The sequence below is a fragment of the Mchenga conophoros genome, linkage group LG13, assembly GCF_057382185.1.
Source record: "Mchenga conophoros isolate Kocher_MC1m ecotype Shallow Benthic linkage group LG13, M_conophoros_male_GT1.1, whole genome shotgun sequence".
Lineage (NCBI taxonomy): Eukaryota > Metazoa > Chordata > Actinopteri > Cichliformes > Cichlidae > Mchenga > Mchenga conophoros.
In genome coordinates, this window is record NC_140538.1 from 4234542 (window position 1) to 4739167 (window position 504626).

Consider the following 504626-nt stretch of genomic DNA (forward strand, 5'->3'; position numbering starts at 1 on the left):
TTTTAAGACCTCTAAATCATCACTGTGCCCCCAAAATAAATAATAATAATACATTCTTAAGCAATAAATTACACAAATATTTAAATGTTGCAGAAATGACACATATTAAAATTCAATATGGCAATATCAATATCTTTTTTAACCAGAAACTACCCAAATGCACAAGTTATTTTATTTTAACTTATTTTATTGTTTTTTAATAGTTTTCATTGCTGGATACAGTAGGTGTTTCAAAATGCTGTTTGTCTTACATAAAAACATACATTACATTTCATGTTTCCATATATCCTCCATAAATGGCCAAAGTTTAAGATTTCTTTAGCCTGAAAACATTTCATGCTGTCTTAAAATAACAGATAGATGTAATATCTACTGTGTATGCAAACCGCCCGCCGCCCCACTAATTCCCTTAAGTAATGCAAAAAAGGACCTTGGTGTCCTTTACAGCTATGATCCTGCGCCCATTAATAATTTATATGCCAGCTCAAAATTTCCGGAGGAAAAACAAAAAGATCGCTCAGTACCAGCCCCGGTTCGTTGTCTGAGCTGTATTTTGTTACTACAACAGCTCTCTACAATAGGTGTTGAATATATACAATATTTACCTTTGGATTTTGGTATCTTTCACCACTCCTGGAATGAAATCTGACTGCTCAGAGTGTTTGTTTATACCAAATGCAAAGAACGTCAGAGAAGGAAATCTCATTCAGGTGGTTTCATATTGTTTGTGCGGAGATAAGAAGAGATTTCATACAAAATAATTCCTGTGGAAATCCAGATTTTTCTGCTTTATCGCATCCCTTTCTGCCTGGTTTAAGTCTCTGAGTCAATATCGCAGTAGACTGTGCAGTGTCGATGTAATCTCTGTGTGTATCTGTGTGTCTGTGTGTGTAAAAGTGTGGGAGTTGTAGTCCTGTCAGACAAGAGAAAAGCCCCGATTACTTTGTAGATAAAACCTAATCCAGGGAGCGAGAACGATAGAGAGATGGCCAAAGACAGGGGAGAGAAATAATCCTCTAATCCCTGCTGCCTGCCAATGGAAGCCCCATCACACGCTCACTTTGATAATCATAATGATCGTCATTGGTTGTAAGTGCTGCACAAGCGTTATAATTTCTTCATTGATCCTGCTGCCGGGAATTCCCTCAAAGCCGAAACACAATTTGTAGACTCGAGAGCTGAAGAGAAGGCAAGCGAGTTTCTTTTTGGTTTGTGAAGATGTTTCCTCTCATCCAAAAAGCTTCTTCAGTTCGAAAACAACCCAGAGAGAGTCCCAGGTTTTTAACCCCTGATTGTCATTGACCCAGTATTGATCACGTGAGTGTGAAACCAGTGTAAGATATCGCCATCATTGTGTGAACTATTGAGAGTGGGCGTTTAAACACCCGGGAAGGGATCTCAAGACTGCATTGTAGATGGCTGATAACTGGTGTCATAAACCTCAACCTCTGTTCAACGTCGGTCATTCGCAGTGGATTCCCAGCTGTTGAGGTGGCTCTCTTGTGTTGTGGGCTGATTGGTTTTTCCTGGGTAAACGCTCCAAGCACTCATCACTGCACTGCATAACATACATGTTGGTCTTTAGTTTGTGTTTGGGTGTTTTGTCCTTGGGATGAACGAGTTTTTGCCCGAGGTGCACAGGGACGTTAGGTTTCTCAGTCTGCCATGTAGGAGATTTTGTTTCCCCCGGCTGCTGTCTAAGGTTCTTTCCTGTACATCTTCACCAATTTAATGAAAGCCCAGTTAGGATAACCACATGTTTAAGGTGCTTTCTTAATTTCTGTCCCATTCTTGTCAGACAGAGGATTCTAGCTGCCCAACAGTCCTTGTTCTTCTTTGTTGTATTTTTCTTTTCATGATGTGTCAAATATTTTCAAATGATCACAGGTCTGGAGTACAGGCAGGCCAGTTCAGAGCCATGCTGTTATAATAGCTGCTGCCTGCAGTTTAGCATTGTCCTGCTGAAATATTCAAGGTCTTCCCTGAAAAAGATCCAAATGGGAGCATATTTTACTCTAAGACCCAACTATACCTTTCAGTGTTGCTGGCACTGGTGATGCCTTTCCAGATGTGCAAGCTGTCAGTGCCACTGGCATTAATGCACCTCTGTCCCATCAGAAATGCAGACTTTTTAACAGCAGGATGAAAACAAGCCTTTTTACATTTTTTAGTCTGGAGGACCCAGGCTCTTGTTTTCCCAAAAGTATTTCCACGATTGATTCGTTTTACTTCAGAACTATTTTCTACTTTGTCTCGGGCCATTTTCAGCCTTTTCCCTCGCACACGGAGAGTCCCTTAGAGTCTCTGAACCTTTTGATAATGTTAGGTACTATATACATGATAAGATATTCAAGTCTTTGCAATTTTACATGGAGAAACAAAATTCTGATATTGTTCCACAATGTGTAGACATAGTTTTTGCAGACAAATGAATGTGTGAGATGTTTTTTGAATTTCTAACCAATCACAGTACTGATCTGTTGCCAGTTAACCAAATTAATTGTAAAATGTTCCTCCGGATGTTTCTTTTTAGTACTGGTTACTTTTCCAGGCTTTCGTTGCCTCTGTTCAAACGTTTTTGAGGCATGTTGATGACTTCAAATTCAGAATGAGCTAATACTTTTCATGAAATAGTAAAATGTCTCAGTTTAAACATTTTACATGTTTTTTGTGAATTAAACAAAACAGCTTTATGGGAGTCGCTAATCATTTGATTATATTTTTGTTTACATTTTACACAGTGCTCCAACTTTTTTGAAACTGGGGTTGTAAATGCAAAAAAAGAGAAATGTGCACAGAAATGTGAATGAGGCACAGCTGAATATAATCAGGTTGATGACGGGGAAGAAATAAAAATCCAAGTAGGAACAAGAAACTTTCAAACTAGAACAGAGAAATGAAAACTCCTGAAGACTCAGGAGTGATTATAAAAAGGTCATAATATTGCAAAACTAAAATGAGTCACAATAATAATAATAAAATCAACACAGGCACCCAAAGTAAAAACACAAGAATCCAGAACTCAAAACTGAAGAATCAAAGAAAGCAGAAACACAAACTGAAATATATTTCTTACTAAAAAAAAAAGACCAATCCCAGGGGATCATGACGACCGTATTTAAAAACAAGCAAACACATCCCCCAAACAACAACAACAATAACAACCATATTTAGCATTATTTTGTTTTTTACTTGACAGATTGGGGTAAATTGATTCAGATTGTATTACACTCCCTCTGTCACAGCTTTGATTTGAACTCCCATGTTTCATGTCTCTGTGCAGCAGTGCTCTCCAGGAGAGAATGAGGAAGAAACTCACTTAAACTTAAACTTAAAAAGTCTTAAAAAACTTAAAAAATGTCACCATGGAGACCAACATAACAGCAGCCCGACGTTCTCCTTTGAGCAACACATTACAGTGGGGTTCAAAGGTTTGACACCAAATCAAAAATCTGTCATGAACCTAGAAATAATCCATAAAATATGCACAATGAACAGAAACTATTTTAAGTTAAGTTTCTGCACCTCGATCAGGGATCAGATTTAAGCCAGTTTGGTTCTTTTGTGTGAGACATTTTCTTTGATCCTTCAACTGAAGCAGCATTCAGATGACAGCCAGGCTGACGTGATCACCTCATCAGGGTTGTACTTGTACAAATAAATACGGCTGTGCCTCAATTTTCCAGCAGACCATTACTAAGTACCACTGCGGATAAGCAAGTAGTAAAAGCATCAGAAGACAGACTCTGAAGTAGGGAAACTTAGATCCAAATCATCATTAGAGTGAAGATGGATAAGGAGTGTTGACTCTCACATTTAATTTATAGTCTAGAGCACATTTAAACATCAGAAGATGACCAAAAGCATTTTAGAGAAACAAATCTCCCCAAAACACGAAAAGCTGGTGTTTTGTTGAATATATATAAATATTTAGATTATTTGATTATTAAAATGTGTCTAGAATTCACAAATTTATGATGATTCATCTTATAAAGCATGACACACTGCTCTTATAAGCTGCCAGTATAGTATTTATATTGGTATTGGCATCAGTAATATTAGCCCTGTATTTACTTGATATTGAATCGATACCAACATTTGCAGCATTGCACAGAATGAATAGAAAATCTAAATAAACAAGATAAAAATAGCTGTAAACAAAACACAGCCAGGCAGAGTGAAGGAGACCACCATCAACAGCTGGAACCTTAACCAGTTATATGATTAATTTATGAAATAGTTAATCTATTAAATATAAATCAATTAAGAAAACATGAAATAAATTAATTAAATAATGTGAAATGACCTTATCTTGATGATAGCTAACTAGACTAATCTAACCTGGAGCTCCCAGCATGTCATCATGGTTTTTAATTCTGTCTTCATTTATAAGTTAGTGCACTAGCATGTAGAAAACAATTCTACAAATGCAGCAGTGAAAACAGGTTTAGAGCACTGGACACTATTTTACTCCATGTCCCAGTTGTGTAGAAAAGATGCACTGAAACAGATAAAAAGGACAGAAATATGAGAGTAAGATGTATATGTGAATGGATGTCTGTCTCTCTGCAGGTATAAATAATATATAAAATAATAAATACATCAGATTTATGAAATATTAAATAATAATCTGACATTCTGTCAGTGTAAATTACATATCTGTCGTGCTTCCTCCTGACAAAGTAAATTTAGCCATGTCACATGATGCCTAAGTCTCCTGAGCTGCACAAAAAATACATTGCTCTACATTTACTGTACTTTACGATGGTTTAACATTATTAAACAGCTGACATGTCAATTCAAACAAACACTAATTGTTTAATTTAATTATTATTTGTACACTGCAGGGACCTGCGCATAGGGACTACACATGACATACAGCTTTTAACCATATATCTGGTACAGTATATTTATATTATTTATAAGATTTTACCTGCAAAATGAAATTAAACAAAATTAAATGAATAATGCACAATTTTCTGTCCCTCATGTGCCATCAAATGTCAAAAGTCATCCTTGAATCATTTCCCAGTAATTTGTGTGTTATTCATAATCAAATCAAATCAAAATTTATTTATATAGCACATTTTAAAGATCGAAGTACACCAAAGTGCTTTCCAGTAAAATCATGATACAGATAAAAAAATATCACAATATAAAATATAAATTACAGATATAAATAAAATAAATAAAATATAAAATAATTACATAATCTAAATGCAGAGCCAGATGTAAATTACCCTAATTAGCCTTGAATGCCAGGTTAAACAAATAAGTTTTTAGACGTGATTTAAAAGACTGAATGGAATCTGATGCGCGAATATGAAGAGGAAGAGTATTCCATAACCTGGGTGCAGCAACGGCAAAGGCACGGTCTCCTCTGGTCTTCAGCCGAGACCTAGGTTGCACTAAGAGCAGTTGGCCCGATGATCTTAGTGCTCTCTGAGGGCTATACAGACAGAGGAGATCAGCTAGGTAGTCAGGTGCCATATTGTTGAGGATTTTATAAGTAAACAATAAAATTTTAAAATCAATTCGGTATTTAATAGGAAGCCAGTGTAAGTTGGCCAGAACAGGGGTGATAGAGTCAAACTTTCTAGTGCCGGTCAAGAGACGTGCTGCGGCATTTTGGACCAGCTGCAATCGCTGAAGAAGAGAAGATTGGAGGCCCAGAGAGAATTACAATAATCCAGTCTTGAAGTGATGAAAGCATGAATGAGTTTCTCCAGATCTTTGTGTGGTATATAAGGTTTAGCCTTAGAAATTAGGCGTAGTTGGTGAAAGCTGGTTTTTACCACAGCAGAAACCTGTTTATCTAGTTTGAAGGAACTATCCATGAAAACTCCAAGATTCCTAACAGCATCAGTGAGGTGGTTAGCAACAGGCCCGAGTGTGCCAGCCAGTTGTCCCAGAGGCATATTTCTATCAAAAACGATAATTTCTGTCTTCTTTTCATTTAAAGTAAGAAAGTTACGTGATAACCAGTCTTTGACATCCCTCAGACAATCAAACAGAGGATGTAGTGAAGATGAAACATCCCCAGTCAGGTGGAGGTAGATTTGAATATCATCAGAATAGCAGTGAAAAGAGACATTATGTTTTTCAAAAATGGAGCCCAAGGGCAGCATGTACAGGTAAAACAATACAGGACCCAATACCGAGCCCTGGAGCACACCACAGCGAAAAAGGGCAGAAGAAGAGGAATATTTTCCCATCATGACAGAGAATCAATACATCCTTAATGATACGAGAAGGAATAATGTCATGCAGAGAATTTGAGCTTCTCAGGTTATTAATTATTTCCTTTAAAGTCGAGAATGACACAGGTTCCAACTGTTGAAAAACTGTTGAACATTCGGAAACTGGGGCTTGATTTACTACCGGAGAATGTGGGGCCCTTAACACTGAGATTTTATCTATAAAATAATTAAGAAATTTTTCGCAGAGGGCCGGGGAGGCACCCATCGAAACATCAGAGCAGGGATTAACCACTGAGTTAAAGATTTTGAACAGAACTCGACGATTATGACTATTAGTTGCAATAATGTTTGACAAAAAAGAAGTTTTTGCCATTTTGGCAGCCTTCTGAAATTTAGATCGGCTCATATGCAGGATGTCAACGGACACCTGAAGTTGATCTTTTTTCCATCTCCTCTCAGCTTGACGACATTCACGTCTAAGAGCGAGGGTGGATTCATTTAGCCAGAGTTGGCGAGAGGTTTTATGGCATTTAGTCTTTACTGGAGCCACAGTGTCCAAAATAGAAGAACATGTAGAAATAAAAGAGTTGACTACGCCATCAACCGAGAGAGGTGCATTACTGATGTCATCATAACAGACAGAGGCCGCAGAGAAAAGGGCAACAGCCTCAGAATTAATCAGACGCGATAGGCTCAGTGGACCCTCAGAGTTCAGTTCCATATTGCATAACTGAACATCAAACATAACTGGGAAATGGTCCGAAATCCCAGCATCATTAATGTCCGTGATGCAAATATCCAGTCCATACGACAATACCAAGTCCAGCATATGGTCTTTAGTGTGGGTTGATTTTCTCACCCACTGAGTGATATTAAAAGAGTCAATAAGGGCAAGAAAGTCCTTAGCCAATAGGTCCACCTCACAGCATATATGAATGTTAAAATCACCACAAATAAGAACACAATCATAATTTAAAAAGATAAATCCTAAAAGATCAGCAAATTCACGGATAAAATCCTTGTTGCGCTTCGGAGGTCGATACACCACCACACAGAGGCTCCGGGGGAACCGGACAGCTCCAGTAGTTGTACTTCGAAGCTGGAATACGAGGCAGGAGGCAGTTGTCGCACTCGGAATTTACTTCTAAAAACCGAGCCTAGACCTCCACTCCTAACTCTCCTAGGAGAGTTAAAGAAAGCACAATCCAGTGGAAGAAGTTCCGAAAAGGAAGAGGACTCACCGGGGCGAATCCAGGTCTCCGTTAGAAACAGGACGTCCAGTGACGCGAGAAAAAAGTCGTTTACAACGAAGGACTTGTTCACCAGTGACCTAGTGTTTAGCAGAGCCATTCGGAGCGTAGCCACGTTGACGCTACTAGGAGCACGTCCCAGCCGGCGAAGATTGCTGTGATCCACACCTCCTCCAGAGACCCGCTTCCAGCTCCATACACGTGGGCACTCAACTGGTAGGACCGAGTGGGCTTGCTGGCCAGCATAGCAAATCCATCGATGGCGACACAGTCTGAAAGTATACTGGGAGGGCCGCAAGATGTTTATGATGGAGCGGTAATTAATCACTTCATGTGCTTTTAAATAGGCTTTAATACGAACGCGAAAACCACTCCGTTTACCCCGTTTCCTATGTCGTTTATTGTGTGGTGGAAAAAAAGGCAGGTAGTATGTGCAGGCAGAAGTATCCGTTCGAGACTGGGAAAAATTCCCTAAGTTCCAATATAGATCCGGCTTTTGATGATTCAAGGGTCGAAGATTTAAAAGAGTTTGTCGATCATAGGCAATTAGAGCAGTAACATCCGGAAAGCGTATAGAAAATAGTAAGGAAAGAGTAAACAACACTCAGGAAGACGGATCCAGAGACGGCTCGCCGTACACACTGGCGCCATCTTGTTTGTGCTCATAAGGCAATATTAGGATTATATTGTTGGAGTTCAGTATAATACAAAAATCATCTCCCTACATCACACTCGTGTTGTTTTAAGTCTTTAATATATGAAACAGCTCATGGACTGTTTGATTGTTTGCCTTATGAAAAAAGGCTGCAGGGCATCTGAGCCAAAATCCATTTGTAGGCAAGTTATTAATATTTACAACAACAAAATGAATGGATTTCTAGGACAATTCTTTATGAATATTTTATTACCTTCAGCTGCATTTGACTTTCTGACTTTTGCTGATGGTGTGTAAGAAAATGAGACAATGATCTAACTGCTTAATAATATTTCACAGGTAGTAAAGTTATTAGTCTCTGAAATGAATGAATGCCTGTAATAAATCAGAGGGCGGCTCCTCGTGAAGGCACAAACTTGTCACGAGTCTTGATCAGTGAATACAAAATGACGCCCAGTGGTTGCACCGACTCTAGTGATAATCTTTTCGCAGCCCGTTGTTGTTTTCTTGTGATCACTTCTTGTGAGGACACTGGCAGAAAAACCGCAGGACTATTTTACACTTAAACTTCTCAGGACTTTCTAAATGTTTCCTCATTTAATTGACACTTCTGCTGCTTATAGTTTGGGAATATTTAGGGCAGGATACACCCTCCGGCATCCTGCTTCTCCTTATTCAGAGGTCAGTTCCACCTCTCAACCGGATGAGCTAAATGAATCCTTCGCTCACTTTGAGGGACAGAATGACACCCCTCACAGAAGACTCCACCCACCCCAAAGACCAGGTGGTGCACACTGGATGATCTGATATCGTCGTGTTGGTGTTGTTCCCAGATCATCATGAAAATGTTGTTCCAGGTTCAGCATTGCAAGTGACCAATCACATTGTTGTGACGTTATTATTTTGGGCGCCAAGCCATTCGTGCATTTATTAAATTCCAACGTTGCAAGGACAATATCAATTCTGCTTACTGTTTATTAAAGGGTTACGGTTAGGGTCAGGGTCCATTGATCGGCGGACAGAGGTGGTTTCTCGCAGCTTAAGTACAGTTTTTTGTTTTACGGCAGTTTTTCCCGAAGTCGCAAAAGTATGACGTCACAACATTCTGATTGGTCACTTGCAATGTTGATCCTGGAACAACATTTAGTATGATGATCTGGGAACAACACCAACACGACGATATCAGATCGTGCGGTGACACTATCCCCAGAGTGTGTAAAGGGGTGACCGTGGTTCAGGGGGTTCAAGGTTGCCGGTTCGATCCCCAGCTCTGTCTGTCTTGGTCGTTGTGTCCTTGGGCAAGACACTTCACCTGCCGCCTACTGGTGATGGCCAGAGGGGCCGATGGTGCGATATGGCAGCCTCGCTTCTGTCAGCCTGCCCCAGGGCAGCGGTGGCTACAACTGTAGCTGCCTCCACCAGTGTGTGAATGTGAGAGTGAATGAATTGTAAAGCACTTTGAGGGCCTCGAAAAGCAGTATATAAAGCAATCCATTATTATTATTATCAATACACGCAAAGCCCCCGGTCCTGATAACATCCCTCATGGATCCATTTCAGTTCGCATACCGACCAATCCGCTCGACCGATGATGCCCTTCACTCTTCCTCACACATCTAGAAACTAGAGACTCATATGTTAGAATGTTGTTCATAGACTTCAGTCCAGCATTCAACAAGATTGTTCCCCAGCAATCGTGCAGACAGTACGGGTCGGCAGCAACACCTCCAGCACAAGAACACTGACTATGGGGGCTCCCCAAGGATGTGTGTTGAGCCACCTGCTCTTCACTCTTCACTCTGCTGACTCACGACTGCACACCATCACACAGCTCCAACACTTTCATCAAGTTTGCAGACGACACAACTGTGGTCTGTCACATCAGCAACAATGATGAGATCTACTACATGAGTGAAGTTAACCATCTGGTCGAGTGGTGCAGCAACAACAACCTGTCCATGGATGTGGAGAAGACTAAGGAGATCATCACAGACTTCAGGACGACTCACACCCTGCACACCCCACTAACCATCAATGGTGCTGCTGTGGAGAGGGTAAGCAGCACCAAGTTCCTGCACGTCTTTGCACGTCTCAGAAGATCTCTCCTGGTCAAAAACACTGCATCACTGGTCAGTAAAGCCCAACAGCAACTCTACTTCCTCTATAAACTGAGGAGAGCGAGAGCCTCAACCCCATTTGAGCACCTTCTACAGAGGCACTGTTGAGAGTAGTCACCAGCTGCATCACTGTGTGGTATGGCTCCTGCTGGAAAAAGCTACAATGAGCAGTGAGAGCAGCTGAGAGTATCGTGGGTGTTTCTTTCCCTCCCTCCAGGACATCTACTGCACCCGCCTCACCCTAAAAGCCCTCTGCAGTTCAGGTGACTCCACTCATCCGTCCAACAGCTTTTTGAGTTTGCTGCCATCGGGGAAGGAGACTGAAGAGCCTCGGGGTGAAAACCAGCAGACTGAGAGACAGCTTCGTCCATCAGGCTGTCAGGATGCTGAATCCTCTCCCTGCTCTGTCCTGACTCTCACACACACACGAAGACCTTCATTCACCTCTTCCCTCTGCACCACCTACACACACACATACACAGACGGACATAAAAAACTCTGACCCTCCACCATCACCCTTCACTGATTCAGCCACCCTACTTGCACATGAACTCTTGCCGATGCAGATTTATAATAAAGTGCCAGAAAAAAAAAAAAAAAAAAACATGGCTCGTTATTATCATTGTTGTTTCCCTGAGTTGCTGATGACCAAATCATTTTACTGTGGCCACTTACTTTTACCAGTTGATTATAGAGACCTGACTCCTGTTTTGTAGCTCTCGTATATAATTAGCTTTTTATATGATACTCGCAAATCTGTAAAGGTTGCTGAAGCAATGACCTTTATCATCAATTAAAAGGAATGAGATAACTCCAATTTAAATGGGTGACTCAAATATGTCTGTGCAGCTATAGAGATGTGGTTACTCCCAGACAAACACTGGATGCAACTGCAGTCATATGAGTATGGGTATCTCCATAATGGTCTTCATTATGTGAATTGGCTAGAGTTGGCTCTGAAGAGGCTGCCTCTTGACTCTGACCCTGGTGTCAGGCTGATGAATATTATGTGAAGAGCTCAGGAGCTCTGAAAGCCAGCAAAGCTTCTGGGTGCATGTATTGTTTCAGTTAAATAAAAACAGTCAGTACTGTGCCACAAAGCAAGAAGGTCCTGGACGGCTGGAGCATCTATGTGCAGAGTTCATGTGTTCTCCCTGCACTGGTGTGGTTATCCAGCAGATACTCCAGCTTCCTCCCACAATCTAAAGCATGTTTGTTCAGCTTAAAATCATTTATAACCTTTTGTACTTTTGATAAACTGAAAAACTTGAGTTGATTGCACACACATCTCAACACCTATGAGTAATGAGCTGGGCTGACAAAGGCAAACCTCACAAAACTGTCACAGATCTGCTTTATATTAGAAGTCAGAGGTCAAATTTCCTCTTTCTCTCCTCTCTCAGGTGGAGAGGTGGGCCGGCCTGCTGGTGGCGTCTGCTGTCGCACCTGTTTTCTATCTCCTCATCAGCCTGCAGTCTTTAATGACCAGCTTGTGCTCCACTCTCTGCTGGAGACACTTTCACCTTCCCTGCTGAAAGGGTGACTGAAAAGCTCTACTGCTGATCCCGGTGCTCCTTTGGGAAACTTATCTCAAGCTTGCTGCTTTACTCACTTCCACAAGCTGGTCCTCTACCTGCAAAAGAAAATAGCTCACATATTACTCACTTGCCTCCCCTCTAACTATCTGCTGAAAGATTAAAAACCCAAATCTTGGACTCTAATTCCTCTTAATTATCAGAAAGCTCTGATAACACTTAACTCTGACTGGGGCAACTTGTCTCCTCTGCTCCCAGAGCTCCCTGCCTTGTTCCTGTAGAAAGTCTGCCGTTAAAGTTCTTTAAACTGCCTGTAAATCATGACAGACCGCCATTTTTTTGTCATTAGTTATTTTAATTTAAACTCAAAATATTCTGACCAGTGCTACATTTGGCCCGTTTCTCTTAGCAGAGCAGCAGTAAAGTCAGAGCCTGTGACATTGTTTCACAGTCCATGAACTTTCACTCATGCGTCCTCTGGGACAGTCTATATCAAGACATTAGCAGCTACTCTTAATTTGTGCACAGTTATGTGCTCTTGCGTTGTTTTATCTTTCACCAAAGAGTTTTTAGACTTAGATTTTTCAGCCACTGTACCGAGCTTCATTTGCTGCCCTTTGTTGGGAGAGACAGTGACAAACAAGGCAGCTTTATAATACATGGATTTTACTCCAAAGAGCTGCATTTTGAGCATAGAATGAAGTGCTGTGTGAATCTGTGTGGGAAAACAAGAGGCCAGTTTTTTCCATGACTTTATCATAGCCTATTCCCTCGTTTTCAGTTTTTATAATGCTGCTGCAGGACTCGCATGATGGAACATGTGATGCTTTTATCCAACAATGATGAAGCTTTTTAACTTTGGTTTAAACTTTGGTCTCTGCCTTCTTGGGGCCTATAATAACGAAACCTTTCTGTCTTTTGAACCAAAGCAAAAATAATTTCACAGTTTATAACAAGAATTGTTTGGACACCAGTTTCCAGAATCATTGATTTCACTTCCAGAAAAATAAATGAAAGACCGTCAGTTGAAAAGTTTTGACCGCAGCATGTCTGCTGGATGAGCGGATAAGGACTGATCGATACTGAAGTGTTGGGAGGAAATGTACTGCCACAGCAATCATCCATAAAACCACAATTTAGTTTTTACACTTTGTATATGAGGGAAAATATATATATATATATCATTACCTAGGAGATTCAGTCTTTGTTGTTAGGTTATGCTAACTTGCCTGCATCATTTTTTAAGATTTGGGTGTGAGAGTTGGCAATAATCTAGCCAGAGAACCAGCTTAGGTATCCTGCCATCTTTCTCAAAGCTTCACCAAAGAGCCTTCAATATCTAAAAGATTCACCACCTCACATGTGTCTCTCAGATGGTTAATTTGGGTGCTGAAGTTAGATCTTTTTCTTTACTCCCTCCACTTTTCTCTTTTTCAAAAGAAAGTGGAGGCTTTGGAGCCCAACCTTTGATTCCCCACTCCCTTTCAGACTGACACAAAGCCCCCAAACCCGTTAACACTGAACACAGCCTTACATCCACTGCTTCCTGCGTTTATACGCCCCACCTAATGCATCTTTCACATGAACCTGTAGCTCAGTGATAAAGATCTAGCAACAACAGTTAAACCACAACAAATGAATTGACCTGAGTCAGAGAGCATCTTTCAGATCGCAGCTGCACTCAGTGAACAAAGGTTTTCTCTTCTAAAGATTAGCAGAAATAAAAAATATATAGGGAATATGTTTTGGAAATATAATTTATTCTGTCAGACAATTAACAAAGTAACTGCAAACAAAAACCCGTCAAAATAGAACAAAGGAGCAATACAAAAGGAGTCATACTTGTATAAAGACATTGGGGTGCTGACCCCAGTGGATGATAATCACACTGGATTGGTTTGCAGCTGAGTATGGAGTGACGTGGATGAGAATCAGGACCTCCGTAGCTCTCAGCAGGAAAAGGGTGTAGTGCCCAGAAATACTTCTCCCAGCCTGGGCTCTCTCCCTTAGCCAAATACATGCTCAACCGAGAGGGTCTCAGAATAGAGCTGCTGCCTCTCCAAAAGTTGAGGTGGTTCAGGCATCTGACTAGGATGCCTCCCAGGTGAGGTCTCTTGAGCTTACCCAACTGTGAGATCCAGAACATGCTGGAGAGATCATGTCTCTCGCCTGGCTTGGGAATGCTTCTGTGTCCCAGCAGAGGAGTTAGGGGTGGTAGCTGGAGAGATGGAGGTCTGAGTAGCTCCACTGAGACTGCTTCCCCTGCAAGCCCAGACCTAGATCATGGCATAAGATTGATGAATGAAAGAGGGTTCAAATCCCCCCACTTAAATGTATGTAAGTGTTATTTAACAAAATTTTAAAGATGTTCATGCATCCAGGATATTGATAAAATAAATTATAACACTGGCAAAAGTTCCAGTATTAGCCAATCGTGATTTTACGATAAAAAAAAAAAAAAACACATCAATTTATAAGCGTGTGAAGAACAAAAGATGCAAGGATCTACTTCAGTTTAAAGATGATTTGTCTAGAAAAGCACCAACAAAGCAGTTGTTGAATGCATGACCTGCTTAAATACATGCCTGATTAACTGGAATAGTTATGACTCTGAAAAATGATGCTGAAAAAATCCAGCATTCTCAGCTTTAGATAGAAAAATGCTGGATTTTGCTGGAACAGAGGCCCATCATTATGTCAGGTCTTTTATTAATAATGCTTCTGTTTCCACTGTAGCTCCCTGCACAGTTTAAAATACGAATTATAGATACCACTGTGACAGATTTGACATCACTATCGTTGGAGTTCACGCTGCATACCATTAGATGTCAGTAAAGCAGCGTATCGCGCCTCTGCAGGATTCTGCTCATGAAAGATACCTGTGCTGCATTTTAATATGCTGCAGCTGGTGTCTCCACATGATCCTCTGCTTACTCCAGTCTGTCTTGCTGTTAACTGGAGTCAAATTTTGCTAAATAAAAACCGACATTTCTCATGCAGTAACCCTGCACACGAGTCTAAACCTCAGGTGTTTGTTCTTGAATGACCTTCAGGGGAACGTGGCGTCCTCACCAGGATGGAAATGTAGGATTGGAGTCATTTTAGTTCAGTTGCCATTTGGAGGTATATTTTTTGCTGCATGGTTCATTTTTGAATTTAGCTCATGCTAGGTTAAAGCTAAGGGTTAGTGATTAAATGTCAGATTAAATGCCATGTTTAAATGTCAGGGAAGAAATTCGAGCCCTGAAATGCAAGACAACAAAGTTAACCTTGTTTTTATGCCATTTTGTCCCCACTGCTCTAAAACAAATGCACATGGAAGCAGTTTTCTCCCTTTCTCTGCTCTCGTGCAGGAGCATAAACATAACATCAAAGTCAGTAGCTGCTGCATGGGGGGGAGGTTTATGTTGAACCAAAATGATCTGTCAGCTCGACAAGAAGACTGTGTCCACCCCAGAGACCTGTCCTCACAGGACCTGCTTCTTATTCTCCTGCTTTGTAATGGAAAGGACAGCGTGCTGACATCAGATAGAGCGGAGCATCTTTTGAGCCCTGAGATGTAGAAGCGAAAAAAATTACAACATCAGCAGGGGATACTCTTCTGTGTAAAACACACAGCAGGGAGCTGGCTTTTAGAGCACAAGATGTTTGAACACGACTGAGGCTGTGGGGGAAATGCCACAACCTAGTGGACGAACCAAAGAATTACATGTTTATTTGAATATTGCATAAAGCAGCTGTATTAGTAGATGTGTGTAAATAGCGACACTTTTATAACAGCACTACAGCATCTTAGTGGTGCTTTTCTACATCATGTGACTTTCACTGTTACATATAACAATAATTAATATAAAAGGCTGTGTTTGGTTTAGTTTGAATTGAAAGTGATGGCACACAATGAAATTTTACTTATTTTGATACACTGGCAATGTCATTATAGTTCTGAAAGGCAAATTCTTACACTTGTGTTTTTACAACGATAATTTTTATTATTATTTGTTTTGTTCCATGTTTATTAGCTGCCATTCATCTCAAAAGATGAAGGCAGTCTAAGTTTGCATGCAAAGCAGGACATCTGTGGAGTTCTTTTATTATTAGAATTGATAATTTCATGCACCCACAGCTTTATTAAAGGTGACATTTTGCCTCTGGCCATGTCGCTTCTTTGTCACTGCTGTGACAGATTCTGTCTAAGATTAAATTTGTCTTCTGAAAAAACAACAGCAAAACACTCGCGCTGGCAATGTTTTTAAACCTGAACAACTTTTATTTATTGTTTAAAACAAATGTGCAAATGCCCTAAGATGCAGGTGTTGGTTTTATCAGTATTGTTTTCTATAATAATATAGAAATGAGATAGATATCTATCTATATACACTACTGCTAGTAATAATTATAATAAATAAATGTTTTGTGAAAGATGCCCTCTGCAGTCTTTTAGCTCTAGGAACACTTCCACATCAATGGGTATCTCCATTATATATATATATATATATATATATATATATTCATTCTATATTCTTGTCATCCTCATACTGACCATCTTCCCCCCCTCACTCTTTTGTGCCCCTGGTAGCATTAAAAACACACTACACTACCTAGAGCAACAAGATGTCATCAGTCTCGGTCAAAACCAAGGCAAAAGCTGTGTGGCTGAGCCGCAGCATAAAAGTGCAGTTCCTCGAATGGCCACTTGAGGCTGTCCCCGCAGACTCATGTGACAGTACCCAGTTTTACAGCAGGAACATATGTGTCTGTGTGCTTTATTGATTCATTTTTACATTTTTATAGTGGTAAGACTACACAGTGGTAAGACTGGCGGGAGTCGCCAGTTCGATTCCCGCCTGGGGGTGGTATCAGTAAGGGTCCTGGCTAGACCCCCCCCCCCCATACTAAACCAAGCCCTGAGATCCTGCGTCCACGTCTGCAGCCTGTCTGCTGGGACACAAGCATTTCACTGCATGCTGTACTGTGCATGACTGTGTATGTGACGAATAAAATTTGAATGTAAACCGGACCTCTCAGCCGTGTTTGTGATGCATTGTCAATGCAGAACACAACACGGCTCCCAGGTTAAATGTTATTTTCAGTTAGCAGTTATCGTGTGGCAGTGTTGCAGGTACAGATGGATGCAGCTTTCTAACTGAGCTTACAGGCTTTAACTGATTACTTGACTGCATGCCCTCTCCTCCAAATGTGTTCTGCTGTTGCTTAAAATGGGTTGGTTGTGGTGGCTTTATAAATGTAGTAAATGTTAGGTGTGGCTGTGTGCAGGCAGGAATAGGACCCAAGGTGCAGACTCCAGAGACAGATGTAAACTCAAAAACCGTTTTAATGTTAAACTAATACCGGAGGACAGACAGAACACACAGCTTGGTAAACGGTAGATCGCAACACGGACACAGAGAAACACAGGGCTTAAATACACAGAGGGAGCAATCAGGGAATGAGTAACAGGAGGGAAACACAGCTGGGACAAATCAGAACTGACGAGACCAAAGAAGCGTAAACTGAACACACTGAGAAAAGACAGAGACCTTCAAAGTAAAACAGGAAACACATAACACAGACTGAACAAAGACACAGACTCACATGCAGGTACTACAGAGGGAACAGAGACGTGGGAACAGGGCAGACACAAACACTGACTGAACACGGGGATATAGGAACTTAAGATACACATAGACGCGAACTAGACAAGGGGATGCAGGTGATAGGGGAGACAGAGCAACTAAAGAAGACAGAGACATAAGCCATAAGACAGAACTCAAAGAAACCAAAAACTAGACAGTATAAATAATATTGTAAACTCAAAAACCCTGGGTCAACGACCCAGGCATCCTAACAGTAAATTACAACAGTACATTTTGAGGACACTGGGACTTTACAGATTTATGCAAAGTGACGGTCAAACAGAATATGGCTCTGGAAGAAAATCAAAGTTTACAAGCATAAATGTATGTTTACATTTGTTTTTTTCATTTACTGGTCAGAACAGGTTAACCACTGAAACTCAGCTTTTTATTGGTTCTTGTTCAGCACAGTTAAATTTCTACATTTTAGTGTTAGATTTTACTTTTATTACAACACCGAGGGCATTTTTTTTCAGGGAATAGATTTAAGAAGTTCAGAATGGGTAAACAAACACAACTTTATGAAGGCGTTTCTGTCACGCTCACGTACACATTGGTCTCAAGAAACATGAAACTCAAGAAGCTCCTCAGGGTTGACAAATTTAAATAATATGAAAAAAACTACAGACATCCTCTACATTATCTTGGTTCACTTTCCAAGCCATTAAAGATTAAATTTTATTTCTAAACAGTTTTTTCCCTTTTAGCAGAGCTTTAATTAATTTTGCTACAAGTTTTTCGTCATTGATTTTGTTTTGTCTTCTTTGATTTGTAGTGCATGTTATAGAAAAACAGCTAAATGACACCTCTGGGGATTTGTGTGATTGTGTTGATCCTACCTGATGAAGATTAAATTGCGATTCATCAGGATCTGATCAGCACAGTGATAATAGCCACAACTCATGAATATAAACAATGTCAGTCATAATTGGAGTTTTTTTTTATGGATTTCAGTTCCAGTTTGGGATTAGGTGGACCTGATAAGTACAAAATCAAGCATTGCCAAACAGTCACACCCATCGAGCCATGTCAAAAACTGTGAAACAGTTCACTTTGTAAGCTTAGACACAGATTACAGATCACACAAATTTCTCAGCGCTGCTCGTTTCTCTGAGGTGGTGATGGAGCTACGTGGTAGCCGGGGGGCGGCCACAGCCTCCACAAACTGTGGCCGGCCCGATGCTTGACTGCACACGCAGATAGTGACAGCTGTGGACATCATGGAAACATGTGTATGATCCTATTTTATTCATTTCTATTAGCCTGGAGTACGCTTGGAGGGTTTGTTTCAATTTGTTTGAGGAGTTTGAGCAGAAAATCTAATTTCATTGACATTATCACTGCTGGAAAGTTGAAGTCTCTGTCCTGGTGTATCGCAAAGCTGGAGAGCCAGCTCGGGAGGGAAGCAATTGGGAACCCAAACATTACAGCCTGCTGCACCTCTTCTTCTTCCAGTTCTGAGGCAATAACGGACCTCTTCACACATCCTCTCATCAAATCCAGCATCCATTGCGATGCCTTTGAGGCGCTGTGGTTCTACAAATGTCTGCACAAAGCCTTGCATTCACCCCCTGATGACAACACATGACCCTTACACATTTACAGATGTGGAAACTAGAATGCAAGCAATTGTAAGGCCAGTTCGGGCTAAGCACACACAGTCACGGAACTGGAATTGCATGCAAGAGCTACTTTTCTGGGAGAATGTATTTGCAGACACACTTATCTGCATTTGTTCACACACAGTGGGACAAAATGTTCCATTAAATTGTAAGACCCAGTACAAGTGTCCACCCTAATATAAATACTCCAAGACTGACATGACCACACCTGTTTGCACTGCAGTAGTGCTCCGGTGTGAGTTCATAAGGCTCAGAATGATGGGAATAGAAACGTGACGGCTGGTCAACCTTTGGAGCTCCTGCTGCAATGTTTTCATACAGTAACAATTAAAAGTTAATGAGGAGAAAGTCTGGGAGAAACAGAGATAACTACAAGTGACACTTTTTATTAAATATTAAAGTAAAGTTCTTAAAACAGGGGCCAGATAAGGACAGAACAGATACCAAACAGGCTTCCTGCAAGTCTTTAAAAATCAATAATCACAAACACACACACAAACCCTCCCCCAAACAACAAACACTCCCCTTGTAAAAGAGGGTAAAAGCCACCAGGCTTCATTCACTATAATAGTGCACACAAACAGCCTGAATGCTTCCCAAATGGCCCACTGGCTTCTAGCAGCACTTCCTTCTTCAGCTTTTGTTGCCCGGGCCTGATGAACAGGTGGGAACACCTGCGTCCGATCACCTGCTGCAGAAGGGGGAAGGGCAGTACACAAAACACACACATGCAGCTCTGCAGCGCACAAATGCACATATTTTCATGTATTATTAAATGTGCACGTTTTATCAAACACCATTATGTCGGTTGAGTGTATTATCAGCAGGAACACTTCCTCTCAGGGCCTGAAAAACCTATTACAGTGTGAATTCAGGGCAGAGGCTTTCATCTGTTGACGACTCTATTTCTGGGCTTGTGAGAGATTTTGAAGTGAGTCTCAGGCTGGGAACTTCTTCCCCACATAAAGTGAGTTTTTTTTAGGTGACCTGACTAGAACATTGGTTTGGATACTCAATAACATATTTAACTGATACTAAACAGTACATTTTTCCAAGCCCATCAAACATGTTTAAAATGAAATATATGTTCATGTATATTTCGAGAGGACTGAAAATGTTGTTAAACTGCTCTGCAGAGCAAAACATCAAAGTGCCATCCTCCCTTACTTGGTGTTTTAAACTTGGACCTGATCTTGGCTGTGACTGTGGAGCTAATCAGATATCACTGTTGGTAGGCATTCTTTCAAAATGTGCCTGTGTTTTGAAAGGGGTAATAAGATGCCTGGGGGAGAAATCATACTGAGATGAGAGGGTGACTGATCAAGCAGCAATTTAAAAAATGATACTCCTCACCTCTTAGGAGTTTTGAGTTAAAAATATAACTTTATGAATTAATATAACACAAATAAAATCTGCACATATTGTTCCAGGGTTTCTGTGAGCAGTTGTACCGTACGTTATCTGTTTAGACATTTAATTGCTTGGGAGTTATTTGCAATTAGCCTCCTCTAACGCCTGAGGAGAAATTCTGCGACCCCTTGAGAATCTGAAAAGTGAAAAATGGTAATTAAAGACTAAACAATTTCCATTACAACATACTGCGACTACTTGTGATGTCCAGCGTCCTCGATGTTTGCCGCTGTGGTTAAATACATTTGTGACTTGCACCCATGTGTAATTTTTTTTTTGCCTGTCCCGTTTGGTTCTTTTGCCATCAGAATTATTGTCTAAATGCAAAGAAAGATGCCCAACGGATTTACTTTACCAAACGGACCATCCCAGCCTTGCCGTATTGGTCTATTTGATTCACCTTTGCTTTTATTGTTTATTTTATTTTCATTTGCTGAACACGGGACAGACTTGACTGGGGAAAAGAAACGGGAGAAAGAAAGAGGGAAAGAAAAAGAGCGAGGAAGAGGGACGGTGATAAAGGGCAAAAACCAAAAACCAACAAAACAAACAGACAAAAAATACATTTATCAATCACCTGGATCACCTGTTGAGAAAGAAAAAAGAGAAAACAAGCAAAAAGCATGAAGCAGGCATGGAGGAGATCCAGGCTCCAGACATCCAGAGGCCCCAAGAGCCTCAGAACCAAATTAACTCTGATGGAGTAAACTTAGAAACACTTGTGGTATGTTTTCCACACTTCAGTGAACACTGATGACTTTGCTAAAAAAGCAGACAAAACTGTTTTGGAGATTACCACGGTCGAGTTCTGGCTCACACGCCTCATATGGTTTGGGGACGATTATGCTGAGTCGCATGTCTCAGCGGCGCAACGTGTAGCTGACACCTCACACTGTCAAGACGCATCCTTGGGGCCACAGTGTCCTAATGGAAGAAAACATCTGCCTGTGTTATGTGGTGTATTATGGCTGAACCTTATAAATTTCCCCCCCTCCCACTGAGATCTCTTTTGCACTGCCCTGCTCTTTGTGAAATATAGCTACAAAGCAGGAAAAACCTAAACATCAAGTAGCAGGAGGAAAAAATAAGATAAATGGCCACGACAGAGAACTGGATAAAATACATGAGCGACAAAAAAGAGGGGCAATCTCAATTTCAATTTATATTCAGGGATTAAAATGGACAGGAATGATAGAGAACTGAGATCTTCACCAGCAATTATTTGCAAGATTGCTGTTGCTGTTAGCCGCCCCCCAATTACCTGCTTGCATTTGCCTCCTTGGAAGTGCACTCGTCAGCTACCTGTGGAAAACTCCAGCCAAGGTTGGATTCACCAGCCTGCCTCCTCTCTGCCCACAGACCATCTCCTCGACTCCATTCTCCAACAATACAAGTAAGACTGACACAGTTTATCAGACACATCTCTGTCAGTAATAGCTCTTTCTGGATGTCCTCTCTGCCGGAGCTTCGCATGCGAAACAACTGAACTCCCACCTCTTATCCATTAGTTCTTTAAAATTCACCAGTTGTCAATAAACACCTTATATTTGCCAGCTGTTGCTTGAGTCTGCTCTCTGGGTCTGTTGTTAGCCACATGATGACAGGAATAGCTTCCAGCTCACAAATGCTTTCTTAGCGCTAAGAAAATGTCATCCCTTCACCTGCTTACACCTTCAGCACGCCATTTTTTGCAGACGGTAAAGCTGTGGTCAAAACTTAAGTGTCTAGCTGAAGGTGCAGGCTAGCACTACAGAACTCTATAACATTAAAACTTATTCATTCATAATAATATTTAGAACTGGCAGGTATGCTCACTCTCAAAGATGTCAAAAGAGAGGAAGAGATATTAGGTTAGGTCAGTTTAAATTTAGCTAAATTGAGTTTGTAGTCCAGCCAGTAGGTCACAGCTTCTGAGATCCACGCTTGTCATCCAGATATGTTCATAAGACGTTTCAAAAGTAGCATCAACAAACCAATCAGTGATACCACAGCAGCTATGTCAATCTTTTATATAGTCTGCTGGTTTAGTTTGTGGTTGAATAAGTCATGTTTTCCTGACCTTGGATAGATCCATCATATTCTATGGAAAATGCCATGAGGCTAACACAGGCTCTCAGAAAGATTGTGTGAAGGAGAGCAGGTACCCAGAGCCTAAAAATGCTTTGTGAACTGCTTATCCTCTTCATGGTCATAGGATGGCAAGAGCCCGGTATCACAGGGGAAGTAACTGGCAGTCTGTCCAGGCTGTACCTCCCCTGTCACAAATGCTATAAGATCTAATTTTCAGAATGTTGAATTGCTCATTTAAACAGAGAAGAGGAAAAAAGCAGCATTTGTTTGCTCTAATGCAACCCAGGTATCATCTGAAATTGTTGTTTCTGCCTTCTTAATTTCTTTACTGATGCCTTTTGTCGGTCTTGATTGCAGCAATACTGTTTAAAATTTGATCATTTAGCATTCCACAAACCATAATCAGACATAAATTGAATCTCATCTTAAAGAAAGTAAACAAGTGGAAGTCTGATACAATTAAAAATATCAGATGCTGACACCCTGCGGATACCAGGCTCGCCTTGTTTTTTCCACACGAAACATTATCTCATATGAATAATTTCAAGGACACTTTCATTACACATTAGAGGCTCTAACTGCACAACAATACACTGCAAATGCCTCCATTACATCTGCATCAAATAAAAGTAAATATGAAACATTAAATAATGCGCCAAGTAAGATGCATAATTTTGCAATTATCTTCATAGATCCAGCCTATACCACTTCGTAGTAAACGAGGCAGAATTCTATAGTAGATTAGTCAGGCAGTGTCTCATTTAGCTGACGATGATGGGCAGAAAATTACCCGTTTCACATACCTCCACTATTTATTTAGGCTGCTATTTCCACTCTGAAGAGCTTGATGATAGAAAAAGAAGATGAGTGAGTGTCTGCCATGCAGATAGTTGAGACGTGCTTTTATGCAAAGCTCCCTTTAGCCCACAGCTCTGACACACAGCCAGCATCTCACCTGGAAACTAGAAGCTCTGTGAGCGAGTTCAGCTTTAAAAGGGCTTTGCAATAATTTTTCTCCTGCTCCAGGTCCAAAAACTTTCTAATAAGATGTTGTATTTAAAAATAAAATACACAGTTTTAGGTTAAATGTCAGCTGTATGTGTTTCTAATATGTAATTTCTTTATTTACACAGATTGTTTGTTTATACGTTGTTATATCTGGAGAGATGTTGAGCATTGGGCAGCAGAAGAGAGCTGCTGCAATTTCTTTCAGGAATTGGGTCAGTTCCATTGAAGTCTTCAGTTAATTGTCAGATCAAGAATACTCTGTGGAGAAAAGCATCAGACTGGAGAGAGATTGTCGGCTCTCATTACAGTGCAACTAGGTCAATGGCAGTCAAGGAGCGTTAGTGAGGGATTGTACTGACTGCTGATGACCTCCACTGGGGGACTTAGACCAAACATGATATACTAATATGAAGATGAACAATGCCTGCACTCCTGCAAGGGCATCAGAGTTCCTGCAGTGGATGTGCGCACACACATGTTTAATGAGTCCGATGCAAGATTCATGTTGTCAGAGGAAATTGGAAAAAAAAGTTCAGCGTGCTGATGATGCTCTTTGATCAAAGTCAGAAAATACATGTGGGGCAACATGTCTTATCTAACAGTTTCCTCCCATGGCTACTCCAATTTTCTTAAGTAATGTGTAAAACCTCTGGGATGGGGTTAAAAGGTAAACTTGCAGAGGCAACTAATCAGTGGTCCGACTAAAACTGGGCTCTCAGGTGGTTCAGTGGGAATTTAATCATTTTAAATAAATTCCACCATTTGTCAAACATATTAAACACACAATCAAAAAGTCATATAAATTTTAATTGAAGGAGAATCCCCTGTTTCCACAGCCAGGAAATGGGGCTGAAGAGCTTTTGTGGTGTTGAATATCCATTTCAGATTTGACAGTGATTTCTGTAAAGGTCCATAAAGAAGCCTCCGGCTTTCACATGTATTGATTTTTATTTAATTTTAGAGAGTTAAAGTTCTCCTGAAGCCTGGTTTGAAAGAATTAAAGGTGAGAAAAATATCGACTTCTTAGATTTCACCCACCTTTGGTTAAGGGGAATAATATAATCTTTGGACGCACAGTTTTTAAAAGACCACCCAATAGATGTGACACTCTTTCATACAAGGTTAAAATAAACATTGCTGAACATATTTTTCTGCATTATTAGAAGTGTGTACATGTACCTGTGTGCATCCAGAGAGGCCAAATGTTTTGACACATACTTGTCATCCTTCTGTTCAAAATGTCCACAGCCCTCAGGAGAAAAGCTTTTCATATCAAACACCTATCTGGGACAAATGTATGTAGTTTCATACATTTGAAATGATTTATGATTTATGTCCACGAAATGGACATAAATCATCCTTTTATCCATATCAATCCAAATGACTTTGAAACCAATCTAAGCATGTTTTTCATGCCACCTTAAAACCAAGAAATCTGAAGTTTGAAACAACCAAGAATCAGTTTGTTTTTCAGGTGAAAGACACATGAAACATGGAGGTAGACAACATGATGCCAACTAGGGCTGGGCTGTATCATACTGTTCACGGTAAAACCGGTATAATGTTGGGCAATGATAAGAACATGAAATATCGCGATAGAATATGGGTAAAACGCGCATGTGCAGTGTCTTTGTTTTCATACACACATGGCAGAAAAAGCATGGTGGCGACACAGAATGAGAAGGGCGAAAGCGGATCGTTGAATGAAACGGATGAACCAGAACTGGTTTGTAAAAATGCTGCAACTTCAGTGGTGTGGAACTGGTTTAGCTTTCGTCCGTCAGATACACAACAAAGCACAATTTTTGGTAGAGCATGCTAGCGGGCCGTCGTTATTACCGTGTTTTTCTGAAAATAAGGCACACTTAAAATCAATCCTTTGATTTTCTGAAAAATCAACAGAGCCCCTTATAATCTGGTGCACCTTATGCATGAATTCTGGTTGTGCTTACTGACCTCGAACCGATTTTATGTCGTACACGGCGCTCAAAGATCTGTCAAAAAATGTTTTAGTACAACTTTGCTAAGCTACGAAGCCGCACCGCTTGATGGATTGTCGGAGCATTACGGCTATCGTAGGCAGGAGCCTTGCGGAGTGATACGTACTGTACTTCAACATAATATTACCGTATTGTGTGCGTATAACCTCTTTTTAAGTTTTGTGGATATTATACTTGGTTATGCTGAGGATATGTTGGCCAGTTTCCACTGGAAATGCCTTTTGGTTAAACTGTCAGTGAGAAATTAGCATTTGCACTGTTAAATGTTTAAAATAACTTTAATGCACATAAAAAAACAGCTGCTTGTTTAAGTGAAAATAAATTGATAGAGTTTTTTTTTTTTGCACTAATAAAGTTGTGGAGTTGTAAAGTATTTTGTCTCGTGTCAATTATATCATCAGTTATATCATTATCGCAAATTTTCAAATATATATCATGATAAATATTTTTGGCCATGCCCTGCCCTAATGCCAACCACAGGTTAGAAAAGCCTTTTTGAGAAGCTTCACCATTAGTTTTCTGGCCACCATCATGGTTTTCTGAAATGATTTGGAGTGTTAAGTTTAAAGTGGTTAGCAAGCATTCATAAGGGCCTTTCTCACACAGTGCAGAACCCTCTGCCCTCTGAAACCCTCCCTTTCTACATCTAAGATTTGTTTAACATGTGACATGTTTGTGGACTAATACAAACAGACTGGCAAATATAAAATCCATGAGTGGCTGTAAAAAAACATGAGATGGTACATGTGGGACACAGTGGCCAGCAAAAAGCCGATTCTGGGCCTGTCAGAGAACCAAGTGGTCAGTGCTGTGCAAGCTGCTTTTTATAGATTGTATGGATGCAATGCTGAAACACCGATAGCAGCTCTGCAGGTTCTCGGTGATACCAGCCTGCAGGGCTGTTTTGTTGCTCATTTAAAGGGGAGAACTACAATTTGTGACTATGGTCATGAGTGAATTGATCATAATTCATGAACTGCTGTGAGACTGCATGAGATGCTCCAAGAAGATCTATTTTCAGTTAATCTGTTTCTATTTCATGTAGTTTCAGTGACACTGGGACTATTGAGTGATGATTGGTTTGCACTTTAGGGCTGAGAGTTGCTGTCAGAACAATTTATCATCAGATCTAGGTGAATGGAGGACACGGGCAACTTATTGCTAACAGCCTGCATCTCTTTGTGTGGTCTCATTTCCCTCCTGGTCATCGGTGTTATTTGATATTCCAGGTGTAAAATAATCCCAGATTCAGTCGCTGGAAGGAAAATCAGCAGCGCTCTGAATCCTGACCACCAGGATCAATGCTCACTAATGTATATTATTTCTCTGCACACGCGCGCACACACACACACACACACACACACACACACACACACACACACACACACACACACACACACACACACACACACACACAGACAGACAGACAGACAGACAGACAGACAGACAGACAGACAGAGACACACACACACGGTTGGCGTATTATACTTGTCAGGAGCATACACATGGTTTAGATCATAACCGGCTGCATTTATTCCCCCCTGCTACTAATCTTTAATTACTCAGTGTCACATCATACCCTAATCTAAATGTAATCCTAATTAAACTTTAAGGACTACTCTGGTGGTTTTAGCCCATTAATTATAAACCAGATACATTTAACATTGTGGCAAATTAAGTCTAGGCGGCCATTTGTTTCTACTGGTGTCAGGGCAGAGTAAAATCAACTTTCAGACCTGAAACTTGCAAGCGCAGCTGTTACATTTTAAAACATAGCTCATTCTTGAAGTTGGGTAGAGTATATGTGGAAAAATAATGTGAACCCCAAGGTCTAGTTACTAGTTTCTTCAGAGTATTTTGATGATGCACTGGAGAGAACTACAGATGAGAGTCAGTGCACCTGAAGATCCATCACCGGCCTATGTACAAGACAGAAACTGAAGACTCTTAATGGACCACTACGACCTGTGAGGCCAGGATTATACATGATTGTGAACATGCACGTTGCTGTTCACAATCTGAACAATTTGTCTGTTGGTTCATGGCCGTTTTGTTTTGACAGTTTTTTCTGACAGTGAAAAGGACATGTCACCCTGCAAACCAGAAAATTGATGCTTTAACCCAAACCATGATTTTTTTTTCTAAACCTAAAACATTAGTTTTATTGCCTAACCCTGATCTAGTGGGTTTTAATGATCATTAATAACAAAATTAAAGTAACACAACCAATCTGTCCCTGGGGTCTGACAAAGAAAAATAATGTAATAGATTAAGGGTCCTGTCTGTTTCACAAATACACCCTTGCTGTAGGGACACATGTAGATGTTACATCAGAAGACCTAATATTGACATACTGACTAACTCATTACATTTACATTTATTTGTAATACTACGTTACTAGTTTTGTTCAGCTGTGTTTTAAATAAATGGTAAAAGTCAGCAACAAGTTAACTTAGCTTAAACTTTGGTTACTTTAACAGCTTGAGATTTTTTTTTTTTTTTTTTGCAAAAACAATGTTGGGGGTGTCAACCCTTCACTCCATGGACTGTATCTGCTGACCGCAAACACTGACTGAGCCCAGCTGGAACAGACTATCAGTGGTCACGATCATTATCAGCCTGACAGTCGTTATGTGTGTGGTCAGCTTAAGTGTACCGTAATAATCAACGTGCTGACGGCATGTATGTTTGAAATCCACGACAAAGCTAGCAGTAACCAAAACACTAAGACAGTGCAAGACAGCTTTGTCTGTCATCAGTCATATATGACAGAGATTCATGGTAAATGGTAAATGGCCTGCATGTGTATAGCGCTTTACTCAGTCCCTAAGGACCCCAAAGCGCTTTACACTACATTCAGTCATTCACCCATTCACACACACATTCACACACTGGTGATGGCAAGCTACGTTGTAGCCACAGCTGCCCTGGGGCGCACTGACAGAGGCGAGGCTGCCGGACACTGGCGCCACCGGGCCCTCTGACCATTCATATGCTGTAGACCTTCTGTATTATTGTGATAGTAATAAAAGTGACATGACAAATATGTAATGTCAGACTCACAGTTGCCCCATACGGGCACCAAAAGGACATGTTAGCTGGGAAACTGTCCTACACAGAGAGCTTATCATAGAATTAATTTACACAGATGATTCCTGGAGTCTATAGATGAAAAAACAGAGTGATTAAAAAACTGATTGTGACCTTTTGGTCTGTCATTCATTCCCCAAGAGAATTGTTGACGTTACACATGAAAATGAGTTGGTTAGTCTACAGCAAAATATCAGCTGTAATGCACAGTTCAATTCAGTTCAATTTTCAATCCAGTTTTATTTATATAATGCCAAAACACAACAACGATCACCACAAGACACTTAATACTGTAAGGTAAAGACCCTACAATAGCACAGAGAAACTCCAGCAATCATATGGGCCCCTTTGAGAAAGCACTTTGGCAACAGTGGGAAGAAAAACAAACAAACTCCCTTTTAACAGGAAGAAACCTCCAACTGAACAAGGCTCAGGGAAGGGCGGGGCCATCTGCTGCAACTGGTTGGGGGTGAGGGGAGGAAGATGCCACCCACCAAGTATCTGGCTTTTAGGGCCAAGTACAATAACCTCAGTGTTAGCTGAATTTAGAAGCAGGAAGTTTGAGGTCATTCAGGTCTTTATGTCTTTAAGATATTCCCGGTGTTTATCTAATTGGTGTGTGTTATCTGGCTTCATGGATAGATAAAGTTGTGTGTCATCTGCATAGCAGTGAAAATGTTTGCTATGGCTTCTACTAGGATATTTATAATTAGAGCCATTTGTATTTCTTATAGCTAATTTGTTATATTTTGTAACCTTGTAATATATTGTTATTGCTCTTGCCTGGGACGAGCATGTATGATGTAAACAAAACTGCATCTAGCACAGAACCCTGTGGAACACCTCATTAACATGAATAAGTTGGAGTCTATCAGATAGACATGAGCCACTTTAATACCTGCAAAATTCTCTAATCTCTAATAAAATAGTGTAGTCGGTAGTATCAAATGCTGCACTGAGGGCTAAAGCATGTACAGCACTGCTGTTTCATATCAAGACAATCAAATGCAAGTTCAAACTTATTGTTGGTTTCATGTTGACAGATTTGAGAGAGTTCACAGACCACCTGTTTATCAGATCATCGTCATATTTCCTGAAGGTTTGTTGGAGCGTAATAGAAACAGCTACAACTTGGCTATGAATCTGGTGATAGTGCATAAAATTAGCCCTGGGATTTTGGATAATGTCAACTAAAATATTTTGTTATGCTTGTGTTTCGATCATTGACAGTATAAACACTGACATAGCTGATTTGAACAGTTAGGTTTGAATAACTTTTCATTGACTGAACTCTCATTAAAAGGCCACAACAGAGCGACGGCTGTTGTCGCTTAAAGATTTCTAGTGCTACAGAAGTTTACTGTAAAACAGCCAACTGCCCTGCACAGACCTCTGTAAATACTTTCCTCCTTTTGGTATCACTTGCTCATTTCAGGTCATACTGATTAAGTCAATTTTTTACATTTTGGTCATTGTAAATTTCATAAAGGATGATAGCAGGGATATCCTCAATAAACATCTGATTTTACAGTCAGATTTGGCACTCGCTGATCACATCTAGTTTCAAAGCACCAAGAGGCTTCAAAATGGGACTTCACAAATCAATGGGGTCCATCTTTCGTCTTATATACAAATCTCAAAATTGCATATCTCTTGAAAATGCTCCTGTTCTGTAAAAATGTAAACAGAACCCTTTAAGACAGTTTCATCAACATCATTGTCTGGAAAAAATTCAGAAGCTGGATTACTATGATAATACAGTAGACAATAAACTGAGTCAAATATTCAGTTTTTAATAAACAGTGTAATGGTAGTGACTTGAGCTTGAACTGAAGTTTGTACTTTTTAATGCTGCTTTGCGACGCTGACTAAATAGATAAATTGGATGTAAGAAAAATCTCAGTTATTTCATCAGCAATTATTTATATAACCAAGGACATACAGACATCAGACAGCAATTCACTGAAAGTCACGATCGCATATCTTTTAGTACTTGGAGCACACACCCACATTCACACAGTCTGACTCGTATTAAAAAAACCTCCCTCTACAGTGGTAGTCTTCCCACGGTCTTCATACTTCAGTTCAGACACAGAGGAGCTTGATTTAATAAGAAATAGACAAAAGTGACGACTAATGATCTGGAAGATCTCATATGGGGTAACAGGTCTAATTTACTGCATATCAAACAGACCGCAGATCTGCCTTTTCCAAAGATCCTCGCTCTTGTAATGCCATAAGAACATTCACTTACTGCCCCGCTTTGGGAGGGTACATCAGGGTTAGGATGTGCTGAGGAAATGAAGTGCGGTGAGCTTCAGAATATATCTTTCAATACTGCAGGAATCATCCCGTGCCAGAAGGGAAGAAAGTAAAGTCAAAGCTCAGTCAAAAATAACATCGAAATGACATTTAGAAATGATTACTGGTTGTTTAAAAATTAATGAACAGAGAAGTTGACTCTGTAGCTTACAAGCAGGCAGTGGGTTGTTTGCAGTGGAAAATAAGGACCACACCAGCATCTAAAATGAACCAAATAACCTTTTCAGCTTTGCTTATGTGCTGTTTAATGGGTTGCAGCTAAAAATTCAAGGCCAGGTGCACAACAAAATGTTTGCTGATGTTTCCACATTAGATAAAAAGGCAACTTTAGCAGGAAAGCTAAAGTGTTTTTTCTTCTTCTTCTTTGGGCTTTGTAGCTGGCTGCTGTCTGGCTCAAATTGGCTGTTTTCCAAAGATGGAACAAACATGTCCAACAGGAAGCTGAAATTTGAGTCTTGTCAAGGACCATTTTTAAGGTTTGCTTTCACTCGCTGAACATTGGTCTGCACCAAGCACACAAACTACTCATTCGGGGTTAAGAAAACCTTGTGAAAACGCGCCCTTTTGCAGCATTAAACATGTGAGAAAGTTCAGTTTTCAAGGTTGTTGTGCTGCCATGTTTGCCACATCTAAAGATGAAAACACCAGCCCTCATTTTAGATGATGTTGTTAATACTACTGCTGCTGTCTCCAAGCTTGAAAACAGAACTAAAGTGTTAATAACGGCTCGCACAAACTGCCTATTGAGTCATTTTCTCGGGGAAGACTGTTTCAGTAGAGCAGTGACCTTATCGCTTTGGCAAATATGGTTTAGAATAAAGTCAACATCTTCAAGAAACTCAGAGGTTCAGTTGCTTTTCTTTTCTACATACATGAAGAGAGAGAGAGTATGCATAGTATGCAAACGGCTACCAAACAGCCATCATAATTCGCCATACAATGAGAACAGGACAAATAAAGAATTGACAATGACTAATTAATATTGTGCTGAACACACGCTCTTTTCTGGAATATTCTCACTAATTTATTTATTTATAATCACCTCTGTTAATCCTTGATATTTATAATTGAGTGATCTGTATATATTAGTGCTATTTCTTAAATGTGTAAAATCTGTAACATAAGGTATTGTTTGGAGTTTAGTCTGTTACTGTTACTATTTTTACCATTTCTTCTTGGAGCAACTGTAACGCACATAGTTTCTTTAGGGATTAATAAAGTATTCTGATTCTGATTGTTTCAGGATGACCTGCCATGATCCAATGATACATCTGCTTACTTGCATCTTTTGCTTGTTTCTCTTCCTCTTCTCGGGCGACCGAGGCTCAGGGGGTTGGGAAGCGCATCTGCAACCGGAAGGTCGCCAGGCTCTCTGTCCTGGTTGTTGTGTCCTTGGGCAAGACACTTTCCCCTACGCCTACTGGTGTTGGCCAGAGGGGCCGAAGGCGCGATATGGCAGCCTCACTTCTGTCAGTCTGCCCCAGGGCAGCTGTGGCTACAATCGTAGCTTGCCTCCACCAGTGTATGAATGCGAGAGTGAATGAATAGTGGCATTGTAAAGCGCTTTGGGTGCCTTGAAAAGCGCTATATAAATCCAATCCATTATTATTATTAACTGAGCACCTGATGGCTTTGAACTTTTCTTGTCCATCTTCCATTGGTTTTAATTTTGCACTCCAGTATGAACACCCACCCTACATCACCACAACATAACCTAATAGACCTACACCTTAGTTCACAGATTTGCTTTGTCTAGGGTGCATTTCTGGGATTTCGCACAACCCAGGGTTCAAATCATGAATACATAATGGGCTTGGATTTACAACATTATGAATGAAATGTGCTCTATTTGGAAGCAGCCGGTCCTCTTTCGACGGGTTGTGTGTGAGACTTTAAATCATCAAACTCTAAATTATAAATTTTAAATTGTTATTGATCCCTTTACCTCTAGTCCTAAAGTGTATATTTATTTTATTACTCTTCTTATATTTATTGTTTGTTTACTTGCACTACTGTACTGTAGGTAGCGGAGATGACAATAAAGTTTACTTTGACTTCAGCAGCGTGCAGGCGCACCGAGGGCTCTCGCGCTCACTTTTCGTGTATAGAATTTTGAAAAAAACATTGGTGCAAATTATAAGTCTGTATCACAATGTCTGGTGTTTTCACGTTTGTTGGTAATTTTGTTTTATTTTGCGAGTTGGTTATTAGATGCTGCTCCAGCCAGCCAGAGAATCCCCCGCCGCCCCGCCCTCTCCTCTCTGTGCAGCAAGCAGCAGGCGCACCTCGCAAACGGAGGGCGCCCTTACTCCCAACAAACCCAATCGGTGCCTACGACATTCCCGATATGCGCTGGCATGATGTCGGGGCAGCATGAGTACGAGTATTTATTTATTTATTTTTTTGCCGATGCCCGTGATGCCGCCCCGGGCAACCGCCCGTGTCGCCCATATGAAAAAACGCTACTGACTTGGAGCATCATACTCAAAAAATGTGTGGCTGTAATTGCAAAAGTGCTTCACTGCACTACGCAAAGGCTGTGAATATTCATGCAGATTAAAAAAAATGTTTTTTTTAAATAAATTTGCAAGAATTTCAAAAATAATTTCATCTCTTTTAGAATAATGCGGTAACATGAAAAATGCAGAACAAGTGAAGCTCTGTGGATACTTTGTGGACTGACTATAAAATGTGCGCATTCTGCTAATGCACGCTTACTAATCGGTTAAAGATTTATGAAATATTCCCCAACGGCATGCATTAGTTAGTTAGTTAGCAGGTGGTTTGGGCGATTGAAGTGGACACAATCAGGAGGTCAGAAGCTGACAGATATTCTCTGCTGCTGCTCACTTCATGGCTGAAATAATAAAAATGGTGGTGGTTGGCGCTGTGATTTTCTTAATATTCACAAAAGGGTGTCGTACTGTAGTACAGTGAAAACTAATTCAAAAATATAATATGTGGAAATGTATTTGTTTCGATCCCTTTGATCAAATGAAAAATATTTTCTTATATGAAATGTTCATACTAGAAAATGTAGATCCACAGGATATCATTCATTCTGGGCTACGTTGCGAGTAGGGATGGGTATTGATAAGATTTTCACGATTCCGATTCCATTTTCGATTCTGTTTAACGATTCGATTCTTTATCGATTCTTTTTAAAAGAGGAGAACACTAAGGTCGATTAGCTTAGAACTTTGTTTTATATCTTCTCTTTGAACAAGATAGAAATTTAGGAGTAACATGGCCTTACAAACCCAGCAGTGAGATCTTAAGAGATCCACAGCCTACGGCTCTTTAATGGGGTGTCACAGGGTCCCCAGGAAAAAAAATGTAAATGTAAAATAATAAAATAAATATTCTTCTGTAGCAAAGTATAACATAAATTATTCTGTAGCAGTTACACAAGAATATCCAGTAATGTCCCTGCCTACAATTAAACACATTCACTTATCGAAAATTGGGGGCATCTGCTGTGGCAAATGGGTGCAAGCCTTTGACCACAAACTTAGTCACTGCTCGGTGACATTCGTCTATCCTGGCCTGAAAGGAGACGCTACCGGTAGACTGCAGCGAGAAGTGCCAGCATCTGAGCCAGACTCTGTCTGTCTCTCTCATCATGGTCGCCTAAATGCACAGTAATAGCAGGTTTTGTAATAAGACAGATCGCGCTAACATAATATGCACTGTTAGTTGATTATTTACCTGCTGCATTAACGGGAGAGGACGTGCAAACGTTACCGCTGCTGCTGGGACGAGATTCACGAGTCTGGAGCGGAATTAAAAACACGACATTCATTTAAGGTCATTGCGTGTTTTGTGAGCAAATGCTTTTGCATATTCGTAGTGTTTCCTCCCTTGAAACGAAATATCTACTTTGCAAGTTGCCCTGTTGTCATCCGTTCTCGTAAAGTATAACCAAACTTTTGAGCGTTTGAGCCGCTTAGGTGCTGTGTTTCCTGCCAGGTAAATGACGCTCCGCAATGTGGTGACATCATTCGGGGTGACGGGAACCGATAAGGGAATCGTTTGCAAAAGTGGCAAACAATTCCAAGGAATCGAAACAGTGGGAACCGGTTTTCAACAAGAACTGGGTTTCGATACCCATCCCTACTTGCGAGTCAGTCCTATGAAAGCAGAAGAATAGCATCTCTTATATCAATTGGATGCTAGAGGTACTGCCTTAAGAGCTATCATTCTTTCCTGTAATGACTGCTGTGGGCTGCTCTTCTTCTTCATGGAATATCATTGTTTAAAATCACAAATAGCAATATGAGTTGTTGTCGTAGTTTTCTCCTACTGAAAGATCAATAAAGTACACGAACAGCACAGCATGGGGGAAGTTAAAGTTAAAAATGCAATTTTGCTTTGCTACTCGTGAGGCTGAGCAGCCAACGCATCAACACAAACCCTGACTGCTGCATTTAGAAATCAAACCTTAAAAATCTGAGGAAGTGAAAACACGTTTGCAGCATCAGCTGACTCGGAGGTCTTACCTCCTGTCCACAGATGCTTCCACAGCTATAGCTTGACCCCAGCTCAGGTGGATCTCCAGGGATCTCTTTGGCTGTCACATCTCATCTCATCACAGCCTGGTTGGCCCATATGTTCCTGTGGCTGGTGTCCTCCTCTCTGTCACCTTTGTGTCCCACGCTGCCCCTCTGAAACTGGAAACCAGAGTGTATTCCATACGGGACGCATGTAACCAGCAGAGGCAGTGGCTATTTTAAGGACTGGTCATATTTGGAAAGAAAAATAATCAATTTCTGTTTATTTAAGCACATTTGTGGGACAGAAACGTTTCTGTTAGCTTGCTGAGACTGGACTGGGTGACAAAAAAACCAAAAAAAACCAAAACATATCTCATAAATAATCCATTCATAATTGAACACCCCAAATTTGATAATTTCTTACTTTATATTTAATTCATCTGTACAAAAAGGTTTTGGATGTTTATTTGAATTCAAAAATGAAAGCAGTGCTGACACATTTCAAGCTTTGGAACAAGGGTTGCACATCACGATGCCGTAAGTCTGCAGAGTACAGCGAATCTCAACCACCAAATCCATTTATCTTCTATTGCTTTTCACGTTGTGTCGGATGCAAGTTGTATTTCCATGCCTCCTTGGCATCTTTCCTCCTGCTTCTGTTTGTGCTCTTGCCTTTGGCTGATGGATTGAAAGGCTGGTGAGGCCTGAGCCAAATAGATTTCTGTTCTGGACTGAGATGGTTTATTGAGTGGATTTTTCTACCTGCTGGGAAGCTGTCAATATGCCAAAATCTGAAAGACTTCCTTTTGATTTGTTACTCTATTCCATTCAACCTGTTAGAGGACAAAAGGTCACGTGTGTGTAGTTTGTCAGCGTTGATATACACATGCGGATGTAATGTTTTTGGTGCAGCAGTTGCGAACAGGGGGAAAAGCAGTTCCATTTTAATCTATAATACACTGTTTTGGCAACAGTAAAGCAAAAGAATGCTGAAGGGTTTGGCCTGGCGAATGAATAACTGAATATTAAGATGCTAATTAATTATTCTCCTTTTGAAATAAAGTCCAATGTTTCACTTTAAAAGGAAAGTCCAAACAGACAATATAATTGCAAAACTGCTTTGCGTCTTGGCATTTCGAGAGGCCAAAGGTTAAGGCAGAAGTTAAAGAAGGATTTTTTTTTCGAGTCTAGACGTGATAGATATTGATTATCCATGTGTGCCATTTAAGGTGGAAATTGTAAGGACAAAAGATTTAGAGGCCTATGGCAGCAGTGGAGCCTTGTTGGTTCATGTCGCGGGTATCCCTGTATTTAGTTTTTGTTTTAGATGCAGGAGTGCCATTTTCAAATGCCAAGTGAAAACTTTTCGGTTGCACATTTTCTAAACAATGTTGCTTCATCTTCATTACGTTTGAGACAAAGTAACCAGCTGAGATCTTTCACAGCGACTTTAGCGCATCTTTCCCTCGTAGACTTGAGAATTTTGATCTTATCGAAAGCCTGGATTCCCAAACCTAACCTTTTTTTTCCTCCACTGTCACTTTTAAGTTGAAAGTTTTGCTCTCATATTTTGGCACTTCAGTCTTTCATTTAAAGCGTTATGAATACCCCAGCTGTGCTCTTCATACAATGTTTTGCTTCTTTCCACAAATCCGAGGCCGTACACTGTAAGCGTAATAATGGAGCAACACCCAAAGGACACCCAAAAACTAAATCCAAACAGAATAAAAATGGCCCAGAAAGTCCAAAAAACCTCCTGGTTGATTAGAAAAAGAGAAAATGGAACTGATGGCATTGATCCTAAGGTCAGTTTCTGTGATGCAGCAGAAAACAGTGAAGTGTGAATCCTTCTTGATTTGAAACATTGCCTGCTCTAATGATTCGTGGCTGCTGTTATCTCACACTGATGAGAACACTGGAGAAATGGGTTCACACAGAATAATGCTTTGAGGCTTTCTTAATCAGAGTAGGAGATATTTTTTAAAGTCTCTTTGCCCAGCAAGAAAACAGAAAGCGTAGCCAAATGCATGACTTGCGAATAAAAAAAAAAAAAAAAGTTAAATAATAATTTAAAAAGGTCATAAAGTTACTCCAGGGCAGTAGGATCAGGTTTGAAATAGACGAGTCGAGCTTGTTCATCCAATCCAAACAGACCCAGACAGAGAGAGCTCCAACCCTGGATGCCTGTCAGCGCCGTGTTGCTCTGCCAGTTAATGAGCAACCGTGGTTCAAAATAGCAGCAATCATTTTTCACTTATTTTTTTCTGCACATCACAGTTTCCACTCTGTGTCAGCTCCAAAAACCCAATTTGCTCTTGTGACATATCACATGATCAGAGCTGTCAGGTAGACATTTATTTACAGAAACACGCACACCTCCCCTCCACAGACCTGTGGCGATACAACCAGACTCGGTATAATTTAAGTCTGGGTGTAGGTTTAGCTGCGACTTACCACAAACTAAATTAAACTTTAGCTGATTTTAACAGGTTCACTCTGTATTCTTTTGGTAAAACATCAGCAGCACAGCTTTAGGCCCCATGTAATAACTTTCCCTATCTTTCTAAAGACTGAGAAAAACAATAGTCAGTTAAAACTGCGCTGTTAATTCTGGGCTTTTCATTTCATCTCATGGATTAACTAAAGAGAGGATCCAAATGCAGGACACTGGAGTGAGATAAACCAAAATCTAGCTCAGAGGTAGGCAACTCCAGGCCTTGACTGTCGGTGTCCTGCAGGTCTTAGATGTGTCCTTGATCCAACACAGCTGATTCAAATGGCTTAATGACCTCCTCAACATGTCTTGAAGTTCTCCAGAGACCTGGGAATAAACAACATAAGCATTTGATTTAGTGTGTTGACACTAAAACCTACAGGACACTGGCACTCGAGGCCTGGAGCTGCCTACCTCTGATCTAGCTGATAGAAAATGAAAGAAAAAATCTTAAAATCAAAAGTCCCGTTCGAAATAAAACAGGAATGTAAAAGGGGCACAGGAAAACAAACAAAAAAGTCAAACTATACACGCCGTATTTACCCAGGGCATCAATTAGCAGAGGCTCCACTTGCCACCAGACAAGGCAGGCAGCTGCAAGGAGCCCCAGGCCAGTGGGAGCCCCCCGAGTGCTGAGAAACTTTAAGCTACAGCAGTGGCAATGTGCAAAGTTTGCAGTAAGAGTTGGAGAGGCCCGACCTCCCTAAGGTGGCTCCACCTGACGCCACTAACTGCCATCGTGGCGAGCGGTATTAATAATTCTGTTTAAACAAACCTAATGACTGATGGCAGTGAATGAAAATGAAGTGGAGTTATCCCCCCAAGAAAAGAGGAAGATGAGTGAAGCAGATAATAACAATGAAATAAATATACAGCTAAGCTGCTAGAGCAACATAGCTCCCAGCGGTATCATATTATTTATTTTACTTTCACATTCAGAGCAGCCTGGTGTGTCCATCTCTGCTGGATGTCATGAAAAAACAAACAAACATCCACTCTAGAAAATAAACTCAATTGAACTGAAACAGAAAAAATGTCAAATTAAAACAGCTAAAAACACAAAACTGACTGAATGGAATAATTTGTGTTTCTTTACCTTGGTCCTCATCAAAGGATGAATGCTGGCACTAAAGGACATACTCCTCTCTCCTCCAGACTTTATCCTTAAAAGCCAGGACTGACTGGGCAAAAGTCTAATCGCACTGCTCAGCGGATCCCCAGATCTGTTTTTGTGCTGAGGTTGAGTTTTGAAGGGATTAATCAATAGGAACCTGTTTGAGGATGGAACATTTACAAATAGATCTAATCATAGATCTATTCATCTAGACACCATATATGTAAACACTGCACACATAAAGGCATAAACATGTGAAGCAGACCACTTAAAGCATGTACAGGAACCAAGAACACCACAAATAAAATCATTTGACTCCAAGTTTGTTAGTGTGGAGGATAAATTCTGCATTAATGAAATCAGTCATCAAATGACCCTCATATCTTGGAACCACAGTGTTTACAGTTTGATAAGTCAGTACTCTTTATGCAGCCATTTCCTGACTGCACAACCATGTTTTCAGTCATCTTTGTAGATTGTCTTCTTTGCTGTGTTTTGCAATACTGTAAAACCGTGGTAATGTGGGAGCAGGCAAACAAACAGAAAGACGGAAAGGCATATCATCCTGCTTCTATGTCGGCATCTCTGCAGCTGTAGTGATGGCGTATGCTCACTGTAAGAGGCTAGAACTCAATTTTTTCATGCTCAGTAATAGATTTTAGAGGGCTGAGGAATCAAAACCATTTGTCATCGTCGACAGTTGTGCCAGTACTAAAAGCAAGAAACCTCCTGACACACTGGACTGACTTATGAGCTTGTGGGTCTTTTGGGGAAGACAAAAAAACTCATTTCTCCAGCTCATTCTCTGAATCTTTGGTTGCTGTTTTTAACCTCTTAGTCCTCAGACATCTAGAGTTAAAACTCGGCAGAGCAAATGAATGTTGCAGTTATCTCTGGAAAGCTGTTCTTTCCCTCATGTCCAGATTTACTGCAGAAGCACGGCACCCTTTTCTTTTACTCAGTTCAAATGTAAAACCCATTTTTTAAGTTTTCCAAGTCCTATTTTCTTTTCTTTTATATTAATATTCTTTTGTTTTTGGCACAGTATGATTACCCTAACCCAGTGGGCCGATCAACCAGAGGCTCTAAACACCAAATTTCTGCTGGTTTCTGGTTAATACTATTGGAAATATGTAAAAAAGGAAAGATCTTCAAAAGTATTCCTTCCTTTTTTGGGCACAAATGTAAATAGGTATACTGAACTATAATGTAGCTCATTAGATTGATGATTTTCTTTCTAATAATTTCGGCATTTCGACGGCCATCACGTGGTGTTTGTGGAGCCAGCAGACTTGGTTTGGTTAAAACGCAGACACACATCTGCTCATAAATTATTTCACATTTCACTCTCCAAATCTGAAGCACGGACCTCTTGGATGATACCACACAGCAGACTAGACAAAAATGCTCCAAAGGCACTAACAGCACACACGCAGTGAACAAGTCCAGGTTAATGACTTGAAGCAGCAGAGGTGAGGCCTAACCGACACCTATCGGCTCCACCTGCCTCTGCTGGGACGCCTGTCAATCAACTCTAGTATCCAGAAAAATTATTCAGTTTTTTGGCACTTCCGTGTTAGCTTCTGAGGAAAAATAAGATAAAATGAAGATGGACGGATCAAAGTACATTTATCTGTGAGGCATTTGGTGTCATTTCGTTCGAGACCCTAGAAGACATCACGTTAAAAGGTTTGGAAGTTTGCCTTCGTTTTCGCTTCTCCTTCAGTTTTAGTTGTATAACGGCAGTTCACAAACACACACAGAAACAGACAGAAAGAGAGTGAAGAGCAACCTGGAGCTGTTAGAAAACAGTCTTCTCAAAGCACTTTCAAATGTCACGTAAAGACCCTGCAATATTAAAGACAGAACTCAACAAAAGAGAGCTTTTGTTTCCTCAAATATGTCATTTAAAGGAAAGAACCATAACAAGAAAAAATAAAAGAGAACTAGAGGAAGCAGATCAAAAGTGAAATAAAGATTAATTAAAACTGAATAAATAAGGTAATAAAAAAACGACCATGAATAAGGTATTTAAAAAAATATTTAAAGCCAGTATTTTTTCCTCTTATAAGTGCTTTCAGCATTGAAGTATAGATATATACCGATGATTAAATGTGGCCTATTAAAACACACTCACACTGATACATGGTCTTAAATGTTTGGTGCAGGTGCCAGTGAGCAAGCACAGGAACACACCTGGAGTGAAACTAAAGCAGAATGTACCAGAACCTGCCAAACAAATGCAGGTGTAACCAGTCACACCACTGTCAGCAGGCCTGCATTACAATAATTGGATCGCATTAGTTCCCCACGTGGGAATGCTAGCATTTCTAACTGGGTGGTCAGAGAATATTTGGGTAGAGACTTTTAGGTGGAGTGCTGTGGGAACAGAAAGAGATTATTTAAATGCTGTGAGAATGGCTTAATGAATACCTGGCGACCAGTGTCTTTAATGAAAGCAGCAGGAAATTACAGAGGTGAAGGAAGAAAAGCCAAATAAGTAGCTGGAAACCCGGTGCCACAAAAAGCAACAGTAGGAAGCTGCTAAATTGAGGTGGCTTTGGCCCGAGTTACAAACTGGAAATTGTGAGAAAACACTGAAGTAACACACTGTGGAGAATGAGAGCGAACCAGTGTGTCTACCTAGACTTCACTTTTAAATTAGCTTCATTACTTTAGCTTAAAATGTTGAATCTTTTTTAAACCCACAGGTCAAATTTCCATGTGCCGCTGCAAAGCTCGAACTGGCCAATATGTTGGTGCACTTAATGGGACACTGTGTACATACAGAGGGAGGTAATGGGGTTTGAGCAGGGGCCCAGGGTCCATTTTTCCTCTCAGGTCTTCTGGAGTTAATACAGTAATGTGTGTTATAAAGAGCTGGCACATTGTAGTTTCCAGGCAACAAGAGTAAGTGTTTCCTCCTCTCAATGCGCTTCTTTAGAAATCTCTGTGTCAAGGTTATCATTACCTGCATAGCTCTCCTCTCCTGCTTTGCCAGAGGAGATGTGTTGTGTTTCTAGAATATTTCTCAAAGTGCAATTTCACCTGTTTGCAGTCATGAAAAAAAGCACCTGAGTGCTGCGGTGACAGCTGATCCCGCAGGCTGCCCGAATCAAAGATTAACGGCTGTTGAACTTCCATGGAGGAGTTGTAGTCTGAAAAGTGAAAGTTTACTGCTTTAAAATGTTGATTGCTTGAAAGTCAGTCATTTGCAACACCTCTGTATATGGTATAATAAACCATGATATTAAATGTGCCGTCCTCTGCTCCTACATACCGTACCTCAGAGAAACAGGAATGATCCCTTTTATCGGGTCGGCAAGTGTTGGTATATTCAAAGAGACTTAAAGACTGGAAACAAGAAAAAAAATAATTCTCATGCTGCTGCCTGGGTTTTGCGCCTAGTAACAAGTTGCTTTAAATATAGGAGAATGATTGTGATCATTAGTATGTGCAGAAAGCATCTTGGCAACAAGAAAGCTGGAAGAAAAATGTGTGGTCCACCTGCCACTTCACAGCTGCATGGAATGACTGCATGGAAAATGACTGTTTAATCATTCAATGCAATGCCTCACAAAACACGTGGCTTTCTTTTGTGTAGCCTGGCATTGTCTCACAGAAGCACTGTGTGGGATGGTGTCTTCAATATCTACAACTAATTTGAAAAAGGATACATTTTTTTAATGCTTTCATTATGAAAATGTCAGCAGTTAACTGATCTTGAAACACATTAGTTACATGTTTGCTTGCAACAAATTGAATTTATTTAGCTCAAAAATCTAAACTATACATTAAAATCATCCACATCATCAATAGACTCCTTTGTTTTTGTCTTTTACTGAGCGATGGTATTTATCCTCTGAAACTCTCTATTTTAGCTCGTCTTGGTTGGCTCCCTCTCACCTGCCTCTCAGATTCAGAACTTACTGCTTCTGAGCACAGCTTCCCCGTTTTGCAAGTGCCAGAATTAAACTTCAGGCCGAGCGAGTAACACAATTTCTTGGTCTCGATTGGAATGGTAATTTCTCTAATCCATCTGGACATGTTGGATCCAGAATAGCAGACAACACAAACATCGGCAGCTACAACAGGAGCAGTCTGAGAATGAAGGACCGAAAATGTCTTTCACACCACGCACGAACTGAGTCCCCGGATCCAGAATATTTCCATATGCATTACTTTGCGAAAGATAATATCTCCCTGTCTTTCTTTGTTAAGTTTCATGTGCATTTGTGAAGCTGTGATGCTCTGTGGGATAGATTAGGGAGCAAGGGAACGTTTGGTCCTCAAAGTTGATGTTAGAAGCAGGAAAAATGGGCAAGTTTAAGGATTTGATTGAGTTTGACAAAAAGCCAACTGTGAAGGCTACAGGACTGGGTCAGAGCATCTCCAAAACTGCAGGTCTTATAGAGTGTTTCCGCTCTGCGGGATTCAGTATGTCTTAAAAGTGGTCCAAGGAAGAAATGGTGGTGAACCCTGTCTCGGGTGTCCAAGAATCACTGATGCCTGTGGGGACTGAAGGCTGGCCCCTGTGGTCTGATCCAGCAGTTGAGTTACTGCAGCTCACTTTGCTGTAAAACGTAATGTTGGGTCTGATAGAAAGTTATCAGAAAACACAATGCATCATAGCTCGTTGTGTATGAGGCTGCATAGCCACAGACCTGTCAGAGTGCCCATGCTGACCCCTGTTCACTGCCGAAAATGCCAACAATGGGCACGTGAGCATCAGAACTGGACCACAGAGCACCAGTGGCCTGGTTTAATTAACATCTAATTTACATGGATGCATGTGCATCGCTTACCTGGGGAACACTTGACACCAAGATACACTATGGAAAGAATTCAAGCGGGCGAGAGGCAGTATGATGGTTTGGGCAATGTTCTGCTGCGAAACCATGAACCCTGCTATGTTACATACCGCCTATCCTAAGCATTGTTGCAGGTGATGCACATTCTCTGTGGGTTGTTGCCTCTTCCACCAGGATAATGCACACTGCCACAGAGAAAAATGGTTCAGGAATGGTTTAAGAAGCACAGCAATGGCTTTGAGGTGCTGACTTGACCTCCAAATTCCAAGAATCTCAATCCAGCATCTGTGGGATGTGCTAGACAAACAAGTCTGTCACCTTGCAACTTAGGGGACTTACAGGATCTGCTGCTAACATTCGGTGCCAGACACCACAGCACCTTCAGGGGTCTTGTGGAGTTCATGCCTTGATGGGTCGCAGCTGTTTTGTCAGCAAAAGAGAGACCGACACAATATTATACCAGATCAGTGTATATGACAGAAAATAAGAAATCATAACAGGTACTCTTTAACCCTCATCTTAGAAGCCTGCAGTCTATATATAACATTATGGAGTGATTCTTTTTCAAGTACAAGATGGCATTTCTGTGAATTAAAGAAAAAACCCATTTATGACCATCATCCAGTCAGATGATACAGAAATCTTCATGGAAACAAACATTTACACTCATGAACACTGAGAATGACCTCTTCATGGGAGTAGCATTTATTACTACTTGTTATGAAGAATAAAGATGAGCAGACTGACTGAACAGAACTATAGTCAACCACTTACCTCATCGACTTCCTTTCAGACGAGGGAACAAAGTGAGATCACACATCGCAGGCCATCTCTCAATGCATAAAGAGCGGCCGGCCCGGCCTCGAGGCTTCCTCATACAAAAATACGAAACGCCCGAGACACCCAGAGGTCAGGTCATCACACTCCAAAAGGCCTACAGCGAGCATGACCTTCCAGACCTCATAATGCAAAAATCCATAGCAGGAAAAAAAATTAAATGTAGCTCATATATTATACATAGGTATAGTTGGGCTGCACGAAAAATTCTGATCCAGGGAAGACACTGCAGTGAATATCGATTCAAGACAGAGAAGAATTTAATAACTTTGATTTAATAACACATTATTGTTGTATGACAGTTGTGTTACAGCATTTTAATTACAACATTCAAATTATGCATCAAGTTTATATATTTTACATTAAAATACAAGAAGTGATGAAACAACTGTTCTGTATAATGTGGACTTTCATCATTTTTCTCCTTTTTTCATAGATTTTCTACGACTAGTGAATATGTCTGGAACTCTTTAACCATCTAAGATAAGATAGAACTTTATTAATCCCTCGGGTGGGTTCCTCTGGGAAATTCGACTGGTTCCTCTGGGAAATTCGACTGTGATCAGATCATGAACACATTATGGTTTAAAGAGACATAATCAGTGAGGCCAAGTGTCATAGTTAGAGTGCTCCTTTTGTTGGCTAATTTTACATTTTTTCAAGTCAGTTCTTATGTGATTATAGATTAATATAAAGTTAAAGAAAGAGCTGTGAAAATGTGGTAACTTTGTTGGATTAAACCATGAAATCTCAGGGAAAAAAGCCCCAAGACATCCTACAGCTAAATTTATGGCGGGTATTTGGCTGACTGGTGAATCTCGTTATTAAACGAAGGGCTGTTATTCTATTTTTGGCTCTGCGGGGAAAGAAAAAAAATCCAATTACAGCAGCAAGATATTGTGATGATATATTTTGTTGCTTTTTATTAAGACTATTAAGAATGTGAAATCGATTGCAATACTGACTTCATGTTTCTGCATTTTATTGCTCTATTTAAAAAAAATGAACTTTTAAATGCTTTCTGGTTCAAGGACACTCGATTGAGAGATGGCTTTATTTGCAGGGGGATGCTGTATGTTTCAAAACAATGTCTTAAAATGTGCCACTGTTTTGCTGTAGATTCAATAAGAATTAGATTCAATTTGCAATGAGTCTTGCAAATGTATTCCTATTAAATATATGCATAGTGTATTTTGTTGTGTACAATAGCTTAAAAGTTGAAAAAGCCATCACATCAGTGCGCAGTTGAAATGATTGTGTGATCTCATGAAGCCCGGTTTAAACCTGTCACGCTGTGATGCCGACATGATGTCACACTGCTGATTCAGACGATGGCACTAGTCTTTACTACGCCGTCTGATGAGGCCTCCTGGGCAGTGAGAGTCATCTTCTTTAAAGTAGACATCCCCTGTCGCCTGTCCGGCGTGCTGACAGAGTGGTTCTCCGGCATGTTTACGCCACGGGAGCTGTTGGCATCGCAAAGCTGTCACTGACATCTCTGCCTCTTCCTACGTCTCCTGCTTCTGTTGGGACTTAATGATGTGGCAAAAGGAAAAAAAAAGGAGAGGGCAGAGGCAGATGGAAAACAAAGTCCTCACAGCAGAGAACTGTCTAGCAGTGCTTACTACACATCCTGTGAGCTGATCCAAACCATTGTGTCTGCACTTGTGCCGACACTGTCATTTGTCTTATTGTTGAAAGCAGCAAGACTGTTTGGAAAACAGTGAAGTGAGTAAAGATGTTTCTCTCCAATGATCTTTGCTTAGTTTAAGCAGAAAATTACACTTCTAAAAATACCCCAATGAGGCTGTGTAGGTATGATGACAAGTACTATAGACCATCAAATACGTGGGTTCATATATTTGTAACATATGCTCCAAAATGACACACACCGAGTGTGTTTAGATGGGACACCTGGAGCTCCTTTCTTAATTTTTCTTTCTTTTAGAGCAATAAGTTAGTGTTTGGATGAAAGCTAGTTTGTTATTTGCGTCCATAAACCAGTCACCTCCTTTAAACTGAAGCACAAACTTACCATACAGCAATCCAAACCAACGATACAGAGAAAGTGGACACATCCAGTTTGATTTAAAAGTGTGATGGTGAGGCCTAGAAGATGCTGATTGGCCCTAGCAAGCTTGGTGCGAACAGCTGTCAGTCAAAGAAGCCACATTCTTCCCAGGTCCAACCAGGTGAACCAGTTTGAGAAAAATTAACCCTCCTTAGCATTATTATGAAAAGAGAAACTATCCACAGAGGCCAAATCTATTCATCTTTAAATTTTACACTAGGTTGTAATCATGCTGCTTTATGCTGCAATATTTTTTAACATGGAAGTCTCTGGGGATTTATTCACTTTTGTCTCAAGTGGGCACTGGAGAAACTGTAGTTTTTGTACTTCATTTGCAGCTTGACCCTTGGGTCATAAGTAATGGGTTAGAAGTGAGACCAGTCCAAGCCATGCTGTGCACCAAGGCAACGATGCCTGAGGAAATCTAGGGCATACCTCTGACATATCGGGCGCTTTGACAAAACACTAGAGAATAAAGATTGGATAAAGCACCCTACATGAACAGGGCAACCCTAACTGCATGGTGTACACCTGACATTTGGTAGTCCTTGTTCTATGAGGTCCACTTGAACTTTGAAGGGTCTCCCCAAACACAACGAGTAACAAGTAGGGGAATAATTTATGTGCTGCAGCACCAAGACTGCAGAAAAGAAGGCTGCCTGTAATGACAGAGCTTTGCTTTCTTGATCAATCTAACTACCCCAGCCTTCTGTGTACCTCTATATCACACTTGTTACCTCTTTGCATGCGTTATAAGTACCATGGCCCCTAGATGGTGCCCAAACATGCATTCTGTCATTTTGGGGCATTTGCTTAAATAGCTGATGCTGTCTAACAAAGTCAGAGAGAAAACAATACACTGCTTGCATAAATTACTTTTGTGGTTGTCAGTGTTTTGCGAGGACAGCCTCCATTATTAGATGAAAGCAGAAAACTAAAATGTTCTTGCTGTCCTTTAGAATTCTTTGGGTGTTTCTAGCAATGTAGGCTTCTTGTAGCATTATGTAGTTAGCTTTCTGATAAATGAACCAGTCTTGTCTCCAGTTTAGGAATCGGCCACAGGGAATGAATCCGCTGCAGGCCCATCATCACCATCTTCTCACATTACTGAGGATGTCACACAAGCTGAGCCCATAAAGCAGAAACCAGAAGTAATTTCAGGCAGTCATTTGCAGCAGTTCACACTGAAACGTCAGCTGAAAGGAGAGATTTCCATTACAGGTATTATGCAGTTTTGTTACTGAATATTTGGAATGATGAGGGCTTGGATACAAAAGTAGATTGCTGCAGTAAAATGTTAAATACCAAGCAATAACTTTTAAAGCCTAATCAGTTTGATCAGTGGTTTTGATCAGTTTTTTATTGTGTCCACTACTATTATAGATTCCCATAATCCTTCAGGCTTCAGGGTCATTTCATCCACCTGGATACTGCAGTTATGGAAGCGGCCAATTAGAATCAGCCAACTGGCTGACTACAGATGCCTGAATAGGCACTAACTAACTTAGTCGTTAAAATAGACCTCTCCACTATGTTATCCTATATCTTGTAATATGGTAAATGGCCTGTATTTATATAGCGCTTTACTAGTCCCTAAGGACCCCAAAGCGCTTTACATATCCAGTCATCCACCCATTCACACACACATTCACATGGATTATACGGTGGTCTTTTCCTGTTTCATATGTTAGGCTATCCCCTTTGGAAAAAACATCTTGGTAATTCCTCGCATTGCCGGAAACCCAAACGAAACACGCAATAAGAGGCTCTAATGTAAGCGTCCTGTTAATGTTGGTAGCGTCAGTTATGCAACGGACCTGGAGCCAGCACAACAGAGCCAGCAGTGCTTGGAAATTCCGACACCTCTTCACATCTGACCGTGCAATGCAGACTCTGTTTGCCAGCAGCCAAGCTGCTCTCAGCATCGAAAGACTCCATCCTAAAGGAACACCTGGCAGTAAGTTCTTTTTAAAAAACTAATGTTAGCCTACAGCAACCACCTTGTCTCAGTTGTGGTAGCTGGCTGGGTCATTTGCCACTTCAGTAGCTTTGATGTACTATTGCTGTGTGATTTATTACTATTAATGAAGGCTGTGTTACAACCTGCTACCTGCAAATAAACGTGCATTTCTGAAAACAGACAGAAAGAAAACATATTAGAAACAGTTTATATTAGAAATAGTTTTCTATATGACAACAATGCAAAAAGTGCAGCCTTACCTAATGTCCAGCCTACTTTACTCAGTTTATATTAAGATTTAAAAATCTAGTTGTTGTTGCTTTTAGAACTGCACATGATTATTGGCAGCTAGCAGGCTGTCAATGCTATCCATGAAGTCTATTAGTCTGCGGTCGATGAACTAACCTCAGCTAACGCCAGCTAACAATGTTAGCTCACAGCAATAGTACATTAGATAGTTGTAAAAAGGATAACAATATATTAAGTAATCCAAAGTATTCAGAATACGTGTACTGACATTTAGTAACTTAACAGAATATGTTACAAACTACATTTTGGGCCATGTATTCTGTAATCTGTAGTGGAATACATTTTAAAAGTAACTTTCCCAACACTGCCTGTGAATAGATGCTACTTGCTGACTAAGTTTGCTAATGTTAGATGAAAACGCTCCACCCACTTGTCTAAATATGGCAACTTCTTACTCCAAAAACCCCTAACATGGCATCAATGAAACTGATAACACTGAGACTTTAAAATGCAGATCCTAAAACCAGTAGGTCATGACAAGGAGGCTAGAGTGGTCTGTATGTATTACGATCGGGTCTGCCATGGACCAGAGGAACATTTTAGTGGCTGTATCTGTATAAAGGGAACTTTTTTAGGTTTTATTTTGCTACTTTGTGTTTGCTAGAGTCTGGAAAAGGATTACTGTGTGACTGTGCTTCATGAAAAAAAAAAGAAGCAAGAAGACCCAAAAATGTTTCATGCGATTGTAAATCCTATAACTGGAAAGTATCTGACAGCGATTATGTTGAGCGGGAAAAAAAGGTGTGAGATGTAAAAACCAAATCCTTTTTAATCTTCTACCCAAAACCAACCATTTATTATGTGGAGCGTGCTGGCACTGCCTAATGGCATTGGCAATACAAAAAATTCTTGATGTGAGGACTTAGTTGTAGTGAAAAGCACCAATTATAAAATCTTGATATTGGTGCGAGCTGCTGTCTGCTTTTAAAAATGCTTTGGTTGTGATCATAACATTAAAAACCTGCACTCTGTTTATTTTAATGCCCAATATTTGAACCTGAAGAAATATTCTTTTAGCTACAGTATATAAGCATTAAGCAAGTTTCATCTTGTTCGTGCTAAGAATGAAATGATAAAAAAAAACATATTTAATGGACGAAAAGCTACACAGACCAGCAGCTACCAAAAGAAATATCTACTGTAAAAAATGTACTGCTGAAATGCACATATTTCTTTCTGTAATGGAATAAACATAATGAATGTTAGTTTTTTTTCTAACATTCCCATTTTTTTTAGATGTCTTGCTCTTTTATATATATAAGTACAATTGACTGCAAGGTTAAAAAAGGACATTGCATTTTTAGTAAAAGCTGCTGCAAATGAAATCAGATTTTTTCATATTTATTTTACATCTGACTGTTTACTTTTCTTGGATGTCCCTTTTAGCCTGAGCGTCGTATTATTTTATTATTTTTTCAGGCATATCTGCCAAACATGCTAATGAATTGGTTTGGTGGCAAAGCTGCAAGACCAAATGTGCTTTTTGTTAGCAAAGAGCATGAACAGCATTGTAGTTGATATTGACGTGCTTCTTTCGAGTTTTTAATTCACTTCTAAACACTGTGTAAGAGTTGTACATGGCTAAACATTGAGTTTTTTTTCTCTGACCATCATGTTTTGCCTCTTGGCGCAAATTACATCTCTTCAACCAGCAATGTAATATTAAGCATTGATTCCCCCCCTCTATGCCCCATCAACCATCAAGTTTCCTGCGATGATTTAGGATTTCCCAGCTTTCTTTTGAACTTCCAGGCCTATAACAAAATGCCTTCAGATCGTTATTAGCCTGGTGATCCTGCATTTTCAAATTCTGCCTGTGGCTGCTTCAGCAATTGAAACCACATCTTCTTTTTCTTATGAGAAATGGTGTTTTATGTGATTTTACAAGCTGCAGGGAAGCTACCTACTCCCTGAGCATGTGGCAATACATGGAGGAGAAGAAGAGGCGAGGGAAATTTCCAGGCGAGGTGATCAGAGGACATGAGGGAGCATGAAGAGCACCGGGGACATGAATGGAGGATGTGGAGAGCAGACAGCGGGAGGGGGCGAGTGAGGAGAACGCAAGAAAAGAGATCGATGAGCTTTGAGGAGGAAGGAAATGCGAGCAGAGGAAAGGAGGAATCAAAGACACACAAGAGGTCGTGATGCTAATCCAATAAGATCCCTGGAGACTCCTGCCAATGTCACCGTCAGAGCACTTGAGGAGGACAGAGGCCTCATGTGCAGCAGTAAAGGGGAAACAAAATGGTGGGGAAGACAAAGCTTCAGCACTGACAACCACTAACAGAAGAACTACTTTAAAGCAATTACTATTAGTTTTGTGCAAGAAAAACATTCACGTTGTTATTTGAAATGAAAAAAAAAAAGAGTGTATAAAGTGGAGTAGACACATAATTTATAAAGAAAAGAGAAAAAAGTCTTCCTTAATCACTCAGCTTCATGAAAACCAAAAAACAAATCCCAATAAATCAGGATGCACTTTCTCCAGGGTCAAAAGCATCTTTGCACTTGAATCACTTTTGATGCATTGCTTTATTATGAAGTTTGTCCCAAACACAAACAGAGTCTGTTAAACTGAGAAACTTAAATGAAACCCCTTAAGGAGGGACCAGTGATAGATTAGCTAATCGCAATGATCCATCAGTCCTGACAAGCTTTTGCCGATAAAAACAAAGAGAGAGAATATTGTTAGAAGTGATTCAAACATCTTTCCCCCTTAGCTTTACTTCTGGAAAATCCTGCTATCCTCTGATTTGCTCAGCACTCATACTGTCATATTTATACTCTAGTATTCTGACTGCACTGGGTATTGTGTTTTTATTATTATTATTACAAAGCTGTTTATGCCAATTGGTTGGAACATCTGGGGATGTCATGCGTTGCCGGTGCCTGGCACTGGGACACTGCAGCAGGTCCTTTGGGTCCAGAGGGTTGCTGGTTGTGTCCTGGTATGGCTGATGAATGACGGTCACAAAATTTGTCAATATTGTTGCTTGAATTTCCAATCAACAGTATTTTTGTCCCATTTGGATTAAAATTTCATAAATGAGCAAAAGAGGAGAATTTGCAACCTGCAAAGAACCATTCTAGTTAAAAGACTGACTGACAGTCTTCTCAGTGGCAGAAATGTAATTAAGAGGACCACAGTCTTCAGATGCGTTGAGCTTAAAGGTTAGCAATTTAGCGCAAACGTGCTAATATTCAATCAAGCCACACTAACGATCAGGAAGCGCCGTGTGGCTGGCAGGCTTTGGACCCAGTATGCAGGAGTCAAGAGGCAAAATGTGACTGAATCACAGAGATATGAGACACTTGGAAACTAGGCAAAATCACATAACATGGAGAAAGGAACACACGACAATGACGGAAGGACGTGACATGGGACAGTGGGAAACCAACGCAATAAATACACAGCAGGTGATGTGACAAAGGGAGAACCAATGGGAAACACGGCAGGGAAAAATCAGGGGTAACGAGACAGGGGAAGCAAACAGAACATAATACAGAGGGATTATCATAACAGAACACTGGGATGAGGACTACAACACACTATTTTGACAAAGACACAAAGACAGGCCTAAGTTAACACAGGGGAGTTGAGAACACTGGGTTAGAACTGAACTATAAAGCAATAAGGGACTAAATACACTACAGGAATGACTAAAGGACCTGTGTTATTAGTAAGGTTATAAAACAATAGTGAATGAATGAAACCTGTCAGTGAGCCAGTAATTTCTCTTCTGTCTCTTAAGTGTCAGACTGTTGAACCAGCATCCACTGGCACCTCCCCTCAGCTCATTAGCAGTCCTTTTATCTTACATCCAGATGTTCAGCATCACTCTTCACCTCTGCTCCTCCACCAGTGTTGACTGCATCGAGGGATATTCCTGTGTAGCTCATAGTGAATGAAAAATACTGTGTGACAGTACAGACAGATATGGACTCAACTGTTTTTCCTTCAGGGTTTCCTTTTTTCTCAAACGATTCGGGTCCTGTTAGCTAAATAGCTAAATCACTCCCCTCCAAGATGAGGCAGTGGCACAGTCATTTGATTATCTTTTGGGTATATATCCATTGATCTGTGGCTGGACCTCCTTTTCTTCAGTCTACTCCTGCTCAAGCTTGTCAGGGTGGTCTCAAGGCTGCAAGGAGGCAAACGCGCTCCATTGTGGAGTGGTTATGTCCCAGCTGACTCATTTTAATAAGGAGCACTAGCTCTCATCTGAGCTCCTCCCAAAAGACTGCTCTCTTCACCCCATCTCCAAGCCAGAACCCAAACACCCTTATGAGGAAGCTCATTTTGCCAGTTTTCTTAGTCTTATTCTTTTGGTCACTACCAACAGTTTGTGGCCTCATGTGAGGACCGTGATGTAGAATGACGTGTTAACTGCCTTAAAAAGCCCTCTTTGCCACAATGGAAATGTTCTTATCGCTGCAAACACCACTTTTTAAAAAGATGACACATCGATGAAAAGACGTGTGAATGAATCATCACTGAGCTTGCAGCATTAAAGCCATTAAACTCTCAAAAAAGAATTTTAGAGGAGTGTGTGAAATTCACCACAGACAAATTACATGGTGAGGAAAGATGTGCATGATTTTTGGTTAAACAAAACAAAATGTCCCAAAGAGAGAGAGAGAGAGAAAAATGTATCAAATGTAGAGAGACTTCAGAGAGCTGCAGACGGTACAGAGATGCGAGCAGGTTTGTGGGCTTGTAAATTTTAAATGTAATACTTTGTATTTGACTGGCTAAAGCGGTGCATCACAGGGCTCTGAAATATGACCAAACGCCCCCTGTGGCAGGAGGAGCCTCTTCTGCAGGAAAGTAGTGCTCTCATTAAAATGAATGAGAAGAAGAAAATGACAAAGAGGAGATGAAAAAGTGGGGAGAGAAGGCGTGCTTAGCTCTAATCTTAAAGCCCAGCAGACTCCTGATCTAAGGGCAGGACATAAGTCTCCTCTGGGTTTTAAAATAGAGGAGAGAGGCTCTGACTGAGACTGGTATTTTGTGCGAGGGAGACTGTGTGTGTGTGTACAGTGTGTTTAAACGCATGCATCGAGCTGCACTTCATGTGTATCTGCAGAGCTGCTTTAATTTCACTGTGACTCTTCTGTGCTTTTTAGCTATTGAGAACAGTGAATGTTTCACTTAAAGCTGCGCACTTCAAAATGAATCCGTTTCACCAGCCTAAAATGCAGGGCTGTGTTAGAATATCACACCACGCTTGGATACTGCTATTTCCTTTTTTAAGACACACAACTCGCTAGTTTCGTTTTTGTCATTTTCTGTTCTGTGCCGAATGTGACTTCATTATCTTCAGCCACGAAGAAGACTTCAACCGGGCGGCTGTCGTACTACCAAATCGATTAGTGCATTAATCCACATCACATTACTGTTGTCTGGTCATACACAACTTTGAAATGGAGAACAGCAGGAGTTTTGTCTCTTCTGCTGTAAACAAACTGCCTCATTACCACTGATGTATACATCCAGAGCCATCTGTCTGGGTGCATTCATGGTAACATAAAAGGCATGGGGGATACACATAGGTATAGGAATGTGAAAAACAATGTTTTCACAGATACAATAAGTGCACCCTTACTTAGCAAGAGTCACCATCTCTGTTAAAGCAGATAATTTGGCGGCTTCCTGGTTGGGAACATTAAAAACAGGAGCGAATAACAATCCATCCTAAAGTCCAACAGTGCAATGCTCGGAAAAAAGGCACAAATTCCAACAGCTGCAGCTAAGATTCTGTAGATTTCAGTTAGCACGTTAATTACATCAACATAGTAAAATCAGAAGACGACTGAACAAGTATGGTGTCTCTGGAAGCATTTCGAGAACCCCCCCCCCCCCCCCCCATTTTCTCTTAAAAAAAGTTAGATTTGCAAAATTGCAGCTCATACCAATCGTCAGCATGCTGGTGAGAGGCTGAGGAGTTGGGCTTGTTTTGGAGCCAAACGACCTGCCACCATGCACCTCAGTAGGAATTCAATGTTTAGTTGCTTGATCGAAGTGAACTTTTCATTTTGTATAGCTTTGTTTCAACCGCAGGGACAGCTCCATAGCAACCTTTGAAACATTTGAGAAAAAGTTGGTGTATTGATGATATTTCTGAACTGAATGGTTCATAGCAAAAAAAAAGTGAACATTTCTGCTAGAATAAAACCCAGTGGGTGCCATTTGAAGTCAGTTAATTAGTTGAGGTAGCCTCTCAGATTGTTTTGCACCCCAAAAGTTCCTGCACGGGAATTCGTAATGTTGCTAACTGGTCAGTCAGTACTTTTATGGTTAGGGTAGTGATAAGCTGCCATGTGCTACTTCCAAATGTGATGCTGGCTTCTTTGGTTCCCACTGCAGCTGGATTCCATTCTGGTTTTCATCTGCATTTAAATGTATGAATATTTTTAAAAGAAGATTTTGTCAGTTGTGCTTTAAAACTACAGAAGAAATTTTACCATTGCTGAATTGTTAGAAAAGTCCATCTTGAGACAACGGCTTTAGTGCTGTAGAAATACAGATAAAAATCAGAAGCCATCTTTACTTATAGGCAGCACCATTGTAGTTCCTTTTCTTCTTGCTTTGGTCATGCATCCAGAGTCTTCTGTTTGTCTAATTCGGGGTTGTGGTGGGGGGCTGGAGCCTGTTCTAGCTGCCATAGGGTGAGAGGCAGGGGGCACCATGGCTATTTTGCAAGTCTGTCAGCCCAGTTGGTGCTGACAATCTTTTGATTTCAAAAATAACTACAAGTTTTGCAAATAAAATAATTACCAAGTGATTAATTTCTCTGAGTAACTTCACAGCAGCACAATTATTCATTTGGGAATGTGATAAACTAAATAAATCCAGTGAGAACGACTCTGTGGGCAGAAGCCAAGTTGTTCACAAAAGAAGTGAGAGAACAATGGTACAAACGAGCACAACTCATTTCATTATGCATTTTTATATTTTTCACTGTGTGTTAAAAATCATAAATGATGTGTTAACTCCCAGAATAAGTGCCTTGAGCACCGATTAAAATTCATGCTGCAGTACAAGCTGTTTACTCTCGTTAATGAATTGCGGTTCAAATGGAGGATTTAACCACCATGAGACTGTGTGGAGTCTGCAGACATGTTCGTGGTTTTAAAGTTCACGATTTTGTCCCGATGCCAAGGCTTTAGGTTTTCTCGTGGAGCTTTAAATAAGCGGCGATGCCTTTGTGTCACTTTCTAAAGTTCTGCTCTGAAGTTTCTGCTCGTTCACAGCTGAGATTAGAAGAAATCCAGGTGATACACTTTGCTTTAACTTTCCAAGCTTGAGTCTGAGATTCTTAAACTGCCATCATCAAGGATTACCCAGAAAGAGACGCTAATATGGATTTATTCCCGAGCCTTTTTTGTGTGAATGATATTGGAATAGCAATTGGTTACTTGATTGTTTGCACAAAAAACTCTGTTATCGCTGCATGTATATAAGAAAACCTTCAGGAAAGTTGATTAAGTCATTTTCTTTGTGGTAGCACACAACAGCGCTGGCTGCCCGAAGGTGTCTGCTAGGTGATGGGATTCACTCGCCCAAGAATATTATTATTGATTTTGATTTTGAGCTACGGCCTACTGAATGCACCAACTTGTTTTTTCAACAGCAAACAGCAGTAGTGGGAGCTATCGTTCAGCTCTAATGACATCATTTGGCAGGGATGCCTTCTCTCCCTTGAACGGGTGGTGTAAATATATTTATTTATCTCTTTCATAGGCAAGTTCGAGAGGGGAGAGGAGATTACCTGTCGAGATTATGCCTGATGATTAATGTTTGTTTGGGCGCTGCAAGATAATGCGCATTTGATTTAATGACTAAAATGAATCGCTTCTTTGCAGCTTGCAACTTCAAATAGCTGTTTGGGAAGCAAGGGAGTTTATGGAGGAATAAAATGTCTGAATTTCTAAACAGCAGAAAGATTAAAAGACAGAAATTCACTAAATAGCCTTATGCTTCATGTATTATTGACAGTAATGTCTTCTTTATGGTCATGAAAAAATATAAATGATTAATGACAATGAGAAAAAATATGCTTGAATAATGTATGCTATTAAGTGTACAATTAGAAGGCTTTTGTACAACTGGGAAATGTTAGGTTGATGTCTGTAGTGAGTTCATGTATGTCTTGGCGAATAACGAATAATATTTTCATGTTTAAAATTCCCCTCGAGGCAAACTGAGCGTGTTATTGATTTCACCTTTTAAACCATAAACAATTCAAACAATCTTATAGTAAAACGATGGCGTCCAGTGTTCTAGTGTATCCAAAGAACAACCATTAGCTGTGCACATTTGCCTTCTTCTTCTTTTTTTTTGTTTTTGCCATTTTCTTCAATAAAAAAAAAAAAAAAGAAGTTCCTGAAATCAAATATTTGTTGGATTTAAATGTAGTTCAACAAATGCACCACACGGAAGACCCGCTGCTTAAAATGTGGATCGCACCTGAAGAAGGGTGCCATAAAATAAAAGGGAGGTAAGGGGTAACTTCTCATACAAATATGAAACGCATCACCTCATGTTAGTTCCAGCAGCAGAGCCTGAAGCTAGTTCCCATCAGTGTTCCCATGTTCTTATGACTATTCCCTCTGTGGTGTGTTTGTGCCACATTAGTGACATTTATATTAAGTGAGCTGCAGTTAGCGCAGAATACCAGAAATGATGGACCACAGCCCTGCATCGGGCCTCCAGTTATCCCCCATCCTCCTCTTGTGAGAGGCAAACTACTAATAAATGAATCACTCCAGCTGTTTTATTTCATGGTGACTGTGCAGCAGTGAGCTGAAGAGCTTTCACCATAGCAACACAAACAAATCTGATATCAGTGACATGCGTTCAGGATGTGCGTTTTCAGAAAAACAAAATCTCATCATTGCAGTTAATACTTTTCCATCAAGACCACCGTGATAAAAAAAAAATGTGTATCTTGTATATAGAAATGAAACATTGATGTAAAGCAACAGAGTTACATACAACTGTCACCTGCTGCACAGAGAATCATTTTGGTGAACACCCCTGAGATGAAGGAAACTGTGTGCACCAACTTAAACTGTGGGTCTGTTACCCGGATAACAGACTCTGAAACTCACCTGAGCCCTGGGGTATATCGCCATGGTAACCTATGCTGCAGATCAGCAGGTTTGTAATCACTGCCTATTGGCCAATCATCCATCCGTTCTCTTCCGCTTATCCCTTTCAGGGTCGCGGGGGACGGAGCCTATCCCAGCTGTCTGTCCCAGTGGGGATAGATTACCTGGAAACTTTGAATTGCCCGTGGGTGTGAATGTGAGTGCGAATGGTTGTCTGTGTCTATGTGTTAGCCCAGCGACAGACTGGCGACCTGTCCAGGGTGTACCCTTCCTCTTGCCCCAAGACAGCTGGGATAGGCTCCAGCACCCCCACGACCCAGTCGACCAATCAGTTATGCAGAAATAGCATCACTAGTTCTCTAACATCCCTCAGAACTCTGTGTGGATGCGAGGAGGGTCTTTGTGCTTCCATGAAGAGCATCAGTATTAAATATGGACTCCTATTCTTTGATTGATTGATTTATTTTTTGGTTGCAAAAAGTTTTACTATCATTTTATCGCATTGATGCTGATATAGGATTGATATATGATTCTATAACAGGACACACAATTGTTCATGTGGATTTCGCTTTTTCTCGTAGAGTAAGCCTACATTTGAATTTTGTGTTGAATTCATTCTTTATACTCAGACTGTGTTTTAATGATAGTCTGTTTACTCACACAGTCTGCAGTTTTTGCTGGCGTTCTTTCCTGGTTTTAATTCACGCTGCTGCTTTATCTTTGGCAGCGTTCTTGCTTTCATCCTGTATTATATGTTTAGCCTTTTTATATTTTTCTGATGATATAGTTTCCTTTTCTTTTAAGAAACAAAATAAGCTTTGTTGTTATCAGCGCACTTATCAATAATAGTGATTGATCAGATGCAAATGCGCAGGGGAAACTCTTGGTTGACATCAGCTTTGTATGACTACCATGAATGCTGATGTTAGGTCAATTCTGACAGTGCAAAGATATCCCAGGTTATGTTCAACAGGTTTTGTAGTACAGGGCCCTGGTGGCTGGCAGTGTTCCTCCAACAAAATGATTTTCTCTGTGACTCCTCCCCTCCTCCTGCAGCTGAAGCAGCTGTCTGAGACTTTCTTTCCTCACTGCAAGTTATTCAGCAGACATTTACATCTTTACAAATGAATAAACATTTATCAAGTTGTGATCGGTCACACTGATGGAAAAATGCTGGTGTCTTGTTAGAGGTGATGTGAATACCTGAGTAAAGATGAAACTTAAACAACTTTAAGATTCAGAAACTGGACTACATTTAGTTTTTTAAAATCCAGGCTGCAGACGGCCTGCATTTTTTACGACTGCATTTCATATTCACCCACTGAAACTGTCATGGAGCAAGGGTTGTTGTGTTGTTGTATTTTTGAGAACACACACAATCCTTCTGTTGTGAAACCTCCATGGGAAATGCAAAGAACAGCTGTATTTGTTGTCATCTTTCGTCCACCTGCCCTTATTCAGTATCTCTGATTTCTTTCAGAATTTTTTCTTCATTGAAGCCACAGTTCAGATAGAATAATTACAGCATGTGATTCTAACATTCACATGTAGATGTTGAGAAGGACAGCCTTAACGATGTATTTGAGTTATAATTGGAATAAACTGGCTTCTCTCAAAATACAAATATACTGGACACTGTGGTTCCTCTGAAAAAGCGACCAATCAGTGATGTTTGACTCCTTGCTATTGCATCCCACGATTCATAAGCTAATTTAGATGACCTTCATTTTGGCCTAGAAAAATAGTTTGTTGCCCTATAAAAAAAAATCGATAAAGTTTGAACATTTTATTGTTTGTCACTGAGAGGAAAACAAGAACGACCCCGGGTTTCTTTTTGGCATTGTGTCCAGGCTCATAAAGAGTCAGAGCTCTGTTCAGCTGAGTATTCCTCTAACTTTAACAAGCAATGACTTTTAAAATTTTCCTTACAAATACAATTTAACCATTAAAAAAATCACAGAAATCCAACAGATGTCTCATTAAGAACAGCAACTTTAATAACTGAAGATATTTATTTAGACTCTCTCCTTTCCTTCCTCTTAGCTTCAACATGTTCTTTAGACTTTTTTGCTAGAAGACTATTAAACTTACTGTTAATACCACAATTTTAAATATGATTGATTTGTCACTATTAACAGGATACATAGCAGAGAATATCAAGTTAGCTGTAATTAAACCGCTACACTTGCTCGATCCAGCTGTCTTGAGGAAGTATACACAGATTTCTTAGCTTCATTATATTTGAAAAATTGTTTTCACAACTCGGTGACCATTTTCAGAGGAATGGTTTATTCTACGGGTGTCAGTAAAGATTTAGAGGGCCCTGACAGTGGACTCATCAGAGCAGCATTCAGTACTCAGTGTGCCAGTGGGGAGACTTCTTCTTGCACAGAGGTCAGTTATGGTTCTGTGCTAAGATCAGTACTTTTTATACATGCTTCCTTTTGGTTGAATATAAATACTCTATTTTCACTGCAGATGATACACAGTTTTATGTATATATGATATATCTTAAAGACACAAATGACCTGGATGATCTGTCATTTTGTTCTCTTATATTCATACAAAGCTGAGGATATTTTATTTGGCTATAAATATCTCAAAAACATGTAGTCTAACCTGTAATTTACTCTGGGTAATGTTACCTTAGCCTCCAACAACACAGGATATCCTTCAGTCTATACATTAAACAAACATGTACCGTTTTCTTTCATTTGAAAATGATCTCTAGGCAGGACTCTCGTCATTCATTTTTATCTGGTAATTAAAAAAAATTGCTTAAAAAACCTTCAGTTAATTCAGAATTCTGCAGTGAGACTACTGATGTGAAAGAGGCCATATCTCACCCATACTGGCTTCCCCACATGAGCTCCCTGTTAAATCATATGTGAATTTAAAACCCTTCCCCTCACATATAGTCTTAAATAATCACACCCCATTAGAAATGACTGAAAGATTTATTAGGCTGTGTTATATGAATGAACCAGAATTGCATTCCAGCCATGTGTTTATATAGAAGGCGAAAGACTCGTATGTACATCCTTGGTCACAGGTCCTTACCTGTCCACTTGCAAGCCTCCTCTCTACGCCACATGCATTTTAGGAAATTGGCATCCTGAGACTGATTTCTGGGTCACAGACAGAAGGACGGGGCACAGAGGAGGCACAAATTAGTGAAATGAGAAAAGCATTTGGTCTCACAGCTTCCTTGATGATGGCTTTCTTTCACTTATGTGTACACGCACGATTAACTCTAGCCAGCTTCTCTGGAACATAAATTAATTAACAGAGGTTTAGACTGAGTTTGTTAAACCTGCCTTCTGGAATAAGGCACCAGTCCAACAGCATTAAATGCTTTGCAAAGCTTTAAGTAGCGTCAGGTGGATAAAATAACCTTAAATAGACCTTATAACACCTTTTGCGTCATGCACAGCGTGGAGCTTCATCAGTGCATTTGTGACTCATGACAAGTAAAGTGAGTCAGGACCAGAAAAAGACAGATGCATGAATTGGTCAAAACACAGAATAAAGTCAGAAAATCCAAGGTTTAATAAACAAACTATAGCTACTAGTTCTGAAACAAACAGAATAAAACAGTTCCAAACAAAAAACAGCTCATGTAGAAGACTTAAAGGGGTTGACAAAAAGCAAGGAAAGCTGAGAATGCTCAGCAAGAGAGTACAAAGATGTACTACAAAGACAAGCTACAGGGGATATGTATATACTGTAAGACTAATTCATGCTAGTTGCTGCAGGTAAGTGATGAAGCTCTAACTGCACATTTGCATTTCATCTCTTAATGCTTAAAACACTTGTCAGCTGTAGAACGCTTGATTGTAAGTCTGACTTTAGCACAATATTCCCAAACTAGTTGAGATACATAATAAATGGTTCCACATTTCTCCAAAAGCATGTTGAATGAGGAGGTTCAGGCTTGTATCATGTGTGCATATTGTACATCTTTCATTTTTATATGAAAAGTACAAAATTGCACATTCACACCTAGTGACAATTTGGATTATCCAATTAACCTATCCCCACAAGCTGCATGTCTTTGGATGGTGGGAGGAAGCCGGAGTACCCGGAGGGAACCCACGCAAACACGGGGAGAACATGCAAACTCCACACAGAAAGACCCCGGCCTGATGTTGGAATTGAACTCAGGACCTTCTTGCTGTGCGGCAACAGTGCTAACCACCGTGCCACCGTGCTGCCCATAGGTTAATTGGATAATCCAAATTGTCACCAGGTGTGAATGTGCGAGTGAATGTGAGTGCGAATGGTTGTCTGTCCCTGTGTGTTGGCCCTGCGACAGACTGGCGACCTGTCCAGGGTGTACCCCGCCTCTCGCCCTATGACAGCTGGGATAGGCTCCAGCGCCCCCCGCGACCCTGAAAAGGACAAGCGGAAGCGAATGGATGGAAGTACAAAATTGTGGTTTTGTTGTTAAAAATGTATAAAAATGTATACTGATACTTTAGGATTATAGATTATTATCCTTTTCATTACATTCTATCAAGATTTCTTTTAAATGCTCTTTCTTAGTTATATTGTCATGATAACTGGCAAAGAGACAAATGACTACATGCACACAGAGAGGAGCTAATAATTGGAGTGGAACCCCCCGAAAGTAAACCAACTGAGGCACATAAGAAAAGCTTACCAAAGGTAGATGGTGACAAGTAGTGACACTGATCTTACTGAAAACAGTAGCAAATATAGAGGAGAACAGAAGGCAGAAATAGCTGGAAATACCCCCAAACTCAGACATATTACACAGCAAATACTTTACAAAAACCCTGAACCATCATATGAGACAGAAACATGAGACACGGGCAAGAGGTAAACATTAAACTGACTGCAGACGCGATCCGACAGCGTTACATAAGTTTTTTTCTGCCATCTCCACTTCTTCCTACACTTTATTATTAGCTTTTTTCTTTTACCATCAGTAGGGATTTATATGTCATCTCCAGTCAGTACTTTACATCTGCTACACTAATGTTTTACCTCAAGAAGTCTGTAAGCTTCATTTCCACCACCTCGCACTATGTATGTGGATAAATGAACGTTAGCACTTCACAAATCCTGAGAGCCACACTCTCTAAAAAAAGACTTTGTGCAGGTGGAGTGATAGCACGTGCTGAGCCTGCACTGTAGAAACGTTCCCGTTCCTCCTCTACACTGCATTTGAAAGACACTATCAGCCTAATTACAAAGTTTAATAGTCAGTCCTGCCTGTGTGAATTAGCAAAATTTGTTAAATGAGATCATTTGCTGCTCTTGGGGAGCCATTGGTGTATTTTATTGCCATGCAGAAGTTGGCAGAATTTGGAAAAATCATGAGAATCTGAGTGCACCCGAGAGCACATGAGCTCATTACGTCAATTGTATTAAGGCTGTCCTTTAAAATGTCTTTAAAAATGTATAAATTCCACCATTTCTAGTTTTGCACAAACTCTTAATAACAGAGAAGAGGATCTTAAGGCGTCAGGTTATCTTTCTAAAATCACCAAATATCACAGATTTCAATAAGTAAAAGTGAACAACCTTTAACATTGCCTGCTTCTCCTTTGTAACCAGTATTTTCTATTTTTAATTAAAACATGCAAATATCCTAATACCTCAAACATTCAACACCGAAACTAAAGAAAGAAGGTTGTTGTCATTAAGTCAGCACCGCCACAAACAGATCCGCTGTACAGACATTAGCGTTTCAATATTCTTTAAGGAATTATTTTTTGGCATTATTCTGCATTTCTAATCCCTGCACAGCAACTAATCATATGTATCTGGAGCATGTGAGGCTTCCACAGCTGCATTGTAGATCCAAAGTCCTGACTCCAATTCTTCTCTCCAACCTCTCCTTATCCAAAGAACACTTTGCTGTTTCCCAGCAAAACACAACACTGCTCACTGCTCAATACATTTACACAAGATCACTTGGGAACAAAAGAGTACAATCCAAGGTCTTTTACCGCTGGCCTCTAAAAAGCTGTTGAAGGATAAATGCAATTTCCCCTTTGCACTTTCAGTTTTTCAAGGTGTTTGAAGCTCAGTTTGAGTTTTATTTAGTAGCAAAAGTTCAAAAAACAGCATCAGAATAACAAAGAACAAGGGGTGCATGGACAAGAAAAATTCCAAGAAAGGCTCATTTATCGCCTGGGCCTAAGAAACAATATCAAAGAAAGGGAGATGCATGGACTGCATTGCAGCACAGTGCTAATTGAAAGCAAACAAATCTTGATTTTTACAACCACAGCCTGAAGAAGAAAACAGTCACTTTAGACACAGAGCCTCTATTTCTCTTTTCTTTTGATCAGCCCAACCTGACGAGTCAGGTGGCTTCCTTACCAGGTAGCCACCAGGTTCTCCATGAGTTTAACCTCTCTGCTTTCACCAAGTTAGGCGTTCATGGCTCCAAAAACGAGTAAAGGAAACCTCTGTATTTATATTTTTGCAATATACTGGGATATTTACCTGACCATTAACAGCAATTATTATTAATTAATACATTATGAAGGATTAAAATTTAGGGAAAAAAAACAGGCAGCTGTAGCTGTCTGCTGAGTGTTGTTTGTTCCTTTTGGAGCATTAATATGTCAAATATGACTTTTAATTTGCATGTTAATTAGGACTAATTGGTAAGTGTCTGTCCATCGCTTAGATGGTGTATGGGTGCAGTTTGCTAAACAATGTAGTGTTAGGTGTTAAATTGGTGCTATATCATCTCATCCAATCATGTTTTCTTCTGGCTCAAAAACCAGCACCAGCTGCAAAAATCCTCAAATTTAAGCTTAAAAAGGAGCACTTCACGCACACACTCCATCCAGCTTTTATATGCAGTCTCTGGGCTCTACCTTAAACTATTGATTTATATCTATTGATCTATCTATCTATCTATTGATTTAGATGAAGATAGTGAGGTTTTCATTAATGCCTCTGAAACCTGTAAATCTGTATAGTTTAGGCTGTTGCCTCTCCCTATCCCTGCATGGGTTTACCTGCCTTCCTCCCACAGTGCAAAGAGGGAAATGTTTGGTTGTTTTGGAGATTATAACAGGCCATAAGTGAGCGGTAGATAAAGTGTAAAGAATAAAACACTGTCTGGATGTATGGTTAAATGGGCCCTGTAATCTAAAGTGCTTTGAGTGGTCAGTAAAACTAGAAAAGTGTAATATTTATGCCAGTTCATTTTGTCTTTGGGCTCTTAGCTCTGATAAAATAAATACGGCATCATAATAAGTAAATCTGTCATTGATGCAAAATATGTGTAGCAACAGAAATGATCAGCAGCTCATGCTGGTCAAGTTCAGATTGCAACATAATTACTTAATCATTATAGGAAAGAAATACTAGAAGGGAAATCTAAATTGTTTTATTTGTGGCCACACACACAAACTTGTTTTCATATCTTAATGAGAACATCTCATTGACATACATCATTCCCAAGCTGCTTACCCTAACCCTAACTATCAGAAATGAATGCCTAACCCTAACACTCAGACTAAACCTAGCCATAACCTAATTGTAACCCTGATACTAAAACCACAGTTTGAGCCTCAAACATGCCTTCAAACTTGTGGGGACTGACATTTTGTCCCCAGAAGGGCTATTGGTCCCCACAAGTATAGTAGCCAATTTACTGTCCTCACAAAGATGTCTAAACATGTACACACACACACACACACACACACACACACACACACACACACACACACACACACACACACACACACACACACACACACACACACAATGAAGTCAATGAAAGAAAAATGTGGCAACACGCCGAGTTCTTCTATATTTAATTAGAAACTCAGGAAAAAGACAAATGTGGAAACTGGAGCACTTTAGTGAGGCTGGACTTGTGGCGTCTTACATTCTCTGCATATTTTAATTGGCTTTAATCAAGACTCTCAGTGTTTTGAGGTGCATAGACAAATGCACGTATCACTGCAGCACCACCATATTCAAAATCCCAATTTTGTCAGCCCCATTTATTTATTCTGCTGATCTGTAAAAATGAAAGCGTCTTTGAATTATTGAACCAAAAAGGTGGAGAAAATCATGTTTTACTGTATATTTCCGCTACCAGCTGTCACGCTTTGCTGAGCCGTTTTAAAGCATCTACTCTTCTGAAAGAAAACCGAATCTCCAATGGAAATCTTGCCTAGCCCTCTGGATGTTATTGCAATTAAACACCAAAAAACAGCTCACAGGAACAGATGGTCAAAAAGTATGCAATCAATCATTAATCATCACTTGGCTTCTGATTTGTCTTATTTTGAATACGAGATTCCTAAAGCTCTCAAAAAAGGAGAAAAAAGGATTATCAAAAAGGATTTGCCCCCAGCAGTCAAGTCTATCTCCAAATTTCTTATTTATTATTAAGTTTTTCCTGTCAACATCGATGTTTTATTAACAAAAAACACAACTTTGAGAAATTTGAGTCAGGTTTTGGAGCACTGCACCAGGACTGAAACATTTTTCTCCTCCTTACTGCTGCCGCTCTAATACTTTTAGTCTCAGGGCGCCATTTTAAACCGTAGACCGTGGAATTCGACTTAATATCCCGAACGGTGATTTGTTACCACAGACTCTGGTCTCAAATGGTCCAGATCCCACCTTGCTGTTAGGCAACTTTTTGTTGTTCCAGGGACTCCATCATCCTCTGCAGTCTGAGTGTGTGGTTTCCCCTGTGGGCTCTTCCCTACATTCATAATGGAAACAGGACAACACTTGTGCTTTACACTCTGTTACTTCTTGAAAGGCAAAATAACTGCTGGCAGTTTTGCTTTGTAATTATACATCATGAACTTTGGCATAAAATGTATAGAAATGTTTTAAAAGAATAATCTAAAAATAAGGACAGAATATTACTGCAATTAAACACATTACAAAAAATGTCATTCTGTTGGTTAATTGCTAGATTAATGCAATTAAATTAAATTTCAATTAAACGTAACATCTAGGTGACGTTTGAACCCGAGTTGTTTCTTCACATCTTATAGACAACAAACATTTTAATGAGCAGAAGATTGAATCCTAATGAATTATTGTCCTTCTGTTGCATCACAGACAGCTATATAATTCTAATTACAATCATAATTGTTCAATTTGACCTAAAAATATTATTTTAAAAAGCTTTTTTTCTACCACCATCTTTGCTGCTGCGTAATTCTGTGATCAGACAGTTACTGAACTCCACTTAAACAAAACACAGCTTCCAGCACACCTGCTGTTTTTATATTGCTTCTTGAAAACCCCATTCTGACCATTTGCATTACAGCATTTGTGATGTGTGTTTCAACTCATTTCCTCCTAAAGAGACCCTGCAAGTTCAAGTTCACTCTGGGAAAAGCACCCACCACATCCAGAACATATTCACAGCGCTTCACTTGTTCCACATTTTGTCATGTTGCAGCCTTATTTCAAAATGGAGAAAAGTCATTTTTGCCTCCAGATTCTACACATAAAACCGACAATGAGTGGAAAGTGAAAAACTTTCTGAACTTCTTAGAAATGTATTGTATAAAAAGTATCCAAACAAGACTGTAGCCTGGGAAACGAGACGCAAGTTGGGATCAGATGCAGCTGGAAAAAGCTAAGGCGAGGCAGTCAGGAAATACAACCACATTAACATGGAAACATTAAGATGGAGAAAGAAAGCAAAGAAGACAGGAGGAAGCTTTAAAGGTGGAATCATAGAGTGACAACAAAACCAAGAGATATAATGACCGTATGACTTTCAGGGAACAGCAGTTCATCCTGAGCAGAATTGCAAGCTAGAGAGAGAACTAGGGGTGGGTTTAAAAAAATCAGTTTCCCGATTCAAATCAATTTTAATTTGAATACTGTGATATTGATTTATTAAATCCTGGGATCAATTTTTAAATACAAAAGTTTTTGTAAGAACAGCTAAAACAGCAAACGATTAAAGAGCAGGTAAATAAATTAAATTAATTTAAATTAAATATTTTTAATCTACAAGGTTTAGAGGGTTCTTTCAACAGTACATATCTGGGATAAATTATCATAATTATAATATTTCTGACTGGCGGATTCAAAATCGAATCGAATGAGGGATTGAATCAAATCGAACCTTGTGAATCAGCTGTAGAGATCAATGAGGGTACCCAGCCTTAAAGAGAAGTGTGGTTTTTATTTGTTACTGGAAGAGCTAAAAGCTTTTTGTTTGCACCTCTTACATCGGAACATTGATATCACTTTTTTAACTTTCGGAAACTTGGCTTCTTACTTCTCCCACTCCTGTCTGTTGCTGTGTTAGCTCATCCCAGAGGTGCAGGCAAGCAAGATGAAATACAGGTGTGCTTATTACCTCACCGAGTGAGTATTAACATCTAAGATGGGGAAAAAAGAAATAAAAAAAAAAAGAGAAATAAATAAAAGAAATAAATACATTTAAAAAAATCAAAAAATAATTCAAAAATGTTTTTCTTCTTTTTTTAAGAATCCTCTCTCACTGTCCCTCCTCCCCTATGTCTTTCTTTCTTTCTTTCTTTCTTTCTTTCTTTCTTTCTTTCTTTCTTTCTTTCTTTCTTTCTTTCCTATCCCCCAGTCATGTCTGCCTCGTCGAGCCCCCGCCTGTAACAACTTAAAATAAAATATATAAATAATAATAACAAAGGTCAGTCAAATGAACCAGCATGGCAAGGTTATGATGATCCACTTGGTAAAGTAAATCCGTTGGGCATCTTTCTTGGCTTTCAGACAAAGAAAAGAACCAAACGGCACAGGCAAAAAGAAAAAACAAATCTACGATTAGGCTGATTTTCAGTTCACCCCAGAAAACACTGCTTAAACAGAAAAGAGGGCTCGCTGCCTGTGTGCTTCCTTGTAATTATTGTGCATTTGCAAATGACTTACTGGTGCTGTGGAAGATAGTAATTACATAACAGTATCTGTGTGAGCAGTGGAGACAAGCAGGGTAGTGTTGCAGCTAACTGGACTGATGAATGGTGGGGATTATTAATTTGCTCTCATTTGGATAAGAGAGAAATTTTAGGACTACTTGATTGGATGCTGTGAACCAGAAGAGAGATGCCTCTTGGATTTTAAATTTAAAGGTTAACAGAGAGAAGCGGGAGAAGAAATGAACGGACAGGAGCAAAGGGGTGTGGCATCGAGGGCATAATGAATGAAGGAATAGAGGAGCAATAATAAAGCGGTCCTCCTGATTAAACTCTGGCTAAGCGCCATTAATTTGTAATATTGCGGAGACACAGAATATATATGATCATAAAAACAGCAGTGCTGGCAGCTGAATTGATTTAAACGGATGCTTTAAGGATACAGAAAGACAGATTCAGCTTGAAGCAGAGAAGTGTATCTTATTTGTTTTCTTCAGACTAACAAAACACAAATACTGTTTCCTTCAGCACAACCTGGAAACCTTGAAACTTGGATTTTTAAAAAAGATTTTAGTTATGATGCTTTAGTTTGGTTATATGTATGCATAAAAAACAAACCGGTCAGCCACAACATTCCAGTGAGTGAAGTAAAAGTAACCTAAACATTACTGTAGACGAGTGGTTCCCCAACTTTTTTTGCTAGGCCCCCCTTTGTTTTACAAGGCCTCCCCCCACCACAAACACATCCTCCAACCACACACACCCATATTTTGTTTTCAAACTCCACTGCTGTTTATTCCACACCTCAAACCTTTTGTAAACAATTAAACAAATAAAAGTAAACTGCAATAAGTTACAGGTTGCAATAAAATAGGCCACTAAAAAAAAAACATCTTTATGGTGTAATTATTTTACATATAGTTGTTTTGTTGTTGTTGTTGTTGTTGTTGTTGTTGTTGTTGTTGTTGTTGTTGTTTTTACTGTGTAATAATATTCAACATTGCTATCAATACATTTTTCAAAAAATGCCTCTGTGCAAAAACATAAACAACTGTGGGATCCTGTTTGTCTGTGATTTGAACCGGGGGAACAAATTGTGGCAGGATCAGCCTGATGTTATTTGTATCTCACTGTAACTTTAATGTATAAAGAGCCAAAATTTCATCATAAGAGTTTGTGAACTAAAAATCAGGAATGTGGGATACTGTTTGTCCGTGATCTGGACAGCCCAGAGTGTGCTCCAGATGCAGGGGAAACTAATTCTGCTTGGCACTGCTGTTGTGCAGGTGAAACCAAAGGCAAGATATGCTTCATCATATGTTCTAGACTTTGGCTTGAAAGGAAGTTAGTTTGGAAACATATTTGGTGATGCTTCATCTCATCAGAATCAGAATCAGAAACTTTATTGTCATTGTCATGAGAACAACGAAATTAAGAATGGTCCCCGATCATTGCATCATCCCTAGCAATATCAAAATATAAATAAAACAATAAAATTCAATAAATAAAATAGATAGAATACTTAAAATACTAATAAGATATAACAGTAAAACATTCACATACATTCCCACACACATGCTTCAGACCGTGCATAGATTAACACAAGAGTGGCGTGATGGACATTTTTTGCTGTACATTTTAATTTTTTTTAACACTGGTGAGCCAGACGATGCACCTTTAATGCAGCGTTGAACCATCATTAGTTTCTGGAACTTCAAAGATTTCCTCTGTCCAAGCAGAATTCTGATTAACTTTAATTCAATAATGTATAACACACATCCCAATTCTTTGTTTACGGATAGGAGGGCATATGTTTTATATGCAAAAGATGTACCATCTGTTATGCAGCATGTACTTTCATAATGCCAGACAGAGTAAAATAAAACATAAATCTGTACTTTTGATTATTTTATTGCCGAATATCTTAAAATAGTCCTGAACAAGAAAAAAGATAAATTAAACAGGATTTAGATTTGAAATGAGTTACTAGCTATTGAAAAAAAAGAGTTGAGAGTAGAATTTGTTCTTTTTATTCATAAACCTTAAGAGGTAAAAATGATGCTGTATTTTGTTCTTTTGTTAAAATGTGTTACTTCTAAAATGTAGATTCATATTGTTTGTTCTCTTTTTCCTTCTTGAATGAATATAACAGGCTGCGGCAAACTTGTTTGATCTGGATTTATGTCTAAATGCCACCAGGGTTTCAAGAAATTGATCCTATTCATATGACATCCTGCACTTTTAATCTAATATATGGATCTGAGTTTCTGTAATAATAAAGTAGATCTTTAAAAGAGTTTCCAGCACCTGCATCTGCTTAGCAGCTTTCCTGCTCATCAGGAGGAATTGAGCGCTCACTGCTTGAGATGTGCAAGGCTTTGCTTTTCATTTGTGATGTTTTTCAAACTGAGAATTTAAAAGTATTTTGCTCAAACAAATTAACTTGGATGGCGGCACCGCATCGACAAATAAAGCAAGAAAAAAGAAAAAACACAGGTACGCTGTAATTCATATGAAATATTGAAAGTGAATACGCTGAAACACTTAACATGTTGCCTCACACTACGTACTGAGATGCTGTGATTGCCGTACCACAAACACTGTCATTTAGGCATTATGCAAGCGTGCTTTACTGTATCTGCCCTGCAAGCACTCATTATAGGCTGCTATGTTCCTGAAACCATGTGAAGATTAGTTGATCTGCACATGCAAATGGATTTGCTCCTGGTTGGTCCTGACACCAGAAAATGGAGCTGGCAAATTAAAGTAAAATTCTGCATAGTCTGTCTTGAATGACGGGCTAATCTTAGCTCTCTGTGCACATTTGTGGGTGTTGGAATATGATCTTTCTTTTTCCAGATATGCTTAGATGATTGTTTTTTTTAATCCTACCACATTTTCAAATAAACGAATTGAAATCAATTTAATTTTTTAATTTAAACTGGAAAAAGGTAAAGGCCGCAGATTATTAATTATTAGTAACATGTGTTATGAAATTATTGGTGGACTCCATCTTTCAAGGGTAAGAACAGCCAAGAGGCTTGAAAGAAACAAACTGCAACAACTGGGGCTGAAATACTTAGCTAAAGTGGAAGTGCCAGAAACTGCACTCCTCTGGCTCCAAAAGTCTCTTCAGACTTCCATGTTAAAAAGCTCAACTTTAGATCAGCTATAACAGGTATCTATCCATTCATTGTCTGCCGCTTATCCTTTTCAGGTTGCGGGGAGGGGCTGGAGCCTATCCCAGCTGTCTTGGGGCCAAGAGGCCCAGGTCGCCAGTCTGAATGTGAGTGCAAAGACATTCGCATTCACATTCACACCTATGGGCAATTTAGAGTTTCCAGTTAACCTATCCCCATTGCACAACTCCCACCACTGCATGTCTTTGGAGGAAGCCCAGGGAGAATATCCAAACTCCACACAGAAAGACCGCGACCTGATGGTGGAATTGAACTCGGCACCTTCTTCAGTGCTAACCACGGTGCCACCGTGCTGCCATATAACAGGTAAAAACAGGTTAAAAAAAGTGTGGTGGTCTCTGTAGGTAGTTTGGTCCTTCATGAGAGGGTCACTTCTTTTATAACTCACCAGCTAAATTTCAAACATGAGGAATGTTTTGCTATTCTTGTCTGCTGGAGCAGTTGTTCTCAAACATTTCACAATGAGTACCACCTCATAAAATATATGGCCAGTACCACCCTTATGACCGACATTAAAGTACAGTAGTATAGGCCTATTTAACACAATATACAGTTTACACAAGACAATTTTAAATCTGACATGATGTTTTTTATTTTAACTGTCATAAACAGGATGTGACAAGTGGTGGTAATAACAACCGTAGTGCATTAAAACATTCACAGCAGGTGGGATATCTGGTCTTTAAGTGATGAACCATGCTTTCGGGTCCAAAATACTCTGCGTTTGTTAAGGCTGTTGTGTTTTTAACATGTTTCAATGCTTGTTCTACTGAATCTAAACAAGCCCCTTGAAAAAAAAGAAAAGAAACGCAGCACATCATTATATGCTAAGCTAGCCCAACTTCAGTAAGATGTAAGAACGTCACTGCTGGTTAGTTTTCTGTCTTCATTTATATTTATGTTGTATATTTATAAATGAATGTTGTATATGTTGTATATTTACATTTATGTTGGAAGTGATAGCAGAGCTGTACATTTTAATTTTTCTGAAATTCCTCAGTCAGATCATGGTATATTATTTAGTCGCATTAAAGAAAAACAACTTCCCGCATGCCACTAGAGGGAGCTCATGCACCTCCAGTGGTACACGTACCGCAGTTTCGGAATGAGTGTGCTAGAGGATTCTAGCTGCTCACAAAGTCCTGGTCTTCATATCTTTGGTTTCATGATGCTCCAAACGGTCTCAGTCGGTGAAAGGTCAGGACTTCAGGCAGGTCATTTCAGCACCTGGACTTTTCGAAGTCAGGTTGTTACAATAAAGTCAGATGTGGTTTCTGAAATATGAAAGGCCTTCCCTGAAAAAGGCATAGAATCGGAGATGATGTTGCTCTTAAACCTTTATATACCTTTCTGTACTGGAGGCACTTTTCCAGATGTTGTTCCAGATTGGCAAGCTGCCAATTCCAAAGCCATTATTGTTCCTTGCATCCAGAGATTTCTACAGATTCTCTGACACGTTTGGTAACATTGTGTACTCGGGGCCTCTGGATGTCTGGAGTTTTGATCTCCTCCATACCTGCTTCATGCCCTGGAGGACGGGGCTGTGGCCCCCCCACACCCTCTAGCAGATTATTACATGAAGGAACCTTTAAAAAAAACAAAAAACAAGCGCGTCCATGCTCACAGGTGTACACACGGGTGATCACACCCACAAACTACACCCTTTTTGGCTCCTACCTCAAAGCACACTGTGTTCTGTTGATCTTATGTGCTGCACAATAATGTTTAATATTTAGTATTTACTGTCATATTCCCATATATCATTGTGATGTTGTTTATTCTATTACTCTTGTTCTCTTCTGCTTGTTTTCTTTTTTCTTTCTCAACAGGTGATCCAGGTGATCGATATATGCATTTTTTTTACTCTGCTCATTCTGTTGGTTTTTGTTTTTTGCCCTTCTCCCCCGTCCCTCTTCTCAGCTGTTTCTCTTTCCCTCTTTCTTTCTCCCCTTCTTTCCCCCAGTCAAGTCTGTCCCGTATTCAGTAAGTGAAAATAAAATAAACAATAAAAGGTGAATCAAATGGACCATTACGGCAAGGCTGGGATGGTCAGTTTGGTAAAGTAAATCCGTTGGGCATCTTTCTTTGCCTTTAGACAACAATTCTGATGGCAAAAGAGCCAAACGGGACAGGCAAAAAAAAACAACCCCCCCCCCCCCCCAAAAAAAAAAAAAAAAACCAAACAAACCATTGTGTACTGTGGATGAGGAGATGTTCAAAGTCATTATTTTCCATTAAGAAACACTATTATGACATTTTTTGCAATTTATAAATGCAGGTTTGTTGCAGATTGGAGAACCCCTGCCCATCTTTACTTCTGACAAACTGTGTCTCTCTAAGATGCTCTTTTTATACCCATCATGTTACTGACCTGTTAATTAACCTTATTAGATGCAAAATGTTCATCCTGCTCTTTCGTTTTAACACTGGTTACTTTTTCAGCCTTTTGTTGCCAACATCTATCATATGTGTTGCTGGCATAGAATTTAAAATGAGCTAATATTTTACAGAAAATAGTACATCAGTTTAAACATTTGATATGTTTTCTATGTTCTGTTGTGAATACAGAAATCATTTCATTCTGTTTTTCTTTTACATAGTGTTCCAACTTTTTTTGGAATTGCGATTGTACATATTAGGAAAGGCACTGACACACACACATACACTCTTTCCTATAGTGATTACCCAGCCCACAGCCCACTGTCGCTATAAGGATTAGCTCTTCTGTCACCATCCAGGATCTTGTGCTTTAAAGAGGGAAACAGCCTGAATTACAGCCAAGCTGACAGTATGCACTTCATAGCTCCTATTTCACTGTCTCAGACTCTCTGTATATATCTCTGACTTGATCCAGTTCAAACCACCTTCGGGAGCAAAGTCTCATTGCTCTATATTTAAGTGTGCTTGTTATCTAGATGTGTAGCTATCCATGCTGCAGGAGTTTGTGTAAGGATAGGAGGGCATATGGCTGGAAGAGTAAAGAAAGAGATGTTGACACGCAAGCATTTAAAACACACACACACACACACACACACACACACACACACACACACACACACACACACACACACACACTCACACTATCTATCCATAAAAATGCAAACAAACACTGTCAGTGAACTGGCATGCAGTTCAGATGAGGTCTGATGGGCTTGGCTGGGCTGGCAGTCGAGTGCTTTGGGAGGATCAAACTATAGCTCTTATCTCTCTGGCCTGATGGTCTAACCTCTATTCCCTGCCATCAGTCGCACACATACACACTCAGGCACACACACATACACACTCAGGCACACACTCAAACACACTCTCAGGCACACACACACAAACAGGCACTGTACTGATTGTGTTAACTACCTCACTTTTAGCCACCTGACTGAATACAGCTGAAGTAGCTAAACTGCAGCAGAGAGCATAAATCTGTGCATCTGTTAAGGGAAAAGAGACGTCTTTCTGCAGGCACTCGTAGGCAGTTTCTGTGTTAGAAACAAAAAAACTGCACCCCGCCTGCATAGGTGTCCGGCTTGTAGCATGAAGAGGAATTGTATTCCAATAAATCATCTGCTTAAACTCAGACTTTGAATCATAAATGATTTTATGGATTCATTAAAAACAAATGTAGTTATACTGTATATAAAAGCAGTGCTATGAGTAATTGCTCTTACAAAGTCTGATTCTGCGAGCCTTGGGTATTAGTGATTCATGTGCCTTAGGACATGCAGTACTGAAATGATCAGCTAATGCTTGCAAGCTTGATCATAAACCTCGTAAATAAGAGGTCCATATCACCACCATCTCCCCATGTACTCTGGCATCACTGTTTGAAGACATGCATGTGTGACTGACACAGAAACAACAATTCTTCAATTCCTGGACTCCACGTGCTCTATCTCCAGCCTCGGTGGTGCTCGTCTCATATTGTGAGAGTGCACCTTGTACAGTTCTGTCTCTCTGTTATAGGATCCACAGTGGATCCTACTACATGACAATATCTCCCCCCGAGCTGTTGTCCTGGCTCTTCCTTGCCATAGCATGTGTGTGTATATATAGTATATATTGCATATATTATATATAATGTTCCCCCCCCCCCCCCCCACACCATCTTCGTTGAGGAGCATGTCAGGTTACATTTCACTGTGTGTTATACTTTGCATGTGACGAATACAGAACCTTGAACCTTAGCTGTGAAACGTTTAAGATTTTGGAGTTAAAGATTTTGATGGCATATGGTGAACAAGGCATTGTTGCCAAAGAAAAATAAAGAGAAATATGAATTCTTTACAGCACATGGTTAAATGTAGTCTTTGCATACACCTAATTAAACTTTAAATGCATTTTGACTCTAATGAAGAGAGGTGATAAACTCTCTAAATCTTTGAGTAATAAAAAGAAAGTCAATCAAGTTTTTCTAATCAAATAAACGCCCTCATTTCTATTACTTTGCTGCTTCTCATGACTAGCACAATGTGAAGTTATGCAGCAAGCGACCTTCAGTTGCTAGGAAAACCATTTAAAGATGTTCAGAGAGGAGCAGAGACGTCTCCATTAAATTAGTTTTTCCCTCTCTTCTGTTGTATAATTGCTTATGCTCAGATGTACATTGTGCTGAAGTACCTGCATGCCAAAAGTAATTACAGTTTTCTCAAGGTGCAGTAATAACTCTTATAGAAGTGTCAGTTAAATGGAAATGCCTGTTTGTCATCAGGCCATGACTTACTGCTCTTTGAACCTCCAAAGCTTTGCCGTTTTTTTTTTAAATTTTGAAACATTTCATAAATGTTGTAAAAACTGGTATTTGATGCAGAGTCCAGTTGCATGGCTCCGATAAGAACTCAAATTTACACAGTGCTGTCAGACTTTAACCTGATAACAGCTCACAGTGAAGCTAGCAATCAGACAAATGAAGAAATCCACGTTTTTTTTCTGCCTCCACATTCCAAGCCATTAGCACTTTCTATGGGTAAAGAAATTATAGTTGGACATTCGTGTCAAACAGCCAAAACTTCAGAGAAAAATAGAAAAGAACCTTTTTGAGGGTTTAGTTGGAACATAAGCCTTCAAATAAACAAAAGGAACAAAGAATTAAAGCAAGCTGGATATAGACAATTTTTTTCTATGTGTGAATTAGATTTAGCCATGCCATTCAGGCATTTATTAAAAGAAAAAATGGAAAAGGATCCCCATTGTGAGAAATTTGAAAAGTGCACGCTGAAAGAGTTCAAATTTCTTTGAATTTAGTCTAATGAATCAGACCTCTCAGGAGCGCTGGTCATGTGTACGGGAAAGTGTCGTGGAGAGACACGAGGCTAACAAAAAATACTGCATGTTTGGTTGTCGTTAACATTGTTAAGGGTTTTCATGTTGAGTGTTTTCATGCGTGTTGTCCGAGCTCAGGCTCAAAGCAGCCTGTGAAACAGTCATGAAAAGGTGCTGTGCTGACTGTCATGCAAAAAAGCGACTTTATAAGTAAATTTATTTTTAGAATAGTTATAAACAGAAGTAAGTTTTATGTTGGGAGCACATAGACAAAGCAGGGATGCATCACCATGGCAACCAAAAAACAGTGCTTGAAAAGAATTGGAGTTATTGTAGTTTTAAGTAGACCTAACCCAGTAGTTTTAAAACAGCTACATCTTACTCCCTAATGCAGTTTGAATTAATAACACAATAAAAAAGAAACACAAACGATGTGTGAAAATCTTTGAAGTGTGTGACTTGAACTGTTAAACTGGAGTCTCTGCTGCAAACTGCAAAATGATTTCCACCAACAACAAAACCACCAAATGTGGATTCCCCCCCCCCCTTTTTAGAATGTGGGAAATATGTCAGTGTGATTCATACACATGAGAATCTGTGTCTGGAAACACAAAGTAATAGATTACAGGTCATGGTCGGTTCATATGTACTACAGTTAGACTAGCAAAACTCTAAAAGCAGGTCATCATTTCCTTGATTTAGAGATTCTGATGGCTTTAAAGCCACGTTGAAGAAGAAGATGTGTATCTTACTTCTTCTGTGCAAAGTTCAAGATTTAGTTCACTTTAATAATTAAGTTGCATTTATTCCTGAGTCTGATATACTTTATTTAAAATGGGTTTGATATTAAATTTTCGATTCTATTTCATTTTGGTAGGTTTTATATAAGTTTGCAGTTGTGTCACACGAATTTGAATGAATCCCGACACATTCCCATCCACATGGCGCTTTTCTCCGCCTGAAAAACAAATTCCTGTGCTTTCCCACAGTGGTGAACATTTTTCTGAGGGTTGTTGGCTTAATTTATAAAAATGGCTGTAGCTGTCCATCTACAGCCAGGAAACGGCACTGCATTTTAAAACATTTTGGTATTCAGTGCACAGAAAACCAGGAGCTCCACAAAATAAAGTGCTTCATGAATGCTGATCCCAGATGTCTTCAAGCTGGTGAAGTTGTGAAAAGGTCAAAAGTAACACTGCCAGTGTAAACCCTCAGAGTGATGTTATCCAGCATGCATCTACGGGCAGGTTGCTGTCTTTCAAGCAATCAATCAAAACAACAGTTATTTTGGAAAAGTCTTTACCAGAATTGCAACCATTGTTTTTATACTTTGTGACACCAGAGACATTTGGCTGTAACTTCATACAGAGATTCAAAAGCTTCCAATTCATAGGATACAACATAGAGACATTTATTTCTTGTTTCAATACCAAAACCATGTGGTTGTCCCTCCCATCAGCCCCAGAAAGCAGCATTGTTCATTAATAACCAAAAAAATGGAAAACAAAACAAACATCCACTCCCGTAGAGCCCCGTAGCCCACTGTCCTTCTCAGTCCTTCTGTTCATTCGTTCAAGCAACCAAATAATAATTCACAGGCGAGCGTGTGTGCATATGAGTGTGAAAATATAATTTGTAATAAAAACAAAAATAATCTAGACTGGTTTCCAACACTGGCCAAACTGGAGTCAGTATCTCCACAATCTGCCCTCCCAAATCCGAGTGGCTCCAAATGAAACCCTAGTTTTTCCTTGTCTCGTCCCTCGTGGCTTCCCAGCACAGACACACACACGCGCACACACAAAGCTGGGGAGTTTTTGTTTTGCGTCGTAAATCCTCAAAGTGTTTTTGATTACCACAGACGGCTGCGTTGTAATTCTTGGCTGGGTAACAGTTTTTCAAAAGGCAAAGGGGGGTGAAATTGGTGTGGTGGCTCCTTTTTCTCGTTGGTCGTTTTTGATTCCACGCAGGCTCGCAGAATCCGATTCACGACTCGCGGACGTGCGGCGGGACATTAATGGAGTTCTTCATCGAGCCAGAACCAAAATGTGAGAATACAAAACCAAGAGAACGAAAAAAACAAACAAAAATAGTTACATCATTCCTGTGTTCTTCAACTTTACTTGGTCACTTTTGAATTCCATATATTTATAACCATATATATTTATATATATATATTTATATATTCTTTTTACAATTAAAAACACCATGGATCTGACAGACTATTTGGTTTCTTTTTGTCTAAGTAGAAGTGTTTCTCTTGTTTGGTAAATAAATGCATGTGAATATTTTTTTTTCTTTTTCCATACTGTCAGTCGGTGTAAAGGCGGCCACTCGAGAAGTGTTTGTATGCTCGTGTACATACAGTATGCATATCATCAGCACATTTCGGATTATCCATGATATTACATTTTTCTTTTTTGTTTTTTAATTCAGCATTTTCATTCTCATCCCACAGATGCAGAACACCAGAGTCTGTCAAACAGTGTAAAACAGTAAGTGAATGTCCTAAATCGTGCCCTCTCATTGGCCGGTTTGGCCCAGGTCTCTGTGTGATAGGCTGGGGCTGAGTAGCTGGGTCTGCGTGGGTCCGTTACAGCTCAGCGCCCCGGCACTTCCTCCGTTAACGTTCAGGAAGCAAACAGTTTCTCTGGCTTCCACCAGTGCAACCGTTGAGGTGCCGGTGAAGACTCCGCCCCCCTCCTGCTTCCTGTGAGCCAGCGCCAACGCCCTGAGTTGCTCCTGTGCCTCTTCGAGCAGCAGGGCCACCTCATCCTGCTGCCGTCCAATGGCAGACGAGCAGGAAGATGAAAACAACGGGGCGTGCGCTGCCTTTTCATTCTTCTCCTCCTTGCAAGGCATGGCCCCACAGGTGACTGACATCATTGTGGTCGCTGGGGTGGTTTGCATGCAAGACACCTCATTGTCATGGTGACACTGCACAGATGGAATGATGGGAATAGAGCAGGAGCGGAACGGGGGAGGTGGGGAGTGGCTTTGACGGCGTCCCGGCCTTCTCAGGCTGCGAGTGGTGGGATTGGGTTCAGATGGAGGACACAGATGTGCGCGTACCTCCACGCAGCCGCTCCAAGGCGATGGCGACAATGCCTGCATCGCAGGAGCTTGCATATGTAGGAAGGTGTCATCACACTGGTTCTCTCCCTGCACTTGGACACTAGAGAAGAAGGAAAATGGGGAATGAAGACAAACAAGACAGAGACAAAAAAGGAAAAGGAAAGGAGTGAAGGTTATTCAGCTGGATAAAAACTTCCACACTTCACTTGGAGAAGTCATCGTGTCTCGGGTGTGTTTTCAACTCAATCGCTTTTTCAAACTCCCACGTTGAAGCCCTGACAGAATACACACAGGCGCAGCTCTCCGCCCTCTGCCATCTCACAGGCTAACCACGGATGCGGAGGGGGAAGAAGATGAGTCTGACATTTTTCTTTCATCTCTTTATATCCAAGTCTGCACACACGCACTCAAAAAAACCCTCAACTCCTTTACATAAGTAAGGAGGTAACAGAGAGTTCATTTTTTAATTATTGATTTTAATGACTGTGTTTGTGTCGGAGAGTGTGTGTTTAAGGTGGCGAGCTTTTCTCAAGGACAACTGAGGCAGTCACATCATGTGTGCTAATTTTTCCTCCTTAAAAAAAGCAGAAAGTGGTTTTCGGTCAAGATCGTTCACTTTGAAAAGCTTTTGTGCACATAAAGTGCAAAACAGCACTCACGTTTTTAAATCAGCACCATAATACTCAGTGCCTGCTTCTCCTTCCTCACCCCTCAGATTTGAATGTTTTCACAAATCTGACTTGTGCTGCTTTACCTGTCAACATCCCGTGTATAGTACTGTATGTTCAAATGGCGCTGCTGGGTAAATCAGTATTTCAGTCCATTTCCATTTCTGTGCTCTACTGATTTAGTCTGTCTGTTCCCGTTAGCCTTAGCTTGTTTGTCCTCGTGCTCAGCCTAGCCAAATTATACCTTTCATTGTGTGCCCGCTACTCTTTCACAATCAGTGGCGGCATTTACATGAACACAAGAAACCAGGTTACAGGCAGAGATCGGCTCACGGAGTAAAAAACACTGCTGTCTGGAGTGTTATTTATTTATTTGTTGTCAGAGCATTCAAAGTAAAAGGTGCGGTGAGACAGCAACGTAACAGGAGCCACTGCTTTTACCTTCCTCACAGTGAGAATACAGAACAGTTTTAACTTTGGGGTGTGAAAGCTGACTGCCAAAAGAGACCGAAACCATCAGTATTTGTGTCATTTTCAAGTCTGGCTTGATGCAAAGATGCACTGCTGTCACTTATCCTGTTGCACTGCTCCAACAGCAATACTGATGAACATTTGCTAATACACAGACATATAAAAGGCTCATTGCATTTTCATATTCATGTGAAGCAGGTTCGATGCAAGGTTATAGATGCGTGAGACGTTTTTGGAAGAGAGGGAAAGGAAGACGGAGATACCACTGTCGTTTGGAGTGCCCCAAAATTTGGTTGCTGCAAAGACAAAGTTGATATTGGGCTGATACAACTCTTGGTAATAGTTAGGAAAGGCTTATGATTGAAGATATTAAAATAAAATCATGATTATTTGTGATAATTGTGATTTGTGATTCACCTGTGATTGCTAACTGAAGCTCTGGCACAGAACTCACAGAGATCAGTCCACAAACATGACTTACACCCTTATATGTTTGTAAATGCTGGCACTGGGTGGAAATCATGAACTTTGAAGTAGAAACCGATTGCTAGCTTACAGTTACATGGTGAAAAAATGAAACCTAACTAATATTTAGTCAGCAATAAGGTGCAAAAAGATGGATCTAAGCACCAGAGAATGTTGGACGTCTTTGAAGGTGTAAGTTTGACACTTTGGCTGTCACCCTGTCCATATGCTAATGCACATACCTGCTATAGTTGGTAAATAACTCTATACATTACAAGGCAAAACATCCTGCTGTAAAAGCTAATACTTGGGTGTAATAACTAAGAGCATAAACATGTTAGCAAAATATTTACTGACACCACAAATCGAGTAAGAAGTAGGGTCATTTTCTCACAGACTTGTACGCAATCTTTTTGCAATCAGAGGATTTGTTTGTCTTCTTTATATAGACATAAAAATCTCGCTTATGCAGAAAGCGGGCACTAACCAAGTTTTGTTTTTTGTTTTGTGTATTTTTTATGTTCAATATAGGTATTTGTTGTGCCTGAAAATGAATAAATAAATGAATGAAAAAAATGAATGAAAATGAACCTGCCTGTATCAGCTCAATAAAGGCAATAACTGCTTATTAAACCACTACTGTTATTCCATACTTTTATCTCCATTGTAACTTTAGCCTCTACTTTCTTTGTGTCAATTATGGCGAGCGTCTGTATGGAAAATGAATAAAAGTGTGGAGAAGTCAGATTTTTTGTGCAACAGTATAGGCACTTGGGTCTTGTTATTCTGTCTTTCTTGAACATAAACGCTTTCGTCCTCTTTCCAGGACTGACCATTCCCCTCAGCATTATCAGTGTTTAAATTCAGCTGTAATCAAGAGCAGAGCTTCATTATCTTTGTGTAATAATTCATAATCCTTTGCCAAGCCAAGCCTTTATTGCCATGTTCAGATTAAACTTGGGGTCCCTCTTCCTTATGATACCCTCATCACACACGCTTCTGCTCTCCATCAAAGTGTGCAAAAATAGCGGTGGGTGGAGAAGGTGCCTTTTCAGACTCAAAGGAAATCGCATCCTTGTTTTATCTCCGCAGTGTTTTTCCGAGACATGAAAACCTCTCCGAAAACGACAGCGGAGGTTTAGTGGGCCCACAGAGAGGATCCTGCAAGCGATAAGAGAGGATGATGCGAGGGTGCTAATTCCCAAGATAACATTCACAGACAAATCTCTCTTTTGATGGGCTGAAACACAATCAGATTGCAAAAGTCTATGAAGCACAGTTCAAATATAGACCCCGGAGCGAAGCGGCAGCAGCTACGGGGGAATTACAGAGAGATTGTGTGCAAGTGAGGTGAGATAAGTGACCAGCCTTTTATCTTTAATGGGAGCTCATTACATGTACAAGTGTTAACAGTCATTTTCATTAATCTATTGCCCTACAGATCATTTCTTAATATATCCCTTGTTTCTGTTGATAAATTCAGAATACGATCCCTTTTGTTAAACGACGCAGTCATCTTACAACACTGAGAAACGTACAAAGAAGGAGCATGCGTGCATTTTATTTGCAGGTAGGTGTGCACGCCTACTCATCAAGACTTAAAAAAGCAGTGTTTTCTCTAATTGAAGGTTGTGCATATACGACAAATCGAGAGGAGGGGAAATCCAGCATGTCCCACAGAAAAAGAAAACAAATAAATTCATGCAACTTCTCTCCGTCATCCATTTTGTTGAGATAACACTAGGTTTCCCAGAGAGGTGTGAAAAGAAACGAGCAGCCTTTCTTTAAAACATTTCCAAACTGTCACGTTGTCTTCTCTTTCATGACTTTTTACTTCTTTGCTGCCGTTTTCTTAAAGGTTACTGCATTAAAAAAAAACAAACTACTTGTATCCCGAAGCTTATGCCTCTCTATCTCACTCAGACTCTATGCAGCAATGGCCAAATGTCTCCATGGCAACCCAGACAACCGTATTATGGGAGAGCGATGCTGCTGTCTGTCGGTCCACCTGCTCTTATGTGAAATCTTACATTAGGTGGCGAGTAAGCGAGTAGGTGAGCGAGTGCGTGCAGGTCAGTGACTCAGTCTGAATACATGCGTTTGAGCATGTGAGTACTAAGTGTGAGACTGAGTAAGCGAGTAAGCATGACCTCCTGTATATTTTGCACAACCTGCTCACGTGTTCGTACCCGAACTATGTGGGATTTTCATGCAGCATCTGTGAAAGCATGCATGAGTGTGCGTTTCCATGACAGGGAGTTGGAATGCAGTGCAGTGGAGCGCACGGATATTCTCTGGACAAGGGCAGAGAATATGGAGAATATGGAGCCAAGTTTGAGCACCAAAGGGTACGTAAGCTCTTAGTTTGTTTTTCTGCACATGAACATTGGACTACTTCGAAAAAATCAACCCAGGATATTTCCCCAGTTATCCTTTCCTCATGACCAGAGATGGGCAGTTCCTGTAATCCGATTACTTTTTTCAAGTAACGAGTAAAGTAAGGGATTACTATTGCAAAAACGGTAATTAGATTACCGTTACTTTCCTGTAGGAACGCTGCGTTACTGCGTTACTCAAACCGTGATTTTTTTGCGAGAATGTCTCACGACAGTGACGTAAACGAGTGTGACGTTCGTGACAACAGCTGTGTGCAGATCAACAATGGATAATATATCGAGTGCAGGAGTGCGCTACCACGTAATGGGAAACTCACAGAGAAACTCGCGGACTCTTCCACTGACTGCTGCGGCTCACCTGCACCAGGGTAAACCTCCGCCTGCCCCACTCCTGCTTTACAGGTGAAAATAGAGCAAAAGGACCGCTAGTCTTTGACTTTATTTATTTTCTGCTGTGTTTTACTTGCATCTATTTGAAAGACTGAGTGTAAAAACAAAAAAATATTTTATTTATGTGCTGGAATGTGCAGAAAATAGGTTTAAATGTTAAACTAATTTCTTCCAGTCAGAGAATGTTGCACATAATGTAATTTTTGCTTGATGCATAAAGTTAAAAGATTAAAACTAATAAAACAAGTTAAAAAAAGAGACTTTTCCATTTGATTACATTTTGTATGATGGATTATGCAGAAAAAGTAGAATTGGGCTGAAAGATCTATCGCTTTATCACCTCTTCAGGTTGTAAATCGTGTTTTTAAAAAGTAACTCAGTAACTAAGTAACCGATTACTTTTGAAAATAAGTAATCAGTAAAGTAATGGGATTACTTTTGGGGGGGAAGTAATCAGTAATTAGTTACTGATTACTTTTTTCAAGTAACTTGACCAACACTGCTCATGACACTACAGTAAGTACTTTGTGTGATTTAGGTGATGAACTGCCTGCAAAGAGCATGCAGGAGACACATAAATGGCAAATGTAGATTGGCTGGTATCAGTGGATTCAGACATTATGTGGGCTTTGTCTTTAACCTGCCAGTACTATTGTACACACTAACATATATATGAAAGGGAGAGCTACAGCATCTTCTATATGTGCAGCAAATGCACTCGGATTCTTCTTCTTTCAGCTCCTCTGGCTCTATCTCACCTTATCCCCTAGCATCCTCTTCTGGTCCTCCTTCCCCATTCAAATATTATGCCCCATACTCTGATGTTGGCCCGCCTAAACTAATGCTTTACTCAATTTAAGCTTAAACGTAGATCCAGCAGAATGCACATCACAACCAGTGGGAGCCCTTTGATAACCAAGATAAACTTGAAGCTGATGAAATTTGGACCAATCCAAGTCTGGTTTGCCAGGGTTTGTTTCTCACAGACTGCTTGGGCTAAAAAGAGGAATTATTTGGCCCAATCAGAGAGTCCTTACCAGGCTTACCAGAGCTACCACAGAAGCCTTGAGCTAACATATGAGCTGATTGGTTTGTGATCAGAGAACACTTGAGCTCATGTGGGCACTTTTGTTCTGACCAGACAGTTACTTCACTTTAAATCTAGGACGCCACTGATTAATCTGCTGACTGAGCACGTAATGGTTAATTTTAAAGGGGATTCCAGTACAGCCATATCCAGGCTGAGAGCTCTTACTGTGTTATCTGTTGTTGTTGAAGAATGTAGATAATTTTAAAAAACGGTAATAAAAATGGTTTAAGATTGCACTTCAGCAAATGCAATGGCTCTCTAGCATGCATCAACAGTCTCTTCAAACGTGTTCGGTTATTAAGACCTGGACTATAAATCTTGGTCCTTGCATATTGTTTATAAAGCTGAATTCTCTGTAAAATATCCTGTTACAAGTTTCTGGTTATGTAGCAGATCTGTACAATTTGTTTAAAGTCATCTTGTAAGTTCGGAAAATGTTGAACACAATAAAGGAAAACTGGTTGTAAAATGAAGACTTCATAGCCTAACCAAACTGGGTCAGTTGTCTTGTTTTAGCCATCAGTATATCAATCCACAGCTAGCTGAAATAGTTCTGGTGGTTATTACGGTGGGTTTGCTGCATTCCTTCAATTAAACAACTGAATTCTATAAGAATAACTATGATTATTTACATTAATTTAACAAAAAAGTAACTGATTCCGTTAAATTCGTGTTTGACATTTTCATTTCTGGTGGTGGACTTTAGGATTTGCAGGAAACACTTGAGTTGACCCGAGAGCCATTTGAATGGGACATTTGATTAAGGACACACTTATGCAGCTCAACAGTCGCTCTTTAGCGATGTTCATGCAAATGATGTGTAAATAAAGCTTCAGGAGCAGGGGGAGCTCACCTCCAATGCACATCACTGAATTTTTATACGCTGTTATATGAGTGAGAGCTTTTTGTCCAGCTGTGTCCATCTCCTCTGCCTCTTTATTTTAGTATGCATGTAGGTCATGCAGAGATTAATCCTGAGCTGGGACTGTTGGGACCTGAATGCCTGAAGTGAAGCTTGCCAGTCCAGGTGGGTAAAGCAGTGACTCATGATTCCCCCCTCAAAAAAAATGCGTCAGAGCACAGCATCTTTCACACCGAATAAATTTCTGCTAATCATTCGCTCTGGCTGCTAAGCACATACAGTTTCATCTGAGACATGTAACACAGGAGGGTTACATTTGAAATCTGTGATTTACCTGACAGAGTACGACAAGATGCAGATGTCCAGTCTGAATCTAGTCCTTAAAAGCACGGACCAGGTGAAATGTTTCCCTTGAACTTGTGCCACATTGCTGCAGACCACGACATAATGTGATCTCGTTTTTATCTTTTCTCAGCAGAGTGGAAACAAAATGGATGAAGGGGAGAAAAGTACAAAAAAGAAAGAAAATGCTGGCTTTTAAAAATATAAAAACAGAATTGACTTTGAAATATTCGCTCTTGAAAACTGTCTGTCTGTAGCACGGCTGCATTTTTCAGTTAATGATTTTTTTATTGAAATGACTCAGCATTTGGAAGATACAGAATGAAAGAAATCTAAAAAAAAAACCTCCAAACAAACCCAAGAATGAGGTGTCAATAAAATCTCCAGCCATCCTCGATCTTGAAGCAATCCTTACACCTAAAACCTGTCATACTCTACAGGCCTCAGTTCATGACGGTACAATTAGAAGACAAGTGAACATGCTTGTTTTAAAGGGCTGACAGGAGAAACCTCTCTCTAAAGAACACAGCAGCACATGTGTGTCTGAACTAACCGCAAGACTCGTGGAACAATGTCCTTTGGAAAGATGGGACTAAAGTGGAAATGTCTGGCCATAGTGCACTGTGCATCGTCTGGAGAAAACTAAACACAGTTTAACTCAAAACATCTTTTATATTTTAGATTCTTCAAAAAAGCCACGCTTTGCTTTGATTACTGCTTTGCACACTCTTGGCATTCTCTCGATGAGCTTCAAGGATTTTCCAGAGATGCTGAGCACTTGGCCCTTTTGCCTTCACTCTGCTCATCCCAAACCATCTCCACTGGGTTTAGGTCAGGTGACTGTGCAGGCCAGGCCTTCTGGTGTAGTACTCCATCACTCTCCTTCATTGTCCTGTTGAAGAATAAACGATGGTCCAACTAAGCAGGATGGGATGGCATGTTGCTGCAGGATGCTGTGGTAGCCATGCTGGTTCAGTGCGTCTTCAAGTTTTGAATAAATCCCCAAGAGTGTCACCAGCAAAGCATCCCCACAAGATCACACCTCCCCCTCCATGCTTCACGGTAGGAACCATGCATGCAGAGACTATCCCTTCACCTTTTCTGCACTGCGAAAAGACATGGCGGGTGGAATCAGAGATCTCAAATTTGGACTCATCAGACCAAAGCACAGATTTCCACTGGTTTAATGTCCATTCTTTCTGTTTCTTGGCCCAGACTAATCTCTTCTGTTTGTTGCTTTTCCTTAGTAGTGGTTTCCTGCAGCTATCTGACCATAAAGCTGTATTTGTGCAGTTTCCTCTGAACAGTTGATGTAGAGATGTGTCTGGATCTCTGTTTGGCATTATCTGTAATTTCTGACGCTGGTGACTCGGATTAATTTATCTTCAGCAGCAGAGGTGACTCTTGGTCTTCCTTTCCTGGGGCGTCCTCGTGTGAGCCAGTTTTGTCATAGCGCTTGATGGTTTTTGTGACTGCACTTGGGGAATTTACTGTAGTTTAGTTCAGTTCTCATAGTAATGATGGACTGCTGTCGTTTCTCTTTACTTAGCTGATTGGCTCTTGCCATAACAGTTGTCAAATAGGGCTGTCAGCTGTGTACCAACCTGACTTGTGACAACACAACTGCTGGTCCCAACCCCATTTAGAAGGCAATAATTTTCACAAATGAACCCTGACAAGGCACACCTGTGATGTGAAACGATTTCAGGTGACATCATCATGAAGCTCACTGAGAGAAGGCCAAAGCTGGCCAGTGCTACTTTGAAGAATATAAATTATAAAACATATATGGAGTTATCATTTTTTTCTTTGCTACATAACTCCATATATCTTGCATATATTTGATGTCTTCAGTATGTACCTCCAACTTTTAGTAATAAAATTAAAGAAAAACCATTAAATGTGAAGGTGTGTTCAAACGTTTGACTGGTAGTGTCTATATATATATTTATTCTTTTATGTGGATTAACATTTTTCATTTGCAGGTATCTACCTTCAGTAAATTCTTACCCTCTTTGTGCTTCTGCTTCCTTCTCAGATGAATCCACTTCCTGAAGGTGCTGGTAGGCGGGGCCAGAATACTTGGAAACTCCAATTGGGTTTAATCTTCCTTTGGGTATGGGTGGAGTCCGGCGAGGAGCTGACCAATGGGCTGCCCGCATTCTCTGGTCAGGGCTGTGAGACAGGGAACTGCTTCTGAGGAAGATAAAAGAAGTTAAATTAATTTAAAAAGAGTATTTGTGCTGTTTAATTAGATTTTTGCAGTTACGTGTGCTGGCATGTTACTCTGTAATGTTATGCTAGCAGTGCACATTGATTCTTACAGCTCTGTTTTGATCACGGCTCATTTTAAATTTGCTTCTTTCAGCTGGCGTGTTGCTAATGCTCATTTCCAGCTCTAGTTGCTAAATTGGTAACCCTAGAGTTTATTTATTTACTAGCTGCTCATATGTCAGTCAACTCTCATTTGCCATTGCTTTAAGTACTTGTCTTGAACTTGGGAAAAGTTTAACTTAAAACTTGCCTACTTCAGCTTACTAGCAGCGAGTTCATCCATTGGTCCTAGCAGAACATCCATGTACAGTATTGCTTTGCAGCAAGCTCTTGCTCTTCTGGCCCAGAAACACCTTTCTATGTTTCTTGCTCTCTCTTGTTCACCTCATAAGTGAAAAAGCCAGGACACGTTCTCTTGCTTCTAACAGTCTTTCTGAGCACATTCATCATCTTTAACTTCATGTATATGCTGATTATGTCATGTGGCTCCACCCCCATTTGCTGGCTGAACCTTTAAATATTCACTGTTGATCACTACCAAAGCGCCGATCTTTATAGTTGTGTGATGAAAGTGTGAAAAGTGAGAATTAAAAATTGATAAAAAAAGCTCCCTGTGCTGAAGTTCCAGGGTCTCCAAAATGATTACAGAAGGTCATGTAGCAGAAAAAGGATATGTGCTCGGAGTTTCATCAGAAGAAAAAAGAGGAAAAAAACACCTTTGAAGAAACTTGCTTTACTCAAGAAGCAAATTCCCTCTTCATGCTGCTCTTGTATTTTGAGTTTAGCTTTAAAGTTTTTTTCTTTTTTTTGTCCAAACACCATTTCAAGCTTTCATTCATAAAACGCTGCAGTTTTAAAGGCTAGATTTTCCTCTAAAAATGGGCTTCTTGGCTGTAACAACTGGAAGCTTACAGTCAGACTTTTAATAGTGCTGGCAGAGTTTTCTATAAAGGCTTTTATGTGAGATAAATCCTGCAACACTGAATTAGTCTTGGGCTGTTTTTTTCCCAGCTATTTTAGACTGTGGTGTCCCAGAACACTCTGGGATCCCGACAATAGCCTCTAACTCTCTCCCTGAGCTGATGAGGTTGCAAAAAACAAACCCTGATTGGTTTCTAATAAAATCATTTGTGGTAAGAGGAACCAAGTAATGTTTTTCTTCACAGAGAACAACCACATATAGAGAAAAAGGAGGGAGGAAAGTCTTGCAGGAGTTTAGCCAAAAGGTTAGACAGGTGGACTTTGTGGTTGGAAGGTTGTCTGATCCTATTTCTGGTTTGTCTGGGAAAATCTCATCTCAACTACTGCTTGAATCCACTTGAAGAAAGGAGATTAACCCCCAGCTGCTCCTGGAGTTGCTTAGCAGTAACAGGTAGAAATCCATGTGTGCACTGACAGGCGGATGCCTTTAACTGAACTGCCATAGTGAAGAGAAGGCCAAAAATAAAAGCATTACACATGATGTTTGACGATTTCCAACTGGGTCAGTGTTTAAAAGGGGTTGAGTTTAGATTTAATGATAAATTGAAAGTCTTTTTCACACACATGCTGACATGAAATCTGCTATTAAATCAGTGCTTCGTTTACCGAAATTCCCTTGAACTGTGAAATCAAAATACCGGCAAATGGTCTAATGTATAAACTCAATCTGCAGGAGCTCCCTGCAAAGTGCTGTGAATGTGTTTGCTCGTGTGTACTGTAACAGAAAAAAACAGCTTTGGCAAGGATTTGAATGTGAACTCTCAGAAGCAGACACTCCTGTGTGCATGTTTGAGTGTATTCCTGCTGACGAACATGCCAAAATCCCAGGCAGCTCTGACACACCGCTGAACGCTGTGAGGAAAGACCGACTGGGATATACACGTCTGCGCTGGCTTGTGTTCTTCTGATTTTATCTCTGTCTCATCTCCTCTGTGTTCATGACTGTTATGGATATGCTTATTAATGTGTTTATAGCTATAATTATAATTACTATCATTCTTCTATAAATCAGCAATTAGCTTTGTCTGCACTGTAATGTGGATAATTCAATTTCTCTCTTCACTGAGTCTATGCTGATTACAGGAAAGGACATTGAAGTTGCCCATTGTTGCTATATTCTGCATTATTACCGTTTCCTGCAGTGAACAGAGGGGGAGTACAACATAAAGCCTGGATGTCTCTGCATGTGCAATTAAATGTCATACCTGTGATGTTTTACTGTGCCTCTGGAGCTTCTGGGTGGCGCAGTCGTGATGCTGCAGTGTGAAAAGCTGGACTCGCAGACGTTTCCCTGGCGAGACTGGGATGGCCGTTTGCAGCACTGGGGAAACAGAAGAGAAAAAGCAAAATAAATGCAACATATTAGGACGAATCCTTCACATGCATTTTAACATATGATGTTAAAGTTTGCTCAGACTGAATCTGCTCCTTTCTAATCATAATATATTTAGATTTTTTTAGACGAGGAGTGTCTTCTGCCTCGATTGTGGGGGCTGATCGTGAAAGAGTCAATTTATGCTGTTTCCGTCTTCTCCCACCTTTCACAACACAGTTCTTTCCTGACTGAGGTGTATTGTGCTGTGTGGAGAACAGAGGGAGGTTGCTGCTATCTTGGTGAATTCAAGAGCACAAAGGCATCTGGTTGTGCCACAGCTCTTCAAGCAACAATGAACTGTGTCACAGATACCCTTGATTTCTGAATATTTTATGTTGCAACAAGGCAAAAAAGATAAAAAAAAATAAGGCAAGATGGATTGCTGCATTGTGATTGTATGCATAACTAAGATGATTCAGGGTCTCGGGGTTATCCCTTAGTTATGCTGCTGTGGACTCCTGCAGGATTTCATGTCATACACTGAGCACTTCTTCTCCACTCACCTCTCCTCCCTCCCAACATGTTTATATACCCCTGCAGCATGTGCAGGGATCATAGGAGATCGTAGTATTTTGAGGCCTTTACTTCACATTATAAAAAGCCTGAATTGACTTTAAGTGAATATTATAGGTAAAAGGCAGAAATTCTAATAACTTTATTTTTTATTTAATCACTAGTTTATCTTCTGTGCATTTATAACCTAGGGTACAGTCACACTAGTTTAAAGAGTGGTCGAATACTGAGGCATGACCGAAATTATTGCTACCATGTGATCTCCCTGCTTTGGGAAGCGCGATCAGGTCTGAAACCACTTGCAGTCAGCTGCTGTGTTCAAACCAGCTGTGCTGAGGCAGCAACAGAACGGCAATAAGATCGAGTGTGTCTACTACCAGTTCTTGATTGAAATAGGTCAAGTTGTCACACACATGCAATCTTTTTGCAATAAGACAGTAAATAACTGATAATCTGTTGTCATCTCCATCAGATGTGTAGAGCGAAGCTTTCAGGAGCCACACATCAGGTATCAGCCTAGACTGAGTTTTACACATTTTTTTCTCTTTGAAAATAGTGTGACAGTTCAGATAAATCAGAGGAGGCCAAAAAAGAATCGGTATGTAGTATGTTTATGATTCAGGGGTGTTAGAAATTTAAATTGTTATAAACTATTCCTCCATGTAAACCTGACATCTAGTTTTAGAAGCCAACATAATGTATGTGGAAGAACATTGGCATTATTTACTGTAAGGTTCCGAGTTGTTGGTGTGTTGGTGCGGTTACTGTGCCACATGTATAAATGCATACATCGTTCCATGTTTTTCTGCAGTGTGTGAAACTGCGATTTGGAATTATGCACCAGCGCAGCATTTCTGCAGAAACGATATGCGCACAGTTTGTTGGCTTTGCAACTGATGGCGCAGCTCCTGCAATGGGCCGATGGACAGGAACAGCCAGATTCTTGGGTGAAAAGGTCAACCCAACCTTGACAGTCATTCACTGCCATTGAGAGTTAGAACTTGCAGTTTTACATCATGTAAAATGAAAGAGAAAGTTTCAGAGCTGAATCATGTTTGTTAACTCTCAAAAGTCCAAATTACTCCTAAAAGTCAGCTGCTGTTCTCAGAAAAGCTCCATCCTTGTATGGAGATTTAGAAACGTGAGCTTAAAAAAGAAGAAGAAAAAGAAAAAATAGCGATGTCTGCAGAAAAAGATAAAAAAATCATCTGTGGAATGTTTCCTTAGGATTCTGCTATAAAGAAATAAACAAAATTGCACTAAACTGACAGCACAAAGCATTTTTACATCATTTCATATTAAAAATTGAAGTTAAGTGGCACAGCTGGTCAAATGCCGCCACTTGAATGGGGGATTTAATTCTGGCATGTTAAACCATTTGTACTATTGTGTTTGATTGAGAGTGTCTGAAGAAGAAAGTGTGAGGCTGGGAATACTGCACAATATTACGAACCCAGAAATTATGAGTTATTCAGATGCGATACACTAACACAGTCCCATAGCTGCAAACATGACAAATGTGTTATATAATGGTGCATATGTATTTAGTATTTAGTATTTATTTATTTATTGTCATTGTCAAGAACAATGAAATTGCGTTTGGGGCTTCCATACAACCCAAAAAAAGAAGAAAATAATAAATACCCCCTAAAACCCAAGTGTACATATTTAACCCAGTGTGACTCCAATGCAATAAGACAATCCTTAGCAATAATGTTCGTAGAAATTCAGACAAAGACCTGAGAAACATGACAAAATACAACAATGCAACCCATTCAATATTATTGTACTGTGAGATATGATATCAGATATGATAGGGAAGTAATAGAAAAACAGGGATGTTGCTCCGTGTATGCACACTGCTGAGAAAAGACATGGATGGGAAAAAAAACAAGGAAATCATGGATCTGAGGTACAATATCCAACTCTTGGTCCTGGGGGGAGCAGGAGAGCATCCTAGCTGTCATGAATGAGAGGTGGGGTACACCCTGTACAGTTGGACTGTCCATCACAGGACTAATACAGATAGACCACAACTCACAGCTACACCTACGGCTAATTTAAAAACCACCAGACCAGATCTCGGGTATGTGGGAGGAAATGCGCACAGGGAGAAGATTCAAACTCGACAGTGACTCCAATGCAAAGAGGAGATTTGTACGCAAAACCTTGATGACATGAGCCCACTGTGTTACCCACTGAAAGCACTGATGTCTAAACAATATATTCAAATTATACACTGAGGCGATATAGACAATTTGTTCCTGTATTTAGTGTAATTCAGGCATTTGCAATTACAATAATTCATCTCTCATCATTAATAAGGTAATAAGCTGAACACACAATCAGCTGCCCATCACCTTAGTACAGTGTTTACAGTACTGTAAAGGATTTTACATTTACTAACAGGTGAGTGTGTACATTTTCCTTTGTGGTTTTCTTTGTGAGACAAAAGAAAATCCCTGGCTAGCTTTTAGTTCAGATTGTTACTCCAGGGGAAATTAATAAGCTTGTTGTTGGCATGCAATGAAATAAAATCCATACACTCAGAAATAAATGTACTCTAGGGCAAGCAACTCCTGGACAATGTAGTCAGTGTACTCAAGCTAATGGCAAAGAGGTGTTTTCAGTAACATAGAAGTACTTGGAGTTACTTTTCTCAGTAGGCAACATTATTGACTTACTTCCAGTGTGTCTGCACTGTCGGGTGTGTGTATCGTTCTGTTCTGTCTGGTGTTGCACTGTCTTTGTTTTATTTTTTTGTAATTTTTGCACATTTATGTAACCCTGTGTTGATGTTATATGTCATATGTAGCACCATGGTCTTAGAGGAACGTTGTCTCACTTCACTGTGTACTAAACCACTGCACATGGTTGGAATGGCAATACAGCCACTTTACTTGACTTAACATTACTTTTTACAACATTAAGACTCAATGATTCCACTATTCATATAAATAATTACACTCATGGAGAGATGGACAGTGGGCAACACACTGCCCAATATAAGACGTTGAAGACGTTTCACCTCTCATCCGAGGAGCTTCTTCAGTTCTAAGAGCATTTGGTGACAAAGGTCACTCTTTCGAGGATGCCAATGTTCTCATCTTGGACAGAGAAGACAGACGGTTTGAAAGAGGAGTGAAAGAAGCCATCTATGTCCAGTGTGAATGACCATCTTTGAACAGAGGCGGGGGTTTATGTCACCCACTGCCTGCCATCTATAATCCAGTTTTGAGTTCCCTTCTCAGACGCCTTAACGCCCACTCACACCCTGGGCCATCTGACCTCAGGAAATTACATGATGGGGGGGGGCTCACTGTGGTTCACACCTTGACTCATGTGATTAGGTAGAGGATCAATAGGGGGTCCATGACCGTCTTGGGGGGACACTCCCATAGGGCTTAAAATCTGGGACTCTCCACCAATTGCTCTTAGAACTGAAGAAGCTTCTCAGATGAAACGTCTTCAAGAAACGTAAAGAAGTCCAGAAGCTTTTTTTCCAAGCAAATAACTGCAAAGTAATGTTTAATAAAGGTAATACAAAATTAACTTAAAATATGGGTGGCTGTAGCTCAGGTGGTAGAGCAGGTCATCTACTGATCGGAAGGTTGGTGGTTCGATTCCCGGCTTCCCCTAGTCTGCATGCCAAATATCCTTGGGCAAGATGCTAACCCGAAATTGCTCTCCGATGCATTCATCGGAGTATGAATGTGTGTGAATGTCAGTTGTGCTGGTGTGAATGGGTGAATGCACAAGTTGTGTAAAGCACTTTGAGTGCTCAGAAGAGTGGAAAAGCGCTATATAAGAACCAGTCCATTTACAAAATTAACTTAAAATATTATTTTTCTCAGTAGCACTGAAGCAAAATTGTTTCTTTTTAAAGTACATTAATATTCTAATGTAAAATGTTATTTTTAAAAGTAATGTTAGCCATCACTGGTCTGCTCTTTGTGCTATTTGCCATTTTTTTGTTGGCTTAGTGAAGAAGTCGTCTTGGTGGTATTTGACCAAATTTACCACGTCCTTCAGTTTGTCCACTATCCATTCGTCCTGCGTAACTCCAACACATCTCTCAGTTTACTGCTTTCTCTTTCTTTTGCTTTCTCATCCACATTGATCCCTTATCCCCTCTTTCTATCTTGCAGCCTTCATGGCAGGATGTCTAAATTAGCTCTATCACTGTACTATGTGGGTCTCAGGTTCTTTCTTTTAACTCTCCTTCTGCTCGTTCCACCTCTGGAGGGACAGATATGCAATAAAACAAAGCAGTTCTTTGATTCGACACTTCACAATGCGCTTGACAAAGCAAACTCAGTCAGCTACATGGCAGCTGCGAACTCCTGAAAAGAACACAGGACAGCACAAGAAAGTGCTTTGAGCTTTAAACTTTAAAAGGCTTAAAGATGCAAGAGGACTGCTGATTTGATTTCTTATCTATAACACATACGTATCAGTGGTTTGGATCTATCTGGTGGTGACAGTTTTCTCTCCTCAGCATTATCTCGCCATCGTCTAGACAGTAACTTCCACACTTTTGTAACTTAAGTAAGCGAGACCTACTTTTGTGCAATTCTTTCCCCCAACTTACTTTTATGTCTTCTACAGTTTGATGTCTGACTAACAAGACTGTCACAGACACAGTCCCTTTAGTGGACCCTCTCCAGGACACCAGTCTCGTTAGCATCACAGATGCTGCCATGGTGATGTGACCATGCAGACAGTGGAAAACCTCATTTGTACCTCAAAAGCCACGACACACTTTCTATAATTATTGAAGTCGTGTCATACTTTATATAGGCTACCATCTGAACTAAAGTGGGCGCATCAGATGATCAGAGTATGTTCAGTGAATATTATCAAAATGTATTTGCAAACAATTTAAACTTTTATCACTGGGCTACACTTACTACCATAAAATAATGCAGAAAATCAGAGTGCTCGCTTGATTCATGGCCTCTGTAAAAGGAGGATATTTCTTAGGGCATTGCTACCTTAAGCTAGACAATATATATTGACCATATAGGCTCGTGAACACAGAACCGTGGTATCTGATGTTTGGGTTCCAAAATAATAATAATGGATACTTTATTGATCCCCATGGGGAAATTACTTGTTTTTCTCTGCATTTGACCCATTCACTCAGTGAAGCAGTGGGCAGCCCACTAAGCAGGAGCCCGGGGAGCAGTGTGTAGGGACGGTACCTTGCTCAGGGGTACCTCAGGGTAGCCGTTAAGTGGATTCGAACCGCCGACCTTCCGATCATGGGGCGACCACTTTACCTACTGAGCTATCCCTGCCCCTAAAAGCTAAGAATGTCACAGAAAAATGGCTTCAAAATGGGACTTCACAAACCAGCGGGTAATATGTCCATCTTTTATATGCAGTGGCATGCTCCAGGGTTTGTCAAGCTTCATAAAATCATGTTTCGGCCTCTGCTACTTTGATTGGTTTGCTGTAAATCTTTAAACAATCTGCAACTGCGATAGTAAATCAAAGGACTTCCCCTGTGTTTTGCCCTCATGGAATGAAATAAAAAAATGAAACGATTTCTAAGAAACGATGAGTTAAAACCAAATCGTCATGTAGCTGTATCACAGGCTCTGCTCTCGTTTTGACACCGTGTACATCCGAGTCGCTAATTGATGCAGAAACTACCAGTGAGAAATTATTCTTTCCCCGGCCACTTAAATCAGGAAATCAGATCATTTAAGAGTGGGGAAATCGCACCAGTGACCTGTTAATTAATTCAGTGGATGAAACTGTATCCACCTGTGCTAGTCATAACTAAAGGAATGCCCAAGGTAAGTCATAGGAAATGCTTTACTTTTCCAGTAACACACAAAGTATTGCGTTAAATGAATTTACCCGTTCGCTGCCTAGCAGCTCAAAGAGAGGAAAGTGCCTTCGATCTGTTAATGCCGACTCTGCGAGGTTCAGCAGCCACTTTTTTTCAGTCTGAAAATAGATTTAAGCTTAAGAAAGATCGCCTGAGGAAAAACTGGAAACTGTGTGCATGCGTCATCCAGCAATACTGACTGTTTATAGAGGTCATCAATATAAATGTAATATTTTTTTGCACAGCTGCAGGCAAAGAAACTCTTTAGCTCCACAAACGTGAGCAGATACAACCAGCAAAAGTAATCATGGCTTTGACAGTGACTGCGCCCAGTCTGGACGCTCGTGGTGCGTGGAGCACATAAAACAGCTACGTGTGTGCGTGAGCGAGCGCACATGTACTTTAATAGATGTTTTAATCTCTAAGATAGGCACTATATGCCTCTAGAATTTTTCTTTTCATCTTTTTGAACACTGACAAACTATGTGGACTGAACCAGAGATGGTTTTATGATTCGCGCAGCCATCATGGAGTCTTTAACTGTTTCACAGCTAAACACATGCACTCCAGTCTCAGAAATACGCTTAGCATAGCGGGCTCAGTACAGCGCCGCTCATGATGAAGTCAGGGCAGTTTTAATTATGCGGAAATGGCAGACGGACTCTGTGGGACACCTCAAGAATTCATGATAGGGTGGTAAAACCTGATTGATAGAGAAAGACTGACTCGCTCAGAGCTGCTCTTTAGTTCACTGCTTAATCAAATACTTCCAACAAAGGGCCCTGCGGTGCTAATCAGAAGTGTTCATTTTCTATTGCTGGCCACTGCTGGAATGTTCTGCCGACTTTGGCGTGACCCACATGATCACAGGGGTCTAGATCTACTTGTAGCTACTGCAAAATGAGATGAAAAGTACGAATCTAAATGAAAGTTGGGTATAATAATAAAACGAAAATGTGTCTGTGTAGTGAAAAAATGACACAGAAATGAATGTGTGTGTGGCTGTTTTGTGTGTGTGTAAGATCCTAATACACCATTGACCCCATGCTTGTTGCTCTCCTTTCAGAAATTTTAGTAATTGATTGCCTGCAGACAGAAATCAATGTGATTCTGGGTGCGTAGGCACAAAATAAACAAATGCTGCTCATTTGCATGCAAGTTCCCAAAAGACTGTTGTAGAATTTAAATAAATAAAAGAAGATTTCAAAGCAACATTTATGCACTAAAGAGCCGCCTTGTTTTTCCACCACAAAACATTTTTTGGAGTCAGTAAACAATAATCAGTAAGGAAAATAAAAGCCAAAGTGCTTATTTTAAATAATTTTCTGTACAAATTTATGCAATGTGCATGTGATATTCGATTATAGTCTACTTTTTTCAATTCTTTGCAGAAAAGATCATTAATTATTGCAAAATAACACAATAATAATTGAAGTGCACCATAAGAGGGAGGCAATAATGGTCATTTACACTTCAATCACTATCCGTTAAATGACAAAGACATCTTTAAAGGCACTGTCAACAACACACGTGTTTTAGTAAAAAGAGCGTTGCTACTAATCTGGTGTCTCTCATCAATAAGACGAGCGAGTGTGGGCTTCTTAACTAGAACAAGAAAAAGCTTTTTTCTCAATACAACATGATATTTCAAAACTAGATGTGAAGCAGTGTAGTTTAGACAAGCTTAATGCCTCAGTGACAATCAATGAGCAGCTGTGTTGTCGATAAACTAGGCTGTGGCTGAATATGTTAGGTGATGTGACATTTAATGTGATGTCCCTGCATGCACTGGACCATTTATATTATCATGTATCAGAGTGATGTTGGAAAAAATAGGTAAGTGAAAAAAGATAAAGCAAAGTGGAAATTCTGAGATAAAGAACAGTGACCCACTTAAAGTTTGAATGAAGCTTCTATAAACGAGAAGAAAAAGGAATACAACATTCCTGCTGTTGACTTCCATAAAACAAAAGGAGATAAGAAAGTAAAAAGATAACAAAAATGTCCTTAAATAGCTACACAGCTGAAAATCAGAACGGAGTTTCAAGTCATAAGTATGCAGACAAAATATTCAAGTTTCCCAGACTCGTTTCTGATCTATATAACTGATCTGTTTTCCTGTGCCTTCTCTCTCATCGGGTCGATAAACACAAAAATCTATTTGCATTTGTTTTCAGTAACTCTGACATTTAGGTTGAAAGTGAAATGAAATGTGATGTACTTCTAATGGCTGCACAATTTCCAACAATACCTCAGTTATTTGTCTGAAATATAAATGTTGCTCTTTGAGATTAAAATAATATTGACTGTTTTTTGGGCATATTTTGTGCAATGCAGTTATGCTGGAGGCTGGACTTTTGCTATTCCTCTGATCATTACATTAGTTTGGGAAGCCAGTATGTTTGTCCTCAACAGACCTCTTACCTTGAAGGTAATTTGAGGAGACGCACCTGACACACCATCTTTACAAACTCCAGATTTTTCAGATTGCTTTCAAACTCTGGTTAAGTCCGTCTCCGAGCCATGTCTTACACTCTTGAATCGTCTGAACTGAAACTGAAGGTGGAGGCTTCGGGCAAGAGTGTCAATGTGTTGACATTTATTTGAGGCTGACATTAAAACTAAAATGAAACAATCAAAATGTGATTGATATGTAGACGTTCAGCTTTAAAAGTCTTTAAAAACATTCAGGAATGGTTGATACATTTCGGATTTACACACCTATTTTTTCATAAGGAGATCAAAGGTCTGGAGTTGAAAGAAAGAAAAGAGACAAAGGGAACCATGCAGTCAACAAATCAACAAGTTGGGACGATATTAAAATGCAGTCGCAAGCTTGGGAACACCAAAACATCTGGGAGACCAGGAAGCAGCCAAGTGGATGTTTTAGATTAGATTTGTTTGAGGAGGTAAGCGTAACATAATAGCATTAATAATATAATTGCTCTACCTTACAATGTAAAGTACCTTGAGATAAGTTTTGTTGTGATTTTGTGCTATAAAACTGATAAAACTGAATTAAATTGGTTGTACAAGCCAAGGTTTTACCCTAAGATGGTGCTTTATCCTTTACAACAGCGGCCCAAACCTTTTTTGCACCATGGACGGGCTTATTTTCACGGACCGACCTTTAAGGTATACAGCTTCATTCTGATTGGATCTCGTGTCTCCAGGACATTTTCATTTCGTTTTTATTTTTCGATGAAAGTGTCGATACAAAAAAATCAGAATCTCAATTTCTGCATTTCAAATCAAGTATGACACTATTATGCTCGCAAAACTACTCATTTGTTTAACAGATTCATCTGAAATTTTAAATATGCCATAACAGACAAAGGAAATTTTCTCTGTTGCTGTCAAAATTTAGATGACAATATTGATACCATGCTGGTGACTGTATGGTAAATATAAGGTTGTAGCCACAAGTTACCATAGCTTACTTTTCCAAAGTCTAAGTATTACTTTAGGTCTCTTTTAAAACGTCAGATAAAATATGGACAACTTTGCATTTTTGGTGTCAAAAACTAGTGCAGTGCAACTGTGGCTTCTGGGGTCAAAACCAAAGATGTATCCAGATATAGTTGGTATGTTTGACATCTATCTTATTTTTTTTGTCAACCCGTTTTGCAAAACTCCCTTCTTTGGCATTACAGGTGAAGATATTATATTTCAAGCTTTTTAATGAAATAACAACCGCTGATGTATTTTTTTCAGAGGACAGTCTTTGCAATGATGACAAATCAGGATAAATCTGTCAGCTGTATCACGAACTGCCAGCATGAAATGTAATTATCTCCACTGCTTTTCCCACACAGTGATTTATTCATCTTCTGCATATTAATGCGCTTATGATGGAGCCCCTTGTGTATAGACCAACAGTGCATTTAAAAATGTTTCTAATACTTTACACACTTGTGTATTAATTTCAGTGGAGTGGACAAAATATTTGGAACCATTTAAATATAATGCAGTCTGGTGGAGCGCTACCAGCACCCATTATGACCTATGCAATAAAGATAAGAAAATCACAAGCTGGAAACACAGTAATTCATGGTATAGATGTTGTACTGGAATATGTTAGATCTCATAGGTGTACCTAATGAAGTGCCTGAGGGATTTACATGATTAAACTTTAAAAAATGCTTAAGGTTAATTTATGCAGATTGGTGTAGAAATACACACAAGGACAGTCTCCCAGGAGCAACATTCATGTTAAGGTAATTTTCATGTCCATGCCAGCTACTCCCGGACGCACATTTGGGAGCGCGATGACACAGAGCACTGAGGAGATGATGAATGACACTGGCAGCCAGCAGCATGCTCCCAAACCACTGAACGATTGCTCTCAAGAAGACCTGTAAGCCTCCTGCAAGTGGCCAGGTGGAGACAGCAATACATACTTATTCACATGCACAAACTGCAGGCAGCCATAAATCTAATGGTAATCCTCTGCGGTGTCGTGTGTGAGGTGTGTGTCTGCTCAGTGATAATAACTTTAGGGAGCAGACATCTCATTTTGAATATTTGTTGGTTTTCAGATTAAGATTTATGTTTTAATGTTTGTTGACTCCTGCTAATGCCAACTAATTTACTGAAAAATAATAACCAACCCCTGAAGCCCAAGGCTATATTTTAAAATTCCTACCTAAAAAAAACAACAACATCCAGAAATTCAGCCAGGGACGGCTTTATAACTGTTACAAAAAACTCTGGCCTCTATGGGTGAGATAAAAAAAAAAGCTACCACAACAATGATAAACGAACGATTTATATTAAAACACGAGCCTGCATTTGAATTTCCAGCTTTAACAAATTTTTTTGGAAGAGAGCTGGATGTTGCTACATTCACTGTAAGAAGTAATCTCTCACAAGTACAGCCTCATGTTTACTCTTTCATAAATCCGTAACTAAAAGTAAGGAGGTAAGTAAATAAGAGAATGTATTGCTTTAAATGATGATCAGTTTTTAGATTTGCTGATGTTCAACTGGCCAATGCCATCTGCATTATCCTGTCTTGTAAACCTATATTGCTCCTATAGAAAAATTCCAGGTTGCAGTGCACATGTGAAAACGAGCCAACAGTCTTCACAAAACAGGAGCACCGGGAGTTCTGCATGAGGTCAGTTTTCCATGTGTTTACATGTATAAGCACCAAAAAAAAAAGAAGAGAAAAAACATCTCATGTACTCACCTCATTAATTTGCAGGTTGGTGTTAGAGGCCCTCATTTTGGCTTCTAGGGCATTATGGGAACTAGTAGTGTAGTTTTTCAAACTGCGACTCTCCTTCAGGTGGGCCTGGAGTTTTTCTCTGCGCCTCCTAAACATAAAGGAAAAAAATATACAACTGAGATAAAAAGTTATTGGATCCAGTTGAGTGCTTTAAGAAGTAGCGTTTATTGGCTGAGTTTCAGCTGAGTTGTATCTGGACGTAACAGTGATGCATTAAATTCATCTTTAAGACAGGAAGATTAACACGAGACTGAACAAGTGAACCTGCTGATTGCATCTCATATCATCCAGGCTACTTCTGCACTTACAATCAGATTTAAATGCAGACGTGTGTTCTGCATTATGATATAGACTTTTGAAAACTCAAAACGTTGAGTGTAGAATGGATGGAGGGACCACCGCTGAATTTTGTGCTTAAGTACAGGCTGTTAGCACATAGAGCGATGCTAATGCTAGCAAGCTAGTCAAAAGCTGCTGATTTTTACATCGTCTTACTGCTTTTACTGAAGTTGAATTTATTAGGCTAATATGTATGTTTAGAGACTCAGTGAGATGCAAATATTTTCAATTTGGGTAGCCTAATGGTTTCATATTATTTAAAAAAAAACCTTTGATTTCTAGAGAGTAAGTGCTGCTATTAGCTAAATGAATGCGGATCATGTTTACGCTTCCAGATTTTTATCCCACTGAATCAGCATCTAATGTTAGTGAATACTCGTATGTGTTTATACAGCTATAAATACATAATAATAGGAGGCACTGACATTTCAGGGTTGCTCCAATCCGTCCAAGTGATGTTCACTTTAAATTTAGCTTCTATATGACAATCTAATAACTTATGCATGTTGACCGAAACTGTTAACAGGTTTTATTCCTAGCAGCAATATTCAAATGCCCAACAATATGCCTCTCATAAACACTAGCACACGTGGTATATTCATGCACAGTGTAACCTTTGTCAGTCTCCAGAGTAAATCATATACACCATCATAAGTTCTATACAGCACTGAATACATATATTCAGTGCTGGCATTTCCTTATTAAAGGTCAGACAAACAAAAGTGAAGGCTAACTGACAGTTTTCAGGTCATTTTTGTTATATCTTTTGATTTGAATCCGTGGTTCCAAACAGATTCAGCTCCATCTCTCACTCTGGTATTGATTTTTCGAAATGTATCGATTAATTTTTACATCACTTGAGATTAGTGGATCCTGAAAAGGTTTTCTGTTAACACTGCTTTGGAGTTGTTTGACTGTAAAGAAATAAGAGACACACCTGCTGGCTAAAAAGGCCTTTAACCTCCCATAGTTGCTTCCACTCAAAAATCCATACCAGTTCCTCTTTAGCGTGATATTAGCGTGAGGTTTTCTTCCAGTACAACCTGTATCGAGTTCCTCAGTGTCATAATTATGTTTTGCACTCATTATCTTGAGATTAGCAAGTCTCACTTGTAACCAGTCTATAATTTTGCTCTAATTAATTCAAAACTGGAGCTTTGGCACAAACAGCTAATTATAACCAGTTTGAAAAATGATGTCTGCTCCCTTGCCTTTGTTTCAGAAATGCAGATCTCACCGAGTAGTGTTCTACAGGTCTCCTCTCAGACAACAAACTAAACATATGTAGCTGCTAATTGCAGCCAGAGATGTGAGAATTTTTAGGTCTCTTTTCTCCAGCCAGTCGAATCCAACAGTGATCTCAAGAGTTCTCAGAAACATTATGTGCAGCAGCATTTTCAATATTGTATTTAGGACGGAACAAAGGAGGGACAGATTTAAGTCCAAGTTTATACAGAAGAAACTCCACCAACTGAATTTATGAGCGTGACTTACTTTTTAAAGTATCCCTACCATCCTTTGCGATTCCTAAAATAATCTATTTACTTCCCTCTCCAACCAAGACACTGGCTCCCTGGTGAAGGAGAGTTGCTTTCTAAGATTTCCCTGGAGAAGGATGAGTGGAAGAAACTGAGCTTCCTGAGAAGCTCTCTACCAGTAATATAATTTTACCTGATTTCTCTGTGATCGGTGATTAAAACAAACTAATAGACGTTTATATAATGACACTTGACATGAAGTTTGGATTTGTTATTAATCTCTGTCTCTCTTCCACAGCATGTCTTTGTCCTGTCTTTCTTCTCTCACCCCAACTGGTCATAGCAGATGACCGATGAGCCTGGTTCTCCATTAGAGGTTTCTTCCTGTTAAAATGGGAGTTTTTCTTTCCCACTGTTGCCAAAGTGCTTGCTCACAGGGCTCATATGATTGTTGGGTTTTTCTCTGTATGTATTATTGCAGGGTCTACCTTACAATATAAACGTCTTGATGCATGCTCAATCATCCAGCTAAGTAAATCTCCAAAAGTTGATTCTGTTCTTCTGGACGTAGCGTTTTCTGTGGGAGAAACGCTCCATCACTCATCCAAGTGACTTCTTCAGTCTCAGCTGACTGCAGGTTTACCCAATCTTAGAAACAGTACATTTGCATAATGACTGAAACCAGCCCACTAAAGGAACAATGGGCTGGGAAAACGCTACGTCCAGATGAACAGAATCAACTTTTGGAGACTTACCGGTACAATATAAAGTGCCTTGAGGCGAATGTTGTTGTGATTTGGCGCTCTATAAATAAAATTGAATTGACTCCATTTAATAGTTTCTGCATAGATATGTAGAACTGTGACTATTCATTTGAGATGTGTTCTCCTTACATTAGTAAAAATATTGAATATTACAAAGAATATCTTTATAACATTCTTTGCAAATACACTGAAGGACTAAAGTCATTGACAGCCACATTAATTAGTTTGACCCTAATCTTGCAGCTGACTACATGACAAAAGGTTTAGAGGTAATCAAGTTAGAGAAAGCGGGATAATTACAGCTGGAGTAGCTGAAGGATGTGAGCCGATTTTGTCCATTCATCTGAAAGAACCTCTTTTGGTTTGCTATTCTGACCAGTAGACATTAAAAATCTACTTGATTTTTTACACCACTTACCCAAGCATGTGCAATTAGACTGACCTGGAGCACAAAAGCTCTGTATCACAACTTCATTGTGTTGTGCCAGGGGTATGCTCATTACCAGATGCAGCTGATGAAGCCTTTACTTGTCCTTTGTCAGACACTCTGCTGAATGACAGTGACGTAATGAAGTGTTTACAAACTGCCGCATGCTAAGCTTCTATCCTCTCCACCTCTGAGGCCTTTAATTATATTTTCTTAGAAGGAGGCTGTGACATTTGGTACACACTAGTTTTGGAAAAGTGTTTACTTACTACCCTTGTTTCTCCAAAGAAGGATAATTAGAAAAAAACAACTAAGTACACCAGGAAAATTATGTCTGCATTAGAGGACTTCTTTACATTCACATCCTCTGCAAACACACACACATGCAGGAGTCTCTTGTTGCAAGGCAACAGTGCTGACTACTGATAAATCATGCTGACTTTTTGCATTTAGTCCCAATGCAAGCAGTATTTTAAAGCGAGGCAACTTAAAAACCTATGGAGATAATCTGCCTGATAAAAGAAATTGCTTCTGATGAAGTTATTTAAAGAAGAAAAGTTTGACTGCTTGTTAAAAATTCTCAGCACTGCTTCCACTCCACTGTCACCGCACGGTATGGATTAGTTCACTGTCAGCGTATGTGTGCTGGGGAATGACTCAGCATTGTGGCATACCACACTATGACTCGCTTCATGACTAGTGGTGATGTAACACAATCTTGCTCCTGTCCACACACATCAGATCCAAGGTTAGCCCTGAGAAAACGACTTCAGCAGAAATGAAAACAGTCTGCTGGTGTCAAACTGCACATCACATACAGTATGTGCATTTAAAGACCACAGAAGGTCAAACAGCCACGTTAAGTAACGTTGAGCAAAACATATTTTGAATGAGGTGGGACTTAAAGGGTACAGAGCTCAAGGCGATCTATTCTAAAGTTTTTGTGTTAAGTCTGACTTTTACCAAGGAGACTGAAGCCCACCTCCATTTACAGACCACGAGTTCATTTTTAAAAAAAAAATATTTTAGTCCTGCTTATTTATTACATATTTGCCATCATTGTTTTACTTGAAGCACCTTTTGTGCAATTAAAAAATATAAACATGTCAGTGCACATAATGTTGCAGAATGGTTAAATATTGATGTTGCCATCTTATGATAGATTGGAGTTTGGTACACTCCGCTTTAACTGAGTAGCAAAATCAGGACATTAGAGTAACTAGATAAAAACATGACTTTATAATGAGTGTGTAAAATAAGCTCGTAGACTGTCGTTGTTGTTTTTTTAAGGTTAAATGTTGATTATGAAGTGGTGAGTTTCACAACACTCATGGAATAGAGTTAATGTTAACTTTTAAAGGACAATAAAGCAGATAAGTCAGCAGTGATGGATATTACAATGTAAAACACACTCTATGTCTCTCTGTTATTGTTTTAGCATGAAGTGGGAAACATTTGTCTTTCATGTAGCTGCACTTTTATCGGGATCTTTTTTCTCGGTGTGAGAAAACCTTTGACTTTATCTTTATTCAGGTCACTCAGATCCGCTCCCTTGCTCCTTCATCCCAATCTGTATGCATCTTCTCCAATGAACAAGCAAGTTCCCTGACTCAATTATGGATTCACTGAAAGCGCCTGTCCATCATCGCTTGATCCGATTATCTTGTTGTCAGGCTGCTCACTCACTCACATCATTATATTACTGAGGAAAGCCTATGGAATTACAGTGCCATCTATCATAGCTTGCTCCATAGTCCACATACTCTGAATGGCATACTGCCATTAGAACCAGATGTTTAACCCATACTGCTGAGATTCCCTTCACAAGGGATATATATATATATATATATATATATATATATATATATATATATATATATATATATATATATATATATATATATATATATATATATATATATACACTATTCATTTACCAATTACTGTGAACACATATTAACTTCAACCCTGCAGAAAACAGGCAGAGAGCAGAGAAAGGCTTAAGTCACATGAGCTGACCTTTGGGTGATAATAGGCTATGAATATGTGTATAATGAGCTTTACAAATTGTTGCAAATACCTGGTCTGGGATTTCATCCAAGATGCAGGATGCCTCAACATGTTGCCTCAGTTTTCACTAAATTTAAATATGTCTTTGTTTACATGTGGTCTGACCACACCCAATAGGGCTTATTTCCACATGTAGTAATAATATATTGATTCAGGGACCAGTGGCAGAATGTAGCAGCAGTAATATTACTTAAAAGTTTGAATGTCAGTCATTGTAGACACTTTCAAATCAAAGGAAAATCATGAAAAAAATCGAAATTGGTTATGGTGAAATTTCATGTCACTACAGCTAATTTACTTGTCAACATATTAAAGGGGAAATGCTGTCACTCTAGGAGCTGAGTAATAATTCAACTGCAGTTCTTGTAATTTCAGTCTTTCCAGTGTAGAACTGAACTAAATTTATCTGTGCTGAATACCCACCATGAGCTCTAACCTCAGTCGTTTTTGTGTCACGAAGCCACTGAAACACTCTTTATGATATGCAGAGTGCCGCTTCACAGAGGAGAGACTGACAAAATGTCATAGTGGTTCCTGTTTTTCTGTTGTGTTGGACATCAACTACATTGTTCACAAAAACAATCAGCAATATCACTTATAAATATACATTTTGCTTTCTTAAATAATTAAGAATCAAGTGACCAAGTACCATTTTCAAGTTGTAGCAGCCAATAATCAAAAACAAGCTCACCTGAATTATCAGCAGTAATTGTTTTTTATAACTCAGGAAAACTGAGGACTCCTGCAATGTTTCCATTTGGATATTTGTCAGTGAGCATATAAATGCATTAAGTAGCAACATATTCACAGCTTGCCAAATACTGTGAAAGTTCTCTGCTTAGCATCCAGAAAACCAGTGTTATTAATGACACGCATAGTTACTGACTGAGCTGCAGCTGCACCCCTGTGCATGCTTGCACTGCCTGTGCCAGCTAGCAACAGCCAAAATGCTGATGAGCCATAATAGACAGTATAAAAAACAGAGATTGCTTCCAGGGCTGAAAAGTGAAACTAATGCAGAAGTGACTAAAACCTGCATGCTTTAATGGCTAGCAGGGGGTAGGACGTCTGGTTGCATAAAGACTTCTACTTGTGCAGAAGTCTAGGATAAATAGCTTCATGAACTCAATCTCTAATTTTTTGTCATATTCAGTGAAAGATTACGTTAGGTGAAAATGATTGTGCACACAAGTGTATGATCTTAACAGTTTTTAGCCACCCTTTTAATGGTATACAAGGACAAGGGCTAAGAGAGAGATGCTGTAAAACCTTGACAGGATGAGACTTTCTGCAGAAAACTTGGAAGAAAAGCTTTTTTTTTTTTCCATTTTCAATTTCTTCTACTTCTATACCAGTGGTGATGTTTTGTCCGAGTGGTGACATCTAGCATTCGAGAGTTTATTACAGCAAGTCTAGCAAACTTCAAGTGTCAAGGTGATAGGGCCCTGGTGACATCATAGATGGCACACAACACAACCAGTGGATGCTCTGTGTTTGGAAGATTACATCGCTTCATCAGTGCAGCATCAATTTCTTTCAAACTCTCTGAAACTAAATGGAAATCCCTTCATGTACTGAATGTCCCGCTGATGCAAGACAATTTGTCCATTTTGAGCTGGTGGGCTTCCAAAGATAACGGCATGCTTCCCTGTTATTGTTATTGCTAGCAAAATATGATTTGAGTCCACATCAGATTTTCATTTTATTTCTGTGAAGTTTGTGTTAGTCTGTTTGCAATGGGAACCAGAACTTTTATTGGCTTAGTGATTAGTGATCTCCATTTTTAAATTAGTGCTGGCTAGTCTGGCTTTTTGTTGCGTGTCATGAGGAAAGCAAAGGAGAAGCATTAAGCCAAGGCATTTGGGACCTCGGCTCAATGCACAAATGCAACAGTTTGTGGGGCAAATATGACCCGAGTCTTTAACAGAAATGAAATCAAGTCTAGAGGCTGTTAGATGCAACAAAGAGGGTTGAAGAAAGTCTGATTTTTGATGTTACTTAACAAACCATTCACACATTAGTGATAAAGAGAGCTTGAATACATTAAAAATAACACCTGTTCGTCTCCATCTGTTACGTAGTCTGCTCACTGTTTGTACTGAAACATAATTCCTAGGAAGATAATGCTTAGAGGTGGAGATTCACACATTATTTGTGCAATTATGAAATAACCTGTCGCCTCTAGTTTGAAGTTTGTAGATTTTAATGCTCGCTGGCAGTGCACTGCAATCTGTTTAAAGTTTACTTAGTGACAGTTCATTTACAACAAGCAGTTTTACACGACTTTCTTCTTTCTCAAAGAAAGATTTGTTCACTGATCCACTTTGTTGTTGAAGTGTTGTTCCCAGATCTCAGCATTTAACTGCGCGAGTGCAATTTGAATATTACCTACAGGAAGTAAGTAATAAGCTAGTAAGTATGCTGAATTGAAAAAGATTTGAATTGTAGTTTTAACAGCCATCTGTAGACTTTATGTGCGGTGTTGTGAGTTTATTTTCTCACTTGTTGCGGCAGTAGAGGGCCATGCACAGCGTTCCCAGGAGGCTAATTGCCATGGCGATGGATGTGATTGACAGCACCTGTCTCTTATACACCTCTTTGCTCTCTGTGGAGAAATAAACAGAGGAAGAAGTCACATTAATGTTTGAACAACAGACCCTCGGGGAAATAAAGCTATAGATCACGCACGTGTTTGCTGATACGTGTTTATGCGAGAGACCAAGGAAGGGAGAGGAAACAGTGGGCTGTGCATCTGTGCGAGTGTGTATATCTGCAGACATCCCACAGTCAATATTCACACAGTCCTCACCCTAACGCAGAATTAAACATGGGTTTGAGATTTGCACTTACCCATTTTTAATTTCTAACGGTGTTGTTTACAGCACCCAAACAGCCATTTTAAATCATTGAACAAGCAGTTGTGGTGCAACAGCTCTCTTAGGCTTTTTTGTATCTGTCTTGCAGATTCTTACAAGTGTAATTACTTTTGCGTAAACCAAATAAAATTGAAATAAAACAGCAATAAACAAACACGCTTTTACAACTCCCCAGCAACACTTGCTATTCTTAGTTACCACACAGCCTTTCGGCTCATTTTATCAGCTCTCCCACATAGAGTAATGGTCCGACAGACACAAGACACTGCTTTTGAAATGGATGCCACATGTAATGGAGCCTGAATACATGGAGACAAGAAGAGTTATGGTGCGGAGGAACGCCATTAGTGGAGAAAAATGGAAGCTGTCTTGTTTGTTCCGAACAAGTAAATCATAGTTGCCTTCAGATACATTAATAGGCAATCAATCAAGTTTTATTTAGCAAGGCTCAGACCTTGGAAAACAATGACGATGACAGGTGTTGAGGTTTTACGTTGAGGTGATTGAGACAAATTTTCACCATGGATGGGCACGAATGGCCACTTTAGCGCAAAAAAAATAATCACCACTCACAAAAATCACAGCCGCGAGCTGAGGAATAAAACCGCAACACAGCTGCAGCCACTACGTTTTGCTCAAGGGCATCCTGACAGCAGTCAGCGAGGGAGAGTGTTACTAATTCACAACCACATCAATATTTTTAAGCCTGTCAGGGAATTTAAAACATGGATCTCTCTGTCCAAGCATTTCACAGCAGCCTTTAAGCTATTGTGTACCCCACAGAAATCGCACAACCGGTCGTACATGCAATATATCATTTATAATCCCTAAAAATAACAGATGTTGCAGAACCTATTAGTGTCTTTTCGGTACATTTTTCCCTTCTCCTCTGTGCCATTATTTCTCTCCCTCCATCTATGTCTAAATTATGTCCGGGGCCAGTGCTGTTTAGATGCTGCTAATCAGGCTGCAACAGATTTGCTCATTGGCTACAATTATGTCAGTAGAGGGAGCTGGGGCACATTCGGTTGGCTGCAGGGACGGCAGAGCAACAGACACGGAGGCAGGAGACCAAGACGAAAAGCAAAGGTGAGGAAAAATCAACCAGCCAGGTGCTAGTAAGGAAGGAAGATGGATTTTTATCTGATAAATCCAGCGTATTGACTGATCTGGCTGCCACTGTTTAGCCTTTTCAGAATTTACAACATGCCTGAAGAAAACTGGGTGGTAATTAATGTGTGTAGGGACAGAAATATATGAATACATGCATTCACAGCTACGAGTTGAGTAGAGAAATGGGCAAAACTTCAGTATATCACACACTGTCTGGCTTATATTTACATATGCATACAGCATTTCAAGTATTTGGTTAGTCATAAATATGTTTTTGGCTTGTCCAAGGTCACGCAATACCTTAGATTCCCCTCCCACGTGCTTATTTGGTCACACTAGCTGTACACACACACACACACACACACAAAACAAAAAAACACCCTCTCGTGATATGAATTAATCATATGGGTCATGAGAGGGAAAGTATGTTCATGTTCCATCTGTGGAGCCGTGAGGTCACATCTTCTATTACTTTCCACTTGAAACCTCCACTTCTGCACTGCAGAGCCCTGCCGGCCACTTATTCACAGCCACATTATAGAGAAATATGATCAATATTTTACACTAAAAGTGGCAGCGGCAGTAATATAGAAGGGCTGCTGTGACCTTTTTTGTATGTAGTCATATACATTCATAGCGTGTTTACAGCTGCTATACACTCCGCACAGTTGAGTGTGCCAGAAAGATAAGCCGGTAAGAAATGAAGAAAGAGTTGGAGAAATACAATTTAAGTGGGCTTATGTGAAATAACTGAATGGGAAAATAAAAATGAAAAACTGTGCGCATTTCCTACTTAAAAACAAAACAACTCAGATTTTGTGTGCCGACTCTTTCAATCATTATCCAAAATGATTGAGTTGAGCTTCATTATGAGAAATGACCAGCTTTCTGTTACATCATACAACATGCACACCTATGTCCTGAAGAGCATGGATGCTCAAAATAAGCACAAACAATTACAGTGCAATCAAATAGCGGGTGAGAGCACAGTCACAGACACTCACACACAGAGGAGACTAAAGTCTGGCGACAGAGAGAGGTGGCATTTTGACAGCATATCTCTCAGGCATACTGACTCTGAGCCCTGATGAGATGGCTGAAGTCTGCCTGGTGGAGTTCATGACATATAAACAGAAACAGTGGACAGTAAAATGCACTTGGCAGTTCTCCAGCACACACATTTCCATCAGTAGTGGCCCTCTCCTTTGGAGTGCTTTTGAGCCAAGTCCATTAGGATCGACTCAGTTTTCCCCTCAAAAATCACTGAAAGTTAAAAAAAACCAAACAAACAAAAAAAGCTCTTGTGCATTAAGAGATTTCAATTTTTTTTCTATCCAGGCAGTGTTTGCACATTGAATCTTACCCTTATTTTAGTGACAAAGGGTGCCAGATTAGTGAGTAATTCAAGGATTTTAATCTAATACCAAACATATGGACAAGTCAGGCAGCTGGCAGGCACCGACACTGTCAAGGACTGTTACAGATATTAGGTGAAAGACTATTCAGTTGTATTTCATTTGTACAATTATGGAATAAACTGTGGCCTGGAGTTTGAAGGTAGTAGAATTTAATGCTGATTGTCAGCACATTGGATTCAGTTCAAAGTTTATATTGTTGCAGAATTTGGATGATTGATTGGTCAAACAGTCAGTGTTGGCATACTAGCATAGAAGCTACTGATCAACCAGGTTTTGAGACTACCAGAAATGGAGGTAATAGAAAGGATGGACTCGGCCCCTTTGATGTTACTCATTGTTTGTAGACTTTTGCTGTGAAGCCTCAACTCTGCTGTTATGTTGTTATGTTGCTGGAAAGAGAAGTGACCATAATTGCATGAAAAGTTCCAATGCAAGTTATCAGCAAAGGCTAGCAAATATGACTGAGAATGTGCATCTAGACACTGTATGGTAGCATTGCACATCGAGCTAACAGTGCTAAGTACAATAAAAATAAAATACTAGAATTTCTCTCATGAGAACTGGAGCACTAACTTCTTAGATGAACTGATGGGACAGTTAACGATGCAACAAACCATAATGTTTGTCAGACAAAACTCCAAAAGACACCAATACCACAAACAGGGTTTAGCAATGCAGTTCAGCAGCTTGAATTTTCAGACCCTCTAGGGCAGTGTTTCGCAACCACTGGATGTGCCGCGAGAAATGATCAGGTGTGCGGTGAAAGATTATCCACCTGATTGGTACTCTAATCCAGCCGTCCCCAACCTTTTGTGTGCCACGGACCGGTTTACGTCTGACAATATTTGCACTGACTGGCCTTTAAGGTGTTGCGGATAAATATAACAAAATAAAACCAGTACAGGTGACAAAATAAGAAGATTTATTCACAACACATGGGAAAAGACCCAGGGAAACCGAGTTAATGATAAACATCATTGAAAAATAACAATAAAAACCCTGAAAACCATACATTTTACATCTGAGCCTCAACTCTCGTGGCCCGGTACCAGTCTGTGGCCCAGGGGTTGGGGACCGCTGCTGTAATTGACCAGCGTGAGTAATGGGCAGAACAATTATATTCTTTTCCACTAGAGGGCAGTACAACTTCTTACTCCAATTAAACGGGTTACCAACTGCCAGTAAAACAGAAGAAGACGAAGAAGAAATGACATGGTCATGCTGCAAGTGAGACAACACAGCACGTCATAGCAAAAGATAAGTGTTTCAAAAAGAAAAAGTAGTCAGTCTGACCTGAGTCCTGGAGAACATTCGGACCCAGATGAAGGCTCGTGCATGAGTGAGAAAAAAAAAAGGTATACTGGGGACAAAGCGAGCCAATTCCGCTATACCGGCTTCACGGAGAAAAATGATCAATATGCTTTTTGCGACATTTTTGTTTGGTGGTGTGCTGTGTGATTTTCTAATGGGAAATATGTGCCATGGCTGCAAATGGTTGGGAAACACCGCTCTCGAGGCCTTCACCTGTTCCATTTTAAGCCTTAATAAAACCCCTGTACATGGGACATAGGAGTCGATGGAGACCGACTCGCAGTGGCCATTCAAGCAACTGTTTTGGCATTGGTTCTTGGCTTCATCTAAAACAGGTAAAATGGTACCAACCTTGAGACAAAGCTGCAGACTGTTCACCAACAATACAATCAGAACAAACAATGAAAAAGAAAACAGTGATTTAAATACGTTTAACACACAACTGTAGATTGATTCATTTTCAAAAGCCCAAATAAATTCTGATATTTAAAGGTTAAGCCCTATGAGAATGCTGTTTTAATCCTTTAAAGGTAGTATTTGGTTCCATAATGATGAGATTAAAAAAAACCTTTTTTATATCATAATGTACATTATGCAGTTCCATTTTGATTCTTAAGTCTTGATAACAAATTTGTCTTCATCTTATGCTCCACATTGTTTTATCAAGTTAGATCATTTATTACGAGTCCATGTCAATGACAGCTCGGTTGCCCATTGTCACGGGCCGAGACGGTTACATAAAGTGCACAAGAAGAGTTTGTTACTGTCAAAGCGCGGCATATAAAGATGAGCATTCTGATACCAACGATGCTCTGTTTATCACATGCCCCCAGTCTAGGCCATGATAAATGTCATGATCATTAAAGACTGACATGGATGGATGAATGGAAGGAGTGACATAAGAAAAAGCAAAGATCAAAGGATGCAGACAGAGTGTGGGATTATGTTGCCATTTCTCCGCAGCTCTGAGTATTAGAATTTCCATGTGCCGCAGCACAGACTGCTGATGGTGGATAAAACCTTTATTATGCAGGCCTGCCGTGCTAGAGTAAACATGCTCTCTTGGCTGGTCACGGTTCTTTCCTCTATTACTTGGATGCTTTATTCACCCATTTACAGACTGAATCTATTTAGGTGACTGGAGATATTGTTATCGCTGGCAATTTTCTTTCTTTCTATCACTTTTTTTTCTTGCTTCTCATAATATTCTCTCCTGTCCCACAGCCCGGAAGATGTTACTGTAGCTCAGTATGTGCTGGTAGTAGCCATTCTTCTGTGTGCTGCCTGCCGTTTGGCTTCTTACTGGCACTAAAAGGAGAGAGCTCATCGCCCCGGCTTTTCCTGGCTGGTCCTTCTAGTGTGGCATGAAATTGATTTTAACAAGCACTTTGTTTGGATCCACCATCAAGCACCACAGATTCTTTAACCCTTCAAATTCTCATGCCCCAGTGCCTGAATGCTATGTTTTTGTCTGCCTGTTTTTGGTTTGGTTGGTTTACGGATAGATTTGCATAACAATTTTACTAAAGGCTGACTTCAGCACAACTAAAGGATAATTAACTTTGATGAATCTGGATGCAGAAGCTTTTTGGATGCATTATTCATCAGTGTCAGATGACGATAGCAAATAACAGGGCCAATTCTCCCATGGCAATTTTCTTAAAAAATAATGGGACATATTACGGAGTATTTATTTATTTTTTTATTACTAAAAATTCTCTAATCCTGAACCTATAGGAAAAAAAGGTAATGTTTCTAGAAGCAACACCGATTTATTCAAAAAGAGCCAAGTTGCACCACGAGGAATTCAAAACCCTTCACAGAAAATCTCAGTATAATAAAAATAAATGAAATTGTGATAGAAAAGGGATCTCTGGGAAGACACCGGAGTGATTGCAGTTTATAAATTCCTCTCTGTCTTTCTTCCCTGGTGTTACTTATCTCCTTTCTCTTCTGTCATACCAAACAACTCGGGCTTAATATTTAGCATTCTCAGTGCATTTTAGTTCTCGGCTTACCAAAGTTGAGTGAGTGATTTAAAAAGTTTTTCTACCTCGCCAGTTTCTATCACGATGTGAAGTAAATGACAGAAAGAAACAAATGCGTCCAGCTAGGTCTGTTCGCCTTTGCTAACCAGCCTCCTTCCAGCACAATCACTCGACGAACCCTCTGGAAGGAAATTGAAAATCAACATGACTTAAAATACATCTACTGCCCTTCAAAAGTAGCTGCTTGTAACACTTTCTTCAAACATTGATTTACAAGTCAGTGCAAAAGCTTCCAGTCACAGCTCAGTCATATTAGAAATATTGATGACCACATGACTGACTGACTGGATGCTGTCAAATTTGTCAACTTCTGCCAAGTAACCAGAAAATATATTAAGAGGAAAACTGGATCAAAGAATTCCTGAAGGTGGTCTCGGCTCAGGGCTTCAGGCTGTGATGTCCTCGGAGGAGAGTTTTCTCCTTTTAACCCCAGAAACTGAGTCTCTTGGAGGGGAGAAGTTCATTCTCTATAAAACAGGCACAAAGCTTCAAGTTATCTGTAAAACTAACCACAACTGGGTTAAGATAAGATAACCTTTATTATCCCACACGTGGGAAATTTGTTTTGCTACAACAGAAAGTGGACAGTGCAATGTTATATAGCAAAATATATATAGCAAAAATTAAAACATCCATCCATCCATCCATCTTCATCCGCTTTAACCGGGGCCGGGTCGCGGGGGCAGCAGCCTAAGCAAAGAGGCCCAGACCTCCCTCTCCCCAGCCACTTCCTCCAGCTTATCCGGGGGAATACCAAGGCGTTCCCGGGCCAGCCGAGAGATATAATCTCTCCAGCGTGTCCTGGGTCTGCCCCGGGGCCTCCTCCCGGTGGGACATGCCTGGAACACCTCACCCAGCAGGCGCCCAGGGGGCATCCTTGTCAGATGCCCGAACCACCTCAGCTGGCTCCTTTCGATGTGGAGCAGCAGCTGCTCTACTCTGAGCCCCTCCCGGATGTCCGAACTTCTCACCCTATCTCTAAGGGAGAGGCCAGCCACCCTTCGGAGGAAGCTCATTTCTGCTGCTTGTATCCGCGATCTCGTTCTTTCGGTCACTACCCACAGCTCGTGGCCATAGGTGAGGGTAGGGACGTAGATCGACCGGTAAATTGAGAGCTTCGCTTTTACACTCAGCTCCCTCTTCACCACGACGGACCGGTGCAGCGTCTGCATTACTGCAGCTGCAGCCCCAATCCGTCTGTCGATCTCCGGCTCCCTTCTCCCATCACTCGCGAACAAGACCCCGAGATACTTGAACTCCTCCACTTGGGGCAGGAACTCATCCCCGACCCGGAGTGGTCACCCTTTTCCGGCTGAGAACCATGGCCTCAGATTTGGAGGTGCTGATCCTCATTCCCACTGCTTCACACTCGGCTGCGAACCTTTCCAGTGCGAGCTGGAGGCCCTCACCCAATGAAGCCAACAAAATTAAACCCCACATGTTAATATTTACTTGTTTGTATGGCAAAGAATGCCAAGTTTGACCAACACATTCTCATCTTTGGAGTCAAGTACTGCCGTTCTGTCAGCAGCTGCTGGCATCACAGAGACACGCTGGCAGAGGCAACATTGGAGACAAAGAGATAAAAGTTCTCTTTTAAAAGAGTGACAAAGTCTGCCTGAGGGGCGGCAGTTTCAAAGTCATGGGTTTGTGAGTCAGACCCTGTCATGTTTGGGTGATTTGTGTTTTGCACTCATGGATTTCTTTTACTTTTGCTCACTTTTTACATTTGTTTTCAGTCGCTGGTAACATTTATGGTCGGGAATAAATGTGTCGCTTCTCGACAGTTGTCAAATGATGCTTACGGCTACCCCATGTGTTTAAATGTGACTTCGTTGCTGTTTATAGTGATGCCAGTGACATCTGGTGTAGGTTGGGGCCCAAGATTACATTTTTTTAAATCTCATCTCAAACACTAATGTCTTCATGCTAGAGCTCCCTGCAATCCCTCAAACCTTTTACTTGAATGTTAAATTTACTCCAAACTAAAAATCTGTTTATTTATTATTAAGGGCGAGTTTCTCAGCAGCAACTGAGATTGGTCCTTTTTAATCCTCAGATCAGAGCCTTTTTGGTCAAATGGTATCTATAAATCATCCTGTTGTTGATGCAATGTGTCTTAGAGTGAAATAACGATTTGCTATCACTTGCTATTGACAGAAAGGATGGGGCAGTTCAAGTGACAGTTTGTAGTTTAATCTACTATGTAAAGTATATTTTCTCACTTGCATTAATGACAATAATCTGTGACAAAGAGCATTACAGTAGGTCTGTGCATTTCTTTCCTTCAAAGAGCTTCCAAAGGCACAGACACTGACACACCAGGATTGAGTGTGGGAGGTTCTTATCTAGCCGCTGCTTAACACAATGCTGGGGGAAGACGTTGGCAGGACTAGAGACGTCAGCTCGGCAATGAAAATGTGGCAGCCTGAACAATGTTGCAGAAGCATAAAACCTCTCGCTGAATATAAATGGGGAAACCTGCAAGATAGCTCTGTAGAAAATATCATCTGTCACTGCCAAGTTTGCATAGTCTAAGCAGGTTTTCTAAAAAAAGCTTTACTTCGTTTGACTGCTTAGGCAGCGATCGGGCAGCTGAAAGAGATGCAGCAGTGCTTGTTCTTGTGAAATTTGACTTTGAGCATGTAGATGCTGTAAAGCCAGGCAAGAGGAAGAGCATTTTCCTTGATACTACAGAGATTTTTTTTTAACCTAAAGAGGACACATTTTGAGAGAGAGTGAGGGGCTCTGGTTAACAAGTTTCATGTCGTTAACTAGCGCTTCTCAGCTGTGATACCCGACACAGAGTCCGCGAGAGCCAAAACCGGGAGCGAGCAGCTTGGCGAAGACGAGGTGGAGCCGCTGGCATCTATCCTTCACAGCCTCGCAGCGTGTGCATGGGAAACGCACACTAACATTCAACACACAATCGCTGGAAGGATCTCATCAAACTCACATTAGGGCTTCAGACACACACTTTGAGCATGTGCCATGCATGCGCACACATACCCACACATACTAATGAGGAGTGCGACTGGTAACGGTGCCAACATCACAAAAACTCCCTCACTGCACCCTGCACGCCTCTCTGTTCTCACTGTTTCCAAGGAGACTGCAGCACATTGGTATTCTGGTGGGACACTTCATGAGCAATTGTGAGAAAAAGAGAGAGATAGTGCAAGAGAGAGAAAGAAAGCAGAAAGATAGAAATGGTGCGGGGAGTAAAGATACGTAAGTACATATGTGTAAGGAGGATAAAAACAGATTAAGACAGCGTGTAAAATACAGTGCAGCACGCACGGTTGACGGCAGCTAATATGTTAATGTATAACTATAGATATATTTGTATTCACCACAGCTTTCCTGATTACATTTCAAATTATGTCACAGTGCCATATGTAATTAGACACATCCAACTTATGCCGTTTGCTGGCTGTTATGAACAATTTGTTCTGTATCTGAGCCCTCAGAGTGTATTGTTTATCCAATATGAAAAGCGGTGATGTTTACAGTTATGACTCAGACAGATGCAAGACAAGAAAAGCTTCCTTACCCATAAACTCGATGCCCAAGTGATCTGTTGTTTCACGCAGCAGGACGGAAGAAGGAGAGAGAGAGAGAAAAGAAAACAGCTTTTATTAAGAATTGCGTACAATAGCATTGTGTGTTATGTGTGTAAGTCATCTGTTGTCACAAGAGGTCAGAAGACACATGTTAGTAAAATTACACAATAAATGACACATGCGTGAGGACCCTCAGAGATAATAATGCTGGATCTGAACTAACCTCGTGCTTAAAGGCCCAGAACTCTTTCAGTCGGGTTCACGCTATGAACACCGCAGTTGTTTGAAAAAGTTGTTATATCCTCTCCCATGCACAAATCAAGAATTATTAACATTTGAACAGATGTCTGATGACAGTATTGTGGGCTTTGCTTGTGTTTCCTGCACCCTGTCAGTCAAATCGGATCAAACCACAGACCAAAGGAATCACAGTAACTGGGATCCTAAGCGATAAACTTGGCTCAGAGATTTGAATCTGTCAGTATCATTTTATACTTTACTCGGTTTACTCGGTGGAGAAAGAACACTTCAGTAGCCTCACATGTAAGTGGTGTTATTTACTGTCATTTTGTACCAATGAGAACCAAACCAAGCAGAGATCTTAGCAGAACTACTACAGCTCACACTGTTCCAGCTCTCAGGCTTTCCTTCCAGACTAATATTTTCTTCATCACTTCATTCAGATAAAATGCTTTCTAATCTTTTACCTACAGCTCAGATTTCTGACCTTGACATTTCTGCAGACACAAGTAAAATCGACAGATGCTGGAAAAAGGCTTCAAGGCCACCAATAGAATCCACTCGTTACAAAGAAGAGAGAAAAAAAATCACTATCAGTGTTCATCCACAGCCTAAAACTGTCTAGTTTTGACTCTGAACAAACACATTTTGTCTTCACCAAATTGCGATCACAAATATAGAAAAGTGTGACTTAAATCTTTCCTGCCTGTTGGCATCTGGCTTTACAATTGGTCCCTCTAAAGCAGCGGTCCCCAACTCCCGGGCCTCGGGTTCGTGAGTCGTTTGGTACCGGGCCGCGACAGTTGAGGCTCAGGTGTGAAATGTATGGTTTTCAGGGTTTTTATCGGTTTTCAGCGTTATTTTGTTATCGTTTTTATCATTAACTCAGTTTTCCTGGGTCTTTTCACGTGTGTTATGAATAAATCTTCTTTTTTTCGGTACCGGTACTAGTTTTATTTTGTTGTATTTATCCGCGACACCTTAAAGGCCGGTCTGTGAAAATATTGTCGGGCATAAACCGGTCCGTGGCGCAAAAACCACGGTCCGTGGTTGGGGACCGCTGCTCTAAAGTACACAATGCAATACTTGCACCCCCTTAAAATCACATCCTCTACAGAGAAAATTACAAAGTCAATATAAGAGGGGGCACCTCAGTGTCAACTATATATATTTAATTTTGTGTAATACATTGGGATATTTATAATTAGAGGCATTTGTATTTATTTTGTAACTTTGTTTAGTTAATTGAGTTAATTAGTTCATTAATTATTCTATTATCTAATCATAGTTAGAAAATGTTAACCAATAAGACACAAATCAATTAAACTTTTCAACATTTCAGTCATTAGTGTTGATTTCTACCAAAGTACTGACTTGGCAGTAGTACCAAACCCAGGTCTAGTAACTTCAGCTGTTTTATATGTTACACGATGCACTGATAGAACTTATTAAATACAATGTTTGATTGGCTTTTATTTACTTTAAATCGCTCACGCTGTTTTCATAACACTAACCAAACTACTTTCCTGACTCTAACCACTCAATCCATTCAAAACCAAACAGTTCTGTACCAGTCATGCTGCACTTAAGTATAAATTAGAGAAACAAATTAGCTGTATCAGAGTGTATTTAGATGAAAAATGCACATTTAAACACATAAAAATATCACAGCCAACCAGCACACCTGCGAACTCATCGAAATGAATAATAAATTGAGGATGAAATTCATTCACAAACTTGAGCTCAGCCACGGTTACAGCAGATCAGCGGATCCTGCTGCCAACCCCCATCCGCTACTGGCTCAGCTGATACAGCTGACACATGCAGATGGTAAATATCACGTTAATAAAACCAATTCAAGCTTCTTTCGCCTCCTCACAGTCGACTTCACAGAAGTGGAAATTTCAAGATTAGAGTTGAAAATGTCTTTTGAGAAAAAAGTCGAAATGTGGAAATTATTGTTGTTGTTTCAGGACAAACTGCCATGGCTGCCATACCTTCTATACGGTCCTCATCTCAGTACTAGAAATCAAGGAAGAGGCATGAGGAGAGAGGATTTGAGGCAGGAGGCATTAACAAAATGAGACATCCTTGCTTCTGAGCTGTCATTTTAAGACAGTGTCAGTGTAGAATGAGGAGTGCACAGCTTCTTAATCGGTTCATTGTGGGGTTTTTAAGACTACTACTGTTATTTATGATCTCTGTCAGATGAGCATGACAGTGTTCATGAAAACAAACCGTTTATATTCAATTCCCAGTGTGACACAGTGTGACAAGAATGCACACATAATATATTTTTCTTCCTTTAGTCATCACACCCACAAATGTTGAAGGGTAGAGATGATTTCCTTTGATAACCAACACAACCAGTGAACAATAAACACATGTATTTGTAAAATCCTTCTACCACCATGCTTTAAAGATTCCAGCTGTTTGGCACAGCTGTTTTGTATGACATGGTTGAAAAGACTTTCTCAAGGTGCACCTGGTCATCCTCGATATCCTCGTCTTACAACTCTTCTCTCTATTGATTGCTCCCGTCTCCAGATACATTTTAGAGCCCGATCCCGATATCCATCTTAAGACCTAAGCACAAGAGCATCACAGAGGGTACCTAACGTCTCCTTTGTATACAGCTGTGAAGTCCAAGAGCACTTTAGCACATGGCTTTACACACTTTACTGACTATCTAAAGGGATGGAGACTGCATGTGTTTTTAAATATATTCAAAGCTCTTTTCTTATAGCGAGAACGACAGGTACCTCATTCTCTCTAGTATTTTTGTCATGTTTCTTTACTAAATAAAACTTGAAAAACAATAATGTACAAGCATGGTTTGTGATAAAACATGCTGCATTCCTGTAATTTTATGTCACCTTTCATCCTGTAACCCTCAAGGAGTCTTCTTTGTATACAGTTTTCTTTTAATGCCTGTGTGGCATCCCTTAGTAGTGTAACAACGCTGTGAACTGAGGGTAAATGCATATGGTAAAGTCTGCAGAAATGCAGACTTACGAAAGTGTGCATGAAGGGCTCGAAATGTTTCTTGTGGTGCCCTTGCACACTTTGACAATGGTACAGCCCTCAATAACTTACTGTAACAGTGACTCAGTGTGGACACTGAGACTGAGCTGACGAGATGAGACGTTCTTGAAGGTGATTCACAGAGTGAATGAGGACAGAGGATAGAGGAGACAGGAAGGCAAGGAACAGAGAAATGAGAAAAGCCCTCTCTCCATGCGTGTCTGTCTGGGTGAAGTTCCTGAAACTGACCAATCAACTGGCACATCTGAAACTCATCCTCTCATTAAGATCCAGCAGTATTTGAACCTTAAATTTCAGCCTGTTCAGTCCTTCTACATGGCACTGACACTGCAGCTGAACTAGCTGTAGTCTCTAGTCACAGTTTGCAGTCAAGTTGTCTCAAAGTTATGCCTTCTTTCTGTGTCATGGGTTGCTCTCCATTGCTCATCAGTGTGCCAATTGCCTTGCACGCTTTCCACCATCATCTCTTCCTGGATAAAGCCTGCCTGTCTGACTCTCTGCTCCAATCAACGCCCACCAGCCAGCCTTTCTCTACGCTCTTCCCACTGGTTCTCCTGCCAGCTCTAACCAGCCGTGTACCAAGCCTCGTCTGCTTCCACTCCAAACTATCGCTACTGATGCAACTTCTCACCAAAGGTGGCCAGTGTTGCAGGATTCCATTAGTAGTAAAATAATACAAAAAGATCTGTTATTTTTAACCATTTCTGTTTCTTATTTACAACTTTGTGCTTTTAAAGAGCAGAATTTCTTATTTCATCCCTAAAAATCGGTTCATGACTTCCGTGAAAAAAAAACCACTGCACAAATAGTCAAGTAAAATGACACCTCTGATTAGATCCAATTTCAAATGATCACTCTCACACTGCCACATATTATACAAGGATAACAGACAGGAAAAACTCCTGTCACCGACTAGTAGACATAATCTGAAGGAAGTGCAGATGTCTGTGGTGTTACCGATGGCTTCTCTCGCACTGACAGTGACTTTATCTCCTAAGTGGCCCTGTCCTACATCTTAGAGTGGGTGAGCTGGTCTTTCTAATGCGAAAATCTCTGTCCAATCTGCCCCCAGTCTTATCGGGCAATGTTAGCACAGATGTAAGCGGATCATTTTTCACTTTGCCGGTGACCCAGAGACCTCTCTCCAATGCCTTCTTGATTTCTCCTTTCAAAAAAGCCTGTGATGCAGGACATGAGGAGGTGAACGAGATAAACAGTGCAGTAAAAGCTTTTGGAATAAGCTGCATTTTACCAAATATTTGGCAACTGTTTTTAATTCCCAATTTGACATCAGAGAGGTTTATTTATATATTTATTCATTGATTTTATTAAAAAAATGCACAATGTTTTTCTTTATTTGCAATTCTGGTAGACAGTTAATCTCCATTTCTTTCTATAATGACACACGTGCACGTATATTTTTAGCATCAGTGACCTCGCTGATATCTGCACAGCTACAAGAAAATGATGGTGTGATCTGTTCTTTGAAATTCTGCACTTTTTCATCCCTTTGGGTAGAGCTATAAGCGCTGTTGCTGGGTTGGAAACTCAATTTCCCATGGAGCTCAAAGAGAAGAGACTAACACTAAAGCTGCCAAGGTTTGGGATTTCATTTTCTGTATAGCTTGGTTGGTAGAGTATATATCAGCACCGGCACTGTCAGGATATAAGACTTAGTTCCCACTGGGGCTGGCTATACTCAAGATGTATGCACTTCTGCTACTGTAAACCACATTAGCTGGAAGAACCCACAAGGTGTTGTAAGTTAAATACTAGAGCAGGGCGATATGACCAAAAATATTTATCACGTTATACATTTGAAAATTTGCGATAACGACATAACTGACGATATAATTGACACTAGAAAAAATACTTTACAACTCCACAACTTTAGTGCAAAAAACCCCATCAATGTATGTTCACTTAAACAAGCAGCTGTTTTTTTATGTGCATTAAAGTTATATAAAAATGTAACAATGCAAATTCCTTGCTGACAGTTTAACCAAAAGGCATTTCCAGTGGAAACTGGCCGACATATCCTCAGCATAACCATGTATAATATCCACAAAACTTAAAAAGAGGTTAAACACACAATACGGTAATATTATGTTGAAGCACAGTACGTATCACTCCGCGAGGCTCTTGCCTACGATAGCTGTAATGCTCCGACAATCCATCAAGCGGTGCGGCTTCGTAGCTTAGCAAAGTCGCACTAAAACATTTGACAGATTTTCGAGCGCCGTGTACGACATAAAATCATTTCGAGGTCAGTAAGCACAACCAGAATTCATACATAAGGCACACGGAATTATAAGGGGCTCTGTCGATTTTCAGAAAAATCAAAGGATTGATTTTAAGTATGTTGTATTTTCCAAACAACACGGTAATAGCGACGGCCTGCTAGCATGCTCTACCAAAAATAATGCTTTGTGTGACGGACGAAAGCTAAACCAGTTCCACATCACTGAAGCTGCAGCATTTTTACAAACCAATTCTGGTTCATCTGTTTCATTTAACGATCCGCTTTCGCTCTTCTCATTCTGTGTCGCCGCCATGTGCATATGTAAACAAAGGCACTGCGCATGCGCGCTTTACCCATATTCTATCACGATATGTCATTTTCCTATTGTTGCCCAAAATTACACCGGTATTACCGTGAATGGTATGATATAGCCCAGCCCTAATAAATACTATGCTCTGCAGGAACGGCCGCACCTGATGTCACATCTGATCGGAACAAGACATCTTTTCATTCATTCATTCATTCATTCATTCAAAAAAAAGTAATCTCTAAGAAGCATTATCAAAGAGAGGAGCTTAAATACACACAATCAAAAAATGTTGCAGATGTGGAAGAATTGTGAGGCTCCAAAACGTTGGCCCCCTGTTGTAGTGTGAGAGAAACTCACAGTTGACCGTTGTAATAACCTTTCATATAAAGATAATTGGATACATTTTCTGATCTTTAGCTTTCAGTGTGATGGCTGCTACAACCTGCACCTACTAACCAAACAACAGAAATGAAGAAACTTCTAGCTGGTATCATCATAACACATGTAACAAATGCAATGCAAAGAGAGATTGCTGCAATCTCTAGATTGAGTTTGTAATATTATCTTACAATTGATAAGATGCAAATCACAAAACACAACTTGCAAAAATCTTACAACGTAGAGACGCTGAAGTACAACTTCCATATTTGAGGACAGGGAAAAGAGGATGTGAAGGACATCCAGAATATTTTGTTTGATGAAATGGTCAAAACTGCAAATGAAGGCTGACAGCTGAAAGTACTGATTCTGAGGAGGAAACAAGAAACAAGACAAAATCCATTTCTAATTTCCCAATGATAGCATTTTGCAAAAATATGATATATACAGTGTATAAAAGGTGAATCAGCTTTAAGATAAAATAAAAATCATTTTTAGTAGAGGCAAAAAAAATGCCACAGTGCAGGTGCTTCTTATTTTCAAGAGTATTATTTAAACACAGCCAAAGCTGCTGCCAAACCACAATTAGGACGAGTATTTTTTTCTATAATTGAAAAACCAATGTATTCGTTTAATTCTGCTCAAGTGCTGTTGAAAACAAAAATGAGACAATGTCCTTCAAGCTTTTAATCCTTTTCATTTGTTGTCTCCTGGGAAAATAAACCAAGCATCCCCCCCTCCCCGAAAAACGTAAGAAAGTGGAAACTCCCCACTGTGTGTGTGTGTTTGCAGCCTGAGGAGTAGGCAGGTGTGGGTGGCAGGGAGTCTTCAGCATGTTGCCCTACTTCCTCTCCCTGTGGGCACTCATATGTTGACAGGGATGGTGTGTGTGTGTGTGTGTGTGTGTGTGTGTGTGTGTGTGTGTGTGTGTGTGTGTGTGTGTGTGTATTTCCACCTCTGGAGTGAGCTTGACAATGGAAGACAGATTAGCTGACCTCCACAGGGACACACACACACAAACACACACAGTTGTTTTACAGACTGCATTAATTTGAATTCACTACCATATACATCATAAGGCATTAAAATAATGTAAAGAATAGATTTAGGGTTGCTGATTAATTAAGCACAGGACATAACGGGGCATGAACTCCACGTACACAAAAGAGGAGTGCAATCAGAGTATCTTTTATTCCTGACTGAAACATGATGAGCATAGCCTGGCTGTCTATTCTCCTCTCGTAAAAGCGGTGACCATGGTTGGGTCCTTGCTGTTGAAAAAAAAATCCAAATAAGATAAGATAAGATAAGATAAGATAGAACTTTATTAATCCCTCGGGTGGGTTCCTCTGGGAAATTCAACTTCCAAAAAAAGCACAGCAACGACCGAAGTTACAGTTACAAATGTAGCCTTTATCAAAGTAGTGAAAGTAAAAGTGAGTTAAGAGAAAAAAAATGATAATAGGATTTTTAATCAAAAGGAGAAAAAAGTCAAAATGAACTCTTCTAGAGTTACTCATCTTGTGATGGATGCAGATTAAAAGCTGTAATACTGTCTGACTGAATTTAACTCATTAGGGCACTTTAATTGACGGTTTTAGGATGTATCTGCAGGACTACCTAATTTTCTTCACATCTTAGCCACTGATGAGGGAAATGTCTCTATTTCCAGTCATGTTTATTGTTGAGCTTGTGACATGTTTAAGGTTATTTCACTTCTATGAATACTTCGCCAAAGGTCGGGGACTTTGCTGATGTAAAACGGATTGCAATGTGGCTTATCTTCTTTTTAAGGTCATGTTGAGCAGCTCTGTGCCACTTCCAGTGCAGCTGCTATTTTAAGATCTGACCACTTGCACTTGTCCATCTGTGATGTGGGCTGGATTTCTTTTACTGTGTCAGAATGGTGACCCCACACTCTGAATATCATTTTGGGAAAAACAACATGTCGTGAAGTCATGACGAATCAAATCTGGTAGCAACGTAGGATGGTGAGAATTTTTTCGGTGTGAAAAAAATAGTTTTTTCAGTGTGCTGTGTGCAGAGTGACACAAACTACAAATTTGTGTGATGCAAATATTTCGTGTCAGATTCTTCAGGAAATAATACTGCAGCATTAACAGTCTGCCACTGGGGGACGAAGGAAGTATGCCCCTGGTCATGCTCCACAGCTGAGTGCTACCTTTGGGGTTGGACACTGGGAACTCTTTCACTGAAAACTGCTGTTTAGTATCTGGGTCATGACTGGAGACCATGCTCTTATCACGACTGATAATCCTCAGCATGAAAATTGATGTTGATGTCTGCTCCCTGCAAGCAGCGACTGTCAAGTTAGAAGTTTATGATGAAATCGCGAAAGCAGAAGTGGATGAGCTTACTAAAAAAGAAAGTGTAAGGGGTGCACAAGAACAACGTCAGCAAAAGGGAGATTGGAGTTTTGCTTTGTTCTTTTAATTTTTAGCATTAACTTAGTAAATTTAGTAGATTTAGCATCTAGCACTTTCTGTTTCAGTTCGTTAAGAATGTGCCATTAAGGAAACAAGACATTACTCCAGAACAAGTAGCGACGGTCTTTCCTAAATAGAGACGATACTCATGCTGCAGTTTGTCCATCTGCACTCCAGTAGACACAATATCACAATTTTCATCGTTCTTATTTCCCTCTGTCAGATAAAAAAATGAATTGTTCCACAGATGGGCTTGAGGGAGCGAGTGCATCATATTCATATCTCAGACTGACTGATAGCTTCACTCTCCATGTGTGCAGAACAGAGAATACGTTACATGCTATTTCCAATTAGGGCTCAGCACTCTTTAGAGAGCAGGAAGTAAATTGATATTTGACAGATGGCGGCTCTGTAGGACTGGAGGGAAAGTAAATGATGACACTGCCTTGTCCACTATTCAGCTTTGATGAAATTCAGTATGGATAAGCCACATAATCATGTGATGCAACAGAGAATCTGGGTTTCTCAATTTGGGACTCTCTTGCTTTGCATTACACAATATTATGTCATTTACAAGTTTTTGCAGGTGTGTTTATGCGCGTTCTGTGAGATAAAAGCCTATTCTTGTGCAAAGAAGTAAACACAAAATCTATTCTTTAATGTACTTAATATAAAATTCTATATTTGTAATATTAATAGAAAAGAAAAACTTCAAAAAAGCTACTTTGAATTTAATAAAAAATAAAAAACAAAAACAACCCCCATAAATAAATATATAAAAGATGGACATATTCATTGTTTTTTTTAGCACCATCACCGCTATCTTTTTAAAAAGTTTTGTTCAGAAGTGACAACATTTAGATTAAAGGGCGGAGTGCTGATGCTAACTTGCAAGTTAGCAAGCTGCATCCGTAGACACTGTGATGTCAAAGTGTGAAATATCTGCTAATTGATGGCATATTAATAACTTACAAGAATTTCAGTCATCAAAACTGGAGCACATACTTGGACAAGTTGTTGGTTTGGTTAACCACCAAACTAGCTATGTTAATATTGCTTAATTACCAGTGCGTAAGTTTTAGAATTTACATGGGTAAGTTACATATATGTAAAATCCTCTAAAACGACTTTGTTCTGCTAACGTCATTGCTAAAACTGGACATTTTAACATAGAAGTCTAGGGGAATTGACTAGCGCTTGCTCTTAAAACACAACATTGTCAGCAACTGGGAAAATAATAGCATTCAGTCTAAAAGTGGTTTACTTGTTTTTTTCAAATTGCTTTCACACATTGCTTCAGATCACAAGTCTGCCCTGGGCTGATGGGAGGCATCCTGTTCGCTCGCTGCAGCCTGACAGATTAACGGCCGTGAGTGGAGGGTGTTTAAACATCAGCGGACTATCCGCTGAATTCCAGTCTTTGTTGAATTTAAATCCAATCTTTCACTGACCTGCTTTATCGTTTCATCATTTGTTCTCCCCGCCTCGTACCCCCTCTTCTTTTGTTGTTTTTACCCAAAGTGGTTGCTATAGTAACAAGGTATGTGCATCTTCAAAAGTGGCGGAAAGTCTTTCATCTGAGCAGTCTGCTCTGCATCCATAAAGAAGAGTGGTCCAAACAATAGGCTGGGGCTGGGGTTGCTTATTTTATGCCTTAAACACACTCAGCGAAAACTATGCACGACTGAGCAATAAAACCAAAAGTCTTGAGTCGTTTTCATTTGACCAAATTGTATGACCTGAATTATCACAAAACCCATAAAGCTGCCGAGCTATTTAACATCCTTTAGCTCACTGTTTTGGTTTAACATTTAGTTCAGCACTCTCATGAATTAACCCAACAGCTGTTTCACTCAGCAAGAGCTGATTTTTAACTAACAGACTGTGTGTATGTCACATTGAAACCAGCGATTGCATGGCAAAGCTGCATTTCTAATGCCTCTGAATTTGCATTCTTGGCCAAAGCCTTAATAAAACAAACAACCTGCAACAATCACTCACACACCTTTATGTTTCAGTAAAATGCAAACTGGTGTCTCTGTATATATTATATTTTTGAGTACAGGGGGAAAAATGACACCTTCATTCTCATGTGCTATAAGGAGCAAAACTGACTTTTATACCAGGCTGTAAACATGCTTATTTCTGCAGCTGGCTTTTGAGTCACTTTTGGAGCCTTTAGTGGCCACTCAGGGAACTACAGTTTGTGCAGTTGCTACACTGGCTTCATTTTTAGAGCCAAATAATATCCTTTTTTTAAACTTTTCAAACTGCTTTCTTTCTAGCATCTATCCTTGTCTTTTCCTGAGAAATGTATTACTTTGAAAGCTTCTGTTGGGCAGCATGGTGGAGGAGTGGTTAGCACTGTTACCACACCTCTACAGTCTAGCCGGAGCATTTCTGTTCTCCTGTTCTGTCAGCATCAGTGCTCTCTGCGTACTCCTTCCACAGGCCAAAGGCATTTCATTAGAGAGGTTGGGCTAATTGGCGATTCTAATTTGCCCACATGTGTGAACGTGAGCGTGTCTCTGTGTTAGCTCTGTGACAGACTGGCGATCTGTCCAGGGCGTACCCTGGCTCTTGTCCTATGGTAGCTGGGATAGGCTCCAGCCCCACTGTGAATGAAATGGAAAAGCAGAAAAACACGAAGGGATAAAAAAGAATAACTATAGATCAAGAACACGGCAGCTTCAGATAACCAGTATCAGATGGAAATTCTTCACTATTTCAACTGTCAGACTCATCCAAACTGTTATTTTTGGTTGGGAATGCTTGTCACGCACCTCAAATAATATACAAAATGAATAGAAAAATCAGGTGAGATCTTGTTTCAGTGAATAATATATTAAAAATAATTCCCTATCCCTTCATTAATGCTGGAATGTGGCTAGTAAAGGGAATAAAGAATGCTCATTCTCTATAAACTGCACATTTTTCACCAGTCTAAACACAGTAGTGCTTCGTCCTTGCATTTGTGTTTAGCTGATGGAATTGCAGTCTTCGCTTTCATTCGACAGTGACCTCCCTCAAATTTGTACCCTGCGTACAGCATTAAAACAAAGTGACACAAAACGAGACAGAGAGGTCCAACCATAGGAGACAACAGCTTTTAAATGACGTTACTTTTGTTGCGAGGACTTGGGTTGAAATCACTTTCACTCTCAAAATTGGTTGACTGAGCCCTTTTTGAGTTGCAGAAGGACAAATTGTACACCAGGGATGTTTTTTGAAAGCCTTGAAGTTAAATGGGCCTGAAGTGTATTCACAAAGAGAACTGTTTATGAAAGCTGGAGAAAAAGTTATGCACATCCTTCCTTCACTACAGGACAAATTCTAAATGTCAAAAAATGCTGTTTAATCCAAAGTTTGAACATTTCGCATGGTGATGGGACTTTGTATTATTTAGACACTCAGTAATTGGTCCAATCTGTTAAGGCCGCTGTGCATCATCTGTGCTGTTCAACTCATCAAAATGAAGACATAAATAGTCAGCAAAACTTCTGAGTCACCGCGGGAACGCCTACAGGGAGCTGTCAGTCATCACTGGGGTCGCATCACTGACAACGCATCTTCCTCTCTAGCCCCCAGATTATAATGTACAAATCCAACCCTTGAATTACATGTTTGAAGATTCACTTTTAAATATTCCATAACACCATGTACCCTTTATATATTGTTTACTGCCATTTGTCTTCAACGGATGATATTTCCTGTTATTTTGTAATTTTTTGTGTGATTTATCTCTTTGATGTTTTCCCTTTTCATCCACATGTATCCTTGCTTGTTCTTTTTCATAGTTCCTTTCCCAATAAGGCTAGGAAAATAACCTATTCAGCTGCGGGCTGAAAGTGTAGGTGGAAGGAGTGACTCCACAGGTTATGGAAGTGGAACATTAAAAGGAAGAGAATTATAGCTCTAGAAAAAGAGTTGATGATTTGGGTCTGTTATTCAAAAAAGCATGATGTAATGTGTTGCATTCTGGTTTTATTGAGGCTCGTGACGGTACAAAAAAATCGATCCCTCTGCTTCCTTGAGATTGGATTTCTTTTTGTGTGACTGTTAAAAGTCATTTTAAAACTGTGATGTGTTCTTTCACAGACTTGATCTGCTTGGGGTGTCTGGTTCAGAGGGTGAGGCATATAAGGAGTGAAACAAAGAAGAAGATTTAGAGTTGTGGTTGTGGTGTCAATTTAAATTATTACCACCCATATCACAGAGAAATTCGGGTGCTGTCTAAAATGCAAATAAAAATGCAGCACAATGGTTTTAAATTCTTGTAAATCCAGATTTTATTTACGACAGAAGAAATAAAGCATCCGAGGTTTAAACTTAGACATTTAAAAAACTAGCTCATCTTTGAATTTGACGGTAACAACATGTCTCAAAGTTGGAATGGGGCCATATTTACCCCTCTGTAGCATCCTCGCTTCTTTTAACAACAGTCCATAAATGTTTGGGATCTAAAGAGATCAGCTGCTGGACTTTTGGGAGAGGAATGTTGTCCCATTGTTGTCTGATATGGAATTCTACCTGCTCAACAGTCTTGTTTTTTCTTTGTCATATTTTTCTCTTCATAATATAAAATGCTTTGAGGCGCTACATAAATAAATCAAATTGAATGATACCACAAATGTTTTCAACAGGTGAAACTTCTGGACCTCAAGAAATTCGGGATGGAGACTCTTCTATGATGTCATGCTGTTGTAATAATTGCAGTATCCATATGTGCAAGCTGGCAACTGAAAACAAGCTGGATGGTCTCTCTTCTCTTTAGTCCAGCCATGTTTTTACAGAAGAATTTCACATTCTGTTTTGTGACTACAGATGACAGTTGTCCACTTTTCCTCAGTCCATTAGGCTTTGGTCCAGAGAAGAAGGCTGTGTTTCTGGATCATATGACCACATTGCATGGCTGAGCGAACTGTAGGTGCAGTTTTTTTTTACAGATTGATAAACCGCTGTCACAAACTCTCCTCTCTCACATGCTTGTTTCATTTGTAATCATATTACTCACCTGTTGCTAGTTAATCCCAAATTTTTTGAGACATTTTGCCGCCATCAATTCAAAATGAGCGAATATTTGTCATGATATGTGATGTTTAAACATTGGATGCATTTCTTATATTTTATTGTGAATAAAATATGAGTTTATGAGATTTGCAAGTCATTGCATTCTGTTTTTGTTTCCACTTCCACAATCCCAACTTTTTTTGGAATTGGGGTTACATATTCTCTATGGTGTTAAAAATAAAAAACTTCAAAGGTAAGTATCTCTGAACGACCTCTCCTCAGACTTTCAAATTAATGAGTTGGCTTTCAAGTTAACTTTGTCCTAGTATAACTCACAAAACTGACGATATTTCTTTTTTATTATGAAAGATTTGTGAGGAATTCAAATTTAGCTCCCATTGCATCAGCATCCAGGCTGCTGAAAACCTGTCAAAGAGATTAATTTTATTTTGATATGATATTATATGCCAATTAGTCACCATGTAAATTGCCGTTCCCTAATTATTCTGTAATTTATCACTATTAAACATCACACAATTTTAAATGGCAGAAATATGAGCTATATTTCCCCTCAGTGAATTTACAAGCGTGTACTGTTGTCTTCAATAATCCAAGCTTTTATTTGCACTCTCATCAAGAGACTTGGAGTGCAAGGATGGCAACAAAAAAATAAACATACCAATTAAAACTCAAACAAAACAAAAAATATAATTTTTGAAGACTCAATCTGTACCATAAATTATAATCTTTGCAGATATTAAATTAAAATCAACACCTTTAAAAAGTTATCATGTGTGCTGATTAAATCACAGTTGTAGAAAAGTGAAAGGAGCAAGTGAGTTAGCCAGTCTTTAGATGTAGCAATGCAAGGTTGGTAAGTGTTTTTGGAAACTATAAGGAAGGAATAAGAAGAGGGTGGCTCGCTGGCAGGCATCACAGGGATGAATGAGTAAGAGAGGAGGAGGTAGGGAAGAGTAAGCAGTTCCCACAAGCACTGAAATAAAGGAGGAGGCAGGGGTGGAGGAGGATGAAAGAGGCAGGCAAGAGATGTCAAAAGTGAGTTTGGGTAGTTCTGGTAAGTGATAGGGAGAGTTTAAGTTTTAAGGGCATAGTGAGCGAGAGCAAGAGTGAGAGAAAGAGAAGGGAAGGAACAGGAGAAGGTGGAAGAGAGTGGGATGGAGACAGACAGAGGGCAAGCCATGATTCAGCAGGGCAAGGCACATGTCATACACTTAAGTCACATAGAGTTTCGTGACTGTCACCCCCCCTCTCTCTCTATGTCTATCATCTCTTTCACTCTCTATTTCATTACCCAGAAATAAGTTGAAATGGCAGATAAATAACCAATTCCACTACTCTCCACTTGGGCTTTTTAAGATATGCTGATCCAAACTATGTGAGAGGCTGCTTATACGGAAGGTAGATAGTATAGCTCTTCAGGAAGTCGGTGAAGCCTTTGGATTCATGAGGGATTTTTGTCCATGAAATTTCCATTTGGGAGCAAATAATAAAAGTGTGCACTTACATCATTCAGATTTCCACACACACGTAAATGGTCTGGCCTTTAGATAACACTTGTTTTTCCTTTGGAATACAAAAAAGGTTTTAGCACAAAGCCACATTCAGCCATTCATACAGAAAGCTGGATGCAGGGTTCAGTATTCTGGCAAACTCCACTCATACTCACGGACTGGAGAAGCCAGGGACTGATCCATCAATCTTCTGACCTGCACTATCTCTAAAGCCACAGCTGCTGTCCAAGCTACTGGCCAACCAGCTAGAGCAAATTTCTCTAGTCTTGCTCAAGTAGATGAGTTACTGGAGGGTCTGGGGTCTAGGGATCAAACCTTTGGACCACTCACTCGACCACCTAAGCCAAACATTTATTTTGACTCCCAGTGTTTCAAACTGAACTTGGATCCAGGCATCCTAATTGTTCAGGCGTGTCTGATTTTATCCAGCTATTTAAACGATTTAAGTGAGCTGACTAGTATGTCAACGGTCCCAGCAATCCCTCCCAGTAATTGATATTCCAATTACTTTGCCAGTTGAAAATATAGATATATAGAAGGCTGCAACATGAGCTAATGGAAGTTAATGTAATAGGAAACATGGAAAAGCAAAAGTTAGCTCAACAATAGTCCAGGTTTATAACTAAATACAACTGAACTGAAGCATAACCATCAAACCAAAAGTAAGTAATTTAGTACCATCAGTGTTACAATACTGCTAATATTGCCTGTGCAGCAAATGAGTAGAACTTTAACTGCTGAGAAGAGGAAAGTCTCCAACTTTTTACACTTAGAGGCTATTATCTTATAATGGTACATCCTCAAGTTGTGCGTTCAAAGGTTAACAGATTTGTATTAAAATGATATAAGGATACAAGGAAGGAGGGTAAAAAATCTTGGGATAACAGAAGTTACTTTTATTCCCACTTGCCATTTAGTATCATTCTGCCTTTTGTTGCAGTGCATTTTAATATGGCCATATGACCTGTGCACTGATCCCCGATCAGTCCTTTTGTTCTTGGTAGTTTAATGACTACAAGAGCCACATCCAGGTGAAGCAAAAAGCAGGAAGCACATCTTAATATACCCATGAGCTAATCTTCATTCATGCTAAGCAGAAAGGGTGTAATGAATTCAGTCTTATAATCAGAACGAAAGAGGGAATAAGACAGAAACAAAGAGGAATATAGTGAGAAAGAAAGTGGCTCCAATTTAGAGCAGATAACTTTAAATGAGGAGTCCATTGTTTGTCCATAGAAGCGAACAGCAACTCTAATGTTATTTCTTTGGCTTTTTATTAGGGTGCATACTTCAGTTAGTTACACGTTCAGTTTCTCTATTATTTTTAACTGATGAAATGGAGCAGTTTTGTTCCAGGGATACAAAAGTGAAGCAAACTGGGAAACCAGTCATATATATATACAGCATAGTAGGGATTTATTTTTTACTATGGCCAAATCAATGGTGGTAAATGTATTTAAACAGCAACATTATGCTATGTAAAAACACTTTATCATGCTTCTTGCAATTCCTATCATTGAAAGTGTAATCAAATTTGACTCTAAAAACACAAAATTTGACCCAGAAACTACTTAAAATGAAAAATAATAAAGATGCACATGATTGCAAAACTGGTCTGAAAAATATAAGTATGAATAACTTACTGCATTTCTGCATTTAGTTTTTAAATTTTCACATAAACAGAAATTACCAACTAGAATTGACTTAAACTTCTTAGATTCAATTAGAGGCCGAGTTACATAAGAGAGCTGCATTTCTGTTCTCCCTCATAAATAAGCCAAAGCAAATCAATTGGGCTTGGCCTTAATTATTCTTGGTACATTTGGTCGTACATAATGTGAACTACACTTAGTGATACCTCGTACTATTGATTAATCATAGGCAGGGAGAAGCATTCAAAGATTCTGTGTAAGTGACGGCAAAAAAGTGAGATTCAAATTGTTGAAACAAACAGGATCCCGCTGACAGAAAATGACACCAACCTCAGTTGTTAAGCGGTAAAGCTTTCAAAAAGGAGCATTAAAAAGCCATTTGGAGAGGCCAATTTCAAGTAATTTTGTTCTACTATCTCCCTCATCCAACTGTTCCATCACAGAGGTCTGCTCACCATTAGCACGTTCTCCACCTGCATTTGTGGAAAGTTGTCATAATCGTTTAAATCACTGCGGCAGCTAGGAAGGCTTTAGATGAGACAGTTGTTTAAAATCACCAAAGCTGTCTGGTTTATTACACACACACACACACACACACACACACACACACACACACACACACACACACACACACACACACACACACAGCTACTTGTCTTAATATTAATAGTAAGTGAATTAAACAGGTACTTTTCTGCCATTATCACACTCATACACACTGTATATGGGGAATTCTATCATTATTACAAATTAGGTAATTATTTTGTTTAAAAACACAAAATAAACAAAAATACTCCCAGAGGTCCTTTGTATAAGCAGCTTATCATATATGTATTGTCAAGTGACCTCTCCTGGCTCTGTCAGTCATTTCAACTCACACTCTAGGAACAACCCCCTTAGGTAGCTCTAGTAATTATGGCAAACTATGACAAAGCGCGCCCTCTAATTTACTTAGAGTACTTAATTTTACCAAAACAATGAACTCGATCCCCTTCTTAAAACGAATCGAACCTTTACTGCAGCACTGTCACATCCTGAATGTCTTGCATATTTTTGAGCAATGATTTTTGAAAGTTGCATTAGTCCTTTTGGCGGTATCGTTGAGAACGTAGTATTACCTTTTTGGTTATTAGGATAGAAGACTCGATGGCATAAACATAGCTGGTTATTAATGATATTTTTGGAGTCTCATATCTTCTAGTTTCTATAGCAGAGGAGCCAGAAATATAGCCTGTAGGCGAGATATGGCCTGCCAAAGCATCCAGTCCACACCACTGGATTGCTTTGCAAAAAGAGAAAAAGAGAAAATTGCAGAGGGTTGATGGATAGTCTTTGGATTAAATTTTGCAGTATAATGGATTTGCATTTACAGAATGCTTTTCTAGTCTTATTTGCCAGTTTTCATCAGGAAGAACTGTTTTCAAATTCATTAAGAATGGATCACGCCATGAATTTGGTTCTCCAAATAAATTATTTCATCTGAGGCAGAGATCTGAATCATTGTCAGACAGACATCAGACATTACCCGTGTGCTGCCACAGGATACCAAAGGTATAAACCAAGAAACCATCACATAGAGTTTCTCTAGTTTTTATGACCGTCGTGTATCTTAGTGATGACAGCAGACTCACTGAGAGCAGAAAATCTGCTTTTCTATGAGTGGCTTATTAAATGTGTAAATATGTTGTGATATGTGTCGACTACAGAATGTCCCTCCACTTTTTTTACTGCTTGCCATCCCTGTCCATAGCAATAGACTGGCGGAAGATAAATTGGGCTCAGCAATCAGTATCCATTAAGCTTCACTGCAGTAGTCGATTTTGCATTTGCCACAGAGTTCACCCACAAAGGGAGGAATATAAAGTTAGAGGACAATAAAGCTTCATGTGTTTTCTGCCCATTTAAAAGGAGATGAATGCAGAATGCTTTCTGTCATTGTAAGCAGAGGGAAATAAAAAGAGAGATTCAGCGATTACTGTTGATTCTAATGTTAGATACCGAGCGTAACGCATGCGATTAACTGATCAGGCCATCACTCATGTGCAAATCGATACTTTCAGACTTTACCTCTCTTCTAAATTAATTCCCCGTTAATTGTGTCTAATGATATGGCCCAGTAATGTGAGCTCTACTATATTATTCTTTCATTACCTTCACCAGCCGCAGCCCACAGGAACAGCAGCCATGTTAATCCTGTTCTGTGACATTTCTGTGGTTCTTGAAAGCAGTTTAACAGGCGGTGTGTTCTAATGTGCTGTGCTTTGTGGTGAACCAGGTGGAGACTGAGAAATGGATGAGATTCAAGTGAGCCAGGATTGGCCCGAGTGGTCAATGAGGCACACCTGCAGCTAATTAACCCCTGTCTATATTCGTGTGTTTCATTAGGAGCTGACAGGCGAAGGCTATTAGCAGCGAACTGCCAACGCCCTGCTGAGGACCTGGACCCAAGCAGCCATGCTATAAATGACACTCCCACTTTGGGCTCTGAAAAAAGAAACTTCACGTGTGTGCAGGTGAACTCCTCCACAAAATATCAGCACTGAATCTACCTGCCTCGAAATAATCTGCTGGATATTTTCAATGAGAAAGTGAAATGGATAAACACATTTCCGCTATGTCCTGCATCACCTTGTCTCCCTGCAAGGAGGTTATTTTGTCATGCAGCAAGCAACACCGTCAGACAGTTTGCAAAACTTGGCAAGCTCGTGTAGAGGACAGAGCTCTGCTGAGAATTTACAGCCACCATCTAAATATACTTTACCCATACTGTCTTCTCATTTTTCCAAGTGCTCAGTGGCAGAGAAGTGCAACTTGGATAGTGCAGTCGAATCATGAGGAATGCAATCTTTGATGAGTAAAGGATCATTTGTAAGATAACTCACAAATGTTGCATAATTTCTGTGATTAAGGACCACGATTTTCTACCATGCACGACCAGCCTTTGGTTGCTGCAGTGCTTGGCAAAGTTGCTTGTGCCCTTGCAGCTAAAAGAACAAACCAAGCCTTCAGTGCTGGAACCAGAGTATAGAAATTAATGAGGTCCAGAATTTTCATCTTGATGTGTCACCTTTAATTTTTTTATTTTTCTGACTTAAGTTCAAAAACTGGACAAGGCTTTTATTTCACAGTTTCCCCCCCTTCCCTCTGGGGCAGTGTGATAGTGTCTTGGTTAGTCCTGTGAGGGGCCGTTCTGTGTGGTCGCTCTGTGTCTGTGCTTCCTCCCACAGTCTAAAGACATGCATACGGTTAGGTTAATTGGTGATTTTTAATTGGCTGTAGGTGTGAATGTAAGCATGAATAGTTTGTCTCCATGTTAGCCCTGCAACAGATTGGCAACCTGTCCAGGGGCTACCCTCTCTCTTCCCCATAACAGCTGGGCTCCAGCCCCCTTGTGACCCTAAAAAGAAAAAAAAAGGCTCTGCTCCTACTGAGCCTCAGATTTCCTCCTCATGCCTAAACCAACCAATTATCATTCCTCAGGCACTGAGGCATTGTACAGCAAGTCATAACTTTGTAGAATTCCCGTTGAACCTTTTCAAAGAAAAGACCACCTAGAGGATCACTGGATTCATGCCTGACCTATTCTGAAAAAAAAAAGGTAGAAAATTGCTAAGGTCCATACTTCATAGCTGATCACAGGCATGTGCTGGAGCTACACAGACTCATTCTGTTTGACTGAATGCTATCTTACTCTGGTGAAAGGCGAATAGACAGACATCAAGATAAAAGACAAAATGAGATCAAAGCATTGCCACCCTCAAAGCATGGCGATGCCCGACTCTCACCTGGTCTAAAAGCTGGAGTTAGGTACCAGTTCAGCCATATTACTGATTTATAGAAACCTTTTAATTTGGCAAAATGAAGAAATTTGGATTCTGTGCTATCAGAAGTATTGTCTGTGAAGGTTCTCAGTCATCCAGGTCATCGTAGTCAAAGGAGCTTGCAAAGAAAAGCATCTGGACTTCTTTAAGTTGCTTGAAGACGTTTCACCTCTCATCCGAGAAGCTTCTTCAGTTCTAAGGTCAAATGGCGGAGAGTCCCAGATTTAAACCCAGTGGGAGTTTCCCCCCAAAGAGGGACAGAAGGACCCCCCTGATGATCCTCTAATCACCTGAACCAAGGTGTGAAAACAGGTGTGGGTCACAATCAGCCAGGGTTTCTGGTGGGCTCATAGTGAAACCTGGCCCTACACTATCATGTGATTTCCTGAGGTCCGATGGCCCAGGATGTGATTGGGCGTAAGACAACCCTGCACCCTTTCCACAGAGGTGTTTTCTGCAGAGTATGGACAATGAAGGAGTCATAAATATCCCCCTCACAGGACGAAGGCCTGAAGTGAGGTAATGGGAGGCCATAAAACTAGAGTGCTGAGAGGTCTGCAGCTTTGGAAATAGCTGAGAACCATGTTGACAAACAACAAAACCAACTGGTATGTTTGAATGTTTATTCTACATACATTTGGACTCTGGTCCTATGGACAACGATGGAAACAACTGGAAGAGACATTCATGACGCCCTGCAGAACTCAAACCACTCTGCAGAGAGACATGTGATGTGCACACCTGGAGGAAGCATTACCAAGCTGAGATGTTTTTGAAAATGTTACTTTTTTATTTTCACTATTAAATTAACAATTTCTTTGTTTGCTCGTAAGATGCAGTTTGCCATGAGATGAGCTCAATGAATGGGATAACTGCTAATACATTTGTTAAACTGTGTACCTTTTCAGTAATTTAGGGTGATTTGACATATGCTGAGTATAAAAATGTTTGCATTGAAACTGTCAGACATGAGGTATTCATACCTGGGAACTTTTCAGGCATAAAGGTCAAAAAGGGGGGAAATGTTAGATTTGTATTGTTGATTGTCATTTATGCTTAGAAATATTTACTTATATATGCTTAGAGTTTTGTAATTAGTTGTAGATTGGTAGAGGTTTTGATCCTTGATAGTCTGCAAACTTTGTGTGTATTAGACAGCACTTTGGGAGCATGAGAGGTCATACCGTGTCTTATTATTTTATGGTAGGATTAACGTAGTTGCGTTTGTTCTAGTCTAAGTGCTCTTTGTTTAGATGAACTGCAGGACTTCCTCACCGTGTTATCTAGGATGAACCATCTAGGGTGAGGGGGAGGCTACCCTCTTCCTGACCAAGGATGTTTGACCCTTTGATCAGCAGTCCCCACACACACACACACACACACACACACACACACACACACACACACACACACACACACACACACACACAGGCAAGGTACTCTTTGTTTGTATGTAGACGTCGTATGTTAATGAACCTATGCATATTCATGTAACCTCAATAAAAGGATAGTGTATGGGAGGACGGACGAGAGCTACTGGGGTCAAGCGAAGGAACGGTGCCTGTCCGGTTCTCTCCCGTGCACGAGTACCATGAAGAAGTTTGCCTACTTGTGTCTTGCTTGCAGTGTAATTATATTGTCTTAACGTTCCAGCGAATAGGTTCATGCTACAAACCTATCAGGGCGTTAAGGCGTCTGGGGAGGGAACTCAAAACTGGATTATGGATGGCAGATATCTTTGAACAGAGGCTGTGGTTTACGACACCAACTGTCTGCCATCTATAATCCAGTTTTGAGTTCCCTCCCCAGACGCCTTAACCAGCTTTAGGGGCGATCGTGGCTCAAGAGTTGGGAGTTCGCCTTGTAATCGGAAGGTTGCCGGTTTGAGCCCCAGCTTGGACAGTCTCGGTCGTTGTGTCCTTGGGCAAGACACTTCACCTGTTGCCTACTGGTGGTGTTCAGAGGGCCCGGTGGCGCCAGTGTCCGGCAGCCTCGCCTCAGTCAGTGAGCCCCAGGGTGGCTGTGGCTACAATGTACAGTGTGTGAATGTGTGGATGACTGGTTGTGTAAAGCGCTTTGGGGTCCTTAGGGACTAGTAAAGCGCTATACAAATACAGGTCATTTACCAGGCCTTAACGCACATCCTGGGCCATCTGACCTCAGGAAATCGCATGATAAGGTGGGGTCAGGTTTCATAATGAGCTCACCCGAAACCCTGGCTGATTGGGACCCGCACCCATTTTCACACCTTGGCTCAGGTGATTAGAGGATCATCAGGGGGTCCTTTTGTCCCTCTTTGGGGGGGAAACTCCCACTGGGTTTAAATCTGAGACTCTCCGCCATTTGACCTTAGAACTGAAGAAGCTTCCCAGATGAGAGGTGAAACGTCTTCAAGCAACTTAAAGAAGTCCAGACACTTTTCTTTAAGAAGTATTCTGAGACCAGAAGAAAAACTGTCGGATTGATGCTAAAGTGTAATGTGATTATATGATAGTCTGTCATAATTGCAACTTTTGAACACAGAGTACAGATTGGGCTCTGATGACATGACACTATGACGTGCGAGTCTCACTAGACTGCATGCCTCAGACTCGTGCTGCTGCCACCTGCTTTCATCTGCTTTTTAGGTGAGGCACAGTTCATGGACACCTCAGATTCTACAATAAGCTATTTCAGTTTCCAGTGCGTCTTTCCTTAAACGATAAACATTATTTGCTATATTCTGTTGTTCACTTTTTTTCTCTGTTCTTACGATCTCCTTTTTCTCTGCAGTGCACAGTAAGTTCGCATCTGTTGTGCTGCTTCCAGCAGGGCCTAGGTCTCTGATGAGAGCGAGGGTGAAGCTGTGGAGCCCTGCTGAGGAGCAACACCACTGCCGCCTGTTCCCTCTTTATGTTTGAGTCATGATATGGTGAACTCCTGCAGACTGGTGACTCATTTAATCAGGAAAAATGCAGGTGGAACTAATTATAATAATGACAACATGTCGGTGTGACAGGAAGCTATTCCAGAGAGCCAACACCGTGTGTGGAACTGTGGGCCGCAGTCAACAAAGCCACTTTTTACATATGAAGAATATTTCACTTTCTATAGCTACAGGAGACGTACAGCATTTGTCAGTTAACATGTTATAACATTTACTACATAAAATGACACTTACATTAGTAACCAACAAACGTAGCTCAGCTTTATATTTACTCTGGTGCTGGTTTGGATCCATGGAAGTGGACCTTCTTTTTTTAATTTGAGTGTAATTGCTGCCTGATTATTGAAGGATAACAACAGAAGCTCATAGATTATTGCGCTATTTGTAATCCCATGCAGCTTCTTGCATGTATGCACAAACAAACACACAGTGAGAGGGGGAGATGCTGAAAATTACAAATGTGCAAGATGGATTCTTTTCATCTGGTTTCAAAGACACCTGCTGTCAAAAAGAGGATTCTTTTGTTGTCTTTAATGGGTAGTCTAGATGTGAATGTGGCCATTTTCTTCACTCCAGACAAATGCCAATTAAAAGTAGTCTGTGCCTCAGAAGTAGAGATCCATACAAAGCAAGCGATATCTTTTTAAAAAATATTTTCAGGTAAAATATATCACATCCTTGAGCCAAGATTCAAAGGCTTTTAATCTGCTTCTCTATACAACTTTCCTAACTTTCTCATCTTAAGCGCTAGACTCGATCAGACCCCCTCAGACTTTGGTATTGTGAAGCTGTCAGTCATGCAGACTTGACATTTCTTTGTCCATATTGTGGTAGGATATGGATTTACCTTCCCACAATGAGTCAGTGTAATAAAGAGGGCTGATACCAGAGCTATTGCTGGTATCAGTACTCGTTTCCTCCTTGTCTTTCATATGGTGTAAATTCAACAGGGTGCCTCGTGAGACTCCACTTTGCACTTTCTGAAACTGTGTGACAATGCCAGGAAGGGGACTCAAGCATGCAGAAACATGAATGCAAAAATGTAAGGCACAGTTCACCCTTTAAAAACACAAACCTTCACTTAAAGAAATGTGCCAGCTTCACTTGAGACGAGTAAACCAAGGATGTGGTAGAAGCGTTGTATGCGCTAACTGTTCTGCTTTCTTAGACATTTACTGCTCTGTTTTTCGAGCTAGTCATCTATACTGCCTGTTCTATAATGTAACGCCTACAAAGAACGACTTTAATCATCTAGAGCTGGAGCAACATTGCATCTTATTGCAATGACCATATCTGAACAGGCAATATTAAAATCACCTACAGGTGACAGATCATTCAGGACTGATTTCAGCCCAGTGGAAACACACATTGCTTTCCTTTAAGAGCTAGCATTTTTAGTTTCTTTTAATGATATTGATCTGAGAAGACCCATATTAGAAAAGAAGCCTTCTTCCTGAATCCCAGTGGGAGCAGAAGATGACAAATTACTTTGCGATTGCCTGTATATAAATATGTGTCTGGTCTTATTTTAACTGAACACAGAAGTTTGTGTTTTCGTGTCTAACTTCTAGGAAAACCAAATGACCATTGCTTCTGAAACATTCACTGGGGGCTATGGAGCCTTAGATTGAAATACCATTCATGCGTAGTTCTTTTATAAAATACTGCATATGTACATTTGATGAGCGATTTTCAGTTTGTGGTCTCTTTTTGTTCGCAGATATTTCCACGGCGGTGAACAAACACCATTCATCACAAGCTCAGCAGATCGTTATTGTAGCCACAATTATACAAGGTGACTCATATTTTTGTTGCCTCAACAGTTGGTCAGTGATAAAAGCTGGAAGCTTAAAGAAATCACACATTTTGTCACGGCTGGCGGAGGGAGCCGTGTGGTGTGGAGGAAAAGGAGGACCCAAGATGCAGCAAACTGATGATACGAGTGATGTTTTATTTACAAAGGTGGCGGTGACAAAAACAGGCAACGAGGTATGAGTACTTTACAAACGGAAACCTAAACTGGGAGAAACTAAATAGCAAACCTGAGACCGTACAAAGGGGGTGCGGGGCAGAGGGACGCAGAGACAGGACACCATGGAACGCAGATGAATGCAGAGATACGCAGAAATACACGGATGAGTGCAGACGAGCCGACGAGGAGCACAGGCAGACACCAACTATAAATACACACACCAGGTAATGAGGAAATGGCACACAGGAGGGGACACAGCTGGAACTTAATGGGCATAACGAGACACAGACCTACAAAGTAAAACAGGAAATCTAGAACCCGAACCGGACACAAGGGGGGAGGACACAGAATAACTAGAACAGAGGGAAATAGTCACAAAACACAAAACGCTGGGTCAACGACCCAGGACCATGACACGTTTTATGTTTCCTTTATATCTTATGGATTGAAACATGCAGTATGATGTGAAATACAGGGTTGTATTCTTTTGGAAATTGGACTTGCATGATTACTGCACTGTTATTGTCTGTGGCGCGCACAAACCTGCAAAGCATGAAATCAGATCTCATAAAGATAGTGTGAAGTAAATTTGTTCTCTGGTTTAACTCAGTAAATCTTTCTCACTGCGTCTGTGGGGTGTGATATGATGCATGTGCTATAGATGAAAATATGCTGATTCTGAGTCTCCCTTACAACGCTGTAAAACTACAGCGTCTTGGCTCCCGGGCCTTCAGTTCAGAAGCTTTCGATATGTTTTTCAATGTGGCCAGAACAATAATTGAAAGGCCATGTAGATCATGGAAGCAGTAAAGAAGGAGATTAATGTAAGGAAGCAAGAAGAGATTAAAACTATTTAAAGAAAATATGGTCTGGGTCTCATCTGTGGTTGTTCCTGAATACTGTAAAAGTTCTTCAGGATACGTAGTGCCAAACTGCAACCTTCCAGTTTGAACAACAAAAGCTTTGTTGACAATGAAGAGAGTTTGAACTCAATTTCTTGAGCAATGAAAAGATTTGACATACTGCATGTAAGGATGGCAACAAAAAGCCTTTGTTGCTCTTTGACAGATTCGGGAGAAACCTAAATAAATCTCTGATCTCAAAGACATCCTGTCAAACAAGTTGGGTGACAAGCACAGTGTTAAGCCATGCCAGCATTTAGAGAACTAAATGTGCATCAGTGAGTCACGTATAAGCTGTGCTCAGCCTCCGTATAGTTTGGAAGTTTTGCCTTTATTCTTTTAGACTTGGCTAAGTTGGGCTCCTCATTACACCACATATTTTTTTAAACCCTGTATTTTCCAAGTTCTCCCACATATTTTAAGAAATCGTGACTGCCAGGTGCTATCATTTCTCTGCCAGAGAAAATATTAAAGCATCTCACATCCCTTTGTGACCTTGTCCTGTACCCACCTGGGAATGGGTGTGCACAACATCCACATTCCTTATTTTGAAATGGTTATACTGTTGCCATTTATTTCATACGACACTGAAAGGCTGACTTTTTTCAGCTTGTAGTATTTTTACACCAGGACAGAGCCAAACGAGCAAAATTCTCTGTCAGCCCACTCCCCATTCCCACTGACTTACAGACAATATTCTAGATAATTGTTTCCTGTTTGCCCATCTCTAGACTGAAACAATGAAATTCCAAGGAATAAAATATTATTCCAGCATATTTTGCGTCTTTTGATAATTTGAAAAGAGTTTACATTATAATTCTCTGGGTTTGCATTTTGAGCTGCATGTGGCTGCTTTTAAGTGGTTACCCACAGTTTTAAATGGTTTAGCTTGAAGCTGTTATATAAAAATTTAACTTAGAAGAAATGAGAATGTGCTGCATTTCTACGTTTTATCTAACAGCAAAAGTAATATTTCTACTTTTGACTACTGAGCAAAATAAATCAATCTGGCAGCTCTTACTCTCAAAGCTTCCCCAGTGTTTTGATGTATCGCCGCTTAAATTATAATAATAATTAACTTAATCATATCGACATATTAATAAAGATGTTGTACATGATCTTTTACCTCCTTCCTCTACAGGTTATCTATTAAATGTAACCCTGGCTGATGCCATTTCTTATATTCCATTTGATTACGCATCCATTATTCAATACTTTATAATACAACTTATGATTGTGCCCGTTTCCTTCAGAAGACAAAATTTCTTCCTCATTGGCTGCCTTGTGATTTTGCTTGTATAGTCACTGGAGTCACGGCACTCCTTTCATCCTTGGAGACCCTGAGACAGTGCGATAGCCCTCCTCACAAGACATGCACTTTCATCCGGCCTCTCTCCTCCTCGTTCGTGCCCGTCCTTCCTTTCCACCGAGACCCCAGCTTGCCAGAGGTCCTTGGCAGCGTTTGTCTGCCCTGCTGGTGAACCTTTTTAGCTGGCGCAATTCAAACCTCAGTCCATCTGAGGCCCTGCCACTTAGTGTTAGGAGATGAGTTGGACAGAAAACTGTAGGCAGGGGAGAAGGGATAAGGTCTGATGCTTGGACAAGATGCGTGGTGAGCAAAAGATGGCACGGAGGAGGTTAGCAAGAGACAGATGGGGGCGAGAGGGCTGTCTGGAGGGAAATTTGGAAGAGGGAACAGGGATGTCAACACTGAGGCAAGCTCGAGCACGAGACACAGAGGTAACCTGAGAAATTAGGATTTGATTAACTACAAGCAAAGGAGTCAAGGAGAGTGATGCTGTGACAAGATTATCTAAGGGTTGAGGAAAGAAGAAAGGCCACAATCTGCCACTCTTCTTTTCCAACTTTGCACTTACCAACTTTTCGAGGAGAACGTAGTTGAATAAAACAGGGAAAAGAAAGAAAAAAGATGGTGTTACTGAAAAAAGAAATCCATTGCCTAGACAACATTGTAGAGAACAGAAAACAGAGATGTGTCAAAAATGGGTCCGCTGGCTGAAAAAGAAATAGAAACCGTTGAGAATGACCTGAAAGCAGGACAATCTTTTTTTTTCTCCTTTAGAAAAGGAATTGAGGACAGGCACAGAATTGGAGAAAGTAGCAAAAATAGATGAAAAAGATCAGAAGTGAATGATGGAGTAGTGCAGGTTAAAGCAAACAGAAAGGTGTGGGGGAGGTGGGAGTTTTTATTTTATTTATTTATTTTTATTTTTTGTGTGTGTTTGTCTTTGCCAGAATAATTTAGAAACATTTTTTTAAAAGGACCCTGTTTTCCTTTTTCATAGTGCTGGATTAATTTAATTTGAGGTCTCTCAATGCACAATAATGGCTTGGTAATGCTTAGACAATTTGTATGGAAATTCACCTCGAAGAATCCTGGCTATTATCACAGAGAGAAATAGTAGGTGAGATAAGAAAACCAATTTGAAGCTATGGTTACCGTGTGGTTCTTTGTTAGGTAAAAGTTCGGTTTTTCTCACCTAAATACTAATTCCTTCACCCCTGGAGGACATTATGTCCTGCAAGTATTTTTTCTAAAGAACAAAAAGGGCATGCAGTTTTTTCTCTGAAAGTACAAAAAAGATTCACGAATCACTCTTATGCACAGTTTTACTCATGGACAGGTGCAAGTCTGACATCTGACCTCAACCTGCTTGAACATGCATGTCACTGGCAAGAGAGAGAAAGAAAAAAAAACCCAAAACAGAAATAAACCTGAACATCCAATCCCCAATTAATTAACTGACTGAATTCGTTTCACAGCTTAGTAATATTATTTCTAGCAAAACTTCTGGTGAGTTTCGGAGCACTTGTTAACTTCCATCTATTATATGGAGATAAATTACAAGTATTTTTTGTATATTCGTCTCCCGTTGTGTAGTTAATAGACCTTTTAGCATGTACTATTAATAATACTAATAGTGCATGCTAAAAAGTAATATGAATATTGTAAATAATATTAATTTTAAACGTGTACCAAATTCTCCGAGACTTTTCTGGAAGCTTTTATTAAATTTACAGGTAGTGTACAGATCAAAGGGGTAATTATCAAAATACCATCAAATAAGTTTGTTCTCTTAGTACAAGTACCTGCTGCAGTATCCCCCCCCCCTCCTCCTCTTTGTTTCAGAGAACAATGGTGCTATGAACATCATGTCTAATGTGCCTTCAGTTGGATCAACAAAGCAGAATGACAATCAGGAGCTGTTTTTCTCTGACATTTGACAAATTGCTTAGCTAAGTGATGGGGGTGGTAACATTTCTTAGCTACCAATACATTCAGGTCAGTAGGTTGGTGTACAAACAAAGCGATGGGTGTCACTTCAGTGAACACTGCTGTTGTTCTAACAAGGACAATTACCCTAATACTCATTTGGAATTAAAAACCTCATTACAGAGACTTAATTAATGATCTGGAAAGTAAAGGATATTAACAAATAGCGAGCAATAATGCTGCATTCGCCACATCTAATCAACATGTCTCATTCTCCTTTGCAATCAAGTATAACACTTCATATTCCTAACAGGGAATTTAGATTTTAATAACACTGCAGTGAGTCTCCTTTGTTGGACATTGGGTCATTGGATGTCTATGGGGTGAAAATTCCAAGGCGTATCTCTGTCCATTTATGGTAAATAGTGCTATTACAGCATGGTGCTTGTTAGTAAAAAAGTCACAGATAAGCTATTGTACTGCCACAACGTTAGTGCCCGCGTGACAAGGTTGCATATTTTTTGGAATGAGCTGAGGAGACCTGGGAAATTAATATGGAATAGATAGTGAGGAGTAAGGACATAAGTTAGGGCAATTTGTGTTCTTCCCTCAACTGTGTGACATTGAGAGCACCGTGTGTTTGGGAGATAAAGAAATGAGAGAAGTGACATTAGTCTGACTCAGAGAGGATATTTGAGAAGGCACTGAAGGGAGGAGAAAATGAAAAGGTAATAGGAGGACAGATTATGAGTTTGTGTAAAGAAAGTGCAGCGAACATTAGAAGGAAGGACAGCCAAGGCTGGAATGCTGAATATTCTATAAATTATTGCTACCTAAACATAAAAAGAAGGAACACTGTTGAACTACTGGTGATTGTTGTCAAGAATGTGGAATATGTTGATATCTGGCTTTCATCTATCTTTCTCAGCGTCTTCACCTGTCTAAAATCAAAAAATTAGAAAACATTGTCTGAATCTGACGAGGAATCATATTGTATCATATTTCTAAGCCCACAGCCCTGCTGGAATTCAAAGCAGGAGGTCAAACTCACCTGGAAACAAAGTAATCAGTGCAAGTAGAATAATAGCTGCTAAGATTAAAAGAAATCTACTTTATACAATGCATGTGCATTTCAGGGTACAAACTAAATGTAATATCCAGATATATTTTCGCTCAAGGGGAAAAGCCCTTCCATGATTGCTTTGCTGCTGCCATGATTAATAACACCTCTGAAGGAATATGATATATGCTTGTATGACAAGTTTTAAATGTAAACTGTCAAACACACTGAAAAGATTCCTATTTTTACTCTGTATGAACCATACTGACACAGTATGTCTGGTTTGCATAGCAGACCAAGGAGCGGCAGCAAGGACATGCTCAGTAACTCTCAATATATGCTAGTGAATATTTCATTTTTCCTTTTGGGTTTTTGATGTAGATCAATAGTCTCAAAAATAGATCTTATGGACCCAGACCCTTTCAGAATGAGCTTTCTTTCTCTCGTGTTCACTTCTTTATTATACGTTTGAGTTTATGGACTTATTGTATCATAGATCTAGACACACTGTATCCACTGGAGGTTAAAAAAAAGAAAAGAAAAACAAAGTGCGTCTTACTTGGGTCCGACAGGATGGAGTCAGTCTTGGGCAGAAACTGGTCACAGCGGATTCCTTGGTATCCTTCTCGACACCTGATGGAAACAGGAACATAATTATTAGTCAAGTAATCAAAAACTCTAGCTGGGAAACTACGCAAATGACCTTTATACATTCAATTAATTTAAGAGGGCCTATTATGTTTTTGCTTATTTTTACATGTAGTCGACACATGTAAAAGTAATCCCAGTGGCTTTTCCTGTAGATATCACTGATATGGTTAATTTAGTGACAACCTATAAGAGGAGAGAGTTGTCTTTAAAGTTTGGTGGAAAGGAGCTGAAATGGTTCGTTTCAGACATACATGAACACAGTGGAAACACCACTGTTCAGTATAACACACACACACACACACACACACACACACACACACACACACACACACACACACACACACACACACAATAAAGACTGATTTTAAACCGTGAATCATGGATAGCTACTCTCACTGAGTCACAAAACAAAAGAGTTAGAAATGAACATAACATCTCCCCTCATGTCGCAGGTTCGGTCACTATTTTTCTTGGTGATGTGAGCTTTTCTTGTTGCTCTAGTTTCTTCATCAGCCACATTGTGCAAGTCATCTCATTCAAAACTTTAGCATCACTATGTCTTGATGCATGCTCAATCATCCAGGTGAGGAAATCCCAAAAACTTAATTACGTTCATCTGGATGTAACATTTTCAATGAGAGAAAAGTTTCAGTGGGAAACCAAACAACCTCTGGGTAAGTGGTTGGCACAACACAGAGGAGCTAACTCATCAGGCCAGGACTCTGCAGTCTATTCACACCTACAGGCCAGTGGACACTCTTTCAATGATGAGGATGTAACATCCTGGACAGGGAGGAACGCTGGTTTGAGCGCGGAGTCAAGGAGGCCATTTACGTGAAAAGGGAAAGACCATCTCTGAATCGAGGAGGGGCCTAAGGGTAACCATCATACAATTCTGTGACTGCAGCCATTCCCCAACTCTCTGTGAATGGTACTCATGGTCTTTGATTGGTGGTTGTTGACCAATGGTCATGACAATTAGCATATCAAGATGAAGATAATCAAGAAACTGACCTCATAGCTCATTGTTAGTCAGTGGTGCTAGTTTCAGTCATTGTGCAAAGGTACTGTTTAAAAGGTTGGGGAAACCTGCAGTCACCTGAGACTAAAGAAGCCACTTGGACGATGATGAAATATTTCTCCAACTGAAAACGCTACGTCCAGATGAACAGAAGTATCTACTATGTTCCTTCATCTGGGACTAAAAATAATTCTGCATGCTCATTTTTGTTTTTTAGATCTTTTCTACAGTTCTCTTCTTACTTAAAATGATGTAAACATAAGAGCTACAAAGAGAGTACAGCCTCCTCATCAAAGGAAGCAAACTGACAAGAAGAAATTATTGGTGGGGTGATCTTTAGGGGCAGAACTCTCTACTAGCAAAAATGTGTCCTAGGCAAAATCACAATGGGTGCTGCAGAAGAAAAGGTGGATCCAGCGTGCATTGACCTTTTTCACAGCTAATGACTTTCAGTTTCCTTGTTTGGTCAGAGGAACATCATTAGATGCACCATGCAATGAATAAAATGCAGAATTTCTCCTACAAAGGCAAAGTGCAAGAGCATTGTTGAAATGCATATGAACTTTCCAATGACATTGAATCTGCTGTGATATTTTTCTCCTTGCGTGTGCTAAATTAACTGAAGACACATTCCATGGTTTCTGGATAGCCCTCAGACTTTTAAAGAAATTTAAACTGTTGAATATGATTGGCACATTAGTGAGAGTACCAGTCTGGCAATGATCATTAAGCAGCTAATGAATTCTGAAATGTGCTTGGGCTGCCCTTCAGAAAGTATCCCAAGAAAAGACAGGATGTATTTTTAATTAATTTTAGCTCAATAACCATCTCCTTATCAACACATGGAAGTGTAGCGTTGTCTTACAGAACAGATAGAAAGCACAGAGACTTCAATGAGGGCGTGAGGCCTAACTGGGTGTCGCACTTGGCTGGAATATCAATTTTGCCTCTGGCCAAATGTACTCTGCTTCCTTCTTGCAGAAAATACACATCTCATCCATGCAAAACATTAACTAAGAAACAGACATAGTGATGCTGCTTTAAATTTGACCACACTATTACTTAAAAATTGATAAATCTTCTAATAATTCTTTTTCATTATGCCTTAATTTTCATCTCTACTCCACCTGTATCCCTATGTCTCACCAGATTACCCTTGCAGCTTTGTTTCACAGAATCAATCTGCATCCGGTCTGACAAGCTGACAGCAGAGCAAAAATACTGATGCCTGCAAGTGAAATCTGAGAGAACATCTTTGTCCAACCAGACAAAACACTGGAGCTCTGCATAGACATCAAGCTTACAAGAACTGGAATGTGGCATATTAAAGATTTTTGCTTGGAGCAGAATGACAATAGCAAGCCTGTTTTGTGATTTTCAGTTCTTTAATCAATTAGAGTGGGGTGATTCGCCTGCGCATGCTGCTGGTACATATGTCTTTACTTTTGGAAATAAGTAAAGACATAGCAGTGTTGTGGCAATGAATGCAAACTTTGAATGAAACTCGTATGTATATACAAAAAAAATGCTTAAATCTTGAACTGGTTTGAAAATGGAGTTAAAGTACTTTGGGTGGAGCTGTGACTCACTGATACACAGCTCGCTCATGCAGGTTTTGAGTGTATTGTCAAGTGACACTCTGAAAGCTAAAAAAATGCTTGATTTTTGGAGGAGCTTCTCACAGCTGTAAGGCATTAGAAGAAATTGGTGGTGGTGAGATCCTGACACTTTTTATCAATCACTTGACATACTGTCAATCTGCCTTTTTCAGGTTCACAGTCGGAAAAAGCACAGGTGTAATGCGAAGTTTCTAAGCACACTGCAGGCTTCACAGCAGACACTGTGTGAAGTCTATACTTATAAACATTCAGCAGCTTTATCAGAACTACTGGTACTGCCGCGAGGGGAATGTGGACCGGCATGTGATGATTATGTGCAGGCCCTAACAATCCGAGTGATTTTATTCAACCATGGATTAAAAAAAAAATGATAGAATTCTGTGAAGACTGCCAAACATGGCATGCTTATATGCTCTATAATGGATCGACACTTTTTTTTTTATACGAATTGCTCAAAGTAATGCAAAATATGCCAAAGTAAGTGGTGTGGTGTAGTAACAGATGCTCAACTGCCATCTAGTCCAGCAGGGGGGTTGGAAGGCTTGGGGGAGGGAGCCAGTGTGAGAAATCTCCACATAACTGTGCTTGCCATTGCTGTCACTGTTAGCACGGTGGCAGCAGTGCTGTTCCTGTCTCGCTTTTAGTGCTGCTGTGTATGCTGAATAGCCCTCACCAATACGTGAAACTCTTTTGTGCATTTTCACAAATACAGTTAGTTTAAACCAGTTCAGCATATCGTGACTATGTTATGAGGAACTGAGCTGAGCAAAATTTACATGAAATCAATATAGGAATGTTGTAATGCTACAGTCAAGTCTAAGGAAAACGCTGGCTGGAGACCACGGTATGATCAAAATGACTGCAATCATGTGCAATTTAATTGGAATTTCATTGCCTCCAAAATGGCTGCTTCCAACGCAGGGACCAGGTCTGCAAGCACACGCACTCTGTTGCTATCTTCAAAGCAACTTTGATGCATCAAGAAAGCAATGAAACAGCAATGAGACAGTCAGTCTGTCTGCAGTTGGATCTGTTTGTGATAAATCAGCAGAAATTGCAAACCCGTGGCTGTGAGTTGCTGTATATATACATGGAAACTCTCATTCATACATTCAGAGTCTAACCAAAACCTCATAGGTTTGAAACAAAAATTCATCCATGCACCTGTTGCAGGACAGTGATTTATCTCCAAAATGACATACTGGTGCTTGGCAACTTCTCTTTTATGTATGAATATAACCTGTTGGTAACTGGTTAAGTCTTGTATCACATAAGGAGACATCACGAGGCCTCAAAGATCCCATTGTTTGTCAAGGCAACAGTTTTGCCACCTCTCCTCCAAGTTTGTTGTTCTCAGCTTTTAGCATCTCAGTGTGTGATGCCAAATATGTTCTGTGTGGGAGCGGGAGAACAAAACAAACACAAACAAATACAGTTGCTTTGTTTTAAAGATGAGATCTAAATCAGGCTTCAAAAGTTTGACGAAATTCATTTTAAATGATAAACGTTTCCACAACTTTATATAACGTTGCCGGGGCAGATGTAGGTGAGCGTGATTTCACTGGCTGTTCTTTATACTACTGCTTTGTCAAAGTGGCTGGCAGATATGCCAAGGTGTACCTTGGCAAATCCCTGATGCACTGGGTAATGGCAATGGTAAGAAAGGTCTCATTCACAAATTGTCACATATGGATGATTATTCAGGACCGCTTTAAGCACACATGTGTCACTGGTTAAGTGTCAAATAGTTAAAGACATGACCTTTTCCTAAACCTAATCAAGTAGTCTGGTGCCTAAAGCTCAACATACAGCCAACAGCTTATTAACTGTGAAACAGCAACTTGCAAGAAAATGCCGTTATTTGATGCCCAAGGAGAAAACCAAGTTAGCATATGAAACTCCGGCTAGACGAAGCCTAACTCAAATCAAACATTTCAGTAAAAGTATATCATGTCAACAGGTCACTTACACCACAGATGGACATTTTCTCTTTACCAAACATCCCTCCATGGTGCTAAGCCGACTAAACTTCGACGAGAGGCAACCTTTGTCAACCCAACTGATGTGAAGAAAGATAATTAAAAGAAAGGAGGCTTAACATGGTGACAGTGCCCGTGTTTCATGCTCATTAGGTGGAACAGGGGAAGCAAGAGTGAATGCTAGCCACTGTTAAAACATACTTAAAAAGGCAAGAGAGAAGACAATACGCACAATTATGCACAGTTGAACAGACAAAGCATCCCGGTTAAATGGCCAGGAGCACCATAAACAGCTGCAATATCCTTCTGTATCATGTTTAGGACTGTGCAGTTTATGAAGTTCTTGTATCCCTCAAACTCTGTTTTTTGTTTGCCTATGCCGTTTGCTGCTGAGATCAAAACACTTCAAAGTGTTGCCTTATGAAGCTCAGAGGAGTGAATATGAGAATGGATGAGAGACTGTGGGAGGGTATTGAAGAGTTCCATGCCTTCTAATTAACACCACAGTCATTAATTAAAAGAAAACAGGAAGCAAGTACATGCATGCATGTGTGTAAGCACATGTGTTTCTCTCTGAAGTGTACAAAGCAACACAAAGCCTGGGATAAATATAAATATGCCGCCCAGAGGATGATGAATTTCTGTAAAGGGAAGTGTGAAAACACATGAACTGGTGACTAAAGACATGGATCCAGTGTGAGAAAAGCAGTTTAGAAGTTAAGTATTTGTGGAAAACTTTAACAGAAGAATAGAAGTGTTATTACAGCATACCTGGTATTATTTTCTCTGGGTGTGATGGTCCTGATGAGAACACCAGAAACTACCAGGAAGCTGTGAGTACTTTGGCAGGTATTATGTTTGACTGTTTGGATGTCTGTGGAAATATTTTGTCAGTGCTATAACAAAGTAACCATGCATGATACTGTCATAACACTTTAGTGGTGTGCACCAGAAATCACAGGTAGAGTTGTGTTTCAGCATGGCTTTAGTCTGACCCTATAATACTGATTGAAAGGAAAGGAATTAGGGGCAAGCAGCTGAGTTCGTCAATGATTATGTCCAAGAACTCTTTTGGCATGATCCAGTCCACAGTGACTAAAAGAAATGCATGAAAAACCCTCTTCTATTGTATTTAGATACCAAAGATGCACCATGATTTTATTTTTAAAAGGCTGAGAGGACCCCAGAGACCCAGCAGCCACGGTCAATAACAGCCCCGGTGCAGAGAGCGCCCTCCGAGGAAACACTGGAGATATGACGCAATACGATATATACAGGGTAAAATGATAAAATAAATAAGAACAGGATACAATATAAATATAAATATAAATAGAGTAAGAAGATTAAAAAATGAATAAGAATAAAATCAATAAATATTAGGTAAATCCTAAATTAATAATAGAATAACAGGATAGAATAAATAAGCATAAAAAATAAATAAACGCTAAGTAAAAGCTAAATTAAAAAGGTGGGTCTTGAGCCTGTTCTTAAAAACATGTACGTTCTCTGCGGCCCTGAGCTCCTCCGGCAGGCTGTTCCACAGACGAGGACCATACCACTGAAAAGCTGCCTCTCCATGAGTATGTGTCCTGACTTTAGGGACAATCAAAAGGCCAGTACCAGAGGACCTCAGGGTCCGCGAGGGTTCGTATGGTAAAAGCAGATCTGAGAGATAAGAAGGCCCAAGACCATTAAGACATTTAAAAACCAATAAAAGAACTTTAAAATCGATCCTGAAACACACGGGGAGCCAATGCAGCGATTCTAAAACCGGTGTAATGTGGGCCCGCCCTCTGGTCTTCGTCAGCACACGAGCTGCCGAGTTTTGCAAGAGTTGTAAAGTTGAAATATTCTTCTTAGGAAGACCAGAGAGCAGGGCATTACAGTAATCAATGCGACTGGTAATAAAAGCATGCATCAGCATCTCCGTGTTGGCCCGAGAAAGAATAGGGCGGACTCTGGCTATATTTTTTAGATGATAAAATCCAATTTTGGTTACATGTTTAACATGTGGGATAAAACCAAGCTCAGAGTCAAAAATAACACCCAGATATAATCTCTCCAGCATGTCCTGGGTCTGCCCCGGGGCCTCCTCCCAGTGGGAGATGCCCGGAACACCAACCCCAGGAGGCGCCTAGGAGGCATCCTTGTCAGATGCCCGAACCACCTCAGCTGAGGCCAGCCACCCTTCAGAGCAAGCTCATTTCCGCCGCTTGTATCCACGATCTCATTCTTTCCGTCACTACCCACAGCTCATGGCCATTCGCTTTTACACTCAGCTCCCTCTTCACCACGACGGACCGGTGCAGCGTCCGCATCACTGCAGCCACCGCACCAATCCGTCTGTCGATCTCCGGCTCCCTTCTCCCGTCACTCGCGAACAAGACCCCGAGATACTTGAACTCCTCCACTTGGGGCAGGAACTCATCCCCGACCTGGAGTGGGCACTCCACCCTTTTCCGGCTGAGAACCATGGCCTCAGATTTGGAGGTGCTAATCCTCATTCCCGCTGCTTCACACTCGGCTGCGAACTGTTCCAGTGCGAGCTGGAGGCCCTCACCCGATGAGGCCAACAGAATCACATCATCCGCGAAAAGCAGAGATGACACTCTGAAGCCACTGAAGTGAAAGGCAATGCAAACTAAGCTCTTGCAACGGTTGTATAGGGATCAAATGGCCCGTAGCAATGGGCCAGACACCCCATACTCCCGCAGCACCTCCCACAGGACACCCCAAGGGACATGGTCGAATGCCTTCTCCAAGTCCGCAAAACACATGTAGACTGTTTGGGCAAACTCCCATGCACCCTCAAGTATCCTTGAGAGGATAAAGAGCTGGTCCAGTGTTCCGCGACCAGGACGAAAACCGCATTGTTCCTCCTGTTTCCGAGGTTCGACTAGTGGACGAACTCTCCTTTACATCACCCTGGCATAGACTTTCCCAGGGAGGCTGAGGAGTGTGATCCCCCTGTAGTTGGAACACACCCTCTGGTCCCCCTTCTTAAAGATGGGGACCACCACCCCGGTCTGCCAGTCCAGGGGTACTGCCCCTGGACTCCACGCAACATTGTAGAGGCGTGTCAACCAGGACAGCTCTACAACGTCCAGCTGGTAAAAAAGACTTAAATATTTAAACTCTTTCACATCTGTTTGACTTGGTCTACATAGTTTGGCTTTTTGACATTTAGTCTTAGTCAAAGGCAAGTTGGATTATATTCAAGATCGTCCTGCGGATTTTACCATTTTGTCTATTGCAGACAATATTGCTGCAGAATATGAAAAAAAAAAGCTTTTGGTTAATGTCCAAAAACGCAAAATAAAGAACAGAAAAAAAGAAAAAAATGACAAAAAAGGAGGTAACATTTAGAGAAGGATAAGGGTGGGCGACTAGGTTTTTCCATTGTACTGCATTTGGACGACTCCTACATATTCTTGGTTGCTTTGTGTTTAACAATGCTTAGAATAGATGACAACTGCCTACTGAGTCTGCTAGTACATAAGAGTGCACCTACTGGTCATATCTATGCGACTGATTACAATTAGTATCAGCCAACTAATGAGACAGCATCCAAATCAACTGTTGTGGCTGATGAGGGACACACAAATATCTTGTATTTCAAAGTATATGAAGGCATTTTGGAAGGAAGAAATTGTTTAGAGATCAGATTGAGCTCCACTAAGGCCTCCACTTAGTACATACTAATGATTATTAAATATATGTAAACAAGGACTGTGACAACAGGCCAATTATTTGGTCACCATTAACCCAAAATTAAATTGCCTGTGCTGTCTAATAAACAGGAGGCACATAGTCCATTTACTGCTCAAGATACTCCTGTGTCTCCTCTGTGATTGTGTAATTGTGGTCTGATGCAATTCCAGTTTAATTTCTGAAAATTGCCTTTACAGAGATATAATTACTAAATGAGCTTTTGGAGCAGGCCTCAAATTTCTAAGGTGAAGAGGAGCATGTTCCTTTTGCAAGCATTTCCAAAGCCAGTTCAACTGGATGACTTCTGATAGCAGCTCATTTTAGTGAGAAAATCAATCATTGCATTTTCTTTTCTGCATATGTCACGTATATGTAAGTTTGCAGCTTCTAGCTGTTCAGTGCTTCCAGTTGCCGAGCTTCTCTGACATGTATCACACTGAAAGTTACATACAGGCCATGCTGCAAACCCTTGCTTCCGTCTCACCACCACTCCTCTGAAACCTCACTTACATCCCGACTCATTCATGAGAGACAAGAGGTTACTTAATAATGCAAAGCTCTTACTGATCACTGGCCCTCAAATAAAAAAAAACAACAAAGAAAGCCAATTTCTTTCATTTCTCTCACCTTGGTCCTCCTCTATCTGCCTTTACGTACCATATTCTCTAATAAAAGCACTCTGACGAATTTAATGAAATCTTTATACACATTAATTACATATAATATATCCATGCAATGAATACAATGTGACATTGATCTTTATGTCAAACATTCCTACTGTCAAACACAGAAGTCATGAAGCCATTGTCAAAGAATTAAGTTAATTAAAAGTATATTAATTACTTCTATGTTGTTCAAAAGCTTATATGTTGACTAGAATACGAAATGTACAAGTCACATTTGTAACTAGGACAGGCAGATCTTTTTTATTGCCTATTGCTACGTTTTTCTGAACTGGCTGTTACAAATAATTGAAACAAGTAAACATGTCAGCTGAAGCCACTGTGATTCCAAACTGACAGCAGGTGTCATACTCCATGATGGAAAAAACAAAACGAAAATTGATTCACAGAAAACTAACCTTTTTATACTCAGCAGACAATTTCTGAGGTATTTTTGTCATCATAACCATGATCTTTCACTAACCAGACACAATCAGGAGGGAACGAGTGAAGAGAAAAGACCATAAACAGAGCGATAATGCATAGATTTGCCCAAATTATAGGAGGAACACCTCAGGTTGGTGAAGTCTTCCCTGTTCACTTCAGCTCTTCTGGAAATACCATTAACAGTGAGATAAGGCTCGAATCCAACCCTTATCTTTTTCTTATTTTGCCCCCCTCTCTGTTTTACACACTCTCTCTTTGAATTTCTCCCTTTTTAAATATTAACACTTTATCACTTAGACCACTTATCTCTGTGCATAATGATTCCCTCTTAGTCACATTGATTAGATGTTAGATTTTTTTTCATACAGTCAAGAATAAGATTCAGGGGATATCGCTTTTACTTATCTTGATGCCAAAGGGGTATCAAGGTACTTGGATTAAACAATTTAATGGCTATCACCGACTTTGACAGGCAACAAGTTTTTACCTCTAGCAACCTGTACTCTATGCACAGATATCCGTTAAATTGAATAGGTAAGGAAGTTTATGCTATAGTTTTCCTTTTTTTTTTTTTCAAAAATTTGATCTGGAAGTACTTTGGTCTGCACACAGTTTCATCATGACCATAAGCATCTTGTGGATGAAATAAAATGCTGATTACAAGTTGTTATTTAGGTTATACCAAGGACAAGAGAAATGTTACAAACAGTATGGTCATCCAATTATGAAGGAACCAAGTATACCCTACACTATTGGCAACCAGCTGTACCTATAAATGGAAATCAAAAGACTTCAATCAGACAACACTCAAATGCACCATGCCCTAGAAGCTCTGACCGGACCTGACCTTTTCAGGCCTTTACCTCAGCACCAACCTCTGGGGATGAACAATGAAATCAGCAAGGAGCTAGCCAATAGCTGGTTGCTAGGCAGCTACTTGGCTCACTAAAGTTGTTGAACTAGCTTCTTTCATGTGTTCATGGTGAAGCTGCCTTGCAGAGGATTTTAAATGGAATGATGTGATGGAAAAAAAAAGTCTAATGGGAATTTTAAAAAACATTATTGATATTCATCTTCTTTTTTTTTTTTTTTAATACCAGAACGGTATTTGTTTACAATGATTTTTCTTTTTGGCATATCATCTTTATTCTAGACAATCATTTTCCATCTTGAGTGTTCTTTATTTTTTGCCTGAGATTCTGGAGTGCCCTTTGGAAAATTAACACAAGGGAAACAATGGCTTAGCTAATAATGTACCACATGGGTGACAGTTTTATCACATCCCAATTTCAGAAAAATTAGCAAAACACCCAAATGCCAGAGGAGGATTTATGCAAGAGAGCGTGCAGTTTATGTTGAAGAACAACGGTCTCGTGAAAGCTTTGACCTTTGGACAAAATTAAGCAGCACAAAAGTCCGTCAGGGTAATCGTATAATTAAACTTACCCCTTTTCCCTTCTGTTTCCGATGATTTTTTTTGTCCCTTTAGAAATATTTTCTCACTTAAGAGTCACTCCCTTGTGCTGATCCTGCTAGAGGGCATGTTTAAGAAGTCGTTTGCCAAGGATAATACTACACAAAGGAATTTCAAATTATAACCTTCTGGAAACTGGCAGCCACTTCATCTCCCAAATGTTGATGGTGGGATTTAAAATTCTTATGCATGTAAAATGTAATTTCACTGCTTGAACAATGCGCCATTCCTTATTGGAACACACAAAACGGGTTCAAAGGATGATTAGAAACATCAACAGTGCTACTGCGAACATCTTTGAAGGCGGCTGAAAATAGATTAGAAATAACTGAAGTGAAAAAAAATGTGTATAAAGATGTTGTTTTTCGGTGTATAGATAAAGTATAATCGCTTTGTAGTTTTTATGTTAAAGTTTTGTTGCAACTTTCACAGCAAAGTAAAAAGACACTGAATCCAGGCAGAATCCGGGCAGCACGGTGGCACGGTGGTTAGCACTGTTGCCTCACAGCAAGAAGGTCCTGAGTTCAATTCCACCATCAGGCCAGGGTCTTTCTGTGTGGAGTTTGCATGTTCTCCCCGTGTTTGCGTGGGTTCTCTCCGGGTACTCCGGCTTCCTCCCACCGTCCAAAGACATGCAGCTTGTGGGGATAGGTTAATTGATTAATCCAAATTGCCACTAGGTGTGAATGTGCGAGTGAATGTGAGTGTGAATGGTTGTCTGTCCCTATGTGTTAGCCCTGCGACAGACTGGCGACCTGTCCAGGGTGTACCCCGCCTTTCGCCCTATGACAGCTGGGATAGGCTCCAGTGCCTCCCGCGACCCTGAAAAGGATAAGCGGAAGCGAATGGATGGATGGATGGATGGATGAACCACCAACTGATGAAAATTTTAAATGTAATTTCTTATTTATGATTACTGACTACATTTGGTTTGCACAACGGAATCTGTTTCGGCTGTACTTGATGTGATATCATTACTTCCAATATCCTTTTGTAGTTGTCTTTGCTTCGGTTTTCAAATAATTTGTGAAAAGCCACCGAAAGCAAAAACATGCTCTGTGATTCATTGTGTCATTATTTGTGACCCAACTCACTCGAGTGCAAGACCAGCTGAATTCAAATGAAGGAAAAAGCTGGCTACAGCAAAAGCTGGTTACATGGTGCACTTGAAAGCAGCATCACAGAGCCTGCAAACCAATTATTTTTAGAGAGAAGTAGTCTGTTTGAAACACAGGAAATGGCAAAACAAATGCTGCCAAGACAAAACAGATGCTGTAATGTTTCACCTAGCAAACAGGGGTTCCTGTCAGGGAAAGGTGTGCATTTTGGAAACAGTCCTTAATTCAAACCTTTCCCTGAATGTTCTTAAATGCTGTAAAACTCGATTTGAGGGAAAAAAAACTCTCTGAAATGGAATTCAAATTTGTCTTCTGATGGATTTCTGTTCTCTAACTTGGGCCTCCATTTTCAGTATTATGTAACCCAGCCTTAGAAAGCACCACGGAGATTGTTGCAAATGATTAGTCATAAAATCTGAAATGTTTTCATATTTTATAGATATGAAGAGTCCACATAAAGCCCAGATACCCCCAAGTTCTATGAGCGAATTTGAGTTTAATCAAAACAAACCCTACGGCAGAAAGGGATTATATTACAGGGCATTACCAATTTTTAGAGGATTATTTCCCCCCTACTGATGATGAAGGACTTTGAAGTAAACATTTAGCTAAAAGAAAAATGTTCAAATCCTATCAAAAGTCCATCTGTTTCCTGAACTGCCTCGCTTCCTTCCATCCATTTTCTTCCACTTAATCAAAGTCAGGTTGCAGTGCCGCCATACTAAGCAGGGTATACCAGATGTCCTTTTACACAACACGATATTCCAGCTCCTCCTGGAGAACCCTGGCACACTAGCAGGCCTGATGAAATTTCTAATCTCTCTAGTGAGTTCTGGGTCTACCCCATGGTGTCCTCCCAACTGGGCATGTCCTCCAAGAGGAGGAGCCCAGCAGGCATATTGATGGCCAACAATATCAGCTGGCTTCTTTGATGTGAGGGAGGACCAATTCTTGGAATTCCTCGCCTCGTCTTTGAGGCTGAGCCCGAACACCCAACCGAGATGGCTTATTTCAACCTCTGACATCCATGAAATTAATCTTTCTGTCACAACATGACATTTTCAGGGCAAAATATTAAATGATAATAATGTATATCCATAGATTTTTTTAAATAGCAAGAATGCGGTATTATTTGTGGATAAATGGTAGAGAGTTGGTAAATTTGTATGAACAAATCCCACATGCACACAGCAGGGGAGCAGCTAACATCATGTTACCAACAAGAGTAGACAAATAATGATAACTGATGAATAATAAAGTTCTCAACACTTCAACCAGTGCTTACCTCAGCAACATAACACCAGCCTCATTGCATCTGTGTGAGTGACTGGGATGCACTTCTACTGGTTAGAGATGTAGCTTCAGCAACAGAAAAGTATGCCATTAGGGATAGTTACTTTCAGCCATACATCTGCACATAAACTGAGGCTGCAGTACAGTCTGAAAGGGAAGATAGCCGCACTAAACTGAAAAGCGCATCTCCAGCCATGACTTGACTGGTACGTGCAATTTTTTTAAATATTCAAGTTATCTTCAAAAATGATAGAAAAACAAACAAAGCCTACTTGGACTGTAGGCGGTCTTGTAAATCGAAAGCTTTGCCTTCACATCACTACCAGTGCAGCAACAATCTTCCTGCCAATCTCACGCTCCACCTTCCCATCACTGGTGAACAAGATCCGCAGATACTCGGAGTCCTTCACACGGGGCAGCAGCTCTCCCAGAGAGAGCAATCCAATCCTTAGCCAGTGTTACACTTGACAGGTGATTATTTTCAACTGATTGCTTTGGTTCTGCTGTTTGTGAAAATATACAAAAATATGCATCTCTGAGGACTAAAATTTCTCTAACCAAACAAAATACAAATTAAATGTAAATCGGCATTAAGCGAAAGTTGATAAGGACTGATACAAAGCAAATGTGCCAGCTCAAAGATAGATTAGGGTAATATGAAGAAAAAAGATGCCTATTCTGCCAGTTGTGATATCAGATAATACATGACCACACAAGGAAACTTGGTATTCACAGCAGAAAAGAGTGGAATGTGATTTGCATTCATTCAAACCTAAAGTGATGACCTTTGCTGTTCTCTTGTGTTACCCTCTGTATGAACTCTCAAACAAAGGCAGGATTGCTTTCATGGACAGAGACATGCATTGTTGAGTACATCTTCAACAGGAAGAAGAGAATCAAAGGTATGAAAAAAGGCTCAGTTCAGCTTTGTGGTGCTGTCTAGAATGAATCCTGATGACACAATTGTGCTATAGACAAATATGGGATGTGGATTGGAAAATTAAATATTTTAGAGGCCTAGCCCCCAAAGTTCAATGCATGACCTGGTCTTTGACCTCATATACTGAAATGGTTGCTAGATGAGATAAAATGACTTAAAAAAAAAAGCTCCTGTGTATTTAAAGAATATAGCTCATATGAGTCTTTATCACTGGTGAGCTGAAGTGGAGGCTTGCTGTATCTGGTATACAGATATAGTATCCTCGTCATCATCTTCTAAGAACTGGTCTATGCAACATTCACAGTCGACTGTGGGTTTCTAAGGGACACATTTCAGCATTTATTTATTATTTTGAAATGTGCATGTCAGTTTTTTTTAAATATTACTAGTAAATTTCTATTAGACATTGAATGTTAACAACATTATTTTGGACAAAGTTGTTAAAGGGCATATCACAGCCATTCTTTACCAGGTATCCTGAGGAGAAAATTAAACAAAATCCATATTTTATACAAAAGCTCTCACGTCAAGTTGCTAGTGAGGCTCTTGAGGGGAACATGAGAACTGGCATTACAGTGCTTTGAACTAACTCTGCCCTTCAGACTGTATCTGTACAGATGGATTTCCAATTATGTTAATACCATAACAAAGGTTACTTTGTCTAATTGGAAAAAGACTAAGAAAATGATAAGAACAGAACAGATAAACACAAGACAGAAACAGGAGGTCAGTTTTTGAATTGAGTGAGCTCGGATCCTCTTTTATGTGAAGCATGTATCAGCCACTCTCATAATGAATGAAAGGGTCTAGAATAAAAGAAGACATTTTGTATAATTTGAACAAGTCTTTTTATCCTCATTGTTTTTAATTCTGAACAGCTATGCATTATATTTTACAAAAAGACTGTAGCCAATAAAGAGAAGAGCAAGTAAAAGAAAACAGCTGCAACAACAAAAGCAAAAGTAAACCTCGTGAAAATGTGTTGTCAACAGCATTCTTTAATGTAACGAGGACAAGAAAAAAGGCAAAAGGAAATAATTACTAGACTCCAGGAGCAGCCGTTTACACAAGACTTCCGCTGTGCCGCAGGACTGGCAACTTGTAGCGCTTTTTGTGACCCAAAAAAGGCCTCTGCAAAATATGCTGCCTAAAGTTTCATCAAAGAAAAAAGGAAATGGATGCCAGAGCAAATGCACTACTGCTTCCATTAAAGGGGGTTATAAGTGCTGCCCAATCGTTGTCCTGCTAGAAATAAGTGCAAGCATTCAACACCAATCACCACAATGTTTTACTACAGGGATCGTGCAGAATTAAAGGAATTGCACCACACTGGTTTGAATCTGTCAATCTATATCATAGACTCCAATTGATTCATGTAAATTAAACAGATATGTAGCATTGCCTCCTTTACAGTGGTTTGCAAAAATATTCGGCCCCCTTGAACTTTCCCACATTCGGTCACATTACAGCCACAAACATGAATCAATTTGATTGGAAGTCCACGTGAAAGACCAACAAAAAGTGGTGCACACATGGGAAGTGGAATGAAAATCATACATGATTCCAAACATTTTTTACAAATAAATAACTGCAAAATGTAAAATCCATGTAAAAAATGTTTGGAATCATGTATGATTTTCATTCCACTTCCCATGTGTGCACCACTTTTTGTTGGTCTTTCACGTGGACTTCCAAGCAAATTGATTCATGTTTGTGGCTGTAATGTGACCGAATGTGGGAAAGTTCAAGGGGGCCAAATACTTTTGCAAGCCACTGTAAAGATACTTTGTGCAGCATTGCTACAATTAAAAATATCCTCTATCTCAGAGTGATGCTGAAAAACTAATTTAGATATTTTATTAAAACTCATTTTCATCAGGTTGAAAAGCCTTCAGAATGGCACAGTGAGAGCACTGACAGGGACTAGAAAGAGACACTTTTCTCCTATATTTGCTTATCTTCATTTGCTCCCAGTTAAATCCAGAATTAAATTTGAAATCCTTCTCCTCACATGCAAGGTGTTACTTGTGGTTCCTAATGTATTGGAAAGTAGAATGAGAGGCAAAGCCTTCGGTGATCAGGCCCCTCTCCTATGGAACTGGCGAGACAAACACTCTCACTACTTTTAAGATTAGGCTGAAAAGTTTTCTTGTTGGTCAAACCTATAGGTGGGGCTGGATCAGGTGACCCTGAGCCATCACATTGTTATGTAGGCCTAGGCTGATGCAGGCCTATCCATGATGCCTGGGACTTTCTTCTTCACTCAACTATTTTCACCACTATTTCATTTAGAGGTTCAAACCAGCATTAGTAATTAACATCTAGTTTTCTCTTCAGTAGTTTTTGCCCTGTCTCTCTCTGCAGTCTTTCCCCTCATCCACAGCTCATCACAGCAGATGGCTGCCCCTCCCTGAGCCCACTTCTGTTGGAAGTTTCAGCCTGTTAAAAAGGAGTGTTTTCTTTTCCACTGTCACCAAGTACTTGAACATAATGGACTGTCTGGCCCCCTATGAGTCAGCACTATCTAATATTGCAGGCTGTTTACCTTCAAGGTGTTTTATATTGTAAAACACCTCAGTACTGCTATGTGATTTGGTGCTATATAAATAAAACTGAATGAACTGAATAAAGAGTTAGCAGAGAGTCTCACATTATTATTTCACAAACTCGAGCCACCAGGTAAAGTATTAACTGCAAATATATAATTACAAATGTACTTCTTTCCCCTCAACACATGTAAATCCATATCTGTTTTAGGATTTAAATGTTGTTTTTTGTTTTTGCTGTAATACCTTGAAAAAGGGAGTAAAATCTGCCAAATCACATCTTTGGTAATAAGAGAAAAGATTTTTTGTTACTGCAGAAATTGACAGGAAACATTTGCTAACATTTCATCTTTATGTAGCACCTGCACACCAGCTGTTTTTTAATAAGTGTTTTTTCATTAGTGGGTGTTTTTCCCCCCTATTAATATTAATGTCGATATAGAAATAAGGAGTTTCAGTAGTGTGCTAGTCTAACACCTATGTGTAAGTAATCCATATTTGGCATCGCAAAACCAGCATGGGTTTGATTAATTTTATTAATAACTCATTCATTGTTCATATCAGAGCTTCCCAAAGTGTGTGTGTGTGTGTGTGTGTGTGTGGGGGGGGGGGGCAGAGCCATTGCAGGGGGGGACGCGGTATGAAAAGGGAAAAAAAAACTGCTAGCACGGGGCGCCCACACAAACGCAAAGCAGGAGATGAAGCATCGCTGAATATGTTTCCAAACCAACTTCATTCTAAGCCAAAGACTAGAAAATATGGTGAAGCAAATCTTCCCTTTGGCTTCACCTGCACAAGTGCCGAGGTAGGTCTCCCCTGCAGGATTGGTTTTCCCTTCGTGGGGAGCAGCGTTGGGCTGTTTAAATCACGGACAAACAGAATCCTACATTCTTGATTTTTAGTTCACAAACACTTGTTGTAATGACTAACTACTCCTGACATTTTGGAGATGTTAGCTCTTTATACAGTAAAGTTACAGTGGGATACAAATAACATCAGGCTGATCCTGCCACGATTTGTCCCCTCGGTTCAAATCATGGACAAACAGGATCCCACAGCTGTTTATGTTTTTAAACCTATTTTGCACAGAGAGGCATTTTTTGAAAAATGTATTGACAGCAATGTTGAATATTATTACACAGGAAAAAAAAAACAACTACACGTAAAATAATTACACCGTGACGCCTCTGCCTTTGTAAATGGAGGGAAAGTAACTGCGTGTGTATATGTAAGCGTGTAAAACCTGCAGATAGTCAGATTAACAGTATTTTGTCTCTATCTGCCATTCTGCAATTCATCTCATGTGAACAATAACGTGGCGCACAGCGTGACGTGAAAAAAGGCACATACCTTTGACGCTGTGACGAACTCTGTATTCCTCGTCCACACGTAAACGCAAAAAAGGAGTTTTAAGAAATCTCCGTTTTCGGTGATTCGAAACGCCGTTTACGTGGACGAAACAGCTGCGTTTTCAAAAATACCCGTTTAGGTGCGGACGTAGCCTAAAAGAGTTAGTAGTTTATTTTATCACTACCTGTAATTTATTGCAGATTACTTGTATTTCCTTAATTGTTTACTAAATGTTTGAGGTGTGAAATAAACTGCAATGAACATTTTTCTTGTAAAACAAAGGGGGGCCTAGCAAAAAAAGTTTGGGGACCACTGGTTTATATGAACATTCATTTCTTAAATCCTAGACTTTTTTTGGAATTACCACCTCCGAGGCGTAATGACAACAACAACAGACCAGACGAGATTTGATTAACTGACGCGTCCACCAAAAACAGACCTCAGTACAGCAACGTTGTACATGTAAATTGGAGAAAGCTGTTGCTGTATAATACTCATGTCATTGAAACTACTCAGTGGTGCATCTAACAAATCTGTCACAACAAAAATGAAGTACAACAATGAGACAATCCATTCAAGTGATAGTGGGGCTACATTTTACATTCTCTTAACTTATAAATATAAAAGAAAAAAAAAACTTGTCTGCCCAGGCTGTGTTTCAGATTTATCACAATTCTTCAATATTTTAGGGTCTATACTTGTGATTTTTTTTTAATGGTTGTAATTTGTTACAGAGTTTGAGTAATAATTATCTCCATGGATACTGGAGCTACGCGAGCAGTAGTTTTACAGTTCTAAAAGTACATCTTGATGTGTTATTTCAGAATGACAGGCCAATGTTTTAGTGTGGAAAAGAAGGAATAGTCAGAGAGAGAAAAAAAAAAAGAAGGCTTAGTATATAAAGGCAGACATATGTGATATGGATTCATAAAAACATGCCATCTCCTGTAATTACACAAGAGTATGTGTGCATTTGTGAGACTATAAAAGAAAAAAGAGTGCAGGGGTGGCAGCTGTAGTATTAATTAGGCAGGTGAGATGAGTGGACTGCATCATTACATTGGCAATTAGAGTGCAGTCTATTTTTCTAGCATGCCTCTGGCTCTGAGGAAGAAAGAAGTGAAAATGGAGAACTAGTTGGGAGACAGAGTGATGTATCAAGGAATAGATTGAGAAAAGCTGCCGGGAGAGAGATTTAAAGGGAGAAGGGGGTGTTATGTGCTTGCAAGTCATGAAAAGGATTTATCGCTAATCCCTCCAGTGATAGTCAGCTTCCATGATCTCCACCACCTTACCAGTCAGTCACAGAACAATGTGATATGGTAATATAATGCGGCCGATGTGACACATTTCCTAGATATGCCTTTCCTTTCGGTGCATTGATGTCATCTTGCAGTTGGGTGATGGATGACTTAAACTCTTGTAGAAATGAACAGATGCATTTGGATGCAACACCCCATTGTAATACACAGCAATTCATTTCCCCCTCTGGTGTGCACACAAATACACTCCGTAAAAGAGTCATATACAAGATGCTAAGAAGTTCCTGGTAATTGCTGAAAATAAGAAGTAATGAGACCAAGAATACTGCAAAAGTAGGGCACACCCGTCTTTTACCTGGATAATGAAAGGGCTCCCAGCGTGACTCTTGAGCTAACAAGTGCTCTACTATGGGATCACATGTTAAACAATGCTAATGTCTGTGAAGGTTCTCAGTCATCCAGGTCATCATAGTCTAAGGAGCTTGGAAAGAAAAGCATCTGGACGTTTCTGAAGTTTCACCTCTCATCTAAGAAGCTTCTTCAGTTCTAAGAGCAATTGGTGGAGAGTCCCAGATTTTAAGCCCTATGGGACAGTCCCCAAAAGGGTCATGAACCCCCTATTGATCCTCTTCCTAATCCCACGAGCCAAGGTGTAAAAACGGGTGTGGGTCACAAACAGCCAAGGTTTCTGAACCCATTGTGAAACCTAGCCCCACCCTATCATGTGATTTCCTGAGGTGAAATGGCCCAGAATGTGAGTTAAGGCCTCTGGGAAAGGATCTCAAAACTGAATTATAAATGGCAGACAGTTTGTTGATGTTAAACAATGCTAATATTTTACATTTGGATGAATTTCCAGATCACATTTGATTTTTCATTGCATTATCCAATTTTGTGACTAGAAAACCCAATCAAATTAAAAAAAAAAAAAAACACACACACAAGTTATTATTCCTTCCTTATTTTCTTTCTTGTTTCAACTCCATTTTCAGTGTCAAAGCTTTTAAAGAAAGTAGAAATCCAACCGCAGTGGGCATTCCTATGGGAAAACTGTTGGACACGAAATGAGCTTTTTGTCAAGCATTTAGATGCATTTCAGTCACTCAGAAATGTGTTGCTGGGGTCTGAACAAGCTCTTCTCCTTGGGGGATCCATGGTTTGGATGAACAGGCCTGTGCCGTGATGTCTATGCTGGTCAGGCATTACAGTGAGTGGGACAGAAAGCTGGAGGGAGTTGGCCGCAGTGACTTTGGTTCTGTCACACCAAGGTCTCCACTCTAACTCCACTATAATGAGCCTGTCAGCACGGTGTGAGCCATAGGAGATAGGCTGCCCCCCATCAACCCAGTTTCACAGTCAAGGATGAGTAACTCTCTCTCTCTGTCACCATGTGTGTGTGTGTGTGTGTGTGTGTGTGTGTGTGTGTGTGTGTGTGTGTGTGTGTGTGTGTGTGTGTGTGCACGTACACTAGAATTGTTTATGGTCTGATTGTTTTTCTGAGCTTTCCCAGTAAACCTGTTGTCATCTTTGCAGGTGATGAGTGCTTTTATCTTTGAAAAAAGGTGCTCACTTGACCTTCATCATGATCCAGACCTGTCATACAAATATTCAGCTTACTGATACTGAGTCATGCTTTCAAGCAAGACCATTGCTGCTAAAATAATGTTACTAACTGACTGGTTAAAGGAAACAAAATACCTAGTAAGAAACTTGTTCTTTAACCTTCTAAGACCTGGCATCCACATATGTGGACATCACATTTTAGGTTGTTTAGGCCAAAATACAAAATTTTGCTGTAAATGAGCCTGATATCCACTTACAAGGACATTATACTGCAACTGTTCTGTCCTCACGTGTGGATCTAATGTTTCGCAGAAACAAAAAAAAAAATCTCATATGTATATATATATATATATATATATATATATATATGTATGTATATATGTATGTATATATATATATATATATATATATACATACATATATACATACATATATATATATATATATGTATGTATATATGTATGTATATATATATATATATATATATATATATATATGTATATGAGAGAGAGAGAGAGAGAGAGAGAGACTGTTTACACAAATTTACAAGTGTGTTGTGTCATAATTCCCTTGAACCTTGAACTTTAGCTTTGAGCCAACAACGAAGTCCAATGTCTACCAGTCATGAAAACACTCACTTTTCTCAGGGTGCAACACACTGCCTAGGCTCAGGGTACCCTCACTTGTTAGCCAGCTAGTTAGCTGATAAGCATGGATGTTTATGTCAGTCTACATTGTCAGGTGATACTACAACCAAACCAGCTAAATAAGTGTAGATGAAATGATAAGTTTTCTCTTCTGTAGTGGGAAATTTGACATTAAATAAAAAGTTTTTACATTTACTTCACTGCTGAGTAAAAGAACAAAATGTAGCAAGTCATTATGACTCTTATGATTTCAGAAAATGTCTACAAATTGGAAAAGGACAAACGACTCCCTACATTGTACTTGCTGGTGCTGTGTTCGTGTGTGTGTGACTGTGTGTGTGTCTGCTGTTTGCCTGAGCTCAAGCCTGTCTGCGTGTGTATGTGTTTTGCTATAAAGCCTCCCTGATCCAGTGTTAACTGCTCTCATAAACAAGCACCTGCCAGATGTGAGCCTCTGCCACAGAGGACTACTAGTGTCTGGCTGTGAGTGGAATCCATAACCAGAGGTGTCCTCTGCTCAGTGCATCCTTTTGTCTCAGACTGATAAGGAAAGTCTAAAGCTAAATACAACTGACCTTCTGCTAAAGCTCAAGCTTTAGTTTCCTCAATAGAAATATTTCACCGCCTGTGGAAAGACAGATATAAAGATGGGTAGATACATAGGCAGGCAGGGAAAAAAAAATGAAAAAAGGAGAGAGTTGTCAGTCCTCAACCAGGAGAAATCTAAACAACAGCAGTGAAGTCTGTTCATGTAGAAAGGCCAATATGTGCTTTCAAGAGGGTTTGAAAGTTTGAAAGCTGTGCGTTAAAACCACCTTGCACATCCAGAGCGTACACTGGCAAACCACACTTCCAAAAGTGGAGAAATTCCACAACCACCCCCACCTCCTGCAGTAAAGTGTTGACGGGTGTAAAAATGGACAGATTTTACATTTCCCTGGCAAATCCTGTCACCTACATTTATCAAATTGTCACCTCTGGCTGTGTCCACATAAAGGGCTGGACTACACGGGCTGCATCTGTGTTGGCAGTGATGGGAGTGGGCTGATCACATAAATGGGACCAAACTTTGGACTACTGTCCCAATAAAAACCAGAGCAAATCTGCACGAGTAGACAAATATCCCCTACTCTTGACATCAAGTGGCCCAAATGCTATTCAGAACGTAGCAGGCGATATTGCACAATATTTTATTTCCCCTGCAGCCCGTCACATGCCCTAAAATTTACTTTCTTTTGATTGCTGCTTTACTTTAACAACAATCTTTTTGTACCACATCCACAGAGGGTCATCATTCTAAAACAAGCATATATGAGTTTGGTTTGGGGCGTTAGGTTTGATCAAAGTTATGCTTGTATAATTTTTTTTTTTTATTGGAGAATTAGATTTTTTTAATAATATTACATGCTCTGGAGTGGCAACTACAAAAGATAGGTATATGGAATATTTGTAGTTTTTATGTACAGATTAGCATTTAAGCAATAACACTATCACAAAGACTGCTCTCCTCAAGGAAGCACCCTGATTTGTACAAACTGTTCTTAACAACCATTGTTGTATGAACTCTTTTAACCTAAAACCATTGTAAAAATATATAATCAGCCTGTAACCAAGATCCTGTCCGAGAACCTAAGCAAATAGTTTTGGTCCCTATGTTGACCAAATGAAACAGCGAGTGAATTCTTACTATAGCTGACAATCTGGGAGGTTATTTGCTAGTCTGCTTGCCTTTTGGATCAATAATAATAATAATAATAAATTTTATTTATGAGCGCCTTTCAAGTCACCCAAGGACACTTTACAATAGGATAAAACACTTAGTAAAACAATGGCAGAATAAGAACAATAAAACAAAAGCACAAGATAAAATTAACAAACAGTGGATTCACAGTGAATATGCAGATTTGAACAGATGAGTTTTGAGTTGGGATTTAAACTGGGGGAGAGAACCAATGTTTCTTATTTCTGGGGACAGAGAGCTCCACAGCCTGGGAGCAGAGCAGCTGAAAGCTCTGCTTCCCATGGTGGTGAGGCGGAAGGAAGGTACAGCAAGCTGGATAGAAGAAGATCGAAGTGAACGGGCAGAACTGGTAGTGGTTAACAGATCAGAAAGGTAAGGAGGAGCGAGGTTATGAATGGCCTTGAAGGTGAGCAGAAGAAGTTTGAATACTGTCCGGAATTTCACAGGGAGCCAGTGAAGTTCCTGAAGAATCAATCAATCAATCAATCAGTCTTTATTTATAAAGCACTTTTCATACAAAAAATGTGGCACAAAGTGCTTTACATAGTTAACTCATTCACTGCCATTGACGTCTATAGACGTCAATTACGTTTTTCAATGGGAGGGGCCAGAATACAACCTCGGGCAGCTTGTCAGTGAATTTTATTTTTTCATATATTTGTAAATAAATTGTTTTGATAAAACATAACCTTTCTCAGTGTTATTTCTGTTTTATAGAAGTGAAAAACTATTTTATATGTTAGAGGTGTCACAAAGCAAGAAATATTAGTGTCAAAGGCACTTTTCTGCTTGAAATGTATTTTTCACAAAAAGCTCGTTTTCTCCCTTTTTTTGGTCAAAACAGGCATTTTTGGTGGAACCCACCTCTCTTCTACAGCTGATTACTAAAGAATGGAAAATGGTAGAAACAAGCTTTTTTTTTGGATGAAAGAAGAGAGTCTGTTCTTCATTTTGGTAGGTTCAGCGTTTATATGATCATAACACACAGTTTTCTGTGGCTCTTCAAAAATGAGTAAAAATGCTCAAAAACCCTGGCAGTGGGGAGTTACCTGATTTGAAAATGGCTGGCAGTGAATGAGTTAAAAGCAGCCCACCCCACCCTCCCCACACTCTCATTAACATAAATGATGTGAATACACACATATTCCCCCCCCCCCCCCCCCCCCCCCCCACACACACACACACACCCACACACACACGCGCACACTTAAAGAGTAAAAATTGGGCTGGGTTCACATGAGCCAAGTGAGGAAACACTATAACAGGGAGCCGTCTGCACCGGGAGCCGGTCACAGACCGCAGCCTCCAGGCTGGGCACACAGCAGGAGGGAGGCAAAGGAGCCCCCCAGCCAGCCACCCTGAATAGGGGTGATGTGCTGGTAGGAGGGGGTTCTGGTGATAATGCAAGCAGCAGAGTTCTGAACCAGTTGAAGCTTATGGAGGGATTTTTGGGGGAGACCATGCAGAAGAGAATTGCAGTAGTCAATACGGGAGGTAACAAGACTGTGGACAAGAATGGACGTAGACTGGGTGGAAAGAGAAGGAAGCAATCTGTTAATGTTACGTAGATGGAAGTAGGCAGAATGGGTGAGATTATTGATGTGAGATTTATAGGAAAGTGAACTGTCTAAGATGACACCAAGGCTCTTAACCTGAGGAGAAGGGAAAACTGTGACCAGCTTCTCAGTGCTTCTTCCCCAGCCAGGATATTTGCATTGTTGTAAAGCATTATTTGTGCAAAGCTAATAAAATCCATTAGATGGAATCAAAAGTTTTTTAAACATCACTTCACAAACTGGAGAAGAAACTACTTCTTTAGCTAAATTATTAAAAGCCACACTGGATTTTGTGCAAACTCCACATGTTGATGATTAATTTGACAGAGATGCTTTTAGAGACACATGGTTTAACAAGATAGTCTAACAAGAAATATCAAGAGGTTCATTTTGTCTCCTTTAATAATCTAAAAAATGTGTTTTTATAACTCAGGTACTACTCACAATATTAAATTCTGTCTCATATCAGTTCTCTCTAAACACTATGTGTCTGACTTGTATTGCGCAGTGAGTTGGCACCTGGGACACCTAAATACTCTTTAGTTTCAGTATTTTGTGATAATGCTCTCTGAGCTGCATGGGGGGAGAGACTGTGCAACACTGTGCTTCGCTGTTGGAAAGACATATAATTTCATTTCAGTGATGAACAGTGAGAGTATGAAGTGCAGGGAAATGACAACTGTTATTACACAGAATATCTCACCCACATGTGAATACACACCAATTCACACATGAAAAGCTGTCACATGTGTGGAGTAGAATAATATACACGCGTGCACCTACGCTAAAATTATCCAGTATGTGTTAGAAGATCTGTTGAGCCGATCCCAGATGTAACTTTGCCAAAGTTACCATGACAATGAACGTGCACGAGTTCGATAATTCAGACTGCTCACGTCTCCCCAAGTGCTGCACGCTGTCATGACAACATATCCGGTTAAACAGTATTCTTGTTTTGTTATGCAGCCTCTGTGGGCTGTTTATGAATCATTCACAGCTATTTATGACCCTTTGAAAAGCAAGTCACGGCTAATTTAGGGCAGAACACCCCACACTCATTGGTTGTAAATGTGTTATTGTGGCATGCATGGAGAGATATTCTAATATAATAGGCTGGTTAGTGGAAGTGTGCCAGAGTTGCATGGTAAAGTATTCTGGCAGTGAAAATGGGCTTTTCTGTCACATAACGGTTAGACAGGTTGCCTTTGAAAAGGCCTGGTGTTAGAATTTCCTGCTGCCATGAAACACACACCGAAACAGGCACGCTGTACAGCTTCAGGGTGAACAAGACAGATTGCTGTATTTTTGCGAGCTGGATGAAGAAAGACAAATAAAAAAGATTGAACAAAAACAATATTCGGCGATCTAGCTTTCTAAAAATAATTGGCACTAAATGGCATTCCTTGTTGAAGCCTATAGACTGGTCCTCATCATCCAGGCCTCAGGCCCAATCTAACACTGTATACTCCATGTCAATAACCCATTCCCAGCCCGAGTTGCCCCTCAGTGTAACAGATTTAACTCGATACCATGTGAAAACAGAATAAGAGACAGATCTAGTTTCGGTTTCACACAATCTTCAGGTTTAATTATCCCTTTGGCACGAGCACTGCAGTCATTATTTCTATGGCTGCAAGCACCGAGTCGGGGAAGATTTTCTCTTTCAAATTCCTAAATTCCTGAGTGAACTTTTGACCCAGCCTGTCGGTAATTGGGCTGCTTATCAACACAAGTGTCATACTAAGGTGTTTCCCTGCTCAACAGGATGCTAACAGTCATTAAAAATATTTGGAGGAAAAAAAAGGAGTTTATGACAGCAGTCATTAATTTTAATTTAAGGAAACAACCATGATTTGGACTGTGCAAGAGTTGAATTGATTGCTTTATACTGTAAAGTAAATGAGAGTTAAAGACTGATAATTTTGGGGAGTGATTGATAATCTGTTGCGTGGGGGAATTCTCTTTTATTTGACATGCAAGATCCAAACACATAGAATATGTGCACAGTATTATCATGCCTAACACAAACATGATGATTAGCATTCAAGTGAGTCTACAGAGACTTTGCAGTTGTAAGTGGCATGTTGACTGCAATCAGAAACATAATTATAAATTTTCACACCAATCTGTCACATTCTTGAAGGTTAGAGTGGTGACGGTTGGCCAGACAACGATCGTTCAAAACACACCTCCGCCCCCCTCGAATACAGCATCCTTCTCGCACTGTCTCTTTTTCTTCCTTGACTGTAACCTCAACAGGCACATAATTACACACGACTCCTCCGCTCACAACCTTGGTGCTATTTCTGATTCATCTGTCTGTAACACATATCAAGGCCACCACCAACACAGCTTTTTAATTTCCCACCTGGGCAGTGTCCAAAGTCTGTGGTTTCTTTGGAAACAATATCCTAATACACACATTTATGTCATCCCAAATTGTTTTCCTCTGCCTAAATCAGCTAGCAAAGAGCAGCAAATATGACAGATGGCATGAGCAAATTATTTCATTTCTGCACGGCCTGCAGATTCTTATTTTAACTTACATATTGTTAACTCTGCCTTCATACACAGGCAACATCATTAGTCCACAAACAGAGTGTGTTGCTATGTGCCTTTTAAGTCTGATATAATTAGCCGATCCTGGCTTCAAATGCTGTTTCAGTTCCCAAAGGCAAACGTAAACAGAAGTACCATACAGGTTTAAAAAAATGAAACTCACTTAACTCAGGAAGTAATCATTTAAACTGTTCTCAAGCAAAACATCCCGGCATCCATGACAAAGAGGATTTATGAGGCTGAGCAGAGATTCAGAGTTCAGTATGCTAGCTAGCTAGTAGACAACTTGTATAAATCATTTTCTAGCTGAGATATTGAAAACTATACCAAGTCATCACTAGTCCATTACAGCAGTACAAAACAATGCCCTGTTCAAGTTTAAGGGTCAGGGTTCAACTGCTCTCAAGAGGTCAGTCAGTTAGTTAATATAGAAAGATGGATGTGCCCATTGTGAAGTTACTAAAGCTCTGTGTTTTCAGCATTACCATTTTGGTGTATTTGATTGTGACATGGAGCAGCGCTGCATGCTCGTTGGATAAAAATCCCTCAAAGAAGTCAGGAGGTGGTCACTGATTAAGGATAGCAAGGGATATTTTCCTGTTAAAAAATGATACACAACACCTGTTGTTACCACTTTGACAGAGACGTGCCGATCTGTCTGTATGTCTCGGTAAAATGTCATTTCTATACACAAAAAGTCTTGTGTCTCCTTACTTAAATAATTTTGTAGGTTTCAATGTGTTGCTGCTTAACGAGACTGGCACCTTCTCGTCTCTGGAGTAATTAGGTTGCAGAGCTTTTTCTATTCACACGTTCTTTATCGGAATGTGGAAAAGGTTACTTTTATCACCTCATTTAATACCAGGATTAGAACATATGAGTTCATTATAACCACCAGAGTGATTAAACACCAACCAAGATGATGCAGTTATGAGCTGCTATTGATGAGCTGCTTAGAAGTAGGGTATCAAATAATGTAAATGTCAGCACTCTGCTTAATCTTAATTCTTTTTCTTTCTTTTTTTTACATAAATACTTGAAATAAGGCAATATAATTCTAAAAATAATATTTGTACATACTTCCAAACAGCAGCAAAACAAGCAACAAAAAATTGGATGCTTCTTACCAAAATATCAGAACTGGGGAAAAAAGAGAAAATCTAAACCCGATTCCTCCTGTCAAATTAAATGAAATCCTTAGCTTCTATTCGAGGATATACTGTTATGTCATTTTTATTGAAAAGATACTGTACTTTCTAAAATATCATTATTACTTACTTTTGTCAGTTCAAGAGGGACAATTATTCTTGCCTGAAGGGTTTAAATTCCCTAATGGGCTTGTAAGAAGTGACAGACATATGTTTCTATAGCTTATTATAGAAAATACCATAAGTGTTACTATGGAAACTACAGTGAGACCTCACCCCTTTCTGTCCGTACAGTAAAGACACGTCTACCATAGGCTGGAGACATCAAAGGCCAAGTTCCTCTCGCTCCAAACTCAACATTTGATGGGCCAAAACAAAAACAAACAAACAAACAAAAATCAATAGCATAGTCTCTGTTAAAGTTTCTGAGGCTATAAGAAATTCTCCTAATTGCGTTATATGCTGGAGGTGCAACAATGAACGTTATGTGTTTGAGCTGTTACTGCTGCTGAGCTGGGGTTATTTTTGTTTTAGACTGCTCTTCCCTATTTTTCACAGAGCACAGATCACTTTAGGATCTCTTTAGAAATTCCACTGCAGACCTCATGACACATTTCCAATATATGCTGTCTTCAGTTTAATGAAAAAAGAAAAGTCGTCAATTGAACCAATCCAGATATTTTAGCCAGAGCACAATCTAGTAATTAGGAAATGTGGTTTAAAATAAACCAGAGAAAATAATGAAACAAGCAATCAATCAATTAATCAATACTTTTTCTGGCTTTCTTAGATCTTTTGATCTCCTTTTTTTTCGTGGGTCTCTACCCTGCTCTGTTTGTCCATCGGTCTCTTGGTTTTATTTATGTCTGCCTTCTCTGAAATAACCTCCATGGCTAATGATCTGCCATGACCTCAGCAATCTTTAATTGAATAATAAATGAGCAGATCTTATCCAAGGCTCATCTGCAGCAGACTGAACACACACAAACAAACACACACACAACGCATCCTCCAAGGTCACGCATGAAGACCAAACTCTGACTTGGTGTTAAATTTCCAAAGGTTTTAAAGTCATATATTGTATTTGTGCTACTTATGGGAACTTAAACTAACTATAACAAAATGTTTACTTGACTGAAATTCTTTTCAATCTCCACAACTCAGTATTTGCTATACTGCCAATAATTACTGAACACACACAAAATAATTACCAAAATGTTAAGGGTTCAATATTGAGGAAGGGTACAAGAGGTGATCGAAGAATAACCACACTGATCCGGCCGGGTGAAGTCAAACGATGATTTTAATGCACGCGTGGGAAGATCAATAATGTTTGATGAAAAACTTCAGAAAAATATCATTTTCCCTTATTTCAAGCTCTGATAAACATGCGGGCTGCCCAGAATTCCATGGTTAGCTTAACTAGCTGATCAGGACAGCTGATTATCAAATGTGTGAAGGATAGAAAGGATTAGATACTTTCTCAAGGTAGACCAAAGCAAAGACCAAAGAAGAGTAATTACTTAGATTTATGTTTTGTTTTATTTCCACTACCTAACCTCAGGTAGGTCAACAAGACAGTTTCCTACCACTAACACCAGAATAACATCAAGGATAACTAGACTCACTACTGGTTAGTGAAATCCCATCTTTGGGAATATTTGGCATCGCCATCGTAATGTCTTGAAACCAGCTAGAACCTGAAAAGTGGGCCTGACAGAAAAACTGAGGTGCTTTGCACATTCATAATTGTCAAGGTTAACCAATGCTAAAGCTTGACGTTCTTCGTGTTTCTCTGGTTACCACTATGTGAAGTGTGATTTACAGAATAAACACACTAGTGAGCAAGATCATGAACTTATCAGGAAAATGTTTACTGACATCATATATGGAGCTGTTTTCCAGTAGAGGTCTATACAATCAAGAGAATGTAGTCAACATAGACCTGAAAAATGGGAATGAAAACGCCCTATAAAAGAGTCACACTTGAGCAAACACATCTTTATAATTATTCCTCCAAGTGAATGAGGCTACTGCAGGCTGACTTGGATCTGAAAGTGTAACTTGAGTGTGCAAGTGCAAAGGGTGGCCGAGTACACGGTGGTCCTTGGTGGGCGAGTTTCTGTGGCAACTTGATTACACAAATCTCTCAGTAAGTAAGATGGAAGCTGCACAATTAACTTGAACAACTGAGGAGCAAATAATTCCCATAAAGAGTGATCTCACTTAGCATCAAGGTCAAGAAAAAAACGTGACCGTGTGTAGGTTATGAATATGGAAAGTTGTTAGAGAAAGACATGAGAGGAAGAGAGAGAAACTGTGGCCAGTCCAGCACAACGATCCAAGGACTGGGGGAGGAAGCTGTTTTATCAGAGCTGTTCAGAGCCCAAATTACAGCCCCATAACCATGCTCCCACTCCCTGATCAACTTAATGGGCAGACTGGGGCTCTAGGCCCTCTGCCATCCTCATGCGCATCCACACATGCATGATTACACATGCACGCACGGTTTCACACACAGTATGTACACATATAACTGAATCAAGCCACTGGAAGCCAAAGATATCAAGGAGGGATGGTGGTGGTAGTACTGGGGGTAAGATGACAAAGACCGAGAGGAAGAGAGCGTGTGTGTGTATGTGTGTGTGTGTCTGTGTGTGTGTGGGATTTGGACGAGGAGGATGAGCCGCCAGCTGCTGGGAGGTTTGGCATGGATATGACAGAGCAAGGCTAGCCATGGGGCGTGACAGCATCTACACAGTCCCCATACAAACAAGTACACATTCACACACACAGACACACACACACACACACAGTGCATGCTCACAGGCAAGAACACAACACATCAATCCATGACTGCCAAGCAGCAGGAATGCTCCTTCGCTTGTTACACTGTGAGTGCTAAGTGACCTGCATGTTTAATGTGCGAGGGTGCCTGTTAGTGTTTTGACCAACGCTGGAAACACTTCTGAAGTGGACAACTCTGAACTGACGTACAAATCACAAAAAGTTGTTAAGCTATGCAAAGGCAACTTTTAAAGATGGATTGTGATTTAAAAATCACAAAACATTTATTTTAGCAAATTTAGAACAGAATTACCAATCCAAAATAATTACAACCTACAGTCAATTTAAGAAAAAAAAATCACTCTTTTTGTTTAAATTTCAGTTTTACTAGAAAATGCATTTTAGTCTGGGATCAAACGAATAGGCTGAAACTTCAAAACAACAACAACAAAAAGTAATGTGCACTATTATCTAAAATTTTAAGCTTCCTTTTGTAAAGGAAGCTTTGGCCGGCCGTTTGGCGCATGACATGTGGCGGAGCACCCTGCTACAGAACTCCGCCAGTTCGAACCCCCCACGAACTCAATGCCACGGCCCTGCGCGGGGGGCGGGGAAGTGCACTCGCGTTTCCTTTTCTAGGGGCAGGGATAGCTCAGTAGGTAAAGTGGTCGCCCCATGATCAGAAGGTCGGCGGTTCGAATCCACTTAACGGCTACCCTGAGGTACCCCTGAGCAAGGTACCGTCCCTACACACTGCTCCCCGGGCGCCTGCTTAGTGGGCTGCCCACTGCTTCACTGAGTGAATGGGTCAAATGCAGAGAAAAACAAGTAATTTCCCCATGGGGATCAATAAAGTATCCATTATTATTATTATTATTAAACACAGTTGCTTTGTTAGTTGATCCTAGCGACAATGATGTTAATGTGGCGCAATGGAAATTGTCATCCACTTACCAACAAAAATAAAAGAATTTCACAAGTACTGTTAACTTTCCCATCCTGCAAGTGACTGGTGGCAGGACTGGACAGGAACAGATCATTTTCATACTCTCACATTGTGAGTTTAAATGGTTGACGGTGTCACAGGTTTGTTTTACTTGGTGCTTTGGTTTAGTCTCTATACATACTTGGCTGGACAGTGAAATTAGACTTAGGCAAAGTTATTTGGGTTAAATTATGCTATTTAACATATTCACCCAGCATGTTAAAGAGCAACTCTAACCTTTTATGCTACCTAATGCATCTAAATGTGACTCAGACGTGACAAGAGCTGAATGAGACCCATCTTACCGCTGATATAATGTGTTGTGGAATTGCACCACTGACAAATAATACCTTCTGAATATCTCTGAGTTGCCAGCAGTGTTGACAAAACATCAAATATTTGAAAGCCTAAAAATAAGAGTGGGCTAAACACTGTGAACCAAAATTGCTTTGAATGCAAATGCAGCAAAGGTTGCTTATGTCTGGTATTCACTGGAATCACATCAGTCCTCCACTGGCATCTGGCACAGCACCAGAAGGCAGGAAAACTATACACTTTCATTAAACTGGATCCAACTAATCATGTATGAAGGTTATAGTATATTAAATGGCCATGAGTGGTAAACCCCCAAAGTAATTGGGCCACTTAACCTCTCCTTGGTGTTTTTTTAAATTATTATTATTTAATGTATAATGGCATTTCACTTTAACAATTTCCACCATCAAGCATTGGGCCTTGAAATAAATGGCATCCCTTATAATTCTTTTTTTTCCCTCCCACATCAGCCCTGTAGATTGGATTTATTTATCGCTGCCTTTGTCACTGTCTGTTGTTTTGCTTTCTCATTTTCTATGCGGCTGTTTGGAACCCAAGTCGAGAAACACAAGGTCTCGGGGGAACTGCATTTTTTTCCCTCCATACTCTTTCATATTTCTTCTTTCTCTTTCTCTGCCTGTCTCTACAGTGCTGTTAAACTCCCCAGCAACCTTCACATGGTTGCCATAGTAACCACATATCCACCCTCACTTTGTGCATGAATGTGTGTTTGTGTACGTAAATTCTGGATTCAGAATATGAGTATGTGAACGTGTGTGTGTAAAAGACCTCAGCAAAAGTACTACTTTTCTAATATGTCACATCTCTCAACACACACACATATGCGCAGACACACACACACACTCATAAAGAGGTAATTCCAGTATCCACTAAAAAAGAAAGTTTATACTTATCTGCATTCATATCTTCCCCTGTTTTTATTCACGGTGCTACGCCCTCACTGCTTCCATAGAACTTAAGAGTAGCACCCAGGCGCTGCTAATCAAATCCAAGCTGGTCTCGACACAATGCAAAGGAGGAAACACGTCAGCAAGGAGCTTAGAGAAGCAACTTTTGCTGCCGGGAAGGTTTAAAGACCATTTCAAAATAATTTCAAGTCTATGACATTCTGCAGTGAGAAAGATCTACATGTGGCGCTAAGACGGTGCTAATGGTCCTAGGAGTGGATGTTGTAGCAAGTTAATTACACGATCAAACTGTGCAATGCTCATAATGCAAAACCTCTGATCTGACAGGCCTTAGTTAGCATGTTAACTGTTAAAATATATGAAAGAAAAGTAGGGAAAAAAGGTATGGCAGGAAAAATGCTCTTCTCTCTAAAAATAACATAGCAGAATGGTTTTGGTTTGCAAAGTTGCACCTGAACATACCACAACACTCCTAGAAAAATGTGTTTTGGATGGAAGAGTCCAAAGTGGAGAAGATGAATAGCATATCAGCATAAACACCTCACACCAACTGTCAAGCACAGGTGTGGACATGTAATGATTTGGGCTTATTTCACACTCACAGCACCTGTGCAGCAAGCTGACCATGAACTCCTTTGTATAGCACAGTATTTGAGAGTCAAATGTAATGGTTTGTATGTATGGAGGTATGTATTTGGAGAATAACCTCAAGCGCAGCAGTAAATCTAAAACAGAATAAATAGATAAAGGTGTTGCCTTGGCCCAATCAAAGTCCAGACCACAACTCCAAAATGCTGTGGTGGTACCCTAAGAGAGCTGTGCATAAACTGATTCCTGCAAAACTCAATGTGGGTTCTGGTTCTACTCTGGGGTCTCCTCACAGTTGGGCATTCCCTGTACACCCTCAAAGTGAGGCATCCTAACCACGTGCAACATCAACCACCTCAACTGGCTCAGGAGTACAGCATTTTGGTTTAGTTTTTACTAAACATACATTGACACAATGTAACATGTCAACCATTGGTATTCATTTGAGGTTGTATTCATAATTTTTTTCAGAACAGCTGATTTATTCTTATCATGTCTTTTACAAATTTGAATTATAAGAGTATATGAAAAAGATGGTAGCAAAATATTAAATTTAAGTCTCCAGAACAAGATTTTTATTTGCAGTCAATAAATATATATTTATATTTTTTCATCTACCCCAGAGTAAAAATTCCTAACTGCTGTCTGAAGTCATAATGCATTTCTGATACTAGTGCCAGAAATGCAGTAAATCAGAAGCCAGATGGTGTACAGTGATTTATGTGCTTAGTCTGCAGTATTATTTCAAATGTCACAAATATAATTCATCCACTGTGTGTTGCATACTTCTGCTTCCTGATGTCTTATAGTGGTATCAATAACATCACAGAACAATAAAGATATGATATACCAGAAATCTGCAATATTTGAATTGCCATGTATTGTAAAAATGGAATATGTTCAGGTGCAATAACAGCACAAAGACAGAGGGATTCATGAATTATTCAAACACATACACTGTTTACATTCAGAGGTTTTCACCTTGACACTATGACACCATCACACATCCTCTGATGTATCTGTGTTTTGCATAAAAAACAAAGTGCTCTAAACGCACTGACACTTAACTCCAAATTAGCCTGAATTAATCTGTTGTTGTCAGATTTAAGTGTAATTAGAGAACCATGTCTATAAACAAATCAAGAATCTAAACAAATCCATGACTTTGTGTAGAAAAACTGACCCAAAGCAAAGAGTTTGAGGAAAGAGTAAGGTTTAAGCTCCAAAGCAAACTGGATAGATTTAGAAAATGCTCAGTTTCTGGATAAGCTAAGCAAACTCTAAATATCTAGGAAATAACAATAGAAGCTTCGGACTATTGGTGACTTTATTTTGGAAGAATTTTTGTTACTTGATTTTTTTTCCACGTAATTACAAGGTCAACAACAATCCTTTGACAACAATCCCATTTATCCATCAAAGGCCCAGCAGTTGAGGCATACCAGCTGATTTTCCTTATTTTTCTGTTTTCTTCATAAATAATGTGGGAAGGGGTTGTACCCTTGATGTTGGGGCTAGATAGAAGAATGCTCTTAAATTCGTTTGACAGTGTTATTCAGAAACAGTGAGCATAAGGTACATTATATTCACGAAGAAAACCTCAGAGAGCTGCCTGCTTGTTTCGCCAAAAGCCCCGTATTTCTTAAATCTCCACATCTGCATTGATGAACTGGGCTGATCCCTAAACTAAATGCCGCTGGGTACCATAGCTCAGAAAGGAGACATACTGTATTATTTATATGGACAAATGTTCAGCGAGGGCCTCTCTGGGTATTATGTTGAGATTGTGCTCTCTAGCTCTCAGGCGAAGGGCAATAAAATCAAAAGAAGGGTCACTATAATGAGTGAAATTAAAAAATTTATAGTAACACAAACTAGTCGGGGTGTTCATGTCACTACTGCACTAAAATCCATTTGCAACATACAAACCACCAGCAAAATAAAATGTGTAGAGCAAGAAATTTTTACCAGAAGGTACTTCAAAACTGATCGTGTTTAATGCCGCTTAATGCATAAGTTATGTTCTTATTTGGTATTGTTTTAATTATTTAAAGGCACATCTGATATTAATTTCATGGACCTCATAGGCATCCCTGTTTGCATGTTATTGTGTCATCCGTGTTGTGGCTTCAGAGAGGAATGACATTTCATGAATGAGAACAGATTTCACCCAGCTCGCAGAAACAAACCACATCAAAAACAACATATATATGTAATGCAAGTACTGTATATCACAGGCCTTATCATATCATGCAGTGATACCTGCACTACCTAAGCTGAATACGATTAGCTTATCCCATTATCATATGATATACACATTTATATCACAAGCATATCACACATGCTCACATCACTGGCTCAAACCCCCATCACCAACACAGAAGAGTGTGCTTGCCAGTGGCATCTTCTCTTATCCTGTCGCACAGATGCAGAACATTAAAGGAGTTCACTGATCCGGCCCCAGGACGCAAAACATGCTCAGCCAATGGGATCATCAGGAGGCATCAAGTGATGGCAGCACACAGATCATGTTACAGAGATGTAAATCATGAAAATCCAAAGTGTGTTTCTATGTGTGTGTTCCTTGATGTGAACTTGATGTGTGTAGAAGGTTATTAAACTACACAACTGTGGGGCTTATGCACAAGTGTCAGATTATTATTTGCATGGAAATGGCAACAAGAAATGCCACGAACTTTTTCCTCTTTGCTTCACCCAGCATTGTACTACACAATTCGATAATTTAAATTTTTTGTGTGTCACCTTAGAGCCAGCCAACCAAACATGGTTGAGCTATGGATTAAGGTGTCATGTCTGGATACATGGATGTGTATATGTGTGTGTGTTTGTACCCTTTCAAATCTCCTACTACATAAATTTTTAAAATAGTAGCCCTTGTGGATTCAAAAATATTGATATGTAAATTTTATATGTGCCACAGTTACTGCACTACACATGAGCTGCTACTTTCCTTCCCCTCAGTTAGTGTGTCAATCCTGTATTGCATAACTATCTGGAATGTGCCAGCTCTAATTAACCAGGTCAAATTCCTGCATCTGCTGTATCCTACTCAGCAAATTAAAAGCCCTCTCTTCCTTCTACTCAGGGATAAAATCCAGTGCATCTCTCTTTGAGTGGTATGCCTGCTGAAGCTGCTGCTGCTACTGTTTTCATGCTATATTTTTATGTTTTCAGATGTATTTCACAACTGTGACCTAAAAAGCAGGTTTTAAAACTCTGTTGTCTTTGAAAAATAGGTTTTACGATTGGAAAAACCAGCACTGTGGTACGGTGGTTAGCACTGTTGCCTGACAGCAGGAAGATCCTTGGTTTAAATGCAGGCTGGGGCCTTTCTGTGTGGAGTATGCATATTCACTCAATGCTTGCATGAGTTTCTTTTGGGCAGTTTCTTCCCGCAGTCCAAAAAACAGACTTGGCTTAGCTTAACTGGTGATTCTAAATTTGTTGTAGGTGTGCCAGAGCATGGACAATAAAATGATGCAGACAATGACTATCGCAAAGATGACTTAAACACACACACACACACACACACACACACACACACACACACACACACACACACACACACACACAACATGCTTATACTTTAAATAATCCAGTGTTGGGTATTATTCTGTGTTACTTGCTTGCAAACCTACCAGAGAACAGCTGCTGAAGAAGCCAACGGTGTTTCCCTTAATTCAGCACCATGGACAGCTACTCCATCAAGCAGTAGAAGTAATACAATGCCATCATAACTGCTCCATTGCTCTCCACTGTGGTGCTTTCTGATTCATTTAAGTCAGGATCACCAATGGCCCATGATAGACTAACATGACATGCAACAGTTGACTTTATGAAGTGACTCAGATGATCATAATGATAATAATAATGTAGCATTCCATGAATTCCCTATGTGTGCGTGTGTGTGTGTGTGTTTGATCTCCTGAACTTATATATGCTTTTGATTTTTCTTTTTATCTATGATAAGTATCATATTTAGATATCGTACACAGTTTAAACACCAGCGATCACTGTGTAATACAAGATTATGTAATTGTTTGATTAAAAGTTGTTTCATGGTTCTTACTAACCTGATTTCCCAAATTTTACATGATGCGTGTGATAATCTGGTTAGTGTGCAGAAAGATGGGAAGTAGCCCAGAGGAGTCTGATTTAAATCAGAAAATAAAGAAGTGAAATGAGGGGTTTTCATTGTGTTTTTCCCAGTTTATTTCATTGATAAATCTTCTTAAAAGAATTTACTCCAGGCTCTTTTTCTAGCTCTATGCTGCTATTAATATATGAAGCACTTCAAATCCATTTCACTCAAATATTGAGCCATTGTAAATTTAACACTGTAATTCATCACAGTGACAAGTGTTCCAAGTCGACTACTTGGGTTTTATTGCCTCTAATTTCCAGTTTCATGAAAGATAACTTGCTCAGTTCAGATCTGGTGCTAATCAAATTATTAGTCTTCCTGTAAGCATACTGAACGTTAAACCAATCAACATGGTGATTACAATCATTTGCATGGTTTCTGTTCAAAAGGTTGGCACCACAAATAGCAACCAAGCAACTGGAGAAACAGAAGTCAAAGCTACAATTAGCTACAATTATTGTCATTCTTCTGTGAAAATTAGTTAACAGTGAAGAAAAGAACTTACAGCAACATCAGGTCTTTGCTTTAATGTTATTATCCGGTCGTTAAGTCTGACGTCACTAGCCATGTCTGGGCTTAAACTCCGCTGCAGGTCCATATATCAAACGATCACTATGGCATTACTGAGAGTTGAAAAACTGTTTAAAGTCTTTCATCTTTAATAAAATGATCAGCGTTCTGCTTTACCAGGTTTAACATCCAGGCATCCATGAAAACGGAATTTATGACATTTAACGGAGTTAGAAGTTAGCAGGGAGTTAGCTCGCTAGCTTCTATCTAAATACAATATAGCATGTTCTGACTGCGGGGTTTTGGAAACAAATTAAAACGTACAGCTCTGCTATCACTTCCAACATAAATGAAGACAGAAAACTAAACAGCAGTGACGTTTGTAGGGTTACTGAAGTTACTGAAGCACTAACAAAGTTGCTAGCATGGCTGCTATTGACTGCAGGCCTTGACAGTATGTTAGTGTATCTTATTAAAAGTTCATGATATGTTAAATAACGTTGCCATGTCATAATCTTTTATAGGCTAAATGTGTGGGTTTACTGCATATATATTTGTCTCTCAAGTGGTGGTTTTAGTTTGGCCAGTGTTACAGTATAGTACTCGTTAATGGGCACTTATTTAGTTGGACAACCTGCTTTTGTGAGTACTGAGATATTCTCATCATCAAAGTACATCTATTAGCTTTTCTTGGGAACTTACTGAGGATATGAATAGATCACAAGATTCCCATACACTCAAAAGCCATCTGCTCTTTTTTAATCTTAAGTACAACAGTGAATACGCAAGTGACCCAATAAAATGCACACCACAATGCTGGGACATGTACACATGACAAGCTGTATAACATCTTAACATCATAACATCATAACACAAGTATATACAGAAGAGCTTTTGTACTGAAGGTACAAGGCAGTTGTAGCTCATGATAAAATGCAGCACTTAAGAGCACATACATTGTCAATGTGTCAAGTGTGGCTGTAAGGATTTTCTAACACAAGAGAAAAGAATTTGCATATAGACTCCATGAATCATTAATGAGATTAATTGATGCTGCTATTCATTAATGAGGCAGGGACGCCGAACGCTGACACGTCAGAGTGTCATGGCATGAAAGTGGATTAGTCTTGTCTAAGAAGCCAGGACACCGTTATTTTGTGTACTAAGTACCATTTAATACTGGGGAAAACACACAGGCTTAACTGTGTGCAAATGCGCATTTGACTTTGTGGCATTGTATCACTTGGACGTGTGTGGCCGCGTGTGAGCAGCCAGGATTAGTGCTGACAAATGTGATTTCAGGTAAATATAAATGTGACAGCATTTTATAAAAATGACTTGACTGAGCAGCAAAAACAAGGCATTCCGCCATGCATGTTTGCCCAAGTAACTAATGACAGTAGATAAGGCAGCATTTCAATCAATCAATCAATCAATCAATCAATCAATCAATCAATCAAGGCTTTATTCGCCACGTGCAGGTTGCCCTGCAGTGAAATAGGACCCCCCCCCCCCCATTTCACTGCAGGGGCACTTTACTAGGGATGCACTCAACCTGTATGTTGGCCTGTATTTACTACTCCAGAGCTACCATAGCCTGCAGGGCCACTGCAAACATACAACTTTTTTTTGCATGTTTGCAATTCACTTGACCACAACTGCGAGATGTGGTCATGTGATTTGACACATTTGAAATACTCCCAAGTGCTTCTTTTCCTCGCTTGCTCTTGGCCTCATTATGTTTGGTTCAAAAAATGATGTCATCAGTTTGATTAATATCATCATCTCTTCACGTGTGTCTTCACAGTTCGACTTTTTCATGGCCTGTTTGTGTTGTTATTGTGATGCTTTTTCTACAGTATTTATTCATGTTAATGATTCTTGTCTTCTGCACATTTACTGTATTTCTTTGCATTTCTGGGAATAGGGATGAGGTCAAGAGATTTCCCTGTATATCTAAAAAGCCCTTTCCATTTAAAAACTGGATACTTTTATCTGTGCCAGCACAATCCAAAAATGACCCAAATTCCTTAATCCTGAAAACTTTTCATACTTGCAACTGAAGCTAGTTTAGATTTTTCCCTTTTCTACACGTGACTTAATCATTTCTAAGTATTGTGCATCTGCTTTATGCTTCCCTTAGTGTAAGTCTGTATGCATCAGTATTTGTCATCTGAATTAGCAATTTAAACTGACTCACAATGGCAGGATAAGGTTAAAACTGTAAATTACCAATGTTATATGTAATCACACTTCATGAACCTTCTTCTGCAAGAAAAGCCAAAGCAGGCAACAGCGGCACAGATTCCAGTAAGGACAGTCATCATACACTGGCCTGTAGGCCCAAAGAAAGAGCACAGGTGCATCGTACAGTTGTGCATTCTTCCAATATTTCAAAAATGGATAGAGGAGGTGAACACTGAGATCATTCTTGTCACGTCTCCCCGGATGTCTTCTGCTTCTAACCTCTATCTGCCTTAACTCTACCCCTTAAGTTCACGTCCTTTTTTGCTCCCAATTCCTCTCTTCTTTTAGACTTTCTCAACTGAATAATTCAAGGCAAGGAGCAACCTCTGATCAGACAAAAGAAAAGAAGGTTTTTATTTCCAAGGGGTAATAAATAGTTAAGGAGTGTGTGTGTGTGTGTGTGTGTGTGTGTGTGTGTGGGGGGGGGGGGGGGTATTTCTAGTCAGGGTTATTCTTAAAATGAGAGTATGAGTATTTTAACGACATTGTTAAATGGGGATTTTTTTTTCTCTCTTGTCCTCACTTGCCGTAGCCATTGTATCTAATCAGCAGAGATCCTCAGTATTAAGCTTAATCATCACTCAAAATACAAAGTTCAAACTTTAAAGACTAGAAATTGCCAAATGCATTATGTCCTGTATAACAATAAATCCACGAAAGCAAAGTCACAAAAAATACTGAATAGAAAACTAATATTAGGCTTAGATGATTTTCTTTTCATTGAAATGAATGTAATTACTTTAATGCCACAAATGAATGCTGTCAGGTGTGTGTAAAATTATCATCAAGCACTGAATCATTTTCATAATCATGACATTTTTAGTGGCTGAAAGTAGAAAGTGTGTGTGTGTGTGTGTGTGTGTGTGTGTGTGTGTGTGTGTGTGTGTGTGTGTGTCTGCAGTCACCAACCTGTTATGTATACATAGACCTCTTTAATTTGAAACATCTATAAATGTAAATCATTTTTAATCAAGTTTTCAGGTTATACTTTGGTTCCACATAAAAGCATATGTTTAAGACATTTAAGGTACAAAATGTATTAACAAGAACATAAGGTTGAAATATTTTTTCTCTTTCTTTTGCATCATGGAATATGTCCGAATCTCTATTCAGTGACAAAAAAATCAGTCACCAAGGCTGAGACCTGCCCTTCTGTTACAACTGAAAAATCATCAGAAAATAGTTGCTTTCCCAAAATGTATGAATTTGTACTGCTGAGACTTTGGATTTCAGCCCTTTCATTGTGGCACATATTTGGAAGTTATGAATGTATAAATGAAATCTCTTATAAAACTATTAAGATTTTTGCTGTCAGTAAAATTGTAGTGAGGCACAGATCAATGAAACAGTTTAAGATAACTTTTCAAGATGTGTTTTCTAAGAGGCATGGAGGCTTCAGCAACTATGAGAAGAAAGACACCTGAAACCACAATGAAAAGTCTGACTGAGCCTCTGAAGTCCTCCACAAAGATAAGAGAACCTGTTAGAAACCAAACCATCTGACCAGCACTCCATCAGTCAGGCCTTTATTGGGCTAGAGCAGGGGTGGGCAACTCCAGGCCTCGAGGCCCCTGCAGGTTTTATATGTGTCCTTGAACCAACACAGCTGATTTAAATGGCTAAATTAGCTCCTCAACATGTCCTGAAGTTCTCCAGAGGCCTGGTAATGAACTAATCATGTGATTCAGGTGTGTTGACCCAAGGTGAGATCTAAAACCTGCAGGACACCGGCCCTCGAGGCCTGGAATTGCCCACCCCTGGGCTAGAGAGAAGAAGACTCTTGAGTAAACAAGCAATGACAGCCTACTTTGAGTTAAGTATTTAAAGGACGCCACGAGTAAGGAGGTGGAGGTGGTTGTTGACTTACTATTAATCATGTGCATCATCACATGAGCCAAGATGTGAAACAAGGTGTGGGTCATTACTATGGTGAAGCAGTGTGGTTGCATGATGAGTTTCTTTCTTGGTGGTGGAGATTTGCAGACTGGTCAGAAATGAAAGAAGAATGAGTTCAGCCCAAGTATACAGCCTAACTTTGGAGGGATGACTTCAGGATAAGCTTCTGACTGTCATTGAGTGACACCAAGCCAAAGCTCAGCCATAACCCCCATCAAAAATCCCTTCAGGACAACTGATGTTGGCAGGTCACTGATACTTCTCATCATTATTAGGGTACCATTATGAAGACTGGGATAAACGACCCAAGTCCAGGTTTGCAAAGCTTAAAGAGGCTTTACAACTGGCTACTGTGTAACTGCTGCCAACAGGAATTTTATAAACCATTTAATTCAGATTCTAAATATAGTTTTGTGAATAACCATTTTCAGATTTTGATTAATAACACATTTTTTAAACAAGTCTAAGCATGTGCAGGTTTAAAATGAAAACATTTAAAAACCACATGTTTTATATATTTGCTCAGCCATGTCATCCACCATGAATTGCCTCAACACCTGACTAATTCTTGTCACATTCAATCAGATAATATCAGCAGAGATTTACAGTGTATTGCAATGAAAACCACAGATGCAGTTTGTTCTTTCAAGCTTCCTTTTCAGTTTTTGTCATGATGAGCACCTACTTTTGTTAAACCTGTTTAAGTCAGGAGGTCACATTTTTTTCCACATGCCTTTAAATTCCCAGTTATGCCCCATAATTTTCTGTGCCAGTAGACATAAATGGAAGGTGAGCTGTCAGTGCAGACATGGTCACAGCTCAAACATTTCTGAGACGCTATTTTGCAAACATCAGCTGCAGTCAGAATCTTCATCAATTAACTCATATGAATGAATATTCAGAGGCACTTTGCATATCTTTACATAAAATCCATAACAACTGCTCTCCTCCCAGAGCATCTTTACGACTGTCTCTCAACTTTGTAACCAATTACAAAGCATTTCCACACTGAACATTTCCACAGCAGACATCGAGCTCACTGACAGCATCAAACTGTTCTGCTCCTCAGCACAGAGACAGCATCAGCAATCCTCATCCGTGACTTGATGTCAATCTGAATAAAACTGATTTGTGATTGTTGCATTCATTATCTTTAAAAAGGGAGGGAGTGAGAGCGACACGGCACGTCAGGTGGCGTAGTGTTTTCAAGCTGGTGAAAAATCCTTTGGGATGTTTGGACGAGAGGCAGCAGAGTAGGTGAGCTAGACCAATCTCCTTCGCAGCAGGAGTCCTATTACATGGCATTTTGTGTCTTTCTCTTTATATGTGTGCGAGTATGAGTACAAGAGTTATAACAGCTTTTACATATGTGTACAAAAGCTCACACACAACCAATCCAATTCCCTATTCCTTTTTGCATAAATTGAGCTGAGCTCACTACAGAGAGAATTGTAGATTATTGCATGACTTGCAGTGAGAAGCTGGAGTCGGGAAAAAAAAGAGTAAATGTCATCATATAAATGGTATTATTATGTGTGGATCATGGTTTTGTTGAGTTTTGGATTTTCAAGTCTGTTTTAGACACAGAAATATTAAACCACATGACTCTAGCAATCCCACTATTATCTCAAACAGCATGTTAGTTGTTCTAACTTCCTGTCAAGGAAAGATGGTGGTTTTGACATCATTACTTCTCAATGTTTGGCTACGTAGCAGAGCATTCTCATCCCAGGTTGTTAGATACTCCCATTGCTTCTGATATACAGTGCCTTAACACACTGGCTAATATTATCTGGTAACAGACAATGGTAGTATGTGATACCAATGTGTTACAGTGCCAGTCAGGATCATTAGATAACTACTTTTTAGCAGTTTGACTACATGTTTTTATAGTGAAGTGACAGGAATGACAACCACTGCTGAATGGCTCTGATCAGGACTACTTCCAAAACACATTGTTAGCAAACACAGTTTATAGTTACAAAGCTGAAAATCTACCACCTATAATCAGGACCCAGAAACATCACATTTCTGGACATTTTAATACTGGGCTTAGGACAAGTAGAAAAGATCTCAATATTTTGATCCCAAAATCCTTTTTGGAAATTGTGGAATCCTGCAGGGTCTGAAATGGGACGTCATTTTATTATTTACTGCAAAAATCAATCATCAGGTTCACTGTACAAAGTATCTTTGTTTAAAACATGTTGGGTGTGATGTGCAATGTGCTAACAGATTTTCACACTAATTAATCCCATTAACTGGCAATGCTGGCATGACGTACAGTCTCACCACCCCCACTAAACCTTTTCCTCATCCCTTCTATGCTTTTGCATGGCGTCTGTATAGCTCAGGCATGTCCATGAACCATTTCCATCCCCTGAAGGGTCTCATTAGGTCAGTCATCCGACATTTGATTTATTGACCTCTTGTAAGGTATCAAATGCTTTCTGTATGTGCCTCAAAGCTGGGGGTCAACTTAATCAGCTGGCTGGAGGGATTGGGTTTATCAGCGAGGCACAACGGGGTTATGATGAATCTAACAAAACCTTTTCCTATCTTCTATAAAGTGCTATGAGACAGACAAACAGCTTCTAAAAAAATGTTACAGGGAATCATAATAATCTTGCTAACAACATCCAAACAAATGACGGTCTAATAAAATGCTACAGTGACAGCCAGATGTGGGTCAGATTAGTAGTTTTCACAAGAGCTTGGATTTATATTCGAGGAATTTATTTGGGGCATTATTTTGAAAATCACCCTGGGTGCTCTAAATGAAATTGTAAATCCATGGTAATCTGCAGGTCATGCATAGCAGTTGACATTTCAGGGCTATGTACCTTGAAATGGCTGGATTCTTATAACTGGGATGTAAGCCTGTGATTTCACTGAAGCTGTTCTGCCCACCAGCCTTCAGTCATAAAAAAAAATGGTGAAAACCAAGCTCCATTTCTGCTTGACTGTAGTCATCTGGATTTTATTTTATTTATTTAAAAAAATAAATAAATACATAAACATGTGTATTACTCCATTCATTTATTCACTTAAAAGTACTGTAGGCAAATAAAAAGGAGAAACCAACATTGAGGGGATCTGTTGGCTCTTTGACACTGGAGGGAACATTATCCCTCCATGATTTAGAGCCACTTGCATCTTTAGAGGTAAAGGTCACTGCAGACCGGTATAAAATTGCTCCGAGTCATCAACTTCATGTTATGATGAAACATTCAAAAAGAAGGGCCCTCTTCCAACATGACAAAGCCCATATCAATGAAGCATGAGAGAGCACTGAATGGTTTGATAAGTGTTAAAATGATGTGAATCATATGCTATGACTTTAACACTCTTAAACTAGTTGTGCTACACATATTGGATGAACTTGTTAGGCTCTGCACCCACCATCATCATCAAAGCAGTAAATGAGGGAATATCTTTTTTGAGAATAATAGCATTTATCCTCTCACTGGTGACTCTGAGAATCAGTGCCAAGGTGGACTAAAGCTGCTTTGGCAGGATGTGCTGCTTAACTCCATGCTAAAAAGCTCAAACTATAAATACAAACAGAAGGAACAATGGCTACAAAATACAGCTAACAAAGATGTGCGACCTCCATGTACATCACCTGTACATCATGCCTCTTTGATAAGTGATGGGTAATGCATGTCTTCATCAAGCATAGTCCTCTTAGCTCCTCTGAAAAGGGCCTTTTCTCTGTCCTTCAGTTGCACTGTAGGAATTAAAACATCCCTACAGATTGCAAAGAAAGATTGATTTCCATGTCACAGGCAGGAGGGTAGAGGGTGGAGGACGTGCAAAAGAGTGAAATGAGAAAAGCCCATAAGCCCAGAGAGAAGCAAGTGAGTAACATAAGGAAAAGATGAACACTAACAACCAAAATAATTAAAATAACCCACAACAATCATATTTATAGGTCACTTTGTGTTTTCCTTTTATTTGTCATAGAGTGAGTTTTCTTAATAATCAGCTCGCCAGAAACCAAACATCTCACCCCAAGACTCCAACATTAAAAAATGCTTTCCCTTTTATTGGACACTTTGCTGATGTTCAATAAAACAGGCGGAATAATAAGAAACGAAATGGCACAAGATGCATGCAAATAAAAAAACAAAGAGCGGTAATTATAAACTACAATATTCCTCAGATTTGGTTTCAGTTTGGATCTTAAACTAATACAGTGACTTTGTATTTGTTTGAGTGAAAAACATGGAGAATACATTGAGTGCAAGAGAGATGAAATACTGCACTGATAAGATGGAGTAACTGTCTTGTTCCCACTGTGCCAATATAGAATATTTGAATTTGAAAGCAGGATAGAAAGGCGCTGGGGGAGGAGAGTGGTATTGCTTTATACCATTTACTATTTTTGTATCCCTGCAAGCTATGTAGACATAAATAACACAAAGGAGAAAAAAAAAACATCGACATAAAGCTATAGGCAAAGACACCCATGGAAAGATCGGCACTCGGGGCTCAGTTTATATGCCTAAACAAGAAGAGAGCGACAGTGAGGGAGACCGTATAATCGTGGACGAAGATAAAGTGTTTCATGAGCAGGGTGATAAAGTGCATATTAAATTAGCCTTAGCTCTATCGATCGCTGCACTGCACCAGAAATGGATGCCTTGCATATCAGAGAGATTCAATTATACTCATATAATCAGCTTCAATTCCTAACGGAGCGCGAGTCGGACGGGAGCAACGGGTGAAAGGAGGGGAGGAAACGAAGGACATATATGGAATATTTTACAGTGACAAAATAAATCTCGAGCAGGGAAAGTTTTAAAAAATATCTGTCGGTTTCAAAGTGAATTACCAAACGACAGAAAAACACTCTGCTTCCATTTGTGCCCTTTCTGACTATACTTCCTATTTTTGCAAACTTGCTCTTTTAACTTCCCCTTCCTTTATTCTTTCTTCCAAAGCTCATTTCCTCTCATTACTAATTCATTAGTCATATTTATTGAAGGGGTTCACTCTGAGGGGGATCAATGTCTTATTTACACATTTAGACAATCTATGGACTGAGCTGCGATTAACTGGCCTATAAAACCTTTACCAATACCGCCATAAATCTGCCATCAGGGACATTTGCCTCCTGATAATGTGCATCTCAATGAAAACCAAGAAATAAAATGTCTTATTGGTACAAGAAGAATTGAGTATTTGCAAGCCATATATATGCAACAGGGGTACACTATATGAGGCAATTACCATACAAAACATTGCACCATTTGTTATTTTAAAGACATTGTGGAAGTATTGTATTTAAACTGTACTAGGAAATTAAGCTATACGTGTTGTGTTACGTCCGAGGGAAACTAAACCTCCTTTTGGTCAATTTTTAATAGACAATAAAGCGCTAAATAACTTCATTAGTGGATAATGAATCATTTAATAACAGTGTGCCAGCTATTTTTAAAAGATCATTTTGGAACATTTAGATGTTCTGTATTTTAGATTTGATAAAATTGTAGCCATAAATCTCATGAAATAAAGTAACAGACAGTTAATGAAAGGTTTATACAAACATCAATAAAGATGAAAGTTTCCAATGTTAAAAATAGAAATTGGAAAAAGGAAATTTGGACCAAATTTGCAATTTAACATTTTGGTAATGATAAAGTCTAACATTTAATTGGTAGGTCAATCGTTTCTCCCACCCGGGAAACTCCAAAGCCTCTTCTATTCAAGGCTGTTAACTATAAAGTGCGACAGCTAAGGTTGCCTTATTAAAAGTGCTGCAGCTTGATGTTTGGTTCCACTGAGGTCAAACTGTGCTGCATTGGAAACCAAAGCTGTACAAGCCTGTGCTTGGCCACCTCAATTTGAAGTGCAACATTCAAATCCATTTACTTACTTTTTACTTTACTTTTTTAACACAACACTGTCTGTTTATTTGTTTGCTCTTAATTTCAGTGACTGAATTGCTGTCATGACAAATTAGTGTTAATATGTTCTGACTGTGAAACTCTTATATCATTTTTGCATCCATTAAATGTGTCACACAAAACATATTACCCAAGACAAACCGAGTACGCTCTGGCACACACATCTGTCCACTTATTTGCATGCAGCTCATATACTGCAGTGAAACAAATCCATATTACTCTGAGTAAACACTGAAAATGAACGAAACGGTCAGGTATAATTGGCAAGACGCGCTTGTTGGAGTTCTGTTGAAATCACGGTGGGGAACAATAAAAATCACACAGGTTCATTTTCTCCTGGTTTGCTATAGGGTTTAGATTTGGCATCAGTTTAAAATCAAAATAATCAAACGACAAGTATCATTAGTGCTGAAATTATATTCATGCTTTTTTCCTTCCTCAGACTCCAATCCTCTCTTTTGGCTCTGCAACTGAATTCAATTACTCTCATGCTCCCATATAATCACTTTTCATCCCTAAGGCTCGACAGTTTCCCTGGCCTGACAGAAAAAAGGCCTAATTACTCTCTGACCTTGACACTCGTTCTCATTTTCTCTCTCTTTCTCACTCCTCCTTCGTGACCACTCTTTCACTCTCCTCTGTTCCACAGCAGGAAAACACCTGTTCAAAGGTGTGAACTCTGGACATACTGACAACATGGCAACATTTGTACCTTTGGCTTTCAAGCCTACTTCAACGGTTGGACATGAACATGCACTGACACACACAAACACACTCGTTTCGTATCTTAGTGAGGACATCTCATTGACATAATGCTTTCTCTAGCCGCTTACCCGAACCCTAACCATCAAAAACGAATGCCTAACTTTAACACCCAGCCTAAACCTAACCATAACCCTATTGTAACCCTGACACTAAAACCTCATTTTGAGGCTCAAAAATGCCTTCCAACGCGTCGGGACGGGTATTTTGTCCTCATAAGGGCTGTTGGGCCCCACAAGTATAGTAGCATACACATTCTCTATCCTCACAAAGATTTCTAAACATGTACACACACACACAGACTAGTCTTACCATATAGGCGTCTAACGTCAGATCTTAATTTTCTGAAATTTCATACCACAGACATAGATGCTCTTATAGTAATTTAAGCAGGTTTCAGGCAGCAAAAGCTTTTTTCTTTTAAAGAAAGAGAGTGAGAGGGGGAGACCAGGCACTTTACCTTGTTTCTGTATTTCTTTGGCTTCGCTGTTAAACATGAAGAACAAGGAAGAATTCAAACAGTGCTCACTGCAGTCATGCCTCCTGCACCCTGTAATCTTCTTTTCCGTGTTATATTTAATGTAAAGGAGAAAGCCCAGTAAATGGTTGATTATTTGTAGAAAGGAACACCTTTCGTCTTGGTGTTGTTGACACTGAAGCTGTGATGAGCAGTGTATGAAGACCAAAGGTTAACAGTTCAGTTATAACATGTAAAAAACAACAATCTGGAAAATATTAAAATAAATGTGTCATAAGTGTTAAAGATGATAAGAAAACCAATGAGAAGAAAAAGGACAAGATATAATTTAAATAATTAAGCACCAATAAGAATGAGAAGAGGAACAAGAGCTGTAATTATTTAACAATTCCTGGAAATATTGCCCTCGCAATTAATGCTGCGCAACAGTTTGCTTTGCAGAATTTCTTGGACATCGGATGACTCTTTAACTCACTTCACTTATTGGATATACTGTTAAATGACCCTTAATGTTTTAAAATGTCTCTCAACTTTGGATAATTGTCTTCATAGCCAAACTGGATATGAAGCATAACGATTCTGTTACGAACCAAAAACTCACTCCCTTCCTCATTAGGCATGTGTCACATTCTTGCAGGCATTTTATGCGAAGGCATGCATTTATGCAGGCAAAGGAGCAGAAAGGTGTGTTATTGTGCAAAGGCAAAGAAGTGACCTCCTCACCGACCAATATGCTGTAAATATCACTGCACAGCCACTCGGGAGGTCTATGCATAATGTATACAACCACACACTTTTTTTTTTTTTGTCAGTTGAGGGGACATTGTTCTGCTTTTAACTTTTTCACTGGCAATTTTACTGCAACATATTCTTGTTTTATGATGAAACATTGTGTCAGTTGTGTCATTTGACTTATGTGGAGCACCTAATTATCCGATAAATATAATAAATACTCTGGTAACCTTTGTATTATAACAGAGATGGGACCAAGTCATTGTTTTGCAAGTCTCAAGTAAGTCTCAAGTCTTTATCCTCAAGTCTCAAGTCAAGTCTCAAGTAATGTCAGGCAAGTCAGAGTCGAGTCTCAAGTCACTGGTGTAAAAGTCCGAGTCAAGTCACAAGTCTGAAACTTTGAATTTCAAGTCCTTTCGAGTCTTTAAAAAAAAAAAAAAAAACGAAAAAAGGCATGTTGCAGTTATATGCTAAATGTAAATATTAGACCATGTAATTTTAAAATCTGTGTTTTTCTCAACACATGACAAAATAGTGAACTTAGAAAATATACACAAATTGTGAAATTGCACCTCTTTAAAATGCAGCTCAATTAAACCTAGCTCCAAGAATAATTTTCACCGACAGTTCTGAGATACGCTGCATGTTATTCTTGGATGCGGTTGTAGGACCAGCTTTAAAATCGCATGACAAAAATATCATACACATTAAAAAAAAAAAAAACTGCATCACCAACGTAGCCTGGACAACATTTGCTAGTTAGATGAAGTCAGCTATCTCATCTTAGCATATTTATATGCATATTTATAATCATACGGTTGTTGGAGTGGGTGCATACACTCATGAAGTTTAGTAACTTCAGGTCACTGCAACAAGCCCAGGTACAGTTTACCGACGGATGGGTACAGGACCTTGAAATGCACCGTGTAGAACGAAAGACCATCGTACGTATCATAAGTTTACCAGTCTCACAAATCGTCGTCATAAATACACATTCGTTAACCGTTTATTAATAGGACCTTTGAGCTCAACGGTAATTAATTAGTAGTGGAAATAATTTCTGGTACCCATCACAGAAATGTAGCAGTGACAATAATACTGTATGCTGTAATCGTACTGGGAAATTAGTGATACAAAAAACCTGTTTTATCCTGTGAATAAAAGTATATGTTTTTGTCAATGTACCATAATAACAGAAGCGAAACGCAATATTGTGTCAGGACAATTCACTATTTATGCACAATAAATAAAGGAGCATAGCGCGACAATTTCTGTTCAGCGCCAGACTTGCTTGTAACCTATATCACTAATTATGTTATGAAAATGACGTATTAACTACTAAAAACCACTGACCTTCGTGTAAATGCTTGGAGCAGACTAACCTGTGAGCTGGAGTGTTCTGGGACGTTATATTTGATCTTTGAATGGCTGCGATCCAGTCCATCCGTCACCTCTTTGTTACTTCGGAAACATGGCTCAAACAATTTCTCTTCAACGACATAATCCGATAACAACCGATCTCTTTACCCGTCGGCTTCCCGTGGCTGTCATGCGACCGGCTATTGCAGTTAATAATACAACAGCTTCTTGACATTTTTGTGTTTCTTTTTATCGCTGTGTAACTGATTTTAATTGAAAGCCTGCGTGCGCTAGTACCGCTTGCCACGAGTTCCCAGAATCCTTTGCGGTTCTACCCGTGAATGACGTCACATTTTCAATCTCTATATAATATGCATGTTAAATTTTATATTTTGGGTAAAATATCAAGTCTTTTCAAATAAACCGGTTCAAGTCCAATTCAAGTCCCAAGTCATTGGTGTAAAAGTCCAAGTCAAGTCACAAGTCTTAGAACATTTTTTCAAGTCAAGTCTAAAGTCATAAAATTAATGACTCGAGTCTGACTCGAGTCCAAGTCATGTGACTCGAGTCCACACCTCTGTATTATAATATGCTTCTGTTTTCCCTTCTCCACTCAAACCCCAACACATCACAGCAGACGGCTGCCCCTCCCTTGGACTGGTTCTGCCAAAGGTCTCCTCTTTATGCTATTACAGAGCAAACCCCAGAGTCTTTACCTTAAATTATATAGAAGGGAGCGTTTGTGAATTAATGCTATACAAATAAAACTGAATTAAAGTGAAAGGAATAGAAATGCAGTATGTGGAAGTGGGCAGCTGGGAAACAGGTAAGTGGAGTTTTCCCAGCGTGCCAAAGCACAAAAGCATGCACCAGTTCATTAGCAACTAGTGTTTGCACTTATGTAGAAAACAGCAATTTCACATACTAATCACTCAAAGTTAAGCCTTGCAACCAGCATTAGTATAAACCTCACCCTGGCAGTAACTTTAATATAATCTACAGCTTAAGTCTAAACTTTAAAATCTGTTAACAGAGGAAGTTGTATTTTTTAACCAATTGTCCACCATCAGTTAAGCAATCAGTCCTATGTCCCAATAAACTAGCAAATTAAAATGACAAGAAAAAAGGGGGAAAATTGCAAATAGGCAGTTCATTTGTCTGATTGACTGCCCACTTCTTTTACCCACGTTATCAACGTTACCCCATAATTCTAACCCAGACCAAAAATCTACCTCTGTATTTAATATGATTGGATTTATTATGATTAGAGTTGGTGCCCAGAAAATAGGCAAATTAGTTTAATGACTATTTAGAACTAGAGCCCACCACACTTTATGTGGAGTTGAAAAATAAAGGCAAACAACCTGAAAAATGTATTTTGAAACATTTGCAAATAAACAAGAACTGCAATAATGACATAAGTCACTGGCCAAGCATCTTAAAACCCCAAGGGGATGTTATTTACACTCACTGCATAAAGGCTTTGCTTGCTTTTTAGTACAAAGATACTATAAGCAGTGTGAATCCACTCAAACACATAAGCAGCGTGGTTCACAGGGATAACTCCATTCAGAGTGATTTAAGGCAGGGCAATTATTTTCCAGAGAGATATTTTCATTCCCTAGTTTGATTTTACTCTATAACTTCAGATTAATTTTACTGTCAGTATGCTCACTATTTTCGACACACAGAGTAGGATCACACATATTTCACCGTATCACACTCTCTGGAGAGCATGAATAAAGGCGAAAAACAGCCTCCTGACTGAGTCCGAGGAGACTTACTCTAGTGTGGGTCTGTGTCAATATTTTCAAAAGGGGCAGAGAAGTCAGTCGTGCCTCCAATCTTGCTTCAGGCATTTTTGCTTCAAATCATGTAAACTTGCTTTGCAGCGTGTTTTGCATAATTTTGGAAACACCTCCTCAAAGTTAGCAAAGCAGTTACCAAGCATACTAATCACTGATGGTGGCACTACAGCAAAGGTGCCCTTTACAGACGATAGGTGCTTCATTACCGGACTGACAGCTTCGCTTCATATCATGGTCTGATTAAGAAGTTATGAAGATAAAAACAAATTAATCTCTACAATGTAAATGTCTGCCCATATCATCCTACATCACAATGGTTTCCACACTGTCATGGATGGATGGATGGATGGATGGATGGATGTGTGCGTGTGAAAAAACAAACAGTGTACATACATCTTGATTGCCAAAACATTTTGTAAACACATCTTGTTCTTTCCACTGTGCTGAACTTGGCCAAGGTCCTCATTCTTTAATTACCTCTCCAAGATTGACCGGCTGACCTGATGTAGGTTGTACTCCCAGAATTTTCTTCCATATACACACAACCCACCACACACACTCGCACACACACACATATTCAGGTGCAGTCTCTGCTGCTCTTTCCTGTATTTCATATTAACATGACCTCAATGACATTACTTCTTTCCAGGCACTGCACCGAAATGATAATTCCTAGGTCTGATTTTGTTGCTAGACATTATGAGTTTGCATCAAAGGAAAACTAACTAAAATCCTAAAAGTTTAGCTATAGTTTTGTAGTTTTTACACCTCAGCCATAAAAGGTTGATGGGGTAAACTGACGGGGTGGGTGACATGGACAACCACGTTTGTGAATGCAATAACTTGAGAGCGAGGAAATGTAGGAATTTCAAGTTAATACCATAGCTCTATCTACTACAAATTTCAGATGAGTTTGATTCTGAGTGACCTCAGCCCCAAGGTCAAAGGGTTTTTTTTGGAAATCTTGTGACAAGAATAAAACGAGAACAAGGCAATGTAGCAGTTTTAAATTGATAGCACAGGTGTATGTTCTAAAAGTTTGAGCAGGCATTAGACCATGACCTCAGGAGGTCAAGTTTTCTGAAAATCCTATAAATGTGATAACTTGAGAACAAGGTGACACAGAACTTTGAAATTCAGACAAGAGCTAAACCTACTAGGAGGAAGAGGTACCACTGGCCACTGCCAGTATTGTTTTTATTAGAAAACAATTGATTTTAGAATGAAAATGCTTAATTCATAAAAAGAAAAGATGAGCTCCTTCATTGTAAAGCAAAAATATTAAAAATGTCAAACTGATTTACATCTTCAAATCAGTCCCGTGAGTGACAGATGATGACAGGAAGTCGTTACCAAAAGGCAACACAGAGCAAACAGCCACAAAAGTTACTATACAGCTTAATTATGTTTGGAAACTGTGTTAAATTGCGGTGCTTCATAAAACATTGTTTAAAGGATAAAAAACAGGCAGCGATTTTTGTTTTCATTTGCATTTAAACACAATCTGTCATTCTGACGCAGAATATTTATTTACATTCAGAAGTGGAAACGATTCAGGGCTACATTGATGGTATGGCGACGTTCTACTAAAATAGAATCAGAGCATCCCATAAAAACAAACAAAAAACAAACAAATATGAGTTAGTTCATTTTTGTCCCTGTAAACCAAACATTGAGTTAGGCTTTGCATGGTATGAACTTGCACACACAATGAAAGAATTTCGGCAACCCCAGAAAAAAAAAATCTGCTAAATTAGCACAAACTGTTGAAAATGGATATTTGCTCTGGCTCACTACAGTTTAAATCTCTCATCTACTGTGTTTCTAGTACAGCATAATTTTAAAAATAGGACTATTTACACCTATTTTTCTAACCTTAGCTGTGCGTATCATTTGGTGGTTTCACTTACTACCCCTATAAGCACCTGGCCACAACATAACTTAAGCAACATAACTTAAAAAAGTTCAGTCATCCAGGTCATCGTCTTCTAAGGAGCTTCTAAGTTTCCTTGAAGATGTTCCCTCTCTCAGCCGAGAAGCTTCTTCAGTACTAAGAGCAACTAGTGGAGAGTAAGTAAGTAAGTACGTAAAACTTTATAGCATCTTTCTAGATAAAAGATCAAAAAGTGCTTCACACAAGGATAACAAAGCATAAAACAAAACAGACAACAGTTAACAAAATGCAATTCTAAAAAGATGTGTTTTTAGTTGTTTTTTGAAAGAAGCTACTGAGTCCAGAGATCTTATGCTCAGTGGGAGAGAGTTCCACAGTCTGGGAGCCACAGTGGCAAAAGCTCTGTCTCCCTTAGTTCTCAGCTTTGTATAATGAATGACAAGTAGACCCTGGTCACATGACCTAAGAGCCCTGCTAGGAACATAAGGCTGTAGAAGTTCAATGATGTAGGCAGGAGCTTGACCATAGAGAGCTCTACAAGTCAGTACCAGAATCTTGAAGTAGACTCTGAATGCGACGAGGAGCAAATGCAGCTGTATTAGCAACAGTGTTACATGTGAGTACTTCGATGTTTTGGTCAGAAGCATTTTGAACAATCTGCAGACGCTCCAGGGAGTTTTTGTTTAAACATGTAAACAGTGAATTACAGTAGTCCAGTCTTGATGAAATGAAAGCATGAATGATAATCTCCAGTTCAGTGCAAGATACAAAGGGGCTTAGTTTGGAAATGTTTCTTAAGTGATAAAAGCAGGACCGAACCAAAGATTTGACGTGAACATCCAAAGTGAGAGACGGGTCGAAGATTACCCCGAGGTTCCTGATGGATGATTTCACAAATGTTGCAAGACGACCAAGAGCATTCATTGTCTTAGGTACGTGTCTGTCAGGAGCACATATGAGGACTTCAGTCTTTCCTTCGTTAAGTTGGAGGAAGTTGTCAGCCATCCAAACTTTAACTGATTCTAAGCACTCATTCAAAATCTGCAGCTTAGAAACATCTTAGGGCTTGAAAGAAATGTATAACTGAATATCGTCGGCGTAGCAGTGGTAGCAACTGTCCTCAAAGGGGCTCAAAATATGCTGGAGGGGAAGTAGATATATTAAGAACAATAAAGGCCCCAGCACAGAGCCTTGTGACACACCATAGGACAGGGACGTGGAAGATGACCTGTATTTAGAAACTGCCACAAAAAAGTAACGTTCATACAGATATGAAGAGAACCACTCTAAGGCAGATCCAGTTACACCAACCCAGTATTTCAGCCTTTCAAGTAGGATGTGATGGTCAACGGTGTCAAATGCCGATGTGAGATCCAACATCACCAGAACAGAACATTTTCCTGCATCGTTTTCCATCAAAATGTCACTGGAGACCCTAAGAAGGGCTGTTTCAGTAGAATGAGTTCTACGAAAGCCAGACTGAAATTAGTTGAGAATATTATTTTTCTCTAAAACTGCTGTGAGCTGCTTAGCCACAACCTTTTCTAAAATCTTAGCAGTAAGTCCTTTAAGCCCTATGGGAGTGTATCTAGGAGGTTCATGGACCCCCTTTTGATCCTCTACCTAATCACACGAGCCAAGGTGTGACTCGTGTCTGCCATCTATAATCCAGTTTTGAGATCAGAAGCCTTAACGCCCACTCACTTCCTGGGCCATTTGACCTCAGCAAATCACATGATAGGATTTCCCACCTTGGCTCATGTGATTAGGCAGAAGATCAACAGGGGGTCCACAACTTCTTCAGGACACTCCCATAGGGCTTAAAATCTGCGACTCTCCACCAATGGCTCTTAGAACTGAAGAAGCTTCTCGGATGAGAGGTGAAACGTCTTCAAGGAAACTTTAAGAAGACCAGACACTTTTCTTTCCAAGCTCCTTTGACTGTCTTATTCCTACAAGCCGCCCACCCCCGCCAAAACCCCCCTGATATATAAGATAAACGACATATGAAGGGAAATGTTTTTTATGCGTTGGGTAGAATTGCTGGTATGGTTTGTGTTTATTAGTCTGCTAAAAGTTAGGTGTCACTGTAAATCAGTGCAAAGGAGTTTTGACTTTATGCTATGATGAATGATGAAACAGGGCTAATGAGAATCATCTCTCCCACAATGAATTTGCCCCTATGCATAGATTACAAGTTCTCACCGGATGCTTGATGAGTTTTAAAATTATTTGGCCTTTATCGCCAACAGATCAAAACAATCACACAGCTATTGGTGATTCTAGGTTAATGTGTCATCAAATGCTCACCACTACCACCATAAAAACGGCCAAATGAGAAAATATGAAGAATGATCCTTCCAAAACAGACTTGGACAATCAATGTCAATGAGCAATTAAAATGGCACACAGTGACCAGACAACACGTATGTTTGTTGGTCACTTTCTGTACATGTACACTGTGTGTATGGATTACCAACAGAGCCAAGGAATGGGGAAAGAGACACTAAAATTAGCTGGCAGAAGAGTCAAAAATGATGAATTAGTCTTCAGTAACCCTTGGATCACACATATTTCTAATTAGTAAGTCACTTCTAGGATAAAGATGGTGTGCATAAGAGTGATTTTGACTAAAATGTGTAAGCATGTGTGACATTGTAATATTATTTTTGCAACCAGATGTTTATATTGTCACACTGGGAACCATTAGCTGCCACCCATGTGAGCTCTCCTGTCAGCATTAGCTGATTTATAACACATATCAAAGCAAATCTTCTGACTTGTGCACAGCGCTGCTCCATCTGCAATGCTCATCGATCTGCCCTTTGTATCTCCATAAGCCAGAGTGCTGTACACTAATAGAGGAAGTATAAAGTAACTTTGTGACCTTAATAAAACCTTCAGTTTTTCTTATAGTCTGTTACGGACTCTTGAATCAAGCGGGTGAGCTGCACATTGACATGCCATAAAAGCAAACATCCAAACCTGCACTAGACGCTTAAAGTCTTTCCAACACCCACATGGACTTCCGTCTCTCCCTTCTTGATTCTGTTCAGTCTGCATGATACTGTGACACTAGTTCTCACATGAAAATGGCAGTCCCCTTCCATCTCAGGAGTATGACAGAAAGGGTTTGGAAGTACACAAGTGAAAAGAGGAAGAATTCATTTAGTGTGTAAAATTGAAAAAAAGACAGGTAAGGTTGAGAGGTTATGCTGGAGCTAGGAGAAAGATTTGGTTTGAGCAATTTTCAAGGGATGTGTTGAAAATGTCACCAAAAAGTTTCGACTGGAAGAAAAACAGAAGAAAAATCTGCCTCCACAAAAAGCCGAAGGTCATTTTATTTTAACAATAGAATTTGTCAGCAAGACGTACTGTGGGGAAGTTGAGACAGACTTGAAAAAAAAAGCTTAATGAACTGTTGCAAGGTCTTAATATTTAGTAACTTGAAAATTTGATAATTAGCAAGTCCCCCACCGGCCCCTTCAACAAAGCAGTAACAGTAAAACGTTTGGCACAACAAAGGCTTTAGGTTGTATCCACAGCTGACATTTCTGAGGGTTTTGTTCTCACTGTTTCACAATGCAAAGGCTGTGCTGCAGTTCCATTGGATACTGAAGGTATGATGAAGCACTCTCTCTTCTTTTACAAAATATTCACTGCAGTCCCACTGCAGAAATACAGTAATTTACAACCAGGACAGGACATCTGAGTGCAGCTAATAACATCAGGAGAGTGCATCCCATGTTAGTTCAGTGGGAGCCAGGTGGCCATCTGTGTAGCAATAAGATAATGCTCTCTAGAGCTGAATGTGAAGACTATGCAAAAATAGTTTATTAAGGAAAGGTTAACATGGCAGATATTAGATCAATGAGCATATTTTTGCATTTGCTCTTTTATTATGCAGCGAGAGAAAGATGTATTTATCATGGGATATATCACAGAAGACTCATCAACCATGACTTTGTACTGATGATTAATGCACAAAAAAGTAGTTTATAATCATCAAAATTATTAAAGTTAAAATACCTTAAGTTTAGAAAGTCACTGGCTTATCTGTTAGGTGAGTGCTAAACTGTTTAATAATAAAAGTCATTATTAGATGTGAAAAACTATGTTACAGATTGGACGTACAGCAGTACAATTTATAGCTGGTACTCAAAGGTGACCACAAATGTTGTTTGGCAATATATTGGCTATAAATTTAAATGCTATTCTCAGTAGTGTAATTTTATATTTAGTCTAATAATAATTGCAGGAAGAAAAAAAAATACACCAATCACAAGCCAACAGTTTTTAGAAGCACACTGCGCCTGCACATTAATGCCACTGTGTGCTCTCTTTGAGAGACAATTAATGTTGTAGAGTGTCAGTATGAGATAATATTTTTAACAAGGACTAGCCACTGGAGCCACAGCATGAAAAAGGGAGCGAAACACCAAGCATGTAAAGAAAACCCTGTGTGTAACAAAAACTTAATAGGCTTCTGGTTTTTGGCTCAGAATAGCTTCTAAACACACAGAGAAACTCATAAGGGAACACAGACTTGTTAAATGTCCCAGTAGGATGTTTTTGGCAACTGTGCCCCAATTTCATTCCACATTTTCATTATTTTTTTTTTCACATTAAAATACATTCAGGCTGAGGAACTAACAAAAGTAAGCAACTCTGAGATGTCAACATGAAGACCAAACTTGTCCCATGTCCCATGACTAGCCATGCAATTGGGGAGCCAATGTTAAAAAACTGATTATGGATGGCAGACAAAATATATCGTTTTTTTCTGTTTGGATTTTGCATGTTCTCCCCCATATCTGTGTGGAAAAACAGGATTCTAAATGGGCTGTAGGTGTGAAGGTGAGTGTGAATGGTAGTCTGTCTCTCTGTGTTAGCCTTGCGACAGATTGGGCTAACACAGAGAGGTGACTGTGCAGGGTGTACACCCTGCCTCTCGCTCTGCAGTAGCTGGGATAGGCTCCAGTCCAACTGTGACTCAGAATTTTCTTCTGCTTTTGTATGTGTCCCATTGTGTCCAAAAGTTTTAGACTTTTGGACTTGTTGGGGATTAAGGCACAACAAAAGAGTGTTAATGCAGGTAAGTAAATCCCAAAAAGTTGATTCTTTCCATCTGGACGAAACGTTTTCAGTGGGAGAAAGAGCCAAATGTTCACTCATCCAAGTGACTTCTTCAGTATAAAGAAGTCAGATGAACAGAATCAACTTTTTGGGACTAAATAAACAACTCAAAATACCACTTGGCCCAAATAAAATTCACATTTTTTTATTGCTGGTCTTTGGTGATTTATATTTATATGAATATTTCTGATGTGAGCTGCTTAGTTTTGGAGACATTAACTGTAGACATGCCTCCATTCCTCTTGAATATGATAGCACTAACTGGCACTCTCGTAGTGCTCATTCCACTCTCAAAGTCTTAAAAAAATGAATAAAAGAGAGTGAGCCCAGCCCAGTCTCACAACAGTTTGTGGAACAGTCATAAGAAAGTAATCCATATTTCATGTTGACTTCCATTAATTCCTATGTTTTTTTCATGATATCAAGCACAGATTTGTAAGTAATGCCCTTCAATAGGAAATAGGTTTCATGTGAGAAACATATTTTGTTTTGGAGAAAAAAAAGCAGGAGGTGTTACCATGGCAACCAGGAAAACAAAGTTTTATAATATGTGGCTGGCTTATAATTTAAACCAAAGTAAATAGTTTAATGTCTAAGGCTAACCAAGTTGCACCTAATGCCTACAGTTAACCCTAACCAAGTGATATAGTTACTACCAACTACCAACTATAACCACTACACATGAGAATGGATTGATAGAAACAACTTGGTAGATTATAGGTCGTGACTATATCACTATATCACAAATTGGTGAGTTTTTACTTTTATTTTTTTAAATTACTAAATATTTAAAGTGTTGTTTGTATCTATGATGTCATATGTGAAATCGATGTATCGATGTGTGAGAAAATAGGTTGATCTCCAGTGAATGAGAAGCACTGGACTTATACAGGGAGGACTGTCAGTATCCATTAGGATCACGGCCATTATGTCCTCTCCTCTGTTCTCTCTAGCCGTTGTACTCCAAATCTCTCTGGAAATACTTTTTCCTTCTTCCACTTACATCAGCGAGGTGTTCAAGGCTGCACCTACACTCACCTCTATCCCTAACAAGCTGAAAACAGACAAATGGATGTCAGGTACGGAACAGCATGACATCTCCTGACAGATGCTGCGTTCAACCTATGGCCTTCACGACCACAGCTTGAAGAGGCAAAACCTCCTTTATGCCCAGTCTCAGCCTGGAGTAAAGAATTGTGGGGTTGCAACCCTGAAATAGCATGCTCACTCTTGGTCAATAACAAACAGCGCTGCAGTAAACCAAAGAAGAAAAACAATGGCTCCATTATTAGCCATGTTTCTCAGGCACATGATGATCTTTTTATAGTCAGAAGTGTTTATACACATATAACAATCACACTTAAAGTCTCTCTCTCTCTCTCTGTCTCTCTCCCTAACACACCTATATACATATTCATGTGCACATTCTAATAAAATTGAAAATGAATGAGAAACATATTAAATGCAGATTAGGAAAGACCGATTACAAATCATATGGAATGACAGTTTCATTTATTGATTAAATTGAATCCAATTATTTCTGCATATTTCATCATTTTTAGGTTTTATTAATATTACTCCAAGAAGTCTGCAAGTTTTGGTACTCGGTATTCCCATTTCATGACTCAAATTCAATACAAAACAATTCGTGAGTAAGCAGACTGATTCATCTTTGAGATTTATCTGTGATAATTCAATAATAGCAATAATATAATGTTACATGACTGTTATTCTGAAAGTGTTGCTGCTGTCATTAGTATGTTTTGGAATGTAAGTCATTTTATCCAATTATCACAATGTCAGAGGAATTTTCCTGTCATTGAACCAAAAGATCCCCCACAGTATGTGAATTTGTAGAAAGATTCGTGAGACAAACTCCTTTTTTAATCCCTGATGTATTTTAAAAATATACTGCTATTAAAAACTAACCATATCAAACATAATATGGCTCATTCTCCACAAGTCACACAGGCTCCAATATTACAATATCCAGTCTAACCAAACTATAAAAGTTTCACATCTTCCCTCTGAAACATCAGTGTCATTGCTGCCTTGCATCACTGTCTGCTGTTTCAGCCATTCCAGCAAATACTTCTAGGCTCAGAAGGAATCTTTATTCCTCCTGAGCCTTTTTCATTACTCCCCAAATGTATGTTAATCTGTAGAGAATGATGGGAGATGATTTGGGGCAATAGAATATTTTCTGCTGGAGTTCTGATCATTTAAATAGTTGAGTGAGTTGTCTCACTGAACCAAAATAACATTTTACTATTTAAACGACCGTGCGATCGTGGCTCAAGAGTTGGCAGTTCGTCTTGTAATCGGAAGGTTGCCGGTTCGAGCCCCGGCTCGGACAGTCTCGGTCGTTGTGTCCTTGGGCAAGACACTTCACCTACCGCCTACTGGTGATGGCCAGAGGGGCCGATGGCGCGATATGGCAGCCTCGCTTCCATCAGTCTGCCCCAGGACAGCTGTGGCTACAACTGTAGCTTGCCTCCACCAGTGTGAATGAATGAATAGTGGAATTGTAAAGCACTTTGAAGGTCTCGAAAAGCGCTATATAAGTGCAATCCATTATTAAACTTTTCATTGCATTAGTAGAGAGAGTTGACGGACGCCTGACAGGAATTGGGATGCAGTGAATTGTAGCATTCTACTAGATCCAGATGGATGCGCATCAACTTTGGGCTAAATGTACTTCAGCTTTCAGGCCCCTCTTCTGTGGGGTTTTCTCTGTGTTATTGTAGGATCTCTGTGAATGTAAAGCACCCTGAGGCAACTGCTGTTGTGGTTTGGAGCTATAAGAATAAAACTGTAAAACTATAACCAGTGTGTTGGTTTTACAGACTTACTTATATACACATTCCTGCTGTTTGGCAATGCATGAATGGGGTTTTCTGTTTTCAAGATGTCCATATTTGGTATGGGAGCAAACATACACTCACATTATGAGCTAACGCTTGGTGCTTTCTTGTGTACTGTAACATCCATAAGTGTGCACACAAATGGTTTTCTTTTGTGATGAGAGAATCAGTCAGTACTGCGTGAAAGCTTAAAGGCGTGCACATACAATGTAGGTAGAGACTCATAGCAGGGCAAAAATAACTGCTGGAGATAATGTTGTGAAGTGGGAAATAATTAAAGTGTTATTTCCACAACCAAAACCGGGAATGCCCCCCTGTGACCAACTGTCAGCTCCAGGGCAATCACTCTGCCTTTTTGAGGATGGAGTTTAAGCTTAACAACAGGCAGGTGCAGCTGGAATGAGTTCAGCCTCACTCCAGCACAAACAATAAGGAGCTGCGCTACTTTAAGCTTCACCAGTTGGCTCTGCACTGGGCACCAGTTCCAAAGAGGATCTAAAAAAAATGCTGCTTTCGAGTGCCACACAGTCGCATCTCACACCTGAGTTCTTCTACTCCCACTGCAATCCTTCCTCCACAGTTTGCACCTGTGCTTCAGTCTAAGAATGCAAAGATAATAAAATATAAAAAGGCACTATTTATTAAACTGAATCTTTTATATAAAATCCCGAGATAACTGAATACGGAGCATATCTTTTATACTATGACCCGAGATAGTTTACCGGGAGACAGAATAGTTTAACATGGGATATTTTTAACCTGACTAAAAATGTGTGTGATATATCACTGAATAAAGCCCCGGAAGTGACTTTCAGCTAGTAGGTCACACAGTTCAAGAGCTACACTGCCCAGCCAGGTCAGAACAAAAGTGTGCCCTATTGTTATCCCTTTAATTCACTCTCAAATGGAGACAAGTGCCCTTGTGGGCCCCCTTGTGGCTACAGGCACCCCAAGCAGGCGGTTAGTTAGCTTATGCATTGGGTCAGGTCTAATAACACTGCTTCAGAGGTGATTTCTGGCTTTTCAGAAAATACTTAATTGCCAGTAAGTGGAGAAAAAGCATGTTTAAAAGAGAATTAAATTGTCAAATTGACCATTAGCCGAGTGTCAGTGTTACAGTGACCTTCACCAGATTCTCTTCTTGACAAGATGGGAAAACATAAAAAATCCATGAACACATAATGAGGTGCATGAGGGAGCCGCCGTATGCAGGGACTATGCATGAGCCCTCTCAAGGTTTGTAAAGCATCTGAGTGTGGGTGTTTTGCCATAGGGTTCATGCATTGCATGTGTGATTACATGTGTAATCAAGCCTCGCTATTCTGAAAATATCCTGACTGAGGGCTGCTTCTTGTTAGTCAGAGAAGGAGACAGACATGTCTGGGCTTAGGGCGCTGCTGCCATTTCAGAGTGAAGTGCACTACAGTGAAAACACACATCAGCAGGCTGGTATAGCTCCCAGGTAGCACTGGGACTCCAGACCTGCTTAACATTGCAGGCACAGCTTGTCTTCAGTTATTCTTTTTTTTCTATTCTCCCTCTCTGTCGCTTGCAATCTCCGTCTCTATGTTCCATATTCCTGCCTTTCTACTTTCCTCAGCAATTCCTTATGTAAATATATATTTTACAACACCTTTTGCTTTTTGCGTTCATTATAAAAGTTCTTTTTCGATGGCATACATGCTGATATTCACCTCGATACCTGAGTTCAGGTACAGGCAGGGTAAATTACAGTGTCTTTGGTGCCAACTTAAAACTTTCCCTATAATTATAAAATAATTATAATAAATACATTATAATCAATAGTCCCATGCCTTGTTCGCCTGTTTATTCAGAGTTCTCCCATCCTGCATAAAGGGGCAAAGCAAATTCAGAGTTTGGAGGGAAAAGAAGGTTCATTTGCATACATTTGCATCCTATTACCACATCAAACCTGCTGACTTGAAAGGGATGCCTTGATTAGGAACACCACCAAATTATTGTATGTCTACATCCTCATCCACTCCTCCACCCCACCCATACCTCTTACTATCTCCTTTCACTCTGAGTTTTGTTACTGTGCGCTACACATCTTGTGAGTTTTTGTGCATCATTATCGAGGATAACGCTGCAATATTCTTCAAGCTTTGATGTGCCAAACACTTCCTGTAACCCCATCTCTGTCTCTCGCCTTTATTTTTCTGCCTCTTGCTTTTGTCTCGCGCCATGAGGTCATGAATCTCCTTTTTCTCCTTCCTCAGTGTATCCCTGACAGCCTTGACAGAGCTGTCAGACATGTATGATATCTGGACGTACGTTTGTGTGTTGTGTGTCCGAACACACCTTTGAAATGCTTATACCCCTTTTACTGCCTATGACCGAATGAGGCAAATGGCATCATAGTAAGTTATGAGCCTCCGAATGATGAGTCTGTGTCGGTGTTGGAATAAAAATGTGATCCTATTTCAGCTCACTGATTTATATCACTGATTCTTATAATGAAAAACATCCTGGCTGTCACTCACGTCAAAGCACGAAACAGAAACGGTGCATACCAGAAGGAAAGTCGATTAGGATTTTTGTCACAGCAGACAGAAATTCATGCAAACTAAACCCCAAAATTCAAGTCATGATGCTTATTTTTCATTTTTTATGTAATTACCTTAACTATAAACCTCATGTCTCTCAAGTCTAGGCACCAAATCTCAAGTGCTTTTTAAAGTGGGTTTAAACAGTGGATCTTTACAAAAATCACTGTGTTGTGCATCCCAAAAAGTGTTTGTTTCATGCATGTGCTATCTATGCTAATTTTACCAACTTTCTATCATTTTTGAGTTGGGTGACACATGTCATTTTACTGCAAAGCAATACTCTAGTGCAGTATTTTGAAAAGAAAAAGATTTTAAAAAATACAATAGTGTCACCCAAGAATTAAAGTATTTAAAGCATTTTTACCCAATCGCTTCAGGATATTCTTCATCTACCTTCAAACTACCTTTAAAATGTCTTTTTGATTAATGATCATAATTTGTGTAAGTGCTATTACTCATAACAGTGTTGAATTTGACAATTATTTCAAGCTTTCAAGTGTTTCTGCGCTCTCACAGTGCAGATCCCAGTTCATGATTCCCCATCACTGTCATAACAGATTCAACAACAAACACAACTGTGTAGATTCTTTTCCAGAAACAGTTTTTACCAATAAATTCACATAATTCATATTATGTTTATGATAAACAGACTCCACATTCTTACATACTCATTCCCACCCACACATGCGTGCACATGCGTGCATGCACAGTGCATGTGTACAGTATGTTCACCAAAGAGGCTTAATTGGATACTTTGTGCTGTTTACCAAACTAAGTGACAACTAATGCAATTGCACAATTAAAGTTGGTAAATCTTTCTAATTGAGACAAACAAAACCATCAATACAAATCAATAAGACGCTCAGAAGTTGCTGAGACTAAGAAATGGCACTGAGAAGACAGCTTGAGAAAACTCACAACCACTGGAAATAACACCAATCAGACATAATTCTATAATTACCATCCAAATCTGAGCACGTCATCGTGCTCTTCAGCAAAAGCTTCAAATGGACATAAGACGCTTGCACAATGTGCATTAGAGTCCTAAAGGTCTGGTTTTGATATAAATAGGCTGAATATAGCAAGGTGAGCATGTCTGCATCTTGTGAATATGTGTCTGGTTGGGTTTCCATCAGTACATGTATACTATCCCTGGGTTGCTCAGTGTGATGCTGAGCGCTGTAAAGCAAAACCATAAATAAATGCCGACTGGGGATTTTACACCAACGAAAACAAGCTAGTTTTGAATGTTTTATTTTAGTTTTAGCCACAATATGAAGCTTGATGGTAGCTGATTGAGCTGCCAAGTGATAATCAAGCCTTCATTGTGTGCTAATTTAATCAGCAAACAGTGACACACTAACATTTGGCCACTACCGCTCTCTGTTCAGCCCCTCTCAGTCACCATGTCACCCAAAAAGCCCTTTTATTGCTTGTTTCCTGGTCCAAAATTGTCTTCTTTCCAGCTTCTGCTTTTCATTCCCAGGCACGTTGAGCGCTCCTCTTTGCATCTTGGAGGATTCGCTCACCAAAAGCGGTGCCTTCTAGCCACAATATGTGGTCTCTTATCTGTTTAATTTTCTCCCACCTCGAAAGCATGCCATGGCATCAGCCTTGTTTATTACTGTCAGAAAGACACCAGTGGAACTCCCACTGGTGTGCCATTATTATCGCACAGATGGCGAAGAGGGTTTAGAGAAATTGACAAAGCAAAAGAGAAGGAGAGGGGGAAGGAGAGAACAGAGAGAGGGAGGGCCGTCTGAAGAAAGAAAAGGGAAGAAAGATGGAGAAGAAGTGACTAAGAAAAAGAAGGATTTTCTTTTTTTATCAGCATCCGAGCGGTTTGTGAATTTAATTAGCAGTACAGATTTTTTTGTTTCTCTAATGACAAAATACTTTGACATTGCTTTGTTTATAACAAATATTCTCTGACACACCTTTATCCAGTCAAGGTAAATCCCTACTGACAGAAACAATATTTCCCAGAATGCACTGACCTCTATATACACACTCGTTGACTCCTGACAAACTCACAGTTGGAATGTGATGTCGGAGGGTATCTTGGGATAACTCTCACATGTGTCCTTTTTTGTGTGACTGATTGCATTAAGGGTTTTTTCCAAATGCCCAGAGCAAAGAGTTCAGGGCAGCGGAATGTGACATTGACTAAAGTCTCGTGAGCTTTGAGTATGAAATGCTTTCTGGAGTTAGTGAGCACTGGTTGAAAAATGGCTGAAAAGCAGAGGATTATCAAACATTATTTATAACCGTTGGCTCAACAGCATTTAAATGCCACTTGAAACACTGTTTGAATATTTGGAAAAAAATGTTTAAACCAAACCACGCTTGCTAACACTGGAAATGAGACAAAAATCTGATGTGAAGCAAAAAATCCCGTGCTGTCGATGGTCGATATTTTACTACAAGGTAACGGGCAGAAGATGCAAAGGTTTCACTCAGGGGAAACAAATTCTGCATAATGATCAGGCATCAAAATAAAGTAACATATTTGTAAAAACAACAAAGAATGTATAACATTGTGTCACATCACATTTTAATGGATACTCGTTAATGCAAACCTGTTTCCTGATGTGTTGTCATCATAAAGAGTCAAAGCCAGTCTATTAAATGCTGCTACAGATGCAGAGATACACACAAGGTGTCCCTGGCATTGATGCCATAACACACCAGGCACAGCAACCTTTTAACGAGCAACACAGTCCACATTTAAAGGCTGTAATTATCAAATGGGAACACTCACCTTTTAATTATGCTTTTACTTGCTGGTTAATTAGTTGGATAGATTGAGGAAAGCATTTTGGTTTGACTTAAAACATTCCCCATCAAACTGTGTTTATATGTGAGCACATGGTTCTTTACCTCATGTCTATCTTTATCCCCATCACCCAGAGCATCACGATAAGAAACCCAAAGGACAGTTTGTGCAGTTTGCTGAAAACATTCTTTTTTTCCCAATTTATGCTATATTTAAAAACATATATAGTGAACATGACATGACACTGGAATTCTGACACAAATGTGTCACACGGCTGTGTTTTTCCATATACATTTTAATCAGCTTGTTTACTGGCAGCTTAAATGTGTGTTATGGCTGCTATATTTTCAATTTCATGCATGCTTCTTGTTAATTGGCTTGTAAGTGTGTGTATGTGTGCATGAGGAGGGAAAGTAAAGTCATCTATTCCCCTGTGCAGCTGCTCCTCGCACCTGTGCAGCCCAAGTCAATCTAGTGGGGCTGATCCATGGCTGAATGCTTTGGAAAAGCCTAAGGTCACCCAGGAAAAGACAAGACTGGAGTCCACAGAGATAGGAGGGAAGATGAGGAGGATTGTCAGTAAGAGAAGGAGGATTACACTCCAGAAAGCAGTGGAGCCTTACCCCTCCCATCTCGTTCTTCACGTCGTGCAGGAAACACAGGAATCCTTGGCGAATGGGCGCTACAAAATATTCTATTCGTTCTTTTCATACTGTTTTATCTAAACTGTAGACGCGGCCTCCATTGCATGTTTGTACCTGCACAACATATCAGCTCAAGGGTCATTTAATTAAGTGTGAAATAAATAAATAAATGAATAAATGATGAAATAATGAAATGCTCAAGTTTACAACTGTGGAGAGGTTCTCGTGTGGCCTTTCACTCTCAATGATGAAGCAAAAAAACAGATATCAAACAAATAAAATCTGAAACATCAGTACCCTTTATATCAGTACTCTTTGTCTTGAATAATGTTTTAAAGCTACACGGCTGTTTAGTTTTTCAATTCAGTGCTCTTGAGCAATGTGCTCCACATTCATTCAATCCAAAAAAGACCCCTGAGCAAAAAAGTGCAAATTAAAAGCCAGCAAGCCCCCTTCCATCATGTTTAGTGTTTTTAAAAAAGGTTTACAATGGGTCCCAAAGTAAGATTTTACATTGCTCAAAAACACCCTCACTGAATGAGAGGTCGACTGTATGACCCGCAACACACACTGAACCAACATCGTAGCTGGCGGTACGCAAGCAGCGCCAGGGTTCGTGCGTGATATATCTGGTTCCAACCTCCAGAGAGTATCTGTGTCACTGTCCTGTCTCATTGGCTCGGGCTCTGGAAGGATCTCTTCTAAACCCACACCATCTCTACTTGCCAGGTGAGATTTCCTTCCTGATGCTTTGGAATAGCTTCTCAACAGAGGGCAGTGAGGCGGGCTTAGCTAACTAGGCACAAGGACACAGTTTTTTGCCTGGTCACTCTGGCAGAAGGAAATAAATACTAAACTGTCCAGAAACCAAATTCATTGCATGCAACTCTGAAGACAGAATAAATAAACTGTTCCAAGAAAGAAGCGGTGAAGTGCAATTTCCTGGATTGCTGGCTCAGTAGGAATCAGCGTATAGCAGAATCGTTACTCGGGGCCAACAGTTCTCTCTAAAATCAGAGGATAAGAATAAAGAGATAAATGACTGTAAAAGTGTTTAGGAAAAATGGTCAGAAAGATATTTAAACAGACATTGTTTGAAGCAGTAATTACACCAAAGCTATTATTAGACCTTTGGTCCTCTTCAGAAAAAAAATCACACTTAGCTCAAAAAGTAATTAATCAAATTCAGTATCACATACTTTTAAAACTCAATGCATTGGCCTCTTGCCATGTTCTTAAAATATTATCTTAGCACAGTGACTAATTTCCTGGTTAGCTGAGCACTAATGAATGCCTGACTATGTTGCCCAAAGCATGGAGCACTGGCATGTATGCACGGTGGGTCTCTGTGTGAGAGGACGAGCAGTCCTTATGACTCACATCTCCTTCTGACTCTGCAGCCATCCCATAAGGATGGCAAACGCGAGCGTTGCACACAGTGTCAGCGCTAAACAATGCTCCCGGGGACAATCTACACCTGTTTTACAGCTGGCTGGGAATACCACTTGATACTCGTTAGAGGAAATCATTGCAAAAAGGATCAGGTTTCGTCTTACTAACAAAAAATGATTAATTCAGTGGCAAATAATGCCACAAACTGGCTCAATTTATCCCCATTTACTGTCTGAATTGATCACACTTTTATAAGTGGATTTGTCTCAATTTGTTGTAAACACAAACTGAATCAGATTATGCATTGATCTCACGCCTGCGGTGAAATTCATCATTCTTTTGTTGATGATGATAAATTAATGTCTCAAAGCGAGTAAGCTGAAACAAAATGTATCCTCTTTTATAGGGTTTGAAATATTTAAAGGCCTCACTCAGGAAGTAGATCAACTTCTGAAGTATTCCTATGAAGCATTATCTTAGTCTAACCAGTTCCTAAATATTAAAGATGATCCTTTCTAAACTCCAAATGTTATCTTTTAAGCAACACACTTAGTTTTACTGCTTTGTCATACCAGCTGTTATTCAGATCCAGAGTGAATGTCGTATTGCTCGATGGTCCATACAATTCCTTTAGAAAGCTCGCTGCCACGCGATTAAGCTCTCTGCTGTTCTCTACCTCACAAGCATTAACATTAGCAGGCAGCCTGATCAAGCAGTCCCGGCATACATTACAACCCTCCTCTCTTTAACAGCTGAGCTTGTCCACAGATTATTGGGTTGTCATGGCAACAGAAGCGAGCCGGGGAGGACAACAGTCCTCCCCCATCTCCAACTCCTCATCCACCTACACCTTGGTCTTTCTCACCCATTTTCTCTTTTCTGTGCTTTTCTTGTCATAGTTCAAGCTACAACACTGTTCTTGTAATAAAAGAGGAAAAAAAACAGATTGTTCTGGGCTTGGTGGAGTTTTTACTAAACCTCACAGTGCATAATCAACTGAAAACTACAGAAGTGGCTAACCAATTTAGGGCAACCTCTAATATCTGAACCATATTTTATATGGCAAATAACCTATTCCAGAAAAAAATTAACCCCCCTTCCCAAAAAACAGTATAATTTATCTGTAAAGTCCAAATCCTGCTGTCTGATTCTCCGTAGCTCTGTTGACCCCATAAGCATGATAACAGTCCACACTGAAAAAAAGGGACTGGCCATCTCTTGGATTTATGTAAGCATCTTGCATGTATTTAACACAATTGCCTCATGTTTTAAAGATAAATGTAACTATATAGTGTAAAAACTACATGATATGCAGAAAGGGTGTATTAAATTGTTTATATCATGTTCAGGTGAAGTAAGTCAATAAGATAGCAACGTTAAATCTCGTGAAACCACGCGTGATTTCATCTCGCGGGCTTTGGATCGTGGTTTAAAAAATGCATCCATCTCAGTCAAGTCGAGCAGCCAACTCTACGTTTTTTGGTATGTCTTGATTTTTTGAATTAATATTTACCATATTTCAGCCAAATGTAGTTAAACGTCTAAAGTGCCGCCATGTAACATGCTAAAAAAGAGCCGTTAGCTTATTTGCTGTTTTATCTGTTATCAAAGAATTGGCGCTTTTTCATTTGAATTTGTCTTTGGCACAAGAGCCGTAATATCACATTAAACCTAATTACGAGGCACTCATAACATAATTTGGTTTTCTGTGTGAATAGATTTGTCAACTGACTCTTCAGTTACATTGTGTATTTACTGCACCGTGGTGTTAGTGAGATTTTGGACATTGAACAGCTTTAGCTAATATCATCAGCGGTATTATGCTAGCTTACATCCCTACCCCTCCTGCCCTCACCTGCTGTCCTTTTGTTTTTGTTGATGCACATTGAGAGACCACATCTATTCTGCATTTCACCAGGAGTCAGCTGATGGATTGTGGGTTCAAGGTGTTATGGTAAGAAAGTATATTCTATTTTCGTTTCTGTAACTTAATTATAATAGGTTTTTTATAATTATTAGGTGCATGCATACTCAAATAGACCACCCTATTAATACAACTGAGAAATCCAAAATCTGCCATAGGTTTGACTTATACCTGTATGTATTGTCAGAAAGGTGATTACTGGACTCACATTAATGCACACTTGAACTAAAATGAGGTTGTAACTTGTGGGTTCTTGGGTTGCAAATCAGAAATAAACATCTTTGGATTTTTTTAATCCCATAAGATCTGGAAACAGTTTTTATTCAACAAAACATTACTGATTATTAACCAAGCACAGTGCCTGCTGTTATTTCAAAATAATTTTATGTCATTTCAGATGAAATGCAGCATTCCAGTGCATCCCAACCATGCCTTTACAGGTTTCTGACGGAGCTGAGTTTCTCTCTGACAGTCTGCTGAAAGTGTTTGCAAAGTGATCGGGGGAACAGGGCACAAAGCTAAAGGATGTAGCTGCCATGATGACAGTAAGAACTTTAAAATTCTTTAACTACAAAGTGTATATGTATTGCATTAGGTCAGTAAAAGATTTTTATGCTGCATCCATTGAAACAGTCAACTATTACCTGTGAGTACTGATTCCACCGAAAGGATGCCATAATTTTCGTCATGCATTTACTGGCCCACTGAGAAAAAATTATCTTTTTTAAAAAATAAATGTTCTGGAAACTATATATCCATAAAGTTGATGTCAAACAGGAACTTTTGATATTGCTTTGTAGATGCTGGTGTTGCATGTTGACTGGTTTAAGTTTTGGTCTGGGATCATTTTCTTCTCTGCTACTGAAAAGTTCACAAATCTCTGTTTTCTTTGTTATAATACTTTAGGATGACATTAATGCTCAAAGGGAGTCTCATCAAAGTGCTCCGCATCTGTGTGAAAGACAATTGCAACATCTTGGTGCAGGAGTTCATGGTGAGTGTTTTATGAGTAGATTGTGGCTTTGCAACATTTTAAAATGCATTTAGTTATCCACTTGATCCTCATTGGACCAGTTAGGACCAGTAGTCCTCTTTAATAATTTGAAGTTCACATGAGGCCTGGTAGTGAACTCAGCCGCCGGCCCTTGAGGCCCCACCCCTGTATTAGGGGTCACATCAGTGTGAAAAAACTTTAAATTTGTCATTCTAGTGAACAAAGGAAAATCCCACCAATATTTACATTAGCTTTTGTTTGAAAAAAAAAAAGACCAACAGCTAACCAAATTGTGGGGCTGAAAGTCTAAATTCTAACATCTTCTGAGTGACAAAACCTGGATTTCTGATGGGCCGGTGTCTTTCTAAGAAAAACTAATGTAAAGCATTTGAAATTATTATGTTTTTCACCCTCTCTTAGAAACTCTGTTAGACCATGAATGGCAGCATGGCAGGCCACTCTTTGGCTATAGCTATTTACTATGTTGCTTGCATTGGTTTAAATTACTCTAACAGTAGAACTGGTAGATTCAAAAGAGATGAGTTTAAAAAGGAATCTTAAAGAAATGTTTTGTGTTTAACCAGGACTTGACTGAGGCCACTGCACAGATTGAGAAAACCACAATGAACATCTGTCTCCAGAGGATGCACCAGGCAATGACTTTTCTGACGTTGGCATCATCATCGAGGGTATAGTAGTTCTTCAAGATCTGGATAACGTGACCTTTGCAGTAGCCATGCTGTTTGGACCTTTTTTATTCCTTCAATATGAGTTACCCATCACAACTCTGCTACACTTTTGAGGTGATTCAAAGGGTGGTAATGGAGTTGGAAGCAACTCAGCTCTCAAGAAAAGCTCACAACTAAGACAAAACTGCTCCTGCAACGAAGCTCACTGTTATGCATGTGAGGTGACCAGCTCTAGGTGAGAAGACATTTAAATCTCACACTTGTTCTGCTGCATTTTTGAAGCTCAATTCCAGGAACAGATCGCAGGGTTCATTTTTATATACACTGCAACTGCCATGAGGACAAGCTGTTTTTTTGTTGTTGTTGTTGTTTGTTTTTCCTTTTGCTCTGTACAAGTTCTCTGTCTGTTTGGCAGCATTTTTAAATTTCTCTTTGTATTTTTTCTTTCTTTTACTAGTGAAGAGATGTAGCATGAACAGTTATGCAGTCTAAATATCCCATATGGGTCGTGTGAAATGGTATTTTCAGTTTCATTCAGTTGAAGTAAGGAACGTTGAATATTTCTAAGCTTGCTGTTTTGAACCAAGATGTCACAGTATGATCAGTGCCGTAATTTTTGACAGTCACTGTATCAATGTTATTTTTGCATCTCTTGAATAAAGGTTTTGACCTGCAAGTGCTAATTTCTTTAGTTATTGGGGTAAAATGGGTAATGTTAATAGGAAGGTGTTTGCCAATTCAGTAACCTAATTTAATGTTAATGGAAACTAACATTACCTCAAATTGTTTAGTTATAATTGTTGTTTAACTGAATCTTGACGTCAGAGGCCTTAAATAGAATGTTTTGTATTGTTCTTTCCCAACATTTTTCAAAAGAAAGAGTCTAATTTCTTTGCTGTGATTGATTCCAGAGAACACGGAAGAACTGACATTATTTAACTGTTGGTTTATATAGATTCAGTAGTGGAGTAATGTCAGTTTAATTCTTTACCTACTGTCAATGCAGTGAAATTAGACATTTTGTTTTGAAAGGTTACTGGTGGATGCCAGCAACCATCTTGGAAGAGAACAATATAATCTGTTATAAGGCCTCCATTTGAAAATTGTGTATTTGATACTAGAATATAATAGCAAAATGTAATTTTAAGATAACATGTAGTATTTAAGTGACCAAGTAGTATTGGGTAAAAGTTATTGAATGGTGTTGGGATAAAGTGAGAAAATTGTGAAGGATTAAAATATTTCAAGAGCTCAAATTACTTCATCAAAACATGTTTAAGTCACATTTTATCAACACAAATTGCACAGGTTTATTGAACATGAATAAATTGTGTTAATTTAACTCAATTGTTTAAGTTGCTGCCAAAGCAAAACATCTGTGTGCAACAAATGTCCACCATTGAATTAAGTAAATCCAACAACATATTTTTTTCAGTGCATTTGTTGGCCGAAATCTGTGAGTCTAAACTGTAACTGCCTGCAGATGTTCAACTTGAGACCGGCTACTGATTACTGGCCAGCAGCATGCAAGCAGACTTGTAAACAGAAAATAACAAATTTCCCATGTGAGATGACTTCTCACAGTATTGTGGTTTGTTGTTTTTGTGTAAGAGACCGAGTGCATGTGTGGTGTTCAAATGCACAATGACCACTGCATCTCATATTCATTTTGATCTTATTTTTCCAGCTTAGCGAGTCTTCCATTGCTTGAGTAGAATCCCTCCTCATTTGTGGATGCTCACATGCACACTTTCACATGCGTATGGCTGTATAGTCGTAGCTCAGGGCTGGAAAACACACTCTTTGAAAAGGAGGTCGGATGGAAGTCCGGAGGTTAGATTTTGGAAGAAGTTGTTCTGGGACTTAATTAGTAAAAGGCCCCACATTTAAAGGGGCTAAATGCCCACGAGCTGTACTCTCAAATCTGGGACAAATAAGGTGCACGTAGATATTAATATAATGCTCATAGACACATAGCAGGAAGACAAAGATGCAAGAATCTTTTGATAAAGTACGTCAAATAAAGAAGCAGTCCCTACAGATGCTGCTACAATATCAAATACACTACATTCACTGGATTTTTTTCTTAGCTTACCCCTTCACAGTGGGTGGCAGTTGCCAGCATAGATTCACAGCATTTATAGTCATTGGTGCACACGTTCAGTATCTCACAAACCTTCCTTAACCAGTAGATCATTCAATATGCCTGCAGAGCTTTTGGGGCAGGAGGAGGTGAAACCAGGAAGAAGCATACTTAGCCGTTGTTGAGAAATTAGTAGTATTTGTTTAACACTAAACAGCAGAGTGGATTAGAGGAGAGTGTGCTGCCTTTTTAGGTCTTGACCTCTAAGACTCCAATCATTTGTTCACGTTAACCACTGTGAATAAAAGCTTCTATCTTTAAAGAAAGAAAGAGAATCATCTTGCGAACCTCTCGATGAGGTGATCTGAGTGTTTGGCAGGGAGATTCGTTCTCTAACTTGTTGCATATTTTATTATATTTGGTGTAGGGCTGGGCCATATCATACCATTCACAGTAATACTGGTATAATGTTAGGCAATGATAAGAAAATTAAATATCGCGATAGAATATGGTTAAAACATGCATTCGCAGTACCTTTGTTTTCATACGCACATGGTGGAAAAGCATGGCAGCGACGGAGAATGAGATGGGTGAAAGCAGATAGTTGAATGAAACGGATGAACCAGAATTGGTTTGTAAAAATGTGCAACTTCAGTGGTTGTGGAACTGGTTTGGCTTTCGTCTATCAGATACACACCAAAGCACAATGTTTGACAGAGCATGCTAGCGGGCGGTCGTTATTACCGTGTTTTTCGGAAAATACAGCACACTTAAAATCAATCCCTTGATTTTCTGAAAAATCGACAGAGCCCCTTATAATCTGGTGCACCTCATGTATGAATTCTGGTTGTGTTTACTGACCTCGAACCGATGTTATGTGGTACACGGCGCTCAAAGATCTGTCAAAAAATGTTTTAGTACGAAGCTATGAAGCCATACCACTTGATTGATTGTTGGAGCATTACGGCTACCCTAGTCAGTAATATGGACTTTGGTTTAACATAATATTACCGTATTGTGTGTGTATAACCTCTTTTTAAGTTATGTGGATATTATACATCGTTATGCTGAGGATATGTCGGCCAATTTCCACTGGAAATATCTTTTAGTTAAACTGTCAGCAAGGAATTTGCATTTGCACTGTTAAGTTTTTTATATAGCTTTAATGCATATAAAAAAACTGCTGCTTGTTCAAGTGAAAATACATTAACCCTTTAAGACCTACCATAGAGCCAAGTCCGCCAGAGCTTATATTATATTTTTACATTTTTTAGTGCCATTTTTGGGAGCATTTGAAGTTGCTATACATCAATACAATCATTATAGCCCAAATTTTAATAATATGTCTGCATTAAGTGCATAGTAATTACATAAATTGCAAAAAAGTGCAATAAACTACAAAAAATTGAAAATCGTTTTGGTTTTTTTTAACATATATTTCTAGTTAGAGAAATTTAAGAGGCTTATCCCTCAAAACTGTAAATACAAAAAAGTTGCACAAAATAGTTTCCCACCACAGGAAATTTATTTTGAGTGTCTTCATAGTTTTTTTTTTTAAATACACCAATTTTTATATAATGCAGGAAAAACGAAAATAAATATTATAATGCAAATTTGCAAAAAAACAGCATATGCATCAAAATAAACTATTTCCAGCAGTGCAATTTGAGTTCTAAGCATCCCAGGAACGATACAGAAAGTCATAAAGTCAAACATAACTTTTAAAAACACCAGTATAGTCTTATAAGGCCCTGAAGGTAAAAAAAAAAAAAAAAAAACTACATTTCCGCGAAAATGATTTCACTTCCAGTTCCAGGCAGGTAATGGCGGACATGCGGTAGTTTGCGCTGATGTCTATTCTGAGGTAGGAAGTGTTACGAACAGCTGCTCGGATCAGCAAAGCGTGTTTCTGGAATATTATGTTTTTGTTGCTGCAAGTGGTTAATATGCAATTTCTTTCAAAGCTATATGTGGAAGGAAACCGTGACCGAGGACAAGCTGATGGCATAAGATGTAAGTACAACTCCTCCGGTTTCATATGCAAAAAAAATTATTGCGCTAGCTTATGTGGTTGCAGTTCTACCAGGATTTAAAAATAGTTACGCAAACCGACCGGCTTTAAAGGTTTAATGGGGGGGGGGGGGGGGGGGGGGTTGCACTAATAAAGTTGTGGAGTTGTAAAGTATCTTGTCTCGTGTCAATTATATCGTCAGTTATATCGTTATCGCAAATTTTCAAATGTGTATCGTGATAAATATTTTTGGCCATATTGCTCTGCCCTAATTTGGTGTATAGCTGCGTCACACATATTTACACCAGATATGCACCACTGAACAAAACCTAACCCATCTATCCTTTAGAAAAGAGACAGGAAAAACTGCCTATTTTGTATCCATGTCCTTTAACTGATTATCACTTTTAATATATGTAGCATGATGATATACCAAGTATCTAATCCAAAGTATACAGCTAAATGTCAGAACAACAAACCATATACCGAGCAGACACAACATAAATCTCTGGAGAATGGATGCAGGAAAGAGAACATAAGAAAAGGAAAGAAGCAGAGGTATTTCAATAAATTATCACTTACTTGCAGTGTTTGTGAGGCCCGCTGAGTGTCTCGATGACAAAGCATTCGCCACCATTTAGGCAGTAGGCCAAGTCCTTCTCATGACAGGGCTTGAAATGCTCCGAGTGTAGCGGAGGGACAGTTGGAGATGCTGCAGAACAAACAAAGAAAATCTTGTCAGTCACAAGCACGGTGTCCTTCCTTCACCCTGTAGGGAGTTTTTCAAAAGCTCAGTTTTTACCCAACTAAAACAAGAATAAGCTAAGTTTACTAAAATACCTGTGTACACGTAGAGAGGACCTCATTTTCACTCGCCGTGTCTTCAAATAAATCATGGTTTTATCTTGAACTACAGTAGAAAAATACCAGAATTGTTTGGCGCCAGCCAAGGATGCATAAGAACAGTTTGTCTGTGCCTACAGACAAACCTGACGCACATTGTGGATAAAACCAACATGCGATTGTTTGTTTAGACCCTGCGATGTCACAAGCAAAAGATGGATGGAGGACAGGTAATAATCTGTCTCTTTATGATTAATACTCTATAGTTGCAGTAATGCTGTTGGAGAACATCAGTTCTTCCAGTGATTTATCACAACTTGCGTGAGTGATTGTGCGTAGTACACAAATCTAAGGGAATCTGCTCGATGTATATTAATAAATGACCTCCTAATTGAAATTCACTAGCTGGACCGACGTCCTCATCTTAGGTTTGACAGCGTTTTAGTAGGTAAAAGTGAATGCTTTGACATGAATTGAGCTGCGGTTTGGGGAAGGCCTCGAAGGGAACTGGCGATGGCTCCCGGGCCTGGCAGATCCCCATGCACTACATAGAAATGAAGAAGTTAAAGAATTGAGAACAAGGGAGGGAGGGGCACGTAAACGAGAATGAACAGCTTGCAGAACAGGGGGAACCTATATAGATGACAACCAGAAGGAGCGTGTTTGGAGGCGTGGTCCTGCTCCTGAAATTCCGATACATAATCTCCAGTTAATAACAAACAGTTTCTCAAGAGAAAGAAAAATGCACTATCAATGAAATAATGGTGTTATGGGCATTTTATTGCTGGTTGAGGATAAGATCAGCATTGATTAGAAAGCCTGTGATGGAGCCGATCAAGCTTTCAGATGCAGGGAGAAATCTGATCTTCAGATTTATTAATACCAGACTGGGCTCCTGACTCTTTCCTTTGTGCTTACAAATGAAAAATGAGTCTGCTAAGGGCTCTCATTAGCAGAATCCCAGCTATGTTTTTCTTAAAGTAGCTAGATGAACTGTGATGAACCAGAACACTATGCTTCAGTGATTAAAATCAGTTTTACTTAGAGGATGCTGTTACTTCCACAAGAGTACTGATCACTGTATTAGGTTGTTCTTTAATGATGTGTGGAAGATACATCCAAGTGAACTGAAGATTTTTCAATCAAGAAATGAGGAGAGGGGAGGACTGTGGAGGTGAGTTAGAGGTGAGTTATTTTTGTATGGGCTCAGATCCCTTAATCAGCAGTATGAGGCACCACAGGATTGAGTGGTGGGTTGGCTTATGAGACGCTAGGTGCTGATCAGACCCCAGGGATATTCTGCAACCACTGATAATTAGCAGATGAGAGACTGGTTTAAAGTTAGTAGTTGAACCGGGAACTAAGGAAAGGGGTAAACTGAGGTTTCCAGTAGCTTGGACAACATGGCGATATGCGCTCAACGCCGGATCCGAGGCTGACATGAAAAGCACGTACAGAGTAATGAATTATTTACAAATAAATAAATATTTCTGAATATCTGTTTCAGTTTAAATACCGACCTGTTATTACCTGGGTTGACAGGATTTGAAGTTTGCTATTTGAAGTTTGGATACACTACAATTTAGTTTAGAGTTGTCTAAACTAAATTGTAGTGTATCCAATTTAACAACTACCCAGCTTTGGGTAAAATATGAAAAAAATTACCATGACTGGTTTCAGATGGTTTTCAAATTTTAGCTTTAAAAATCCACACATAATGATGATAGCGATTAGTATTAAGAGAAAAGAACAAAAAGGGGGAAAAGGTTTCAGCTTGAGCTTGAAAACAATTGGTGCTACGGACAAAAGTTAGAGTTCTCTAATCATCCAGGGAGGTCTTCTTAACCCTGACAGTGAAGCTGTCACTTCCTCTAAAACAACAAAACAATGCAAACAGTGGTTGTACCCAGTGGCATGACCAAAGCCTTAACCAATACCAGTTAGTGTCGAAGTTTCTGGCTCTGTGGCTAAGATCTAAAAAAGTCACCAGTGTCATTTGAATAATCTGGGAAATATAATAAACACATATTGTTCAATCATGGCAACTAACATTAAGTTTCAACAGCAGGTTTAGGGAGAGAGAACATATGCAGGAAAGAAAGCAGCATTATTTTGCTGTTCGCATCCTGTGGATTCACAAGGTAACGGTGAGAATGAATTCATTCTGAAAACAGCATTTCAACTAGACAAGGACAAATAGAGAGATTAAGAGAAGCCATGATTGTAAGAGAATTCACAATAACTATCTCCTTGGGTATGTCCAGACATAGATGCCTCGCCTTCCAGTGGAGCACATCCTGCCCACAGAGACATTAAAACAAAGGCCTGAACCACAAAACGGTGCTGAATCTTTCTTTGCACTCAGTCTGCAACACTAGATCTTTTTTGAAACAAAGGATTTCCTTCCACACACGATTTCATGCTTGGACTGGGTTATGCTGTTTTGTTAGTCTTTGCGATAAGTGACAGAAGCGCCATTTGTCATCGTCTCCCTTTGTTTTTTTTGTTGACAGAGTTGTCACAATGCACTGTAGGTTGTTTAGCTTAACACTCGTCACCTGTCAGCTCAGACACTGTATGCACTCAAAGAATTGTATCATTCTAAAGAATGCCAGAGTAGACTGAAAACAGTAATTTCAGTCTGCTGGAAATATCAATGCAAGTTTAAAAACATAGCCCGCAGACATCAGGCGTCAATCACTACAGAAGAAAACAGTCCAATTTACTCCACTATGATGTGAAGAGAAGGTTGGAGAGGCCCCGAAAGGATCAATAAACCATTGGGTGCTGGATAACACAACCCTCCAATTCAACTCGTCTTTTCCTTCCTTTGTCTCCTTCTCTCCTTCTCTCCTTCTCACTGATTACAAGCAAGAAATGAGGAAGGAATAAGAAAGCTGCTGATTTTCACCTCTGCATCAAAGCGCTGCTTGATTGTGGAGTAGAGGAAGCTGTAGCCATTTATGTAATAGTTACAGAATTAATGATGGAAAAAAGAGCAATCAGGGTCCTTTCTGAACTTCTAACTATGACACAGATGTCTTCAGTAGACACTTCAAGATGAGAAGAGATTAGCTAGAAGGATATCAAACCACCAGTAAGGGCAGGTGATGCAGTATTCATGATTTCATTTTTGTTCTACGACTTTGGAAATCCAGATCAACAGGGGGGGGGGGGGGGGGGGGCATATACTGAAGGAATTTCAGAAGTTCAGCTTGTCTACTTCAAATAATACTAATAATTCTAATATTGCTACTTTAACACTATAAATTTCATCACCATGTATGTTTTATGCAAAGTAAGACATTGCTGCTACAGAGATTTGTAGCCATATTCGCAAAACAAAATGCTCCCAGTGATGAAACTCTAAGAAAAGTCTAAGAATTATGAATCCTTCAAAAAATTCCCCCTACACTTAAGGGTAGACTTTGTTAACAGTAATACCAGCTCAGAACAGGAAGTAGAATTCTTAAGAGGGTAAAGAGTTTAAGCAGAAGAGAGAAACTGTTAAGACCTCCTGCTGTTGCATTTTAATCCCCAGTCTATCCCTTTGGAGTAATATTTAAGTGTGGTTGAGCTGGAGAGTAGCATCTTTGTAAGGATGTACATAATCAAAAAATGATCCTATATAAAAGTGGAGGGGCAATAGAGTAAAAAGTCAGACTTTGGAATTTTGTGCCCAGGTGTTGTTATTTTTCCTGTACGGATCTTGTACTTTCATTCACATCTTTTTACTCAGAATAACTTTATGTTAGGAGGCAAGCTTATTCTATTAGCTTCACTTATATCGTCTTCACCTAAGTCTCTAAGGCGATCCTCCACATTAAACATTATGCTAAATCACGATGCTCAACCATCAGCAGTGAGTAAAATCTCTCTCCCAAGCCATTTTCCCTTTTTTGTTTATTTGTTGTGTATTCCATATAAGTTTGGCACAGGTAGGATAATTTCTCATACTTGAACCACCATTCCCTCTGTCTTTTAACAGCAAGTGCTGACGTAGGCTAAAAATAGGCCCTTGGGTATGTGGTCAGCAGCCACTTATTAAGTAGTTCAAATATTTCCCTTCAAAATGAGAAACGATGAGAGGGCACTTTCAGGACATAAGCACCACTATTAGCCCTAAAATCCCTTCAATATGGATGTGTTGGCCTCCAATCCAAATTAAATTCCTTCCTTTTTATATTCATAAGGTAATGGTCAAACAAAGTTATGTTTGCAGACCTCATTTACAGCTCTTTTTCCTCACTACTGTTATAGAAAACATGCCATGCCATATTGGATAGTTCATTTTTTGTGTGACATGCAAAGACATGTAAAACAGAGCTACATACCAAACCATAAATGAAAGAAAGAAACTCAGACGTTCTCCTCATTGTTACAATAAATTTGAATAAATTCATATATAATATTGCTTAGTGCAGGCGGTTCAGTTGGTTAAATTGTCAACAATTCTGCAGTCTAGACAGAACAGAGCATCTCCAAAGTGTTGCAAATGAAAACACAAATTCTCTCTTTGCTGCTGTTGCAAAACTTTTCTGAATGCATTATCTGAAAAAGAGAAATGCCAGCTATACAAAAATCTGCTTAAGCTATATTCAAGTCATAATTTATCAGGCACTTACAGTTATCAACAAAGCACTGATTAGGGAATAATCTGTGTTATCTTTGTAATGTGATGTGGTGAGCATGCATTGCTAGTGAAGGCAGTAGTTATATAACCATATATAACTGTCTGAATGCACCCGGGGCAATCTTCCTCGACCTATATTATGGTTAGCATTAGTTAGCTGATATGTAACATTCTTTGGCAATATTTAATCACTCTTGACACTGTCTACCCTCATGTGTTTTCCACCATATGCATCTGTACCAATACCTAGATGTGGCTGTTGTGGGTGAAGCACAGAGGTCCCATGAGGAGGCCTGTAATAGTGTACTTCCTGGCTGACAATTCTCCCAAGTGGCAGACCAACAGCTTGCCAGCAGGGCATTCATGCTAACTGATAGCAAAGGTCTCGGGCAAGCTGCTTCTACCCTGCCTGATTATTGATTTGTGCTGGGAGTGGAAATAGTCAGAAACAGGGACTACACAAAAAAGACTAACAAAAATGGATACATGGGGTTTTCTATTGTAGAACGGAGGGTTACTGAATGTAACAGGTAGTAGTAACACAGTTCTTTTACACTGTTAAAGGTATCGTTAGGCAACTTCATCAGTCAGCAGTCAGAGACAAGAGTACTGCTGCTGTCCTGTTTCTACTGGACACTCTAGAGGACTTTGTTGTCTGAGTTGGAGGACGTTGCTCTAGAGAACTGACTCATGACATTACTGGGCTTGACAAGTGTCAGTATGCCTTTATAAGTCTGGTGTGTGCTAATGATATTTTATACTATATTTTCTTTTTTGTTTTAAATGAATTTCCACAAAATGAACATAGGTATATAAGCAGTTGTCAAGAAGAAAAAGTAAACATAAATTTTACTTTTGAAACTGGTTCCATAACTTGGAGTCACTGCTTGTGATAATTGAATCAGTGAAGCTGATATTTAGATTATGTTCACACTCCCTGTTTAAAACAGATGAGAGTATTTATTCATTCAATGCCTAGGCGGTGTCTTTAATTGATAACACACAGCGTACGCCATCTGATGGCTCATACACTGCGCATTTATGAAAAAACCATCTGAAAGGTGTTAAAGACAAATAAAAAAGAACCATGCATGAAGACTCAGATGGTTCTGTTCCTCCAACAGATGTTGATTTATGGAGTCATTTACATCGCTCTCGACAGATCATACAAAACTGTCTATGTCTTAAACTTTAGACATAGTTTTCACTGCAGTCAAAAATATATACCATGATATGCTATACCTCTACTGAGGCTCAAAGCACCGTGGGGGAGTGAGGAGTGAAATTTCCATTTAGAAACCTAATGTTGATTGAAGTGCTGCTGTAACCACTATCTCTGCTTTCAAATGATAGAAAGAAAATGCAGACTCTTGTTCCTTTTTTAAAATCCTGTATACCTGTGTATGATTATGACTAATTGACCATTTGTGTTCCCAGTTGTCTTCCTCTTCAACATGATTCGATTCACCATCACGCTACCGTCATTCATGTCAAGTTCCTCCGCAAAGTGTTATGAAATTGCTCTGGTAAGTAAAACTGGTCATTCAGCCGCTGCCTGTTTTAGTAAAATCTAAAAATCTAGTAAAAATACAAGCTTTTGTCATAGCTGGCAGAAACTTCTGGGTTATTTCAATCAATTTGAAGTCTTCCTAATCAAAAAAGCACTTTTCAAACACACTGCAGGCATGCTCAGCAAACAATCCTTCAAACAGTAGTCAAAAGAACAAATATTTCTTCTTTGCTCCCACCTCTTTTTTTCATTCCATTCAGCTGTTCTTGTCCTGCTTACTGCCTATCTGACCATCTGTAGCCCATCAGTTCATCACTTCAACAACAAAGACACTAGAAATGTGTCCTCTCTTTTTTGGGAAAATTACATAAAATCTTAATTTCTTTATTCATCTTCAACAGACAATGAAAAACAACTGAACTATATGTTTGTATTTAAAACAAAGAGAAGAGTCACTCCTGTGAGGTCAACACACTGCAAGTACTGCAATTATTGCTGGATACGCTAAATCACTTATCCAGCTCATGTGTTGGACAGCTTGGTTTTTTATGTTTTGATCATAAAAATGTTTACAATGTTTAAAATATGTGCACATCTGGGATAGACTGATGCTTAAAATGTACAAAATACACAATAACGCAGTTTAATGAAGGACTTTTTTGTGGTCTTGGCAGTTCTTCAATAATCACGGGTTTAGTATACCAAGCTAACTGGGCTAAATCGAAAATACCCACAACGACCGACCAGTGCATGCTGGGCCTGGCTAAATTCTAAAACACCAACAGCCGACCTCCCAGCTGTGTTTTTAACAATTACCTTGTGCAAGGAACCTCTATGCAAAACCTTCCAGTTTTATTTATTAACTCAACAACCTCTCATGACTTCAAACAACTCATTCTGCTCAGTGGCTGAGAACTTTGAACACAATGAGAGAAACAAGCCAAATGGACTGGTTATAATCTGCATTCAGAGCAAAGGCAAAGAGAAGCTGATCCAAGAGGACTACATGGAGCGAAGTGCTCACAGTGCAACATCTAAATAACCTGTTTTAGCTCTCTTTCCAGAGGAGACACAAATCACCAGTGTGTTCTGTAGCAATGTAACACTTTGCACACACAATGCTGTGTGTAAAAACTGTGCCAACTCTCTGTTTGACTCCATGTTTGTGGCAGAAACTGCTGTCAAGTCTGTATTGTTGACATCTATGTGTTGTCTGACTTAGCGGACTGCTGCATGAATTCCATGAGCACACTCTGTGTTTGTTGTCGTTGTTCGTTTGGCTTTTTCTTCTTCTGCGATTAATTGTAACCAGTTTTAAAATGGTAACATTTTAAACGCACTGTTTCTAAATTAGCAGCGCATGTGTGTTTCTGTCAGGAAATATGAGCTCAACAGCTTTAATGGAGTGAATGATGCATGAGTTAACATTGTACTTGATTAATGCATTATCCACCCACTGTAATGCTAACTGCATGACACACACAGGTTTAGAAGGAGGCAGAAAGAAGCAAATATTTTTTTAGCATTATGACAAAGTAATCCAAAGCTTTACCAAGGAGATCCTTTACATATTGTGATAAATGATTTAACCTATGTTACCATACATAAATGAACTGATATTAGACACAAGTGGTGCAAACAAGCTTCTTTTGAAGGGTGGGTAGGGACTCCATTTGTAATAGGGTGAGGAGTTCAGTCCTTCAGTAGGAACTTGAAGTAGAGCTGCTACTACTCCACATCAAAAGGAGCCAGTTGGGTGGTTTAGGTATTTGACTGGGATGCCTCCTGGGCGCCTCCTAGGTGAGGTGTTTTGAGCATGTAAAGGAGACCCCAGGCAGAAACAGGACACGCTGGAGAGGCTGTGTGTCATGGCTGCTTTGGAAACTTCACGGTCTCTGTCTGGATAAGCGAGCAACAAGGGTGATCTGTGCTCCTCTGCTTAGACTGCCTCCCTGTGACCCAGACTTGTGCTGGTTGAGCAGCAGAAAATGTTTAACAGCTAATCAGCTAACAGAGTATCAAGTCCTAATAGCTGGCTAGTTCTTGTTTCTTTTTAACATTCAAGATGTTTTTATACAGTTTGACAGCAACAGGCTAAAAAGATGCATTAGCTAACCTGACAGTTGTAGTTTGTCTACAAAAATGACAATGCTTAGCCTCAGCAGGCTTCCAATACTTTGGCAGAAGCTCTGCTCATTATCAAGCTTGCCATGACATTGACGTTCAACACATTTCTCAAATTCAGTTTCTTGACACTGTTCTCATAGCTTGAGTATAGCTGTGGTGGTGGTAAGATATCATTATTGCACAGCATGATCCAATAAAGATAACAGCACACCTCACTTCTCTCCCACTCATTCTCGCTCTTATGGAGCAGCTGTCCAAAAAAATATCCACCAAGTCATCTTCACTGATAGCAAAGCTCTTTGAGATAAGAGCACCAGTCTGTGATGTGATGTGTCTCTTTAAAATTGCTTTGAATGGCTCCATTGCTGATGCTTTGGATTGGATTTAATAGCTTTTGTGTGGCAGGTAAACAAATTGGATGAAAATCTCAAGTTAAGATGAAAGTCAAGTTAAGCTTCTCCATGCATACATCTGTGTGAGTGTGTGTGCATGTGTGTAACTCATCAATCAGTAACAGTAGCATATGTAACAGTGCTTCTTGTTAGTGCACCTTTGATTAATATATAGTGTATAGTACATATGCTACTGTCTATGATGACACTGAATTTCCATTCATGATCCCTCATATGAAGTAAATGCACAGCAGCTGTCTCCTTCAGTCCAGCGCTTGTGTGTATCTGCATGTGAATGTTAATTAGTGTATGCACGTGTGTGTGCGTGCATTTCAATTTGTCTGTCTATGTGGAGTCTTGAGTGTTGCACAGAGGCAGCAGAGCAAAGCCACACTGCTCACTGCATTGCAGATACTTGGCCCTGTGTGGCATGGCACAGATAGATGTGTGTGAGCAGGCCTCCGTGCTCTGACTGTACAGCCAAACAAAAACAAAATGGCAGTGTGTCAAGATAGCTCTGCGGTCAACAACAGGCTAATCATGGAAATCTGATACTACCTGTTTCCTCCCGCTCTCCCTCAGTCTTTCCTCGCACGGGCTCGTACAGTCACATAAACACACACTCCAGTAGCTCATTTTAAGTGCACCTGCTCTGTGCAGATAGGCCCGCTATACCTCTGCTAATCTGTCCGTATGTCAGTCAGCCCTGCCTGGCCAATAAAGTCCCCCCAATGCTTCATGTTCTCTGTTCAGATCGCATTCACAGGACACCTCCAGGCTTTGCCAAATAAATAGTGCTAAGTATCAGGCCTCATCCCGTCCCCTGGCCATCTGGCTCAATAACAGAGAAATTCATTACTCTCCAGGTGATAGCTTCAGCACACTCTCTCTGGATTGACTTTGTATCCCTGCAGGCTTCATTCTGACACTGGAGATTATAATCACAACCTGGCTGCTAATGTGAATGTGAATGCTGAAGCCACTGCTGTTGCTCATACCAACAGTTCATGTCTGTCTGACATTATCATCCCTACAAATTCTGCTTGCACTGCAACAAAAAGGTACCTCTCTCCCTCTGTGTCTATATGTGTGTGTGTGTGTGTGTGTGTGTGTGTGTGTGTGTGTGTATATATATATATATATATATATATATATATATATATATATATATATATATATATATATACACACACACACACCTTCACATATACATACACACACAGTGCAGTGCTGATGAAAGTATCACCCGGTAGGGTTAGAGTGAATGGATTATATTACATCGGGAACCCTCCTAATCCCTTATCCAATCGGTTCAGCTTTAGCTTTCCACCATAAATAAATAAATGTATAAATTATACACCTGAAATTAAAACCCATGTTTACTATGTACAGGATATGATTAACTGTTCCCTTTTTGCAAACAGAGGTGAGGTCAAAGAGGAATTTGTTATAATCATCATAATATATATATATATATATATATATATATATATATATATATATATATATATATATATATATATATATATATATATATATATTAGGGGTGCAACGATACCCAAAATTCACGGTTCGGTTCGATACTTTGGTGTCACGGTTCGATATTTTTTCGATACAAAAAAATGTTCATGCCTTTTTAATTTGTCATTTATTAAAATTATAAATATATATTTTAACTCAAAAGTACAGTTTTTAAATTTAATGTTGCTAAAACGAAAAAATAAATCTGATCGAGAAATCACTCATCTTTGGAAAAGAGAGTTTATTACAGAGAAATGGCTCTTTCCAAAATAAAAGCTATACTATACGCTTCTTCTGGGCTATATTCTCAGCAGCATATTAAACATATCAGGTCCCCATAAGGAGGATCACGTGCTAACAGCTGTAGCTCGTAGTATTAATAATACTGTTATCTCTGTAAAAATAACTTGGTGGGGATTTGGGGGTGATTTTTTTTCCTGGCTTCAAATAGGATACACTTTATGGGTGTTGTAGGTCTTATCCAGCTTTACCAAAATACTTAATGTTCACACACACTTAGATTGCTTTATTCGTGTACAGTGCATCCCCCCTCTCACAAACTCAGATTTGCATAGGAGCAAGCCCCCATCCATAAAAGCATGGAAATGCTCATCAGTGATTTATGGTGCAGGTTCTGCAGGCATAGGTTACTTCTCTCTATCTGCTCTGTCCAGTTCTAAGTGACCCTTGAGCGCCGTCACAGAGTTTGCTAACTTGCTCATTTATATGTAGCAAGTTAGCAATTCAGGCTAGTGTTCCATATGGTTTCCCATGAAAACTATGAATATTATAGTTGTTGCTTTATATGTGAACAAATAAATTACAGAAATGTTTATGCATATGCATTCATGGATAGAAACATGTTTGAATCTGAAAGAATCTTATATAAATGCTTGTCTTGGGTATGGAAAAATAAAAGACCAAACATTCCCACACTATATGTACGACCCTTGCTTAAGACATAAACCTAAACAGGTGATTTAATCCCATTATCAACAGCTGCAGTGTATGCTGGCAGAACTATTTTTTATCATCTCAATCACATTTTAGAATTTGCTCTTTGTCATGTCACTTGGGAGTATACAGTGGTGTGCAAGTACCCATAATAAGACTATTTATATGCTGGCAAAGCCCACAGCTCTGCTGAATAAAGCATCCCAATAATGTTTACATTTATTTAGTAAAATCTTCACATAGATGCTGGCACTTCATACATCATTTGACAATAGCACCAGGTGGTGAAAAACATCATTTAAAACAAGCGTAATTCATGGCATATGTCAGGTAACATTAATATTTGAAACCCCATTAATACAAAATGTGTTCTGTCAGTTCCACCTCACAGGAATTTAAATTTCTCTTCATGTGCATATAATTAATGTGCATTTCATAAGGTTCTTTCTCACCTTACATATAGAATCATTTGAAGGTATTTTTCGATTTATTTGTTAATTAGATGTGATCAGCTGATGCAACCATCACCGTGTAAACTGACTTTGGTTTCATGGAAGCAGCATAGTATTCAGCAAGTATTCTGAAAATTTTCTGTCCTAATTCTACATTTCTCCACTAATCATACTGGAACAATCCTAAAAGAGTATTTAGACGTATAATATTCAACTCGTTAGAGAACTTAAAGAGTGATTCAGTAGGGCCTTTTATCAAGTTATATTTTAGAACAACAGTGTTGGAACTTCTTATTCTTATTCATGGAGCATTCAAATTAACTTGACAATATGAATAGTTTACTGTTCCTTAGAGACTCTTAGTAAGGTTTTACAGAAAATCCAATTACTGATCTTCTGATGATGCCTGAGCATACACAAATGAGCTATGGGAGAACATAATTTCAGCAATATGCACATAAAGAAGGAGAGAGTACATGCAGAGAGCTAAATAACTGTAACTTAATATTTTTCACTGTACTGGCAAACATGATCCCTACGAGGTCTCTTTGAGTGAAAAACTTAATTTGTAGTTTTTGCAGTAGAGCTACATTGGAGCCAACAAATACAAACTTTATGCAGGTTGAGGCTGACAGTATGCCTTGTACTGAATAAGAGCAGCCTTACCCTGCGAATGCTTTCAGTTTAACTTCATCAATTTCAACAACAAATTATTAATAAAATAATAGGTTGAACTTTGGTTACAACTGCATATTAAAGTGGTAATATTAGGATAACAAGGCAGAAACAAGAACGTAATAATGTGGTCATTTCTAAGTTATTACCACTCAGTTACTAAAGTAATAACAGTTAATAACCAAGTAACAAGAGTGGTAACAAGAGTGGTAACAGTTGAGTAATATTACACTAATGTTTATGTAACTGGATAATAAGGGTCCAAAAAACTAGAGGTAAAAATATGAAAATAAAAACATTCCCATGAAGCAAAACCAAGTAGTAATATTAGCATACCATGGTAACAATAAGCAAATCTGCTAGAAATATGAAGGCCATGTCTTTGAATTTTCACATTTTTATGGAGTTTAAATTGTAATAATATTATAATAACGAGATAATACTGGCTATTTTAGCATATTTGGTTAGTATTACTATGTTATAATGTGAAAAGGTTACCTTAGGTTCCCAACATTCCCAACTAGTTTAATGCTCTGGATTAATAAATGGAAACTTGCTAGTTTCTGTTTAATAAGCAGGAACTAGAGCTGCAAAATGCAAAACTAGTATATAAATTTCAGTGTAATATTACTTTACTGTAACCACTGTTGTTACCATAATATTACTGGATATTAACATTATTAAGTGTAATTACATTCTTAGTTCTGCTTTGTTACCCTACTATTACAACTTTATTAGCAAACTGTAATAGAAAGTGCTACCAAACGATACTTATATTTTCCTAACTTCTACAACTTGTATGTTCAATTTTTTCCTTTAGTCTAGCGTGTCCTCTAAGTGATAATATCAGTCATTTGTCCTCCCATCTGATACAATCCATGTAAGCATGCCTATAATGACATAAGGATGATTGTACTTCAAGATGTGATAAAAATCACAGGGAGTACCCAACGTTTGACTTGGAAAAAGGAGTTTGTCTGTTCCGGCGGTATTTTTACACATCGCTTTCTTTTTGCATCAAAAGATCATGTATTGGATTAAAACCCAAAAATGGAATTTGCAGTGTTAAAAATGTCCATTAGAATGTTACATTTTCTAAGAAAGAACTGAGCTGAGTTTTTCCTTATCTGAAAAGCAATGCCAGTGCATGCAGCTATTCTCACAGCTTCTACATGTCACTTGCTTTAAAATGTAACTTTAGATCCTAAAAAGGTCTATTAATGGAAGCCTTGTCTCAGAAGGGTTTAGATATAGATATGATTTTTATTGAATTTTTCCATCTATATGAGGTTTTTCTCACAGTCATCATGGATAACTTGTCAACACACAGAATAAAGTGTTACCAGTGACATGCCATCAAACATTAATTAACAGGGACTAACAATGATAACTTGACATGAAACGATATCGCAGAGAGTGCAAAAATGCAACATTTAAAGAGAAAAAGACTGTTAAACAGGACACGATTCATGTCTTCTACGTGTACACACACACAAACTGACACACACACAGATGGTATGATCAGTTTGTTAGCCCCCACCACTACCCTTACATGGAATGCAGAGTGAGTTTCCTTAATTAAGTTGAGAAGAAGCTATTACTTTTGGGACAGACTCAATTGTCCTCGCTCTGTGGCACCAGTGGCTGTGGGCTTCTAATCACATCATACAAAAAGAGAGAGGGAGATAGAGAGAGAAAGCGTGACTGCTTGTCTGCCAACAATTAACCCTTCATCTAAGACTTCCTACTGTTAATATGGTCTTTGAGGAGAGCGACTTTCAGTTTAATTCAGTTGGAAAAGAGTCTTTAAAATATTCACAAGATCACATGCTGCACTAGAGAGGTAGATTATTTAAGGATCATTTCCTTTATGGCCTTAAAGCTGTATATTTTTTGCCTATTATTATTATATTATTAACTTTTGTGCAGAAAGAAAGTCATGCAACAAGTAAAAACATAAGTGTTCCTTTGAGGTTTGTATTTCTGACCATAAAATTAATGTTACTGTAATCGCTTTCTGGCTCAGTTTTCTTCTCCACCATCTCATGGAAAACTTGTATTTAATGTTTCAATTCCTGCAACAGAGTGGTTTACCTTTTTTTCTGGCAGATGTTGATGCCAGCTGCCTGTTGTTGCTGCTTCCGGTCCGGGGACCTCATGTAACCCTCAGCATAGCTCATCCAACCTTTAATCTAATCAGTCAGAATAAGTGCAAACACCTGTGTAGGTTGGTAAGCTGGCACAACATAATGATTAATCAAGTCTCGTTAGGCTCTTTGGGATAGTGCTGACCTGACGGGAAATATTAGCTTTGCTATCACTGACTGAACTTTAGCCAGAAGTGTTAACAAACTTGACATTTTCAGTCCACAGACAAGAGACCAAAATAAAATTTTGCACCATGTGATGGAGTGTTGATGTAAGGAATGAAGAGAATTCAACAGTGAGGGCAATGCTGCGGCATGATAATGAACTGAAATCACAGAAACTCAGGAAGGTATCAAAAGCAAACAAGTTGCTACAGCTATGATGGTGTTTTCCAACTAAATATGCAATAAAATGCTGTTCTTAGAAATGTGCAATTAAAAACATAATCTACCAGAAATTACATTTTGAAAACAAATCAAGCACTTGAGCACAGAGCGTTTCAGAAAAACCCAATGTGGCAATTATAACAACTGTATGGAAACAGAGAATAACAAATTGCCCATGTCTTTGAAAAGGTTTTCATTTGTTGCTTAGCAACTAACTGAACACATGACCAACATTTCCCCTGTACATTTGGTGAATGCCACCAAATCTTTGAACACTGATGCTCCCCATAGGACATGGGGACTCCATTGTGTGTTGCTTACTGCAGACTGGGGTCACTGGGAGGCTGTATAGGTTTATTAAGTATTAGTCTTAAAGCAGAGTGTTGCAGTCCCCTGATGGCTTTCTGTTCTTCTGCAATTGCAATAATGTATTTGCTGTAGTGACAAAAACCACACTACCAGCTTTAACCCCACTGGAAGAAGAAATGCACCATTCTGTGTTTCTTTTCCTTCTTTTTCCCTTGTTTGTTTATGCCACATCTGCATGAATATTAACTTGATTTGGACTCAATCAACAGTAAATAAACACTATTTATAACATCTGTTAACCATGACTGCAGTTTGCTCCCGGGTTGGCCACAGCACAATGCAAGGCAAGTGGAAAAACCAACATGACAGTGACTTAATCTGTTTTCCATGGAGTCCAAATTCTACAAAACACACCACAAGTCTCAAACATGGAAGCATAACATATGTAGCCTGAGGTCATGACAAAAGATAGCTAAACACACTGAACTAAATATCTATTATTTTCTCAAAGGCATGTCACCTGCTGAAATCTCAATCATATGTCAGAGAAGAGCAACAGAAAGTTAATCTCACACTTTAGGTTTTTATTTTATTTCTTCTTTTGTGCAACTCTGTCCTGTCTCTCTCTCTTTTGTTCTGTGTTTAATCTCTATCTTGCTGGTTCATGTATTTTTTCCATGAATGTCCCTCTCTGAGGACAGAATTGTGAATCAAAACAATAGGTGAGCATTTACTAGCAGCTTTAGTGTATTAAGCTATACACTAAATTACATGACAAGCATAGTAACAACGTGGTACAGAAGTCCAAGCTGCTGCATGAGCATGTAAAACAAGCAGGGACATTTGGTTTCATACTTTGACATGTGATGGTTCCATAACAGAAGGACCAGTCCAAATGTCTGACTTCTATAATAGAAATGAAATGCAGTGGGTGAGTGCTTTCTTTGAAGTGTAATGGATTAAGGAATGTTGAGAAAGTAATACAGCAGACAGACAGAAACCAAATCCACCTTGAATTTAAATAGATATCATCCTTTATAACTTCAAAGATGTTTTTTTTCCTTTACCCAAAAAGAAGTGAATTAACCAGAAACAGTTGCCACAACTTTTTTTTTTTTGACAAATCATCTATCAGTTTGTCAAATATACATTATATCCCACAGAGTCCATAGGAGACACATTAAGGCATCTGGACAAATGATGCTTGCACCAGATGTGATACAAAAGTCATCAGCTGGGCTTCACATCAGTTACTGCATGTTTTGAGTGGTCCAGATGTCTCAGCACACTTGGCATCTGGCCCAGGTAAAGGAGGAATCAAATTTACCCTGAGATAATGGCATCAGTTAGGACCAACTGTGGCCCACAGAAAGCTGTAGATGTGGAACTTTACAAATCAGATATGTGACATATATTTATTACTTCAAGTAATTTTGTGTACCAAGATAAAGTCAGGCATATAGAACACAGTACAGTGACATCTATGTCATATATAGATAAATAAAGTATTTTTTGGGTAAACGTTTAAATATTATCAGTGTTACGAGGAAAATAAACAGACTTTGCACAGTATTAGCAGTAGCTTTAAATGCACAGCAGCAGCTAATCAGTTCAAAAATATGTTTACTAAACACAAAACAATTCATAATGCTTTATAGTTTACCTAAGGAAATACCTTATATATTTATAGTTTTACTGAATAAAAAATTTCAGGCTATTATATTTATTAATGGGTTGTTTTTTTTACTGTATTATGCTGAAAAGTGAAAGGAAGAGTATGGAAATGCATATATGCAAAGGAAGAACATATTGATTGGTATAAACAAGCAAAAAATAAAAAAAAATAAAACAAGAAAAACCTGTGTGGCCCAGACAGAAAATGACACGCTCTATAATCTTGGGCAGTTCAGTGTAGATCAGCTCAGCCAAAACCCATTTTAGTTTCTGGATGTATTTTCCATTTTCTAAATGCACTACTAGCTTTCAGAGTGCAGGACAGATGCATTATCTTAATATGGGCTATAAAATTCAATGAAGCAATGACTTGGTACAGCAATCGCTCACTGTGGTCGGACAACAGACAGATGTCATTTTAAGTACCCTGTACAGGAAGTAGGTCATACTGTGGTGGGATATTGCTTTGTTTTATACAGCTTTTTCAAATTGTTGTTAATGAGGTATGCCAGTTTGGGGAATTGCTGAGCCGTGTCATCATCCAAACTGTTACTCAGTGGTTAAGCATGAAAAAGCTCAAGATGTGAGTGGCTGCATAATAAAGGTATTATTGTATTAAATTGTATTAAAATCTGCTAATTAATCTTGATCTTTTGAATGTTTCACAACAGAAATCAGACTAAAACAAACAGATAAACACCTGGAAACGTGCAGAATTTTGTGGTCAAGAACACAATACAGTGACCAATGATGATATGTTGTATAAGCTGACAAGTCAAGACTCTGTCCTCTTTTCTACCCAAGTTTTACTTTGATGATAGGCTCTTGATTTCTTAGTGTTTGTCACACCGACCCATTCTCATTCGGGGAGCATCAAGAACTGCCATTTTGTCAAAGCTGCTGGCATCTCTGAGACACCGAAGGGCACAAGGTGTCCTTGACAGTGAAACACAGCAACAGACAGTTTCCACTTTAAAATAACGATGAAGTCAATGTCAGGAGTCTGTTTTGGTGAATCAGAGTACATTTGGATCATCATTGTGGTTTTTTTTAAGCTTTCTTTTCGGCTTTTTTGCTGTTTAGTTTTGAGTTGACTTGAGTTTTACTTGGAATAAAAGTACTTGGTTATGGTTTGAGCATTTTGATATGGATTACAATACCTCGTTTCTTTACATTAATGCTGCACAAATTTAAAAAAAAAAAAAAAAACGTTAAAAATTCCTCCAAAAAAGCTGCGCCAAAAGGTGCCCAGAGGGTTGTGACAGCTCTTCTACCTTGGCCGAGCCTGCTGAATTCTTTCACCTATTGTTTTTCTGTATTGCCTTGCAGGTTCCTGGTAAGTAGAGTTAATCAGTGCAACTGGGAGTACCTAGCCAGTCTGCCTGGAGCATTTAAAAGTTGGTAGCATCAGCTTTAACTCCTCCATTCAACCCAGTACGATGCCATCTGTTTGGCTTGCTTCAGTCTTGTTATTTTAGGTTTTCCAACACTGAGGATTGTGTCAGTTTTTCTCATTTCACCTGCCTATTTGTAAACAATTAATTCCCTTCTCCTTTCTGTGTAATTTCCCAGTCTCCAAATGCAGTCCCCACAGAATCCTGAGCTCCCTCTTTTATGACCACAACTATTGTGAAACACAAAACAACCAAATAATCACTCCAAGTGCACACAAATATACAAACTTCCTGTCTTGCACATCCTTTGCTTCTTCTTCTCTCTCTGCTTTTTTACTGACTCTATACACACACTAAGAAACACACACCTTGTCTTTGATCCTAGCCAGCAAAGGGAGGCACCAGGTGGAGGAGATCCATCACAGTGACAGAGGCGGCGTGCTGAAGCGGTAGCAGAACAGTCATGTGTGGCTGTGTCTTTGCCTTTTGAAACAACCTTGTCAGTCATTCATACAGGAGACACACAAGCCCTGTGAGGCACTGTGTGATTTTATTCACATGCATTTTTTAAATCTTTTGTTAAAACACATCAGTGCTTCAGAAAATGGACCAAAGGAAATTTATTCCTTTGGCAGCCTTGTATAACAGAAAGCATACATGCTTTGCTGTTATAAACCCTACTATCCCTCAAGAGGTGCCTTATTTTGCATTAAATGATACACTAGTAAGTAGTTTTTCTCTACCCTTAAGCTGTGACCATAAACAGGGCTCATGCTGACAAATCTGATATGTGACACATAATTTCACCTTTATTGTCACGCTCTCATTCTATGCAAACATTTCTCCCATCTTAACAGGAACCTTTAAAGCTCCTTATGATCACCAAACTGATTATGTTAAGCAGCTTTTTTTTCTTCAACCAGGGTAGAATCTGAACATTGAGCTTTTTTCACATTTCAAGACCAACATTCGTCCATAAACGTTGCTAAGAAAAGTAGCCACTTACCAGAAATTATACATCAGTAGGTACTTTTTGATTTGTTGCACAGCAGTCAATTCCGACTTGGTATTGAATCCCAAGCTCCACAGCTGGGGACATTTTTTAACTGTTTGTGGTTTATTGTATCAGTAATGTGATCATAGATCTTTTTATTTATTATTTTATTATTTTTTATTCATCTGAATAAGAATAACCCCTAGAAGAGTTTACTGCAAGATTTAAATATAATAGCAAACCAACAGTAATATTAGCAAGCAACATTTCTACTATAAGCATTAATAGTTGTATAATTATCATTTAAAGTAAAAGTATAACTGTAAATCCAGAGACATCATCTCTTCAGTGTGTCCTGGTTCTGCATGGAGTTCCAGAAGTATCCTGGTCCAATTCCAAAACCACCTCAGCTGTGTCATTTCAAAACTGAGAAGTACCAGCTGTACTCTGAGGCCCTCCTGAATGAGCTCCTCGCCCCATCTCTAAGGCTGTGCACAGACACCCTTCACAGGTGATCTTATTCTTTCAGTCATGACACAGAGCTCCGGACCATAGGGAAGGTTAGGAAGTCTGATCAGCTGTCAGACCAAGTCCTCTGTCACTGCCTCTCTCCTCTCACTTGTGAATGAATACTGTTAGGTTTTAGAGTATAAACCTATTCGCTGGAACGTTGAAGGCAATATAATTACACACAAGCAAAACACAAGTAGGCAAAGTTCTTCATGTTACTCGTGCACGGGAGAGACCGAAGAGGCGCCGTTCCCTCGCCTGACCCGGTTGCTCTCGTCCGTTCTCCCGTACACTATCCTTTTATTGAGGTTACATGAATATGCATAGGTTCATTAACATATTACATCTACATACACACAAAGAGTACCTGTGTATGTGGATATGTGTGTGTGTATGTGGACGTGTGTGTGTGTGTGTGTGTGTGTGTGTGTGTGTGTGTGTGTATGTGTGTGTGAGAGGTACTGCTGATCAAAGGGTCATAAAAGCACACAAGCAAACATCCTTGGTCAGGAAGAGGGTAGACTAGACCCCCCCCCCCCGGTAAGGAAGTCCAGCAGGTCATCTAAACAGAAAAGCACTCAGACTAGAACAGACATAGCTATGTTAATTCCACCATAAATCAAAAAGGGAAGATACGATCTCTCCTCTCTTCATGCTACACAGAGTTGTTACAGACCTCTTAGGATGAGACATTCTTTCAATCTACAAATGATTATATACTTCTAAGCATATGTGAGTAAATGTTTCTAAGCATAAATGACAATCAACAATACAAACTCTAACAAATACCATGATACTTAAAGGCAGTTAGCAACTAATTCCAAACCCAGAACAATGAATATGAAATGCGTTTTTAATAAGGTTACTCCACCCTTTTCAAACTGACTGCCATGGCCTCAGCCTTGGAGGGCCTAATTCTCGCCCCAGCCACTTTACACTCAGCTGCAAATCACCACATTGCAAGGTGAAGGTCATGACTCAATGAAGCCAAGTGAACCACAGCATCTGTCAAAAACAGAGACAAGATCCTGAGGCAGTTGAACCCAACAACTCAACCAAGAAATTCTATCCATAGACAATATCAACATAATGAGTGACAAACAGCAGCTCTGGCTGAGGTCAACACCCACCCAAACAACTGGGATTTGTTGCTGGCAACATAATCGAACTCCCATTATACTAGTACGAGGACTGACAAAATATATAAACAACGAAATAAAAACTACAGACAGTCATAGTACATAATTACCCTTACGCTTTCATAAGGGGATGCTAGCGTTTGATCGGATCAGAGAGTTGTTACCTTCCTGTTTTTAGCCAAGCTTTGGAATGTCACATCAGCTTTTGATGGTCTTCACTCCTAGGATGGTCATTGCTGTTTGGATTGAGGTTTGTAATGTTGCAGCATCAGGTTTCCTTTTTATGTGTGGTATAAATAAGACATTTATCTGTAGCTCTGACGTCAAAGCCAGTCTTTTAATAATTACTCATATAGATGATAACGAAGTTTTTCTTCTTTCAAATGAAAAGGCCCCTATTTCCCTTGATACTGTGATAGACTTAATTTAGGACTAATGACAATCAATAACTGACTAAATAGCATAATTTATTAAAACTTCACAGTAGAATCGACTATTTTTAATTACGATCCCACGGAAAACCAAGAAAATCTGTATTTTAAAAAGTAATTAAACAGAAAAGGAAATTGATTGATTGGCAAACTAATAAAAAAGTGGAACTATCTAAAAAAATGAAGCACCTATTAGATATGGAAATATCTATATATATCTCTAGGTTCTGCACAAACCCAGTCAGTGAGATGAAAAAGTAAAAAAGTAAAAAAAGTACCAGAATTTAAAGTTTACAATAGGGAAAGTATGTATTATCATTATTACATGTCCATGCTTCACTGCCACCCCCCCACCCCACCCCCGCACCCAAATTGCTAGGTGCCCACAAGATATTAACCAAGTCATTGTTGGTAATTCATAGTTATCTACTGAGCATTCATTCACATGCACTCTTTATACCAGCATAAGGGGAAAGGTGATATGGAGTAGACCAGGGGGGCTATCCTACAGTGGACCAGCAGGCCGTTACACACTTTAATCTGGGATGACAATGCATTACGTTCTCAGCAAGCAGAGCTTCCTGGGTTTTAAATTATAACACCTGTAAATAATTCACCTGCCCTGGTTCTGAAAAGGTTAATGAGGTAATTCAACATGCACATGGACAGCATTAAAGCACATCAACATTGTTCAGACTGAGGGACCTCCTTATCCCGACCTAAGGCAACGGATGTCCGGCAGATTCGTCATTCCTACAGATGGAAAGAAGGATTGACTTATCTTCCTCGTGACGGGAACATAGAAGATGAATTTGATTCATGTTACATTAGCTCCAGCTACAGAGCATTTACAACCATCCACTGGTTATTTCCTGCTATTGGCTGGTTGCACCTGTTCCTCTTCTTTTGTTCCATGTCAGTGGAGGTGACATCAACTTTCCCTTTGTTAAAGACACACACATTATCATTATAAATTCCATCAAAAGTAGCCTTAAAAACCATGTGGAGCTCCTGAGATAATACGTCAACACAGTCCAAAAATGTAAAGTTCCAGACCATGAAGCAGAGACAGACAGCAGGGAAAATAAAACAAACCAGTAAGTTCTTAATTTCGTTGTTCTCATGACAATGACAATAAAGTTTCTGATTCTGATTCTGATTCTTTTCTTTATACTGGTTGAAGTTCTGGGTTTCCATAAGTGAACCATGTTCTACATAATATGTAATCTCCCAATTTCCTTGAAGCCTACATTGATTATTCTTAGTTGACATGGGCAGTGGTTGTAGCGCAAGTATATTTAAATGAACGAGGGGGAATTTTACAAAAAAAGTTCAAATAGTTAAGGATTTAAAGGATCTGCAGTGTGTGGATTGTTCAAGAAATCGAATCACATGTGAAATATTTAGGCTATGTGACTGTAACCTCTTCATATCAAAATCCCTCGACATTAGATTGTCCAGATTCGAGAGAGCTTCTGCAGCAGCTATCCCTAATAAAATTCATTCAGGTGTGTTTCATTTGCGTTCCACAAAGCAGCTTCACTGTCTGAAGATTATGTATTTGCTGACTGCGAGGAGGGGATCATTTCAGAGGCCACTGCTTGCTGGTGTGGAAAATCACTGTTAAAAATTCCGCATCGAGAAGCAAAATAAACACGCAGACATCCATCAATTACCTTTTCTTTGGGGATTTTTCCCCCCCTGCTCAGTGGTAGAATGGAGGTATCATTTTCATAGCACAAGCGAATGCCTCATATTTTTTTTTTTTCCATATAGCGTGGCTTTAGAATGCATCTGATTTCTGAAGAGCATTTGCAATCATCCATTTCCATCTATGTCTCAGAATCGCCCTTGCTCCTAGTTTTCCAAATAAATATGAAGATGATGATTGATATTTTTTTTTCAGAAGGAGACATAGTGATGGTTGGATCACAGATAAATAAAATACTAACTTGACAGTGGCACGACAAGCCTAACAAGAAAAGTATCGGCTTCAAGTGCAAAAAGAAATGCTTAAAATCAAAATATTCAGTTTGGTGTTCCTTTTGTAAGAAATTGTAACATCTAATTTAGTTGTCAGAATTTCAAAATGCAGTTCCCTTAAATTTTCCTTCACTTTGCTTCGGAATTGTTTATTATAATTTATACATTAGTGTTAATAATGGCACAGATTCTGATATATAGTGTTTTTCTTCCTTAGAAGTACGGGAAACTGTATGAACGTTGTATATGTTTGTAATTCCAGTGTGATGTGCTTCATCAGGCAACATGCATGCCTTACCTAATCATGACCCCATGTCTAGGTTGGTGCTACAGCAGCAGAGGACTTTTGCAACTTTCATCTAGTTTAATTAAGTACATTTCGTTTAAACAGCTACATTCTTCTTTTATTTTTACTTATTCATTTGTTTTTTGCTCTCTTGTTTTCAGCAAATACATCTATTCTGGAACCACAGGGCCAAAGAAAAGCAAAGCTCACTGTAAGTCATCATGGTGCAAAATTTGGCGTCTCTTTATCAGTGGTTTTCAAACAATATTTTTCTTTTTCCAGTTACTGTACCAAACCAGCGCACACTCGCCCCCAGATGGGTGTGGTCACTGCAAAGTTGACCCTGATCCAAAATGTGTCAGTCAAGCCAAATGGTTAACAGTCTAAACATACAGAAATGGATGTCACAGTAATGCAGTAGTGACCAATGTCACTTCACAACTGGATCATCAGCTGACTGTGGCCTCTCTGTGCAGTGTTTGCATGTTCTCCCTGTGTCTGCGTGGGTCCTGTCCAAAGTTCCCTCTAATTTTTCATGTGTCTGAGCGAACACACAAACTCCCTGAGCGGACACTTGAACCACAGTGAGCAACAGCAATAAAGCTCTGACTTGTATTATGAGTCTGTGGTCTGGGAGAGAGTCTTGACTCTCTTGTGAAAGACTTGTGTACATTATTGCTATTATAAGCTATCCATGACTGAGATAAGAATAAATAACACTTATATACACACAGAGTCCCTTTTTCACTCCAGGCAACTGAGGATAGTGTGATACAATGAGACCACAGCTTCAGCAAGCAGTGCCATCTGTAGGTTCAGCCACTGCAGGCTGGAGATAATAGCTTTTTCTCTTTTTTTTTTTGAAGGCATCTGAAAGGCCAATTATGCTGAGATGTTATCAGTCAGCGTCTCTTACAGAACAATGGCTTGTGTCAGATATCCACATGTGTGCAATAAACCCCGGCACACATGCGTGGAGGTATGTGGCCACACGCATAAAATACACACACCGGATACATATCTGATAGGATTTAATTGAATATTCCCCACCACACTGTCTCGTGCTGAACATGAGAAGCTCTGTATCTGCGTCTGCTATCTCACAGCTCCCTTTCTCACTGGTGGTGCCACAGCACACACATAGCTTTGTGTTTCTGCAATTGTGAGGACTTCTACAGATACAACTTTCCCAACCAAAATATTAACTGAAGAGTGCAATGGAGAATTGCAGTGACTGACGTCTTTTATCTCAATAGGTTAGTCAATATAATACTGGAATATTTAAGCATGTAAGCCACCATTTAAATTGCCTGTTCAACCAACCAAGGTAACAGTTTATAACCATACAGTATGGAGCGTTAGTGATGCATTAGTACATTTGTAATTGATCATTTCTTCTACAGTAAAACACATTAGTATGTAATTCATAAACAACATTTTTTTTCCAGATTAACAAGTTCATATATATTATATGTAATAACAGTATTTGCATGGTTCATATGTAGCAGATTCCCAATTTCTAAACTTAATATTCATGTGCAAACAACTAGGAAGTGTTAAGAGAGATAAGAGGTAACTCTTTATTGTCATTGCACAGTCATACCAATAATGCACAATAGTACAACAAAATTGGAAACTGTCCCATGTCAGAACCATTACAGCACGCAATGGTTCATAGCTGGAGTACTTCAAAAGTTACTGTTTATAAAGCATTACTACTACATTAGTAATACTTTATAAAGTAGGCAAGTACTAATACCTCACCAATGCTTCTATATTATCCAACACTATATCCAACACTGTTATCCAACTACTAAATATTCAGTACAATAAAGAAAATGCAGTATGTGCCTTACTAGCAGTTCATCACAGCAGTTGACAAGTTAGTAATGTTGAATTAAATGTTTTATGGTGACTTCAACTTAAATGAACAATTAAACCCCCAAACAGTCTTTTAAAGAACTGACATGTTGACTTTCTCTGGTCTTTACAAAGCAGGCAGCACATAAACACACTCGCAGTGATGCCTCTGTGTAATTTGCAGCGTGATGTCACATGAAAGCTACCTCCAACATGCATTCAACAATACAGACATCTACAAGCTTACACACAGAATAATGGCCACCATTCATCTCCAAAGCTATTCAAAAGCCCGCTGCATTTGGACAAGTGCCCCTGTTGTATTTAGAGTTGAAGAGCTCGTTTGATGTTTTGTTTATCCTGTTTAATTTGTCATAATGAAAGGTTACCAGCTGATTCAACAGAGAACAGAGAGGTTTTTTTCTAAAGAGCCATGATTGATTTCTTCTATCCGCCCTCCTCTTGCTGCGAAAAAAATTACTTTTCACTTGGATAGAAGAATGGATACTAGAGCAGAAAAGAGCAACTGAAGACATTATAAAAAGATAAAAGAAGCGTTCATCCATGGATAATGTGTTAAAAAAAACCAAAAAAAAAAAACCTGAAAGCCCCTGAAAGCCACATATGTGTATGATGAAGCTGACATGTGCAGGCTTGCGGAAGAAAGGATTAAGGGGGGAAAACAGAGGTGTGGGAGTGAATCACGCTGTGCTTTTCTCAGTAGTCAAAGGCCCCTGGACAGGCAGGAATGGACAGTCAGTGGTCACTGGCAGCATGTTGATGTGGATCTAAAATAAAATGTGTCTTTCTGAGGTTTCTCCAACTATCTGGCCTGACTCTGGAAAGCTGTACGTGCAAGTGTGTCACTTTTCTCAATCAATATCAGCAGCCTGGATGTTGTTGTTGTGTTTTGGTGTTCGGTTTGCCAGTCAGCCATCTGATGAACATGTCAGTAACTGAAATGCCTAGATAGGGGCACTAAATCTTTGTCTAATAAAATTGGAAATGTATTGGTGACACCCCATTAGCCTAATTGTATTAAAAGGAGTGGTTCTCAGAAAAAAAGAGAACTTCTGGTTGCAGCTGAGTTGACAGGTGCAAGATTTTTAGCTTGCTGGAGTCAGCACCATTCCACTCTAAATGATTTCCTTCTCAGCCAATAATGGCATTCATTTCTTCCAAGCTAGCTTAAAGCAAATGGGACATTTTGTTGAAGAGAAAAGAAGAAAATGGATCATGCAAGAAGGAAATGGAACAAAGTCTGAGAAACTAGAGCAGGAAATAAAAGTGCCCTGCACAAAGTGCAGTTTAAACGTGATCAAAGAACTATGCTTACCTTTGCAAATTCATACTGATGATGACATTAAAAGCAGAGATTCCTACACATTATTTACACACACCCAAGCCTTTGTAGATCATTGTTGTAGACCTCCAGCTAAATATAAAGTATATGCATATTTATGATAGGGATCATGGGATCCAGACTTCTAATGGTTTTATACACAAATCATTTGGTTTGACTTAGAAATTCTCAACATATGAAATGTGTTTTAGGTGGATGATGCAAAACTACCACAACACTAGTAATATCAACAGTATTATCTTAATGAGACTTTTTAATAAAACATATACAATACTTGGTCATAATTAAAGGCATGACTTTTACCAGACAGAAAGCATTTTATGCATTTTATAGCATGTTTATTATCATGCTTATTTGCATGTTTTTTGTTTTTTTAAGGACACAGGATTTTGTTTCTTATTTTCAGTTTTTAAGAGACAAACTTCCAAAACAAGGCCATCATTCAACATGACATATGATCTGAAATCAAATTTGAATAAACAGTGAAAGATTGCTATTTTCACACTCTCATAAATTTCCCTTTTCCTCAGTCTGATGGAAACGCATATACAAACAAAGCTTTCTCTCTATAAAGTAAACATGCCTTTGGTAGATTCATCAGCCACTCACATACACACACACACACACACACACACACACACACACACACACACACACACACACACACGGGATAGAAGCTTTGGGCGTCTGCTGCTGACTCAGGTCTGTATATTGAAAAACTAATGTTTAAAGCTCCAAATCCCTTGAGGTAGAACTGATACATTATTTATCTATTTTGTTCTCTTACAACTGATGGATCTTAAGAACACCAAACATGTTGTGACTTGCTTTGTGTTGAAGAACGTTTTTATAGGATACAATTTAATATTCTGTGTTTGATGCAGGGATTCTGATCCTACTGTAGTAGTAAATGTTTACAGTTTTCTGGCTGGCGAGCCCCATGTGGTACGTCTGTGTGTTGTTTCATATTCTCACATCATTGGATTTTTTTTCCCAAAGGCTGTTTTGAAGAACATATAGATTTTTTTTTTTTAGTTTAAGGATAATGGCTTTTTGCTCATCTGTTTTACTGCACGCCATCAGCCTGGGTTCCCAGTTAACAAATTAGCATGCTAAATCAGTGTAACTGACAAACAATGGACAGCAGCTAACACAACAGCATGACATCTAACCATAGTTTGTTTCCAATAGCAAGTTTCTGATATTCATAATCTGGGAATACTATATTCTCTGCATTTTTTCATCCAGTATTAGACTAAACTTCTTTTCAGGTTGATTTAAAACTCTAGATTCTTAGATTGAAAATATTCTTCATGAAAGTGCTTCTTTTTCCAAAAAGAGAGCAAGTTGTCAAACACTTGTACAAATATTTGACAGTCCATAGTACTAACGCGAGACAGGAACTGAGCAGAGACAAAATACACACACATCACAGCAGGAGGCAGGATTTGAACCCGTGCAAATGACAAGGATGCAGTGCTGGAAACTTAGTCCAATGACAGCTAAGCCCACTGGGGACGACCATGAAAGCAGCTGCAGATACTTGTGATGCTTAGTTTGAACATGAAAAGCTTTGATAGCCCAAATCCCCATAACATTTGAAGAAATTACTCTAATATAAATGTCTATAACAGAAATTAACTGTAATCCTGGAAAAAAATAACGATACAATATTCCCAGAGAGAAATCAGGATTTATTTTGTGTCTTTTTACAAAACAACCTACAAAGAAATGCAAAAGATCCCTAAACACAACAGTTCATCCTCAATTACATTACTGTGGTGAAAGCTTGCTCACTTTTTAACTGTTATTTCCAATAAACACATTTCTGATAAACCCACTATAAAACGTAGGTCATGTGAAAGGTGAAGAGGGTAAGTAGCAACCAGGTACTGCTATTTAAATGCACTCGATTTATAATTGGCAAGTGTCGTGGCCTCTGTAACAGCAGATGTTTGGCGGTTTGCTCGTCGAGAGCTTCAGGTGTGTGTTAACACAATGGCACAATCTTCCCAGGAGTGGACATTTTAGAGAATTCCCCACACCTCAGCCTCAGGTAGAAAGTTCTTAACATTACAATTTAAAAAAAAACACCCTGAACAAGTATTACTTGTTTGGAAATGCTGCCTGGAGAAAACCCCTCTTAAGCACAGCTTAGGTTTCCAGCTTAGGTTTGAACCATAAGATTTATGGAGCAAGAGATGCACAGATGTTTGGCTGTGCACAGCGCCATGTTTGGTGAAAACCAAAGACAGCATATCATCAAATGCCAATAGTCAACCATGGCGGTGGAGGGATAATGATTTGGAGTCCAGGTCTGTCCTAATTGGGTCATACAACAGGATATTAATCCAAGGACAACAGAATGGCTAAAAAAATGTTAGTTCCATGGATTTAGGGCTGGGCCATATTATATCTTTCACAGTAATACCGGTACAATGTTAGGCAATGATAAGAAAATGAAATGTCGCCATAGAATATGGGTAAAACATGCATGCGCAGTGCCTTTGTTTTCATACGGTCATACTCACGGTGTGGAAAAAGCATGGCAGTGACAGAGAATGAGCAGGGGCGAAAGCAGATCGTTGAATGAAACAGATGAACCAGAATTGGTTTGTGAAAATGGTGGAACTTCTGTGGTGTGGAACTGATTTGGTTTTCGCCCGTCAGATACACACCTAAGCACAATTTTCTAGAACATGCAAGTGGGCCATCGTGGCAAAAAGCAGAAACCAACAAGTACTCCCTGTAAAAGCAGCTGCTTGCTTAAATTAACATAAACTGATGGGGGTTTGCACTAATAAAGTTGTGGAGTTGTAAATTCTTTTGTCTCTCGTCAATTATATTGTCAGTTATGTCGTTATCGCAAATTTTCAAATATATATTGTGATAAATATTTTTGGCCATATTGCCCCGCCCTGCTTGGATTAATAACAATTAAAACCTGAACAATGTTAAAGAAAGAGATAACTGTCAAAAATTCAACATCTAGCAGCTTAAAACCACTTAACGGTGGATCAATATAGCCTCTAGTGTGTCCACAGTATAGAATGAGAGGAGCAAACATAGTGTATTCTAATGGACATGTCACATGGACAAAACCCACAGAAAGTGAAAGAAATACCAGCACTCATGGATACTTATTCTACTGCTCCTTTCTGTTAAGGCCAAACACCCAGAGCAGGATTTAGGAGTTTTTAAATTGCACTACAACTTTGCATTCTACTGTCAAGCAGCGAATACATGATGATGATTTATATGGGGAAGCTATGCATTCTCAGCATGATGCAGTCAGTATTAAAACACATATATACATCATAGCTGAGCACATGAGGATTAAGGAGGCATCAGTATCTCAGAGCACAACAATTTTTAAACATTCACTATTTAGCTCCGCTGTGTGGTAGGTCTTCATTCTAGGACAGTGAATGCAACTTTCATTTAAAGGTAATTTGGCCTCCAGCTCTGCTGTTACCTTAATGATATCAAAAGGTAATTTTGGTATTGGTAGTGTTTTTTATTTATTTCCTTTTTTGCTTAATTCTTCCTTGTGTAATTCTTTCCTCTTGCCTCAAACATTTCGTGCAGGTTGTTTGCGTTTTAATGTCTTCTAGGTCTTAGGTGGTTAAATTTATTATCTCAGTAATTACTCCCCCCCCCTTATTAGCAAGTGTGGAGCAATGTGCCACAATGATGCACACCAGAAAAAAGTGAAAATAATGTCGCTGTAACTCACCACATTTATCACCACACTCGAAGCAGGGTTGCATCAGAAAACAATCTCCATAGAAAATTGCCCAAATGCAAGATTATTATCAATTAGATCAACAGAACATATTTTTCCTTTACAAAATTAAAGGTCTTTATGCTGGTTTGTCTTTCTCTAGTTGTTTTCATTTATTTGTATCCCTTCATTTTTATTTGCCCATCTTTCTTTTCTACAAATCCCATGTCTGCTGCTTATTTCAGGCTCTGTGCAAATTAGGATTTATTTGTCCACTCTGTTATCTTTATCTAGCCTTGCCTCCACAAATTTCTGTTTATGTTTGCTCATCTGTCTTTCCTTGCTTAAAATATACATCAATTCTTTTATTTGGTAACTATCAAGTCATCCGTAAAGATATCTATCCTCATCCTTTTCTCTCCCGGCATGCTCAGAAATTCAAGAGCATATTTTCTTCTTGTCATCTTTTATAAGTCACTTTATCACTGCGGTGTACCAAGTTTATATCCTCTCTTCACTTTACTGCTCATTCATACAAACTTTTCTTGTTCTTTGTTTTCCAAAGATATGATCTGTATTTTTCTTTTTTTAATTGTCATTTGTAGTATCCCTTTCCCTCCCAGTAATATTTAAATGCACAAATAACACCTTTTCATATAGATTAAAGTGCCATAGCAGTGACAATCATTTCCATAAAATTTATTTTCCCAAATTAAATGGTTGTATTTTTTTTTTTTTTTTTCAAATAATTGCAACTAAATTTATTCTTCGGTCAAAACAGGCAAACTATCCCTCGAATTAAAAATAAGCCGATGTGTTGCTGCGTTTACATGATGTATAAAAGCTGTTTTCTATTGTAAAGCACATGTTTTCAATCATGAGGAGTATAATACTTTCTTACTGCATCTATAGTATATCTAATATCTACTAATTTCATTTCTGTTTCTAGCTGGATGTATGAATGACGGGATTAATGGATTTGTGAATTCTCAGCGTTGGTAAGTGAAAGCTAACCTTCAGCTGAGAGGACAGTAAATGAAAATGTTTTCAAACCTCTCTGTGATGGTCATCAAAACAAATCACATTTCACAATCCTGCATCTGTTTACACAAAGCAATTTTTCACTCTAGTTTGTATCCATACGATTATGCTTGCTACTACAGCTGCTACTTGCTGTTTCCAGTCAATATAAATCCAAACTAGCATGCATGTATCAATGCACAAGCGACCAAAACCCTTGTTGATATAGATTTATAATTGAACAAATGTCAATGAAAGCTTTTGTGGAGCTGCACTCTCCTCCTGTGCAGCTTTTTCCATCAACTTTGTTTGCTCTGAATGTTGTGTCTAAAAATTTCTCCACCTATTTTTAATGAAATGCATTTCAGGTGCAGTTATTCTATTGTATCTTCTATTATCTTTCAATGCTACAGCTCTGGTTTGTTTGAAGAAGTTTCTAAAAGCTTATATCCACAGAAGAGAGTGGATCAACACATAGCTGTACACCTCTGGGAAACCATAAAAGGTTTTTTGTCATATAGTTTTCAACCACATTTGTTTCCTACATACTATGTTTCAATAGTTATGAGCTTGTTGACCTTTAAAGTCAAATTTCCCATCTATGCAGTTACACATATACGTATTGCATTTTGTTTATGCTGTCTTTTATGTTATCTTTATCAGTGTGTAATGATGTTGAAAAAATAGATTGTCATGTTTTCAAAGGAGCTTGCAAATTTGACCTTAGAACAGAAGAAGCTTCTCGGATGAGAGGTGAAACGTCTTCAAGCAACTTAAAGAAGTTCAGACGCTTTTCTTTGCAAGCTCCTTAGACTACGATGACCTGGATGACTGAGAACCTTCACAGACATTGTCATGTTTTGTCTTGCTTTAATACTTCATTGTGTTTCTTGGCAAAGCATCTTCATCCTTTTGAAATGCAGAAATTAAAAGTTTTACTTGTAATATTTATTTTATGATCATCAAGAGAAGCAGGATTCAGGATTTAATTATTAATGCTTGCATTTCCAGAAATATTTAAACATTTGGTTAACACAGCAGAGTGTAAATGTTTTCTCACATATCACAAATTGTTACTCCAAACTGACTCAAAGGATTACTTATAGGGGAGCCTATATGTTTCCTTTTGATTTCTGTTGTATGTGTTAGCTTCATTTCTCTGTGATATTCCCTTAGCCTTGGGCCAACTTAAGTAAAAACTGGCTCATCTTACTCAGCTCTCCTCTACGGTAAACTGTTGACTGCTGGTTTATTTTTGCGTCTCCATAACTATCACTGTCTCTGCTCATATTCTCATTTCATCTTATTCCAGCTTCCAATTACAATTTGGATGTTTACATGATGCCAGCTAATGAAGTGGACATGGAATTAGTCATTCTCTACCTTATTTGCCAATCACTCCCTCCCTCAACCCCTCATTAAGCATCTTATTTACCAAACTCCTCCCTCATTCAATCACTAATTCATTTTCCTTCGTATTCATCTGCTTCCTAGCCCTGTTTGTCCTCCCCCACTGTTTGAGTATACTGGCTGTGCTGCAGTTCTGCAATCTAGAATCTCATAAGTAACACTTTCTATAGTGATTCAGTGCTTCTTTTCACTCACCCTATTCAGTGTCTGAATGTGTCGTCCTCCCTTTTCTTGTTGGCTGTCTTTTTCCAGTATGGCATTACCTTCCTATCTTTCTAATTCAGCCTCCATTTACCTGTGCTTTGGAACGTTTCCATCTGACTCACGATACTCCAAATTTATTTCAGTTATTTTTAGCCACACAAAATTTGCCCTCCAATTTAATTTTGTAATCGATGTACTTTAAATTGCATCCCTTGGTGTATCCACATTTACTCAATATTTAAACATTAGAATATGTTTTTTGGTCTCTGTCAGCACAATGCTGGGAAATAAATGGGAAGTGAAGTGAAATGAGGAAAACTGGCGAAGTACACCATGTAATATTTTTGATAACAGCCATGGCTGAGTTGTTTATTTGCTTGTGTAGGTGAGCAAATCTGTTTGCATATTTGTGCCAAATTAATCGCCTGTCAAATGCATTAATTTAAAGACAGGCAAAGGGGTGAATGAGGGAAATGAACGGGTGGTTGCTACAGAGAAGCAGATCTTTGTTTTCTCAAAGCAATTTAAATTTTAGGAATGCACAGGGGGAGCTTTGTTGTTACCCCACAGTTTTAACAAAGTAAATCCTTTAAGTGGTTAAGCTTAAAAAGTTTTTGCAGCTAGCAGGGGAAACCTACTGCCCCTCACCTTCCTCTTCTGGACTTCAATCAGAGGCATCACGCTCAGCTGCCTCTCTCCCTGTGTTTCTGTGTACATGTGCATGTGGGTGTATTTTTGTCAATTTGTATGCATGACACAGACTATTATCTGGCTTCTGCCTATCAACCTTGGTTAGTTCCAATCTCCTACTATCACCACAGGACACACGCGCACACACACACACACACGCACACACACAATAGGTCAACAACTTCCTGTTACAATTTCATTGCTGGTAGGAAAGATGGCCTGCTTGGCCCAGGGGTAAAAGGGAATAATTTATCACTCACCTACATGTTTAGACTAAATGAAAAACACAATTTTCCCCAACCAACCAGTGCTTTTGTTGTCACAGTGGAGTACTATGCAGAGTATGTCCACCAGTTCTCTCAGTCACCTACTGACTCCAGAACAGCTCAGATATATGTGCCTTCATTTATTTAAAATTAAATGTTGCCTCTAAATGTAATCTGGCCGGCGATTACTGTCCACATACATCTAACTGAGAAAGCAAAATCCTTCTATTTAATGAAATTTCCACTAATGGTAATGGTAAGTTTATTTAAGATATTTGATTATACTTGAACTCAATGTCCTTAACACCAAAGATAAAACCATGAAACTCTAAGTAGGTTTACAGTCTTAAAGGAAAATACAAGGTAACATACACATTTGCATTCACACAAACACATAAACTTACACACAATTATGTGTGTGCATACATGTGTGTGTGTTTTTAATGTATGCACAAATGTAACTGATCTCAGGTCTGCAGGCAGCTTGTTTCAAAGAACAAGGCCACATTAACTTAAAGCGCACGCAAGAAACTCAGATCCATGACCTGAGAGGTGTAGCTGTGTGATAAACTCAAGTCAGAGATGTACAAATGAGCGCTTTATAAACCAAAGGAAGGATTTTAAAGGTAATTCTTCATTAAACCTGTAAGACTGGCTGCTCCATTCTGAATGAGCTGAAGTCATCTTACTGTTGATTTGGATAATCCTGCAAATAGAGCATCACAGTTGTTTAACCTGCTAAAGTCAATTTAAGATATGAATTTCCCAACTTTTCTGACAGAAGCACTTCTGGTACCCATAAAACGTTTTTCAAAACTGAGATCCCCATCCAAAAAACCCAAAGGTTTCTGATTCGTTACCTGTATTTCAGAGACAGGAATCATGAATTAAAAAAAAAAAACCCTCAAACTGTCAATCTTTGACCTTTTGAACAAACAACACATATTTCTGTGTCGTCTCTGTCAGTTCTAAAATGTTTCTGGACATCATTCAGTTAATGTCATCAATGAAGCTTAGTTTGTTAACAGAGGTTAGATTGTAAGACTGCAACTACAACTGTGTATCATCTGCATAAGAAAGTGATATTATCTCTGATGCTCTCATAAACGTATAGATTTCTCAACTCTATATATGTTTGTAATGTAAGACCTATGTTTCTTTCATTTGCTTTTGCTTCTCCTTGATTTTACTTTAGCAGGCAGAGACTGAGGACTCTTAGTATTTTTGCTATTCCACAGCCATTCATGCAGCCATCTTAAAAAAATCTATTGAACTCATACAGCTGTGTATCATTAGACTCATCAAAACATTGTTTTCTGTAGTGCTAGTTACTACAAACAGTGTTAAATTCTGGTGATTTCTTTGTAACCATATTCCTGCAAGAACAGAGGACGAGATGGAGATATGAGAACATGCTGACCACTTTGAAATGATGTCATAACTGAGATGTAACACAATTTTGAATATTTATACATTTGAGCAATAAAGATGTATTGCCTGTTCTATAATGCACGCTTTCTTCTTTTCCTGCTGTATGTTATTCGTCTCTAGTTAGATCCTAATACTCGTCTTTCTGCGGAGGACAGTAGGTGAGACGAGTGCCAAAGAATACAGATGAGAGAAGGTGAGATTAGAGGTCGGAAACAGACGCTGCCCACCAAGACTGTTAATCGCATTTTTCACACTGCTGCAGGGCCACGGGGAGCATACAACATCGACATTGAAAAAAGTGAGGAATTTAGTCTTTGACCCCAGCTACCAAAGCATATTTATCTGTGTGTGTCTTGTGGTGACAAACCAGAGCACTTTCTGCACAAATAATTTTCCCAGTGGAAATTTATTTTTGAATAGTGATCTATCAATCAAGGGTAATCTATAAACACAAAAACAATGCTGGAAGTTATAGGAAAAAGAAAGTTAATGTAATGCTAGAGCTAATTATATTTCTATTCTACGTAACCTGTGCCTTATGATTCTGCTGCTCACCACATAAGAGTGAAACACAAGCAAACAAAAGGCCACATGACAAAAAAAAAAAAAAATCACGTGTGTGTTGCTCCGCACATGTACTCATTTAGTATTTGCATTTGGTTATTTTTAACCATCTTTGATTTTGTTTCGTTTGTTTAAAATTGACCATTTGCTTTCATTGGGAGTATATTTTTCTTTCTACCAAAGTATTTTTGATATTTCCAGCTAAAAGAAAACCCTGAGTCAGGATCAGAACAAGCCAGGAGGACTACACTCCCCACGTGCCCCGCGAACGCCTCGGATCCCCGAGGAAGAGCTGCAGGAGAAGAATGTCAGTTTTGCTTAATCTGCTGCAAAATGACCCAGATATGCAGTGGAAAATGGATGGATGGGGAATGCACCAGTTACAGGTAAATGTAAAAGTTTAAAATATGAATTGCTGAGGGTGTTTTTGCTTGTCTGCTTAAAAAACCCCAAAAACATCACAACTTAAATTAAATGCTATGTTTATGCTTCCCGGTTTACTTATAGCTTCACGCTACCTGAAATGACCCGGCAGAGGATCTGCTTGGGTTACTGTGAAGATACAGTTAATATTTGCGATCTAAAACACAAGCTGACAGGCTGAAATCCTTTCATAATGCACTGTTTCGTTTAGTGAAGGAGAGCCGGAGATGCTCTGTGTTTTGCTTTACAATTATACGTAACTTAATGTGATGTTATGACCCTTGTTTCCTGAGTCTTCTTTGTGTCTCGATGTAATTAAGGTCATGTTTAATACATGTCATGTTGCTTTGTAATTAGGGTCCTTGCATTATAAATGTCTATATAAGCAAGTGGAAGAAGTGGAAGCAAAATCTGACACAAGCTATGCACTTTTGTTTTAGGGACAAAATGGAGGATGTGCCTGAACAGGACTGGGAGCCTGAGCTTGCTCTAGTTAGGCCTGCAGCTATGCATTATTGAGTGTGGTCCTCTGCAGGGGGTACAACACACACATCCTTACACACGGAGTCTAAGAGTTGGGAGTGAAGTCTTGCCAGCCAGCGATGCATCTTGTCTGATGAACTGCTGCTTCTTCATAAATTAGGCTGACATCAGTGGAAGGAGTAAAGGGAGAATAAATGAAGTAGAAACAGAAAACAAGGAAGTGTTGTCACACATCTGCAAATTAAGAATGGAAGAAATCTTGCAAACTTTGTTATATTGATTTCAAACACAATATCCATTCAGAACGGAAACATCTTATATATGAATCTGTTTCTTTTTTTCCTGCTCACCACATATCCATCATCATCTCCTTTTTTCATTTATTTTCCACTCATGCTTTCCCTCTTCCTCCATTTATTCTGCGTCTCTTCCTGGACCTTATTTCCTCCGGTCATTTTTCCAATTAATCTGCTTCCAATCGCAACACAAGGTGAGGATTTGCCAAACTCCTGTCCGGGCTAAAATTACTGGCATGAGTGAAATCAGTAGTCGTAGCAATCTTCTGCCTTTTAGTACTCTTTGTTCTACCTCTGGGAGACTTTTGTGCGTCACAGTGACACAAACGCATGCTGTACACAGGACATGCCTGTTATCAATCCCAATCATTCTGACCCAAATAGACCAAAGCATGGATTAAATGCACTTGCTCAAGGGATCAAAAGGCAAAAGAGAAAGAGATGAGCTTCCTTTGGAAATAGATATGACTACAACCATTAGGAAAGATGAGACGATGGCCAAATGGCCCTCATTACATGTGCCTACTGTCTGACATTACGGGCAATATGGAGTGGCTTTTTTGCCTCGGTAACGCTGATCGATTTCGCTCTGTCCTAAATGCAAAAATTACACCTTAACTTTTAAAAAGCTTAGTTGGCTGTTCCACAGTGAGGGAGAAAAAAAATCAATGTGTGATGAGGGGGCAAGAGTTTCTAGTTTGCTGTGAAGCCTTATTTAATTTATTAATGCAACTGATAGGTTTTACCCTTTAGTATTTTCCATGCATAGACCTGTGTGTTAAACAAGGGCCCCAGCTACTCAATGAAACTGTCTATTCAAACAACTTTTCCCATTACTTCTACTGCCGGCCTAATTTTAAACAGTTGACTATTGATTTAAAATTTTCTACTGATCACAGCAGGTTGGTGACAGAAATCCGACTGTGCCTGTCAGAATATGTGTTTGCCATAGTTTCCCAAGACCTTAACAAACACAGCACATCACTTCTAAACATCCCCATTACATGACATCATGCAAAGACTTTTACAGAGCAGGACAATTAAAAGGGTTAAAGTGCCCTAAATTCCGTAAATGCACTTTTTTTTGTCAGCAATGAAACAACAACAACAACCAGCAATTCAATTATCCCACTCTATGAATGGAGCCTTTTAGTGGCCAAAGAAGGTGGAAAATAAAGGTCCAACTTTGTATGATATGACAGACAGAATATATACTAGCTTGAAAAAGAGTGAGCATAAGAGAGACACTGCGCTGTGGGTCTATTACACAACACAGTACAGTCCAAATAAAAGTCTAATGGGACATCACTAAACTTTAGCTACAAGAGTCTGAGCAGATCGGACAGCATAGAAGATAAGCAGCTTGTCAGTAATGCATACACCCTCCTGTGTGTTTCACCTAGATACACCCATGCACACACATGCCCACACATTATAATATACACATACACTCATGCACGTATGTGTAGAAGCATATAGCTCAGTCATGACATTGAAGTCCTCCTACACACCAGGGTAAAGGTTCAAATCCTGTTCACAACATGCATCTGAATTGATTTGTTAAAATCATTTTTTCCTTGCTGACATATTGGACACATACAACATCTAATCCATATATTTTCAGGAAAGGTTAAGACACTGTTAATAGATAAAAGATGTAGCTACCAGGCAGAAATAGACTAGTAAAACGATCAAATAACATAATGTGAATAATGCATGCTATGCACTGTATTCTTCAATTCCCCTTATACAGATTGATAGACGTCTACTTTGAAAAGCTGGTGTAGCCCCACAAGGAGGCTGCTACAGCTCATTAGCCATCATATCCTAATCATTAGACAATGTTAGTGTTGTGATAACCTTTATTGGCAGAGGGGTTTGGTGTCTGTATGCGTGTGTGGGTACATGTTTGTGGATGTGTGTCTTTAATTGTGTCCATTGGGAGTTCCAGTTTGGCTCCATGACAGAATTCCCCAATAACGGAGCTCTGAAAAGCAACAGTATGTCACACTAATGGACCATAGACCATGTCTGACACATGCCTGCTTCCCCTTATTTTCCCTGTAGCATGCACACACATACACCCTAATGTTGAAATTTTTGGAGAAGAGCTTGCCTTCCCCGGGACTACATTTCTGTGTTTATCCAACTCAGTGTAAGCTCTTTTCAGCAGGACCCTTTGTACAGACAGTCTTAGGGCTTTTCACATTCACACACAAATTGCACTTGAGCTCCATCGCAAGCTGATTAGTTCAAAAAATGATTTTTTTTATTTTTTAAAGCAAAGAGAGCAACATCGGGCATTGAAATAAAACCGTACTGCAACGAGCTCGAAGGGACGCTGAAACTTTTAGCACTGAGGACACTGCTAAAGCAACGAGTCCTTAAAGTGCACTTATTTTTATTGTGGTGTTTGGAAGCTATAATATAGGTAAGTAGTTTTCATGTGGTACTACTCTGGGGTCTCGCCTCCGCGAATCACTACCTTATCACGGTGTAGGGGTTTGTGTGTTGCAGGAATCCCAGGGGCTATGTTGTCTGGGGGCTCCCATTGCAAATTGATCCTGGGTGAGAGACCAGACAAAGAGTGATTCAGAAGACCCCTATGAGTGCAAGATCAAGGGAACAGTTCACCCTGCCTGGGATAGGGTTACTGGGTCCCCGCCCTGGAGGGCATAGCCTGAAAAGGGAAATGGGCCCACCCTGCACCGTGGGGCACCGTGGGGGTCGGGTGCAATGTGTGCTGGGTGGTGGCCAGGGGCAGACCCAGGACACACTGTAGAGATTATATCTCTCGGCTGGCCTGGGAGTGTCTTGGTGTTTCCCGGATAAGCTGGAGGTGGTGGCCAGGGAGAGGAGCTCTGGGCTTCCCTGCTCAGGCTGCGGCCCCCGCAACCCAGCCCGGGATAAGTGGAAAAAGATGGATGGATGGACAACTGTAAGGTACACCTCTTAATAAGAACTGTGGATGTAAGAAAAAAAAAAAAACAAGTTTAAAAAATGCTGGCCTAATAATAATAATAATAATAATAATAATAAAAAATAGGTTTAATAGAGTTCATTTTGAAAACAAAATAAATAAATAAGCCCTTAAAAACCCCTAAAATAAAATATGTTCTGACTCTCCCTTAGCTGCACTGATATTTTTTGACAGAACTGGAAACAGCAGTATGTACCAGGAGACACTCTGTGCATCACTAAATCCAAAGCCTTCATTTTCAGCAGTCCTGTTAGGCACTAATGGCAGTTGGACTGTTATTAACAGTGTGTGTGTGATAATTTAGCAGCAGCGTTTTTAACAAATGTACTTTTGTAAACTTGCTAAAGACTGCAAGTGTCACACAAACACAGAGCGGGAAAAAACACATACCGACAACTCGGTTAGCTTCAGAAATACAATATAACGAAAATAGGAACATGCATTCAATTTGGTCTTTAAAAATAGCAGCACAGTCATCAAAACACATTGCTCACTCCACTTCTGAGACTCTAAAAGGTAGCTCTGACCTCTCTTCTCCCTGACTTCTCAGTTCTAAAGCCCTTCATCTTCTCTCTCCCTCAGACTATTGCTTTTTCTCACCCTTCATCTACCTCTTCCTCCTTCCCTTTCAATAATTTTTTTCCCCCAAACCCGTCTCCCTTGCTCTAGGTTGGATTGAATTTCAAACAGGAGCTGTGATCTTTGTCGATGATTGTTTGCTACATTTTCTCAGACAAAGAAGCTTTTATGTCAAGCGCTTACCCGGAGTAGGAATTTCACAGTGCCATACTGTACATCCCAGGGCTTTGGTTGCCTTTGTCCCTTGCTGTAATTACTGCATGCTTTGGACCACAATGTACTTAACCCTATGCAACTCTCTGGAGATTCAGTCAATCTCATTAGTTACAGTCAACTCTTGGAAATGCAGCCATAAATCGCATGTGGCCTCAGTGCTGGTTTGCCCATGGCTAAATGCAGCAGAACCACCAGCACAAAGCCCCTAGTGGTTTTTTGCAAGTTTCCAATTTTACCATATAAAGTCATATATAAATATTTCGCTTTAAAATAACATGACATTTAAAATGATTCTCACCTCTGTTTATTTAGTATCCCTTTTGAAAAGTATACCTTATAATGCATGTTGCTGTATAAGCAATTACTTTGTGTGGGATTAAAGAATGAACTATATTTATAGTTCACACTTGTCATGTGGTTCCCAATGGGATACAGAGAAGACAGATGTTCATTCTCATTAAAAATGTCTTAGCCTCTTGGGTAGAACAAATTTAGCCATGAGTCTATCATTTGGAACGGTTGTTTACTAATACAGCTCAAGTTCTCAAAGTTTAGTTGTCTTTGTTCCCTTGTAGTTGACAATGCTGTCTGCAAAGTTTGGTAAAATCTGTCCTTGTGCTTCGTGCCTGTGTGGGTGGTGTGAAGCATTAAAACTTAATGGCTGTATTTTATTTTCATTTGCTTGAATCGTGTGAATCAGCCATCAAGCTGAATCAAACTGTAAAGGGATGAGTGTGTGCTGCATGGATGTTGCCTGTTAATGAAGTGATGTTAACTGACAATGTCCATATAGTGCACATGAAAGCTGTACTGTATGAACTTTGAGTTAGCACAAGTTTGGGAGGCAACTTTGTCTTGGCTCAAGTTAGAGACCATGAACATCAGTCGAACCAGGTCAGGATAGCCGACCCATTTGATAACAATGCTACGGTCAAATGGCGATTCTCACACATGTGACTGCAGAAAATGTCACTGCTATGACCGTTAAAAATGGGTGTCTTTCTGTTTGTTTGTTTTTTTACTAAAATGCTCAGACTGGGCGGGACAGCAGTGCGATGGTTAGCACTGTTGCTTCACAGAAAGAAGGTCCTGGGTTTGAATCTAAGTGGGCCTTTCTATGTAGAGTTGGCCTGCTGTCCCTAAGCTTGCATGAGTTCTCTTTAGATACTCTAGCTTCCTCCAGTAGTCCAAAGACATGAATGGAGTTAGGTTAATTGTTGATTCTAACCTGGCTGTGAAGGTGAGCATGAATGTTTTTCTGCCGTGTTATTATATCTGTCCACGTTGCACCCCCAATGCATCCCACACATTAGCACAGTACATAAGTACATAAGCAGAAAAAGTAGATGGACGTGTTCAGGACGACTAGTTTTTGGACTTAATCACAATAAAGTTTCTGTACAAGAAAATTAGGTTAGTAGTAACTAGAATTTAACAACTAACCTTGCCAAATAATTTAAATACCACTAAAGTGTTGATGTTTTAGCTATAAATTATTTGCTGTGTAGTTTTCCTGATCAATTTTCAAAAGTCATTTACAAATATTTATTTCAATATTAACTGTTAATTTATTTAAACTTGACCAGGTTTACAGGGACTTGGAGGGACTAGTTTAGATATTTTTCATGATTGATAGCTGGAGGAGTTCAAATATATATGACACCTAAATGAGCATATATCCTCCTATTTCAGTATGTAACAATGATTGCCTTATAGCCTTTCAACATGCTACAACTATGCCCAAAAGTCCCTTCTATTGCCTTTGTTTTGTATTGGATCAATTTCACATACATGTTTAGGTTCAATAAACAATGACTACAAGTTTTTATTCTGGCACACTAAATGTTTTCTTTTTCCTTCTTCTTCCAAGTAGCCTCAGTATGAGCAATGTTCTCACAGCTAAAAAATTGACAAAAAAGCGATGAACAAGGGCAAAGGACAAAGATGAAAAGGTTGTATGAGTAATATCATTGCACATTATATCACATGGCCCAATTAATTTCGCTAAAGCCTTTTCATATGGCACTACTCATTTTAATTGCCAGGCTGTTATTAATGCTGACATTTACATAAGTGCTGGAGTTGTTGGCTATATATCTTTTCGGTTGAAGGCTTTCATGTGCGCACTGATATAAGGACCAAAACAGATTATATTGTTTTTCTGATTTTGAAGTACAGTAGTAGTACCATAACAATGTGCCTACAGCTGGGTTTATAAGGTCAAACTCTCAGATCTACAGAGAGAGTATTACAGAAGCAGCTATAGCATATCTATTCCTAGAACATTTGCCAGAACAATGAAAATGTACAGGCAACATCGCTACTGCCAGACGCTGATTTGGTGCAAAGCCAATCTGCGAATCCACCCAGAAATCGAATTACTGACAGAGAGGAAGCAGAAGAGGAAAAAACAAAAAATAAATAAATATAGAAATAAATAGCCTTACACCATTCCCTTACTCATTAGGAAACACCTGCTTGTAGCCATGCAGCCATCCAATTTGATGATGAAATGGATGAGTCACACTACCTGATAGGCATCTGGAGCCAGTGATTGACCAGTGTTACACTTCAAGGGTTGAATGGAGGACAAATGCACTGAGCCGTTATCTCCTGCCAGCCACATCATGACACATTTCAACTGAACTTCAGCAGCAACACCTCACATAGTGCACTTAATTTCACATTTATAGATATTATTCACTACAGCCACTTACTAGAAGCAATTGCTATAAAAAATACATTTTGCACACTTACAGTATGAACTCTTTTCTGCAAATTCATTCATTTTGATACATTTGAGTGTTATTAAAGCATTTTTAGACTTTTATTAGACACACTGTTAGCAAGTGTGGGGCCATCATTTCCAAGAGTCCATTAGTGATTAATCACATGTAACGAGTGTTCATCTGCAGGGCAGTTGTTAAAATGTTCAGTACAGCAAGACGTTTGTTTACTGCAATAACTGTGAAGTGAAAAAATCGGGAGAGTTACAACAATTTCAACGCCCTGTTACATTTCGAGAGAGGCAGGAAGAGGCAGGATGATGATATGTAATTAGATATACCTGAGATTCATCTGATATCTGTGTAAAACCACACAGCTGGCAGTATTATACTGAAAAGCTTCGATTTTTAAAGCACAGAATTAAAACACTTTTTAACATTATGTTGTTTTTTTTGTAGTTTACCAAAAGGTAAATAAAAAATTCACAGTATAACAAATCTAAATATCAACACTTTAATTTAACAGGATATTATCTTACACCACAGTTTCATTCAGATAATATTTAGAAGTTAAAACAATTCCCTCGAAATTACCAAATTATAGCTTATCCAATCTGCTGCAGTGTTTTAATATTTAAAGTTCTGAATAAAAGTAAAATTCAAATAATACTCTGGGTTTCTAACAACCGCGCTTAGTTACACACTTTTGGTGAGCCATAATTTCTGACTTCATTTTCTAAATGTCACTCTGACCTTCTCATTTCATTTACACCTTTCTGCTTTTTGTCTTGTTTGACTGATATAGCACCATAAAATACAAATTTATATTTTAAATACCATTTTCTTTTCCTATACACCATATTTTTTAAATTACTGCATGCAAGGCAACATGGGCAATGTGTAACCATGCTGACTGGCTCAAGTTCTCAAACTCAGCATGGTGAAAACAATCTCAGCCACCCAGTTCATTATTTCTAGTGCAGTCAAAGGAGCGCTGCCATCAAGCAACAGTTAGTATTTTTTTATATAGTGTTATCTGAGCTGGTGAACTGGTCAAAGTATCTCGCAGACACACATACTTTGATTTATTAGAGACCTTGTCACTTTGTTCAGAGAGCAGCTGACCATGGAGGAGATCTTGTTAATTTTAAGACTGAATCACCCAAAGGGAGACAGTATAAAACACCACAAGTATGATAGGTGATATAATATGAAGCTGTGCGCGTGTGTGGATTATCTACAGTATGTTTGCAAAGCATCGCCTTGGAAAGGCATTGCATCCTTATGAGGCATAAATGACACATTCACGCTGATCAATCAGTGCTGTGTTCTTCACCTGAGAAAATATTGGGCCACACTCACAATGGATAAAAGCACCTTGAAGCTGGGTAATTTAGGGAAACTTCTAAAAAAAGGTAATGATTCACAAAGTATTTTTAGCACTAAAAGTGACTCCTGACTCTGAGAAATCACTAAGATGTGGTTACAATTAGTCTAATCCCACAGGTAATTTGCCTGTTCATACAAGCAGCTGGGAAAGATGGAGCAATCATTAACTTCCACAGCTCTTTTTAACTTCCAAGCAAACACTCGGCTTTTTTTTTCCTTTCCCCATTTCAGAAGATTCATTTTAAAACGTTGGGATTATCTGGTTATGCTGCTATACACCCAAAACCTGAAATTTTGTATTTCTCTGGAAGGTTTCATGGCTCTGTATGGGTGGTTTAATCTGATTTTTGATTTGACATAGTCAGGTGTCTATTTTTATGTTTCTGTGTGACTCTGTGTGCCATCATCATTTTTGTGACTTCTTTTGAGAATTGATATCAAATATACTTGACACTTGATGAGGTTAATGGTTGGAAATGCAGAAAGTGCAATATCGAATCAGAAGCTGTTTGAATGGATGTTTGTCAGATTCCTGTTATCACTTGCATGGGAAGTGTTTATTTTGTAAGTCGTAGAATCAGAAACTACACTAACTTGGATTTACCTGTCACTCACTTACGTTTTACAACACACACACATTATTCATAATTGATAGAACAACAGGAAAACAGCAAATGAAAGAGTGTTATATGCCCTAAATGTAAATGTAAAAAAAAAATGGAAATCCTTGTATCCCACATGGGCAAGATACATCGATAACTACAGTATGTAAATACTGACACATTAAAGTAGAGGTTTTTCTGCTCCATAGAGGCATATCAGCATTGCAGTCTTCACGCACCCCTGACTGTAGAACCAAACAATTATAACTGTCAATGGATGTGAACCAGAAAATGTCTTATCTCCAAAAAAATTCATTCATTCTGGATGCAGTCACAGTTCTTCCATCAGTTCTCCTTGACTGCACAGCTAAATTTGCTGCAGCAGGTTTACCATGTGGTCTTCACATCAACTCCAATTTCTTAACAGCTGTCTGCATAATAGTAATAAAAATGTACAACGTTCAGCTTCAAATTCCATTTACTAGATGTCTAAAACTATCACTATTTTTATAACATCTACTAACCTTGTTTTTTTAATATTGTATATAGGTTACAAATATGGATAACTCAAGTGTTGGTTAGCTCAGCATCTGCATACTCGGTTTTAAGTATTTCACGTCACCACATGGGCTTTGGTTCTTGAAAAAGAAGCTAAAAAAATGGGAGAAAGCTTATAACAGACTGCTCTTCCTGTCTACTAACTGGAGAAAAAAAAAATAATTGAAAAAAGTTTTACCATAATAATAAGTTTCATACTGACATTTTTAATGAGATGTTTTAAAGGGAGATTGTTTTTCTCTGTAGTTGGAACTGTTAACTTTCCTTTAACTATCCTCAAAAAGCAGAAAAGAGCAGAAAATGAAGCATTTATGTTTTCAGTGAGATTGAGCCTTTTGAAGGACACATCATACTGGTGTCAGTCCAAGTGTAATATGTGGTATTTTAAAACAGGAATTAAACCTGTATTTTCACAGCTATGCGTTGTTATATCAAATCTGCTCATTGAAAGCAGTGAAGTCAAACTATTAAAGTCAGCTTTACTTTGTAGTCACAACTATTCAGAGGTCAGGACCACAAGTTGGTGCTCACATTCACAGCTTTTCCAACAACAAATAGCATCTGTATTCTTAGAGCAATCAAATTAATAGCTGAAACAATGATGACTAGAAACAATAAAGCTAATTAAAGTAATATTTTGGAACATAAGCATGGCTGTCAGTGTTTTTCCACAAGCCTACTCTCATCAAAATCATTAAATACTGAGTTTGACTCAGTTACAGCAGATCCTCATATGTAAGCTCATTATCGCCACTATGAATTTTAGTTTTACATTTAGTAGGGGCCATGTTTTTGAAATACACATTGATGCTTTGGAATAAGACTAGTATTAGCCTGTATTTATTAAAAATTCTCTACATTATTTTTTCCTCATTAAAACAGTACTTTTAACTGCAAATTGAATAACTGGATAAAGTTATTCTTCTTATTAGCTTATCAACCCATATAGCTGCTAACATGCTCGTTGTTAGAAAAAACAATGGTCAGTAATTGTGCTTGAAGCTGTGGCGGGCATGCACAGATACATGACTTTCAATGTGTAGTCAGAAAAACCAAAAAAAAAAAAAAAATATCATGAAAGACAAGCAGTGCACTCGTGTTTGATCTATGACACATGAAAAGTATTTGCTAGTACAGAACTGGTGGTACAAACACTAATCTTGTAGTCCAAGTGAAAGGTTTCCACACATTCCTTTGGCTATATTGGATTGCCAAGGCAGGAGTTTTCTGAAATGAAAGGAATTTTCCAGATGAATACAGTGTTTACCAACACACTGTCTGCTGCACACACTTCAACCCAAATACAGCTCATAACAAAGGCAATACAAGCACATCCCTATCCATTGGCACCCTAATAGAAAAGCATCAATAACAACACGGCAGGAGGGAACCCTTTTATGAACTGATCGATTTCTGAGCCTTTTGCTGCCACAAAGAGGAAGCACAACTCAAAACACGGGGGAAAGAAATGAAAATCTACTTACTCCTTGGGCAAATGAAAGAACAAGAAGCTATGGACAGGTGAACGAAAAAATACAATTGAAAATATGATAAAAACAGAAGATTACCCAAGAAAAGTTTGTCTACTAATGTAAGTTTCAGTGAAGAATCACAGGTACTTAAACTTTCCTCTGAGCGGTAAACATAGTGTTTCTGCTGGTTAACAGTGATTCCTGAATAGGTCCTTGATTGATATCTGAGAAGTCAGAACTTTAACAATGCTTGACTTTGTTAAAGTCAAGCATTGTGTTGCTTGACTTTAACAAAGTCTAATAAAAAAAGAGGCTAAAACAAGACTTTAGATTATGTCTGTTGCATCTTCAAGCCATTCCCTTGCTGTCCCAGAGTTGCAGAATATTTCATTTAAAGTCATGACATTTGAAAGCAAACCTCTAACAGCTGCAGCAGAGCTGCCAACCTTCTTGTGGTTTTAACTGGGCTTTTTCCAGTTTTCCGAGGACTCAAAACGTGGAGCTTACCAATAATTTCTCAATCACTTTTATTATTTATTATTTTTAATTGACCATTCACTTTGTCAAGCTGTGTGCCTCTCGGCACTCGCTCTCTTTCCCTGAAGCAAGGCACTAGCTTGATTTGCTGGCACTTTAATTTTTTTTTTTAACTATTTAAATAGAAGAATACAAGTTTCAGTTTTTATAATACATTAGTAAAAAGACTTTGGGCATTACTTGGATAATTAAAGAGATAAAGTCAATTTTATAATTGTTCTGTAAAGATTACACAAAGCTCATTAGTTCTTTAAGTACCGCAGTGTACATATATTTGAGTATTTTCTTTGTTTCGCACCACAGTGTCCCAAATTCCCACCATGATGTCAAGCATGCCATTCTGAGATGGGTTTAAACATGATCCATCTCTGAAGGGGACTCAGATTTAAACAATAGGAGAGCGAAGCTGGTTTGTGGGCATGTGGGGGGAATAGGGGATTAGAGAGCCAAAGCATTGAGATTTAAACTAAAGGGCAAAATAGCCAAGCACACTAGCACTTTTCAACCATGAGCAAAGGACTCAGCTGAAGATTTTAAAAGTTTCATCCCTTTCTTTATCCCCCACTGTGATTGTTCTCCAGCTCTGGAAAAGATGTGAGTTTCTATTCCTCTGTTTTATCTGCCATTCTCCTGACGCTGACGGTCCCAAAGAGAAATATGTGTTTTCTTCTTGAATAGAGCTTTCTCACCATCACCTCACCTTCAGAACACAGACTCAATGCAGATGCGAAATAGCACACATAGCACATGAGCAGCATACATTACTGTAAACTACTGTACAAATATGCACCGTATAACATGTATGCACTAAAGAGCTCGCACACACACAGAGTGTACCGTGCCAAAGAGCTGCAGAGCTGTTCTATTATTCACAACCAGATGTGCTGGAGGCTGAGATGGAAGGAGGTGAAGAGAAAATGACAATGGGTGAGAGATATGCGCAAAATAACATCACTGTCAGAATATATAAGGTTAAAACCAATATATGAAAGGATAGAGGGATTTCACTCTGTAACAGTAATGGTGAGAACTTGTCAGTCAAACCTAAAGTCTTTCAAAGACTCATTTTCACTTCCTTTCTTTGGTCTGGAGAGATGAGGAACACTGTGGGTTTAAAAGATGCCATTTCAAGTGGCTATACCAAACATTCTCCTCCTTAAATAAATCTCTTCCGTTCTTGAATTGGACAAATATTATATAGGGAAAAATTTAAAAACAGGCCACATGGTTGCCTGTAAACGATTAGCTGCTTTCAGCTAATCCCTCACCGTAGGGGTCTCACAGCTGGTAGTGCCCCATGTTTGATTTGGCAGAGGTTTACACCAGGTGTCCTTCCTGGTGCATCCACAAAGGGGATGTGTGTCTTTTACTACATCACTGGGGGCTTGACAGTTTTTGCATTGAGGGTCTAAACTTAAAGAAAATGTATATTCCAAAGAGTTTAACACTAATGCATTTTCCTCTACATGCATCCTATCTGTCAAACGTTCACTTCTGTCTAAAACAGGCTTTTCAGGTAATACAAGTAGATTTAATGATTCCAAGACCTTGTCTATCTCACTGAAACATATCAATTTACAAGGCACAAAATGAAAAAAGTAAAATTTGCGCAGTAACCCTTCATTTCTTGATTCCCTTTGCTCTTGCAGGGAGTGAAATGTCCCATAGCTTCATGTGTTGCTTTAAAGTTTCATTCCTGTTACAATGAGGTAGTGTATTCATTCACAATCTATTTTAATTTTCATTTTCTGAAACTATCCTCCACAGAAAGGAGAGAGGGGGCGAGAGATGAAAAGAGGAAGAGGTGGTGCTGGCAAGGGACTTTGATCATGGTTGAAGAGTGAAAATTAATCTTGTTGTCAGGGAAGGGTAGCAATGTGAGGCACACTGCGATTTCATCTATCTCTGCTCCAACTGCTCTGTTTGGCCCTGATCCCCTCCCCACAAAGGGAGAGAGATGGTGCAACAGAAATGGAAAGCTCCCAGTTAGATCTCCTGTCTGTGATTCCCACCTGCAGAATTTCATCTGAATAAGACGACATTTTGAACAATTGATGTAAACGGACAATGCAACAAGAAATAAAAGAAGGCGGTCATGAATTGCATACCATGAACTCAACCCCTTTTCTTCCCATTTATCCACCGCTTCTTTTGTCTACCCTTCTTTGCTCGTTGAATTTCACTCTATCCGAGCTATTTCCAGCTTATAACCATTCTCTTGCTCTCATCCCCAGCTCTACCTCTCACTAATTGTGTGGATGCTTTAAGCATCCACACTATTGAGTTCCTCTTGGGACTTCCGTACACTTTTTGGCACTTAACTACTTCCACAATTTTCAGCCGATTTTCACCGTTCAAATTTTAAAATATTCTGCTATTTCTGCTAATTCCTGCTATGTCTTTTGGTATTTTTCACTATTATACTTTTTAAAATATTAAGCTTAATTTGTCCCATTGAAATGAATGGGAAACTTCTGCAATTCTGCTAAAATTTGCTTGTTTCTGAAACTTAACTACTTCCTCATATTTTCACGTAGAACAACCATTCAAACTTTAAAATGTTCTCAAATTATTGGGCTATTCAGGTATGATTCAGCTTTTTCAAATCTTTTACCGTTTTACCTTTATGCCTCTTAAAGTTTTCAGTTGCAAAATTGTGATTTTTCACAAAATACATGCGTTGTTATGGTTGCTATGCACTTGGCTTCCAGTGTGCCACTGAAGGTTTTGCAGTCTTCTCTTCATGTCCGAACAACTTCTTGCTACTTGCTCAATCTTCACTCAACTTCCACAAATTATACATCAAAACATAGGTATTTTTGCTGGGTTTCCGAAAATGTCACTATCATTGTTGTGGTATTCATAGAACTTTCGCAAATCTCCTCAGACCAACACAATGTCGGAAAACTCTCCATATAAAGTCAATGGAGAGTTTGTTCAAAATCACCGCTGCATTTCTGTAATGAGAGGCATATTCGAATCATCATATCTCCTTAACGAAGCAAAGTTAAGACATGAGGCTTGTCCCGGTATATCTTCAGACACTCGTGACGCTCACAATTCAAGAATTTCTTTCTCACGTATTACCGTTCTGAAATGAGTTGGACTTGTTTGAGGGTAGGAAATTCGTCCGTCGCTCAGATTTCTTCAAATTTCAAACCCTGGAAATGAACCACTTTTTTCTCTCGTCATAACTTTTTGTTGGATTTCCACAGAGACCTGAAAATTTCCATGACTGTTCACCAAAGCCTGCTGTCTCTTACGGTGAAAGAATGATATCGATACTCCAAATAGATTTCGAGTTACAAAGCGTTGTTTGAGGGCAAGTCAAGCCAGTTTTTGCTTCGCTCTACTCAGTTATGGTGCATTAGAAGTCAAATATCTTTAATAATTCACATTTTAATGATAAATTGTCAACACTGGAAGATTCCCCCATCTCTTCTGAACAAAACGGTGTAAGAATGACCGCTCTAGCCCCTACGGTTAGGAAATTATGGTCATTTGTTTGAGGGGAGTCGTCATTATGAGAAATAGGCTGCAATAATCCTGTGCCTCTCTGTGCTGCGTCTGTAAATAGATGCACCTGTTTTGGCGGGAAAAAGTACACAGGCTCTCTGATTGGTGGATTCAAATTCAGCAGCTCCCAGGCTGACCTAGAAACTTACTTCTCTCTCCCTGTGCATCTTTTTGCTGATTTTTTCATTTAACAAGTATATTTGAGGGACCCTCAGCATGTTCAGCATTTTTTCAGCTGTCCATTTTGCTTTTCCAATTTTTCTGTTTAACTTATTACTATTGTGCTAAATCATACTATTTCTGCTATTTTATAAGATTTGTGCAAAATATAGTATTTCTGCCAAATATAGTATTTCTGATTATTTATAGTTTTTCTACTAAATCATAGTACAGTATTTCTGCTTTTTATAGGATTTGTGCTAAAACATAGTATTTCTACTAAATGTAGTATTTATGCTTAATCATACTATTTCTGCTTTTCATAGAATTTGTGCCTAATATAGTATTTCTGCTAAATTACAGTATTTATGCTTTTTATACTATTTGTGCTAAAACATAGTATTTCTACTAAATGTAGTATTTATGCTTAATCATACTATTTCTGCTTTTTATAGGATTTGTGCCTAATATAGTATTTCTGCTTTTTATAGGATTTTTGCTCAAACATAGTATTTCTACTAAATGTAGTGTTTATGCTTAATCATACTATTTCTGCTTTTTATAGGATTTGTGCTTAATATAGTATTTCTGCTAAATTATAGTATTTCTGCTTTTTATAGTATTTGTGCTAAAACATAGTATTTCTACTAAATGTAGTGTTTATGCTTAATCATACTATTTCTGCTTTTTATAGGATTTGTGCTTAATATAGTATTTCTGCTAAATTATAGTATTTCTGCTTTTTATAGTATTTGTGCTAAAACATAGTATTTCTACTAAATGTAGTGTTTATGCTTAATCATACTATTTCTGCTTTTTATAGGATTTGTGCTTAATATAGTATTTCTGCTAAATTATAGTATTTCTGCTTTTTATAGTATTTGTGCTAAAACATAGTATTTCTACTAAATGTAGTATTTATGCTTAATCATAGTATTTCTATATATTTCTGCCAGGTCCCCAGGCAGCCAATCCTCTGTGAGGACTGAGACATTCAAATTTTCAAATCAGGGCCTGCACGGCTTCCCAGCCAATCATATATGTGTCCTGAGGCATTCAAATTTGCATATTGGGGCCTTCATGGCTTCTAAGCCAGCCAATCATATCTGAGGGCTGAGGAATTCAAATCCACAAATCAGGGCCTGCACGGCTTCCCAGCCAGCCAATCATATATGTGGTCTGAGGCATTCAAATTTGCATATTGGGGAATTCGTGGCTTCTAAGTCAACAAGTCATCCATGTCATATATCTCTAAAAATTCATATTTTAATGATAAATTGTCAACACTTGAAGATTCCCCCATCTCTTCTGAACAAAACGGTGTAAGAATGACCGCTCTAGCCCCTACGGTTAGGAAATTATGGTCATTTGTTTGAGGGGAGTCGTCATTATGAGAAATAGACTGCAATCCGGTTGTTCAGTGATGACGCGACGAATCCTACTTCCGGGTCTAAAGTAGTCTGCGTTTAATATGGCATTTGTGTTGTTAACATGTTTAATGTTATGTATTTTCTTCTATTTGATCTCAAAAAGCTCCTAAAACAGTCAGCGATCACTGTTGACCTCCCTCGGCTTTTATTACCGCTAATCATTTATTTAAGCTCAGTTTTTAAAACCTTAGGATGTAACTACAGCCCAGCCCATGCAGCAGTATATGAATGACTAACCTCGTATTGTGGATGGATTATCTCAGTTGTTCTCCTGGCTGAAGTTTGGTCCGTTTACAGCATCCTGCCATGCAATTACATTTGTTCCTGACCACCGAGAACACTCACGGTAACTTTTATCAAGTGGAAAAAAAGTTAGCTTGTTTATATTATGCTAACATAGCTGTGTCGCTAGCGGTCACGTAGCACATCATTATATACCAGCTAGCCAAACTTCAGTAACCCTACAAACGTCACTGCTGTTTAGCTTTCTGTCTTCATTTATGTTGGAAGTGATAACAGAGCTGTACGTTTTAATTTGTTTCCAAAACCCCGCAGTCAGGACATGCTATATTGTATTTAGATAGAAGCTAGCGAGCTAACTCCCTGCTAACTTCTAACTCCGTTAAATGTCATAAATTCTGTTTTCATGGATGCCTGGATGTTAAACTCAATTGTTACACCTGGTAGAGCAGAACGCTGATCATTTTATTAAAGATGAAAGACTTTAGACAGTTTTTCAACTCACAGTAATGCCATAGTGATCGTTTGATATATGGACCTGCAGCGGAGTTTAGACCCAGACACGGCTAGTGACGTCAGACTGAACAACCGGATAATCCTGTGTCTCTCTGTGCTGCGTGTGTAAATAGATGCACCTGTTTTGGCAGGAAAAAGTGCACAGGCTCTCTGATTGGTGGATTCAAATTCAGCAGTGTGTGTGTGTGTGTGTGTGTGACAGAGAGAGAGAGAGAGAGAGAGAGAGAGAGAAGGCCTTTTAATGGGATGATCTCATTCTAAGATTCAAATTCAATATATTTAGACTGGTTGACTGAATTGGATCTTGTGTGTGTGTCTCTCTATGCATGTGTGTTTCCTTGTGTGTACATATTTCTGATTGTGTGGCTGTTATATTTTTTTTTGCTGATTTTTTTCATTTAACAAGTATATTTGAGGGACCCTCAGCATGTTCAGCATTTCTTCAGCTGTCCATTTTGCTTTTCCAATTTTTCTGTTTAATTTATTACTATTGTGCTAAATCATACTATTTCTGCTATTTTATAAGATTTGTGCTTAATATACTATTTCTGCCTTTAATAGGATTTGTGCTTAATATAGTATTTCTGCTTTTTATAGGATTTGTGCTTAATATATTATTTCTGCTTTTTATAGGATTTGTGCTTAATATAGTATTTCTGCTAAATGTAGTATTTATGCTTAATCATACTATTTCTATATATTTCTGCCAGGCAGCCAATCCTCTGTGCGGACTCAGACATATATCACATATCAGGGCCTGCACGGCTTCCCAGCCAGCCAATCATGTCTGAGGTCTTCCGTTTCCTCTCTCGTCATATCTCAGCGACAGTTGTACAAAGAGCAATGAAAATCGCAGTCAAAGTACACCAAAGTCCGCTGATTCACCCAGTACAAGAATTATGCCTCTAGTCCACCTAGTTTTTGAGTTACACAACGTTTTGTAACTCCAAAAAACGGCGTTTTTCGCCTCTCACCGGGATCTAATTCTGACTGCTCATCACCCTGCTCCTCTCTTTCCCAGTGGCGCAGTTGGTAATGACACGGGTCTGCAAGCCAAAGATCGTGGGTTCGATTCCACCTTGGTCAACATGTTTTTTTCCCTACAAATTAATACACTGTCACAGACCAGTAATTCATATTCATCATTTATTACAATTCTGCAAACTTTTATGATTTTACCAGCTTTTCTAATATGGACCTCACATTGGCACAAATACTCTTACCTTTAGGCTCTGTGTATGTGTGTGTGTGTATCAATATTTCTCCCATTTTAAAGTATTACTCCTCCATAATTGTATTTCTGTTAAATCAAAGTACTTTTACTACATCTTAGTACTTCTGCTCAATCATAGTATTTCTGCTAAATCATTGTTATTATGCTATATTGTAGTATTTCTGCTCAATCATACTATTTCTACTATATTATATTTTTCTTTCTAAATATAGCATTTCTGCTATATAATTGTATTTCTGCTATGTTATAATATTTGTGCTAAACCAGAGTATTTGTGCTGTATCATAGTATTTCTGCCAAATTATAATATTTGTGCTAAAACATAGTCTTAATTTAAAATTACAATATTCATAGTTCATCACAGTGTCTCTGGTAAATCACAGTATTTCTGCTATGTTGTACTATTTTTCTAAATCATAGTGTTTCTGTAATGCTTAAGTATTTTTGTCTAAATATATTCTTTCTGTTATCTTATACTATTTCTCCTAAATTCTTGTATTTTTGAGAAGTTATGTTTCTGGTAAGTTACAATATTTCTGCTAAGTTCTGCTATGCTATTGTATTTCTGCCAAGTATTATGTTTCCTCTAAGATATTGCAGTTCTGCTAAGTTATTCCATTTTAGCAAAGTTCCTTTGCTTCTGCAAAGTTTTTACAATTTCTGCAACTTTTCAGCTTTTTCAGCTACTTTTTGCATACAGCTTCAGCTTTAAAGCATCCACACTGCATTTTCGCAGGAAATGCAAATTTTTCTAGTGGTTATCTACACTCCTAGAATCTCATGTATAGAGAGATTATTTCAATGGGAAATCAATGTTAAGAGCAGTAAACAGCAGATGTTTACAAATTGTCTCTCTTGCACAACGAGCCGGAGATTATAAACTCTATAAGGTGGAAAATCATGCAATATACATTAGAGTCAGTGGCCACCAGAATACAACTTTTGTCTATTTAAGTTGCATAACTTCTTGTTATGCAGAAAATGTTATCCAGATAAAGAGGAACAAGTCAGAGATATACTACTTTATTGCTTTATAGCTGCTTAACTGATGCAAAATTTATATTAAAATCTTACCTAATTTGCTAAATTTATACGCAAATAACATGCAGTCTTTGAGGATGGTTATGCATCTGTCTGTTCTTTGCACTGGTCTAAGCTGCTAAATGGTTAATGGTGATTTTTTAGGCTATTTAGGGTGGGTGAGGGGGTCATTTTTATAGCAATTCTTCCATTCGTTCATTCACATATCATTACATTTAGTAGTAGCACATCAACTCCACCACACACACATGCACAAACACACATCCAATGTTCTCCCCTCATGGCCATGACCATGAATCCTGAATGGAAGTCAACACACACACTATCCATAAAGACGTCTCCCACAGCGAGGAAATGGAAAATACCATTAGGCTGCTCCTATGACCACAGTGGAGGTTTAGGCTCAGACTGCACACAGCACATGCTCACAGCACTACACACAGGAGCTTCCACACCTTTCGCACGCACGCACGCACGCACGCACGCACGCACACACACACACACACACACACACACTTTGAGTTGCTACTAATAGAATCTCTGGACTCAAAAAAATTATTATCCAGTTGCAGAATCAATTTAAGATAAATAACACAAGTTAGTGCTCTAAAAGTATAACCTAACACTTAGAGTATACATTTATCATAGACATTGTCTGGTTTTTAATTTAGTGGCTCTTTAGTGGACCTAAATCTAACAAAACCTTTTGTGAGACTGTTGTGATCTTGAGTTTTAAAAAAGATTGCAGAGGCTCCACTGCCAATATCGTCCATCTGGCTTGTGGTCTACAACTCACTGACTGTTTTCATCACATTGTAAAACCAAAGTGAATCTTGTCTTCACAGTAATGAAACTAAAATAAATTAATTCCAGGTGTGTTGCTCAAGTTCTAAAAGACTAAAAACAAAGATTCCTGCAGACTGAAGCTGAATATGTTTGAAGTGGTCCATATTAGCCATTGTACTGCCATTCCTCAAATGTCCCACGCAGCCACACACTGGGGTGGGATATGCCAAATAGCCCTACGAAAGAAAGCAACCTGCGGTTTCGGAGTGTGGAAGTGTGTGAATGTTAGATAGAAAGCACTTAAGCATAGAATAGTGCTTGTATGAATGGGTGAATAAGGCACATTGTATAAAGCGCTTTGAGTGGTCAGGTACAAAAAAGTAGAAAAGAACTATGTAAGAACTAGTCCACTTAGTTATCCGCACCATCCTGTATACTCTACATCAATATATCCTACAGTCTGAGTGACAGAATGGGTGGACTGTGATTGTCTCGTTCCTCATGCTGTTGTTCCAGAATGTTTTTTTTAACCTGTCACCTTTATGGCTGATGTCCCAGCACTTTTTCTGGATTTATGACAGGATCTTGTTACTTCCATTTTGGCTACTGAGCTAAGCTGCTAAAGGACAGTATACACCATCACTAAAATGATGAATGCATTGTAGAAGTGTAGCATACTATGCTTTTTGGACCCAAAATATTTTGCATTGTTCCGTTGATTTCAACGTGAGGTATTGTTGTTCTCAAACAATGTGGTTTGAGTCTACGCCAGTGAAACACGCTCACGTCGAGTGTTACTCATTCTGACTCTGCAAAAAGTCAAGTAGTACTTCATATCAATCCAAATTGTATTTGAGTGTTCATTGTCCTACAACTCATGTAGTGCCTTCAGTGAAAAAACAAGGCTTTTCTGAATCTTAAACCTAAGTCCTCTAGTGTTTAGTTTCCATTCATCCCTTCAGAAATATAACACTACACTGTTGTCACTACAAATGTTACACTGTTCAAAAGTCTTCTCTTGATATGTCTGTATAGCCTGAAAACTTCTTTTGTGCTCTGTCATCATTTCTGTGCTCTCTGACATAGTTTGATTTCCTACAGCGATAAGTGTGAGACATCATTTGTCATCCAGACAAATGCACTGATCCTCTCTATTTTCAATGGTTTGATCTTTTCTCTGTTTGTCACAAACTTTTTTTTTAATCCTCAGTCTGGCGTGTTTGTGACAGCATTGTTTAGGTATATATATTAGGTTCCTGTCTTGTACAAGGAAAATAAAAGCTCTGACTGTCACATCACTCGAGATACAAGTGTGGTTCCATTCAGTTTCCTGGTTTAATTTAGCGATCACACATGGTTGACCCAGCTTTCAAACAGCCCTGCTTTATCAAATAACCCCAGAACTCAAGGAGTCCTGTTCATTCACAGGATGCTTCAGGATTAGGGCCATTTGGAGCCATAAGACATTAGCTTGATATAATGTGAGAAGTCATTTTTTAGGAAACATAATAACAGTAAAATAATCTCGTTTGGCTCTCAGCGAAGGCAGTCGCACTTTTCTCCTCTCCTCCTTACCCTTATCTTCCCTGCTTAGCCTCTTGTGTCCTTGTCTTGTCTCATGTGTATTACTTTCCCTGGAACACTCTCGCACTGTCGTTCTCTTAAACCGAAAAGAGAATTATGGATTTGATCAACTGGTCTCTGAATGCTATTGACACCCTTTTCTCAATGAGAAGTCTGGGCCCAGGAGAGCCCGAGTGCCCTGGAGGGACTTTCCGTGCCGGATACACGATGGACGGGTGGCAGAACTGGAGGGTCACGTGCCTGGCGGGACTGTCGATCGAGGACGCTGAAGATATCTACCTATTCGGAACCATGATAACAGGGTTCTTGCTGATGGGAGCTGGCTTGGCCCTGACTTATCGGAGAAATAAGAGAGCAGAACCGGCTGTTCAAACCCCCCCAAGGCTGCCCGCTGGAATTGAAGCGATGGGACGAGGCGCGACCTCTCACAACGAACGCAGCATGGTTAACACCTTGGAGACGCTTACGGCTGCCGTGAAGACTCAAAATAACAACATTGAGCGTATGATGGGATACATCAAAGAGAGGCCTGCTCAAAATGACACCCTTGAGCGAAAGTTGGATCACATCGCAGAACGGCTCACTGCAGTTGTGGGGTCTCAGAATCAACAGAATGACAACACCACGGAACAGAAGTTTGATACCATCATGGGGAGGCTCGCGGCTCTCCAACGGGAGATCGAGAGACCAGTGTCGGAGTGTTAAAGAATAGCTTGAAATTCGGAGCTGCTCACATAAAGGAGAAATCAACAATATTCAACATATGGACACCACGGTGCCAGCTGCTCAGGCCGAAGGCTGGAGCCTTCGATGCTTGTTGCCTCCTGGGAACACGAGGCGGGTCTGGGCCCGCGCTGGAGAGTCGGCGCAGTGGCAGGATGGCTGCTGTGTTGCCTGGGATTACTCCTTATCCCCTACCCAACCCTGTTGCTGGTCACGTGCTCTATAATGTTGTACTGTGGACGTTTATGTGCTTTTCTGTGCAGAGGAGGGTTTTTTTTGTTTCCTGTTCTCATGCTGTCCTCCTGTAGCCCAGCATGAGTAGAGGTCTCTTTTTTTCTTCTTGTACCTTTCCCACTGTAGTGTACATTTCAGTGTTTTTTTCTGTAATGCAACCGTTCTCTGACTTGTATCCCCATGTGATGTCTGTGTTGTATGTGTAAAGTCGGGGGGCGGGTTCATTCCACTGCAGGGCAACCTGCCACTGCATGTGGCGAATAAACTTTGAACTTGAACTTGAAAAAGTGACCATCTCGGTTTTTACTCCAGGACTTGCAAAGTCACTATTTAAATAAAGATTTGTACAATGGTAGTAGTGGAGACTGGAAATAACAGAATATTTGGTCATCATGTTGTAGCAAAATTGAAGCTCAGTTAAGTCCTTCTTGGCCTTGATCATTAGACAGTACTACTCACAGGACACAGTTTTGGAGAACAAGGGACTTCCGCTGAAAAACTAAGCATAGGTTTTGTTCACTTAGCTGTGACCACATCAAACCCATTTATTTTAGATATAGCCCACATTAGCTGATACCACCGTTAACACTATTCAAGCCTGGACAGAGTTAGTCTACAGGTACAAGCCACTTTGCAACCCACCTCCTGCTTTCATGCCGCTTCAGACTGTCTGCTTTGCTGTTTCTCTCCCAGGCTCCAACTGTCTATATATGTATAGGAAATAGCATCTGCTGCCAAAAATAAACTTCTGCCTTCCAGTCAAGTCTTAGACAGAACCACAGCACTGAAACCGCTCTGACCAAAGTGTTTAATGACATATGTCTGAATACAGACAGTGGAAAAATGTCAGTCCTAGTTTTACTGGATCTCAGTGCAGCATTTCATACAGTTGACCACAACATATTACTCAAACGACTGGAGAACTGGGCAGGTCTTTCAGGAACTGTACTAAACTGGTTCAAAACATACTTAGACAACAGGAAATACTTTGTATCAATAGGTAACTTCACATCTGAACAGACAGGTATCACATGTGGAGTTCCCCAAGGTTCCATCTTGGGACCCCTTCTGTTTAACATTTACATGCTCCCACTAGCACAGATTATAAAGAACAACAAAATAAACTATCATAGCTATGCAGATGACACACAATTTTCTCCAGCTAAACAAAAACTAAACTGAAGTAATAGTCTTTGGTGCCAAAGAAAAACGATTACAGGTCACCAGAGAACTTCAATCTATACACCTAAAAACCAAAAACCAGGCGAGAAATTTGGGTGTAGTGATGGATGCAGACCTAAACTTAGAAAAACACATTAAGACAATAGCAAAATCAGCTTACTATCACCTCAAGAATATTTCAAGGATAAAAGATCTGATGTCTCAACAGGACCTGGAAAAACTAGTCCATGCATTCATCTTTAGTAGGCTTGATTACTGTAACAGCACCTTTACAGGTCTACCTAAAAAAATCAGTCAGGCAACTACAGCTCATTCAGAACTCTGCTGCTGCTCGAGTCCTCACTAAGACCAAAAGAGTGGACCACGTCAGTCCAGCTCTGAGGTCTTTACACTGGCTGCCTGTCTATCAGAGGATAGACTTTAAAGTTGATGCTGGTCTATAAAGCTCTGAATGGTTTAGGACCAAAATACATCAGTGACCTCCTGACCCAGTATGAACCTTCCAGATCCCTCAGGTCATCTGGATCCGGTCTTTTATGAGTTCCCAGAGTCAGAACCAGACACGGAGAAGCTGCATTCAGCTTTTATGCTCCTTATATTTGGAACAAACTCCCAGAAAGCCTCAGATCAGCTGAAACACTCAGTTTATTTGAATCCAGGTTGAAGACTCACCTATTCTTAGCTGCATTTGAATAAAAGCTTAAATTTTAAAACTTACATTTTAACTGCTGATTTTATCTACTGTTCTGATTTTATATACTGTTTTTTTTGTTTGTTTCTTGTTTTGTTTTTTTAAATCAATTTTAAATCATGCTTTTTATTTGTTTTTGTTTTTAATGTCTCTGTAAAGCACTTTGAATCACCTTGTTGTTGAATTGTGCTATATAAATAAACTTGCCTTGCCTACTCCATGTGGAATAGGTGGATAAGATAGGATAATTTTATATTTTTCTAAATTTTCTGTGCTGGAAAAAAGACCAATAGTTACCTTTTATTCATTTTAAGTTAGCTATTTTAGTGTAAAAAGACATCAACACAGGTTTTGCTCTTCTTTTCTACATCTACTCATACACAGACATTATGTTATAAAGTCTTAACTCTACAATGTTTTGACCATGCACTATTTGTGTATTGTAGTGTAATAAAACAGCTGGTTGGTGGAATCACAATGCTTTTTCCAATAAATTTGCTATCAAATTAGTTTTGTTGCATTATTTTACTGGAAGTGTGAGTGTGAACAAACTTTTTTATATTTTTATATTTTTTCTTTATAATTTCTATACAGTGAATCATCAGAATGTGTGTGTCACTGATGGATAAAACCAGAATTGTTTTTGTCAGAATCCTGTGAGTTCAGTGTGACTATTGCTGTGTTGCATGTGTATTCGTAAAATTCTACAGACAAATAAAAAAGAATGAATGGGTAATTCAAGCTTTTTTACATGAGACTTTCCATATAAATCTGTTTTCTAATACCTCTTAATGTGATATCAGTGCATACCCCTAAAGGCTTTACAGCAGTCTGATATCACACATCCCACTTTGATTTCTCATTAGTCATGCGTTTTTCCCTCATGAGATCACTCTGACATCACCTCTGTCATTTAAGGCAACGCTTTCAAGCTCTGCTGCACCAACCACAATCTTTTCTCCCAACAGTACTCTTTGCAAAACCGCACCATGCTTCAAATTTGTGTGTAAAAGGAGTCAATGTCTGCTCATTTTAACACATAGAGTAAAGGATTAGGTCTCCTTACGGATGAGACGTTCATCAGCTAAATAAGGTCACAACAACTCAGCATCCCTAAAGCCACCTTAGAAAAGCTGTGAAAATAAATACCACTGAAGCAAGGATTTTCTGCTCCACATCAGTGACCACAGTTACTGTTCAAGAGATACATGACCCAGCCCACTGTCAGGTAACGACACGTAACTCTGGGTACACAGCACTAAATAATACAGTGTGAGGTGAGCCTATTGCATGACTCTATAAATATGGTGTGATCAAGCTAACTTACCTGTTTAATACGCAGAAGAAGGAGCAAGGAGAAACAGAGACCATTCAACCAAGGTCCAGTGGAGCAGAAGGGAGAGAGATTGGAAAAGGAAAAACAGGAAAAAACAGTCAGGCAGTGCAAAAACCTTAGGAAATAAATAATTAAAGACATTCTTTTCGCATTTGAGCTCGACAAGACCGCCCTATAATGCCATTTGGCCAGGAATATTGAAATGAAAGAAACACCTCTCAGTCTAAATTATTGAAGAGGTGGGTGATTGTCTTGTCAATGGAGAGGGCAAGAGACGAGGTGGAGCTATCTTGCCTCACCCAGGCAGGCCCTCTAAGCAGGGAATGTCGGCCACGGTATTAGAAGTGGAGGTGTGTGAGGATTTCAGACACTTTATTGGTCGAACACGTGCAAAATCTGTCAAAAATATTGCTTCATTATGACCTGCACAAGACCAAAGTGGGACCTCCAGCATGCAAAGCAGCTTGCTACAGTGGCATGTATCAAGTTAAACAGCCATTCATTATGCATGCTGGTTCCTGGAGAGCTGGAATTACCTTTCTATGTAAGGCTCTCTCCTGTGCAAATGAGAAACAGGCCAGTTGCATAAAAGTAATGACTTGGTTTGATGTTATTACTCTTTCATGAGCTAAGCTTAATCACATTTTTTCCCATCCCACTAGTTTTCATCTCCAGTGCAAACACCAACATGCACCCTTACCAATTGTGAAAAAGCTTTGCAATGTAAGCTGGTATGAAGTGGCTAAACTGGATCACGTGCATTTACTGCCTCTAGTTTGACACCGCAGTGGTACAGCTCAGGCCACCAGGAAACGTGGGCATGTCTGGGTGTCCTGTGGTCCCACAGAAGTGAAAGCAACTTCAACAGGATATATAAATGTTACTATTCAGTTTATTTATTAACTGTTTTGTATTTTACACACTTGCTATTTTAAGTTTTCAGAAAGTTAACCTCTCTTTAAGTATGTCAGATATAAATAAATTAATGCACTGGAAACCAGTTATTTCCAGTCATAGGTTTGACAGTCAGGCAAATGCAACTGCTGTATTATATAGCTTTCTTATATCAGTAATGTTTCAATTTAGTTTCGTTTCTTGCTGATTAGGTTTAGAGAAGAAAAAAAAAGACCAAAAAACCAGAATTTAGGGTTATAATATGCTGTCTCACTATTACGATTACCCGGTGCTGTCAAAAGCACCTGGTGAGCATTACTGTTCTCCAGAAATTATAACGGACTGGAAGCATTTATCTGTGTTCAAAAGATCCAAAGTCTAGACTGTTCAAAGCTAAAAGTGAACTGGGCCAAAACTTACCATCTGACAAACTCCCACATGCAAGGCACACAAAACCACTAAACAGTACACAACAGGCCAAGTCTGCCTGTGCAAAGACAGATGACACTAGTTTAACAGCATACACCCAGCACAACCTCATAAACTCTGACACATCTCAGAAAAAGAACACACATATTCAACTTCTGACCAAGCACCTTGTCCTACAGCGCTCCAGGCTCCTGATCAATGAAAACATGTTAAGGGATGCCTTTTAGGAAAGTTAAAGCACAGTTGGTGATAGAAATCTAGGCCTTACTCTCTCAGCAACTATAATTTATAAAGCCCTGAAGCACATGGCCAGTTAAATGATCAGGAGAGACAGAATGTACATCTCTGTAAGTTATCTGAGTTTCTGTCTAAATCTGTGTGCCAACGCTTTGTTTTTGGCAAAAAAACAAAAAAAACAAAACAGATATGACAGGGGACGCGTTTTCTCTGACTATGTCACCATTTCTTTAACTTGTTCTTTTGTGGAATATATGCATTTGATGAAAAACTGAAAATCCACTCTGTAATAACCATATAATATACCCCAAAAGTACAGATGTTTTAAATTAGATAAAGCAGAACACATTAAATTTGTATTTCATTTATTAAATACTAATAATAAATACTAATAATTTAGATTCAAATTGCTTTTTCTTTCTAAGTCCAAAACACATGCATCTGAAAATCAGCACGTATCCGATCAAATCCTTGGAATTGAGGAAGAATAATCACTTTCGCTTTCATCTCAAACTATGACGTTTATTTTGACCTGTTCCTCTCACATGCTACATTCTGACTAACAAACACAGAGTCAATTTTATGGTCAGCTGTAAATACACATAGAATTGTTGATGAGGTCTGTCTTGCTTGCTGTCCAGCAGTGACATTTTCTATACTTTAGACTTTCAGGTTTTCCTGAGTCTGTTTACTACTCCTATACATGCATAACCACAAGAACCCCACTGGGCATGGACAATATCTAATCATGATACTTGTGTGGGTGTATACACATCAAACCCATTTTTGCTTCTGCAGCGGTCCATCTTTTAGCTCTCAGTCAACCAGTCTGTCACTCAGCCATTCAATCAAGCAAACAACCAGCCAGTTAGAAAGAGTCTCTACCAATCATCCAGGAAGTCAGTCAGTCAGTCTGCCAGTCTGTCTGCTAGATGTTTTTTCCTGCCAGTCAGCTACCAAATCAACAAGTCAGACACTTAAACTGTCTTGTTTATGCTTGCCTGGTGAGATATACACACTTCAAGATGTGTCCCAAATGCCTGTCACAATACATTCAATCTTAAAGAATTGCAGAAGATTGGATGAAACGGAAAAAACAAAGGATAGAAATAAAGCAACATTATTTCCTGCATGCCTTCTTTCCCTAAAGTCATTCTTTGGAATGACTTTAGGACCATATCATAAAATTGCATTTCTGATTTTAAAGGTCAAGCAGGATACATATAAATATTGTAAACACATCAGCATCAGGGCCAGTAGGGACAGTACTCTGTCATCTTTATCCCAACTCACTCATGGCCTCACTGTGTGGACTTAAATGTGGAAAAAAAAAGTGAATGTGAAGATTATTTGGTCACAACTGTGAAAAACACTAACCTGTTAAGATAATTATTATGTATTACTACTGTAGTGAGGAAGTGGAAAAGATAAAAGGCTGCGCTTGTTTATTTTCTTTTAAAACTACACAAGCATTTTAAAATATTTTCTATACAACTCTGGTGTAATGAGCTACGCTGTGGATGAGGATGTCTAATCTGGTCTGTTTCATTGAATTTCCCCAGTGATGGACTCCAATCTGTCTAGGGTGCACCCCTTCTCTTGCTCATTGTGGCTCCATCACAAGTTTGGACCATCTCAAAGTCTCATTTTTGCTAACATCTTTGCAATTTGTATGGACAACTTTCACAAAATATTAATACAATGAATCAAAACCAGCACACAGAAGCTTTATCCTCGATACTGACTTTCTGTCAGCTGCAAAAGAAAAACAAGAAAGCACATAGCCCTGAAAATAACGTTGTTTTTTCCCCTTCTTCTCCATCGGGCCTGATTTCCTGTTCCTCTCATCTCTTTTCTTCTTTCTCATCCATCTTGTCATGGCCCAGTAATGGCCTATGAAACATTAATTTCATTATTCCAGCAATATGGCTGTTAGCTAGACACTGAGTGCGTGGTGAGCAGGGAGGGACGGTGTAACAGATTAGTGGGACAGACAAATCAAACAGGCCGACAAGACTTGCACATCATCAGACTTTCCACACAAGGGTTTCCTCTAAGCAAAGTAAAACAAAATCCAGCTTTGCAGAGCTTGTTGCTGTTCTCAAATCAGAGTAATTGAACTCAAATAACTGTATCTTTCCATTTTGCCGGATACGCTTGGAAAAACAAAGAACTCTCATCCCACTGAGACGTACGTGCTTCTGGAGGCTTAATGGAAAAGTGAAATGATGACAGAGCAATGAAAGTGAATATTAAATGTAATTCTTGTGATTTTCCCTTTAAGCCTTTTTTTGATGAAACTTGATAAGAAACAAAACTGCTTATGTTATAGTTTCAATCGGGGCACATGAGTTGTTTTTTTGGATTTTTAGGCCTTGCTCTGAAAGTAGACTTCAAAGTTCTTTGTTTAGTGCAGCACAGAACAGAAAGATTGTGCCTTGGAGAGAAGAAAAAGGAGGAAGCACAAACAGTGCGTGCTAATTAGAGCTTACCTTACTATATAGGTGCCTGTTATCACGCACTCACAAGCACATACGATGGGGAATGCGGAAATGTAGGACTAAAGGTTTTTGTGTCTTATTCCTACAATATGGCTGCTATGAGCATATTTTCCATGTGTTATTACATAATAACAACTCTAATATCAAGGTATAAAAATGATCAAAGCACAGTGTGTCATCATAACGCTTCACATTTGTTTTTTGTACATCTCGTGCAGCTGTCTTGTGGTTAATTAGGTGTTTGTGTCTACGCCATGTGAAAGTGTTAATTAGGTTTTAGATATGAAAAGTGATGCTAAATTGAGAACTCTCTGATGAAAAACAGCCATGTGAGAAATGCACTGGACATATCCTAGCTCCTTTTTTCATCGTTTGCTCTCGACAATAGGACAAGATGAAGCACTGTCATTCTCTGTGATTATAGGTTTAACTGGATTTTCTAATTGGTTTTCTCAGTGCTCTCTGTAGCTACGCTTCAATACCTTAAATGGTAATATCCATTCCCTCTTTTAAGAACCAGTGAATTAGCACGTCAGTCTCTGACAAGCTCTGCAGCTCATCAGCACCGCGCAAAACAAGTTGTCGTGCGTAAACCATCAACATGGCCCGTGCCAAATCAATGGTACTAACAACAAATCACACAAATCAATACAATCCCCACAGACATTCAATGACCACCTCACACACAACGACAGACATCATGTAAGAAAAGAACGTGGGAAACGATCAGCGCTATGGCATGATGGTGGATAAATAAAGACATTTGGAGGCATGTTAAAATACCCTTCAGGGATGCAGTGCTGATTATGGCATCGAGAAGATGTCTGGCTGCAGATCAGGCTGGACAACCCAGGGGCAAAAACATGCACTTTTTTACACCAGAAATATATTTTTAGCACTTGATGCATCCTGTAACTTTCACATTTTTAAATTACATTTGACATTTTTTGATACTTCATGTATTCTGTAAAAGTGTTCAGCATGTTAATTATAGCCTCAAGGTAGACAAATGAAGTATAGATTTAAATGTTAACCTGACTTTTAGCCTGACTAGCACTAGTACTTCTAATACTAGTACTTCAATAAATGCACATTTAGATTAAAGATATATGTATCTATGCTCTAAATATGGTATTTAAAAAAATGCTTTTAAATATGCAGTACATATTGTTCTACAGCCTTTTCTTCTAGTGTACAACATGTATGTGAAAAGGTCCTAAATGAAACTGGTAGACAAGCTTTTTTTTTACTATTTGTAGTGTATTTTTAAAGCATTTTCTTATCAATTAATCATATTATACATATCTACTATTTATCTTCACTCACAAATATTATGGATATCACCATTATTAACTATAGGCTGAAGATGAAGATTGGAAGATTGGCTGCCCACATTCAGGTCCAGACCAAAAAGGCTAGGCAGCGCCTGTATCACCTACGACAACTGAGGAAGTTCAGGGTCTCTCCAAAGATCCTCAGGATTTTCTATACAGGCGCTGTGGAGAGCATCCTCACACAGAACATGACATCGTGGTTTGGGAACAGCTGTGTGAAGGACCATAAAGCTCTCCAGAGAGTGATCCGTACAGCAGAACGCTGCTGCAGGATTGCTCTCCCCCCGCTTCAGGACACCTACACCAGGAGATGCCGGACTAGAGCAGAGCAGATACTGAAGGACCCGTCCCATCCTGGCAACAGACTGTTCCAACTTCTGCAATCTGGTAGAAGGTTCCGCATCTTCCGGGCAAGGACAAGAGACTCAAGAGGAGCTTCTATCCCCAAGCCATCCGTGCCCTAAACACACACACCTGCCCTCTCACATCATCTATAATTGACTGAGTCAGGACTCTTCCAGACACTCTAAACCAAGGCACAATGTACATTTCAATTCCTTTAATTTTAAATATGTTTATATTGTCTATCCTGCAAAATAGTCAGATGTCTATTCATATTAATGTACAGAATTCACCTGCTTGCTGCTACTACTGCACATTCACCCAGTGTATATACTCTACATATATATATATATATATATATATATATATATATATATATATATATAATGTTCTCCCTCTACACCCCCCCCAATTTTTGCACATGTCGAGGAGCGTGTCAGGCTACATTTCACTGTGTGTTATACTTGTATAACTATGCATGTGACTAATAAAGAACCTTGAACCTTGAACCTTGAATAGTAACAATGGAGGTAAAGGATAAGACAAAAACACTTTCTAAAATTTAAAATTCAAACTCAGAATAGAATAGAAATGTTATTAATAAAAAGCTCTGTCCACCAAACTGAGGGCAAACTTTTGTTTTGCCCTCGCAGACCCCAGATCTGAAAACTGGCATTGTCAAAACAGTATTTCACATACATGACACATCACCACATACTCCCTAAATCTAAAAGCTACAGTATATTTGTTGTACTATATGAAAAAAAAGTGACTTGCAAATGTCTATGTCTATTCTAATTGCAGGAGAGATTGAGGTTCCAGTTGTATTAGCTGTAGGATCACTGTGAAGCACGGGGTCAAACAAGCAGCAAGGCTGACTCAACTTGGTGATACTGGAAAAATTTTAGAGCGAACGGGAACAGATTACACAGGATTACAACACAACAGAGTCAACAAAAGCCCATTTAAGATTATACAACATTATATTAAACAAGTGTAACTCAGCTGTCATCTATCTGCATGTTGCAGAGTCTCTCCAAAACACACACACTCAGCAAATCATCCATGTTATTAACCAAGACTTCTTTCTCCTTTGTCTTTATTCCTCCCGTTATCTTTTTCTCATCTCCTTTTTGTTGTATTACTCATGTATAGAACATTCCAATAACATACAGGAGAAAAAGCCGGGGCCTTGGCTATGTTCAATTCCTACTCGATATGGCTGTGGATGCCCTTTCACTTGTTTCTCTGATCATATATCACAGTCAGCCAGGCCATGCAACAAGCCAGAACCCTGCATTTGAAAACATATTACTTTTTAAGACCCCCTGAGAAATTGTGAGAGGAGGAAGAGTAATAGAGCTTTCCCACTCTCTCTTGTAAAGCACCTGCTGTGCACATATGAGATGGTGTGTCACCGTGTACTTGCGTGTGTGTCTAAATGCATTTGTGTGCCCATCAATGCTTGTGTGTTTGGGGATATTTGGATTCGAGGCTGAGACAGGCAACTGAATAGAGTCAGAATGATGTGTGTTTGTCTTTCCTTTTTCTATTTAGTTTAATACTATATAATCCCAGTTTTGTGATTTCAGCTTTTGAAGTTTTGAATTGTAAACAGAAACCCATTCAGTTGTGGATTGACTGCTGTGGATCATTAAATGAAAAGAGATTAACGTTTTCCATTAGTAAAATATCTTTTAGTCTTTTTTCCCCCAACTTCGTGATGTGTGCAATTCATAAAGACCTTAATAAATTTAAATTATAACTATAATGTCAAGACTTAACCTGATGAACTGATTGAAGTTAGTGCCCTACTGAGTGTTCACACAACTTATCAAATTAAGCCAATCGGCATAATTAAATCATGTATAGCTCTTTTTTAACTTCTTCAAAGAATAACATATGTACATTAGTATACTATATTATAGTATAAATTAGAAATGCTTTGAAGTGGGAGGCACAGTGTTGCAGCACTGGTGCCTCACAACAAGAAGGTCCCACGTTCAAATCCACCAGTATACACATTCTCCCTGTGCTTGTGTGGGTTCCCAAAGCCGTTACTGTAACTGGTGCCATGAGTGTGAATGTGAGCATGTATGGCTGTCTCTCCATGGAGACCTGTCCAGGATGTGCTTTGTCTCTTGCTCTATGAGAAATGGGATAGGCTCTGACCTCCACTGTATCTTCTTGTACTTTAAAGATACAGTTTGTAAGATCTCACTTCTACAGTCAGTAGATTTCACTCAACTGAATTTTGTTTACGTGATCACTGTAGGCCGCTATTCATCTGAGTGAGATTGTGAGTCTGCTGTTTAACTCAGGAGACGTCTATTCATTTGGGAATGAATAGACGAATAGACTTGTGATGTAAGTCGGTGTGACATTGTTAGACTCAGACATTTACAGTAGCAAATAAACTCTTACACAACGTAAGACTGCATTCAAACTGTTTGTCAGAGGAAAAGTGTGATTTTTTAGGACACATTCTGAGTTTAGCTGGCATAATGTTAGCTTATAAAAATCTATTGTTGTTGTTTCGCCAGGAGGGCCACTTGTCAAATTTGCGTCCAATAAGTTATTGAGGCAATACTGGAATTAAATAACCATGTTTATGCCAGTTTTCATGTTCTAGCCCTGACTTTAAAACCAGTGCCTGCTGGTATTTATGAGAATGCATCAATTTGTAAGAAGAGGTAATAACACACTAATCAGTTTATATTTATGAGCACTATACTCTTTTGTTCTATTAAATGACTTCAAACATAACTATAAAAGAACTTTGTATATATTCCTGCTGTCTTACTATTTATATTTTACTCCTGTACAGTTGGCTTGGAGCGCACATTATTTCATTGTACATGTACAATGACAATAAAGGGCTATTCTATTCTACTGTATTCTATTCTATAAGATTACGTACTTTAACTTTACAACATGAGATTCAGTCAATTTAGGAGTTTCAGAACTTCAACACTTTGCTCAAGTTCTGTTAGAAAAAGAAAGAAAAAAAGCACCAAAACCAAGCCTGAGAGTTACCTCTACTGCAGAGGATAAGTTCAGCCTCAGAGAAAGACAATCAGTGACACGTCAGATTACAGCCCACACCAGTAGTTCCAGTTTCCAGTTTCAGCAGATACCTCCGACCACATCTACTCTGGACTTCATGGCAAAGTTATTGCAAAAGAACTATTTCTGAGTAAGACCTGTATGAGCAGTTATGTGGTCTCACGAGCGTCCAAAGATGGTAATGAAGCTCCAATAAATAAACAAAATTTAAAAAATAATCAACAGATTAATGGAACATGCATTTCAACATGTTATTCCCAAAATATTTGTTTGTTTGTTTTTAAATCCAATTACTTCTGTCACCAAATCTTTGTTTAATCAGGCCGTCTTAAGATTAAAATATTTTATAAGAGAGACCTGAGAACAAGAAACAAAATAATAAGAAAACGATCATCAGTTGGGAACAATGCCACAAACAAGGACTGATTAAAAGCTGATTAAAAACAGTTACAAGAATAATGATAATAAATAAAATGCCTGAAAGAAAAAGAAATCCAACATCACCAATGAAAAGTATTCTGAGAAGAGTTTTAAACTGAATTTCTCTGAAATGCATATTACCCAAAACTGTATCTGTTAGGGTTCGTACTCACATGGGGGATTTCTGAAGTTAAACAAATATTAGATATGAATTTTAGTTGCAAAAAAGACTGTGAGGTAGACTGAAGGCAAAACCAATAGAGCTTCATCACTTGCAATATTTTGGCTTTTATTGAACATTTTTAAGAAAGTGGAAAAGGTGAGTTTACATCCTATTAAACTTTTAACTACTCACTGGAAAGGGAGTACATCTTATGAAAAATATTGCTTCCCTAATGGTCGATGCAATGCAGGTTAATGCTTGTAAAAATGTGGCACATCTACATCACATACAGTAGCTCAGCAGGGGATTGCTTCACTTCAGCTTCAATATGTACACGCTAGCTAATATTCTGCAAATATGAGACTACATGCACACTCTTGACCTCACCACACTGGTCGAAAGATAATCCCAAGATCCCCCAGTACAAACTCTGTTATGATAAAACTGAATGTATTTGAGAGATAAAGGTGATTTTTATTCTGCCCGAGTTTTACACTCGGAAGGAAAAGCACTGATCTTCCAATGAAGCACCTGAGCTGCACCAGCAGTTCTTTTTGCCACCAGATCTGAGACGCTCTACAGGGTATATCTGTCTCTCGAGTGCATTCTTTCACATAAAAAAAAAAATCCCCCCTTCTCCCCGTGTCCATCGCCCCCTCCCTTCCATTATTCCTGCAAGGGACATAAGATAAAAATCTTTACTGTGGCTGCAGGAAACACAGACGTTATGAAGAGACAGCGTACAGCAGACAAATGAAGATGTCTGGAGGGATGATTTGATGAATTGAAAGGCAGGGAGGGAGGACAGACAGTTAGCAGATACATTGTCGTCCATTGATCATATCTTTGCTTTAAATGTTTTGTTTTAGCTTCTAGGGAAATGTAACACATCCAGCTGTGTCTGCAAACATCAAAAAAGCTTGGCGACAAACCCTGGTGCACAGTAAATAAATATTTCATTCGCTGTTTTTAACATGAATAATTTTGGAGGATTGAACAAAAACTTATTTTATTCAGCAAAATATTTGTCACGGCTTTTAAAGTTAAGTGGACCAATTTTTGAAACAAAGGACACAGACCAACAGGTGAACTGAAACAAAGCCAAGAAGGGAGGAGGCAATTGTGCAGCAAGCCACCCAAGGAAATAACCTTCAAAATAAAAGAGAGACACAGAATAACCTCAGACCGACAAACAGGAAGACACGGAAGGTGTCGACAAAGGGAAATACTGTAGCAACTCAAGGAAACAGGAAACTGACAATTAACTTCTTTCACAGATAGATAGTGTCTCACTGAAATGAAGGGTAAGCTAGCGACCAAGTAACAAAGTAGAGCATTCAGTAAAAAAGAGAGAAAGAAACCTGCCTGCAAAACATGTTGGATATTAATAGCTTCAACTTTGATAGTCAAAAACTATTATAGTAAACGCAGTTTAGAACGTGTTTAATTTCTATAAAAACATTACATTATTGATTAGATTAAAAAAATAGTTCTAATGACATGAAATAAAATGACAATAAATTCCACTGTGGTTCATCAAGTAAGCAAAGAGCTAATGGCTAGTAACACCATCAGTGAAGTAAATACATCTATCACTTATGATTACGAGCATAATGAGTTTTCTGAAGTCTGCTTTAGACTTAAGAGAGGCCAGACGCAGTTGCTGGAGGAATTTAAGAAAGGACAGTGGAAGGAAAAAGCAGAGAGAAGTCCAGAGGAAATGTCACAAGCCCCTGCGGAGGCATACGCATGGTGCCAGTATGATCCTACACACATGCACAGACTCACACACACTTTAGTACTGCAGTGATGATGGGAACCTGAAAGGTTAATTAGTCACCATGGGGAGAAACTCAAAGGATGTCAGCTCAGCTCCTCTCCCTCATCAGTCTCTTGCTGTCTACAGGTCTCAGCTCCCTGCTGTGTTTTTTGATTTCAGGCTGAAGGAAAAGACCACTTGAAATCTAAATTAAGAAGATGAATAAAAACAATGGGTTTAGCTCGTTATGGAGACAGAAGCCAAACTGATGGAAGACTGAAAATATTTATGGACAGACTGAAATCTGTCCTCGATATGGTTATTCCATCAAGTGTTGGATAGACTCACAGTATGGGACCTGTTCTGATGTTTATATATTTATCTGCATAACAGGTTTTATTAATGATGTATATTTGTAGTTACTGAGCCCAATCTATTAGTCAATACTAAAGTAGAATACAAGTTTCTTATTAATCTCTGAGGTTGATTTCCCTGGTTTGAGAATCAGAATCAGAATTAGAAAGGGTTTTATTGCCAAATGTTGAGCAGGTTTACAACATTAGGAAATTGCTGCGGTGCTTCAGTGCAAACATACTGTTATAAATTGCGCTTAAATAGACATGAAAAAATAAAAGTAAGAATAAGAATTAAAAGTGCTACGTAGAAAGATATATGCATGAGTGCAGGTGGTGATCAGTGCCAAAACATGGAATGATGCAGTGAACACAGCGTAGGGTCATGTGTTAGTGGTGGGAACAGTCGTACGTTTATTGTTCATGTGTCCAACAGCAGAGGGGAAGAAACTGTTCTTATGGCGAGAGGTTCTGGTGCGAATGCGTGGTGCCGGACCACGCCATCCAGCCGGCCGAGTTCTTCTCGGTTCACCGCATGGACAGGACACGGGACTCGGGGAAGTCAAGGGGAGGCGGCGTGTGTTTAATGGTGAACAACAACTGGTGCAACAGTGTGAACGTTGTTCCTCTCACACGCTCCTGCACACCAAATCTGGAACTACTGTCCATCATGTGTCGTCCTTTTTATCTACCTCGGGAATTTACATCGGTCATTGTAAGTGCCGTTTATATTCCACCACAAGCGGACACGGTCACCGCCTTATGCGAGCTGCATGAGGCACTCACACAGCACCAGACACAACACCGGGACGCTGCGCTTATTATGACGGGGGACTTTAATAGCGCCAACCTCAAACGCGCAGCGCCGAAATTTTATCAACACATCACCTGCCCCACCAGGGCTGAAAGGACACTGGACCACTGCTACACTACGGTCAAGGACGGCTACAAGGCACAATCCCGCCCCCCGTTTGGCAAATCTGATCACGCCGCCATCTTCCTCATGCCAAAATACAAACAAAGGCTGAAACAGGAAGTTCCGGTTCAGAGGAAGGTCGCGCGCTGGACGGATCAATCGGTGGCCGCGTTACAGGACGCACTCGATGACGCAGACTGGGGCATGTTCAGAAACAGCTCCGACGATGACGTCAACGTGTTTACGGAAGCGGTTGTGGGATTCATCGGGAAACTAGCGGATGATACCGTGGAGACAAAGACTATCACAACGTTTCCCAACCAGAAGCCGTGGGTGGATAAAACCATCCGCGACGCTCTGAGATCCCGCACCGCTGCCTACAACACGGGACTCATGACGGGGGACATGGACCCGTACAAAGCCGCGTCATATAACGTGCGGAGGGCGGTGAAAGAGGCGAAGCAGCGCTACGGGAGGAAACTAGAGTCACAACTCCAACAGAGTGACTCTAGGAGCCTGTGGCGGGGACTAAGGACAATAACGGACTATAAAGCACCAACAACCGGTATGACGAACGCGGCCGTGACTCTGGCAGACGAGCTGAACACTTTCTATGCTCGCTTCGAGGCTGCAGCTAAGGTCTCCAACAATGCTAGTGTTAGCGGCGCTAACGGCTGCAGACAGGAAGATACTGCCAGCACCGGAAACGTGCTCGTCATCTCCGAGCATGAAGTAAGGAGAGCCTTCAAGAGAGTGAACACCAGGAAAGCAGCAGGACCAGACGGCATCCCAGGTCGTATCCTAAGAGACTGCGCATACCAGCTAGCTCCTGTGTTCACTGAGATATTCAACATCTCTTTATCTCAGTCGGTGATCCCCACATGCTTCAAAGAGTCCATCATTGTTCCTGTCCCGAAGAAACCCCACCCTGCTTCTCTCAATGACTATCGCCCTGTAGCCCTCACCTCAGTAGTGATGAAGTGCTTTGAACGCCTGGTCAGAGACTTCATCATTTCTTCACTACCAGACACACTGGACCCACTACAGTTCGCTTACCGTCCAAATCGTTCCACAGACGATGCCATCTCTCATCTCCTCCACACATCACTCACTCACTTGGACACTAGAAGGGGGAATTATGTTAAAATGCTCTTCATAGACTACAGCTCTGCATTTAACACCATAATTCCCTCCACACTCACCACCAAGCTGGAGCATCTGGGACTCAGCTCATCTATGTGTCAGTGGATCTCCAACTTCCTAACTGGCAGACCACAGGTAGTAAGGATGGGCGGACATGTCTCAGCCTCCACCACTCTCAGCACTGGAGCCCCCCAGGGGTGTGTTCTGAGCCCCCTGCTGTACTCTTTGTACACATATGACTGTGTGGCCACTACCAGCTCCACCACCATCATCAAGTTTGCTGACGACACCGTCGTGGTGGGCCTGATCTCTGATAACAACGAGACGGCCTACCTGAAGGAGATTAGGAATCTGGAGAACTGGTGCCAGAGGAACAACCTCCTTCTAAACGTCAGTAAGACAAAGGAGCTGATAGTGGACTTCAGCACTAAGCAGGAGAGGAACTACCAGACCCTCGTCATCAACGAGTGCCCAGTGGAGAGAGTGGACAGCTTCAAATACCTCGGAGTTCACATCACGCAGGACCTGTCATGGTCCTGTCACATCAACACCGTGGTGAAAAAGGCCCGACAGCGTCTCTACCACCTCAGACGCTTGAGAGACTTCCGACTGGCCTCCAAGGTGCTCAGGAACTTTTACTCGTGCACCATAGAGAGCATCCTGGCGGGAAACATCTTAACCTGGTTCGGGAACAGCACCATGCAGGACAGACGAGCTCTACAGAGGGTTGTGCGGTCAGCTGAGCGCACCATCCACTCCGAGCTCCCTGACCTGCACTCAATCTACAGCAGGCGGTGCTGGACCAAGGCCAGGAAGATCGTGAAGGACCTCAGCCATCCCAACAACAGACTGTTCTCTCTGTTGAGGTCAGGAAAGCGATTCCGCTCCCTGAAGACCAACACAGAGAGACTGAGGAGGAGCTTCTTCCCGCAGGCGATACGGTCTCTCAATCACACCACCACACAGTACTGACCCACACATATGGTTCTTACACACACACTGGACTTTCTGGACTTTGGTTTTGCACAACACTGGTCACTATATTCTTCATTTCCGGTTAATACTTGTACAGCTGCTGTTATTGTGTATATATTTATTTATATTTAGATTTCTTCATACATTCTTATATAGTTCTATATTGTGTATTGTGTATTTTGTTGTACAGTTATTTTATTTTCAACTTTAATTTATATATTTATCTTTATCTTATTCTTCCCAGTTAAATTTACCCTTCATTCTAATTTGTGTTGTACAGTTATTTCATTTTTAACCTTAATTTATATTTTATTCCTTCCATCCATCCATTCGCTTCCGCTTATCCTTTTCAGGGTCACGGGGGCGCTGGAGCCTATCCCAGCTGTCATAGGGCGAAAGGCGGGGTATTTTATTCCTTCCTAGTTAAATTTACCCTTTTTAATTTTTCATATTTATTTCCTATCTTATTCATAGCCTTTTCCTTTTTTGTTCTCTTTAGGTCACGAGCAGTTGTCCAAGCATTTCACTACATATCGTACTGTGTATGACTGTGTACGTGACAAATAAAATTTGAATTTGAATTTGAATGGACCGGAGCCTCCTGCCTGAGGGGAGCAGGTCAAACAGACTGTATCCAGGGTGAGAAGGGTCAGCTGAGATCCGAGCTGCACGCTGCAGTGTCCTGGAGGTGTACAGGTCCTGCAGAGATGGGAGTCTGCAGCCAATCACCTTCTCAGCAGAGCGCACAACACGCTGCAGTCTCTGTTTGTCCCTGATAGTGGCTCCAGCGTACCACACGGTGATGGAGGAGGTGAGGATGGACTCGATGATTGCAGTGTAGAACTGCATCATCGTCCGTGTTGGCAGGTTGAATTTCTTCAGCTGCCTCAGGAAGTACATCCTCTGCTGGGCTTTCTTGATGACGGAGGTGATGGTGGGCTCCCACTTCAGGTCCTGAGTGATGGTGGTACCCAGGAAGCGGAATGAGTCCACAGAGGTGATGGGGGTGTCAGTCAGGATGATGGGGGGGAGTGGAGCTGTGTGCTTCCTGAAGTCCACAATAATCTCCACTGTCTTCTGGGCATTCAGCACCAGGTTGTTGTGGCTGCACCAGGACACCAGACGTTCAACCTCCCTCCTGTAGGCAGACTCGTCCCCGTCCGAGATGAGCCCAATAACGGTGGTGTCATCTGCAAACTTGATTAGCTTGACAGACTGGTGGGTGGAGGTGCAGCAGTTGGTGTACAGGGAGAAGAGCAGAGGAGAAAGAACACAGCCCTGAGGGGAGCCGGTGCTGATGGTCCGAGAGTCCGAGACATTCTTTCCCAGCCTCACATGCTGCTTCCTGTCCGTCAGGAAGTCAGTGATCCACCGGCAGATGGGATCAGGCACATTCATCTGGGAAAGCTTGCCTCGGAGATGGTCTGGAAGGATGGTGTTGAAGGCAGAGCTGAAGTCCACAAACAGGATCCTGGCGTAGGTTCCTGGGGAGTCCAGATGCTGCAGGATGAAGTGTAGGGCCATGTTGATGGCGTCATCTACAGACCTGTTGGCTCTGTATGCAAACTGCAGGGGATCCAGGAGGGGGGCCGTGAGGGTCTTGAGATGGGAGAGAACCAGGCGCTCAAATTACTTCATGACCACAGATGTCAGAGCCACGGGTCTGTAGTCGTTTAGTCCAGTGATCCTAGGTTTCTTGGGGACAGGGATTATGGTAGAGGACTTGAAGCAGGCAGGCACATGACATGCCTGCAGTGAGGAGTTGAAAATGGCAGAAAACACTGGGGCAAGCTCGTTTGCACAGTGTCTGAGGGTGGCAGGAGACACATCGTCTGGGCCGGGAGCTTTTCGAGCATTCAGACTCTTAAACTGCTTCCTCACATCTGCTTCATGAATATGAAGAGTTGTGGTGGGAGGAGGTGGTGTGAAATCCTCTTTTGTGTGGGGTGAGGAGGGGGGTGTTGTAGGTGAACAGTTTGAAGGTGGTGATGGCTCTATGGAGGGGGGAGAGGTGGGGGAATTAGTGTCCAAAGTGCCTCTATTGTTGGGGCCGTTGGAGGTGTGAAGGCTGCCTGATGGCTCGTCAAAACGGCAGTAGAAGTCGTTAAGGGTGTTGGCCAAGAGCAAGTCATCAGTGGAGTGGGGGGTTTTAGGCTTGTAGTTTGTGATATTCCTAAAACCTTTCCACAAATACCTTTGAGGGGTATTTCCCAGAAATGTCTTAAAGTCAGAAGAAGACCTGAAAGAAGTTGTCTAGCTTGAGGTACTTTCATCCTATCATATAATCAGTGGGTCTACCAAGTAATCCATGGAAGTTAAATGAAACCTCCTTGGGGTCAGGTTTAAGTGTCAGTTTATTCCTTGAGTAACTTACCTTAAGAAAACCCCTTTTTATCTGATTATCCGAATTAGTTTGTCTCAGTGACAAAAGGTACAAAATAGTGTTACAGTTATCATAGCAGCAAAAATAAGGTCTTTGATGAACATGATTAAAAAATGAGAGCTGAAAAGAGTCATGATGTTCTTACAATACAAAAACCAGAACTAAGTTTAAGGAGGTTTTAAAAAAACACTGAACTGAATGAAAGACGTCAGATTATGATGAAGACGTTTAGCTCTTCAACTGATTGATGTGTGCATTCACAAGACAGTGGAGCATGCATCACTTAGATGGATGCGATAACTTTGCTGGACACACACACACACACACACACACACACACACACACACACACACACACACACACACACACACACACACACACCTGGATGTCTCCACAGTCAACACAACTCGAACAGAAACTAACACACCATGATCTGTGTAGTTTTGATTGATGATAAACATTTCTGGGTATTTTAACATTCCCAATCTTTTATTTATTTTAGTAATGGTAACACGGTGAGAAATCATTTAAAAGGCAACAAACCTTATATTATAAACTCATAATTGGCAAGGAATATATATCTTAAACATTTAAAGATACATCCAACTAGTATATATTCATTGTTAACTTTAAAACAGTTATCACACCTTTAAAATTTTCATTGTGAATGCATCATCATCATTAATATTATTATAACTGTCAACAATTCACTCACATGTTGAATTCAACGTTCACTTCCTCTCCTGTGTTAAAGTGTACCTGTAGCTTCTGTTGCAAGTTGCACTAGGAGCTAAATGAGAAAGCAAATGTGGCATCTTCTCACTCTTTTGTACAGTTAGCAGAAGGAAACTTAATATGAATCATTAGTTTTGATTAAAACATGGAAAATGCCACCAACTGTTCCGAAGAATCATCCAGACAACTAAAGAAGTATTAGTCAGCATTACAAGAGTTCCCAGAAATCCCTTTAAAACCAAAACCAGGCAGGATGTCAAATAGCCGGGTCTCAATACGTCAGCTGAATCATAGGACAGACTCTAAGCCATCAGGAGGCATCTATTGATTTGTCTCTGTCATTTCATGCTGTACTGTTTTGACTAACTATGGTGATGACAAACAAAACACGCCTAGTACACCATGCCATTTGTACTCACTTGGATATTGTTAAGTTGAGGCTGCCGCTGCAGTGCTACCATGTGGTGATGATGATGATGATGATGTAATCCTCCTACCATGGTAAAGATCCTAATCGATCATCTATTGGCAATGTTTGCCTCAATTTTAACACATTACGTCTGAATTAGAATTTGTAGTAATTTCACGTATGCATGCAATATCAGTTTGTTTTCAAGCAGTTGTCATATTCACATTGTCTGCTCTGTTTTTTGAAAGAAAAAAAAGAAAGGAAAAACAACTTCCTTTGGTCCACTAGCTCCTACTCAAGTGCACTGCCCCAAGGGATTAGTACAGGGATGCAGGGTTTCCCATTTGTCTTATCTTGCACTTCTCACAAGACTGGAGTTGGTTTCAGTGAAATAAAACACTGCAACAAATCACCCCGACTGAATTTTAAATAACAGGAAATCTTTACTCATACTGTGCATGCATAGAAGCTTCAATGGGAGCTTTTTCTTTACTCTGTTGCTAGCCGAAGCCAACAGTGTTGGTCTGACTGTGCACTGCTGAAAATAGAACCACAGTACTGGAATACATTTCTCAGCCTCTTCCTCTGTCTCTCACCCTTCTGGAGACTAACTGCACTGTTAGAACGAGGATCACATGTTCCTCTGTGGACATGCAGGCAAAGAAACAGGATAAAAATGAGTTACATAGGCACAGACTGCAACAGTTTGATTTTTTAATGAGCAGAGCAGCGTATTTTGGGATTAGGCCCTAAGTGACACCACACTACAGCCTTTTTCTCCAACTTATTCCATGAATGCCTTTATGGTGAGTTTGCAACTGCAAACAACACTTATCTCTACTTTCTCTTTCTTTTACTTTTTCCCCGTAATTGTTAAACAAACTAACGTAACAGTACTCAGCTCTGCCTTAGATTATCAGAGCAGACAGAGCGTCTGAATTCAGCCACAAGGCCATTAATCTGCGACTGGGTCTGAGAGATGAGGGAGGTTTCAGCAGCAACCCACAGGGAATTATCTGCCACAGAGACCTACTGCTGGGCTCAGACCATTGCATGAGATACTAACTCACCATTGACCACCTAGGGCAGTAACTCTGTGCTGTGGAGAAAAGCTCCACTAATGAAACACACAATCTCTACATAAACATCAATATTGAACCCCTGTTATTTGGAGTTTTTATTTATTCACAAAAAGAACATGACATAAATAATGTATTGATAAACAAGTCTGAGCCCTTTTGCACTAAACCAAGAATACTTTTGTAGTACAGATTTAGAATGAAGTTGGGATTTCTACGTGTTTGTGTTCTTTGAGACCACAGTTCTTAGATTTGACTTTCTTCTTTACGACAGACATTCAGATTTCGAGAAACCACCATAAACATTATTTGCTGTACAGGGTAATTAAGTGTATGTTTGCTAATGTTTTACTTTTTTACTTGTGTGCAGTCGACTGAATTTCATTGTTCAGATTAGGGAGACACACACCCTCTCTGCGTTTCCCTTTTGATAAAGCTCATGGTTAGGGCTGGATCAGATGACCCCTTCCGGTTGTGGCAGATTGCCGCCCCTCCCTGAGCTGGGCTCTGCAGGTTTCTTCCTGTTAAAAGGGAGTTTTTCCTTTCCACTGTTGCCAAAGGGCTTGCTCGTAGGGCCATATGATTGTTGGGGCTTTCTCTGCTTATTGCAGGGTCTTAACTTGCGCTTTAAGAAAACTGTTGTTGTGATTTGGCGCTATACAAATAAAACTCGATTGAATTGAATAGAAAATTGATGTGAATTTATCTGTAAAATACAAAACACACAAATTTGTCTTCACTTCCTTTAAAATACTTCCAAAATATATTACTTTAATAATGTCTTATTTGAGCTTAAAAAGGGAAAGAAAATCCCTGTTAAGGATTCCCTTAAAACTCTGGTTTAACATTTGATCTTTAAACTGTCATGCCAGGTGGTTTAATTCGGTTGACGTTTTCTTTTAGACTGACAGGGAAGTGACAGCTCCTTAAAGAAAGATTAAATACTTGACCCATTAGACTTTAATGATAAATGTTTTTGTCCTTTCACGCTGGGCCTGAGAGAGGTATCTCCTCTGCTGTTCCTACTGAACCATTAGGCATCTCTCATTTGAAGGCAAAGATCATTTTTCTTGATGATGGTCTTTTTTTTCTGTTTTCTTGTCCTCTAAACTTAGCTGACATTGTATAAGGAATGTGCACATTTGATGGATGTAGTCATCACTGTCCCTATGTGTACACTTAAAGCTAGGTTACTAGGAAAATAATGTTAAGGCAGAAAAGACTGACATAGTATTTCACTTCAGTGTGATAAACGAGTTGCAGCTAGGAATGTGAATAGATATAAATTTAGCAATTCCAATTTCATTATCTATATCACCTATTGATTCAATTCCTTATCGATTCTGTTACTGGTTCTCATTGAGCTCTAATTGGTTCCACCATCCACCTCCACCTCCACCACCATCACTAAGCAGCATATCAAGGACATTACATTTGTGCAGATTAATTATATGCTGTGTGGTCACCTGTTTGTGCATGTTGAAGTTATTTCCCCTCTTTGTTGTGATCAGTGTTAGGGTTATTACTCAAAAAATGTATTACTCCATTACTTTTTCTCAATAAAATGTCCTCAAATATAATGTCTCACAATTACTATTTAACAATATAAACCTATGGGCTACAATCGTGCACACTAACATAAGTCCCTATCCTAATGGAGACACATGATGTTCTCTGAGTATTTAGTCATGAACACAAAGCAAAGAAACAAAGCACAAACAAGCACAAAGAGACTTTAACCCTTACACACATGATTGACTGGACCCTACACTCTTCCATAAGTGGGTCGAAAAATGACCTGTGTTAAAATTAATGCCTTTGTATTTTGTACTACATTTTGGTCTGCACAAGAATGATTTTATGTTTGAAATATTTAGTATTTCTTAGTTTTTTGACATTTTTAAAACAGAGAGAGTGTGTGTATGCATGTGTGTGCAACTGTCCACACAACTCCTCTCTCTGGCTGTTGTCACCATACACCTTCCCACTGCTTCAGTGATCGTGGTTTGCAGTTGGGGGCAACCTTGCATTTGACTTCTCATACATGGTATGGAAAGCACCTTTGAGAGCTCAGTGAGGAAGACCCATCATGCACTGATGATGCCATTCTTTAATTCACGGTGCTCATTCGCATTCAGGGGCCAATGTCAAGTTGTACCACAACACCAGCTTAGTTTAGGCAAGCATCACAAACTTCATCTATGCAAAGAACTTGTGCTGCTCCCATCCTTGTGCTAACAAAAATAAACTCACAAGATCTTTAGGCCATACTTGATTGACATGTACTGTACAAATATGAACCTGAATGGCACAAGCTGTTCATCTACAATGACACAGTCACTGGGGATGCATCGCTGACTGAATGCTGAATATTGTTAAAGGGTGGAAGTCTTTGTGGACCAAATATAAACTATATATTCCTGACAGTCACCGTTGATAAAAATCTGTGGTTCCCATGACATTCCCTATAGGTAATGAATGCAGGTCATTTTTGACACACTTAGAGTAGTTTGGGGTAGTAATACAAAAAACAAAATTTTGTAAAAGGTATAAAGTGTAAGTGAAAAATGTAAATGGCATGGTAACAAATACGTGTATTTTTTAGGAATAGCTGGAGCATGAAATGATAAAAACTTATCATTATTTAGATATTGCAAGAAAACAAGATATGCATCCTAAGGTTCAAGCGTTCGCCACAGTGATTCTACTTTAGAAACATTAACAGGCACATAGGGTGCAGCTCAAATGCTCATTAGTTTGTTAAGTTCAGGACTGGCGGCTGGGCTGCATGCATTTAGCTTTAAAATGGCTCTGGTTCTTGGCTAGCTTAGCGTTAGCATGCTGTCTGTGCAGATGTTTGCAAAGAGCAGTTGTGTTAGCAGCACCTGTATGCAGGTCCACCTCAGCATCGTGCTCTTGTCCTTTTGTGCAATAACAATAAAAGTAAAATCCATCTCCATGCTGTAGAGGGCGCCACTAATTTCCTCCTCCAGCACACAAACTGAAATCAGCTGATTGAAGCGCAAGCTTGAACCGATAAGTGCATTCTACAGGCGAGCAGATTAACACTTTCAAGAACTGAACTATAGGGAACCAGTTCCCCACATGCAGCTTGCTCTGTAATCAGACTGCAAGTACCTCTTTCATGTTGTGGAACCATATTTGGCATGTATTTTAAGGAAATTACTGAGGGACAGTACAGCTTGAGGATGGTTCCTCCATACTGTGCAAGCATGTGTCAGAATTTATACTGTAAACAGACTACGGTTCAGCTGCTGAAACTGACTAAGTCCTATTCATTTCTCTTTTACTCAGACTTTGGATTGAATTGCATTGGGCACAGCTGGGAGTAATGCTTTTTTTTTCTTTCCTTCTTCCTGGTTCATCTGTACTACCGCTACGATGAAACTTTAAATGGTGCTTATCATGCACACGTGTCACACAAGCAAATGCAGATGCTCAAAATCCAATCCTGCAGTATATCTGGTCTTCCAGAGAAGCATTATAATAAAGTTACATTGGTCTTTAAAATAAAACTATTAAAGAGTAATGCTAAAAAGATATTCGGTATGGCATGATCGCAAGTTATCATGCTGTATGCTTCTGAATCTAATACATTTACCAGCCTTTAATGATAACAATCTTTGTTGAAGATAAAAATATGAAACCTTACTACTAATCAAAAATATATTGGATAATATCTGCATGCACCACAACACACATTTAGCTGTAAATTGTGTAAGATATATAGAACAACTGTGAAACCTTTTAAATAATCCTAAAGTTATATTTTATTTGGAAAACAAATTTGGCTTCCATAGGTTTTATTGGTCCTTTGAAATTCTGTTAGAAGTCTTAGACAAGAACCATGTTTGGGGATTTGACGGATGAAACAAAATTAAAAAACAAAACAAAACAACACTGCCAACGTTGAGGCAATTTTTTTACTTCAGTTTTGCATTTCAGTGATTTGAGATCATTTCCCTCCCCAGCATGCTGATCCCTGGTACCTATTCACATAACCAGTGAACGCTGTCTAGGCAGAGAACTTATGCTGCATCATTTGGCTGTTTGTCTTTGTCAAAGCAAAAACGTGAAAAATGTGTTGCTATGAAAAAGCAATTTATAATTATTTTTTTTCGGTGGGGTTCCTGGAGAAACACTCTGATGGAGGAGACAGGACAATGATAATTGGATCAACAGAAATGTTGACACATTCAACACTCCATCTTTTTTTCTCTAATGCAGAAACACACACAATGCTCTGGGTCTGTGCTTCTTGCACAGGTTTTGTTAGGAATCCATTGTGGTCTCATGCACAATTCACCTGTATTTTTGACAGCCTTAATGAGCCATGCCAACCTCATGGTCAGCATACCTACCTACGTGTTTTCTTTTCTCTGCTGCACCTCTCTAAATTGCACGCAGCGTAATTAGTGAGGTTTTTCTCTCGGTGTTCCCTCGACAGTTACACATATAAATTTCTGCTTTTTGTCACGAGGGTCGATGTCCACAAATGATCTTTGTGGGGGCAGGTAAGAGTTCAGAAGCAATCTGAAGGACACATAACAATGGATGAGTGACTTTAGCAATTTAAAATATTGCAAACTCCATTATTTATCTGCCACTTGTGGTGCTTATTGTCCCTCTCCTTGACCTTGTATCCAGCCCTCCATGGCAGGGCTGAGACCCCAACTGTCCATGTAATATATTCCGTCCCCTCTGTCAGCAGTTACCAAGCAGAATGATATAAATAGAGAAGGAGAGACACAAAAAAATATGAAATTTAATACAATGCAATATCAATAGTGACCTGTGCTGAATTTAGAATCACATTTTGGGTACCAGTGGTGTGCATGTGTGTGTCAAATTAAATAATGATTCACAACACTGATATTGCTTTAGAGGTAAATTGTGATGGAAAATAAGATTTATGATGTATCGTGTATTACATTGCATGCTATTGTTGAGCTTAATCTAAAAGAATGATGATGAATTTGCTGAGAGCACTTATGCAAATGGTCTCATTTTTAGCCAACTTTGCATGTCGTACTCATAAAATATGAAATGCAGCCATGAAAAAATTGTTTAGCTGCTGGAATATTTAAACACATATTCAAAAATCAATTTTATTTGCAGATTTACTTGAGAAGTTCATCATAAATGAACTATTAGTTCCAAGTTAGACTGGCTTTATTTGAAAAATGAAGTGCAATTTTGATATTTAGTGCCTTTGTTAATAATTACTGCCTTTGACTAGATTAGTGTTTGCCACCTGTGTTGATGACTGTAAATGAGTAAGACTAAAAAGAAAAAAAAAAGAGCAAAATCCCATTTCACTATTTCTAATTACCATTTGCTCCCTAAAATGTGTTCCCCCACTGACAGCACTTTAAACATAACAGTATGAGGCCTCAGTCAGATGGCATGATGCATTCCATTATTTGATATTTTGTGCATTTACTGAGAGTTAGAGATAGTTTCTTCCACACAATTTGAGTTTGGTGAGCAAATTTTGTTTATTTTCCCCATAAAATTCATGCCATTTTAACAATGTGGCATAAAGAGGTACAGGCAGCATGAGCATTAGCACACTGAGTATCATTCCATGCACTACAACACGAAGCTCACACACACATATATTATCACACACATGCTAGTGCATCCACAGCATCTTGATCGTGACTGAGATAAAGAGAGATTGTAGGAGCAAAAGAGGGAGGAAAAAATGGAAGAAAAGTGGGAATGGCAGCTGGCGCTTTCCACCAAATGTTAGCTTACTGTCTCTTTTCACTCATTATCTTGGTTTCTTACAGCACTGTTATCTCCCTGTATTCCCCTTACACAGTTTATTCAGCTAATTTCAGAATTTGTTTGTCTGTCTATCCATCCATTCATCCATCCATGTATGCATTCAGTGGCAAAACGAAAATAAAGCAGTAAAACTTTTGTAAAACTCAACTATACTTTCAGCCAGCAACTCTCTCTCTATCCCTTACACACTCACACACACGTAGAGTGAAAAGAAAGCATCCCACTTCTATGTAGCAAAATAAAAATAGACACTTTAATCTGCCCATCTCCTCCACTCTAACGGCCATCTCACCTCTTTTCCCTCTCCTTTTCTCTGAAAAGGTTACAGGTTTCATGGAACTTGAGAAGAGCCATCAAGTTTCATTTATTGTCAGACTTTTCTCTCTTACGGCTCCATTTTGTTTGCCCGAACGTCTTTTATCTTTAATAAATATCTCTATTATTGTGATCCATAAAATATTTCGAAAAAAATGCTTTTTTTCGAAATGTTGGAAACAACATTTTGTGAAACTTTCGTGCCAGTAATGCCCACCTTTAATTGAATATTTTTACATATTTGCATAACTCGCTTGCAGATAAAACTTTGAAACACTCATCGCTCCCTATTCCTTGTTGAGTCTGTCACTGTGCCAGATTAGTTACTGAAAAGGTACAAATTTCTGTATGCCCACAAAAAGGAGGAGGTAAGCGGATCTGATTAATGCACATTTCCTCTTTATATATTCATGACTATTTCCTGGAGTCTATTAGATAGACATGACTTATTCAAGTGGGGGTTTTGATTGAAGTTCTCTCTGTCTATGCAGTTGAATTCCCATCTTTCATTTTCCAATAGTCCCACCACTCCTCTGCCTTTTCTGTGGGTCTGATCTCTGCCTTTCCCATTTTCCTCACTGCGTTCCTTAACCCACCTCACTCTCCGATCATTTTTGAGAGCTTCAGTTGATTGGATGTGACAGATTATATCCATTCAATGCCACTTAGCTCACTCTAGTTGCATTACAGTGAGGGTTTTGACCCTCTACGAACTAGTGATGAGATATGGCTTGGTTGCGACTGTCATCTATTATGGATCTAGAAGGAAATGGTGTTGTGATGATTTTAGTCCTGTGGCTGCCTGCCTGCTTGTGAGACCCTGATTATATATTCACAGCAATGCAGAAATATTTTAGGGAGCTCAATGGCTCTGCTTAGTTTGAGAAATTATGAGTCTGTGGAGCTAAATAAGTGTCTGCTGTTATATATGATTCAGGTTCCAGTTTTCTCCTTTCCTGAATACATTGCTCCAAACAGGGGATTGAAGAACAAGGGCTGAGATCCAAGACAAAGAATTATGAATGAAGTAACGTCTGATTCGTTTGATTTCTTAATTAAACTTAATTTGCTGCTTACCTCTTCTGCATATTAAGCAGTGTAGGCAGTGCAAGATTAGGATTTTAGTGGTCACAGCTTAAAGAGCAGATCAATACGATTGCTCACAGGGGATCATTGGATTTATTTCTGTATAGTTGTAAAGTCTTTGTCACGATATAGAAAATAGCTCAAGTAATTGTAATTGACTGGAATTGTGATTTACCACAATATCAATATAATTAAAATGAACAAACTATTACCATAAGCATTCAAACAACAAGCTAAAAATGCTGTTTATGAGCTGCTAACGGCAAGCTAAATGTAGTAACTGCATCAGGCTGTGGTAATATCAGACATCCACATGGTGGCCTGCTGACAGACCTGGGCAGTGTGTACTTGCATGATCCTACCTCCTGCATTTAGTAGAACCACTGTGTGTGTAAGAAAAGCATGTGAGACATGTTTCTCTTAGAAAAGAAAAATCCTAGCTGTTTTGTTTTCTCTAAGTCAATGTGGTGAAGTCATATAGCCGTTTTCCCCCCAAAATTAAACATTTTCAACATTTTCAAGTTGATTATTAATTTCACTTCACATCAAGAGCTGGCTTAAATAACTCTCATGATAACTCTCATCAATAAATTTGAAAAACATCTCTGTTTTGTCATGGATATTACATGTTTTTACAATTAAATCTTTATATGCAATTAATTATGTCCCCGGTTACTTTAACAAAGCAATGTGATCGCTGGCTGAAAAATGATCAGAGGTCACATTCTGATCATTTTACTGAATATAATTCAAAATACAACAGTTCCTAAACTCACTGCCTCCCGTGTGCCAGTGAGGTGTTTGTCAGCTTCAGTATTACTCCCAGCCAAAAAAGAAAAAAAATGATGACAGTCTTCTTTTTTCTTTTTGATGAAACACACTTCATCAGCACCTTGTTGGTAGAGGCTGTGTATGATGAATATTACTCAAGTTCTTAAAGCTACAACATTCTTTTGGGAATAACTTTGCACAAGCTGTGTGTAGAGCTATGAGGGCAGTGGGTCACTTGTAGGCCTCATTACTGCATGGTAGTTTCTAAGTACATGTTCTCACTAACTAATATGTATGATCCCATATTACCAAAAATTATTTGTCTGGATTTTGAGCTTTTTCTCGAGGAATATACTGTATAGCAAAATGTTGTTACATTCAAAGAAGATGACTAAATACCTCCTTTCGCTCAACTTTTTCTAAGGAAACAAAGTTAGCACTATCTTTTTCCTGGCTGCCAGTGCTGCTGGGTGCCTCTGGGGACAGTAGGCAGTCTGTGGGTATCACAGGGAGGCAGATGGCCCTCAATCCTATTACATAGCTCCTTACACAAGCTTTCACTTCTACGTTCTCACTTGCACGTCCATTGTGTCAGATCCTTATTGATAAATAGATATGGCTGATAAAGCAACAGCACTCACTTTAGAGATGAACTTTCTGGTGAACATTAATCTTACTTTGATTCTCGTGGTTTAAAAAAACAGACAAAAAACTTTTACTAATCTGTCGCATTCAACAAAGAGCACAGAGTAGAGTAAAGTTAACTTTTGATGAGTAAGAACTCATTAACACGATAGCACAATAACACCAGCAAAAAGTCCTGTAGAGTGGGACACATTGGTTGAGCATGCACATACAGTATATTCAGTGACTCTGTGAAACAAGTGTTGCCCATCAATTTGAGAAGAGGTGATATGTGTACACAGCTGTACTCATACGATAGCCTCTTATGTCTGTGAGCCCAGAAGCTAGAGTACTTAAACACCCCCTCAACATATATCATTCCCAGGCAAGTAAACATGAAAAAGCTTTTAAATTCAGCCAAAATGTTGTTATTGAAAAACATATTAGGAAAAAAAATGGTGGTTATACTCGCAGAAGCTGTTACATCAATTTATTTATTTATTTTATTGGAATAAACAGTAACATTTCACATTAAAACCACAGGGAGTCTTTGATTTATCTTTCACACAGCCTTTAACACCATCACCTATGAATTCTACTAGGAACCTTGTGTAAAATGTAAACAGTGGGAAGTTTAAGAACAATAAACAGTTCCTGCCTGTCTGTCACCACCCTCAGTGTTAACAGAGAAACCAGTTTATACAACAGGCAGCAGTGCTTTCTTTTTTCCTGCTCATGCTGAGGAAGAAGAACAGTTGACACTAAATGGCAATTATTAGGAACTGCAGTTGATCCAAACCATTCTAGCTACTCCCCAAGACTCAACGAGGGATGGCTTTCAGAAAACCTTTTACTGCGTTAGTAAGCAAACAGGAGGTCACGTAACTGCAGTCACGGAAGTTCTAATGGATAAATTATGGCGAAGCACAGAGGATGTGAGACTTACTTTTCATTCCATTCCATCAATTTTTCTCCAAACCTTGTAAAGGTATAGCCTTTTTCCATCATGAGAAGGAAAATGATAAATGGCTCATGCTATATTTAGGAATATTTACTTCCCTCTGACATTCTCAAGTCTTCCCCTTCCTGGATCTGTGCTACCACTGGATCAGTGGTAGCACAGATCCAGAAAGGACCTTCGCTGTTTAGGGGAAAAAAAGAAGAAGAATGTTTTCTGACATTAATGCAAGTCACACAGAGATAGTAAATTGGCTGTAACATGATTGATGCAAGCTTCATCAGTCATGAAAAGGTTGCATTGGTAATTGTTCTAATGATGGAACTGTCTGTTTCACTGCCTTTGGGTATTCATGATTTGATCCAGAGCAAGGGCTGGAGGCCCAACATCCAGATACCAGCTGTAAGATATGTAATGCATGCTTTCATCTATTTATGGCTCTATAGATAACCACATGCTGGCGTACAAAGACATAAACGTGTGCCATTTCATCCACTCTGTCAGACCTGCCAAACGCACCATTCTCAACATATTCTGTTACCAGGAGAAAAATCAGACATTACACATGCAATTTTGTTCCCTACATATTTATATATATTTAATAATACTGAGAGGGAATCTATGAAAAATCTACCAGAAAGCAGTTAAAGATGTAAAGATGTAAGATCAGTATATTATATTAAAGTTTTCTAAGATTATGAATATTTGTGGCTATGACGTCAATGTCATAAACTCCATGTACAGATCTTGCACCTGAATCTGACTGGCCTGAAAAATTTGCAACCCCCATTATTGGGAAAATGTTATCAATTTGATCACAAGTTGCGCCTTATTCATATTATCTGTTTACCTTTATCAGTCTCTCAGTTTTAAACCACAAACCACTCATCTCTAAATATAATCATTTTTCTAATGAAGCCCCCCCGTAGTACAGATATGATTCCAGCTGATTCTTTTTAAATAGATATTTTGCCTTTAGACAACAATTCTGATGGCAAAAGAGCCAAACGGGACAGGCGCAAAAAATAAAATAAAATAAATAAATAAATAAATATTTCTTACGGTTTCTCTTCTTATCATAATAAAATTATATAATAGTATAATGATCTTTAACTTCTGTTTTCTTTTTTCCAGTTGTTATTTAAAGCTGTTTTTTTTTAAACAAGATGTCATTCAGCCCTCACTTATAAACCTAATCTGGATCCTCAGTTATTTAATAATTATAAAACCATTTTAAAACTGTTTTTTTTTCTAAGGTTCTGAAGAAAATCATTTCAACTTTTAGTCTTTGTATGAATAGTAATAATATTGTTAACATTTCTCAGCTATCACAGAAAACTGCCCTTGTGAATGTTACTACTTGTGAATGAGTATTAAGAGCTGACAAAGCTCAGTCTTTGTACTAGTTGGGATTAAGTGCTCTGTGAGATTGTACTCATCTAAAAGAACCGTCTCCATGGCCATAGATAATGCTCCCTTTTTCATTTTAATTATGGTGTTCCCCAAGGATCTATCCTTGGCCCACTCTTGTTTTCAGTATACTTTCTTCCTTTCAGCCAGACCATTTATAGCCAGAATATTGCTTACCAAAGCTATTTAGATGTACATCATGTAGATGTAGCCTTGGCAATCTATTTACCTTTCTAATTGACATCCAATGCTGGCTATCTCAAAACTAAAATTCAGTCATTAAAAATCCAAGGTTTTAGAATAGAATAGAATAGCCTTTATTGTCATTGTACAGAGTACAACGAAATTGGAGTGCCACTCCCTTGGTGCAAGTTTCAATAATAAATATAAATGTAAAATATAAAAAGTACAAAAAAAACAATCGTAAGTACTCAAACAATAGTATGTACAATATATACAGGATAGCAGCATTAATATAATGACAGTATGAATAGCAGCATAATATAATGACAGTGACGTTATGGAATAGGTTCAATTGTTTTTGTGCTTATTTACTACGGTGATAGCTCTGGGAAAGAAGCTATCCCTGAATCTGTTTGTCCTGGTTTTATGTGACCTGTACCGTCGGCCTGACGGTAATAGTTCAAACAGTTGGTTGCTGGGGTGAGAGTGGTCCTTGATGATATTGCCAGCTCTGCTGAGGTACCGAGAGTTTGCAGTGACCTCCAGGCTGGGCAGAGAGCAGCCAGTGATCTTCTGGGCTGTGTTGATGACCCTCTGCAGTACTTTCCTGTCTGCAGCTGAGCACCCTGCATACCATGTTGTTATGCAGGTTCTAAAGATATTGGTTCTAAAGAAAATGTTTTCATGGATCACTTTTTCAAGCTACCTAAGAACTCAAAGCACTTTACACAACTTGCCTCATTCACCAAAGCACTTTTTCCTATGCTGAAATGTTTTTTGTTTTTTGTTTTACCTAACATTCACATGCATCATAGAACAACTTGAAGTTTAATATATTACCCAAAGATATTTGGCAATCAGACTGGAGCAGCCAGTGACTGAGCCACCAACTTTCCAATTAGTAAATGGCTTGCTCAACCTCAAATAAGTTACAAGCTTTTAGGCACACAGGCTCACAGATTCCAGCAAACTTAGAACACTGCTACCTAGATTTCAACTGGTTTCAAAAAACATGATCATATTTCTCCCGTATTAGCGAATTCACAAATATATTCCAATACTTTGATTTTAAAATTCCACAAATGACATTTGAAGCATTAAATGGTCTTACGCTGCATCTCAAGGATTTGCCCCTTCGTTATCTACATTGGTAAAAGGATGGTCTCGGCTAGTAAACAAAGGTTAATAGGCATTTGCCATGAGAATTTCCAAACTGTGGAACAGTCCCCCCTCATTGAGATCACAATGTCAATCTCCTTACTGTCTTTTATATATCTTCTTAAACATTTCTTTCTTCTGAAATGAACATCTAAAAGGTGACAGTATTTGCTTTTTTCTTGTATATTCGTACTTGTTACTTTATGTTTTTAACCATGTCTTGCATTTTTAACTTTAACATTTTTTAAAAAATGTTTTGTCCCTGTTACTGTACGTTTTCCCTTGTTTATTTCTCCTTCAGTCTCAGGCATGACAGATGACTACCCCTCCCTGAGCTGGATTCATGGGGGCTGTTGAGGTTTTTTTTGTTGTGCATGTAGCAGGGAAACCAAAAACCAACCAACAAGAAAGCAGACTAAGAAGTGTTCGATTTGTTAGGCAGATATTTGAGTGGGGCAAAGTAGCCATGGTTACCGTCTGTCACCTCAGCATGGGATGTAAGGCGCTTTACTTGTTCTCAGTGGTTTGTAGTCTGCCTCTCATTTTCTTACCCTGTGTTCCCTCGCTTTCACACAACAAACACAAAGCTCAGAAAGACACATGTACTTGCAATAAAGAACATATGTGTGAGGGAAGGACAGAAATAAATTGTCACTGTGATCGAATGGATACGTTCTTGGTGAGTTCTGGGATGAATGCCTCATTCTTTTCTTGATGAAACACAACGACTAAACTTAACGTGCTTTAGGAGCGTGAGCTCCTTGTAATCCTGGGTCTTTGCACTACATATACAGTGCTCACATCAGGAAAACTATTTCCAAATTGAAACGCTTGAAATAAATCCAAAAGACACTGCAACAATAAAGAAAATAAAGCTCAGCATCACGGTTCAGGGGAAACAATATTGTCTTACCTCAGCGGCACCATCACCTTGATACAATATACACTACCCAGCCAGTATCAAACACACACAAACAGCGGTGTTCACTCATTTCACTTCTCTGCGCAATTTTTTTCTCCTTTTTTCACAAACTCCTCTCTCGTGGGAGCTCAAGAACAAAAGATGATGAATGAGAGGACCCATGTAGGCTATGTGAATCAAACGCTCTGTATTTATAGTGGCAACCCACTCCCTCTATCATCAGGTACTCCACACTGGCCAGTATAGCAAACAACATTTAGCCAAAGTGGTATTACACTGTCTCACATCCAGTCAACATTTTCAGTGAGCAGAAGGATTAGAAACAAGAGGATGGCGGTGGCTGAACAAAACCTTATCCTGGCAGGTGTAAAACACGAGGACAGGGACTTTTGACCTTACATAGTGTAATTAGTTGCAGGTCATGTAAAATAATAGGACTGGGATTTTTTATAGTACTAATATACGATAGTAGTAGTATACTGGAACTATTCCTTCTCACCAACAGGGTCTGCTTTGATATAATCCCAAAAATAACATCATCGATACAGGTTAGGAGACAATTATTGTTAAGATGATTTTGATGGTTGGACTCTCTCACACATACACACACTCACTCTCACTCACACTCACACACAGTGCACATACAAATGGAATGGGAACCTCGGGAAAATCAATTTCCCAGCTGAAAGTGTGACTGAGTGTTTCAGCTGTGCTGAGAAGCCCCATTACTACCGGACAGTGGGAGCAGACTCTTCACCCTGTCGTGTGTGTGTGTGTGTATTTAGTGCTATTGGAGCTGTGGTTCAAAAGTACTGTCATGCTCTTTCTGTCTGTCAGACATGCACACACACACATTCAGTTGCATCGGGGTCCAGGACCTGAGCATTTATCGCTGGATAAATTGTTTCCATTAGGTCGCAACAGAGCTCCATCACCTTTCAGACCATCAAACAAAAATAATAAATAAATAAAAAAATGAGACAGCTTTTTGACATGGAAATTCGCAACACAGTCTTTCACTTGCTGATAGAGTTTTGCTTTAGGCACATGACTTCTGTTATGTGAAGTCTGGACTCTGCTTATCTTTAACCTCTTTACTTCTCACCACAATCACTGGAAGCTCAACTAAAGAGCTGACTCAGTTGACTTTGACATTTCTATGTATTGTTTTTTTTTTTTTTTTTTTTTTCTTTTTTTTGGCCTGTCCCGTTTGGCTCTTTTGCCCTCAGAATTGTTGTCTAAAGGCAAAGAAAGATGCCCAACGGATTTACTTTACCAAACTGACCATCCCAGCCTTGCCGTAATGGTCCATTTGATTCACCTTTTATTGTTTATTTTATTTTCACTTACTGAATACGGGACAGACTTGACTGGGGGAAAGAAGGGGAGAAAGAAAGAGGGAAAGAGAAACAGCTGAGAAGAGGGACGGGGGAGAAGGGCAAAAGACAAAAACCAACAGAACGGGCAGGGAAAAAAAAATGCATATATCAATCACCTGGATCACCTGCTGAGAAAGAAAAAAGAAAGCAAGCAGAAGAGAACAAGAGTAATAGAATAAACAACATCACAATGATATATGGGAATATGACAGTAAATACTAAATATTAAACATTATTGTGCAGCACATAAGATCAACAGAACACAGTGTGCTTTGAGGTAGGAGCCAAAAAGGGTGTAGTTTGTGGGTGTGATCACCCGTGTGTACACCTGTGAGCATGGACGCGCTTGTTTTTTGTTTTTTTAAAAGGTTCCTTCATGTAATAATCTGCTAGAGGGTGTGGGGGGGCCACAGCCCCGTCCTCCAGGGCTTGAAGCAGGTGTGGAGGAGATCAAAACTCCAGACATCCAGAGGCCCCCAGAACACAAGAGACCAAGGAAGACCAACAGAGGGGCAGCTGCGCCACTGTCCCAGAAAGAGCTGAGGAGAGTCCCAGATGAGGGCTCACTCAGCAGCCACGGAGCAGAAGCCAGGGGGAGTTGCAGTGACGCGCCTGTGAGCTCCGCCGGCAGCCAGCTGCGCCTGAGTGACCGAGCCCCAGGCTGAGAGGCCGGGGGCACCCCACCTCCGAAGTGGCCCGAGCGAGCCCCAGGCTCCAGGCCCCGATAAGCGGCCGCCAAGGAGTGAGCCGGTGTGTACCTGGACGCCCATCCCCGGACACAAAGAACCACCAACGCACCGATGTCTGAGGGGGTCCGCCACTGGCAGGGGAAGTGGTGGTAGGGGGAGATAGGCCTCCAAACCTTGGAGGGCCTGAGATGTCCCCAGAGAGGTGACGCCTGACACCCAACCTGACATATAGACACAGACATACAGGCACACACAGACACAAACATCCATTCCCACCCTCATGCTCTCATATGCACTTACTCCACACTCAACCAACGTGGAGACAGACATAAAGAGACGTTGTACACACGATCACACTCCCCAAGCGTACTCTACAAACCGGGTCTAGGTGCCCCCGCCCCTGGAGGGGGGAACTGCACCCAGACCCAGGTGGTGTTTCCCTTTTCCCTGCGGTGGGGGGAGGCAGACCGCCCTGACTCCGCAGCAGCAGGAAGGCTCCACACTCCAGACCGCAGTCGGACGGCCAACTCCTCCTCCTAGCCCCCCCGCTCCAGCAGGTCGCAGAGAACGGGGGTGAGAGAAGACTCCAAACCTCCCTCCACCCGCTCATTGTAATGTTGATGCATGTGTGTTCTAAGGTGCATTTAAAACCCAGGAGGGCTTGGAGCTACCTGCCAGAGAGCAGCAGGTAAGCGCATGGTCCCTCCTGCTAGCCCTCAATGTCTACGTGTATTTAAAATTGAGAGGTGGGCAACGATGCCAGGGGTGGGGTGTACACCCTGATGGTACTTTGGACTCCGTGTATCGTGCCCACCCCCAAGATCCTATATGTATGTGTAATGAGAGTGTGAGTAATGTGAATGTCTAAGTTGTGGGATAAAATTGAGGCAGAGGCAGCCAGAAGGGGACAGAGGGGGGGGTAGCCTCCTCTGCACCCTGGTGACATACCCCTACTCCAAGGCCCTGCATGTGTGGGTGGTTGTGGTGGAGCGGGAAGAGGGAGGCAGCTGGAGATGGGGAGGGAAGGAAGGGAGGGGCAAGTGACCCCTCCCTGGGGCCAGCTCCCCCGCTGACCCCAGTAGGCACCCCCATACTCCGCGACCCGCCAGGGAAAGGGGGCCCAGGCCCATCCAGACCGGGCCCAGTGCAGCAGCGCCGCCCGGCCCCACAGAGCCCGGGACAGTCCACCCAACCCCACCACAGAGAAAACTGCACCCACCCCACCATCCACTCATCTTCCAGACTACATAAGACAATAAACACCCAGGCTGAGATCTTCCTCCACCTCTCCTGTATCTCCCCCTCCTGCAGAGGGAGCTCCTGAGGAGAGGAAAGCTCCTGCAAGATGTGACAATCTCCCCCACCAGTTGAAGAGCCCCCCAGGTGGCTCGACGCACCGGCGGCACCCTGCTCCAGGGCTGGGCCCCCATGCGCCCACCCGCCCACAACCCCGGCAACACACCAACCAGGACCCAAGCCCCCGAGGCCCGGTCCGGGTCCCAGCCCAGAGACGGAGCGCCCCCAGAACCTCACGCCCATCCCGGACCCACCCAGGGCCAGCCAGGCTACCAGGTCAGTAACCCACGTCCGTCAGCACAGACCCTCCCCTAGCCCCGCTGCACGCAGCCGCGAGGAAACAGTCACCGGAGAGCCAACAGAGCCCCTAACCGGACATGACCGCTACCCCGGGTTGAGCCCCCCAAGGAAGATGCCTCCGGGGAACCCCCCGACGCCCTAAGCCTGTCCCTACCCCCACACCAATCACAACAGTGAAGGCGGGACCAAACTATGACCCCCCACCCCCACTAGGTGATGGAGCTGATCAAAGGAGCCCAGAGCAATTGATCTGATGTGGTGGCAGAGGCTGTATCAAGACTAATGTAATCTAATAGATAATTTCTATATTGGTTAGAATTAAGATTATTTTTATTTTTCCAGTTCATGAGGACTGTTTTCTTGGCTATGCATAGGGCAGTGAAAACCATATGGGCGATATTCTTTTCTGAAGTGACATTATCTAAGCTGCCCAACAAACACACTAAGGGGGAAGTTGGAATGTTACATTTCAGACACTTCGATAAGTCTTCACATATCTCGCGCCAAAACTTCTGAACTGGTGGACAGAACCAAAGAGCGTGGATATAATTGTCCGGTGAATTGGTTTGGCAGTGTGAGCAGTTGTTGGTAGACGTAAAGCCCATCTTGAACATCCGATGACCTGTATAGTGCACTCTATGTAATATTTTGTATTGAATTAATTGAAGACTGGGATTTCTAATTAGATGAAAGGTTTTTAAGCAAGTCTGAGACCAGAAGTTTAGGTCTAAGTTAACTGATAAATCCGCTTCCCATTTTGCAATAGGAAGTGATACTGATTCATCTGTTTTAGAAAGCATTCTGTATATTTTGGATAGTAATTTGGGGGGTTTAAGAGTAAGAAATTGAACCACACTTGGTGGTGTTTGTAGTTCAACTTGACCCGGTTTAAATTTCTTTTTTACTATGGATTTAATTTGTTGATATTCTAAAAATCTTTTCTTGTTGATCCCATATTGTGTAACTAGTCCGTCAAATGAAATAAATTCTGTTCCTTCTAGTATATGTTCTAAATATTTGATTCCTTTATCACTCCAATCTGAAAAGTTTATCATATTATTGTTTTGTAATATGTCAGGGTTGTTCCAGATAGGTGTACGTTTGCATGGGATTAATGAATTTAATTCAATTTTAGAAACTCCCACCATGCTGTCAGAGAAGAGCTGATGTTGATGCTTTTAAAGCATTCATGTCGTTGGATGTTTGAGCTGATAAATGGTAGGTCTGAGATCTCTAGATTATTGCAGAGTGCTTGTTCTACATCTAGCCAAGGTTCATCTAAGAGGGTGTGTTTTAGCCATCCTGAGATAAACTGAAGCCTGTTGGCTAAGAAGTAGTGCTGAAAGTTAGGCAGTTCTAGTCCTCCTTTATCCTTGGTCTTTTGTAGTGTTTTTAAGCTTATACGTGGGGGTTTATTTTTCCAAAGGAATTTGGACATACATGAATCTAGAGATCTGAACCAATCTTGTGGCGGTTTAGTTGGGATCATTGAGAATAAATAATTTATTTTTGGTAAGACCATCATTTTTATAGCGGCAACCCTTCCCATGAGTGATATGGGTAGACATTTCCATCTAGCCAGATCATCTTTCTATGTATTGTGCCTTTGCATGTCTGTGACCCTTCATGACCTTAATATGTCCATAAGTTGATTTTTAGTATATTACTGCCACATCAATAAGAGTAAATAAAGAATCTGAAATTATTTGCAACTCTGATCCTTCATGAATCATTCACTCTCGCTCATGTAAATGTTGGTAGCGAGACAGCTTAAAGGGAAATGCAGAAACATTTGTTGCTTTACTCTGGAAAAAAAAAGTCCAGATATTCCATCCAGACAGACACCTCAGGGTTGTGACCTCCTTCTGTTGCTTTAAGTCCATGACCAGTAGCTTCATGGCAAATTCAGCTTTGCTGCAGTTCTCTGCTGATTTGGGGATGTTACGCCGCCTTTTACTTTGGAAAGTGTCGACACTCCCCCAGCAAAGGATGTCAATCTTATTTCATGACATGCTCTACCTGAGTATTAAATCTTATTTTACTGAGCCAAGCTCAGCCATGCTAACTTTTTTCTTAAGCACCACAAAACACATACATTGCACTTTAATGTTAACTCAAGCACTGGCTTGTCTTTTGGAGATAACAGGGTTTTGAATCATCTAATTTCAGTACTGACTTTAGTACTTGACTGAAACTGCTCAAGTGTTGAAATCTTTTAAAATGTAATAATGAAATACCTATGCACTTGTGTGGCAGAGATTTTCTGCACAATGATTACAGCTCCACGAAGACAGAACTTCATTAAAAGTATATTGTAGATTGGTACTTGGTGTTTTTCCAAGTGTCTATTCTTCGATCCATTTCTATAACCTGTGAAAGCTAAATTCTCTCAAAGGAGCTCTAGCCCCTGAGACAGAGCATGCCGGCAGCACTCCAGAGACACAATCCATTTTTATCAGCCTGGCCAGTCCCAGGGTTCATGAAAAAAGAATAAATAGGGCTGTTAAAACCTTATGGCTTTTCTCCTAAACTACAACAAATAGACAGAGCAATAAAAGGAGAACTAGAGAGAAATAGTGAAATTGCTCGAAAGCTTTGTGGCTGCGTCTTTACCATTACAACATTCTGCTGATTGATAAAACACCATCTTGTTCTCTGCTTGTCAAACGGACTCTTCGTATCACTTACAAGTGCCTGCGTTGGTGCACTTGGACCTCTTTTGGCTTCTGGCCTTGCTTCTGTGTGTCAAGTCCTGCTGTTGTCACCTTTCAAAATGTGTGTAAGTCTTTGACTGTCTGTGCACATGTGTCTACTTAAGAGGGCTCACACGAGCAGCCATAAGTCTTTTGTGAATGGGACACAATCGATAATACATTTTTCTGCTGACCTCTTATTGCTGATGGACTCTCCTGTGAGCCTCCAGCTTTTCCTCTTTGTCTTACACTCAGAAGACACTCAGGACAACAACTGACCTGGGTCTGTTAGGAGCTGCATTGTGCCTGTTGTATGGTGAGTGTTGAGTCACTTTGAATAATCCTACGGTGTCCAGAAGTCTAGAAAACTGTGCTTGTGCCCAAGACAGCTAAATATATGAAAAAAGTGTGTTATGTGTACATAAAGTTAGTTCCTGAAGTATTTGGATGATTACAAAGGTTTAGGAATTTTTGTCTCTGCACATATTAAAATCCATCACAGTTGATTTGATATTGGATTTGTTGGCCATTCACTTGAATTATCAATATAAGGTCCCAAGAGATATGAATGTAAATAAATAAGAACATCAGTAGTTTAATGAGTGAATGAGTAATAAATAAACTCCTCAGTAAGACAGCAAAACCTTTTTGAGTCCCCGTATCAATAAACTGGTACTGTCATGACAGGTACAGGTACAGGTACGTGACACGTACATTCTTAAAAAGAAGGCTAAAGGCCTGAAAGACCACAGAAAACAACTAAAGTGGCTGATTTAAGAATTCTGCCTTTCTTTATGAAAAATCTACAATCAAGAGACATGCATGAAGGCAACATGTTGCACACCAGACCAGGCTCTGATGTGTTATTTGTACCAGCAAGTATGTAGAAAGAGAGAAACAGCCCATCTGATGGATACCATATCAATGGTATCACATAGGCATGTATGACTGTCAGTGCAACTGGACACTAATGTTTATTGATGATGTGACAGCTGAATAAGTAGTAACGATGTAGTAATTTGTAATTCTGAAGTGTACAGGACTACACTCTCTACTCTAAGGCAGCCAAGTCACACAAAACAGACTCCACAGTGTTAGCTGGCCTAAACCACATGGCAACATGAGAATTTCCAAGGCTTATAAATGGAGCATTCTTCAATACTGATGTTAGTCACTTGATCTCAACCCAATAGAGAACCTTTTCAGTTAGTAAAGATAAAGGACTATACATAAAAATGGCTGTAATTCCTACAGATTTAATGAAATTACTTTGTTAAACTCCTTTAATTAAAATAGAAAGTCTGCACTTCAGAAACGTCTTACCTGTTGCACTTATACCCCACTGTGGTGGCATACAAAAATGAGAAAAACTGTCAACTGTCTAATACTTATGGCCCTAACTATATATGTGACTAAAAAATGGATTAAAGTCTCAAGTCCTGTCAGCTGGCTTTCAGCAGGAACAAAAAAAAAACATGAAGTAGGCTGAATGTTCTCCACAGTCCACTTCCTCAGTTTATTTTTTAATCAGTCATTTATCTTCTAATATCCTGTCATTTGAGATGACAACACAACTATATTTACTATGAAAATTAGATTTTTCATTGTTCTTCAAGCAATTTACTTCTGAAACTAAAAATTTCTGCTCCTAAAAGAAAAAAACGAATCATTACCTATATAGTTTATTTTCATTCCAAATGGTATTTTGTATAAAACCAAATATTATTATATTTTGGTGAGCACAGTTTAAAAATACTCTGTCAATAAATGGTGGATATAGTCACCATGATATCACAGAATAATTCTTACAACACAATGTGGCCATTGCATTCTTGTGTTTTATGAAGCACAAAGTGGCTGTATTTGGATTAGCTTGGATGGGTTTCTAATACAATTGTATTGAATTTAGTCTTAAACATATACAGCAGCAACACTCACACCAGTGCACACATGCATACACAGACTTGACATGAAGAGTGTCTCTGTAAGGGTATGCACAAATCTATCAATGTGAAAAACAATTTACTAACAAGTGCATCAACTCTTCAAATGTTCAATTAAATCCATCCATTCATCCATCTTCTTCTGCTTATCCAGGACCGGGTCGCGGGGGCAGCAGCCTAAGCAGAGAAGCCTAGACCTCCCTTTCCCCAGCCACCTCCTACTCTTATCCAGGGGAACACCAAGGCATTCCTAGGCCAGCCGAGAGATACAAGTTCAATTAAGTCAATTCGTAAAATAAAATAACAACAATTATGTGCCAAATGTTTGCATACACAAAGAGCAGGCTATCCCAAAGAAGCGACAATGACGGGAGGTTCAAGAAGGAAGGGAGGTATTTTATTTGAAATACAGTATAACTTCACAGCAGTTTTTAGATAGTTTGAGCTATGTTTTTACTAAAAATGTGTCAGAGTACAAACCTAAACATGGACACATGTAGATACAACATAGTGACCTCACTAAGGTGAGAACTGAGTCTTTAGTGCGGAGGTGACGCATGGGTAAAAAAAGAACCGAATCAATTTCAATGTGATGGTTGATCAGTTTCTTTAAATTTGTAAGACTTTGGCAGATGATATCACAGCAGAACATGCAACAGTTCATCATGTCCATTTCACAATTAGCCTCTGTAAAACATGAAACACGCACACAGAGGCTGTGATAGCTGCAGTACCAGCAGAGGGTGATATTTTATTTCAAGCCAACAAGAAAATAATCATAAAAATGAACGTTTAAACAGAAATTATTAACACATATGAATCTAAATACACATTATCCGCCTAGCTTAATCATTTCTCCTAATAAAGACCCTGGAATGCCTTTCTTACTTTACTTGCTTACTACCGATCTTGGCTTTAAGTCTATTATCTCCCTCAGCTACTACACTTTTCTTCTTTTTTAAAACTTGATAGGTGGGTGCATGCTATGACTGACAGAAGTAAAACAAGGGCAGAAGAGCACACATTACACAATAAGATATTGAATGTGTGTGCTTTCGTGTGACACACTTGTGAAAAATCAACACTGTGTCATCACATTTTTTCGCCAGGTAGGATGAGAAAAGCTCCGTAGATAACGGAAAAAAAAAAACACTCAAGAAGTGAAAAGGAAAAAAAAGTGAAGCACAAGAGGAAAGGTGTGAGAGATACTGTTGCATAGAGGCCTCACCTGCCCTGACTGTTATTGTGCAGATATACATGTGTCTGTTTACTTGCTGCTGAATGTGAAGGTGTGATGCTGTAAATAAGAGGGTGTTTTCATTGTGAAGTTTTGCAGATGGATTATCAGTAATCACTGTCTGTGAAGGAAGGATGAATGCAAACTGAGCCCTAACATGAATAAACCAACATGATTCAGTTTAATACTAAGCACTACCACTAGTCTTATGAACTCACATTATTGTTAAAGGCTACATTTGCATTATGAGCATAATTTATTTTGCATGTGCATTAAACATAAAGGAAGTGTCTCAGGCAGTGGAAATAACATCTTTGTGACACACTTTATTTTATCTGCATGTAAAATGGATTCGATGTCGGAGGGTAAACATGAGGTGAATGAAAAAGCTGTCTGATTTTTCTAACAGGATTTGTCTGTATCACAGTCTATGTTCACATCATTCATATTTAAATACTGACACTGGCACGATTTGGTTTGAGTCAGTGTTTAACATGCCATCATGTCCTCCTACCTAAGCTACAAATATACTTTACTGTTACTGCTGTATAGAACAACCAATAGTGTTTTCAGACCTGCCACATATCCAAATGCTTCAAGTGTTACTAGTAAAAAGACTTTTTGTATTTTCTTTAAATGTTGTTCATGATTAATATTTGTGCAGATACGGAACAATTTGTAAATTTCAGGTGTTTACAGCTTGGTTACCAGGTGAGACAGGCTCTTACAACTCCAAATTCATATCTTTTAAAAACTATTGCATACCATTTTCCACTAAATTCTCCAAACAAATATCAATTTCCTGTTTGTAGTTTTATTATAAGGTGAAATGGCATGCATTATTATGTCATATAACACAACGGAAGTGCTCCAGGATGCTAGGGGCCGTGTTGAGCTTTTGTTACCTAGTGGCTACACAAGCCAGGAAGTACCAACAATGGGATTGGGTGTGTGGTAGTAACAGGTAAATGAAGAGCCGGTTCGGAGCCAAAAGAGCCGGAAATCCCATCACTAGAAAGGACTGATCCAGCATGGTGCAAGTATGAAAAGCCTCTGCGTGTGAAATTAGATAAATAAATAAATAAAATAAATAAATTGAATGACAAGAATACAAGAATTTTTACAGCTAGCCCACGGTTATAGCTCTGTGTGTTTTTATCGTAACACTGTATAGTGTATTAAGCAGTGCCTCTGCTGCAAACTAACACAAGTAAACTGAGACAAGATGTAAGATGATCCCTGATGCTGAGATGCATTTGAGCAGAGCTAGCCTCGATCTTTAATTCCATGCACAGCCTTGTAATAACACAAACATTAAGCTCACAATATCCAGTGTTCCTTTCCAGTGAGATTGGCGGTAGCGCCGGTAATGCTGTTTGTTATATAACATGTAGGTGAAGTTGGGTCTCCTAAGTGCCAGTAATGCTGCTGCAGATATTGAAACACTGCACGTGTCACAAACATGGCCAGACACAAAGTGGAATCGGAAATAAACAAGCCAACATGGATTCATCCACGCCTGCATCGGATTTTACATTTTTTATAAGCAAGGCGATGGCAAAATAGCAGAGCTGCTGCTGGAAACTGTGCTTGTGCAGGAATATTTGTGTGTGTCTGTTTGTGTGTTTGTTTGTGAAATGGAGAAAAATGTGCAATGTAACCAGGCAGAGCTCATTAACCTCTCAACTGTGCACAAAAACAACAATTACCCCAAAAAAGACGGATACATGCACAGAAATGTAGTAATCACTCCCTCAGTCCTACAGTTCCCCTCTCACTGTATCTGCCTCTCTTTCCCCTCTCTCATCCCTCTGCTGAGGAGGATTCATAAATAAAGCAGGTTAAGATTGCAGTGCCTGCAGCGATACGGGACGCTGGCCAGGAAAAGACCTAGTCTACCACACAGGGAGAGGGCAGAGACAGACAGTGAGTTTATGTGTGTTTCTCTTTGTACATATTTGTACATTTTCTGAACTGAAATAAAGTGATATAGGGACATTTTACCTGCTTAAAGATAAAGCTTTTTTTGCTCCATTCATGCATGTATTACATACATGGTCTAAGGAGCTTGGAAAGAAAAGTGTCTGGACTTCTTTAAGTTGCTTGAAGACGTTTCACTTCTCATCCGAGAAGCTTCTTCAGTTCTAAGGTCAAATGGCGGAGAGTCCCAGATTTAAACCCAGTGGGAGTTTTCCCCCCAAAGAGGGACAAAAGGACCCCCTGATGTTCACATTTTGGACAGAGAGGACAGATGGTTTGAAAGAGGAGTGAAAGAAGCCATCTATGTCCACTATGAGCGACCATCTTTGAACAGAGGCGGTGGTTTACGACACCAACTGTCTGCCATCTATAATCCAGTTCTGAGTTCCCTTCCCAGACACCTTAATGCCCACTCACATCCTGGGCCATCTGACCTCAGGAAATCGCATGATAGGGTGGGGCCAGGTTTGACAATGAGCTCACCCGAAACCCTGGCTGATTGTGACCCACACCCATTTTCACACCTTGGCTCATGTGATTAGGTAGAGGATCATCAGGGGGTCCTTTTGTCCCTCTTTGGGGGGAAACTCCCACTGGGTTTAAATCTGGGACTCTCCGCCATTTGACCTTAGAACTGAAGAAGCTTCTCAAATGTGAAGTGAAACGTCTTCAAGCAACTTAAAGAAGTCCAGACGCTTTTCTTTCCAAGCTCCTTAGACTACGATGACCTGGATGACTGAACCTTCACAGACATATTACATATATGCATGGATGGATGCATTACTGTACAACTATTCCTGGTAGTAGTCCTATTAACATGAGTGAGCAGTAGCCAGTCAAAACCACCTGCTATTTTTGAGAGCATGCTATGCAGTTTGTGTTAAAATAACATAATTTGTTTTCTCTGTTAAAAGCTGGCTGCTTGTGCATCACATGTAACTGGATGTAACTGGATCAAAAACCGTACAGTTCTCGTTTTGGAAGGTTTTAGACTCTAACCCTAATTTAAGGCGAGGAAGAGGCTAATGCATTACCACCTAAAGCAATTCCAGTGCTAGCTAGCTGGGGTTATAGGGTTTTTTTTATGTCTGTTTGTTTTGTGTGCGGTGTAACCTTCACATTATTAAACTGATTATTGTCTAAAGCTGGGTTGACTTGGCAAGTCTGGATTAGGAACCAAGTCAGCCAAAGTTCCATGAGAGAAAAAAATCTGCCTGCCTCTCATAAAGAAAATTCAACAAATAAATAATGCATTCATAGACCACCACCAATGTTCCTATGTCAGCAAGACAAATCCCTCTCTGTGATGCAATCTCATTGAATATTCATGCATACCCACCACCTGTTTCCCGTCTCTGTTTTATCTTCTAAAATCTGAATTTTTGCAGATGTGAGCTGAGTCTGGACTTTTCTGTGGGGAGTTAACCAATCAGCTGAAATTCTTTCCTCAAGGAACAGAAACCATGTGTTACTTTTTTAAACTTTCTGTGTTGCAGGATTCTTCTGTACTTCATCTGTTGAAGAATTTATGGAGCTGCTGAAATGTAATGTCTCTATCACCCCCCCCCCAAAAAAAAAAAACAAAAAAAACCCAAAAAAAAAAAAACACACAGGTTGGGGGTACCGTCATGGAAATTATAAACCACTTTTAGATTACTTAACTTTTTTTTTCTAAAATGTGTTTTTTCCCCCCTTTCTTTCCTATTTTCTTGAAGCTTACATTTTGAGCTGACTGGTTGAAAATTGTGAAAAATGTGAGTACCTGACAGATTTTATTTATTGATTCTATTGATTTAAAAATGCAGCCTGCTTCAGATGCTTGACATTTAACAAATTCTTCAATTCCTACTGGTTGTCTGCTGTCCAAACAGAGTTAAAGGAGGAGGTTATCAGATGTGCAAAGTGACATTGCTAACCATGTGCCATGGAAGCCCAAGCTTAATATGTATGGATTAAACCCTTTTCAAAAAGAAAAAAAGGCAAACCCCTCTCAGACAGCTGCCCAAAGGCAAGACAACCATTGCTCCTCTTCGCCAAAAGGACTTTTTTTTTCAAGCCTTCTTCTTACACGTCTGTGTATAAAGTCTGCTTCTGTAAGTCTCAAGTCTCGCCCCTTCTCCCTCTACAAATCCAGTGACGGATCCTTTGGGGCAAGATCCGTTAGAAATTTGCCCTGGTAGCTATTTTGAAACCATATCAGACTGGCTGCCTTGGCTAGTGACTCATTTCTGTCTTTTAGCTCCTTCATTATGTGACACAAATCAATTATGGATGAAAAAAGTGCAAAGATGCACAGAGACCTTTTCATGTTTCAAACCCCACGGATGAGCACAAGAACAGATGAGGAAGTCACAGTGAAAAGGGGGTTGCTGAAGGTACGAGGCAAGGTTATTGAACATCGTTTTTCTTCATTAGATTTTTTTTTCATTAAAATAATGACATTACACTGATTTATTTTTCATGAAAGCAAGTTAATGACAATATTTTGTCTTTGCCTGATAAACATAAAATGATAGAGTGAGAGATATTTAGCCTGCTTTAGCAAAAAGCCGGCTACCGATTAGTCTGACAGGGTTTAAGGTTAAAAAAAGGAGAACTGTAAAAATTATGTGATTTAGAATGTGACTGCAGCCATTTCTGACGGTAACAATTATCCACTTAATAATGAATAATGAAACTTTCATAATTTCTTTAGGTCAGTGCATAGGCATAGTGGACTAGAGCTGACAATTCAGAAAGCTGCACACAAATGTCCCCTAAAACAACATATTTTTAAGATGGTCTGCACAAAACAAACCAATCATATATATCTTAATGAGTAAAACTGGAGGTCCTGGTATATAAGCTAGCAAGCTTGTTTTGCCTCAAGTCTTTATGCTAAGTTATGCTAAACAAGGCAGACAGAAGCTCCGTACTCTGCTGCATATACAAGACTGATTTCAGCGCTCTCATGTAATTCTGAAAATAAGCAGTAAAAAAAGCATATACCTTCTAGAATGCTTTATTTCTTTAAGGCCTATCATCTTCTGACACCCCTTTTTTCCTCTCTCCATTTTTACATCTGTTCCTTCCATGCTGAACTATTTTTGTCCTCTCTCCTTCTGTCTCTGTTTCTCACTTCTCTTTCACCCTCTGTCTCCATCCTGCCCCTCGATTTTCACACATCTGCCCCTCCTGCTGGGCTCTGCCTGTCTCTGTCTCCTTCACTCTTTGCGCTCGTTCCCCTCCATTTTTATCAAGTCACTAAAGGTAGGAATACTAAATTACAGACAACTCAAATCTCCTTGAGGATGACTCCTAACCTTTGCCGCATGGCTCCGACTGTGATGATCTCATTCTCCAACCTCTGCTGTGACATTTTTGCAAGTTGGGATGTTTTTGTGTGTCTCAGAGCGGATATGCAAAATAATTAATTTCCGGTGCAGTGTGTGAGGCCCTGCTGCTCTCCAAAGAAAAAAATCACTTTCACTTCACCAATTCTGGCTAGATCTCTCCATCAGTGACTCTCTCTTGCTTCTTCTCTCCCTTTTGTTTCAGAAGTTGCGATTATATACAGGATAAAGTAGAGCAAGGGCAAGGAAAGGCCTCCTCCTCTGAGGCAGTGGCTGCTGGCCATTTAGACAGCATGAACATAAAACACACAGGCCTTGGCACATCTCTGCTCCCCTGCACACTCGAATAGCAACACCATCCGTGGATTATTACACTGACTGAACACGGCTCTGTGCAGATTTATGCTCAGTCACATTAGGAGAATGTGTCCATGGGCAATGACCATGTAAAGATGTAGTGGATGGATGGAAGGCTAGACATGTAGGTAGTGAATAGAAATTATTACTTACCTATTTGGATGAGCACAAGATAATTCCAGGAAGAGAAAGGGGAGGGGAAAAAAAAGAAAATACAACTTTAGTTGATAAAGGCAGTAGGGTATTTCATGCAGGAAGCATTCTTGAAATATTATCAGTAAATATGAAAAAGGGTGAACATTTTTTTATAATAATAATTTAATCATGTGGTTACAAGTTTGCTGGAAACAGTCTAAAGTTTATTCTCACAGTCTGGCCTCCTCTCATTCCCAGGGTGTCAAATGCTGCCACTCTGTGAAGGCGCTCGCTTCTCACAGATTCACACAAGATACCCTTTGGCATTTGCACAGAGACACACTGGATTGTGGCAACGGTGGCTCCTACGGGGACGTCTTTCTTTGCTGTAAGTTGAATTTTTCAACCTGCAGTTTTACATTGTGAAAGGTTGATGTTTTTAGCCCAAACCATGTTGTTTTCCTAATATTTAAAAGGAACTTGTCACTCCAAAATCAAAGTTCTTTTTTTTTTTGTCTTGTAGTGCTGTTTATTGACCGTTATTAACTGTAGCTAGCAGTGTAATATTAGCTAGCTGTTAGCAATACAGCTAACTCTCTCACTGAAGATAAATACACAATAGTTACCACATGAAATTTCAATGTTTTGGTGTTGATCAGGGGCGGAGCGTGGGGGTGGCTTACGGGGCTTAAGCCCGGGTTGTTTTGTCAGAAGCCCGGGGTCTTTTGGAGTGTAATTTTTTCATAGTTAGATGCCTGGCTGACAACTGTATAAAACAAAAAGTACACACAATATTCGAAGCACATAGTGCACACTGTGGGAATTTACGACTGTGCGTGAATCCCCCCCTGATATTGGTATGATCCAAGCTCAGGCACTAAGCGACTGAGCGAGGGGGCGGGGCAGCTGCTGCCCGTGAGTGCGCTGTTGGAGAGACGGAGCCAGCCATACTAAGGAGAGCTTAAGTTTGAGCAGGTACCAAAGCAAATCATTCGTACCGTACAAATAATGTAAATATGACGGTGCATCACGAAAGATTGATATGAAACTGATCACTTGACCAATATTACGTTACTTGCTCTTCAAGTGAATCAACAAATGGCAAAATGAAAAGCCGAACAAATGCTATTTTTTTTTAGAGTCTTAGCTTACGTGTGTTTATTTCATATTTTCAGTTCTTACCCTCCCCGACTAAATCGGTTTCAGTTATGTACTGAAACATAAGAATGGACATTCGAGGCTTCTTTCAAAGAAAAAACTCAGGTAAATGTTATTTTATATATTATGCTTTGTATGTTGTTCAGTATATTTCTATGCAAAACAAGAGGGATTTCAGTACACAGCAGGATATTCACATTTGTAACCAGATATTTACACTTTAGGGAGAAAACATAAAACATTTTTACTGTACAACATCAATTTAGAGTAAATTTTTGTTTTAGATAAATATTGAAATATATTTTGAATTAGTTAAATTTCAGAATAAAGAGAGACAGAGCTATCTATTTTTATCACTTTCATCAAATTTAGGAGTACATATACACTAAGTTTATTGTTAATTAATAAGAAAACTCCAGACGATTCCATTCTGAGCTGAAGAAGCTTCTGATAGGTTCGTAGAGTCCATGTGAGTAAACTGGTGGCACAGCTGTGGATGCATATAAGGCAAAACACAGAGCCTGTTTCTTTGACATGGGAAAATCAAGAGATATCAACCAAAACACCAGAAAAAGAATTGTGGAGCTCCATAAGTGTGGCTCAAGTTTGAATACAATTTGGTGCCATTTGCAATTAAGAAATACAGATAGTTTCTCTCTTTACTCTTAAAGTTAACAAATATGTTTTTATATTTATCAATCTAAAAAAATAAACATTTAGTCTGATTTGATGTTACAATTAAAAAAGTGTTTTTATCTGAAGAGTTTGTAAATATCTGGTTTCAACTGTATATTTGATGATTGTCAGCACAAAGAGGGAGAGAGAGGAGAACGAGGACAGAACAGATGAACAAGAGCAGGTGAGACACACATGTTAGTCAAATGGTTGTTTACCAAAAGTATCACCGTATCACAGGTCCTCATGTATCTCGTACCTAGTGTTTCTTTTTAGGTTTGTTATTTTTCAAATTCTATATTTATTAAGTTCTGCAGGCTTGTTTGCACAACAAGGCTAAATAATTATATAAACTTTTCTCAATCTAAATAGTGGACTTTGGTAGAATTAAAAAATAAGTGTAGTGCAGGTCTATGATGATTTTTAGTGCTATCATCTAGTTCTGATTCTGGTTCTGTCTTGGTTAAGTCCTCAGTAGTCCTGATTTTGAACTGTTGTAGTCCTGTTTTAATTCTGGATCAGTTCTGGGTCTGGTTGAATTGGGGTTTAGTCCTCGTGTCTTGATGCAGCCCTGACCTTGTTCTGCCTTGCTGCTTAATTAAAAAACTAGTTTAAGGTGTCCTGCACATGTGATATATATTTTTCCCTATATGAAGTCATTCTTTTTTGAACAGAGCCTATTAATCTTTCAGTCATTTCTACAGCCCCCCCAAAAAAAAAAAAAAAAAAAAATCCCACATGAATACTACTCTTTGGGCTAAGCCCCGGGTGTTTCAAATGTCTGGCTCCGCCTCTGGTGTTGATAGACTATAATTTTTGCAAGGAGACATGCGCATGCTGCAGAAAGGAAGCTTCTATTCACTTCTAAGAAATAACATCTGTCAGTATTTGACACGCTGGGATGAACACATCTTAAAAATCACACGATTACATGATTTCAGAAGATATTTATAAAACAGACAGAAAAAAAATCTTTTCCAGTAGAGTTCAACAACATCAGCTCTAAGAATACCAACTTTCTGCCTGTGACAGTTAATGTGACCAAATTAGGACCGAAAATGAGTGAAATACATTTTTATATATATATATATATATATATATATATATATAAACAGAGTTTATATTATAGGACTAATTAATCAGTTTCCCTTCAGAATGGCATATTAGAATATGCAACTCCCTCTTTGCTAACTGACTTTTAATGAGTCAATTTAACCATGTGAAGACAATTTATCTTCTTCTTGTATATAAATTGGCTTGTTTTGCACTTTGCACACTGTGTTGCGTCTCATCCTGGCCAGGACATCCTTGTAAAAAAAATTTTATAATCTCATTTGATATTTTTTTTCCTGGGCAAAAAATGATTGAAAAGAAACTAAAAAAATTAAGATGAGTAATAAGAGTAGGGAGCAAATAAAACCACTGCATATAGGGCAGGACTTTTCAAGTACACCTATCAGGGATGACCTCTCTATCGTGACTTCTTTGCATGAGAAATCTTGCCCACAATCCTCTTCTCCTACTTCAAGCATTTAATAAACCTTTCAAAACTGGGACAAGACAGCCTGTCTCCAATGAATTAAGAAAGCATGTAAAACTTTATTGAAGGAGGGGCTCTCTGTACTGTTTGAATACACAAACAGTGTGAACTGACATCAAAACAAAAAAAACATTCTCATAGTTAGGTTTCAGATTACTAATTGCATCGTAAAACTATCTAAGCCACCATATACTTTGTTATTGGACAGGATTTATGTGTGCATGTTCATACACTCTCCAGCTTGCCGCTGTAGATCCCCAGCAGCAGCAATAACACCGGGAATTAGGGCCGTGGAAGGATTAAACGAGGATTGTGGATTTTTTTTTCTTTGTGTTCACATGTGCATTTGTATGTGTGCAAACAAAGACCACAAAAAACCAGTAATGTAACTTTCATCATTACTGGTTTAAACTTGGTTGTGGGGTGTAGATCTATTGGGCTGTCATGCATAAACATGCACTCGACACACAGACAAAGAGGCCTACTTCCACAGACCTTGATATAGCAAGAAAATGTGAAAACGGGGAGAAAGAATCAGGCACTGAGAAACTTTAGAAAGTGTGTATTTGCATAATCTCTTCTTTGCAAAGAGTCTAGGGGAGGAATAATAAGCTAGAGAAAGCTATCATCTGCCAGCACTATGTTAAGCCAAATTCCAATGTGTGTAAATGAAGCTTGCAAGCAACACACAGACTTCTGCACTGCATTACTTAGTCACTTGTTTAGTCTTTTTCACATTGTGTGGTTGTCAAATGGTCCACATTTGTTTTGCCAAAAGCTGCAAATTAAAGAAAATACACAGGGTTCAAATTGTCAATTAACCACTCTAAGTGGCCGCTCACTCTTGGATTTGCTTTCTAAAATAGACGTATTGTTCCTTTTGTTGATATCTATACTGAATTTCTATCCAGATCCATTTTACAGTGAAGTTGCTCATGAGTACAGGGAGATAACTAGAGAGCTGTGCTAGAGTTCAGTGGCAGCATCACTTGTCATTTATTGTCAATTGTTATTCATAAGATCGACAAAAAACAGGAGATTCATTTGGTTGGCTTTCAGAACAAAAATGACTTCATGTAAAACATTTAAAACTGACAACTTTACACTTTGGAGGGAATAATCAAACAAGGCTGGACTACAGATGAGTGACAAAGCCCAACATAAAATGAGCCTCGGGGCTAAAGTATTAAACCCTGCTGCTATCAGAATTAAGAGAATATGTCTATTATTGGAACATAAAATGTATCTTTCACATTTTATCTGACCACCTCCATTACTGAATAGGACAATAAGGCTTTTTCACACTTCCTTATCTAGAAGAGCGTTCTCTCCATGTCTTTCTGCATGTGATGGGTAGGGCGTAGGGTTACCTGTCTTGCACAGGATTACACACTCATAAGTTTGGTTCTACTTTGCTAAAGTCATTGCTGTTGGTGCTCACTGCCCCAAGAGCAACAGATCTTTTGCTCATAACAGTAGAAACATGAGCAATCTGTTTAAACATTTAGCAAAAGGCCATCACGTTCAGACAGAGAAATGCAGTTTTTGACTGCCTAACTCATAGTTCGTCTGTTGTTGCACCAGGCACGCTAATCTGGTTTTTAGCAAATCTGGGAATTTTTCAAATGCAAAAAATACAAAATACAAAAAACAGTAACAACAAAAAGGAGACTCAAAAGGCTGCTTTTACTACAACTGAGCTTACGTGACCATCCGCATGGCCACGGACTGACATAAAGGGAAAAGTACAGCATTTGATGGATTTTGATATAAAGTTTCACTGACCATCTGGAATCAGCTGAACAGCAACCAAGTAAGAGTCGAAAGAGAAAAATAACTGGAAAGAACATGATGGTCAAGGACAATTAAAGCAGGCACAGTGTGTCACTAATTTGTCGCTACATTAATCGTGACTGACTTCAGATGGACTGCATAAAAGCAAGAGAAGCAAATTGAGTGATATTTTAAATCAACTTGAGCTGTTGCAATGTTTAACAGATAGCTTGTGATGATGTCTTGGCCTTGTTTCTAGAGTTCAGCTCCCTTGCTGCTTTATAATGTGGATGTCTGATTTTGCACCCTGAGGGCCCTCAAGTTGAGTGGATGCTGCAATCCTTTGAAATCAAGCGAAAAAAGGGGAAGGGAGTGATATCATTGGCCTCGTTGGTGTGCACGGAGGGTATCCTACTTTCCATTTAGGAAGTGACAACCTGCTCTGCCTGTTTATCTGACACACATCACAAACATAAATCTCTTAACATAGACGACCCATAAATGCAACTTCGTACTCAGAGGACTTAGTGCACTCTCTCACAATCTTAATGCCCAAAGTTATATACATTATGACCCAGAACCAACACAGTTACACGTCGATCCTAAAACTGCAAGGAAATTTGTATACTGTATATGAAACAGAGTGGAAGTTTTGGTTTTTCCAGCTCCGATCTCCCAATGCCAAATTTGAACCTTTTCCCAAATGTAAAAGCACTTCTCTTATTCAATACTAGACATAGACCCAAAGTTCATGACTGACTGCAACTCTTGTCCTATGAGGTGGAGTTTATGGTAGTTTCTAACCTAATATACCAGCTATGCATGCCAGTCTTTGTTTTTGACTGGTGGTGTAATATTTTCCTAAGATTTCTTGGCAGTTTTGAGATGATGTGTGTAAAGTTTAGGATTTTACATCGCCTTAGCACATTCTAGTTATGTATTCCTTGCTTTGTATTTCCACTATTACTTTGTTTTCATTATCTAAGTCAATTTTGTCTGGCGAGCCATTTATTTGGTCTGATTGGACCTTCGTGACTTCCAAATAATCAATAAACTAATGACAATGAGACTAGGATACATTTCCTAGTCTGTGGTTGTGGTGCAGCTGTGGTCAGAGCACTTTTGACCAATCACTTTTGAGTAGACTGATCTCATGCAGATAAACAGACTGTTTGCATCGGCTATTGTGTAACAGCAGTTTACAGTTTTGTGTTTAGTCCTGGCCCAGATATCTGCTGGTTAAATTGGTATCTGCACCAAGAGACTAAGTCAGCAGACTAGCCAGTGGTGTTCCCACTGGCTTTAACAGAACACCTGTCCCAAATAGATGGCTTCTATTTATGATGAAACCTTTTTAATAGTTCTTTGTTCTTTCACTGTAAGGAAAAGAGACTGACATATGCAGGTTTCTTTCTTAGAAGAGACACACAAACTCAAGCACACACATAATGACACACCTACATGCAAGCACATAAGCAGATTACGTATGCATACTACAGTGTATGTGCAGTCACATGTTTACCCGCATGCAAACACCCACCTCGCACAAATACAGCATCTAAATCCCAAACCACAATGAGGTTAATGCACTCGTGTTTATAATACATGAGTAAACAATCTCGTTCTCATTTTGTTCCAGTTCCTTAGGTGTGTTTTCCAAGCTCTCTGAGCTTCCTTTAAGGTCAGTCTTCATAACCACTGTGCTGCTTCAGCCACAAAGTCAAAGTGGCTGAGCCTCCAACATAATTCAACACTTTGTTCAACCTCAAAGAGCAGCAATAGTCATAATGCATCAGAACACATTTTTTTTCTCCCACATATTTACTTGGCAGTATTTGGAGTAATATTTCTAGTGTCTCGGTCACATTTATAACACATAATGTAGCACAACAACAAATCTGTCCAGATCTGCACCTTAATACAAACAGCAGAGGGGCCATGATTCATGAGACAGTGCACCACTGTGCTGTAAATTTGTTTTCATTGCAGCTTCATTATGCATAAAAAACCCCACAAAATTTGTTCAGCCGTTAAGCAGAACAAAGCTGGTAACTAGGATATCTCTGGCATTTATGTGAATCCACATAAATGCCTCTGCAGACCAGACAAGAAGGTGTAAGGAGAGGTTTAGTTTAGAGACTTCAGTGAAACATAAAACATGATGAAGCTCTTATTTTTTGTTCTGCACTGAATTAATGATTTTATTAAACTGAGTACAAATAACTTTATATTGATAATGTTTTTCATTATGTTGTTTGATTGTGCATTCCTTTAAAAAACATTTACTGCTCCTGTAGTACCTGTTGACTATTTCCTACATTATTTTTCACCCAAGTATCCATGAGTGCACAAACACTTTAAATAAAAGATGGACATAGTCACTGTAACATCCACAGCTAGTTAGTGAACGTGCATTTTGTAGATAAAAATGGTGCAAGAAACAGAGCACAGATGTCCTTGATCGACGGTTCAATTAATCACATAGAAGGCCATATTAACTGGCAGATAACTCATTTAAAAATGCTCCAAATATCCATTCAAAAGGTTCACTTCATTGATGTCAACAAGTAGTGGCCTAGTTGGCACCTACCCTCATACCTGGCGATGCATATGTTTAATCAATTATAAACATTACAGAAATACATAACATGTACACCAAATTTGCTATGAAGGAAAATGATGTTGGTAAAATTTTTGCACTGAGTTCTAAACATATATATATATATATATATATATATATATATATATATATATATATATATATATATATATATATATATATATATGTGTGTATGTATATATATATATATATATATATATATATATATATGTGTGTATATATATATATATATATATGTGTATATATATATATATATACATATATACATACATATACACATACATATACACATACATATACACATACATATATACATATACATACATATATACATATACATACATATACACATATATATATATATATATATATATATATATATATATATATATATATATATATATATATTAGGGGTGCAACGATACACAAAATTCACGGTTCGGTTCGGTTCGATACTTTGGTGTCACGGTTCGATATTTTTTCGATACAAAAAAATGTTCATGCATTTTTAATTTGTCATTTATTAAAATTATAAATATATATTTTAACTCAAAAGTACAGTTTTTAAATTTAACCCTAACCCTTGTGCGTGTTTTTTATTTTGACAGCGAATGCACACCTGCGGCCCACTTATGTGCAGCCCTGGTTATTTAGCTCATCATATCGCAGCCACAGAAATTCTTTTGTCCATGAAACCATAAAGCTGCACTTTCTTTTTGCCTTATAGTCTGATTTGTCATAACTTCTCCGTTTTGTGGTAAGCTTTTCTTTGGCTGTCACTTCTTCACCCTGACCTGTCTTATTTGGCTCAGCAGAACTGAAATGCTTTTACACGCTCACTCACATAAGCTCAGCGATTCTCTGCGCGATCAACCTCTCACATGTGTAAGCTGCGGGAGATTTCACTTGTCATGTTTGCATAGTAAGCTAACGATTAATAAGACGATGTCAGAGGAATTGGTGCACAAATTATCATCACTCACAGATCAGTGCTGTCGCTCTCTATACACAGTTCGCAGGATTGCAAAGTGAAAGCAAAAAAACAAGCGCAAATTCAAACGCGACTTCAATATGTCACATATTGACAGTGGCTCACCGATGCCAATGACATAATTACCCAGCTACATTTCTGAAAGAATGCAAAAGCATTGACATATATTTTTCCTACAATAGCCCGACGGGCAGGGAAGAGAAAGATTTTGGTAGCCCGACTGAAAAAAATCGCTAGCTCCAGGACGTCGGGCTAGCGATATTGCAAGCCCTGTATCTGATTGAGGAATCACTCATCTTTGGAAAAGAGAGTTTATTACAGAGAAATGGCTCTTTCCAAAATAAAAGCTATACTATCCGCTTCTTCTGGGCTATATTCTCAGCAGCATAAGGAGAATCATGTGCTAACAGCTGTCTAAATGACTCGGCTAAAGTTAGTAGCATGCTTGCTTTTTTTTGTCTGCTTCCACTTGTCTTTGCACTAGGATGATGTCGGCGTAAATGTGCAGTCATATTCGTTGTGTTCCCACTAGTGCTTTCAGGTTAATCTCGTTGAAATGACCTTAACGCCACAACACGGCAAATCTCCGTTAACGAGCTACCGCCGATCGCTCCGTGCATGGGGCTAGACGGCCAACACGTTAACGAGCTAACTGCGCTAACACACTAGTTCACACCAATGCCTGTTGCAAGTAGAGCTTAACTTCTGTCTCGCTAGCTTGCCCTGCACTCTTCCTTCTGACGATGCTGTCTGTGTTGAGCGCTCAGTGGATCTGCGCTCGACAGTGCAGCCTAGGCGGAGTAGTCGAACACAGATTCACTGAGCGCTCCACACAGACAGCATCGTCAGAAGGAAAATTGATAAAATAAATTACAAATGTTGTATTGTTCGATACATATGCGTACCGAACCGAAAGCACTGTATCGAACGGTTCAATATCGATACGAATATCGTTGCACCCCTAATATAAATATATATATATATATATATATATATATATATATATATATATATACACGTACGTACGTACGTACATACGTACGTACGTACGTACGTATGTATGTATGTATATATATACACATATATGTATGTATGTATGTATGTATGTATGTATGTATGTATATATATACACATATGTATGTATGTATGTATGTATGTATGTATGTATGTATGTATATATATACACATATGTATGTATGTATGTATGTATGTATGTATGTATGTGTATATATATATATATATATATATATGTATATATATGTATACATATATATATATATATATATATATATATATATATATATATATATATATATATATATATACATATATATCAGTTCTAAAAGTGGACAGTTGTAACATGGAGATCGTGGGGATCGTGGCTTTTAGAACCAGGCTCAGGCGGGAATTCAAAGTCGAGGTCAAAATTATTTATAAGGCAAATTTAAAACAACAACTGTTGACCAAGGTGCTGTACATTTAAGATAATCAAAAGAGATTAAAAAAAAACATAGGAAGACATGATAAAAACTAAGAAAAAGAAGCATAAAATGAGAAGATTTGAGTAAGAAATAAGAAAAATAAAAGTAGTACAAACTCATTCTGATTTAACCTCCTAAAACCCCAATTCTTTCATGGCATGTATTTTTTTATTTCTCTTTGCTATTTGGGCTGATCGGGACCTGATGAATGTAAAAACAAAGAATTATCTTTTTACCTGATTTTGCTCATTCGTTTTCATTTTTGATAGAACAGAGGCAGTATAATGTCCTCATAAGTGGATATCAGGCCCCTGTAGAGCAAAATTTAGTATTGTGGTCTAGACAACCCAAAATATGATGTCCTCATATGTGGACGCCAGGTTCTGGGAGGTTAAAAGCCAAGGAATAAAGTGGGTTGTCAGACGGGTTTTGAAAGTGTCTAATGTTGGGGAGGTCTTGATATAAATGGGCAGTTTGTTCCACAATTTAGGAGCAGTCACAGCAAAGGCCCCGTCTCCTCTGTGCTTTAATCTGGACCAATTGATCTGCAGACCTCAGTGATCTTGCAGGAGTGTACCAATTTAAAAGATCAGAAAGGTATGAGAGTGCTAACCTGTGCAATGCCTTAAGAACGAGTAATAAAATCTTAAAATCAGTTCGAAAACTAACTGGCAGCCAGTGTATGGATGCTAGTATGGGAGATATGTATTCTTGCCTGCGTTTTCCAGTTAGTAACCGTGCTGCAGCGTTTTGGACCAGCTGCAGTCGGCTAACTGATGACAGAATGACACCTGAGTAAAGACTATTACAAAAGTCGAGGTGAGATGAAATGAAGGCATGGATAGCTCTCTCAAAGTCTCTGAAACGGAGGAATGGCTTCACTTTTGAAGGTAACCGAAGATGAAAGAAACCAGTCTTCCTGATTCAAGGAAATAAAGACGTGTTAGCTTCACTTTTTCACCATAGTTTGACCTTTGGCATATGATCTGGGGCGATCGTGGCTCAAGAGTTGGGAGTTCGCCTTGTAATTGGAAGGTTGCCGGTTCGAGCCCCGGCTTGGACAGTCTCAGTCATTGTTTCCTTGGGCAAGACACTTCACCCGTTGCCTACTGGTGGTGGTCAGAGGGCCCGGTGGCGCCAGTGTCTGGCAGCCTCGCCTCTGTCAGTGCGCCCCAGGGTGGCTGTGGCTACAATGTAGCTTACCATCACCAGTGTGTGTGAATGTGTGTGTGTGAATGGGTGGATGACTGGATGTGTAAAGCGCTTTGGGGTCCTTAGGGACTAGAAAAGCGCTATACAAATACAGACCATTTACCATAATCTTTTTTATTTAATGTCATCAATTTTTCATCTAATACTACATTTCATTGTTTGTGTGATTGTGTTTGCATGTTTAAAAATACATATAAACATGCAAACACACACACACACACACACACATATATATATATATGCTATATTTTCAGAGTGGTCGCATGTAACAATAAATGCCTCTTGCTGCATCTGTGACACCGATACCCTAAGTGCATCCATTACTGATTTGTTGTGTTTTGCATGTATAAGCATGGCAGCAGCAGCCAGTGAACCATAGGCAAATACAAACAAGCATGTCTCTACACAGTCCTCATACAAGACCATGTCACGACATGGGGGGATGATACCATTGAGTCCATATATGATGCAAACAAAATGAACATACAAAATAATGCACCAAACAAACACATACAGACAAAGCACACGTCCACATACACACAGACCCAGCTTGGTTTATTTGGCTGCTCATCCTAGTTGAGAGGCCCTTTGATCACACATCAAACAGATAACAACCTGGGAGACAACACACATGCATGAATTCACACACATATGCAGAGGAACACTCTCACGCACAGCAGAGTGTGAGGATTTGTGTGGAGTACAGGTCGTTCCTGAGAACGAGTGAGAAGAGGGGTAAGAGCAGACGAGTGTCACAGAAAGAGATGGAAGAACAGATGGATTCAAAATGTGAGGAGGGAAAGAAAGAGAGACAGAGCGATAGAAAGAAAAACTTCCAGGAGTGAAGAATGAGTCTTCTAGCTGCACACAATGTTAGCTTTGGTTATTTCTCTTATTTGGGTTTGTATTTTACTCTTTTAAGACAGAAAACAATGTGGATTTGCACTGCGGAGAATACGTGCCTAAGCAATGTACCTGCAGTAACAAACAAAACATAAAAGGAAACTTACAAGGGCTTCCAGCTGGGATCATTGCTTTGAGATTTGGCACTTTGGTTTCATTTGTGTTTTCATTGATGAAAACAGGAAGTGCAATATTGCCAACAGGTGAGTATGTTGAAAGGTTGAAGGGGTGCTTACTTATTTAGTTGAAATGTGTTATATATCAGAACAGACTGAGCTGATTTTTCCGAGCTACATTTTGAGTTATGACTTTTGGTTTATTGTGTTTTCTAAACATATTTAAAAACAGAAATTCACAGAGAAAGACTTTTCAGTTTCAGAGTGGACAGTAAATTGAGGTAAACAAAAACACTGGATAATTGGGTTTATTGAAATTTCTAATCTGCTCAAGAAGTACGAGGAGCACATATTTCTTAACCGTCCTGTTATGTTGCGGGTCAGATTGACCCAGAGCAGAAGAGATGTCACAGAAAACGAAAAAAATCTAAATTATAAAAGAAAATTGTAAAATAATCAGTGCAGTGCTGGTGCAGATCTGTTAAACTAATTATGACTGATTGTGTCATCAATGATGACAAAATGACACAACACAGACACACAGTGATACAGCTGATCAATCACAAGCAATCGCCTGTAGACAAAAAAATAAATAAATTCAAGACTGCACTATGAGAGTGGTCAGGATAGATCTACATATCTCAACATTTGAGTTGGATATTAGCATTGGTTCATTTGCTGTGGGCATCTGTCATATGCAGTAAATTTAAATGGCATACCAGCAGGAATGGGAATCGCGACCTGGTTCTTGTAGAGAACCGGTTCTCAGTAGTCTGCATGCCTGGGTATCAGTTCCACTTGCACTTGCGCTATAATCAGCTTATTTGAGTTGTGCTGGATTAGCTGAATAGTGCCACAGTCTACAACGTGAATTACTTTTATTTTTATACACAAAAGGACGAGAGCATGATGGTAAATTTCAAACTGCATTCAGCAGAGAAACAGCTGAATTATGCTGCCACGGACAGCATGCTAATGCTAGGCTAGCCAAGAACCCAGAGTGAGCTGAGTGAATCCTGCAGCCAGACCCTGAACATCAACAGATAATAAACCGATGAGCAGTCAGGCAGCCTCCATTTCTATCTATTCACGTTTCTAAAGTAGCATCACTGTGGCGCTCACTTTAAACTCAAATCCTCCAACCCCCATCCTTCAAAGGCGCACAGCTAAGATTTCATTTATGCCAGTGTCCACATCATATGTGAAATGTCTGCTGACTGCATACTACTACTAAAGTTACAGAAATATAGATACAAAAAGTGAATACACATCGTATTGATGAAGATGGAAGACATGTTTATTCCATCCTAGTATTCTTAGGAAGGCTGTTTTCCATCTAGTAGCACCAAACTCCTGCTGTATTCCTGCCAAGTTCTCCCCCACACAGATTTGAGTAGAGGAACTTGCTGTAACTACAACATGCTCATATTCAAAGGATTTTATTCATATCTGATTTGCATAAGCAAACACTTTTCTGAATATCAACAAACAACCATGGACAAAGACATACTGTACATGCACATGCACATTATGAATACAGATTTATGCACACATACACTCACGCAAATAGGCATGAATGCACCCACACATTATGCACACAGACACACACAAACACTCCAGAAACAGCTCTCTAATACCAAAGCATCTGAGTCTTTAATGAGCAGGATAATGTAGGCGTCTGTTTTGAAATTCTGCTTCTCGTCAGTATCTCCAATTCCTCACCTCCCTCTCTACCTCCCTTTCTCCTTCTAAATCCCTTTCTTCTACCTCCCCACTCTCCTCCTCTTCCTCCTCTTCTGTCTAGCAGTAGCAATTCAGTTTAATTGGTTTCTGAGTCACCTAATTCCTCTGAGGGACAGAGATAGTGTATGTGAAGAAGAAGAGCGATGGAGAAAGAAAGGAAGAGATGGCATATTTAAACATTTAAAGACTCAAATGCGCACACTAGATACCATCTCCTGTAATGGAAAACATCCTCTTTTAGCTTGACTTTATTCAGGGCATCTCTGACAAATGCACCGAAAATTTGGGGATAAATGCCACCTTCTCTTGCAGCAGATGGATCCCCCCATTGGTTTAAAAGTAAAAAAGATATTTGCACTTTTCCAGGAAAAATGAGCATCATGACCTTACTCCACAAAACGTTCTTCTTCCCTTTTTTAGACCAAACTGAAAGTGCCTTAGATAGTCTTCTCAAAGGAAACTGCAGGAGCAACATTTATGTGGTTGTAAATTACATTATATAGTACCAGCACAGTAGCTAATTAGCCAGTCACACCCTGCTTATGTCACTGATTGGCTTGTCTGCCCTGTGCTCAACTCAGGGTGGAAGGCTTATTACAGCTGACAATTTGGATAAAGCTCGGCGAGCTGCTGAATCTTTTTGTCACCTGTGCTGCCTATTGCACTGTAAAAATTACATTTTATTGACATGAAATAACTGTTTTTTCGTGGCATTTTGGGAAATATGCTTATTGCCTTTTGAGAGCTAGACGAGTAGATCAATACTATGGAAATGACTCTCCATTAAGTATAAAGCTAAAGGTTAGTAGCTTAGCATAGCATTGAATTTAAAAGAGAACTCTGGAAAAAGGCTGGGGTAGCAAATTACCAGATAGGTCAAAGGGAATTTGTGTATTTATACTGACCAATGGGACATTGCATACAAAAACACCTTAAATGAGGTCTTGATATACACCAAAGGTCCACAAGTAAAGAATACAAAATGCCCTCTATATTGAAGTTTGGGAAAATAATATATTAGGAGCAACATGCACTGTTTACGTGCTAATAATGATAATATGATAAAGCTAAACCAGCAGAAATCTGGGATCTTTGGTGACGTTTGTTTGATTTAGAGACTAAAAGTTAGAGCTGGAATAATCCAGTGCACACACACACACACACACCCACACACATATACAAACATGCACGCACGCACGCACACACAAAAGCCAGGAATGGATAAAAGAGCTTCCACAGAAGTAAAGTAGGTGATGAGCTGTCTGATGAAAGATGTCCTAATGTAAAAAGGCAGGTACACATGGAAGATTAAGTAAAATGCTCGATAAAGACTGAGCAATGCTCTCAACTCTCCTTGACTTTTTCAGCCTCTCCTGCTTTCTCATTCAGGCTTTGAAGTTGAGGTCCTCTGTTTATTCAGCAGTGACCAGAAAGAATTGATTCGGTGTTTGTGCCAGCAGGCCTTGAATGTGTTTGTGCAGGGTATCTTCTTTTAAAAATCTTTTAGTGTGTTGTCTGTCAATATGTAACAACATACTTTAGGTTTTGTTTTGGAGGGTAAAAAGTCAGAAAGTCCCTGTCACTCTGTAGCATGCATGGATACCAGCCAGTGTAAATTTATTCAAGAGAAGAGAAATGTAAAACTTTCAGATAATTAAGGAAATAAATTGCATCTCCAATTTCCATAGTGATTCCAATTAAGCTCAGGCAGTTCAAAGTGTGCACTGCAGCCTCAATAAAATAAGAAGAAAAGAAATCCTTTCTTCTTTCCTGTCTTTTCTTTGAAATGTGACATAAACAGCTCCATTGACTTTTGCCCTTTAAATATTAATGAGATGCTCTTTCCTTCTTCGTTTGCCATTTCTTCACTGCACATCTGCTCTCTCTTACTTTCATAATATATATATATATATATATATATATATATATATATATATATATATATATATATATATATTATTTTTTTTTTTTTTTTTTTTTTTAACTCTGTTCATTTTTAGTTACCTGTGGTATTTCTGCCAATGATGCTTAGTCTCTTGACCCTTTACTTTTACATAGGTTAGTTGTTAGCTACATATTTTTTCATAAAGTGTTTATCACAACTGTCTGGCACAAATCACAGCTTCAGCTTTAAAACTTTGCTTTTCAGAGGACATGAAGGCGTGAAGAGTGCCGGCAGACTTGCTGTGTTTTGCTGAGTCAGCCTGATTATGTGTTTGTTGTATGTGCGTGTGTTTACGCTCATGTTGGTGTGTCTGCTGGCACCTGTTTAGGAGCCAAGTGTGCATAAGAGTGCGGCTTTGAATAAAAAATTAACTGTGCACACTTGCATGCCTCAGTGTGTGTTCGACACGCTCATTAATTAAACATTTTCTCTCTGATCGACCAGACACTCACCTCGAGAACCAATTAAGTAGCTGTTGAGTGAAAATTTAGAAAATTTCTTTTTCAACGCTGCAAATAACAGAGTCAAGCATCTCAATTTTTCATCTCAAAGTGTTGCATCAACAGACTTCTGTCCATTGAAATATTAAGCTAGTTATGTCATCAGTACTCTCTCTAATTTCGCTCTCTCTGTTTTAACTGCGCTTTATTTGATGTTTTGTTTGATTTTCATAAAGTTTTTATGTCTTCTTATGTGTCTCTTGGGGACAGCCAATATATTGTTGGCAGCCAGAGTGACTCAGTCTGTTGGTGTTTCAAGCACAATCACAGAGCTATTTTTATAGACACATCTTTTTTTCTTTACCTCTGTCTGCTCTGTTCTCATATGGATTGTCTCATTCAGTGTTCTTTAGCTAAACTTGCAGTATTATCCTGAAAGAAAAGAAGATCCTTGGCATATATAAAACTCGCACTGCTGAAATTATTAACTACCTGCAAAGATTTTCATTTGGACCACATGCTTTTCTTCATGCTGATTACCTTCACACAATGACCTGCTTAAGCAGCCGCAGGTGTGCTGTCAAATGACCTCATCAACAAAGAATGATGGATCAGTACCATCTGGCCTGACTGATCATTACACACATCTTTCACTAAATGACTATATAAAAGCCATTAAAATTATGTTGTACTACTCCCCTCATACAGAATGTTTGGGTATCGGCATATACCACGAGCTCAAAGTTATACTGGAATATGAAAAAGATATTATGTATTTTATTCTAGAACTGTGCTGCTGTTGAAAAGGTGGGATTGTGTTTACTATCTGTTTCAATAACAGGCATGAGTTTAATGGTGTTAATCATCTTGGATTTTTCTCTGTTTCTCTGACACTTTTCTTCTTTTTTTGGGTTAAAAGAGTAATGAGATGGACTGGGCAAAAAAAATCTGTTCAAAACTTTAGAGTGCTCGAGTAAATTGGATTTAAAAAATCTCTATTTACACAGAAATGACTGACAATAAATTTAAAACATGGTTCAACAGTATAGTTACAGTTTTAACACTGTAGTGTTAACTTCTGTAGTCATGATGTAGTTTTTTGGTGCAGCTAGAATTTGACGCCAACAGCTGGCCTCTGTACTCTAAGTAACTCTCCATATGTTTCATTGTTAAATGGTCCAACTTTACAGGAGAAATAAACATCTTTACAGCCTACAAACATGGTTTTAGTCTCTAAAGCCATTTTCCCACTTTAATGCAACTATGCAGGTGGCATTGTATAACTCACCCATTTAAACTGTATTAAGGCCTAAAGTTATGCACATTAAGAGTGCGGCTGCTATGTGTGACAAGTGGGTATCAAAGTAGCCAGATATGGTGTTTAGCTATCTGCTAGGCTTTACCTAGTTGGCTGACTTCACTGAACACTTCATCCATGTCATTTATGGTTTTAATCGATGGGTTACAGTGCTTTATCATTTATCATTACACTTGAGTTCTTGTGATTGATTTATTTTACTTCACTGAGAAAAATGGGCTTTTGGGGGTGACACAGAATGACTGTTTGCTCAGTCGACCCTGCATTTGATTATACATGTAAATTTTGATACATATGACTCTTTCATACATCCTCAGAAAGAGTGGAGGGCAAAGAGAGAGAGTGGAAAAAAAAGAGTAAGAAAAAGAACTGCACCTACACCTGTCAGGTGACAGAACAGATGGCCAAATCTAAATACAGCACCACAGGTACCGAAGACAGTGGGCTGACACTATGTGTGTGTGTGTTCCCACGCATGTGCACTTTCATGCTTCTGTGTAAATGTGCACTCAGATGAGGTTAGGAGTGAGCTCAGAGGTGGAGCATTGCCAGCAACCCAGCGGCAGACAGCTGGCCGAACATTCAAGTCCTGAGGTCTAGCCCCTGTGGGTCTGCGCATATGTCCACGTATTGTTAGCAGCAGACCTTATTGTATGTAAAACACTTTGAACCCACGGGGCTGCAAATGCAAATATCCTGTTCTACACAAAGGTCTTAAATCATCTTTTTAATATCTGTGTGTGTGTGTGTGTGTGTGTGTGTGTGTGTGTGTGTGTGTGTGTGTGTGTGTGTGTGTGTGTGTGTGTGTGTGTGTGTGTGTGTATGTATATATATATATACATATATATATATGTAGCGCCTCTACTCAGGACCAGTACACTCTCACTTCAAATAGAGACCCTAGACATCTTTCTAGGTTCAGGAGGAGGTTTTGTTTTGGAGACTCACAAAAGGAGTTGGCTTGGAAGTGAATAACTGGGACCTTTATTGCCTCAGTACCATTTATATACATATACATATACATTAAATAGCTCAGTAGGTAAAGTGGTCACCCCATGATCGGAAGGTCGGCGGTTCGAATCCACTTAACGGCTACCCTGAGGTACCCCTGAGCAAGTTACCGTCCCTACACACTGCTCCCCGGGCGCCTGCTTAGTGGGCTGCCCACTGCTTCACTGAGTGAATGGGTCAAATGCAGAGAAAAACAAGTAATTTCCCCATGGGGATCAATAAAGTATCCATTATTATTATTATTATTATTAAATTCAGCATCTATCTGTTGGATGAGTTTGCAGGTAGTGCTGCTAGTCATGGTAATATCTCAAAGCTATCACTAACAAACAATTAAAATAATCATATTGCTTATTGATCCTGATGAGCCTATGATTGCTAAATAATATACATATTTTATTAATCTTATTACAAAAAATAATAATTATGTCAACACAAGCATACACATTTACTATATATGGTTATTTTGCAGCAAAATCTTTGACAGTGTTTCCAACTATGACACTGTGTTCATCAGGATTTTAAGATTCAGGTCATCTCACAGCTTGCTTTGTGCTGCCTGAAAGTTTGTACTTTTAGCTTCAGTCTCGCCGCTGGCTGATGAGTTTCACTCAAGCTAAAAAGAAGAATAAAAAGAGAAAGGATAACCTAAATCACATGGCAGGCATTCTGTATCAAAGCCTCGTCAGGACAAGTACCTGGCAATGTTTAGTAATTTGTAAGGGTTGTTGAAGTTGTCAGTGCTTTAAATCCTTTACAAATCTCCCATGGCTGCTGCAGTAGGCCAGTCACACTGTGACAGCAGTGAGTGCAGTGATACTCGTGATCAGAGGCTAATCCTACACTGAATTTGTTCGAGACAGTTTCATAGTGCACTATGGGAAGTAGATCCTAAAGCATGAATAGCTTTATGAAGGCGCATTTCTTTAAAAAGCAAGAGAGAGTTTGAAAAGACTAAGATTGTATGACTGTAAATTTCTAGACCACAAAAAATACCAGGATATGGCAACATATTAGGATCATTCCAGGTAAAATAAATAAACAGGAAGATCAAAGTGGGAAATATGCGAGAAACATTAATTTTCCAAGTTTAAGGTAGTACTTTATAAGCAAAACAGTTTTTTGAATTTACCCTCTCACTTCAAAAGGAAACTTTGGATGTTGCCACTTGCAGCGTGCTATCAATTAAAGTCGAAACTATCAAACATGACCTCTTTTGCAAGAATACTTCAAAATAAGAAATACTACTGATTTTGAAGAACCACTGCAGTGAATTTGGCTATGAAAAACAGTGCATGATATTGATTTCCATAAGATAAACGTTTATATCTGAAACTACAAAGAATGGACATATATAAGGATATTGGTGCTTATACCAGCACGCTTTTGCACCTCCTTGGTGATGTATTAATCTTGCATACCTTGTTTATCATCTAAGTTTGGCGTTTGACGAATTTCATGCAAGCTTGTTAAGTGAAATGATAAATTTGTTATTTGCTTTCATACCATACACAAAAGATTAAGGATTAATCAGATGGTCTCTCGCTGTACCATATATGATCAGCTTAAACATCTGGCTTCCAGCTCCCATGTCTCAGCGATTTGATTTTTTTCTTTTACTGTTTGTAAAACAACATTGTTCTCTTTAAACTGGTAATGGGGAGTAGTTGTCCTATGCCTACACATTATTAAAATCAATAGATTGTTATTTAAAACATTTTGTACATTGCATCAACAATCAAAATGACAACAGCGAAAAATTGGAAAAATAAAATAAACATAAAATGATGCCACTGGTAGGTCTATGAGCGGTGCTTCTCAATAATAGATTATTATTACTTTGTCATCCCCATAAAAAAATGCTATATAAAAATCTTCACATAAATTAGTCAATGCAGTTTGGTTTTGTCCATCGTGAATTCCCAGCCTAACAGAGCAGTCGATGTAGTGCGTTAGATATATATTTGAAATTTATATTTACTATTGTGCCTCCCTACCCAGGGACTGCAGATGGAAATGAACTGCTAAATTAAGTACAAAGCACTTCTTTTTCCTGTTTTGTGCATCATCACTGACAAATAAATAAATAAACTAAACTAAAAATAAATTCTCTACTGTTTGTTATTGCACGAGGAATCATTATAATATTTTTTTTATGAAAGAAAAAAAAACGTTTGTCTTCATTCTTCAAGAGCATCTCACACGTTCACGACTCAGCCTGCACCGGCAGGTACGGGTCACGTGATTCTGCATTAGAATAGAATAGATCTTTATTAATCACATGGGGAGGTCCCTGCAGGGAAATTATCACAGCACCAGTTCACATTAAAACAATTAATTAATTGATAAATTAAAAAAATACCCAAACTCCTACAAATAATTAAGACCAATATACAACACACAGTAGATTGCTCTGTAAGTTTATGCTGTTTGACATTAGCCTTTACTTTCAACACAGTTTCGACAAGTTTGGTGTAAAAGAGTATCAGTGTTATGCTACGGAGAACCATGGATTTCCAGTTCTGAAGTTAAAATCTCACAGTTTCATATAAACCCCTCTTTAAGGAAGTATCCACATAAGGAAAGACGATAGGTTTGTGCACGACCACCAAGAAGCCTGTGCTTGTAAACGTAAAAGTCACAGTTTCTTGAGTAGATTGTGAAGTCATTCTTTTAAGGTCTCAACAAATAGAGAGGTTAAACTCAAAAAGTCCATTACAGAGAAATAATCACAGCGAAGGATGGCAGTCCTTTAAAGCTGAGTTTGATATGATGCCATACAATCACTACACAAGTCGCAGCTAAGAATGATTGCCAACTGTAGCATATACCATAGCAGACTTTGTTTTGGCCCCGTCCTCATTTACCCCCCACAAACCATTCATCCATTCTCTTCTATTTAACCTTGTCAGGGTTGCTGGAACCTATCCCAGCTGTCTTAGAGCGAGAGGCAGAGTCAGCCCGGACAGGTCTGTCACAGGGCTAACACTGACACAGACACAGACAACCATTCACACCTATGGGCAAATTAGAGTTTCCAACTAACCTTTCCCTACTAACTGCATGTCTTTGGACTGTGGGAGGAAACCGGAGTACCCAGAGAGAACCCATGCAAACATGGGGAGAACATGCAAACTCCACACAGAAAGACCCTTACCTGGTGGTAAATGGCCTGTATTTATATAGCGCTTTACTAGTCCCTAAGGACCCCAAAGCGCTTTACACATCCAGTCATCCACCCATTCACACACACTGGTGATGGCAGCTACATTGTAGCCACAGCCACCCTGGGGCGCACTGACAGAGGTGAGGCTGCTGGACACTGGCGCCACCGGGTCCTCTGACCACCACCAGTAGGCAACGGGTGAAGTGTCTTGCCCAAGGACACAACGACTGAGACTGTCCAAGCCGGGGCTCGAACCGGCAACCTTCCGATTACAAGGCGAACTCCCAACTCTTGAGCCACGATCGCCCTGGTGGTTGAAATGAACTCACACCCTCTCTTCTTGGCTCTTGGCGAAGGCGGTCGCACTTTTCTCCTCTCCTCCTTACCCTTATATTCCCTGCTTAGCCTCTTGTGTCCTTGTCTTGTCTCGTGTGTATTACTTTCCCTCGAACAGTCTCTCACTGTCGTTCTCTAAAACCTAAAAGAGAATTATGGATTTGATCAACTGGTCTCTGAATGCTATTGACACCCTTTTCTCAACGAGAAGTCTGAGCTCGGGAGAGCCCGAGTGCCCTGGAGGGACTTTCCCTGCCGGATACAAGATGGACGGGTGGCAGAACTGGAGGGTCACGTGCCTGGCGGGACTGTCGATCGAGGACGCTGAAGATATCTACCTATTCGGAACCATGATAACAGGGTTCTTGCTGATGGGAGCTGGCTTGGCCCTGACTTATCGGAGAAATAAGAGAGCAGAACCGGCTGTTCAAACCCCCCCAAGGCTGCCCGCTGGAATTGAAGCGATGGGACGAGGCGCGACCTCTCACAACGAACGCAGCATGGTTAACACCTTGGAGACGCTTACGGCTGCCGTGAAGACTCAAAATAACAACATTGAGCGTATGATGGGATACATCAAAGAGAGGCCTCTTCAATATGAGACCCTTGAGCGAAAGTTGGATCACATCGCAGAACGGCTCACTGCAGTTGTGGGGTCTCAGAATCAAAAGAATGACAACACCACGGAACAGAAGTTTGATACCATCATGGGGAGGCTCGCGGCTCTCCAACGGGAGATCGAGAGACCAGTGTCAGAGTGTTAAAGAATAGCTTGAAATTCTCCTGAGCTGCTCGCATAAAAGAAAAATCAACGACATCAACATGCGGACACCACGGCGCCAGCTGCAGGCTCAAGGCTGGAGCCGAACAAAAACTCCCTGATAACGACTGTGTGATGACTATTCTTCCCATCCCGTGCAAGGCCACCTGGGTTGGCTAGCAGACTGTTTACTTAGCCTGATAGGGTGAAGGACACTTTCTCAGCTGAACTATGGACACGCACACACATACACTTACACTGATAAGCATTCACACATCCCCCCTCCCCTTCCAATGCCTTCGATGCTTGTTGCTTCCTGGGAACACGAGGCGGGTCTGGGCCCGCGCTGGAGAGTCGGCGCAGTGGCAGGATGGCTGCTGTGTTGCCTGGGATTACTCCTTATCCCCTACCCATCCCTGTTGCTGGTCACGTGCTCTATAATGTTGTACTGTGGACGTTTATGTGCTTTTCTGTGCAGAGGAGTTTTTTTTGTTTCCTGTTCTCATGCTGTCCTCCTGTAGCCCAGCATGAGTAGGGGTCTCTTTTTTTCTTCTTGTACTTTTCCCATTGTAGTGTCCATTTCAGTGGTTTTTCTGTAATGCAACTGTTCTCTGACTTATATCCCCATGTGATGTCTGTGTTGTGTGTGTAAGGTCGGGGGGCGGGTTCATTCCACTGCAGGGCAACCTGCATGTGGCGAATAAACTTTGAACTTGAACTTGAACTTCTTGCCCCCCACAAACAAATCACTTATTATTGTTTTGTAACCAAACTCTGCTTTCAATCTCAAATCTCTTTCTTGTTTGACTTTCCATAATACACGCAGGCACAAACACACATAGATGGAGCTAACGACGAAAACAGGCAAGTGGTCAGTAGAAACCTTTTCTCTTCTTTTTAGCACAGTAGGGGTTATTTTGTTTACTCTCACTACCTTGACAACCTGCTAACATCACAATAGCGCCCAATTATCAGAATCAAGGCAACAGAATGCTAAAAAATAAGAAAAATAATAATAATGAAAACCAGAGAAATACTGACTTCCAGCAGGAGGGCAACTGACTTAATAACATTTTTTTTTCGTCCACTATGTTTTTGGTTTAGGTTTTTGGTAAATTTGTGTGTGTGTGTACTTGTTTAAACATCTTTGTGAGGACAAAGCAGTGGCACGCCACTGTTTTTGTGGGGATCAAATGCCAGTCCTCGTGAATTTGAAGGCATTTTTGAGGCTTACAATGTGTGTTTCTTTCCTCGAGCCATTTTCTCTCAGAAAGAAAAAAAGATGTCGGTGCGACAAGCGAATATCCAGAGCTTATTTTCATTGTCACTTCTTATAACTGCTCCCATCCTCCTCCTGCTTTTCACCTCTGTCTCTCAGTCTTATATCTGTGGAAAGAAGTCTCTCAGCTTCTGCAGACAACAGCAGGTGGAACCCAAAGGAGTGCACAAGTTTCTGATAAATTAGTTCAAATATGAGCTGTTTACCCAGTTTTTGTGTATATACTTTATCCTTGCCGCCTGTGCATTCACTTCCCAGCAGTGTACATAGTTTGTTATTGCCCCTTTTTTTTTATCTGAAATGCACTGTTCAGCTCAAGGGATTTTCTAAATTCTGGTGACAGGAAATATACGTAATCAGAAATGCTCTTGTACATTTCATCCCAGTCTCTAGTGACATGGAACTGACTTCTACAGTAATCCTAACTAACAGCATTTCTCTGCAGATATATGACAATATTTGAAGTATCTGTAACCTTTTTTAACAAAGGTAATGTCTGAGGCAGAGGTGCTTTAATAAGTTTAATTAAACTCTGTGAAAATCAGATAATTTTAGTGATAAAATGTTGAAATAAGTCTTTTTTCACCCAGAAGGTAATTGTTATTCCTGAGATAAGACCTGAGATAACACAACTAGAAAATCTATACCATTAGTCTTTTGTTGTCTGTAGGAAGTGCAGCATTATTCACTGTTTCAAGACTCGATTGTAATCAAATGGCATCTTCCCCAGTTGCATGGAGAAATGAGGGAGAGAAAAAGAGAGGGAGAAAGACAGCATTCCTGGAAGCCTCAGAAAGATGAGATGAAAGTATATAGCAGATGGGATGCACAAGAAAGGAGTGATAGTTGGACCAATTTGTCTTTATTTCCCTGCAGTGTCGGCAAATAGACCACTCTGAAAGACTTATGCTCTCTGCACTGTCATTATCTTCACTGAAAGCCAGGACAGAAGCTCTTAGTTTGGCTTGCTCACTATAGTACTTCTCTCTCTCCAGTTCCAGTTCTTATCCCTGTGGATGCATACGCAGATGCACAGATGGCCTTCTTTGACGGCACGTTTCAGGGACGGGAATGTCTTTGACATACAGTAGATAGACACGTTTACTCTTTAGCTGTTTGCTGGTACAACTAAACAGGGAATATAAAACTGTCAGAAAAGGTTCAGCTTGAGTTAGACATTGTGAGCCTTTAACAAGCCTGGCACAAAACTGTACAATCTGTTCAGACGAAAAAAAGAAAATGCCATGACGCAGCTTAAAATACTGCATGTATTTTTTAATGTAGTGGATCAAGTCACTCTGTTGCTTTATGTTGAAGATGCAATAGTTTCTACAAATTTTTCATATATATAAACAAAGAAAATCTCAGTTGACAAGACTGCAGTCAATCAAACATCACTCATAACTCTTATAGGAGATTACCTGTTCTAACTTTTCAAGCTACTGTATTGTATGTTTTCTACCACACACGATCATCCAGCCTCCCTCATAAGATCACATGCAACATATACTGCATCTCATCAACAAAAACACCCTCTGAAAGCATGCATTGTGTGCTCTATGCGCACAGTAATGAGATATTAATTATGTATATATGCATTTGTTTCATGTTTGGCTACGACAGAAAATGGAAAACACAATGTGTGGCACATGTGGGATCTTTGTCAAAGCAGTGAGATCATGAAATTTAACTACATCGGCTGCTCATCACACAAAGCAATAACTAAGATAGATTTAGGATTTCATATACATTTTTGCTTATCCGTTTTCAGTGGTAATTACTATAGGACTGTACTGAACATTGTTATATAAATGTTACATATTATACCTCTAATGAACACATGTACCCATGCCAGTTTCTTTAAAACTGGGAATTGAGGCTGCCAGTTGTCAAACTGGACCGACAGATATCACTGCAGCTGCTGTGTCACACTGTGGCTGTTACACTTGTCTGTTTCTAATTCCTCCATGTTGTATTGACAAAGAAAATAGATTTGACTGCTTCATTAACCCATGATAGCTTGGAAACTGTTTCCCTAAAATCAAATTAAGTTTCACATCATTACAGGCTGTTTCCCTCAAACTATGACTGATAATATCGAAGTACAGTTTGTATGCTTTCAACATGCACGGGCATCTTAGTTGAGCCACTTTTGTCATTCAAATGATTTTTTTTGGTGGGGGGGGGAGGGAGTGTTATCTGTGCAGGTAAGTGTGCACACACAAGTGTTCATGCTGACATCTCTGTGCTTGTGTGTGTGCGCTCCTAAAGAGACACGCTGTCACCTTCCGGAGCCCAGGTGGCCAGGGTCACATGAGTGCCGTGTGCAGGCGAGCTAGTGTAGAGCATCCATCTGGTCTCTTCATCCACAGTGTGCATGTGCATGTGTTAAAAATGACCTTGCTTCCTTTTCTGGCCAGTTCTTAGAAGAGGTGGCAGTATAATAGTTATGGAAACAGTCTGCTCATATAGGGTCAAATCCTAGTAATTGTATATATAACAGAATATCTGAGCCTGGGGAATGTCATTTTGTAACATCCCAGATTTTAATTTTATCTAGGTTGCTGTGAGAAGCTATAATTATGCAAGAACAGACTGAACCCAGCCAAAACACTGTCAAGCTAACAGGCAGTTTGTCAGGCTTCTTCTGTTCCATCTGCCTTTCTGTTGACTTAAAGATTCATATCAGCTTTCTGAGAGATGTGGGGAGAAATTCAAAAGTTTTACATGCTACACAGTGTTAGAAAAAAATATTCATTTAATTATCTGCTGATTACATACAGTCTGAACGTTTATTTTCACTACATGAAGCTGGTAGAATTTGCTCATAGGTATTAAGTCATGCAGAATTGTAATGCAATGAACATTTAATAAAGGTTCTTTTCTTCTATACATGCCTAATATGAGGTTTAACCTGCACTTGTTTTCAACTTGTCAGATCACTTCACATGTTCTGACAACTAATTGTCTCACTGTTGTCAAATAAAAAAAAAATCTTGTGTCTTTTTAAAATCTTTCTTTACACCTTTAAAAAATACCTAAAACTTTGCCACTACTATCTCAATTGCTGCAGTTGATGTAGAGTTTTTCATTAGATATTGCCTCTAATCTTTTATGTAGAGTCCATGATATATTTTTCATATGTTTTCACTATGCAGGCAGAAAAGTGTCATTCATCATTTTTGTGCTGCGTTTCTTTCTTTTTTTTAATGGGAATCCACAAGCTAAATGCTAACTTGATGACCTCCATATCAACTTAAGTGTCTGTATCTGCAGTAGTTATGATATAGCAGAGCTATTGCTATATTTTACTATTAGCTATTAGCTGTTCAGCAACACCTGAAGCCTACTTTAAGATGTTTGTCATATAATAATAATAATAATAATGGATTGGATTTATATAGCGCTTTTCAAGGCACCCAAAGCGCTTTACAATACCACTATTCATTCACTCTCACATTCATACACTGGTGGAGGCAAGCTACATTGTAGCCACAGCTGCCCTGGGGCGCACTGACAGAGGCGAGGCTGCCGGACACTGGCGCCACCGGGCCCTCTGACCACCACCAGTAGGCAAACACGGGGTTAGTATCTTGCTCAAGGATATTTGGCATGCAGCCAGGAGGCAGCCTGGGATCGAACCACCGACCTCCTGATTAGTGGTTGATCTGCTCTGCCACCTAAGCTCCAGCCACCCATAAAGGGGAGTTTTTACACCAGGCGCTTATTTCTGATGCAACCCCAGAAGGGAATGTGTTTCCAGCTCAAGTCTAATCAGCAACCTTTTGCTTTCCAAGTGAATGTGTTAACCATTACACCATCATAATAAAGATACAAACGTAGCTCCTTAAACGCTGTCTGAAGAGCTTTTTATGCCTCTTTAAATCCTATCTCTGCTGGTCTTTAGCGTTAAGTGCAGTCAATAAGGAATAGTGTAAGAACTTTGGCAAATCTTACTGTACATTTTTGCTGTACAGTTTCTTAACTTGAGGAAGGTATCAAACATTAGCGAAATACTTCAGTTTATTCGCTGATGGTCAGTGAATTTTTAAACACCAATGCTAGCATCAGTAGAAGATATGCAAATACTTTCTGTATGCAGCTGTATAGTTATACCAGGCCATGTCTTTCTTGGGTACTTGGCTGAAGACACTTAATTTGTGTAAACATTTAAAATAAGCATCTTTTGTGTTGAACATTACAGATCCTGAATGTTCTGTCTTGTATGTTGTGAATGGGAGACATGTTTCCACTGTTTCTAATGCTGGTTTTATGTCTCTTTCTCTAATTGCACGTTTCTCTGCAACTCCACTCCAGCTAATTATTGCAACTGCTTCTGGTGTGTTTCTGGCTGTATAGTCAAATGTCCCTGTAGCAGCACCACAGGAGAGGGAAACACGCATGCTCGTACAATGATGGCCTTCAGCACACATGAACACATCGTGTCTTCAGGCTTCAGTGTTGGGTGGTCTGTCTATTTCTGTCTGTCCCTGCAAAGCATTTTTTCAATTAAATTTGTAAGAATACATTAAAATATGTTCATAACTAGCTACATACTTTTAAATTTGGCTTGGTTGACTAATTTTGTACACTATACTGTACAAAGTAAAATGTGTTTTTACATTTTTATTTCTGCCTCCTTGTTTTAGAAAAGTCTAAACAAGCCCAGTATGTGTGATTAAATGTAACATAGTCATGCTATTTAAACATTATGATTCACTGCAGAAAAGGCTTGACACAACCTAATGCAGTTTGTTTCATCATTGTTTCTTTTGCACAGAGAGAGCTCATGTTTTTCATGTGTCCTGTACTTAGAAGAAACCACAGGCTCTGAGCTTTCAGCTGCCTGCTTTGTGTTACAGTTTGTTATAATGTTTGATCTGATGCTGGAAACATGTAATGCCAGTCTTTCCCACGTCTCTGACGATGTCATGAAAACGAGAAAACCAGAAAGATGCTTATATACAGAGATGGTTGTGTGTACATGCAGATGCATCAGAAGTCTTACATGTCCCTAGCACACATTCTCAAGCCACAGCTGAAATGTCACGGAGAGCCACCCCGTTGGGGATGTTGTTGGCTGTACTTTTTCAGTCTCTTTGCTCCTGCCCATTTCAGCTCCATCCAAGCAGCCAAGTTACTGCTCTAGGGAAAGGGCAGAAGAGCCTGTTGTGAGTGTTGCTGCATTGTCTTTTCCATTCTTTAAAGACAAAAATACGGGTATTTTTCTCCCTTTTGTCTTTCCTTTTTGTCAGTTTCTCAGTGAACCAAAGTAAATTCTGATTTGTTCAACCAGAATTTGCTCATTGACATCGAAAACATTTAGCTTTCACTGGCAGTAAACAATGTTTTCATCCATGGATGGTTTGAGTCAGAAACAAGCATATAAACCACCATCCTTGCTGGCTGACTGACTAAATTTGTAATTCATTTCACAGAAACTGAAAGGGTGCTCAAGTGGTTTAAGCAGGAAGTAGCACACATAGACACTCTGCAACTTGCTCTCTCAGTTCTTTACTTTTGGTTACTGTTGCATTAAACATCAAGTGGAAGAGGCTGAAACCTCAGGCTCTAAAAGCCTAAGCTAAACTGTTGCAAAATTCTACAATTATCCATCGGTTCATTCTTTCACTCTGCAAGCATTTGAGACCACCATCTTTCATAATAAACATCATATATTATACATTCAGGCAGTCTGGTCCCTTAGTGAACTCCGTCTTGAAGTTAATTTGTCAAAAGCCATGTTAATTGGTACACTCCATCTTGTCTTCACTGATGGTAAAAACTAATCTATCACTGAGGGCAGCCCTCCCTCTATAACTGCCAAATGAATAAAGTGCAGATACAGAGAATCAACAAGAGGAATTGAGGAAAAGGGTACGAAAAATATTCTTTTGGGCAAGTAAACACTTGCCCAAAAGAATATTTTGGTAAAATGGTAAATTTTGGTAAAATGTAAACACATTTTACCACTGTCCTGTCATAGTAGTTTTCTCAGTATGGGGGCAGCTCAAGATTTCTGTGTTTTTTGTTGTGCCTACTAGCCAATACTTTGAGGATGAAGATTGAGATATACTGTAGATGTCAGAAGACACTTGTAGGCCTTTCTCGCTCTCTTGTTCCCTCTCTCACAAAGTCATCTGTCAGCAGTAAGTCCCATCAGTTGTCACAGCGACCCCCTGACAGCACCCCGGCTCCAGGGGACCTCCATCATCCCAGGAATATTCATGCAGACCCAGACAAGCCAGCACCAGACTCTGACAAATCACTCAATCAGCCAGTCAAACAGAACATGAATGAGAATGCCAAGACCAAGAAGAAAAGACAGAGAAAGTAAGTCTGCTCCTGCACTGCAGTTTGCGTAAAGAAGCACACAAAGCCAAAAGTTCTGAAAGAAAAAAATGAGGAAACAAAGCATTCTGAAATGCTCTCAAGGCAAAATGTAGTGTTAACAAGAAGTAAAACCACTGTAGCAAAAGTATATGCGTCCCTTATATGAGTCGACATCCCTCAGTCGATACAAGAATACAAGCTTTTTTGACTTTCAACAAATCTGCTCAACCCACATCTGCCTTGCAAACAGATTTCCATCAACTTTCTTTGTATGTCAGTTTGCCATTACCTCAAACACTTGTTTCTTAAAGGTCACTTCCCTAAAAGCCTTCACCACACTGCCCTTGATTCCACAGCCTCTTCTGCTGTCACATCTCTGACCATCCCTGTCTTGTTTCCCATGCATCTATCTTTCTCTACCACAGGGTGATGATAAAGTTTGCCAGTATACATCTAAAATCTGTCTGCTTTACGTTCTAAGTTTCTCTTTCTCATCTCCAAGTCGGCCTGAAAGCTTTTGCAGCGCCCTCTAACATATTTCATTCATTGTCCCTCTCAGTTCTTCCTCTCACTGTGTGACCAGAAAGAAGGATTTGATGAATGCATTTCCTCTTTATATATTCATGGCTATTTCCTGAAGTCTATTAGAAAGACATGACTTATTCAGGTGGAAGTTTTAATTGAAGTTTCCTCCATCTCAGCCTCACACTGTCTCTCTTGTCCCAGGATTTTTAGCACTCAAATCCTGAAATGGACGCTGCTCGACAGCATGATCACCCTCTGTGCTTTCTCCCATAATTGGAGCATGATTCAGGAAACCACAGCCAAGGTGTGTAATGGCAAGAAATTGGACAAGGTGAACTCTAGTGGGAAATAGCTAGGAGATCAAGCAGTCCTTAGTTAATAGGTAAACGTGTTCAAGAAGTACAGAAGAAAACAAAGGGAAGGCACTTTGTTGGCTTTTTTTCTTTAAATAAAGCTGCAAATGCACTGAATAAAATGTTCTGAAAGTATTGCATTTTACTACTTTGTAACCGAGCCAACAAAAGCTATCACACTCAACAATGTGAAATGTAAGAATAAGGATTGTATCAGCTTCAAAAGGAGTGTATCTTATAGGTTGACTGAGGTTGTCCAAAATGTAGCAACGTCTTCACAAAACAGCTGCTGGAGCACAGCACATTGCAGGAAACGTCTTCACTTCAAAATAGTCCTCTCTGCCATTTATGGCACTGCCATCTGCAAGGCCATCCCTTTCTGTAAGGACCACATTCATCTGCTCAGCTGATATCCTGCCTTTTGTTTGTCGGATTTGACAACATTAAGATTGTATCAGTCGACTCACCCAGCTCTGTGAAGACCGTCTTCATTATTCAGCAGTCAAAGCCAGATATTCAGTAATAGGCCCAAACAGCCTAAGGGATTTAGTTTATCATACTGTACACAGAAAATTTTCAGCTTTTAGGACCGACTAGACAGTCTGATTCATACTTAAGTCTTTGAAAGGAATCATATTCTAATTGAGAAGGCTGTTAATCTTTTTATCTGCTGTTTATTTTGTATATTTGCCAGATAAACTAGGTCAGTGATTGCAATGTTAATCTGTGAGATATATATTGCACATAGAGTTTATTAAATCATAGCCAGTGATTGTGAGCCAAGGCTTTACATAAAGTTGGAAAAGTAAGTGAAAAGTGTCAGAAGTTAAAATGCAAACTTGACTGTTTTTAAGAGAGAAAATAGTCAGATAAGCAAAAGTATCAAGGGGAAAGCGAAACATTAAAAACAAAAACAGTAAAGGAGAGAATGAGCACACTGCAAAGCCACACCTCCATCAGATCCGTCAAGCTGTTTTTAAGCCAGAATTGACAACCACATACTGACACAAACATGTAAATAACCACTTATGAATGCGCACACATGCACAAGCTACAACAACACAGTGGCGGCCTGAGGGTCTGGCTTCAGAAAATGCCATCACAAATTGAGATCGCTAACAGTTTACGTGGCACTGACATTTTCCAGCTGGCTGCTCACAAAGGTCAGGTTCCCCACCTGAAGGCAAAGGCTGAGGGAGATGGTAGCGAAGCTGTGGTCACTACTGAGATTTGGCAGCCTCAACAGTCAGCTACCAGCGCATTATTAACTCTGAGTGTGTGGTCCTCAGGAAGTGGTATTATGGGCTAAAAGTGAGGCCATTGGCAGCTTTGCGCTCGCTTAGTGCCAAAGGAAATAGGTGGTGTTTGGCATCGGAATTGTCACTGGAGCTAATATTTGTTTTGTAATTGCTGCAGCTCGCTTCTGCTTTCATCAAGGATTTGGAAGAGCTTGTGAGGACGGAGCAAGGAGTTCAGACTTTTTTATCCCTGAGAGAGAAAGAAAAAAAGGACAAGAAGAAGTAGTGCAGAGTTCAAACATAAATATGTCAACTTAATCTAAATAAAATAAATAGGCATCAAATGTAAAAAAAAAAAAAAAAAAAGCATCGTTAACAAAGAAAGAGATAATTTTATTGCTTAGTGTTGCACGCTTTCACAGATATCCAGCAATTATAAGCAAATAGTGTAATTATCACTAAAAAATTTCAATTTTGAAATTTACCAGCTATAATTTTTTTCTCCAGCCTGAAGCAGTTCACATGAAAAACAGACCCTGCATGTATATTCAGCTGAGCAGAGAGCAGCTTCTGAAACATGCTGCAAGGCAACTGGCTGAATCACAAGCAGTCTTCAGTGGCCCTAATCAGCTCTGGTGGCCAGCCCTGAGGGAATGCAGACATTATCGTGCTGATATACTGGACATTTTCTATTGATTACATTAATAATTGTGTGTGTGTGTGTGTGTGTGTGTGTGTGTGTGTGTGTGTGTGTGTGTGTGTGTGTGTGTGTGTGTGTGTGTGTGTGTGTGTGTGCACGCGTGCGTTTATAATGCTTACTCCAAGGCAATATAATCAGCCATCCATTCATCCATTTTCTTCGGCTTATCCAAACTCACCCTATGGCAGCTGGAATAGGCTCCACCCTCCCCCCTGCGACGTAGCCCTTTAAGCATTAATACTTGTACATGCACTGTAGTTACAGAGACCTGGCTCCTGCTTATGCCTGAGTTAGACTTCTGCAGGGAGTCTTTAAAGCGTCAACTACGTAACCTACTTAAGTGGCGAACATTGTTGCCCACATTTGTGCTTGTGTGTGGTTACATGTTAATTACCGTGTGGTCACGTCCTGATGCTTTGTTGCCAGCCAATAGAAAAAAATAAAATGCTTGCATATTTTTCGCCTCCTTTGACCCTACTCTTTATTGTGGTCAATTTTTTTTTCTTTGGAGGCTAAAATAATTGGCCCTTGGGATTTTTTGCACATGTTGCTAAATTAAAATGGGTAAACTGGATGCATAAATGCAAGAATACAGGTACAATGTTTGCAAATTGCATGCTCCCATGTCGTGACATGAGCATACATACACCTGGAACCACATATGCACACAGACTGCCCTTCTAACAATAAACAGACACACAGAGGGTTGATCGTATTCAGCATTTGAAGGGCATCACCAGTGTCTCTGTCTCTCAGGTATCAAGCTAATAGCAGTGTAGCTAGAATGTCATTTATCTTGCTGACAGGGACAAGCCTCAGTGACAGCCAAGCAGTGCAGTAGCAAGACATTCTCTATCTAATACTGCTATTCCACCAACTGCACACAACAGCAATTCATTACACCAAGCATGCTGTAGCATGGCATATTATATCACAGAAAAAAATTCAATTTTTTGTCCAATATTTCCTTTTACATTTTTTCAAATCAGGTATTTTCTTTCTGCTCAGTTTCCTGTTGCTTCGCTCTTTGTACTGGGTCAGACTTTGTTCCCTTCCTGCAGCTATCCCTGATTCATTGTATCCATAAACATTGATGTATTTAGGACAGGAATAGAAACACAGAATGTCTAGCCTACATTACTGCATTGTGTTGAGTCACAGTCAACATGTTTTGGGGATAGGCTATGCATTTCATTTGGGAAACATGCTGTGTTTGTCTTACTAGTAACATTGTCAGTCTATTTGTCTGCACAAAGGGTTAAAAACACGACAACTTTCACAACCAGTACACTACTATATTATACAAACAGCAAATGTTCAAATTCATGTTTGTTTGATCTAGTGCCCAAACTTGTCATATTTGAATTTATATGAATTTAAGCGATATGCAATAAGTGCCTGTGAAATTTCTCAACTCTCTCTTGTAGAACACTTGCCCAGTATTTTCCTGTTCCTGTCTTCATTGTTAGGGATCCTCTGAGAGATGCATACCACATCAATAACAGACAGCAACAAAGGCATTGATGTATTTCATTTTTTTGCATGATTATGGACAGTTTGGGAATTAGAAGCACTCGAGGAAGTACTCAGCTCATACCCTACAGAAAAGTAGTTTGGGTAACTCCCAGATTACACTTGTGGGATATTCACTTGAATGACAATTTTGTTCTAAAAACTTGTATGTTTAACAGTTTAAGAGGGTGCAGTTATACCAGAAATCCTTTTAAAAACCCTTCTGTTCTGTCAACATTGGGCTGAAGTAAGCAGAAAAAAACATATCTAAAATGTATATTTATGCAGCAGCCTTTTAAATTAAATTAAATTAAATTAAATTTCTTTTATTTTTTTCAAAGGGGAATTTTGAGACTTTGAGGAACAAAAGGTGCTAAAAAGGTTTCACCAAAAGTTTTCTGGTGTTGTTGTTCTGTGGATTTTTTTTTCTCTTGACAATATGTACTGACTATGAATGTGCGTCCACAACAAAGGTATATTCAGACAAGTACAAATGTTTTATTGTTGTTACCGTTTTGCATTTTTGTTTTTGTATTTTTCTGGTTTGTCACTGCATGCTGCACATGCAGGATTACACATTCATGGCTTATTTTTAGCTTTGCATTTCATGTTAAAGATAACACTCATCATGCTAGCCCTGGCAGATAGAGCTGCTCTTAACCCAGCTCATCTGATGGCTTGAATCACTAAAGTTTGTGCACAGTGTCTCTGCAATGCATGTGTATAAACATATTTTTGCAATGCAATTTATGCAGATGCTTGCAGACACAAAGAAGTCACTAAACTGACTTTTTACTCAAGAAAAAAATATGTTTTAAATCAATTAATTCTGCATCTTTGAAATAAATATGGGAAAGACAATATGACCTTGTTTATCATGTGTATTCATTTCATATGTGTGTCTGTGTGACAGCCTGTGTGTAAGAGAATGGGAAATAGCTAGGATTTAGATTTTGGATCAAAATCAAGGCAACTCCCACCTATCCATCTGCCATCTACATCTGTACTCAGATTCAGTAAATGCCCTGCATGGCCTTATGTAACAGGAAATGATGATGGAAAGACAGAAGAGAGGGAAACACAGAGATGGAGAGAAGCAGAAGTGAGGAGGGGAAAATATGGTAAAAAAAGAGGAGGAAAAACTACTAGATTCAAAAAGTTAAGAAGCAAGCTGTGATTTGATAAGTTCTAACAATTCAGCTGCATTAAGCAGTAATGGCTGAGCCAGCTCTAAGAGCATTTGTCATTTCATTACTTTGTCATCATAGAAAAAAGAACAAAAAAAAATGACGTCACAAACAAACAGCTCCATCATTTTTACACGTGGATTTGCATTCGCATTTGTACTACTAGCTCAGATATTTCCATAGGTATAAGCAAACATTGTTATACTTAAATTTTTTATTTTGTGGGCTTGTCTCTGGAGACAAGGGCATGAGAGTTGTGCAATGTGAAAAATAAATAAATAAACAAAGGGTGCATGAATGATTGCTATACAAAACCTAGGAACTTCCCTACAGCCAGTCTTAAGAAGTGTTTCCTCTAGTCGTGGATGTGAATCATACAAGAAGGATATAACATTTGCTTTGCTTTTCATTGTTATCTATGTTTTATTTTTCTTACATGAGAAATTTAAGGGAAAAGGATGTAACTGGTTGCAAGGGAAATACAGTGGCTATGCTGCTAAATAAAAGAACGAGCAGGGGAGGATGGGATTTCCTAAGCACAGTAAACACAGGCTACAACCAATCACAAAAGTGCATTAGGTGCCTCAGGCCATCCAGGACTCTTAAATGCTTGTTTCTGTCATGATTCGTCTCATCTAGGGTTTAAAGGAAACATGGAAGCTCCACTGTGGTCTTGAAAACTAAGCTAGCATAAAGACTGCTGCCTTGCACATGTAAAGTTTCGAGGACTTGGGAAAAGTGCGTTTAGATGTTTTAGGGAAAGAAAACACACACACACACACACACACACACACACACACACACACGAATAACCATAAATAAATATCCTCTTTATAACAATTTTCCCTTCTTCTGCTGTGACATCCGCACATGTAAAAGAGGCCCATAATGTGTGTACAGTGCTCCGGCACTGTACTAAATCAGCCCATGTAGCATTTCAATCTACCAAGAACAGTAAAATTCAGATCCACAGCAGCAGCACAGCTCAGCTGATCAGAGCGTGTACACAGAGCCAACCAGAGCAAAAAGCTCAAACACAGTTCGCTATTTTGAAGAGAGTCATTTTTCCTCTTTGCACTGCTAGAGCAGATCTTTGGGTTTAGCCACCTACCAAATCCCACCTAACCTCATTAGCTTTTATTAAAGATAACCCAATTCAAGCATCATCAACAGCAGCTATGAAAAATAAATGTCAATGATCTTCTGTGCCGCAGAACATCGAGTTTATGAGAAGCAATAGTGGAAGCTAAGTAAGGAGAAAAATAAACAAGAGAATTGCGCTACATTATATTAACACCGCACATGTTTACCACTTCTTCAGTGAAGATCCTTGGTCCCAAATGTGTGTGAAATTGAATTATTATAAATTGTAGAGATTATGAAAGAGCTTATGAAGAGTAAGCCCACTTGGTCAGGCCAACCCGGAACAGAAATTAAAGGAAAAGAAACTAAAAATAACTGGCACAGCGACAAATGTTTTTGTTGACGTGCTTCATGTGATTGCATGTGGCCACAGTGGGTTTAGAAAACATCTGTAGTTGCCACGGAATAAAATCCAACAAAATGAAAATATAATTGATTTATGCAGGGAAAATGGCTTCTTTGCACAGCCTTCACCTCTGGGATGGGTCCTTAAAAAAAATCACAATAAATTGTACAGAATAAAAAGCTTGAACATTATGGTATGCCAACAGCATAGGACAGACATATGATGGAGAGAATATTCAAAATATTACATAGAGAAAGGTACGTATAGCCTAATATTTAGGAAATAATTTTTTTTATGTCTTTTTGTCTTAAACATGGTCAAATCAGTTTACAAAATGGACACGAATGCATGAAAATCAATACGTTCTGCCTTATTCAAACGCTCAATAAACTCTTCAGCAGACAGCAAAATCGATCCCGATACAACTTAAAGCAGCTTTGACAAGGAAGTTCTGCGTGAACTTACACACTCACACACGTAAACACGTCTCAGTCTGGTGGTAATTTGGGCTTAATGCCATTACTTACCAGCAAACTTACTTGTATTTGAAAGTGAGACACAGTTCCACTTAGCATGCCATAAACCAGCAGAAAATCAGGTTAGGGTTGAAGTCAGCAAATGGAGAGTTTGTGGAGAAAATGTGTGGTATATTCACATTTTGAAAAAAAACAAAACAAGGATCTTGATAACTTTCCTCAAGGCGTATTCTCAGAACAATTACTGTACATTTCTATTAAAGGAGGAAACAAACAAAGACGGCACTTCTGAGAAATAAATATATAAATAATCTCAACTTTGTGCAGATGTGTGGTTATGTGTGAGCAAAGTCTTTACCAGCTGTTGAAATGTCTGGATTCCAAAGCTCATTGTCTGGCTGGAATTCTCTTATGATCAAAAAAATGTCCTGCTGCCGAGCGGAACAACAACGGAACATCTGCTCACCTTTTTGCTGCTCAGAGAGGAAGACGAAGGCCCAGCAAATCAAAGTCACTCAGTATTAAACGCTGATAGGGTTGATGCTCATGGTATATGTATACATTAATATAATTACATGTTCACTGCACTAAAATATACAAAATATGTTTTTCTGCAAAAGAGAGCTGATTTCAGACATCTCTCACATTGCAGGCGATTGCTAGTGTTTAAACCCTTAAAGACTAGTAAATAATTCACAAACTTGTGCACATGTTTTATTTTTAGGCAGATTTTTTGGGAATATTTTACAATTTTATCTATTAACTAGAATGCAATACAACCACAAACCCAACCAAGCAGACACTCGTCTCCTTTTATCCTCATCAAAACATCTGTGCTGTGGGTTATGTGGTATCTAATGCATATTATATATACCATTGTGAAACCTTTATGAACTGCTCAACTTCACCCACAGTCATACAAATGCTTTAGTGATGGCTGCAGTGCAACAAAGGCCCATTTAGAGCAATCTCATGGTGCATAATGAGCTTCTTAGTTGGCTGTTTCCACATTTTAACTGGTTGGTGGGTAAAACAGCAAGCCATCTCGGAAGCTCTGTTTACCTCCCAACTTGGGAGCTCCACACACCACTAGAATCAGTATCCATGAAATGTGTAAACATCTTTAGAAATGGAGCCAGTTAAAGAGAAAAACAGAAAGCAGGGGAAGAAGAGGGTGCTAGAGAGCATAGAAAATGAAAGGACTAGCACTTGCTTGCGTGTTCATCTGGTTGTGCATGCTGTCTATGATAGGCCCCATGAGACTGGAAGCTGAAATTTGCATTGCAAATGAGAAGCATGTTTCACACACTTTTCTCCCAATGTACAGTTTAATCCATCCACAGTGGGTCTTTGAGTGGTTTCGCAAAGGAGGTGGCATATGCCCCTGGAGAGCAAGATGATGAGGACTAATCTTGCTACTGCAGACATGCACACTGAATCCAGGCTTGTATTCACATAGGTGTCTATCAGCCATTAATACCAATGGGAACCAAAGAAGGGTAGATTTGGAACACATGAGTGTTACACAAGTCATGTTTTATTTATCTTGTTTTCTTGGGTTTGCCCAAATATCCATTCTGATTTTGTGTAATTGTCAAAACCAGCAGGCAGAACACAATCAACATGGAGAAACACGGAGAATATAAATAGATAGACTTTGTAGAGCCTATGTATGTTTACACTGAAACATTGTGCTTGTTGAGAAATAATTGCAGTGTTGCTGTTTGATTATGTGTCGCAAAAACAATAGGCCTGTGGAGACAGATAAGTCAGAAAGGAAACAAAGGGAAGAAACCCTTTTCAGCATTAAGGCCAGGTCAGTCCAATCCAATGTTCTGTGACCACTAACTGTCATTTTCATCAACTGTGCTACTTTTACAGATGGGAATATGCTTCAAACCAATCTTTACATTTCAGTATTAGAACATGAAATAGGTTTGAATGAAGACAAAATGACAAGATACACATCATTCTGCAATATGCATTCATGAACAATAGTTTGCATGTACACACCCCTGCCAGCCTTTCAGTGCCTATTATGCTTTTGTGTGGGGTGTACACAATCAAAAGCATGTTCTAATTTACAATTACATGTTCAACATGTTCTTAAAACTCGGTCTCCATGCTGCATGACGTTACCCTGTTTGTACTATTGAAAAATATATATTAGACATGAGAAGTATTCCATCATTGTAAAAAGAAAGAGCCTAATTAGGGCTCTTTTCATTTCTTGGCTCACTCGTGAAGTCAAAAACAAATGTAGTGTCCAGCTGTAATAAACCAGCTTAATCAATTTCATACTCCTCTCACAAAAGCACCATCACTATTGGTTGGTGTATATTGACACTGCTGGGCCATTGCTGTTGTGGACATGACCTTGTGTTGAAAATGCTGGAAGGGAAAAGACTTGGTGTAAATTATTTCTCAACAAAGTGCTTTGGCAAACAATGGAGGAGTAATGGCGTGTTTCACAGAGACAAGACTAGTGCTTCTTTTATTTGCAGGGGTGAATGCACTGGACAGCATTTAGTGCTCATAAAAATGGCTTTTGGCTGCTTGCACAGGTCTGGGCTCCTTCACTGAATGGGACCAAAAATAGATACATGTACTGCATGGAGTGTTTCATAGTACGCCTAACCAATTAAAATTACTGCTCGCAGTGATTTTGCTCACAAAATAGCGAATTTGAATGCAATTTCAAAGGCGTGTGTCTTCAGTTAACGTTAGACATACAACCACACATAGATATACACGCATCTTTTTTTTTTTTTAAATGAATAAACCTGGCATCTAACCACTACTTTACTTCACACAGCAGATGCTTGGTTTAGCTCGACTGCATAATGCTTGGGGTTCCAGTTGGAAAAACTGATATTGTTATTCTTACCAAATCTATGACATAATTGTGATCATTTTTCATATGCTAAGCGGTAGAAAAAAAGATGTCGTGGGAATATTGGTGTGATGGGAATGTGGAAACAAGAGAAACTCCAAAAGTGAGAGAAAGTGGGAGAGGAGGAGGAAAGGGAGCAGCACAGATGCCAAGGTTTTCCAGTTCAGTGCACTGAAACACGAGCCAACACCACAATTAGGATGTCCAGGGAAATTGTTAAATAAGACATTTATCATAGAAAACACAGTTGCCTGTGTCCTTTCTAGAACCTGTAAACTTTCATATTCTCCTGTTTTTTTTTTTATTACATTTTTGTTCTAGGAAGAATCCCATAACAACACTGAGAGTTTTCAACTAAGCATCAGCTATCATCAGCTTGTTCATGGAAATATTTGCATGTGACCAGGTAGCCCAGTGCACAGGCTGACCGACCCCATGGAAATTCCACATCCTTGCACTAACGAGGTACTTTCAGAGCTTATAATGTATGCTTTATTAGTCCCATAGGAAAATAGTACTTTCTATTTAACCCATTCACTCAGTGAAGCAGTGGGCAGCCACCAATCCAGCAACCTCAGATGTACCTCAGGGTAGACTTGAACCCCCGACCTTCCGATCATGGGGCAAACACTCTACCTCTTGAGTGTCTTATCACAGCAAAAGGGTGCAAGAGAGCCTTCCATACACACTGTGCATACTCAGTGTATTAATATGCTGTATTATTAAAAAGTGCATATAAATGTATCAATAAAACAACACCTTCCCACCGTGTCTTTGGGCCAAAGATACAACACATCACATTATTGTGCCACAGAAAAACACATGGATTGAAGACTACAAGAAAGGCTGCCTAAGATATTACAGGCAATGAATAAATATTGACTATACATGCATATATGAACTGTCTCAAGCACTGCTGGACAAAATGCCATGCTGCATTTGTTAATCTATTCAGTCTAAGTCCAGATATATCAGATTTCGTGGGATGTGGTCTTTGTCTTTGAAATGTGTAGAGGATCCTAGAGGAAATTTCAGACCTATTACAGTATGATAGTGTTGTATTCCAGCTCCATTTCTAATAAGAGCCTGTGCTGAGAGCTTAAGGACAAGCATTCGGGAGTGAGAAGGCAACATACTGTATATTTAATTGATTTCCTATCTAGTGATGAAACACTGGCTCTCTTTGGCTGTAATGGTTCTATTTGCTAGCTTCAAGCTGTCTTTTGCCTCTGTGAGGGTAATAGCCCGCAGTTACCCTCATCTCTTGAAGAAGACTGGTCACTCTGTGCTTTTCTATATAATTATTTTAGCTAACTGTGTGCACATTCAACTATGAGTATTAATCTGTGTATCGTGTGTTTTGTTTTTTGTCGTAATATAGATGCTTGATTCCTCTACAGTTTTATTTATATGTACTTATATGTTTTAACGTGTTTTGACAAAACATCACATATTCCGCAGTAAAACTGGTAAAACTATCCATGAAAACTGCAGTTTTCAAGTGAAGTCATAGCAATTTTGTTAAAACCTGTTTTGTTTTTTTTTATCAGTCCCATTGAGAACCATACCACATAAGTACCAAAACCAATATTTCAGAAATTGCATATGCTGGAAAATGTTTGACAGTTAAGTAATTAAACTCATCCAAGCACAAGCTGCATACAAAATGACAGTTTCTGCATAACTGGTCCTAAATTAAATGAATGAAAAGTAAATGTGTTTTGAGAGTGGTGCTCTCAAGCGAATCCTCCATCCTCCTTTTTTTGAGGGGGATAGGTATGCAATATTAATATGGGTACACAGACACATGCATCTGACCATTGGGACGCAGACATTCACACACAACGGACACGTGTATACATGCTCTGTGTGCTGGAAAGGAACATGAGTCAGTGAGCCGTGTGGCTGTCCACTTTGTGGTGGTTGTGCTAACGTGCAGCTTGGTTAGCCAAGCATCAGACCACAGATATATGTAGAAATCACCAAAATATGGTCAAGAGGATTTTTGGATTCATTGATCAGCGAAGAGCAAACCTTCATGGATTTGTTGAAGTGAAAATTAAACTGCAGGCTGAGGAACGACATCTTTTGATTTTCTATTTTATTTTAATAACGGATCACGACAATCATTTGAAATAATCAGGCGAAACTGAAATGTGCATGTTCGCAGGACATGATTGCACAGCAGTACACCACAGGGACAGCATTTGTACATCCTCTCCTCAAATCCACCTCTGCTCCCCAGTCAGTTGCGCTTCAGAATGATCTCTTTAACTTAAGAGGAAAACTGAGCTGAAGAATCACCTGCAGGGGGAGCATCTGGCTTCCCACCTCAGGCTGTCAATCAGTGTCTCCCCAGCTGAGGAGATCCCCCACCTGTAACTGCAGAAATCAGAACAGAACTCGAGGCTCCAATATCCAACACCTGCTGCACAATATTCAACCAATCATGCAGCCTCCGTGGCTAATTTGTCATTTGTTCTTCGCTTCTGTTTATTTCTCACAGAGGAAGTAAAGTTGACATAACCTCTAATAAATCCTCAGCTGGAATCATATTTTATCTTCTAGCAATATTCTTCTGACTTAATCAAACTTTTATTTAAAAGAAATTCAGTTTATTCATAACTTTGTCATTTTCCAGACCACACTACGGGAAAGGTTTTTGTATTTCCTGACTCTACGGTATATGCAATACTCCTTTCTCTTGATACCTGTGATATGATTTAAGTATTTTCAGATTTAGTATTTTGGGAACTTGGATACTAAAAGTTGGACTTTTTGTTCTTGATTTTATTAAGAAAATAGTCTCACTTTTTTTTATTTATTTAATATCTTACCTTAAAATTGAAGGAATTTTAAAAATGTAGTCTGATTCTTTCTCGGATGGCTGAACTTTGTTTCAAGTGTTCAACTTTGCACGCAACTTAGCAAGCAATCATAGCAGTACTGACCTTTATTGAGAGGCCAAAAGAAGGAAGCAAACATATTGCATAATCTAATATTACATACGGCTGCTCACACTCATCACCTATAGCATTTTTGCCTTTACATCTATGAAAATAAGTGGATACAACAAACAATAGCATTTGTTTCCAGGTGAGATCTTACTGACATGCACATACATACATATATACATACATATATGTAAAAAAGCCTATTTAAAAGCCTACTTGAAAGATTTTGGACACCTGAAATCTTTGTGGATCCTCATCATATGTTTGATTTCTTTGTTTTTCTTACTTAGCATCTAACACTATGGAGTTGGCTCAACAAAGCATTAAGGGGATTCCCAAACATATATTATTGAACTCCTCTCCCTGTGTCCTCTCTCATGTGTTAGTGTGAGTCATCCCACTGTTCCTCTGTGCTTCCCTCTTCTTTTTTTGTCCTATTGGGACACATCGCTACTGTCTCTATTGCCCGCCCCTCACTCTGTCTTCTCTGCTTGTGTTCTGGGTCCTTCCACTCTTTCGCTGTCTTACTGTATCGGGAAAGCTCAGTTCTCTCATTTTCTTCCTGTCTATGCAGTGCGCTCTGTTCTTCTTGTCCTCTTTATTCTCACTGCGGGAGGGGTGTAGAGAAGAGATGTACGTGGGAAGCACATCTGGGTTACTCATGTGTGGCAGCGATAGGAGTGTATATGTGGGCGGATGGGTGTCAGTGTGTGTTTTCACATGCAGATCTTTGTGTGTCTGTGTGTGGGGGTGTATTTATGTAGAACAGCGATATGGGGCATCAGAAGTCATTTGGGTTTTAGTTAAAGCTCCCCCTCCACAAAGGAGCTTTGCACTGCATCTGCCTGGTTTTGTCTTTCTCACTCTCTCCTGTTCATCTGATCCTTTCACTCTGTGTTGGTGTCTTTCACTGGCTCATTGTTGCATGACCGTTTCTCACCAGCACAGTCCACAGAGAGCTGAGTGCGTTCCTGCAAACGGAGGAGTCAAAGCTATATGTGAATGTCTTTTGAAGAATAGCAGTTCCTGCATTTTATTCCTATTGTTCATGAATCTGTGCGTGCGTGTGGGTGGATGTGTGCCTGTGCATGTGTTTGTGGTGGGGGTCAAAGACAACCTGTGTTTTGCAATTTGTTAAAACATAAAACAGGAGAGATATTGGTTTTAGAAGAAACTGCTCCAACCTCTACTACCTCATTATGTCAGGTCATACATATTTACAACTTTAGGATTTGGGCCATGTAATAATCAGATTTTCAGCTCAGAAAGGAGGCAAATTCATAGGCAAGTGAAATGAAACACTATAAGCAGGTACCAATACTCTGAGGCTACTTTAAATAATTCCAAGCAAAACAAAAACGCCCGGGCACCTCGGCAACACAGATACCTTCGGCTAAAATAAAACCAAAGAAACATAGAAATGAGGATGACTGCACTCGATTATTGATTAAAGAGTGCTTGAAAAGGAGGAACTGAGATGGAAGTGGGATGCAACGCAGTTTGCACATCGTGGCTCAAAGAGTTGGCAGTTCATCTTGTAACCGGAAGGTTGCCGGTTCGAGCCCCGGCTCGGTCGTTGTGTCCTTGGGCAAGACACTTCACCTACTGGTGTTGGCCAGAGGGGCCGATGGCGCAATATGGCAGCCTCGCTTCTGTCAGTCTGCCCCAGGGCAGCTGTGGCTACACCTGTAGCTGCCTCCACCAGTGTGTGAATGTGAGAGTGAATGAATAGTGGAACTGTAAAGCGCTTTGAGGGCTATACAAATGCAATCCATTATTATTTATTATAAAAAAATACTTGTAGAAGACATAAAATAGTATAAAAACAGTAAATAGATAGCTTCAACTGTACTTAGTAAATAGTACTAAGTTACCTAGTTTTGGAAAGAAATAAAAGTACATACTTGAGGGTAAATGAAAGAATGAAGAAGAAAAACTTACATAACTCTGTTTGATTAAATGATATATATACATTTTTTGCTCTCTAGGTTGCTACACCATCCAATCTTTTAAATTGTACAGTTCAGCTCTCAGATTCTCTAATCTAAAGCTTGCAAACTTTTTTGCTGTCTCTGGTGACTGCCAGCACATCCACATGTCAGCAACTGTGGGTCTAGTGCTTTGAAAGAGTGAAGGAGCCTCAGTGCAGGCTTGAAGTAACAGTAGAGAGGCTTGTTACTGCAATGTCTGCCATCAACCCAAACAGCATTACTCAAGCAGGCAACCAAACTGACAGTGCGGGTAATTGAAATTTTTGTTTTCCTCCCACAATATCTGCATACGTCCATGTGATTGCATGTTTAAAGTCTAGAGCAAACCTGTATGCGGCCATGTGAGCAGATATAATAGAGTAGCTGATGCAGTGCTGGACACAACGGCCAAGGTGCTGCTGATGTGAAGGTTTTGGTTTAGAGGTGAGCGTGTATTTACGCACCGAACACATGGACGAGGTTAGCTGATGTTAAAGGGTGATTGATTTGGTTTTCTTATAACAGCATGCCTTTCCAGGATCTGTGTTCAGCTCCTTATATGAATCCATATACTCCGTCTACTGAGAATAATAAGACAGTGTCAGAATAACCTGTGATAAAATATAATAACCATATCTTTGTTATGTTGTTTACTTTTTCCAATTTGATACATGAAGATAATATGACAAAAGAAATGGCATACAAATTACCTTTCTTGATTTTTTTGTAACCCACATTGAAATGACAAGGTCTTACAAACTTTGTAAACACAGAACTTTTTAGAATTTATGACATGATACTTAGGAAAATGCTTGAATAATTAATATCAAATCATTACAAAGAGGATCAATTATAGCTCCCTCCTCTATTTGGTAGCTGAAATACATAAAAATCTACAAAATCAAAGTCATCCAACTAGTATTTTGTTAGTGTTTTATAAGAAGCTTTAGCCATTCACATTTTCACTGATTTATTCAGAATATTGCTGAATTTTGATAGTCAGCTACATTTATCTATACACACAGTACATATTAAAAGAACAATTTGGATAACAAACTGAAATTTTCTGCTTCATTTTTTTTTTTCACAAAGACTGATGATAGCAATCATGTAAAAGAGAGACCCCTGCATTAACACAGATTTACAGGGAAAGAAGGAACACCAGTTTCCACGGTTATTTTACAATTCTTTCACTGTCCAGTATTTAGTTCCACTGGATTTATTGCAATAACAAGCACACATTGTTACATATGTAAATTAAGACAATGTGCAACTATTGTATTCTGTTCTGATTAATATCTGTTATGCAACCTTCTTCCCAACGGAAGCAATGCAAGCATATGAATTGTAGAATCCATCGCTTAAACAAACATATGGTTACACATTCTCAAGGATACAAGAACACAAAATGTAGCATTAACACACAGGCAGTGGGAACTGTCTGTCCTGGCCTTCAACCTCCAGCATGGTGCATCACACCCAGGTGGCCATCCCTGCTCTCTAGCTGACTAATGGCCCCAGTGGAGCAGCACACAAGTCCATCCATCACATCAATGCCTCTTTGAGCATTACACAATCCGGTACATGCACACACAAATTCACATCCTAAACACAGACTTTCAATTGTGATCTGACCAAAAAGTGACTCCATGAAACTTAAAGAGCAAATTATTGCAGTATTTTTTGGTTAAAGTACAGAAAAGTGGCCCACATTAGAGGAGACCACACAAACTGCGTGTCATGTCAGTGTTTATCTGCAGTGATTGGTTCTATTCCTAGCCCCGTGTGTTCATTTGTCAGCAGGCATGAGAGTCATTTATTACCATTTGCCTTGTCAGTCAAGCCTCTGATACCCTCCATCCATCTCCTATAGCTTGCAGTACTGTCCCCTCGAACCTAACCCCCACCCATTTCTTCTCACAGAGCCCTCTCTGCCTGCATAACTCCATGTTCAGCATTCACACCCACAGCTGAGAGGAGACACACTCTGATAACTATTCAATAGACAGCATGCCACACCACAACCCAGGCTAGCATGATATGAGATGGATGACGATAGAAGGACTGAGAGGGAGAAGAGGGGGAGCATTGGAAGTCACAGCAGTGAGGAAAAGAGAAAAGGGTTATCAGAAGGTAAGGCAGATAAGGACGGGAGAGGTAAGAGAATGAAAAAAAAAAAAAATCCAGCACATGAGCAAAATGGAATAGACGAGGGAAATGCAGAATTGAAAAAAAGGCATTGGAGAGCTAAATGTCCTGAGATGGATAAAGCTGAAGTCATCAAAAAGACCAACAGTAATTGGACAGAAGTTTGAGTTGAGGGAAACGTTTAAAATCTTGCACATCTGCAGTTTTGCACTGTGATGAGACAACACAAGACAGACATAAAGAGACTAGGAGGAGAGAAGGAGGGTCAAACATGAAAGTGCAATCTAAGCAGACATCACAAGAGGGAAAATATGTTCAGATTAAAGCTACTGTATGATGTTCAGCAGTGCAATCAAAGCAAAATTTAACCTTTAGCTTTAAGTTATCAAAAAGGAAATATCATCACGTTCATAGATAATAGATAATATCATAAATAAGGTTTGAGTTACTCACATGGCACGTAATTAATTTCCCCCCTTAATCTGACTTTATTATATACTTTATTATATCTATGTAAGTGTCATACAAATGACAGCATATTAAATAAGTGGCCACAAAAAGTAGGCTATGCAAAATAATAAAAAGGATGGCACTGTTTCAGATGTTTATTATGGGATACCTGTACACCTCCAAAAAAGATTTAATATATCTGTAGTAAAAGGCCAACACACATCAGTGTTATGATAACATCCATAATTTGTTTTCTCTCTTTCAGGCTCACTATCTTTATCTTGACTCCCTGATATACAGGGGCGATCGTGGCTCAAGAGTTGGGAGTTCGCCTTGTAATCGGAAGGTTGCCGGTTCGAGCCCCGGCTCGGACAGTCTCGGTCGTTGTGTCCTTAGGCAAGACACTTCACCCGTTGCCTACTGGTGGTGGTCAGAGGGCCCGGTGGCACCAGTGTCCGGCAGCCTCGCCTCTGTCAGTGCCCCCCAGGGTGGCTGTGGCTACAATGTAGCTTGCCATCACCAGTGTGTGAATGTGTGTGTGAATGGGTGGATGACTGGATATGTAAAGTGCTTTGGGGTCCTTAGGGACTAGTAAAGCGCTATATAAATACAGGCCATTTACCATACACCGACATGTTACAGTTGCAACTCTTATGGGTGACAGGCATTAGTGCTTCAAAAATTATTATTATTATGTTCTTACTTTTCTACCTGACTTGAATATCCAGATTATCAAGCCTTGAATATTGAGGACCCCTGTAATTATTTGAATTTCCCCTTTTAAAAAAAAGAATTGCTGCATTTTGTTGTTGATCCGATCAAAAGATATGGGTCGGGTGGAAGTTTACCACCAGCAGAGGAATAATAAATCATATGCAATGACAGTAATATCAGCATTACACGGGATCACTGAAATGTTGCTTTCCTAACCTACATGTAAGCAAACAAGCCGAATATCACTGGGCTAATAAAAAGAATATATAATGCACCAGAGGGTGCATTATATGGTCTACAGAGGGTTAATTAAGGTATGTGTTCTACCATGTGCCACACTGTCTTTGGTGTTATTGTTTGTGTTGCTGACGTGGCCCCCTAGCTACAGAAGGCTGTGGGAATATTGGTGCTGAAGCAAGCAGACTCATATCAGAACGCCCAGGAGAGCTTTACCACCTGACAACCTTAGGTGTCAGGTAGTAAGCTACAACACACACAAATGCACACATACACACCAAACACACAAGCACTTTATTTGTGGCTGGACGTTACAGTTGTGCTGTACCATCGACCGAGAAATGATCCCAGAGTGAACTATGCCGAGAGGTAAGGCCAGGTGTCCGGGCTCTCCATTTCTCATCAGTAATTAAGACTGGAACCCACTGGCCTTCACACATCATAGAGGAAAAGATGGAAAGGGAAAAAGAGGGAGGGCATGCAAAACCAGGAATACTCTCGTGCACAAAAATTTGTGATCCTGCTGTCCTACGATTATCTCTAAAAGGCATAGCATAGCTCCAGTCTCAGCTCCCTTTTCCCTCAAATCTATCACCGTAGATTCCTTGGTGACACATCCACTGCAGCTTGAGCAATGTTTTAGTACCTATTCTATCAGAGACTCAACTGTCACTGCTCCATTACCACCAATTTCTGTTGAATGCTAGTGTAACAATGGGAGTTTTCAGTCACTTTTAAAACCATTAGTTGTGGCATATACTGTAATTTCCTTGGTTGTCTTTGAGAATGACACACCAGTGTGTCAGCGCTGGAAGCAGTTTCAGTGTTTGAGGTGTATTCTTAGATATTGCAATGAACATGCAAGCCTTTAATGCTTTTTCACCAGAAACTCTGTTCTTTGAGGCAGGTTTTTTGCCTGCCCAGTTATGCTTGCTTTGTTATTTAAGTCCCCAGGTGAAACACAATTGCAAGTTTATGTGATAAAGAAAATGCAGTTAACAGAGCAAAGATACGACGGACAAAAGGTTTCTGCTGTAGACCACTGGCCATTCAAGGAGCATATAAATCTCTGGAAGTTTACAGCTGCTATGGGGACTAGATTAAGGTCATAATACGCACATTTATTGAAAGTAAATAAAGTACATTTTTTTTGTGAATGTGTGTAAGTTATGTACGCCAAATTTCCTTATGAAAAGTAAAAAGAGCATTCTGTTTGGGGACCTCATCCTTCTTTTTCCTACAACAGGGATGCTCAGTTTACACACTGTAAAGCGCCTCGGACAGATCTCACTGCCATTTCATGTCATGCTTAGTTTTATATTTTTAATAAACTCTCAAAATCTTCCCAAGTTGGCGATGTGTTTTTCTCTTGTCAGAGAAACCAAAGAGGCTGGGAGGAGGTGCTTGCTGTCCATCTGCTGAGTGATAATTATTAAATTATTGAGCCATTCAGGGTATTTAAACTTTCATGGCCAGCCATTAGCATCCAGGCTAGCAGAAGTAGATGGCAATAGGCATCGGGCTACACAGGCAGTGGATGAACAATATGGGGAGATGGGGAATTGAGAGAGAGAAAAGGAGAGGGAGGCAGTGAAAGAAGGAGGCCAGTGAAGATGAATACTTCGATGACCTAGTTAAATAGACCTTACAGGATATTTTCTCGCTTCCTCTGCATTCTCTGTCTTTACTTCCCTCTCTTTTTAAAATCATATTGCCTTCTGTGTTACTCCTCATCATTATCAGTGCTTTATGCATATACCTTTTCTCCCCTACTTCCCTCCTGGCTTCTCAGGATGCGTAAAAGTGAACACAGCTTGAGCTCTCAGAACAGAATATAGCATTAGTTTGACTTCACATGGTGTTATGCTTTATTCTGGGGTAGATGGAGAATATAAATTGGTGGACCAATCACAAGGAAATCCCTGACACTATAGCAGGAAAATCTCCAGTCTCTGTTGTGCTGAATGATCACCTTTATGTGATAAATGTTTCTCTCCTGACAGAAGTGATTTCTTCAAGGACAAAGCTGCACCCACCTTTAGGCAGTAGGAGTCTGTTGTGGATTTGAATCATGTCTGCTTTGAGAAGTGTGCACCTTGTTTGACACTCAATTTCAGCATAAATTTCGGTACTGATGCAATATTAGGACTCTCCTTACATTGCATAAAAGACTCTATATACACACACCACACTTCAAACTGAATTATCATTACAGTTCTATCTAAAGCCCCAAATCCCTTATCGCCTTCTTTCTTCATGCAATAATAATGGATGGTGTCTTATGGAATTTTAAATATATGTTCAGTTTCTTCTTTTTTTTGCCCTCAAAGCTTCTGCATTTCTTTCCGACACACTTCTTTTACAGCCCATAAGTTCAGCAGCCAACTTGTGGCCACAGTTTGATTCCCTGTACACGCACTTTTTCATTTTCGGCTACAATTCAATTCCATTCAAAATGTTGACCTTTCCAGTTTAAGGTTGGCGATGGACCATGTTGTAACCGCTTTTCTTCTCCAGAACCCTGAATAATCAGAATTTGCCACCATAAGCTGAGGTCAAAAGGGTGTAGCCTTTCCCATTCTGAGTCAGCACAGATGTACAGGCCTAAGCACTTGCTTGGAAGCTTAACATTTGTTATAATATGTTAGCTGACTGTTATCCCTACAATGTGTTTTCAAATAGTGCTGGCATACTATTACCTATGTGATAAATCACTCTGTAGTGAGCTACTGAAGTTTATAAAATATACTGTAGCTGAATTCCATTAAAAAAGAAAAGAGAAGGAAAAAACAGAATGCTTTCAGGCAGCTTCAGTGCCTTTTAACATTGATGTGAGCTAGTGAGGCAATAGCTGAGCCACTTTGGGAAACCTGCAGGAATAAATTGGACGTGCAGGGTCATCATTGTGATTCTACTAACTGCTAAACTCTAAAAATGTTGATCATTTCAGGGAACAATATTTCCACCAATTTTGGACTGTTCAGAATGGATCATACATATTCCTGAAAAAAAAGGGTCAACAGAATAAGACAAACTGATATTTATAGGCCACAATTTGGTGAGATTCAATAGCTAAAGCTTTGGTAGCTTGTTCATGACACGAACCTGCTCTATGCGATAGATAGACCTTGTTTACCATTAGGAGGGAGCTATCAGAGGTTGAGAGGTGGGGTACAGTCCCAACAGGCTGCTAGTCTATCACATGGCTGCTAGCCCTCGCTAGACAAATGTGTTGCTTGACTGGTGACAGACGGCCTTTTAACATTCTAGCAGAAGTGATGAGTGGCTAGCCAGATGCCCTGGAGGCACAAAAAATGGCAGCGTATCTTGGTCGTAGATTTGTGGTCCAATCACCCGAGACAGATTTTAATATCACGAGTAATCGTCATAGAAACACCATTCAAGCAAAAAAACAAAACAAAACACATGAAATGGTCTTAATGGCCATTTCTTTCTGGCTTATTATCAGACATGCATAACAGAACCAGAACAAAGAGGAATTAAACAAGGTTGCCTTTCTCAAGGCAGCCTGCTGTACTAGGATTTTGTTTTTAACCAACTGTGACATAGAGTGAGACACTGGGGAACAGCATGCTCTGATTATTTTCTGCTGAAGAAGGAGTGCAACAAAACAGTCAAAACAATCTTTTACAAAGAGTAATTCAGCGTACATACTCATAATAGCAGGTAAAAATGTCTTATCTCCGTTTCATTTGCTCTTTGGCAATATTTAAAGAGAGTTAAAACGATTACCCTCCGATAGATTATAGCTGATATAATCCATGGCCTGTCCTTGGGATTTGTGTAAACGTTTTATTTTTCCATTCTTTATATTGTAAGAATGTATAATAAGCTTCTTTAACATGATAAACCACACAGCAGGCGTTTCCATGACTGACAACAGTAGAATATAAAATATAACAAGTCATCCATCATCATCATCATCATCATCATTATCCAAAGCAGTGAAATGCTTAATTGTCTGGAAGAGTTATTTTAGTAAATGGCTACATAAGAATGTATAAAGTATGCATGATAATTCCCACAAGTCTATAGATGCAATGAAATGTAACTAACAGTGAAATACATGCAGCATGCTACACAGAAACAAGGACATCGATGTGCATTTCCATCCTTCAGTGTGTGTGCACTCAAACACTACTAGTTTAGAGGCATGCAGGTATTTTCAGATAATATTTAACATACGTGCTTAGTGATTGCTTATGTGTGAGAGATGATGTGAGACAGAGAGAAAGAAAGTGAAATGGCTAAACACATGTTCATGTGCATCTAGCTTGATATTCCTCGTATCTGTTACCAGGAGGTCTTTGCTTCCACTGTAGACAGCTTCTCAGCCAAGCTGCCATTATAATTATTATTTACTGATTTGTAATTGCTTGTTGAGTCTCTCAGGGCACCATGTAATCACACTCATTCCCCTATAAAGTAATTGTTTCTGTTCAAACTAGGACTGACTGCACTGGCTACAGTGGAGAGGCACTGCTCTCTTGTCAAGTCTTGTGCTGCTGTTTATTAGTGATCTCTTAAACTGTTTACTGCTGTGTATATATATGAGAATATTTGTCTCTACAACATGGTTGTAGTTTTTTCTATTAAAGAAAAGAACAATCAGACATTGGACAGTGAGTTACAGCTCTTTTTACCCCAAACAGAGATTAGGATATATTAAACTTTGTGTTCCATTAACCATTTATTCCATTCACCACTTCATCACAGTCATGATGTCATGATAAAGGCATGAAGAATTTATGCTTTGATAATGATTAATACAACATTTGGAATTTGACAGGAGTTGATTTTCAGCTTCTCCTACAAACTGTTGACTATGGAGAAGACATGAACATGGTTAATATCTTATGAATAATGACAATTAAAACACCTTAGTTGTTGCATAATTGCATGTATTGTTCTTAGGTTCAGGCATATATTAAATTCTAACTCATATTAATCCTTGTACACTGATAATGGAGTTTACATTAATTATTACATTTTTTAATGCCTGGAGTCATGCACGAATATATCATACTTCACGTACCCTCACTGTACTCATGCAAAATGTATTAGTCTCATAGGGGAAGAGATTCTGTGTACCATATTTAGCTGATTGAAAATTTTCCTCTGCAGTTCATAGGCAACTGTTGTTAGACCCTGAGCTGAACCTTTTGGGACCCAGAATGTGATCCTCCTTGTGACTTCTGATACCTCCCATTCCTGGACTGGAAAATGATGTTGCCAGTAAACATGATCCAGGCAGAAATTACATTAGATACAAAATGTACTTGGAAAATCAAATTAGCTTATAAGTGTGTCTTGTGAGAGACAGGGTTAGATGCACCAAAGTTTAGCTTTCACATCTTAAAAAACAAAAAAAAAACAAAAAAAAAAAACAACATGTACACTTTCCATCACTTAACTCATTACATTACTGCTGATTTCTTTCAGATTTGAAAATGCCCAGTCTTTAGAAAAGAGCGTAACAGCTGTAGGAGATAATTACTATGCTGTAGCTGTTAAGTAAGAGACAGAAGGGACATTGACTAGGGAGGGGGAAAGAGAAAACAGCCAATGAGAAAAAGAAACAGATCTTATAATGGCCTGTCAGCAAGTGCTAAAAGATGGCTATTAGTGAAACACCCCTTTGCAACTTCATCAATATTTCAGCAGCATGTCAAAGACTCAGCGCTAACCTCCTTTTCTCCCACAACTTCTCTTTCTGTCTCTCTTCTTCTGCTGCTTTCCTTGGATGAAGTAAGAGTTGACTTACTTCATCCAAGTGGTGAACAGCTAAACACTTTTAGGAGTCAGGCACTTGGTTGAATCTGTCCTTTCACATGTGGGCAAAGGTTTGTGAGCACACAAACACATCGACTAAAAGAAAAAAAGAAACCCATACTCTTTTCAAAATGCTCACTCAGCTGTGCTTAGCCTTAGGACAAACTTCCATGATTCATATGTGTCATCCCAAATGGTCTGATTGAATGTTGTGAAAAAAGCAAAAAGTGTAACCTCTCTGTTCTTCTCTGCTATTGTCTTCCTGTGTGTTTACTTTCACTTTTGTACCATCAATCTCCAGACTCTGCTGTACATACACCCGACACAATCTCATTCTAACTTGTTTTAGGGTCTTCTGTATTTCTAAGATCTATCGATTTGCCTTCAGCCACTTTGGTTCAGGGCTACTCTGAGTGAATGAGAGAAATTACCTGCAACACTGAACAGATTAAATAGTCATTTGCTCTAAGCTGAAGCCTGGCTCAGTACAGCAACCAAGCAGCAAATCCAAATTTTCTGGCTAACCCAGGATACAACTCCCCCCTCCTGTCTTCCTCTCTCCCCCTCAGAGGACAGATAAACACCCCCGTCGGTAGGCCTTAGCTGTATTTACGACAGCTTGTCTCGTAGGGATTGAGGATAAAAGCGTCAATCCTCTCTAATTGGTCACACCTATGCTGAGAAGGACGTGGCAGGTATTATTGAATAGGCAAGGGGCCTTTCATCAAGTCAAATTATTGAATGGACTGAGCTCATTCAGTGCGGCAGTGAAGAGTATAATCATGGTTTTAATGGGGACAAAACTCATGCACACGCACTTTGGTGAATGGGGTGAGCCTGCAAAAGTATTCAGCTGCTGACTTCTAAGGAGACATAAACAACACAAGTAAAAATAAATAAATAAAATAAAACAACACATGCATATCATAAGAGGTGCAATTCAGACCACCAATATTTGAACAGTTACATGCATTCAGCCTATGTGACTGCAGACACTGAATATAAAAATGTGGCCACTATAAAGTACCCATTTTTGTTTTCCTCAGAAGCTTCGCTAAGAGCAGAGAGCAGTTTTGGTGGTTCTCATGGACTGCAGTTTGGTCTTTCTGTCGTTGAGGTTTTCATCCTATGATTAATATATTTGTGGGCCTAATGCAAAAAAAAATTCAATCATTAAGTGCTTCATGGTGGTTGATTAAATGAATACATTTAAAATGGGTCAGTGTTAACTCAGCTGACTTTAATTAATCATAAATTACCTTCTTCAGCTCTTTTTAGATTTTCACATAAATTATGTTAAACAAACAACAGCTCTCAGGGTTAGCGCTGAGGTAAATAGATATAAAAAAAATAAACAATAGAACAACAGTTTGTATACATGTTGTTTTTGTTTTTTTTAAGTGCTAGTTTGACTTTTGGTTTTAACTACTAATTCAAGCAGGCATTACAAGCAGTGGTTATTATAACAAGTCCTCTGTAAATGTTTGATTTCTTTTATTTTTTTTTATTTCCTTTTGTCCGCAGCTATAGATCAGAGACATATCATAAAATCCGGGTGAACAGAAACAAAGGAATGATGTAAATGCCGTCACTGAGGACATTCATTTCCATCTGTTAAAACTGTATAACACACTCTTCAGTATAGATTCCAATTATTACTGCAATAGAGTCTAATTTTAATCAAGTAGCTGATGACACAAGAGTTGCTTGCCCTATTTCAAAGTTTAATGAGCTAGATAGGAAATGTAGAGTTCTATCATCTTGGCTTATATGGCACTAGAATAACATTATACGTGTTTACTCAGTCTAAAAGTGGCTTTTTTGAAGATTACAAATGTCCTTAATTATTTCCTAAGAATGCAATCTGTTAAAACATTCAGCACTGTAATTCTTGTTGTTGTTGTTTTTGCTTTGTTTAAATGTTGGTTTGTTTGTTCGTTTGCATCTAAAATTTGGTTGTTTGATGTCCATGTCCTGTTAAAGTTGTCTTCCATAATTTTTAAAGAATATAGAGAATACTCTGAAGAATTTCTGAAACAAAGAAACACTGAAATAATTTGCTTAAATATATTTTGGGCACACATCCACACCAACAATATCCCTGTTTTCAGTATAACATCCATTTAAAAGCAGAACTTTGAGCCCAGAAATTTCAATATTAACAGATCACTAGAGACACACTAGAGAAGGGTTAATAAATATCAATGTTTTGATGAAATGAAAGCCTTTTCTTTCATTGTGCCTGTGTGTCCTGTTTTTTTGTGCAGGCCTAATAGCTAAAGTTCAGCACCACACTGTGTGGACAGCTCCCTCACATCATTACTCTTATTTCAGCTGAAACATGCGGTGAGACAGCACACAGCCAATAAGCGAGCCTGGGTTTGAAAGAATCACTGCACGAAGTGGACAGCTGCAGTGGGGTTTAAGCACTCTGGACAGCTCCCTAAATGTTACAGAACACCACAGCTAGCCCTTCACTAATTACAACTCAAACAGAAAACTGTACTGATCAAACACTCAACGTGATATGATGCAACTGAGTTAAAGGCAACATGAGCATGTTGTGTTTCCAAGACAAGAATTTCACTCACATGTACTGTACCAGTGTACCTGCACATGTGATGTGACAATAAAAGTGATTTGATTTGATTTCCATGAAACATGCAACCAAAATGAATATTAAACAAAAAGTGGTTTATGTTTTTTTGGAACTTAATAATACCCAGTAAATCATTTCCACAGACACGTAATCTGACAATAACACAACTGTAAAGTATGCTAAATACATTTCTGAAAAGTCTCAGACAAAAACAGAGTTAAATATGTCTATTTATCTCTGTTTTTGTCTGAGACTTTTCAGCAGAGGTTTTTGATCAGAGGGAGACAGGAAGTGAAACAGCGAAGGAGAGGGAGTGTTAGAGGAGATTTGGGTGGCAGTGAAGAGGTGCGTGCATGTGTGGAGAAACAACTCAACCTTGAGGAGCTGTTGGCTGGAGCGGAAGGCTGGAGAGGAGCAAAGGACAAGCAGGGAGAGCTGTTTAATCGTCCATTGAAACAAAGCCTGCTCACCCTCTTGACAATGCTGCCATAGGCCTTCCTCAGTTCTCTAAGCACCTCGAAGACAGCTTATGTGCACACATCCAGCAGCTCAGGGTGGTCTCACTCTGAGTATTTAGAAGGTTTTATCTTCCTCCTCATCTCTCTTTATCTGGTCTGAGTAATGTTAGAAGAGTTCCAGCAACAATTCTTAAACAATCTTTTCAATTTATAATTTTAAAGCAGCAATATAGTTGTAGAAGTATTACTTGCCTTGGGTTGATATGAAAAATTGGGTTGATGTGAAAAATGTAAATAACAATATTTTATGAAGTTGCTATTTATTTTGGACATCATTACTCAGTATATGATTACAAATGTGTTTTTTTTTTTATATTTATGTTATATTTTGTAGATATATTTTTTCTACAAAGTGTGTTATTTAAAAAGACAGTCTAAAATGTAGTTTACATTTTCTGCCCTGACCTGTAGTTATCCACCTACACTGTGGTGGTTTGTGTTGGCTAGTTTGGCAATCGCATCATTTAAATATATGCTTAGAAAACCTAACAGCACTGTTTCCGTCTTTCTACCTAAGTACATCCACCAACAAAGACAAAGACGCAGGTAACATTAACAACTTATCCAAGATGGACTGTGTTATTAAGCTGACATGATCAAAAGCTTCTTGGCAGTTAGATGCACACAATGACAAAAGCAGGGCTGATCAAGCACTTTGTATCTTTATCCATCTTACATTTAAGTAAATCATTATATTTCCCATAATGATAGTTTGACTGATATGAGAGATGCAAACACACACAGAATTGCATAATTATGCCCCACTGAGTAAATGATGCGAGAATTACAAACGCTGGATTAACCTCTCTGTGCCAGACTTGGCGCTTTGGATGGGAAAATCTGCTCTGTATATGTTGAGCCGAGTGGAGGCAAAATTTTGATGCTTACCACTGTATTTCTGATGGCTTCATGGCTCCATTTGTTAGGGCCATTTTAAAAAATACATAAAAGAGGCACAAAAGCTGGAGGAAGCAGTTTAATTCCATCAAACATTTACTTAAAACTACCAACTTATCCAAATCTGCTCATAAGTGCTGGAATATATGCACAGCTAGGAGTCGTGTGGCTGACAGACGGTGCAATGTTCCAACACAGTAACAAGGTAAGAAAGTTTCAAATATTTCACCTCCAAGTTCAGTGTGTGATGAGCAGATAATGAGACTTCCTCCACCTCCTCTTCATCACCCTCCCTCTATCGCTACCTCCTCCACTTCCCTCTGCTCTCTCTGCTGGCAGCGACATGACATTTACCACGCCGTGCCACTGTTCTCACACTGCGGACACTCTTTGTAGACTGACCTGCTCCACTCTCCAAGTCCTTCTAAATGCTTCCATTACCGTTTTCCTTTCAATTAGAAAGTGGTAAAAACATCTTTCCAAAACATACAGTGAAACTGTATTATGTTTGTAACAGAAAGAAACAAACACCTACAACCACACATGTTTGCACTAAAGCTTTGCAATTTTGAATGGATTAAATGCGTTGACCGCTTACTTTGGTCTATGTAGTGGCCGGTAATTGATGTGAAGGGGACCAGATGACAGAAAACCCCCAGCACTCTGATTGCATTTTTCTTACAGACACAAAGGTTCAACACTCTCACCAGCAGCACATCTAAACATTAATGTCCCCATCCCACTTAAATAGCCACCGATCATACCACCAATAAAATTTGAGAGAATCCCTGCTACACACTCCAGCTACAAATAAACATATACAGTGAAATACTGCACTTATTTGAACACATCATACATACATCTGATTATGAAACAAACCCCCAGTTAAAAAATATTCAAACCAACTAAATCAAACTGAAGATTCACCCTGCTCCCTCCCTCAGCTCTCATCTAATGGTTTACCCCACTAACAGTGGATAATCAGGGAATTCCTTTCAGGTGAATGTCATTAGCCCATAATCATGTGTGCACTCCATAAATTAGGCCTTCAGGAAGTTGACCTCAAAAGACAGGTTGGTGAGTGGACTTCAAAATAAAAGCATAACAAAACCAAAACTTCCTATCAGACATTGCGAGTGTGTGCTTCACCTTAGTGAGAGAGACGCTTCCCGCACCTTCATAGTCTGAAAACCTCATTTTTTTCTCAGTTTTTATTTTGTGGCCACTAAAGAAATTTAGGAGCACTGAATCACTTCCTGCCCACCAAGTTTCTGTTTACCATTATCAGGGATAGGATGGATCGAATAACTTCTAAATCTCAGACTGGTTCTCACGTGTTTGGATTAACATTTCCTGCAATTGTGTCGTATGGCATATACCTGACACAATTTGCTGCTGTCTCTTTTACTTCCTGTAAGCAAACCATGCAATTTATGGTGGGGTTATTAAAAAATGCAAAAGGAAAACATGTAAATTGTTAAGCAGTTATGATTCCCCAAAAGAAATCTAAAAAGAGCACCAATAAATTATAAATGCAGTGTGACCATAAGAAAAAAAAAGCAAAGAAAAGCTAAATAAAATGTATTTATCATTTTCACTCACCTGATACTTGTATTTAAAACAGCAATAAAGAATGAACTAAACCAAAGACTTTTCTCAGTGGCAGCTTTCCCTAAATATACAACAGTCTGATGTGTTCATAGCCAAAACTGCTAGAATGAAGTCCCGTTCACTACAACGTAATGCTTAATATACAAGTCAAGATCCCAGTTTTACATAAAGGAAGGTATTATTATTATGGGCTATGTCTACTTTGTGATTGGCAAGTATAGATCACCATATTTTATATGCAATTTATGGGTGCTTTGTAAGCATATAGCTTCAGTACAAATCTATTCCACCTTTGGAACAGAGTACCCTACATCAAGTTCAAAGATTTTAATCCAGACCTGCGTCACAAACAGTGCCATAAAGAAATATAGAGATGTTTTGTTTAACGCCTGTCTTAAATAAATGGTTTATGAATGCAACATCATGTTTTAAAGCATTTTTCTGTTGTATTTCTGTTTCCATCCCACCAAATCATCCTGATAACCTGAAATGTCTCAGACTGAGAAAAAAAGAGTATTTTACTGGCATGCTCGAGTATGTCTGCACTGTTCACTTCTTCTCAGCTGTGTTCCACCTCGAGGCCAGTCAGTCAGTGAAATCTTCCAGCTCTTTGAAGGTTTGCTTTAGCCTGCCGAGAGCAGGAGATGAGAACAGGGTTTGGCATTTTGGGAAAAACCATCATGCCAGACAAAGTCTATAAACATCAAATAGCTATTTAGACTCTAATACAGTGTCATAACATGCCTCACGATGGAAACATGCAACGTGTCCTTATTTGCGCTCCTTATAGCTCTGCCGTTCGGCTATGTAAAGGAAGTCAACAAAGTAAAACCAACAGCTCTGTAATAACAAAGTATAGAGCTGTTGGACTTTTAGGAAAGACCTGCAGAAACAGAGTTGCTCACCTTCATTTGCAACAAACAGACAAACTTACTGCATTACTACAAATATTTTTAATTTTCTATGCATTTAATTGTTATAATCAAGGATCTCCTGGTATGAATATTTTTAATGACTAAATGTTTGTTCTCCATTAGTCATTATTAAGAAAAAGAAAATTGCTGTCTTTTCTAAGTAAAGAATGGGATCAACTAGGCATAATTAAAGTAGGCTGCATTTGTAGTGTGTCCTTTGTGTTGCTGCACCTTCTGTATTTAAAAAAACAAAAAAATACAAAGCAGACCAAAATGCATTTTTCTATATTCACTTTTTTACCCAATTCCAGCAACTTCAAGTCCTTTTCCTGCCTGCTTGGCACTCCTGGCAAACATTGACTACTGACTGTACCTCTTACCTCTTGGCGGTGTCTCACACCCTCAGAAGAAGCTCCAGTACAGTTGGGAGCGTGGAGAGTTCTTTTTAAGTCTTTCTCTAAAATCTCTGTGGGCTGCTGTGCTATTGAAGAGGCCTTGCCAAGGATGAGGATGTATTAGTCACACACATGTTGCGCTCAAACACTTTTGAATTGATGCCAGTGAGCAAAAGAATAGCACACAAAATACTGAGTGGAAGTTAAGGGGCTGCAAGTCTTATGGAATTGTAAGGATTGTAGGGATGTGTATCCGCTCAGAGTTTTCCCTGTTTATTTTATTGCATTTTAAAAGCGTGTGCTCATCTACTTATGCCAAATGCCATGATCCTGCTAACAGATAAACACAAAGACTATTTTTGTGATAATGTGTTTCAACACAGTGGTTTATATAAAATAAAATGGAAGGGCAGAGTGATGGAGTGGTTCTTTATTTAACCATCTATAATTCTGATACTCTGTAGTAAAGGCTTGCAGATATAACAGTATAATAGAAAACTACCAATATTAGTAATAATTTAAAAAAAAAAGAGCAGGGGAATGTCATGAAGTTGCAGGAAACAGGGACAACTAATAGCCATGGATATGGATTATTATATGGTACGAGTGGGCATGTGAGATGCAAATGTTATAATGCACTGCAGGGCAGGGAAGCACAAAATAAGATAATCAGAAAAGATGTGCAGTGGACAACAAGAATAATTGCGTTTTTATAATCTGCCAGTATTGGAGTCAACTCACAATGCACACCGGCAGTCAGGTGATCCAGATTTTTACCACTACCACTGTTGACATTGCCTGTAGCACTCACTATGACTGCACTTTGATGTTAATGCTGCCGTGCTCTGTGGTTATGCCTGCTTTGCCTAATTTAGTCAGGACAACCTCGCTCCTCCACTTTCACTTTGGAGAAAGTGGAGGAGCGACGTAGCTCTGTGGTTTGCACTGTCACATCACTGTTAAGATGATGTGACAGAGTGAGATGACCGTGGTTACATAAAGTTTTGGAATACTTTTTTTTTTATATATCATCTTGTTCATTTATTAATCAGTCTTCATGTTTTATTTACTGATTCTGCAAGTTAGTGCATCTAAAGGAAAAAATGTGGCATTTTGCATTTTAAACGGGTGTATGTTTGCCCTTTTAGTGAATGAACATTAAGGGTAATTATACTAATAACAGGGTGTTATTGTCACTGCAGAAGCTAAGAATGTGCAAGTGCATGCTCTTCCAGGGTGTGCTACAACCTTACAGTGTGCATTAGTTTGTGTAAAGACCGTGCTGTTTTATGATTACAATCTGCAAATCATATTCAGTTAATTAGTTGGCAGCAAGGTGCTGCAGTAGTTGGCAGTAACTACAGGTTCAGTGGTTTGGGGGTTAAATACACAGTTGTGGCCTGTCCCTGCATACCTGTCTTTAGACTGTGGAGTTGGCATGCTCTCCTTGTGCCTGTGAGTGGGTTAGGTTAATTGATAATTCTAAATCTGCCTGTGTTTACCCCGAAATAAACACATGACCTGTCCGCAGTGTACCCCACATTTTGCCCCAGAAAACCTGAATTGGATAAGCAAATGAAAACAAATGGAAATCCCAAGTGATGTTGAACAATCTACACTTTTCCACACACACACACACACACACACACACACACACACACACACACACACACACACACACACACACACACACACACACTCGGCACATATCATCAGTCATTTTAGTGTTGCCATTTCTTCACAACTAACCAGTGTTTGACAAACACACCTGTTTGATATCTATACAGGTGTTTCGTTTTTCAGTGATTACACCTCTCTCTGCCTGTGTGCCCTACTTCAGTTAAAATCAAACAGCTATCAGACAGCACCCTGTAGCAGAGGAGCTGTTGAAAACGTTTCAGAATCTCGATGCATTTTATAGCTTTAGAGTGGCAACAAAGAAAAGTACAGGAAACTGTGTTTACCACATCTCTCTATTGTGCCCAGATCAGGGACGTCTTTATAATCTGGATCTGAGAAATATGGGTCAAAGAACTGTGTCAGCCAAGATATGTACATTTGTAAAATATGCCTTTGCTAATTGGTGTGGTTTGTGATGCTGTGTGCAAACATAAAGAAAAGTTCTTCCTGCATGAGCCCTCAATTCAGCTTAGCATAAGAAACATTTGTCTTTTTAAAATGGAGCAGAAGACGCCTCCACCCCCCAGGTTTTGGATTGTACCCATTTTTGATTGTTTTTACAGCAGCTGTCTTCTTTGTTTCTCGATGAGGAATATCTATTTTCCTGGATTTTTGTCTTGCAGATAACCTTAGCCTCAGCAAACTGCAAGCATATTTTTGACCAGCTTTAACCTGAAAAAAGGCCCAATTAATAATTGCAAACACCTGTGTGGGGAATCCAAGGTCTTTACTTTATAAGTGAGCCGTAATCACAGCTTATTAATGGTTTCATAGCTTTAAATCCTGCACACAAAGACAAAAGAAAGGCCACTGTTGCAATTCCTGTAACTTTTTTTAAGTATTGCACTAGAAATGTGCTGTAGAGCCTGCAAGATGTTTTACACCCCATAAATCCTGGACATTTGGACAGTGAGCCCATGACTGACTCCTGCAGAGAGCTCAGGAGATTTGTGTGTAGCGTTTCCTCATCCTAGGAGCCAGAAGACATGATAAATTGTCCTGTAAGAACAAACTGAGTCCAGATGCATCAAAAGACTCATGACTATGGTGTGCATGCATGCATACACACACACACACACACACACACACACACACACACACACACACACACACACACACACACACACACACACACACACTGAGATGCAGCTATGTAGGATATACACCATAGAAACAAAGACAGCAGGCAGTCATGCTCAGTGGCTGCGCTCAGTTACTGCTTGGGATGAGATGATTGACACGCATTTGTGTGATTGACTGATAAAAGTTTTTTAACGGTCTTTTGGCATCATTAGCAAAACCAGCCATTTGGTTCATGATAGATGTCTTTTAACACTCTCTTGAATTTGATTGATGAACCCACACCCGGCATGCTTCACTGCTGCTCAGTTGTCCATTTTACTATTAATCTCAATAGCACAGAATTGTTGGGATAGCCACTGTCAGCTGCTTGTCTGTGGCTTCACTAAAATTAAGTGAAGAAAATCATGAAGGATTAGGACATTGAATTTTAATGTTGAATAAGAAAAAAAGAGACAGAGGTTTGAGAATGGTCTAGTCAAAGTCTTAAATCCTGTTGAGGTGTTTTGGAATGATGTGAAACAGGCTGCTCACAGTCAAAATCCCTGTCCTGCTGAATTTAAATAAATCTGCAGAAAAAGTGAGTCAACGCTTCGCCACAGAAGTGTGAAAGACTCATTGCTTGATTGCAGTTCTTGCTGCCAAAGGTGGCACAACCAGTTATTAGGTTTAGGGGGTAATTACTTTTTTCCACACAGCCAGGTAGGTTTGGATAGTGATAAATGAAATCACCATTTAAAAACTGCATTTTGTATTTACTGTAGTCACAGGCACAAAGGTATACCGGGGTTGTATGTATGATTGGAGTGATCCTGACATGCCATCTGTTAACACGAGTCTTACGGCACTGCGATGCTGTTATACAAGAAAGAATCACTGTTTAACAATACAAAAATTACAAAAAAAGAAAAAAAAAACTTCTCTATGATATTGTTCTTACTGGATTAAATTGTCAACTACTCTGCCATCATGACAGAATAAGATAATGCAATGTCGTGTTTTGTTTTGTATTTTCAGCGATTTATTTTGTTTGCGCTGGGGAGAGTTTGTTTTCATGTTCGTCTTCAACATACTGTCCGGTTTGTTACTTGAATATAATAAAGAACAAACTTCCAAAAAACATGATAAGTTAGAAGTTCTGTATTTCTGTCTTCTCATGGTTATTATATTTTCTATGTTCATACGCAAGACCCTAAGCTGTAGTGTATGTCCTAAAGAGACATTAAAAGCCTAAATGCCCTAAAGTTGTCATTTATTTCCCCTGCTGTGCACCTCAAATAAATAAGTAAAATGTCAGCACTAATTAATGAACGTGGAGCACCCTTTTTGTAAAAATGGACCTGGACCTCTATGTTCTAAACATGAGGTCCAGGTCCAATGTACAATGAAGCACAGCTTCATTGTACATTATTATCAATAACTCAAATTGGAATAAGCTATATATTATATATAATATACTGTGTAGTTGGAAAGTTTTCAGTCTCATACATCCACATATCCTCTTAGATACTACACAGCAAACCACCACATTTCTAAAATGATGTTTGAAGTTGTTACATTAAGGTAAAGCATGGTGTTGCTCCATAAACTGCACAGCAACGTTTGGAGGGAGGGCAGAAGGAGTGAGAGAAAACATACAATAGGTGAGTTGTACACATGTCCGTTAGAGTGTATCATGTGGGCCTGTTCATTGCTCCATCACACCGCTCTGTGTATTTTCCTCTCCTGATGTCTATATAGAGCAAATTCAACACAGTTCTCCCCTCTGGCCCATGCCATGACATCTTATCTGTAGCCATGCTCTGTGAGTCTACTGTGATGCTTGTTCAACTGTATCCTCATGTTGCCACCAGGGAAACCTTTGGCACCTTTGGGGTAAACCGGATTCTGATTTTAATATGGACCAGCACAATGTAAACATAAATCAACGGTCTGAGTGTCTCTGGATAGTGCTGCATAAAATTGAGGTCACTAGATAGGAGTGTAAAAGTTCTCTTTATGTATCATTGTTTCCATTTTTGCCCTAGAAAACTGAAGACAACGAGTAAAAGGTAAATGTGGTTGGGGGGGGGTTGGAAGCAATGCAGTGAGAAGCCATTTATCATACCACATGAAAATGCCAAAATCAGTACTGTGAAGAATTCCTAAAAATCTGTCAAGTTCGCAATCAACAACTGTAAATGTTTTGGAAATTTTTTATTTTAAAATTTCTGTTGATGTCAAAACTGGGACACCTCTACCACTTTACAGCTCTAATCTGATACTGATGTGAATGTGCTGAAACTGCATTCATTTTTATTGAGAAACACTACAGCCTCAAAAATGCTGTACGGACATACAAATGTAACACAAAACGACTTTAGACAAGGCGATGCATTATTTGCTCTCTTTCGCTTCAGCTGTTAAAATTGTTTGCCTTGAGTTACTTAAAGGAAAAGTTGTGGTGGAAAAGCTTGTGGGTGTGTGTGTGTGTGTGTGTGTGTGTGTGTGTGTTTGCAATGGGCTTCAGTTCCATCCACCACCACACTACAACAACTACGGTGTCACATATGGCCACATAAGGTTTAACCTGTGTTTTTGCCAAGATGACAATAATGTGTGTGCGCGCGAGTGTGTGTGTGTGTGTGTGTTTGTGTGTGAATATGCCTCCAAGGAGCACAGTGCAGATGTGTGTAGAGGAGAAAAGAGGGAGAGGAACAGATGTGCTTCACTGGGGGCATCCATTCAGTTTGATCAGACTCGGCTGTGCTGAGGCAAGTGGTCGCTCATGTTAAGCCTCTTAGTGCTGATTCAGATGACACTGGGCAAGAGCTTCTGGCCTGCGTCACACGAACATGTGTGACACGTGTGTGTGTTTACATCTGTTTAACTGCACATGTATGCACAAAAGCAATTGTGATTTTTAAACAAAGTGTGTTTGTGTGCAAGCCATTCAAAGGGATTAGAAGTATGGTTTAGAACACTGACATCCTCTCATGTGAGTGGGAGGAAGCAGGACACAGACACTTCTGCAGGAAAAATACACCAGATGAATAAATGATCTGACAACAGCCATTGATGGTTAGCTAATATAGATATTCAGGAGATGCAACTTACAGTATGTGGGTTTAGATGGGATGATATAATAATATAAGTCATGTATAATTCAAATGAAGATTGCAAAGCCTTAGAAACTACTTTAGTGATCAATATGAAGCAGCATGAATGGCCTGCAATCTGTTAGAATGAAATATTAAGATCACCAAGCCCTGTAGAAATGTATGAAATACACATCAATACTCCACTGAGCAATTATTTTATTTTTTATTTTTTCTGATTATTGCAGCGCAAGAAATCAGCATATCCTCTGATTTTGATATTTTTCATTCGTTGACATTAACAAACGGAACTGCCAAACAATTATAGACTATTTGTTGACACTCGTACCATCCTGACATCACACAACGATATTAAACATTCACATTGTGTACATACTGTACACCGAGTTACACAATGACATCAGCACGCATTTGAGTGCACACGCACACTCAGATAAGCAAACAGTTTCAGACTGACCATCTGTGCGAGAGAGACGTCAGCGCATTTGTTTGAGGTTGTTCACTTGCCAATTTGCTTCTCTTTGTCAGCTTTCTATTGTTCAAACAGCCACTCTCCAACTGAGCCCCCTTTAGCTCCACTTGTCTGCCTGCTCTGCTCGCCCTCCTTAACAAACCTTTCACTCCTTTATTTATTCCTTTTGCTTCCGCCGGCTGTCGCTGCCAGCAGCAAACTGCTGTTGAGCCCCTCTAACCTGACAGAGCAAGAGGACAAATAACAAGGAGGAAACAACATGTAGCACAGCAAAGGAAAAAAGGAGAATTTATTTCCACTGGTCTGAGTTTTTGTTTCACGCTTTACTTCTTCGCCAGCAAAGCATAAGTCTATAATATTGAATGTAAAGTTGGTAATTATTAGTAGTATCATCAAGTATTTACATACTTATTTACATTAGGTATGTGCAACTCATTGGTAATTTGGATTTGTGGCTTTTCCTTAGTGCTGAAACTTGAAAGCTGTCTCCATCAACATGAATCTTGTCTAGACTTGAAGGACAAGTACACATTTCACTGGAGTGTGAGACTCGTTTCCTTCTGATTTTCAAATTGATTGAACGTGTCTGCTTTTCTAGAAAGAATGAGAGATATTTTCTGCCAGTTGAACCTCCAAAATCCATTTTGAACCATTTTTATTAATTTTTTAAGTTAACAAGGTTCACAGATCGTCTGTCACTATTAGTTAGACAGACCTGTGTGACTGCTGAGACCAGATACATACATTGTGTGGTTGTACAAATGGCTTTGTGGGATAATAATGTGAACATATTGCTTTCTATATATAGTACATATCTGTGTAAAGACCTAAAATAGGTACATGATGATGGGAAAGACAGTCACTTGGCAACTGAACATGTTTCATGAATGTTTTATTAATTTCCCTCCCTTCTATCAGATCTGACTAAATCTTGGTGTACTCTCTCCACTTGCTTCCCTAGGATTTCACATTGTAAATCAGCTTGTTATTCACCACAGAAGCCCTCTCTGCTTTAGCCTGTCAAACAGAAGCTTTACCCTGGCTGGCTAGGGGACTCCTTCCCTCTCCCTTGGCGAACAGTGGGTTAGACTGATATCATGTTTCAACCCATTACCAGCAAAGCTGAGCCTCGGGAAGGCAATGAGTGGAGAGCGGTCAGGGACTGGGAAGGAGAAGGCCTTAGGAATGGCCATCCATCACTCCTTGCCCCCTTGGTCTTCTCGCCATGTATTCAGTGAAACTCTCGCCAAAAAGGATGGGATTAAGAAAGAAGCCTGCCACACCCAACTGGGGGTCAGAGCAAGCAGACAAGAATGGAGAGACGTTAAAAGAAAGAGAGGGAGACTAGTGGATTTTTGTGCCATTAGTGCCTGGCACAGCTTAATTTCCCCAAGCAATGTGCAAGGAGACAAATGAGTAGAGGATATGGGGTGTTGTTGTAAAAGGAGACAGAGGGAAGATGTACAGAGAGCACATAGAAGAAAGAATAAGAGGAAGAAGAAAAACAGATACCTGAAGAGTAAAAACATGGGCTCCAGTGCCTGGTTGTCACATTTAGTTTCAAGACACGATGTTTTTCCCCCTCTATGTCATAAACTCACACCCCAAATTTCCATAAATCAATTTGCAAATCTTGTTAAAATATAACTTCTGACACTATCAGCAGATGAACATGTTCTTCAGTTCTGCAGTTCTAATCCAATTGATAAGTGTTGTCTGTACATCTTGTGGTTACAGCACAATCAGGAAGTGAGAGCAGCTAATGCAGCATGACATGATGACATGATTTACCCAAAATTTCATTTTAGCCATAAAACTTGAGGCATTGTGAATTATGTTGCTTACTCACTTACTTGAGGGCAAAAATCTTCTTGTTAATCCCAAAAGTTAAAACAGTCTGCAAAAACTGTTATGCTACGTAGACGTTTAGATCCTTATCATGCAATTCATTCTCCAGCGTGTGACAAAGATGATAAGGATGATAAGGAAAAGAAACAGAGACAACGTCTGATGAAGATTTACGTTTTAAATGTGTTGTTTATCTTATTAGACTTATAACTCATATCAAAAGTAACCACTTTTGCATGGCTATAGGAACTAAATATAAATCAAGTGCACGTCATGTTTTATGAAAAAACAATGAAATAGCAGACTTTCAAGAGTAGCTTTATGACTCAAAGAAAGGGGTTTCAACTCAGGTTTCTCAAGAGCCACACTGGGTAATGAGAATCACATCAAAAGCCAGACATTTAAATGCTTTGTTAAATTGAAAATGCATGTACCACACAGCCTTCTAATGCACAATCTGTAATTGTGTTCTTATACATATTTCTTCATAACCTTTTTTTCCCCACAGGCCTGAAAATGCCAGCTCAGAGGCCGTGTAGGAAATGTAATATAAACTCAAATAAAATCATTGGCTCCTTGTTTTTTATAGATTTGAATAAAAAAAATCACTCTCAAACACAAGTGTTGAATAATTGTGTGCTGTCATATCTTAAAGACATCACAGTACCATAGTGTCCCGATAGAACAGACTGCTGGCTTACTCGTGTTTCCTAAAGTTTCTAAAAGTAGAATGGGAAGCTGAGCCTTCATCTGTCAGCCCCCTCTCATGTAGAAGATTAAAGAATGAATTAAGATTAAATGTAAATCTTTTCTTTTTGATACATCTTACAGTGAGGCCTGGGTCTCCAGTCACCTCTTTTCACTTCCTGTGTTTTTATATTTTTATATATTACTGCTGCATATCATCAAATTCTGTTCTCTCACTTCCATAGTTTGTGTTCTGTCCTCTTCTCTTTCACTTCATGCCACCACCAATCATGGCAGACAGATGCTCCTCCCTGAGTCCGGTTCTGCCAAAGGTTTCCTCCTCTTCGAGTAGAGTTTATCCTTCCTATTGTCACTAAGTGCTTGCTCATAGGGGGTCATGTTAGGGGTTCCTGTCTAGTAGTTTAAAACCTCCTGAAACACAGTAATTCATTTTTGTGCACTGTAGTACACATTTAGTTTTTGCTTGTACCTCTCATACTCTACTTGCCACTCTTCTAAGTCCTGATGTTTCTTAGAGAGGACAACAGTACCTTTAAAATGATATCACATGTGTGGGGGTGTGGCCTTGCCAATTGTCTTTTTCCCACCTTTTCAAAATGGCTGGCATGCCCACAAGCATATTTTATGGAAGAAAGAAAGGTAAGGATGATATTTACATTTAAAATGTTTTTTTAAAATCAGATTTTGATTAATTTTCAAAAATAAAAATCTAGTAAATAATTTGAGGGGTTTTTAAGAATTAAGCTTATTTAGTTTCACAGAGGAAATGACTAGTTTATTAATGTGTAGTCTAGTGCACGTCGGGACTTTGTACTTATATTTATTTAACTTTTTCCTAGTAGACAACTCTTTGACAAAGGCAGAGAGAATTCTTAACAGAATAATTGAGGGTGATTCAAACATAGATTTTTCAGAAGATGAGAGTCATGTGAGCCAGATAGGAGAGGGTGAGAACCCAGGAGGACGAAGATTATCAAGATGCAGTGGCAGATGTAATAGAGAAAGACACAGGGCCACCTGAAATCTGTCGTCCTATCTGGTCCAAAACCAACATGTAGGAGAATCTGGAATTTTTGATTTTGAGTTAAAAATAAAATATGGGTAAAATGCAGAAACATTTTCCACTAAAGTAAAAAAAAACAAGAGTCGTAATTATAGCTGAATCCATGACACCTGATTGTTTCTACAAGATCACGTCTTTGCTGAAAGTTGTCAATGATCTCAATGTACCAAAAGAACTCACAGTATCTGGAGTTCAAGCTCCTCTTGGCTGAGAAACCAGGGGCAAACATGTGATCAAGACCTGAATAATACCAAAAATGAAGAGTTCTCTCCAAAAATCAAGAAAAGGAAGCCCCAACCAGATGAGACTGTAACAAAATATGGTTCACTCCACTTGCCTGAAATGGTTAACAGTCCAAGGCATTTCATTTGTAGAATGGTTGGGTGCAACAGTAAAACATATGTGAGATGTGGGAAGTGCCAAATGTTGCTTTGTGTCTCCAAATAAAAAAATCACATTACTTCCTCAGATATCATAAATGAATTGACTTTTGTGAAATAGAAAGCCCAGTGCAATCACTTGTTCCTGAACCAATGGCTTACAGCTAATGAAGTGTCAGTGACTTCTAAGTTGACCCATGATCTACATTTTTATGATATTGTTATATAAATAAGTTTTAATATCCTGCTTACAAAAAATTCAGTGGAGCATTTAATTTTCTTAAATAGCTCTTGAATTTTGTTAGTTTCACATTCGTGATCAGTGAACTCCCCTTGTGCACTGTAGTGCACATGTTGTAAAATTTAAATAAAATTAGTTAAAAATAATTTTGTTTTTGTAATGTGTTTTTTACCATCCCAACACTTGATTTATCTGAAAAAAATCAAAATCAAAATACTTTTTTTTCCCTGGGTCTCGGTCTTGACAGTACAGTATAAAGTACCTTGAGGTCACTGCTGTTGGTGCTATATGAATATTGAATTTTGAGATATTTGTGGGTCTTTTTGAGTGGGATAATGGTGCCCTGATTAGGAAGAAGGTACTGGTTTAAATCCATTCTGTGTGGAGTCTGCATGTTCTTCATGTGTCTGTGTGAGTTCTCCCCAGGTACTCAGGCTTCCTCCCACAGTGCAAAGACATGCAGGGGGTCAGGTTTGTGCTTCTAAACTGGCTGTAGGTGTGACAGTGAATGGCTGCCTGTCTGTATGCATTAGCCCTGTGATAGATGATGACCTGTCCTGGGTATATGACAGCGGGGATAGTCAGTTCCTCTTGTACTTTCCCATTGTAGTGTGTATTTCAGTGGTTTTTTTCTGTAACGCTACCGATCTCCGAACTGTATCTCCATGTGATGTCTGTGTTGTGTGTGTAAGGTCGGGGGGGGTCCTATTTCACTGCGGGGCAACCTGCACGTGGCGAATAAAGCCTTGATAGATTGTTTGATTGATTGATTGATTGAGATGAAATACGCTGAAAAGCCTGAGAATGATACTAGTTCAAATATATGGCAAAACCTGCAGAAGTGACAACACCTGAACAAACAGAACTGTTAGCGGTGACAAGAACACACAGCGGAGCATTAACAAGATACGCTGAGGGAAAATCACTTAAAAAGTACTCCACGAGCACCCTTCACTCCCAAATTTAAAGCCAGCTAGCATGCCTGTTTTTGTAATTACATCCTAATTCCTCCAGGCAAGTTGACAATTTCGTCTTGTAAACAGGTTGTACATACTGTAGTGTTTTAGACAGTGAGAGTCCTTTCCTAAATTGCTTCTGACATAACTTGAAGGGATTTGTCGAGGTTGTTAATTGGCCCTGCTCAATCAGAGCCTATATCAAGATTTATAATTTCAGTTTCAAAATTAGCAGCTGGCTCTGGGACAACAAGCATACGTAAGACACTGAGGGATTTTTGTATAAAAAACTGAGTAAGGAAGACATGAAGCCAAGTATATATTTAATTCATCTCGCACCTTTATAAAAGACTCAGCTTCAATAAACCTTTCTGCCTGCCTGTCACAACCATGACTTTACCAGCACTCATTGTTGTAATCCGTCTAGGGCTTAAAGAAAGAGCACTCTCACGGAGGGCCGCTCTTTTCCACAAGTGGTACACTGAAGTAAGAACCTCTACAGCAATGGCTATTTTGCAATATTCACGCTTCGGAATCATGACATTTACTGCTATTTGGCAAAAATGATGGAGAGAAAGTTTCGTTTTTGGCCCAATTAAATTGCAAGAGCAAAAAATACACAACCAATAGTTGCCAACGCATCCTTCAGGAATCAAAGACAAACATTAGCTGCCTTAGATAAGACACTTCCAAATGCCCTGCAAGCTGTACCCCAAAACTCAATGAGAGACAGAGAGCAAATGTTAGCTAAGTTGGATCCTCCTAATAGGATGCTCCACACAGAAGGACACCTGTCTTCTTATCTTTCTCATTAAACTTTCATACAGAAACCTCCATAAATCAAAGTGACCTCATTGTTTATTAATGCAGGACCACAGGGCTTTAAATTTGCCACATTTCTTTTGCTGCATTGTCACAAAGGGAGCAATAACTGCCACAACTGGCCCAGACATAGCATGCAAGTCATACATCAACACAGCTGTTGCTCCAAATCTTCAGAGTGATTCACTCTGGTGCCAAGTAGGATGTAGTGGAATGCGGGGAGGAGGAGGAGGGTGGGGGGATGCGGGTCTAGCAAATTAAAGCTTTAGCAAGAAAGAGAGAGAATGAGCATGTGAGAGAGAGAAAAAAATACGTAAAGGTTAATGTGTGTTTGGATGTTGGTTGCTGGAGGGTATTTGGTACTCTAATGAGTGTGAGAGTAAGTCCCAAACAGCAGGATGGCATTTGCCCTTTTTACTAATAGCAAAGGAGAGAAGAAGGAAAGTCTTAACTAAAAAAACAAAGCTTGTCCTTTCTTTTGCACTGCTATTTTAATGACATTCATATGGATGTATATGTGTTCAGTGATCAGTATTCATTCCCTGGAGACCAAGGTTTTTTTTTTCCTCTCAACTGAAACATATCTCAGTCACCAATTGTATAGTATAGCTTGATTGATGTTATTGATGTTGGTAGTTAGCCACACACGCTATAGTTAAGCAGATATGAAAGAGCTGATAGTTCTCAGCTAATGCAAAATCTCTAATTGAAGCATCACAAGAAAATGTCCTTCATCTCCAGGTTGATGTTAGGTCACCATTGAAAGGCTCAGGACTAATTCTTTACATTTCTGTTGTGGTTCAGTTATACAGTCACATAGGTTTTGTGTGCTAGTTGTTGTTTCATCTTCCAAACATTTCTTTTTAGTATTAAAGTAGAACCACACTTTATATGATTATATGGTCTTTCATTCTATCATTCTATCATTTTCTATATTCGTAATTTAGTCTTGCATTTTATCATAAATGGTTGTACAAAGTATTAAGATAATGCATCATTACATGTGAATCTATCTCCACGTTTTTATAACAGCAGTACATCTGCATTCAATTTGCCTGTTTGCATTAGGATGGAAGGCAATTAAAACCATTACTGCAAACAGGAACCATCAGATTTATGTGACTCTGAGTGTTGCATTTGTGCCAATAAGCCTGCTGTTTCAAATTGCATGTGTAGCTATGATGAAAAGCTAAATACCCATCCGAGGAAGTAAAAAGGATAAGAAATTACACTGTGCATTTGACATTTTAATAGAATTTATACAACTGACAGCAATTACTAGAATTATTTTAGCTGCATGTGTAGCTATTGCATGAGGATAACATGTGTGCCCTTAATGCATTATCTACAGGTTGGAGCAAGCAAACAGAATTTCCATCCCCATCCCTAAAAAAGCTAACACTACTTAAAGTGTCAAAGGAAAGAAAAATGCAATAGTTTGCAAATACTTTAAGCCTGATCTTACATATCAAAAATGTTTCAAATGTTGCAAATGTATGTAAGTATTTATATATGGAATATGTATATATATTTAAGCTCAGGTCCTCTACCAGAGGCCTGGGAGCTTGAGGATTCTGAACAGTATCTTTGCTGTTCCTAGGGCTGCACTTTCCTGAACAGCGATCTCTGATGTTTGCCTGGGATCTGCTGGAGCTACTCGCCCAGTTTGTGGATCACTGGCCTGAATGCTCTAATTACTACTGGGGCCACTTTTGCCTTCACTCTCCACCCTCTTCACAAGCTCCTCTCTCAGCCCTTGGTACTTCTGCAGCTTCTTATGTTTCTTCTTCCTTATCTTGCTGTTATTTGGTATCACTACATCTATCACTATGGCTGTCTTCCTCTGCTCATCCATCACTACTATGTCTGGTTGGTTAGCCATCACCAGTTTGTCTGTCTGTATCTGGAAGTCCCACAGGACCTTAGCTTGGTCATGCTCAACAACCATAGTGGGCGTGTTCTTTTTGACCTCTGGCCCTCCAGGCCATACTCGGTGCAGATGTTCCAGTATGCTATGCCAGCCAAAATATGTTCCCATTGTTGTCTGATGTAGAGTACTAAAATTAGTATAGAAACATAGACATTATCTTGGAATATATTTAACAAGTGGTCAATTAGGCACGGACTCTAAAAAAGAGATAATTGTTTGTATTGAAGTTAGTGTTAGTGAGGGCACGGTGGACTCTACATCGACTGTCCCAAAAAGTTGATTCAGTTCATCTGGACGTAGCGTTTTCAGTGGGAGAAACGTTTCGTCACTCATCCAAATGACTTCATCAGTTTCTGCTGAGTGCAGGTAGACATCGACTGTCTATGTCAATGCTACAGTAAAAGTTGGTGCTAAATGGTAAGCAAACTAAGTTTACTGATATCCCTGCAGCACAATAAACAAAAATGACCAGCGTGATGTTATGTTACATAAAGATGTCTGAGTTTTTGTAATGTTTTCATCTACATTTACACAACATCCAAATATTCTGTAATAGAAAATAAATATCTGGTGGACTCAGGCACACGCAAAACACATTATTTTGTCTTCAGTAACCCAATAAGGAAGTATTTGATCAATGATGCTTGAATGTGAGTTTGTTTTTTCTTTAAAAATTCACAAGATAGCACACAACTACGAAGCCAAATTCCATGAAATGCGATGGAATTTGGAATCTGTGGAATTTGGCCATGAATTTCACAAAGGAGTAACTGCAGCGTCCAATAGACTTTTGTTAAAAATTGCAAGAAAAAAAGAAAAAAAAAGGGCACTGACCTCTCTGAAGTGTTACACTGTGTTATAAAGGAGCCATATTCTCAAGTCAACATGTGTGGACTGCTTGCTTGTTATTTTAAATAAGAAACAAGAACTAGGCCTAAATATATAAGAGAAAAAAATGTAGTATGTAGCTAAGGCAGATTAAGGTCGCTGACGGGGTAGTGAAGATTCGTTCGTGACTGAAAGCAAACATCTGTAACATTTTGTAACTTCACATGATGAAACTGAGTACTAAGAGCGAGAAATAGAAGTGCAAGAGAAAGAGAGAGAGAGAGAGAGAGGCAGACAGAACAAGGTCAGTAGTGAAATCACATTAATCCCATTGAAGCCCTGCTCAGGAAGTTAATAGTCTCTCTGTGCAGTCAGTGTGGTGCTTTTGAAAGAGATGTGATAGGAAGTTTAGATGTTTGTTAGACCATGATGTTCAGATTATCGTTAACATACTGGATGAGATTTAATAAGGGCTCACAAGTAAACACAGGCAAAGCCACGCATATAGAATTCAAATCTGATTATTATGAGACCCAGTGAAAAATAGTTCTTAGGTTTCTATGCAAATGTCATCTACGCGTCCAGTGTCCTTATCCAGGTCTATGTGACTGGGACAACAATCATGTCAGATACATGATCAGACCCAGACCTCTCTCTCTCCGGCCACATCATTCAGTTCTTCTAAAGGAAATCAAGGGAGTCCCAAGCGCGCTGAGAGGTCTAATCTCTTAAGTATGTCCTGGGTCTGCCCTGGGGCCTCCTACTGGTGGCTTATGCCCAGAACACCTCACCTATGAGGAGCCCAGGAGGCATCCTGGTCAGATGCCTGAACCACCTCAACCGGCTTCTTTTAATGTGGAGGAGTAGACTTTTACTACTCAGAGCCCCTCCCACACTCCTCATCCCATCTCTACAGCTGAAGCCACCCACCATTTGGAGGAAGCTTGTATCCATGGATTTCATTATTTCAGTAGCCATGCAGAGCTCTTGATCACAGGTTAGTGTAGCATCGTGATCAGCTGGAAAATCAACAGCTCTTGTTTCACTGTAACAGAACGGTTTAACCAAATATGAAATTTTACCTCATAAAGTTTCACCAATCCAAACATAAATCAGTGCATCAGTGTTTCAGAGCATCAACTGCCTTTGGGAAAATAAACTGAAGTGAAAGATTACATAATTTGGCAAGCTCCACTAATTCTGACATATCATGACAGCTCACTGCTGCTAATGTGGATTTGTGCACACTTTGCTCTCCAGTAAATGGCCGCTTTGTAAGCCATATAGAAAAAGAAATGAGTGAAAGTGGAATGTGTTATAAACAAGTTTTGATAATAAATACATTTCAGAAAAACAATTTTTATGAAACACAAGCTTTTTTGAGATATTTCACAAGTTTAAAGCATTTAAAGAATCTACACTAAGGCTTGTTTATGTGCAAATTGAAAAGTGCATTAAAATGATAGAATAGAAAATAAAACAAAAAACAAACATACATACTGCCAAGGAGAACATTGCAGCAATTCTTCTGTATTTTAGGGAGAAAAAGGAAGAGAATAAAAGAATTTAAAAAACTAGTCTATAAGAAAATCGTACAACATGCCACAATCCTTTAGTTTTAAGTGTCTGGGACAGTTATGTGATAAACCTCTCAATATCTTAGAGGCAGTTCATACTGACATTGGACAAAGATTGGTTAGAATTGGCTGGCTTTTGATGATTGTGAGCTAATGGAGCGTTCTTGTCTCCCAGGCTGTAGAAGCTAGCCCTATGAGCTAGCCAGCTCTCTCTTCCACTCAACCTTGCTATGAGCAAGTTCAGCATACCCAGGATGATTTTTTTTGTCTGTTTGTTTTTTTCACGTATCCTAACATCAACAATCAGGATAAGCAGTCACGCAAGGGTGGTTATCTACCAGCTAAGGTAACCCAGGCTTTTCCCTGCACATTCCCATGAAAAGGGTGATGTTGGAAGAGTCTGATGAATCGCAAACATGGATAAGTGTAGCAACAAAGCAGCTGACATGGAGCTTTTAAAAGTATAATACAAGAACAAAGCAACACAGCGGCGGCAGAGAAACAGGTGTTGTGAGTGTATGTGTGTGTGAAAGGAAAAGAACAGTAATATTAAATGACTGTAACAATGTGTGTGTCCTTTAAACATTTTGGTCAGTAACACTTGAAAAGCCTGGCTTTAAAAGCCAGAAAAAAGCTAGCTATCTGCTTCATTAAAACACCCCCCCAGTATCACAACTCTATCATTAAGACATGGGAGGAGATGATGGATTATAATCAATTTTTCCATTAATATTCAAAGGATAGTTTCTCAGCACATCTAATGGTGTTTAACGGTGTAATATTAAGGAATAAATAGACAAACATGATTATATATTAAGGACTATAGAACAAAATTAATTGTTGGCACCCTTGTCGGGTTAGGGTAGGGAAGGAAAAAAAAAAGAATCTCTATTAGTGATGCTCAACAGGGCAAAGCAAACATATTAGACACCACTGGCTTTTTGTTTTCATTTATTCCTGTTGATGAATGATCTCATTCTAAACATCTATCTCATCTCATTCTCACCATCATTATATCCAAGCCTAATAGCACAGTAGACCCAGGGTTAACCCTTAAATTACCCGGATATGACATCATCCTGTTTAACCAACCCAATATCATGGCGAAGCGTGAAATAGCCATGTTGGACCACTGTGTGGATGCCACACTTTGGAAAGGTGAAGCAGATGTTGCCGTACCAACAGGGGGGGAGATAATATACTTAAAGCCAAGAAGTCGCTAGTGACCAAAGAAGGTATGAAGTGCATTCTCCCTTTATGCTTGAAATGATTAAGCTAGGTGGCTAATGTGTATTTACATTTAAATGTGCTAGTAAAACCGCTTTAAACCCTGTCCCGTGTTTATGTTCAGCTGGGGCAGCTTGCTGCAACTTCTGCATGCTTGTCCATTTCGTGCTTTGGAGAGGCAAAGCATGACATACACACGGTGGACTGGTGTGTCATTGGTTTACCAGTACAGGGGTTTGGCTTCTTTCCTCTTTGTGTTTTGGTAGTTTGTAGTCCCTTCTTGTCAGATACTTTCAACCAGTTTGCCATAGTCATCATATACTTCTGCTCAAGCATAGCCACAGAGAATATTCTCAGTATGGAGTTTCTGTAAAAAAGAAAGTCTATTGTGTCACACTGTAAGAAGGTGATATATTTATTATTCATGTTGTAGTGTCCGTGCTGAATTTAAAAAAGGTATATGTACACGTTTTCTCTATTTATGTTCAAACAGATCATAAATCTACTACAGGGGAGCAGAGTGGTGCTCTACTGAGGTCAGCTACCAAATGTCAAAGGCAACGCTAACGGGACTGACACAGAAACAAGGCCAAACTGTCATCGATGTAGGTCATTCATGGTTTAGTTGACCGTCCCTCTTTTACACGTTTAAGAGACTGAGAGAGAAGGGTAACTGAGGACAAACAGAAAACAATAAACAGGAAAAACGCACAAAATAAATAACAGATCAATAACATAGATTTTATTATTGATAAGTGGATTATTAATTATCATATAATATATATATATATTTTTTAAAGATGTTCTTGTGTTTCCATGTGTTCTGTAACTGGATTTTGCCTTTGTATTGACTCTTACCAAAACAGAAGGAAAACAACTTTAACTTATGTTAAAGTACTTAGTACAGGTGGGAATTTGTACGGTTAAAATGTTGCAGATTTTATAGTCACACACCTTTATTTGCATCTCCATATGAGGGTATATTGACTTCTCTTACATATTTCAAAGTACTATTGAGTTATGAGTACTAAGTGAGTTATAATAATTAAAGAAAACAATGCAAAAGGCATGGATGTAATTTTAAGTACTCGGGTTAATAGGTCCATACATAATATTGTCTTTTTTTTCTGACTCACGAATGTAAACGCTACGAACAACCAGAATGTTTTTCCAAGACATTGCAGGTGTTGAACATTTTCAACAGAGAAACTTACATGCACTGAAAAGCTAAATCACTTCTGAGTGTCCTCAACTGGCAACACAATAGCAAATCAGGAATTTAAATTAGAATTTGTATAACAGCGCAGAATAGTAATGACACAGGTGTTGTCCAGCATGATAACCAAGAAAAGATCAACGATTTTCGATCAGTCATGGCAAATAAACAATTTCTGTACAAAGAAAAAGATGACAAAAGGCTCCACAGCAGCTCCAAATAAGAATTCTGCTCCTTTTGCTTTACTTAACATCCTCTCTAACCCAACAAGTAGTTCACAGCCTGATTAGGATGAGTGAATTGTGCTGAGATAATTATCATCTCATCTAATTGGAGCTGAGCTGATGCTTCACATGTGGCTCATTATCTGAAGTGAGAAGTTGACTCCGTGTCCCTGCTGCCTGTCCATCTTTCTCTGTGCTCCTCTCAGGGCACATGGCCACGAGTGCGATGCCCTAGCTGTCTTCATGTGGGAGGTGGTGTGTAGATGTGTGTGTCCACAACTGGTTTGCATGTGCTGCAGAAAGTGTGTGTTTGTGATTTGCGAAACAGAGAGTGCTGCCGCTGGACATCAGTCACCGCTGACATGTGGCGGATGGAGTGTTGACAGCTCATGACTCTGATGTGTTCATCTCTGCAGGAATCAAGCACATCTAAACCACAGGCCACGTTTGACTTATTGTGTAATAGAAACAATTTAAGCAATTTTTATACAGCAAAAGATTCAAAACGTAAAGAGCGATGACTGAAAGTCCACTGTCCAGCTAATCACTGAAAAATGTCATCACTAAAGCCGTTTTATTCATAGTTCACTATCATAACATAATTTTTTATACCGGTATGTAGGAAAAGAGAGTATTCATGGCACAAACTGTTTGTGCTGTGTTGTATCACACATGCCCACTGCTCCATAAATGCATGTCCCATAAAGACACAGGAAACTGTGAAGGTAGGGCAGCCAGGATGTGGTGTAATTTCTATTTGTCCGTTTCAGTTTGCCTTTACCAAGATAATACTGTGATGGCATGTATCTCAGCAACATCAGTGGGCATTATAATCAAACTGGATGATTGCTCAGTGCACAGTTTACTTCAGTTGAATAACTGTTGTCAGTATTGGGGCACCACAGCCTGCCAGAATGAAACTGGTGTTGACAAAAAGCATGAAGATGAATAATTAGCTGATCGGAGAATATTTGCTATCATAGATAGTTCATAAAGTTATTGCTGAACTCTAACCATGCCAGATCATTTTTGTAGTTGTGACACAAAAAATTTGTCAAAATCATTAGTTTAATCAACCATTCTCTTAGTTTTCATAGTTTGCACAAAACTGTTTATCCTGCTTCCTCAGTCTTAGCATGTCTAACTGCTCTGAGCAGCGTTTATGTGAGACAAGAAGATCTTATGTTTTTGCCTCATCAGTATGGGTTTTGCAAGTTTCCTGAACTTCATTTGGGAGCCCAAATTGCCTCCAGTGTCAATTTAAGTGTGAATGAGATGTTTTGCGTGTGTATGCATTAGCTTTGTGATAGCCTGGAAAGCTGCCTGGGGTCTACTTTGGCTCGCAGAGACTGCGTGCTGCTATATGCATCAGCCCCCTCCAAAATGTATGGATTGATGGACTATTTTGGTCTACATCTCAGCCTGCTCCTAATGTTTCCTTTTGTTAACACATTCTTGCACTCTTTCAAACCACATCTCCCTCGGTGCTTCATCTTCATTTAGCTGACGTATTAAGCCTAATGTTCCTTACCTACTTTAGCAACAGCCTGTGCATGATGTGCGTGTGTGTGTGTGTGTGTGTGTGTGTGTGTGTGTGTGTGTGAGAGTGTGTGTGTGTGAGAGAGAGAGAGAGAGAGAGAGAGAGAGAGAGAGAGAGAGAGAGACTACATATATATCAGCTGTGAGGACTTTGCTTATTTTACCTGGGCAGCAATATCTAACCACTTTAAAAACTGACTGTTCAATAATGGGTAAATATGTGAGTAATACCTCAGCACTGTAGAAGCAGCACTTCTCTATGGAAACATATTCAGCATCAGCTGTGTATTTGTTTGCAAACAAAAAAACTGGCAGTGATGATCTTAAAAATCCAAAAATACTACTAAAGATGTCAAATTAACAACAACTATATTTATGAACTTGAATTCCCATAAAAAATAAAATAAATAATAATAATAATAATAATAATAATGTGCAGCAAGTGTAAACTCTGCTATAGAGCAGCAATGTGTTACATTTTGGCGGCTGGGGAATTGTCTGGTCTCTGAGCAGTGATTCAGCTGAGTTTTTTTCCAGCATGAATGACCATCTGGTATTACACAAAATGCCCTGTTCTGACAGCATTAGTTTCAGTGGGGTAGATGAGGTCACAGTTGTGTCACAGTTGCATCAATGATATCAGCCTGAATTAGCCATCTCTGGCTTTCACACAACAACTCTGTACGGTTTCAAATGATTTATTATGCTCTAAGTCTAACACTTATGGCTGTTATTAGATAATAGGTGCTTTTATTAATCACTGCAATTATCGTATTTTATTACAGATATAATGATTTCTATAAGATGTGTCAAAGCTCAGGCCAAGAAAACAGGTCCAAAAGGGTTTAACTGCAAACAGACTTTGTTAGATATCCCAACTAGCTAGTTACTGTGACAAGTAGCAGACATTAAACTCTTAGGTTGCTAACACTGCAGCAAGCTACTTAGTTTGTAACTAGCAAACTGACTGCACTTACCACCTTGCAAACAGCTGACACTGCTAGCCCCCAGAGCCCATTACGATAAACAACATCAGAATCTCGGCATCTATAACTGGCCACCAAATCAAGTCCAGCTGGGTGTAATGTAAATGTAAATGAACTGAGTGGGCAGAGAGGAGAAAATAGAGGGGGAATGAAGGGAGAGTGCACGGTTGCAATGGACCAAGGCTCTTTTCCTTTCCCCCTCATCTTATCAATATGGAAAGGTTTCCTTTGTAATTCTGTTTGCGCATCCTCAGTGGATACCTTGGATCAAATTATTATGATTATTATTTATTAATTTAATAAATAAATTTTCCACATATTTTTCTGTTGCCATTCATTGCTTTCTTGCCTTTGGCTTTTAAACTATGCTCAGTCACATCAGCCTTATTGTACAATATATAGTTTGTTTGTTTTTTTCTTATCTGTTCCCAAATTCTGAGTCAGACAGCCGAAGGAGAGAAAGTAAGGGAGTCCATCTGTCATAAATAGGCCTGTGTCTTCGAAATCATACAGACAACCCACCAGTTCACCTGGCTTGTCACAGAAAGTTGGTCTGACCTCATAAGTGTCCCGAGGACAGACAGAAAAACAGGAGACACGAGAACAGGAGACACTAGGCATAGAAGTACGAAGAAGATTTTTGCATATATGCACAAACACATAGATATATATGAGGTACAACACAAACTGTTTGACAGCATTATAGACTAAAAGAGACAGCCACAGTGGTAGAATACTGAATCTCCTGTTTAGACATACACACAAACACATGCTCTTTGTCAGGCTACAAAACAGAAATGATGTGACCATCTGCTCGAAGAGCTGAGAGGACCACTGTCTCTCATATGATGGCAGCTCCGCTCTGAACTTGTCCCATACAACCTCAACATCACACAGGATACCTCTTGCATATTTTTATATACTGAGCAAACTTAAATAGCAGACCCTCAAGACTTGTTATAGATATGCAGAAGAGAGTAAATAAACAAGGCTGCTGAAATTGGCTGCTTGCTGAAAGGAACCATGATTTCTTTCCCCCCTCAGACCTAACCAAATAGCTGGTTGTCTATAGCTAAACCAAAATGTGACTGAAAAAAATATCTCAAAACAATGAAACACAAAAGTATAGAAATGATGGACCTATGTGGGATTCAATTTCCTGTGATTTGTGTGGTCACTGCAGCCTCCCTATTCTAGTTTTATACTTACACATAGTTAGACAATCTGAATATCAAAAGTGGATTTAAAATGGTCGACAGTGTGCTAAAATGTGCTGACACAGGGCTCTGATGACTGGCTTACAATATGATATGGTTACGATATGGTTACAATTTATGTTGCCAAAAATACCAATAGTACCATGATACAGCAATTCTGTATCGCTATATACGATCCATATCTACAATATATTAAAGCACAATATCCATGAAATTGAAGAAGAAAAAATACAATATTAAAGAAAACAGAGGGCACTCATAAAGTCATAAATGCAGTAAGTCAAACTGTGGGTAGAATGTATTTAGAGCACTTGCAATAAATAAACACTTAATCATAATTGATGGCAGTGCTTTGATGATTGTATTGAAGGAAGAAACAATGAAGCATATACCACATTACTGTGTCCCACCCATAGTCCTGACCAAGAATGAATGTGTGACAAACTGGTAGCGAAAATGAGTTTGTGTGTGTGTGTGTGTGTGTGTGTGTGTGTGTGTGTGTGTGTGTGTGTGTGTGTGTGTGTGTGTGTGTGTGACTGAAGTGTGTTTTTCACAAAGGTGAAAGTGACCTTCTGGATAGCTTCCTGTTGCCTTCAGCATGGTAACATAATGACTAATGCCTGCTTAACAGCTCTGATTTCCTGGAAAATAGCCTCCTACATCTTTAGAGTCTTATTGAAGACAATTGCAGTTACTTTGCATAATAAGATACGGTACAATGGCAGAATCCCCAAAATAAACAAACACAAGACAGAAATCATTTTTCACTGAGCTGAACATGCTAAATCCTCCCTAGCTGTTATGCTTCCCAAATAAAAACATTTTCTACTGACACTAAAGTCACTGTTTCAACTGTCTGCCTCCGTGGTTCTTTGTTCTATTTCCTCCAGTGCTGTCAGTTCCAAGGCCTCCACCAGAAAAGCCAGTCCACGCAGCCTCACAGAGAGAAGCTGGCAACAATCTTTGAAGCTAAAAATAACCACAGAAAAATGCAGTGAGCACAGGATAATCAGACCCACACCCATACGCAGGCCCGTTTGCTCACAGGGCTGCCTGCTAAACTGCTGAGTGGCAAAAGACTAGGATACAATCACGATGGGATCAATAACCTGCATAGGCTGCTTAGGCTAAGGTTGCTCATATAATGGAGACACCTAGATTTAGAAAATATATCATTACCAATAACTAAACAACAAGCTGGAACCACTTAGGTAATGCTAATGTGTAAAATGATTGTCAGGAAAATTGGCTTATTAGATTACAATGAGGGCATCTTTATTTAGACCTTAAATGAAAGATAACGTATGCAGCAGCAGTGCTAAATGTAAAAAGGAATTAGATTTAACATTATAGTTCATAAGATCATGTATTTGTAAAATCTCATTTGAACCACCTTGGTTACTTTTTTAGAATGTTTATTGTTAAACAGTTTAATTGAAGTTTAATTTGATGCAATATTACATTTCTTCACAATATGCAATGAAATGTTGATGATTGATAAAAAACAAGATTATCTTTGTCTAGTTTGTATTACACATTATTGTATGTCAGAATAGATAATACATGTCTACATTTCAATTAAACAGCACGGAAGCAAGACAATTGCTTCTTTGCTGAATAAGCTATAAGTTTTTCATGGGCCCAGCCCACATACTCAACTCTGCTGCTCAACCTACAAATGCATTTTCCTTGCAAATGTAGCATCATCTAAAGGCTAATAAAAAGGCTTTCCAACAGTATAAGATTTACTGCCAAGAAGTAATGTTACAGCATAAAAAATAATCAACCAAACACAATTTTTCTTACTTTTTGTGTCACGTTTTTTATTCTCTCTCGCTCTTTGAACAAGGGATGCTCTCTTTTCATGTATTTTACTTTGCAATACCTGCGTTCCATCTTTACTGGAAATGCTAACTTTGAGTTTTACCTTGCATATAACCACTCATAATGCAACTCCACTGAGTAAAGTCAACATCAGCTGCAGGAGTGGCAGCAAAATGATTCAGTCAAGCTGACCTTGAGAGACATGCAGTGAGTGACACGAGGAGAGAGAGGGGGGCAGAGAGAGATAGCAGTGTAAAGAAAATTCAATCAGCGGCTTAGTCAATGAAAGAAATCATGTCGGACTAGAACTGGTTCTGGGCTGAACTGCTGGGCCCTCTGCTAGCCCTTTGTATGTCAAGGTGAAATAATTTCTATCTCAGCATTTTATCTTTGCTAATGGCATTGTTTACCACCAGGTGCCAGCAGCATAATGAGCAGAATGTAAGGTGAACGAGTTTTGTTTCTGGTTTTTTTTTTTTCAGACCAGTGTTGAATATTTTACACTGGAATAGGAAAAAATATATATTTTTTGAAGTTAATGTCTACATATGGACAATTTTCCTTCGTGGTATAGTCCTTCCTGGTTTTTGACAGGCTGCTTGAACACCAAATGATACTGAACACATGAATATGGGAGCTAAATGAGACTGAAACAGTGTAAATTAGTTCTGGAAATTCTGCATTTATATATGAACATTCATGTTTCTCTTGTCCTTACAAAGCATTTACCAGTTTCACATGTTTTCAGTGTTGCAGGATCTGCTATTTTGAACAGTTAATAGTTAATAGCATGTTTGGAGTTTGGGGCCAACAGCTGAAACATTTACTTGTTAAGATGTCAAATGTGAATCTACACGAATCCTGGCAACCAGAAGTCAAACGTAACTTTCTGATTATCTGATCCTCCGACAAATGGAGAGTTAAATGAAAATTGATAGAAAATTGATAGAGTGGTAGAACAGTGCCTGCCCAAAACCAGACATTCTGTTTAAGTCTGGATTCAGACCACACTGTTTAAAACTACAAAATAGGCCATTGATAGGCTGTACGGTGTCAGGATACCCTGCTAGGTTACATCTTCATTTGCTGCCTTTTTTCCATGTTTGATTTGCCGTCTGGTACTTAAAGCTGCTTGCTTTCGATTGGTCATTGTTTAAATTTTTACAGCCAAGTTACGTCTTGGTTTCATACAATTATTACTTTTGTTTTATTATGTCCACTGATTCTGCAGGTCAACTAGGTATTTAAGTTCCCCTCCCCCTGAGCTGTGTGTCCCAGTCTAAACTCCCCGAAAATAAGTACAGCAAAACATGCAAAAAAAAGAGCTCTTGGCTATAGTTGAACTCATAACAGTCTAATATTTATTTGCTTACTTTTTTTAAATGGTTTGCTGCTGTAGGCCAGCTGACAGATTTAATAAGAGGGAGAGGCAAAGGTGCAGCTTGGGGGAAAAGGGGGGGCTGTAGATTATTTACCTCCATGGAAAACTCTCATATTTAACAACCCAGAAAAATCAATACAGTCCTTGTGTTCTGTCCAACCTAATATATATAATAAAAATGCTATTGCTAATGCTAATTTTTTAAAAGCGATTCCAGTTTGTGATATTGATGATTCTGTTTTCCACGAGCACTCTGAATGACCACACATTAGAAAACACCTTAGAAAGTGGAAACACTGGAGCACTTAGCTAGCAGGTGGCAGCTTCCTCTGGAGAACCCGACCAGAAAAGGAATTTACTTCTCCTACATCTCATCTGCTGTTACCTTCAACACCATGGGCTCCAATAAAATAGTGTAAGCCTCATCTAATCAAGGCAGCTTAAACCTGAATGAATTATTAAAAGCTCCTCAGAAGTTAGCGGCAGCACTTTATCATCATCTGGACCCTGCTGATAGATGTACTCGTAAGGGATGGCGAACAGGAAAAAGGAAGTGAGGCAGATGGAGACTTTCAACCTTGGCAAACATTTCTGAAAAATTCTTAAACCTTTAAGTCTTATTTTCCTCACCACCGAAAGCAATTTCGCCCATTGCAAAAAGTGAAAGAACCCTAAACACCTGCATTCACTGAAGTGGGGAATTACTCAGTATGGGATGATTCGTGAAAGGGCCATTTTCAATTATTTACACTTTCCACTACATATTGAACATGTTTCTCTTTCGCATCATTAAAATTTCATCACTCTTCTCCCTGCAAGACATTTCATCACAATGAATCAAAGGCATGTTAAGCTTTGTTTGCACAGCATCTTGAGCAAATTAAAACTCTGAATAGATGAGATGACAGGTTTTCAGGTGATCGGTTAGTGGTCAAGCATCGCAGCCTGCATCAGCAAAAAACTTCAAGGTGCTTTGATCAGTGTTTGGTTATATCCATCCCACTCAAGGTGGATCACAAGGAAAACACACACACACACACACACATATATAGCTACATTTGTGTGTATCAAAGCAGTCAGTAAGATAGGGGTATGTCACGTTACATGGAAGATACATTAATATTAATGCTATGGATTGCCATAAAATATATAAGCTATGGCATCATCGATGGATTAAATTCAATATTAGGTGACAAATTCCAAAACTAAATTTGCAGCTTATCAACTTAACAACAGATGGCTGAGACTTTCTGGGCCCATGGGAGTCTGGGGCTCAGTGCAGTTGCCCGCCCACTGATTACAAATAGTATGGGATCTTTTTTTCCCCTCTCTCTCTCTTTTGCTTAGACCTCAGATAACCCAGTAAAGTAACAACCTCAACCGTTTGGCAGAATTCTTGAGAAAATATAACACATTTCTTACAGGGCACAAGAGAATATTGGATAGCACATTTCATCAACCATAAGCTGTAATTTTGTGCAGAAAAGTCATTTCTTTGCAAAGGAGGCAATCAGACTTCTAGAACGGTGCTTATTTGCGTTATTATTCACACAAGTGGTCGCAGCTAGTTCAAATGCATTAAATATATATAGCTGTATTTAGTCATAGGCTGCTGTGGCACAGGCATCAATGAATACAGTGCACACATAGAGTACATAGAAAAACCCCATTGGGAACTTGTTCCTAAGCAGCTTCCAGACAGCTAATCCAAATGTAAAGATCGCGAACTGTACAATCTGGTTTAAAAAGGAAAATCTGGTTTAAAACTGAAAAGCTCTCCCTCTGAGATGATTAGTGTAATGCAAACATGTACAGTGATGCCGCTGGCGTTGGCCAGAGGTAACGAAAGCTGAAGTAAATTTTCTGATTAATTTACTGTTGAGATCTCGTCATCAGATTAAATGGGAGATGAAATGAGTGACTGAACAGATACATTTAGAAAGAAATATATGAATGGAATACTTTCAAAATTGATCATTTAACTCATTCACTGCCATTGACGTCTATAGCCGTCAATTGCAGTGAATGAGTCAATGGGTTTAACTCATTCACTGCCAATGGCTGGCAGTGAATGAGTTAATTGATATTTTGTTTCTTTTAGGAAACAACGACTTTGAAATCCAAACAATAATAGCACTAACTCTTCTGTCTTGAATGATAGTAATGATTGAGAGGTTAAAGATAGACTGGGATTAGGAATGCCAACACCACCATGGAATGTGTATCTTATTAAACCTCAAGAGCCTTATCAGACAACTTGGACGAAAAAACAACTATGTTTCACTTTATCACACAGGGGACGAAAAGCATCTCTCTTAACCAGAGCTCAGCCCAGAAACTATCCTTTTATTTTATATGCTAACCATAAACAGGTCCTCATAAAAAGCTCTGGCCAGATGAAATAATAGAATCTGCACAAAGAAATAAGTCGATTTATTTTCTGTAAAATGTGCATATTTAAAATATATATGTTTGTCATAAACACTACAAACAGATACAACTTCCCTACATCATACTGTTACCACAGAATGAAGCTATAAACACAACTTCACTCTGTGTAATTGTCATATCTGTGTTGTTAACATAAGCATAAACTACTTCCCCAGACTGCTTCACAGTACCCCTGAGGGATCCTAAAACATGGCTAAGACAAAACGCTGCCTTAAACATGTCACCTCAGCATCATTTAATGAAAAACATCCCGCCACAGATCATATATCAAAACAATCCTGCAGGAGTTAGGCTGCTGCTTGTAAGTCTGTGTAGAATGCATGTGACTGATAGGTGGGCTGATGTAATTCTGTTGCTTCCATGGTCATGGTGATGGGCTGTTAATCTGGATTTAGGTTTCAGGGCCAGTGTTTGACTGTTACCTAATCCCACTGAGTGGCTCAGCATGGAGGCAAAGATCTCAGACTGCACTACGACATCTTCTGAAGCTTAACACTGAAAATGATTTCGTAAAGAACAATCAAAAATCAGAATCTACTGAATGTATCATTATCGCTCTCTCTCTCATTTGTGTTTGTAGCATGTCTCTCACACACATACACAAAAACACAAAGTCCTGGTCTATTCTCACCACTGAATCAACATTTTCATGGATTTACTCATGACTACATAGTCTCATCTGCTACTCTTTACTAATACGTGTTATTTTTATTTTGTATATGTTTTGATTTCTAGTTCATTATATCTGAAGCACTAGTTACAGTTAGTTAAATTAACACATATCCAGTTTTCAGTTCATTTTATCCCACTGGGATTAGTGACATTTTGCCCTGTATCACAGAGGTCACTCGGCTCCTTTTAATGATATCTTTTATCCTAGGTCTCTTTTTTTCTACAGCTTAAAGCATAGGGATAACTTAAGATTTTGCGACAGATTTAGATATGTCAGTCACTCTTGCAAAGTGACACTTGCTAACTATAATATCTTCCTGTAGTTGCCAGACCCTGAATTTTTGACTGACAAGCTAGAATGTCACCAAATATCCCTTAAAGCTAAAAAGCATCAGGAGTTCTGTGGATGAAAGTACAGTTAACCCCCGGTATTCGCGGTGGTTAAGGACCCAACCGCCCACGAATAGCTGAAATACTTAAGTATTACTTGAGGATTACTTGAGAATTACTTTAGACCCCCTCTAAAAAGGCTTATAACTGCCTATTTTTTATTTTCCTAGGAGCTTTGTGCTTGGCGAGCGTTTTTTAAGAAAATAAATTATTTATATAGATTTCTGTGTTTACATTAACAATAATATTTGAAACCTAGTAAATAATTTTTTATTAAAAAAATGCTTTTAGTCATGAAAATAAAATAACAAAAAATTAGCCAATATTTTAGGTATGCTCTACTTTTACATCTGGGATTTTAAGTTTACATTGAGAGTGTGTGCACGGCAACATACTATTTTGCTCACTTAACAGATCAGTTACAGGACCACAGCCCAGTGTGAGATACAAATCTGTGTCACTCTTAATTTTGTGACCTACAAAGGAAGGGAGAGCATTGATAAGAACACACAGATGGCCCGCTATACTTTAATTCTCCAGTCTCTGAGCACAAGCCAACACAGCCAATTCAGTCATATTATATAACGCATTTACACATAATGGATAGTTAATGTAAAAATGATGGCCTTTTCAAATCAAAGCAGCATGTGGGTGGTAGAATAGAAGAGGTGGGAGGGTGGAGGGTGTTTAGGATTATCGAACAAGTTGGCAATTGTGCAACGGCAGAACTTTCTTGGGCGAGCTGGTGAAGGAATGACATTTTCCCTGGGATATCTATCACCGAAGCTTAATGGTTTTCACTTGGTGGAGAAATGGCATTCCTTTTTAATGGTTAATTAATAAATGAACTGATGATGATGAATGGCTCCCATTTTTCTTCCTGGTAATGAAATGATACACAATTTTTCCTCTATGTTTCTAATTATCAGAGGGAACATTCCCCGGTCTCTCATGTAATCTGGGGACATTTTCATTATCATGGATACAAAAGAAGCAGCTGCACCTTTGCAGTCAAGACACAAGGTGGAATGGAGTGATTTTGTTTATCAGATACTTAAAAAATGACTGTCAACATGTAATTATCATAATATAATAGGGGGCATTGTGTGCATCATACATTCCAAAATACTTGATGATGTATACTATGATAAACGATATATGACATGCACTCTCATCTATTAGTTCACAAGTAATTGATCATGGCGTTGGCATTAACTCATTAACTGATATTATGTCAACTGAAAGTTAACTACAGTGTTAAACTGCAGGAAGGAATAAACAGCATATGAAATATAGGAACCCACATCAGCTAAAAATCACGAAACACATGCTAGGTTTGAGTTTTTTCTTTGTGAGGCTTTGTACCCCTCTGCACAGATGCGAGAGACTTGATACATGCAGTGCATGAGATCACACTGTTAAAAATAAAGCAACTCCTGTGACTGTGAAGCTGTGAGCGTAGTCCAAAGCCCAGATCAGAAACAGGGACATAACAAGCAGATGAAGGTTCAGCACACAATGTGACACCATTTTGGGAGCTGAGAAATTTGTCATGGAGGAAGACGTGTGTGTGTGTGTGTGTGTGTGTGTGTGCGTGTGTGTGTGCGTGTGTCTCTGCGTGCGTGTGTGTGCTTCATTGATTGCTGCAAGAAAATTCCCCGTAGCACAAATCAATAGTATGAGCAGTTGCATGACAGAGGTAAAAACAGAAGGGAAAGATTCACCATCTAATGCATCAGAATAAATTTCTATTCAAGTTACTCAGGATGCTGCAGAAGATCTTTTCATGTGGTTTGTTTGCAAAAGAATTTTAAGATCATTTGATTATTAGAGAAACACAAAAAACCCTCCAAACCTATATATACCCAAAATGATACCTAAACTTGATTATTGACTACTACTTAGAAACCCTCGCTATGCCAATCAATACTATTGATCACTCATCTTCAATGTTTTGACTATAAAACCAATCAAGAACATTATTTCCCAAACAGGAAGGTCATGCACGTAAATTGCAAAAAAAAAAGTTTTGGAAGAAACCATAAGATCACGTTTAAAAAAAAAAAAAGTTCAGATGTCATATTTAGTGATGATTAACCAATCAGTGGAGCTTTTGAAACACAACACAAGTCAGTAGTATATGAAAGACTTACGGGTTTTGCGGTGACTGTGCGTACGTGTAGTGAGTGTGGTGGAGATCGTCTCTGTAGTAGTATGTTCTGCCGTCCACATCTGTGTAGAGTCATGAAGAACCGTCGGATTGGGCGGTGAGGAGCTAGATGTTGCAGCTCCAATTATGAAAGTTGTACGTGGTGCTGCAGTAGTTGTGGTAAAACCTGAAGGTCCACGTCCATTACGACTTCCAGGATTCCGAGGAGTTACCTGACTGCCTGACGCCCCGCCCCCTCTAGCATTTATAGTTGTGGTGGTAGCAGTAGTGCGAGTTCTACCTTTTGCCACAGTAGCAGTTCTAGCAGTGGGGTTCCTGCTATCGATTGTAGGAGTAGTTGTAGTAGTGGTAGTATCGGGGCTCTTGGGAATCCCACTTGGCTTGGAGAGGAAGATGGGATCTTGTCCTATTCGATTTGCATCCACTAGATCTGTTGGGACGTAATCCCTCACTGTACCAACAACAATCCATTTCAGCAGCATCAGGCTCAATCCAAGGCCAATAAAACCAATAAGTAAAGGAACCACACACAGCCATGTCTGCTGACGAGGCCAAACTGCACAGCGAAGGGGACCCTGTTCCTGGGCCTGGCCCTCCCCCCGGCCCGCAGAAGCCCCCGAACCTTCAGGTTCTTCCAGGATTACTGCCCCAGATGCAGCTGCCCCAGAACACTCACTCATCATTCCCTGTCGTCCTTTATGGCTCATTAAGGGTTAACTCTGTGATAGGCATCGTTTGCACATGGCAGAAAGGTTTCCAACAAGGCCAGAAGAAAAAAACGAATGGAAATTTGAAGGAATGGACCCCACAGAATCTGTCTCTCAATAACACACACACAAAAATATGTATTCCAAGGATGGACAGAGAGGAAAAAGGGTGCAGGAGGTACATGCATACACACAATCATAAACGCTCAAGCACACACACTCACACGCAGAGACACCCAGAGAAAAATTGAAGAGCTGGCATAGACGTATAAGTGTTTAGTCCGTGTTTAGTCCTGCTCAACTCTCAATGTCCAGCTGAAGCAACAGTGAACTCCAATAGTCTTCACAGCAGGGTTAACAAGAGGAAAAATGGAAGTGATGCCTCTAATAGGGAGTAACAAGGAGAGATGGAAGGGAGAGATGGATGGGAAGAAACAGATTTACATCTGTACGTGTAGGAAATCCATGGCATCAGTATTTGGATGCCATTGCAGCAAAAAAGGAGAAAAAGAATCCAAAACACTTTTCCTTAACATGCCGAATGTGTCCCCTCCATGTAGAATCCACGACGGGACAGTAATATCGAATCAGAGAGTTAAACTTGCAGGGTGGGTCTAGTTGCTTCCCCACCCTGGGCAGGACCGAAAAAAAGAAAAAAAAATGTTTCCTGATGCAGTCTGTTCCGACTGCTTTAGCCGAGTCAGCGTCCTTCACATCCCAAAATCGGTCTCTTTCATAACTAAAAAAGAGTGCTCACTAAGACGTGTATCGCTTATGTGTCTTTTCAACACTCTCCTATGATAATCTGCTAATCTTTCTCTCCCATTGCTTTTCAAGCAGCCTCCTTTGCTCCTTTTTATATTTACAATATTCCAATAAGGCTAAAAATAAAGCAGTAGAATCCAATTAATTTTCTTGATCCAGTCAAAAAATAACACTCAAGATGAGGACAGAGAGATGGATGGTGGGGGGAAAAGAATGAGGGGTGTTGTTGCACAGTATCACAGGGCGGATAAATCTGCAACTGCGACGCGTGATCCTGCTCCTTCTCCAGCCGGCTGTGGATCAGATTCCTCCAAGCTGTCCGCTCAGCTCTCTACTGACTCAGTGTACTGTTTGTTAATACTGCAGCAAGCGCACAGAAAGCCTCTTCTCATCTATTTGCAGGGAGCATTCCGGCACAGAGGAATAAATTGTGAGAGGAAGAGGATGAGAAGCATGGAAAAGACAAAAAGAATTGAAAGCAAAAGAATAGAAAACACGAGGAAAGAGGAAAATCATAAACAGGACACCACAATGTTGAAAATATATCCCACTGATTCTTTTTCTGAGAAGTGTTATATTTTCCTCAGTCCCTGGAAGCCTGTGCTCTTTCCAGTCAGCGTGTGATTTGTTGGTCTGTTTGCTGGGGTCCTCTGCTCGTCGTTCCCTCTAGGATGCGTTCTTCAAGATGATTAGAAATGTGCGCCCCGCGCCGGGATGAGAACTTGCAGCCGCAGCAGCAAAGGCTCCCCAACCCCCCTCGGGGTTAGCAACATCAGATGATACAGCTGTCTTTACCTGTGGCAATTGGGATGCAGACAAACATGCAGCTGCTTCCCTGAGCTGCCGCCTCTGAGAGACCAAGAACGAAAGAGAAGGGAGAAAAAATGCAGGCACAGACAGAGCAGAGTGCACACTGGTTGAGCGAGAGAAGAGAGAGAGTGAGAGGGAGAGACAGACAGAGAGAGGCAGAGAGCAAGGGTGGGAGGAGAGAAAGAGGCTGCACCTGCTAGATGCACCAGCACTGGGAAGCTTGCCCACCTCCGTTAGCAGGGAGGGGAGCGAGTAAAGATGCAGACTGCATACAGAAAACTAGAAAAAAAAAAAAGGGGGGGGGGGGGGGTTACAGATAAGGATAATGAGTGTGTGTATGTGTGTGTTTGTGTGTGTGTGTTGGGGGGTAAGGGGCAGGAAAAGACAGCTCTGCAGCAGCACAGGCAGTTAACGGTGAGTCCCAGATGGATCAGAGCGGAGGCACAACGCATGAGCCGTCACTCATTTGTTCAGACCCCACCCACTGCACAGCATTAGAGGAGAGACTGGGGAAAAAACAAAGAGATGTATTTGCAGCACTTTTATCGCAAATAGACTCAGCCATCAGAATCTGATGGTTGAATGTGAATGTGAATAATTGTCTCCTGTATAAATGCCACAGTCCATTTTCTCCAATGATAGCTTTCAACTTTGAAATAAATGCTGAAGTTTAGTTTCTTTCATGTAGTGCAGTACCTGTTTTTGCATATGGTTAAATAAACCCTGTGTTTGTAATTCAAGAGCAACTTAAAACTAAACCTGCTGCTACATCATTGAAGTCGACTCTCCCTATTTTTATGTGTCTTCATCCTTCTATGTACAAATGTTCTTGTTAGTGTGTCTACTAGAATGATAGCATCATGAGACAGACACTAGTATAAAGTCATGCAGTAGGAGAATCCTTCAATTGATCCCACAGGGAAACCCAAGGGATGCCCACAGTCTCTTTCTGTCTTCTGACAAACAAATATCTAATACCCAATACTGTTAAAACAGCCACCAGCATTGTGCTTTTAAAGAGCTGCCAATAATCACATTGGAAAACAGCCAAAAGGACATAAGTTATATGTTAACCCATTTGCACTTCCATTTGACGAAGAAGACATTTACGCCAACATAAAAATATATGGCTGAACTCTAAAACAGATTGTAGCTCCAATTATAGAACCAGAGGATCCAAGTCTCTTAAAAGTTTTAAATCAGGTAGATGATATTCAGTGGTGACAATTTAAATTGGAAATGAGGCTGCAGTATTTATTTTTAGGGATTCCTAATTTTTACTTTAGCATAGTCAATCAAAGTATGTAAAAATGCTCTCCTAGGTGCACTACTTTACCCCTAAGGTGGAGAATTTTGTAATTACCAATAAAGAATCTGCCAACAAATTACAACCAAGTACAGTCATCACTATACTTTAAAAAGAAAATTTCCTGTTCAGGAAAATTGTGCAGTGGGAGCAGTGGGTGCACAAAGAATTCCAGCGGTGAACAAGGTCAGTAAATCTTTGTACTACACTTGTGTCAACTTTGAGGGACGTGCAGTCTATTTGCTTAAACCCTTTGCACATTTTTTTTCGGAGTATAATGTTATTAGTTTACTGAGCCACAGCTCTGTGTTTTAGGATGTCAACTTGATAAATGTGATATCAGAACCAAACAATGCAACAGATGCATGAATCCCAGCAGTGATTATTTGTACAGGAATGATTTTATTAAGGTGTTTTTGAATCTCTTTTCATTGCATGGCAGGATAAGTCTTAACCTCTAGTTTCACTGAAGAAGAAAACTATTTTTAATGATTGGATAACTGCTTTCTTTGATAATAATCCCTCATTGTAATCACGTTCATTAGTCGCTAATTAAACTGGAACTCATTTGTAGTTAATAATTTAAAAGCCAACACAAAACAGTGAAGTAAACACATGGAAATTCCTCTGTTTACCCTAAAAGGCCTGTACTCCACGTGAAATGGTCCAAAATTGAAAGGTATTCAATTACTTTACATTGAAGTAACATTATTTTCAATAAAGACTGAATTGAATCTGAAGACTAACAAGAATAACAAAAGTTTTTGTTTGTTTCTGTTTATATGGTAATCCCGCTGTTAGTTTGAGCTGTCTGTAATTATGTACAGCACACATTTAGACTGAAATAGTTTTTTAAGCTTTTGCCTGTGACTCATCTGTAGTTGTACATATCATATTCAGTACTGTTGTTCTAATGCCATCTGTTGTTTACCCCCTCACAGTGGAATCCCATCATACATCATAACATACCCCAGGTCTATTATTAGATTATACTGACGTGTTTGTTTAGCATGGTCTGTGGACATCACTATCATACAGCTTCAAACCTGGGAGATAAATTAATATGTACTTGTTACTATCTGTAGCACAGAGATGTTTTTTATTGCTAACTATCTGGGGGGGGTTGTTATTTATTAAAAATGTTAAACATCTGATGTTTAACGGCAATAAAAGGATTCTGATTGTGATTCAGATAAAGACGATCCTTTTCCACACAGAAGTGACACACTGCACGAACAGCCTGTTTCAAAATGTTTGAGATCACTGAAATGTTGGCAACTTTAAATAAACAAAACAAAAAACATAATATTAATAGGTAGAACTAAGGTAAAAACAAAAGGGAACAATGTAAAATAAATGTATTGCAATAGATGCAAAGATATGCAAAGAGCAGAATGAAGGAAATAATCAAATAAAATAAACATGCCAGCCCTTACCAACTGCATCATTTTTGCTGACCTTTGTTTTGATGATATTGCTTGTCTGCAAGACAACATTTACCATTATGCAATTTATTTTTTAGTTGATGAGCAAACAAATGCATTGTCTACAATCACAAGAAAACAACAAGTGGGAAATCTGCCCTATCCCAAAGGTCAAAGTGTTAGTGCCTTGTTCAGAGCAATAATGTGTGCCTGAGAGTGGGCTCTCAGCTTAATCAGCCCTTCCAGGAATATCCGACTCAAGTAATTTGATCAGAAGTCATCAGTCAGTGTGTTCTTTTCTATCCTTGCAAATATTCAGCAACATATTTGTTTCAAAACCTCACAGATTTGCTACCAGTTTGATTTAAATGAAGTGCAATTTAAGGAAGGCCGATGTAAATATTGAATACTTACAACCACTGATTTAAATCACAGATTATCTGAGATTTTGTACAGTTCATATTTGTTTGTACCTTAGGATTAGGCAGCCATGTAGTGTTTTATCTCAGTCTAACTGTCATACCTATTCCATTAAAATGGCACAAGTGTCTGCTCGGTCATGCAGGGTCAGGCCCAAGGGCTTTGGAGAGGAACATACACATACCTGGACATGCACACACAGACTTCTCACCATTTAAGTCTTGGATCCTGTGAGTTTGCATATCAATTATGCTTAAGATTTATGAAAGCAACAAAAAATGATTTAATGTACTAACCCTCCAGCTCTAGTCTATCTCTGTCCCATTATGTAGAAAACCATTATTAATTTTTATTCTGCTGAAAAATAACTGTAGATTATATTTTTCAAATAAATAAATAAAAAAGGCTGCTTGTTCTCACTATTTTCTTTTTTCACTGAGCTACAATCAGCTCAGGTGGCTGTACAAAATAAGGGAAAATATATAGTTTCCTGTACTGTGCCACTGTGGTATATCTTGGAAATAATGTCTCAAACTGCCAATATCTACCAGAGGTATGACAGTTTTCTAATTATGAAAATCAGTGACTATAAACTCATTTCATAGCCCTCCTTTCCTTGTTTTTCCTTTTTATTTTTGAGGCAGCAGTTTCCTCATTTACCACTCTGCTGTTGAACTGAATAATTCTGCTGAATCAATGCAGCCAGGTGAAAACATCTGAGAGTACACCCTGGAGGCCTAATGTCAAACTCCAGAGGATAGCCAGTGCACATTCATTTTGTAATGGCCAACAACAGAACTAGTAGGAAATGGGGACATTTCCTGCTGTGACATCCTACAGCATGCCTATTCAACTACGAAGTTAGTTGGGCCAGATTTTCAAACCGAGGAATTTATCTGGGCCAGATATTTTTTTTGAAGCCAGTAAACAGCAGATCATGATCAATTTCAAACCCACACAACTGTACTGAAAAACAATTATTTTTTTTATTCCTTTTCCCCTATTAATCTGGTGGTGACCTCTCACAAATGCACACCAAAAGGTCCATTTAAAAAAAAGGGAGCTATAACTAAACAATTTTTTGCACATTTGAAATAATAATAATAATAATAACAAAAAACATTTTGATAATTCCCTTTCAAATTAAAATAAATATTTCGCTGACCACTCACTTTTCCTGCCATGGATGGAGCCTCATCGGTCACAAGTATACAGACACGCTTCATATCCAGACCATTTTCCTCAAAAAGAGCTTAAATCTTCTCAAACATCATTTCGCCAGCTGTGTGTCCCTCTAACGGTAGTAAACCGAGCAATTTCCCATCCAAAAAACGGACATGTACGCACAACTGTGCATTATCAGTTCTGTCTGTGATCTCCTGCTATAGACATTACATCAGTTTTCTTCAGGTCATCTAACAGCATTTCAAACTCGTCTGACGCCAGAACTTCAACTCTACGAATATTTGAACTGTCCTACAGGGGTACGTTTTTAATAGCAGCATGCATGCACCACGGCCAGCATGCAGTATTTCATTGTTTCAGAATCTGTGAAAGGCCTTTTCTTCTTCGCCAAGAAGCAAACACGAAGGGAAGATGCTGCAGCTCTCTCTTGGGCTGTACAGGACCCTCACCATGGTAGTACAACTCCGGTTGTAAGATTATTAAACTCGGTAAAATGAATAAGTATTTGTCAGTCCAGGCAGGGTTAAACCGACAGTTTTCATTGTCAATTTTGCGCTTTTGGAGTTTTTTGTCGCATCATACACTGAACAAAAATATAAACGCAACACTTTTGTCTTTGCTCCCATTCCCCATGGGATGGACGTAGAGACCTAAAATTCATTCCAGATACACAATATAACCATCCCTCCCAAACAGTGGTCACAAATCAGTCCAAATGTGTGGTAGTGGCACATCTGCTATATTGAGATAATCCATCCCACCTCACAGGTGTGCCACATCAGGATGCTGATCTGACATCATGAGTAGTGCACAGGTGTACCTCAGACTGCCCACAACAAAAGGCCACCCTGGAATGTGCAGTTTTTTGCGCTATTGGGGGTCTGGGGACCCAGAACCGGTCAGTATCTGGTGTGACCACCATTTGCCTCATGCAGTGCAACACATCGTCGCATGGAGTCTATCAGATTGTCAATTGTGGCCTGTGGAATGTTGGTCCACTCCACTTCAATGGCTGTGCGAGGTTGTTGGATATTCGTGGGAACTGGTACACGCTGTCGTATACGCCAGTCAAGCACATCCCGAACATGCTCAATGGGTGACATGTCCGGTGAGTATGCTGGCCATGCAAGAACTGGGACATTCTCAGCTGCCATCTGCCCTGAACAATGTGAACCATGATTCATCCGTGAAGCGCACACCTCTCCAACGTGCCAGACGCCATCGAATGTGAGCATTTGCCCACACAAGTCTGTTACGGCGACGAGCTGGAGTCAGGTCAAGACCCCGATGAGGACGACGGGCATGCAGTTGAGCGTCCCTGAGACGGTTTCTGACAGTTTGTGCAGAAATTGTTTGGTTGTGCAAACCAATTGTTCCAGCAGCTGTCTGGGTGGCTGGTCTCAGACGATCTTGGAGGTGAACCTGCTGGATGTGGAGGTCCTGGGCTGGTGTGGTTACACGAGGTCTGCGGTTGTGAGGCCGGTTGGATGTGCTGCCATATTCTCTGAAACGCCTGTGGAGACGGCTTATGGTTGAGAAATGAACATTCAATGCACGGGCGACAGATCTGGTTGACATTCCTGCTGTCAGCATGCCAATTGCACGCTCCCTCATTGCTTGTGGCATCTGTGGCATTTTGCTGTGAGACAAAACTGCACATTCCAGGGTGGCCTTTTGTTGTGGGCAGTCTGAGGTACACCTGTGCACTACTCATGATGTCAGATCAGCATCCTGATGTGGCACACCTGTGAGGTGGGATGGATTATCTCAATATGGCAGATGTGCCCACTACCACACATTTGGACTGATTTGTGACCACTGTTTGGGAGGGATGTTTATATTGTGTATCTGGAATGAATTTTAGGTCTCTACGTCCATCCCATGGGGAATGGGAGCAAAAACAAAAGTGGTGCGTTTATATTTTTGTTCAGTGTATATTACGATGATTGTTTAATATGTTTACATCACGGTGCATTGTGGGTTAAATATTGCTAGGCTACTAGGAGTGTTGCATTCACAGTCTACACTACGCTGTAGGAATTTTTAATTTTTTTTTAAATTAATTAATGAATTAATTTTTTGCGTTTTCTCTGTGTTTCTGCCAGGACCACAGGCAGGGCCACTCGCAGGTTGCTTCTGGGCCGCATTTGGCCCGCGGGCCGCCATTTGAATAGGCTTGTCCTACAGTGAATATATTACTTTGGAGAGGTTTATGTTTATGAAGTTTATGAATATATGTCAAATACATCATTACAGAGCTTCTATCTTCTGATATATTTCTTTTTGAACAAATTTGGTGCCATGAGCCAATAAAGCAGGCGAAACATTAAAGTTAAACCGTATTTAACGTTAGTGTTAGTTAAAAATTGTTTTCACATTTCGTCTCACAGCCTCTCTGGAGGAGAAGCTTTGCTGTTAGCTGTGCATACGAAAATAATAATAATAATAATAATAATAATGATAATGCAATTAAAATAAAACAAAAACAGATTTGTGACAGTTCTGAATATAAACTGAAATTGTATCTCACTAAATTGTGGGATTACATCACATGACCTGTGTGTGAAAAAAGTTTATGCCTTTTTTAAATGAGGTCCTAAAGATGTAGCTTATTCTGCATGCCTCCTAAAATGCATTATAAATGAATTCACTGACTATGCTGCAGAGGGTTTATTATTATTATTATTATTATTATTATTATTATTATTATTTATTTATGTATTTATTTATTTATGTATTTATTTATTTATTTATTTATTTATTTATTTACTTATTTATTTATTTATTTTTTGTGTGTAGTTTAGTTTGTGGTTCAGTTCTGGGCAGCACTGTATCCAGCCTTAAATTTGCGTTTGCTTTACATTTTTATTATTTTGTGAAATTTGCTATGATTGCTTTTTATGTTGTTAATGATCTTTTTAAGAGGTTCAGAATAAAAAAAATTAAACAAGAAAATTCTGATTGTAATCTGATGAATGTGTTTCTAATACGAGAAGCAGGCGTGATGGCTGGTTGGTCAAAGTTTTCTTAAGTCAATGTAAATTTGTTATTAAACTACTGACACATTTTATTTCAATCTATTCACAATACTGTTTGGATGAGATTGTAGATTCTAAAATCCCTTGTCTGTCTCAGATCTTTTCCTAATGTACAGCTTTATTCTACTACGGGTTAAGATCGGGGATTTCTGTATCTGATTAGCTGAGCCGGGTCAGTTTTCATGATGCTGGACATCAGCAGGGCCATAATTGTCTTGTCCTCTGTGTTGTAATAAGGTCAGCACACCCTGGTTTAATCCACTGCTCCCAGCCTCTTCTGTCAAGGTCTGATCACTATCAAAAATGTTCAATAGTTTCAGCTGCAGTCTTGTGTGAACAATCGAAGAAGCCAGACGGCAAACTCAGAGGACATGTGTTCGGATGATTCACTTAGGTGAAAGATAATCTATAATAGCCATCTATCCATCCATCTATTTTCTAACCGCTTATCCAATTCAGGGTTGCTCAGGAGCTGGAGCAGAAAAATTGCTAGCTCTTTGCTGCATATCATCTCTTTGTGGGTTAGCCAGAGACAATCAATTACTTTCGTATTCCCCACCATGCCCCCTGGACTACAACATCCTAGTTTCTAGCGATATGATCAAAATTTTTGATTTTGCATTTTTAAAAGCAGAATGTACCACTACCCCAATTCCAAAAAAGCTGAGACGTTATATACACAACACAGAAAACATCGATTTCAATCAATATTGAGATCACAATTATTTATCGGGGTTATTGACTGATTTTAGTGACAAAAATGTTTTATTGCATCATCTAAACACAACCCTGCTCCAGTAAGATTTGTTTATATCATAAAAATCTGTTCTCTCCTTAGTCACCTAAATTTGTGCAGCCCTTAGAGAAAAAAATTAAACTGTACTGAAACCAAACACAACGTTTAATCACCGGAGAACTGCGTTACACCTACATTGTCCTCAGTTCTTGTTATTTAATCTTTATCAATTCATTCAATAGAGTCAATATGATGTTTATTCATTCAGATCTAAGCAAAATATTGTCTTTCACTCCATTCATTGCACCTGTGTGATGAATGTGAATAAAATCTGTAGCAAAGTGCTTATCAGCTGTGTATCTCTCTATATTTTCCCCACTAAGCTATTTTAGAAAAATAACAGTGTGAGGGGATAACATAGCTGTTTTTCCCAGTAAATTTAGCATTCTCCTGAAGCCAGTGTTACTCACCATGTTTATTGGACACATATCTTTGGCCACTGTGTTGGTTATTCCAGTATATCTTTGTGAGCTGGGTGGACACATTGTATTTTTATAAACTTCTGAGTTGATGTTGGACGATTCACTGTTTTGTTTTTTGGCCTTCATACGTTAGTTATACTACAGTTTGTAGTATTTTTAGGCAGTTGGATAAGTTAGTTGTGTGTAGAGACACACATCACTCTTTGCGTATGATTTCTTCAACATACGACCTGGTGCACTTGCATTTATGGGCATTCTTATGTTTGAACATGGTGTTCTTTATTGACAGAATGATTTTACAGATCAGATCAGGCAGGCTGTTCCTACCAATCAGTCCCTGCCAGATCTCACTGTCATTGCCCACGTCAGTGTTGAAGCCTCCCAGTAAGACAACAGAGTCTTCAGATGGAGCACCCTCGAGCCTCCCACTCATCGACTTTAAAAAGCTGGGAACTCCCAACTGGGTACTCTGAACTGGTGCAAACAAAAGTTAGGGCTCATTTGGGATTGAAAAAAAAACTTTCATTGGGATGTGTGATATCATTTCTGCCAATTTAAAGTAGTGTGTAGTTTAAAATTGTGTATATTAGGGTTACTGACCTCTACTTTTGATAGATGCTGGATGTATTCAGAGCTTTTATTTACCAAACAGTATTCAGTGAGCTTTGGATAGCATCCTCTTTTAAATAAATCTTGTATTCACTCATCTCTTTGCATTCCTGGGTGGGCTACTCAGCTACTCTTTGTATCACTTCCACTTTCCCAGGCTATTATTTATTCTGTCATTATCGCTTTGGTTCAGTTATTTTCTTCCCTCTCTTCTGCAAAGCACTCAGCCCCTGCCCCGTGTCCTCTGAATCTCATTGCTTTTCTGACACTCTGCCCTCCTGATGCTGATTGGTGTGACCCACCCCCTACACCTCAATCTGGCCAGATAGAGATGCTCATCCAAATTTCCACCTGCTTCACTTCTGCCACTACCAATAATTCTGATCCTATGTCGGAGAATTGTTTGGTCAATCAACAGAAATGAACTAAGATATAACAACAACAACAACAACAATTAGACTATTTGGAAGATGTTATTGAAACTAATCAAAGTAAGAGACTATTGGTCTTATCTGCTCTACTGCGCACCATACACTTGTACCACTGATACAAAACTCTTGGCTTTGATCATTCATCCAATGCTGTGAGACCGAATCAAAGAGGAACATTTTGGAATGTAAAACCAACCACTGAGATGTAAAATGCAAAGCTACTGTGCAAAACTGGGAGCCTGAATAATCACAAGAGTAACAAAATGTTTCTAATCAACTCCATTTTAAGACATTTCAAGACTTTCTGTGTAACACAGATGTAAGCAAATCTTTAAAATATCAGCAGCAATGTGTAAAATAGAAGTACAAATTGTATTTTTATACATATAGTTTGTTCCTTTTGTCAACATTTGTATTGGTAAGGTGTTTGTCATTTTCATGGTGTTAATTTGCATGAAATGTATCAGTGTGGAGGCTTTAAAAATAGCTATGTACAGCAAATGTTCATACAATTAGCTTTTACCTCAAAATGAAACAAAGCTGCTTTGCTTCTCAGGTGTATTTGACTATTCTTTGAAGTTTCATGTCTTTTGTTTACTTATTTCTTAAAGATTTTACAAGTGAACAGGTTCAGTTTGATACGTCTTCTGTATGGAGTGGATGTAACTCGTAATATTTTTTGGGATTCCAGATCAGTAAGTGGCAACACATATCCTGAAACTTGTTTTATTGTTGATTATGCGAACAAATCAAACCCAGAATGAATTTCCATTACCCCCATTTTATTTGTTTGTCTTCGGCCCTCCATCTCAGCCTTTTCCTCAGCTCTGAAAATTGGTGTTGTTTGTGCATAGATCCTCTGTTATCTCATTAAGCCCTCCAAACACTCAAGCAGCCTGAAGCCTCCATTATTTTTTTTTATCTCTGATTAGGGATTCTATTAAAAAAGTAAATGAGGTCTGTAGGGTCCTTGTTTTCACCATCTTTTACTCCCCAACAAAATTTGTTGTAGCCACATGTTTAGGCTTGGTAAATGTACATTGATTTAGAAAGACTCATCTGAGTGAAAACTAAAAGCTGTTCATATTGCTTTTCGTCTAAACTTGTGAGACATCGCAAATACTGATGGAATCAAACAAGTTCAGACTCACTTTCACGGCTCTTTGACATGCACGGAGCAGCTACATCCAAGGCTTCGATACAAAATTGAAAAGTTAGATTTTGAGTCAGTAACACCTCTGATATTCACTAACTTGACAACAACATAGAAAAAGATCCATTAAAAGAGTATGGTTGCATCACGACAATAACAAAAGAGTTGCAGTAAGAGTGGTGCGGGGGCCAAGCTGAAATGAAATACAACATGTAGCATTTGTGACAGGTGTAGCATTTAGAATAAAATGACAAGAATTAAAACTGCAATATAGCTATAGTATAGATGACACAAAGACCCTATGCTAGTTAGATGCAGTTGCAGCCCATAGTGTGGTGAATAGAATGGTTTAGATTTATAACTGTTTCTTTACAGAGAAAAACATCATTAATCCAATTCTTTCTATTACTATTTTTACATTCTGTTACTATTCCTATTCTCACACTCAGCATGGACTCTTGAATCCCATAAAATTTTATCAGCAAAATTCAGTTTCATGAATCAGTTTTAGAAAAAAAAATACTAAATGGCAGTTGTTTTTTTAATGACAACATAATGTTGTTGTTATCCAAGTGTATTACTTTGTTCTGCAGTATTAGACAATAATACAGGCAGATGTGTATATCTTGTAAATAAGAGAAAAGGGTTCAAGTGAATTCCCCGAATTGATAAAAACACAAGCCTGTCCATTTAGGATGTAAACTGATGCATCAGGATGATCTGGCAGCGCTACACAAAGCACCTTAACCTTTTACCTTTCACTTAGTTTTTAATATTGTATTAAAAAATGACTCACACCTACCATCAGTAAATATTGTGGTTGGCATATCTTGTCAATACATTTGTACTTTCTTTAATTAAAAAAAAAACAAAGATCAGTGCTTTATTTTTCAGTTAACATGGGGAAAAACAGGTGAATACACCTCACTCAATCCTAACAGGCATCAAAGCTATTGATCAGAAGTGTAGGCTCATTATTGACAGACGGCTGCCCCTCATATAACACACTCAGTTGCATAAACACAGACACAATGTTACAATAGGGATCCTTATCTTTCTCATGTGAGTTTTCTGTGGCGGTTGCCATGGTTCCTTTGCATGTCATGGTTTTACTAATGAAGGGAAGAAACAGTTGGGGTCTGTTCACTGACATGGGTCGCCTACCCACTTAATTACGCTTAGAGATGGCCCAACAGACTTTCTTACCAGGTTTTTTAAGGTCTTGGTTAGTGGTCTAAGTGGAAGTGAAGTTGCATCTGCATCTGAGGGTAACTAGGGACAGGAGGAAGGTGTGATTGAGCATGTTTTTGGGACCATCTAGACATGGAAATGAAGATAATAGCAAGATTTGAAGATGAATTAATGCAATGGAGATAAGAGAGACTACATATCTGGAAGAGCGAGTTGAACTCAGTGAAAATGCAAAAGCGAACCAATGCTGACATTTTACATTAACCCTCATTCATATCACAATGTGATTCTGTGTGCTGCTTTGTACTGAAAGCTGGGCCCCCAAATTATAATAGAACGGACTGAGGAACAGCCCTGGCACACACACTAATCACACCCACACAACTATCTGCTGTACCCCTCTAAATATCCACTCTTGTTTCAAATGCACTCCAGTATCAAGTTCATTTCAATGAAAACTCTTTCAAGTCAAAGCCAGTCTATGCGGTAAATGAAGAAAGCAGAGTATTCCATCAAACACATTTACCCACTTTGATCTTCCTGACAGCTTTTGGCAGCAGAGAGAGGGACTATGTGTCTGGAGTGTGTGCGTCTGTGTCTATCTGTTTAATAAAAAAAAAAGTGATAGAAGAGAGTATTCCGGAAAAATCAGCAGCAGACCGATTCCCAGCTCAACATCTCTCTCTACATGCAAAAGAATTATAATATTTTTTATGAAAATCTGAACATAATGGACAAATTGAAAAAACACTTTTGTTTTGCATTTTTGGCTTTCTGGATTTTTCTTTTGTTGCACCAAAAATGCTAACAACATGCTACATCTGTATGGGATCTAAAAAACAATGTTTAGCACCAAAACTGCACTGCTTTTACCATTTTCTCCTTCCAAAAATGATCACAAAAAAGAAGCAAATACTGTGGCACTGAAAAATGCAAATAAACAGTTAGCCTGCCAGTCAACGTAACGCTTCTTATCTTGATTCTGGGCTTTAATGAGACTAAATAGCCTACAGCATTACGAGTTGGGCCTTCTTCTGAAGGAGAAAGTGACAGCTGAATACGCCCTGACACCAAATGAAGAAATAATGAAACTTTAATAAGCTAAAGAAATCTGTTTAGCAAGTCACTAACCATTGTGCTGTTAACCACAAACAATTACAAGTAAACACATTATACATTTTTGTGATGAACCACAATGCATATGCTGCATGTGAGAGTGTAACATACAGCCACATACACTTAAGACACTACGCTCATAGCACAGCAAACATCTGCCAAAGTGTTAAAAACTGTGGTTGCGCTAATTCCTGGTACAGTAGCTAGTACTACCACATTTTGCCATGACAAAAAAACAAAGAAAAACAAACACACACACAGACTAAAAAGATTAAATAAATGGTAGCTTCACCGACTTGATGCATGCTCAATCGTCCAGTTAAGGAAATCCCAAAAAGTTGATTCTGTTCATCTGGATGTGATGTTTTTAATCAGACAAACGTTTCCCAACTCTTCCAAGTGACTTCTTCTGTGTCAGCTGACTGCGGGTTTCCAATCTTATAGAAAGTACATTTGCATAATGACTGAAACTAGCACAACTGGCGTAGCTTCATTGCTTAGCCTGTGTCAAGACTCAGCGACTTAAGGGCAATGCATGTGATTAATCATCTTCATTTTCTTCACTTCTAACATCTTCATATTGACATTTTTTAACCAGTAGTTTCAGCCTAAGATATTTAAATGTAAGCTATGGAAAGCCATAATTGCAAATCTGACCAAAAAAAAAAAAAAAAAAAAAAGAAAGCAAAGGCTAAAACCAAATCTATCCTCTTAGTACAAAAGGACAAGACACTGTGTCCTGCCAAGAACTATGATAGTGTATAGCATTTATACACAATTAAAACTGAAGTGATTTTTTTCTAGACCTACTGAATTTCTCTTACAAGGAGATTGCATCATGTAAATGGCTTATTTTATGGACAAGATCATGATGGACCATCTTTACTCAAACAACAGACAAAACACTCATTTATTATTCCATACACTGAAAATATGAAAATACACCATATATGTTACGTGATTAGGCAGTTTGAAATGTCCTCACAGGAGTTCACAATGGCAGTCAGGTGGAGAGGTGGTTTATAAAACACCTGAGACTGGAGTTTAAGGTTTGTAGGGAACTGTTAAATGCATCTCAGAAAGCTCAGATTTGAGATTTTACTTGGAATTATTTTTTTTGTTATTTTACTTTTTCTTGACTGCTACCTGTTAATTGTTAAATATGAATATAAGTCATATTCAGCCAAATAAAGTGTCACAATCTGTTAGGCAGAGGCGAGTAGCTAGGCTATGCTGACGCTAGGTAGTACGATGATCCAGCAAGGAAGCAACATGTCCTGCAATCTTAGGCTGTGTCCCAAATCAGGGTCTGCACGCTTGAAGTACGTGCAATACGTGTACTACGTACGGTGCGTACTATAAGTACGAGAAGTGAGGAAGTGAGAGGCTTGTGAAATGGGACGGTCTGGCCTTCGTCGCGCTGTTCAGGTTGCCTAGCAACCATGATACTAACCGCGAGAAACGTTACATACAGCTTTGTTTGACAGAAATGATTTGTTGGTCATTCATTTTTGTCATGACATCACTTTGATTAGTTGAGTATCTGAGGCTGAGACCACGGGACTGTAAAACATGATTGTTGGGCTGAGATTATAATGACATATATATAAAAAAAACACCCAGCACGCCCCTGCGGGCGGTTTATCCTTCAAGCTCGGGTCCTCTACCAGAGGCCTGGGAGCTTGAGGGTCCTGCGCAGTATCTTAGCTGTTCCCAGGACTGCGCTCTTCTGGACAGAGATCTCCGATGTTGTTCCCGGGATCTGCTGGAGCCACTCGCCTAGCTTGGGAGTCACCGCACCTAGTGCTCCGATTACCACGGGGACCACCGTTACCTTCACCCTCCACATCCTCTCGAGCCCTTCTCTGAGCCCTTGGTATTTCTCCAGCTTCTCGTGTTCCTTCTTCCTGATATTGCTGTCATTTGGAACCGCTACATCGATCACTACGGCCGTCTTCTTCTGTTTGTCTACCACCACTATGTCCGGTTGGTTAGCCACCACCATTTTGTCCGTCTGTATCTGAAAGTCCCACAGGATCTTAGCTCAGTCATTCTCCACCACCCTTGGGGGCATCTCCCATTTTGACCTCGGGACTTCCAGGTTATACTCGGCACAGATGTTCCTGTACACTATGCCGGCCACTTGGTTATGGCGTTCCATGTATGCCTTGCCTGCTAGCATCTTGCACCCTGCTGTTATGTGCTGGATTGTCTCTGGGGCATCTTTACACAGCCTGCACCTGGGGTCTTGCCTGGTGTGATAGACCCCAGCCTCTATGGATCTTGTGCTCAGAGCTTGTTCTTGTGCTGCCATGATTAGTGCCTCTGTGCTGTCTTTCAGTCCAGCTTTGTCCAGCCACTGGTAGGATTTCTGGATATCAGCCACCTCCTCTATCTGCCGGTGGTACATACCGTGCAGGGGCCTGTCCTTCCATGATGGTTCCTCGTCTCCCTCCTCTTTCTTGGGTTTCTGCTGCTTGAGGTATTCACTGAGCACTCGGTCAGTTGGGGCCATCTTCCCAATGTATTCTTGGATGTTCGTTGTCTCATCCTGGACTGTGGTGCTGACACTCACCAGTCCCCGGCCCCCTTCCTTCCGCTTAGCGTACAGCCTCAGGGTGCTGGATTTGGGGTGAAACCCTCCATGCATGGTAAGGAGCTTTCTTGTCTTTATGTCAGTGGCTTCTATCTCCTCCTTTGGCCAGCCTATTACCCCAGCAGGGTACCTGATCACGGGCAGGGCGTACGTGTTGATGGCCCGGATCTTGTTCTCACCATTCAGCTGACTCCTCAGGACTTGCCTGACCCTCTGCAGGTACTTGGTGGTTGCAGCTTTTCTAGCGGCCTCTTCATGGTTCTCATTCGCCTGCGGGATCCCCAAGTACTTGTAACTGCCCTCTATGTCTGCAATGTTGCCTTCTGGTAGTTCAATCCCCTCAGTTCTGACTACCTTCCCTCTCTTTGTTACCATACACTTCTCCAGTCCGAACGACATTCCAATGTCATTGCTGTATAGCCTGGTAGTGTGGATCAGTGAATCGATGTCTCGTTCACTCTTGGCATACAGCTTGATGTCATCCATGTACAGGAGGTGGCAGACAACTGCTCCGTTCCGTAGTCGGTATCCGTAGCCAGTCTTGTTAATGATCTCACTGAGGGGGTTCAGGCCTATGCAGAACAGCAGTGGGGACAGAGCATCTCCTTGGTAGATCCCGCACTTGATGGTGACTTGTGCTATGGGCTTGGAGTTGGCCTCTAGTGTTGTACGCCACATCCCCATTGAGTTCCTGATGAAGGCTCTTAGGGTCCCATTGGCTGATTGTTCTGTCTACCAGTAGCTGGTGTTTTGCGCCTCTGGTATTCTTGCCAATTCCTTTCTTTGTCCCGCTCATGTATTGACCCATGTGACTGTTCATCTTAGCCGATATGATGCCTGACAGGAGCTTCCATGTAGTACTGAGGCAGGTTATTGGTCGGTAGTTGGAGGGGACCGGTCCCTTCTTGGGGTCCTTGGGGATCAGGACCGTCCGGCCTTCAGTTAGCCATTCCGGGTGTCTCTCGTTAACTAGCAGCTGGTTCATTTGTGCTGCCAGACGCTCGTGGAGTGCAGTCAGCTTCTTCAGCCAGTAGGCGTGAACCATGTCGGGCCCTGGTGCTGTCCAACTCTTCATACTGGAGACCCTTTCTTGGATATCTGCCACTGTGATGGTTACTGGACCCTGTTCAGGGAGGTCGCTGTGGTCTGCCCTCAGATCCTCTAGCCACTGAGCATTGCCGTTATGGGTTGCATCCTTCTCCCATATGCTCTTCCAGTATTGCTTCGTCTCCAGCCTTGGTGGTGCTGTTCTCTTATTGTTCCCTTGCCACTGAGAGTACACCTTTGCTGGTTTTGTGGAGAACAGCTGGTTTATTCTCCTGCCTTCTATCTCTCTGGTGTACCTCCTCAAGCGGCTGGCCAAGGCTGTGAGTCTTTGCTTGGCAGTTTCCAAGGCCTCAGGTATGGACAGCTTGCTGTATTTCTTAGGCACCTTATTTGTCGCACCTTTCTGCAACTCCGTTAGTTGGCTAACCTCCCTCTGTGCTACTTTGATCTTGCCCTCTAGCCTCCTTCTCCATGGAGGGTACTGCCCCTTGTGGCTGTTCAACTTGTAGCCAAGCATCTCACTGATCACTGCTGCCGTATTGTAGATCAGCTTGTTAGTGTCGGTAATCGTGGTTGTATGTATGTGTATATACATATACACACACACACACACACACACACACACACACACACATATACATATACATATATATATATATATATATATATATATAGAAAAATGTGTATTGAACATCTTAAGTATTTTTTTTAGCTTTCCAACATCCATTTCAGAAAAACTACCTGTTAGGGCTATCTTAGATCTCTGGTTTAAATATCTACATCCCTTTAAATTAATTTTTTGTTGTTTACAGAAAAAAAAATAAAAAGCCACAGATTCCATTAAAGTCCATCTGATCAATCCATGCAGAACGTTTGTTTTAAGAACATGACAAGACAATTACTCATGAGCATCTGAGAAACAGAAAAATCAGTGACGTAGCTCATCAGGCTCACAATCCATCAAAACTCATAGGTTGCTCCCTGTGAAACAATAAATTTGAACTTGGTCTTGAGCCCAGTTTGGGGGAAGATTAAATTCTGACCAATACTCTAGGAGCAGTAGTGATTCTTGTGAATTGTGGACAGCTGGTCAACAGAACCCTCACCATGGCATGAGCTTATCAGACTTTCAAAAAAAAAAAAAAAAAAAAAAAACCTGCTGTCTTAAAAGTAACAACATAAAGTCTGCATTAATGTAATGTATCAACGGGACACTTACTATTTTAGAAAAGTTATTTATTTATTTATTTATTTATTTTATTTTTTTTCGCCTGTCCCATTTGGTTCTTTAGCCATCAGAATTGTTGTCTGAAGACCAACAAGGATACCAAATGGATTTACTTTGCCAAATGGATCATCGTGGCATTGCCGTATTGGTCCATTTGGTCGATCTTTGTTTTTATTATTTATTATATTTTATTTTCAGATGTTACAGACGGGACAGACATGAGTGAGGGATAGGAAAGGGAGAAAGAAAGAGGAAGGAAAGGAAAAACAGAAGGGGAGAGGGACAGTGAGAAAGGGGGGGAGAAAAAAAAATAAAAATCTCCTGGATCACCTGTTGAGAGAAGAATAGAAAACAAGCAAAAAAAGACAAAAAAAAAAAAAAACAAAGCAACATACTAAACACAACACCATCGCATTAATCTAGCTAAGTGTAAACAGCAGTAAATACTAAATATTCAATGTTGTTGTGCAGCACGCAGGACAGATGTGCTTCGAAGTAGCAGCCAAGAAAGGTGTAATTTGGGTCTACGAGCAGTGAACACCCGTGTGCATACCTGTGTGGATCAGCGCGCTTGTATTCCAAAGGTTTCTCCATGTAATGATCTGCTAGGGAGTGTGTGGGGGGGGCCACAGCCCCGTCCTCCGGGGTGTGAAGCGGGTATGGAGGAGATCCAAACTCCAGACATCCAGAGGCCCCCAGAACACAAGAGACCATGGAAGACCAACAGAGGGGCAGCCGCGCCACTGTTCCAGTAAGAGCTGAGGAGAGTCCCAGATGAGGGCTCACTCAGCAGCCGCGGAGCAGAAGCCAGGGGGAGTTGCAGTGACGTGCCCGTGAGCTCCGCCGGCCCCCAGCTGTGCCTGAGTGACCGAGCCCCAGCCCGAGAGGCCGGGGGCACCCCACCTCCGAAGGGGCCCAAGCGAGCCCCAGGCTCCAGGCCCCGATAAGCGGCCGCTTAGTTATTCTTTACATTTGCAAATTTTTTAAACTTCGTTGTGCTCGGTCACACCTGTTAGCATAAAACTTGAAATATTCAAATAGTACGAAACCTTTGATAAGTGACAGTAAAGATCAGTTTAACAACTACGACATCAAACTCTTGTATTTGTCTTCATTTACAATTGCAACAAATTCCACACAACCAATTTCTCTGAAAATGAGTGCATGCTTCTGAAACATTTGATAAGCTGGATATTTCAGAAACATTCGTTTGAGTCTGCTCAATTGCAAAACAAAGGAAAAACTACTGACTTGCATGAGATAAGCATCTGCAGAGTCCACCGTTATATTGTTGTTCACATAAGTTTCTTAAACCATGAACAAATGAGTAATTGTCTAATCTGGAATGTAAAGTGTAGTCATTTAGTGACATACAAAAGTGAGAATGAGAACTTGCAAGTATTAAAAAACAAACAGTAAAATAAAAACTGTCCTTAACACTAAGGCAATTGTATGCTGTCAGCATACAATTAAAGTTCTGCATACACTTCCACCAATGTTCATTAGGACGTTCTGAATGACTTCAAAGATGTCCTCAAGTTCCTTTGGATAATCTATGTTGAAGGCAAAAAGAAGGCCCATCAGCATGGAAATGGCACTTGAGACATCCCTCAGATTAGACAGGATTACTGCCGCCTCAAGGACAACCAACACATCGATGATGTCTTCTTTCACCATCACAATGCCAACTTTCATCCTCTTAGAAAACGTGTCTTCAGTACCTGTCGGCTATAAAAGGGTTCAAAGACAAAAATAAAAAATACACAATTACAATTACACAATATCCCTTGTGCTTAAGAATTCATGTCTTTCCAAAGAAGAGCCACACTGATGCCTTGATTGATGGTGATTGGCTTTGGGTAACACTTATTAGTTGTTAAAGTTTTTTCAGAATGAGATATGCACCCCCATGTTACAAATCCATTTGTAACAATTCAAACACTGGGTCAACGACCCAGGGACCCTAACAGTACCCCCCCCCCCCCCCCCCTTAAGGGCTGGCTTCCAGACAGCCCAAACCAGAACACCAAAAACAAAAAAAACAAAAAAAAAAAAAAACAACCCAACCAGGGTGGGCGGTGGGGGCAGCGACGGCGACCGAGCAGGTCAGGAAGCCGGCCGGGCGGGAGGCACTGGTGGCGGAGCAGTACAGGGGGCCGTCCATGACGGCGGCGTAGTTTAGAGGGCTGTCCATGACGGCAACGGCGTCCAGTCATCGGCCGGACAGAACGTGCAGGACGAGCAGGCCGGACAGGACGTGCAGGACGAGCAGGCCGGACAGGATGTGCAGGACGAGCAGGACGTGCAGGCCGGACAGGACGTGCAGGCCGTGCAGGACGTGCAGGCCGGACAGGACGTGCAGGACGTGCAGGCCGAGCAGGACGTGCAGGCCGGACAGGAACAGACAGATTGGAGACCTCAGGGGCAGACAAAACTGAACCCTCGGAGGCTGGACCAGGCGGAGCTGCAGAGGCTGAGGCCAGACCAGGCGGAGCTGCAGAGTCAGAGGCCGGACCAGGCGGAGCTGCAGAGTCAGAGGCCGGACCAGGCGGAGCTGCAGAGTCAGAGGCCGGACCAGGCGGAGCTGCAAACTCGGAGGCCGGACCAGGCGGAACTGCAGACTCGGAGGCCGGACCAGGCGGATCTGCAGACTCGGAGGCCGGACCAGGCGGAGCTGCAGACTCGGAGGCCGGACCAGGCGGAGCTGCTGACGGGCAAATTCTGCTTCAACCTGAGCAATAGAAGAAGAGGGGTGGGGAGTACAGGCAGAATTGAAAAAAAGTCTTTGAGACCCAAATTTAAGCAAACCGTCATCCGAGGCCCTTTAGAGAAAACACAAACACACAAAAGCAAACAAACAAAAAGATGCACTTTACCTGCCTTTCAGTGAACAAGGAAGTTCAGAGAACAATAAGCTCTGAGTTGAAATCTTTTAAAGTAGAATGATTGTGAAAATGACTTATGTGATGTAAAACTTTAGTAAACGTGCGATTAAAAGAACACTGAGTAAAAGGACAAGTAACAACTTCCTTATTCCTCAGATGTTTACCCTGACGAGCAATATTGCTTTAGTCCAACTGCCTCATTAAAGTTACACAACAGGCTTTTTACAATAAAGCCAGCAAGTCCATTACATACTCCCTTTTTAGATCTGAAATACTGTGCACATTCTGTGTATATGTAGTGGACAGCAATTTACCCAAAAGAGTGCAAGGTTTCCAAGTCCACCTCATTTAAATTACAAAGACACATGTGATCATCTAGACCTGTGAAAATAAATTAATGACAAACCTGCAGTTATGGATGTTATTACAACCACAACCTAAACAGTCTGCTCCATTGCTTTTGTTAATGAATCATTTGTTGGTAGCACGTCTGAATATTTAGTTTATGCCACCTGCATGCGATCATCAATAGTGCAATATTACTTCTTAAGAAGTACCCTGACACTACAATATTTATATCATTTGTTCTACAGAGCTATTAAGTTAAAATATAATCTGTGGTGTTTCCAGTATGACAAAATGCACAAATTGTAACTTACCATTTGACTCCACTGACAAAAATAAATCCCCAGCATCAAGTTTGGCTTCACAGACCTAAAATAAGTAAAATAAAAATATATGTTATAGTCAAAGGAGCTTGCAAAGAAAAGCGTCTGGACTTCTTTAAGTTGCTTGAAGACGTTTCACCTCTCATCCGAGAAGCTTCTTTAGTTCTAAGGTCAAATGGTGGAGAGTCCCAGATATAAACCTAGTGGGAGTAACCCCCCACAGAGGGACAAAAGGACCCCCTGATGATCCTCTAATCGTCTGAGCCAAGGTGTGAAACTGGGTGTGGGTCCCAATCAGCCAGAGTTTCGGGTGTGTTCATTGTGAAACCTGGCCCCACCTTATCACCTTCCCAGACGCCTTAACGCCCACTCACATCCTGGGCCATCTGACCTCAGGAATTCGCATGATAAGGTGGGGCCAGGTTTCAGGGGGAAAACTCCTCAAGCACACCATTGTTTTTCTTGTGACATTACCAATAAGTTTGATGTGTCACATGGCCCTCTTCCTATTGAAAAAAACAAAAGTTGTATCCAAGATGGCCGACTTCTAAATGGCCCCAATGGTCACCACCCATGTTGAGGAGTTTGCCCCCTCACATATACTAATGTGCCACAAACAGGACTTTAATATCACCAACCATTCCCATGTTATTACGGTGTATCCATATAAATGGCCCACCCTGTAGATTGCTTCTTGACGTGTCCGAAGTGTCCATGATGATAACACGGGCCTAACTATGGAGGAATTTTCTGAGCCATTGTACAAACTTCCAATACCATATTGAACATATATTAACTTGGCATAGTTTGAAGTCTGCAAGAGCCGTTTGGACTCTCCAAAGAGAACACATAATCTAGACATTTCCCATTGTCATTTTGAGTTTATCCCCAATTCTTTCTCCATGTTTTTGAGTCATTATTTGTCATGAATTCTAACTAGAACACATTTTTATTAGCATTACCAACTAGTATAAGTGGACAAATTACCTGATCAGTGGCAGATGGCAGACAGATGGATCCATTCCCCAGAAATTGGTTGACAGCATCAGTGCATCATGTTTGTACTTTGTGATAACAGGACAATGACAGTTGTTTTGGACACCTAAAGTGAAGTGATCTAATCAACAACCTATTTAGTGGAAGCACTCATGCTAAGTGATTAGTGGAAATAACCTCACTGGGGCAATTTTTTGAAAGTCAGATGAATGTACAAGCTCTGTTTGGAGCAATCCCGTTTCCTGATATTGTTTAGATGACTCTGAAGAAACTAATGGGAATTAAAACATACTAAATTGAACCAGCAAGTTCATTTGTTACAGGTTCCTTTGAATTTGCATTAACATTACACAAATCCTCATTTAAATCTGATTATATTATCACTTGGGGAAAAAAGAAAAGAAAAAATGTAATTGTCATAAGTGTGGGTTTTTTTTGCATATAAGAAAGAGCCATTACTAATCATTTCTAATTTGTCATATTTAACTTATGATAGAAAATGCTGCAAGACACCCTCAAAGCAAGTCACAGAAGCAAAACTAACAATGTCAACTCTTCACAACCACACAAGAGGAAACATCAGGACTTTGATAAAGTCAGTACCATTCATTCACAGAAAACAAATACTATAATGAATGAATGTAAAACTAACATCGCAAAGCCATACTCGTATACGCTGTTTACATTTTGTGTAAGGCCACAGCAGTTCAACACAGTTGGGCAACTCTTTCATAAAAAAACATTTTCATACGGACACTTTCAGTTCTCTAAAAATATATTTATTAATCTAAAGTGAAACGCATAATTTAAGTAACTTGGCATGCTTTTCTACTCCAACTACCATAAATTTGGTCAGTTTTAGAGAGAACCTTGTGTCTGTGTTATGTAAAGATTGGTCAAGGATTTTCTTTGTAGGAAGATGAATCGCTTCGCTGTCACCCAGTGGGAGAAAGGCCTTTGAAACATATTCTTCCAACTGGATTTTTGCGGTGCTGTGGCAAGACTTAATCATATTAGGTGGACACATTATTGTGACACACTTGCACTGGGTAGATCACTGAGGAGTAGAAGACTAATAGCTCCCTGCTCTTGACATCTGAGTCATGGCCTTTACATTTTGTTGACTCTTGATCCCTTTTCCCCCCCCTTCTTTCTTTTTTCCCTTTTTTCTGTTCCAGAATATAAGCTAACTCTACTCCGCTAGGACATTCCTGAGCTGTCCCTCTGATGCTGACTTCCTTTTGATTCCTCAGACCCTGGAAGAGGCAAAACTGTTCTATTATATGTTTTTCTATCCAGATATATTTTTACTTCAAAGGCCTAGGTGATCACTTTGGGATCACTGCCATGATGAAAAATTAAGACTTTGCCAATCAGATGCTTTCCAGATTAGATTAGATGGTGGAACAGAATTTCATGGCATTTTTCACAATTTGATTCATTTTCACAAGATCCATGACACTACTTGCTGAAATGCAGTCCTGAGCTGTAACAGAGCATCTACCATGTTGTGCAGATGGTCATAGAGACTCACTGTTGTAGCCCTCTCCTGACCTCTTCTGTACTGATTGACCAGCCAAACAATTTATAAAGTGATTGATCCAAATTTAAGACCTATATGGGTAATTATATATTACTATATTGGGTAATTTACAATATCTCATCTTTATCCCTGTTCCCCTTCCTTAAGAATAACATTTTGACAGCCTGCAGTACAGCTATGTGCATCTCTCAGGTCCTGTGTTAGGTCTTCACTGTTCATCTGCTGTTAATAGTTATTTTTTCTTTTCTATTTTTTTTTTCTTTTGTCCTCGTTCTTTTGTCCAGTTTCTTCAAATGGTTCATTGCTAAGTTGTCTGTTATGTGTAGACACAACACTGGTTCATTTGAATTCTGTGACTTTTATAACAAAACAAATAAACCAAAATCCAGTGATAATTGTTAAGATTCAAGGACTGGACTGAAAGTGATAAGTGAAAAAGCAGCAAATCTCCAAAGAGAAAACTTTAAAAGACATTTAGTAATCTTACAACAAATGTAAGTGTTTAAGGATACATGTATGTCTCTTAAATTCAGTTTTGTTAAATATAGTGCATCCGCTTGGACCATCATCCATACTGGCTTCAGAAGCCATGTTAATTTTCCATTCAATTTCAATTCTTCTATTTGTCATGCTGTAATCTTGGTGGTCGCCAGCTGGGACAAATGGCATGGAGAGGATATGTGGTATTTTGAACAGTTCACACAGTGTCATGGGATTAAAGATGCTTAAGATTGGTCACTGGGGGGGGGGGGGATGTGGCTTAGCTAGACGGCAGTGTCACAGGCCATGAAAACATCAAAGCAGCTTCTGTTACAGCTGTTCTTTTACTGCAACAGACTGAGTAATACACTAGTTTAGGTTGGCATGGAGACACCAGTGCTGTCTTTCAGTAGTCCCGCCTCACAACTTGTCATTTGTACTTCTGTACTATTTCTGAAACAGATAACAGATGAGGGTTGTGAATTGCTGCACCACAACCAACTGTGATAAATTGATTTTTAGTGATAAAGGAAGTGAGCCTTCTGTCTCGTGTTATCACAGAGACAAAGCTGCTGAATCTGGATCAGAATGTCCAATATAGATGACTGCACAAGATGGAATTAAAGTGAAAAGTATTTCTTCAATGTAGAAGGACAACTGAGATAACAAGGCACCATGTCTTGTTAAACTGTGCTGGAGTGGACAAAGGTGATAGTGAAAGTCAAGAAACAATTACTTTAAAGATTAATAGAGAAAATTAGAAGCATGATAGTGATACTACTGCTACTACTACTACTAATAATAATAATTGGTTGCATATAATCTGACATGAACAACATGACACATCATATTTTACTGAGTCATTACTTCTTTATCAGATATTAAGCCACCGCAGGAGCAGTGTCTGGGAAAACTACTACCCTACCTCATTGTCTCTGCATGCTTCCTTTGTTGCAGCAGGTTGCCTGGTTTTGTCTTTATCTCTTGCTTTTACAGCTTCACTGTTTGCAAAGTTCTCACAAAAGAGGTATGGTTACAGCAGGTATTCTTTAGTCCCTGAAGATTTTATACAGAATCCAGTGTGATACCAGCAGCATTTTAACATCTGAGAAATTTGAATACCAAAGCACATTTATACCTTTGATTCAACTGCATAACTTTGGGTTTTGTCTTTAAAACATGGGTATGTGCTTAAAAATTCACAAACTGAAGCTGTGAATAAATATGCCTAATTTTTCTCTTTCTAATATCCAAAACATGTATATATGATAAAAAGCCAACCTGTCTCATCAGTAACATAGTGGTTACATGTTCAGGGTTGAGGGATAAACATGTAAAGGTTAAAAACTTTACACTTCATTTACAGATGAGGCTCTAATACATTTTGCTCAAACAAAATGCGTAGGCTTTTACACCCACTGCAAGTAAATGAAAATAAAACATTGAATTAAAGTAACACACAAAAAAGGCTGGTTCCTTTTCAAACTGCAACATCTAAGGTTATCCCACTACCTCCATATTAATGAAGGATTATTTAGTTATTATTCATTAATATGAATAAATAAGAAAAGGAAAATTTGACTGTTTCACAAACTGCCTTCAGACTGTGTTGCAAGTTATCCCCATTGGAGTTTAATTCTGCTTTTCATTTCAAGTGGGGTGGATAAAACAGCAGCTTACATCGAAATGTCATCACTATGTAAGACACTGTAACCCTAACCTAACCCTAACCCTTTACCCATGCTACATGTTAAGTGATTTAATGGTGGCATCATTAAATTTAAATAGTGCCAGTAATCAGGAAAAAAGCATTTTCCTTTTGCATCCTTCAGTATAAAAGATAAGGAGGATCTGGGGACCTGTTCTAATGAGTCTAATGCAGTAGATTGGCAGAGGGAGTGGGAGGGCACTATGATGGAAAGCCAAAATATATTTATGGCTGCCAACCTTGCTGTTTTGTGCTTTTTTCACTGCAGACATAAAAATATTGATTCCCAAGCATGTAAAACCTACGAATTACATGAGTGCAACTTGCAGTCATATCCAGCAGGGATGTCACAGTTACACAGATTATATCTGCACCTCACTGTACAATTGCTTACATTTTAACGATCTAAAATCTGCCGAGTATCAGTTTGGGATAACCAATTTCCACTTCAAAACATTTCTGAAGGCTTTGTTTCATTCCTCCAGCAGCATTAGAGCATATAAACAAGAGTAACTTTAGGGAGAGTTGAGTACAAGGTTAACACAGAGGAGATGGATTTCATGCAGTGTTGGGAATTCAGATTTAATTTTCTGATTGGATATGATCATTCGCAGTTCTTCTTGTCAGTATTCAGTTGATATGATATGCGCAATGGAAGAAAAACATCATGGTGTCAATATTGACTCGTCTATATCCCAAATTTATCTCTCTTTGTTTTTCTCCTTTGGGACACCTGATGGCATTCGTAAGAAAGATGGAGAGGAGAAGGAGTATGAAAAAAAATCAGTCTGTGAACAGGACCTGCTCTCCTAAGGGGAAAGAGGACATTCAGTATAGCAAACTTTCAGGCAGATCAATTTGATGAGGAGACTGGAAAGCAGTAGAGAGGCACCTAGTCATAGTCAGAAAATCACAAACAGCATCCTTCCCATAAAAAAAGCACACAAGCCTATATACAAGCCTTCTTCTACCCACTCATCTTTTGCACACTAACAAGCATACCAAGAAATAAACACATTTGAACTCGAACTGATGTTACAGGAACTAAAAATCTTGTTTTTACCACTATAATGAGAAAAAAAAATCATGCATGCGACTGTGCTAAAGCAAACATTTATGTGAAGCTATATGCATGTGCACAGGCAACACATAGATATATTAAAGGAGACAAATTTGACATTCAAAAAAGAAGGAGAACCCACAAAATATTGCACACAAGCTTATTAGCTTATTATCATTAAGTGTCATGTTTATAGAACAAATTAGTCAACATATTTATTTCAGTGTAGGCAAGAGCTCCAACTCTCCCTGCTAACTCACATTTATCCGTCACTACCAGGTTTCTGAAGATAAAAATAATGTTATTAACATTAGAACTGGCAAGGGGGTCATTAGACCCCATGGAAATGAATGTATAACCCCTATTGCTGCATGCCAGGTTGCCTGGCAATAAAATTATTTACACACATGAGCGAGAACTAGTTGTGTTTGTTAAAAACATATGTAGGACACTGTAGTTAGATAAAAGGTGACTAATTACTGGCAGGCTGAGGATGGGATTTTGCGCTGGAGAAGAAAATGTCACAGTGTGACTGAACAGCTGGGAAACCAGGTAAGATGCTGGCTGTTCTGAGCAGCGGAGTAACGATAGTTGAACTAACCAGAGCAAATAAACAGTGGACTCCACAACACTATGTTTTGTACTATCTTCATTTTTAAGCAACCAAAGCCATTTTTCTGGAGTAATTACATTTTTAGATGTGTGATTTGTTGTAGAGTGAGTTCATTCGAATGTGTATTTTTCATTTACGGTCGGTAATGAAATGATCTAAATCATTGATAAAAAATGTTAAAACCTGTAAATATTACGTTTAAATACTTGTTTTGTCAAATCTTACTTAAAATATGAAAAAAAAAATCAGATGAAAATTACTTTTTGAAGAAATGATTTTAGTGGTGGTTCTCAGGAGTTCGGAATCCTGGCAATTATGGTGTTAAGCCTTGAGACACACGGTAAACGTTAAAACTCTCTATTTTGCTTTGCTGAATGTGGCGTACTGTCGTGCTGATCATGTTTTCTTTTTACTTCTCTAATTTATCAAGTACTGTCACAGTACCAAGAATTCACCAGAATCAATTTAAGTTCAGAACAGACTTAATTTCTATAATTTATTTATTTAGACTTTTTTTTAGACCATTCCTTCAAACTTTCCCTTCATCGTGCTCTTCACCTTTCAGTGTTCAGACACAGTTGATCTTTGCTTCCTGTTTAATTCAGGACAGACACATTCAGGGCTGCATCCTCCTAAGGCCGCATTTGTAGACCGATTACGTCACAGCGACGAGCCGAAGGCTGTCCAAATTCATAGACTCTTAAGAATGCAGCCGACAAATGCGTCTGTCACTACCCGATCCGTACCGGAAACCCGATCCGTACCCCGCATGCGCGAAAGGTGTCTACTTCCGGTCAAAGCGTTTTACGATAGTTACGGGTCAGAGTATCTGTTAAGATGTTAAGAATAACAAGTATCTCTTAAAATGTTTTCAATAATGAAACATTTAATATAATGTAGACAAAAACGAAAAATAAAAAGATAGTTACGGATCAGGACTCTCCTTACTGCACATGTGCAAAGTCAGACCGTACAAATCGGGTCTACCCGATCCATACCGCGCATGTGCGGATGTTTTCTTCTTCTTCTGTTCGTTTAATGGCAGTTTACTCCCCAGTGTACGAGGATACTGCCACCTGGTGACTGAGCGAATGAACCCTATTGTAAACTGAATTAGCGTCATTACAAACGTGTGTTAAATTTGATTTAGTGATAATCGAGTGTGTTTATGCTTGTCTTTGTGGAGAGGATTGATTGGAATAGTGATGATGATGTCCGCTATCACTGTCAGTTGTCAGTAAACACTTCATCTGGCTGATGAATCTTCACGTGACATATTACAAAGTCTGTATTATTAACTCTGTCATTAGGCGCCATTCTTCTTATTTGACAGCGCTGTTGTTCAATCGGGGAACGCTCTCTGTTGAGGAGAAAAGCGTGAATTTGTTTGTATACGGATTATCCATTGTTTAAATGTCCCGGTAGTCGAAAAGGAGGCAGAGCTGTTGAGAAATGCTAGGAGCTAACTGGGCGCTAACTGTATCATTCAAATATATTGAACGTCGCAATGTTGGCAAAGAGAGGAAGTGACGTAAGATTTGCGCATGCAGGGTACCGATCGGGTTTCCGGTACGGATCGGGTAGTGACAGAGTCCTCCTTTCCCCGAATTTGAAGGATGGGTTGGGTCTGTCGTTTATGGCCTACCATATCCCAGAATTCATAGCCCAGCCAAACTCCAGCTTCCAACAATGGCGGCCGCTACTATGTTTTAAAATTACTCTTTCTGGGTCACAAAATAAGCTTTTAAGATATTTTCAAGCGAGAAAGTAGCTGTGTAAACATCAAATATCTGCTCGGTTTATCAAGATATCGCATATTTTCAAAAGTGCTTCGACGTTTTCAGAGACGTTTGTTACCTACCAGCTCGATAGCTAGCCGAGAGCTGGAGGGTCACTGAAGCCGCCGGGAACGGCACAACTGCCGGCACATCATTTTCAGATCACCGCGGACTTTCGCTACTCAGGTTAAACGTAATATACAAGTCACTTAGACAACCTAAAAATGTTATTGTTGGGCTTTTTTCAGTGTTTTGTTTGTTTGTGAGTAAATCGGTTTGGCTGGGATTAAAGTTATTAGATTAGATTAGATAAAATAAAACTTTATTATTCACCGGTGGGTTCCTCCTTGGTTTTTACACAGCTGAATAAACATCAAACAGAAAACTGATTAAACAGAAGTATGAGACAGTTGAGAGTTTACGCCAGTGTCCTGTTATATTATAGATAGCAAGGAGCAGACGGCTGAGTTTATTAAACTCCACCGAGACAGCGGTGACGCTAATCAGAAGGCTGGACCGTCCAATTTCCTCAGGCATTTACTTCCAGCCTACCCGACCTTCTGAGGACCCGGCCCACGTAGACCGCGAAGGCTGGGTCCTCAGGAGGATGCAGCCCATGAATTTGGACATGACCAATGATTCAATGATTTTCGATGATTCATAATTGACCACATAACGGGTGATTGTAGGTTAAACACATAGGTACAGAACTATACATGGGGAGGAGATATTGAATTCCAGCCAATTAACAGCTCCCTTTTTCAATCCCAGTTCTGACTATTACCCTCTGTCTCCTATATTTCCAGCACCTGTCTTGTTCTGAATGTTTTGCTGCTCGCAGACTTTCACATTCACCTCATGTTCTACCTGCGGCTGACAGCTGACTGACAGTCGACAACCTCTTTTCCAGGGAGTTACCACTTTAGCAAAATTCTGTAACACAGAGATGCAAAAATATCAAACCAAATTCACAGAGGCACACACACACACAGTCATACACTGATGCAATGACAGCATTGTTATTGTAAATACTCATCTCATATTTGTATACAAAGTATGGAGACGAAAGCACACATACAAATAAATGATGTTGGCTCGATGCAAATTAGTGTGCGAATGTTTGCGTGTGTGAAAATACCCACACACATTGTTGTAGTGGTGCGGGTTCATAAGAGCAAATGCAGTGAAATCTTTGCTGGGCATTTATGTAAAGCTGTGAAACTGTCAGGTTTGTGTTGGAGTTTAAAAACATCACTGAGACACAGGGTGATTTTGTAATTTTAGATCATGATTGGACTGCATTTTACCAGGCTGATAAGGTGCCATAGCTGAGATCCATATTACCATTTAGTGTTATTGGATCATGCCCTTGTACGCCTGCTTTCATGTCTGGATTTCAATCCTATTTAATGAATGTACTGAAAGTTGAAATTTTCACGTCTCAGAGTAGAGTTGCTGGATTCATTACTGAGAGGAAATACAAATCGAAGCGTTGACAGTGGAAAAGAGTGTCAGAGATAGCAGTAAAAGGGACGTGGCCTTTTATAGTCAGTCATAATGTCACGTGTCACTAGGCGCCTGTAGATTTATGACCTTTGACTGCTCCGCCATCCGCCATGACAGGATTGTGCAGGGAAGAGGTTGGCCTCAGGTCTTTGGGGCTGACATGTCAAGAAGCTCTATAAGTAATGAAGGCTTCTCGCTCTGTGTGTGTGTGTGTGTGTGTGTGTGTGTGTGTGTGTGTGTGTGTGTGTGTGTGTGTGTGTGTGTGTGTGAGTGAGAGAGAGACTGTGTATAGTACAAGTAGCTTGTCATCATCTCCCAGCTTGCTTACCAAACCAGCATGAGTGGAGAGTTCCTCTTAGGTCAAATAGAATCTATTATTTATATTTTGAGCTCCATGTCTAAAATTTCTGAACTGTGCCTTTGCACGATTCCAGTTAAAAAAGAAAAAAAAACATCTTGCTGGGCTTTGTTCAACCCCTCAATTTATCTTCTGTCTGAAACAAGCTGTTTTAGCTCCCGCCCTCCTTTAGACCACCCTCCACTTAAGCTAGCTTCTTATGATTTTGCCTCTCAAATCAGAGAGTTTGAACAGCAGGGCTGCTGTGCTCACACTCAGAGCTGTGTGCTTAAGATGATAATATTAAGGATATCCCCTGCCTCTGATGACATACCAAAGGTCAAACAAACAAAACAAAAGCTGTCAAACTGTACATAATGTGTATGCAAAATAAATTCTTTATTTTCCCCAACCTATTGAACTGGACAGGTGTCCTAATGTGAGTAATGTGAATGTAGTAGTTGATAGTGATGTGCGGATCGATCCTGAAATATCGATTCCTCCGATACCAATCATTTATGTTCTAGAATCGATTCTCACATTAAAATATCGATATTTTAGTCATTTGTAGTTTATCATTAACAGGAACACAGTCGAAAGAAACTATAACATTCGGATTGTCTACATTCAAAGGAACTACTTCCTCTTCCGCCTTTCATAGTCATGTGCGAAATACGGCTGTACAATAACTCGCAGCCCCTTGGCGTGCGCACTTGTCCGGGTGGAAAATTGGGAGAAATTCGGGAGAATGGTGGCTCCAGGAGATTTTCGGGAGGGGAACTGAAATTCAGGATTCTCCCGGAAAAATCGGAAGGGTTGGCATGTATGGTTGTGGCAACATCACTAACCTTGTCAAACACCTCAGAGTAAATCATATCACAGAATATAACGAGCGTATGTTGAGGCGAACTGAAGAGGTGGAGAGGGACAGGTGCTGCTAGGGCGAGACAGACGTCTCTCACGGAGTCCTTTAGTGCTGCAGGCAGGCAAGGTGTTCAAATAGGCACAACTTCAGTTTTTTCATTTCTACATGATAACTCTGCATTATTAAGTGATAAGAACAAGTAATCTGATGTCCTGTAATCATTATGATGCTATAATTTGAGATACAATAAATAAAATAAGTTTTTGTACAAAGTATCGGTATCGGATCAGTATCGTCGATACCACCCTGAATATTACTTGGTATCAGATCAGAAAGGAAATCAGTGGCATTGCACATCACTATTAGTTGAACAGGTTAGCTGTAAATGTTAGTTTAGACTCTTTTACATTTTCAGCTTGATACATAGGAAAGTAAAGGTTAAGATGGATTATTGCTTAGGTCATAGTGGAGACGCAATGGGGACTGGAGTTTTCGTCAGCAAGATGATCTGGTTTAAAAATCTGTCAAATCAAACATGCAGAGCTGTGTGGCACGGCGATGACTTTTTCTGAATAAGGGACTTAGTCGGACTCATTCAACAGTAGGTTGCAGTGGGTGACTATTGCTCTATTGAGCCTTAATTTACTGATAAGTAACACAAAATCTGGACATCTATGTGCAAATATATTGAATGCCATCCAGTCACAGACCGATACCCTCACTGTCTGCTTTGCTACATGAATTGCACATTATTTCTGCATTAGCACTAAACCATTTCTAAGTTATGTATCACAAAATTCTTAAATGTGTATTTAATTTCTTAGAATACTAGCGAGACATACAAACTATGATAAACAATATGCATTTCTGTTTGTTTGATACTAAACCTAGTGCAGAGCACCTACCTGATCTTGGATCCCACGGAGGTCATTTATCTTGCTAATATTTTACATCTTCATTACATGCGACTCTGGATACTGTAGTTCATTGCAAAAAGAAGGCCTCAGATCACAAATACTTGTCTTCCTGGTATAACACTCAATATCTTTTAAACAGATAACACGTAAGCTTGTTACAGTTTGCTGCTTTATAAACAACCCTAGGTTTCCCCTCAGTACTGTAGCCAGGACAAGACTGCTCAAAGAAATACTACCAATATTTAGTCTTATGATCAACCTATCTCTGTTAATCAGCTAAGTACCACAGGCCTTCAAACTGGCAGTAGTTAAACTGTCACCTAAAAAACAACAAACCCAGCTGTCTTAGTAAATCATAGGCCAATCTCAAAAATTCTTGAGAGAGCAAAACAACTAACAGATCATCTGCAGAGGAATGGCTTATTTGAAGAGTTTCAGTCAGGTTTCAGAACCCCTCACAGTATAGACGCAGCTCTCATGAAGGTTACCAATGATTTTCTTATGGCCTCTGACAGTGGACTCATCTCTGTGCTTGTCCTACTAGACCTCATATTAACCATAATATTTTAATACAGTAAAGGTACCCATGGGGAATTATATCTGTCTAATAGACTCCAGTTTGTTCATGTAAATGGGAGGTCCTCTTCACGACCTAAGGTTAATTATGGAGTTCCACAGGGTTCCATGCTAGGCCAAATGTTATTGACAATTTTATCACATGCAGATGATGCCCAGCTTTATCTATCATCAAATCCAGATAACACACACCTATTAGTTAAACTGCAGGAACATCTTAGGGACATAAAGACCTGGATGAACTCTAACTTTCTGTTTCTAAATTCAGATAAAACTTAAGTTTTTGTACTTGGCCGTAAAAAACTTATAAATATGGTATCTAACCAGATCCTTTCTCTGGTTGGCATTGCCTTGGCCTCCAGTAACACTGGGAGAACTCTTAGAATATTTTTTGATTAGAATATGTCCTTCAATGCATGTATTTAACATGCATTTCTTCTATTTGCACTATATCTCTAAAGTTAGAAATATCCTGTCTCAGAGTGATGCTGAAAAACTAGTTCATGCATTTATTACTTCTAGGCTGGACTACTGGAATATGTTGTTAACAGAATGTCCTAAAAGCTCCATGAAAAGCCTTCAGTTGATTCAAAAAGCTGCAGCAAAAGTACTGATAGGGACTAGAAAAAGAGAGCATATTCCTCCTGTATTGGCTTCTCTTCACTGGCTCCCTGTTAAAATCAAAATCAAATTTAAAATCCTTCACCTCACACAGAAGGTCTTCCCTCTCAGACTGCTAGCTTACTTGTGGTTTCTAGGATATAAAGTAGTATGAGAGGCAGCACCTTCAGCTTTAACACCCCTCTTCTGTTTTCAACAAAACGTATAGTTTGGGCTGGATCAGGTGACCCAGAATCCACCTTTAGTTAGGCTGCAATAGACTTAGGGCTGCTGGGGCTTCCCATGATGCACTGTTTCTCCTTCTCTTCACTAACCCCTTTTTACTATCCATGTGTTTATGCATGTGCTCTGCATTTAATTATGAGTTATGTTTAATCTGGCTCTCTTCCACAGAATGTGTTTTGCTTGTCCCTCTTTCCTCACCCCCAACCAGTCATGGCAGATGGCTGCCCCTCTCCTTGAGCCTGGTTCTAGGTTTCTTCCTGTTCAAAGAGAGCTTCTTCTCTCCACTGTCGCCAAAATGCTTCCTCATAGGGGGTTGTCTGATTGCTGGGCTTTCTCTGTATTATTATAGGGTCTTTACAATATTAAGCACCTTGAGGTGCCTGTTTTTGTGATGTGGGGCTATATAAATAAAATAAAAGTTCAATTAAAAAAAATTACTTTGGGGGAAATAAAATTAGAGCTGTAATTAGAGCTGTGAATAAAGATGAAAGAATCATTTGACATCCTTTAATAGAAATGCACTGCCTCTCTGGCTTTCCTTGATGATTTTGATTCTCTCTGAACTCTGATTGTTTGTTTCTTTCCTGACCTTCCTTCCTGTCTGTCATATGAAAAATGCAATTACTTTGAATAGCAGACAATTTTAGGTCAGTGAGTGATTTGACACATTTGTGTCAAATAGTTCATCTATCCATGAATAGTCCACCCATCATCTGTCAGAACACACAACCTGATGGCTTAGAAACACACCTCTTACATTTAGACTCACATCAGAAGTCCAAATCACATTTTCCCTTATTTGTGGGCAGTTTATCCTTCAAGCTCGGATCCTCTACCAGAGGCCTGGGAGTTTGAGGGTCCACAGTATCTTAGCTGTTCCTAGGACTGCGCTCTTCTGGACAGAGATCTCTGATGTTATTCCTGGGATCTGCTGGATCCACTCACCTAGCTTGGGAGTCACCGCACCTCTGATTACCACTTGTTACCTTCACCCTCCACTTCTTCTTGGGCTCTTCTCTGAGCCCTTGGTACTTTCTCCAGCTTCTCGTGTTCCTCTTGATGTTGCTGTCATTCGGTGTCACTATGGCCATCTTCTTCTGCTTGTCTCTCTCTCTGTACACACACACACACACACACACACACACACACACACACACACACACACACACACACACACACAGAGAGATGCTAAACACTCTTTTAAAAGGAATATGGGATATCATCAGGTATTAGCGATTTTTAAAGGACAGACTGCCGACTTTCTGCACTGTGGGAGGATTTGTTGATAACCTTTATCCTCAATACTTCGAAATGCACTTATATCACTGTTGGAGAAATAGGGACTTGCTTTATCTGGCCAGAAGCTACACTCACTTCTCAGACATTTCATTTTATTTCAATCACAGCTTATGTGAGAACAGATTCAAAGCCTGCCCCTGACCCAAAAGAGTAGGTCTCAGCATTGACGTCAGTGTGAGCACGAGAGAGACAAAGAGAGAGCAAGTCTTTTGAAATGCTCCTCTGGCATTTCACGGGGATATACTGTAAAAATCTAAGTTACAAAAAAAGACCTGTCTTCACCAGAAAGTGAAAGTACTGGTTTTATGTTAAAATATTATATGTCAAACTGTTTGTGACGTATAGTAGGTATAGTATGACTTTGTAACATGAATCATTCATATTCATGTATCTTTAATCTGCTACCAGTGAGTGTTTAATCAAACTTCTCTGATCAAAATAATTACCAAACACTATGAGGTAATGTTACCTGATAGAGCATTGTTAGGATAGAGTGCATGCAATAAGAATATGGCTTCACTACATTTAAAGATTCAACATAATATTTTAGAAAGAAAAATTGTGTTCTCATTACTCATGACATGAGTAAAGGGAGTTGCATATTCAAGTCTGCAGCCCGTCTACATTAGTGAAGCTGTCATGACTCAGGTGCAAACTCTCCAAAACAGGACGGTGATTTTATTAACAATTGAATAACGCAACAACAGTTCAAGATAAAGTCCACAGTAATTATAAAATCCCAACTTCCATGTGCTTGTGATTGTTGTCAATAGTTTTCTCCTTCGAGACTCACTCTCTAAACATTGTTTGCTCATCACTTACAGGATTCTCCACACTGGTTAAAGGAGCAAGACAACAAGTACTAGAGCCGAGGAATTAAGAACAGGTTTGCGACCATCAGCAGGTGCTCGGAGACCAAAGGTGGGAACACTGAATGAGTCCCACCACTGTGCAAAAATCAGTACGCTGGCACACACAGATATATAAACAAGGATGGCAGAGAGGCAAGATAAAGAGCAAAAGAGGAGAGAGCTGAGACTCTAGAGTAGAGTCTAAGCTCCAAAGCACCTGTTGTACAAAAGGCAAGCCAGTCGGCTGTACTGATGAATGGAGCCAGATCTGCCGAGTAAATATATCAGCATACAGCTGCCGATTAGCCAATCAGAGGGAAGGCACACCATCACTTCACCACATGGCATATAGCATATTACTATACTCCACTCACTCACATTATCGATGTGCAACCCTGATTCTTGTTCAATAAATGAGTGAACGGCAGATACCCGAGTGGCAGTGGATTTTGTAGATAAGCCATCTGTTCTTATCTGACAACCCTGTTGAGATTGTGAATTCATGGAGTCAGCACCTTATCACCCTGGCATTCATAGCAGGTGGTCAAGTCTGTCTCTCTTAAAGTGACATCCTCCGTTACACCGGTCGTGATAAATCCACATTTGGTGTTGCACAGTTGTTTTATAATAAGGAAAATACAAGTGGCAACTCTGTACAGTTACCCAAATAGTTTATTCTGTTCATCTGGACTTTGTGTTCTCAATGGGAGAAACTTTTCGTCACTCATTCAAGTGACTTCTTCAGACTCAGCTGACTGCAGGTTTTCCCAACCTAATAAACACTACCACTGATGAACAGTGGGCAATGAGGTCAGTTTCTTGATCATCTTGATCTGTATAGTTTCAAAAATTCTAGAATGGCATCCAACATGGCAAAGTGAGCAAAGAAGAAAATCAGTAGCTTCTTATAACTGCAACCCTGGTATAATCCTTCTGGAGGAATACCGGACCTCATATGTTTCAGTCCATTATGACCGAAACATACATTTTGAATACTCTTTTACAGACTCGATTTTCAAAAGGTAAATTTACCTTAAAATGCTGCTTTCTATCCCCACAAATGTATCCCTGTGCTTTTCTTTTTTTCAGAAAATGCAATTAAGTCATTCTTAACTATCTGTGCTTGAATAGAAATTAGACAACCTGTGCACTTACAGGCACCAACTCACTTTTACATAAGAACTTACTAGCTGCTTGGTCCTTAAGATCAAAGTTTAAATCTTCTCAGCAGTCAGGGAGACAGGTAAGTACCAGCTTTTGACAGACGAAAGGCAAGCTGTTATTGCTTTGAGGCATGAAAGACTGAGAAAAACTTAAATTACCTTTGAGTTCTCTGTGTTATACTATCACAAGACATCTAGATACTAGAAAGTCTAGCAGACCTAGACTGACAATAAAATCAGACAAGGTTGTCTTGTGGAAAAGAAAGCTTACTGCATCAGGCATCAACCAAAATAATGTGTCCCCTCATGAGTATTGTAAACATATGAGAAAAAAGTAGTTATTGTAAGATGTAGCAGCTCAGAGTTTATTTGAAAAAATGATGTGAAATGAAATAGAGGCTGGGAAATTCTCCATCTTACTGACAAATCAATAACTTAATGAGCAGCACAACTTCATATTAGTATTCATTAAAACTTTAAATCTTAACTTATATTTGCTTAATTATGACAAACTATTCTTGGACTTTGATGTGATATGTTACAGGCTAAACTTGAATCGATGTACTCGTCTTGATTGTGCCTCATTTTAAATGCACTACAGCTGTAGTTTGCTTTGGCCAAAACTCAGGTGCTCTCACCACACACAACTGACTCACAAAGATAGAATGCAGTGATGCAGTGTACACCTTTAGAGACTGTATTTAAGAAAAGTGGTTATTGATCTTTTATCATTCACAAATCTTTTTTTTTCTCTTTGAATCCCTTTCCTTGTATGAAATGAAAAGAATAACCAAATTGAACTTTCTTAAACTTTAAGTAACATCTATCTAACCTTACGACAACCATTCTTTAAACAGTTGTACAAAAAATGCAGACTGTTGTGATATGAGCAGACACAGCAGGAAAGATGGCACTAAGGTAGCTAGATGTGTGGCATTATAAGGTGTAGAAGTGACAATAAGGAAAAATATATCTGATAAAAGTAACTGTCCCTCTGGATTCCTTTGTCAGCTTGTTTGTTTGTCTGCCAACAGACAACAGGCTTCACACATCCAGGTACAAGTACACCTGACAAGAAAACAGAGGAAAAAAATCAAATAAATGAGAAATGAAAGAGAGTATTGTGTCATAAATCTAAATATTTAGAGCCTTGTAGTACTGTTTAAGGACAAAATGTGTGTTTGAAAATGGGCATCCTGCAGCATTCCAAACAAGCAGGCTGTACTGAGAAACAGCTTTGGCAAAAATACTAAGATGCCCTAATGCATTGAAAAGCATTTCTTAAAGACGAGGATGCAAGACTGAAAGAAACCATTACATAAATCAATGGCATGTAGTGACACACACACACACACACACACTAATAAAAGTACAAGTCGGGCCAGATTAAAACTAACTCTAATGTATGCTACACTTTGCATGGACATCTTCACCTTTGTGCACTTCTTCCTGGCTGAAGAACTATAAAAGTTATTGCTATAGCTATCATTAAACTATGTACCATTAGTAGACATTGATAAGTTCTGGAGAGTTTGAATCAAAGGAGCAATAAAACACAATGAAGTCCTCAGTATTTTTTATTAGTAATTATACATAAAGTATGAAAAGAAAGAATGATGGTTCTGCAGAAAAATCTGTGATAAGTATTACTACTACTGTTGTTCAAATTTGAGCTCAATTTAAATACTTTGTAGTTCTATCATAAACCCCTTTTTAAAAATATCTGTGGTTCCTTGGTTTCCTCTGCTCTGTTGGTAAAGCCTAATTAGGTTGTTTAGGTTTCATGCAGGCCCTCTCTCTTGTCTGTCAACAACAACAACAACAACAATAATTTGCATAGCACCAAACACTGGTATAAACAGCTTCACGGTGAATAAAAGTTACGCATTAAATACACACATATAAAAACATCTAATCATCATTCATTCCACCATACACACTTCTATACATGTCTTAGTTGCAGACTATGGACGAAATAATAGGAGAAACACTTAGGAAACTTTGACCCTTGGCCCCTTGAACCTCATCAAACATCTCCTGACCTCTATCAACTCTCAGCCTCATCACAGGATCTCTGCTCTCTTTAGTTCCCTCCAACTCCCCTTGAGCCTTAAGACATGTGCCTTCCTCTCTCTCATGGCTTTCAGCTACTCTCAATCATTACTGAAGGTTCGCTCTCTTCTCTCGTCTGATCTCTGCCAGTTCCCTGCCTTATCGCAGACTCTCTGTTCTCTCTTTCCTCTTTGCTCCCTGACCCTTCCCTCAGTTTCATTTCCTTACTATGTCATACTTATATTTTTTGCCTCTGGATATTCTTCCTCTAAGATTTATGTGCTTTTATATTCTATAGAATTGAACTTCCCTGCCGTTGTAAGATTGCTCTTTTTTCAGGGGATGGGGGTTCCCTGTGATTTCTATGACTGCTGGAATTCTGTTCTGCTACAATGAGTAACTTGAGTCTAATTGCCATATATCTTAATTTAATTTTATTGCTCCATAAATGCCATTAAGTCCTCACAAATCATATCTCTTTATTAAAAATGACAACTCCCTTTATGAGCAAGCACTTGGTGACAGTGTTGAGGAAAAACTCAATTTTAACAGGAAGAAACCTCCAGCACAACCACATTCAGGGAGGGGCAACTTTCTGCTGTGACCAGTTGGGTGTGAGGGAAAAAACAAAAGACACACTGTGAAATTCACATTTTTTTAAATTCATTTTTAAATTTTATTATTATTGTTACTTTTTTTGGAGAGGTTGTAGTCATCTAGTTTTGGTATCAATGTTATTAGCCAGCATTTTGTTATGAAATCAAAACTATTTGTACATGCTCACTTTAATAGGAGGGACGAAATCATGACTGGTTTAGAGTCATAAATCTCTTTTTGTTTATTATACGGTTCAACATGGAAAAAGAAATTGTCATGAATCGCTGTGTGGCAGGCAAGCAGGAGTGGTGGACCCAAAATGCAGAACTCAGACACGGAAGTGAAACTTAAGGCGCAGCTTTATTGCTGGGAAAAACCTCGTACAAACTAAACTCACCAAAAGAAAACCAAAAGTCAGAACAGAGGAACCAAGGACTGAAACACTGGAAAGAAACACTAAACTGGGGCAGGAGACCAAACACTAGGAACATAGAAGCAGAACACACAGCTAGTTGAGGGTACGACGCGACACTGACACAGAGAAACACAGGGCTTAAATACACAGACGGCAGTAATCAAGGGATGAGAGACAGGAGGGGAACACACCTGGGAGAAATCACAGCTGACGAGACAGGGGAAACGTAAACTGAGCACACTCACATATGACACAAACCTTCACAATAAAACAGGAAACTCAGACACATGGAACCAGACAAGACATTGAACTAAACAGACAGATTCACAAACAGATGGGGTGACACCATAGACAGAGACAGACTCAAAGGCAGACCAAATATAACACACAGAACTCTAACAATAATAATCATCATCATCATAAACTAGAAAATGATAACTAAAAGCGCTGGGTCACCGACCCAGGACCATGACAGAAATAATCTTTATGTGAAAAAAAATATGAATAAGCAATGACTTACATACATCATTTGAACTTCTGCTGCATCAGTACTTCTTCAGTCAAAATAAGAGGAACTACAAAACTGTTGTTTTGTTGTTGTTTTTGTGTGTGTGTGGGGGGGGTGGGGTGGGGGGGGTACGTTTTTTGTTTTGTTAATGCAATTTTCATGACAACATCTCAGGACTAAATAAGCAACTATCTATAGGTGGTATCCCCTCAGGAAAACCCTGCCATTGCCATTGAATTTGTTTAGAACTCATATTTCACCACTCTACCAATGATCAAATATCCTGCTAGAATTATGCCAGAAGCTTGTTGATGCATAACAAAAGCATCTGGGTGAGGTGCAACTTGCTAAGGGACACGTCTTGGGCCACACCTCTTAATCTTTGAGTTCAGGTGTTTATAGTTCGATTACCACAGGTATTTGAAATCAAGGATTTAATCATGTCAGGTTGGATAGTGAATGAGGACCCCAAATGCAGACTCAAAGGCAGGATCACATGGAAACAACTGTACTGAAGATGGAAAAAAGTCCATCAGAATTGCAGGGAATAGTGACAAAAGCAAGAGAAAAGGGAAACAAGATGAGATTGCAACAAAGAGCAGAGGGAGCCTTAGACAATTTATAAACAAGATAATGAGGTGAGGGGCAAACAGGCGGCAGACACACCAGGAACAAATCAGGAATAACGAGACACAGGAAGTTAAACTCAACATAAGACACAGAGAACAACACTTAGCCAAATAAAACAGGAAGAGAGACTCAACAACTGAACTAAAGAACAAGACAGACAGGACTGACACAAAGAATGAACAGGAAGGGAAATTAATAAACCTAAAATCATCTATAACTCAGAACATGAAGTACAAATAATAAAACAATAGCGAACCCATACCAGGGATTACAGTAAAAAGTCAAAATTATATTTCAAGAAAAAAGTCTAAATTGCATATTGCAAAATTCATATTACTATAAATTAGAAGTATTTAGGAACCTTGGCTATGGAGTCGCAGACCAGAATTACTAGTTACAAAGTGGGGTCATGAAGGTTGTTGCTGAGGCTGGTAGTGTGCAAAAGTTACCAACAGCGGTTCAAAATTCCTCAAATATTAACATTAGCACAAAAACTAGAGGCCTGGAGCGTAATCACATGGGTTCCATAGTCAAGCAGTTCTTGCAAGTGTAATATGTAGGTGGACTTCACAGCAAATTTTGTACTTTAGATCCATTTTGATCCTTACACTCTGTTAAGATGGGACACTTAATAGATACTCTGTGGTGTTCCAGTTTAGGGGGTAGGGAAGGTTAGCCACTGAGCCCTACCATGCATGTGAGGGAACAATTAATCTCTTTGGATAAATGGATGAATGATGATAATTCAGAGATGAATGAACTTGATTTTTCAAATACCTACTGTTTGTTAAACAATCCACTACATGGGTGACAGCATGTTTTCACTGTCAGATTGAATCATGTGCAAAACATGTCTAAATGTTTTCAAAATGTGTGTGTGCACATGCACGAGTAGACACACTGTGTATTTAGAAAAATTCAGGTTAACCTGATGAAAAAGTGTTCATTACCTGAACTGGAAATAGGCAAAAGAAAAAAGACTATAAAATAAAATACATGTAACAAATTTGCATTTCAGTTCCACCCACAGTTAACAGTTTTGTATATATGCTGTTGCAGTAGAAAGCAATGTCTTTCTGAGATCTGTTTACATTTTTGGCAGAGAAATAGCTAATGTTCATCCTCCTTCTGCTTTACCTCCTCATCCTCCTCCTCCTCCATGTTACAAAACAAACAGTGCTTGCACACTCACTCTTCAGGCTTCAACAATGTTTTTCTTGAGACAGGTATCATTACTGTTCCCTGTATCTACTTATGCTTCTCTTTTCCTTAATTATTCAGTCAGTAGCTTGTATTGCTAATTCTCCATCTGCATTTAAATTTCATAACACTGCAGTTTGTTGTTTTAATCTTCCAATATTTATTCTGTGCCTCTCAGTTCAATATCCACCCAATCTCTCCATCTTAGTAGCCTGGTACACACACACACACACACACACACACACAAGCACACACACACAAATACAAAACAGTGCAGCAGTGTACTAGTAGGAGTGAGCTGGTTGAATGGAAATGACTTCAGTAGGGCCTGCTGTTACCCAGGGTCCTCTGGGTCGCACCAGCATGCCCTGCAGCAGCAGAGTTAATGGGATAGCAGCAGGACTGCTGACCAAGCACACCGGTGGCACACACTGCGCTACACACTCTTTCACACACAGCAGCAACAGCAGGAGTGCCAGCACATTTAGCTACACATTTACACACACACACACACACACACACACACACACACACACACACACACACACACACACACACACAATGCATACAGTGATTATCATTAAAAGGAGACAACCACAAAAGAAGGGCATGGAGATTCTTTCCAATACATATCTGCCATGCAACTGAGCCATAGCAGTCAAAGTTTGGCACTAACATCAGCACTCAGTATAGGGAGTATATATAGAATCCCTTGATTCTTGACAGTTATCATCAGTTCTTAACTCAAACATGGCCTCAGCCAATCTTTCAAGTAGAGAATTAAAAATAGTGGATTGCTAAGAAGAACCTTCGATGATTTATTTGTTTTTTATGTTTTATCTCTGCATGTGTAAGCAAAATATTTTTTTAATTTATCTCAAATTCTATAAAACTAACTAAAAACGTTTGGCTGTAAACTTTAAAGGTTATGATAGATTTGTAGTTCTGGGGAAAAAGACCAATTTTCCATCTAAAAGTCATACTTTGGCTGACACACAAAATATTATAATGTAGGGATTTGGTTGACAAAATTAGAACAACACACTGTTGGCACGATTAACAACAACACAGGAATATGTTTTGTTTGTTTATTTCTTTATTTTCAATAATGTTCTCCTTCCTCATACTTTTGATGATACTAACATTTACAGACCTTACTCTCTGCTTCAATATCTAGGAAAATGTAATATTTTTATTCATGGTTGTAGGTTGTTAGACAAGGTGTAGTTGAATAGTCCTCTTTCCACTGTGATATACTTATGGGAATGTGCCATGATTTTGCAAAGGCACGTGTTGCTCTTTTATGTTTCTAGGACTCTGTTTTTTTTTAACTTCTGCTTTTATATACTAACTGTACTCTAACACAGGTGGCTTATGCATTTGATTATGTATGCATAGCAGAATATACAGCTAAAGCTTTTGTGAAATAAAAGGTTCAGTGCTTCCCGTCTCTCCAGAGCTGGAGAAACTCTGCGATAACATACTCAGAAAAAAATTTTTTGACACTTTTTTTCTGTCCGACACTTTCACACTCTCTTTATCTCGCCCCTTCTCTATTTCATTTTGCCTGCAGACAGATTTCTTTCTATATGTGGATATTTGAAGAAATACAGTATGTAAATATTCTCTTTTTCAAAGAATAGATGGGTTTGGGAAGTGCTGGGGGATTACTCAATGGCTGAAGCTTTGATAACGAATTGTATTAATATTGAATAATCAATATTAATAGTATTTTTTTATTCCCTCTTTCCTATGTAATAAGGACAGTCGAGCTGATATAAGAAGGTTTTTTTAGGCAGTGAGATGCCCTTGAAGTCTGTTTTGAAATTCCAGTTGTCTCCGTTGCTCTTAGCCTGACAATTTATTATTGATTTTTTACAGAAATGATTACACATGCTATTGGTTTCGTGTATTATAAAGTATAGAATATGTTCCAAGTATTGCTCTCACTTGTCGAGGTCACTAAAGCATGTCCGGTTTCAGATTTTAAGACATAGTGCTGTTCAGAAACCTGAAATCTTCTTAATTTTCTTTAAGTCAGTTTTGTTTGGGCAAACTAGAAGAGTAACGTGGTTTTCTCCCTATGATTGTTTGGTTCCTTCTGTGCGCTACAGCTCCCCAGTTTTATTATTAAGATGCTAACAGATAAGTGCATTTATTTTGGATTTAGAAATTGCTAATTCCTCCCTATAGACAGCTAAAGATGAAATAACAACTCTCTCTCGCTCTCTCTATTTCTGTTTGTGTTTGTGCAATTTTTAAAAACCTGGTAAGTAAAAGCATACTGCCTTTTGAAGCCAGTGCAGATTAACTTGAAACCAGCACACAGCGGAAATAGATTCTCAAAGAACTTGGAAATTGGTCTTAGACAGTAATGTTAGATTTACCTCACCCTGTGCAGTGCTATTTACTATTTCCACAGCCTGTGACATTACGTATTTAATCTTCACTGTGTGAAATGTTTCACCTCAAAACTTAAACTTCTCTGGCAGGATCTCTGCAGTTTTTTCTCTCTTTAAATTCATTACTCTCTAAAGTATAATATAAGTCTGAACAATAAAAAGGCTCATGGCTACTGGCAAGTCTACAATATTATAGCAGTTTACATAATTGGCCTGGTGGAGAATTGCTCTTTTTTAGTGCAACATCACACTCTGATGCTGATTTAACTTGTCCTGACATTTGAAACCAAACTGTTCTGGGTGAAAGACAAATCAATTTGACATAAAACAACAAATGTCTAAACCAAAGTGATAGAAATACAACACTTGGCAGCTTCTATTGATATAAAATTGCTTTTTCTAATGTTCTGAATTGCTGCTGTGCACCTGCAGTGTCTGCATATCCACTAAACAGCAGAACTCCACTTGTATCTCACCTACACTGTTTCCATTAGCCAAAAACAAACAGTATGAAAGCTTCTGTCATGCAGGCTGAAGAGGCAAGGAAGTGCATTCTTTGTGTTCTTCTCCTCTCACCTGCTGTCACTGCTTCCGAAATCCCTTCACACATCTTCGTCTTTCTCAAAGTGTCCAGCATTGCTTCAATGCCCAGTGTCCCACTGGAAGAGTTAAAAGGATCACATACTGGATTTAAAACTGAGGTTTAAACAAAGACATATGATTCTTTTGATATACCTTTTTCTTAATATCCTTGTGTTAGTTCCAGATTTAATAGCTTTATTAAAATGTCAACTTGTTATGTGCAATAGATATGGCAGAGTTTACTTAAAGAATGAGCTAAATGTCTTGACTAGAATAATGACAGAGTTTTGAAATTAATGTTTGAGGTATAAAAATGGTTAAAAGCTTAAGATCTCTCGACCTTTACTTCTTTAAGCATGCACCCCGGTTAAGCTACATGCTTCACCATGAAGAACTAAGTTAATTCACTTGACAATGACATACTGTGACTCTATGGATGCATACTGAGTGCGGATTTGAAGTTGAACATTGTTTTTAGACAGAAAGCTTCACAGTGGACGACACAAATCAAGCGTGAATTCAGGAACACTGATAAAAGCAACATCGCATTAAGGTTTACAACTCACTCTTGACAACATTCATCTGAAAGCCAAAAGCAGCTGCAGTCACAGAAGTATCTAGTGAGTGATTTGGTTTGTTGAAACGTGGCAGCCGCACAAAGCTTTCTGTGAGCTCAGCTCTCCCACAGCAAAATACTTCACGGCAAATCAGGCAAACAGCTTGGAAATTACTAATTGCCTCTTGATCAGTGGGTATTTTGATTCTGTGCCTTCATTTGGCTTCACAAGTCTCATGTTCTTCGAGTACCAGATACATTGTACCCTCACCTCTCTATGAGCTTGACATGCAGGAGACAATATTGGCGTAACTCAGTATGTAATAACTGGTAGGAGTCACATTTATGAATGATTGCATGGTTGAAGTGGACACATGGTTGATATGAAGGTGTGAATGTTTATTTCCTCAATAACTGGCATAAATCTCTCAGAGGACATGCCATCCATCCCTCCATGCATTCATCCATTTTCTTGAACATTTATCCGGTTAAGGGTTGTGGGGACAGTGGAGCATATCTGAGCACTAATGGTGAATTTAGTGAATTTACCATTACACCTGTTTAGCTAAAAACATTAACTTTCGTCTTGTGTATAATTGATGAAAGGTGAAAGCTACCCATCATTTTCTTTTTTAGTCATTGTTAAAAGACAACCGGCAGACTTGGACACAGCCACAGCTACTACAAGCTAACTTTGTTTTTAGCCTGTATGCTAACTGCCATACTCAAGGACAAGGATGAGCTCATCATGGAGTTTTCATCTATAGCCACTGTGGATTCTTTATGTGTCTCCTGCTGTGGCAACATCAGTAGGTGCACCTCCACTCAATGCTCATTTCCGACTTAAAGGTGTAGCACCCAAACTTTGGAACAGCCTTCTTCAGGTCAGCTGAATCTGTGATTCGATTTAAAGACTATTGAAAATTTGTTTTTATACTACTTCTAGAAGTAGTATTTTTTTTTAAACCTATTCACTCCAGTGGAAAATCTTTGGAAAACTGGTTTTTCTGGCCTCTAGTTTGGATATTTGTTTCAGTTTCTTTAGCTGGGTTTTCCCCTGTTTTGCTTTCTTACTTTCTCCACAAATATTTAAGAAATCCAGTAGTAACTTTGCATGTGTACTTGTTTTTTGAACAGGATAAGAACGCTTTCATGCACATATTAATAATGAGGACCCTTGTCCTGTTGGAACACCCAGTTGTGTCTATATTTCAACTGTCTAGCTGTTGGCTTAAGGTAAAGTTGAAGAATTTGGAGGAATCCCTCCTTACTCCATCCACTTTGCACAATATACAAAGTACCAGTGGCAGCAAAACAGAGAGGCATGTGACCACCGCACTTCACATATGGTATATTGGTCATAGGTCTTAAGGCCTCACCTTTACCTTTTGTCTGGCCAAATAGCTCAATGTCTCACCTGACCATCAAACTTTTCTCCAGAAGGCATTTGGTTAGTTCGAGTGGACACCTGCAAAAGTTCAGGTGACTATGAAGATGTCAGTTTTGGAGCAGTGTAGGCTAGTGTGCAATATGTGCACATGCAGTTAACTGGTGATTTTAAATTGCCCATAGGTGTGGATATCCATGTGAATGGTTATCTGTCTCCCTGTGTTAGCCCAGCAACAGACTGGATACATGTGCAGGGTTTACCCCGCCTCTCATCATATGACAGCTTATATAGGCTCCAGTCTCCTGCAACCCTGAACTAGAAAGGCACAATAGAAAAGGATGTACGGATTTTTTATGTTTTCATTTTTAAATTTCTCATCTGGTACTTATAGAATTTATGTATTCAATGAATACATTATATTAATGCCAGTGAAGTAGTTTTGCATTTGATAGAGAGATCAAAAAGTATAAAGAGTGCGTGTGCGTATCCTTACCGTGAGTTGACTTGTTCAGGGAAAAACCTAGGTAAACTGCCATATCACCAATTAAGTCTACACTGAGTCTCCGTCCCTGAACATACAGGCAGTAATAAAATACATTAAGCACATCCTGTCTGGGATGAGAGTATTAGTGTCCCCACCCAGCTCAGTGACATTTACATTAGCATAGTTACAAGGGCTTGGTTCCATGAAGCAGACCCTGCACTGAGGAGATAAGGATTGTACAGAAAGCACACAGTAAAGGTCTGCTCAGTCCTCTTGCCACACGTTTCCCCCTTCTGCCATATTTCCACCTTCTCCTATCCCGCTGACTCTGAAACATCCAGCTGGCCCAGAGAGAGAAGGTATTAAAAATATCTCTGCAATTACAAGCAGCATATAACATGCACACAGGAGTACTTGTGCATACACAGACACATTTTTTTTTATTTGTGTCTTCATACACACACACTCTCCCAAACTCATTACTCCCCATAATGACTTAGAATCAAGTGGAGGAAAGGGGCTGCCAGAATCTTGGTTTTAAAAGGGCTTATTACTGTGTTTGATAGCCTTTTGGGGGGGGCATATTTTCTCAGAGATGCTGTAGCATCATATCTTCATTAGGTTATCAATTACAAGACAATGCCCAGAGAATTTTGTTAATTGTTTTGCTAATCACAAGTCTTTTTTTTCCTCTTAGCTTCCATGTAAGTTTTCTTCATCTTCTTCTTTTTGGGGGGATTAGTTTGGACCCTTTCACAACTGTCATAGGATGACAGTGTATGATTAAAAATATATATGATACCTTGTCTTATATGCCATTAACATTATAGGGTGACCATACAAAACCTCTAATGCGGCCGGACTAAATAGAAAATTCTGTGCACGCTTCTTTACACTTAGCATTCTAAAGTGATTTTAATGAGCTAGATTCAGACTATATGTATAGTTTACTGCAACTTTGAAGGAATTTCTTCATTGATCACGTTTTACATAAGCCCATTTCTCATTATCCCCTACTGCCTGTTTTGGTTTTATTGTGAGGTCTGTGTAGTTTATTTGGCTTCCACCCAGTTTTTGTGTTTATTCAGAATACAGACAAATCCTGCTGTGGTCAGATAGGGGTGTTAAGGGATTGTCTGTGCCCTGAAGTGTGCTTAATCTGTGTGTGTTACATTGTAAATTGTGCTCCTGTCAAATGTGCAAATGTCTCCCTCCCTCTCTCTGTCTTGCTCTCTCTTGCTTTCTCGCCCCTCTCTCTCCTTCAGTGTAAATCTCCCAGATGAGTCCCATCTTCCCTTACTGCTACAATAACAATGTTAAAACAAGCTGGAGCAAATTAAAGACTCTATACTGAAGGTTTAACAATGGCAAAATTGAGCCCTTTGGCAAGCACATCTTTTTCAGGTTCACCGACGTTCTCTGTTGTCTTTGGTTGTGGTGTTTTCCTGTGCTTGTCCAAATGGTCTTATATAATTGATAAAATAATTGATCTTATTTTGGAGTACATCTATAGTGAAATGCATCTGGCTTATACTTTTACTCAGAAGTTGCTTTTATGCTCTCCATGTGATTAAATTCAATTTAGTTCAGTTCAATTCAGTTTTATTTATATTGAGCCAAATCACAACAACAGTTGCCTCAAGGTGCTTTATATTGTAATATAAAGACCCTACAAAATACAAAGAAAACAGGCAAAATCTCAACAATCAGATGACCCCACATGAGGAAGTGCTTTGACGACAGTGGGAAGGAAAAATGTCCAACAGAAAGCCTCCAGCACAACCAGGATCAGGGAGGGTCGGCCATTATGGGCTCAAAATGTGGTCATAAATATTTTGTACTTGTAAAAAAGATTTGTATGTGTAAAAAAGATTTGTATGTGTAAAAAAGATTTGTGTGTGTGTAAAAAAGATTTGTGTGTGGACTTAGAAAAAAAACCCCTGCAAGTTACAAGTACGGATTTTGACCCTATTTTTCTTCCTTTCATCTGATTGGTCAATGTCATGTCAATCACAAATGTAACAATCCAATCAGAGAACAGGTGGGTTTGGCTGTCGGAGGGGCGCTTTTTTGAACTGCAGGTCCTTGAAGGGTGATACAGTTTGAAGCTGGAGGATCGCTATATAAATATCCGATAGCAGCTAGGTCCCCTAACTTTAAGTAGCTGTTTAAAGGATAAAGTTGTGGTATATCAGCGGTTAGAAATACCATTATTACTTTAGGATTAGTTTAACACAAAGTCAGGGCTGACCCAGGACCATTGCTGTGAGTCACAGTGCGCAGCATAAAAGTCCTTTGACATTGGATGCAGGATGTGCTGCTAATGCTAACTGCTAACTAAAAGCAAAGGATCCAGAATTTGTTACGCTGGCTGCTGAGCTCTGTGGGTTTTTGCAGCAGCTCTACCTGTACTAGATGCACCTGCTCCTTGTCTTTTCTATCTCTGACTTTATGTCCTCTACAAGAGTTTGTTTTTTTTGCTGGTTCTTCAAATGTTCAATAAAAACATGTATGCTAATTCATAACGAAGAAAGCTTTGTAATGAAGACTGTCATTTCCAAAACACTGCCCCCACCCCGCAGTCCGCAGCGCTGTTGAAAAGGCTGTGGAAGTCCCTGTATTAAACACGTAGACCTGTGACACAAAAATCACCAAACTCGGACGACCACAGACTCTTTTCCTTCGTGGTGATGAAGGAAAACGCTAGGTTGGCATGTAAAAGGGCATTTATTCCCTTCAAAGACCTGCAGTTCAAAAAAAGCGCCCCTCGACAGCCAAACCCATCTGTTCTCTGATTGGATTGTTATGACATTGACCAATCAGATGAAAGGAAGAAAAATAGGGTCAAAATCCGTACTTGTAACTTGCAGGGGTTTTTTTTCTAAGTCCACACACAAATCTTTTTTACGCACACACAAATCTTTTTTACACATACAAATCTTTTTTACGCACACACAAATCTTTTTTACACATACAAATCTTTTTTACAAGTACAAAATATTTACGACCACATTTTGAGCCCATAGGCCATGACCAGTTGGGGTGAGGAAAGGAAGACGGAATAATGACAATGTAGAAGAGAGACAGAGATTAATAGTAACTAATAATTAAATGAAGAGAGCTATATAAACACATAGTAAGTGAAAAATGCTGACTGAACAAGAAACTGAAAGATATGCTGAGTTCTATGCTCCCTGACAATATGGATTGTCTGCATGTCATAATGGATCTCATCACAGCCATGGAAACAGCGGTAAGAATTGCTAAACTAACACAACCATGAGCAGAGCAAATCAGGATGAAGGTTTCAGGTACCATCTTCACTGCAAGATTTCCTCCGTCCAATCTCAAGAAAAGAGGGCCATCACATCCCTGAGGAAAGAGCTGACCAGCTGACAAGAAGAAGTGCACCATTGTTCTAAACTCAACTGATTATCACCAAAATCACTCTTCAGTGACAACAATACCTAATGAAGCCTTAAGGCGAGACCCCACAAGCAACTAAAAAAAGAAAATCATCAGTTGCCTACAACAACCTGAAAGGGAAAAAGCTGTCAAAAGTCTACATACAACTGCCATTACCCAGGGCATGCTATACCCTATGAGCCTCGCCATCATCCCAGATCCCCTTTCGAGAACGCCCCATCACCTTAATGAACTCTACTGACCACAAACAAGATCTGTAAACTTTCACTGGATCCAGAAACCATAGTGTCCTTCTATGTGGTCTCACTTTTCATTTTTATACATGAACCAACTTTACCCTGATCCGATTTGTGCATGGTGTCACCCATTGTAGTCAACCTTTATATGGAGGAAGTGGAAATTAAAGTTCTTGGCTCTTTCAAAGGGATATCACCTAGCCTTTGGTACAGATACAGATACACCTGGGTCTAAACCAAAATCCAAGAAGAGGCCTTGTGAAGTAGCGATAAATAAACCATTATTTAAAAAGCCATCACTTGACCTAGCTATTTGTAGACCAATCTCCAGCCTTCCTCTGATTTCAAAAAGTCTTGAAAGAGTAGTCGTAAAACACTTAATTGATCATCTGTAGAGGAATGGTTTATTTGAAGAATTTCACTCACACTAACTTGCATTAACATCTGTTTAACTTACCAGTATCAAATCGCATCTTAAAGTGTGATTTCATAGCAGAATTAACACCGTCACTCTCCGTCAGTGATTTAATTGGAATGTTTACGTTTTGTTTCTGGTTTTTTTTTGTTTTTTTCTCCTCTCTTTTCCCTCTCTTGGTTGTATGCTGCTCACCCCTGTCCTTGGTTTCTTTCTTTATTCCTTTCACTGCCTCGATCACCTGCTTCGACGCTCATCCACAAACATCCTTTATTTCGACACATACGCACCATGCGCTCAACGGCAGCACATTTACATCAGTCAGACAGCGCACACAGTCATATAAGACACACACACACTTAAGCCAAGCCTACTCATATTAGTAACTATGCATACACAAAGTCAGACTCAGGGAGCATCTCGCCACACATTTTCTCTCTCTCTCCTTCTCTTTATTTATGAACAAGTGACATATTCTCTCCACCTGTCTAAGCGACGCACACAGCATACATCCCTAGTTATACACAAACATCTATGGGTACACTGAGGTTCATTACATGGAATATAAATGGAGCTGGCTCCAGAGAAAAGAGGTTAAAAATATTTAACCAACTCAAAAAACTACAGGCGGATGTTGTCCTATTACAAGAGACCCACAGACCTCTTAGAGGTTCGAATGAACTTAAAACACCTGAGTTTCCTAATGTGTTCTCAGCTTGTTATAATTCTAGACAAAGGGGAGCAGCAATTTTAATACATAAAAATATTAATTTCACAGTACTCGATACAGTTATAGATCCAGAGGGTAGATTCTTAATCATTAAACTATCTATACGTGATAAAAAGCTATGTATTGCAAGTGTATATGGTCCAAATGTTGATGATCCCTCATTCTTTCACGGTTTTTTCAGTGCACTCTCTGAACACTTAGATGGCACACTTGTTCTTGGAGGTGACCTCAACCTTGGACTAAATGAAGACATGGATAGGCTCAATACAGCGGGAACTCAGCGTAATTGGCAGTCCACAAATATAATCAAACAGTATATGAGCGACTTTGGTCTTTGCGATGCATGGCGCTCCCTTCACCCCACCAGTAAGGAATATACTTTTTTCTCACATGTCCATCACTCCTACTCTCGTCTGGATTATTTTTTGGTCAGCAGCTCACTGCTGAACGACATTTCAGACACTGAGATTCACCCTATAGCTGTCAGCGATCATGGTCCTGTGTCTTTAACACTAATGCACAAGAATAATACTACGCCAAGAAAAAACTGGAGATTTAATATATCACTACTTAAAGATGAAGACTTTATTAAATATTTTAAAAAAGAGTGGACTTCATATTTGGACTATAATGACACTCCCGAAACATCAGCTTCTGTTCTATGGGAAGCAGGGAAAGCTGTGATGAGAGGTAAAATAATTTCTTTCTCATCACATAAAAAGAAAAAAGAAAACAAAAATATTCAGGAATTAGAAAAAAACATCAAATCACTAGAAGAAGCCTACGCGTCCCACCAAGATCAGGAAACATTGAACAAAATACGCAAAACAAAACTAGAATTAAATGAGATAATTGATAAAAAAAACAAAATTCTTAGTACAAAGACTACGCCTACAAAATTACGAACATGGTAATAAATCCGGTCAATTTCTAGCAAACCAGCTAAAAATAAATAAATAAAAAACAACTATATGTGCTGTTCAAGATTCATCTGGGAACACATTATATGAACCGATACAAATAAACAACATTTTCAGGGATTTCTATAAAACGTTGTATTCACCACAAATAAACCCATCTAAAAAAGAAATTGATCAGTTTTTGGACAACATAACTCTTCCAAAATTATTGGACACTCAAGCAATGGCACTGGATTCACCACTGACACCAGCTGAACTCCAGGAAGCCCTGATAAGTATGCACAATAATAAGGCTCCAGGTCCAGATGGCTTTCCTGCAGAATTCTACAAAGAATTCTGGTCGATTCTGGCACCAGTTTTCTACAGAACGTTGTTGGAAATTAAAGAAAAGGGCAGACTTCCATCAAATATGAATTCTGCAAACATTAATCTCCTGCTAAAACCAGGCAAAGACCCTGTATATCCCTCAAGCTATCGTCCAATATCCCTTATAAATGTAGACCTTAAAATAATCTGCAAAGCTCTCTCAAAGAGACTGGAGAAAATAACCCCCCTCTTAATTCATCCTGACCAAACTGGTTTCATAAAAGGTAGGCACTCATCAACAAATACACGTAGATTACTTAATTTGATAGACTACTCATACAGTAAAAACCTAGAAACTACAATATTCTCTTTAGACGCAGAAAAAGCATTTGACAGAGTTAACTGGAAATTTCTATTTGCAACTTTACACAAATTTGGTTTTGGATCCTCTTTCATAAACTGGTTAAAAATATTATATAATTCCCCAACAGCTTGTGTTAGAACAAATGACCAGACATCCTCCAGCTTCTGTCTCTTGAGGGGCACCAGGCAGGGATGCCCACTCTCCCCTTCACTATTTGCAATTTTTATTGAACCACTAGCAGCAGCAATTAGACAGAATTCAGTAATTAAGGGCATAAAATGCAAGAACGTGGAACATAAAATCAGCCTTTATGCGGATGATGTGTTACTCTTTCTCCAAAATTCACAAACCAATATCTCTGGGGTGATTGAATTGATAAACTCTTTTGCAAGAATATCAGATTACTCAATTGACTGGTCAAAATCTACAGTCCTACCGATTAATTGCTCCTTCCATAATTCCTCTTCTACACCACTGCAATCGGGAAATATAAAATATTTAGGTATTAATGTTTCTCCCAAGCTTGCAGATCTAACTAAATTAAACCATATCCCACTTTTAAAGACAGTAGAAGATGATCTGGCTAGATGGAAATGTCTACCCATATCACTCATGGGAAGGGTTGCCGCTATAAAAATGATGGTCTTACCAAAAATAAATTATTTATTCTCAATGATCCCAACTAAACCGCCACAAGATTGGTTCAGATCTCTAGATTCATGTATGTCCAAATTCCTTTGGAAAAATAAACCCCCACGTATAAGCTTAAAAACACTACAAAAGACCAAGGATAAAGGAGGACTAGAACTGCCTAACTTTCAGCACTACTTCTTAGCCAACAGGCTTCAGTTTATCTCAGGATGGCTAAAACACACCCTCTTAGATGAACCTTGGCTAGATGTAGAACAAGCACTCTGCAATAATCTAGAGATCTCAGACCTACCATTTATCAGCTCAAACATCCAACGACATGAATGCTTTAAAAGCATCAACATCAGCTCTTCTCTGACAGCATGGTGGGAGTTTCTAAAATTGATGGCGTCTTCATTAATCCCATGCAAACGTACACCTATCTGGAACAACCCTGACATATTACAAAACAATAATATGATAAACTTTTCAGATTGGAGTGATAAAGGAATCAAATATTTAGAACATATACTAGAAGGAACAGAATTTATTTCATTTGACGGACTAGTTACACAATATGGGATCAACAAGAAAAGATTTTTAGAATATCAACAAATTAAATCCATAGTAAAAAAGAAATTTAAACCGGGTCAAGTTGAACTACAAACACCACCAAGTGTGGTTCAATTTCTTACTCTTAAACCCCCCAAATTACTATCCAAAATATACAGAATGCTTTCTAAAACAGATGAATCAATATCACTTCCTATTGCAAAATGGGAAGCGGATTTATCAGTTAACTTAGACCTAAACTTCTGGTCTCAGATTTGCTTAAAAACCTTTCATCTAATTAGAAATCCCAGTCTTCAATTAATTCAATACAAAATATTACATAGAGTGCACTATACAGGTCATCGGATGTTCAAGATGGGCTTTACGTCTACCAACAACTGCTCACACTGCCAAACCAATTCACCGGACAATTATATCCACGCTCTTTGGTTCTGTCTACCAGTTCAGAAGTTTTGGCGCGAGATATGTGAAGACTTATCGAAGTGTCTGAAATGTAACATTCCAACTTCCCCCTTAGTGTGTTTGTTGGGCAGCTTAGATAATGTCACTTCAGAAAAGAATATAGCCCATATGGTTTTCACTGCCCTATGCATAGCCAAGAAAACAGTCCTCATAAACTGGAAAAATAAAAATAATCTTAATTCTAACCAATATAGAAATTATCTATTAGATTACATTAGTCTTGATTCAGCCTCTGCCACCACATCAGATCAATTGCTCTGGGCTCCTTTGATCAGCTCCATCACCTAGTGGGGGTGGGGGGGTCATAGTTTGGTCCCGCCTTCACTGTTGTGATTGATGTGGGGGTAGGGACAGGCTTAGGGCGTCGGGGGGTTCCCCGGAGGCATCTTCCTTGGGGGGCTCAACCCGGGGTAGCGGTCATGTCCGGTTAGGGGCTCTGTTGGCTCTCAGGTGACTGTTTCCTCGCGGCTGCGTGCAGCGGGGCTAGGGGAGGGTCTGTGCTGACGGACGTGGGTTACTGACCTGGTAGCCTGGCTGCCCCTGGGTGGGTCCGGGATGGGCGTGAGGTTCTGGGGGCGCGCCGTCTCTGGGCTGGGACCCGGACCAGGCCTCGGGGCCTTGGGTCCTGGTTGGTGTGTTGCCGGGGTTGTGGGCGGGTGGGTGCATGGGGGCCCAGCCCTGGAGCAGGGTGCCGCCGGTGCATCGAGCCACCTGGGGGGCTCTTCAACTGGTGGGGGAGATTGTCACATCTTGCAGGAGCTTTCCTCTCCTCAGGAGCTCCCTCTGCAGGAGGGGGAGATACAGGAGAGGTGGAGGAAGATCTCAGCCTGGGTGTTTATTGTCTTATGTAGTCTGGAAGATGAGTGGATGGTGGGGTGGGTGCAGTTTTCTCTGTGGTGGGGTTGGGTGGACTGTCCCGGGCTCTGTGGGGCCGGGCTGCGCTGCTGCACTGGGCCCCGGTCTGGATGGGCCTGGGCCCCCTTTCCCTGGCGGGTCGCGGAGTGTGGGGGTGCCTACTGGGGTCAGCGGGGGAGCTGGCCCCAGGGAGGGGTCACTTGCCCCTCCCTTCCTTCCCTCCCCATCTCCAGCTGCCTCCCTCTTCCCGCTCCACCACAACCACCCACACATGCAGGGCCTTGGAGTAGGGGTATGTCACCAGGGTGCAGAGGAGGCTACCCCCCCCCCCCCCCCCTCTGTCCCCTTCTGGCTGCCTCTGCCTCAATTTTATCCCACAACTTAGACATTCACATTACTCACACTCTCATTACACATACATATAGGATCTTGGGGGTGGGCACGATACACGGAGTCCAAAGTACCATCAGGGTGTACACCCCACCCCTGGCATCGTTGCCCACCTCTCAATTTTAAATACACATAGACATTGAGGGCTAGCAGGAGGGACCATGCGCTTACCTGCTGCTCTCTGGCAGGTAGCTCCAAGCCCTCCTGGGTTTTAAATGCACCTTAAAACACACATGCATCAACACTACAATGAGCGGGTGGAGGGAGGTTTGGAGTCTTCTCTCACCCCCATTCTCTGCGACCTGCTGGAGCAGGGGGGCTAGGAGGAGGAGTTGGCCGTCCGACTGCGGTCTGGAGTGTGGAGCCTTCCTGCTGCTGCGGAGTCGGGGCGGTCTGCCTCCCCCCACCGCAGGGAAAAGGGAAACACCACCTGGGTCTGGGTGCAGTTCCCCCCTCCAGGGGCGGGGGCACCTAGACCCGGTTTGTAGAGTATGCTTGGGGAGTGTGATCGTGTGTACAACGCCTCTTTATGTCTGTCTCCACGTTGGTTGAGTGTGGAGTAAGTGCATATGAGAGCATGAGGGTGGGAATGGATGTTTGTATCTGTGTGTGCCTGTATGTCTGTGTCTATATGTCAGGTTGGGTGTCAGGCGCCACCTCTCTGGGGACATCTCAGGCCCTCCAAGGTTTGGAGGCCTATCTCCCCCTACCACCACTTCCCCTGCCAGTGGCGGACCCCCTCAGACATCAGTGCGTTGGTGGTTCTTTGTGTCCGGGGATGGGCGTCCAGGTACACACCGGCTCACTCCTTGGCGGCCGCTTATCGGGGCCTGGAGCCTGGGGCTCGCTCGGGCCACTTCGGAAGTGGGGTGCCCCCGGCCTCTCGGCCTGGGGCTCGGTCACTCAGGCGCAGCTGGCTGCCGGCGGAGCTCACGGGCGCGTCACTGCAACTCCCCCTGGCTTCTGCTCCGTGGCTGCTGAGTGAGCCCTCATCTGGGACTCTCCTCAGCTCTTTCCGGGACAGTGGCGCAGCTGCCCCTCTGTTGGTCTTCCTTGGTCTCTTGTGTTCTGGGGGCCTCTGGATGTCTGGAGTTTTGATCTCCTCCACACCTGCTTCATGCCCTGGAGGACAGGGCTGTGGCCCCCCCACACCCTCTAGCAGATTATTACATGAAGGAACCTTTTAAAAAACAAAAAACCAAGCGCGTCCATGCTCACAGGTGTACACACGGGTGATCACACCCACAAACTACACCCTTTTTGGCTCCTACCTCAAAGCACACTGTGTTCTGTTGATCTTATGTACTGTCATATTCCCATATATCATTGTGATGTTGTTTATTCTATTACTCTTGTTCTCTTCTGCTTGCTTTCTTTTTTCTTTCTCAGCAGGTGACCCAGGTGATTGATATATGCTTTTTTTTCTCTGCCCGTTCTGTTGGTTTTTGTCTTTTGCCCTTCTCCCCCGTCCCTCTTCTCAGCTGTTTCTCTTTCCCTCTTTCTTTCTCCCCTTCTTTCCCCCAGTCAAGTCTGTCCCGTATTCAGTAAGTGAAAATAAAATAAACAATAAAAGGTGAATCAAATGGACCATTACGGCAAGGCTGGGATGGTCAGTTTGGTAAAGTAAATCCGTTGGGCATCTTTCTTTGCCTTTAGACAACAATTCTGAGGGCAAAAGAGCCAAACGGGACAGGCCAAAAAAAAAAAAAAAAAAAAGAAGGAGTGAAAACTCAAGACTCATTTCTGTGCTTGTGATGCTAGACCTCAGGCCCCTCTTCTGGACAAATCAGATTGTAGTTTGGATGTGGGATACTTTCTGTTAAAGATACTCAAAACTTCCCTTTTTGATTAAGGTTATAGTTAGTGCTGAAACAGTTGACTCTGAACCCTCCTTTGATTATGCAGTAATAGGCCTAGGCTGCTGGATGTTTCTCATGATGCACTGAGCGGTTCTTCTTTTTTTTTTTTTTTCACTGTCTGTTCTTACACTACATTGCATTTAATCATTAGTAATAATTAATCTCTGTCTCTCTTCCACAATGTGGCTTTTGTACCGTCTCCCTCCCCTCAGCTCCAACCAGTCGTGGCAGATGACTGCCCCTCCTTGTGCCTGGTTCTGCCAGAGGTTTCTTCCTGTTTAGAGAGAGTTTTCCTTCCCACTGTCACTGAGTGCATGCTCATAGTGGATCATCTGCTTTTGGAGGTTTCTCTTTAACTGTATGATATGTTTACCTTATATAAAGGACCTGTTATTGTGATTTGACTTTATATCAATAAAATATAACTTGCTGAAATAAACTGAACTAACTGAATGATGTACCCTTGGCAGATAAAGGATAAAGGCAGCTTTTCAGGAGAAAAATGGTATTAAAAAATCTTATATCAGTTGTCCTGTATGGCAGTATCAGTTCTGTGACAGTTAATATTGGACTATAAGAGGACATGTCAAAAGGATAATGATCATCAGAACATAAGCAATATATGAATAAAGATAAATACATTGTTTTTAAAGTGAGTGGGAAGCGAGTGGGCGGTGTAAGGTCAGGAATGGTCAAATAAAAGCCCAGATTTGAATCCTATTTCCAAAGGCTTTGCACCTCTAGACTTAATTGGCTGTGAAATTAAGACTACCACGCAAAATACTGTGCCATGGGATGTAACAAGAGTTGTTGTTTTGTCTGCTTGTTTCTCTGTACTTATCTGACAAAATAAATCATCTGCTTAATTTGTATTAAATCTCCCCAGTATTTGGCTCCATAAATGCTCTTTGTCTCACACACACAGACACATACACACAGTTGACACACATGCAGACTGTGCAGATCAATACCTATAACACCTGCCAACTTGAAATGAGAAAATTTGGGTAATTGATTGATCTTGATTATGCAGGGGGTCATTTCACTTCCTCAGTCAAGCACACATGCAAATAATATGCAGACTTCATGATGCCCGCATAGAATATACTGAATCTAAAATACAAAACTGACTCTAGAAAAAAAGAGGAAAAAATGTTTTGTGACTTTCAGATTGATGGAATTGAAAGTGGTATCTCAGCATGCCATAACTTTGAAGGTTAAGTAGATGTCAAAACACTTTTTTTGCAGGATCTATGAGGCTTTTTTGACAGTATGACAGAACCTCTGCCCCTCCTAGAGTATTGTCACAGCATTGTCAGGAAACCGTTGGAGGTTCTTTTTGGCATATGATCAAATAGACTGTTGCTGCTGTCTTTCCGGTGAAATAGTGAGTGAAGCCTTTGGATTGCATATCCACACAAGAGAGAACTTTATGTAGCCCGGATGGGAATTTGGAAGTAGATACTCATAATTCCCATGGACTTAAACGCCACAGTAACACAGTAAGTATGTTAATCATAAAGTATTATTTTATGGTATGTAACTCTGAAGGGAGTTAAAATATTGTTCAGAGTTCTAATTTTCTGGAGGCCTGAGAAGGTAGCATGGGACGGGACCTGTTTTTCTGTTACAATGGAGGAGGAGAAGAGAACGGTATGGAGAGATGCACGAGGTTAGCTGAACCAAAGTGAGAGACTCAGCCAGTTTCACTGAGGTTAACTAGCACAAAAGAGTGTGTGAGTGGAAAGTTAACTGTGTGAGAGCTTCGCAACAGAGTGTCGGTGAAGTGACTTTTTGTTTCCAACGGTCGCACCACCGTGGAAAAAACTGTGTTTCCAGCTAAGGTTAGCCGGGACTGCTTGGCTGCGCCACGGAGGCAGCCGCTATGGACTGCCGGTGAGCTGGGCAGTGACTGGCTAACGCGCTGTAGCAGAGACAGCATCGGTCCGCAGGGAGTGCGGAGAGTGGATTTAGTGTGGGACTGGTGAACGGTAGTGATGTGCGATACCACTGATTTCCTTTCCGATCCGATACCAATTAATATTCAGGGTGGTATCGACGATACTGATCCGATACCGATACTTTGTACAAAAACTTATTTTATTTATTGTATCTCAAATTATAGCGTCATAATGATTACAGGATATCAGATTACTTGTTCTTATCACTTAATAACGCAGAGTTCATCACATAGAAATAAAAAAAAAAAAAACTGAAGTTGTGGCTATTTGAACTTGTTGCCTGCCTGCAGCACTAAAGGACTCCGTGAGAGACGTCTGTCTCGCCTTAGCAGCACCTGTCCCTCTCCTCCTCTTCAGTTCGCCTCAACATACGCTCTCATATTCTGTGATATGATTTACTCTGAGGTGTTTGACAAGGTTAGTGATGTTGCCACAACCATACATGCCAAACCTCTCGATTTTTCTGGGAGAATCCCAAATTTCAGTGCCCCTCCCGAAAATCTCCCGGAGCCACCATTCTCCCGAATTTCTCCCGATTTTCCACCCGGACAACAAAATTGAAAAACCATATTGCAGAATTCATAGCGTGGCCCAGCCAATTCCAGTCTCTAACAATGTCGGCAGCAACTTAGTTTTAATATTACTCTTATTTCTCTTTCTGGGTCGCAAAAAAAACTTTTAACATATTTTCAGGTGAGAATGTAGCTGTGTAAACTTCAAATATCTGAGCCTATCAACACATCGTTTTCAAACCCCCACGGTCTTTTGCTACTCGGGTTAAACATGATATATAAGTCACTTAGAAAACTTGAAAATGTTATTGTTTGGCTTTTTTAGTGTTTTATTTGTAAATCAGTTTGGCTGAGATTAAAGTTATTAGATTAGATCAAATTAAATTTAACTTTATTAATCCCTCGGGAGGGTTCCTCTGGGTTTTCACACAGCTGAATAAACGTCAAACAGAAAATGATTAAACAGAAGAGTTTACGCCAGTGCCCGGTTATATTTTAGATAGCAAGGAGCAGACGGCAGAGTTTCACTCCACCGAGGGAGCTCGTGACGTACTACCCAGCTTTCTTTAGACCGCGAAGGCCGGGTCCTCAAGTGGAAGCAGCCTCTGAATTTGGACAACCCCGCTGTTTCCGGACATTTAACGTACTTTATTTTATCCAATAAATAAACACTGTAAAATGTATTTATCCCCCCAGCAGTCCTTTTGAATATCTCCCTAGTGTGGCCACAACACCTCACGTTTTTGCCACATGTATCGCAAACCACGTTTCAGCTTTTGTGGAGGTAAAAAACGTTCGCACATTACTCCAATTACGCTCAGCCATTGTTGTGAGTGCGCACGCCAAGGGGCTGCGAGACAGACAGCCGTATTTCGAACATGACTATGAAAGGCGAAAGAGGAAGTAGTTCCTTTGAATGTAGACAATCCGAATGTTATAGTTTCTTTCCACTGTGTTCCTGTTATTGATAGACTACAAATTTACCCTAAATTACTAAAATATCGATATTTTAATGTGAGAATCGATTCTAGAACATAAATGATTGGTATCGGAGGAATTGATATTTCAGGATCGATCCGCACATCACTAGGGAACGGCGACCTACCGAGCAACTGAACTGTAAGTTAGACTTTCGTGCTCTTACTGGGGAGAAGAGGATTTTTCTCCATCGTCCAGCGTGAACAGCAAACAAGCCTGCAACAAGTGTGAATGTGAGTGTGTGTGGGGCCCATGTGTGAATATGGTGTATTTAGTGGATTTATATAGCATATTTTGGAGTGTATATTAGTGAGTGGGGCTGGGCCATATCATACTGTTCACGGTAATACCGGTGTAATGTTGGGCAACGATAAGAAAATTAAATATCGCGATAGAATATGGGTAAAATGCGCATGCGCAGTGCCTTTGTTTTCATATGCACATCGCGGAAAAAGCACGGTGACGGAGAATGAGAAGGGCGAAAGTGGCTCGCTGAATGAAACGGATGGTTGTGTTTACTGACCTCGAAACGATTTTATGTGGTATACGACACTCGTCTGTGAAATGTTTTAGTACGACTTTGCTAAGCTACGAAGCCGCACCGCTTGATGGATTGTCGGAGCATTACGGCTATTGTAGGCGGAGCCTCGCGGAGTGATACGTACTGTGCTTCAACATAATATTACTCTATTGTGTGTGTAACTTCTTTTTTACGTTTTGTGGATATTATACATGGTTATGCTGAGGATATGTACTTCCGCTGAAAAGGCCTTTTGATTAAACTGTCAGCAAGGAATTTGCATTTCCACTGTAAAATTTTTATATAACTTTAATGCACATAAAAAACAGCTGCTTGTTTAAGTGAAAATACATTGATTTTTTTTTGCACTAATTAAGTTGTGGAGTTGTAAAGTATTTTGTCTAGTGTAAATTATATTGTCGGTTATATCGTTATTGCAAATTTTCAAACGTATATTGTGATAAATATTTTTTGGTCATATCGCCCTGCTCTATTAGTGAGTCACTTACCAAGAGGTGATAATATAAGTTGGGTTGTTTAATATACTTTCAAAGGGAATTATTTCATTTATACAGTATATTTCATTCGGTTAAGGAACTGGATTATCATTTGAGCTAAAATAAAGGGGTGTGTTGTACATTATTTCTTCTGCCCTTACATTCAGTAAAGTTTTGTTTTGTGTTAAGGAGTTGTCTGAGGTCGTTTCTTTACTACTGGTTAAGTTTAACTAGCAGGCCAGGGTTTACTGGTAGTTTCCCTGATTCCTGTCTTTACCAGAACCAGTTGTGGTATCTAGGCTGTAACGAACCTAACACCCCGCCTAGGGGGTCTGAACTGAGGCAAGTGGGTTTAGACTCAGTATAACATTTACATACAGTCATTATGGTGTTATGGTAATTTGAGGCTTTTAATGATTTCTTTGACCTGTTCTTTTTCAAGTGGAATGATTGTGCAGCATATAACATATCCTACCCAATGTTTCTTTTGTAAAGTCATTGAGGTCAGGACTCTATGTAGTGAGAATAATAAATACTGATAAAAAACAAATTCATGTACTGAAATATTGATAAATGATTTGTGTGAGAAACATTTATTTAACCACATATTTGT

The 504626-nt window shown here is 39.5% G+C and overlaps 3 protein-coding genes and 1 long non-coding RNA gene across 6 annotated transcripts; 3 read left to right on the plus strand and 1 right to left on the minus strand.

Moving 5' to 3' along the window:
- Nucleotides 1-78832: 78832 nt before the first annotated feature.
- Nucleotides 78833-439784, minus strand: nrg3a (neuregulin 3a). Its single transcript, XM_085296128.1, has 9 exons — nt 437212-439784; nt 231912-232041; nt 152152-152225; nt 120811-120834; nt 110994-111096; nt 103375-103501; nt 91662-91777; nt 89212-89397; nt 78833-80617 (listed from the first exon to the last, which is right to left on the minus strand). Exons 1-9 carry the CDS (start codon nt 437933-437935, stop codon nt 79966-79968), a joined length of 2136 nt encoding a protein of 711 aa, XP_085152254.1. The 5' UTR covers nt 437936-439784; the 3' UTR covers nt 78833-79965.
- Nucleotides 224809-228355, plus strand: LOC146560721 (uncharacterized). 3 transcript variants are annotated; one of them, XR_014894783.1, is made up of 6 exons: nt 224813-224856; nt 224978-225110; nt 225547-225582; nt 225950-226097; nt 226459-226546; nt 227131-228355. It is a non-coding gene; the product is annotated as an uncharacterized LOC146560721 (long non-coding RNA). The 3 variants fall into 3 exon arrangements; XR_014894782.1 differs by having other exon boundaries at nt 224809-225110; nt 225519-225582; XR_014894781.1 differs by having other exon boundaries at nt 224809-225110.
- On the plus strand, nt 291086-291713 carry LOC146560722 (uncharacterized). The gene has a single exon (XM_085296131.1). The coding sequence runs from the start codon at nt 291086-291088 to the stop codon at nt 291692-291694; it is 609 nt and encodes a 202-aa protein (XP_085152257.1). The 3' UTR covers nt 291695-291713.
- On the plus strand, nt 365381-366067 carry LOC146560723 (uncharacterized). Its single transcript, XM_085296130.1, has one exon. It carries the CDS (start codon nt 365459-365461, stop codon nt 366065-366067), a length of 609 nt encoding a protein of 202 aa, XP_085152256.1. The 5' UTR covers nt 365381-365458.
- Nucleotides 439785-504626: the final 64842 nt, after the last annotated feature.

What these genes read in the sequence shown, in the direction of transcription:
- LOC146560722 (XM_085296131.1), top strand. Translation starts at nt 291,086, where the DNA reads ATGGATTTGATCAACTGGTCTCTGAATGCTATTGACACCCTTTTCTCA.
- LOC146560723 (XM_085296130.1), top strand. Translation starts at nt 365,459, where the DNA reads ATGGATTTGATCAACTGGTCTCTGAATGCTATTGACACCCTTTTCTCA.
- nrg3a (XM_085296128.1), bottom strand. Translation starts at nt 437,935, where the DNA reads ATGAGCCATAAAGGACGACAGGGAATGATGAGTGAGTGTTCTGGGGCA. An exon ending in CTTGGGCATCGAGTTTATGG is followed by an intron (nt 111,097 to 120,810) that starts GTAAGGAAGCTT and finishes ATTTCTCCACAG; the next exon opens with AGAGCAAAGAGGTGTATAAG. An exon ending in CCAACCTGCAAATTAATGAG is followed by an intron (nt 91,778 to 103,374) that starts GTGAGTACATGA and finishes CTGTTTCCCCAG; the next exon opens with TGCTGCAAACGGCCATCCCA.